Genomic DNA, 446,369 nt, shown 5'->3' with positions numbered 1-446,369 from the left:
TCTGCATGTGTAACTTTGTTAAAGGAGGCACTCTTCAGAAAAATCAAGCTTTTCCCAATGTTGATTTTAAAAATGCTATCAAATATTTAATATTGAACAATGTGTGTGAAATAATCACATATATACAAACACACATACAGGTTTGTGTGTGTATATATACATCTATATATATCTATATATATATATAGATATATATCTTGAATGTTTAAGGATTTGCTAGTGTATCCTCAAGTAACTGTGCCCTCATCCCTTCTTTTAGACCAACACAGGTATCTTTGATTGCTTTTGAGGAGATTCAGGCAGTATTTGTGGGAATGGGATATGTACAAGTCAGAACACACCATTTAAAATGTCCTGTTTAACAACATTGAACACGTGTGCTAGTGCAACACTCACTTTGATGTTCTTGGTAAAATATACATCCCTTAAATGTAATTTTGCATATATTAAATAATTCAGTCTGGTTAGAAATAAAAATTTCATGACAGAGAAGAGCCTCAAAACTGATAAATCATAAATGTCTTTGTAAAGACAGAAATAATTTTTCTGTTTGAAATAAGATTAATTCTGTTCTAGGCAAACTGATAATTTCCAGTCCTCCACATGAAGCCTCAGTACCTGGGTACAATTTTCTGCCTCCCAGGGTTAACCCAACCCTCCTGTGTTGGGTTATGTCTGTTTTGTGTTCCAGGGGATCCCTGATGTGCCCAAGGTGTCACTTGGGCAGTGCCAGCAAAGGGAAGGGTGAGTTTCTCAACAGGTCTTGAGCATGAGGGTTTTATTTACTTTGCTCTCAGCTTTTTGGAGTAAGCATTTCAAGGGCTGTTCTACACAGGTTCCTAGAGTTTACTGCTTGAGCTGAGTTGCTAAATCTGAGGAGTGCAAATGTTCTTATCTCCACTTTTCAGCTGCCCAGAACTCAGGAGTTTGGCTTGTTCAGTGAGCCAGTGAACAGGATGTCACTGCAGCTCTGCTTTCCAGGAATGAGAAAGCCTGTCTTGGCTGCACATGGCAGAATCAGAAAATTTAATTCCTGTCCTTGCAGTCCTGGACTCCTTTCAGCTCAGAGCTGGCTCTGAACTGTGTGGCAGCCTCCCCGTGGCTGTGGATTGCTGGAAGCTCTTTTGTTTCCAGGAGGTTTCAGCCTGTCTCTTCATGTCATCCCTTCTCAAACTGTGCCTGGGCACAGCACTCACAGTAATGCTGTGACCAAGGGAAGTTGCACTCTGTGGTGCTGCCACCCCTGCATTTATTATAAAAAACAAAGAAAAGATAAAAAAGCTGTTTGTATTGCTTACTGTCAATTTACTGTCATTGGCCACTGGCAAGGGAGGGCATAAGTAGAATTACCCAGAGGTAAGGACAGTGCACATGGAATGTGCACAAGGATTATGGTCTGATACTTGACAGGGACAGTGGCATAGAACCACTAGAAAACCAATTCGGTTTTTAGTTCAAAATAAAGGTAACAGATCTATCCAGATCTTATTGCAGTAATGGAAGTTATCCTGTCCAACTGCTGAAGAGGACATAAAACAGCAGCTGCTCATTATAAACCCAGTTCCTTGTGCAGAAGTGAGAAATGAGCATGCAGAAGCCATGGAGGGTCTGGCTCCATTGCTCTGGGAGGTGTTAATGGTGATTTTAACATCTTGGATCACTGCAGAGTTCCCAGCTGCACAGATAAAATCCATAGGTGACAGTGGGGATCTGATAGGCCATCCAAGCTGGAATGGCCAGTGAGGGAAGGAACCAGTGCTTCTGGAACCAGAACACTTTTATAGAAGGAAGGTAATTCCTAAGAGGCTGTAGAAGCTGGTCAGGGAGTCATTATCAGCCAGTCCTGTGAAAGTACTTGGACATTTGTTTTGGATCTTCTATGACTTGCTGATTTAAAAGAAAATCTGTGTAGTCTACATCAAATACTCTTAAAATTGGTTAGGAAAAAAAATCAAAGAGTTGCAAGTGGGAAAAGAAACACCCAATGATGCATTTCTGGGGTCCTTCAAAGGTGTGGTGATCAATGTTTGTGACTTGGGGAACTTGTAAAGTGATGGTTGGGATAAACCAGTCTGGCAGTTCAGTGAAGAGGGTTGACTGCCACAGCTATGTTTAATGTATTCAGGAACAAAATAATATTTACAAACTGCATCCCTGCTCCTTAAAAGTATTTTGATTTCCAGCTTTCATTGATTTCAGTGGGAGAGAGTAATTTGGATGGCTTTGAGGATCTGGGCCAAAGAGTGAGGCAACCTCTGCTTCACAAACAACAAACACAGCAAACACAGCAAACACTGCCCTGGAAAGGAGCAGCACGGAGCACATGCAGCAGAGCATGGCAGGCAGCTGATTATGACTTGCTCCTCTAGTTCAAAAACCATTCCACAGCATAAAACTTCATGGAATATCACTAGGAGTGGGAAAATACCACCTCTTGTACAGGGCAAATGTGAGGCCCTTACATGAATAGTATTCCGTTCCTAGTGTCAGCATTTTTTTAAAAGCTCTGGTAAACATCATGTAGGCAGGTGGCATTTCTAAATCTATCATCTATGCAGCATGTTTTGATGAGACTCCTAATTTTCTCATCTCCCACTTTTGTTTTTCCTCTTGACTTGGCTAGTCAGTGTATGTGTTCCTTAAAATCATTTCATGTTACTGTGTGGTAAATTACTCCAGCTTTTTCTGTAACTTCCTGGGAAAAATTACTTTTCTTTTTTTTTTTTTTTATTTTTCCCCAGAGGATTCCCATTGTGTTTGGAGCAGCTCTCACTCTGCTCTGTATTTCTCAGCTGCCTGGCTGAGCCAGCCCATGAACCAGCCTGCCTTCCTGGCTGGGGTAAGAGTGGAGGGCAGCTCAGCTGCTGGTGCTGCTGCCAGTGCTGGATTGTCAATGCTAAGATGCTCACAGATTTTGAGGCTGGCACTGGAGGGGCTGGTGCCAGTTCTGCTCCTTCTTTCCTGCTGTCTTGTTACACCAAGGAGATGTAAAGCACCTCTCGTGCTGCTGCTGCCAGGGAGGGCAGGGTGAGCACTGCTGGGTGTCAGTGAGGTGGGAATGCTTTTGGAGTGGGAATCCTGGAATAAAACCTGCATGACACAAGCAGTCCCTGCACAGAGGGGCCTGGCCTGCTGTCACTGAGGTGGATCAGTCTGTCACAGGCTGGGACCTGGTGGGAAGTGTGGAGTCAGCTGGTGGGTTTTCCTGTTGGCAATGTCCACCCACTAGGAACACGTAGATTACTTACTTGCTAAGAGGTAAAGTTGAAAAATAGAACTTTAAAAACTTAGAAGATACCCACAAAGACCAGTGGGATCAGATTCTTGAGAGGTTCTCCCCCTGTTTCAAAATTGCTGCGAGATGAGTCATGGCTGTCCCCAGTCCTTCGGAGGAGCTGGCTGGGGACAGGCACGGCCCCAGGGGCACCGCTGGCAGGAAATGTGGAGTGTGCTGGGGGATCCACAGCCCGCTGGGAACGTGAAACTGCTGTCAAAGAGTCAGTATCTCTGCAGAGAACTCCTAAACACTCCAGAGTGGTAATGCACTGGGCTCCTTTCCGTGGGTAGTAGTGGCAGCTGGGCAGAGAGGAGAGTGAAGCTGCTCTGTGTGTGCAGCCTGGCCCGGTGTCCCCCTCAGCACTGCACGGGGCCACCCAGCCCCCTGTGCTACAGCTGCAGCTTCCACTCGCTGGGTGGGTTTTCCAGCCTGGAAAGAAGTAGATGCTTAAAATAATGTAGTGAGAAAGCCCTCCTCTCCCCCCTCCCCTCTGCCCTCTCCTCTTCCCTTCCCTTTTCCCTCTCCTTTCCTTTCTTTCCTCCTTTCATTGTATGCAGATCGAGACCAGTCAGAGCGCGCTGCTGTCACTCGCAGGTCCCTCACGACAAGCCAGGACTCCCAAGTAAGTTCCCTCTCTCCCGCAGCCCGGCTCCGGGGATGCTCTCCGGGCTCTCCGTCCGGGTGCCGGGTCGCCGCCGGCCGCCAGGTAAAGCTGCGGGGCTGCTGGGCGCCCATCCCGCGGCTCCCGGTGCCGCTGCCGGTGCCGCTCCCGCCCCGCGCCGCCCTGCAGGGGGAGCCGCGGCGGCCGCGTCCTGCGCGGAGGCGGGAGCGGAGCGGGGCAGCGCCGGCACCGCCGCACGGCTCCGGGCGCGGCCGGAGCGGAGTCCCCGAGGCCAGGTGGGTGAGGCCGGCGGGGCCGCGGGGAGGGGCGGCGGGGCCCGGGGTGCAGCTCCCGGGGCGGAGCGGGACCTCCCGGCCGGGGCGGGCTGCGGGGCTCGTCCCGCCGGAGTATCCCGAGCGCGGCTCGGTCCCGGTGCCGGCAGCCGCCGTGCGCGGCTCGGTTTCCCTCACGCGTCTGCGGCGGCCGCGGTCCCTCTCCTGCTTGTCCCGCGAATTTGCAAAGTGGCCGCTCGCTGCCCTCTCGGTGCGGCCGAGCCCCCAGCCCCGGGACGGGGCGATTTTGCCCTGCTACCGCTTTCTCCTGCCCCGGCTCGGATGGTGTTTCCCCGTGGAGCGGGTGCGTTTCACTCCGTGCTGGTTCCCGACTGTCAGTCCCTCGACACACCCCCGCGTTCCAAGATGTTTGCTCCGCGGATCTTCCCTCAAACATCAGGTGCTGGACTTTGCCTCCCTGCACCCACCCCTCCTCGGCCTTCCAGCAGATATTTGTGCTTAATCATAAAATAGCGATTCTAGAGGAGCACCCTTCATCCTGCAAACTTCTCTGTAGTGCTTTCAAAGGAGATTTTTATCCGCTTCACAGTCGTGTTAAAGGGAAAAGGGCAGGGACTGAACAGATGGCTCCAAACCTGTGCGGTCTTGTCCCATTGCTTGCCCCCAAAGCCCCAGCTCTGCCTTATCTCTGCCGAGCAGCTGAAAGTTCCTCAGCAGAGCCCCTCTGCCTGTGCCCGGGAGCGCTCAGCCTCGGCACCCCGCGATGGAGCCGCCCGTCCCTGTGCCCTGTCCCTGTGTGGGGAGAGGGCGGCTGAAGGACGGGCAAACAGGCTGCGGGCTGTGGCTGCAGGCTTTGCCCTGCCCTGGGCTCACCTGCCCTCCCGCAGCGCCTGGGGCTGCAGGTGCGTTCCCATCCCGCTGGCTCGGTGCTGGTGCGCGGTGCCCTCGCCGGGGATGCTCCCGGGAGGAGATTTCTGCATGGTCGTTTGTGTGGTCTGAGTCACGGTTGCTTTATTGCTCTTTTATGCCCTGGACAGGGTGAGTTTGGGGGGTCTCGAGTGCAGGTTTTGCCATGGCCTGAAAGGAAGAAAGGTGGGTGAGCACCTTCTTCAAAACTGCCTGGGGCACTGAGCCCACAGGGAGACGGGAAGGGTTAACTTAAAGAGAGCAACATGACTCACTTGGTAAATAGTTAATAGAATTGCTGTAACTACTTTAAATGATTTTCCTAAGCAGATGGCCAACTATTAGATAACTCTGTCTTTGGATGTATTTGTTTTCAGGTTTCTTATCAGGCTTGTAAGTCTCAGGCACATGTAACTCAAGAACTGGAGTAATTGATAAATTCATTCTTCTGCATGAGGGGAACTAGCAGAGAGAGAGACAGCATGGTCAGCCCCTGCAGTTAGAGACACCCCTGGAGCATATTGCCCAAGTGAGGTAGAAAAACATTAGATAAAGTGACCAGCAATATTTCAATTGGATTAGGTCTGTTGAGGAAATGCCTTATTTTGAATCTCAATAAAAAAGTCGATATAAACGTAATCATGTACCACAAAAACCTATGGAAATGAAATCCTCTCTAATGTGGCAAATGGATTAAATTCTGAATTAACCAGGAAAGCTGTGAACCTCTGAATTTGTAGAGAAAACAAGTGGGTACAAACTGCAAACATGTATGTGTGTACATAAAATAAAAATGACCTATTGCAGGGTGTGAAAAAAAAAAAGGCAGGCAGGACTCCTTTTTAATGGAGGCCACATGGTACATTTGTAATTTTCATGTGTATATAATCTGTCTTTTTCCATATGTGTTTTTATACATAAAAAATAGAATCAGCATCACCCTGCACCAGGTCAGGGGATATTGGCCCAATAATGATGTTTTTATCCTCTATCCTTCTATCAGTGGGTAAAAAGGCACCAAAGCTGAGCTGGAAAGCCTCTGCCAGGTCTCCCATGTTTGCATTTCTGTTTTTGCTGGTATTTTAATAGGGTGTTTCCATAAGGGCTGCTGCTGCTATTGCATTTGACTGTAATCAACTTCTGAAAGCGCTTCATCTTTTTTGTTTATAATCTTCAATGATGGATTTCATGTAGAGCTGGGTGGTTAAGTTCTCCTGAGAACCACTGGGAAAAGCTCAGCCCTGCAGAAGGTTTGGGGTGAATCTTTGCTCTTCCTTTCAGTCCTGTCTCTCAGAAGGGGCTGGTCCCCCCCTTGTTTTTAAACCTGGCTGCTTTTCCATCTGGTGTTGAGGGAAAGCCTTTCCCTTTACCACTTCCTTTCTGCCTGGCTGACTGATGGCTGTGTGATTTCTTGTCTATACAGGATGTTTTAGGTTTCACAGATTTCTCACCGTTTTCACTGTGCTTCAGCTCTTCACTGGGGTTTGACATTTCTGCCCACACGAGGTGGGTCAAGGCACAGTGTGGGGAAAGTCTCTGAGCTCTGCACAGCTGGGAGTGAGGTGATCTCCATCCAAAGGCTGGTGCCAACATCTCTTGGTGTCCTGCAAAGTTTGTCCTTGTCTTCAGCTCAAGCAGATTCTGGCTCTGCTTGTTCATTTTCTCATTTGATCTGGACTGTGATTAAATCCCAAGGTTGTTCTTTCTTGTGTGATTTTCATCTGAAAATGGAGATGGGCTATTGAACATTTTTTTGGTTGGCCCCGAAAGTAAAAACCAGGAACGAGATCTTGAGCTGTGTGTCAGGGAATCAGAGAAGAACCTCACAAGTCAATGGAGGGTTGTTCCCTTTAATCAGGATATCTGGTGTTGAGGACCACAAGGTTTGGTTGCTTCACTGACCATCTCCAGGTTCTGCACAGTGCCCCTGAACAGCCTTGGTAAAGCTACTTGAACAAAACAGCACCAGTTCCTGGTCTCTCTGCTCATTTCAAAAATGCTGAGGAAGCTGCCCCTTAATGAGATGCTTTGTGGTTGAATACTGAGGGCTGGACTGTTAGGGGTGAAGAACTGGCAGCATTCTGTCTTGGGAGGGCAGGAGGGTCTGGCAGATGCACAGAATGTGATTTCACCTCTGGAGGCTTCAGTTCCTTCTGTAGGCAGAAGATGCCTCTCCCTTCACAAAGGTTGCATCTGTACCAGGGATAATTATTGGTTGTATTGCACTTTTTCTTTTTCCCCTGCAGTAGATCTCTGTAGGTCAGAATGGACAGATGGCACATACAGTTCTCAATTATGGAAAATATCCTTAGGAGGCACTTGGAGGTCATCTACTCCAGACCTCTGCCCAAAGGCAGGATCAGCTATGGATTTGCCATTCCTGACATCTTTCTCCATCCTGCTCCTAAAGACCAGCAGTGGAGACTCCTCTTTCCTGCTGTGCAGGAAACACCCTGATGTCCAGCTTAAGCCTCCTCTGCTCTAACTCATTCTTCATCCTGATCACAGTGGGCATCCCACAGGCAATCAGCAAAGAGTATTTCAAAGCTCTTCACCAAATGCAGGTATCTGGTGAATGTGAGTGGGTAAAGGTGTGATCTCTTTCATAGCTCAGCCAGGGTCCTGGGGCTCTTGCTGGTTGGGGATTTTTACATTTTTATTTCTTTAAAAGTTACACATTTCAAGCCCAAATAAAGTAATTTTATTACCACTTCAAAGGCAGCTGTGGAAGACAGGGTTTGAAGAGAAATGACAGCTACAAGACAAATTGTATTTATCTTAGATGGAAAGTCAGGGGTTGCATGCAGTAGGTTTATCACTATCTGACAGGTAACAAGATAAAGTCCAGGTGTTACACCGGGATGTGGAAAGACTTGAAACAGGAATAAAGAATACTTTACAAAGCATTTTTAGGGAACATTTGCAAACAATGCATCTGAGACAATGGAGAAGTTAGCAGGGAGGGAAACTTCTTGCAGGGATGATTTGAGCCAGGGCCAGGGGGAGGGAAAGGCAGGCCGGGCTGAGGGAATCTTTCTGTGCCTCTGTGATACGAGAGAGGAAAGGGGGGTTTTCCTGGAGCTTTGGAGACGTGACGGGTGACATGCTGGGCTCCTGTCTGTGTGTCGATTAGCATTTGTGATTGCTCCCAGTTCCAGGGGGAAGGCAGCGGCATGCTAGTCCTTGCAGCCTGGGGCTGTTCCATCTGCGGCAGGCTGCGATACGGCATTCCCTGCGTCCCTGTGCCCGCTGGTCGTGCTCCCAGCTCCTGCCGTGGCCCTCGTCCCGCTGCCCCCGGGGGCTTTGGCTGGTGGAACCTCTGGAAACCATCCCGAGCCGCGGGTCCCGTCCGAGCATCCCCCGGGCAGGGCAGCCCCCACCCGGCCGGGGCAGGAGCGCTGCTGAGCGGAGCCAAGTGCAGGCTTTTAATGCATCCCTTCGGGAATGGTGAGCTTTGCAGTTTTCCCTGTTAGAAGTTTCCTCATTTAGTATTCAGACCTCAGAGTCTCCTCTGTTTTTCTCCTGGCTTTGCTTTGTTGGAGATGTTTTGGTTTGGGTTTGCACTGTTGTGTTCTCCTCTTGTTTCTTGTCTCCCCTTCCCCCCCCCTTATTTTTTCTAACTAGGGCAGCATAAATGTTTCTGCTCTCTCTGCCTGTTCTCTAATATTGGCCTCATATGCAAATTCCCCTTCTTGTGCTGGGAAAGTCCTCCACGAGCAGCCCTATCATTTTGGTTATTGAGTTTTCCCCAATAGAACAGGATTCCCAGATCCTGGTATGAATCAGCTGTTGAGCTGAAGGACTTCAGGGAAGTAGGTGGTTAAATGTCATATTCTCTGGTAGTAACAACTTTGGTTTCAGTATAAGATCCATTGGGCACAGACTGGGATTTTCCAGAGGAAACATTCCCCTGGATAAAAGATAGCTAAGAGGTATGCAGTTTTTTACTAAAATCTTCAGAAGAGAGGCACGTGATTGAAATGGATTTGAATAATTGCAGTTTCCACATACGTCCAATCCACAGATCAGTGCCCAGGTTCAATGGGACGGTGGAAAATCACATCAGACTGACCTGGGCTGGCACCAGCACCATTACAGCTCCTGCAGCATGTGTGGGGAGACACACTGACATTTAAATGTTTGTAGAATGCTCTGCAGCCCGAATTTTGGCAAAAAATAACCCTTGCTGATGGCTGCCTAGTCAGGGATAATCTGGGACTGTTCCTGATAATCCCAAAATGCAGGAATCTTTAGCAGACCTTTTAAAACTGAGGCACCTAACCTTGTCAAACACCTGAAAAACATTAATACTTTCTTTTATGTCATCCTGTGTCTTATGAAATGTAGATGCAAACTTTGCTTGGCCATTATGATTCATTTAGGGTTCTTGTTAACTGTCCTACCCCGTTCCTAAAGGGAAACCTTCCTTTTCCTCCATGTAGCCACCCTACAGCCCAGCAGGCTGATTACAGCAGGCAAGAGATGGACACAGTCCACCTGGGAGAAACCATCCTCAGGGCTTGGGGAATCTGTTCTGAGAGCTCCCCGGGATCCGTCTCTGCCTGACATCTTTTGTGTTGGAGTCAAGTGTCACAGTCCCCAAGGAATTTGCCTTGGGGGTCTTTTTTGGTTTATCCTTGTTTGACAAGGTGTGAGCATTATGGTTGTCATGCATTTGAGAAACGATCACAGGTTTCTTTGCAGATGGGCCTCTTCTATGATGTCTTGTTGTGCAGAGACTGTAAAGTTTTCCCGGGACAGAAGGGCCACTTGCCAGTGCTGGTGGAGGGATCTCTGCTGTGGTGGGGTCCTGAGAGCTGCTCTCCCCTCTCCTTTCTGCTCCCTCTGGACAAGAACAGCAGCTCATGAACAACCAGCAAATACAGGAAAATGTTTTCTGAAGTGATTTATGAGCGGCTGCTGGTTCTCCAGCGTGATGGTGTGATGCAGAAGGACAGAGCTGACTGGTGAGCAGTGTCACTTCCCCAGCAGCCCTGCGCTCCGCGCCCCAGCCCAGCGGCGGCGCCGGCCGGGGCAGGAAGCGGGAGCGGTGCGGGGCTGCGCTGGGGCGGATGTGCCCTGACCGCAGCGCAGGGGCTGGGAAATGACAGAAGGACTGAGCAGGGCTCTCAGCACCACACTGACACTGCATCGGTAACAGCGGCGCTGGAAAGTTCTCCATTAATCGGATTATAATCGAGGACTTGGGGAAAAACCCAGTCCCTTTGAGTACGTGCAGTGTGGAAATGCAAGTCACCTCCCAGGGGTGCCAGCAGCGTGGTGCAAGTCACAGCAAAGGAGAGGGAATGACAAAGTGAGGCCATGCGGCCTCGGGGCACCATCAGAGCATCGACTCCTTATCCACAGAGGGTGGCAGAGTCCTGAAAATGTCTTAAATAGCTCCGAGGCTGCGACAGAAGCCCTGACAGGATGGTGAGGCTGACCCTGAGCAAATAAGCGTTAGCAGTCAGAGTACCTTACACAATGGGTGAGGGAAAGTTGCTGGAAACAAGCTCAGGGGACAGAAAATTTGTAATTGTGGCTTTTGCCTGCTCTTGGGATGAGCAGTGTCCTGCAATGCTTTCATCAGGACAGGGCTGGACAGCTGGGAAACCATTTTAAGTTACAAAGAGAGGGACAGTAAGATTGACATTCTTTCTGCCGTGGAAAGATGTTGCTTGACCTGCTACAACAGCTCTCCCTGCACCGGGGTGAGTTTTTGTTTCACCACCAGAGTTTATGCAAACACTCCTGGCAGCCTGCAGTGCTGGAGGGAGCAGGAGCAGGGATCACCACAGGGCATGGTGCAGAGATAACCTGCACTTGGAGAGGGCAAATAGGGTTTGGGAATAACTGCACAGAAATGCAAGAAAACGAACAGATGTACCCAATTCTCAGCTGCCTCTCTGGAAACTTCTTACAGAAATGGGAGGCAAAGTCACATCTGGAGAGAAGCCTGCTCCGTTATTTTAAAATAGACCAGAATGGATGCATTAGCAATATGATAAATATCTTAAGAGTAAATTCTCCCCTTGCCTGTATTCCTCAGTGGGTCACCCCTTCTTTATATTCTCTTATTTTGTCCTTGAAGGAAATGCTCCTCATGTGTGAACACAGCTGGCTTTAGTAGGGCTGTGAGGAGGCAGAGTTTGCCTCTGAGTTCTTCCCTCACACAGGAAAGGAAAACTGGCTCCTCAGAGACATTGTGGATGATATTGGCAGTAGTAACTTGTTTCTGGCCATGGTACATGGTTTTAATTATGCTTTTTTACTTCTCTGCCTTATGAAAGCCTATCCAAATGCTCTATTTTTTTTTTTTTTAGAAACACCACATAGATAAATGAACATCAGCTGTCCTGAGTACAAAAAATTTGCTAAAAAATCCAGTGTTTTGGTGTCTTTTGTCAGTACATCATGATGCCTACTGCCCAGCGAGAATTTGGTGAGCACAGGGGAGCTGTTTTCCCTTCTCTTTTTTTGGTCTGGCTTATTTAACTGCTGGTCATTCATCCTTACTTAGTTTTGCCCTCCTTGGCTTTTTGTGACCATTAGAATTGGAATAATTACTGTGAGGTTTTTTCCTTGCTTTTTAAACATTTATAACATCCACTTAGGAAAAAAATATGGTCAAATGTGTTCTAATCTTCCGCTACCACAATAAAAATTAATCCACTTCTAGCACTTGGAGGGCAGGAGGCAAAGCTGCAATATTGGTTTGGGATTTGCCATTCCTGTCAGCCAGTCCATCTTGCTTGCTGTCCACTGGGATTTCACTTTTGGGGCAGTTTTGTTGTTTAGTTTTTTTCTTAATGGGCATAAACAGGAGGAGAAGAGAGGCACAGGGCAGGCTGGCAGGGTGTGGTTTTGTCAGGTTTCAGCTGCTGTCCCTGGTGCAGCAGTCTGGGTATCTCTGGTAAATCAGTCAGGACTTTACACCTGGTTCACCATGGCACAGCCTCCTTTCTTGGCCTGGCCTGGACTGCAGCAGGGATGGAAATGTAAAACAGAATTGTTGCCCCTCCTTCCCATTTTTAAACTGACAGACAAAGTTCAGGCACAGTACAGGTCTCTGAAGAGCCATTTCTTCTGCCTTTCACAAGTATGTGAAGGGAAGGTTTTAAGTCTTGGAGGGCTGTTGCTTTCCTGTAAGAGAGGATTACACCAAAATTAGCAAAGCTGAATTCTCATTTTACTTATTATTTGAGGAGAACTTGCAAAGCCTCTCCAGAAAGCTCGTTACCCCACTGTAGGTTTATGTTACAGCAGACTTCACTTCCCAAGAGGAGACACAGTCTGTGTTTCCAAAACTCCTTGGCCTTGCATTTTTGCAGTCAGAGCATCAGTGGCTCAGATGATATTTTGGATAAAGTCTGAAACGGTGCCTGGGAGGGTCAGACTGGCACGTGGAGCCCCTTGATAGAGCAAAACTTTCCACACCTGCCCATGTTCTGCCCTTGCAATGGTGTCCATGCAGGCAGGCATGCAAGGGCCTCCAGGGAGGGCTGAGGGAAAGTGCAAGTGCTCCAGGTACCTGAAAACCAAGGCCATGGTGTGCTGATAATTTTGCCTGCTTTGTTTCACTTGTATCCTTTGTTAACAAAGAGCAGTCTAGAGGGAAATAGTCTATTATTAATATTTAATTTCCTCCTATTACTGTAAGCAGATGACCTAAAAGATCATTTAGGCAGCAGCCAATAATAAAGCAAAGAGAGGAATCAGAAAATGTATGCCTTGGTTAGGTGGGTGATGCCTCCTTCCTCCTCTTTCCTGCCCCACCCAGCCCCAGCTCTTCATCCTTCCATGGGAGGCAGGGCTGGGGATGCTCCCCACAGCTGTGTGTGAGCACTCAGGGGCCTGGGAAGCTGCTCTACATGAAGTATTCATAAAATTCTGAACTGCAGAAAGGAAACCCTTGAGCAGCACAGAGAAGTGCTCCTGCCCCCTCCCTACCACGCTCCCCAAAGGACACCTGTTTTCATCATGTTTTACAGCCCCGGTTGTTTTGCAAATTTGTGTTCTGCCTGGGAGCACATTGGCTCGTTTATTGTGACTTGATGCTCTGAAGTGGTGGGGAGAGACAAGATTTCTTGGAGTCTTTGATTTAAAAGATAGGGAGATTCTCTTTGAGCTGAAGGGATTTCAAAGAGAGGCAAGCATCTCCCCCTCCAGGCTTTGGAAAGTAGGAAACAAATGATTTAGCAGCACCAATTTTTCTGCTTAGGGCCATGTGTGAATTCAAGGATTTTCCCTAAGGGAATTAGGTGATCTGCATGTGGCTGGTACCTGGGAAGGGTCATGTCAGAAGGAGATGCAAGATTGTGATCAGTGGAATGATGAACACCCCCTGGCCCCCTGCTGCCTCTCCTGCCCCATCCTAGAGCAGGCACAGAAACCAGGGGCAGCTGCAGTCTGTCACCTACTACGTGCCCACAGAGTGTCCTGGGTGCCCTGAGGGCTGCTGATGGTCTGGAGTTGTTGCTAATAGGTGAGAGGAGCTGTCAAGCTGAAGTGTCACAGGCACTGTGAGCCTGGCAGGCACGGGGTGCATCTGCTCTGTACCAGCTGACAGAGCCTGGGCAGCCCAAACCTCCCTGAGCAGGGGCCAGGAGCAGCAGATGAGCTGGGCTGAGCTGGGTGATTTGAGCCAAGCAGTGGCCAAGGGCTCAGCTCAGTGTTTTGGCACTCAGGTGAGAGAAGGGGCAGCACCTTGGTCCAAAGTCAACTGGAGATGCCAAACTAAAGCTCGCTTGGGCTCTGCTGGTGAATTGCTTCATGGGAACGTGCTGTGCAGATGCTTTATTGAATTTTCAAGGAGGAGTTTCTCATTGGGACTGAAATATGAGAGAGAACAGAGTGTTCCAAGTCACTACAAACGAACAGAGCAGCAGGTTTACAGGTTTGTGAATGACAAAAAAAGGTTTATTTAATAATGGGGGGAAGGCCGGAACATAGCCCGGGGTATCAAGAAGGAATTAACAAAATAAAACAAGGGCTTATGAAGAAATACTAATTGTAGCTGTCCAGCCCGTTGGGTAATCCAGGTTATTTTTCTTAAGTTTCAAGAAGCTTGCCATGCTGATCCCTCAAGGGCTTGAGATGTTAAATATACACTTCCCCAGTGAGTAAAGCAGATTGTTAATTATTTTTTTCTTATTAGACCTGATTGTTGAGCCTTTGGGTCTTGCATGAAGTAGACAATTCTACAATAAATTTAATTTTGCTTCTGGATCTACGTCATCTTCTCTGGGTGGTCTCTATTTCATTTTGTCCCTGTGCAGTGAATTTCTAGCTGTATAAGCAGAAAGACTGAGCCTGTTCTTGTTTTAAAGCAAGTTGCACATACTCCTGCAATGGAGATTTGTTGTGTCAGGTGAGCAGTGCAGCAGCTGACACTGTGAGAGAGGAATGAGGAGAGGTGGGTCAGCTCAGGTTGAACATGAACCCTCCCAGGTGGGGCTGGGCTTGTGTGGCCAGTAATTGGTTTTTCTAATGTCAGTGGCTACTCAGTGGCACTGAAGCAGAGACAAAATGTTGTTTTGTCATGGCTGGGACACCTGCTCAGCTCCAGCCATTTCTCCCCTGAGATGTGCTGGCTCTGCAGAACTCCGAGTGTTTTCCGGCCCATCTGGGAGCACAGGGTGGAAGGACATGCTGTCCTTTTCTGGACATAACATTCCAATTGCTTCAGAATAAATGACTGGGGCTTGGGATGAAGAATCAGGCCACTCACTGTTTGTGTAGAGAGATGGGAGCAAGAGACAAACAAATTCAGAGATAAAAAATTCCAATTCAACATGAGGCCATGAAAGAGCCAAGGTAGAAGTTAAAAGCTCTTTTGTGTCAGAGAACAGTGTGTGATGCAGCCATTAAACTGCAGGTTCCAGCACTGTTCTTTTCAGGTTCAGGCAGAGGTGTAGGAAATTTCAGCTTTATGCTGAGCCATGGGTATGTGCAGAAGTTCCACAGTGAAGTTTGTACCTTTCCTCCATGTCCTGCTGGAGTTTGAGAAGAGCCAGAGTCAGGTTAAACAAAATGCATCCAGGATTAGTATGGATTGTGATTCTGCTGAAGCGAGCTCTCAAATGAGGAAGAATATGCAGTAATTTTGCTTTGATCCTCTTCACTGAGGTGTATGAGCTGTGAACACGATGGGCAAGAGCAACACAGCAGGACTGCAGGTAAATCCTCTGAGCTTCAGGACTGAGGTGCCCAGCTCTCAGGCTGGCTCCTCTCCAGCAGGGCTTCCCTCAGTTCTTCTGACTCCATCTCCGAGGAGCTTGTGGGGCAATGACAGTGGCTTTAGCAGTACTTTGGGCCCAAGTAGGTCAGAGTAATTTGTTAAATTTTTCTACACTTGGCACTGGAGTTTGAATGTGCTCTTGTCCTGCATGGTGAGGTGTGAGGCTGTGGGAGGTGTGTGCTCCCACTCTGTCCTGCTGAGGCATTCAGAGGCTCACACCCACCTCAGTCTCAGCCATGTCCTGCACCCCCCTTCCTCTTAGGAGCCTGTTTTGCCCACTGCTTCCTTTGTTAGGTTGTTTTTTTCCTCCTACCAGCTTTTTCCTGACTTTTTTTTCCTCCCTTCTTGCTCACACACATGCACATAGCATTGTTTATTTCTCATCCTGCCCCTTCTGTTCTCTCTGCCTCCAGATCTTCTTTATTTCTGTCTTATACTCATTCCAATCCTCTTCCCTAGAAGCTGGGCTGGAGGGTGAGGTTTCAGTATTGCTGCTTTGAAACAAACCTGTTGGGATTTGTAATGGACAAGCAGATCCTTGCAGGGGCATATCAGTGACATCCCTGAAATCCAAGGAAGTAAAAGCCGTCTTTAGGAAGCCACTGAAAAACCGAAGGTTTTGCTGTAGGAGCACAGACAATATAGAGACTTCTTGGGGTTTTTCTTCTTGAAAAAAGATTAAATGGATGATCTTTATCTTCCTCTTAATAGCTAGATCACACACTGGTCTCTTCTGTTGATTTATTCTGCTAAAACCAAACAAAACACAGAAACAAGATAGCTGAAGGTAGAGAAAAGCAAGGGGTTTGAAGCATGTCCAAACCACCAAGAATCATTCACTTTCCTTTCAAATGCAGCATTAGCAATAGAGCTCTAAATCAATGAAAGGCCTAAAATTAGATTATATTCCTGAGATCAGATGTGAATCACAAGTTAATCATATTTTCTTTTATTATCACTGTCTTTACCCTTTTATTTTATCCTGAGAAATTAGGTTTCTGACTTGAAATCGGAGTGAACTGTGAAGGCATCAAACCCTGATGGGTGAGACCATGCCAGATCACCTGTGGAGGGATGGGGCTCAAAAATCTTGTGCTTTGGAGCTTCATGTTGTATCCAAAACTGAGCTCAGTGATTTATCAGTTAGAGCTGTGTTTCTCTCTCTCCTAACCCTCTGATGTATCAAACTGTTTCTTAAATTAATGAGAAAATATTATTGCTAAAGCTTGCTAAATAAGGTTTGCAACCCACTCTGGAAGTGACAGGCGAGGACAGCAAGCAATTATCTCTTGACTGTGGCACAAAGCTCAGGGAACTGTGTTCTCCCTTCTGTATTTTTAGCTGAAACTGTGGTGAAATGCACCCATATCACCAGCAGAGGTACGAGGTGACCTGCAAGGCCGTGCAGGTGGTACGTGTCTGCTCGTATGAAATGCAGCTGCAGGGTTGTTTCCTCACAAGCAGCACCAGCTTTAGCCCCAGAGCTGTGTGCAGGACCCTGCAGGAGCTGGAATTTAGCCCTGAGCCATGGCACTGTGCCTGTGCCTGTGTGTAATTCTGGCAGAGATGTGTTTTGGTGGGCCTGGTTCTGGCTGGTTGTAGGTGAAGGATGCTGCTGTCCTGGATGCAGCAAACACGATGGACACTGCAGGTGTAATGGGCCAGTGGTTTGCTCCTGGGATACAGACTGACATGAACAAAAGTAACGGAGCTGCAGGAGGGAAGCCTGCAGAGACCCTTGCAAAGAGTGTGCAGGGTCAGCCCGAGTGTCCTCAAAGATGTCCCTGTCTGAACACCTTGAACACTTCTCCCTGCCCTGGATCTTGTTCCATGGATACATGGAGGCCAGACAGGCGTGGCCACAGAGGGGTGACCATGCCAGCAGTGTGACTGAGGGCTCCTGTCCTTGCAGAGCAGGGCACTGGTGCAGCAGTTTTGGGGCAAAGCACGTGAGGGTGGGCAGCACGTGATGGCTCAAACCCAGTGTTTGCCATCAGAGGGAGACAGGTGCGTGTGAAAGGCTCCTCCACCTTTCCTCTGTGCAGCCTCAGCATTTGCCAGGACATAATTAGTGGGGCTCTCGTGTTTCAGGGCGGGCTGTGGAGCAGCTGCTGAAGTGCCAGCTCAGTTGGTAGCCTCAAAAACAAAACGTCTCTTGTTTCTCATCACCACTGTGAAACGCTGCCTTCCTGAACTTGGGTTTGGCCCTGCAGCTTTCAGCACAGACAAAATGTGAGAATTTTGCCAATAATGTATTCTTCTAGGTCTGTGTAATATCCGTTATCAATTTAATGTGCCACTTTAATGAGATTTTGCTTTCTCCATCTCCTCCAAAGAGCTGATTACTTAGTGTATGTGGTTGGTGTTTTCTTTTCTTTTTAGAGGAAACTGCAAGTGAAGAAGTTTGCTTCAGCTGAAGAGAATATTTCCCAAGTCCTGGTGGGAAAAGGTGAAAAAGAGGACCAGAGGATGTTGCTATGGTGTGGAGATGACAGGAAGCCATGACTGGAAGGGGGACTGTCAACAGGAAACAAAGCACCGCAGCCAATGTGGCACTGCTGTACAGTACAGCTGCTGTGCTGTGCTGCCTGCTGGACTCTGAGGCCTGGGGAGCACTGTCTGTCCCCAAGAGAGATTCTCCTGTCCGTTTGTCTGCTGGAGTCTGAATTATTCTGCACCTGGTTAATCCACTTTGCTGGAGCTGGCAGACCCTGGGCTTTATTCCTTGACACCATCTACTGTAAAGTCCTTGAACAGCCATGGGGAGGAAAGTGTGTGTGTGAGCAGCCTTCCTGGGCTGGCAGCCGAGCCCTCCACGGAGCCCAGGCAGCTTTGAGGGCTCCTGGCTGTTCAGTGCTCTGCAGATATGAACGCTGAGCTTTGGGGCTGGTTGTTCTCACCATGCTAGTACATGGGAAGGACGACTTCCTCTCAGACATAGCCTACATCATCCTGGAACTGATCATCGCCGTGCTGGCCATCCTGGGCAACATCCTGGTCTGCTGGGCCGTCTACCTGAACAGCAACTTGCAGAACGTCACCAACTATTTTGTGGTGTCCCTGGCCGCTGCTGACATCGCTGTGGGGGTGCTGGCAATCCCCTTTGCCATCACCATCAGCACTGGCTTCTGTGCCTTCTTCTATGGCTGCCTTTTCATTGCCTGCTTTGTCCTGGTCTTGACTCAGAGCTCCATCTTCAGCCTCCTTGCTATCGCCATCGACAGAATCATTGCCATCCGAATTCCCCTCAGGTAAGCACGGGCTGGGCTGGGGTGGTGAGGGCTCATTATCCCCAAAAACTGGTCTGGAGATGAACCAAGGAAGGAAAGCTAAATGAGGATCAGTGCTTTTTCTCTTGTATTTTGAAAGCAACTATTCTAGGTCCTAAAGTCTGCCTTGGCTGGTGGATTTTCTGTTTGCTTCCTTTTCCTGTTCTTCTATGGTGGGTGTCCATGGCATCACAGAGGTGCTGCCTGGGAGCTGCCACTCCATACCTGGGAAAACTGTGCCCTGAGCTGCAGCCAGTGCCACCAGAAGGATGGTGGAGGGCAGAAAGGGGGCGAGGTCAGCTTGTTCCCCTCCCCGGGGGCAGGAAGGGGGGTTCTGCCTGAAGCTGTAGCAGCAGGGCTGGGGGGAGGGAGGTGGAGTTTTCTCTCAGGGGTCTGTTAAATGTGACGGGAGAGGAAGCAGCAGGCTACCAAGAAATGGGCCTTAGGAAGATTTGGACTGGCTCAGGCACTGCCTCTGGAAGCACAGCACGGGCTGGGTCAAGGTGCAGGCTTGTTCCAAGCCACGCCTGCAGGTGGGGATTTTGTGGTCTCTGCAGCTGAAAGAAAGAAAAAGGACTTTTCAATGAGTAAGACTGGCTGCTACTTGGTGTGTGCCCAGGGAGGCTGGCATGGGACAAGGGGAGGTTTTGTCACACACACAGGGGCTGCTGCTCAGCTCAGTCTGGCAGGAGCACGTTGCTGTGAAGGGCTCCGTGGGCGCGAGGCAGCGCCACGCTGCTGCGACTGTGCCGAGGCACTCGCTGAGCTCCAGAGATGGAGAGGAAGCCCCTGGAGAGGCTGCTGCAGGAGAGCTGTAGGAGTCTCCTTCCTTCCTGTCTGGTCCTTAGGAGAATGCAGCATGCTCTCAGGAAAGGAGAGACCGCCTTCGTCTCCTGAACAACCAACGGGGCTGCAAAAATGGAACCAATTTCTGATTTATATACTCTTGAGTTTGAGATTTTGGACATCCTCATTCTTCTTGAGCTTAAATCACTTTTGCTGATCTGTACAATTTAGTTCTGTCTCTTCTGAATACTTTGGCCATGAAGCACTTACGTCAATTAACACAAACCTCCTGTTCAAAACCAGAATGGGAGCCCTGGAGAGTGGAAATTGCCTTTCCATGTGGATGGACCAGTGCAGCCAAGTCTTTCCTGCAGCCTGACCTCAGCAAGTTTGTGCTGCTCTAACATTGCCTTTAATGGGCAGTTTCCAAACCCTATTGGTCATACCTCTGGTTACAGCCTCTAGTTTTGATGTAGATGTAAGGAATAACTGTTCCATTCCATTGCAGAGAAAGCTCTGTTGATAATGGTTACCTATAAACTGGACTGTCTCCACAGTTCTGCTATAGATGATTTCAGTTCATAAACCAAAATAATGATAAATGGGACAAGGAAATATGTTGAGTAGCCCCTGGGAGCTGCCTCTGAAATGGTTTTGAGAAGGGCTGATGTCTTGATTTCATCTCTCACAAGGTAACTCTGAGGATGCCTGCTGACAGTTTAAGCACTCTTATTGCTAGAGGATGACTTGCCAGGAAAGGGATTTTTTAAATCTGGATTTCTGCCCACGTTTTGGGCTATCACTGTAACTATATTGTCTTGAAATGTAATTTCCTGGAACAGCCAAGGTAAAGAGTCTTTTCAAAAAACCAGACTGCATCAGGGCTGGGCAAGACACTGGTTTCACTATCTTGTTTTGGAAAAAACAGAGCACACCCTCTTCCTCCCCAGGAACAGAGGGACTGATTGGATGCAGAAACCACAGGTAAATCCATGGGTTCCTCCTCCTCTCTGTCCACTGCTGGTTTGTCCTTTCACAGCAGGAGTGATGTACTTGTCAATTGTGTTTTGCCTTTAGAATTTATGGATGAATAAGCATTTATAGCCTCAGACAGGCTGAGAAAGTGAAAGCTGATTATCTGAAGAGGGAAATGTGGTATAATTTAGATTGCCCACATCCTCACATTTTTTCTTTTTTCTAATAGCTGTTTGTCTCAAAAAGGGGTCAAACACTTTGATGGAAAGTTCTGCCACTAACAGTGTGTTGTTTTCACCTCATCCTTTAATACCTGGGAAGGGCCCTACTCCTCCTCACGGGACATGAAAGGTACCAGCAGGCATTCCTAATATTCATTAGCTGAATAATTAATAAACCAGACTTCCTTCACTCTAGGGAAACCAAAAAAGGCCAAACCTGTGCTTTATTCTTCTGTTTCTCTTTAAATATTTCATGTCTGATCTGTCCTAATGAAATAATTCCATGTGTGGGTGTGTATTGCCACAGAAAAAAACTGTCAGTATTAAGAAGGCAGAAGAGTGGGTTTTCTGATACTGCTTGGTTTTGGACCCCTCAGTACATTATTAGTTACCTTTGAAATTATTTTTCTGTGGAGGAAAGACCCTCCTCCAAAAAACTGCAATGAAAAAAAATATTTATAGGTGAAATTTTGAAATAGATAAAAAGTAATTTGTGAATATCTTATGTGTTCTGCCTTTCAAACAATTGAAATGTTCTGAAGAATTTGGTCAATTTTCCACAAGTTCTCAAGCACTTTGCTGAATTCTGCCAGGTTTTATACAAATGTAACACTCTGCAAGTGGCAGTAAGGCACTCCCAAGGAAGGGAGCCCGAGCCATTGTTCACTCTGGGACAAAATGAGGTCTCTCACAGGACAGGTACCTGAAAACCTGCACTGGCTAATATCAAACCCCCAGGTGCTCTGAACAAAACTGGCTGTGAGTCTGGGCCCCAGGATGAAGCCCTGGGCCAAGAACAATTGCTGCTTTCCAGGCTCCGTGGTGCCAGCAAGGGCTCCGCGGGCAGCGTGCCCAGCCACGTGCTCCTCTGCAGGCATTTGGGGAAAGATATTCCCAGGGAAGGACAGGTAGCTCCAACACACTGGAAAGAGAGGGGAAATTTTCCTTCCTGCCGCCAAACAGAAAAGTTTGCTGAGGTTAGTGAGGTTGCTGCTTGCTCTCTGTGCTGGGCTCAGGCAGGGAACACGTAGGTCTCACAGTGCCAGCTGCAGGCCTTTTCCTCCAGTGAAAGCTGCTTCTGCTGCTGCAAGGCTGCTCTGGGGAAACACTATTAAGGTGCAGCTCCCTGACGTTTGGAGCTTTGGGACTGATTTATCCCATGTGGGAGTGATTTAAACTGCAGTTCTGAGGTGGCATTGGGATGTTTTTCTGCCAGAGGACATGAAGAACTGGCTTCTCAAAGTCTAGGAAGAATAGGAGAGATGAACACCAACCCTGAATAAAGTATAGGATGTGCAAGGGACCTTTGTGCTGAGAGCAGCCTGTTTCAGTAGTTGCTTTAGTTCCCTAGGGTTCCTTTCTGAAATGCTCATATGTGAGCATCTCAACCAGTGAATCAGGGGTTTAAATGTTTTATTGCCACTTTGAGCCATACGTGGACTTATTTCTTTCCCTGCTCACCATAAACCTTTTGACTATGTGGCAGGCATTTCCTACACATGCCTGCCACATAGTAAAAAGGTTTATGGTGAATAGATTTAGGCAGGTTCAGCCTAATGTGAGAACAGAGTCATCCCCCTTTCTTTTAAATGGGCACAGCTTTGAAAGCAGTGCCTTCATGGCCTGCACAGAACTTGCAGTTACCAAGGTTTTGTTCAGGAAGCTGATCAGAATGTGTCTGCCCATCATTCCTGCTCCTGCTGTTTGAAGAGATAATGCTGGGCACCTGTGCCCACCTGTGGGACCCCACCTCCCCCCTCTCCATAGCATGGATAAACACCAGGATTTGTTGGCACCTGGCAATAGAGGAGGAAGGTTCCAGACTGAGGGGTTTGGTAGAGTTTGTTTAGTTGGTACATGTGAAGGTCTCAGTTTGATTTATGGCCTTGTCACAGATTTCCTGGATGATCTGGGATTGCCAGGGCCTCTCATTTCCACATCCATGTAATAGGGATTGAATATCCTGCTTGGTCCTGCCCCTGATGGCTGCAGCTGCCTGAGGTGTGGGCTCTTGGGTGCTTGGTGAGCAGTGTTTTGTAGAGATTTGTTAAACACCTTTGAGCACTGCTGGAATTCAGACCAAAGCCCTCAGCTGAGCATTCTGGGTGATGCAGTGTCTGAAAAATGCTCCACACCTGACAGAGGATGTGCAGTGCTGTCCACCAAAGGAGGGTTTGGAAGATAAGCAGTAGGATGTCTGGACACGGTGACTTTGAGTTAGGCCAGCTATAAATCACTCAGTGTATTGAAAGATTTTAATTTCTCCCTGAAGACACTCTGGACAGACTGCCAGCTCTGTCTTCCACCCAGTCTCAGAGACTCTTAGCAGGAATCTCTGTCATCATGGCACAGAACTTAGTCCAAGGAAACAGAAGTAGCACATCCACAGCCAAGTTAATCTAGGCAGCCCAGAGGAGTTGTACATTCACCAAGGGCAACTCGTCTTCTCCTCCATTTTTCCAGCTGGGTGGTTGGGAGAGCAGCAGGGCAGGTTGAAACTATTTTGGGGAAAACTTTCACACTTTCATGTGTTTGCAAAAGTTGGGTTTTCCTTTTTAGAGGAAACATGTGACTGTGTCCCCACCATGAGCATCCCTGGGCTCTGCACTCACGTCCTTTGTGTCTGGAATTTCAGCAGCAGAAGTGGTTGGTTGTGTAGCAAGTGTGTGATTTGCAGGAAGCAGAACTGCTGCTGCACAGACAATCCAGGGCTGTCTGGACACACCAGACATGCTGCAAAGTCACCTGCCAGCTATGCAGACCATGGGCTGCAGGTGTGGCCAGCTCTTTTCAGCAGGTTGTGTCTCCTGCATGGTGCCAGCAACCCCCAGGGTAGGGGCTGTGTCTGGGAAGCCCTGAAGTTACCCTGTAGAGCTCTGCAGCACTGAGGATATGGAATGGCTTTGCTGTGAGCCTGGAAAGGTACTGAGACCAAGTACACAAAGTCTTCAATGACATCTCCAAGTGGATAAGAGGAAAGAGTCCAGGAAAGCCCATCTGGACTATAATGCTACTTCAGCCAAGTCAGCCAGAGGTGCCTCATGTGGATCCTAAAAATTAAGCTCACCTAAACAAATTAACACTTCTCAGTGGGTACCTGGCCAGCACAAGGCCACTGGCTTTGTCACCAGATGCTGTGAGCTTTCTGTCCTGACCCTGGGAGATATTGAGCAAGGTGTTATGGACACGCACTCCAGCACAATGCTCTGCAGCTGGGCAGCTGCTTGGGTTCAGTGCTGTTCTGAAGCCTTGTACAGCTTCTTGCATGGGAATCCCTAGAGGACAAGAGGGAGGGGGAAGTGTGGCGGGGTGTTTGTCTGGAGCAGTAGTGAATATATTTTTAGTGGAAGGGAAGGGACATCTCTAGTCGTGGGATAACAGCTGCACAATTTCAAAATTCCTCTGACAAGATGTAGTTAATTCCAGGGCTGCAGGGTTTTGATGGTTGTGGGATGTTTTTGGGATATTTTTTTTTTGGTTGTTGTTGGGCTGTTTTGACTTTTTTTGTTTGTTTTCTTTTGTTTGTTTTGTTTTGTTGTTTTTTCAAACTTCAAGGGCCTCCAGCCACTCTCTTGCTCCCCGAGTGTACATTTCAAAGCACAGATGCTGTTTTGATGTGTTGATGAGGTCTGAATGGAGCAGCTCTCTGCTACCATTCATGCTGCGCCCTTTGCATCCTTTAAGCACTGGGCAGGATCCGCTAATTGCTAGAAAAAACCTTTTTCTCCCTCAGAATCAGCTGAGTTCCTTCCTCATTTCTGGAAGGGTAATTTAGGTGTGTTTTGCCATGCTGGGAATTGTGAGCTTGGCTCCCTTATCCACTTACTCTTTTCTGGTTTTGAAATGCAACTGAGAAAGGGAAATTCAAGCCTGATGGATCTTGTTTTTTCCAAGGCCCATTATCAAGGACTTAAAACATGTGCAGGATCTCCATTCTTTCCTGTGCAAAACCAGTCACTCTTCTCCCCTGTCTTGAACTGGTGCTGGGATAGGAGCATGAACCTGTGGGAGTAATTATTTCACTGGGAGATGGAAAGATTTCTGTGGTTTGTTGTATTATTTCTTGTAGTGTTTGTTTTTGGAGAGAATTCTGGGGACAGAGGGAGAAGGAGCACTGGGTAAACACTGGGAGCCCAGCGCTACTGTCTGGTCAAATGCAGTGTGGGACCCACGCTGCAATGTGGGAATCCAGCCATCTACTTTCCATGCTGAGCATTACCCAGGGAAGGAAATTGCACTGAAATGTTAAACTGCTGCCCTAATTTACATTTTCAGAGGGGAGAACTGGTGGAGTCAGCTCAGGATTTGCAGTAACCTGTGAGGCCCTGGAAGCTGGCTGATATTTCAAACAAACCAAGGTCTCTACTGCACTGTCGGATTCTTACCATGTTGCTTATTGTTTCTTTCAACAGATCTGGGAAAGTTTACTGTTAAGAGCACTGGCTTCAGCCAGGCATCAATACCTCCACCACTGAGGTCCCTTAGGTGTGTGCAGGGCAGGCTATGGCACACCTGTAGTCAGAGAATTGTCCTCAGCTTAATTCCTCTCTTCTCTGAAAGACATGGGGTCGACTTAGCTGGGCTGGTGAGGAAAACTGCTGACTTGCCTCAGTTATTTCAAGAAGGTGGTGCTGGTCTTCCTGAAAGCGCCACTGAGGAGAAGAGTGAGGTGCCATGCAGGCAATGCCAACCTGGCTGCTGCAACTGAGCCAGCAGGATTTCCCTGGAGCACACCAGAATGTGGATGTAGGGCTGGTGTCACTGAGCCTCCAGGCTCTTTTGTGCTATTTGGTTTACAGATCTACTGTAAGACAAACCAAACAATTCCATGCTAAAAGGCTGCTCCTTTGCCAGGAAGGAGAAGCTGTCTTAGCCTTTGGCAAGAGCCCCACAGTGGTCTTCATCACAGTGGTCAGAGCAGTGCTCTTGGTTATCCAGGCTGCAAGATCTATGTGCACACCCAAGTGGACTGGTGCAGTGAAGGAGCACAGATGAAAACTGAATTAGTTTCCCTGCTTTTCTGTCAGCTATTCAATGCTTAAAGGAAAGGGGAGGGAAGTGGGTGGCAGATAGTATCACCATGTCCTTGGTGTGCTGCATGGGTTCTGTACATCAGTGCAAAGGCCCCTCTGATGAAGCACATGCCTTTCTCACTGTCTTCTGGACCGTGGGGCCATTGTGAGGTTGTGTGGGTGCCAGCAGCTTGTTGAACGACACTCATATAGCTCCCATCTTCTCTGCTTTACAGGTACAATGGCTTGGTGACTGGCTCTCGAGCCAAAGGCATCATTGCCATCTGCTGGGTGTTGTCCTTCATCATCGGCCTGACCCCAATGCTGGGGTGGCACAAGCGTGCCCAGATCGAAGAGCTGGGTTCCAACTGGTCCTCTCCCATCAACTGCAGCAACAGCATGGTGGCGTGTCTCTTCGAGGCTGTGGTCACCATGGAGTACATGGTCTACTACAACTTCTTTGCCTGTGTGCTCCTGCCCCTCCTTCTCATGTTTGGTATCTACTTGAAAATCTTCATGGCAGCCCGGCGCCAGCTCAAGCAGATGGAGAACAAGATGGTACACGGGGAACGTTCCCGCTCCACGCTGCAGAAGGAAGTCCATGCAGCCAAGTCTTTAGCCATCATTGTCGGGCTGTTTGCAGTCTGCTGGCTTCCACTACACATCATTAACTGCTTTACCCTTTTTTGCCCAAACTGTGCCCACGCTCCCCTGTGGCTGATGTACCTGGCCATTATCCTGTCTCACGCTAACTCGGTTGTAAACCCCCTAATTTATGCCTACCGCATCAGGGAGTTCCGCTACACCTTCCGGAAAATCATCAGCCAGCACATCCTGGGCCGGAAGGAGCCATTCAAGGCGGGAGCAGCCAGCTCCAGGACTTCCACCCACGGTGGGGACGCAGAGAATGCCAGCATACGGATCAGTGAGTATGCACTGGAGGTGTACACCAACGGAGAGATCCACAGGGATCCCGAAAAGCAGGACTTGAACAAATGCAAAGCTGCCTTGGAATGGCACCAGAATGGAAATGCTCTGGACTTGGAGACAAATGGACATCTCCCACATTCCTGCAAAAATGGGATTCTCTCAGACGCATGCCTGAACAGGGAGCTTCACAGTGAAGAGCTAATTGATGCCCAGGTGTCTTACTCAGATCTGGAAAGAGCAGCCTTTGCTGCAGCTGATGTTTCCTGATGAGACTTTCGAAGTTTTCCTGGTAGAATTATTTTTTTTTTCCCATTGGTGACCTCTGCCATGGCAGAAAGGGAGGTTGGGGGGCGGGGGGAGAGCAGTGTATTCAGATCGCTGTGGAGAAAGGGGTCCATATCCAGGACTATTGGATGATCCTAAATACCAGACTGGAGAAGAGCCAAGAGACCACTGAAGTGGACTGAGGAAGGAGGGACACGTTACCCATCAATGACCTGTCACCAAGAGCAGTGCCAAGGTCGAGGATGGCATTCCAAGTTCAGCACTGGGACGCTGCTGATGCAGGGATTTTGGGACACTTTGCTGTACTGTGCCTGTGGTTGAGAGTTGGTTTCGTTGTCTTTACCAATGGAAATAGAAGTGTGGCTGGAAGTATTCCCTGAATAACAAAGAGAAACTGGGAAGGGCCTCTGAGTACTGTGGCCCAGCAACAAGCAGAAGGGGGGATAGCAAAATCTGTTGTCAAGAAAGATGCCAGGAACTGCTTGGAGAGGGAAGGAATTTACCTGATGGGAACTCTGGATACTTTCAACCATGGCACTTTGTCTTTCAGTTTGTGCTCTTAAAGCTTATACTGCAACAGGTTGCTCAAATGTTTTTTTTTTCCACATGATGATAAGGTTACTTTGTGTTAACTTATAAAAGATGGGCAAGAGCTCATATCTGTTCCCTGAGTGCTCAGTGTTCCAGATGCACATGGCAAATATAACCTCTTAGCACTCCACTTTGTCCAGCAAATCACCAAAGCTGAGCCTTGCCAAGGATTCCCCTTGGCAAAAGGGCTGTTAGCAGGACATGGTGGTGTGGGCTGTGTCCTCAGGGCAGGGCTGTCAAGGGCTGTGGGTGGTGAGGTCTTTGTAGGCTGGTGGCACCTTCTGCTTTTCCCCTGCTTCTCCTCCTGAGCTCCTAGAATGCAAATTCTTTCCATGGCCCCAGATGTGTGTGAGGGAAGGTAATATTCCATATTTCTGTCATCTTCATCTTCACTCAACAGGCTGAGGGACTTTTTTTTACTTCTTTCTTGGGATAGAGAGCAACCCACACACATACCTTGACCTAATTTTGGAATTTCAATGAGCTCTATTTAAAAAACCTTTTCTCCTGTGATTTCAGTTTTTTTCCTGTGAAGCCTGATGTGTCCCTGTGGTGCAGAGGCCAACAGAGGCAGCTCTGGGCTCTGTCTGGTTAGAAGAGTCTCCTTCTCTGAGAAACTGAAAGGTGTCAGTGGTATTGGAACTCAGCTTAGAAACTGTAGTTTCTACTTTCTGTAGAAGAGAACAGGCAAATTTGTGCTGCAGCAAGTGTACACACCGCTCTGGTTTGTTGCAGAGGTGTTTCACTGCAGTTTGGTAATTTCTGGAAGGAAAATTAAGGAAGTCCAGCAGCTCAAGAACAGCAGAAAACCACATCAGCTTGAGTTGTACCTGAAGATTGTCTGGGTTGTGTTTTTCAGACAAATGATCCATGCCCAGTACTATCAGCCTTCTGGAGAGACAGGAAGTAGTGGTCCTACTGGGAAGTGAAAAGTCTGGTAATTCCAGGGATCTGAAGCTTATTCCCTAGCTGAAAACATCAGAAATATCCTCCCTCAATCTGGTTCCTCCCCGTGTCTGTCCACTAACATTTCAGAAGCCAAGGGGGATTTTCATACTTGAGGAGGAGCAGGTTAGGTCTGCGTGTTCTTATTCCATGTTTATTTTATATATTGTGAACTATTAAAATGAAAAATCAGTTTTATTTTGAGGAGAATTTTCTTTTTGCCAGTTTCCCTACATGCATGTGGGGAGAAGTTTGTGATGCTGAATATGTTGGAGGATGTAGCTGCTCTGGGCTAGCACAAAGCTTACGGTGAGATGGACAAAAAGATGTGGCTGCCATCACAGTCCTTAGCAGAAAGACAGGCCAGTTGTAAAACAACAGACTTGGTGGTTTAATTGAACTGCTGCTTTCTTGGCAGGGCTCTTCCCCGTGGTCTGACGTCAGAGGAGAGGATTATCACTGCAGCAGCATGAAGGAACTCTGAGCCATTCCCCTGTGACTGACGTCATAGGTGGCTCCACCGTAGGGTGACTCGGGATCTCATGACTCCTGATCCTTCTTGATGGAATATTTCTGTAGGTTATTTGTGTGATGGCTTCTCTGACCTCCTGTAACAGCAGCAGAGGAACTCAGAAAAATGGGGGGCTGTTCTCTTCAGGCCTCGGCCGGGAGCTGAAATGTTTCTAAGAATAACACAAGATTATATCCGGCACTCATGTCAATAACAATTAGGTCCACAAAGACCCAGAGCAGGGAAGGAAGTGTGGGAAAATACCAGCATTGCTCATGTGCTGGAACACACTCTAGTGCAGAAGTGCTGCCTGTTGAGCTTTAGCTGCCATTGGGAAAGGGATGGTTTGCACTGCATTGGATCAGACTTTCAACAGCTGGTGTGGATTGGTTGCTTTCCATATTTCCTGAGCATCTCTACACCTACTTGTGGCTGTTTCTTGCTTGGTTGCCCCAAGAATCAAGTTGATCTATGTTGATGGACAAGCTTAGGATTGGTTTGCTTTCCAGATTGCTCTGGAAAACTTTCCTGCCCAACTAGATCACCATGTGAGCTTAGTGACTTTCCAAATGTCTTGAATTTAACTTTTGTGTTGCTGCTTGAGCTGCCCCCAAGTGTATCCAGTCCCTTTCAATACTAGTGATCAAGACTTGAAGTGAAAAGGGTGTGTGAAGGGGGTGGGCTGTGTGCAGGGTATGGAGAGGGTGGTTTGTGGAGCTGTCTGCAATCACAGGAAGGAAGGGATGGCAGCTGCATCACAGGCTGGGCCTTCTGGCAAACACATGGCTGAGATAGACCCTCAGAGGATCCTTTCTGAGGCAGTTGTTGGGGACAGCAGAAGCCTTTTGAACAGAATTTTGGACTTCATATTTCTTGTTTCTTCAGGATCATAATTTCAGGGCTTCCTACTTTTTGGTTTGTTTTCCATTAAAAAAAAAAAGAATAGGACCCATCAATGAAGTGTCCTCTTTCCTTCTCCTGGCAGCTCTCCACTCTTGAGAAAAGTACCTGCTTTCCAAACTTGCTAGGACCATTCATATCCCCATTTTTCTTTCAGCTGGAGAATGTTTAGTTGATCCAGCTGTTCTGGATAAACAAAGATGGTGCCAAGACAAAGGGAAGAATGAGGTGACTATCAGGAGAGGCTGGAGAAGACCTTCCTGGGAATCCCAGGTGCAGTGGGTCCAGAGAGTAGGAGCTGGGGTCAGCAGAGACTAATTTAATTGAACAAGAACTTCTTGCTAAAAAAGTCTGAAGATACATGGAGAGATGTGGTGCTTCATTTGGTGTGAGGGCATTCCATGAATTTCACCATTCCCTGAAGACTCTTAGGCTCCAGAGTTTATTTGCTTTATAAGAGTTTTGGAGAAAGCAACATTTGATCAGTTGCCAGGAGTAATTTTACCAAGAGTTCTTGGGGCTCTCTCCTCAATAGGGCACTGCTTTGTGTGTGTGCAAATAAAGGCACTTACAGCTGTTTCCTGCAGAGTCCCTTTGGATCAGTGGTGTTTCAAAGCTCTGTGCAAGTTTGAACTGCAGCTCTTGAACGAAGAAGCAATGTGGCATGGTGGGACAGCTGGGGATACTGGAGACAGAAAGGGTTTCTCACTGGTCCCAGTTGGTGCTAGGGTGCAGGTAGACTTGGAGTGACATAGAATAGTCTGAGCCTTTGATAATTTTTTGAAGATGCCTCAGGGGATGCTGGTGGATATAGAGAGTCTCTAAGGTGTGGGAGACTGGAGGGTCAGGATGGACAGGAATTCTTGGTAGTGAAGGAGCATTTGTAGAGTAGGTGTTTGGGAGGATTTCAGGGGAGCAGGAATGTGCTGGGAGGTGCTGTGGGGTGTAGAGATGATGCTGTCTTGAGACCAAGGTGGGACTTGCTGAGGAAGGACTCTGGAAGGGATGTACAGCCTTACAGCTCTCCTGGGGTCACTGCAAGGATCAGCCTCTCCTGGGGTGTGCACAGGGTTGACGTTGTAGGCTCTGTATTGACTGAGGCAGGGATGATTCTTACTGATTATGTTCTTTCCAGATACACTGTCCCATTTCATGAGCACCTCCAGGTATAACAAATCCCCTTCTGCTTCATGAGCATGGGCCTTACCTAAACCAAATCCTTCCAGCCAAGTTCTGTGGAAGGATAAACAGGCTGCAGCGGTGCCACAATGCATTAAACCTGCATGCAATACTCTCTGGTGGTGTTTGCTAAGTTCAGCTGCCTAAAATTCAGTTTTCTCCCAAGTTGTTTTGGGCATCAAATTGCACTGAGTCATTTTTTCAGTGTTTTTTTTCTTTCCAGCCCTCAGCTTCTGGCTGTCTTTATGGCAAAACACATGAAGAGTAACAAAAATCATCAGTTCCTCATTTGCATGAGAGGTGACTAAACCTGATAGATGAGAATCCCCAGACTGGGGCAATGTTGTGTGTAACTCCCCACCTTACTTGCCTGCTGGGGCAGTTCACACAAGGATGTGTTAAAATCGAGACTGCAACCTGTTGATCTGACAACATCCATCCCTCCCCCCACTGTCCCAGGAGCTGCTGTTCCTGCCCTGTCCTGTGGAGAGGTTCTCTGTGGTCTGCAAACCAAGACACTAAGAACACCCTGCTGCACATGCTGTCAGTATGAAACAATTACTCTTTTAATTTAAATGTTTTATGATATAGGTGTTGTTTTCCCTTTGTCAGTTACCATTTCGGGAGGTGGGGGTGGGAAGGGGGTGGGAGAATCTGTGCATGCAAATGTATTTAAAGTGCATTGACCAAAGGTTTTTTTGAATCTGTGAAGTTTTCTTATCTGTGAAGTCATCAGACTGCTGGGCAGTGAGGAGCCGCTGGTGCTGCGGAGTCTGTCTTGGTTACATTTCTTAATAAGCATTAAAATAATAAAATATATTTGTAAAAGACAGTGTGAGTGCCTTTGTCCCAGGAAGATCCGGCTGGCTGGATCTTGTGTGCAAGTATTTTTTTATTATGTTGTTAGCTTTCTCCATTGATTGATCCTTCTGGAGAGCTCTCTCCCTGGTGCTGCCTGGGCTTTCACAGCAGAGATGAGCATGGACTAAAGTGAGAGACCCACAGGGACTGGAAGACTTCTCCCATCGTGGCACTAGAAATCCTTCACAGCTGTGTATGGAACACAAAGCAGAGCTGTTTTCACCCAAACCACTGCCCTGGCAGGAAGGGGGTGTTCCACAGCAGGACCTGAGGGTCCATAACTGCACCATGCAACAGCTTTGCCAGCTGTGACTGGGCCATCCCACCTTCCTGGCTCTCCTTCCATGTGGCCCTGCTGGGGGCACCTCAGACCATCACCCTTTCAGACTTCTGCCCAGTTCCTGCCAGCCAAATTAGTCTGGAAATGGAGGCAGGAAATCTAGATGCTGCTGTGGTGTTTCTCCTGTCAAATCTGAGCAATGCTGAAGCAGAAGTAATTTCCAGCTTTTTCCACCTGGCAGCTACTAAATGTGTGTCTAAGGAGGTTAATAGAAGTCTGTTCAGTCCAGAAGCACTCGAATTGGGAGATTCTGAAATGAAAGTTCACCAGATAGCCATCAACCACCAGTCATTCTCTCTTCTGGGTCACTTTGCAGCTGTGCTCCTCATGGGAGGCCCCAGTTTGTAGAGAGCTGCTGGCACCCTGGTGCTCTGCAGCCCTGGTGCTCTGCAGCCAACTGCCCGAGCTGTTCAACCAAGTGTGGAACTGAGCAGCTTTTTGATTTTCCCTCCTTTCACAAACACTGAGCGTTTTGTTCTGCAGCATCAAAGGCTGGGAGCTTCAGAACAATGGATGTCTGCAGGAGCCCAGCAGGAACAATGCTGTGCCTCAGAAAGAGAACTTGGAAGAACAGAGAGAGCTCCCAGCTTAACAGCACAATTGGCCTGATCAGAAATCTCTGCTCAGAGATCCACACCTTGGCTCAGTCCCCCCGAGCAATTAGACTCTGCAGGGCTTTTGCTGTAGACAAGAGCTGGCTGCAGCTCTGGGGAACTGCTGACATTTCTGAGTGATGAAGTAGGATGGGACTGTGGAGGATTAGCAGGTTTGCCCTACAAATGGGAAATAATGATTTTGGCTCTAAAGAGTTTTTCACAGTATTCAAAGCAGCACAATCTTCTTTGTCACTTTTGCCCCCAAACAGGAAGGCTTTGCTGCTAAGCATAATACACACAAGTGTCTGCATGTGTTTCAAGAAGTTTCAGGTAGTTAAAAAGCTCTGAGCACCTCCTCTGAGGCCCTGTGGACCTCACAATTTACTTTCACAGGAAAGATTCCTCCAGTCTTGCATTTGACTATGACCATATGTGAAAAGAGATTCTCTGTGTGTTCATTCATGGGAAGGAGACAGACTTCTGCCAGCTCCAAGTGACCCTGAGAGGAATCCACTTCTCTGATCCCACAAATGAGCACCTCAGGTTAGATGATGTGACTCACTGCAGGTTGGAGTCTTGCTGAATAGGAAGTGAACCTGGGATCCTCCATGAATTCCCAATCTCCTCTTCAGTGTTCAGACAACAGAGAGGGCCATCTCTGGATATTGGAGATGTTTCCTCAGAAATGATGCAGTGGGTGGAGTTGTTGGAGGAGTTTTGGCTGTAAGATGTAGTCATTTCCTTACTTTGGGACTGCAGCAGTCACTGCTAAGATCCTGCAGTGTCAGGAAAGTGCTGTCAGAAAATCAGATTTTCATTTTAACAATAAGAGTCCTTGCAACACATCAGAGAAAGTAATGTAAACCAAGTTTGGGTGTGAGAGCAGCGTGGTGATTTTTCAGCAGGTGAAAGGCAAGGAGTGGGAAAAGAACTTTCCATCTGCAAGTTCAGAGTAAGCTGTACAAAGATGAGGTTATGTGGAGTGCAGATCCATAATGTGTGGTCCAAGACTGTTACCCTGTTGAACTCCAAAGCAAAGACTGTGGTTTCTGGGAGTGTTCTGCAATCCAGAGAGGTGACTGCAACTTCTATAGATCCCAGGGAAGTCTTTAAAGCTGCTAGCTTGGACACTGACAGCAGTGGAGCTGCAATTGAACGGGTTTAGCCAAGGATTTACCCAGAATCTGAGGCAGCTCCCATCTTTTGTCTTTCCTAGGTAACAGCTCATGATGACAAAGAAGAAAGCTATGTGTGTGGTGTATCTTGCTGCCTCAGCTGTTGATGAGATCATGGGGATGCTTTTTGGGCTGGTATTGGTCCAGGATATTTCTTCTAACTGGGAGTTAAGCATATCTTGGGTACTTCATGTTGCTGGAGAACTTGCAGCTGCATCATTTAGGTATTTGGCATCATCTGGGCTGTGAAAGATTGTGCCTGTTCTTTGGGATTTCCATGGATACAAGGCTCTTGGGCAGTGTGATGACTGCATCCAGGAAAAAAACCACATCCTAATAAAGAGAGTTGAACAGCCTGGATCAGTTCTATGAAGAATGCAAAACAAGCCTGGGCCATCTCAGGGTAAGCTGCACTCATGGTGCCTCCTGAACCCATGTCCTGTTATTGTTGGTGTGGAACGTGAGGGTCTGGGCCAATGAAAATAAGGAAGGTGACTTGACAGACACAGATTTTATCTTTTGAGATTCGTCATGACCTTTCTTGTGTGTAATAAATAAAGTTGACTCAGGAATTGGCAAGTGCCCTATAACACGCAGTCCTGGTGTTGGGACTCGGCAGAACGTTCTGCTTAGCAATGCACTCTGTTGGCTCTGTTTGCCAAGTTCCTATTTTGGAGGTGGAAGGGCTGAGCAGTGGCAGATGCTGAAGCCTCCTGTGGACAGGTGTGCTGGGCCCAGCCAGGCTGGGTGAAGGCCATTTTCAGTCATGGCTCACACAAGCTTTTACCACTGAGCTGCAGGAAAAGAATCCTGCCAAGGAGAAATGCAGTTTGCAGGGCTGTGAGTCCTGGGCCCAGGCAGGCTCCCATCCTTCCACATCTCTGGATAACCTGCCAGGCAGTTAAGTCAACATTGAACAATATTGCTTCCTGTGTTAATGTCTTGAGCAGCCCTGCCACACACACTGGATCCTGTGATATTAAACCATTCCATCATCCAGAGGATTTGACTGGTTTCACAGGTGACAGGAATGGTAGCTCTGAGACTTGCCGAGTGACTCCCTGACATCCTGTCTTCTCTGTTAATGTGATTGTGAGCAATCACAGGTTTCCTGATCCAGCCCTGAGATACACAAGGCTCCTTGCTGGCAACTGAAGATTGTGCTGCTGACTTGAAGCTGTTCTGCACTGGTAACACATCCAATTGTGAAGTTATTCTGCAGATCCAAAAGACTTTGGGGAGAAGAGGGCTAATGTTTGCATTCCCAGTCCCAGAGAGGCTCCTGGGGGACAGCTGCAGTTAATTCACAAGGATTGTGACTGATTGAAAGGCAGAGCCTTGAGAGGAGAGCACTCAGCAGAAGTACAGGGGTGCTGGGCTACGTGGCACCCAGCACCTTAAAGGACAGCTGACTGCCTCGTTTCTGAGGTGCCTGCCATTTGGGAGCAGTCCAGTATTCCAAGTGTTTCCCGCCTTTCTTTATATCCATGCCAAAAGCACTAACAGAATAGGGTGGAGACAAAAAAAAATAAAAAATCTCAGACCCTCCTCAAGATCCTCCTCTAATTCCAGAAGGATCAAAATGCTAAAGGTTGCACTGGAAAAACAGAAATAGTCTTTTCTCCCACCATCGGTAACTCAATGCCACGAGTAAAGCTGAGACTCAGCTGCTTGTTCTACAGCTGTGTCCTTTCTGAAGTCATGAGAAACAGCATTTTGGTTTCCTTCCAGAGGAAATACACAATAATATCCCTAACTTGCACTGAGGCCTTCCAGTCTGCTGAACTAACCCAGCTAGTGTTCATCTACAACAAAATTAAATCCAAGATCCCCTATTCCTTATGGATTGAGCCAATGCATAGGAATCAAGTCTTTTGATCAGAATCACTTCTAGCTTGCTTTCTCTAAGCACTCTCTTCCCAAGCAGTTTCTCTCCCATCCTAAATTCTGTGTTTGCAGATGATCCTTCCTTTCCTGCCACACACAAGAAGTTTATCCAAGATGTAGGGGTCACCTGTTCCTTTCCATGGTTCAGAACTACCTGCACTTTCAGGGACTGCAGCACCTGTGTTGCTGTAGATTTTCCCTGTGTTGCTGGAGAAGACGTGCTCTCTATGCTAACAGAAGTCTCTGATTCCCTTGCAGGAGGATCTTTCCATCAGCATTTGATTTGGAAACACTGTGTAGGACATACAGTCCTCCCTGGGAGAGTTTAATGCAATCTTCCCCTCAAAAGCATGAGGCTGTGTCCTGGGCTCGGGATGTCAGTGACATGTGGCTGACACTGAACACTGAAGCCTGTGTGTCAGTCAGGTCTTGGAAGAGCTGTGCTCTGTCTGCTGCACAGACACGTTCACAGTCTCCAAAGGGAGCTCCTTGAGGACAGAACCATGAATTCAGTGTTTTCCAGGTGGCTGTGTTCTCTCCCTGCCAGATGAATCCCAGTGCTGTGAAATGTGTCACTGTTCTTCTTCCTACAGAAATGCATCTGCTGATGTCAACTTCCAGGTAAGGACACAGGAACCTGCTCCCCCTCAGCATCTGTGGCCTTTGGCCTCTGCTGGTAGTCAGGCATCCCAAGAAAACTAGAAGTGACCTAAAACCCTTTTTTTTTTGCTAACCCTTGGCCAGTGTTGCACATAGAGAAGTAATGGCAGTTTTCCAGCAGGTGAGAACCTCCAGGCCAGCTAAGTAGACAAGAAAAATAAACACAGGAAATATCATCCATGCAATAAGATAACAGAGAAAGGAGAGGCTGGGAGAGCTTTGTGATGCTTGTGTGTTGAGGGGAAACCCAGAGCTTGGACAACAGGAGCAAGCAGATGTTGAACCTCAGCACAAAGGAAGGGGTTACTGCCTAGACAGAGGGGAGAGGAGAGAAAAGGAGTTTTCTGCTTTGCCCAGACAGAGCAGGGGTTGCTTTCCAGGGTATGGGGTCTGTGGAATGAAGATCTTGGGTCTAGATATGGGGTGAATTAGGGCTTTGCTCCAAGGCAGAGACTGATCAGCTCTGCTCAGTTCTCAGTCTTGGTGTTGATGGAAATTCTGCTCATTCTCACCTGTGAAACCCATATCCTGAACTCTTCCCTTTGTGTCCCATCCCCCCAGATCCAATGGGCTTATCAGAGCCTTCACACTGCTCAGTTTACCCCTGGTGGAATGGCAGAGCAGTTCTGTGGTGAGGCATCTGCTGCCTCCACCCCTGTGCTCAGTGAGATGGAGAAACCACCTGTGGTGCCCAAAATAGCCCATGCCAGGGCAATCCAATCCAAATGGTGTTGATAGTGCTGGGGGATTCCCATGCCTCATAAAGAGGCTTTTGTTGGGAGGATCTAAACTGAGCTCCAGGCCTTGCCAGCTGTGGAGAGAAGCAGATGGATCTGCAGTATAAAAATAGATGGAAGCAGACTTGTTCTGCCTCTTTTCTTCACCAGCTCAAAGTACAGCCCCAGAGGTGCCTGGTCAGCAGAACCAGAGCAGGGAACTGGGTGCTTTGCAGCTGCCAGTCTGCCTGGAGCCCATTAGCTACTGTCAGAGACAGAAATTTATCTCTTCTCAGTCCCATTGCCTTACAGCTGCCATGTGGACAATCTTGTTTGCTCGCAGCTGTTGGCAGCATGTTACATCCCATTTCCCTGGGGCAACAAAAGCAGGAGAATGGGACATTTCTGTGAGACACCATGTCCCTGAAAGAGGCATTAGTCTGTGGCTATGTCCTCTGAGATCTCTGTTCAGCACTTTAGGAAATGTGCTGAAGACTTGCACCAGTGTATCAGGGGCTGTTTCAATAGATGACTGGTAGATTTTGCAGCATCTGAGACCTTTGTGCATTGCACATGGAAATCTCACTTTTGCCCAGCCCCAGCTACAGGGGGAACATTTTGGACTGGTATTGTCTTTGTTGTTGCTCCAAGTGACTTGGCTGCCTGTTTCAATGCCATAAGTTCATATCAAAACTCTGAGGTTAAAACACCTTCCAAAGGCATCTGATGCTCTTGGTCTCTTATGTAGATTAAAAGGGGATGTCCCCTGTGGACCTCCAGGCCCAGTTGTTCATCCCAGTACTTTCCATCTAAGATTAGAATTTTTTCAACTCTAAAATATGATGGTTCTTGTGCACAAAAGCAATTGAGAGGCTGCACCAGGGACAGTCAGGACATGTCCCTGTCAGTCCATCAGTCCCATGTTTGCATGAAATCCCCTTCTCAGCTGGGCATTCCTCCTCCATCCCTCCTGCTAACTGAATAAGGGGCATGTGGATGTTTCCTGAAGGGGCTTTCTAAAGGCACTAATTTGATACACTCAGGCCATCTTCCTGTAATGAATATTCCTGAGGTAAGGTAATTGAAGCTGACTCTGCATGGCTGGCATGCTGGCTGATGGGATGAATAGGAAAAAATTTATTTTTCCAATAAATTCAAATGTGTTGTCTCTCTATGCTCCTGAACTTCTACCTGTGTTGTTTGTTTTGAAGGTGGTTGCACTCTTCCTCTCCTCCTCTTTTTTTTCTTTTTCATTTAATCTTGTGAACCTTTTCTGCACTTTTTCCATTCTTAGCTTTTTGTTTCTTTGTTGGTTTCTTCTCCTCTGCCTCATGCTCTCCTGCTTCCTGAAAAGCTGCATGCTGTGGTGTGTCAGGCAGAGGCCCTGAGGTTGGCCATACCTCTCCACACTGGCATCCAAGGATATACTAGCTGATTCCCTGATATTTGTGTGTGCCAAATAGCAGCAAGAAGGCAAGAGGGAGAAAAGAATAGCATCATTGGGAGAAAGCAGGTCAGAGGCTGAGGTGGGTGTACAAATGGGGCCCTTTTGATAAGAAATTTCCAAAAGGCTGCAGAGAGTTTCTCATCAGGAATATTCTCCTTGATCACAGACCCTTGTGCTCTTATTTGGTGCTGGGAGTCAGGAAATAGTGGCAGCATTGAGCCTGTCCACTTATTTACAGCATTTCCTTTTGCTTGCTGGGGGGCAGGAAGGTTTGTCTACAGGTCTTGTCTTTTATCTGAATAACTCTCATTTGCCAAATAGAGGCAATTGCTGTTCCTACACCTTGGGAAGCACATGATGGGGGAAAAGGTGATTTCTGGACCCCAGAGATTGAGGTTTTTCCTCACACATCTAGAAAGCCTGGACTGGCAGAACTGCTGACAAGAACCCACCTGTAACGTGCCAGTAAACAGACCAGGAAGCATCTGCCCTGCATTTCAATGGTGTAAAGTTGACATTTAACCCCTGACTGTTTCTTTTTTTAGCTGCCTAATGTTTGGTACTTACAGGAATGTTTCAGCCGCTGCATTGATGGGATTCAGCTCACAAGATGTTTCATCTCTAGTGACTGCCATGAGAGGTCTCCACACCTAGTGGGGGAGCTCAGTGTTCCCTCCACTTTGGACAGTCAGAGGCTGGGATCTGGTGGGATGGAGCCTTCACAGCAAATTCCAGCAGCACGGCAGGAAAGGTGGGATTAAACCTGGGGGCTCCAGCAGTCCAGTCCAGACCACATTTCCATCTCCACATGTCAGTGAAACCCTAGATACAAACCAGAATCGGGACTAACCGTGTGCTGTGATCGCTGTGTGCTTGGTGCAGCGCAGCAGGGGAAACATCCTCCAAAACACAGCCCTTCTTAAGCACCTGATTTGGGCAAGAACTTCGTCTAATAATTCAGCAGCATTCGAACCGCAAGTGCAGCATGTGTATATTGGTAACTCCGTTTTTCCAGGTGGCCACCGGCGGTCATTTTTACTTTTGTTTTGCGTTGTTGAACTCGCACAGGATGCTCGAGCTGAGGACCGGAGCAGTGAGTGCTCCCTCTGCTGTCTGTGGTCTTTCAGGTTCCTGGCTAATCTGCTCCCTGCTCAGATTAAATGATTTGCCGGGCTGGAGATAACACTGGAAGCTGTTTGGTCTGCAGATGGCTCTGTAAAGGACCCATCAAATACATTTATTGCTGCTTATATGCAAGGCCCAGTGTGACTCACAGCCTGTGTGTGACTGTGAATTCAGGTTTGGACTGAGAGTAATATCCCAATGAGAAGGGATGGATGTGTCACTTTTGAGGATGGACTGGACTGGGGGACACTCATGCAAGTGGTTTGTCCTGAGGAGGTGATACCTGTGATGTGTCATCCTGCGTGAGACAAGAGGAAATAAAAGCCTGTTCAAAATTGTAGGCACACAGTTTGTGGTGATGGGGTTGGGGTAGGTAATAGTAATAGGAACGGGGTTGTGGCTGAGCCTCATCTCTAATGGGCAGCAGCTGTGAAAAGCAGGTGACCAGCACTGACAGCAATGAGACACGGAGTGCCCAGTGCACTGACCAATCACCAAAGGGAACAGAGAGCACACAGGGGCAATGCATGAATAATGAGGGGCATAAAAGGATGAGCTAAAGAACTAGATGGGCAGATGCTTGCAGCCTTCTGAAGTGACGTGGTGTTATTCTGTACAGGTTGTAGCCTTCTGAAATTGTACAGTGATCCTCTGTGTATTGTGCCTGTCTCAATGGTGACAAAATTTGGGGTAGAAATCTCAGGTCTGTAAAGCAGCTTCTTCCATGGACTTCTCTAACGGTTCATTTCAAGCAGGTTTCTTTACTCCTAAAGGAGAGAACCATGGAGACTCAGACCAGGACACATGACTTGACTCAGCATCAAGACTAAGGCCCTTAGGGAGGTGCCAAGAAGCCAAGGGGGAATGGGGCAACCACAAAGGATTTTTAAAAGCAATTAAGCAATTTAAGAGCAAAAGGGCCTCTAAATTACTCTGAATGTTGTGATTATTAAGCTTATTAACCCTGGTCATTATTTGTTTGGGTGAAGATAGAAAACATTCTGGCTGTTTGAACTGGGTAGTGCCTTGCCAGACAACAGCAGCAAGTTGGGGGGCAGCCCTTCCCTTTGCCTTGGACTTGTGTGGCTTCTCACTTCATGTTTATGAGGCCTCTTTTTGCTTTTGGAGGGTCTTCTCCTTTGTTTGCTTGTTTTGTGGGGTTTTTTTGTCCCTTCAGGACTCTTTATTTGCAGACCACATTCAGGAATGGTGCTCAGGAAGACATTCCTGTGTTTCTTGATTGTAACATAATGGATTCTTTGGTATGGTATTTCACTTAGTTCAGGTGCCCCTGAAGGATGAGCAACTGTGGTCAGAAGCAACAAGGTTTTCTGGCTGTGATTGTTCACTGGCCTGGCAACTAATAAAAGTGCTATTTTTCTTCACCTAGGTTAAACTGCAAACATGTCCCTGCATGCACAAGATGTGGAGGTTCAATAAACCCAGAGGGCTCATTGTTGAGCAAAGTAAATCACCCTGAGAGGCTGGGCATTACGTGGTTTTCTACATTTAAAAAAGGAAATTACCTTAAGTATCTTTCTTGTTGTTGTTAAGTTTGGCCCTTGCTTTGTTAGCAGCTGTACACATTAAACAAGCTAAAATAAAATATAGCATTAAAAAATGAGATATAGAAATAAGACAAAGGAATAAGAGAATCAAGCAACAATCTGATCATAGATCTGGGTTCATCCAGACCATATTGAAGCTGTGAATTGTAAGCAGGCAGCTAAAAGACAAAATTGTAGTAATTTTTGAAGTTTTGTTTGAGTTTATGAATGAAGTGAGAACATACTTATAGGCCAAGTATGTGGATGAGAGAAGCTGAATCACTGGCAAATCAGAGGCAGGAAGAAAGAGGTGGATGCAGAGGTCAGGACTGGGAAGGGTTATTGCCTGGGATGTGAATATTTTGTCTAATGCATAAGGAAAGTTGAAGAAAGGCCGCAGGCCTATTAGTTATTTGTAAATTGCACTATGCCTTCCCTCCCTCTGCCCATTTGCAGCCATTGTGCGAAGCAGGCAGCAATATGTGTGCATGCTGCATCCATCCATCTTCATAATAGCTGGGTTAAATTGCACAATCTTTAGGAATATCATTTGCAGGCAGCTCTTATTGCTGCTCCCAGCCTCTGTCCAGTAATCTGTGGCTCCAGGGGCTGGGCACATTTTGAAACTGTGATGAGACAGAAAGTATTTGTATGCTGCTGCTCCTCTCACCTTTATATTCTATTATTCTGCTAAATCATTGCTTTGTAAGTAAGCATTCCTCTAGGACTGGTAATTCAAGATCTTGTGAGTCAACATGACTAGAGCATGTAGGAAGTGAGGAATCTTTCTACTCAGATGCTTATATCCTTGGGGAAGGCTTCCACTGAAAACTGCAGATTTGAATACACAGAGCTTCCCAGTGGTTTGGTTTCTGAAGAGATCTTGCTTGCAGTGGAAAATTACACAATGCTAGAAGGAAGCTTTGAAGCCCTGCAATGGTTACATGAAATTAGGCACGTGAGGTGACCAGAGAAGCACAGACTAGCAGATGTGATAGTGTATCTTTTTTTTTGCTGTACACTCAATGCAAGGTCCAAGTGAATCTCTGAAGTGTTGCAATTCCTCAGGATCACAGCCTAACTGGATGTTGTTTTGCAATGCTGAGCAGCCCTTCAGTGTAATTGCCTCTTCCCTCCCAAAGACTGAACATCTGGATTTATGGTGACAAAAGCAATCCAGCAAGAAAGGGCATGAGAAATGGTACCCCTGTGGATTAGAAGAGATATTAGACATGATCTGAGTTACAGCACATGTAAGACACTCTCTGGCATTCCCCAGTTGTCCCATCCCTCAGTAACAGTTCCACTGCTGCTCCCCTCTGTTGGGAACTGCTGCTCACAGGGACAGCTCCTCAGCCAAAACATCTCTCAGAGCTTCTCTGCCATCACCTAAATGGTGCCACATCAGCCCCTTTCCATAGGAACTACTGATAACAGCCTCTACCATTTTGCCCTAACATCAATTTATTAATTACCTTTCTGTGTTTTAGGTGCATGTTGGTTAATTTTCACTTGCCCACCTCTCTTGGGAGAAGATACAGCCTGTGTGTTACAAGATCATAAAAACTCTATAGCTGAAGGGGATGCAACAGTAATTGAGGTGGCCACTGTCTCCTCCTGGGACAAATATGAATTTTGGTGCTCTTGAAGGAGCTGTATGGACCCCACTCACACATCTTCACCTCTGCCTGAAGTGCCTGCTAATGCTCTGTGGAGTCAGGGTGAGGAGTGTGGATGTGTAGATAGGCAGATATGTGTTCTTCACTGCTCCTTCTGATTAGCAAGGAGGAGGCTGTGCTAGAGGGGCTTCCCAGAGCACAGCCTGGCTTGATGGAGGCTCTAAAAAAAAAAATCTAATTTTATTCAGTTCCTGGAACTGAGCTGATGCTGGTGACTGTCATTATGCCAGGCCCAGGAGGAACTGAACTGTGTCAACGTATTTGTGAGTGACATGCTTGTGACTGCTTCCCATTGTGGAACAAAGGATGTAAAGGGTGAGTGAACAGATTGCAAAAAATCTCCAGGCATGCAAATAAAGGGGGCATATGCATTTTTTCCAAAAACATTGATTTTTGGTACGTAAAATGAAGGGTCCTTTGTTCAGGGTATTTCTCACCCAGACTTGCATCTTGGAGAAAAGCAAGAGCTAGTGCTCATGTTGTTGTTAGTGATTAAGAATTCCCACAGGAGACCCAGTGTATCTTTGACGTAGGCTTATTCCTTTGTGTGCTGGCTGCCTCCATCCCATCAGTGAGGCTTTCTCTTCCTCTCTCTCTCTCTTCTCCCATTGCCTTCTGCCCCTACCAGCCTGAAACAGCATCTTTTGAATAATCTTTGTTGACAGAAGCTGTCTTGGTTGTAGATGCTGCAGGGGTTGGGAAGGCTCCTCAAGCAAAGTTCAGTCCTTGGGGTCATGGAAACCAGCCAGGAATTTCTGCTCTCCCATTCCCAGGGGCATGAGGAGCCCACAGAGGAAAACCAAAGGTGACCATTTCCTCAGTTGAAATGTCATTGACCTGAATTGCAGATGTTTTCCAAGACTTTTTAAGATCAAGAGAGTAGTTTTGGAAATATAACGGGTATCTTGATGGAGGATCATTTCAAATTATAGAGTCCTATAAAACAATATAGGAAATTTTTATTTGAAAAGAAGAAAGCATTATTACTGTCTTTTTCAAGTCTTCAGAGCTTTTTTTATCACACAGGATACATATGTGCAGCTTGTTTATTGAGGGAGCTGGATATTAAATGGCCAGATATTATTTCTTGAAAATCAAGATAGTCTAAAATGTTAGCTATGTGCTATAGGATCCTGAGGATAGTGTGTTACAAGGAGAAAGGAGGTGACAGTGGGACTAAAGCTGCCTCTTTTCTGTAAGGGTGATATCTTAACAGCTCTCATGGGAGGAAGGACATGTTCAACCTAATAGGATAATGGAATAATATGTTGAACATATCAGCTTTGACACAGACCATCTGGTGGCTGTAGACACAAATAACCTAAGGAAAACAAATTTGAAATGTTTCAGGAAATGGCTATATGCATGCAGCACAGTGGGGGGGGCAGGAGGGTGCCTGTGTGTAGAAGGAAAGAGATAAAAGCCCCTCTCTTTGGCTGTGGGAAGAGTGTCTCACTCGTTCCTGGAAAGGACTACATTCCATCCTTAATGATATTTGGGCTATAAATTTAGTACTGACATCTCCTCAGGACCCACAGAACTCTGCACTGTGAGGTTGGACCAAAGGTCTCACATGGACTCTAGCTGGTAAACAGAAAAATCCCCAAAGCCAAACAAAGAATCTTCCTACAGTTACTGTTAGAAATTTGCTCAGAAATTGTTGGTATGGTAACTATTGCTCAGCAGGGAAATTATCTCCACCAGTAGATCATCCACAATCTCTTCCCTTCCTTCTTTCTACTGCCTTTGTGTTTCTAGCACATCCTGTCTCCTTATCTCTGTCCAACCGGTTTAAGTTCCAGCTCTCAAACCAAGTGACGCGCTGTGTCTGGGGCAGACGTGGGTCTGTTCTGTGTGCACAGCCCGGCTGCCACACTGCAGCTGCTCTGCGACCCCCAGAGGCATCACTGCCATCACTCTGGCTTCCCTCTGCTGGGCCTGGGAACGTGGCTCCAATGGCAGCATCAGTGACATAAACTGCTTACAAGCCTTTAAAAGATGCTGAAAATACCCCAGAACTTGCAGAGGCAAATCAATCCTTGCAGGTCTCCTCTTCCCTTGGTGCACAGGTGCTGTCTCACTTGGAAGTTTTTGGTTTGTGCCATTACAAGACCACAGACATTTGTATGGGCTCAGGAAGGCGAGTAGAATGTCTTGCACTCTTCATAAATGCACCTTCCTCCTTCCTCATGTGCCAGCAGCATGTCAGCAGCAAGTATAACTTTCCTGTGCAGGAATGGCTTTGATAAAAGGTACGCTAATAAGATATACTCCATTGACGAGTTATTTCTGGCACAGACAGAACTGGAAGGAAGTCAGCATTACACACAGACACTCTCTGGCCTGGGAAGGTCTGAGAACCCTTTAAACACTTGGCTCAGAAACGGCTCTTTTCCTTTTATCTAGGAGATTTTTCCTTTCCTGTTAATTAAACTTCTGTTTTGTCTTCGTCATGCTCTTTTGCCAGCATCTAGGCTGTTCATGAAGACACCAGTTCAATAACCACCATTTGGAGTGTCAAGCTCATGTTCCTACTGTTTGTTTGTCAAGTGCAGCTGCAGCCATCTGCCCAATTTCACATGTTCCTGTGAGCCAGAGATATTGGCCATCACTACACAATTGTAGTGATGTCTCCTCCATTGAGGCCTCCCAGCATCCCTTCCATGAGCTGTCCTTAAAAGATGGCAAGTTTTGTTGTCTTCCCATTTGTCTGAAAAAAGGGCTTGTTTACACAGAAAAACTGATTTGGGTTGCAGTGAAATCTGCAGTCCAAGTGAGATACTACTTCTGGTTAGTGCCCTGTATTCTCAGTAATATCACAGATATTCTCACTGTGGAATAAAGTGTGTTACTGAGAAATAAATTCTACAGCAGATAAGGTTATTCTCAAGCAGAAGTTTTCAGGCTGGGTGTCAGTGTCAGTCCCTGTGTATAAAACCTCTGAAATCCTGAGACAATGTGTCTGGGTGTCAGGGGTATGGATCAACTCATTGGGTAAATTCAGTAAGGGTTGGAGCCCCTTTGCCACTTCTTAGCACAAAATTGTGCTCCCACATCAAGGTGCAGCAGATGGATCCCACAGATGCTCCCATTTTTCTTGCCTTTCCTGACACTGAAATCACTCTGTGGGTCTGGTTCCTTCTGGTCAGTGGGAGCTGTGAGTTGAATGGCTTTGGTGAGAGACTAATGAGGAAGTATTTAATATAGAGAATGTTCTGTCTTTGGGCCAACCTCTGCAACCTGCATTGGAGGTCCTTTTATAAAGTGCATAAAGATCTCTCTGTATGAGAGATCTAACATGTTTTCCCTAATAATTTAGTGGTGGGAAGGGTCTCATCCTCTATGAGGGAGAGCCTTACTGCAATTCCCTCAATCTCAGCATGAATGCCTTCCCAGAAAAGCAAGGTGTTGACTGGTAGTGGATGTTGCTGTTTGTTTGTGCTTGTCAGGTGTGAAACTAAAGATCAATGTAGCACTCTATTGACTGCTGTGTGCAGGTTTTGACCTGCCTGAAAAATATTCAGTGCCTATCCTAAAAGTTACCCATTCGGTGTCCAGTTCAATGGGCAAGTTCTGGAAACTCTTCAAGGTCCTTGTTGAGTTGCTTTGAATACCACCAAACCCCAAATCATACAACTGAGAGCCAGGGCAGTGTATTGAATCATTTAAAGCACTTTACCACTGGCCAAGCTATTAACCAGAGCTCTCACCTAGAAGATAATGGGTCTTGGGGCCATCTAATAGGCTCGCCTGGAACGGGTTTTTGCATGAAATAATTTTGCAGGTTTTTGCATGAAATAATTTTTGAATTACTTTTTTGCTCTTAAGAGCAATGTAAGGCTCCTTTATTCTGCATTTGGTTTTAACTTGGATGGCTCTGAGGTAGCTGTTTTGGATTACATTACAATCAGATCCTTTATGCAAGGTTAAATGACTGAAAATTGTCCTTTTCAGAATTTCAAACAAACTGCCGTTCCTTTCAATATGATCTCTCTATCAAAAGCTTTTCCAAAGTTCATACAATTCACACAGAGCTTTCACTCAGAGGGAAACTCCTTGAGGATTTTGAAGTTAGCCCTGTGATAAATTCAAGCCCATCTTTGTCAAAATCAGACCACTCAATTCCAAATTAGATGTTTTCTAATTCCATTATCTAACAATATTCTTGACAGGAATTGGGCAGTATAGAAATACCATGTTCCAGACTCTTCCTCATCTCTCCGGTTCTTACACTTGGAAATACTTAATTTCTGCAAGGATTGAAACAAAAGATCTTTCTCCTCCTGTGAGGGGAGGGACATCTTCCTCTTCCCAGATGATACCTAAAATTCATTCATTTTGGTATAGACTACTACTCACTTTGATGAAGGATTAAAACACTATTTATAGTAGCTGCTTAAAACCGGGCTTCCTGAACCCGTGGAAAACAAATGCGCCAGATTTTATTCTTTTGTTCTTTTAATAAACTGTCCGTGAGATTCTTCCCCTCCCCTCCTTTCCTGCTGGTTTACTTGCATTCTTATATGTTCAGTGTTTTGCTCTTCTGTCTTTGTTCCAGTTTATCAGCAATTTACACACAGTTGTTTCCCAGACTCCATGATTTCGACAGCAAAAATAACACTGACCTTTTGAGCCCATGAGCAATCGTGTTGGTGGTAATTTAGCAGAAAGTTACATTAATGAACAAGAACTCTGCTCTTAAATGTTAGATCACTAAATGTGTTTTATGAGTCTTTATTACTTCTTTAATGCACTTCCTGTGCACCAGGGAGGCAGCCATATTCCAGGGGAAGATGAAGTTTTTAATTGGCCAAGTAGCCAATTTGCAAATCTCTTCTGCTTTAAGGATACATTTTCAGGTGTGATTCAGTCAAAGCAATCAAGGAAAATGTTTCTAGCTAGAAAGACAACAGCACTAACAGAAGGGATCTTTCAAAGATATATTAACTCTGAAAACTGTGAGCTGGGCTTTTCCTGTGGGAGGGAGGGGAGAGTGCTAAAAACTTAGATTTCACTGCCTGGATTTGGGGCTGCCTGGGGACTGCTGTGGTCCCAAGCATGCCTGAGAGCAGACAAAATGTATTGTCAACAATAAACTTCCTCAGTTTTCAGCCACTTCCCCTCACCCAGCCTTCAGAACAGCAGGAAGCCAACAGCAGAGGACACAAAGCCAACCAGATGAGGTTTGTAATTTGGCTCTGCTGCTCTATAGGTGATTGTACCTATGGCTGTTGCAGAGTTCACAGTTAAGACAGGTAATCTAAATGCAGACTGGAATTTTCCATCCATATCAAAATCCTCAACTTCACTTTGGCTTAAGTTTACATACAGACCCATTTCTAAAACTGATTACAGTGCTTGTAAGGATTTAAGTAGAATTAGGAAGAGAACTTTGTCTGTAAAAAACCCAAACCCCAAAAGCCCCAAAAGAGTTAAGTGTTATTAGCAAGAGGTCATGGTACAAAGGAGTGACTTCAAAACAGAGAATTTTGGTTTTCCTGCACCACAGCACTCTTAAACCAAAGCAGAGAGACAAGAAGGTTACCAACTCCCTTCTTTTAGCAGTGTGTTAAGGAGCCTGAAGCTTGTGTTTTATCTTCCCTCTATATTTTAGAACTTCTCCTCTCCTACACTTCTATTATGCTAATTCCCCTTCACTGCCTGTCTCTTAAACTTGAAATGTTTTGAATCAGGTGTGTTTCAAGATAATTGTGTTATGTTTCCACATGAAGCAAGGGAATTGGTATTGGAGGTGAAGCAATGTAAAGACCTGATTGCAGTAGAATTCAGTAATTTATTTTGTGGCCACTGGAAGAGGGCATTGTAGAAGATAATTTTAAAGGGTATTGCAGCATTAAAAAAGCAAGTTTAGCCAGAGCACCAACATGATGTGCCCTTGCAGGACACATCTGCATCCACCCAAATCCCTTGATGGGTGTTAATGACCAGCAGCATGACACTGGGGGTATCTGAGGCAGGTACCGGATTAGAGACACAAGTTATTAATTTATTTAGCTGCTCTGGGGAACTCTGTGGGACCAATTTCAAGGACTGACATGCAAAGAAAGTGTCAGAAACATGATTCACATGATGCCAATAGCAAGGTTTGCAAGAAGCTGGGTGTTTCAGAGGGAGCACATATACTCCTACTGCCTCAGAAAGGACAGACAGAAATGCTGCCTCTAATCCTCCCTGTGAGCACTGGTTTGTGATGCTGTTCAGCCTTTCCTCCTATCTCAGGCTACAGCAGAAGGACTTTGTTTGTTTGTTTAAATCTTTTCTTGGGCCTTTCCCAATTTTAGCCTGAACTCCAGATATTTGGCTCTTCAATTAATTCTCCAGGGTGCTTCTGACTAATGCCAGGGTGCTATTGTGGGGTTTTACAGGAACTCTTGGGAACAGTTGCAGCCCAGAGTTGTGGACCAGCGCTACCCAAGCCCAGGTTTAGCTCTGTGATGATGCCTGTGCAGTGCAGGGTTTCAGCACAGAAACACACAAGAACTGTTTCTGTACAGACTGCACTGTGTGGTCTTGACTTCTCGACTTTATGGACCACCCTGACTGAGGGCAATGGAGATGAAAAGCATGTGCACTTCAGAACTGTTTTGCAGGAATTTTCCCTCGTTTTGAAGTGCTTTTGTTCCATAAAAATACTTATTTTCCTCTAAATCAGTCATTACAGTTTGGGTTCATACCAAAAGCTTCAGCTGTTTCCCAAAACAATTACTTGGTCCAGGTAAAGCAGAACTGAGAAGAAGTTTAAATACAGAGGTTTGAAGAAGTCAGAATCAGAACTGGGATCTGGATTCAAGCATCCTACTTAACAGATAATTGCAATGACTGAGGTAGAACATTCAGACTTAAATCCAAGCCCTCTAATATGCTTTGTCTGGGATATGGAAGGCATCTTCCTTTATTAGGTTACTTTCCTGCTCCACATTAACATTTCGTGCTTTGAAGGTTTATTGTGTTGGCTGGAGTTATACCTTTATATACACACAGTCCCTATGGAATAGCCTGGTCTCCTTTCATCATTATTAGTAATTCTAGGCTTGTCATTTCCTATCCTTGCAGTCTGGACCTCACTGCCTTGTTGCAGGATGGTTGATACGGTGCACAGGAAATGTTCTGTTTTTTCAGGTCTCCACTGTTCCTAAGTATTCTTTTCAGGGGCTTCAGTTTTATTGCCATGAAGTCCATTTCCTACATGTAGTACAATTTACTAAATTACAAATAAACAAGGCACCAATAGAGAAGTCAGTGAAAGTTCACACTAAGAATAGAACTTAAAGAGAAAAGTTCAGTTATGTGACCTTCTTCAGGAGCTGGAAACAAAATAGACCTGCTGTTTTTCCCTTTAATTTCCAGTCCAGGCAGAAAAGAACTTGAACAGTTCCCAGAGAAACCCAGGCCCTTCTGTTTGTTTCTATGAATCCTCCAGAAATGCTTTATCTGTTGACATCCTGGCTATGCTGATACGGAAATGAACTTACTTGGCCTCCTCATTTCCCCCTTATATTGTCAGCTGACTTTTTCATTGATCTCCCTCCCTGCAACGTTTAAAGATTTGCCAGCCATGGACAGAACAAAATGTTACAGATAGGTACCTTTAAAATTGTCAATTAAAGAAAATAAGGATCATCAGATGAAAAATCCAATGTATGTATCAGTCACTGCTTATTACTGCCCTTCAGAAACATGTTTGGGGAAGAAAAGTAATTTTACTGAAACTTTTTTGGTTAAAAAGGGTGAATTAGAGAGAAAGAATCACGTGTCTCCAAATGCCTTGATGAAACCAGACTACCCCTGGACACTTTCTGCCTAAAGTTAAATATTAGACACTCTCTCCCTGACATTCTTTTTTTAAATTTAGTCTAAAAGGCTTAATATTTAACTCAAAATACCTAACAACTGCAAATGCTAAGTGCTGAAAGTTGTTACATCCTCCAGCAGATACGTAAAGCAGTGCTTAGACTCAGTGGGATATATTTAGAGAAGTGTGGCCATCCCTGGACTTCGTGTTCCACTCCAACGAGAAACCCGGTTGCTATGTTGTGAATTTCTGTGTGTTTTGAAGCAGAAGGCATGGCCAGTGGTTCAGTGGGAAAAACTGCTTTAAACAGGGTGTCTGCCTTGGACCTGCAGAGGAAATGGCCTTTATTTGGTGCACTTTTATTTTGTCCCAGATCAAGGCTTAATTGGTTCAATCCTTTATCTGACATTAAGTCTGGTTTTGGGATGGATTTCCAATTATAATGGGCTTCAAAAATCCATGTTAGACTCAAAGTTAATTATTACTGGCTCCTGTTCAGAGTTTTACTGCAAATTCAGCGGACACACACATATCTCTGAGAACCACTGCCTTTTTATAACTTATTTCCAAGCCTCTTTGTTGGACAGGTATCACCAGAAAAAGCTCCTAAAGATGTTCTGCTTTTAGATGAGTTATGTCTGAAGCACAAAAGTTGGTCCAGAAGTGGCAAGCAGGCAGGAATGGCCCCATTCCCTCAACATCCCATCGGCTGGACCGATGGAAACAGGGCTGGTGATCTTTTTCCTTTCCCTACCTCCCCTTTCCTTCCTTCTTTTTCCTTCTTTCCTCTTCCCCCCCCCCCCCCCCTTTTTCTCTCTTTCTACACTGTGCTCATATAGTAGGTTAGGGACCAACATAACGTATTTCCACTCCAAGTGACTTTGTGGTTCTTTTCCACCACGAGCACTTACGAGTCCTGAGCTCTCCCTGCCCGTTTGTGGCCGCACTCGCCCCCGAGGCGGGCAGACTCCGGCAATGGCGGCCCCTCCCCTCCCCCCGTCCCTGAGGGCCCCGCGCGGCCCCGTCCCGCCAAAACCCGTGAGGGGAGCGGCGCGTGACCGACGGGGCCGCCCGGGGCAAAGTGCAGGGGCCAACGAACGCCTGAGGGGCTGCGCGCGCTCGGGCTCCGCCATGGCGACAGAGCTGGAGTCGCTGGACTTGTGCCTGGAGCGGCACATCCCGCCCGGGGAACTCGCCGAGGTGAAGCGGATCCTCTATGGGGGCGAGGCCAGGTGCGCCACCAGGACGGGCTCGCCCCCCGCTCTGCGGGTTTCCGTCCCTCGCCGGGCTCCGCGGGGATGCCCGGCCCGGGCGTGAGGGGAAGGAGGCCGTGTGAGGGCGGGTGTGCAAGACACGGGGCTGAGCTGAGGGGAGAAAGACAAAGTAGGGCTTGTGGTGCTGCAGTGAGGTGACTGGGGTTTTTTGGAGGTGATCCGGGTGTGGGGAGCAGGGCAGTGTGAGGAGATGACGGACAGGAATGGAAGACATGACGGGAATAGTGATATCGGGGCGATGGAGCCTGAAGAGTAGGGATTAAACTTGAGGTAAAGACATGGGAGGGAAAGTGTTTGTAATCCAGGTATGGCAGGTGGAAGTTTGTGTGTGTGCCCCTTGACTTCTGAGGCAAGGTGTTAATATCTGGGAATGACAGGAGGGCGGAGGGCGGTGATGGGTGACGTGAGGTGAACAAGAGGGAATCAGCACGGGAGCTGGGCTCTGCCTGTGCCCTGGCTGATGGGTGACATGGGGCATGGCAGCTTGGGTGTCTCTGCAGGGTAAGGCAGAATTTTTATCCTCTTGGTCCATTGCATTCAGAACAGAAGAGAGCATCTCATCTTGAAATGTCTTTATTTCCTGTTCAATCCAGAAAACTTGATTTGCCAACTGCTGCCCTGTCAGCAGCTCAGGAAAGAGATTTTGAACTACAGGGCTATGGATTTGAAGCTGCTTTGGAGCAATTGAGAAGGCCACGTATTGTTCGAGTGGGACTGATACAGAATAAAATTCCTCTTCCCACAGATACAGCAGTGGCAGTCCAGGTACACAAACTGGGACTGGGGCTGTTTCTACCTCCTCTTCTGCTGGATTGAGACATAACACAGTTCAGTTGTTGATTTTAGGAATTTACCATGAAATGTCTAATAAGTGTCTGGCAGTACAGGACCCATCACTACTGCAGTAGAGCATGCTGTAAGAAATTTGAGTGGCACATTTAGTTTCACTGTTTCTCAGAAACATCTCTTGTATTTACCTAGCACGTTCAACCTGCTTGCAGTTTTTCCAAAGGTAAATATTAGTAGCTCATTTTATACATGAAAATCCTCTGCCTCTAAAATGAAACACAAAATCATTTACACAAAATCAAAAGGGATGGCAACCAGAGGAAACCACAGGTGGAGTTCTTGTTTTAATTGAGAAATGTTCCATTACAGGAAAATCCATTAGAGGAAACAGATTAATAAAGCTGTGTTCATTATTCTTTGTTCAGCAGTGAGTGAAATCTTATTACAAGATAACATGGTTTAGTGGTGACTTGGCAGTGCTGGGTTAATGGCTGGACTTGGTTGATGATCTTAGAGGTCTATTCCAACATTAATTATTCTGAAACCATCATCTCTTAACATCTTGGACACAGCAGCACAGAAGTGACAAATCTGTATAGAAATAGTCTCCTGAGTGTAGCTTTAAAAAAGGAAAAGAAAGTACTGCATTTATAAACTCTCCTGGAGTAGTAGTTTTGTACAGTGACAGGACAGAACATTTCTGAAGTAGTTTTGGAAAGATTACGTATCACAGATGCAAGTCATTAATTCAGTGAACAGATCAAGTTTGGGGATTCTTCATAAGGGCTGCTGAATAAAGTACTATATATCAGCTGTATTAATGATTTTACTTTATGAATAACTAGTTAACTGTTTCTGTAAATCAATGTACAGTTTTTGATTTCATAGACATAGACAAAACTGCAGTCTTGTCTTAATTTTTTTTTGAAGCCTGAAAGTAGTAATGCAAAGTACTACACCTATGCTCATCTTTACATAGAATACTCTGGAAAACTAATTAATAAATACTTTGATCATCTTTCTTGGTAATAATTACCCAGCTGTTAGGACAGAGGGCTTAACATCCTGTAGGTTGTTTACAATGAGCAGCAAAATTACAGTTTTTGTTGGTTCTATTTAGAGTTTCAGCATTTTGCAAGTCAGGCAGCAGTGAGTTTCCAGCTATATAAATGTTGCAACCATGGAATTAGAATCCCATTGGAATAATTTCTCTATTTTCAGCATCCAAATACTTTTAAAAGTCTATATCTGACTCTATTACCAGTGTTCAGGAATGATCCCTCGAGTTACTCCCCCTGAAAGCAATGGCACTGAGTACAGAGCTGGATAAACTCAGTGTGAGCAAAGGGTGTAAAACCAGGCAGCTGACACACAGGTGAGTTAGAGCATGTGGCTTTTTTAACGGTGTGACATTTCTCACCATCAGGTGGCTGCTCTGCACAGACGCATCGAGGAGATGGTGGGAGTGGCTGCAATGTGTGGGGTCAACATTGTGTGTTTCCAGGAGGCTTGGAGTGAGTATTTGCCGTGGTTCCCTCTGGGCTCTCGGATGTCAAGTGCCCTCCATTTTAACAGCTGTCCTGTTAATGAACAGTAGAAATCTTTGACTGTAGTGGTTTGCTTCCTAAAGGAAAAACCAAAGAGTCTGAGGTAGCAGGACTGTATGGAAGAGATATGAGGGGTCTGTTGTATTGAAGATTGCCATTTGGAGCTCCTTCATGGCATCCTTTATGATCCTTTCCTCATTTTTATTTCTCCTAAAATTTTGGGGTTTTTTTTCTAGACAGGTATTAATATTTAAAAATCCGCTTTTAATTAACATGGGATGTTTGAGGCTTAATAGAAGCAAACCCCTTCACTTTCATGGGCAAGTGAAAACCCATGAAGTGTTTGTGGAAGCAGGTTGTTCACAGTTACACCAGTGACTGGGGTATATTGTCTTTTTACCCCGCTGAGACTTCACTAAATGCATCCATTCTCTTCTGGTTTGCCCTGTGTGAGCTCAAAACTCCTTGCCCTGGCTAAAAATATTTTTAAATAGCTTTTGCCTTTAACAGTTAAAGGAAAACAGTTGAATCATTAATTGTTTATTTTTTTTATCTGTAGTCATGCAAACATCATGTGTTTCTTGAGTGACATGAACAATTTTGTACATTTTACCTTGCTTTGGTGTTTTCCAGCCATGCCCTTTGCTTTTTGTACAAGAGAGAAACTTCCTTGGACTGAATTTGCTGAGTCAGCAGAGGATGGGCCAACAACAAAGTTCTGTCAAGAGGTAAAAAACCAAGCAAGCAAAAAAAAAGACCAACTGACATCATTTGAAGGAAAAGACAATATATCAGTCAACTGGCAGCAGAATTTGCTGCATTTCTGACTCGTACCTGTGTTATCTAACATTTCTAGTTAACATGTAATGCTGTTTTACCTTTTCTTTTAATTAACTGTTTCCTGGCTGTGGTGTCTGTCATTCTGGGGTGCTGCAGGCTGGTGTTTAACACAGGAACTGTGTTCATTTGTGCAGCTTGCAAAGAAGTACAATATGGTTGTGGTGTCTCCAATCCTGGAGCGAGATGAACTGCATGGTGGAATTCTGTGGAATACTGCAGTGGTCATTTCTAATTCTGGAACACTCCTTGGCAAAAGTAGGAAAAATCACATTCCAAGGGTTGGAGATTTCAATGAGGTAAGGTGCAGTGCTGTGACAATCAAGTTATATTGTCTTACCTTGGAGCTTTTTTTTGTGCCAGCATGTGTTGTGGCCGGAAATGCAATGTGTTTCTAGAAAATGGGGTTCACTTACTGTCAAATCAGTTTTTCTGAGATGAAGTGATAATTAATTTATCAAGAAGGACTAATTTTTGTGAGAATGATGAGTCTTAAAGGAAAAATAACATTGACTCTTGTTAAATACTCCTCCTTGACCCAGTGAAACTTCAAAAGTCTCAGGTACCCTTTAAAGGATTGTTTAAGTTACAGCTGTGTTATGTTTGTTGTGCATGATTGGCTTGGCTAGTTTTGTCATGTGCACATTGAACTTACTTTAATTTGCAGGGCAATTGTTTCATGGTTCAAGCATGAACATTACTTACAGCCTTTCTCTGTTTCTCTGTGAGGTTGTCTTGGAAATGACAGCTCTTTTGCTTGTGCTTATTCGAGCAGAATCCCTTAATTCATTGTGCCTCTGTCTGAATAGCTGGTTTATGGCATCTTCTGTTTACTAATGGCATTATTGCAGCTGAAGTCCCCAGCAGGTTTTGGGCCATCCTCCAGAATCAGAAACTGAACTGGCAGTAAAGGCAGTGACTGGTAGATCTGAAATGTGTTTATCCATCCAAACAATTATCACGAGCAGAAAGATCAGGATTAAAAATTAACTGAAGTCTAAAAATACATTGTCTTACCTAACTAAATCTCTCCTTGTCAGCTAAAGCGAGTAATTATCAGAGGCATTTCTGCTAAGCACTGGAGGCTGCTCTATACCTGCAGTAGCTTTTGTTCCCTGTATGACTGCTCCTGTCATCAAACTGAGGCTTCAGAACCTAAAGTGCTTTTTTTTATTAATGTAAAATGTTCTTTTGGGTCTCAAAACTTGGTGTTCAAATACCTCTGGAAGTTTTGACCTTGCTCCCAGTCCTGATCAGGCTGGTTTGAGTTTCTCCAGAGGAGGCTGTTAATAGAGTTCTACACAATGAATTTCTGGCACAGCCCGTCAGTCACCACTCTTACCTTGTATTTTTAACACTTATTCTGATATTTAATATTATTTTATCAGGTCTGTCCTTAAGCTAGCAAAAGTAGTAACTAACAAATCCATTGGTTACTTTCTACATTTTTTATTTGTTCTTTATGTAATCCAACAAAAAATCAATTCCTGTTGCTTGTGCTAAAATATTATGTCTTTCAGTTTTCCTGACAGTGTTTAGTGGAGAATCAACAAATTCCAAGAAACTCATTGTTTCCAGCTATGAAACTGTAATGAGAGACACCTAAAAAAAGAAAGTATTTTTACTTTCTCATGTGAAGTATAAATAGAGTTGCACGAAGCATTTTGCATAGTTGCTAAAAGAAGTTAGTTCTTAAAATCCTAAATGCCAGAATTACTACAAAACTATCTGTTTATAGCTTCCAGATATACTGGAATGATCTGGCATTTCTTCTTTGTATCTACTTGTTACAGAATCAAGTAGTGCTTACCCAAGACAGCACTGTCTTCAGCTGGCTTTGTTAGCGAAGCATTAAGTCCACTCTTCTGAGCTGAACAATTCTGATAAAGCAACTTCAGAAACCACCCAGGCTACAGGAAGGGATTCTATTAATCTCTGTTACTTTAATGTTGTTTTCTTTATCAACAAAGTTAAACCTCAAGGAAATATCGAATTTGAAATTATTTCTTGTGGATTGTCTCTGTAGGGCAGATGGGAAAGGAGCCTTGTTAAAATCGTGCCCATTGAATCAGTAAGAACTAAATAGAAAGGGCAGAGAGGTTGGTCTGTGGCCTATTCAGCCGTGTGTGGGAGGCCTTATAAACAAAAATCAATCCTTCTTGAGACATCACACTTTATTGCTGTGGAGAGGATTGTGACCTCTGGTGTGAATTAAAGAAATAGGAACTGATGAATTCCCTGAAGCAACAGCATTCTTGTTTTTCTTCTGCTGTTGTAAGAAAAGAAACTGAGAACAGGAGAAAAAATGGAAATATATTCATTCAGCTGGATTGTTTTGAAAAAGACTTGTGTGGGGACCCACCATGCAGTCTGCTGTCTACAGACATGAAAGGAGATCAAATCACTGCCCAAGGGACTGTGCAATTTCATGAGAACTGATAATAAACAAGAAACATGAGATGATTATTTTATTGGACATTCTGAACCTGTAGCCCTTGGTTTCAGAAGGTGACCCCCTGTATCTGCCATGCCACTGGCCCACACTTAAAGGAGGCTCAGGTTTGTTCCCCAGCTCTACCTGCTTGCTTTAGGCCTCAGGTGTTTCCACTTCCTTCAGGACCAATGGCAGTGGTGGTTACAAGGAGTAGATCATTTCAATAAAGAGGGGTCTGCTTTACAGCACACCTTCCTTCTGTGATGAGAGACATATCCTGTTGGGTCAGGATGGTGGATTGTGTCCCCAGCTCTTTTGTCTCAGATCAGCACCAAAGGATACTGTCAGGAGTCAGCCTGGCCACTGCAGCTTCTGTGCTCCCTTGGGATCCTCAGTATTGTATAAGGAATGTTGGGTGGCATGTCTTGTCTCCTTATCTGTGGGTCTTTATCCCTGTCTTTGTCCTTGTCTGAGCCTGGTCATGGTACTTTCAGAAAGCAGCACATTTTGGAAGTGCACTGCCTGCTCATAAAAGAAGTTCATTGCTTGAAAGCAGGTATAAGAATGTAATTTCAGTGAATACACACTCCTGCTGCTGCCTTGGCATTTCTGTATCCATCTTTTCTACTGCCTAAGTGATTTTGTAAATCTCATCATATTATCCTCAGCCTTCCATCTACAGATTAAAAAGCTTTTTTAGTTAGAGGTAATTCTTTGCACTTTTTTAAGATGTCTGCCTTTGTGGGTTTTGTTGGTTGATTGGACTTTTTCCTTTGTTTTTTCTTTTGTTTGTTTGTAGTCTACTTACTATATGGAAGGAAATACAGGACACCCAGTGTTTCAGACACAGTTTGGGACAATTGCTGTGAACATCTGCTATGGACGCCACCACCCTCTGAACTGGCTCATGTATAGCATGAATGGAGCAGAGATCATCTTTAACCCTTCAGCCACCATTGGGGCACTCAGGTAAAATACAAACTGATCTGTGCCATTGCTTCCTTTCTGGGTTAACTAAACCTTTGAGCCCCTCACTGGGGCCTAAAAGGCACCTTGCTGAGGTCTTGGAAGTGTGGTCTCCTTGTTTTGCCTTCAAAAAGGAGCCTACATTCTCCTCCACCAGGAATTTTGGGCTTCCAGTCTCGTCCCAGTAACTGATTCTCTTCGAGAACTTTATTGGGCATCAGCAGCTCTCCTGTCTTTGAGACAGCATTCACCACCATCCAGCTGCTGCTCTGAAAACTGAGTGTTTATTTAGATTTTTTTATTTAATATCTTTGCTATACCATAGGTAATGGTTGTGTTCAGGCTTATTTTACTAGCTTGCATTGTCCACCTAAGGAGAATGGTATGAAATTGCAGTTTTCAGAACCAAGCTGAGATATCCTTTTCTCGGAATTTTCTTTTAAACTGTTGGCAACTTTATGATTATCAGGCCTCTTGAAACAGACTGGACCAGTGCAAACTGTCCCTTGAGATTAATCTTGTGCAGATTAACAGTAATTGCAGCTGAGTGACTTGATTTCTTAAAAGCTAACTGTGGCTTCTTGGACAGAAAACATGCAGTGTGAGGCAGTGAGAGTGTAGATTTAGCACTGGAGTGCGCAGTGAGTGAGCGCCTCTGCTCTGTGTGTGCAGTGAGTGAGCGCCTCTGCTCTGTGTGCGTGCAGTGAGTGAGCGCCTCTGCTCTGTGTGCGTGCAGTGAGTGAGCGCCTCTGCTCTGTGTGCGTGCAGTGAGTGAGCGCCTCTGCTCTGTGTGCGTGCAGTGAGTGAGCGCCTCTGCTCTGTGGGCGTGCAGTGAGTGAGCGCCTCTGCTCTGTGGGCGTGCAGTGAGTGAGCGCCTCTGCTCTGTGGGCGTGCAGTGAGTGAGCGCCTCTGCTCTGTGTGCGTGCAGTGAGTGAGCGCCTCTGCTCTGTGTGCGTGCAGTGAGTGAGCGCCTCTGCTCTGTGTGCGTGCAGTGAGTGAGCGCCTCTGCTCTGTGTGTGCAGTGAGTGAGCGCCTCTGCTCTGTGTGCGTGCAGTGAGTGAGCGCCTCTGCTCTGTGTGCGTGCAGTGAGTGAGCGCCTCTGCTCTGTGTGCGTGCAGTGAGTGAGCGCCTCTGCTCTGTGTGCGTGCAGTGAGTGAGCGCCTCTGCTCTGTGTGCGTGCAGTGAGTGAGCGCCTCTGCTCTGTGTGTGTGCAGTGAGTGAGCGCCTCTGCTGTGTGTGTGCAGTGAGTGAGCGCCTCTGCTCTGTGTGTGTGCAGTGAGTGAGCGCCTCTGCCGTGTGCGTGCAGTGAGTGAGCGCCTCTGCTCTGTGTGCGTGCAGTGAGTGAGCGCCTCTGCTCTGTGTGTGTGCAGTGAGTGAGCGCCTCTGCCGTGTGTGTGCAGTGAGTGAGCGCCTCTGCCGTGTGTGTGCAGTGAGTGAGCGCCTCTGCCGTGTGTGTGCAGTGAGTGAGCGCCTCTGCCGTGTGTGTGCAGTGAGTGAGCGCCTCTGCTCTGTGTGTGTGCAGTGAGTGAGCGCCTCTGCTCTGTGTGTGTGCAGTGAGTGAGCGCCTCTGCTCTGTGTGTGTGCAGTGAGTGAGCGCCTCTGCTCTGTGTGTGCAGTGAGTGAGCGCCTCTGCTCTGTGTGCGTGCAGTGAGTGAGCGCCTCTGCTCTGTGTGTGTGCAGTGAGTGAGCGCCTCTGCTCCGTGTGTGTGCAGTGAGTGAGCGCCTCTGCTCCGTGTGTGTGCAGTGAGTGAGCGCCTCTGCTCCGTGTGTGTGCAGTGAGTGAGCGCCTCTGCTCCGTGTGTGTGCAGTGAGTGAGCGCCTCTGCTCTGTGTGTGCAGTGAGTGAGCGCCTCTGCTCTGTGTGTGTGCAGTGAGTGAGCGCCTCTGCTCTGTGTGTGTGCAGTGAGTGAGCGCCTCTGCTCTGTGTGCGTGCAGTGAGTGAGCGCCTCTGCTCTGTGTGCGTGCAGTGAGTGAGCGCCTCTGCTGTGTGTGTGCAGTGAGTGAGCGCCTCTGCTCTGTGTGTGCAGTGAGTGAGCGCCTCTGCTCCGTGTGTGTGCAGTGAGTGAGCGCCTCTGCTCCGTGTGTGTGCAGTGAGTGAGCGCCTCTGCTCCGTGTGTGTGCAGTGAGTGAGCGCCTCTGCTCTGTGTGTGCAGTGAGTGAGCACCTCTGCCGTGTGTGTGCAGAGAGTGAGCACCTCTGCCGTTTTGTGCAGTGAGTGAGCGCCTCTGCTGTGTGTGTGCAGTGAGTGAGCGCCTCTGCTCTGTGTGTGTGCAGTGAGTGAGCGCCTCTGCTCTGTGTGTGTGCAGTGAGTGAGCGCCTCTGCCGTGTGTGTGCAGTGAGTGAGCGCCTCTGCCGTGTGTGTGCAGTGAGTGAGCACCTCTGCTGTTTTTGTGCAGTAAGTGAACACCTCCCCTGTGTGTGCAGTTAATGATCACCCCTCCTGTGTGTGTTGCAGCGAGGCGCTGTGGCCGATTGAAGCCAGAAACGCTGCCATAGCCAATCACTGCTTCACGTGCCCCATCAACAGAGTTGGAACGGTTCGTATCTTCCTTGCCTCATTCATTCCATCGTTAAGGCCTTGAGCATGGGTTTGTTCAAGGCAGCATGGGCTCCCCTGCTGGGTAACCACTGTCCTAGGGTTTATGATGTGAGTTGAAGATGTACAGTGATGAAGAGATTGAGAGCTGCCTCTATTGCTGGCAGCCTATTTTTGGTTTCCTGTTCTTGAATTCAATCTTTGTAATAGGCACCCAGACTTTTGCTAACTCCCCCAGTTTCTCTGGTGAAATCACTATTCTTTTAGCCAAAATGAGTGAAAAATTCGTATATACTCAAGTCAGCGATACACAGCTTGTGGCTGTTGTAGAGCTACTATCTCTTTCTGGACTGTAAAATTGTACAATGAAATTGAATAATGCATGCAATAGGTCATTCTTACCTTCAGACTAGTCCAGTTACACTATGTGTATATTTTTAAAATTAGATTCCCTGCAAAAATCCAGAATTGTCTTTGCTGCTTTGTGAATATGTTTGCCTTTTTTTGTGATCCGAAAAGATCAGTTTGGTTAAACATCTCCTCTTTTGCCTCTTTAAACTTGTGAAACGGATACAAGGCATGTTCCCTGAAGTGTCTGAACAACAGGCAGTGATACAAAAAGACCTTGTGTTCTATGCTATCTATCACAGAAACTAGGCCCCTCTGATGACTCCCTTTAGACAGTGCTGATTGTGTGCCAGAAAAAAATACTTGTAGATTTATATAAACTCCCAAAATATGATAGACTAGCAAGAATTCCTTGAGTGAAATGGAATTGTACTGCCACCTATGGATTACTCTTATTTCACAGGAATACTACAAGAACGCCTTTACTTCTGGAGATGGTGGAAAAGGTATGTTCAGAAATCACATACAGTATCAGTTAAGGAAGTTAAAGAGAAGGATCAGTGAGGAGTATGAGATTTTCCTGTATGTGCTTATATGTTGAAACACAGTAATTTGTGCTGTGAAAACTGTGGCTGCTTGTGGCTCCATCCAGAGTGTGCCTGAGCCCTTTTTAGCCAGTTTTGGAGCTAAGCGCTTTTAGCAGCTGCATGAGAAAGGTCAGTGGAATCCATGGCTTAGTAGTACAACAAATGTGATTGATTTTTGGCACAACTCAAGAGTTGTGCAATATGAAATAACATCTTTTCTGTGCCTCAAATCCCAGTGTTTTCGCCTCTGACCTTTTATTGAAAATAGAATGGGTGTATCTCTGTCAGCTGTTTTGAAAATGTGTGATTTGATAATTAGAATTCATTTAAATGCAAAGTAAAAAGCAATGAAAGCAAAGCCTTTCGTCCAGAGACTTAAAAAAAATAATGGGAAAGCAATAATGGTACATTATTTGAAAGGCAATGCAGGAAGATTTTGCTGATTACTTCATGGTGTAGTGTGCATGAAAATTAGAACTGGCTAAAACTGCAGTTATTTTAGCATCATGCTGTGACTCTTCGAGATTATTATCTTACCTAAAGAACAGTGAGTCCCCAGGAAATGAAGTCAGGTTTAGTGGGACACTGCATGTTAAGTTATAAACCTATTTGCAGATAACAATACATGCTTTTTAAAAATCTCTCTAAGCACACCACGAGCTGGGCCATTTCTATGGCTCGAGTTACGTGGCTGCTCCAGATGGCAGCAGGACCCCGGGACTCTCCCGCACTCAGGATGGGCTGCTCGTGGTAGAGATGGACCTAAACCTCTGCAGGCAAGTCAGTGACAAATGGAATTTTAAGGTAAGCCTGACTATAAAGGAAATACAGTATTAGAACAAACAAGCTTTGATAATGATTCTTTGTGGTTGTCAGTTTCCCTGGGTCTGGATTGAAGGCACTTGAGATGGTAGTTCATGTTTGGATTCAGGTGTTTATTGTTTCTTATCAGTAACAGTCTCACTGCTGTGAGTTCAGCAGCTTTTCATTAGAAGGCACAAAATGGCCAACAATCTCTTGCTACAAGGTCTTTTAAGCCTAAACTGTCCAATTAAGAGCTGACACCTGGATTATTTTCCCTTTTAACCCAATAACTGATCCCAAAGAGCCCCCAATGCAGACTTTTCTGCCCAATTACAAAATGCCACCCAAACCCAAGAAGAAGAAGGAAGAAAAAGCGTGAAGAAGAAACCCAGGACAACACCCTGTGCCCTCCATCTTGCTTCCATCCACAACACACTAAAAATCCCAAAATCTCAATTTCTCACCAAGTGACACACCTACACTACTCTATAATCTATTTCACACTTTTGTGGATTCCAGTCTATCTTGAAGTCTGGGAAACTTTCTCCATGAATGAGGGTCAAAGTCAGTGCTGCCCTGGGGGTCAGGGCACCCCAGAGCAGACTGAGAAATATTCCCAGTGCCCTGGGTTTCCACAATTCTATGATGTTACAATAGTTAAAAGGCAGCCTTTTTTTTTTTTTTTTTAAGCAATTCAGAACTTAAATTGTTGAAGCAATTTAACAGGATGTTATGGAAGCCAAAAGCATAAATAGATTTGGAAAAGGAGTAGCTAAATTCAGGGGAACTAGTCCAGTAGCTTTCAGATGAAAACCGTAGCCTCAGGACCTTAATGTGGATTGCCAGCAGCTCTGAGGATTGCTGAGGAAGAGTTTTGCTTTCCTTATGCAGTGAATGCAGCCATTTGTTGCTGAGCTGAGCCCGGCTCATTGGATCTGTCCACCATGGTATATCTTCTTAAAGGCCTTAATTGTCAGTTTTGGTGAAATTTAGTGAAAACCCAAACCCACAAGCTTGAGAAATTTCTGAAGGCAAAATTCTTGCAACGTTAACTTCCTGAATTTGTGAATATGTTGAAACTACAGAGCAAGAACTGTGTACTGTATATATTCATCTCTGAAGCATCTTAACACACATTTGAATTTATCTAAATCAGATTAAGATAGCTGCAAGCCACTCCATATGGCTTTAACAAACCTTATTTATTACTATATTTTTTTTTGTATTCTGAGGTAAAGCTAATTTGGTTCGTCTTTCCAGAGGGCATAATTGGATTTAATTTGTCCAGCAGCAGTGCTGGTTGAAGAAATGGCTACTTCAGCACAGCAGCTTGCTGACCCTTCAGTTGTGCCAGTACAAGCTGTGTAGGGTGCTATGTTATATACTGATTTAGTGGAGTGAGCAGATTATTTTTTTTAAATAAACAACTCTCCTTTTTTATTCTGATAAAGTTTACAACAGGCCACACAAAGATCCTGTTGGAACAAAAAAAGAAAAAAAAAGTGGCAACTCTGGAAATAGGCTTTGTTGATGAAGAAAACATCTTGTTTGCTTCTGTGGAGACAGGTCTTTTGTTCCAGTTCTCAGTACTGCTAAAGACTAGAAGTTTTTCATAGTCACACTTAAGATCAGAATGATTTGAATCCTAACAAAACAGACCAGAACTCCTGGCTAGCAGCTGTACAATACATGTAGGTTCTTCAGTGATCACCTGGTATTTAAAATAATCACTTGCAAGGAGTTTTTGAACATCATGCTACTGCAAGCAGACATTTATTTTATAGAGCTGCTTTATTTGCCTGTTGTTCATTACAGTATGGTGCAATATTCAAGATGTTTTGATGTCAGCTTGACATAAAACTGAAAAGTCTCTGTGGATTTGAAATGCTAAATAAGCTTTCTAATTAAAAAATAGTAATTTCTTATCTATAGCTCAATTTCTTTGCTAATATTGCTCATCCATACATAGGGACTAAAACCAAGAAGTAATTTCAGGTCATCTTCTGGAACAGAATTGCATTTGTTATTTTACAGATGCCTGTGGTAGGCATGTGGTTGTTGCCATAATGGAATTAAGTTGTGCTGAAAGATTCTTAGCTTTTCAAGTCAGGCACGCATTTAGTTTTGCTTTGCCACGAGTCTGAGGCCCTTACTGCAGAGCAGAGGCTTGGTGTGTCAGGAGCATTGCTCCTACCAGCTTAGGAGGGCTATCTGGACAAAAGCAATTGTATTGATTAGGAAAAACAAACAGTAAAAGCAAAACACTGCCCTTTGGCTGATTGGTGTAGAATTGTGTATTTTTTGTTTTCAACTCCTGTGCTTTCAGCACCTTTATCTCATGTTGATGGTGTGGAGTGCTTTTGTTGAGTTTTGGCACTTAAGGCACAGCTGTGGTTTTGTTTATGTGACAGGGGAGAGCTGTTTCCTTTTCCTCTCAGCTGTGGCCAAGACAGAGGTGGTTCTTGCTGAGGGGAATGAGGAAGCGTGGTCACAGGTTTTCTTACCCCCTGCAGAAAACCTTTACAAAGCGAGTAGGAACCTCATTAACCTGCTCTGGTATCTGCAGTTTGCACCCAGTGATGTCTGAAAGGGACATTCTGTAGAATGTCTTTGCTAAACTTAGAGCAGCAAAGAAGTTAAATTAAATAAAGATGTAATTTTCCTCTCTCAAAACCAATGTTGTGGGTTGTGCACTCAGAAGAGGACAATGGCACTGCATCAGGTGCAGCAGCACTTCCAGCACTTGCTCTGTTGCCCAAACCACTGATATTTTGTATTATTAATGGGTGAAGTAAGAGTAACCCTGATGGTGTCAGTGGCATATATGCAAACTTACTGCTGGCAGCAGGGTTCTTTAATTGTCAAGGACATGACATGGAGCCCTAATTACAGAGACACTCCTCTGCCTTCATTGACATAACTTAAAAAATTGTTGATGCATAAGAAAGCAAGTCCACCTTTCAGATTCAGCTTTCAGCTATCCAGAATACCTATAATAAGTAGTAAGTTAGTGGAGATGACTGTCACTGAAGGAGAGCTGCAAAACAAGGTGTTCATTTATAAGTTGGACTTTTCAGGGTGGAATTACACTTCTTTTTTGGATAGAAATACGTCCTAGGCAACATCATATGAGTTCTTTCATTAAAAAAAAAAGTTTTTATAAAAAGAAGTTCTTTTATTAAAAAAAGTTTGTGCTAAGGCACTGGAGATCTTGATTTTGAGAGAATTAGGGTTTTGATGTTTGGGACAATTAAATTATATATTGTCATAGAAAGAACCAGCCAGTGGATATAAATATTTTCTACTGAAGTACTTTTGTAGCTTACTTGAAAGAACTGAAGCTGTGATTTTTCTTTTCCAGATGACTGGTAGATATGAAATGTATGCAGAAAAGCTCGCTGAAGCAATCCAGCCTTTCTTTATACCCAATATCATCAAAGAGTAAGAGAGAGCATCTCATTACACTCAAATGTTACCAGACAAATTCAAAGTTACTGTTGGATTATAGCTTTACTGTGAATCACAAGTTGCTGTTTTAATGTTGTCAGTTTATTTTCCTGTAACCACTTTTAAATAATAGGAGTTAGAACTGTGTTATGTAAAAGAATTTTAAATGGCTTCTTAAGTGTTTGTCATTTACTCTACTGAGTCTAAAGTTGTTCCTAGCTAGAAACACATCCAGTGTTTTTCTAGAGTAAATACACATAGAGTGTTACTGTGATATAGTTGATGGGATGAATTCAGAGGACATGAAAATTTTTATGTAAGCTTTGCATTGTCCATCTGTTTCTGCTTTCTGGTTTTTACCCTCTGCCCAAATGCATAATTTAGGGAGAAATGAGGCAGAAATTGTTTTCATCTGGGTTGTTTGCCTTTTCTGCTTACAAACTACTTGATGCAGTTCAGTTATAGCTAAGTAATGTACCAGACATCCTAGTTGCTGTGGGTGCTGTAAAGCAGGACTGCTTTGGTTCTGTTGCCTTTTACACAAGCACGGCTGGAGCAGTGTCTTTGCTGGGCCCCTTCTAGGTGCAGAAGTCGTGCTCAAAGAGATGCTTTGGTATCTACTGAAGCTCAGTGCCCTGAAGGGAAGCAGAAATAGAGACCCTGGCCAGTGCACAGGCAAGGCTGGGCCAGTTGCATGCTTTTGACTGTGAACAGAAAGCTCAGGATGGTTAAGGAAAACTCCTTCCCTGGGGCTGCACTCCAGTAGGATATGTGGTGGCTGCAAAGTACACAAACCAGCTCTGGATTAAAGGTAGTTATGATACATTTGCTACTCTTAGGTAGTAATGAAATTTTAATAGAGTATTTAGTGTTCTTAGGTAGTATTCTGAAATTTTGCTTCATATGATTTGGGTGATGGCAACGAGTGTTCAGGCAATGCAGACTGAATACTATTTACAGCCCAGCAACTATGAATTTCTAGCTAGTAATAGTAATAAATATTTGAACTCTTGTTTTTGTTTTACTAACTTACAATTTCAGATTTTCAAAAATGTTATTTCTAATAAACTTGTTAATAAAGGCACTTGCTACGTTGTTACCAGGTTATTTGTGAGCTTAACCTTTATTGAGAATGGCTTAATTACAAATAAAAATATATTTATGTATAAAATCCCTGCATGTAAAATCCCCTTCCTTTGCTATTGACATCCTGACAGAAACAAAGCAACAGAACATTTTCAGAGTGTTCTGTAATAGGACAAATCTTGTAATAGGAAACAAAGTTTCAGGAAATGGAGGTGTTCTGGATGCTTGTGCAGTGAGCTGCTTTTTCAGTTGAATTTGAGTCACATACTCAGTCTTTTCACTTGGCTTTTGCTTCTTCCTTGTGTTTTCATGTCTCACAGCCATCTTCCATTTGGCAGCTGTATGAGATCCTGTTGTAGTGGACCTCTCCTCTTGTCTGCACTAGCTTAGCTTCGTTTATCTTTCAGTTCTGTTGAAGCATTTAAACCCTGGGTACCCAGCACTTACCTGTCAATATTGTTACACCTGTGTGTGCACTTCAGAACACTAAGCCTGCCACTGAGTTCATGTTTTCTATACACCCAGGATTCACTCTTGGTAATGGAAACAGTGAGATGCTGAATGCCAATTACAAGCCTTTGTAAGAATTGTTTTTATTCAACTAATCAAGCCTGCTCTAAGATAAATCCTGTGGCAGTTTAATGGTATTGAATGAACTACCTGAAAATGCATGGGTTAAGGAGGTACTCTAACAGCCTGTAGCTTCCATAGCTGTTAATTATTAACAGAGCTAATACACTCTCTCAATCAAACATCACGATTTTGACCCTGGACATAAAAATTCTCAGATCAGGAGTCTTCTGGTTATTTACTTTGGAGGAGTTGAAAGGCACTACCTACAACAGGTTTTGTACCTTTCTTCTGGAAGGATTCTGCTGGTGGTACTGATGGACCAGTTCTACACAAATCACATCCTACCTGTTGCTCATCACTGCCAGAATATATTTAAACTTCACCAATGATAAGCAAAATTTGACACACAAAACTTCCTGTCATGCACTTTTGTTTGGATTTTTTTAAGGGTTTACTGCATTTTAGATGTCTGTTACTATTTTTCTGCCTTTGTACAAAGGAGCACTCTTGATTCTACTAAGTACTTAATCAACACTGTATACTTTTCAGTTAGTCAACAACTGATAAAAAAAATGTTTATCTTGCTAAAAAAACTTTCTATGCTGAAAGTAGGTTCCTATTTATTATATCCACAGTTTCAGAACTTGAACAGTTCTTTTCCTAAAACCATGCCAGAGATGTGGCATCTCTGCCTTAAGTGCAAATTTTCCTAGTTTTATGTCAGTGCTGATTTTTCTACTCACTTTCATATAGGAAGGACTGAAGATTGAGATTTATAAGAAATTAGGATGGATGAAGCTGAAAAAAGTGGCTTTTTCTTACACTTCAGAGTGCTTCTCAGGTAACAGAGGAAAGGGCTATGAATAGGCTGCTACCAATTTGACTTCATGTCTCAATATAGCAACAACTTAATCAACATACAGCTGCAGTATAAGAGCCAGAACAATCTAAGTTCCTGCCTTCTTACGTGTAGAAGGTGTGTGTCTATCTCCTCTTTCCTCAATTGATTTCAGCTCTTCTGAGAATGTCACTGAACTAATACTAACAGCAAAATTTGGCTCAAATTATGATTTAGCATTTTAGATACAATGCAGTAGATGCTGTCAGATATTTACACTTTACACATAAAATATATACCATTAGTGTGGATGATAATTTTCTGCATTTGCTTAATAAGTTTAAATATTTAGAATGTTCATATTTAGAATGGATTCTGCAGAAACTGGCACATGTGGGTGGCATAACATTCAGAGCTTTTTGCAAAAAGCACTACAGACCTCCAAGTGCAAATAAGATCTTTCCACTTAAAGTTTTGGAGCAATATGGAGCTCTGAGCAGTCATCCAAGAGGATTTAGCCAAAAGAGATTGAGTTTGTAGTGCAAGGGAGTAATTCCAGTATTGCAGTTGCATAAATGCTAAATCTCTGTGAATCTGGTAGTTGGGAAGTTTCCTACATTGCAGACAATACTGATGAACCAGCAAGGCATTTTTTTGTTATTTAAAAATGGTTTAAGTTAATATTTTTTTCCTTTACAATATTCTGCTGAACTTCAAGTCCATAGGTTTTGTATGAAGACCAGCCCTTCATGCTTTTACAGAGAGAGAAACAGGTATTTTCTGATTTTTCCTTTGTTTACCTAAACCTATGCAAACAGTACCACGTGCTGAAATTCATAAGTTTGGTGCTTTTTTTCTTATGTAATTAATTTGAAAATAAGCTGAAAGTGAACAGGCTCTGGGCCTGTATTTTAGAACTGGTGTCAAATGTGCAGTTTTGAAAATTCGGGGAAGAAAAAAGCAAAGATAGATATTGCAAAATCAAAAAAAAAAAAAAAGAAAAAAAAGGTAAAGACAGCATTGCAATATAGTCCTGTCAATGTCTGTAAAGCCTCCCTTGTTGAAGGTCCCACTGCAGTCCAGGAGTGAGGTGTGTGCAGGGGAGTCCTGAGACGAGCAGCCAGCTGCCCTGCAGGCAGTGCAGGAAGGAGCAGGAGTGGGTGGGTGGGTGTCAGCTGTCTGTGTAGATGAACAGAATATCTTCATCTGTGCCATAACTTGTCCTGGCTTCCTCAAAGTTACTGATGCTGGTGCAGCATGTTCCTGGAAGGAGGAACGAAATGTTAGAAAAGACTGAGAAGGATTTGCCAGTGAAAGGTTCTTACATGGGATGCAACAGAATCTACAAACCAAACTAGTAGAGAGACTACACCCAGCAGCTTAGGTTACAGCTTTACTCAGGTAGATTTTTCACCTTAGAGAGCTCTGAAGTAGTGCTGCAGATAGGTACCAAACTGGCCCTTCTGCTATATTCTACACATTGACATTTCAGCATCTCTCACCAACCCATCTGAAAGCCAGACAAGCCAATTGCTAGAATGCCTATCTGAATTCTTCAACTAAAATCACACCAAGAAATGCAGCATGGATCTAATACATGGCAAAACCCCTTCTGACAAATTGGGCAGTGATGCTTAAAATGCCTGTGCACTGTGAGGGGAGGTGCAGCTGTGGCTGTGTCAGACTTGTTAGTAACGCACTGGCTGAGAATCCATCCAAAAGGAACAGGCTACTCACGGTCAGCATAGGCAGGGTTGTTGTAGTAAATGCTCCCTGAGGCTTTGTTGTAGCCACATAACACAATGAAATGGCCCTGGTAGTCAGGGCTCCTGCAGAAGCACTTCTGTCCAATGGGAAGGAAGCAGCAGTATTTGACAGGACTCGAGCAAAGATCACACAGCAGCAGGACTGCGTTCACAAGGACAATGGCTACGTGACCCTGGGACAGGTGGTTTTGAATGTCTTGAATGGTAACTGTGCTGCAAAGAAAAAACAGACACACTTACTGAAAGAGGCTGATGTAAAGAAAGTGCCTGATTGTGAACAGTGCAGCTGGCACTTAATAGATACACTATAGATATACTTCTTTATCACAGGTACACCTCGTTGCTGTTAAACCCTGCTGGCTTTGCTATGGACAAAGCCTGACAGAACCTGTAGCATTTACGGCCTTTTCACTTCATTGTTGCTGCTGAAGTGCAGAGCAACAGCTCTGGATTCTGCAGTAACACAATATGAGATGACACATCAGGTGCCCCAGAAAAGAGAATTAAAGGAGCTGGCAACTCACTAAGTAACTTGAGGGACTTCTGTTGTAGGAAAATTTTAAGTGAAGTGTTCTCTCTTGCTGTTAGAAAAGCTTATCTCTGAAACACCAAATCTTTATCAACTAAGTGGTTAAATGTTGTGTAACCACTAACCAATTTAAGATGTACCCAGATTTGCCTGTCACACTTGACTGTGATTCTCCTAGCTGAAGTTTTGAATTGCCTCATATTTTGGGTTTTATTTCTACAGAGAGTAAGTGTTCACCAAACATCACCTATAACCTCATCTGTTAAAAGCTGTCCCTCTCTGAGGCAGATGGTGTGTTCCATATGCATGAGAAACTCATCTCTTGGATCTGTTCCAGACGTCTGTGCTGTGTGCACCACCTGACTGAACTCACGTGCTTTTTATTTAATCCTTCCCAGTGTCACTTCCCCACTCTGATCGCCCAGCCTCAGTACTGCACAGGTAGCCATGCCCTCTGTCCCTGCCTTGATCAAGGCCACAGTCTTAAGACTGCAAAAGGAAGAGGGACTGTGTGTCCCTTCTCTCCTGTCACAGCTCATTAATTAAAGTGAAGGTGACTCCATGCATGTTAGAAAGGACACTTGATTCTGCTAAATATAAGTTACACTCCAGCACTCAAATGTTATTGTGGCTGCCACATATCCTCTCTTCTTTCCTTACCCCTAATCATTGGGGTGGGTCCCCACTTTGACAGCAGGGATCCAAATCCAGCTTCCCTATAAAAAGGGATGTGGCTCAAGTTGGATGCTTAGTCATTCCCCAATAGAATTTCACTGCTGATTATGAAAATTCTGCAGTTTTTCCATTTCTTCTGGGTTTGTAGTTGTTTCATGGAGTTCCTTATTTCATGGTCTCCTTGGCAAAAGCTCCTGTGCTAACTTGTAATTTGCATGTTTGTCTGGGAACAGAGATCCATAATGATTGCATAGCTCTGGGAACAATGAGTCCTGTACCCACACAGCATTCTCCTTAATTCCAACAATGGCCAATTAAGAGTGTTGTAGGCACTCCCTACTGCCTAAGTGTAATGGATAACCAAATTCAAAACATAGCCAGCTCCTATCAGCATTTTCTTATCACTTACTTTGCATCATGACTAATTTTTTTCAGACTTCATTATTAGTTCTTGATGTGCATGTGGTTTTTTTGAGACAGATACAGGAGAAAGACACTAATTGATTAAAAAAGGCTTAGGGCCTGATTTCAGTCTCTTTCAGTGATTTAGCCTGGTGCCTCCAAGAAAAGCAGGGGCCCACAGAATCTCCAAAGAGAAAGAAAACAGCTTACCATTTCTCCACCAGCACCTTGCAGTCTTTGGCTTGTGCAAAGAGCTGATTCACTCGATTCTCTTCTGTGTCAAAGTGCTTCCTGTAAAATGACTGTGGAAATAACAGAAGTTCTGAACTGGAATGGTGTTTACCTTGGGTAATCCACCACTTAAGAGTCTGCTAGCAAGAGCCTGCATAAGTTGGAGCTCTGGCTATAGGATCAAAGATCTCTTCCTTAGTTCGCTGGAAACAAGACAAGGATTTCTGCTCTGAATTACAAATTAAATTTGCTCCTGGTCAGCTACTATTGCAGTTTCTATTCAGTGGCTGTTCAGCTGCCTACATAAGAGAAGCCTGTCTGGTTTCCCAGGGGAAACTGGGCAGGAGCTTGCAATAAAGTCACCACTGCTACAGGCCCTCCTTGGCCCCTTGTTGGCAGTCCTGGAGAGGCCAAGCTCTCAGTGGATGGGAGGCTGAATTCCCCTCTCACCTCTAGAGGTGGATCTTCCAGGTCAAGGCTGAGGCACGGTGGTGGGGAAAGTGTGGAAGCTAAACACTGCTGCTGCCCAGGCTGTACCTGTTCTGTAGATAAATACAGGGCTTCAGTCTCCAAGGCTGTCAAAGGTACATGTAGTACCTGTCAAAGGTACATGTAGTACTCATGAAAGGTTGGAACCTTTCATGAGTACTACATGCAAACTTTTTAAAAATTCAAAAGATGGAATCAACATGGGATCATATTGCCTTTGGAACAGATCTGTGCCAGTTTTGGCAGTAGGTCAAATTAACCGTGGTTGGCTGTCAGTAACACACCAGAGCTTTTACAGCATGACACTCAAGGCTTTTATAGCTGCCTGCTCACCCCCTGCAGATGAGAATACTGACCTGATTTTTGTAGCCCTTGTCCACTCCGAGTGTCTGGGTGCAAAATTTATGCTTAACTCCGAAGTGCCTCATTAGGTAGGCCAGGTCAATAGTCCAGATACTCTTTGTTAACTGGAGTTCCTGGATGGCTTTCTGAAACTCATCATTGTCCAAATGATTCAGGTACCTAGAGTATCAAGAAAGGCAGGGGAAGGGAAGCACAGATCTTAGGAGAAGCAAAATGTGTGCTGTAGTCCAAGCCTCTACATCGCAGCACATAAAAACTGAAACAGGCTTGGCTAACAACCAGAAAAAAAAAAAACAAAAAAACCCAAACCAACCCACAAAGGAGACAGAAATTTAAGGAAGGGAATAGGGAATATTTAACTGGATTTATTGCTGACTTTTTAAAATTGGAAATGTGTGGTGCCTTGACTGTTTTAGAGTGCTAGAAGTGTACAGGTGCTGTACCAGAGTCAAGCTGGTATAGAACTCTGTCCTGAAGGGTTTACAGTGTAATGTACAAGTGTATTAGAGCCAACACAGAAAGAAGAGTTAAAGACTAAAACTTCCTTCACACAATAGATGGATTGTAAAAGGAGGAGCCATAAAGGAATTCAGTAAATATTCAAAGGAAGCTTGTCTTAGGCACTGAAGACACAAAAGGAAGAAAGTGGGAGATGGAAGTCAGGAGGAGGCTTGGGACAGGTTGCAAAAGGGGCAGGGCAAGGTAGCTACAGGGAGTTCTGAAAGTAAGAAAACAAATGGAAGTAAATGATAAAAAATAAAAAGCAACTGGAATTGAGGATGCAAGGCAAACAAGGTCAGATCAGCAGGGTAAGAAGATTAATCTTGGAAGCTGAGTTTTGGGCAGACTGGAGTGGCAAAGAGGTAAAGGGAATAGAGGTTACAGTAGTCAAGATGGGAAATTACCAGCACACGGACTAACGTCTTGGCAGAAGGGATGGAGAGAAATGAAAATCTTCTGCTTCATATCTACTAAGTGGACATCTAAATAGGTATTTCTCCTGCACCTAAGCTCATGTTCCTCTGTGGAAGGAAAGAGGAGTTCAGCAGGACAGCTACTAGTTCAAAAAACGGTAAAACCAAAAATAAACAAAAAACCCCCAGAGGGCAACACAATTTTGAAGCTGAAACTACTCCTGGAACACAAACACTCATCCCACAGGTTGGGGCTCAGCAGGACAGAGGTAGTACAGGTACAGCACACACTCATAAACTGGGATACACCTACCCATCACTTGAAAACACAGAAAGGAATAAGATGAGTCACAGCTAACTATCATTTCTTAATTGTAACAACAGGAAAGAGGCAACACTTTCTATGAGCTTCTGCATGCCAGCCAGCAAAGTTCATAGAGCTGCTTAGGTATTCTGCATCTGTGTAATTAGTCAATTATTCAAAAGGGTCCGAAGTTCACTTCAGTTTATGTTTTCCCTTGCTCCTGCTGGAGAGCTGGGCCAGGCCCAAGCAGCAGTCACTGTCCAAGGGTACCTCAAAACCTGCTGCTCTCCTAAGAATGAATTCATGGCTGCTCCAACACATCTCTTCTCCCTGGGATTTGCTTCCTGCTACCCCTCCCCATGGAATGGGATTTCCCACTCTAAGAGAGCCACTTACTGCAGCACCATCCTGGAGCAGGCCAGCCCGCAGTCCCAGTGGTACAGCTGCTGAATCACTGGCACTTTCAGCTGGATGCAGTCAACTGTGTGAGCAGGACACAAACAATGTCAATCCATACAGGAATGTTTTTCCATGCCACTAAAAGTCAGCCTGTTCTCAGCACTACAGCCATAGAAATTTAGGAATGTGGTTTTGTCTGACTGGCAGGTATATTTTTTTCTTAGGGGAACATACATTTAGTATTTCTGTACAGGTAAGCATTGGGTTTAATCTCATACTCCTTTATTGTTCCATACCTAGATCACTGGCTTTCCACCCCTTTTCCCTTGGAACCTTCTTTGGTTTTTTTTTGGTTTTTTTTTTTTTTGGTGGGGTGATGTACCCACCACGCCTCAGTTGAAGCTGTGTCTCTTCCTGGATAACAGCAGGTAAGATACAGGTATTCATCTTTTCTCCTGTGTCTGATTGTACTTCTGTGCCACAAGAGGAGTTCAACCAAACTGGGAGAAAACATAACCAAGATCTCTGGGCAGGAATCTCTTAGAAGCCCCACAGATTTAAACCTTTTCTATAGGTGTCTTTTTTCTCAGGGATGGTATTTTACAGAATTTAAACAAAACAAGTTAAAACTCGCAAGTGGCACCAGTTGTTCTTTTGTATTAATTCTGTCAAAACCTCAGAGAGGGAAAATTAATAAAATACAAACTCCATCCTCTGCCTCAGTTTTATATTTTTAGAGTTGGCAATGTGGTGGTTTCAGTTTCACCACTAGCAGGACTTGAAGAGTTGTGCCTGTCACTGCTACTTCAGCATTAACCAAAATCAGTTAAAAGAGTTTTTCTCAATAACCTTTAATCTAGAAAAGGCCTTTGAGAAGTCTTGTTAACAAGGTCCTCTACATTTTATGATGGGCATAAAAATGCATTTGACATCACGTGGACTTGTTTAGTTTTGGGGTAATACTATTTATAGAACTTTTTAGATAATGTTGTTATATTTTTCCTAGTTGTGCCCCTGTTTAATATGACTTTAAAGAATGGCATACCAGTTGCTATATTCAGTCTTTTAAAATCATCTACCAAGTCCCACATTAACCAAGGGGTTGGTGAAAGCTTGAGAGAGCAGTAACAAGTTTTCTTGGCCGTCCAGCTTCCAGTCACCTGTTTCCCAACACACCGAGAGCTCTTCAGCGATGGCTTGTGGCTGTCCCGAGACGAGAGACCAGCCCGTCTATGCCGTGCCTGTAACTCACCCTGCGAACCCCTCTGCGCTTCGCCAGCTCCCCGCCGCCCCGACCTTACCGACGGAGCCGGTAATTCCACATCGCTGCTGTGGGCCAAACCCGCAGCACCGCGGCTCGGCAGGACCGGGAGGCCGCCGGGAGCTCCGGCGGGGCCCGCGCTCCCCGCCCGCTCCCCGCCGCCCGCCGGGCGCTATCCCCGGCCCGTTCCGCGGGGCGGATTCCGCCTCCCCGCCGTCCCCTGCCCGCAGAGGCCCCGCCGGCCCGAGCCGGGCTGGGCGGGCCGCACTGACCTGGCGGCGGCTCGCAGGCCTCCCGGGGGTTCTTCATGGCGGTGGCGGCACCCGCCGCCCGTTCACTGCCGGCCCCGCCGAGCCGGCGGCGCGGCCCCGGGGCCCGGCGCTGGCTCCTCCCGGAGGCGGGGGCTGAGGGGGGCCGGGCCCCGGGGCGCTTGCCCCGCGCCGTGGCGGCGAGGAGAGCGGCGGGGCGTGCGGGCGGGCAGGGGCATGACACGGCGGGCGAGGGACGCGCAGCCCCGCCCCGGAGCCGGGGCACCGCGGGGTGCCGGGCTGGCCCCAGGCGGGAGCGGACGGGACGAGGCCGCGCCGCCCCCAGCGCTCGTTCCGGTTCCGGCGCGCGGAGCAGGGCGGGAGGCGGCGGAGGCCATTAACGGAGAGCAGCGCGGGCGGTGAGTGCGGCTCGGGGCTCTCGGCTCCCTGCGGGCCTCCATCGCTCCATGGGCACTCTGGAGAGGTGCCCGGGCGGCGCCGCATCCCCTGAGGGGCCGGAGGGGGCCGGGCCGGAGCGGCGAGGTGAGGGAGGGCTGGGGTGGCCCCGGCTCCCTCACGAAAGGGCCGGGGCTTGACGCTGCGCCCCCGAGCGCGGCCCGCGGGGCTCGCAGGGGCCGTACCGCTATGGGATCCACCTCGGGCTCTTCCCATGTTGGTACGAGTGGGTTTGTGGTCCTTAAAAGTGAATTTCCTGGAAAAGACAGGCTGTTGATGTTTAAAGTTTACATGGGCACGTCTCTAGAGAAGTGTTATTGATGCATAGTCAAAACACAGGTTGTGTTAAAAATGTGAGAAAAATGGTCCTTTACGCTAATGGAAGAAATTATGGATTGTGTAATTGAAACTTATTCTACATCTTCCTTTGTAATAAAAACGTTTGTTTATCTTGTGCCTCTGGTGTAGAGCCACAGCACTGCAGCCATGTCGATTGGAGTGCCGATCAAGGTCCTGCACGAGGCCGAGGGCCACATCGTGACCTGTGAGACCAACACAGGAGAAGTTTATCGAGGCAAACTTATCGAAGCTGAAGACAACATGAATTGTCAGGTATCTTTTGTTTCGCAAGGATGGAGGGAAGGTTGGCTGATCTGGGCCTTGGAAGGCTGAAAACTTGATTACAAGACTGTTGCTTTTAGTTCTGGGATATAAAAAAATCTGTACTGTTGCTGTTTTTTACCGTGGTAAAGTGGATTCAGCATTACAGAATGCTCCAAAGAGGCCAGAGCTTATTTCCAGTTTCAGAGTAGGATTGGGCAACCCTGTAAATAGGATCAGAGATTTTAAGAGTCTGTCCTTTGAACAGTGTTTCTCCAGAGTTCATTGTTTAAAGCCACTGAGTGTAAGAATAGAAAACCTTTGATTTAAGAAACGGAAGCTTATTTAATGCACATTACTGTAGTCATTCCAAGAGGGCCTAACTTTGACTTCAGACAAGTGCCCATTGAAAGCTCAGAATGCTTTCCTAATAGTTAGTACTAAAATACCTTTATTAAAGTTATTTTCATGTAAGAAAACAATGATGCTGATAAAGCTGATTTGTAAACTGGTGAGAAAGCAAAAGTCTTGGTTATGTTTGAGTGGTCACGATGCCTTGTGTCACAGCTGAGGCCTCTCTGAGCACTGACTGATTTTTCCCTTCCAGATGTCCAACATAACAGTGACCTACAGAGATGGACGGGTGGCACAGCTCGAGCAGGTATACATCAGGGGTAGCAAGATACGGTTCCTTATCTTACCAGATATGTTGAAGAATGCTCCTATGCTAAAGAGCATGAAGAATAAAAACCAGGGTTCTGGAGCTGGGCGAGGGAAAGCAGCTATTCTCAAAGCTCAAGGTATGTACACTTTGTTCATGGTCCCTCCCCCTATTTTTCTGTAGATCTGGAAAACTCATCTCTGTCACTAAGGAGATTAAGCAGTAAGAAGTGAAAAGATTACTAGTTCACACAGTGTTTTTCTCTATGTTTTATCTTACAGTGAGAGTCAAGACTCAAATTGTCCCAATTACCTGAATGTGTAGTATTGATGCTACTGTAATTTAGAGGTAGTGAGTAGTGTTGTTAAACAAAGCTTTTCTGTTAAACTAAAGAGTTCTGTTTTCCTGCATTTGTGGCCACCAGCTGTTTGAAATGCTTAGGGAAGGATTCATGTGTTCTTGTTGAGCTGTTGTAGGAAAACAGCTTCAGTTACAAAGATGGTGGTACTTAAGCTACTGGGAAGCTGTAATGATTACCTTTGCTGTAGTTCACTCTCATTTGTGCCTTCCTCAGGGGATCAGTCTAGTTATTAGGTAGTTGAGTAACAGTCATGTGCCACAAAGTCCCTGGTTAACTTCAGTGTGCAGTAACGTTTGTGTGGGGGAGTAACTTACTGAGTAGTGTTACAAAACCTTGCAAGAGCGGGGGGTTCCAAATCTCTGGGGTGACACAGATTTGTGTGCCAGAAGGAGCATGAGATGTATGAATATCTACTGCAGTTGTTCTGAGGAGCCAGACTGTGGGACCATTAGGTTCTGGTTCTTCTCACAGAACGCTTCCTGCTCTCACATCACTTTCTGAGCATTTCTTGACTTTTTCTGAGCAAGAGACCTTGAGTTTTTTTGATGATTTGCTTGTCAGTTGTTGAGATAAATATGCAGGTACGTCAAATTCATGTCATCCCTGATGTTTTCTTTCTTCAGTGGCTGCAAGAGGAAGAGGCCGTGGTATGGGCCGTGGCAACATCTTCCAGAAGAGAAGATAATTTTGGTCTTGGCCGAATTGCTTTTTTTATTAGGGGCTTTAACTTGACTCTGTGTGCATTGGTATCAGTTTTGTTTAATAAATGTTTCTGACAAAAACTCGTCTGCTCTTACCTGACAGGACAATTCTTGGGCAAATACACTGTAGGTTGATTTCAGACTCAAGGCACCTTTGGAAAATAGTGGACTTTATTATATCTAGTTTTGACCACTTTGTGTGACGCATTGGTTTTTCAAGATCATTATGTTTCCTTTTTCTAGTTTAGTCCTGCTGTCATTTATTCTCTAAAAAATTAGAAGGCATTCTTAATGAAGAATTTTAAGTCATACATGATAAAGTCTTATTAGGAGCTGCATTTTTGGAAAAAACAGCAAAACAGAGGCAGCTTCCTGAGAAGCAGAGCACTGTGTTCTTTAGCTTTATATGGACAACAATAGATAGAGGGCTATCTTCAGATCTCTATATTGAACTTGTATTCTTGCATTTCTTATCTTTCTCTTTGGATATGGGGAGAATTTTTCATTAGGAACACACAACTTTGATAGCCTGAATCTATATTTGCAGTGAAAAAACTTATTCTGACTTTCTTAGCAGTTTTTCCCTGTGTCTGGGAAAAGATGACAGAACATAAAATAGGTGTTTTCCAGGATAAGTGTGAAATGCTTTGTAGATTTGAAAGGCAGTGCAGGTGTATGAGGAAAGTTTTATAATAGTAATCCATTAAACACAGCTCAATCCAAATGCTGATGTTTTGAACAAAATTCACTATCAACTTCAGCTTTTGATCTTATTATCTACACACAGTTGTGTATAGATCAGCTGATCTGCAGGAAGCAAAATGCAGTTGTAACTTCATTAAAGTGTAGTGTGGGTGTTTTTACTGACTTAAATGGTTGAAATGTTTCAATGTAACCCTTGTGTACCTAATCACGTCCTTACCTACGGTCAATTACCAGTCTGTACACACACAAAAGAGCTGCTCTTGCTTCTCTGCCTGGATGCTGTGAAGACTCTCCCTTGTGTGCAGACAGGAAAGTTGAACTAATGTATTGACTTGTTGAATTGTGTGTAAATAAAGCTGTATTTGGTCTCTAGGGAAAGCCCTGCTGCATGTTCTTCTGGGTGGTAGTGATCCAAAATATTTACAATGGAAACCTCCTTAGAATGTGTGTAAGGGATACTTGAGCTTAATTCTAAAAGCCATTGTAGTGTCATCTTATGCCTCTCATGAGGAATGTGTCCAAAAGATGGCAGTCCTCACAAACAGGGACCATTTCCACTGGTGGGGACTGGCTCACCTCTTTTAAAGTTCCTGTTCTCCTTGAGCAATGCCAAGCTGCTGTTCTCTCAGGAGCAGTGGATGTGGCATTCAGCAGCACTGAGGGTAGGGGACAACCACGAAGTTTGGAGAGAAACAGTAACCCTCCTCAGGAGGTTTGATGGAACCAACTGTATCTGCTTTAAGAAGTTTGGAGTAACTTCTATAATGCATATCAGCTTTGAAGAAGATACTGGATTTTGCATAAACAAAGAACTTTTCACTGTTGCTTCAGGTTGAGGCTGAGTCTAGGATGAACTCTTCAGAAAGATACTGTGAGTTTAGTGTTAAAAAGGTTGAAGTTTCACAGCCTTCCTGTGCTGTGTGTATTATTACAGTGTGATAAATGAGAATTTCCTTCTCACAGATGAGGTCTCACCCACTAGATGGCTCTGTTGGGAAGAGAATGAAGCTCAAGAAACTAGAACCCTCTGGAAAAGAAAAATGCAAGAAATGTGACTTCTGCTATAAAGTCCATAAACTCAAGGGCTGTTATAAACTAGCATGAAAATGCTCACCTTATTTTCTTTTTTTTTCAGTGTTCCCTGAGTGCTGGCTTCCTACATGGCTGGGTTATTCCAGCTGCTGATTGATGCTGTGCTTTCCTGGTACTTGGCTAATTGGGCAAATGCATTTAGATAATGCAGATTCCTCAGTTCAGTAATTTAAGCTATTTATTTCCCTGGGATGGCAGATACTAAGGAGAGATGCAGCTGTTTTTAACATCTGCACTTATTTGTCCCCCTTTTTTTTTTTAAATCACAGATTGCAGCATTTTCATTCACTGCCATCACACTGTGTGTGGGCATATAAATCTCCTGCTCTTCAGTGGGTTCAGGGCTCTCCATGATTTCCTGCTTTTGACAGAGAGAGACAAGCACTGGCCCAAAGCCTTGTTCCAAACTTGCCCCTTTGATAACACCAGTGCAGCTGCCTTTGAAGTATTGGTGGGACGGGGAATTTGTACTGTAGGTGTCCAAAACGGTGTGTGGAGAGTGCAGGTGGAAATTCACCTAATCTCCAGGGTCAAAACCACACTTGTGCTCTTGTATGAAAAGAAGGCATAACATCAGAGAAAAGTTCAAGAAAGTATCACTTGAAAAAAATTGCTTTGCATAGAGGATCTTTCCTTACTGAGCAGGTGCTTCCATCCCATACATGTGCAGCTCTTCTCTCCAGGTGTGCCTAACTTATATTTGATCCTAAAGCTGTACTTTCCTTTAGTTCATTTTTCAATGCTCTTCAGAAAACCTCTTCTAGAGGGGCAAAATGGAGTGGGAAATGTGAATTTCTGCTGCTGGTAGTCAGGATAACTGTCCAGTCTGTATCTCTTTGCTACTTGAGCTTTATAGTGAGCTTTCCTGTAAAATAGATGTGTCCTATTTCTTCTGCCAGTAAAATGTGAGCAAGAGTGGAAGACTGATGTCCCAGTGGACCAATGGTTTGGTAAGGTAGCAATGGATGGAATTCTGGAATTCATATTCTACAAGAATATGTCAGTGCTTCAGTTGTTTATTTCTCAGGCAAGGGTCAAAAGGGGGGAAAGAGTTCTCCCAGGCATCTTTGTTGTTTCCATCCTGACAGAAGCAAAAATTTACATCTGGACTTGCACCAATCTGATTTCAGCCAGACCTGGTCTTCCTCCTCCAACATTAGATAAAACTTTGTGGGACCCTCCTGCCTTCAGAGATTCTCTGGAAGGCAATACAGATATACCACTTTAAAAGCATGCTCATGGAACAGCCTTGAAGAGGTGCTGATGGGTGAGTGTGTGCAGATCACTTTGCAAGTGAGAGGAGGCTTCACCTGCTCACACCTGCAGACAGGAGAGCTGCCAGATGCCTGCAGTGTGCTGGGGCCTGAAGTAGCCAAAGCACTGCCTGTCTGCAAGGATTTTCCAGGTCAAGCTGTGTTTTGACTGCTCCAGGTGTCCTGTTGTTGCCTAGACCTGTAATGAGAGCTCTTGATAGAGTCAAGAGTATTTTGGAGGTGGTGAATAAGAACGTGCCAGCCATCCCTGCTCATGGTAACTGTTCCTCACAGACCAGGGTGTGGGGTTATTTCACTCCTTCTGGAGGCTGACATTAGTGTGCAGTATGAGTAGTACGTTTGGGGTGGGTTTATGCCACTTAATTCAGACGCTTAATGAGAAAAGTATTTGGGCTTTGTGTGTGAGTTGCTTGTTCCTAGTAGACAGGCTATTATTCCTGGCACAGGAGCAGTCATTGCATAAGCAAGTATTGTGCAGCCTTCTGCTGCTCAGCAGAGACTATCAGAGTCTATGAAAAGTGGAGATTTTCCAGCATCGTTAATTCAAGGGAGAATGCTGAAGGCCTGGCAAAGAAACAGATTGTATCCAGAAGATATGTAGTTATGCTGAGAGAAATTAAAAGAATTGCAGAAAAACACTATCATTGTTCTTTTGTTTGGTGAACTGCTTGCAGTGAGCATTTAATTTGTTCTTCATTTTCCCTTGCCTGGGCACTTAAAATCTGTTGTGTGCTTGGGGTTTTGCCCTAATTCCAGCTCACTGGAGAGATGCTGGTACATCTAATCCAGAGCAAGCTACTGCTTGTGAGACAAAACTTCTTACATTTTGTCCCTTGGTGCCTAAAATGTTAATAGGGAGTGGAGCCCACAGCCCCAGGGAGGTTTTGGAGCATTGCAGCTGATGGCCCTTAGCAGACATGCAGTGAAGCTGATATGTGACAATGCACAGACCCACGTGGTGGCATTTAGAATGTTTGTTGATATCTTTACACTCCCCTAAAATCTCAAGTAAACTGTAGGGTGAATTGGGTTTTTTTCCCTGACACCATACCCAGCTGAGACCCAGAACTGGCATGTGGAGATTTTCACTTTTCTCTAACAAAGAGGTGTTGCTGTTTGTTGCTTCATGATCAAATGAGCTCCTTTCTGTCTCATGTCTCAAACAGCTCCACAACAAGCCTGTTTTTGCAAAGCTCAGCCAAAAGTCAGTGTTGTTCCCCTTGAAGGACACTGTATCAAAGGGCACATCAGATGCATCCTCAGAGCCAGACAAGAGTGTGTCATTTGCCTGCAGTCTTGTTCACCTCATGCTTTTGAGGGCAGCTTGGATGTAGCAGCAGAAGTGCTGGGGTCTGGGGAAAGGAGTGGCTGCACTTAAAGGAAATGTTTCTTCCTTTTCTCTTGGTACCTGTTAGCATTGGCTTTGTTTTGTCTTTTCACTGCAACCTTTCTTTTTTTTGTTTTCCAGTTAATGATCCAAATTTGACATGGAGAAACTGGATGAAGCTCTAGGGAACTCATTAGAGGCTTTGCATGTCAGAATTGGACTCCAAATACATGAAGTCTAATCCTAAACCTAGGCAGAGATTTATACCATGGGATGTGCTGAAGCTTCTGTGAGAGGGTCCATGTAGGAGATCTCACTTTATCTCCATGGCCTCATTTGAGCCTGGCTTTTACTGGCCCTGCAGCCCCTGGCTGAGCTGCATACCTTGGGAAGGAGCTCTGGGGGTGCATCCTGCTGTCCTGCTTGTGAGAGCCAAGTGTTCACCCAGCCCCAGAGCACCTGGCCTGGTGCTAGCAGGAGCTTTGGGGCTGCCAGTGACACTGTAAAACACTGGGATTCACACTGGAGCTGAGGGATGGGTCAGTCCAGGGCTGGGGCCCAGGCAAGGGGACCTGGAGACACTCTGGGCTGTTGTCTCTGAGTATATGGTTACCCATCAGATCTGGTCCTTTGGCCTCCACTTGGCTCCCTTTCCATTGCAGTTTCTGAAAAACTGAAACCCTAAAGAGCTGTTGGTTAAATGAGTGGATGGGCTGTGACTTGCTCAGTTTTTCAGTTGCAGCAGAGTTCAGACAAAGGTGCACACATCAAACTGTTGGCTCTGCAAACCAAAAGATTTCGGGGGATCAAGAACAAAGCTCTGCTCAGAAGTCTGACATTGAAACTCAAAGGCAGCTGCCACTGCTAGTCTGGAAAGGGCCTTTTTCCCACAGTCTGTGCCATGTTTCTGTTGTTGAGACACCATGGATTTCAGGGGAACTACTCAGGTTGAATAAGGTCCACATGGTTTTTGATAGCTTTTCAAATGCTTCCCATCATTGTGCCCAGTGTGGAGCAGATTGACACAAAAATGGACTGGGAGGAATAACCCTCCCAGAAGCTGAGAAACTGGCTGATCAGAAAGCAGCAAAGTGCCTCTCTTCCACCTTTGTGACACACCCTGCATGCAAGCAGAATGAACCTGCTGCTCCTGTGGAAGGAAATGTCAGTGCCATTGTGGCTCACTTTTGGGGCCTGTTTGGATGCAGCAGGGGGAGTGCTGGCCTTTGGGGAAAGGAGCTAATGGAATAAAAGCTGACTTTCCTCTGATCTCCTCCACTGAAGAAGAGTTCCTGTGTGGTTGTTGTGTTTAGTGGCTGTTCTGGTTTTGAATCAGCATCCCTGAACTGGGATCCTGTCAGACCTGAGAGGAGCAGCAGAGGGTCACAGTCAGGTACTTGGTGTCTCAGAGTGGATCAAGAGGCAGTCGTGGCCTTCTGGAGCACTGGCCTCAGCCAGCAGTGTTCCTGTTTTGTTTTGTGAAGTGTCCCTTGGCAGCCTTAAACCAGCTACTGCATCTATCCTGAGAGCACCTGCTTAAGGCCAGTCAACTGTAAAACAGGTTCTCTTAACTGTGGATAATGTCCCCAGCTGGGGTGGCTGGGCTTCCTGCCAGCTGCCCTTGGAGGCTGTTTCATGCAGGGACTGCACATGAGTTTGTATTGGGGCACTTTGCCTCTTCCAAGCTTTGAGTTACGTCCTCTGATAGGGAGCAGAGCAATCTCTAAAGACAATGTTTAATCTTCTCTTGTTTATATTCTTAAGATGAAACAATTTCTATTTTTGACATCTTTGTCAGCAGCTGTCCACTAAGGAGCTTGTCAGCCTGCCCCAAACAGTGCAAACTCCTTTATCTTCCTGATGCTTGTGATGAGAAATGAATTATAAGTTGAGAAAAGAGCCTTGGCAGTGCAAAAGAAAAGGGCCTTGACAGGTTTTGAAGTGTGTGAAATAAAAAATAGATTAGACAAGCCTGTGCTTCCAGCTGCTTTTTGCATCCTTACCTCAACAAAATAATTACCACTTATTTAGGCAGAGTTAGTGAAGTGAGGGAGGCTTTTGCTGAGCTCAGTGCTCAGCACATTGCTGCCTGGAGCATGCCAAGATGCTTACCTGAGTTTTGTGGTCAGAAGCTGAGGTAAAATACAGGATGGAGTTGCAAGGAAGGTGTTGTCCTCCTAGGCAGGGAGAGAACAAGTGTTTTTCTGTTGGAGTAACTGTTCTTTCTTCCCTCCCAGGCTCCAATGGCCTCATTAGCTGTGGTGTTGCTCGTTATCTCCACATGTGGCTGGGCTTTGCAGGCTGGTGCTGCTGGAGCTCTCTGCTGCTGCCTGAGCCCCGTGGAGCCCCAGCTGACAGTGCTCACCAGCATCTGCCAGGGGATGCTTTACAGCTGGTGACCTCTCCTTCCAGCAGACTGCTGCTGAACAGTGTGCTTAAATGTCTCCCAGAGCTGTGGTGAGACTGATCACCTGCTGGGGGTGGGGAAGGGGCTGTGGTACCCTCTGTGCAGCTGCAGGTCCAGCTTCTTTCCTGCTATGTGACACAGGTCCCATCCCAGGCTGACCACCTGCAGCCTGCACGGAGAGCAGGGAGGCTGGCAAACTCAAAATGGTGGAGACAGAGGCTGGTGCTGAGTCTTGATGCTGAGGGCTGCTCTAAATAGCTGAGATGGCAGCAAGTACCTCCTGAGGAGAGTATTCAGTCTGCTGTGTTACCTGGCAGGAGACAGGCTCACTGCAGGGCAGGTGTCCCCTGATTTAGCATCTTAACTAAGCTGGTCCCTCTGGCTATCTGTGAGGAGACCTGAATTAGCAGCTCATCCCTTTAATACCCTTTGAGAGTCCTGAGCCTTCTCATTCTGTGCTAGGAAAGGCTCATTTCAGTTGTGTTATCCTCTCCAGCTGGTGAACTCAGCTTTTATGAAAATTGCAGATTTGGGGCCTCTAGGTCTGCTCCTTGAGCATGCACCTCATCTGTAGGGGGCCCAGGAGCACTTCCCAGCTCTGGGATGAGCTGGATGCACTGTGCTGCCCAGAGCCCCTCTCCTGTCCATGGGATCAGGAGCTGGCAGGGAGTAGCTGGGTGTGCTGGGATTGTTTCTGCTGAGTTACAGCCCATTAAAGTTCATCCAAATAGCAGTGGCAGGATTTTGTAATTTGCATTTTCACATATTTATTCACAACCAGTTCTCCATGGGGAGCTTTCTGTGGCAAAGCAACCAAGTGCATATAGTGGAATAAACATGCATGCCACAGCTGCTCAGCTGAACCAGTGTGTTTTCTGCTTTATCTCCAGATCCTGGAGCTGCCAACTGGCAGGTGGCATGGCCAGAGATTGGCACAGAAGTCCCCTGCAAGGGGCTGAATGTCTCATCTCTGTCCTGCTGGGTAGCCGAGCTCAGACTGAAAGCAGAGCTTTGAGCAGGGCTGGAAACAGGCTGGGGCAGAGCCAGGGGCTCTGCAGGGAAGAGCTGTGTCAGGGGTGCACTACACACTGAGGGTCTCACCTCATTTTAGGGGGGTACTGCTGTTTGGAAAAGCTGTGGGGATGCCTTTATGCAGAGCCCTAGGGGGACAGTGCTCAGAGACCAAAGGTTCAGCAGCACTGCTCCCTCTTTGGAGATATGCACTGGCTCACCAAGCCTTCATTTAAATGTTTTGTGCCCGAGTTTTCTTCTTGGCACACAGCAGAGTGCTGCTCTCCTTAGACTGTAAGAGTTTAAGCAGATCTTGCTGACGTTTGAAATACTTTTCATTTTTGCTGAAAGGTATTTTGGAAGGAAAAGAAAAAATAATACCATCTCTTACATAGCAGGGAAGGAGAGGAAGGGCTGAGCCTGGAAAGTGGTGGTGAATGGAGCTGCAGCCAGCTGGGGCTGTCCCTGGTGGGCTTCCCCAAGGCTCAGTAGTGGGGCCAGTTCTGTTTAATGTCTATTGATTATCTGGATGAGGGGACTGAGGGCTTCCCCAGATTACTCACAGATGACACCAAGTTGGGTGGGAATGTTGATCTGCTGGAGGGTAGGAAGGCTCTGCAGAAGGGTTTGGACAGGCTGGATTTGATGGTCCATGGACAACTGTTTGAGGTCCAACAAGTGCCAAGTTCTGCACCTGGGTCACAACAACAACCCCAAACATGACCCCAGGCTTGGGGAAGAGCAGCTGGAAAGCTGCTGAGTGGAAAAGGCCAGTGGCATCCTGGCTAGTATATGCCACAGTGTGGCCAGCAGGAGTGGGTTGTAAAGCATTGAACAGGACACCCAGGGCAGTGGTTGAGTCACCATCCCTGGAATTATGTAAAAGAGCTGCAGCTGTGGCACTCAGGGATGTGGTTTAGTGGTGGGCTTGGCAGTGCTGGGTTGTTTGGACTCAATGACCTCAAAGGTCTTTTCCAACTGAAACAGTTTTATGATTCTTAAAGATACTACACTGAGAAGGGGAAAATGAGTTCTGAGAAGAGAGGAGATGGTGACCTTTGTGCAGGTTAATGTGAAGGTGATGAGGTCCTGCACCTGTGACTGGAATGCAGAAAGGACTGGGTTCAGCATTTGCAGTGTCAGACTGTAATGCTCAGCACAGTGTCTAATCCCACCTTTCTTCCTCAGGGAACTGGTTTTATCTTTGGGGGCTTTTGGTGGTTGATCAGAGACACCAATGCCTTCCAGTGTCCTCACACTTGATCACTTGAAAAATATCACCAATTTACTTCTTCCAATGTCTTATATGTGTTGCTCTGAGACTCACAGAGACAATCAGCAGAGGAAGGCAAAGTTACCATTGTTAATTTAGAAGGGTGAGGATTTTTAAGGTGTTTTTTTTAATATGTTTCATTTTTAAAACTTTTAACTCTTTCAAAAACTCATCCAAGTCTGAATTCCTGTGGGGAGACAGATAATTGAGAGGACTTGACTTATCAGCTGAATCTCATCAGTTTACTTCTACCAGCCCCTTGCAACACAAAGGATGGCAGCCTACCTCAAATGAACACCCCTGTTTCTCTTTCCTTGAAGGAATGAACCACACTGCCCAGTGTGAATGGCACCTGATCCTGTCCCTCAGGCACTGCAAGAGGGCTCTGGGCCATTTTCCAACACCTCTGAACCCAGATACTCAAACTCTGAAGTGCTTCACGCTCGTGTCCAAGAGAACTCTTTATTATGTTTACATAGAGCATGAGCAATGTGGAAAACACTGGAAATTCTGCCTCAGTGGCTTGGTTCCTGGACAGCATTGGAAATGGTGATGCAGCTGCTCACGTCGTGGCTGTATCAGGAGGTGTGCAGTGTGCCACGAGGAGCCAAAGCTCTGCGCTTCCGACTGGGGAGCGCCTGCCTCTGGCACATTCACTGCTCGCTCCTCTAGTGCCACAGCTAGGTGCTCAGCTGTCAGCTGTTCCTCAATTTCACTTGGAACTTGCAATTGTAGTACCTTGGAACTTGTAATTTTAGTACAAAAGCACAGTTTTTGAAACCAATCCTACTAATCCACAAGACCGTTCCCATTCCCTCTCCTCCCCCCTCCTCCCAATCCCATCCCAACTCATCCCATCCCCCATGCTCCCACCAACACATGCCTCCTTCCCCTCCCTCTCACCCCGGTCACACAGCAAATATCCTGATGCTGCAGTTCCAAGCCATGTGTCCGCCCCAGCCTATGTGATCCAATGGTCTCTGACCAGGTCCCTTTGTTCAGACGTTCATACAAAACACACAATAGGAAAAAAACAAAACAAAAGGAGCCAGACACAAGAGGGAGACACACTGCCGGGCTCCAGCTCTGGCCTCTGAGCCCTTCCACTAAGCTCCACAGCACTAGGCTCTTGGGGTACCTCCTTTCACACTCGAGGCTGCAGGTCCCAAGGTTTCCAAGGTGCATAGGAAAAGGAAGAAAGGAAGTAAACTGCAAGCCTGTTTCTGTTTTAGGTTCCCCCCAACCCCTTTCCCTCAACCCAATGGCTGCTGGAGGATATTCTTGACTCCGACAGGTCTTTTCCCGTCTTCCAGTGAGACCCTGCCTGGGGACCAGGTTCACTGTAAGTCACCGGTTCCTCTCTGGAATGTGGGCAATGGGTTTGGCAGCGAGGGGAGGGAGCGGAACACGTCGTGGGGGGACGACAGGCTTTTGTCAAACAGCAGGTGGGGGGGAAGATGTCAGGGAAGGCAAGAGAAAAGAGCCAAGGGAAGCCGGTCAAGCTGGCCCTCTGCTTGATGTTTGTACTCAAAATTCTCCTTGGGGTTGCTTCAGCGTGCCAGCGCCGGCCCGTTGTTCAGTCACCTCTCGCAGCCCTGCTGAGAAAGAGCACGTGGCGGGGCGCTTCCGGCTGCTTCATCCCCTGGCTGGCTGCCCTCGTGCCCGCCGGCGATCTCAGAGTCGCAGTCAAGCGCCTCATAGATGGTCGGCAGCGTGGTCTGCTGGCTGAGGCGCTTGCGCAGGCCCACCAGCAGCGGCTGTGGCATGGAGGAGACGTCCACGTTGTTGCCGAGGTCAACCCAGGCCAGGCAAGGGAACTTGTTCATGTCCTTCATGGTGTCAGTCAGCTCCTTCATGGTGGCCCGCGTCAGCCGGTTGCCGTTGAGGGACAGGTGGGTGAGTTTGGGGAGCGCCCAGAGGAAGGGCAGCAGCAGGCGCACCATGTCGTCGTTGAGCTCCGTGAAGCTCAGGTCCACCGAGGTCAGGCGGTCGCCGTTGTTCTGCAGGTAGTAGGCCATGCGGTGGACATCCCGCATGGTCAGGGGGATGCCTGACAAATCCATGGAGTCCTGGCTCACCTTCTTCTGCAGGCTGGTCTTCAGGCTGGTGGTGGAGAAGGGGAGACATGGAGAGAGATCAGTGAGGTTTGAGCGTCATTAAGGGGAGCACTGCCATCCATCTCAGCCGAGTGAGAGAGCATTTGGGACAGGGAGAACTCATTAACAACATGGGCTAGAACGTTAAGGAAAGGGTTAATAGAGCTCACTGGGGAAACAAGCATTTGCACCATACCTCAGGGCAGACTGTTCTGGGGCTTTGCTGTGTATTTTCAGCACTTACACATAAACTTTGCCAGAACTGGCTCAACACAGGTTGCTAAAGCGTCTCCCACTAGCAGATGTGTCTGTATGTGCCCATACAGGCGCTCGTGCATAGAAAGCAAAAATAACCAAGGCAAGCAAACTTTCCAAAAGCGCTGGTTTGCTCCGTGTGGGGGCTGTTTGTGAGCCGCCTCTCCAGGTGAATGCCAAGGTCTGTGCTGCAGAGGAGAGCCGTGTTAAATGCCTGAGAAACAGATGTTTCATCAGGAAAACAATAGATGGGCAAAATGCACTCCAGGAATGGATTTACTGCGTGTCCCTTTAAAAGCCTTCACAAGCAGCACTTAGTCAGTAAGCAGCACCAGTGGCTGCCTATTTGGGTCTCTGTGGTCAGCAGATCATCTGGGATCTGCTGCAGCCGTGAGGAGGCGGGGAGGGCACAAGGGTGCTAAGAGATGGCTTCAGCCATTTCTTTAATTGTCTGCCTGGCCAAGGGAGTGAGGAGGAAGGAAAGTTGTGTCGTGGGGCTGCTGGGTATGCAAAGGGAATGGGCTGTGGAGCTCAATGATGGACTGTGGGTTTGTAAGAGTGCTGTGAGACGTGGGAACTGTGGGGCTACAGGAGCTGCTGGGGATGCGTTGCAAAACTGAGTAGAAATGTGTGTTGGTATAACATAGGAGAACCTAATCCCTTACTGTAAACTGAGTTAATCTTGCTGCTCTTTCAGACACATCTTGCCTTAAGGACACAGTAGGAACCCCTCTAGTCATGTGCTCAGGGGGTCTTGTAAGTGCCTTATTGAGTTTGGGAGGATCAGGGTGGGTTAAGCAATAACCACCACTTCCAAGGTCCCCACTCTTCCTATCTGGCTCTCTGTAGTGTCCTGCACACCTGTGGCACAGCCAGTCCCTGAAAGCAATGGGGACATGGGGACATGCAATTTCCTCGGAGGAGGCTACAGCACCGCAGGAGCTCCCGTGGCAGGTGAGAATGTCCCTCCAAGCCTCAGTATTGCCAGGCTCTGCTGGAGCTGTGCAGAGGATGTGGCACTGCCTCTGCAGCTTTGCTTAACATATGCAGTTCATGGCATCCTAGAAATTTCAGCCTTTAATAATCCCCTATAAGCATGTGTTGGGGTAAGTCAGTTAATGTGCAGCAGTGCAGGCCACAGCCCTTTGCAGACACATTCAGCACTGGCACAAACCTGCAGATGCACTTCTTGTAGGAGCATGAGCCAGAAAGATCTCATGGCCTGCCCTGTCAATTCTTAAGCCCACAAATTCCTGCCCTGGGTTTACCAGTACTTTCCTCAGGCTACTTCTATGTGTCCTTGCATTTCCCATGGGAATTCACTGTGCAAGGCTGAAACCACATCTGCAAGCATGCATTGGGATGAATTAACTTCCATTCAGACCTGAAGTACTGTAAGTAAAATGTATTACTTACTAAATATTTACACATCAGATGACCCACACTACACCTCAGTGTAGAGGGGAAGGGGAGCAGTGCTTGTCTGTCCTGTCAAATGACAAGGACTGATGTGCTGGGGAATTATAATCGGTCTGAGCACACAAGGGAGGTCTCCAAAGGGCCCTGAAGATGGCACTTGACATCCCTCCACTATCTGGGCCCAGAGGTGGGACTGTGAAGAATTAATTAATCCACCACATTGCTTGTAGTAGCAGTGCAGTTCTTCTACCTGCTGCAGCAGCAGCTGTGAACTGTGCATGCTGTGGTCTGGGTGGCACTAAGCAAGTCTCCCTTTTCCTGCTAATCCAAGACATGCTTGAGATCAGCCCAGGCTTCTGGGAGCTGTATTTCTTCAACTCTCTTGAAAAACAACGTGTGTGTTTTGGTATAGTTTGTCACCAGTCACTGGCAGTGGTGTAGCACAGTCTACCACAAGAGGGTTCATCTTGTATGAAATTTATCAGGGACCAGCCTCGAAGCTGGAAACATCTCAGGTTTCCCCTAGCACAGTAAGAGTTATCCTTTTAATCATGGCTAGGTTTGTGTTTGATCTGGAGTACTTGTTCTAGCAGAACAGAGCATCCAATGCACAGTGCTGGTGTGCATTCATGGATCAGTGGATCAAGTGAAACAGAGAGAAATGAAATGGAGTGTGAACCTGAGTGCACAGGTAACTGTCCCCTGTATCCACAAGGGGCTGGTACAAGACATCCAGCAGCCTTCTCTGGCCTGTAGGGGTTTAGAATAAGGCTTTCTTGGGAGTGTGGGGAATAGAGGATAAACAAGCAGAGAAACAAGCCTGTAACTGCTTCAGTGCCTGTTTTGTACAAACACAGCCTGTGCCTCCTGGAAATTCTCCTCCCCAGTGCTGTCAAAACACGGCAGATCCTGGCTGGGTGGGGGACCCAGAAAGGAGACACGAGCACGGGGGCACATTCCCCAGCCCTAAGCCTTGTGTCTGTCTGTGCAAAGCCTCCTCAGACCTCCCTTTTTGTGAAGCTCTGGGGCACGAGCCTGGTTTGGAGTGGGGATGGGAACCAGGCTGGAGTGGGGACCACTGGAGGGCACGTCTGAGCCGGCACCGCTCCGCTGCCGGCCCTCGGCATCCAGGTGCCGATTTTCCTGTCGTGTCTGCAGCAGCAGCTTTCTTAAAAGGGGACAACTTTGAAAGGCTCTTGGGGTCCCCTCTGGAGCGACTTGGCTCTGAGCGCAGACAGTGATGACTGAAGGGAAATGTCTGAGAGACAAAAGCAATGTGCTCGTCTGTCTCTGCTCGCTGAGCCTCCCCTGCCCTGCCCTCCTGTGACTGCCGTGTGGAGACTGCAGTCGTAAGTCACAGACCGTGCTCTCACCACAACAGGTACCTTCTGCTGCTCTCCCAGCACCGAGCCAATACCCCAAGGAGGCTTTAATCAAGCAGACAAATTATCTTCCCATAATTGATTCTCCAGACTGGACTGCTCCCGGCTGAATGTACTTAAACCCTCCTGTCCTGTGCCAGAGCCCGCCCTCCCTTCTTTGCTGGCTTGTTTTTCTTTCCTTTCCTGTGTTTTTTGCTGCTTCCTTTTGCCCTCATTGCTGTACCTGCCAGGGTGACTCTGGGCCTCCTGTCTCAGGACTGGGGGCTCCCTCCTGTGTTTAAGCTGTTCTCTTGCCTATAAAAATGCCTCTTGTAGGGATGTGTTTGTAGGAGCCTCATCCTGGTGGACACAGCCCTATGCTGCAGCCAGGCCCTCAGCTCTCTGGTAAGTGCTGAAGCATGAGATGCAACACCCCAGCATGCTGTGAACCCTGGCAGCCTCCTCCTCACCTCCCTGGTGTTTCTGGGCTGCTCCAAGAAGCACAACTAAACCCCATCTCCAGGGCAAGGCATAGAATAGCTACCCACCCTCTCTACTGCTTTAGAGGAAAATGGGTCTGCAGTCAGAAATGGGTCAAGGAGATGTGGGTAGATGCTTGACTCTGAATTATCTGACACTTGGTATTTTTTTGGAGGTCTGTTAAGCTCCATTTCTTGGGGGGAGAGGGGCATGATACACAGGGCACCAAGCTCTCAGTCACTTGTGCAGCAGCTGAGAAAATACTAGGTTTATTTCCAGGGAAATGGGTCATGTATTATCCCCTAATCTCTGCACTTGAAACAGGCTTTAAGATTGCTTCAGCTGCAGAAGGCTTTTTTGCTTTTGTGTGAGATACAACAGCTACTGAGCAACGTGGCTCTTGCTGCCCGTGGGACTCTGGACAGAGGCTGCAGAGGGCTGGATGAACCCACTGCTTCTGCAACTGGGGCTCAGGGCACATCTGTAATTGTGAGGAGTTGCATCTAACAAGGATCTGGACCCTGGATGAAGGGCAGCAGACTGTTTGTATTATCTGCAGCAAGCCTGGAGAGGAAACAACCCCTCACTCCCTCAAATGCTGGAGAAATGGCTTGCAAGTGAGAAATTCTTGGAAACTTTGAGCAAGAAACAAGGGCAATCAGCATCCCAGCCCCTCGTGCCTGCCTGGGGATGCAGCATCCAGTGAGGAAGGGTGCTGGCCCAGAGTCCTGTTTATAAAGGATCAGCACCCTGTTTGCAACCCTTGTTCACCCCTGCTGAGGGATGGGAGCTCTTTGAGGTACATCTCCTTGCTTCTCATGTGAAAGGTTTTACTTTGTATTGTTCCCAACTCCCTTCCTGGGGTCTGGCCTTTCTCCCATGGACAAGGAGGCAGTCTTCCTCCCAGCCTCACTGCCCCCTATCCCTTCCCTGGGTGCCAACTCTACTCTTGAGCAGGCGTTACCAGCAGTCCCTAGGCTGCACTTTGAGCCTGGCTATGGGAGATCTACCCTGGATCAGTCCAGACAGAGCAGGGGCCTGAGAGACCTGTGGGTGTCTGGAAAAAAATATCCTCTCAGTGAGAAATGTGGGCTGGGAAAGAGGTGAAACCATCTTGTGCCTCCCCAGGCTTTATTTTGGGATAAAAATCTTCCTCTTTCCACCAACACCCAGCCAGTGTTCCAGCCTCCTGGGAACTCAGCTATTATAAGCAAATAGAGCTTATAATAGCTGAGTCTTGAAATGGGACCATTGGGAGATCTGAAATTAATTACTGGTTGTTTGTCTCCAGGACCTGTCCCAAGAGAATTAACCCTCAGGACATCTTCCAGGTCCTTCTTTGAGTCCATGAAGCTGCAGGCTCAGCATGTTTGCTTTTTTTATTAGCACTGAATCCCATCCATTTCTTGCTCATCAGCTAAATTCTTTGGTAGCAGCACCAAAGGGCTGTAATGGCTCCTGTTGGGACTTGTAGCAGTCACAGTGGTCTCTGGCCTCTTGTTAGCTTTGTGGGGTTTGAGGGAGCTTGTTCAGCCCAAGAATGTTGAAGTTCCTGGAGTCTCAGCTCATTTCCTTGTCTCCATGCTATGGAGAAAGGCTGGGAAGAGACAGTAAGAGATAGAATTTTGCTAATGAGGGGTGCTCACCACTTCATGCCTATTTCTCTGGAGAACTACCAGCTTTCTACTCCTCTGTCTTTTATTTTTACATTAAATTTGTCTCCAAATATAAAACTTTGCTGATGCCAGAAATTCCCATTAGTGGATATCCCCTCTGTCATTAACAGGCACTGCCAGCAGTGGCTAATTAGCCATGAGTCAGGTATCTCTCAGCTGCTCTTTCTTGCACAGAACCTCAGGCATGTCTGGATGCCATCCCTGCTTTGAGCAGTGATTTAGGGGATGGATTCTGAGCTTTTTAATTGCCTGCTTAGCATAATCTGCTTGCTTTGCTTCCCCAGTGGCACAGGGGGCTGCTGTGCAGGGTTGGCTTTAGCTGCCTCTAATGCAACATGGAAAAGGAAAGAGAAGCCTCAAAAGTACTGACCTAGACCAACCCAGCCCCAGCTGATCCAAGGCTGGGCCTGGCCCTGCTGGGAGGATGGAGGCAATGCACAAACAGGTCACTTCCTTGAGAAGTCCCTTAGTCACATCTCCATCCTTGTGCCCAAGCTCTTTTGACCAGCTGTGGAGAGGAGACAGAGGCAGCCTTTCTGCTGTCTCCCTCCCTCTGCAGCTGGGGTGGGACATGGAAAGCTGTAGTTGTTGATGCAGCTGAGTGCCTCTCTTTCCCTGCCTCTGCTGTCACTTTGTCCTTGAAGGTGTGTTCAAGGAACCTGTGAACCCTTGGCCCTCCTCCTGCTGCCACTTGATCTGTCCAAGGCCTCAGGTTGTTTCCTTTCATTATTTAGGCCTCTCCTAGCAAAGCAGGGAATGCCTCCTTGCTGTAAATATCATGTAGTGACCCATGTCCTTGCCAGACCTTCAGCTGGGTCAGAGTCACAAAGGTCTCACAAGGTCTCTGCTGATTGCTTTAACTCCCCCTTCCACCCAGCCTCTGTCATTTCACTCACTGTCTCTCCACAGAAGTGTCCTGCTTCTCTTTGCCTTTTTACTCCTGACTCTGGCAGGGCAGTGTCAAGCTGCTGGGTGACCCTTTCTGCCACCTCCAACAGCCTTTCCAAATGCATGGGCTCTGATGCTGCTGGGAACCCTCCTCAGGGCTAGTGTTTGGGATGCTCTGCACTGTAAGATGAGGGCACAATTCCTGCCTCCATCCACAGCTCACGTCTGTCCATCTGACATCTCTGTGAGCAGCAGCTCCTTGGACACAGCGTGTGGGGCAGCTCCTGCACTCCCAGATGATGCTCACCATGTGGCTTTAGTTAACTGACTTGGCTTCCTCTCACTAGAGCAGGAATGATGGGGCCTGTTTACCCTGTTGCATAAGGGTGACACAAAGCTGTAGTTAATATTCTCCTCATGCCATGTGAAGGCTGGGATCTCATCTGCCAGAACTGTCAGCCTCAGTGCTGAATGATGTTTTCAAGGAAAAAAAAAAGATGTGAAGCCCTTTAGAGCTGTTTACTTGAAGTCCTCTAGACACAAGTGCTTTCACTGCATTTTAAAAATGCATCTAATGCTGCAATGTCTGGCCAATGCACATCAATAACAGAAAGGGAGCAATAAACCCAGAAGGGATCTGGATTAGCCATGATGAAATTCACTCAGATGAGCAAAGTAAAGCTGTGGTGAGATCTGTGAAAAGGAAAGGCCATATACTGTGGTGTGGGGGTTAACTGCATACTCAACAACTGCCCTTGCTCTTCCAGAACCACTGTGTGAAAAATCTGGAGGGTTTTTGTCACAATTATAAAGCTGTGTCTGCTTTATAAACCTGCTTTGTGGAGTCAGGTTTGATCCTTTGCACTCAGGAAAGGAAGGAGTTACACTGAAGGAGCCAGCTCTGGGGATGATGCAAGTGGAAGATACATTAAGATTCCCTGATGCTGCCTTGCCAAGACAGTTCAGTGGTAATCCAGAGCTTCCTAATCACAGTACCAGACTGTGATCCAGCTCTCCAGACAAAGGCAGTCTTCACCTGATACCCTTCTCCCTCTCTGCTCTTAACTGCAGCCCAGTGTGTCTGGCCCTCAAAAAATAATACACCCTCTGGGTCCCACCCTGTTCTGGCAGCAGATGGTGTCAGTTTTCTTGAATTAATCATGGCAAGAGGCCCCAGGAATTCTGAAAACAAGAATTAATAACATCTAAAAGTTTTGCATCTGTCAAAATGCCACAGAAGTGGCACTGATAGCCTAAAAGGTCTGTGTCTGTATAAGGGAGCATTTCTTAATCCATTACTCTTTACACACTAAACATCAATTTAATGAGAAGTGAAGCTGGAGTTATACAACACTCCAGGATGTATTCTGCTCGTTAAGTGGGAGTGATCTATACAACTGTAAAATGGTGCTAAAACTAAATTCCCTCTAGGATATAAAGGACTGAAAATTGTGTAGTAGTTATGCTAGTCCCTGCTGCAAAAAAAAAAAAAAAAAAAAAAAAAAAAGCTGCAGAAATCTTATCCTCCAGCTTTTGAGCCTTCAATTTCAAAACTCCCAGAGTAAATCTGCAAGAGCTTATCTTCCTAGTTTGGTTAGGGCAGAGCCAGTGGGGTGCAGGCTGTTGGCTGCACACCTGAGACAGGATTTTGCAGGAAAGGAGCCCCCATTTTTCAGTGTGGCAAACCAGCCTGAGTATCACCAGGGCAGCTGAAATAGTCCCTCTGGGTGACTGCACAGCTGGGGACTGCAACCCTTCTTGTACAAGGCATACAGCCACTCCAGGGAGCCCACAGGCATGGATGCAGAGGGCAAGTTGCCTCCCAGCTTCACCTTCAGCAGTTTAGTCAAGCACAGAAACCAGACAGAGCCTGGGCTGGATGTCTCCTGCTCCCTCCAGCTGCTGCTGCATTGACTCCATGGACCCACAAGGAGCTTTCTGTATGGGCTGAAACAGCAGTGCTTGAAGAAATGTCTCTTATCCCTTTTGCTTTAGCAGCCCAAGGGTGGCTCAGGTGTGTACCTGCTGGATGTGGGTCCCACTGAGAGTAGCTGGGGATGGAACTGCTGTTAGTTTGTTTGTGACCCACTGCTTTGGCAGTGGGGACACACACCTGGTTCGTGATCTGACTCCGGTGCTGCAGCACCACATCTCCATAACAGCCCAAATGTAATTAAAACCTGGCAGATGCTCCAAGCTCTCTGTATGGCTGGGCTTGCTAATTATCTCCTGGACCCATCTAACGTGCTGCAGAAAGTAGAAATTGCATTTCAGAGAAATGCTCCTCAGGCTCTGTGAAAGCCAGATGCCAAAGCCCAGGAGGCTGCAAAAGCAAGAGGAGAATTTGGTTTCTGAATGTGGTCTCCATGCACAGATTCCTCCCTGCTGTCCTTAACCCCCCCTAGATTTTAGAAATTCCTTCAAAATATTGCTGCTACAGCCATGCTCTTTGCAGGACCTAAGGAGCAAGAAGGGTGCAAGCCAAGGGCACAGGGTTTGAGACAGACACTGTAGTAAAATACTCCCACTAGCAGACAGAGGGAAGTGCAGAATTTGGATCATGTAAAAACAGCCTGCCTAAACAAACTCATGCCTTGGTATCTCCAAATGAAGCAGCTATTTCTTGCCTTCCTGCTACTGGCAACACCCATTTTCTTGCAGCGGCCTCAGATGCCAACTCTGCAGGCGTCTTTTGCTGCAAACTGCAAATCATTTCATCTCCACACTTGAAAGAAAAAGCTCTGCTGTTAAATATTTCATCAAAATTAATTTGTGCCTTATGTAACACGTTGTAACTGGGTGTGGTAGCCAGGCAGGGCAGCCCATTTAGACCTATTGCACATTGCCTTGCTGCCCTCTCCCTGCTCATGCTCTGTACCTGGCCAATACCTGGGGCCTGACCCCTCTGTGTGGGGTGCTCACTGGACTCAGAGCTCTTCCTCTGGCCACAAACCTCCTCTCTGTTGCTACTAAGTGATGGGTTTGCAGCACTTTGCAGTCCTCTGCTGTCCCCAGGCTGTGCAGTCACAGGGCACACTTCCAGTTTGACCCTTCATCCTCAAGTCCAGCTGGAGAAGAATTCAGGAGTTTGGAGTCCTGAACTTCTTCTCATTAAAATTGGGAGGGGACAGGGATGAGGTCAGAACTGCCATCTATATCCTGCATCTCCAGTATTTTGCAGGATCCTACAGGGAAAATGTCATTGAGTGAGTTTGGAAAAGGACTCGCTCAGCTCTGAAAGCTCAGTCTTGTTCTGAGCTGTGGCTGCACCTGCAAAGCAGCACAAACAGTCCTGCCCTGTGGGCTGCTGGGGTGCTCAGCTTCTGGCAAAGTGGGGCTACAGGTGCAAGAGGCAGATGGCCTGGAAATCATGGCATTAGGGATTTTATTCCTTAAGATGCACTGGGAATCTGCCTCTGAGTCAGAATGGAAGGTATGATGGAAATGTCAATTCTCATGGGGGGTTTTAAGTTGCTGGCACACACATCAAAGACCAAAAGCATCATAAAAGCCCAAGGCCATTCTCAGAGTGCTGCTGATTTTGCACTTCTTTTTATTCTATCCTGCATTTATTCCAGTGAATCTAATGGGGCAGACATGAGCTCTTTTCTTAGTCACTTCTCTGTCTTTTCTTCAGCAGTGGTGATCTGTGTCACAGGAACAGGGTTTGCTCCAAGAAAATGACAAGAGGAGGAGTGGATTTAAAAGACATGGGGACTGCTCTTTATCTGGGCAGAAAAACCAGCAAGTATCAAGGAGGGAACAAGTGTGGGTGTCCAAGTACACTTCTAGTAGTGAAAAGCAGCTGCCATCCAGCAGCTGTCAGTGACCAACGTGCTCTGAGCTGGGTTCTCTGTGCATCTGCACCATCCCAGGGCCCTCTCCAGGTGCTGGCAGAGAAGTGGGAGGTAAGAGGGATGGTCACCTCTCTGCCAGCCTCCCCAGAGTGGTTCCTGCTGAAGGGGGTGATCAGCTGGTGGCAGTGCCCTGTAATGGGACTTTTCCCACTGTCAGGGAAGCTTTAAACTAGGACAAGGTGTGATGCAGAGCTGGGAACAGCCCCCTTTGGCACATGGGAGTTTTGAAGGCTGGCAGCCCTGGCCATGCTCCTGGGGCCAAACACCCTGCAGGAGGGGGTGTCTGTGCTGTGCACTCAGGGGGGATTGATTCCAGTGCACTTCAGAGAGGGTGAGGAACTTCACACCACACTGGAAGGAGCAAATGGCAAAACAAAGAGAGGCCTGCTGGGGCTGGGTTTTGGAAGCTGCTGTGCACTGTTTTCAGTCCTGCCTCTCTCTGAGGAGGGCAGTGGTGGCAGGCTGGGATGGGTTGCCCAGGCAGATCCCCCTCTGTGCCCATGCCCACAATCCCTGCTGGGCTCTTACCACACTTGGGACTTCCTGCGGGGCATGCCGTGCCGGTGCCATTTCGAGTGCGGGGTGAGGTGGTAAATCAGCTGCCTGCAGATCCTGTCTGAGGATTTCCAGGGGTCATACTCCTGAAAGCAAAGGGACAACTCAGACTGCCTGCACCACAGCAGAACATGAGAAAAGGAGGAGGGCAGGGAAGATGGGAAAGGAATAAAGATGGCAGTGGAGCAGGGTCATGTATGTAAGGGAGCAGATGAAGAGAAGAGAGAATGAAAGAGGAATGGTGAGAAGGCCTGAGATGGCTCTGCCACATGCCAGCTTCTCCTGGGGTGGAGGAGGAGCAGGAGGAGTTCTGCACTGCCAGGAAGAGCCCCAGCCCAGCCAGCATGTTCCTGCCCAGAGCAGGGCTACAATTTCCCAGCCTACCCAGGAAGAAATGAAACTCAGAAGAGGGGATCATTTTCTAGGGCTGAGGCAGGGGTGACTGACAATGCTCTGTACAGGGACCCCTGCACTGCCAACTCCCTGTGTTACAGGACAGTGCTAAATTTCTACTAATTACTTTGCTGCTGTGCTTCCCCAAACTCTGTCTCTGCACTATCTGATGTGGAAAGGTCAGTAACTGGCACCCTTGTCCATCCCCAAGGTGCTTCTTGCTCCTCCTGCAGTAACACACTGACTCCACAACCTCCTGTGCTCTAGCTGGGAAATGTCAGGACAGGGAACTTTGGCTACTTCCCCACAGTCCATCTTACTTCCTTGCAGTCCACTCTGCTGCAGGAGGTTGGAGTTTGGGAGCTTGCAATGCCAGCAGTTCCCTCCCACCCCTGCACTAACTCCTCAGGAAAAGAAGGCACCCACATGGTTGCTGCCTTCCTGGGTTATTTTTGCACATGTTCTTTAGTGCCATGACTTGGAACAGAACCTCTTCCTCTGCTGAAGCAGAATGGCAAATGGCAGCTGCTGAAGGCTGGGACTTCTGCCTTCTCTATTGTATTTCCCAATTGCTGACAGACACCTGCATTCCCACCCCTCAGCCCTCCAGCCACGGTGCCACATGTGCATTTAGGGATTTGATAGGTGAACACCCAGTAAAGCTGTCAGGGAATGCACTGATTTATTCCTTACTGTGAGCAGGTAAAGTGCTGCACTGGGGGCCAACAGCTGCTCTGTGACTTTGCTCAGCAGTCCCTGAACCAGCTGAACTCCCCAGGGATGCACTGCCAGCATGTGGCAGCTCTCCTGTGCCAAGGGGAGAGGGATCCCAGCCTTCTGTTCAGCTGGGCATCCCCTGATCCCCATCCCAGCTTCCCTAGGAACCCCGTAGGGACTGGCCCATGCCTTTGGCTTAGGTGCCATGCTCTGGACTCCTGCAGGGATGCAGCTGGCACTCTGCTGTCACCTCCAACAGCAAACCTCTCCAAGTGGCTGCACGTGCACTGCAGGCTCCAGTACAGCAGCTGGCACAAAGCCCTGCCAGCCATCGTTGGCTGCCAGCTGAGAGTTACCCTCCTGCTCTTTCCTGTGTCCTCTCTGATTTGATTTCCACTGACAGACTGGGAATTGCACTCAGCCTGCCTGCCTGTAATGCAGTTACACCCACCAGATGTTCAGCTAGGGCTGGAGAGGGCACGTGGTCTGGCATTGTTCTGGGAAGGGTACTTGTCCTCTAGGTACTGAATTTCTACAAGAATTTAATTAAATAATTAATCCTCTGCTGGCTTTGAAGGGCAACTCAGGTGCCCAACATCTTCCTTAGGAATGGGGAAAACAATTTCTGATGTAATGGTACGTGTGTCAGTGCATTCATAAGGCATGAAACTAGAGTGGAGGATAAGCAGGTGAATAAAAATGGTAATGTGTTATCTGCCAAACACATGGATTAGAGCAAGATCCCCTCCTGCTGCCTGCCCTGAGGGGCACAGCACAGCAGGGGCTTGCAGAAGGTCTGGCAGAACAGCTGGAGATGAGGTCAGGTGAAGTGTGGTTCAAGAGATACCACTGCTACAACCCAGCCCTTCCTTCAAGTGCTTACATGAATTGTGTAATACATTACTCTTGGAAAGGGATTTTTTTTTCCAGGCCGTGCTGCAGCCTAATAATGATGATTAAACTTTGGCTAAATGTGGTTTGTCTATTGAGACATGACTGGTTAATTGTTATCAGTGAGCCTCAGGAGATGGCAGAACAAGGTTAGAAATGCCACTAATCTACACCAGGCATTTGGTGTATTCCCTGGGGCACTGCTGCTTGCTCTGAGCTGTGTGTACTTAATAGCTCTCTTTGAATAAAGAAATTCACTCTATTCCTCTCCTTATAAAGCAAACATGACACTTGCCAAGCCTAATGAGCAAATGGGTACACTGCAAATCCAAGTGTCTGTGGTGGCAAAGGGTAACAGAAATACCTGCTGGTTGTTGCAGTGGGACTGGGACATCTGTGATGTTTGTCTGTTCTCAGCCCTGCCTTTGTGTCTCTGCTCTCCTCATCCTCTGAAGGAAAGTGCTGGAGCATGCAGGGATACTGTGCACACAACACATTTACTTCCTGAACCCCCAGTGGCAATATATTCCTGCAGCACCATTCTCTCTGGGGAACTCTGAGAGTTTATGGGGAGAAATAATGCTGGGTTGAGGTAGTGACATATGGCAGAGGGCCCAGGAAGAGAGAGGTGGTTTTCCTGCAGAGATCTCAGCTCACCTCTGCAGCTCCACGAGCCTCCCATGAGCTCTGATTGCTTTGCTCTAATCTAAATTGCTTTGAATCCCAGTGACACCAGTGATTAAGGTTCTCTGCCCTGTCACTAAGTTCACTATGAGCACAAAAAGTTATTTCCTAATATCTGTGCACATAGCCATCCCCTCCTTCAGCTGCATTCATGTTCTGAGGTAGTTTTAACTGAATCCTACAGAAACATGCCCCACAATCCAGATGCTGCCACTGCCTGGCTCTGGAGGATTGACTGCAGCACCAGCTGCCCCAGGAGGGCTCTGTGCATCAGTGCTGTGCCACAAAGCACTCACTGAGCTGAGGGAGAATTCACCTTTTTGGGACACTGCAGATCTCTGGCAAGGCTCATCAGCAGGTCATGGGAGATGGGATCCACCAAGTTGAGGAAAGTTGCATTTTTGTAGAGCACTTCATTGAGAAATGTTCCTTCCAGTCCTAGGTCCTAAAACAAAAACAGACAGTCAGGCACACAGGCTTCCTCAGAGCTATATCCATGGGAAATTCTGAAAGCAGAAAGCAAATCTGCTGTGGTGCCAGCTGGATGCCCAGCCCAGGAAATGATCCAGCAGAGGTGAAGCAGCTTTAGGGTCAGTGTCTGACCCAGCATTACTGTGCTGGGGGGTGCAGGCAGCCAGAGAGCTGAATGAGATGCAGTGTTAATTTGAGCTAGTCCACCTTATTTCCACCTACCACAGGAAGGTGAGAATTCTATCATTTCCAGGCTGGCTGGAGCCTGGAGAGAATTAACTTCAGAGAAGCACAGTTTTGTCAGCTCTATGTGTGAATCTGCAGAAGGAGCCAAGCAGGAAGGCTGCCTCTAAAGCTGCTTCCCCAATCTCAGCTTTTCTGGAAGAATCAGACCTTTCTCAGGTATTCAGATGCTGCCATATGCCCTGGTGGTGGTGGCTGAGCAGAAGTCCTGCCCACCTGTGTGAGCTTAGCTGTGCTGAGAATTTCTCAGGATGGGGTGCAATGGTAAATTTAGAGGTGGTTTTACACCACAGTCAGAGGAGCTCCTCTTCCATCTTCCACAGTGTGAGGTAGGGGAACATCTGTGGTCCATGCAACTGATCTGTGTGGACCAAGGGATGGGGCACCTTTGGAGGAAACCTCAGCATCTTTGGGAACAAAAACCTTCCTGGAGCCAGATGGATAAAACTGCAAAGAACTAAGCTGTTTTTTGCTAAGATGAAAGCAAAGAGCTAATATACTGACACAGTTGTTGTAATAAGAAGGTACCACAGAGCTGTGAAAAACAAACAAAATGTTTCTAAAATGTGGGAAAGAGAGATCACATATTCACATATGAAAAAAATACCCCAGGAGTAGAGATGTAGAAGAGGAAAAACTCTCTAGTAGGGGTAGTGCTGGGTTTGAATCAGTTGATAAGGAGGGCTCAGCTAAGGGAGGAAAGAAGCCTTTCCCCATTCTGTATGCAGCTGACAGGAGAAATGAATAAGCAAATGGGTGCCCCATATGTTCACACTGCTCTACTGAGTGTGTGCTTCAGGCACCACCCAGTGACTGGGAGCTAAAAAAAAAAAAGGAGTGAAAGGGGGGGAAAAGCTGGATGTATGCACATACATCACCAACAGGGACAGAGCCATAGCTGGCAGAGGTTTGGGATCTGAACTCCAAGCACCAATCAAAGCCAGTGCTGCATCCTGCTCTGGATAGGCTGGACTGAGCAGAAAACACAATCCCAAAGAGACCCTGGCTAGAGACACAGGAAGGGAGAATAAATTAAATATTTTACAGCCCCATCACTCTGTACACAAATGACAACCATAAGCAGGCAAGGAACCCAAGCAGTGGATCAGTCCTGAAGGACAGACAGCCACAGCTGGATATGGGCCAGGAGCCTACCAAGGCATCATGCCAGTGTCTCCCTTACCAAAAGGCTTCAGGGAAATGGAGCCTCCCACACCAAGTGTAATGTGCACAGATGAAGAAAGCTGCTGTGAGGATGGCATGGCTGGGCATGCAGCAGTGGATGTCAGAGCAGTAATTAAACTCCCCCAGTTGGAACTATACCATTAAGATGAATCTGCATTCCCCTTATAAATCCTGCCTGCAAGGGTTTTGTAAGTAATGTAGCTGTAAATGTTCACTTCACATTGATATTCCATAAATTCTTAGCCCAGAGGCATTTTTCAGCTCATCTTATTTATTTCCCTCTCTCCCTCCCTCTCTCTCTCATTTCTTGGAAAATTTTGTGCCACCTAAAAGGTGGCTGCAGACAGCAGAATATTATAACTCTTGCCAGTTCAGTTAGCTTAGTGCTGTTGCCTTAAAAATGACACTTTGCCATCATCTCAGCACAGGGAAAACAGATTACAGCAGACTTTTTGCTGGTCTAAGTCTAATGTCTCCCTGGGCTTCAGCTGAGTGATGCCCACCTAGATCAGCAGGAAAGCTGATCTGGCTTCTGCTGGTGGCATTTCTGGGGTAGATGATGTGCAGTGGAGCTGCCCAAGTGTTCATGTACAAAGCACACGTGCACCTATGGTTTGCAGCTGCTCTCCATGCAGTCCTCTGAAATGCTGGGATCTCACATCTCTGTTAGTGGATCTGCTTCTGCCTGCCTTGCTTGCTTTCCATTATCACACTCTGAACATCCTAGGGACAGTCTGCAGCCCAGAGGTGAAAAAGCACTGTCAGATCCATCAGCAGGGTACACCTGCAGGGCTGGGCAAGGCGGGGTGTGCTGGGGGCAGCAGGAGGCACACAGGGGATCCCATGTCCTCTGCTCACCTGAGCCGGCTGCAATTCCAGTCCCACCATTTCTCTGCCTTCCCAGGCACCCTGGCCCAAGGCACAGTGATGAGCTGTGGTGTTAATATCCTCCCTCTCCACTGGAGTGAACAAGGTCTCTCTCTTTTCCAGGTAACAAACAGACCCTCACCTGGGACACACTAAGCCGTGACTCCCGAGTGCGCGACACTGCCGAGGTAAGGAGACCAAGCTGAGGGGTGAACGCAGATCTGGAGTGAGGAAAATCTCCAAGTTAGAAAGAAAGGCTGATCTGAAGCTGGCATTGGACATGTCAGGAGGACTGGTGGTGATTACACGACCCCAGCCTGGGTGACAGCTGGAGTGTGGTACATGTTGGTGGTGTAAACTCTCAGTTTCTGAAACCTCTGAGTGCTCAATGAACCAGAGGCTTTGGGGTGTTGCTGCATGGGTTCCCATCTTGCTTGGCTGAAGATGTTGTGATTACAGGATGCATGTCCCACTGTTCTGTTGTGAGCAGATGGGCAGACAGTCACTGTTTCAACATGGCCAGGCAGAACTGGTGACCAGGAATAACATGGGGAACTGGCAAGGCAGCAGGCAAAACATGAACGTCCATGACATGGTAATTCTCAAGTGCAGATGTGGGGAAGCTAAGTGTTTAACTGATCCTGAAAGGAGCTTAGAAATGACCCTCCATCCCATATGGCCCTGTGCCTTAGCACTCAAACCCTGCCTGTTCACAAATGGACCTTCTGGAGACCTCCAGGGTCTGTGGAAGGTTTCAGTGCTTCAGTCTCCAGGAGAGGTGCTGAGCACTACAGAAAATGACATTCTGTAGTCCTGGCCTCTGGCATACCCTAGTAAAGTCTGTTCATGTTACATTGCCACATCTATGAAGTGAGTTGTTGCCTCTCTTTCTTCACAAGCTTCTTGCAATAATGCCTTCCCAAAACTGCCTTAGAAATCTTATTCAACCTTTGCCATAGTGGTGCACACACAGAGGTTCTCTGCTGTGAGTTTATCTGTCTACACATGTGGCAAAAAGAGTGTGGTGCTGGTAACAATCTTAAAGTGAATGGTAAAGTAGTGGACAGGAGAATCAGAGAGGTAATTTTTGGTCCTGTGCATTCTCACCTGTGGGTGTGTAACTTCCTGGTAGCCCAGGGCAGTGAGCACCACTGTCAGGTGTGTTGTAAAACCCTGGGCATGCAGAGCAGACAGAGCTGTCCATGCAGCTCCCTGCAGCTGGTGGTGTGGGTGAGCAAGCATCCAGTGAGCCAGTCCCTGCTCCACTGCACTCACACCCAAAGGCCACTTGCTACCAAGGCAAGAGATAATGTACATTCCCAAGATGAAGTTAGATGATCATTATCTAATGAAGCAACATGACAAGCTACAAACTGATGGTGTTTGATGTCCCCATCAGAGGTGGGCTTTGTCCCCCGTGCTATCAGTCAGAGTTGCCTGTGGTTTGGGGAGCTGAGTTTGGCTGCAAAGGGATGGTAGCAGTGAGTGATGGAGGAGATGGCTCTGTTCCAGCAGCAGGGCTCTGTCCTCAGCATCAGTTTGGCACCACACTGTCTGCCTTTTCTGTTCCTGAATGGCAGCAGACTGAAACATGCTCCCACTGATACACTGACCCCTTTACCTCTCCTCTCAGCCTCGACTGTCCCAGAGGTGCCCTCCAAAGCCATTTTGGGATTTCCCAGACATATCTCAGCCAGGCTGGCTGAGTGGCCATAATGGGATGTGGTGGCAGTGGGGGGGCAGTGGCTTTTTTCTGGAGGGGCATCAATGCTGATCAAACCCGCGGGCTGCCATGGAGGGGTGTGGGTGAGCACAGCCCAAGCCCGGACCCCCTTCTCCTGCGTGCAGCACAGTCCCCCTCGCAGCTCCCTCCCAGCCCCTCTCTCTGCCCCCGGCAGTCGGGCCAGGCGCCCCTCGCCCAGCCTGGGGGTCGGGAGGTGGCTGGCGTCGCCTGGCACGGAGGGCACCGAGCGGGGGAAGGCAGCACAAAGAGCCCCCCGAGGAGGAGGAGGGCTGCGCAGCCGGGGAGGGGGCTCCGCACCGCGGCTCCTGCGCCAGAGCTCCGGGCGGGGGCTGCAGCCCCCGGCCCCGCACGGCCCTTTGTCCCTGCCCTGCCCTGCCCTGCCCCGCCCGGCCCGCATCCCGCCGCAGGTACCTTCCTGAGCAGCCGGAGGATGTGCACGGCGTGCTCCCGCTTGTGCTCCCGGATGGTGGCCTGGATCTCCCGCAGCCACCCCACCCGCCGCACGTAGGGCGCGGGCGAGGCTTTCCGCAGCACCCCGGGCAGCTTCTGCGGGTGCAGGAGCAGCGAGGAGAAGTGGAAGTCGCCCCGGCCGCTCTCCAGCCTGCCGGAGCAGGGCTCCTCGCCGCTCTCCTCCTCCAGGCTGCTCTGCCGGCTCAGCCGGGAGCCCATGGCCGCGCTCCGGCCGCGCCGCCGCCGCGCTCCGGACCCGGCGGGCTCCGGGCTGCGGGCCGGGGGAGGTGCCGGGGAAGGCGGGGGGTCCCGGCTGCCCCGCCCGGCCGGCCCCGCCCCGGCTCCCGGAGCTCCCGACGCTCCCGCAGGAGCGACGCCCCGGGGCAGCGGCGCTGCGCGGCTCCGTGCTCTGCACCCGCCTCCCCGGCGGCCGGGCAGCCCCGCTGCCCCTGCGCCCCAGGCGCCTCCTCCTCCCGGGCTTGTTGTGCCGGGAGATGCTCGGTGGGGAGGACAAAGAGAGACGCGGATGCTGCCGAGGCTGCTCCTTCCATCCAGGCGTTTTGGGGAGCTATTTTATTCCTGGACAAACTCTTTGAACATCGCAAAAGGTTGTCTAGATTAATAGTAGTTCAAAACACACCATCTGCAGGGACTGCTTCTGTGGGCTGTGTTTTCTATCAGTCTGCTGTTGGACCCAGAGGAGGTGTTTTACTAATCTAGAAAGTGGCAGGAATTTTGCCCACCACCCGTCATCTGCAACTGATAGTACGATGCTGGCACCGTTCCTCACCTGCTGTGGGTAGAACTGTTTTCCTTGTATGCATTCTTCCCTCCTCCAGCAGTGCACAGCAAGTTTAGCACATGCTTTTCCTCAGACAAAATTACTGCCATCCAACAGGATGGGAAAAAACAAAGCCTGGATCCCATCTCTAGCCACTGAGATCTTGAAGGCAGCTCAGTCATACTCCCAGCATAGCCAGTGGCTCAGCCTGCCCTGCTTTTTGGGATTGGAGCCATAAACTGACTTCTATCAGGATTGTCAGCACAGTGAGCCCAGGTGCCCATGGCAGACTGTGAGTTCTGCATGCAGAGCAGGGGTAGCTGTAATGTGAGGACACACAGCTACAGGAACAACCTGGGGTTCCCACTGCCTTGTGCGTCGTGGACAAACATCATCCAGTGCATCTGTGGAGGAATGTTGTAGCTGTTGGGCTCTCACTTCAGGGGAATGGGGATGGCTGTGGCTTTTTGTGGTACAGAGCCTGCAAGGATCATTTTACTTCTCAGCCTTCCTCTGAGCCATGAATGGGGATGGAGATGTGGATGCTTTGCATCATGACGGCCTCTTTCAGATACTCTGCTGGTGATCCCTGTCTGGCTTGAAGAGACAGACAAAAAGGGGCTGGACTCTAAAGCAGCCTGGCTAATACATTAATTCTGTCAGTGTCTGTGCAACCCTCTAACCATGGCAGGTGAGATTCTGAAGGCCCTTCTCAGAATTTTCCTCATCTTGAGCAGACAGAAGCCCTGACTGTCCATCTGCCCATTTGTCCGCGCCCTGCTCTGAGCACCTGCATGAGGGAAATTAGCATCAACAGATCCTGAGATATGGCTGAGACTGACTCAAGCTAATCTCATTTGGAGGGAGTAGATGCTGAGTAAGGACTTCTGGATCTGGTCAGAGAGCTTTGAGAGAGGCTGGGTCGAGAGAAAATCACTCCTATGGGGTGCAGCGTTACAGCTGCAGGGTTGTCACTGGGAGCAAAGGGAAGGACAAAAAGTGCTGGAGCAATGGGTAGAGGTGTCACAGGAGGGGTGCACGGTGGCCTTTCCCTGCTGCCTGGCAGCTGGACAGACTGCCACAGATCCGTGCTGCCACAGATCCGTGCTCCTGCCTGCCCTACTCTGGGTGACACTGAAAGGAGCAGCAGCGATAGAGGATGTGGAACCAGAGGCTCAGCTCATCAGCAGAATGGCTTTGTATGGCTCAGCTGTCTCACCTTATCTCTGAGAGGCAGGAGGAAACACAATCTGCAGTTCACTCCTAGTGGGGTGAAACCAGGTGGATTGTTCTGAGGCAGTGGGAGAAGCAGGGCACACAAGTGGCTCAGGGGATGGCACTGTTACCAGGATACCCCTCCTCTGCATGAGGCTTGGAAATATCCTGCCACAGAGCAAATCCTCTTAACAAACAAACAATTGCAGGGCAGTCCAGCTGTCTCCTGGCTGTGCTTTAGCTCTGGGAGCACTACAATAGAATGGATAATGGGAGCTAATGAGAAACACACCAGTGCTCCACTTGGCTTCCCAGAAGGAGAATGCCTGGCCAGCAGCTCTCTGTAGACTGAGATAATCCTGCCCTGTCTGTGTGTGCCTCCAAAGGGCACATGACAGGGAGTGGATGTAGTTCTGTAGCTGAGATGGTCAGCAAGGGGAGGGGGCAGGAGTTTGCCTGGAAAGAGTGGACTCTTCTGTCAGAGTCTGCATCCTCTGGTCCTAATCCTCTGCAACCCTAGGAGAGAGTGAGCCAGCATGCAAGATTGGGAGATACCAATCTACAGGAGTGTCCCCACCTTTCTTTCATCCATGCTGCAGCATCAAGGGCACCCATAAACTTTACACAGAGATAGATCAGCTCAAGAGCTTGTTTGGCACAACAGAGTGGGAGCTGGGGTTTCTCACAAGGACCACATGCTGTGGGTTTGAGACTTGGAAATCCCATCCCCGTGGGTATTTTAGCACCTCTCAGAGGGATGTGATCTTGTTTCTAAACTGAATGCGGGGTTCATGGTGCTGCCAACTGCATCTAGCTGGGTGCAGCATGACTGAGTTAATTTTACCAAAAATTGCTCCTAACATGAGAAATGGGAAAAAAGGAAAGCAGAGATCTTTCCTCTATTCACTCAAATTCTGTGCTATAAGCACACCTCCTCGTCACCCCAGTGCCCAGGAATGGGAATGTTCCCAGTTCCTTGTCTTTCAGGGAACTGGGGAGAGCTCAGATCAGAGCCAGGAAAGAAGAACAACTGGACAGGGTCAGACCACAAGTCCCCTGGGATCCTCAAGTGGTTAATAGAGGATGTCCAGCAAGGAGAAAAAACCAGGGGGATGTAGGTCAGTGTGTTGCTGGGTACTCTCCTTACCATCAGCCATTTGTAGTTCAGGAATTCCCTGAGATGTGGATCTCTGCATTTAACAGTCTTTTCAAATTTTTCCTAAACCCTTTTTTGAGCCTGAGAAAATTTTAGGTATCCACAGCAACTTATGGCACTGTTCAGCTGTGTGAAGAAATATTTACTTTGTTCTGAATCTGTCACTCACTGTTTTCGTTTGATGCTTTTGTAGCTTAAATATTGAAAGAGGCAGCAGGCAGTCATTCCTCTTTCATTTTCTCTAAGTCACTCTCAGATAAACCCCTGCTGTGCCCCCTCTCATGTTTCTGCTTCCCAAAATGAAGAGTGTTGGACTTGAACAGAACCCATTTCATCCTTAACTAAGTCCATGCTGTAGCCTCTGTAGCTTCTGCTGCAGTGGGACAGCCATGGGGCTGCAGCTGCACCCTGGAGCTACCTGGGAGCACGCTGGGTTTGTCATTTTGCTCTGGCTGCCAGCCCTCACTTGGATTTTTGTGATTGTGCTCAAGCCTTGAGCCAATGGTTTCACTGAACACTCCTGCCTTGCTCTTGCTGTCACTTGGCCCCCGTGACTCAGTTTCCCATTAGTGGGCTGGGGAGGGGATACCCATTGCTCACCTGTTTATGAATCCACCCTGGCAGTCATGGCCAGGGATTTCCATGTTGTCCATCCCTGCAGGGTCTGCAGCCTGTGCAGCAGGGCTGGGAGTTTGGGCTCCCATCTGTGCCTGGGGAAGGCTGTGGCTTCCTCACTGGCACGGCAGAGGGGCTGCCTGGAGTGGGCACTGCCTGATGTGCCCTGGCCCCTCTGTGCAGTGCCAGTGCCAGTGCAGTCCCTGCTGCCCTTTCCCCATGCCCCTCTGTGCAGTGCCAGTGCAGTCCCTGCTGGAGCTGCTGCCCTTCCCTGGCACAGCTGGGCTGTGACCGCAATCCCAACCTCCCTGCCCGTCACGGGGCTGCTCTCATTTGTATGCTGGTCAAGCTGCCTTCCAATGACAATCCTAATTATGTTTGCCTTGTGTATGATGAAGGTTACATTTCTGACTGATTTTGCCAGGCTGGAAGTGTAATTGATTAATTTAGAGTTTAAGAAGGGAAAGAGGATTAAGGCGGAGGTGAGGCTGTGCTGCCAGACCCTGCATTGACTGCTTCACACTTTCACAGCTTCAGCTTTTGTTTGCCTGCAAACCAGCTTGTCTGAGCTCCCAAGTTGTTATTTCTCGTGGCCCTGAGCTTGTTGGCAGATCCCTCAAAGCCAAGCCTCCTGCTGGGAAGGGAGCTGTAGCTCTGGAGACATACATGCAAAGAACTGGTGCAGGCTCCAGATTTAATTCCACTGTGTCTAGGGGCAAATGCACTTGGTTTGGCCATGAGCTGTTCATGTGGGAGCTCCATATCCCAAATACCTGCAAGCTCTTGACTGAAAGAAGCAGCAAACCTGCAGAAGGACCATCTGTCCATGACAGTGCAGTTTTAGGGAAGAATTCCTCTTAATGACAACCAGTAGGGGGATTTCTTCCCTGAAACTGCAGAGCACACGGAGATGGGGAGATACAAGATGAACACAGCACCAGCTGGGCTCTGGTCTTAGGGACTTCCTGCAGCATCAGTGCTGGTGGAAGCAGCTGCATGCAGGCAGTCACTGCTGGGGCTCTGCATTTGATGGAGAAATGGTAGCAACAGCCCATGTAACATTCATTAGGTTTAAACTTCTTGCTTCTTGCAGCTGAGGCTCTCTTTGCAGCCCACGAGGCCCTTGGAAGTGTTCTGGGTCTCAGGCAGTGATGGGTTTTCAAAAGGACAGAGTTCTGCTATGTCATTATGGACACTGCTCTGCTCATCATTGCACAAATTAATCAAGTTCTTGCAGTGCCCATGAAAGCAGATTTGCTGGGCTGTATATTGCCTGCATAGAGAATATTAACAACCTGTTACAGTGAAATTGGCCATCACTGCTGTGAGCACAGGGAAGGTCACCAGGCCTCTCCAGTGACACATGGCATTTCCTTGACTTCTTAGCACAGGGGAATTCTGGGCTTCTGCTGCTTTCACACTCAGTCAGTTTGGAAACTGAGATGCCTGGAGGATTTCTGTTACCTCCATTCTGGGAGCACGCTGCACCCATTTCATTTAGATTCATTTTCTCTTGATTGAATTAAGGTGGGCTGTGAAGACACTGGGAGGTTTGGATTCACAGCCCTGCTCTGAGCTGCTGCATGGCTGTGGTGCCTGGCAGAAAGGCAGGGCAGGCAGCTCTGAAAGCACCACCAGAGATGTTCCTCACTGCTCTGGGAGCAGTGGGGCTGGCCAGACCCTCCTGTCCCAGTCAGGAAGGGAATCCCACACCTGCATTTTGGGGTGTATCTTCCAGCCCTGTGGGGCTTGCAGAGGGAGGTGGTGGCAAGCTCTGGCTCTTCTCACATTCTGCCCCAGGCTCACACTTCCCCTCTCTTTCCTTCCACCTTTTGCACCTCATCTGCCACCTGGACCCATGTGTGCTTTCCAGACACCTTTTGTGTCCTTGCCAGCCCTCTACTTTCCCCTGGCAGACACACAAGACCCTCGGGAAGCCCTCCAGAGGAAGGAGGGGACAGTCACTGGGAGCAGCAGGAGGCCTCTCAAGGAGCAGCACAAGGTCCCCTTTGTGACACCTTGTGCTTTTGATCAGCCTGGAAAGGGGAGCAGCAGAGTTAAACCAGCAGCAGAGCAATGCAGTGAATGGAGCAAATGCTGGCAAGTGTCACTTGCAGGGGCAGCCTGGTGGTCCAAGGGGACCAAGCTTTTCTGCTCAGCCACCTGCCTTTTTTTGGGGCACAGAGGTGGCCCTTGCCTGCAGATGCTTTCACAAGGCTGTTGGGTCACGTAGGGGAAGGCTCTGGGACCTCTCCAGGCATTGCCATACCTTAGACCACTTAAGAAGCTGATCTAAGACAGGAGAAACATTGGAGGAAAGCCTTGCAAGGTCTTAAATGTACCTTGCCATGGGGCTCTGGCACTTTCAGCTTTCAGGAGGCAGAAATGTCTGATCTTATAACACATCCCTCTGGAATCCCCTTTATTTGTGTGTGTGTGTGTGTGTGTGTGTGTGTATGTGTGTGTGTGTCTCATGAAAATATTTCTGAAGAGCTTTTAGAAAACCTGGCTTAGAAGCTCCCCAGTTGAAAGCTATGGGCTGGAGTTCTGGTTTCATAAAAGAATTTTACCCTCTGAAGCCCCTGCAGGAGAGGCTGAAGGCAGCACCTGGTGCTGCTAAGCTTCTTTTGGAGTTTGAAACCACTAAGTGCACAGATTATACTGGCTCTGAACATCTTAGCAAGCAGCTCTAAACCACTGAGAGCAACCACAGGCCCTTGGGGGAGTGTTTGGAGCAGGCACTGGAGGCCAGGCAGTGCAGTCTGAGCTGAGCAGGCACAGAGCATGGAAGTGCTGCTGGCTGGTTCGAGGGGTGCTGCAGGGGGAGCTCAGGGCTCCCCATCACTGGCTCTGGCAGAGGGCAGCAGGTCCAGCCAGCACATGACACATTAGGTGGCTGGACCTGCTGAGCAGGGTGGCCTCCCTGACAAAGACTTTCATGTTCTCCAAAGATCTCAGCACTCCTTAAAATGTGTTTACAGTTCATAGAAAGCCTGGAAAAGCAACCAGCTGTTTTTATTTCTTTTCAGTTTGACTATTTTTTCTCCATTTATATCCAAAGATAAAAAGACATCTCTTGTCTAAAAAAAACTGAAATGTTTTAAGAAGCAGAACTTGGATGAGAATTGAGGCATAAAAGCTTTTTTTGAGCATTTCCTTCTCTGCCCAGCAACCTTTCAGAGGCAGGTTGTCACACACCAGTGACCCAGCATTTAGATTTAGATGCTGATCAGGAGAGGTCTCCAGGCCTGTCAGTGAGAGCCTGGTGAGGAAGGAGCTTCTCTGGCTGTTCTGTGCTTCTCAGCCCTGGACACTGGACTGGAGCTGTCCCCAGGACCTAGCATGAGTCTCTCTCCAGGTTTTGCCCAGGTCACCAGGGCCACCCACTCCAGCCTTTAGAAGGTAAGAGCCACTGAGCCAAACTGACCTGCTGCCCTGTTTGACCATGGATGAATTTGGATTTTACACTGCAGGCATCTGAATTACATTTTGTCTCTCACCTACAACACCCTGAGGGATTCCCCCTGTGGGTTTGACCCAGGTGTTCCCCAGCCCCACTGCATCTGCAGGGCAGTTCCAGGAGCAGACAGACAGGAAAGGGTAGTGCTGCTGGAAAAGAAACAGGCTTTTCCTTGGAGACTTGTCTGTGTCATTAATACCTGGCATCTCTGAGCTGCTCAGCACAAAGGCTCTTTTGGGCTTTGCCAGGCTCAGGTTTGGTTTGGATAACACCCCTGTGTGCCACTTGTGCCCTGTGCACAGAGCTTGCTGCTCAGTGCCACCCTGCACATGCTGTCCCTCGTGCCCTGCCATGGATGGAGCCGTTCCAGGCAGGCTGTCAGAGCCTGTGCTCTTCAGCAGAGCCATTAACTGGGTTAACCTTTGAAGTAAAGTGAATTTCTAATGTCAGAACAGCCGAGGCCAACATACAAACTTCCACCTTCCCATAGTTGTTTTCTGTCACCACAGAAAGCACTCTGGCTTTTCCTTGCTGACCACGGCAGTTCTGTGTGGCTTAGCCCTTGTTTGCCTCAGCGCGTCAGTCCACACGGTTCATTGGGAAGGAATTTCATCCACACCTTAAAGAAATTGAGGAAGATGAAGTTGGGAAGGCTCTGGGGTGCAGGTCCTGCCTCAGCGATTGCAGGCAGCAGTGCTGAAAAGGAAGAAAACCAGGAGGAAGAGTGAGCTGCTTTAGAGGAGCTACCTTGTGACAAATGCCTTAAGAGCAGTGACTAAGTGCTTCCCTCCTTTGCCCATCATCCCACGGGACAATGGAAAGGTGCTGGGTGCCGCTCCTCAGAACTGGCCTGAGCCCAGAGGGACCCCATCAGGGGTCCCTGCCCTGGCTGGCTCTCCCCACACTCCGGGGATCAGGTGCTGTTTGTTTTATTGTCCTGGAGGCCGATGGCCAAGGTGCAGCTTCACAGTGACACAGGACAGGCCTTCCCAGAGAGGATTTCTACCCTCTTTTTAAGGCAGTTTGAGGCAAATACAGGGATGCTCTGAGAACCAGGTATATTCAGGGAGCCTGAGCTTGGTGAGGAGCAGCAGATCCAGGAGGCAGGGGCATGGATGCCACAGCCCTGCCGGGCTATCCAGCTTCCCCCCAGCCCGGGCGGCACTTTGGCCGGACAGGACGGGCTGTGAGGGGGGACAGCAGGGCAGTGGCAGCAGCGACACCCCGAGGGGGGACACTTCGAGGAGGGGACACCCCGTGGAGGGGACACCCCGTGGAAGGGGACACCCCGTGGAGGGGGACACCCCGTGGAGAGGACACCCCGTGGAAGGGGACACCCCGAGGAGGAGACACCCCGTGGAGGGGACACCCCGTGGAAGGGGACACCCCGTGGAGAGGACACCCCGTGGAAGGGGACACCCCGTGGAAGGGGACACCCCGTGGGACGGCGCTGCTGGCAGCGCATTCCCCGTGGCAGAGCCCCCTCGGGCAGCGGCAGCCCCGGCCCGGCTCCCCGGCAGCGCCTCCCGTCTGTGCCATCTAGTGCCCAGCGCCAGAACTGGGACTGACCCAGCCTCTCACCCACAGGGGACCGGCCCGGCCGCTCTGGAGAACAGGCTCTCCTGTCCCTGGGCCAGGGCTGTGCCGGCAGGAGCCCGGAGATGCCGCAGAGCCCGCCCGGAAAGCCGCCCTTAGCTGCAGGTAGGAGCGGGCGCGCAGCGGGGCCGGGGCGGACGGAGGGAGCGGCTCTGCTGGGGCTGCAGGTGAGCTGAGCTGGGCGAGACCTCCCGCTCCTCCTGAGCTCCAGCTGGGCACAGCAAGGCTTGGAACTCCTGGGAATCCTCCCTCTGCTTTTCAGGCTTTGTGTTCCTGTGGCGTGCTCCAAGGCTGCGCACGTGTTTTAAGGGATGAAAATAATGACCTCTGGCTGGAATCCTCCTGTTTGCATAGATTTCAATGCTATTCCAAGGGAACTGCAGTTAGCTGTGCTTGAGTGAACACCCTAGACTGAAAACACTTTCTTTTTTAGTGTGTTGGGCATAATCTTTGTTATGTCATTTCTTAGGTAAGTTCCTTTTACTAAGTTATTATTTTTTTCAAAAGTTTCCATGGCTGTAGCTTGATTTGCCAGCTTTGATTCTTAGCTCTGCCTCTGTCCTCTTTATCCTTTCAAAGGAATACTTTTCCTCTTTACAGACCCAGTTTCATTTATAAGCTTTAAGTAAGAGCCAATTATTCAGGAACTAAATTCTTGCTTCCTTCCTTCCCTTCTTGCTGCATTTTTTCCCCCAAATCTTTGTAAGAGATTTAATGGTGTTGTAAGGAGCTTCTAACTCAAACCCATCAATATATATCTATCCTTCATACTGGTTTATCACAGCCTGGCACTACATATTTCTCTATATTGAATTTCATCAGCTGTTATTTGCCCTGTTTCACAAATGTTTTCAAGTTTTGAAGTTTTCCATAACTTTTGCTAGCTCCATATGTTATCTTTACTATTTCATTACTGGGTCACAAGTAAATATATTGAACATGCTGCCTCTGGCATCCATAGGACACCCCAGTCAGCTTTTCCAACTTGAAGTTTTGATCATTCCTTCTTCTTTTGAAACTTGTATTGGATTAAAAATGATCACCTGACAGCTGCTTCCCAGGATATCCTGTTAGTGACTTTAGGGAGTTAGTAGTTAAACTGCTCAAGGAGCAGATGAACATATCCTTGTTCTTGGGATCACATCCAGTATCTGTGAGCTCTGCTCCTCTTCCCTTGTGAACCTGTCTGTGGGTTTGCCTCTCCAGGATAAATTGCACAGGCACATCCTGCTGCTTCTGAAATATAACATTTCCTACTGATTTTATTTTCCCTTGGTACCTAAGTAAGGCTGATTGCTTAGGAAGCCTTGGGAGCCTTTTCAGAAATGAAAAGGTAGCAGTGGCCTTAGCACCTGGTAGGTGACTGGCTGTAGTGAAAGCCTGGTGGTTTTGGAGCTGGCATGCTTAGAGCTCTCCTGGGTCTGCTATTGATCTTGGCATGTTCCTGCTTTTGAAGGGACTGATCTTTGAAACCAGGCTCCAGGGAATCATTTAAGGATGTGTTTGCATCCTGTTAAGCATTGGAACTGTGAAGATTTCTGTGGGAAGGAAACTCATCTTGAAAGAGACACAGTCTTTATCAGCCTTCCCTAATTAGCACTCTGTCTTCCTGGAGGTGATACTCTCCACAGCATCCCCTGGGCAGCAGGGAGCCTGTGCTGGGGTTAAGTCCCCACTTGCCCCAGGCTTGTCTGGTCCTGTGCCCTGAGAGCTCTGTTTCTGAGCTGCCTGAGCTGGGGGCAGGTGCTTGCTGTGCTGTTTGCACACCTCTGGTGCCCTTCTGCCAAGGCACAGCTGGTTCTCCAGTGGGCTCCCAGCTCCTCACGGGTCTGTCAGCTCTTTTGTTGCTGTCTCTCAGTTCTTTGGCACTCAGTTTCTAGGGCTTTACACCTTCCCCTGTGTAATCCACTCCCAGGTCTCTTGTGTGCCACAGCCAGGCTTTAAAGTGTTTGGGAGCCAGCAAGAGTCCATTCTGGGGTTTGTTCCCAGAGCTGCTTAATTAACAGGGAAGCCCAAAATCTCTGTTTTGCATGAAAGTAAGTGGAGGATTGGACAGGCAGTGTCCAGATTTATTGCATTCATTTAGCACCAGAAATAGGAGAAAATCCCCTTTCACTCCCCACACCTCAGTGCTGTAACCCCAAGGCCACATGTATCCCTTCCCCCAGCCCCTGCAGCAGAGTCAGGGTGGGTGCCCAGCTGGAACTGGGGAGGTTTGGTGGAGGGGGATCCCCTCCCCTGTGCTGAGGAGGTGTTTGGCCTCACCTGCATCATCTTCTCTCATCTTTGGCCTCCCCTGGCATGGCAGGGCTGTGCCTGGGCAGGGCTGAGCTGAGCCCAGCCCAGGAAGGGGCTGTGTGACAGCTGTATCCCCAAACGTCCATCCCAGCTTTAATTACTCTGACACTGTTTCCTGGGTGTAATTAGCAGCTGAGAAAATCTGAGTGTGATTTTAATAAGCTGAGAGTAAGGCAATTTGTCTTTTCTGTATGAGATGCTTTGCAAATAAAAGCTGTAATTAAAAAGCACATGCACAGGGCAAACAGCAACTGTGCTGTGGGTGTGTGGCTGCTCTGTGTGCAGCGAGCCTGGCACATGGCCTGCCCTGGCACAGGGGTCCCCCTTTGGGACAGTCTTCATCAGGGGGTTCCTGAGATAGTGTAAAAGCTGCAGCCTGTAAAAACTGCAGGATTTGGCTCAGTTGTGGCTTTTACAAAAGGCTCTTCCCTGTTTTCACAGATGCCCTTTGATATACTGTTGGTTTTTGATAAGAATAAGTCCCCTGGGTGTCATCCTCCCCGTTGCTTTTCATTCCTGTCACTATTGTGTTTCTGTGTTCTCACCCAGGGGCCCAAATTAGCTCGAGGCTGGTGGGATCTCTGTGGCAGAGGCCAGCAAGGCAGCCAGGGTGCCATGGGGGGAGTCAGGAAGCCTTGTCAAGAGCAGCCAGCTTTTCTGGTGGCCTCAGATCTGAACAGTCAGGCCAGGCCCTGGACAGTGCCTCTTTCCTGTTCCTTCCTGCTCCTTCCTGCTCTCTTTTAAAAAGTCCATATTTATAAAAGGATAATCTTTTTTATCTAGTCTTCTGTCTGTGGACAATTCTGTCCTGCCCTGCTGGAGTTCAAGGTTCATTTCTGTGGGAGCTCTCACAACGAAGCAACCCTGTTAAACCCCAGGGTTTGGTTCCCACAAACTCCTGTGACACATCAGGCTGACCTCACTGCAAAGTGTTCCACTTTCTCAGTGCTATGGGGCATCTGAGGGGACAGGGTGGAGACAGAGGCACAGCAGCTGGCAGAAAATGGTTATACCCACAGCATCAGAGGGCAGGGGAGAGTGGGAACATTGCTCCAGCCTGTGGGACGCCCTTTTGCCTCTATCTGCAGGGGAAGGTGAGAGCCTTTCCCATGGAAGGCCACTCTACCCCCAGCAAAAGTCCATTTGTGCCTGGTGGCACTGATTGCTGTGGCTCTGAAAGTTTAGGAGGTGTCTGTGTTTGTAGTACCCGTGCTCTCAACCTGTGGGAGACACCCTGGTCTTTGGGAGTGCGCTGCCTGTGGCATCCCATGCATTGCCATTTCTGCCTGGGAAGGGCCGGGGGTCAAGGGGCTCAGGTGCATAGAGGGGGGTTGAAGCAGCTTTGTGCTGTGCCATGCAGGTGGGACTGGCCCACTCTGCCAGCTGATTGCAGCCCTGGCACGTTGGGCAAACAAACCAAGCCCTCCCCAGAGATCAGGGGGAATCCTGGCAAAGCATCTGTGGGTCCCACTGGCAGTGGAAGTGGGAGCAGCTGTGGTAAAGTACCAGCCCCATGGCAGCCTAGAGGGGCTGAGCAGCCCCTGTGTGTGGGAGAGGGGGAGAGCTGCTGGGGCTGAGCCCCTGTGCAGGGCTGTGTGTCCAGCCCCTGTGCCTGGCTGTGTGTCCAGCCCCTGTGCAGGGCTGTGTGTCCAGCCCCTGTGCCTGGCTGTGTGTCCAGCCCCTGTACAGGGCTGTGTGTCCAGCCCCTGTGCAGGGCTGTGTGTCCAGCCCCTGCAGCCCATGTTCTCCTCCCAAAGCCAAGTGTGTGTTCCCAGAGCTGTGCAGGTATAGGCTCTGCCTCCAGCCCAGCTGGCCCCCTCACACTTTCCAGCCTGGGTTCCAAGTGCTTGGAGGCAGAGGTTTGTATTCTGGTCTCTCATAAGCAAATGGCCATTTCTGGTGCCCTTGCAGCACTTAAACAAACAAGCTCTGAAAGAGGCTGGGACAGGCAGGAGATGAAGCAGGCAGGGACTCTTTTCTCTGATCTGTACTTGAGGGGTGAGTCCTGTTCTCCTGGCAGCACGAGGCATCTCTCAGGACAGGAGACTGGTTGGTGTTTGAGCACCTGTCCTTTCCTCTGTCCTATGTTATGCTCTGCCCAGGGAAGGAGGTGCTGCAAGCACCAAGCCTGCCAGATTTCTTCTTTCAGGTGCAGAGGGCAGTCAAGACAGGCTCCTGTCTCTGGAGTCTCCTTCTGTAGAAACTTTGTGATGCCCTTCTGGACAGCACAGAGTCTCCCAGTGGTTTCAGCATACAGCCTTGGGCTGGTGGAAGCTGAACATGCTCAGTGCTTTGCTGTGGTGGCTGTGAGAGGAGCCTGTCCCACAGGTGGGCTGTGGCTCGTGGTCTGCACCAAGACTGACCTGTGCATTTCTGTCCTAAGGTCTGATGGGTTGCAATTGGCCACACAGACGTGAACTGTATTGCCCAAGCCTTAGCTGGGCTAAATGTGAGCCTGAAGCACTAGGGCAGTATTGGCTCTGCAGTGACTTCTTTAGAAAGAAAAATTCATTTATTTCCTGTTGGTCTGAGGAGCAAACCCAGAGAGAATGAAGTGCTGACAACCACTGGAATAAAATAGTTGTATGTCCAGATTTTTATGTAGGGCATGAGCTGTCTTGCTTGGTGTACACCTTTCCTGTCTAGGGCTATATGAGCTATTTGTATGTCTGCTGAGCACCCTCCTCACCTGCCCACAGCAGGGAAAGGGGTCCCAGTGTAAAGGTCCATGGAACTCTTGTTTCTGGGTGATCATCCCCAAGGTAGGTTTGCCCTCTGAAGCCTGGCACTAGTGTAGCCAGAATGTGCATAGTCCCTGTCCACTCAGTGCAAATCAGAGCTCTATCCACAGCCTTCCCAGGGACTCAGTGGGGTTTCTTCCTTCACAGCACCTAACAGCCATCAGTGGCTCTTGGCTGGGTTGATTCCCACCCCTCTGTGAGCCCAGTGGCCCAGAAGGCACCCCCAGGGCTGGGGAAGCAGGGTGACAAGTGGGGAGGACAGATTTGGGGGTGGCTGCACTGCTGCTGTGCCTGTCCCTCTCTGAGAGGCTCCACCCTGACCCTGCCAGGGGTCCCATTGAAATCCTGCCACACTGAGGTAACCCAGCATCAAATTCTGCCTTACCAGACGTGCTGAATTTGATGCTGGGAGGTTTCATTTGTTGCTCCAAGAGCAGTAGAGCTGATCCTTCAGCAGAAACTGCTGAGAAAGGAACAGGAAGTTGTGGGGCTTCCTGAGAAGCACAGATCTCACAAGGCAAAGTTTGGGTGGACTGTACACTCAGATCTCTGTGGGTCATTGTTCATTCATGTCCAGGAATAACTTCTGAGCCTCACATCTCCAAGTCCTATTAATTCTTAAGCAGAATGGAAAGTGGACCTTGGCTCTTGCTGGGAAAGTCTGTGTTCTTCTGCTTTTAGAGCCCTCTTGCTTAGGTTAGACTTTAACAGTGATTAGTTACCCAACAACTTTCTGTAATAATCTGCACATTTTCCATTAAGTGGCAAACACTTTGTACTTCCCCCCAGTACCACTGTGGCAATCTAATCTGCTGTCATTTTTCCTAAGGAGATGGAGGGTGCTACCTTCACATTTTATTAATTTCCTGTTTCCAGTGGAGGAGAGACCAAAGCCATGAGGAACACTGAGCACAACATCCCATGGAGCTCTGGGCACAGTGCAGTAGATCAGTGTCAGCTCTGCTGTCACTTCCAGCTGCCTCTGGATTTACTGTGTATATCAGGCATGAGACAGGGAAGAAAGGAAATGTCTAGGAACATGGTTAAGGAATGTGGGGAGAGATTCCTTATTCCAGCCCAGGCACTGACCTGCTCTGAAGCCCTGGGCAGGATTGTTGTCCTGTCTCTGAGGTGGGGATATGAATGCTTTTATCATGTGGGCCTGTAAGGCTCCCTGGCCCTGGTAGTAGCTTTAAAATGTTGTTAAGTAGTGATTTTTTTTTGTGGTGATGGTGATAAGAATTCAGCAGTCTGGACAGGTTATGGAGTTTGAAGATCTTCTTATAGGTGCAGCAAGTACTGGAGGTTCATATTTGGTAGGCAGCTTTGCACAGTCTCCCCTGTGTGTCTGTGTCTCACCATGAGTATCAGTGGAAAATTAGGGGAAGGCACCTAATATGACTCTGCTCTTCCTCTTTGTGTTTACAGTTTGGGTAGAGTTTTACTTTGTCACCCACCCAGCGTGTTTAGGTTGTCTCCAAACAATGCTGTAAAAAATGTGCTGCTCCTTGAGCAAGTGGTGAGCTTTCCTTGGGAGGCATGGGGTCTGCTGCAGTTGGGGTTGTACTGAAAAGTACCTGTTGGGTCAGGTTCTTGTTTGGATAATGATACTAGAACACCTCAATGTTGATTGTTTCTGTTCATTCCCAAGAGCTCCAAAGCCAGGCCCTCCCCAAAACAACAGAACAAGAAGGAGTAGTTTATTGAGATTATGTAATTTGCAGGAGAGTGCAAATATAGTAAAGCAAATCTTACATCTGTAAGAGAGAGCTAGTTTGTCCTGGATCTGAAAAAATCTCTTTGGCAGCATCCCTGGCAGTTCTCAGTTGTGTATCTGCTTTCAAGTCCTTTGACACTATCAAAGCAGAGCCATTCCTCAGGGTAAGAGAGACCCAGACTGTGATGTGCACAGAAATGCTCCTTGCAGGGCTGAAAATAGCTCCTTTGCTTGAGATGGCACAGTGTTGTGTGGACAGGGGACATCTCTGGCTAGAAGAGTAACCTGTGAACAGGTAAAGGCACTGTTCTTCTCCAGTTCAGTTCACAATGCATTGCACAAGCAGCCCTTCTTGCAAGGGTCATTCCCAGATCTCCATTCCCCACCCAAATCTTAGAATTACTCACAGAGGCTCCTGTCAGTACAAGGTTTTGGTTCTCGGAGCTGGTGGCATTTGTTTGGCTGCTGTTGCATGATCCTGTGGCTCTTGGTGCAGTTCCTGGTGGAGGACAGCAACTCTGTGAATTCCACTTTGTGAAAGCCTGGACTGGCTCCTGCCTTTTCCAATTGCATCATCTGAGAGCACACAGAAACTTCTTGTTAGCCCTGGACTCTCCCTTTACACAGCAATCACAGACCTACCCAACTGATTGTTGATTGATTATTGGGCAATCACAGACCTGCCCAACCTTTGAATTAGACAGACTTGGTCCTAACGCCTGATGTGGCTCTTCATGGTCAAACAAGCCTTCAGTGAGTGGCCATGGAGAGAGATGGGAAGACTGACTCAGTGATCAGAATCCAATTTTATTGTGGGATACAAACACTTCTATACTATTGCAGGGAGACCGGCAATGTGTACTGCAATGATTAGGTTAAAATCACATACACAAAGTTATGCATATAACAACATCCCTTGCTTGCAGAGTTTAATGGGATTTTCTTTTTCTGGTAAACCTGTCTGATGTAATCTTGCAATCCAGGTCTAATTTTCAAAGTTCCATTTGCTTTTGCCAAGGCATCCTGTTATCAAATCTCTTACGTTAAGCAGGTCCAAAGTCCATCACCTGTCTTGTGTCCCCCAACATTCCAACAGTGAGTGATCAACAAAACTGAAATGAAGGAAGTAAAAAATGACTATTTTCCCTTTGGACAGAAGTGGTACATCCTTGAGAGATTTCCTCTCCATTCACAGGGTTCAAGATTTCCTCTGATGGAGAAGGGGAGGATGTGCCTCTCAAGTCAGTGTCCAAGACTGATGTGCCTCTTCCCAGGTCAGTGTCCAAGACACCACCATTTATGGGATGCACATTTCTTCTCCTCTACAGAGCTCTCAGCCCCTATGGCCATGGAGCTGGGCAGTGCTCTAGCATCAGCCAACTTGGAAGAGTGTAGGAATGGGATTTTCTCTGTCAGGATGGGTATGGGGTCACCAGTGCTCTAATGCAGACAATGTCCTCCCTGTCAGGACTTGTGCCAGGAAAACCAGCAGCTTGGCAGAGAATTGTTTGATGCATGAAGAAAAGAAACAACTCTGCCAATACAGATTCACTCCTGGGACTACCTAACATCAAAGTATTGTCTCCATACAACTCTGATCCTTGCTCCCCACCCTCAGCACTGTTCCCTTTACCATGAGAAAGTACAGCACGGAAAGTGCTGGGCAACTCTGTTCTCATCTTGCCCTGTGAGCCAGCAATTCTTCAGGGACAGGGAGGGGGAAGGGTGGCATGTCTTTACTGCTCAAAGATAGGGCTTCATTACATCAGCCTCCCCTCCTGACCACTCCCATATATGAAGCCTTGCTGCCTCTCAGCTCTGTGCGACCGATCTTGTTTTTGGAGTCCCTGCTCCTGGGAACTCTTGAGGAATAAGGGGAGGCAGAAGTGCCTTCTTTTGGTGCCACTGGCTGAAGGTGAACTGCATCCAGGGAGAACAGAGCTTTGAAACTAGTGAGTAAACAGCTGATTTTATCTTGGCATCTCCACATTGGTTGGATTGGGGTGGGAAGTAGAGGAGTTGTTTCTTCCCCTTTATTGCGTACCTTTCCAGCTCGTTAATCCTATTTCATTAAGGGGTGCCTTTGTTTCACAAGCCTGCAGGCTCAGGTTTGAAGAGCAAGTGTTTCTCTGTGACAAGGATGGTCAGGACCTGATCTACTGTGCTGCTTTTGGCTTGGCTCAGTTAGCAAAGGCAGCAGGGTCTCTGTCCAAGCACCCTGAGCAGCTGCTGAGCCACCCTGTAGGGGAGCTGCTGTGGCTTGGCAGGGTCAGCAGCACGTGGACTGCTGGCTTCAAGAAGGATTGGAGCTTCTGACAGGCTGAGATAAGAGCAAGACCTGGAAGTCTGGTGTGCTGGGGTCTCAATCCCATCACTGGGGAAGACATTTCACCTCTGCATGACCCGTCCAGCCCTTGGAAGTTATTATCTACCACCCAAGCTGAATTTGGTCTCTGCTCCTTTTTGGGTTATAGAGGTGTCTGGAAAGGTTGGTGCAGGGTCATTGACCTGAGTGTCAGGTTTTGCAGATGGCAAAAGTGACAAGGGTTGCTGATAAGAGAAGTGCTGTTTTGTCAAGCTGATACAGGAAAGGCTCCCAAAATAACCAGAGAGGTCAGAGCCACACAAACATGGAAAGGCAGATTTCATGGGGTCCTAAAGGTGAGAAATTCTTACTTCAGTCGATGTCCCCCTGGGAGGTGGTGCTCATCAGAGGAATCAAAGTCTAAGAAGTGGCTGAAATCCATAGATCTTGGATCCCTCTTCCTTCCATAGCATTCTGTGCTTCCTGACAAATGCAAGCCCTGTTGGTGTGGGAGGTAAAGCACTTTCTTACCTGGTGCCTGGGGGAAAGGCCAGGAGGCAGGTGCAGAACCAGAAAAGCTGCAGGGGCAATGGGATGATGCTGAGGGTGTGATCCAGAAGCAGGGTGGAAGGGCAATGCTGTGGGAGAGAACAGAGATCCTGGAGCAGAGCAAGCAGAGCACTCAGTAGAGCACAGGTCAGGGGTCATTTGTGTACGTGGATAGTGGCCTGTGAGGGAGGAAGAAATACTCTGAAATAAATCAAGCAGTTCACATTTAATTCTTTGTAAGGAAAAAAAAATCTGTTGCAAAGAACTATCAAGGGTAACTGTATTTGTATGAAAATGAGCAAATTCTGCCCAGGCAAATGAATATTTAGACACATGAAGGACCAGAACAGCACCTGGGACACTCTCTGCTCATTACCAGACCAAAAGAACGGCCCTCTCTTATGTGTGTTTGGAAAACAAAGACCTGCTCCTGTTCTGGGCTGGATCCCCTCTAACATGTCAGAGGTGGGCTTTCCAGGACCAGGGCTTTTTCTCTCAAGGTCCCAGTCCTGAGCTGCAGTTCCTGATCCAGGTGTCCACAGCAAACAGGAGTGAGATCAGGAGAGGCAAAGCCGTTCAGACCAGCTCTGTGGTTATTAAGGGATTCACTTACCTGTAGAGTCTTGGTTTAGCAAACACAGGTGAATTTAAGCAGGTAGCTACAGACTTTTTTTTAGTTGGAAACAGCTCTTTTCCAACTTCAGCTGAAGTCTCTGAAACCTCTTCAGTGAATTCAGTCATTCATTTGAGTTCATTTATTGTAACTGGAATCCAGGGTTTCCAGTGGCCTCACCCACCCATCCAGATGCTCTACAGTCTATAAAATACACAGTTATCTGCTATAGCAGGTATAACATTGCACAAACCTTACAGAAAAATTACACAAACCCTTCTGCAGAGCACCAAGAAAGTCAAAACTTCGTCTGTAATCTGAGAGTTTCAATGGCATGTGCAGGACTGGTCCAAGTGCAGCAGTCAGGTGAGACTGGGGGAAACCTCTAGCCTAGAGAGAAGGGGCATAGCTCATTTTTTGCCCTTCAGTTTCCCCCTTTCCCGTTCTTTCACCTTTTTTGTCCTCCTTCATTCCCACTTTCTCTGTTTTTCCCTTCACCAGTTTAGGTTTTCTTGTTTCCCTGTCTCTATCAGCCCTGTCCCTTTTTATCTGGGGATAGTGAGGTTGAGGGGAAGCTGTGTGGGACTGTGCTGCTGAGCTCAGTACTGCCTGCTGGGGGAAAGGCAGTTCTGTCAGCTGCAAGAACACAGTCCCTTTGGTGGCCTGGCAGGAAGGCTTTGCAAAGGTTAAAGGGCTTTATAAAGCTGCTAAATAAATGGCACAGATTGATGTAGGTTTTGGAAATTGCAGAGCTTGACATAAAATTAATGAGTAAGATTGAGTTGAGACAGCAGAAAGATAAGATTGAGGAAAAATGAGGAAAGAAGGCAGAACTCTGGAGAGAGGACAGCCACCCTTTTCTGGAAGGGAGAAGCAGAAGGGCTTCTTCTGCAACAGCAGCCAGAGACCTCCAAGAACCAAGGAGCCCCAGTGGTTCACGCAGCACTGTCCCAGCAATGCTGCTGCTGCTGCAGCTGCCTCTGGGCTTAGAAGGATATCACCATAACTGGTTAACCAGTGTGGCTGGCAAGAAAAGGTCAATAAACCTCCCTGTTTCCCAGTTATCTTCCACTTGCTTACCTCTGTCCCAGAGAAAAGTGTGCACCTGTGGATGATTATGGGAAAACAGGTCACTAGAATGAAAGCACGTGGGTTTGGTGGGTGGCTCCATTTCACCAGGTGAGTTCCAGTGAAAGCAACTCTCACTGGAGGGGAAGGAGGTGCTTGGGCTGTGGATAAACATCTGCTTGTTTATTTTCAGCTCTGTAAGGCAACTTTTGTGTCCCTGCTCAACCTTTTGCACACTAGGCGTGTTTTCCATTCTTAAAGTACCTTTTCTCTAAGTCTCCCCTAGTGACTTTTCCAAGGCTTTTTCAGCTAGGATCTCTTTTTTTAAATCAGTGTTTCTTGGGTCATATTTAGACTAAATTAGAGTTGTCTGCTAGTCATACAGCTGGCAGTTAGCTTCCACATGGAAGAGTAGAGTAAGAGGTCAAAAAGGGAACTGTTCTTTAGTAGGAAGAAGCCTCATGTGCTTATTAACAGCTCTGTGTTAGTGGGCACTCAAGGTGCTTTTTGATGCTCATTTTCAGGTAGTGTTGGGTTGCAACACTTCTCTGTCAGAGGGGAAAGACTTCCTCATGGGAAAAATAGCTAACCTGCAACAAGAGGTAAACCTAAGGGACAAACTCTTGTAACAGCATCTATTCCAGTAGTGTTGGGATGTTAAAACATGGGGAAATGGTGGCTTTGGATTGATTGTTCTGCCATAAAAAGTAGGTGTCTAAACTGTTGACCTGGTCTGTGCTTTGTGAGTCATTGCTGAGGTTGCTTAATGAAATTCCTACAGAAAAAATCAGCAAGGGTGGGGGGAAAGAAACAAAAAGAAAAATTCCCCAGCAGTGCCTCGGGTTGCCTGATGCTTTTCAGTGTCTGCAAGTTCTGTGACAAGAGCTATGAAGGCATTGCTTCATGTGCTGAAAGATGAATTTGTTGCTCAAGTTTCAATGTAACAGCACATGCTAATTTTTGGGAAATTAAAGGTGACCATGCCATGAACATCACAGCTGGAAGGAGGTGGCAAGTTCTTCAGGAGATTTTTTTTTTCTTTATTTGTAATGGGTTAAGAAGAGCAAGTCAGCAATGCACCTGCATTAAACGTGGCATTATTGCTTGAGGTGTGGCCTTGCAGCTTGAAACACGTAAGGCTGAGTTATAACAGGGCTCTCTATTATATTAATGCCTAGACAGAGATGCTTGATAGCTGCCAAATGTTATGTACAGCTGAAACAAGGTGGCTGTGCACAGCACACCCTGTATACAGCAGAGTGCTCTCACCCTTTGGAACTGCAGGCACTGACTTCAGGTTTTACAACGTTCTCTGACCCCATCTTCAACTCCACTTGGGCATAAGTGAAAGAGTAACTTGCTGAGGAGCATCCAACTTGTTCCAGCTCTGTGCTGGTAAGAACATGGCACTGCAATGTCCTTGAGGAAGGACAAGATTTGCTTCATTTGGTTGGGTCACTGATAGAAACCCTGCCTTTCAGCTGTGGGGTGAAATATTACAGTAGGATAAATATGATTTAGAACTGGGCTTTCTTACAGCCTTTCCATGTCACCTTGCACCTTCTGAGACAAATGTGACAGGGAGACTCTTGTCTGACCTAGACCAACTTCAGGGATGTAGCAACTTTAGAATGATGAAAATATTAAGAATAAAACCTAGTACAAGTAAATTAAAAAAGAGGTTCTGCTCAGTAGACTGCATCCTAAATTCCCCTGTTAATATTAAAGGTGTGCCAGACTAAAAGTGCAGGTGATTTGTTTGGGGCAGAGACCAGACACCTTTCCACACTGTCTGCTTTTTCAGAGGATCGTTGTGTGCTCCTGTCACAACCTTTTGTGTGGAGCATCATGAGTCTCACAGCAATAAATCAGACACAGTGAGAGGGGTGTGTGTTAACAGCTGAATGTGGCCTGGACTCTGGAAGTGTAGCTCAGACTGGTGGTAGGAACAGCAGATTTTGTATCTCAAATCCTTCTGAGTACTTTCTGGGCCAGTATCTACTTTCCAGAAAGCTTCCATTTTTTCTCAAGACCTCTTGGATAGTAGCAATATAACTGAAGGGGCCTGTTCTCTTCATACAGTGTCTTGAAAGGAGTATTTGAAAGTCACCTTTGGAAAATGGGCACAGGCTATATTCCTTCCAAATATCTCAGGGCTGAAATGCTCGTGGTTTTTAGTACTGATTTTTCAACATGTAAATGTCAAACAGAACTCCATTTTGTGGCTATTATAGAAAAAATGATGTATTTTTAGGCAGGGAAAATATCACCCTAAAGCTTTTAATCTTGGAACTTGGCCAGACTTTGTTAATGAGTCAGTGTAGCACAGCTACTATCCTGCAGCAGCAAGTGGAGATGTGGTGTGTCAAAGGTTGGAGTGGGGCAGGGGGACTGGGCTGCTTTACAGTTGAAGCATTAACCTCTTGCCTGAGCCCTGTGAGTCCAGAGACAGCATCTCTGTGCTGAATGCCATCCAGGCAGACTTTGCTTCATCCTGGGTTTGCAGGGAACCTTCTGGCTAGAAGTCAGGCTTAAGACATGTGGACTTGGATCCTCACTGTGCCCAGGTTTCAGGCAAGCTGTGATTTGCTTGTGTTGCATTCTAGTTGGGCATTCAGCATTTCTGGGTGCTGAGCTTATGCTAAAGGAGGGTCTGGGGTTTCTGGCAAGCCATGGACAGACTCAGTGACCTGAGTTTTAGTAGCTGAGTCCATAAAGGACAGTTTGTACAGCTCCTTACCTCAGACTGGGTTCTGCTGAGTTTTGTGCTACACTTCAGCAACCTGGGAGCTGCAGCTGTGCTTCCAGACTTGGCACAAGCAGATGTGGAGGATTGTTGCTTAAAACCCTCAGTGAGATTTAGTGATGGAGGGCAGGTTTCTTCATCCCTGCCTGCCAGAGGGTGCTGCTGTGGCAGCAGGCCAAGCAGAACAGGCATTGCATCTTCTCATTGCAGCTGGAGCATTCATCTGATGGCAGTTGAAGGTGGTGTGGCTGTGGTTGCTGAGGGGCAGCTGTGGGAGCTGAGCAGGTGCCCTGGCACTGCCAGCACTGCCCACCCTTGGCAGACGGGTTATTCCCACCAAGTGTAGTCACAGCTCCATCTGGCAGTGTCTGGGTTGGAGCTGAAGGGACAAACACCAAATCCAGTCTGTCTATGAGCACAAGGGTGTAGGCAGGAGTGGTGTGAGGGTACCTGGCCATGGGGAGACACCATGGGTTTAGAATCACAGAACCATTTAGGTTGGAAAAGGCCTTTAAGATCATTGAGTCCCACCATTAACCCAGCACTACCAAATCACCACTGAACCATGTTCCCAAGTGCCATATTGACATGTTTTTTAAATCCCTCCAGAGGTGGTCACTCCACAACTTTCTGGGGCAGCCAGACCACCATTTCAGTGAAGAATTTTTTCCTAACATCCAATCTAAAACTTCCCTGGTGCAACTTGAGTCCATTGTACTTGCTCAGTTGCTTAATCAGAACTTCAGAGATAGCAACGAGGTGAGGAAAAATATTTGTACCACACAGTCACCAAATCCAGGAACACAGAATGTTTATCAACAGCAGAATCAATCTTCGTGGATCCTAAAATATGCATTTTGAGAGGTGTGGGTTCTTGACTCTTCACCTAGTCAATGATTACTTCTGCATTCCTCTGGTACTGTGAATTCAAACATAATGAGTTTCAATGGGTTCATCTCTGTGAGCAGGGCAGTACAAATACCAAATACAAGTTTTGGAGAGCTTTAAAGGGAAGATAAGTGGTTATTGCTACTCCCGCAAGGATGTTTTGCCCCAGTGAAAGGGTTCACTTCCTGAGAAGGGACACTCAGAGGAGGCCAGTACCCACAGGTCTGTGCAAAAGACAGGATCAACTTGCAAATACTCTTGAGAGGTAAGGGGGAAACAGGAATTACCTTCATTGAGCCATTCCCCTCAACCTGAAAGTGCTGGGTGGGATTTCTTTTTCAACAGAATGTGTAAAAATTGAACTTTTTTAGTAAGCAGATGAAAGCTTGCCGAAGGAGAATGATGGGACCAGACTAACCAGTCTGAATGAGTTCAGATCTAATAAACAACTTCCAGTTAAATGGCAAAAGAGCACCTGAAAACATCTTTTGCAACAGTTGGTTTCATGTTTTAATGAAGCGTTTTGACTTCAAATTGGGAGTGAGCATAACGATAATGTTTTTAATGGGTTTATAAAAACTCATTCTCTACTACTTTAATAACTTGTGGGTTTGAGATTGAGTTTGCTAGTTGTGGATTTCTGCACGTCCTCAACTAGGAAGCACTGTGAAAACCATGGGAAATGGGGAATTCTGTGTTTATTCCACCTTTCTGTCTTTTTTTTTTTTTCCACTTCATAGTTTATGCTGAAGTGTCTTAAAATAAATAATGTTGGATTTGATGCTAAAATTTCTGCAGGGAGACATGAGGGATTTTTGAGGAAAAAGTTGCTTCAAGAGGAAATTATTGTCTCTCAGTGAACTCAGAGTTTGATCTACTTTGGGCAGAATAATACATGCCATGGGGCTTCAGAAAAGCCTGTGCCTGTGGAGGAGTCACAGCCTGTGATCACAAGAGCTCTCCTGAGCAGCACCTGGGGCCCAGCTGAGCAGCCCCTTCACACACAGACTCAGTGCTCAGTTCTTTTCAATGTTGATTCTCTCAGCAACAAGCAGGGAGCACTGATCCCCACTGAGGCCTTTGTCCTGCAAGCTGATGTGTGTCCAAGAGTCTGCAATGCTGGGATTAACCAAGAGGGGAGTGCTGGCCCCTGCACAGGAACCAGCACGGAGGCACCGTCAGTGAGGAAGGCTTTTAACTGAGTAGGATGGAGGTGCTGTGTTTCTCCAGGGACTGCTTTGTCCTCCTGCTTCAGGTGGAAGCAGTGCCTAGGTCTGAATTTGGAAGCCTCTTTGGGCCTCCTCATGGCTTGGCTGAACCTCTGTCTTAGTTTCCTTCTCACTGGTGGAGCTGCAGACTGTGTAAGACCTCAATTAGAATATCTCACGATGGAACTTCAGCGTCTGTGATGTGTCACAAGGGCATGGCCTGTGTCCTGTGACAAGAGTTCAGGTATCCAAACTGTCCTTGCATTTCCTGTGCTGCCTGGGGAAAGTAGGGCAGCCTATCTCAGAGCTAATGGCCCAGTGGTGGCTGCTGGGCTGCGAGAGGGAGCACAGGGAGCTCTCAGGAGTGGGTGCTGGCGTATGAAGCTCTTGCAAGATGGGTTTAAAGCAGAAAACTGTTGGGTTTGAGTTTGTGGTTAAAGTTTTCAGTGTTGTCAGTGGATGCTTCATTTACTACTTCATTTGGGAAAAAAGCAGTGCCTGATCAGGCCTGGGGTCCTTTGTCATCCCCTGGTATCCCACTGTTCTCTCCCCACTGATCTCTCCCCACATCTCCTTCTCCTCTTCCAATTCTCCTGGCACTTTCCCTGACCATGGCAGATTCCTCATCCCTACAGAACACCCCAGCCCTCTTGGAGGAGATGTCAGACCCTGCATCTCCTGCCTGACACTAACTAGCAACCCCTGTTGCACTGGGGTACTTTTAGTTCAAGCCCAGTGTCAGTTTAAATAAGGTTGTGCATGTTGTGACCCACCTGAGCACAGCCCACTGGGGCTGCTTGTACAAGCATGGCCCTGCTGCTTGCTGGTCCTCCCCCTCTCCTAAAGTAAGTAAGGCAAGCAGGCTACTTTTTAAATTCCATGACTAACACTGGCTGGTGGACCTTTATAACAGTGAGAGATAATTGTATTGCTTTTAATTGCTCTATAGCCCCTGTCTCCTGGAGAACTTTTGCTGCTGCCAAAACACTCTGTGACTGAAGCCAGGCTTCCAAACAGCTGGATTTGGCAGAGATGGGGAAGTTAAAGCCAGCCTCAGCAGACAGCATCTGGGGAGCCTGCTCAGGTGGTAGCCTGCAGCTGCTGTTCCACTCCCATTAATAAATGATAATGGGGACTCAACTCAGAGCCAAGGTTCAAACAGACCATTGCTCCAAAAACTCAGCTGTTCCTGCAGTGTGCCTGCCCAGGACACAAGGGGTGTGGAGAGGTGGGTTAGCAGTGGGTGTCTGCAGGCTCCTGATCCTTCTCTGATTTTTGTACATCAAAGCAAACACACATTTGGCTCTGCTGTGCCATTGTTTGGGAAGGCAGTGAGGGCTGTGCTTCCCTCTGGGATCAGGCCTGGGATGGGCTAAGGAGCTTCTGGGAGCTGAGCTGGCAGCAAAGGTGGAGAGGATTATCCTCAGCTGGGTTTGCTCTCTGCTCATTGCTGGAGAAGAGAAATCTGCAGGTCTGGAGCTCATACATCTGCTGTTTCCTGGGCAGGATCAGTGTGACAGATTGCACAGCTACACCTTCCTTAAGAGCATTCCCTGGAGTTACAGAGGCACAGGGTGGTGCAGCACAGGGTCAGTATCTCTGCAGGGCAGCCTCTGTGTGCTGCTGCCCAGTGGTGCATGTCTCATCCTCATGCCTGGCAGGCCAGGAGCTGTGCCTGGGTCACATGAAGTTTCTTGTAGGGCCCTTTCCAAGGTCTGTGCACTCAGCAGGACACAGCATGGAGCTCTCCTGGGTCTGTGGGGTGCTCACAGGTCTGATCCCATTCCAGAGAGGAGGTGAGAGCAGAGGCAGTACCTGGAATTTCCCCTTCTCTCCTGCTGTCAGAGTAACTTCCCTGATGAGGCAGTGAAGCTCTGCAGGGACCCAGCAGTGGGACAAGCAGCTGTGGAGAAGAGCTGCAGAGCCCCAGCCAGGAGCCCAGGGGTTAACTCTGCACTAGGGGGCTCGAGTCAGCCCAGGCTTGAAGGACAGCCCAGCACAGAGCAGCCTTCAGACCAAACAAAGTACCTTCTGCTGAGCTGGGGCACAGATAAAAGATCCCATGGCATCTCTTGTGTAGCTTGGAGGAGACTGCCAGTGCTGAAGCTGAAATATCTCTGCCAACAAACAAAACTGTCTTTAAACTCTGAGGCTGTGTGTGAGCTATTGTTGGGGACATAATGGCTTCTCTGTTTCCCTGCACAGTCATTGCTCTGCAAACACACCACTGCTCTCTTTTAAAAGTGGTTGAGTGTAAATTAAGTTCTAGAACCTGGAAAGAGGTTTCATCCATTTACTTTTACTACCCTCAGTTGACACTTGTTTACAGAGCAGCACCTACAGTAGATTTACAGCTGCTTTACCTGGATGGAGATGGGAATCTTTAGTGCCCAGGCTGAGACTCACAGATACAGGGCTTGGACAGCAAATGTGTCCAAATCTCCTGGTTTAAGGCAGGGGGTGAGGCTGGGGGGGGGCAGCTTGCTAATCATCCCCCTCTAAGAAAAGTTTTGGTTTGGCTGGCCTGGCCTGTTTCCTTTAGTTAGCTCAGTGCTGGCATACTCACTGCTGCCTAATCCTGAGTGTGTGTGGCTGCTGCAGGGCACTGAGTGCTGCTCTGGCTGCTGGAGTTCACTCTGCCTTGGGCTGCTGGGCATCCACAGTGGGGTTGGTGCATCTGTTCTTCACCACAATTCCATGGACTGGCTTTTCTCTGAGGATGGCAGATGCTCTGGTAAGGTAAAGGACATCTTGGCTATTGTGCTGAAGTTGTGGTAAAACCCAGAGCTGCAGTACAAAGGGGGGAGGTGGTATCTGAAGGCAATATGGTTAATTTAGGTCTATTTTGCTGGAATGGTCTTGTAATGGAAAAGAAAATGGGTCAAAGAGTAGCTGTTCAAGCTGTACTTGCTGAAGTGCCTGTCCCAGCAAGGTGGCAGTGACTGTCCATCCCTTCAATAGCTCTCTGCTCATCCCTGTGTGCACCCAGAGAGCTCCTTGGTGTTCTGTGCTCACTCTCAGGTGAGCTGCAGCCCGGGAGCAGCTGAGTGCAGGACTGGCACACATGGGGACCTGAGCACTGGCCATGGCCCTCTGGAAGTGCTGGGCTCATTGGGAAGGTGCTCTGGCCAAGGGCCCCAGGCAGGAATGGGTGCTGTGCTCACACTGTAGCTTTGTCCAAGGTTGATTCCTAATGACCTACATGTGTTTTGCACTAGTCCTTAGCAACCTTACAGACAGACTCTTCCACAGACATGGCATTTAAAAGGAGATTATGTGAAGTGAAATTTTTTAATTTTTTAGGTTTTTTTTTGTCCTGAATATGATGTCAGCCATGATTAACAGCAGTTGTGTTCTGCTCCTTGGATTTCCCTTCTCCCCTGTGCCTCTGGAGGTTTCTGTGCTGTTCCCTGCCTGCTTTAAGGCAGGCTCTCACCCAGGTGACAGCTGCTGGTTTGAGGATACAAAAGGAGGTGGCAGCAGGGCTGACAATCCTGTCTCTCTCCACAGGAAGATGAAGACACGCTGTGTGCTGGTGGCAGTGGTGGCTGTAGCCCTGCTGGGGCTGGTGCTGTTCCTGGGGCTGTTCTTTGGGCTGCGCTCAGGGGACACACACACCTACAGCAGGGCGGCCGTGGCCACCGACGCAGGGCCCTGCTCCATCATTGGAAGGTACCCACTGGGGTGGTGGTCCCAGGGCTCCCAGCACCAGGGGAGAGATGAGAATCTTGACTCCATGTTTCAGAAGGCTGATTTATTATTTTATGATATATATTATATTAAAAGAAAATCATATATTAAAACTGTACTAAAGAATAGAAGAAAGGATTTCATCAGAAGGCTAGAAAGGAAAAATGAAATGATAATAAAATCCTGTGACTGACCAGAGTCCCCCACATGTGATTGGTCACCAAGTGGAAACAACTCACATGGACCAATCAAAGATGCACCTGTTGCATTCCACAGCAGCAGATAATTGTTGTTTTTCTTTTCCTCTGAGGCTTCTCAGCTTCTCAGGAGAAAAAATCCTAATGAAAGGATTTTTCATAAAATATGTCTGTGACAACCCACTCACTGTGCCCTGCCTCTCATTAGCTCTGACAGCTCTGGCATGAGACACAACTGCTGCTTCCCTGATGTTCAGGTGCAATCCTTGCAGTTGCTCAGCATGGATAATCAATCCCTAGTCTCCCTGTAGAAAGAGAAGATCCTCATAAACCCCAGGCTTTTACCATGCCTGACCAGCTTTACTGCAGTTGCTCACAGACAACATATTAAGCAAAGATTCCTTGGATCCATTAACAATGAGAACGAGAGTTTTCTTTCTAGCTCCTTTAAAAAACCCCATTTTTTGAGATATCCTTCAGTTCTAGTCTGAAGGGCTACAGATTTAAGGCTTCTCAGAAAACTGTAATTTCTGATGACAGCGTAATGAATGTGTGTGGAATGTCTGTCCCCACGTGTACCCTGTCACATCTCACTGTTTTCAGGCTGGTTTGGATGTGTCTCTAACGAGGGCTGACCTGGTCTGCACGCTGACCACTCAGGGTCTGTTCTCTCTGGTGACAGAAGCTCAGAGCTTCCTGAGGAACATAGGTTGGGTGTGAACAAATGTGCCTGAGAGAATCTGTCTTAGCTGCTCTGACGTGGTGCGTGCAGTGCTGACAGGGAGCTGAGACACTCTCACATGTCACCTTCCCTTCTGCTGCACAGGGACATCCTCAAGCAAGGAGGATCAGCAGTGGATGCCGCGATTGCAGCCCTTCTGTGCGTGGGACTCATGAATGCTCACAGCATGGGCATTGGAGGGGGCTTCTTCTTCACCATCTACAGCAGCACAGGTAAGGGACAGGGCCACACACAGCTGGAACAGTTGGAGAACTTTATCTAAGCCAGGTGGTTTATCCTGCCTGAGAGGAGGTGAATGACTGATGCTCACAGCCTCTGCGGGAATGGCAAAAATAATTGCCAAGGAACTGGCTCACGTTGGTCAGAGTCCTCCAGCAGAGACCATGCTGTGTGCAGAGTCCAGAGCTAAACATCATCTCCCTTGCTCTGTCATTAAAGGAAAAGTGGAAATCATTAATGCGAGAGAAGTGGCTCCAAAAAACGCATCGGCAGACATGTTTGGGAACAACACACAGCTCTCTCTGAAAGGTATGGCAAAGGCTGCTTGGGGGGGACCACAGGGCTCCAGCACTGCCTGCTACCAGCACATCTACATTGAGAACATTTCTTATGGTTGGCTCTTGCCTACCTACAGGATTTCCCACCTAGAAGTAGTCTGGAAATATCCTCTCACATAATTTGCAAACTCTGGCCTGACAAGGAAGCTAAAAACAATGCCCTTGAAACTAACCCCATCACTTTCTGCTTTTCACTTCATGAAAAAGCAAGTGAATGCAAAGCACTGAGTAGACCTGTTCCACATGTGCCATCTTTCCTTTCCACCTCCTTGACTAAATCTTTGTGTGGATCATCTTGGGTTTTGTCAGTTCAGGTGTCCTCCCTAAATTACTTATTGTGGTGGCTTCAAGTAATGGCTTGGGGCCTCCAGAGAACTTTCTTATCAGGAAAGTATTTTCTAATAAGAAATTGAGAGAAATACTAACTAGTTCTCTTCATGGTCACTCTTTTGAGCAAGAAGGAACAGCACCTTGGAAGGGGTTTGAGCAGTGTGTTGAACTTCCAGGAGATGCAAGTGAAAAGAGGATTGAAGCAAAGTGTAACATCACTGTGGGATGTGGAATCAATCTGTTCCAGTTGTAGTTAAAATGCTGCAACAAAGTTTTTGGTTCAAGTGCATCGCAGTCTGTGTCCTCTCCCATGACAGCTCTGTGTTCTGAGCAGCTTTGCTCTAGCACAGAGCCCACAGCAGGAAATGACCCTAAAACTGGAGTTACCAGGCAAGAGGACAGAGGGGTATCAGCAGCTCAGAATACGTAGGCACAAATGTCAGACCAAATTAATCTGTTAATTCTGCTAATTCTCCCAGTAGGTCACAGTACACACAAGCCCTGCCTAAAAGCAGGGCTGGCAGAGATGCCTGCCCAACCTCCTGCTCCATCAGCCACTTTCTTTTCTTGCTGTGGGAGACTTAACACATTCCTTTTCTGCTCCAGGAGGACTGTCAATTGCTGTTCCAGGAGAAATCCGTGGCTATGAGCTGGCTCACAAACGGCATGGCAAACTGGCATGGAAAGATCTGTTTCTGCCCAGTATCAAGCTGGCAAGAGAAGGATTCCCTGTTGGGAAAGGCCTTGCTGCAGCCATGAAATCAAAACAGGAGGCAATTGAAAGGAATCCCTTGCTGTGGTAGGTAGAGCAGTTGCTGTCCTATGCAGAGAAATTTGGGGTGGCTGCATCCAATCTGCAAAGTCCCTGTGTTTGTGCAATGCAGGGTCCATGAGGAGTGTGCATGCCCTGCAGTAACCACACTCACTGTGCCTGCTGGTGACTCTGCAGATACCTAAAGGTGCTCAGTCATGGGGAATGTTCAGTTCTGACCTTTAAAAGGGGAAAAAATTCTACTCCTGAAGCCCATTTGTCTGAGCAAGGTGGAATTAGAGTACGTGCTGGGATCAGCCTGCCCAATGGCAGTGTATTTTCTGAATCCCTGCTTTTCCTCATGCTGTAAGTGCACCAAGCTGATCCTGCCTGCATTTGGAGCAACTGCAGAGTCTCCTTGAACATCTCATCTGCTGTCAGGCAGTGAGAATTTGGATCATCTCTTACTCTACAATCAGCCTTCCTCAAGCAGTGCTTCTGACCATCCACTTCTGGCAAAGACTTTGAGCATGAAGGGTTTTAAATACTCCTCACTTACAATCAAACCCTTAGTGTTTATGTCCAGCCCTGATGGGAATCATGCTTAATTCTCTCTTTTCCTTAAAATCTCTGCCAGCTGCAGGATTGTTTGCTATTCAATTGGTAATGTACACCCTGGCCTGTCTCCTGTCCTTCCATCAGACAGGTCCACAGCAACACAATCATGATCCATCATGAGGGAGCTAGAGAGGAATCAATCTACCTTAAAGTGATCTATCAAGCAGGGACTGAAACACTTCTGGATTTACTGGAAGCTTTGAACCTCATAGCTTAATAGGCTGTGCTCTGAACTGCACTGCTGGGTTCAAGGACTGTGGCCCCTCATGAGCATCCTGAGGCACTTGTTGGCCCCTGGGGTGGGCAGGGAGGGTGGTGCTGAGGTGAAAATCCCTGCTGCAGACTCCATTAAGCACACTGAGCATGTAGAATTTCAGGTCAGAAAACACTGCTCAATTTTATGTCCTGGTGCCAAGATCTGAGGACCCCTGGGCCATGGCTCAGGCAGTTTCCTTCTCTCCAAGAAGCACCTAGCATGAACACTCATGCTGGTTCAGCTGCCACAGACACACATAGTTTTGAATTTATCTCTCATATCTGATCTTCTCCATCTCCTTTCTCTGCTAGTGAAGTGTTCTGCAAAGGAGGGAAAATCCTGCAAGAGGGTGAAACCATCAAGATGCCCAAACTAGCCAACACCTACGCCACCATAGCCAATGAGGGAGCAGATGCCTTTTACACAGGAAGCCTGGCAAAGCAGATCATTGCTGACATCCACAATGCAGGTGAGAACCAGGACACCTGTCCCAAGCAGCAGGAGTGACCACACTGCTCAGAGCCCCAGGAGGAGCCAGTGACCTGCAGAAACCTTGGGAGAGATCTGTGGCAACAGGACACCCAAAAGCAGCACTTTAACAGAAGTGTTTGAAACTCAGAAATGGAGAGTGTTTGCTGTGCATTTCTGTACCACAGAGCCTCCCAAGTCTGTGCAGTTCAGGCTGTTCACAGAGCCTGAATCCCATGAGTTTGTGCCTTAAACGTTACATACATGGTGGTCCTGTGAACTCTGAGCTGTTTGATCTCTCGGAACCACTAGATGGTGGCAGTATCCTATCCTCACCAGCCAGCACGGGCTAGCTCGGTGAACTTCCTGTGAGTAATTTACTGGCTTTATTTGTGGTGGATAATTACTTGCTCTCTTCCCCCTTCAGATAAGAAAGGTGACGGAACACTCAAATTATTCTACCTGTGGGGTGCCACAAAGCATCTGCACCCAAAACTGCATCTTCCTCCTGTAAACAGAATTCCTAAGGACATTTTGTAGCCTGACACCGCTGGTGTCCTTTGTAAAAAAAGATGGATCATCAGAGTTGTGGCTGCTGTAAATCAGCCCAACCTCATGCTTAGGCTATCTGAGCCTGAGATGGATCTATCAAGGAGTAAATCTCCTGGCACACATTTTTGCTTTCTCCACCTTGTTAGTTTTTGGATTTGTCTGTGTTCCCTCCAATCCTTGCTGTGATTCATGGTGATGGAGTATGACCTCCTCTTCCCACCAGAGATCACATAAACCCACACCTCTAGTTTCCTTCTCTTTCCAGGGGGAATTGTCACATTGGAAGACCTGCGGGACTACAATGCCACGGTGATCGAGGACCCCATACAGATCAAACTCGGGGAGTTCACCCTCTACACACCCAGTGCCCCCCTAAGTGGCCCAGTTCTGGCCCTCATTTTCAACATATTGAAAGGTGAGAGTGCCACAGAGCAGTGCCCCACAGGCAGCAGGAGCTGGGAGAGCTCTAAAGACATCACCTTTTTTGGGGGAATAAGGCCTCCCTGATAGGCCTCCAGCAGCTGAGAGGTCTGAGAGCCCTGGAGAGATCAGAGGTGCAGAAACATTCCTCTTCTGCTGTAAACTCAGGGATGTTGCCTTCCTACCTGAAATACAGGTGCAAGAGGAAAAATATTTTCCTGATGGGGAGCTTCTCTGATATTTGTATGGGTGGAACCTAACATGTACTTGAGGCTTCTTTGGAAAACACCTCTGCAAGTACAAATTCTGCTGGTGACTCCAACAGTGCTCAAAACTACCAGAGCTCCTGAGTTCTCCATGTGGAGATTACTACAGTCCAGTGACTGCATCTCTGTGGAAACTGGGCTTACAGGTTATACATTTGACCCAGGGGCATTAGCAATCCATGGACCCTGTGCTTTGTGCTCACAGTTGTTTGTCCTGTGTTGCCAGGATATAATTTCTCTGCTGCCAGCATCAAAACCGTGGAGGAGAAAGGTCTGACCTACCACCGCATCGTGGAGGCCTTTCGCTTCGCCTACGCCAAGAGGACTTTGCTGGGAGACCCAAAATTTGTTGACATTACAGAGGTACCTGGCAAAAGTCTTTTCTTTCTGCAACACCAGAGTTGACTGGAATGTAGCTTAAAGTTTTTGGGTGACTCCACTTTGTCAGGCATGCTCTGTGCCACTTGGTGAGACAGGCACTGAAACAGCTCTGAGTCACAAAGTGATGTCCTGTGTGGCTCATGGCTGAGCTGTGGGGACTATAAATGGAGGCAACCTTCCTCCTCAATTCACCAGGGGGCTGAAGTGCATTTAGGTCTAACCCTACCTGTTTTTATAGTGTTTGAAGCCTTATTCACTGTATTCCCAGCATCCTTGTGGCTCTCTAGCCAGAGTCTTGCGTGTAGTAAAATGGAGCAGTAGATGGGAAGGGATGAGACTGCTTGTCCCAACTTTGCACTTTGTGCTTTACTTCTGTGCCTGCAAAAGCAGCAGATGCTGAGCCAGCCCAACTTGATGAACAGAAATGTTCAGCTTACAGAGCTCTGGTCATACCTTGCCTTGTCCCTATCCAATCCCATTCCTCTTGTCCCTGAAGCAAGTGTAGCCCTGCTTGCCTCACAGCAGTGTGAGAGCAGCTTTCCAGAGCACTGCAATAATGGATGCTGGTCAACTTCTACACAAAGGGATGACTTTGACAGCTGCTCCTGTGACAGCTTAAAATGATCTTTTGCAAAGTGTCCATCTTCCAAGAAGGAAGACTCTGGGGGGAAACCGCAGCCTCGCTGCTGGGATTTGCCACTGCTGTGTGGTCTGAATTCCTGGATATCAGCCTCATGACTACATGTCTCAATGTGCTGAGTAACTGCCCTGGGTTTCTCTGACAGGCTATCAGGAACATGACATCCGAGTTGTTTGCAGATAATCTCCGGAGGAAAATCACAGACAGCACCTCCCACCCCATTGGGTACTATGACCCCGTGTGCTACACTGGAGACAATGCCGGTACTTCCCACGTCTCCGTTGTGGCTGATGATGGCAGTGCTGTGTCCGCCACCAGCACCATCAACCAATAGTAGGAGCTCAGACATTCCTTCCCTGTAGGCCTTTGCCATCTTCCTAGTGCTGGTTCTGGGTATCAAACACCACCAGCTGTCACCTCTGGGGTGGGACAGGGGTCAGTAGTGCTGGGGATGGGCACTTCTGCTGAGCCTGCAGGTCAGTGCTCAACGTGGAGGCCTCGTGCTTGTGTCCCAGGACAAGAAGTGTCCTCTCTCTTGTTGAATTCCACCACAACATTGGCTGCATCTGGATCTTCTCATAAGCAGAGCTGTTGCTGCTGGTTCTGATTCCCCAGGCTTTTGGAAGGAATTTGAGCTAATACAGCTGGCCTGGAATTGCAGTGTTTGGCTGTGAGTGCTGTCAGAAAGAGCTGTGTTCACACAGATGGCCTGGAGCCAGGGTGTGAAGCTTATTTTTTATCCATAGAAAATGTCTTCGGCTTGACCCATCTAAGCGAACCCCCAGTCATTCCCAAAGGTGCCAGCTTTGGAGCTGTGCTGCCTCTGAATGGAGTGCAGTACTGCCCACCTGGAAGGGGCAGTAGTTGTACTGAAGTGCTGTGCTGGTTTTCCCCATGGGGTCTCTCAGGGGAGCTGTAGAGGGGCTCTGGGCTGCCTTTTCTCTGTGTGTAGCTGTGTACTCATGGTATTAACTGCTTCCTTCCCCCTAGGGGTGACAGAAAGTCCTTTACAATGGGAGGGAATGGAGCGTTACTACAATCAAACCCCAGGTTTCACATTGCAGTAAATTCAGCTGAAGCTCTGCCTAGATTTGCTATGGGTTTGACCTGACTCTGACAATTTGTTTTCTCCAGCTTTGGCTCCGATGTACGATCCAACATCAGTGGAATCATATTTAATGATGAAATGGATGACTTCAGCTCACCTTACATAATCAATGGATTTGGGATCCCTCCTTCTCCAGCAAATTTCATAGCTCCAGGTAGCTGTAAACTACCTTCCTGCCTCAGTCTTTTGGCTGCATTGCGCATGCTCACACTGTAGCATCTGTGCCATGGGACACAGGCCTGGGACCTGCAGGGGACAGGGGTGGGAGAGAGTCAAGAAGGAGGTGAGTGCAGGGGATGTGGGATCCCCAAGGACTGAGCAGGGCACAAGCTGAGTCAGGAAGGTGGATACTGAGGCTCTGGGCTTAGATGTGGAGTAAGAGCTGGAAGTTTGTCAGCTGCAGGTAGAAAGCTGAGCCTCTGTGTTGCCTCTGTGTCCCCAACAGGTAAACAGCCAATGTCCTCCATGTGCCCCTCCATTTTGGTGGATAAAATGAAACAGGTGAAGATGGTGGTCGGTGCTTCTGGAGGAACAAAAATAACTACAGCAACAGCACTGGTACGTGAGGGTGTGGGCACATGGGGCAAAATGGGAGAGGCAGCATTTGGGGGGAATCCCATCTTCACCTGTGACAGGATCATGGCTGTGGCTCCCTGCTGGGGGCCAGGGGCTTGAAAAGGAGGTTCCTGCCTGGCATTCTGAGGGCCAGACCAACACCAACTCCTGCCAGGGCTTCAGAAGGTCTGCTGTTAAATTGCCCCCTTTAGTGACTCCAGTGCCTCCTTTAGTGACATTTTCTCTGGCAAATTGTTCTTACCACTTGCACAAGATTTGCATTGAGTTCTGTTCTCTGCATCTCCATGACCCTATTTACCTAGTTCAGAGTTGTTCCCATCCAACATCCCAAACTTTGGATCAAAGGCACACAGAGAAGCTAAATAAGAACTCAGCTCAGGCACAGTGTCAGGCAGGGCCTCTGTGAGCTGCTGTGGCAGCCACTCAAACCCCCCAAAAGTGACTGCAGCAGTGACTGTCCCCTGTGCCAGCAGCACCAGGCTGGATCTGGCTTTTTGGCTGAGGTAGTGGAGAAGTCTGTAAAAAACACTGCAAACAATTTCCTAAGCCCTGGACTCTGAGAGTGTTCTCACCTCCCAGCAGCTCCAGCCTGCAGTTCAATGCTGCAGAGATGAGCCAGGCCCACAGGAACTGGCTGTACAATGGCAGGAAGCTGTAGGTGTGTTTGCTGAGGTGACTGTTGTGTGCTTGGTTACAGCAACATAAATCCAGCCACCACAGCTTAGGGATCTGATCCTTTTGCTGTGATAATTTTAGTCACTCGTGGTTTCTTTGTGTGGGAATCCTCCTGAGCATATACAATCTGCAATGTACCTGTGTTTTGCTTAGCCAAGAGAAGAATCACTGAAAGCCACGTAGACCAGAATGGTGCCTTTTGTGAGTCCTGTGAGCATCCTTGAGGCACCTCTGCCTGTGTGCCTCAAAGGGTCAGACTTCTCTGAACACAGTAATTAACATTAAGGCTTTTTGCTTCTCACAGACAATCATGAATTCCATCTGGTTTGGTTATGATGTGAAGAAAGCAGTGGAGGAGCCCAGAATTCACGATCAGCTGTTTCCCAACATCACGGAGCTTGAGCAGCAAATAGAGGAGGTTGGTCTCACTAGAGCCATACATGAACTTGTATGAGCTGGGCCCCTCGTGCTGGGAGGGCAAGCACTGTGGAAAATCATGAAGTTTGGCCTGATTGTTCCTGGGTGAGCAGTAGTAAAGCTGGTACAGGTCTAGGGCTGGGTCACAATAAGCTGTTCAAAGTGCACCTTTAGTCTGTCACACAGGTGTTGAAGCCAGTGCATTGAAGAGTGACTTGTGTCTGAAACTGAGTATCTGCTTGCAGTGATGTTTGGCACAAAGGACTTGCAAACAGCAAGCCACATCAGGGCCCAGACCATCCAGAAGTCTCAATCCAGTCAGTCTCAGGGAACTCTTGTCCTATTGTGTGACCTCATGTTGAATCTGGAAGGCCTGGCCCAGAGCTAGCAAGGGGGCATGCCCAGAGGGACCTGGGAACAGGCTTGAAAATATATTCACAGTAGAGATGTCAGCACAGTACTGTCAGTTGGAGAGCTGATGGCAAGGTCTGCCTTGCTCTCCAGACCACTCACCTGAGCTGGCAGCTTCATTCATCCCCAGAGGCCTGAGGCAGGCATAGGCTTTGTTCATCTCTCATGCCTCTGTATCTGCCTCTTTGTACCTATTTCATATCTCTGTGCCTCTGTATTTGGGAAAACAGTCCTACATAATGCAGTTTTCTTATCAAACTCTGCAGAAGTTCCTCTGTTAATAAGCTTCTTATGAAGGTAACAGCTGAGGTATCTGCCAGCACTGGGGAGGATGCCCTGCTCTCTCCAAGTCCTGTGTTTTCCACCACTGCCAACAGGATCCATCCATCCTGGCTGTTAGTGTGTGAATATCTGTGACCAAGAATAGTATTGGTAACCCACACTGAGCACCACACATATCAAATTCTGAATTCTTCAAAAGTAGGGCACCCCAGAAAGCAAAGGGAAGAGGAGGAACAACACGTAGCCCTATGCAACACAGGCCCTGAATGCCTGGCTGGCTGTGGGGTATGCAGGTTGCAGGGCTGCAGCAGGTGCAGTGTGCTCACCTAGCTGTGCATTGCAGGCTGCAGCAGGTGCAGTGTGCTCACCCAGCTGTGCGTTGCAGGCTGCAGCAGCTGCAGTTTGCTCACCCAGCTGTGCATTGCAGGCTGCAGCAGGTGCAGTTTGCTCACCCAGCTGTGCATTGCAGGGCATCGAGCAGCAGCTGAGGAAGAGGAGGCATGACACGACGCGGGTGAGCAGCGGCGCGGTGGTGCAGGCCATCCTCAGGACGGAGCGCGGCTGGGCCGCCGCCTCCGACTCGCGCAAAGGGGGCTTCCCTGCGGGCTACTGACCTGGCTCAGCTCCTTCTTCCAGCGCTCTAGTGACACCAAGGTGTGTTTGGGGGGAAGATCCTTTAGATCTGCAACTCAGGGACTTCTCAGAGGAAAGAGAACGCATTTACCTGTGATTCTGTTGATGGAACTGGGACAGTTCTCTACAGCCATGACCGAAGTGCCTCATGCCACAGCCGTCTGCTAAGACAGGCGCGTCCACCAGGACGTGCAGTACTTACTTGAAGAGTCTGTTCTGCCTTGAAGAGTTTGTTCCCTGCCTCCTCTCCATCCCACAAAGACAGATTGGGTGCCCAGTTTCTGCAGAAGGTCCGGCTCACTCAAGCTGCAGGAAGCGTTTCCCCTGCATGGTGTCCCTGTCACTGCTAGAGAAGATATTTGTTTCCTGTTGAGTAGGTGGGAGTTACAGGACTCTGGGGCTGGGTTTTCTAAGTTACAAACTAATAGGTCCGTGCCATAGCAGGAAGCCCAGCTCTAGACTGGGATAAGCCGAACTCACCACTCTGTTAACAAAAAATGTTTCTGCATTTCACCCAGTTGATTTTTGGAGATGAGGGGGGAAATGGGAAAATGGTTTCAAACTTTTTTATATTTCTGTTGAGAAGGTCTAAAGGGAAGATGCTACCTGTAAAACTCTGAGCACAACTAAAATAAATAAATACGGAGTCACACATTTTCCTTGCCTGCACAGTTGCTGCAAAAAGGGATGGTGAGAGTCTGTGTGAAAGAAGCTCTTTTGAGGCTTTTGTTTTTCTTCACTGCTTTGATGAAGTCATGAGTAAGCAAAAATAGTTACATATCTAAAACAAGCTTGTTTTTCTCCACTTTGCTTTTTATGATATCATACTGCAGTGAAATATCAGAGTTTGGGGAAATGAAATTTCTAAAAAAGGGCATGCTGCAGCTACTCTTGTTTAAATGTAAGTTACTGTTAACCAGACTTTTAAGGACCTCTCAGGAATCCCTGATATGTCTGATATGGAGCAGCTGAGAGTGTTTGTACCTGCATGAGGGGGTTTGGTGCAGGACCAATGCATCACATCATATAAACTTGGCCCAAGATCAAAACCAAATGATCCAGGGGGTTGTCATGCTCTAGTGGTGTTCTTGAAATCCTTGATACACAAGTAGCAGTAAGTTAGCTCATCTATTTGGCTCATGGAAACTTCCTGTCAATTTGTAAGAACCTTAAAATACAGAAAAGAAAATGAAAGTCTGAAGTTTTAGGCATCATGCAACCTCTTTCCTAGAAGTGTCTGGAGTTGAGGAGAGCCCAGTTTCACAGAATAAAGTGAGAGCTAGATGATGCTTAAATCAGAGTCATGACTTTGATATACATGTTTGCTTACATCATTTGACCCAAATGAGTGGCTTTTACCAAACGTGCCCTGGGTTTGCTCTGGCTCCTTTTCCTGAGCTCTTACTGGTGGTGCTGCTTTAGGTGCAGCAAAGGCAGTGACGGTAAATGACCTCTAGTCACTGTGTTCCCTCTTGTTCCCTCAAGAGGCCAGTTTGGAGCCAAGCCTGTGTCCTCTTATTGCCAAACTAAGACTTTCACTTTTCTACTTTTTGTAATTCCACTTCTGGTGTTCCTCAGAGTCAGGCTGCCTTTGGGACTGGCTGAGTTCTTTCTTGGCTAGGTGTGACCTGGGAAATAAAGAAAATTGCTGCACAGCAAAGTAAGCTTATTGGAATCTTACATCACTAGAGTTAGTCCAAAATTGGAAGGAAATGGATTTCTGGGAAGTGCCTGATGACAATCCTGATTTCTGATACAGCTCTGAGTGGCTGCTGCTGGGCTGCATCTAATGGTTTGTGGTGCAGCAGTTGTTCTTATGTTCCTGAATTTCCTCTTGCTAGTCAGAAAATTCCCCTATTATTTATAACCTGTGTTAGAAAGTTTCCCCTAGGACCTTAAAACACTCCTAGTTACAACTGTTATAAATACATTTGAATTCTTGACTCTGCAGAAGTTGCTTTGTTTGGTTGTTTTTTAGCAGTAGAAAAAACAAAGGAAGGAAGAGAAGGATTTGTTAAACTGGGCCACAGCTTGCACTTACTCCCTGTGTTTTTAAAAAGCTGTGGATGCTTGTGCAAGCTGTAGTTATCTGCATCTCATTTGGACATATCTGTACATGGAGCAGGCACTTCTGCCACCTGCTTGCACACCACATCCCACTACTCACCCTATGCTGGGACTGTCTGTGCATCAGCAGCCAGATGTCAGGCAGTGGTTCCTGCTGTAAAACCTCCAACTGCACCCTCCAGGCTGCTCAGTTTATGGGATGTTTCAGCTGCAGGGAAAAATCTTCTGGATAGGATGAGAAGGAATGCCTTTAAACTGAAAGAGGGTACATTTAGGTTACATATTAAGATGATATTCTTGACTGACAGCAGTGAGGCCCTGGCAGAGTCTCTCCAGAGAAACCCTGGCTGTGCCATGCCTGGAAATGTTCAAGAACAGGTTGGATGGCAAACAGGTTGGATGGCAAACCCACTTGGATCAACTGGGTTTAGTGACTGACATCCCTGCCTATGACAGGAGGGTCAGAACAAGATGGTCCTGAGGTCCCTCATCATTCCATGTCCCACCTTTTGAATGCAACCTCCTGGGTGCACACAGTGTGTCAGTGTGGGCTGCCTGTCCTGGTGCAGGGCAGGGAGAACAGGACACATTCCATGACTGATTCCAGCTGATGTGAAAGGAAGCTGTACCATTAAAAGGCAATTCAGATCAGGAGCTGGAGGATTCACCTCTTGCCCCTATTCTTCAGTCTGACATTAGTACAAGTTTCTTTTGGCAACCATCCAGCCTCTTCAAGGGAACAAAACTCAGCTGTGAGACACTAGTGGCACGAGCTGCACTGTTCCTCAGCTTCTCCAGCAGCATATGAGGCTCCAGAATGAACAACTGTTACTGCTGGAAACACCTGCATGGAGTCCTCTGTGCTTGTGTGATGGGGTAGGCAACAGGTTTGGAGGAGAAAATCCCAGACAGGTTTAAAAACACTTTATTAAAAGTATAACTTAAAGACTTCATTAGAAAATAGAGCAGCCTCTGTACAATGATGCTTTTAAAGTCCATGTATGTTGATTTCAGTACAAAAATAATGCTCTCTTGTTGGGAGGAGCAGGAATGTGGAGAGACCAAACTGAGAGGCTCTTGACCCAAACAGATTTCAGCAGCAGTGAGGAAGTGGCAGGGCAAGAGCAGAGGTGCCAAAGCAGGTACAATCTCAGCTTCACCAGGTACTCTGCTAGGAAGGACTGCAGGACTGGAAGTCTCTGCTGTGCTGAGAGATCTGCACTCCCATTCCCTTCTGTCTGGCAAATTAAATCTGTGATGGGTTTTTAAACTGCTTCACTGGCTCACTTGCAAAGTTAATAGCAAAGCTAAAGATAATATTCCCATGTCTTTGTGGTGGGAAGTAGCTGTGATACTGCTGCACTGGAAAGGTGATAAGCTGGAGTGCTGCAGGGTGCTTCACCCTAAGCTGTGTCAGAAGAAAAGGTAATGGAAGACTTTGTTACTTGGTGACTCAGGATTTCTGCAGTGAAACATGATGGAGAGGGACCAGAACACTGCTGAAGGTGGCCCTAATAGGGAAGCTGGGAGTGCTCTCCCTGTCTCCAGCCAGTGCCACTCTCAGTTGCTGCTTGTAAACTCCGAGCTCAGTGGGTTTAGCTGGAAATAACCCCGGATCTTGCCAGAGACAGCATCGGGTCTGGGCTGTGTCTGGTGCTGCAGACGGTGTCTGGCACCTGTCAGTGCTTTCCCTTCTGTCAGCTGCTATTCCTGACGCCACCACCGATGCACCCGGGAGCTGCTAGGTGGGACAAGGGAGTTAATCAAGGCAGAAAACTTCAGCAAATTAGGTGGATTTGGTTTCTTTGGTGGTCATAGTCAATGTAAGCCCATGCAAGTGAACATAAAAACTGCCCCTGACAGCTTTAGGGGCTGTTTCCTTTCCCACTCACCAGCACTGTGACGCTGCCTCTCAGGGTGCCAGGCCACTTCCACAGTGTGAGTGAGGAGCTCTGATGGAGAAACCAGCAGCTCTTGCTGAACTGGGGGATATAAGATGAATTCCACTTGGACAAGGAGGGAGCAGGCAGTGCATGGAGCTGGCTCCATCCATGAGTAACTTGATTTCCAGCTGGAGTGCTGCAGCTCCAGCTCCAGCTCCAGCTGGTGATTGAGTGCTTGTGCTTAGGATCTGGTAACTCATCAATCATCAGCTGCTCCAGCAGGGTCGTGCTGCAGTCCTTGGGGTACAACGTCTGAAGGAAAACACATTCTGGCCTGGGCAGCTTCACTCCCACCATCACTAAAATGCAAGTGAAGGCTGAGATTTCAGGAAATGGATGGCTTTATTGGACAGGCTTTGTGGGTAAAAACATCGGCGTAAAATCTAGCTGGCCTTGTTTTAATTTGTGTTTTTTTAATAGTGTGTGCTTATTTTGATGTTTACAGAGGGATTCTAATTGTTGGAAAACTAGGAGTCTCATGGGCTCCGTGTGTGAGGGGGAGGGCTCTGCTAGTGCCTGGCTCTGGTTTCTTTCTCTTTCAGACACACACACACAACACTGTGCCCATAGGGCAATCAGGCTCAGAAGCTTTCAGAAAATGGAATTTTGGAGGATTCTGGGAATTTGACCCTTCACATTTGAAGAACTTTGGGGATTTTCTGTGTTTAAGGTTTTATTTTCATAAATGTTTGATTCTTTTGGCCATTTTGAGCAGGGCAAGGCTATGGAATAACTGCAAAAGACCTTTTGCATCCAGGTGCAAAATCCAGGACCTTTTGCGTTCAGGTCTCTTCTCCAGAGTTTTCTCTTTCTGTGATAGTTCTTAGAGTCCTACAATGCCCTCCATGTGGTCTGAAGGGAACACTAGAGACAACAGGCTGTGGTAAACAGGGATTTGGAGCATGTGGGATATGGGAGAATTCTGCTAACTCCTGATAATGCTGCATCACTTCTCAGCAGTCCTGGTGATTGCCTGGCCAGGCTGAGCTCAGGGCTACAAATGACATCTCCTGATCATGTATACTTTGCAGTTTGAAGGAAGTTGTAAAGTTTCTAAAAGCAGCATTTCCACTGCCTCCCTGACCTGCCTTCCCAAAGACTGATGTGCCAGTGTTGAGGAGGGAGAACTGGCACAGACTGGGACCCATCTCACCACAGCGAGAGGCACCTCCAGGGAGCTCAGCTGAAGCCTGTTGGTCCCAGGAGCAGGGAAATCACATGCCCCCACGGGAGGCTATTCTCAGAGTCACTGTGTGCAGGGCTGGAGGGAGTGTTGGTGCAGTTACCCTGAGCTTGTGGTTGGGTGAGCTTTGCACCCCCAAGGCAGAGAGCAGCAGGCAGGGCAGCACTTGTGCCATGGTGTGATTTCATCTGCCACCTTGGGGAAAAGCTGGGCTTCTTTGGATGGGAAAAACAGAGGGAGAGTGTGGAATTTTGATCTCTTCCCTTTCCAAATCCATACTCTAAGCCTGAATGCTTCAGATTTTAAAATCCTGACCCTACAGATGCTCCTTATTAGTGGCTAAAATAGTTATGTATTTCACATTGCTGAGCCCCAGCAATAAGCTTATTGTGGAACAGCCTGAAAGAAACTGAGATTCGATCAGGAATGGAAGATGCAGCTGGGCCATTTCACAGTGATCTCAGTGGGGCTTGGACCAAGTTTCCTTTCCCACTTTGTATTCTCTCATTCTGAGTATCTGATGTGCTCAAGAAATATGTTCTCTGTGTATCACATAAGTAATGAAAGGTGTAGCTCTAAACAAGGTTGGCTGACCTCTCCTTGAGGGTGACCTGCAGTCTGCTGGAATGAGATGTAATCACAGGCTGTGCCCATGCTCCAGGAGACATCCTGATGGGAACAGGAAATTATGGGCATATCCAAGCAAAGCACGTTCTGAATCTCCTGTGGCTTTGTGGATGGTGATGGCATTTCACACTAATATCCAGCCGACTTCCCCAGCTTCCTTTTATCAGAGTAAGCAGAGATGCACTTTCCTTCCTTGAAAATTCCCTGTACAACATTCAATGCAAATTTATCTTTCTTCTCTTTATGTCCTCTTCCCAGCAGGCCAGCCCTAACCTCCTGTGGGGGGAGAGAAGAGGAAATGGAGTGAATTGGGCCGGGGCCTGAGATCTTAACATTGCCAGGTGTGAAACTGTAGGATGTGTGTGGAGCCTGGTTGAGGAATGAAGGTTTAAACAAGGAGGTGAGCCAGAGGTAAAATAAAAATTACCCAGGAGAGTTACAGAAGCAATCTGCTTCCCACCAAGGCCACTCACCTTGCTGAAAGACTCCTCAAATAGGACACTGTCACCCTGGGTGTGCATGACAGGAGCTGAAATGGCGTGTTCCAAGTCATAACCAAACCAGAGCTTGTTTATAATTGCCTGCAATAAAACAAATCCCACACTGCCCAGCTGGACATGAAACCTGGGCTGTCCAACCCAGGCTGCACTGAGCCAGACCCACAGTCCTACAAGCCTGGTGTCCTGCTTTTGTGGTGACCAATACTAGATGCTTGGGGCAAGTAAAAGAATAGGATGAGCATGTAATACTTTCCAGAATGCTTTCCATGGCCTAAAGTCTCAGCCTTCAGTGACTTCTAAATTGCAAATTAACAAAAGCACCGAGGAGTCAAGATCCAAGGAGAGGTGAGTAGGGACTGACCATGGTTAGAAATCTTGGAGGGCTAAAAAAACTGGCAACTTGCTGTGGGTTTCACTTACCATGGTGGTAGCACTGATAATCCAGCTCCCCCCAGCTCCTCCAATCACCAGCATGTCTCCTGACTTGGAGATGAGGATGGAAGGTACCATTGCTGAGGGAGGCTTCTCTCCTAGAGCAGAAGCAGAGATATTATTCTTTCCATGTGGCTCCAAACAGGGTAGGAGGAACACAGGTCCATCTACTTTGCCTTTCTTTTGTCTCCCGTAGAAAAAAGCTGCTCCTTCCTCAAGATGCTCAAGATTTCCAGAAAATTTTCCTTGTACTGAAAGCCCATCTCCCAAGAAACTGGGACCTCTCTGGCACAAGCTAAACAAGCTTCTCTTGATGCAGGACAGGGCATCCTACAAGTATTCAGGACTTGCTGCAGCTCATCCAACCAGATGAGGAAGCCTTAGCAGAAATCCTGCCACAGCAGCACTGGTGTCCTCTCCCAGCAGGGAGCAGGGACAGTTTATGGCACAGAGCCATGTCTGCACCAACTCTGCTGTGTCACAGAGCTTGGGGCAAGCCTGTAGCAGCTCTATACTCAGAATTAGAGATGAGCTTAAAATATCAGCAGGCTTTTCTTAGCAGTAGTTTCTCCACTTCTTCCCTCCCCTTCCCATCAGCCAGTGATCAACTTCAGCATTTTTTTTTAACCTCTGATTTCTCTGGTTAGAAACCAAAACTCCTGTATTTCCATACAAGGACATATGTGAGTAGACACAGACACACTATACGGCTTTATCCTCCTTGAAATAAACTGAAATAAACTTGCTCTCATCCAGGTCTAGGAAAGGAAAGAGTACCTGTAAGTTGACAGGTTGTCCCTGTCCACTTGCACACAGCCTGTGTATTCATCCCCTGGCCCTGTGCTTTATTCTGAGGATGAGGATGCTCACCTGGCTTAATGCTTCTGTTTGCTATGCAGAAGTCAGCAAGTTCATTATTTAAAATTATCCCAGTTTGGTTAGAATACACAAAGGAGCCAAACCTGCAGGGAGGAAAGATGAAGCCTTTTAGTGCCCAAGGTTCTCCTGTTGTGGATGACATTTACTGCACATGGCACCCTGTGCAGTAACTTCTCTCTCCTCCCAGCCTGCAAGTGTCCCACTGAAGGTGTCCAAAAGGAATTTGTGCTGCTGCTGGTGACAGAGATAAGTTCCCTGTTACTGGTGCCACAGAAATTCAGCAAGAGTCTCAGCAAGTTCTTGCATCCTCCTGAATTATGACAGCCCTTGGAGCTGATGCTCACAGATCTTGGCTGTCACATGAAAAAGGCACTCCCAGCTCAGAAGCTGCCTAAACCAGTGAAACCCACGGGTTTTGCTTTGCTGGTAGCCAGCCCTCACAGCTCCCCTGTGAAGCTGGCACGTGGCCTGTGTGACTGTCCCCACCCTGGGCTACTCACGGGAAGTTGATGGTGCTGGTGGCTGACACGGCGCTGCCGTCTGCAGCGAGCACAGAGATGTGGCTCGTGCCCAGGCTCCTGTGCTGGTCCCTGTGGAGGGACTCCAGCAGGCTGTAGTGGCTCACTGGGTGGTCACCACGAGCATCTATCCTCTGCCTGGCAGACTCAGCAAACTGGTCAGACAACAGGGTCCCCACAGGCACCTGCCAGCACAGCAAGGACACAGAGCTGGTCACCAAAGCACAGGCCTGTCTTTGGGCTCAGCAACTGAGCCCCAATAGTCAGAGCTTGGGGTGGCAGCATTCAGCCCCAGGCCACTCTCATCCCAGAAAATGGACCAAGCTCAGCACTGAGACACCTCAACATGGGCAGCAGCATGTGCACACCCTTTGTCAGGCAAGTGAGTACCAGCCTACAGCTGAAGCTGCAGAGTAAACAGCATGATCCTGCCCCTGCCTTGGCCAACTCAGCTCTTCAGTAGCAGCTTAAAGTATTTTCTTTCCTTCCAGGCTGCAAAGAAGGAGCATGTCAGAGCATTGCTCAGTGCTGTAGCACTGTACCCACACACCATGGAGCTCACCTGAGCTTCAGAGAAGGCTGGGTCACTCATGTGGGGTCTTAGCATGTTGCCAAATTTCAGGGCCTCTGCAATGTGGTGATAGGTTTCTACCTTCTCCTCAGGCGTTGCCAGTGATGCTTTATGGAATTTATACTCTATGGAGCAGGATGAAATAATGTTGTAAATAGACCAGAGGCATTGTTTTTTCAAGAAGTGTTAAAAAAAAAAAGGCTGAAAGAAGCCTCCTCTTCCCACCCCACTTCTATCAGGTTTCCCCTCTGCTTTAGCAGGATGTGGATGCAGAAACAACCAAGCACTAATTTCCACTGTGACATCAATTTCTTTTGCAGCATTGGGAAAGCCTTGCATCCTTTGGCCTTTGCAGCAGATGTGGTGATGCTGACCCACTGTACAAGTGAACCAGTTCTTCCTCCTGCTGCATAGCATGGTCACACTGCTGCTTTGGGCTCCATTCTGGCTCCAAAACTCCATTTCTGCCCATTGCATTTTATCACTCTGGAGCAATGCTCTCTGAAAACCTCTTGCTGACCCCTTTCCATTAGGAATTTACCTTCCAATACCTTGAGGATGAACATGAGCACTGCACCTCCCATGGGTGGTCCTGGAGCAAATACTTTGGTGTGGTTGTTCAGGGTGATGTTCAGAGCTGAGGACACCTCTGCTTTGTATGCCTGAAGGTCCTCCAGTGAGAGACTGGACCCTTCAACAGAGACCCAGGAGCTGCCATTAGCACAGCAACTTAGATCTGCCTGCATCAGAGCCTTGGTAAAGCTTGTGAAGAGCCATCCCTGTACAGCCCAAATTCCTTGCACCCAGCACAGCACTGCCCTCACACATCCTCACGTGCTGCCAAACCCCAGGATGTCACAAAGCCTAAAGGAGTCAGAGGGATGAGTGCATGAGCACAGCAGGCAAAGGCCAGAGCAGTGGGTGGTCTCAGCCCTGCTTCTGGGCCTAAGTTACGGGAACTGGGGAAAGGTGCCCTCTTCCCATGCCAGGTACCACCCCAAGTGACAAGCAAATGGCATGGGTTGGCTTTCCCCTGGTACAGGCTCACTGTGAGCTGATGGCTGGGAGAAAGGCCAGTTTATATGTGCATCAGGACTCCCTGTAGCTGTTACTCACCAGCCTTCCTGATGTCCTCCACCAGGGCCCTTCCTATCTCTCCCTCATAAAACGCTGCAGCTCCATGTTCCGCCACAGCTCGCAGCGTTCGCTGCAGCGCTGGCCACCGGAATTTCTCGCCAAGCTTCAGGAATCTGTCACCAGCACACAGCAGTGGGCTGTTCAAGAAGAACATTCATCAGTTTTACAGCCTGAGCTTGTTCTTGCCCAAGGCCAATGGCCTCTTTTTTCTACCAAGAGCTGATCTGGATTATGGACGCTGTGTACTTTCCAGTGTCAGAGAAAGGGTCTGAAGCTGAGGGAACAGTGGCCCTCACGCTGCAGTTTCATTCATAGGTCTTACCACAGGCTTTTCCCTGGTTCAGAGAAGTTTGGGTGATGGAAAATTTTTGCCAGAACTGGAGAAATGACCAGTGGCTCTGAAAGAAGCTTGATGGTTGGTTCAAACAGGGCTTTCCATGGTAAGCGGCCATGGCGCTTATGGGCTTCCTCGTAGCCACGGAGCTCTCCAGGCACGCCAATCCAGCGGGGACCTGAGGAGCACAGCAGCACTGTCACACCAGACATCACTGGCCTGGGGCTTCCACCTCTCTAACAGCTCTCCAACCCAAGTCTGAGTTGGAAGAGGCAACCAAGGCTTCTAAAAGCAGGCTGGGTTTGTTTACTGCCTTTTCCTGTTCATGTATTTCCCTGTTACTGAACAGCAGGGGTATGGAGAGGCTGGAGCCAGGCCTGAGGTGTGCTGAAAGCGTAACAGGCAACAGGCACCTGCTGCAGCAAGGGAGGTGGCAGCTGGACACTAGAGAAATGGCACTCATGGAGCCTGGGCAAACACCAGAACAAGGGAAGCAGTGAAATTCTCCATCCCTGGAGAAGTTGAAAAACATGACAGGACAAGACCCTGGTCAGCCTGAGCAACACCTGACATCACTCTGCTTTGAGCAGAACTCCAGCTTCCCTTCCAACCAGAGTTGCTCCTGATTCCTCTTCAGGCTCTTCCAAGGATAAGAACATCTCCAGAATTTAGGGCACACCCCAAAAGGTAATGTTCTAGGGAAGGAGAATGAACACAGCAAGAAATGTAGAAAAATCCAAGATGTGCTGGTAAAGTAAGAGTGCCTGAGCCCAGCAACTCAACCCCTGATGTGCCAACGTGCTTCCCCAATCCATGGACATGGCAAGAACATGAGATTGATTTATTTTGCTTCCCAAAAGCTACTGATCTTATTTTTCTCTGTAAGAACTTCTGGGGAATGCGAGCTTTGGGAAATCCAGTCTTGAACTGCAGACTTCCTACAGAGAGAAGTTACATTGTGATTTCTCCTCATGCTGGCTCCCCATTGCCTCGCTGGTCAGGTTGCCAATGTTATTACCAAACAGGAATTTTTATGTTTATGGACCTAGTATTTTTAGTTATTTTTGCAAAAGGCAATCCAGGTAGAGGGTGTTAAACTAAACAGAACTCCAGATCAAGTCAGTGAGGTGCTCAGCTCCCCACCCTGAGCTCTATGCATACCAGGAGGGCACACAGCTGTGTCCTTACCAATGGGGAAACCAGCACCACAGCCAGACAGCAAGTCATGAGGAAACACTCGTGGGACTGTCTCACGGGCGTTGATCACCTCCACTGCTCCTGGAAAGAAGAGGAGGGAAATGCATCATGTTGTCTTCCTGAAGCAGGTGAACATCACCCTTCAGTCAGCTGTAGCACTGCACTTGCTGCTGGCCCAGAGCTGAGCTGCTCTGGAGCCTTTTGCCAGATGTGCCAAGGGCACCTGCAGGGTCTCGTGTCAGCACAACTTGTCCTTGACTCCTGAGCTTGTATTTAGAGCAAACCAAGCAGTGCCTACCTAAAGGTACTGAAAGTACAGGGAGAAGGCCAGGGCTTGTCTCCAGGCAGCTAAGGTTCCCCTCAGGGTTCATGGGCTGGGACATGGGCTGGGATATGCTGTCTCACACCTGCAGGTTCCTGCACTCCTTCTACAGATGGGACATGTCAGCGGCATAATGTGAGCCTCATGCTCCTGGAAGGGCCATTTACCAAATGATGATGAGGCAAGTCCACCATATTTGAAGCCCTCTATATACCAGGGAGCTTGAAAGGACAAAAACAAACCCAAACCCCCACATGCATCCACTCCTTTTTCAGATCTAGTCTATCACTTTACTCCTTCTCTGCCTTGTATCTATCTGTCCCTGTCACAGGGACAGAGCCTGCAGCTGTGCTGCAGGAGCCCACAGTGCTCCCAAGCTCCTGAGCTGTGCACAGCCAAGGGCAGCTCTGTGCAGCAGTATAACTCAGGTAGCAGAGGAGGATTGTTATCAGGAAACAAAGTTCCATGGCTCTGCCAAAAGGAAAAAAGAAGAAAAATATAGGTGGTCTGCCAAAAGGAAAAAAGAAGAAAAATATAGGTGGTCTGCCAAATTAAGCTCTTGCATAAGATACAGCCAAACAGTTCCAGATTTGTGACTCTGTGAAACTACTTGGCAGGGATTTTAAAACTATTATATTGTTACAGTGTTCATTGTTGATATTACTATTAGATATATAAGCTCTGGGGGTTTTTAGAAGCCAAGACTTAGAAACTCCCACATTGAAGGCATAAAAGCAAGAAAACAACAGTGAGTTTAAGCCAAACACAGAAAGGTTCCCCAGCAGACACTGAATATTGCTAGGTTTAGATTTCTGAAGTGGGACAGGAAGTGTCACCACTGCTTTGGGGAGTCACAGCAGCACTGGTGTCAGCAGTGAGACAGCCCCAGTGCCCAGCAGGCACTGCCAGCAGGCACTGGGGCAGCACAAATGCCATCCCAAGGGCTCAGCTGGCACTGCCAGCACACCCCTCCTGCCTGCTTCATTCAGCCACTCACACCTGGCTGTGTGACTTTGGAATGTACACTGGGATTGCTTTGGAGGGGGAAAGAGAGGCAAACTCATCTCATTTTCTATCAAAGCTCTTTCCTCCACACACACATTCTTGCTGTGAAACAACAATCACAGCTCCCTGGGCTGGATGCTTTGGATTAAGAGCACAAGTATGCTTTGTGATGTAGCTTTTATATTCAAAATATTGCTGTGAGAGAACAGGCAGGATTCTGATTTGTCCACAGCAGTTGTGTGTCTGCAGAGGGACAAGGCACCATGGAGAGGCCGTACCTGTGCTGGCATTATAGATGGTAAATATGACCCCACCACCCAGGCCTGAACTCTGAGGGCTCATCACTGAACTGCAGATCAAGCCAGCAATGGCAGCATCCACAGCTGTTCCTCCACTTTTCAGGATGTTCCTGTGGAGGGAAGGGAAGAAAAAAAGACACTGTTAAAATCCAGAAATGTCAGAATGGAGGAGCCACATGAAAATGCCTCCTTGGGACCCCTGCAATACAACACCCTGCAACCTGAGGAGAGCAGCTGGAGAAATGTAGTGGCAGCAGTGTGGGGTATGAGGGGCACCTTCCTCTGCTAGAGTGAGAAGGAACAGTTAGAGGGAAAGAAAGGAGAGTCCACAGGAGGAAAGAGCAACCAGGGCCAGACCTGTGGGAGGCTGGACTTGCTCTGGGCAAAGAGTTATGGGAGATGGAGAACTGCTGCTGCTCACAAATGCTGTGGACTGAAAGGGACAGCAAGGAGTCCCCAGACATGGAGAAGGATGCTCTGAGCACAGAAGAGGCTTTCTACCAACTAGGAACCAACCAACTGATCTCTAGCTTCCCAAATGCCATTCCTAGTAAAGGCATATGCTGGTCAACTGGACAGGAGCACTGAAGTGGGCAAACTCCAGAGAAAATATGTCAATTAGCTTCATTGTTCCTACAATGTGACTTCCTGGGCTTATTAGCACAAAAATGCCCCAGCCTGCTCCCTGCATTCCCAAAGATAAAAACAACAAAGAAACAAAATAAACCCAAACAGGAAACAAACCCTCAACTGCTTTTACCGAGGCACAGGCATTAAGGCAGCTTCTTGCTGCTGACAGCAATGAGGTTCTGTTAGAGAAGCGTGTCTCAAGAACATCTGAAAACCATCATTTCCTTGCAGTGGAAATGGGGTGGCATTTCCTGCACAGCCTGCCAGCAGCCAGCTCTGGTGTTTGCTAGGAAGGTTCCTAACTGCTTCATTGGGTTATTGCTCAGATAAGGCAAAGCCAGAGGGGAGACTGGAGTAGTTCAGTAGTTGCAGTGCAGCTGATCCCAGAGTTTGCACGGAGCACAGAGCACACACAGAGACTGGTGTTTATTTTCCATCCACAGGCATGGCTGGGACCTGCTGGGTCCAGGAACAGGATGCTGCCAGCAGGCAGGCTGATGTGGTTTTCCTTTGTTTCCCCAAGTGCCTCGGAACCACTGCCTGTAAGGAAATGACATGTGGACAAGTGGGAAGAAACAGTAGGGAATATCAGGCTTTCTGTTTGGGATCTGCATGGCTTTTTGCCTCCTGGGAGCTCCCTGGCTGTAAAAAAGCAAAGAGCAGATTTAATTGAAATTCAGTCAAGACGGTAGAAGTATAAAAGACATATTTACACCACTTGGAAAGAAAGATGTAGGTTAAAAGATTCTCAAAATGTCCAGGCTGTATACCCTCAGTTTGTGTAAAACTTGCCTCTGAAACATTTTGACTCCCATGTTATTATTTTACTGTCCTTTCAGTTATTAAATGCCTGTATCCATGAAAGCAGAAGGATGGAAGTTTACATGGCTGTAAAAAAAGCATCTGAACATGCAGACTGAGGCTCAGGCTCACCCACCCAGCTCCTTGCAGCAGGGGATGGACTCACCACAATGGCCCTGGGAGGTGTTTTTCTGAAACCGAAGCTGTTAATTGCTGACCACAGAAAGGACATGAGGGTTTCCTAAAAAACTTGGTCAGCTCTGCAGAAGATCCAGAAAGTGTTAGAAAGTTGGAAAAAGAGGGAAGAAGGACTGCTACACTGAGCCAGGACAGTGCTCCCCAGAGCCCCTGGAGTGTGGGCTGTGAGGGAACACAGGTACAAAGCCTGGTGGCAGGGAAAGGCATGGCTCTGGCAGGGAAAAACAGCTTTGAAAAGAAGCTTGGAGATGGTATAGTGCACATTTCAATGCAATGTATTAAGACCTTAACATGGAACATTAGGCACATTTCCCAAAGCCTGAAAAGCCATTCTCACCCAAACTCACAGCACATTCACACTGGCCTCCAGCCTTGAGCCTTTTCCCCCAGGCTCTCCAGAGGCTGAAACTCAACAGAAAATACACTGAGCTGGCTCTTGGAGTGTCACACATGACTCCCTGTGCATGGCTCACTCATTTCCAGTCACAGACCTGCCCCTTCCCTGGGAGTGATGCCTGGGGAATTTAGGGCCGTTACATATAGCAAAACCACATCTGGATTTATGTCCCATTACTTGGCTCCCTTTAGATGGATCTCTGCTGCAATGAGCTTAGTTATCATGCAAAGCCCTTGATCAAATTGTGGCACCTCACCAGGTCTCCCTAGAGATACCAGCGCTGCAGCTGACAAGATCTGATAAACAATGCTTTGTCCCATATCCTTCCTGCCAATTAGCACTGGGGTTTAGTCATTAATGGAGTTTCCTTGTGATAAGGAGCAGAAGAGGGTGTTAACAACCAAGTCCCATTCCAGCAGCAGCAAACAGGGATTCACCTTCCTTGGAAAGGGTGAATGATGGCACTTTGCTCACAGGAAAGATGGGCTGTGCTGGACTGCAGACCAAGACCTCTGCTCTGCCCTAGGCTAGAGGGAGCCCTGAAGCCCCTTTAAACACACTGGAAATGATAATGTATTAAATTGTATTGAGGTTTTTTTCTGCTAAAGGCTGGGGACTGGGAGACCACCCGTTACACAGCAGCTGCCTCCTTAGCATTTATGAAGACCAAAAGCAACAACTGCTTCCATAAAAAAGGGCCAGTTACCAAATTTAAAATGTACAAGAAGGGAAACCAAATCCTTTGGGATGTAAACATTCTTCAGAAATCTGCTGGTCCATCACTGAAAAGGATTTTTGCATCAGATTCTCTGGTTAGAGCTGAGATTCCCAGGGCTGCAGACGTTTTCTGACTGTTAAGGTCTCACCATTCTCACCCTCCCCACCACCCTGCTCCCCCGGGGGGCGTTGATTCTGAAGAAGGCTGGTTCCCAAGATTTATGCTAGGCTACACTGGAAAAGTGGGATCAGAGATGGCTGCAGGGCCAGGCCAGGCCAGCTCGCCTTGCTGCAGTGAATCCCACCACTGTGGGAATGAACATTTTTCCTAAATGTGTCCTTGTCCTTATGCTTGCTCTTGCTTCTGCCATTTGGGAAACAAAAGAATGCAGAGCAATGAATGACAGAGCTCAAACAGCACACTGGTAGGGAATATAGAGCTTTTTTGCATGCTTGATGAAAAGAGCCTCTTCCAGGAGGGAACAAGTAGCTCAGAGTTGGAAGTGAAGTTTGAGTACCTCTTACTGTCACAGGACAATCATGTCCTGTCTCCTCAAGGCTCTTGACATGAGGAGAAATTAGTGAGGTGAACTGTGGTACCAAATCCATATCCTTAGGTAAAAACTGCTCTGATTCTCTTTTTAGCCTCCCATCCCTCTTCATCAAAGCATTTCACTTCATTCAGGGACAAGTTTTCTCCCAGGGCAGGATCTTAGTCTGGGCCAGACAGCTGTACAAGGTTGTTGTCAGCTCCCAGTTTCCAGCAGAACAAACACAGCAAGAGACCCAACCTTGCTGAGCACTGGGAGCTGGGCACTGATGGCTAAGGGGAAGTTTAGCTCAGGACCTGCCAGCATGGATGGTGACAGGCTGAAGGCTCACTGAGATTGCTCACTTTCTGCAGGGACCCAAAGAGTTGCATAAAGATTTCAGAAATCCAGAGTACATGAACACAATCTCCAGTGCTGGAGAACACATGGGCCCCGAGGAGTTTTCCCCAACCCACCATCCCACTCATTGAAATACAAGACTCCTCCTTGAGCAAGAGGCTTAGTTCAGTTATTCTCAGTAAATTCAATTAACAATTCTATTAGGAACACACAAAGACTCCCAAATGGAAGAATCTTAAACCAACAGAGTAAAATGTAATTTCATTCCTGACAACTCACAGAGCATGTTGTTTGAGTTTATCTTTAAAATAAACAAGATTTTTAAATTAAAGAATAAAATCTGTGAGTAAGTCAGAGATTAGGGGCTGCTTTTAGATTCCAAGGCTTCAGGCACCAGAGCAGTTCTCTGAGCATCCCCCACATGGATTCCTGTGAGCCCAGGAGGGATTTGCAGGATGAAAGGGATGGCTGTGGGGTCACAGCAGGAGAGAGGGTCTGCAAGGTCAGTGAGGAAGGGCAGGGACAAACCAGCCCTGTAGTGTGTCTAGGGCTGCTTGGCTTTGCCCTGTTCTCACCTCGTTGCTGAAGTGAAGTGTCACATGAACTGCCAGTTCACAAGTGGGGACAGCAGGCCCTGATGGCCAAGACTGCTCTCAGATATTGGATTTTATTGCTATTGCTGTGACAGAGTTCCTATGGATGCTAAAATCTTATTCAGCAAAGATGAGGCAGGAAGCAGGTGTATGCTTATCATCTCATGGTGCCCCCATCAGGGACCCTGAGTCAGCCTTGAGGAAGCACTCACCCTGCAGAGTCACACAGGATGACACAGAGCAGAGCAGATGGCTCTGAAAGGCTGAGCCCCTGCCAGAGCCCCTCTGCTGTGGCATCCTCACAGTGTCACTGCCATGTGACACTTCCCCACCAGTGAAAGAATGCCATTTTCTCACCTGGCAGTTTGCTCTGAGAACTAATTTAGTTCTGAGAGCACTAAAGAGCATCATGTGCTAAGAGCTGAGGGCTTAAAAAGTGACATACAGGTATAACAGCACAGAAAGGTCTGGGAGAAAATTAACAGGATCACAGAGCATGCAATGAGCTTCCCAGAGAGAAAAATGTCCCACTGTGGGCTAGCGGGACAGAGAAAGAAATCTGACAACAAGGAAAAGGGCAAATATAATACAAAGCTCTCTTGCAGAGGAACATTTTTATAAACAACTTTACTTTTATTATGTCTCTACAAGGACATGCACAGAAGAAGCTGGGAGAACACAGGAGTTTGTCTCGTTCCAAGTCAAAGGACAGAGTGAAATGAGCACAAAGATTTCCAAGAATGGCTGGAGGCAAAGGATACCAGGAAAAGCAGCAGCAATCATGCAGCAGCAGGAGAGTTGGGCTGACCACCAGGCAGAGGATGAGCAGTGCAGAGCCCAGGCAAAGGAGGAGAGTAGCCACGGCTGGAAAGGTCCCAGAGGCTTGGCAGGGCTGGAGGAGAGAGCAGGACTTGATGTGCAGATGCCCCAGGATGGGCAAAAGGGGAAAAACTGAGATGGGAAGGTGGAGCAAGGGCAGGATTTTGTGGGGATCATTGGCAGACTATTTGTAGGAAATTTAAGTTGGTCCATCAGAGTGGAGGGACAGCACAGACCTGTCAGCAAGTGTGCTGGAGGCTGGGGAAGCCTGGGGAGCTTCTTGCTCAGAGAAGGGAAGGAAATAAGGGAGAGCCCAGCAGCAGGGTAGCCAACTAGACAAAGCTGCTCAATTGTCCACTGGCCACAGATTTCTGTGGTTCTCATTTCAATGTCTTCCAGCTGATTCTACACTACATCAAGTTAAAGTTTACAATAGCTGCAAAAACAAAAGCAATGGTTTTCCCCAGCAGATTCTTTGGGCAATCCACTTATGTATTTTCCTCTTTTCCATTAATAGTGATTTTAAAAATACTTCTGCTTTCTGAAGAACATGTGGCTTCACACAAAAACCCCATCTCACTGCTTGACATACGTGCAGCCACCGTATATTTTCTCCATCTACTCACAAATGCTGTGCCAGCATCATTTGTCATTGCCAGAATCAAAGATGAGACATGACAAAATGTGGTATTATGGCACCACATCTCATTTCACTCCTCCAGCCATGAGGCAGAGCACACAGCTCCAGCATCCAGCATCACATGTAAACTTCCATCCTTCTGCTTTCATGGATACAGGCATTTAATAACTGAATGAACAGTAAAATAATAACATGGGAGTCAAAATGTTTCAGAGGCAAGTTTTACACAAACTGAGGGTGTACAGCCTGGACATTTTGAGAACCTTTTTAACCTACATCTTTCTTTCCAAGTGGTGTAAATATGTCTTTTATACTTCTACAATCTTGACTGAATTTCAATTAAATCTGCTCTTTGCTTTTCTCTTCATAGCAGACACACTTGCTGCAGGCTTCAGTCCAGAAACAGACCCCCAAAAGGCAGGGATACCAGCCCCCCTTCCCCTGCCTTCCCTTCCTTGTCTCTGTTGAAGCCTGGCTGCAGCTCTCTGCAATCTCCTCGAACTTCTTAATTTATTCTAAGTCACTTATCCGACAGATCTACCACGCCATAATAAGTAAATTTCTTCCTTCCCCACTGAAAACCAGCATTACACTTGTATACTACAAATATTTATACCATCCAAAAAGACAAGGGTTTGCACAGTTGCAAACTTTTGGGACAATGCAATGAAAGTAAGCATCATCCGCAGAGGCGGAGGCTCCGTCCCGGCTGGAGCGAGCCCGGGAGCGGCAAGGGAGCGGGGCCGGGGCCGTGCTGGGCGCGGGTCCCGTCCGTGAGCCCGAGGCACGCCACGCCGGGGAGCCCAGCTCCTGCCGTGCACCTACCGGCCGATGAGGGAGCAGCTCTCGGTGTCGGCAGCCACGGCCCCGTGCAGGTGCTGCTGGGGAGAGCACCTGGGCTGGCTCAGGATGACCACGAGCGTCACGGCCACGGCCAGCACACCCAGGGTCAGCAGCACCAGGCAGCAGATCTTGCCCGTGGACATGGCTGCTCCTGTGCCCGAGCGGCCGCAGGGCTCTCGCTCCTGTCCAGGGGGAAGTGGATATATCCCGAGCTCGGGGGAAGTGGATGTATCCCGAGCTGCGAGGGAGGTCCCGCTGCAGTGGGCTCTGCCCCCAGCGATCACACTCTTTCTAGCATTAAAAGCTGCTAAAAAGAGAGCGATGTGCTCTCTTTCCTATTCTCTTTTATAAACTTTTCTTGTAGATCCACAATCCGCCTTTTTTGTGTGTGTCTCTCTGATGAAAACATTTAACTCATTCGATCCTGAATGTGTTCACACTACTCCTGCTTCTCACAGCCTCTCTGCCTTCCCATTCTTGACACACAGATTACCTAAAAAAGGTGGCCTGTGTGAATCACTGCGAAAATTCCCTCAGCCCTACACTGCAAACGGGGTGTTTTGTTCCTCTAAAACTACTCAAAGAAGTAAAGGCAGAACACACTTTTACTCCATACATACTATTAGTTTATCTTATAGGTTCTGATAATCTTAGTGACCTATTTTCATATGTACATCTTGCCAGTCCACAGCAAACATCTTCTGTAAATGAGCACAAGAGAACAACTGGAATAAAGCAGCATTTTGCAAATGTTGGTGCCAGAGCACCAAGAGCTCTGGGGTCCAGCCTGTGCACGGCTGCTTACTGGGACAGACCTGATCTCTCACAGAGCAGTGATGAGCAGCAGGAATTGCTGCCCAAACAGCCTCTTAATTACACAGTTCTCCTTGCACTCGAGAAGTTAAAGATAGGGCTCCACATCTGCCTGCTGTCTTTCTAAAAGGTGCTACCTGTGATCCTTTCCCTGATAGATTTGGGAGAAGGGGAATTCACCTGGGCAGATTTACACTTGTATTTCAGAGGAGATTTTAAACTTGTCCCACTAAACTTTATCTTATAACTAAGCAATTCTACTTCACAGGTCATATCTCAATAAATGAATTTGATAGGCTAAAATGTCTTTTTTGTGATTGTATCTTCTCATAAGGTTACCTTGAGGATCTGAAAATAGCTCAAGAAAAAGTTGGCATGTGTAAACAAGCCTCCTCAGCTCTAATGTGACTCTTCACTCCAATTTATGATTTTGTAGAGTTTCTCAATCCCTATGTGACTTTGATGTTTCATTTTTGACAAATTACAGCATCACACTTAAAGAATCATCATCCTGACATTTCTGGGAAAGCTCTTCCCTTTAAACTCATAGCAGGGCTGACCACTCAGTACCAGTAAGACAAGTGGATTTTGCCTATTCACTTTCAACAAATGCTGTGAAGAATTCAACTGTAGTCTCTCCAATTTCTCTCAGTTTCCAGATTTGGGTTTTAACTCAGCACATCAAACCTCTGCATCTGGAAAATTATCATTGTGCAATCAAGGAGGAGACCTGGAAGAGGCAAGAGTAAAGGAGTGTCATCTCCCAGACTAAGGGAGAGGCCAAGGATGGCCTGGGAAGGCCAAGACATAGTTATGACTATCCCAACCAACTGCTGCCTTTCACAGGAAACCCATTTTTCTTTTTGTATGGAAATGAAGACTGAGCCTCTTTGTCTCTTTCATCTTGTAACTTTTACAGTCTTGGTGCAACATTCAACTTTGATACCACAAGCTCTGCACTGACCCTCCCATGTCAGAAGATGCTTAGCAGTTCACATGCTGGAATTCAGGACTTTGTCCTCTATCTTTCTGTTTGTTTGTCAAAACTTTCACATTTGCCATCATTGTCCAGGAGCACAGTTTGTCTTGGCAGAAATCTCCATACATAGCCTGCACTCTCTGGTCTTCTGCTGCCAAGGTTAAGGGCTTTGTATGCTGCTTGAAAGGGGACTCAGGTATTTAAAGACCCTTACAGGCCAAGATACACTCAGGGAAATTTTAACTAGAATTCTAATTATTAACAGAATCATTTTTCATTAACTTATAGAAAGGCAGTGTATGTTTAAATTGTCCTTTACATTGTTGGGGTCCTGCTACATCTCTGTTCAAATCTGCAATCAAGAGATCAAATCTGAATACTATGTAATATTTGGAGTGCAGGCATTGCTAAGGTTGACATGAAGACCACAGCTGTCTTTTGGAGGGTAAGAAATTATCCAAGGGTGTAAATCCTCAGATTTCCTTCCCAATTTTCCTCTCAGGTTATTACAGAGCTGTTGAAGAGTCTCAGCCATTGGGCTGAGTTGGTGGGGAGAGTACAGGGAGTCATCTACTGACCAAAGGGACCAGGACAGGCTTTGGAGGCACCGGGATCTTCTCCTTCAGCCTTGCTGGGGATGTTGCGCACCTTGGTTAGTGTTTTGCACTAAGCCAACGTAATTCCACCTCAAGCTCCAACGTGTCTTGACACACAGAGCTGCCACCTGTAGTCACTGCTGCTCTGACTGTAAAAGTGGTTTGGGATGATCATCAGCCATGTTTGAGGAGAAGAAAGCTGATTGCTGGTTGAAAGACACCCCTCATAACCAGCCTTGGGAGCCTGGAGGTGAGGAGGCAATCCCAAAGAGCCCCAGCATCTACACAAGCTGTAAGCACGCTTTGCATTTGGCAAAAGAAGCCTGGAGATGCAAATCAAGGAGCCACCTTCAGGGAATAAGGAGACTTCTGTGTTGAAGCAGGATTCATGACAGTCCAGGACCAGACACAGAAAAAAGAGGTTGCAGCTTTGTGGGCAGCAAAAGAGTAGGTTTGTGGCAAGAATGACATTTCAAGCATTGCATTTTGCCTCCTTTTCTTTAGTGCTGCTTTCCATTGGTTGAGGGAAAGTAAAGAACAGACAGAAAGTCAGGTATTTGTACTCAACAAAGAAAAGCTAAGATATTGACACTCAGTTTATCACTCTTCATCTCATCTTTTAAAAATATAAATTTAAAGAACCCTAAATGCATACCAAGCTCATGAGCCATTCTCACAGTAATGTCCTCAATAACCTCGTTTGCCTTGGTCTCCACACTGTCCAAATTATTTTGCAATATACTCAGGGGGATGCCTCTTTCTGCTGGTGCTTGTTTGCAGAGCATTGTCTACAGTCATCAAGCTCTTACTGTAATAAATAAGAAGTGCATTTTGTATTTCCCAGCTCAAAATTAGGTTTTAACCATTGGACAAGAGTCTAGAAAATCTTCCAAGAACTTGCAACCAAAAGCCAAATTGGATGTATTTCATACATTTCTTGTCCCCTACTTAAGTCATGTTTATTTATAACCCAGGAATATCAACTATTTCTATATGATATTCAAATAACCCAATAATAGGCAATATTTAGGGAGTTTATGGTCCAGATTTTCTAAGGGACATGGCTGTGAGCTCCACAGTTGGTGCTCACGATCCATTTATCTCAGTACTCAGTCCATTTGTTGTCAGAAACTGCTACACACTAAACTTTGCACATTGTTTTCCTTTGCACACAAACAAGTTCACTTTCTAGAGGGTCATGGGTCTGCTCCCACAAAAATCAAGAGTTCACACATCTGGAAAAACAGATACTTGGAATCAGGAAATTCTGATACTCAAGAATTTCTCATTCATATTTCTCTTCCCTCTGTTAGTCCTCAGAATTCAGGATGATAGTTAAACCCATAAACGGCCCTGATTCAGGAAAGCCAAATGATCCTTCTTTTGTCACTGAAATCAGAAAAGGGAAATATGTTCCTAATTTACTCATAGGTTTATGCTTTGCTGAGATTAACATTTAAGTACCTTCTGAATCAAGTTGGGTTTTTTTTTTTTTTGTTTTTTTTTTTTTTTTTTTTTTTTTTCCTTTTAATTGGAAAACACGCTAGGGAATAACTCTCACACTTTAGGCTGAGAATCTTGGCACTATTTCACCTCAAGTCTTGAAAACACACTTCTGGCTCCAATGTAATGGCTAAACAGATTCATCCAACAAAGCCTTGAAGGGCTGGAGGGTGATCACAAGCATTCCATGTTTTAGAAGGAGAGCAGCAGGGCAGTAACAGATGACTGGAGAGGACAAACCTACATCTTGAGAACAGCAAGTATCAACAGTTCAATACTACTCTGGCACTATTTTCCTCAACCACACTGTCCTTCAGTTTCCCAGTTAAAGAATGTCTCTTTGTGGGCTGTAAGCATGAGCAAAGGGAAAGCACTTGAATGGGACATCACAGGACACACCATTTCTCACACCACTGAAAGCCTGAAGGGACCTGCAGAATGTCAGGGACTCCTCTGTCTTTGTTGAATTTTTCAAGGTTAAAGGCAGAGCTGCTGCCTCCTTCTTCCTTTCCTGCTGGTTACAAAGTAATGCCTGCTGGAAATGCTCTGTGGAACCCAAACCAGAACAATCTCTATTTTATAGTGACACTGGCCCAGTGAAAGTCAACTTTTGCACAGCTCAACTCAGTGGGACACATGGCACAAACCACTGCCCAAGGGAAACTCTTCTCCATTTACTTTATTCAGTGAGGATATCCAGACACAGTTTACTGCAAACATCAGCCCTTTATTCTTTCTGTAACACTGCAGCTATGCTCAATATTAGATTAACAGGGAAACCTTCAGTCCTTAACTCTTGAGTGCCCTTCTGGACCAAATCCAGCAGTTTTCTTAAAGACTAAACCTCATTAGTACAATTACTATTACAGCTGAAAATATTGGCAGGAGAAAACAAAAGGGAGCTTTGTGTGCATCCAAAGACACCAACAGCAAACTCTGCCTGAACCCTTTATTGTCTAAAATAGGCTGGAGTATTACATTAGTGACCCCAAAGAATATCTGTGGAGGGTTTTAACCCACATGGAAGTACTAAATAGAATATATTTATAGTATAGTGTGTGTGTATCTCTATGTAACTACCTACACAGCTGCCATCATATGCTTTGTATGACCTCAGGGAGCCCCAGACAGTGAGTACTGGTTCACTGCCATGCTCACTCAAGAGCTGCCTGGATCAGTTTGCTCTCTGAGTCCTGTGCAGGCTGGAGCTCCCTTGGTCTCCCCAGAGCCCAGCACAGGGCAACAAGAGCCACTCTGAACACACGGGGGAAGCACAACAGCTGAGGAAGCTGAGGAGGGATTTTTGCCAGGGATCTTCACAGAGAGAAGTAATACACTCAAATCCTGAATTCTTTAATACCAAAAGCCTTAGAAAGATGCTCAGAAAGAGGAGTGCTGTTGAAATTCAATTTGGAAGTCAAAAAGGGAATCAATGCGGATGAAAATGCAACACCAGAAAATCTCTGGCTTGGACTAAATTAAGGGGAATGGCTGAAAGGGAGCAGAGCATCAGCCACAGGGACCTTGTTGAGCTTGAACAGAAACCTCATGAAGTTTGGTACAGAGCAGGACAGAGGTTTGCATGCAGGCAGAGTAAGGTGCTCAGCACAGGCTCTCTCATGGGCTGCTCTCCATGTTGGAGAGGGATCCAGGTAAATGGCTATTTAAATGCTGGCAAAATCCATAAGCTTGACTGTGCTTCTCCAGCCTCTAACACTCTGGTTTCCAACTCTACAAAGCAGGGACTATCCCCCACCAAGCAATCCCTCTCCTCCCTCCCCTCCTATCCCCACACTCAGGGTGCCTGGTCCATGTTCTGGCCCCACACAGTCAGTCAAGGCAAGCTCACACCATGCAGGAGATGAGGGCAAATTCTCCATGGGCTGCACATACTGAGCCCCAGGCAGTGGGGATGTGATGTCTGCATTAGGCTCTCTGTGCAGCTGCTACAATATTTTTCTTTTCACTTTTTACTTTTGTTTTTAAGTTCCTGGTGTTAAGGGTATATAAAAACAATAGGGACTTTTATCTTAAGAGATCATCTGAAAGCAACTTCATCCTCCCTGAAAAAGGATCGAGGATGAGAAATATTTTCTAAAAATTCCCCTAAATGAGAACTGAGGCTTTTGTGGGATTCCCAGGTAAATGACAGAGCTGCACTGCTGTGCAGAGAGAGGCTTTCCAAAGTGCTTAATCACACTGCAATTTCTGAGTCAGGAATCAAGACCAGAATTAGCATCTGGATTTCATCTCCTCTCCAAAATGAGCAGGACTGCTGAAATGGAGCCAGATTGTACTTTCCTGTGAAGTCAACAGGCCCCACCTCTGCCTAAGCCTGCAGCCCTTCCTGAGAAATGAAGCATCCACAAAGCACCCCCACTGGAGTCCTGCACTTTCCCACCATTTCTCTGGAATCCAGTGACATCCATCAGCTTCAGAGTGCTGAAAGGGAGAGCAAGGGAGGACATGTGCAGCTTTTGCAGGAAGGATAGGAAGGGAGCAAGATGTGCCTCTGGGAAGCCACAAGCTGCTGAAGAGATTCCCTCACACCTGGCTCAGGCTCTGCCCTCATGAATCCCACCTTAAACACAGCCTAAGAACTCTGCACTGCTGCCCTCTCCCTGCTGCACCTCCAGCTCTTTGGGAAGGATAAGTTCCTGGGAACAGAAGCCAGATGTGTGAGTGCTGCAGGTCAAGAAGGGAGCCAGCACTCAGGGAAAACCAGAGCAAGCTCAGCTTCTTTGCAAGGGAATGGGGGATGAGCAGGTTCTTTACTGCCCTAATCAACCTCATGCACTTCCCAAGCAAAGCCTCAGAGACGCTGGCAGAAGCATAAACCCAGCTCCATAAACAGCCTTACCATGTCCTGGTACAAAAAAATGAAGGCCAATGGTACTGTGCAACTACAGATGTAGGCTCTAGCTCTGTCTTTGTTCCAGGGATAACAGCATTGCTTCACAATAACTTCCTTTCCTCCTGAATGGCCCTGGGAGCTCATGGGAGGTAACCCTTTCCTTGTGCAAGAGCACAAGAAACTGTTTGCTTTCTTCCCTAGAAAGTGGAAGAGCAGCATGCAGGAAAAGAGAAAATCAGTCTTGTAGAGTTTGTTTTCTGTACTTTTCTTTTCCCCTGCTTATCTTTCACTGCTGTTTTTCTTTGGAAATTCCCTGGTATTCAAATATGGTGTTTCCAGGCTGTTGCACAATTCCCTTTGGAGCTGTTGTCTCACTTCTCATTAGCCACTTTCCCACACTGTGATCATTGTAAATGTCTCCTTCCTCCCTTCAAAATTTTACACTCTTTCCTCTAGGGACACGCTGATATTATAGTCCCAAAATTTACTCAGCTGGAGCATGGGGTAGAAAATGCAAGAAGTCAAATTCTGATCATTCATGAGCATGAACAATGGGAATGGAAAAAAATCCCTGCTTTCCCACATTCAGAATTTGAATACTCATCTTCTTCAGTGTTAAATATATAGTGTAAGAACACCTGAGCTGAGATGCCTGAGTAGTACATATTTTTATTTCAACAGCAAATAAGCTATTTTCAGAATTTCATGCATATCCTCCCCTTCTTTTCTACCTTGAATATTTAATTTTAAGACCTTTCTTTGTCCAACAGCTGGTTAAGTTCCTTCTCATATTGAAGTAAGACATTTTCAGCTTATCAGATGGAAAATGCAAGGAAGTTATTGTTAGCAATGCATTCTAGTTCTCAGCCATAACGTGGTCCTTTCCAGATCATGTGGCAGTAGCTGTACCAGCACAGTACATCTCACAAACCTGCTCTGGATCCAAACCCTAAGCCAGTACAGTAATTTCCACAGAAACCATCAGAAGAGAGGCAGTTGCATGAGGAAAAAGGTTGACTTAAGAAAACCTTGAGGATTTGTGAGGGGTTGTCTGGGGTTGGGTTTGGTTTGGTTTTTTTACTGTTTGTATTTTTGGGGGTTGCTGGTTTTGATTTGGGGTTGTTTTGGTTTGGTTTGGGGTTTTTTTGGGTTTTGTGATTTTTCAAAAAAAGCAGAGCTGCTGGTCTCCATACCAAAGGGCAGATGGAAGGAGCAGCATTTAACCAAAAGAAACAGTTTCTACATGGTACACCAGGGTCAATGTAGAAAGGACAAAATAAATAATGAACACAGAAACATCTGGGGTTTGTCTGCAACAGATTAAAGGACTTCCAGCAGTGACTGGACAGAGTGTCCTAGTTTAATGAAATTTAAATTAACTTGAAAGCTTTTGGAACACAGAAACTGGATCACAATGTGCATCTCCAGAGCTCCATGCTAGCAGGGAGAATGGAAAAGGGTCCTTCAGCCACACACCATCTTCTCTGAAATTCAGGAAACCAAAACCTAGCTCCAGGTGCCACAGCCACGAGGCTGATGGCATCTTGGCTTCCCTTCTGGCCCTCTTCTCCTTTCTGTCTGCAACAGCAATTTTCACAGTGCTTCCACTTTCACTGCTAGTTCAGGCAGAGTCTTTTGGATGCTGCTCATAAGCAGGGACCAAACTTTCTGTCACTTCAGGCCCCTGGATGAGTTACAGAAATCCACAGCTCTGCTAGCAGGTGACTGCAGGTATTTCCATCACATTATCCCATCAGCATCTATCCTCCTGCCTGCTGCTTTCTTCTCTGAGATCTGCTTCCTGCCCACACAGCTTTCCCAGCTGGCAGTTCCTGGTGCAGCCTCTTGGGTGCTGAACAGCCATAAAGCATTCCACACCCAAGCCACGTGGAATTCATAATCAGGTACAGAAATCCTCTGGGCGCCCAAGAGCATGGACAGTGCCTTATTACTGAAACTTCACCCCTGTCCTTTCTGGGACAGTTGGTGCCTGGGGCTGCTCTCTCCCTGACAGTTCCCTCCTGACATGGCCATGCCTCCACCACAGGGACAATTCTTTTCTTGGGCAGCTCTGCTCAGCATCTATCACCTCCTGGAATGGGAAAACCTCATCCTTCCAATAAAGCAGCCATCACCAAGGCCTAAAAAAAAAATTTTTCCAGACTCAACCCTCAGTAGGCCCTTGGCTCCTGCCAAAAGGAACCAGCACTTCTTCCTTCCTTTACCTAGTCCCATTTCCCACTGCCTGGGACAAGTGAAAGCCAGCTCTTGAATGTCAGTCTCTGTTTCATGTCCAGTGCCAAAATGGTGCCACATCTCAGTCTTGGAGCCAACCTGGACTTCCCCTCTTCTCCCTCCTCCCCAAGGTCTGACACTTGCTGCAGAATCAAGGGCAGATCTGCGCTGGTTTCCAGAAAACTGCCAAGCCTGGACTCTTAGCAGACTGTACAGGTTTTATATTGCCTTGCCTGACATGAAATTCAGTCAGTCTGAACAGAGTTGGACACACACATAAACACACTCATCACACACAAGATTACCCAACACCATATTTTGGAGGCTTGTTTATTCAAGATTAACCAGATAGCCGTTTTGAAACATAAACACAATAAATACAAAAGTGTTTATATTGAGAAAATGTTCCTACTCTCCATCTATTGTTTAGAAAGCAAAAAAAATTCTAAAACCCCCTGAAACAGTTCAATGTTCAAATGTAATATGTCTGTATAATGTGTATGTGTGTATATATAATGACTATATATATTTAATATGTCTATATAATGTCTGTATATATATATATACAGACTTTATATACATTTATATATATATATATATTAGTCTGTATATATATGTCTATATAATGTCTGTATATATATAACATATATATGCCTGTATATATGTCTGTAATAATGCCTATGCAGCACAAATCTGTCCTGGTTTCAGGGTCACAGATATTGTTTCATCTAAAGAAAATTTGTCTCATTTGCTTACATTTTCATCCTTCCTAAACAATAGGCTTAGATGTTGACTATATTTATTTTAGAACAAAAAACCAGGCAGGTGGGTAAAACTGAGAGCTCCACAGCTCCTGTCTCTGACAGCAGCCAGCCTGGATGCCCAAGGAAGATTACAGCAGGAAGAGTACAACTATAAATGTGAAGTGATTCTTCCCTAAATGATCTCTCAGCCTCCAAATACTTGAAATTCAGAAACTTCCTGAGACACAAGTGCCTCTTTGTATCTGGTAGCCCTTGATAATTTAGTTTAATGGATTTTTCCAATGTCATCCAGCTTCTGATTTACAGGATAATAGAAGTTTTCAGAGGAAAACACATCTTCACTGTGCTGCTTCCCTTCAGGCTCATCACTCTTGATCCCCCAGACTGCTGTTCCTCCAGCTGTGCAGTAACAGTGGTGAGTCTCTGCTTTAGAAAAACAGGACTTGCCAGCTCTGTCTGACCCAAGGAAACACTGTCACTGCACCCCTGGAGAGGACTCAGTGCTGCCTGGCCTGTCACCTACTGCTGCCCCTCCAGTGAGCCCAGAGCACTGAGGTGACCTGGAAAGAGCCGCTCTCAAAGCAGCAGCTTCTGCAACCCACTGTGAATTGTGTCCCCTTTGCCACCCTCCTGACTGCAGCACCTGGAGCCATGGAGTTGCAGGAATACATGCAACAAGCCAGACTAAAGGCTTTGGGAACATTACCCTAAATGAGCAATCAGAGGGAAAGAAACCCACTAAGTCTGAGTGTGAGAGAGCTGCCTGTCCTCTGACCCTTTGGGCAACTGAGCCAACTTCTCAGGGCTTTTCTGAAAAAACAGGCTGAAGTGCAGTCACAGCACAGCAGGAGTCCTAGAATGTGAGCTATAAAGGGATTCATAACAAGAAAGAAAAAGGGAGATTTAAGTAACTTCTTACTCTTTAAAAAAGCCACAGGCTTTATCCATTTAGCCACAACCCTGCACCTACAGCCAATGTTTATCTCGTGCCTCATGGATGTGTTGGACAGTTAAACAGGATCTCGTGATAAATGCAAATACGTTGTGACAGAGGAGTTCAAGATAAACCCAAAACCACCTCGAATCATAGCTTACAAATTATAAACTTCATTTCCCACGACCCACTAGAAACCCAAAAGCAAGTTCCTATCCTGGCTGTATTTATGCTGACACATGAAGTCACCTGAGATTCAAGGTTTAACTGTCAAAGCAACAATCACAATACAGGCAGTAACAACTCTCTGAGAACATGTGGTTCAAATCATTTCCAACAGAGAACATGACAGAGTAATACTTACATCAGACTACAGTTAAGAGCTCTTCTCCATAATAGCCAGTTTCCACATGAAATTAAAGATAGAACTTGCTTTGGAGTCCAAGCAGTTCCATTAGAGACTCCCCAGTGACTCAGCAAAGTGAGTCACTTTGCTGAGGATTTATGGAGACTACTTGCTGCAGAGGACAGGTGTCTACATTTCTGAAACTAACAGTACCCCACTGTCACTGTCATTAACAAGGCTGGATGTTGGAAGTAGCCCTCAGGCACCTCCTTGCTCCAAGCTGATGCCTGCTCCTCTGTGACAGCACAGCAGGAATTCTCATCCGGCAAATATAGCTCATGTGAGAGAACCAAAGTTTTGTTCTTCTTGAGGTTGTGATTTGACATTTCTGATCAGCCATATAATGTTGGTAAAGTAAAATGATGTAAAAGTTGGTGTTTAGCCATTTCCTTTTACTAGAAGTAAGAGAAATGTCAAATCCAAACACTCAGAGAACAGCAAGAGAGCAGTATGAAATGGACAGCAATAGGCAGGTAATTGCACAGCTGCAGCTCAGTGATGGTAGGGAAGTAACGTGAACGCCTAGAGGTTAAACTATCATGGACAGGAAGTAAGGAAGTATGAAGCTGGAATCTCTCAGCATGCAAGAAATATGAGATATGAATTCTAAGGGTCGAAAAACTGAACACATTTCTGGGAAATAGAGAAGAGTTTTTTTAAAAAAGATACAGTCTTGGAAACAAAGTTCATTAGTGAAACCAGGAACTCTGCCCTCTCCCTGGACCTCTGCACAATTCTAAACACAATTTGATAGTAGGTCCTTTAGAAGGATGCAATGAACTTAATCTCTATTTACATAGGAGCGTAGCTCTGTCCCAAGAAAAATAAGTGTGTGCTGAGGGTGATTGTGTTAACCCTGGCTGTGCTAAGGAAAAGTTCATGGCATGGTTCTTTTCCTCTCTGGCAGTGACAGCCCCAGTGCTTTCAGCATGAGTGGATGCCCCGCTGAGGGCTGCTGTGCAGAACCTCTGCTTCTGTTCCCTCCTGGTGTGGAACAGAAGGAGTGCCTGGATGGGGCTGGTGTGGGCACCACCCCCACTGAGCCCAGCAAATACAGCTCAGACAGAGGCAGAGGGGAGCAAGGCTCAGGCTGAAAAGCAGTGCTGGGTTAATGGCTGGACCTGATGATTTTAAAACCTTTTCCATTTTCATGACTCTGTGACCTCAATGTGTCTGCCTAAGAGCCACTAGACCCCATCCCTCACCTACCCCTAAGATGTCCCTTATCCATGGGGCACTCCAGTCCCCAGTCAAAGGATCACCCAAGTAAAAGCCCTCATTTTATTGTGGTATCACCTCTGAACTCCCCTCCTGCCATATGCCTCGATTTCTCATTGCCACAGCCATAATCTTGACTCTGAACCCTGACTGGGCTCTAAGCCAGGACCACAGCCACACTCCCAGGGCACATGGTGAACCCTATCAACAGTCTTCCCACTGTTTTGACAACCCCTCTTGAGTGTCCCCATCTCACTCCACAAGTAGATTTCTCTTTCTTTGTTCCTAACTCTTAACTCCATGCCTGTACTGAGACTTACACAGTGGGATTCACTGCAAAACTTGGGAAGGTGGGAAGGTTTAGGTGGGAATAGACCCAACTGTGCCCAGTGGCAGAGCTACTGCTGTTGTCCGGTGATGCTTTGATGAGCACACTGTCCTATCAGGTGGGCTGAATTTTGAGAAACATCTGTGCAGGATCCATCAGTGCCTCAGGGCATTTGGAAACTAATACACAATTTAGTGAATAGATTGGGAGATGAGGACACCTACAGGAAAAAGGATCTTCCCCAGGCTGTTCCTGAAGCATTGCTTCAAAAACAGTCTTGACATGACATCATGTTTTGTGCTACACAAAACAGCTGATAGATCTGGAGATGACTGACAGGGCTCCAGGTTCAGCAATAGCTCTGCTGGCATTGATAGAGGTGATTTTTAAACCCCTGGAGCTGACAAACACTCAGAAATTTCTGGGTTTTTCTGCTTATGAGTTTCAATGACTTTCAGCTAACATCACTTTAGATACCATAAGGTTGCCAATGTCTTTTTCTCCTCTGTTGTGGCTTGTTCAGCAACTCCTAAACTTCTGAACGTGAAGGATATAGGAACAGGATATGGGGGCATAAGGTACCTGCCACACAATCTGAACTCTATCCTTGAATGACAGCCCAGTCCAGGCACAATTCCTACTCTCAGTCAGTCTCTGAGCTCTCTAGAACAGGAACTGTTGATAGTTAAGCCACATACTTATATAGCACAACAGAAATAACCCCACACATGGCACTTGTCTGAATCCCTTCCTCTTTGTGCAATAAACTGTATTTCATTTTACCCAACAGCAATCCTACAAATCACATTCATTTCCCACCATGGCAGCAATAAAAATTTATATTTCCCCTAAGGCAAATATTTTACTTACTCTCCAAACTTGCATGATTTACGGGCACCTATTGTGAAATTTGCTATTCAATATTTCATATTTAGAAGCAAGATTATAAAGTTTTATTATTTTGGAGAACACAACAATGTGGTGTTCTGTTTTTTATGGTATTCCTGTAAACCCTTATGTACTATCCAGCACTAGATAAGATCCCACTGTCCTCCCTACAGGTATTACAGGCTGACACACAATGAAGGACTGTAGGGTTGATTTTAAACCCAATCTCATGATACAAAATAAACTTCAACCCAGGAAATCTGGCAACTGAGAATTTCACATGCATAGGATGAATTGTAGGTTGGTAATCTATCTGCTGTGTGTCCTGCTGTCACACACAGCTGGCATGAGCCTGGAGCCCCTGCACACAGTTTGCTTTAGGTTGGCTCTAACATCCCAGGGAGAAGAGCAATAGGGCCTGTCCTACTGGGTCCCAAATTTTAATTCTGGGCCCATTCTCAGTTCTGTTCAGTACTGCTGGAAATACACCAAGAAATCTGCTTCAGGATGAGAACAGGCTGTTCAAGACAGTTTCTCTCATTTCAACATTTCAAATGCTTTTGAACACTTGGCTTGGCATCCAAAGCAGAAACTCTTAATTCCACCCCTAATTCCATCCCCTGTATCACTGGGAGATTTTATCATGACAAATTTGGTTACAGAATTAGGCACTTGGAATGAGAAATAAAATTAAAGAAGCAAATATTGGTTTGTGGTAAATCTGTTGCATTCAAAATGGTGTTACATTAGAAAAGCAATTTCAGCTCTTGTACTGCAAGGAAACAAATTCATTTTCCATCTTCAAGGAACAAGAAAGTGCCAGCTTCTGAGAAGTTAAAAATCATATCAATCCAAACTATATTAAAAAGTGTGTTTGACTAAATACAAATGTCAATACCATGTCTGTAAGCATCTTCATGAATACCTGTGGCTTCCCACATTGTTAAGCCAAATTAAAAAAAGAAGGTAGACAATAAATGCGAGTAAAAGATTTGAAAGGTGAATCTACACCAGAAGTTGTTCAGTATTCACAGAAGTATCTTACATGAGCCCCTACTTTCTGCCTCAGGAGATCTTATGTATTTGTTCTTTTTTATAGTCTTTTCTGAGGTCCTGTGACTGATCCTCCTTCATGGCTCCATGCAGTTCCCTATTCATGCACACTTCATTATGCTTGTCAGGCTGAAGCAGCCAATATTCAAGGCTTTCAAGTTTCACCTCCTGGTCACTCACCCCAGCAATCTACATTGATTTCTTGACTGCCAGGAACTAAAAACAACAAGCTCTGAGAGCAAATTATTCACATGGGTAGAAGGCTACAGAATCAGAAAGGATAAAGATGAAAGCCAGTTGGCAGACAGCCATTAGTGGGAGAGACATTCTGCTTCCAAAATATGGCATTCAAAAGGAAAGCAAAGATTATTAAAGGTATCATTAAACTGATTCCGTGCTCTTTAAGGGTGGCAGTATCTGGTTTTAACTGGAAGGATAAAAATAACATGAAATACTGTATCAGTTACAAAACCAACCAGCTACAGCTTATTCCATTCATATTATAGCTCTGAACTGCCTCCCTTCCTAAGGCTATTATTTCTTCTTTATTATATTTCATTTTATTAAGCACCTTAGAGCTGTATTTACTTGGGTTTTTTGAGTACTGAGGTTGTAAAAGGACCTGGATGCCTGGACAAACCAAGGACCTCTTGCCATGGTGACAGCTCAGCAGGTTCCTTGGGAATAGTCACCTACCACAAATCTTGTAGCTAGAGAAGCTGCCTTTCAGGGACTCAGAAAGGGTGACACACTCACAGGTACCCAGCACTGTGGAGCAAGGACTATCACTGTCCCTCTGCAGCAGGACAGATGCTTTTCCACCACACTGGTGGATATCCTGCAGCTGGGAAAACAATGGAAATGTGTAGGAACACAAAGAGGTCTGTGCTCTAAGTGAGAACAGGAATTACCTGCCGAATAAAGATTCTCTCTGGAAGGCCCAGATTGCACAGCTGGAAATGCATAGGATTTAGAGGCTGATTCAGGGCTCTGCAGCAAATTCCAGAGACAGAGGAACATTTAATCAGAGCCCACTCCTCCCCTCAGGCTGTGTGGAGCACTGTGCACACCCAGGGTAGGATGCAGGTGCAGCCAATGCAGCCCCCTCCTGCACAGTGCCCTTTTCTACAGCCCCAGGAGCTGAACTGCAGCTCATCAGGAGAAGGTGACTTTGCTGTCAGTGGCACTTTGCAGAAATCTGGTGAGCTGAGAAACAGGAACATCAATTTGGCAAAGTATAAATAGCAAGCAGAGCTCCTACTGCATGCTTCAAGTATTAGTTAAAGCTGAGCAATTCATCCTTATCTTGCTGCAACAAGATCTTGTTTAAGAAACAGGCAAATTTCTGGAAATGAAAGCAGTTATCAGCTTGAAGCACTATTTCCTTCAAAATCAACAGGAAAAGCTTCTCAGAAATGGCACAAAGCATTTTCTTGCCCAGGCTAATCTTACTTAAAAATAGATTATGGACCACCAGTAACTAGAATGGAAAATGGAACCTTAAGAGTGGTTTTACTTTTCAAAGCTCAATCCCAGACCTCAACCTCAATAATAAAAAAGCAAAACTCAGTGATGGTCACCATATGCAGCTTCCTCAGGCTCTCGATCCAAGAGTTGCTTTATCCCCCTGCATAATGCATTATGTTCACACACTCTGCCACCAGTACTCATATGTTATCCCAAGTGTTGAAATACTGAGATTACTTATGCCTCAAGCTCCTGGATTCATGTGATTATGCAAGAAATCCAATTTTAATTAAAACCAAATTTCTAGTGCTTCACATGGAGAAGAAAATCTTCCAAATGGGACTGCAAAAGTTTCAAAACTCCACGTACCCATAAACAGGCACAAAAGACACTACTTATTAAATCAGACTATTCTTAAGGTACTCACTCACTAGACTGTGGGAGGCAAGCAGGAGCTGGAACTCCTGATACCAGGCTGCCATGCAATATCTTAAGCAATTTCTGCCTGCAGAAACCAGGCAAAAATATAACAAATTTGTAGAAATCATTAGGAAAAATGACAATGGATGTCCAAGGAGCTGCACACCCTCAAACTGGGGGAGATGGGGATGCCTCATCCTGCAATGTTTCAATGCTGCTAACATTTCCTTCAGAGGAGAAGCCATCACAGGCACAGGGTGAGTTAATGTTTTCTCAGACTACACATGAATCTCATCTCCAGCCATGTGGAACTCTGACTGACAGTCTTAGCAGGCCTGTGCATGTCAGGAACAGTATAAAGTTGGTGTCTGCATGAACTGAACAGCTTTGGAGGCAGAAGTTACTTTAGTTGGGCTAGACATAATGACAGTTCTGAAAATTCCCCTTTTCTCCCCACCTATATGAATCCAGGTCCTGTTCCAGATGATTTCTCATTAACTGGTAGTCTGGTTTTGTTCCCATCACAGCTGAACACCCTGGATGTTTTCTAATCATTTTACCCATCCCTGACATATCAACACCCAAACAATTCTCCAGCCGAAAAACCACATTTGACAGATCTCCCCTGTTAGAACACTCTAACCTGTACTTACAGGAAGAGACTAAATTATTCCAGCAAAAGCAACAAGGTCTGACTATATTATCAGATGTCTATGCTATTTCTCTAAATTAGATTATTTCTAATTTGCCTTTTCCTTTCATTAATGAGCAAAACCAGGTTACAGTTACACTCACGTGTTCCCAGCTTGGACTTGTTTGCTGCATCTGAGTCAGACTTGAAGAGAAGCTGGAGAGCCCCAAAGCTCCTGTTTCTCCCTCTGATGTTCACCAGCTCTAGAAAAGATGGCATCTCTCACTACAAACACTTCATTTTGAAGGGGAAAAGTCACTTCCTAAAGCCTTGATATAACACTCCTGAACCCAAACTTCTCATCAATGTCTGTGGATGGTGCACTGGATGCCCCATATGGGTTAATTCAAAGGTTTTTAGTATTGCTTTCAGAAAAAAAGGCTGTGTGAGCTCCAGAGCCAGCACTGTGAGCACCAGAACCACACAGTCTGGTTCTTTACTTGTCCCAAATGTTTAACCTGAGCATCAGCAACAGTGCAAACTGGCATTGCAGGATTTAGAGACTCTTTTCTTCATGGATTTTTCTGGTAACTGAGTGTTGCATTAACTCAATATTCTATGCACAAATTTAGTTATTCATCTTTATGACAATTGCATTAACCTAATTACCTCTGTGCAGTTTGATTGATGCTCTAGTGATTACACCAAGGTGACAAAATGTGAGGCTACCCAGGAGAGCTCTTGGTATGGCTGGTTAGTCACTTCTTTGGCTGTCAGAAACCTCTAACACTGAATGATAAAAACATAAAACCCAAAAGCCCAAAACCACAGAATCCATACTTGCAGAAAACAGCTCACCCTCCAACTCCCTCAGGAATTATTCTCTCAGGAAAAACATACCAACAACAGAAAGAAGCCTTTCTTGTTGCTGTGGCTTCAAGGTAGCTAAAATTTGGGAGGAAGGGAAAAAGGGAACCTAGATAAGTGGCATATCAGAGGAAACTTGGGTAAAGTGACTTTTCTGGACTTTGGTCTTCACATCTGCAAAATGGGAAAAAAAATACATCTACAATCTTGATATAGACATGTGAAAATGCTCTGTGTAAGGGGGATAATGAACCTAGAGCATCGATTTCAGCAGGCTCCAGAGCACACCAAACTGTCCTTCCACAGTTCTCCTCAGCAGCCCCATTACAGTTCTCCCATGAAGCTCTGTTTGAGCAGGCATCACTCACCCTTCCCCACAGAGCACATCCAGTGTTGTGCTTCCACATTTTCACCCAATTCTTTATTTCCTCTTGCATTCTTTCTCCAGTCCTATCACCTGTGGCATTCACATTCTCTGAAATGAGAGAGACATAATTCTCTCTCTCAGGGTTTTTTTCCTGGAGAAGCACAGAGAGAAGAAGAGAAAAACAATTCTTATCTCTACCCGCTGCTCCTGTTGTTTTGCACATGTAGAATGTGTAAGGAAGATTGTTTACCTGAAGGAATTTGTCAATTGGATTCTGCTGAAGATTGTTTTGTTTCCTTGGCAATTACTGAAAGCTGTGTCCTGGCTAGAGACAGTCACGAGTTTTCTCTAATATATTTTAGTATTCTTTAGTATTCTTTGTAGTGTAGTATCTCTTTAATATAGTACAGTATAATGTAATATAGTATAGATTAATAAAGCAATTGTTCAGCCTTCTGAATCAATGGAGTCAGATACCAATCATTCCTCACGTCAGAGATTCCCTGTTCCACTATAATCACCCACTGAAAACACTCCAGCTCTATGTTTCCTTAATTCCTAACACTCACACGTAGAACTTTCACAGCCAAGTAAACACACCGTAGAATCCTTGCCATCAAGTCCCAGCAGTTTTTCTGGAGCTAAAACAGCTCGTTATCCCCACCTGGAGGATGGACACACCCCTGGAGGAGTGGCGAGCTTTCACTCACAGCCAGTCTGTGTCTACAAAGGGACATGTAGGACACGGCAGGAATCCCAAGAGGACACATCACACCCAGCACAGGACACGTCAAAAATGCGTATTTAATGACTGGCTTTTTGCAAATATTAAAATGAATATTATATGTGCTATGTTAGAAAGTTATGCTGTATTAATTTTCTTAAGTAGTGTGTTAAATATAGTTTTATTTTAACAAAATGTTAAAATAGAAAGTATGCTATGTAAGATGCTTTTTTAAAGAGAGGACTCACACTAAGGCAGCAGCCACAGGACACCTGAATCTTTCAGAGAAAGAGAATTTATTGCTCTCTTATCGAGTTCTTCCCACCTCACTCAGCCCTGAGGAGCCGTCAGGATTCAGAGGAAGAAGCTGACACTGCCCAGACAGAATCCTGGGTTTGAATGGAATTTCTGCATCATGGATGAGGTGTGTGAATATGCAACAGGCTGTTGCTTGTAAGGGTTAATCCTCTGTTAATGTGGGTCCTTTTTTGGGCTTATTTTACCCAGAAAGAGGTACCCGGACTGTCTGTAACTCTTTGCTTCTATTGTCTCATATTGTCCTAAATCCTAATTGTCCAAATTTTTATTACTCTAATTATATTACTATTTTTCTAACCATTTTATTACTATTAAACTTTTAAATTTTTAAAAACAAGTGACTGGCATTTTTCACAACACACACGCACACACACACACACACACACACACACACACACACACACACACACACACACATGAGCACTATAGTTTGGACAGAGCTGTCCTTTTGAGCAGTGAGTGCTGCTGTCAGTGAGGTGTGCCTTTGCCCTTGTTATGGTTTAACATTTAGGGAGGTGACAGAAAGTTTCTAACTCCTAGAAAGTTTGACACACAGCTTTTAAACCTACTTTACCTTTCTCCTAATCCTGTCTCACAGCAAAAAGTAAGCACACTAGTAACTAACCAACACCAAACCCACCACATTCGTTATTACATTAACCAAGAAATCTCAACATTAATAAAATCTCAAGTTAGTGAACCAAAACTGCTACACAAAATTAGTGTTGCTACCCAGTTTCAAAACCACCACAGCCCTCGTGGCTGTTAATTTTCTCACACGGTGCTGATTCCATGGCAGGATCAGCACTCGGGGGCCTTGCCTGCCCCACTGAGCCGGGAGAGGCTGCTCAGGACACCGGGAGTGTTTCACAGATCTCTGGGGATGGCTGTGAAAGAAAGCCCCAAACACTCCCCGAGGGCAGAGAGCCCTGCAGAGGGACCTCAGTAAAGCAAAGGGCTGGGCAATCACCCACCCTATGGAATTTAACAAGAGGGATGGATTCTGCACCTAGGACAGGGCAGTCCTGGCTGTGTGTATGGACTGGGGAATGATAAATGGATGAGATTTGTGCTAACTAAATGTTCCAGATGGCAAGGCAAGATGTACTTGTTACTGTCTGCATGGCAGTTATCTTCCTCAAGTGGGCAGTTTTCCTTATCACTTCCACAATCACTCCTCCCTCTGGAAGGAGACACCTGCTGATAACAGGCTATGGAATGTCCCTGCAGGGCTGATAAGAACTACAGCATCCCACTGGGAGATGTGAGCCCAGGGGGAGGAGCCAAGCATTCCTACCTGGATAGAATCTGGAGATTCTGGAACACCAGCACGGCTTCCCACTGGATTTCCCAGAGGAACAGCAGCTGCCTCTTCTTCCACTGGATCTTCAGAGGAAGACTTCACCCTTTTCTATAGGATCCCTGCTCTAACAGAACCACCCCTGGCACTGCAGGAGGGCTGAGCCACAATTCCAATGGGACTGCTGCCAGCACCCTGACCCACAGGGTGCCAGATTCTACTCTGACTCTGTCAGTGTTGTTCTAGTATACTGCATTGTTTATTTTATCCTTTTATTTTCTTCCCTATTAAAGAACTATTATTTCCTGCTCCCATATTTTTTGCCTGAGAGCCCCTTAATTTAAAATTTATATCAATTTGGAGGGGTGGGGAGGGTTTACACTTTTCATTTCAGGGGAGGCTCCTGCCTTCCTTAGCAGACACCTGTCTTTCCAAACCGAGACACTAAATTGTAGCTCTATCAATATTTCAGAAAATAATTGTTGTAAAATTGAAAAGTAAAAGTATGTGTGATTAGTGTTACAAAGCAGATGGGTTTCTTTGCAGATATCTCATGTGAAAAACAGGATACAGGATGTAGTATTGAGATAAGCAAGATCCCAAAACAGAATGGGCCTTGGGATGAGCTGAGTTGGGATGATTCCAGATTTAGAGTCTAAAGTAGTGGCCTTATCTATGAAATAATAAAGCTTCTTTGGAGCATAATTACACAAAGCTTAATGCACATGTGCAACCTGTAAGGTTATCCAGGGGACAGCGAGGAAGATGGTGAGCCTCCCTCTGAAAAGACCACCAAAAGGCAAAAGACCCCTTAGCAACAATTGGAGCATGCACTTTCCAGTATAGTGATGCACATTGCAAGAATCAAAAATAGGAGGAGATTTATAGGAAATATTGATGAATATGTATTAGCACACAGTATATAAGCTGTGTTTGGATTCCTTTGTTTTGTACATGAGGCAGGGTGAAAAGCCCTTCCCATACCCCAGCTAGTTTTGCTTATGCTTTATACAAACTTTAATCATACTTAATTAATTACTGCCAAATTTTTGTATTGTATTCATTTGAATAAAATTGCTGCTGAATTAAAATTGCTGCTAAATTAAATTTTACTGTTTACTAATTAGACATTTAGAACTTCACTCATAACAGAAGGGACCTGGGGGTCCTGGAAAGTTGGATATGAGTCACCATTGCCTTGGCAGCTGGGAGGGACAACATGTCCTGGGGACATCAGAATGGCCAGCAGGGTAAGGGAGGGGATTGTCCCACTCTGCTCTGCACTGGGGTGGCCTCACCTTGAATGCTGTGTGCTGCTTTGGGCACACAGTGTAAAGATGACATTAAGCTTTTAGAGAGCATCCAGATGAGGGATGGGGAAGGGTCTGGCGGGGAAGCTTCATGAGGAGCGGCTGAGGGCCCTGTGTTCACCTTGGAGAAGGCTGAGGGGAAACCTCATTGTGGTCTTCAAAATCCTCACAGGGGGCAGTGCAGGGGCAGGCACTGATCTCATCTCTGGTGACCAAGGACAGAACTGGAGGAAACGGCACAAAGCTGAGTGACGGGAGGTTTTGGCTGGATTTCGGGAAAAGGTTCTTACCCAGAGGGTGGCTGAGCACTGGAAGAGGCTCCCCAGGACAAACCTGACATAGTTCAAGGAATGTTTGGATAACGCTCTCAGGCAGGCAGGCAGGCAGGCACAGGGTGGGATTGCTGGGGTGGCCTGTGCCCTCGGTGATGCCTGAGGGTCGCTCCCAGCTCGGGACATCCCCCGGCCCGGCCCGCCCTCAGCGCGGGGCCGTCTCCATGGCAACGCCGCAGTGACGTCATCAGCGCGGGACGTGACGCGCAAGGGCCGCGCGGGCGCGGGGCGCGAGCGGCGGCCGCGCTGAGGGCGCTGAGGGCCGGGAGCGGAGCGGAGCAGAGACGGCGGCATGGCTGGGCCGCACCTGCAGCAGCCCAGCTTCTTGCTGGTGGGTGCGGGGACACGGCCTCCTCCTGCTGGGGGAATGCAGCGGGAATGGGGCGGGCCGGGCCGGGCGAGCTGCGGAACGGTGTCTCGGTACATGGTGCTCTCCCGGCTCCTGCAGCCTCGGGTGTGGCCGGAATGCTGAGGGGGGATTCGCGCGGTCATGGCCGCCGTAAGTGCTGTCCTGGCCGGCAGCCGTGATCGGATTTCCCTTGTGGTTTGTACCAGGCCACGCTGAAGGCGGATTGTGTCAACAAACCATTCGCGCAGAGGTGCCGCGATCTGGAGACGGTCATCGAGGAGCTGCCTGCCAAGGTGAGCAGCCCCTGCTTCTCCAGAACCTCGCTGCTCGGCAAGCTGCAGGGGAGTTGGTTTTTTATATTACTGCTTAGATTGTTCCTCTTTGTCTTATCAAGTCAATCTGTCTGGAACGGGCTGCCCGGGGAGGTGGTGGGGTCCCGTGGAGGTGTTCAGGGAAGTGGCACTCAGTGCCAGGGTCTGGTCACAGGATGGACTCAGCTCTTTTCCATCTAACCGATTCTGTGATTCTGAGTTTTGGGGGCCTCCAGTGAAACAGTGGGAATGCAGTGTTGCCAAGAATTAAGAACCTTTTCTAGTCATTAAGGGGTTGTTTCATTAATACCGTTCAGCCTCAGTTTACAAAGAAAACTTGTTTTTAAAAATGTGGCAAATAACTGCAAATGATGCTGATGAGCACTGTTGTAACTTCAGTAGGATCAGAAATCAGGATAGGTCTCCCATGATTGCTATGTTATAGTGCAATGTTTTGAATGGATGACATGCCCTGTGATAACCCAGAAACAGACATAAATCAATGGCTGACATATCTCTTTGTGTTCTAGTACATTCAGGAGAGATTATCCAAGTCAGGAACTGTGCACATTAATTCTTTGTGTCTGTTTTCCCTGCAGGAACTACATGGCATCTTCCCGTGGCTGGTGGAGAGCATTTTTGGCAGCCTGGATGGCATCATCGTGGGCTGGAACCTTCGCTGCCTGCAAGGCAGAACAAACCCTAATGAATATTCCGTGGCTTTGGATTTCCTGGATCCCAGGTAAACTCATTCATTTCAGCACAGATTAAGAAATGGATTGGTGAACAAATGACCAGTGTTTGGCCTTTTTCCTCTGTGCAAACCTGAGCTCACAGAAGTGAGGCAGCAGAGGGTGTTCACCATGGGATTCACTTTCTGGTGCTTGTTTGCAGTGGCCCGATGATGAAGCTGGTTTACAAACTCCAAGCAGAAGAGTACAGATATGATTTCCCAGTCTCATATCTTCCAGTGAGTAACTGAGTAGTTTGTTTAAGATATAAGAAGGGAATGTAGTTGTTGTGGCAGCTGTTGGAGCTTTGCATGCACTTTATACCTACATTTCAGTGTAGGCCAAAGTGTAGCCTCAGTGCTGCTGGTTTGGAGCAGACCCATTTCTTGAAATGGCTCTTGAATGGAGGAGGAGAGTTCCCAGCCGTAAAATCTCTAGGAGATTGTGGTTCTCAGCAGCTGGATGTGTATGTTCAGCCAAGAAAGGTGCACTGTGATTGTGCCTCTGTCCTCAGAGAGAGTTGTGTGGGTTTTGGTAGTTGCAGGATTGAAAGTAGTTTTCTAAGTTTATCACAGAGCAGTGCCTTCACTGCCTGTGCTGTGTGCCTGTGTGTTTGAAGTCTGACTGCTGTCCTGGATGTAAAGTGTCACATTTCCAACAAAAGTGTTCATCTGCAGAACTGCTGTGTTTCTTCTATTGCTACCACCTACTGTGGTTTGCTGCCTAGAAATTGGTTCAGATCATCCTACAGGCTTTGACAAAAGGAAACCTCATTTAAATATATGGTAATTGCTGGTCCACAGCTCAGTTACCTGGACAAAACCAGCAGCCAAACACAAATACTCTGCTGCTCCCACTCCAACTGGGAAAGTTACTGTAAAGGCTTTTTAAAAAAATACTGCATTTAAATTTAAAAAATACTGAATACTGATTTTCAGAGAGAAAGTTGAGAATTCTCTAAAGACCCTGCATTTGGACACAGAACTGCTGCAATGCAATAAAATCACTGAGCTGAATGTAGAGATCACCCCAGGGAGCTGGAATGCAGAATCTCACTATCTAAAACATGCTTTGCAAGATGCTGAGTACCAGATTAATATTTAATTCCTCTGTCTTTCAGGGCCCTGTGAAGGCTTCAATACAAGAGCAAGTTCTACCAGAGTGCTCTTTATACCACAACAAAGTCCAGTTTCCTTCATCTGGTGGTTTAGGTTTGAATTTGGCTCTTAGTATCCTTTTGATTGTTGAGTGTCTAATTTTTTTGTAATATCTAAAACTGAGAGATCATGAGTGTTTCTGTTAATCATTTCTTATCTATGTGGGGTAAATCATGGTCATGCTGAAGAGTTTGGGCTCATTAGAAATGTTTATATTACACTTTAAAATAAACATGTCCTCTTATGAACCCTTCTTGGAGGAATTTCTGGCCTTAATCAAGTCAACAACAAAATTCCCAGTGTTTCTCAGCAGAGCCTGTATTTCACAATTTTTGTTTCTGTAACTGCTTGTAGTTCATACAATACGGTAGGAAAAGGGCACGTTCACTGCAGCTAGAGTACTTTTGGAAGCAGTGTAGCTGTAGCTGAGATGGTTTCAGTTTGAAATAGTCAGATGTGCCAAGAGTAGCACAGAACACTTTGTCACACAGAGAACACCTCAATCACCAATGTTTCAGCCAGCTGGAGAGCAAGAAGCCAAGGCTGAATTTCCTCAAAAGCTCTAGCAAGGTACATTAGCATTGGCAAAGTGCAAATGTGGTGTCTGTTAACTTCCTCCAATAGCCAACAGCTGTACCTAGTTTTTATTATGTGATCCTTAACTTTGTCCTTCCAGATCCATTTGAATACTACATGTTTTACTTTGCAATTAGTTTGATTACACAGAAGGTAAGTACCTTTTACATTTTTTCCCTTAAAATAGTTCTGGCCTTTCTCCATAATACTCTAAGAGCCTGCTGGGGTGCTGTTCAGCTAAATTAACAGCAGTTTCCTCTGTTCTGTTGGAATTTGTTACTGCTTTGGTTCACTTGGTGATCCAAGACTGGATGATAAACAAAATACCCACCTTGGATTCACCAGTAAGCAGTCATGGCAGCAAGGAGCAGGCAGTGAATTCCAAATGGTTTCTCTCCCCCTGCACCCAGTGAGGGTTTCTCTACAGTCAGAACCACAGCTTGGTGCTGTGTGCTGGGGTTATTTGGTTCCTCTGCCTGTTGTTACCTCTCTTCTGCTTGGTTACAGTCTTGCTGCAGCAGCCCTTCTCTCACAGCTCATTTTCCTTTGCTCCCAGGGGTCTTTGCTGCCAGTTCACCCTTTCTAACCACTGAGCTTCTGCTTTTTTGTGCTGAGGGGGTCTGACATCCCCCACCAGCACTGGCTTAAAGCAGCAGTGTTTAACCCCAGGTACATCCTGTATGTCTCTTGCAGAACTCACCTGTCACCCATCATGTCAGCCCTTCCAACAGTGCTTATTTCATCCTGGTGGACACGTACCTCAAGTGTTTCCTGCCCACAGAAGGAAGTGTCCTTCCCCCACCTTCTTCAAATCCTGGGGGAGCCATCCCTTCCCCTACTCCCAGGTAATGGCTCCAGTGTCAGGGGCAAATTGTGGGAACAGTGCAGGCCAAATATGGCTTGTTGGAACAAAGCCAGACAAGTAGAAAACACCTCCACACTTGCTCTGTATGTACTTATTACATAGGAACAGTGCTGCAGTGTTGGTTAGAGTTGAAGTGAGCAGTAATTGCAGGAAGTTGCAGAAGTTTGAAATGTGTAATCAATTGTGCAGTTTGAAAGACTGTTTTAAAGTTTACAAAATACTGATTCAAACAGTGATGCATCCCTCCATCCCCTTGTGCTGCATCAAGCCCTCCTGACTTGTGTCATTCCATGCATTTGTCCTCCAGGTCCCCAGCAGTGCCTTTCTCCTCCTATGGCATGCACCACACCAGCCTGCTGAAGAGGCACATTGCCCACCAGCCCTCTGTGAACGCTGACCCAGCCTCCCAGGAGATCTGGAGATCAGAAACACTGCTTCAGGTACCTGGCAGTTAAGGAAGGAAATGCCCCCCTCACTGAGGGATTTCTTCTCTTTAAAGCAGAGGCAGATAGGCCAGTTTGCTTTAGCTTGGTTTTGGAATTGAGCTGTGCAGCTGTTGCTGCCTGTTAATACAACAAAGAACCACTGGGAGGCTGTTAGTTGTAGCTTGGAAAGGCATTTAATATCTTTTCTTAGAATAAGGATCTAACAACTGATCTCAGGTTTTGAGTATTTTTTTCTGGAAAACTTTCTGCATCTCATTTTCTTTCTTAAGTATTACATCAATTCTATGCTCTGTGCAAAGGCAAAGGTTAAACACAGCCAAGTTGGTTTGTTCATTATCAAGGGAAGGAAAAGAAAACGTGGATTTAGCAGTTGTTCTGAAACAAGTTCCTATCATGTTGCTGAGCTGACTAGTTGATGCCTGGCAGGTGCTGAGAGTTTGTCATCTCAGCCATTGGCATAACCTGGAACATCTTGAATAGGTGCTGCCTGTTTACCAGTAGAGCTTAGTTTTCAAGCTATATACTGTGTTCTTCCCTTTGTTATCTTCTGACTGGCATGTGTGGGATTACTTCTCTTTCCCTAGCTGAGAAAATACTTGTTTTGCAGATCTTTGTTGAAATGTGGCTTCATCATTACTCACTGGAAATGTATCAGAAAATGCAGTCCCCTCACGTCAAGGTAATAGTTTGTACTGCACTCCTGAACATCACCTGGTGGTTGAGCTCTTACCTTGGGGTAAATCTCCTGTTCTGTGCAGAATTTATCTTTGTGTATTGGTCCAAAGGAAAGAAATAACTTACCAGAGTATCTGCATAAGTGTGCCAGAGTTGATAATCCAGTTACAAAGAATGTTGTGAATAAGTGTGTCATCCAGATTTGCCTTCATTGCAGAAGCTGTGTTAGTTTTGTTCTGGTTTTTGTTTCTTTTTTTGTTCAAGATGAGTTTGTGGGATGGTCACAACAATCTGAGTATCAATATCAAAGTACTAATGATTGAGAAGATGCCACTATAAAACCATTGTGTTAAATCCCACTGGGGCAACATCACTGCTAAAAATAGCCCAAATTGAATACCAGCATAGATAGCAGCTGCTCCTGAAATAGCAATTAGCAATTTCTAACATCCATAACCATTTTTAGCCCAAATCCAAATTTTAAAAAATCTAAAGTGCTATTTTTATTGTTTCATGTTCCAAAATATGCTTTTCACCATAATGGTGTCAGAAGCAGTTCTGTAGCTGCAGAATTTGGATTATCTGACAAGCTCTTGCTCAGATAATACACTGTTGTAAGCAGTTTGTGGTGGCCTGTTCAGTAACAAACTACTGCATGTAAGAAGTAAGTAAGTGTTGGGGAGGCTAAGATTGAAGGCATTATAAATGTAAAGGGAATTTGAAGGAGAAAATATTGATCCTCTGAATTCCCTCTGGGTCACAGTGGGACTTTCATAGAAGGGGAGAGAAATAATAAAAGCTACTCAGGATTTATTCCTGTGTGGAAGTGCAATATGGGAGTTGACTGAAAAATTCTAATCCTTCACTCCACAGGATATGAAATAAAACACATTTATATTTTGCTAGGGAAAAACATTGGAGAGCTGAAATGTGATGGGTTTTGTCTTTTATTCTCAAAGTTGAGGTCAAAATGCAAACTCACTAATGTTGCAAAGTCTCCACTTGGGACTCCCAGCAGCATGGCTGTGCACCTGTGATGGAAAGGCTTTGCTTGAAGTACCTTTGGTCTGTCTGTCTGTCCAGTCTCTGTGCATCAAGCGCTGTGCTTAGGCCAGAAATGATGATTGCTTTAAACTTCTCTCCTCTGTTCACCCTCTGTATTTCAGATGCTTTCTTCTAGCACTAGGGAGCAGCAGTTGCAGACAATGACTCTCCACGTTATGGTGGAGTAGGGCCTAGGTAGAGCTTACAGTTCTCTGAAATCAGCACTTCAGGATCCTCCACAAGGTGTGTTGAGCCACAGCCTGAGGCCATAACTCTCTGATGGTATTTTAGTTTCATCTTTGATGGGAAGTAATCATGAATATGTAATATAGGAAGTCTTCCTCTTTGCGGGGGTGGAACAGTGGAATGAGGGACTGGAATTCCCCATAAGATACATAATGGATGAAGGATCTCTCCTGCAGGACTGAGGAAAGGTTCCAGATCAGCTGGGGGCAGGACTGTTCATTAGCCTGTGATGCTTAAACTGAACTGGGTGGGCTGAGGGAGAGCAGTCTGCCTCATTCCTCAGAGGAGGAAGTGGAACATCCAGAAGTGGAAGTTCTGTTTTAACACAAGCATTAAAGACCTTGACTGGAAACCCAAGATGGCCCTATACCTTATTCTTAAAATGATTGGTGATTATGCAGGTTCACTTGATTGCATTTAGCCTTCTGTGTGCTTGGGAGGAAGGGGAATTAGTGACCATTCAGTGCTGGATCTGGAGCTGTTTGACCTGACCATCAGTGATTTGAAATGGCTGCATGTCTGTTTTTGGAAGGTGGGATGAGGTTCTGCAGAACTTGCTCACTCTTTGTCCAGCAGCCAGATTTGTTTGCTTTCATGGGCCAAACAGATCTCAGATAAATAAGTTTCTTGAGGAGAGTCATGGATTTTTTTCTTAAGCCTTGATAATGTCACCACAGACTTCCCTTTATAAGTAGAAGGCAGTGGAATGGGAATGAATAGTAAACAATTTCTTTTGAGAAGATACACATTACAGCTTTGAATTCTTCTTGGGTCTGCTGTGAACCTGAGGTTGATACTATTTGCTATGCTGTCATTGTTTTCCCTTTTAATTCAACTATTTTCCAATTCTTTTGTCTGTTTGTTTTTTCTCTCTCTGATGATCTAGAGTCCAAGTGTGCAGCAGCTTTTTTCCTATTCCCTTCTGCTGTTACAAGAAACACTTATAAGAAGTAGTTCGATAAAACTTTGTCATGCTTCCTGACCTTCCAATGCCAGGTGTTCAGCCCCTAGCTCTGCATGTGGAACACCCATGAAAATCCAGGGGGCTGCAGGTTCCTGTGGCAGGGGAGTCAGTTTGGAAGCAGACAGTCTGCCCAAGCTCTTGGGGGGAGCCTGCAGTAACAATCCTGCCACTCCAAGGGTGTGGAACCAAAAGCTGCCAAACTGACAACAGAGGAGATGGGGTAGAGGCTGTTTAAAGACAGCAGAGGTGTGATCTGGAGAGTTAGTTTAGATGCCTGACAACAGTCATTGGGGTCTGTGTAGTGTACATTTCTTGTTTTATGTTTTTTCATTAATTTCATACATGTGTGTCACTGTTGCTACAGTATCCTCTTCACTGTCTAGTCAGAAAATACTGGTCAGGTTGTACCTTCAAGAAGGGATCTGGCTGAGGCTTGCAGTGTTATGGCAAGGTGCCTTTTGCATCAGCATATAGTACTGTGCTAGGAATGTCTTTGCCTTTTTGGATGTGTAATGTTTCCCTCATAGCAAAAGTAATTTCCTTGTTTGAGGAAATTCACAAGAACTGCAGCCTTCCCAAATGGCCTTTAAGTAGAGAGAAGACACAGGATTTCTCTGGACAGGAAAGTCCAATTTTAACTTCTTCCACATACAAACTGCTTCTCCAGCAGAACAGGAAGAAATGACAAAGTTTTCAAAATAGATGTAAAAAAAAGTTTGCAGAATATTGCTCTCCTACTCCATTTTTAATAAACAGTGTGTAAATCCTTGTTGCTGCAGTTCAATTCACTTCTGAAATGGGAAATGTATTTGGCAAAAGTTTCATATCCCCAGTCCTTGCTCTGAGCTCAGCAAAGAGAACAGCTAATTTTTTAATACTTGCTCATAGTTGTATTTCCAAGTGGATAAGAAATACTATGAATCAATCTACTGAACACCAGAAAAAAGAGGATACTGTGGCTGCAGTTGTTATTGTGATATGTTGTCCCTGACTGTATTTGTGATGTTCATTTTTCCCCCCACCCTTCTTCCTTGGGCTCATTCTCACTTTTTTTTTTTCTCTTGCTCTCTTCTCTCCTTTTTTCCCTCCCCCCTTCCTTTTTGTTTCTGTTGTCTCAGCTGGAGGTTCTCCACTACCGACTCAGTATCTCCAGTAAACACCACGGTAGTCCTGCCCAATCCAGCTACCAGGCCCTCCACGCATACCAAGTATTACCATCTTTTCATTTGGTTTCCTTTTTAAGAATCTTGTTCCATCATATAATCTGCTAAGTGTATTGGTGCTGGCTGTACAGCAGCTCCTTCTGCCAAGGTGTGGTTTTATAATTTGAGAACATTGCATTGAAATTCACCAAATTGTTCAGTGAAACAGATACTGAGAGATATTAGCAAAGGTCATGGAGAAAAGAGTTAAACTCTAGCATGTTGTGAGGACTGATTGGAAACTGTTTCTAGAAATGCATTCTTGCAATGTAAGACTTACCAGCTATGCTGTTTTTTGGCACCAAAGCTGTCTCCACCAATGGCAGATTTCTGCCTCTCACACAGTAGTCATTTAAGCAAACCTTGCGTGGAAGAAAAGATCAGAATTTGCATGGCTGTCACCCAGATTAAGGTAGGTAACATCTGGGGGTTTTTAGCCAAGGAAATGTCATTGGATAATAATTGGATAATAATTTGTGGTGGCAATGTCAATTTGGCTGTCCACTTTTGCAAAAGCACAAGTGGTACATTTGCAGATTGTTCAGGAAATGTGCATGCAGAAACATTCCTGTTGGAACAGATTGCTGATTCCTCTTTTCCTACTTCAGCCCTTTATTCATTGGGTCTTCATTTTGGGAATGGGGAGGGTTGAGCTTATGTACTGTAAAGCTCTTTAGCGCTACATGGCATTTCCCTGCTCTTTAATCCTTTTTTTTGTTTTGTTTTAATTAAGTGCTATGATATCTCAAGGTGCTATTTAGAAAGGAGCACAGAAAGTACTACTTTAAATCTTTTTTACTGTTATATTCATTTAATTACTGCATTAAGAATTAACAATGGCACGCATCCATTCTGTACAAAAAGGTTTGACAGCAAAAACACTTGTGGGGAAAAGTGGTTTTAAACCAGTGACATTCATAATGGTGGTGATCCAGGCTAAGAGGAAATTGTAAGAACTGCTATGTGGAGAAACTACTAACATCCCCCAAAATGATGTATTGAAATAGGGTGGTTTTGTAAATTCCAAAGGTACCTTCGGGAGGGCTTGGGGTTTTTAAAATTGCACCCTTTCAAGGTCTGTAGCAGAGTACTCAGCCTCTCTAATTGCTGTGGAGATCCTGGTCCAAACTCCAAGGACCACACAGCTTCTTAGAGTTCTACCTTCTTGCATAAACTCATCAGGAGTGTCGAAAATGTGCTGATCCAAGTTGGAGCTGTCAAAAACAAGCCCAGTCTTCATTAGAAATGGTAAAGGTTTAACCCTCTCTTGGGAAAGTCCCAGGCCTGGCTGCACTGCAGGACTGTGTCTGTCATGGAGCCTGGAGTGAATGTCACAATGTGTTCAGAATCTCAGAGAGTGTAAACAGGCATCTGCCTTGCCACAGGCATTGCTGAGAGAGGACATAAACACAGACACACACTCCCTCCCTGCCTCAAGCACTGGAAACTTCTTGCAGCAAATCCCATACACCTTTCCAGCACTTTCCATTATATTTGCAGCTGTAACTTATATTTCCTGTACATTATTCTTCTCAGCTTTTGTGAAGCAGAATACAAATCTCAAAATCTGCCTTCAGTGGTGGATTGGTATTACTTCACTACACTTGAAGCAGATGACAGTAGCAGCAAAGGAGTTTGTGTTTGAACCAGCACTTCTTTGCCTCGTTCACCTCCCTGCTGTGTCACGCACTCACTCCTCATGAGTAACATCACTGTGGCTCACCACCACTCCTTGTGCTGCTCCCTCCCAGGCTGTTCTTCCCCTGAGGTTGTTGGAACCAGCAGGATCTCACAGGACTCCAAACAGTTCCTGTTCTTACTGTAACTGTCTAGGATTATTCTCTCCTAAGGCCAATGAGTACCAGCCTAGGAAGGAGAACTCAGTACAGCCAGCCTTGAGTATAAGCAAAGGACCTGCTGTGCTTCTGCAGCAAGGAACTTATAGCCATAATGAAAGGCTGAATATTCTTTTTTCAGAAAAGGGTAAGTCAAAATCTTCAAGTTATTCTGTTCTTTAAAGCTAGCCCAAAATTCAGTGCATTAGAGTACTGTAGATAGCTTTTCTTACAGTCCAAATTTGCTGCTGTTTCTTAGTGAACTGATGGCAGAAGATTGATTCAGCATGTCCTGGGGAGCAAACCTGTCCAAAATCAGGTGGCACCAACCTATGGTGAAGAATCTAGAAGGAAAAGAGCATTTCCTGTATTTTGATCTGAGAATATAATTTTCCTGAATTCCCTGGACATTTAGCAAATGACACTCATTAGGTGCCTCTCTTTTGCTTTGGATCTAGGAGTCATTCAAGCCCACTGAAGAGCACGTGCTAGTGGTAAGACTGCTTGTGAAACATCTGCATGCTTTCAGCAACAGCCTGAAACCAGAGCCTCTCTCCCCTTCAGCCCACTCCCACACAGCCAGCCCACTGGAGGAGTTTAAAAGGTTGGTACATGAGCCTGTCTCTGAAATGTATAGAACTGAAAAGCTGAGCTTTCTCCATGAAAATATCAGCTTGCTTTGAGAGGATGAATTGGGCTGTTTTGATGCTAAATACAGAAGTACATTATTAAAAGTGTATGAGAACTAATTGATAGTGTTTCTCACATCCTCTGAGGGAGGGCAGCTTCAGCAGCAGCTATTGCACCAGTCTATAGAGGAGAGAAAATGCTTCCAGAGGATTCTGGCCAAAATTAGTTTGGTATTTGATATTAAATAATTTGAGTTGAAATTCAGTGGCTTGAAGTAGATTCAGGTAAAAACGAACAAGTTTTGCTCAATTCTTTCTCTGTTTGCATTTGTGGAAGTGTGTTGGGTTGTTGGTTGGTAGGGTTGCTTTGTTTTGTTTCTAAAACTTGCTGCCAGTTTATCCACGTGACTGTCTTTGAATCTCTTTGCAGGGTTGTGATTCCTCGGTTTGTCCAGGAGAAGCTTTATATCTTTTTGCAGCACTGTTTTGGCCACTGGCCTCTGGATGCCTCTTTCAGAGCAGTATGTACTTGCTTCTCCACTTAGTCTGTACTAAACAGAACTAGTTATTAGTTGCTAGAACTATTAACTAAGTTACTAGAACTATTAACTATTAACTAAGTTATTAGTTTATGCTCTTCAGCAGCTGTTTCTTGGTCTTTACCTCTCTCTTTTCTAGACCAGTAGAATTCTTTATATAACAAATAAAAAAATTAACAAAAAACCCTTCCTGCCTTCCTTTCCCATGAAGTACTGGCACTCATGTGGGTTTGTGTGTGACTTTGCCCAGGTTCTTGAGATGTGGTTGAGTTACCTGCAGCCCTGGAGGTACGCACCTGAGAAGCCCCCACAGAGCACAGAGCCTTTGCCTCGCAGTGTCTCAGAGAAGTGGTGAGGAGGGGAGCAGCTGGGACTGATCTGAGCCAAACCTCAAGGAGATCCTGAGTAAAACAGCAGGATTGGAGGGCCTATGCACCAACCTGAGTTAAATTCCTATAATAAGACTAGAGAAGGATTTCTTAGAACACTAGTTTTTGTTTTGAGAGTATTCTTTTGTCTCAGTGTAAATTGACCATCTTTCCAGAGATAGTATAAAACATTCCCTTAGTGGCTTTTTTTGGTGGAAGACAAAATAACACTTCTTTAAATAGCTGTACTCACAAATCCTGCACTCACTTTGACAGGGCTGCCTTCATTCAAGAGAACCTGCTCATGTACACCAAGCTGTTTGTGGGATTTCTGAACAGAGCTCTTCGGACAGACTTGGTCAGTCCAAAGAATGCCCTCATGGTGTTCCGAGTAGCTAAGGTCTTTGCTCAGCCCAATCTAGCTGAAATGATCCTGAAAGGTAAAAGGATATTGTGACATCTTGTGTTGTCCTCTCTCAATCTTTCTTCACAATAGTTACATCTCATCTCATTAGCACTGAGGTGCACTTCTCTCCCATTTTTCATGCTATTTCACCATTCAAAAGTCTGTCTTCCCTGATGTTTGTCAGTTGGTTTAGTAAGTCTGTAGTTCTCTTCTAATCACCACAGGTTTCATTTCACAATTTTTCTTTAAAGGATAAAGAACCCAAATCAAATAGTCAGTTTTTCTTATGCTTGTATTACTTCATTATGTACTTCAGGATTTAAACTTTATATATCTCTGAAAGTCTCTGTACTTAGTAAAAGTCATGCATGCATTTCAGGATAATTAGGATATAGTGAATTTGGGAGTGGTGAGATTTGACAAGTATCAATGTCTGAAGTATGTTTCTCCACTGCCTTTTGTTGAAAAATGTTACAAATTTAAAATGCTGCTTTGTATGGTCTGCATTAAATGCACGCTGACATTTCCTGCTCTGGGCAGAGAGAAGTAAATAATGAACACTAATTAAGGCCTCCTTCCCCTTAGAACTCTCGCTCTAAATAAAGCTGCCCAGCAGCCTTAAGGCAGCTGGACCTTCCCCATCAAGGCCAATATTATGCAACCATCTTGAGTGCTTTTTTCAAATTCTAGGAGAACAGTTATTCCTGGAGCCAGAACTTGTGATTCCCCACCGTCAACACCGACTTTTTATGAGCCCCACTCTTGGTGGGAGTTTTTTGTCATCACGGTCTCCAGCTGTTACAGATGCCTCATTTAAGGTGAAGAGTCATGTTTACAGCCTGGAAGGACAGGATTTCCAGTATAAACAGATGTTTGGCACAGAAGTCAGGAATTTGGTAAGCAACAAGCTCCTTTGCACCTGCCTTTCCACTGTGACAGATGTTCCTCAGTGCTGAGCATCCATACCAGAAGTTAAAAGTAGAAAACTTCACACCCTGCATTACTGAATAATTTAGTTTGCTAATTTTAGTTTTCTTCTGGACCCTGAGGGGTCTCAGTCCAGCACAGCTGTAAAAATCTGCTTCTCTTTGATAAATAATAAGGTAATGTAACAGCTTGCTGCCTTGGAGCAGGATATGGTATTTCCTCTCAAACATGCTTATTGTGATCTTCTGGTTCATCAGTACCTACCAGCAACTCAGACAAAAAAGCAGCAGGAAAAAATAAAGTAGCTGAAGAACCTAAGCAGCTCTGAGGTTTCTTAAATGCCCCAACAGAACTGCCTCTGCCCTATTGGAAATCCAGCTAACAGCACAAATCCATGTGCACTAAGGGAGTGAGTTTGCTGGGATTGCTCTCTCTTTCAGCTATCAAGGCACACTTTTATCCATGTATTGATGTTAGTAGTCCTTTCTCTTTGTCCCACACCATTTCTGATTTTTGTTTTAGGTGTTAAAACTGGCCCAGTTAATTTGTCAGGCACAGCAGACAGCAAAGTCCATATCAGACCATTCTGCAGAGACAATGGCCAGCCAGTCCTTCTTCTCATGGTTTAGATTCACACCATCGGATGTGAATGGTTCCTACACAGGCAATGACCTTGATGAAATTGGGCAGGACAGCATCAAAAAAACAGATGAATATTTAGAGAAGGCACTGGAATATTTGTGCCAGATCTTTAAGGTAAGTAACATCTTTCTAAGAACTTACGCAGCAAGTGCAATGGTCAGGATTTGTCAAATACACATCTGTGTCTCTTGTACTGTGGGGGCACAGAACTGTCCAGAGACCTTGCTAGTAAATTCTAACATCTTCTCAACTTTGCCTGCTTCAAAACCCATTTTCAGTGCAGATGGAATTAGGTGTTCTGAATTTTTAAGTATCAAACCTTTAAGTGATGACTCTTTTGGACTGTATAATTTATACCAAACCTGTTTATACCAAGCCTGTCCTCTTGTTTCCAAACAGGCAATTTTAAAAACTCTCCCGTATCTTCTAAATGTAGAGCTGTAAAAATACAACTGCAGCTATGGATGAAATGTTAAACTTAAAAAAACCATGTAATTTCTCTGCAGCCACACTACCTTGTACAGAATTGCCCTAGGAGACAGCTCTTTGATTCTCCTTGGGAGCTAAGGGAGATATAAGCCAGAGCACTAATCTAGAATTGGACAAGCACAAACAAGTCTGGAGAGGTTTATCTCATTTTAATGTCTAACTGAGGTGCTGTTAAGCATTTCTTGGTATCTGATCTGGCTGTCCAAGACTTCCAAGGCTAATGAGTTTGTGAAGTGAGAAATAAATTAAATAGGGAATGGATCAAAAACCTGCTTTAGAACTATGTTATTCTTGCGTAGCTGAGTGAAGCCCAGCTGACCCAGATGATGATGAAGTGTGGGACAGCTCAAGATGAGAATGGAAAAAAACAGCTTCCAGACTGCATTGCAAGTGAGAATGGCCTCATCCTCACACCCCTTGGCAGGTACCAGGTGAGAGAAAAACGATCCCATATCACTGCCTAGGCTCTTCTTGACAAAACAAGTTCTCCTTCTATGACAAAGAGAAATGCAACTTACCTGGGGCTAAGAGAGGTGCCAGTAAAAAGGTGTTTCAGGTGGGAGCTGCAAGATGAGGTGTTTCTTTTCCCACTTCTAGATCATAAATGGCTTACGAAGGTTTGAGCTGCAGTATCAGGGGGACACTGAGCTCCAGCCCATCCGCAGCTACGAGAACGCGGCTCTGGTGCGGCTCCTGTTCCGCTTGTCCTCAGCGCTCAACGAGAGGGTGAGCACAGCCCTGCCCCTGCTCCTCCTCCTCCTCCTCCTGGCCTTCCTGCACATCCTGCTCCACCCCACCTGTCACTGTGGGACTGCTCCTCCTCCTCACCTTCCCCCTGCACATCCTGCTCCACCCCACCTGTACCTGTGGGACACTTGGTTTTTTCTTACTCCATCTTCTTCACTGTGGTCTAGATGGGTATTTTCTAGTAGCATGAGCCTGCTTCTCTACCTGTCATTCTACTTTTCCTACACAAAGCATTGCATTGTGACTTATTAAGGGACTCATGGTTGATGAACAGGGGAGTAACATTCAGAGTGAATACTAAACAGGAAAAGCAAATTCTTTTCTTAGTGCAGACTTGCCTTGTGTTTTCATACCTAAGACATTTTTGCTGTTTAAAAGTGCAATTTGATCCTTATAATCTTCATTCTCTATATTAAGAAAATCATAAAATGAAGTTACTTTATGACAGCATTTGCAGGAGGACACTAACTTTTAAATGCCTCTTCCCTCAGTTTGCTGATCAGATGGAAGTGCTTTGCTCCAGGGATGATTTTGTTGGCAGACTCTGTCGCTATCACCTGACCAACCCCCAGCTCATACAGAAAATCAGGTACAGTCCCGTGGTGAGGGACAGAACGAGCCAGAACTGGGGACCCAGGATCAGCCTGAGGTTTCTGGCCAGCTACAGGACTCTGATCTCTTTGCTGATGATCTACTTCCTTGCATCCTGGTTTTATGTTGGGCCAGTTGGCTGCACATTCATTATCCTAATTGGATATTTTCTTTATGCTGTAATAATGACTTTTTTCTTCGAAGGATGGAAACCACATGAACACTAGTTTCCTCTTCCTGGCTTCTAGAAATAAATGTTTTAAGGATGAGCCTGAGATTCCATGACTAAAATGTTTTAATTATATCAGCTCTTCCTAAAATATTTTTTAATACTAAAGTTAATGGTGTTTTGTAAACATTGATGTGGCCTTGTAGAGATAATCAATGTAAATTTTATTTTTATAAAAGTCTTCCTGGAGACTCAAGTGAATATGTTGTTTGGGTTTGGTTTTGGTTTTTTTTTTTTTTGAGGGGGGAAGAATGAGCCATGAGTATTTATAAAGCTGCAGTCATGCCACAGGTGCATCCCATCACTGACCTCTTGACCAGTTCTTCCAGTTCACTGAGGACAGGAAGGATGTGGTGCATGAGACACAGAGCCATTTCTGATTTTGTCCCCTACCCTTCACAGCCTGTGAGTTTTCGCTTCCCACAGCACACAGAAACCTTCATCCCATGGTATCCTAACAGGGGAAGAGCAGCACAATGCTAGCATCCAACACAGGAATAATAATAAATTTATTACAGTAGAAACAAACAGGTAATGCATTAGCCCATGTACAAAATACTGACAGCATTCTGCTGCCTCAGTCAGTGCTTACTAAGTACCCACATTAAAAACATCCTAAAACTGATGACACCACATGGATTTACAGAGGTCACAGCACTTTCTTGACACTACTGTAAGAGAGCCCAGCTACTCTTTAAGGTTTGCTGCACAATACAGAGAGATGGGGCAGGATATAATTGGAACATCTCATATTTGAAATTCTCCTGCACCAGGAACTCAAGAAGGAGCAACTTAGACACATGGGGAAGTATTAAAAATGCATTAAATTAGAGTTACTGGTGGTAAATGTTTTCATTCCAAGTGCCAACACTAAGGCAGCTGCTGACTGATCTGAGTGCCCATCACTGCTGAAGGCACGATGGATGAGTTGTCAGTTCTACTCCTGAGATGTTGCTTTTTGCCTTTTTTGTTTAAACAAACTGATGTAGTATAGAAACATTTTCAGTGCACTGCAGTAACTCCCACTGGAAGCCAGGTGCCTCAGAAAGACTCTGAAAAGAAGAAATGTAGCTACAAACCTGCTGGACTGATCTGTGTCCCTTGGCCTTTATACTCTTGGTTCCCCCATCTTTATGTACACATTTACTGAATTTACAGAGGAAGTCAGTGTGCACATCAGTGTCTCTTATTTCTCACCAACCTTACTCAGGTGGAGTGAGAAACCTGGTCCATGCTAACCAAAAGCCATTTATACAAAGTTGCATTTAAAATAAGCTATAAAAGGTTTTACAAAATGAAACCTTTTTTGCTCTGTTTGGTTCCACATCTCCACCCCCAAGTAGAATTTTACAGATTTATCTCACATATTTGAAGGATGCCTTAAAAGGATGTAATTAATCCCATCTCTGGACAAAGCTAATAGTCAAAAAGATTTCCTGCACCCACTGGCAAGTTTGCAAGCACATTTGAGTTGCAGCTCATTTATTTCTGGGGCAGTGTCAGGTCACAAAACATACAGTGTGAAAGAAATACTGGCACTGAGCAAATTTTGAAGCAAATTAGGACATTTTTCCCTACCCCCTCTTATACCAGACTCCCTGATGGAAGTCCACAAATAATTTCTTCTCTAAGAAGACAATAAAAAACTCATCCTAAATACAGTCTTGAGAACCATATATACACATTTTGTATATCTGAAAATGCTGGCAAAAGTCCACAGAGGCAGAAGATAGAAAGCATGAGAGCTAAGTCTAACATCAGGTGCTCTACTGAACCTGCCAACCTAGAAACAAAGCAACATAAGGCTTCTTTCTTCTGAAGTAACCTCCCCAGGCTGTGGTTTTCCAGGGGCATGGGGAAGAGGCCAGCTGTTGAGGGTTCCTTCCTGGCTCCATGCTGCAGGTGAGCTGTTATGCAGCAGAGAGACAGGCCTGACGAATGCTTTGTGCCCAGGTGTTCAGCAGAGCTGTGACTGAATGCTTGTCTGGCAGCTGCAGTAGTTTGGAAGTCATGTATCTATACACTGACTGCAAAAAGGGATTGGCTGCTGGAGGAAAAAGAGGTTACAGATAAAGGAAGTTGTTTTAAAATATTATTAAAGCACTAAAATAAAAGAAGTGTTCACACTTTCTCTGCTGCCCCAGACACAAGCCCAACCAATGTCATACCATACTGCCTGGGGTTCTTGATCCACAGAGGGCTCTGATCTGGATAGTCTGCTGGGACACTGAGCTGGAGTGGTGGGACATTGGGAAGATTCTTGTCATCTGAAAGGCGAACACACTTCCATCAGAGCAGAGCAGTTCTTGCCAGACAGGAGGCTTTTAGTGCAGAACTGAGCTTGATTTCTAGCCTGTGAACCCCAAGGAGGAACCACACCTCCCCCTTCTTCTTACCTAGCTTGCATATGAGATGAACTGTGCCGTTATTACTGCAATGTGAAGGGTCCAGGTTCACCAGGAATTTAGGATTTAATCTTGCAACTTCTCCTTGTAGGACATTTGGGATGGTCTGTCGCTCATCCTCTTCATATTTCCGCTTCCGAGGGGAAGCAACGGGGGCCCTGCATACAGCACAGCCCACAAAGGGAGTCCTTAAATATTCACAGGGGAAAAAAGGTCCAGGTCCCCCCCAGCCCTAAAGCCATGTGTTGTTAGGATTGCTGCAGAGGGAGTCCCCTGCCAGGAGGAGCAGGCGGTACGTACGCGATGGGCTGCCCGTGGATGGCCGTCATGGCCGGCATGAAGGTGCGGTACAGGGAGTGGTTGAACACCGGGGAGCGGATGTTGGCCAGGACAGCATCCAGGAGGGGCTGGCACAGGTACTGCTGCTTGGTGGGGGGCACTGGGGGAGGGGGTGGGGTTGGCTGAAACACAACAGAAGCCCCTTTAATCAGCACCAAAACCAGAAATATCTGCTGTTGAGTCTGAAATCTTTTACAGCAGTAAACTTCCAAATGATTCTCAAAACTGTACATAGGAACATTAAGGGAGGAAGTAAAGGAAAAAAAAAAAAAACATATTCAGGTTTGGTTTAGGAAGGCTGTCCTGAAATTAGCCACAGTCCAAAGAATTATTCCAGTCTTTGCACAGAGCACAGAAAATTGAAAGTTCAGTTAAAAGATACACACAGGTAACTGTTGCCTTAGACAGCATGAGTTCTAATGTCCTTATAGTGCAAGGATTTCATATCCCCAGAGCTGCATACCCCCTCGATGGTTCTCACAGGCAGCTCCTCTAAGCACTGACTGTTCCTGGTCCTTGCAGCAGCCATCTGACTCCAGCTCCCACCAATCCACTCTTCTATACCACTTGTTCTTACTGGCTACAGTGTGGCCTGTTAAGATCAGGCCTGCTTCTAATCTTTAGAAATTGGGCCAGCTGCAACTCACTGGGGGATAAGATTGCCTTCTGTACCACCTTCATTCACCCACACTGTGTATCCCCCTACAGGTAACTTACATAACTTGCCCACTTTTCCTGTTTGCTTATTTTATCCAACCTGTACTTGAAGTTTTAACACCATGAGTAATAAAAACTGCAAAACTGATCCTGCCAAGTCTTAAGACCTTTTGGAATGAGTTGCTTATCTTTGCTGGCACAAAGCATTACATACCACAGCCATATCATTTTTCAGCTTCTCCAGAGCAATTTCACATTTCTGCAGCGTCTTCAGGGGGCACCTGTGGAAGAGGAGAAATTTCAGCCACATCACCCACCCAAATGACACCTCAGCTGGAATGTTTCTGCTGTCTGAGCCCCAGAGACAGCCTCAGTGGCAACAGGGCTGGGGGCCAAGCACAGATTTCTGGAACAGCTGGGAAAACTGACAGGAGAAGTTACCGTTTTGAAGGGTCAGTCAGGATATCCAAGAGACTCTTCATTTTACTCAGGTCCTTCTTCCTGTCTGAAACAGTGTGAGAAACAAACACTGACTACAAGAAAAGCTTCCATTCTTGCAGACAGAAACACAGCACACTGTCAAAAATGAAAACATGAGCCACTAATAAAGAAAGCAGTGAGGATTAAAGATCTTTTATCTGATCCTAAGTATATCCAAAGCATGAACTCTACATGTTTCAACTGATGAGAATTTAAGGATAAGGGTTTTCCCCATTCCTATCACTGAAATCTTTAGTCAGAATCAAGAAAGAACAGCTCTGACATTTTAAATCCCTGGAAAAGAAGTCACCACAAAAGGCAAAGTATTGCTTCTTCCAGCAGATAAGAGAGCTGACACAGATAACTGCAGGGCCAAAGACAGGAAACCTCACCTTCATTTTTATCTATTTTATTGATCATCCTCCGGAGTGGCTCAATGTATTTTGACAGTTGTTTGAGTTTTTCCAGATACTGTTGCTCCTCTGACTGACCAGAACTGGCTGGACTCATGACAGAATTTGGATTTCCTGGCAAAAAGGAAGACTGCATGTCACAGGGTGATGAAAGATACTGCAGAACATTACTCTTAATTAATCTTGATCTGAAATGTGGCACTCTCAAAGTGTCATGTCAAATATCCAAATCCACAACTGGATGCCCTCCATAGTTTAAGTGCTTGCCCAGTCTCTAGTTCTTGTATGGAAACAGCATATTCCATGGGCAGAACAGCAATTCCCACTGAATACATGTTTTTCTGCAAAGTTCCAAAGTTCCACATACCCATTTTCTAGGCCTTTATTTTGCCTTCACTCTGATGCTTTGAACACAAAATAAACAGAATAAAGTGGGTCCTTTCCTATCTGCAAAGCACACACACTGGTCTGAGAAGTGTGATATTGTGAATGGAGGTGACAAACTGCTTCTTCTGACTGGGAGGGAAGTGCAAAGTGCCACAGTACACCTGGGAAGGTGTTCTGGAGCAGAGCAGCTGCTGCCTGGGGTGAAGTGGTTGTGTCCTTCACAACTGCACAGTGTCACTAAGGGTTCTTCCTGTTGGAACTAAGGAATCATTATGCCTTGCTCCATTACATTATCATTCTTCTTTTCAAAGTCTGGGGAAGTTAGGAAAACCCATGAGATAGTTCAGGGATGAGGAAAGAGGTTTCAGTGGATTTGGGAATCCCAGCTGCTGTGTTATGTGGTGTCTGTGATGTGTTCACTACCTGCAATGCCAGCTGCTACCTAGAGCTCTAGGAAGTTCACACTGTGCCAAAAAGAACAGGTTTCCCAGGAATTATTAGAGTTCCCAAAACACAGCCCAAGCCCTGGGTGCAGTTCAGCTCTCAGATCATTTACCTGGAGTGTTGAGAGGACCTGGCGATGGCACACTGAAGTTCTGAGGTGTTCGTGCAGCTGCTGGGCTCTGTGATGGCTGTGGAGAGGGGCTGGGGAGAAAACTGCTGGGTGATGGAGCAGGGCCAGAGCTGGAAAACAAAATAAACCCACAATTAAAGCTGCCAGAACCTGACAGGGAAGGATCATCAGCCTGTAAGCAGATAGGATTTTAGTAAGCATCATTATGGCAGTTTGTAGTTCTGCCCTGGTGAGATTTCCTGAACAGATTTTTAATGTAAAATCTGAGTTTTCAGAGTGAATTCAGCACAGTCTCACCTGTGCTCCCAGTGGGGCTGGTTTTAACATTCATTGACTTCACTGGAAACAGAGAAAGGTTATGGAATGTTTCTGAAAACCTCCCACCTATGGCCTTACCAGAAGTGCTCAGAGGGTGCAGTGGGGCTCACCTGACATTTGAGTTTGGCTGAGAATTTGGCTGGCCTGGCTGAGGAGATGGCTGGGGCTGTGGTGGTGGAGGCATGGACTGGGGAGTCTGAGCCTGCTGGACAGGAGATGGGGATGACATCATGGTGATATTGTTCTGGCTGACCTGGAAGGTGGGAAAAGACACCATCACTAACAACAGAAGGGAGCAGAGCATGGGAACCTAACTAAAAGGCTTTACCTGTGGAGAGAAGTGTTCCTCAGGCCTACAAGAAATGAAAGCATTAGTTTCCTTTCTCCCCCACAAGGACACTCCCACCTGAACCACACTTGAAGCTCTCAGGGCAGTAAATCTTATCAACTTCAGCAGAAATGACCATTAAATCTGCACATAAATTGAATTAACTGCATAATAATTATTTTTCACTGCCCAAACCATCACGTTGCAATTAAAATGTTGAAGTGCCATGTGAGAAACCTGTACTTTATTAGAACTAAAGAAGGGCAGGAAGAAAAGACATTTTCCCCTTGATAATTAAGAGTCAAAAACCCCTCCTTATTTAGACATTTTAATTACAGTCTTCAAAGGTCTGTCAGACTCAGCTGCAGCTTCTCAACTGGTTTTCTTTAGGAAGAAGGAAGAAAAAAAATTAAGTAAGCCAAATCACCAACATCTTGTTTAAATACTGAGTTCTGAAAATCTGAGTGGAGATAGAAACTCCAAAGTGAACAGCTGGGTGGGAAAAAAAAAAATGAAGTAGCTTTCTGAGCTTTGGAGAATGATGAGGTGTGCCTAAAGGACAAAAAGGCAAGTAAGAGCATTCCAGAACAGCACCAACCAACAAGGTTTATTCTGTACACTCTACAGTGCCAGAGCCACGTGACACAAAAATTTGAGCAACTTCTCACATTTGTTCTAATTGACATTTTTCCCCTTAATCACTTAAAACCAAACAAGAAAACCTGTGCACTGGCAGAGGCATGGGACAGTAATGCAGGTACTGAGTGATGACATTTGTTTGAGGAACATGCAGAGAGCTCTTCTGACTTGAGGCTATAAATAAGGACATACAAAGATAAATGGAATTAGCCTGCAGAGGCCACAGATTGTGGCTCATTAGCCCAAGTGTCCATCCTGTAAGTCACTGATTGACATCTTTGAATCAACAACTGTTTCCCTCAGTCTAAACCATTCTTAAGGGAAGGTTCCAGTAAATCCACAAGTCCCAGGCACACCACAGGCACTGCAAATGGGTGTTGCCCTTCACTCTCTTGTCAAATAACCCAGCTGTATGCAGAGGAAATGATGTTTAGCACACTGAAAAGTATGGCATTGTCTGCTTCTGCATGGACACATTGACTACAGCAGGAGCTGCTCTGCTTGGTACATCACATTGCAGCCATGCAAAAGGTCACATTCCCCCCCAAAAAGCACAAACACCCCCCAGCCCAGTGCAAAACTACTCATCTTGAAGATACCAGTTTATCACCCATTACAGAACAGTTCAAAACCAAATGCAGCCTGACACACTATGATTTTTTTTCCATCTTCAATAACCCCAGCACCTTTGCAACCTTGGTGACCTCTCACACAAAGTTAATACATGGAACAAGTGAGGCTGAAATTAAATTATCTTCCTTTTCTCCATTATCAACAACTACAGAGCCTGGGCTTATGTTCTCCAAAGGTGGTGGGTTTTTTACCAGCATGTCTCTCCTCAACAGCTGGAAAAGCATTTCTGAGGTTGGAAAGCACAGTTTGCCTCCTGCAGACACCATGTGTGGAAGGAAGCAGGATGGACACTGCAAAGAGCATTCCCTGATCCTTCACAAGAGTATTTAATGTGCTATGAGACAGCAAGTGGTTTGGAACTTACCCATGTGGATACTGCACCCATTTTTCACCAAGTCAGACTAACACCACTTGGAGTGGTTCATCTCTTCCTGAAACTCAGGCCCCTGTTAAGGGTCTCAAGTTGGCTACAAAAAGGAATTCTGAACACTTAAATCCTTCTGTTTGGGGAAGGAAGGAGAAATATCTCATTAGGTTTTCTGCCAGATTGAAGTTGCTGTGTGTAATTCAGCACCAAGGATATTATTTACATGAATTTACAAATGCTGCAGAAAAGTGAAGAAAATGATATGCAGCATTTACTGTGCACACAAGCACTGGATGAACTGGATTTTTTTGCACTACCCCTGCTCATTCAAATACTTGAATGAGCAACACAGGCAAACAGATTTCCTCCTTTCCAGGTTTGCTCTCTGCCACCCTCATTTCAGAAGAGCCAAGGCCAGTGCCTAACAGCAAGCAAAACTGTGACAATTTCAAAACCATGCATTCAGAAGTGTGCAGTTCTGAACCTACTGCCTTGGTTTTCTTTGACAGCAGTTCATTTGCTACATCATTTCAGAACAGGTTTAAAGATTATTACAGATTTAGGTTTCTACATTGGTTGTAGGATAAAGATTAAGATTGTAACAATTTAATGAAGTTTCAACTCCTAGGGAATGCTCTTTGCAGCTGACTCTGAGTAAAAAGAAGGCTTAAAAAATAAATAAAAACAAACAAATACACGACAAAAATAGCTATGAACCCAAAAGACAAAATCCCCCTCCTCCAGAGTTCTAAGTGCCATGAATTAATTCAGCTCCAGAGTCGGGCCATGGTTGCTGATCATTGGTACACCCTGCATCTCCAGCAGACACAAGGAAACCCAAGTCCATCTTTTTTTCACTGAGGGATGTGAATTTCTGCACATAAAGCATGTCCATGGACAGCCACTACAGCCCAGTGAGCATGAATCTGCTCTGAGCCTTTGCAGTGACCTGATCATGACACCACACTCTCATTTTCTGAGATCTTGCCCATAAGGCACTTAGGCTTGCATGATAAAAGTTTTAATTTACATCCACTAACCCAAAACTTAGAGCTCAGAGCACTGTCCTGGAAGATAAACCCAGGGAGGAGTTCCAGCTCCAGTTTGCTGAGTCTCAGGCACAGAAGAGCTCTCAGGAGATAAGGCTGGTAAGGACTCTCAGTTCTGACTCTGTTACAAATCAAAACACCAGGTGATTGTGGACTAAAACCTCATATCAGTAATTTTTGGTATTGTTTGAAAAGACTGTAAGAAGCAAAAAAAAACCTGACCAAACAAATGAACTCCCTGGAGAATCCAGTGAGAACTGTGATAAAAAAGGCCAGACTGGTTTGTCTGATGGGGCAAAAACAAATAGCCACAAGGTATTGATATCATATCTGCTCCTTCTGTTGAAAAGCATTCTTCAATGCAACACCAAGATTCTTTTCTAAGGAGAAAATACACCCTGAACTACCTATCAGCACATCTAAATGGACTTAGGACATGCTCTTAAATGAGTGATTGATAACCACAGATCTGCTACAGCCCTTCACTCCTGCTGTCAACAGCTGCAAGGGCTCTGATGAGCAGGATTATACCCACCAGAGAGCAGCAGTTGAGCATTTTATAAGATTAAGAGGTGTAAAAGACAGCATTTCTTATTTCTAATCTACCTAGAACCTGAACAAAATGTTTTGGCAGACAATGCCAGAGATCCATGCTGGTCCAGAGCTGCCAATTATAGGGCAGGCCAGAACAAAACCTGTCTGCAGCCACCAGTAAACCATGTCTCACCCACTCACCCCAGCACCTGCCTCAGAGCCATTGTCACTACAATCATTGCTCATGAAAAATTCCTCCTCTTCTTCTGCTTTGGTCAGTTGTTCAGCTTCTACATCACCTTCCCACTGCCTGGCATGCTGAGGGCACTTCTGATGAGCAGCTCATGTCAGGAGTCAAAGCTCCCCAGTAGCAGTGGCAGTGCCCAGAGATCTCCCCATGGCACTGAATGCCTGAACTAGAAGCCTTTTGCAATCAGTCAAGTATAAACAGAAGCAAAACTAATACTTCAATATCCATGAGAAAGCCTCAAATATTGTGGATATTTCAAATGGCAGATGATTATCTCAGTCTGTATTAACTGCTACAGTGACCAAAGCACAAATTCCCCTCTGACTCCACAGCTATGGCTGGGGTTTGTGCCAGTTAACACATAAACACTGTCTTGGACTGAAATGACCACATAAACACTGTCCTGGATTGAAATGACCATCCATCTTCAACCAGAAATGACCACAGATGTGTTTGCCTAGGGCTGCAGAATCTCTCTGGTCACTGTCACTGCCTCTGCAAGCTCCTGAGAAGAGATGAAGAGCTGTGAACTGGTGCATTTTCCAGCACCAGCTGGACAGGGTTAGGGTCAGCCTGCCTGCACAGCATCTTCTCTGATGCAGGCACAGGTGGAATCCTGCTGGCAGTTTCTCCTACATAGCCATGAAAGAAAAGAACAGCTCCAATGTCTCTGGGTCCCTGATACCATGCCAAGCAGCTGCTCAAACTGCAACGAGCCAGGTTCACTCACAACACAAGAAGCACCTGTGCAGAGCAGGAACACAGGCCAAGCAAGGTGCTGGGCACAACTCAGCCAGCAACACTGCAGTGCTGACCTGCAACACTCAGAAATGCACACCCATGGAGTGTGGACCTTTCATTTGAGTCTTGAATCAATTCTGAACACAGCAAATCTCAGGTTTCTGTGCTTGAGATGACCTCCAAGGTATTAAAAAGTCTTTTTTTTCCAGCCCTGTGACCAAAGAAGTTGAGATTTGTGGGTTCTGCTTCTCAAGGTTATTTATTTTCTCTTTCATCCTTTCTCTGCCCTGCTGAGCTCTGTCCAGCAGGTCGGGTTGTGGCACAGTCCCTGCCCTTGGGGTGCTGTTGGCTTTTTATACTGAGAACTACCTGTGCTTTATTTACAATAATTTCCCAATCCCTATCACCTGTGTTAGACAGTCTGTCTCTGCTCTAAACCAATCCAGAAGTGTCACCATCCCAGCAGAAGATGAAGGACAAGGAGAGGAAGGACAGGACATGCCCAGATTCCTCCATCTTGCCTCCTGACCCCCCATTCTAAATCCCCAAAATTCTACTTTTTCACCCTGTGACAAATTCACCATCATTCCACTCAAACTCCTGTGGCTTGTAACTCCTCACACAAAGTTGGGGATTGTTTCCATGGGCTAAAATTGAAGGCCCAGGTGTTTCTGACTCCGTGCCAGGGTCTCAGATCACCCAGGGCAGCCAGAGGAATGTCCTGGGTTCCAACAGGGAAAGTTTTAAATGTTAAAATAAAGATTTACCCCACTTTAAAAACACTTTACTTGATATCCCAAGAAAACCTCATACTTAAAACCAAAAAGGATCCACAACCACCACACCAACACGCTGAGTTTCAGCAGCAAGTTCATTGTTTGATGCACAAGTGATCAGTCCCACTGCCTGAGAGGCAGCAGGCAGGCAGGGCAGGCAGGGCAGCTCTGCCCGAGGCTGACACAAAGGCTGTGACCCAGTAAATACCTGTGGCATTTGCTGTCCGCCCAAGGGCACGGAGCTTGCAGGTGCGGCCGGCACCGCGGGGGCAGGCGGGAACCGTGGTCTGATTTGCATCCCACCTCGGGCCATGGGTGCGCTGATCATCTTTGAGGACAGAGGGACAACAGACAAAAGTAATCGCAAAACAAGAAATGCAGTGCACTGGCAGGATGAGAAGCACATGCAGCCTCCAGGAACTGGGGAGGGGGAGCATGGAGGGAAGGTTAGTGAGCTTTTCTCTAAAGGTTCACCTGAGAAATCCAACTGCTTTTTGTACTCCTCCTCTCCATCTTCAGAGAGCACCTCAGGAACTCTGGGACCCTGGCAGAGCCCGTGGACAGCCTCAGACTGTGGGTCAAGGGTTGCCTATCTTGTCATTTCCATCAGGGGCCTTTCCTAAATTTTTCCTGACATCTTGAAGTTCTCCAATTCTTGGAAACAAGTTCTCCAGTTATTGGAAACAAGTTCTCCAGTTATTGGAAATGAGCTCTCTGCTGTCAGGAGAGCTCCATCTAAGAAGTTCTACAATGCCACAGGTTTCTGATGTGCTTTCCCCACTGTGGGCTCCAAGGGTTCAGCAGTGTTGGCCATGTCCCCTCTGTTAAAGGACATTTTGTCAGACAGTTCAACAGCACTGTCAGTGCACTGCCCCACAGGGAGCAAATTTCACACCAGCCCAACCTGGGCCAGTATAACAATGCCAAAGACAATTAAAAGGACTTCCAGCTTTGAAAAATCTATTTCCTTCCTTTTACAACCCACACAATAGGTCAAGTATACTTTTTAAATTACCATCATTTTGACAAATACCTATTCCTCTACCACTAAGGTGTGCTAAATTTTTCTGAGCCCATGATCATCCTCGAGCTTTTTGATTCTCCAGCTGTATAGAATCAGCACACCCTAAAGAACAGTCATTTAGGGTAAATGATAAAGGTGAGCATTAGAATCAACTTTTATTTTAAAATAGTATTGGGACTATGCTGCTCTGCAGTGTCTAAAAGTACCTTTCAGAACCATCAGCCTGCATGAGGCACAGAGATTTCATTTTTTATATCTGTATAGCCCTCTGCTACTTAAAATTTGATATTACTCCACATCCTGAGAATTCCCAACAAATACAGCATATTTGAGGTAACATTTTGGCAGATTCACTTATCAGTAAAAGAGCTTCTGTTTGGGACTTCAAAGATCTACAGTAAATTTCTCTGGGCTACTCTTTTTTTCCTGGCCTGCATGTTGCCAAGGGACCTGCACAATCCTGACTAACCTAAGAGGTAATGCTGTCTCCTTTCCTGTAACTGGTTTGGGGCACTCCTGCTGGGTGTGTATGTAAATGGACTGAAGCAGCCAGCAACACATCTCTAGAGAGTCAAAGAATGCATGTGCTTACAATTGTTAAAAATAAATAAAATTAAATACAACATAGCAAGACTGAAAAAAGAAAGCAATAACTGATAAAGAAAATAGTGTCAAATTCAGCACAGCTGTTAGTTCACAACATCAGAGCAATGCAGTCCCTTTCCATCCAGGCAAAGAGGGATGGTCAGAGACAGGATTTCAAAGGGGAACAAAGGGGGGTGCCTCAGACACACACACACATGCACACGTGCACACACAGCATGCAGCAGCTGCAGAGCAAACACAACAACCCAGCACTGCCACGGAGCACAGGGGGATGCCAGGGAGTGCAGTGAAGAGCTACAGTATCAACATGAGAGCTGGTGAAGCAACAAAACCCTAACAAAACCAAAAAAAAAAAAAGGGGGAAATTGCTGGGCTGGGAGGGGATATCCTTTCAGGCACAGTCACCCCATCTTAGACCCTGGGCAATGCACACAGATCTCTGGAGCTGTGCAATCCCAGGCTTGTTGTGGTGACCGTCAGGTCCCATCTTGGCCATGTTTCTGTAGCCACACCACCAAAAAGTGAAGATTCAGATTACTTCCACTGAGGTAAAGGAAATTAGAAGAATATTCACAGGTTAAGTGTCTGGCAAACCACTGAACACCAGCAGGACAAACTCCAATCCAAAGGCTTCCAGCTGTTTGTAGTACTGTGCTTGGTCAAATGAGTGCACAAGCTTACAATCTTGGCTTAGGATTTTTTGTATATTTTTAAATGTGTGCTTTGGAAAGGAAAAATATATATAAAATGACACCAATTCCACACTCTTAACAAAAGCAATCTGTTCTCCCCCATTCTCCAGCTCATTTATATTTACAAAACCCATGACCCTTTGATAGAGGAGTCAGGAAAGGGGGTTCCAAAGCAACATGTCCATAAAGGAGTTACTCTTCTCATTATAAGACCACAACCAGAAATGTTTAAGTACTTTTGAGAAAGATTTTCAGTTAAAATCTGAACACATATCTTCCTCCACAAGTGAAATTGAATTCTTACAAGGTAAAATTCCAGACCCTGTAAACTGAGATAAATCAGAGAGCAAGAAGAGAATCTCCCTCCAAAGTAAGCTACAAACCCCATTATTTGATAAAAATGAATTGGAATAGAACTAATAGAATCCAGAACCTGCAACTTTCTTTTATCTAACATCCAAAGACTCAGCAGCCCATAAAAACACAGCTTCTGGTGAGCACAGGTATTACAGAGCCACTGCACCTAAGGCAGCTCAGGTTTTCAGTCAGCATCAGCCACTCTGCCATCTGAGCACCTGCAGGAATTGCACCAGTGACTTAACTCTACTCATATTTAACTTGAACTCTACTCATACTTAACTGCAGTCCACTACAGATCTTTCTCCTTGGTGCTGCAAGTATTTTGTGTAGCTCTCATGTTGCTAGGACACTGCTGCTGTGAGCTCCCCTGGGAGTGACAGGCTCACAAGGACTGGAGCAGGGTAACACTGACCTGTGTGGTGTCTTCAGAATTTCAAAGAATTTCTCACTTGAATCCACATTTAAACCTGAGACTTAACTTTTATGTAAGAAGGATTTACAGAAACTTTATGGAAAAGGAGAAATGCAGCCATGGCAAGCAAAATTCCCAGTTTGAAAGCCCTTAAAGACTAAGTTTAAATGTAACAAGCAAAGATCAGGATAGGGTTTGTTTCTAAAAAAAGCTTCCCTGAACCAAATCAAGAAATCAAGGCAGATTTATTAAAAATGCTGATGCTACTGAAAAAATGTACTAAATAGAAAGCAAAAATCTAGCCTTAAAAGAAACTTCCTATAAAGAAAAGGAAATCCTTACACACTCTCAACACTGAAGCTGCATTGTAATATTATATACAGCCACAATCTTAAACCTATTATATACAGAAAATATTTAGACAAGTACAAGAAACCCATTTAGTTATTGGACTTCCTAGTGGTAGGTGAATTTTAGCAGACTCATCTTGCACTGGCATGAGCATCAGTGGAGCAAAGCCTGTGTGTGGAATGTTCCAAACTCCACGTGTGGTAGACAGAGCAATCCCCACCCAGGAGTGGATAAAGCTGCAATACAAAACTGGCTGTCAACCATGTCATCACCCAAAGCTTTTCAAATGCACTGTGCTGTTAAGCCACTGGCACATGAAGTCACTAAAGGGGCAAGGATTCAGTTGACTCTACATGAACACAATCCATCTGTTCAGAGTTGAAAAGAGCACCGCTAAAGTGAGTAACAAGAAAAAAAGTCAGTGTCTCCTCCCAATCAGCCTAAGACCCTGCAGCTCCCACCTGGAAATTATTTAAGAAATAAACAAGTTTTAATTCACATTTCAACTGTATGAAGAGAATTCTGCATTGCTGCCAGCACTGTACTTACCACTGCCCAGCTTTTACATCCTGTGTTACACTGACACAAGCCAAAGGAGCAATTCACAAACACAACTTGGCCACACCAGCAAGGATGTGGCCAGCTGAGAGTTACCATGGCACAAGACACTGTCCCTGATACAAGTCTGGGACATGTTCACTGGAGAATCACAGTCCACATAAAAAACTTCTTACTGAACCTGTAAAATTACTTGTGCACTGAATGGAAAATGGTGCTTGGAAAACATGGAATGGCTGGGAATACAAAGAGAATTCTGCCATTAGTCCTAGTCAGCCTCATTTCATCTGTCTGCCTCTCTCCTCATCTACAGAGTGGTGATATTTGTACTTACCCATGTCTGTAAAATGCCCCAATATGAAACACTACACAGGTAAGCCACAAAAGACTTCCATATTCTTGTGGAAAATGGGATAAGAGGGTCAGCTCAAGCCATTCCCCATTTTTTCCCCATGTCTCCTTCATACCAGACACACATCAAGAAACAACCACTGGGGCTGCAGGTGTATTGCAGGATAAAAAAAACATGTTAGACAACAAGCTTTCACCCAGCACTTTTCTTTTTTTAAATGTAACTCTGCACTTGTGACACACACCATTTGTTCTTCACAATTCACATCCAGAACAAGAGCATCTAGATCTACTGCCCATCTCACTCAGAAGAAGAATGAAAGATGAAAGGACTGAAAGGGGAGTGCAGAGAGATTTCATCATCTATACTATTTTTTTCTAGTCAATACATGAGGATGGAAGGTAAATCACATGTGATTAAAGATAGCAGGCAAAGAGTCACAGTACAGAAATCAGTTTACACAAGAAAGCAGTCACCTAGGAGAGTCTAATGAAAGAAGAGGTGATACACTCCAGGTACCAACAGTCAGACTCCTACTGTGCCCACAGGAGACCATCTTACTCATGTGCATTCCTGTGTCAGTACAGGCAACACTCGTACCTACTGGGGACAGAGAGCATGCACAGAGAGGTTGGCAATGAAATCCTGCCTCTGACTCCAGGCAAAGGAGAAACAGCAGAGAAGAGCACATCCCCTTCCTACAGGGGATGAGCAGTGTCAGCCCCTCACCAGGAACCACCAGGAACCCAACTCCATGCTCATCTCTAGCATGCACTTGCCCCAGTCTGTGAGCTGTGGCACTGGCCCCTGGGCCCTTACCTGCCCTGAGGCTCCCATCTGAGCAGCTTGGGCCTGAGCTGCCTGCACTGCTGCTGCTGCTGCCTGCTGCTGCTGCTGCTGCACCAGCTGAGCTCTTACCTGGGCAATGAGAACAAAACCCAAAGTAAAAACACACACCTGAGCAGGGTATGACACTTCTGTTTCAACTGCATTGACTGTGCTCATTAAAAGGGGTATGGAGACAAGACCAGCCTCACCAACTGAAGTTTTTTGGGGTTTTTTTCTGAAAACAAGTTCCCATGCTTAAAACATTTAGAATAATTTTATCACAGACTGCACACCCAGTTCAACAACTTCTTGCACATCTTACCTCTACTATCAGGTCTTATAAATAAAAATAATAGGCACTTAAATTTTTTGCAAGCCTACCAATGACCAGCATTTCAAATATTTATAAATACATCACATCTGTCACTGTGACAATGATGACATTTAACTACTACTAGCTCAGCTGGTAGGAGCACAAAGTGGAGATTCCAACTCACCCATTTCTGAAGTGAGGCTGACATCCATTCCTCCCCAATAAGGCCCAAAGAAAAACAGGTCTGAGCTTGGGCTCAGCAGTAACCTCTGCAGCCCAAATAAAAATTACTAACACTTCAAAAAGCTGCACCATTAAGAGGATGACCCAGCAAGAGATTCAACAGGGCAGAACTATTGTCTTGCCCACCTTCTCTTCAAGGCAGGAACAACCAGCACATTAAACTGTGACCAAAACCTCCCAACATGGCACCAGAAGCAAAGCCAGCATGGCAGAGAGCCAGCCCTGGCTGCAGTCTAGAACACTTCAGAGTACTTGCTCATGTTCTAGAACAGCAAATTGCATGGAGGTAATTTCTCTTTAACCAGAGAATGTTTCTTTTTCTTTTTCTCACTTGTGCATTCAAGAGTGAGGCAAGAAATTCTTTTTTAAATATCAGCTACATGAATGGTTTTCACAGATTTTCAGAACTCTTCCTCTTAGGTACAAAACTGTTCTCTACTGGTAGGCTCAGATATCAACCTTTAAACACCCTGTACTCATAACTTGCTAACTGCAGAGCTCTTAATAAGTTAGGGTTTTCCTGCTTCATTATTAGCAAGAGTCAGATATATGTTGTATTTCTCCAGATTGGTCCCTAGCCCTTACCTGCATAGCTTTTAACTGCTGTGGTGTGAGAGTGACAGGCATAACCTGGCTGGGGATTTGTCCTGAGATTGCCTGAGGCTGAGACACCATGGGCTGGGGCTGGGGCTGGGACTGTGGTGGAAGCTGAGACTGCTGTGCCTGAGCAACCTGCTGTTGCTGCTGTTGCTGCTGCTGCTGTTGCTGCTGCATCTGTTGCATCTGCTGTTGCATGACTTGCTGAGGTGGCTGCTGCTGTATCTGTTGTTGTGGTATCTGCTGCTGCTGTTGCTGCTGCTGCTGCTGTGCCTGCATGACCTGTGCTGCCTGCAGCTGCTGCATTTGAGCAATCCGCTGCAGCTGCTGCTGCTGCTGTTGCTGCTGCATCTGAAAAGCAGGAAAAGCCAGGAAATTGAAGCTTCCAGCAATGCAACAGGAGACTTTTATAGCATAAACCAAAAGTAAACAGAATTCTAATACATCAGATTGATGCTTTAAGCCCAAAGGGAAAGCCTAACCTTTTAATCCACTCATCCCCCGGATATCTCAACCCTCCATGGTTAAACAGCCTCTATTTCCATATTTCCACATGACAGGCTTGCATGTAACTTTTAAAAGCAAAGGTGAAGTCCATCAGCTTCTCCTGTACAAATGGGCTCAGATACCGTTTTTCAAATGTGATCACCCCCTAACAAAAACTGCACAAGAATATGACAGCTGAAGTTTTCTCATCTGCTTTTGTACCTAAGAATAATAAACATATATGTATATATACACATGTGTATACATACATGTATTTTTAAATTTACACAGTGACAAAACAACCACTATTGCTAGAGTAATTCAAGTGCTGTTCTTTCCCAGTTTCTGTCAGAATGAAAGACCATCCTGACAGTTATAAAAAGAAAGACAAAGGTTTTAATTTCCTATTGCTATGACAAAAGAAAGCAACAAAACATCTGTAAAGCCTTTCCTCTAGCATGTAACATACTGCTGTCAGTTAACTTGCCAATCTAACTTGAAGCCCTACCCTAAAGTGGAAATGTGTTAGAAACAGGCAGAGCTGACACTTCCACACAAGCCAAGCCTCACCTGACAAGTAACTGATTGTCTTAGGGTACAATGCAAGGTGTAACCAAATATTTGTATTCTATTACCATCTGTTAAAACCAGGTAAGGCAGTACTCTTTATGTCTTCCATAACCCACCCTCTTTCCAGATGGATATCTTCTGTTCATGGCCACTGAGTGTCCCTGCAGGGCTGATCCAATCCCATCATCCCATGGGGAGATGCTCTGCCCAGGGGAGGAGCCAAGCATTCCTCCCTGGATCCAATCTGACCTGGGAACAGCCCAGCAGCCTTTGCCCACTGCATTCCCAGAGGAGCAGCTTTCTGCTGCCCTGCATTCCCAGAGGGAGAGCAGGCCCATCTCCAGCAGCCCTGGAGCTGCAGAGGAAAACTCCCCCCTTGTGCAGGATCCCTGCTCCAGCAGAGCCACAGCTGGCACTGCAGGAGGGCTGAGCCCCCCTGGGATGGGACTGTGCCACCACCCTGAGCCCCCCTGGGATGGGACTGTGCCACCACCCTGAGCCCCCCTGGGATGGGACTGTGCCACCACCCTGAGCCCCCCTGGGATGGGACTGTGCCACCACCCTGAGCCCCCCTGGGATGGGACTGTGCCACCACCCTGAGCCCCCCTGGGATGGGACTGTGCCACCACCCTGAGCCTCCCTGGGATGGGACTGTGTCACCACCCTGAGCCCCCCTGGGATGGGACTGTGCCACCACCCTGAGCCCCCCTGGGATGGGACTGTGCCACCACCCTGAGCCCCCCTGGGATGGGACTGTGCCACCACCCTGAGCCCCCCTGGGATGGGACTGTGCCACCACCCTGAGCCTCCCTGGGATGGGACTGTGTCACCACCCTGAGCCCCCCTGGGATGGGACTGTGCCACCACCCTGAGCCCCCCTGGGATGGGACTGTGCCACCACCCTGGCACACAGGGTGCCAGGGCCTGCTCTGACTCTGGCAGTGGTTTTGTACTACTGCATTTTATTTTAACTTCCCCATTAGACTGTAGTTCTGACTTGGGATCTCCCACCAGTTTCCTCTCAAACCAGCACACCCATCACCACATTTGCCATGGGAGCTGTTTCTCATCACCTGCTGTTGGTTTTGCTGCTGCTGCATCTGCAGTTTCAGCATGTGCTGCTGCTGCTGCTGGACAGCCTGCAACTGCTGCTGCTGCTGCTGCTGCTGCGCCACGGCAGCCGCTGCCGCCTGCTGCTGCTGCACCTGGAACTGCTGCTGCATGGCTGACTGCTGGGCCTGGAACTGCTGCTGCTGCTGCTGCAGGGCCACCTGCTGCTGCTGGAACTGCTGCTGCTGCTGCTGCTGCTGCTGGGCTATCTGCTGAAGCTGAAGCTGGGCTGAAGAGACAATACACAGTAGTTAAAACACAATACCTAAATAATATGAGATTAATTAATGTCCTTCCTTAGCAGTATATACTTTTGCTTCCTCAAATGGATGGGGCACATTAAGAGCAGAATTAATTACACTTTGTACTACCAACTGGTAATTCACTCTCCCTCCACTAAGAGTAAGTAAAGAGTAAAAATGTGCAGGAAGAAATGTGCACCGAGGTCACAGCAGGAAGCACTATACCATGGAAAACCTGGGTGAGCTGTACAAAACCAATGCTCTCAAGCTGACATGATGAAAGAATTTGCTCATACAACAACTACACTTCCTATATGAAGAAAGACATTTATCCAATTAGGTAGCAGTACTTGAAATCAATTATTTCTGAGTTCACTTGGCTGATTTAGCCAGAAGTATGACATCTAGTATGACACCTAGTATGACATCTCTTTATTACTGAAAAGCTGATCCAACAACTTCAGTGGCTGAAGCAAACTGATCACTTACTCTGCTGAGTAGCTGTAGAAACACCAGGCATCCCATGAGGGGCCATTGCTGAGGTTCCAGGAGGCTGCTGCTGCCCTGGGAGACTCATCTGCTGTGCCATTGGACCAAGGCCTGTCATGCCACTCATTGGTGCCCCCTGAGCTCGGGTAGCCATGCCCATGCCAGGTGCCCCTGCTGCAGGACCCCCAGTTAGATTCTGCAGGGCATTCATTGGATCTGCAAAGGAAACAGACACTGTAATGCAGCCAGCCATGCAATTCTCCAGAATCCCCTGCTCTCATCATCCACTCTCTGATCTGGCAGAGATCAGAACTTCAGACCACAACTAGATCCAATGCCCTGACAAAGTCAGATGCACTGCCCTGCCTCTGAGGCTTCTGGCACATCTCTGCCTCTCTGCAAAGACAGAGAGATGATTTAAAGTGCCCCAGTGTCAGGAAGTTCCACACAGATTTTAAATACATCAGAGAAAAGAACTTATTGGCCATCTCCAACTTGATACACAAGTCAAAACAAGCTGCCAACAAAACTCCATGAGGATATAAAGCTTTTAACTTCAAAAAGCAAGAGAGTTCCACTGTGGATCTTCCTCCTCAAGTCAGAGAAGCAGTGCTCAGAGCAGAGGATGTGCTTTGCTACACAATTCTCCCTCTAACATCACTGTTATTATGCATTGAATAAATTCAGTGCCTTTCAAGACAGTTTTCATCATCTGAATCCTGGGCACACAGAAAAGTGAAATTAAAGAGAGAAAGACAATTCAAGAGGCCCAAACACAACAGAGGGTGCAGAAGCAATATGAACCAGGTATAGAACACACACCACCTCTTTCTTAAGAATACTTACAAAATCATTTCCAGCAGGCCAGACTGCATGTTAATTAACCACAGACTGCATATTTGCCCCGCAGAGAGATAAAAGCACAGCACCACTCTGTCCCTAACATCTCTAACAGTGAGAATGAGCACAGAGGCAGAAACCAGGATCAGATCTAAGCTCACCAAATGGCCCCACAAATATTTCTGCCTCTGGTGCAACATCTGGGGAGCCACAGCTGGCAACAGGCAGGAACCTGGGCTGCTCAGCAGGAGATTATTTTCAACCACTCTGGTGCTTTCATGAACCTGACTGCTGTGAGCTAACAGGGGCACAAACAAGCCTGCTGTGTGACATCCAAAGCACTGGCCAAGCCTCTCACCCTCATCACTGAACAACTCCAAGACTGTCATGCTCCCCTTCCTTTGCTCCAGCAGCATTTAATATCCCAGCTAGGGAATCCACAGATGCTTTATTCTTAGTAACCACAGCCCTGATGTCTAAGCTGCTCTATTTAGAAATTGAGAGTATGGGGGAAGGAAGAAACAACAACAAAAAAGGAACTCTTACCACTGACTGAGGCTTGAGATTTCTTATTGTCTGCAAAGAAAAAATGATGGATCATCTTTGTTAATACTGTCATATTGACCTTCTGGATATACTGTCTACATAATTTTCACAATACATTTTAAAAACCCACTATCTACTGTAGCTGTAATAAAATACATTAACCAAGGCAAATTTGGTAGTCAGAATGCTATATAAAAATATGAAAGAAGCAAAGACTCAGAAAAAATTAGGAAGTAGGAAAAGTAGCACATTTAAATAATTTCTCAAATACTTCTCAATTATAGATGATGTGTAAAAGAAACAGGACTTATAAATTAGGCATGCATACTACAGGAAGATTTTTAAAGCAATTTTTTAAGAATGACATGCAGAATCTCACACAGAAGCCCTAAAATTTACTTTTCTTTTATGACAATTCAATGAGAAACCACAATTGAGAAGAAAGTAAAACCAAAAGTAAAAAATTACTTACGAATATCTCGGAAATGGATAATGAGCCTGGCCACAAGAGAAAGATACTCCTCCTGGAGGTGAAAAATGAGTATTTTAGCATAGGAAATGAAACCAGAATAACCATTACTTTCTGGTTCTTCAGTATTCTTCCTCAACATACTGGATTTTACTCTACAATGTGTGTGGGCTTTTCAGAGCAGTTCACTTCCAGAAACAGCCTGTTTATGAATTGGAATGTTTTCACCAACACGTCATTGTGGTTGATGGTACAAGAACACCAAGAAACCACAAAATTCACAGGAAAGAACCTCCTTGACAGCCCCACTAACAGCACCACAGTATGCAAATATTATAAACCAACATACATTTTCCACTTCTTATCCACTGTAATTCCTTTTTTGTAAGGACAGAACCTGCTTACTTTGCACACTGAATTATTTAAGTCCTTGAATTATGTCACATTTGTACTACAGTAACTCTTTTTAAAGCTGAATTCATATTACAAATACAAGTAAATTAATAACTTGGACAACTAACATGACAGAAGTGTCAGAAGTGAAAAGACAAATATTCTTTGCAGTATTTCCTTAGTGTGCTTCATCATTTGTAGGAAGTCTTCCTGCCCATGAAAGAACTCATCAGGAGGATGGCAACAGTGGGTGCAGATTTGTGGCATCAGCATTGTGACATTTTCACCAAGACAAGCTCTATTTCAAACACAGAACTTGTTTGGAGACAGCATCACTATGCAATTTCTCCTAACACAGTTCCAGGGAAGAAGTTTATGATTTGGTAAGAGTGCAGAACTGTACACTACAGCCAGGCTTTCACAGAGACCATGGCTCTTCCCTTGGGGTCACTCTTGACAGAGCCTTTCCATTGATGTCCTGACCACCAAACTGGAATGGGGCTACACTGTAGACAAAGGAAATTCCAAACATTCAGGTAGGAAAAGTGTGGTTCTACATGTGCATGAAACACTGCAGCATCAGCAAAGCTGCCTTGCACTAAAGCCAGTCTGATGCATCTGTTGGATGCAGAACTCCTCCCTTCCCCTCTAGGTAAAAGAAGCAGCACATACAAATCAAAATTCCACATAACTCTGTATTCTGAAGTGCACTGGCTTTGCTATTTCTGCAATTCACTACAAACTTCTTTTGACACCCAATAACTTCTGGAAGCAAATAGATTTACCCTTGTTTTGGCCTTCATAAACACATGGCTCTCCATATCTTTGCTAGACTTGTTATGGGCAACACCAGCTTTCCTCATGGCTTCATCACTGAAAAATAAAAGAGGAAGAAAACAAGGCTGGATTTTAATTGAAGGCATTACAAATACTTCCTGTAGTTAGAAAGGTCTGTGCAACACCTTTTTACCCCTCTCTTATTTATAGTTTAAAAACAAACAATCCAAATATCCACCACAAAAAAACCCAAACCAAATCACCACCACATATTATTTAAAACTGCCACCCTATAAAGTTTCTTCAAATAAATAATGGAGAAAAAAGCCAACTAATTTCTAAAAGGCAACACAAATATTCTTTGCAGAAATTCAAGACCAACTGCTAAACAAGCCATTATTTTACTGCCTGATGCATTATTCTGACAAAATACCAGCACTTGTTTATTTGAGAAAAACTGAATGACAGGATTAATGTAATCCACATTTGGCAAGCAATGAGACTGAGCTTCCTAGCATCAGGATTTTCCAAAAAGAATTCTCTACACAAAAGGTGGAGGAATAAAGCAAAAAATGTTGTCTAAGGCACAGAGGCTTAACCAGTGAGTGAGGACAATGAGTGGGAGCCTGGGTTAGGGACACAGGAGGGCAGAGGTGTAGCATGGGCAGGGTGGGAGGGGACATGAGTGGAAAAGAAGGGACATTCTCAGCACATCAAAGAGCAGCAACCAGTCCAACTATGGAACATGCAGAGAAAGACATCCTAAAACAAGGAGTTCAGCCAGGTGAGGCCCTGTTGCAATCCTCTAGGCACTGTCATTCTCAGAAACTTCCCTGCAAAACCTGTTCTCTTCTGAAGCAGCCTGGCAGTTACAGTCTAAATTCCACACACCAGTGATCAGGAAACACTTTCACTTCATAATTAACATATCAGAAAGTTATTTCTTGGTGACTGCCTTGCACCAGCAGCTGCCCTGCATTAAATGCAGGTCAAGGCAGTGACCCCTGGAAGTTTCAGCCACTCTGAAGAGACACTACTGTTTTATTTCCCCTGAATTTCCATGACTTCCCATGCAGCAGGAATGGTGCTTGGACAAGAAACAAATGGGTTAGACTTTCTGAATTAACCCAATGACAGGCTCAGGGGAGAAAAGCAGATGCTACAGCCTTAAAATGCAGGAGCTTAGGCTGCCACAACTCCCAGCCTTACCTGCAAAGCAGCAGCAGAACACAGTGGAACACTGTACCTGCTGCAAGGGAACCTGTTTGTGGGGCCTGGCAGGCACCAAAACAATGCAGCTTATGTATGAACCTTCCTTAAACTGCAGCAGAATGTGAACACAATGCAGGGTAACAATTCCTCCATGGGCAAACAAGCCTTGAAGGGAACTGCTCATAAAGGAGCTCTGCTGTGGAGGAAGAAGCTGTAACAAATTCTCCTTTTTTACACATCTTCCTTTTTGGAAAGGCTGCCTCTAAATCCACATTACCCTGAATCCTCCTAAACTTTCCTGTGACAATGACAATGCCTTTCACATTGAGAGCACTGAAAAGAGAGCAGACAAAAAGAGAAGACAAAGATTGCACAGAGGCAAGTAAAGAAAGTAACCTATAAGTAGCACTGAGGGATGTGATAGAGACAGTGCTCAATATGGTATCAGGAACCTGAAAAAAATACATAGCAAAGAAATTATCTGCTTTTATATGAATCATTTCCTCTTGACATTCTAGAACATGGAAGATTATGTGATGATTATGATGTCAAGATTATATCTAGACATTACAGAACATGGAGTATTATTGTGACTACATCTGCATTACTGAAAATGCCACTCCAAGCTCTCCATGTCCTGTCTGTTAGAATTCCAATAAAGGTTTAGACTGGGAAGAAACAAAACCACACAACTTGTTCCTTGTTCACATATTTAACTGCAATCAACATAAAAATAGTTACATTCAAAGACCAGCTAAAAAAGAGTCATAGCTTTAGCACAGAGCACACTCCTTGCAGCACTCCCAACTCTACAAAACTTTGGGAATGAGATGGTACCAACCAATTCAACCTCCATCTGCTCAGTAAATGCAGCATTAGTAAATGTGTAGATGGGCACTAAAACTCTGATTTCATGCACAACACTCAGAGCTGTGGTTTCACAAGAGGCAGCACCAACACCAGCTTCAGGAATTCCCCCTCCACTCTCAAGAAGCTTCTTTCCAGCCCAAATATGTGCAACCTCTCACTCAGGCTAGCTGGTCTAACAGAAAAATCTTGCAGAACGTGTTCTCCTTCAACAGTGCCCCAGCTCCCTCCCCAGCCAGTGCACAGCAGGACTGGGTGAATCTGCTGCTACAGTGAACCACCAGGACAAGGAGATGCAGGGCCAGCACCTGCCAGACTCAGGGACCATCAGTTACATCAGAGCACAACTCCCTGCTCACACAGCCTCCAAGCAGCTCAGGGCAGGAACCAGGCACAGCCACAGAGTGAGTTTACAGCCCAGATCAGACCTGTCCTTCAGGCAATACCAACATCTAAACACATTTTAAGGAAAGGCCTTTAGAAAGGGAGAATGTACTGGAGCTATGAAAGGGCCAGAATAAAGTGGTGCCCTGCAAGCAGAAGTATTTATCCACACTCCTACATCACTGCTGACTCCTGGAACACCCTGGGAGAAGCCAAAGCTGCCCCTCAGCCTCAGCCACAGGAGCTCAGGCTTCCTCAGTCTTGCTCCAGTATGGAAGTTCTGCTCAGCCCTGCAGTCCCACAGCACCCAGCACTGGACTCAGGACATGAAAAGCACAATTGTCCCAAATGTCCACAACCAAATCATGCACCTGGAGCACTGAGACACTCCTCAGGATACCCACTGCCCACACTGAAATGGCCACTCACAACATCACTCCTGAAAGACAAAGACAAAGCCCAGAAAACTTCCAATCAGTGTTGGAATGAAAACCCAAGGGTGGAATTGTAACCAATGGAGACACCCACAGCCAGAAGCTCTAAAGGACCAAACTCAAAAACTATTCAGATAACTCAAATGGTTTCATGCCTTTAATGTTGAAGACCAAGGGTTAACATTTATCTTGACAAGTATCACCTCTTGCTTGCAGGATGAGCTGGAAGATGTACACACATTTCAGACTGTATTTCCCTAAGTGCTCAGAACAACCCTCCCACAGATTACAAAAACTTCCAGGTGATTCATCAGATATTTAATCACCTCCCTCTTCCACCTACCACATCAGCCTCTAATGACAAAGCTGGGAGCTGCTGGAAAGAAAAAGGAATTGCTGCATGGAGAGCTCCAGCTTTTAGCAAGTACATTGCTTTTATTTCTCATTCTGCTTATCCCAAGTGCCACAGGGAGCCAGGCCAGGCTGTTTGGGATTTCTAACACACAATAATTGCTTTAAAAAGTCTGCTGCAGTCACTGTCACAACTCATCCCAGCCATCCCAGTAACAGTTTTGCTTGCTTTTCAAACAGGGCCATGAATGCAAATATCTGATCCATCCTGTAAAACTGGAAGTGACCAAAAAAGGCTGTCACTACATCTAATAAAAAGCACATGAATCATGCAGAGACATCTGTGCGCTTGTGTAAAAGAAAATAAACAGAGAGCATGTACTAAAAGTTTAGGATTAGTGTCATCTCTTCATTTGGCATTAAAGATTTTTTGGTCAGTAGCAGTAATTCTTTAATCCCTTGCTGTGCATTTCCACTGAAAGATTTTAGAGCATTGTCTGCTGCTCAGAGAAACCCCATTACAGTGTGCAGGGCAAATACAAACTCCAAGTTTGATTGGGTTGGGTTTGCAAGTGCTTACTCACGTTTATGCCTCAAAGCAGAGCATTCAGGGCACTTCTGTTTGCTTGTTTTGACAGAGCAGCAGAACAGGAGAGGAAGTCAGGGATTAATCTAACAAGATTAATGACTTGACAGAAAGTTTAGAAAGTGAAACATCCCTTGTGAGCAGCAAGGTGTTTGTCTGGCTCTGACAGACAAACACCATCCTACTCCTTCAATGAATACTGCAACAGTTTAATTCTGGAACAGCACCATAACTGTAGGAGACCCACAAACACTCACACTACTCAGATACCATAGAAAACCAGACCAGGGTTAGGTAGTGATTGTTAAAATCAACAAGGGAATATCAAGCTTTCCAAAATACACGAATTAGCACTGCAGCATTGCTTTAGAAAGAATGAACAGTGCTTGCACTTCTGTGCTCACCACCCTGCTCAGGGTAGGAGAGCCTTCTAAAACCAGAAAATGCCAGCAAAGCAGCAAAATAACTCAAGGAAAGCAATGATTTCAGAAAGGAACACTAAAAAGGCAACAAGCTGAACTTCACATTGAACCACCAGCATTTTTATTTCATATCTGTCCCCAAAAGTCAGACACAAACCCATAACAGTGACTTCCATAGGGCTGAATATGCCAAATTTCACAACATCGTGGACACTGGCAAAGTCACAGCCCCAAACCAGACGGTGTCGAGCAGGGCAGGAAATCGGTATTGCTGGAGAAGGGGAAAGGGGAGGAGAAGGAGGATCGGGAAAATCAAATCAAAGACCAGTCCCGGTTACCCCGCACAGGGTCTGGGCAAATCCTGGCAAGGAGGCCCCTCAGGAGAGGGCCCCCTTTAGGAGAGATAACAGCGGGGAGAGGGCACAAACCCAGGCGGCCAGGCAGGCCCGGAAAGCCCTGCAGAGGAGCGGGCACGGGCGGGACACGGCCCCGCCGGGGGCGGCAGCAGCCGAGGCCCGAGCGCGGCCTACCCAGCACCGAGCCCGCGGCTCTCACTCACATCTGGCTGACGAGCTTCTGGCGGAAGTTGGTGCTGCGCCAGTCGGTCTCGGGCCCGGTCACGTCCATGGCGGCCACCGGGAGCGCGCCCCGCCGCCTCCCGCCGCTGCCCTGGGCCTCCGCCGCGGAACCGCCGCGCCGCCGCTTCCGGCGCGCGAGGGATCCCGGGAAATGGAGTCCCGGAGCGAGACCCACCAACTCTCGCGGGATCTGCCTGCTCGGTGTGAGGCTCGCTGGGAAATGTAGTCCGGCCCAGAAGAGCTACTCGTCGGTGACGGCCCGGGCGCGCCCCGCACTGGCCCCGAGAGTCGCCGCCACGGCAGCCCCGGGTTCCCCGCGGCCGTGACCGGCCCGGCGCTCACCGGGCACAGCCGCGGCACCCGCCCGGGCGGTGCTGGGGCCGCCCACGCCGCCCGCCCCGGTTCCGGCCGCCGCCGCCCCTCCCTCGCCCGGTGGGTTCCGGGTCGCACATGAAGGCGGAGGCGCCGCCGCCGCTCTCGGTAGGTGCTGCGGCGGGGGCGAGGGAGCGCGGGCCCCGGCCGGCCCGCCCGGCGCTCCCCTGCCGGCACCGGCGCTGCCGTTCCGGGGGGCCGCGCGTGGGAGCGTGTCCCGGGCCGACCCCGGGCGAGGCCGCGTCCCCCGCCCAGGGCTGCCCGCGGGCACCGCGGCTCGGGAGGGAGCTCCGCGGCCGGGGCCGCTGCCGGGGCGGTGGCTGCGACCGGGGAGCGTCTGCCGGCGGTGCGACCCGCCCGGGCCGGGCAGCCCCAGCCCCGGTCCCGGTAACCGAGCAGCGCTGCCCGCACCGAGGGGCGGCCCCGGCGGGTGGCAGCGCCTGCAAGGGTAATGTCAGCCCGGCGGGAGAAAGTAAAACCGTGACTGTGCTGGACCCGGCTTTGACCTCCTCCTCAGGGCGGGTCTGGAGCCAGGCTGCCTCAGGGAGGGGTGTGCAGCTCCAGGTCACCTTCCCCCGCAGAGAAAACTGCTCGTTCTCTGTCACTACTGGGAAATGGCCAAGCCATGGGTCAGAACCCCCAGACCCCTACCAGGACAAAATTAATGTGGTAAATAATATGAAAAAAATCATGTTCATGAGAAACTGGAGCTGGAAAGTGCTGGAAGAGGCCCTTGCTCTCTTCCAGGTCATTTCCGTGTTGTGCTTGGCTCAGAAATAATTACTTAATAACTTTTTTCCTCCTTGTTTTTAGAATACTTAGAAAGTCATGATGTGATTTAAGTAATTCAGTAAATCAGGTTCACGTCTTGGCAGCTACCTGAGTTTCTCAAAATTCTTTGAGCAGATTGCCTAATATATAAATTACACAACAGGAAACATTACAGATCTATGAATGTGGGTAAGTTGCAACACTGAAGATACAGGCAGGATAAAATGCTCAAATTAGAAAGCTCATGTTCTTTAGGTTGTTAGTACAACCTAAATAACATGGATTTTCTAATTTGAGTGTTTTACCTTGTCTGTATCTTGAGGTAAGAAAAAATATTTAAATTTAAAAAATTATTCACAGGAGGAAAAATATTTTTTAAATATCCATTTATTTAAATATAGATATACTCCATGGTGGTGTTGTCATATACATTTTAAATGAGGTGCTTTATTCTGGATATGTCTTGGAAATAACTTGTAAAGGGTTTGGGGGGGAAAAAAAAGCAAAACCCCTCAGGTGTTTGCTGAAAGGAATGAATGCCAGCATTTGTGAGACAGCAACATTTGCAAAAGCTGTTTCCCAAGCCACACCTTTTGGTTTCCTCCCACTCTCCAAGTATACTACTAATGCTAGAAAATGAAAATGGCTCAGAAAGTCAATTCAGAGTGTGTTTTCTGCCTATTTCCATTAGTGATGTAAGGGAGGACTGTGTGTACAGACCAGGCAAAAGCAGGTCATCATTTGAGTGCTCAAAAATAATGCTGAGATATAATACAGTACCAAATATCCTCCTTTCTTTCTTTTTTCTTTTCTTTTCTCAGTCAAAAGGAGTTGTTTGGGTTGTTCCTTGTATTTGTAGGAGGTTCCTGAAATTAAGGATTTTAGAATATTTATTTTTGCACAGCTGTGAATGCATAAAGGGATTCTGAAAGAAGAATTACTGATAAAAGCTTCTGCCTTCCCTTTTCCTTGAAAAACCCTGACACTGGCTTAAATTTTATCTACACATAACATGAACTCAGTTGGCTTCTATGTAGCAAGTGCCACTTACACATTATCACACAGTTGGTGAATTATTCTGCTATTTGCACTCCAGTCAGAATGAACAATAGTTTTGCTTTTCATTTTACATTGTTTGTGGCATCACATTTGTTTTCCCAACTATTTTGGCAGGCACCCAGCTGCCTCCCTTCCTGCACACTCCCCGAGTTAGCTGATGTGTGTTTGGGTGTTCTCTGCCCTGTTAGAGCTCTGCTCCACTGCCAGCTCCTGCCTGCAGATCTGCAGCCCCCAGGGCTCAGCACTTTGCCTGTCTTGTCAGGCTTGCAGATGAAGGCTGCTTTAAATCCTAATCCTTGTTACTCCCTTGGGAGAGATGAAGGTGTGGACAGCCTTAGGGCACAGATTTTCAAATTCCTCCAATGCATTAAGACTTTTAAGTGCCTAATGTGTTTGGATCTCAAGCAGCACACCACACTGGCTGTTGTCAGGGAAAAGCTCTGATGAATATGGCCTGCAAGAGGGGACCAAGAGGAGCTACATCACTTTTAACAGCAAAAGCAATGTCATGCTGGGTGGGAGTAACTCCAGATATCCCAGCAGGCAGGAGACAAGCCTGGCTGCAAGGCAGCTTTGGAAGGAGAGACCCTGGGGGGGTCACCCCTGATGAGCAGCTAGGTGAATGTGAATTCTCCAGTGGGGCCCAGCTTCATACTGGGCTGGGTTAGCAAGAGTACAGCTAGTAGGTCATGTGAATTATTATTTCCCACTCTGTTAAGCACTCATAATCCCCCCAAAATTGGAATACTGTGCCCAGTTTTGAGCTCTCTACTGAAAGAAAAAGCTGAGAATTCAGTGGAGGAGCTATACAGGGCAGGAGCACTTCCAAGATACAACACCTGCAAGGCAAGAACACTGAATTTTGTTCAGTACAGGGCAAAAAGAAAAAGGGAAGAGCCAGCTGACATATTTTAAGCGACCTAATGGGCACAGGACAACGTAGAGCCAAACTCTCCTTTGTGGTACAGCATGCCAGGGATGAGAGGCACATGTCACAAATTGCAGGGAAAAAATTCACACAGCTAAAGAAGAAAATAAATCTGCTGGTTAAACAATCAGTTCTCTGACTACTGACAAGGATGGAGATTTTGCACTTGACTAGACAAGGCTCTGCACATCCTGACCCAGTTTTGAAGGTTTCCCTGCTTTGAGCAGATTGGACTAGAGACCTCCCAAGTTTCTTTGCAGTCTAGATGATTCCACATTTCTAAGAAAGCAAGGGACCCCCACCAAGCTGGAGCCACCTGTCCATATGGCAGTGAGCTAAACAGATTTGGATACCTGACACCAGCAAGCCTGAGTTTATTTTGGGCACAGCTGATGCACAAGAAAATATCACAGTCTGCGTAAAACACCTCTTTGTAGTGATGTAACTGACAGCCACGAGCTCTTGAATACAAAAATGTCTGAGTTTCCATAGAAACTAACTTGGTTAATCCTTCCTGCATCCAGCCATTTCTCCACAGTAGAGAATCAAGGCTGTCAGCAGAACTTTACAAAAAGACACCCCCAAACCCACACATGCACCTGGCATTGGGGCATCTCTGTGAGCTGGATGCTGTTCATCCAAGGGGTGAATACTTGGCTAGGTGTGTATCATACCACTCACTACCAACAACAGGCTTCAGCACTGTAATTGATCTATGCCATGTTAAAGCACAGCATCCCTCCCCAGAAAAAGAGAGGCTGAGTTAGTTCCTGTAATGGCAGCATAGGAACACCACGTGTGACAGTGGATCTGTGGTGAAAAATATCATTAGGACAGACATTGCATTCTTCTCTACCTTATCTATCTTGCCATGCCTTTAACTTTTCCCTTCCTCTCTGCTTGTAGTTGAGTTACTCCATTCCTAGACCTGGTGTTCTTGAAAGGATAAGGATTTTCAGTGAGCACAAGAGCAATCAGCATACCAGTTTGTCACCATTTTGCCATTGATCAAACTACAGTGCATTCCCTAAATTCCTCCTGTCCCTGTGCCAGCTTCCTCAGTCATAACCCACATACCTGTATTATGAGAGCAAGTGTTCTGTTGGTGATCAGAGAGGAGATTTTGTTTTAAAAAATTACCATGACTCTTTTCATGGGTAGTTAATGAGTTAGTTCAGTTCAATAATCAGAAGCCTAAGACCTCTACTTTTCTTTGTGCCAGTAATCTGCAGAAGCATGTTGTAGAATTTGAATACAAGACAAGCACAGAGTTATCTCCAGGGCACTGAGACATTTAGCTTTCACTGTGTCCATAGCTTTTTCCCAGGGACCACTGGTGATCCAGTGAACTTTTTGTATAATACAGGAAAGAGAAGGGACTACTCCAGTTCTTTCATGCTCCCTCCATTGCAAGGCATGGCTGCCTTCTCTTGGTTCCCAGATGGAACCCAGACACAGAATGTAGAAGATTTCAGTCTAGTGAAAAAGAGCAGTCTTGTGCTTCTAGGTATCCCTGAGGGTTTTTCTATTTATGGGGGCTTTTTCTGTCTGTTGTAATTTTTTTTAACTCCTTAATTCAAAGTGACCAAACAGCCAACATCTTTCTACACTTGCCTGCAGCCATGCACATGCATTTACTGATCCCATATGCTTTCTTCTTTATGTACTGGAAACTCAGTTGTAATACCATAAAATTAATCCCCACATCAACCTACATCCTCTAAAATCCAAATACAAACTAACATAACTGCAGGCTCAAATACATTGTGCAGCCAGCAAAGAAAATGCCTAGCCTGATTTTCTCTGTAATTTCAAAGTGGTCAGAACAAGGACTCCCCTGTTTCTGCAGACAACACCCCACAGCACATGAGACAATACTTACTATCTTTGCTACTGTTAAAGAAGCCAGTGAACTCAAAGAATTCCTCATATTCAAAGAATTCCTCCTCTTTCCCACCTGCAGGGTTAGTTCTGCAGTACTCAGCCACTGAAGCCCACTGCTAACAGCTGACCACTGAGAAACTTTCTCAAGAAGAGAAGGGAAAGAAAACATATTAGTCAAATTTCTAAGAGCTTGTCTCAGTCACAGAGCTGTTTTCACAATAACAGAAATAAGAGCAGAGAAACCTTAGGTACATCCTCTGAGCAAGAAGCTGAGAGTAGAGAAGCTCAGGATGGAGGAACAAACCTGTTCTGTCTCTCTATCCAGAACTGTCCTGCTTACATTACATTTAGGCAGCTTTGGGTTGGTTTTGGGCTTTTTTAAATAAAGATTAGGCAAAATAGGTTTTTAGACAGCAACAGAGGCACAGAGCACGCTGGTCAGACCACACAGGTTGAGAAGCAGGGTGCTGTGCTTATAGCAACATCCCTCCTCAGCAATTTTGTAATCAGCATTTAGAACAATACCCAAAGAAATGCACAAATGATCAATCAACTCAGCAAACACACTGCATCTAATCCAGAAAACCCAAATGCCAGACCCATCCCACTTCTCCTTCAAAGAAGCCCGCAACAAAACCACACTAACCCTGCCTCAGCAGCTGCTCTTGTACCTTCCTGCCCACCCCAGCTGCTCCTGGTGCAGCTGTGGCAGAGCTGAGCACACTCAGCTGAGGGAATCCTGCTGGCCACATCCCCACAGCCAGCCCGTGGTCCTCTGCCCTCCTTGGGCTTACACCTCTTTTCTAACAGCTCCTGAAACTACCCAGGCAGGAGTTGAGAGGCTTTTGGCTCAAGGAAGACTTAACCACATCTGTCAGTCAGACTTTATAGATTAATACTACAAACATTCACCTTTAATTTTTTAGGCTGGGAGCAGTTCCTTAGGATGATGTACAAGCATGAGTGGTCACCCTGAGGGACATTCCAGCTCACCAGTGACAGCTGAGGTACAGCCCAGGGGCAGGAGTTGGAAACAGGAGGTCAGGACTGCCAGAATTCAGGAAGCAAAGCGTAGCAAAAAATCTGTAGGTTCAGCTGTTAACCAGCCAAAAATCAGCTGTGGAGGATGGTTCAGCTGCACTCCCAGCATCTCTTCTTGGCCACACTGGGTGGTCACAGCAGAGCTGGTTTGTTCAGCTCTTGATAATGGTTGTGGCATAATTGAAGTCTCTATCTATTCAAACTAAGTGTGAGATAAACTCCCTGCAGATCTCCAAGACAGCCCCCACTTGTCACTGAGAGCTATTCAGATACTAATGCTCATGCTGGCTACAGAATCATTAAATAATTTATCCTTTTAATGTATTTCTATTTTCTCTCTCTCATAATACCATTTAATCTTCCTGGTTCCAGTTACTACATTTGTAACATCAGATCTCTTCTGGGGCTTTACTTGCTGAAAGCCTCATCCCCTTTCTGTTACTTTTTCAGATTATTCAGATAGAGAATACATTCTGAACAGTAACTATCTCTAGTCATATTAAATAAAATTAAATAAATAAAGGCTTGCATTATTATATGGGTTTCCCACTCTACCCTGCATGTATCTCTGTAACCTGCTTCTCCAATACATTTATTTGCTAACACTTACTACAGGGTTTCAGTGGCCCCTGTGGTTTTATCTCTCACTTACCTTGCCTTGGCCTCTCTCCCACCAGTGACTGCAGTATATGATACACTATAAGATTGTATCAAAGGTCATGGTGCTTCCCCTAATCCTGAAATGTCCTTGGATTCAGAAAATAGTTCATTTGTTGCTTTTACATCTGCTTCTTGATATAGTGATTTCACTTCCATAGGGACTTCTTTTGATACAGCTCTCTAAGAAGACGAGAAGATAGAACCCGTTTTGGAGCCTTAACCACATTAAATCACATTAACAGAGTTAATCAGTTCCTCATTTGGACCATATGTCACCCTACTTTGGTTTTGCTGCATTTATTTACTTTTAGTGAAATGGGAAATTTCTGATCAACATCACGTAACACTCACTATTTCACTTGCCTTTCTTACTACATTATTTCCCTTGCCTCAATCCATCACTCTCAGTATTCCCCAGGAGCAAATGTAATGATACACTAATGTTTTGTCTGCTTTCATTTGATTTCTAGGAAAAGCATCAACCTGTCATGAAAAATAAGCCATTATTAATCTCTTCAGCTGCTGATGGATAGTTTTCCCTCTCTAATCGACCTGAGTGCTCCCCAGAAGGCTGTTTTGTCAGAGCTCCTCTTCTGAGCTGCTGTCTTGGCTTTGCTGGCAAAGAGCAGATGAACATTAAAACACTTTCTCAGGGTATTTTCCATCCCATTCACCATGCAGCACCACCTTCCTTTTGTTTTGGGCAGTGGAGGGTAACTTCCTCAGGCAGAACAATAAACATTCTCATATTTCTTGGTGTCATCTGGGCAGCTCCTTCCTCGCTGCCACACCCAGAATACCTGCAGTGTTTTGAGATCTCCAGGGCTGCCCTCACTGTCCGTGGCTGGCACAGTGAAACAATGGTTCCATTTCTTCACTCTTTGTTTGGATTTGCTGGGTTTGTTCTCTTCTGCTTCCCTGACTGCTGCTAACCCCTTGTGACTGTCCCTTGTGGCACTAAGCTATTTCCCAGGCTGCTGAAGAGAGGATCTTCTGAATGTGTTAGCAGCCATATCAGCTCACTTACTTCCTTTTGCTAATGGGGGGTGTTTTTTTAATGTGTGCTGACAACTGGATAGAGTCTATAAGCTCTGACTGCCACAACTTCTGACATTCTTCAAAGACAATGGGCAGGGTAAATTACAGGATGGTAGAAGAGGACTCATGAGACTTTAATTGCTTAACCATCGACATGAAACACAATCACTTGCAGATAGCTTTTTACAGGTGTTTCCCAATGTGCCATAGGGGACCTTCCCAGTGTGTCAGTGGCAGCCCTAGAAAAAGGTACAGGATAGCCTTGGACAGTGCCCATTCTAGGGGAAATACCTGCTCTCTGCAGGGAGTCACAGGGAAGTGGAGAGTAGCTGTGCATGCTAGCTTGAAATTGCCAAAATAAAGAAGCTCACTTTGAAGCCTGCAGTTTTGTACAGTATTTTGCACAATTAAGGTTGGAAATGTGCTTAGCTACAGAAAATGCAAAAAACAAACACAGGAAGAGAGAAGAGAGGAGATGCTGTGGTAAAATATTAAGAGAAAGATGAAAGGTGCAGTTTATACTGCTGAAAAGTTACCTGAGAATATTAGGCAGTTTGGAATTTGGCAAAATTTTGGCCCATTTTTCGTTGCAGATGATGCAGAAATACCAAAGAAAGAAGGGGTTTGGTAATGGATTGGGAAGTGAAAGTCTTGCTGAGAAAAACAAATACCCATGTGCCACATACTCTGATATTGGGGTGAAAACCCAGGAGTCAGAATACCTGTTTTTGGAAAACCTTATTCTACCACTTTGGTGTGCTGATGTTCATCTGTGTTTTTTCAGTATAATTTGGGATCATTTGTCCAGGACAGAAGTGTCTCTCCATTGCCTGAAGAGTGGCTTTATTTTCTGTGACGGGCAAGGGTCAGAGCACCGTTTGTAAAACAAAAAGCACAAACCTCTGCCGATTCTGTTGTCTCACAGATTTAATTCTGCTGCAGCTGGTGGCTGAGCATTTCTGCCTGGGATGGCGGAGGAGCAGGAGCTGACTCAGGCCCACAGAGCTGCCCTGGAGCCGCCGGCGCAGCAGCGCAGCAGCAGCACTTACCGCAGCGCGGAGCACTCGCAGGCGCTGCTCAGCGGGCTGCTGTCGCTCAGGGACAGCAGCATCCTCTTCGATGTGGTGCTGGTGGTGGAGGACAAACCCATCGAGGCCCATCGCATCCTCCTGGCTGCCTCCTGTGACTACTTCAGGTACGCTGCTGTCGCCCTGCTTTTTGAAGTTTTTCTTATGTTTGCATTCTTTCTCACGCACTTTGTGTAAAGAACTTCTTGGTTTGCATTCTTTTATGGAAAAAGTGAAATTTGATAGACTGTTGGTTTGTCCAGTGTCATTGGAGGGGCGGCACTGTCATTCTCCAATCCACTGTCACTTTTGGAAATCTATAAATGTTTTATAAATCTACCCTCTTATACCTTAGAAAGTCCTCTGTGATGGTGTTTGCAGGGGTCTTAGGACAAGGGAAGAGATGAGAATCTTGACTCTGTGTTTCAGAAGGTTGATTTATTATTTGATGATATATATTATTTTAAAAGAAAATGATATATTAAAACTTATTAAAAGAGTAGAAGAAAGGATTTAATCAGAAGGTTAGCAAGGAATAGAAAGGAATGATAACAAAAGCTCATGACTCTCAGAGAGTCTGAGCCAGCTGACTGTGACTGGCCATCAATTAGAAACAACCACATGAGACCAATCAAAGATGCACTTGCTGCATTCCTCAGCAGCAGATAATTATTGTTTACATTTTGTTTCTGAGGCCTCTCAGCTTCTCAGGAGAAAAATCATAGCAAAAAGATTTTTCATAAAATATTTCTGTGACAGTCTGCATCATTTTATTTAATGTCTTAGAGTGACACGTGGCAGCAACAGGCATGTGTTGTGGTGTTGTTGTGGGTCTTAGGACCAGGTGAGAGAAAAGAATTGACTCCCAGTTCTCAGAAGGCTGATTTATTCTTCTATGATATTATATTAAAAGAAAATTATATATTAAAACTATACTAAAGAAAGAGAAAGGAGACATCAGAAGGCTTGAAAAGAATGAATAAAAAAACTCGTTACTGACTCAGAGAGTCTGACACAACTGGACTGGGATTGGTTATTAAGTAAAAACAATTCACATGCTGGGTAAACAATTCTCCAAATCATATTCCAAAGTTGTAAAACATGGAAAAGTTGAAGCTTCTCAGGAGAAAAAACAGGCACGTGTCTGGCTGTTAGTCACAGCTGTGACATCCAAAGCTTCTGGCTGGGCAGACTCCTTCTGAATGGAAAATCAGACCTGTAAGATGGAGCTGAGGCTCTTGTAGCCACATTTCTTCTCACAGAGAAAAGCAAGGCAATCTTCCCAAGAATATTTCTGGGATTCACATTCTCTGAACCTCAGAGAATGATCAAAACATTTCTTATCTCATTTGCTGTGCCTGTATGTGCAAAAGTAGAATGCAATATGGAGATTGTTTACCCAAAGTGAGGATGTTTTGTTTCCTTGGCCTATCAGGACCAGGTGTGTGTGTCAGGATGGAGTGCAGTTGAGTGCTTGGCAGGTTCAGTTTAGATGCAATGTAATAAAGTATAATAAAGTAATTAATTAGCTTTCTTTTGCTCTTTCTGCAATACTGCCTCCTGCCTGTTCCTGTGTCATTCTCAGTGCAAGAGTGACAGGCTGTTTCAAAATACTAACTATGGCTTTATTCATCTCTCTGTTATTTCTCTGCAGAAATAAAGCTCTTGTTCCTGCACACTGAGCTTACCTCCACTAAATTCACTGTGGTACTTGGAGGTTTATAAAGAGGAGAGACTATCTGAACTGGTGTCTTCTGCTTAAGTGCACTCTAAGTGGCTTTTAACATATCCTTAGCATTGTAAGACCTTGCCTGTGGTGATGATCATTTCATAATACACAAAAACTCACTGGAGCTGGGTCACTGTTGTGTGCCTATAGGGTGACTCACTGGCCATTAAACCAGGCAGTCCCCAGGCAGTTCCCAGGCAGTTTGGTGAGCAGTTTCTTTGTTTTCATAAAGCAAACACCAAAGTCAATCCGGACAAACTTCTAATTGAAAGAGGAACTGCTATACCTTGGAAAAAAATTTCCACTGTCCTGAGTTCCTCTGTGTTTCCTCTTCCCCCACACTCAGAGTATCTGCCTTTGACCATTGACTGTCCAGATACTGGGTGTGTATTGAAGTCCTTCACCTGTGAACTGTACTTTCTAGGTTGCCCCTGCTGTTTCCCTGCACAATGAAGTGTTAGTTTCTTAGGACCTAAAGGCCTGTACTCTTAACTTAGAGGAGAGGTAATCACATTAAAGTGTCCAGCTAGGTTTTTGTATTTCCGAATATTTTTTATGTTCCCAGGACAACATAAGATGAGCAAACTGGAAATAGCTTCAATGCAAATCTGCCATAGCATGTGCCATTGTCTGTTTTGCAGAGGAATGTTTGCAGGAGGATTAAGAGAGATGGAACAAGAAGAAGTTCATATTCATGGCATCTCCTACAATGCAATGTGTAAAATCTTGAACTTCATTTACACTTCTGAGCTGGAACTCAGTGTGAACAGTGTACAGGAAACCTTAGCTGCAGCCTGTCAGCTTCAGGTGAGGTACTGGGAGATGCGACAAAAAAGAAACAAGAAACAAAAGTAATGATGAAAGAAACAGAAAACATGGATATCTGGTTAGAGGGAATGTTAAGAGGGGAGCATGGATGGGCATGGTAAGAAGGATTTCTGGGATGCTGTAGCCACTGGAACTAACTGTGGAAGGGTAGGAACAATGAATGGGTACTTGCACATCTCATTTGTGCCAATGGTTTCATCAGTTAAAACATTACCCATTTCATCTAGAGGAGTATTTTATGTAGCATTGACTTTCACTGATCTGTTTATGAAAGCTTCCCTGAAACAGAATATCCCTGGCCTATGGTAAGGAACAGGGTGTGCTGCTCAGAAATTGTGCTGCTCAAGGTGAGTCCACAGGCACATGACCTCTCCTGACCTCATCACTACAGGAAATCCTGCCACTATGGTTTGCACTAAGTGCAGGGGTCATGTGCTTTTAAGACAAGTTTTTTTTTCTCTAATTTCCCCTGCAGCTAATTGCTGCACAAGGCTTTGGTACTAAATCTTTGTGAGTGCTTGCTTTGGTTGGTTTTTACACACTTTGTTAGCAGAGGGGCTCCTGGACAGCAGTTAGTTCTTTGTTTCTCCTGCCAGATATACAACTTCAAATTGTGTTCAGAAGACAACACTAAATACTCATTTTCCTTTCCAATGGTTTCCTATGTTCTTGAGTGAATCATTTGTTACAGATACAATCTTTGATATAGTATATCTCTAGTGCTCTGGAAAAACAAGCACAGGGTGACTAATCACCATGCCCTGTGTCTGTTTTCCTGGCTGCTCCAAGGCAGGCTGCAGAGCAGGCAGTGCCCCGTGTCCCACATGTCCCACAAGGCACATTGCTGCTGCACCTGAAGCCAAACTTAAGTCTTGCAGTAGAGCATGGCTAGAAGAGCTGTGTTATATTCATCCACATACCCATGCTGAGTTCTCTTTCTCTGGGGAAAGGTGAATAGGGCACAAGTGACCATGGTGGTCAGACTGTGAGGAGAGAAGGGATTTCATGGACAATTTCCTTGCAGTCATCCCAGGCTTCAGTCCTGTCTCTCAAGTGTGGGGCAGGTGGTGTTTGAAATGAAAAACCTCTCTCTCTTGCAGATTCCAGAAGTCATTAAGTTCTGTTGTGATTTCCTCATGTCCTGGGTGGATGAAGAGAACATCCTTGATGTCTACAGACTAGCTGACCACTATGACTTAAAGCATTTGAGTGAGCAGCTGGACTCCTACATTCTGAAGAACTTCACAGCTTTCTCAAGGACACAAGTGTACCGACAGCTGCCCCTGCAGAAGGTCTACTCCCTTCTCAGCAGCAACCGTTTGGAGGTTAACTATGAGTTTGAAGTTTATGATGGAGCACTTTTTTATCATTATTCTCCAGAGGAACTGGAGACGGATCAGGTCTCCCTGATGGAGCCCCTTAAGCTACTTGAGACAGTTCGTTTTCCTCTGATGGAACCCCAGATCCTGCAAAGACTTCATGACAAATTAAGTCCATGTCCTTTAAAAGATACAGTTGCAGATGCATTAATGTACCACAAGAATGAATGTCTTCAGCCAATGCTTCAGAGCTCCCAGACACAGCTGAGATCAGAGTTCCAGTGTGTAGTGGGATTTGGAGGGATGCATTCTATTCCATCCATTGTCCTCAGCGATCAAGCCAAGTATCTGAACCCCTTGTTGGGGGAGTGGAGGCACTTTACAGCTGCACTAGCCCCCAGAATGTCCAACCAAGGGATTGCTGTTCTCAATAACTTTGTATATTTGATTGGTGGAGACAACAATGTAAGTGGTTTTCGAGCAGAGTCGAGGTGTTGGAGGTAAGATAAGGATAATCTTGCTATTCATTTTACTGCCACCCTGTTGCCCATTTCTGAGTCAGTAAGCCAACAGACAGTCAGCACACTTGCCAGCCAAAGATCAGGAACTAAGCAGGAGCCTCACTGAAAGAAAACACAAGAAATGAGCTTCATAGTAACAGGAAGCTCCCAGCAGTGCTTATGAGACAAAGCTGAGCCTGACAGTGTAGAAACAGCTACTCATTCAAGAGTATTACTTGTGCTTCTTTCTGACGTGTTGGAGGAGGGAAGTATTAAAGGTGTGGGAAGCAGTAATAAGCCTGAACTCTAGGCTGTCTAGATATTCTCTTACTAGCATTTTCTGGAAGTCTTCTATGTGTAGTTTTTGTCCCAATACAAAAGGATTTTAAATAAAATGCTATTACTAACAGATTTTCAAAAATCTGTGTGCACAATAGCAGCATTCCAGAGTGCTTTTATATTACTATGTAGGGAAGAGCAGGAGGAACAGGTTTAGACCTTCATGCCCATTATGTTGCAAAAACAGATATAAACCCTTCTGTCTTTATATTATGCTCAGTTTTACAAGTCTTAGCTGAGTTGCTCTTATTTTATGGCATGCATAGTTTCAATTCTCAGCCAGTTTTCTCTGTAACTAAAATTTCCAGATAAGAGAGATAGTTTGACATGAAAGTGAATCATGAGATTCACTTTGAGCAGCAGATATTTGGGGAAAAGTATCAAAGAAACTACCATGTATTTATGCCCTTCTTGTATTCTTGAAGATTCAGATTTAGTCTTTGTGCTATTTTTAGACTGTGTTACTTTGTAGAATGGCTTTGTGCAAACAGAGATTGTGATATGTAACCTGACAGCAGTGTACAAGATAATGGAAAACCTAGGCTTTGATAACATGATTATGTCAGCCAAAGTACATCTTCTATAAATAGAATAAAACAACTTTGCTAATAATAAAATGCTGACAAGGCCAAATTTCACCTCACTTAGAGATGAGCTCAATTTCAGCTGAAGCCAGTGCAGTAACCCACATCCACGGAGCTATCTGGTATTCCTGCAGTGATTCTGCAGCTGCAGGAATAACTTTCTTTGATCCCATTCTTTTCCAAGGTATGACCCACGACACAACAGATGGTTCCAGATCCAGTCCCTGCAGCAAGAGCACGCTGACCTCAGTGTTTGTGTCGTGGACAACTATATTTATGCCGTCGCAGGCCGAGATTACCATGAAGACCTGAGGGAAGTGGAGAGGTATGACCCTAAAACCAACACTTGGGAATATGTGACACCTCTGAAGAAGGAGGTAAGGAGTGCATTAGCCACACACACTACTACAGTCCCCCAATTCCTGATTTAAGCTTGCTAGATGTTTTTCTCAGGTGTAACTTTTAATTTGCTGATATTCAGATGGAAAGCAGTAAACTCTGTATATGGAGTAAATGGATTACAAGAAAATTAAATAATAGCATATGTAAATTTCATTTTCCAGTTTAATGCTTATTTTTCCTGTCTCTTGTTGATTTTGCCTGCACCTTTATTGTGTTAATTATTAAAACTGTTAATAAAACAAATAATAAATGTGTGTCACTGCTGAAAATATAAAAAGCCTGAATTGAGTGCTACTAAGTAGAATAACTTGCATTCCTGATAACACTGCTTCTATAAGAAAAATCACCAATAAAAAGGCTTCCAAGTAGATTAGGGAGTAAAGTTATAGTATGAAGGAGCAATAAAGACAGAGAATGCTGCTGTTCTGGAACTTTTAGAAATTCTAGTGTGTTTCATTCAGAAATTCACAATTATCTTAGAAAGAACTGTCCATAAGCAAATCCTTTCTGCTTTTTGATCTCTGCATAACTCATGACCAATGTCACTCCCTTCATGTCTATTTCCTGCTTCAAAACCGGGAGAAATACACAAATGCAGAGCTGAAGCTCTTGCTTTGCCGGTGTGCTGTGCAGGTGTACGCCCACGCGGGAGCGGCGCTGGATGGGAAGATGTACATCACGTGTGGCAGGAGAGGAGAGGATTACCTGAAGGAGCTGCAGTGCTATGACCCCAGGACGGACCGCTGGGACGTGCTGGCAGACGGCCCCGTGCGGCGCGCCTGGCACGGCATGGCCGCGCTGCTGGGCAAGCTCTACGTCATCGGGGGCAGCAACAACGACTCCGGCTACAGGAGGGACGTTCACCAGGTGAGACCAGGTCACGCCCGCGCCTTTTCTTGCTTCTTGTGGATGCTGGCACTTAGCTGTAACGTCTGTCTCCTACTAAGTATGCAAATAAAATTGTCTGCTCAGCTAGAGGAGCTCCCCCCACTCACCTGCAGAGCTGGCAATGATTTATTTACTGTTGTCTGTCTTGAACACTTTGTCTCACCCACAAAGCATTAAAGCTCTAGCACTTGGAATTCTTACCAACTTTAAAACATCTCTGATGGATATCTTCATTGGCATGCATATGCCCAGTAAGCAGCACATCAGTTAAATTTGCTTTAAGCTGTCTTTACAGTCATTTTTTCTAAGTGGAGAATTTTTGAATTACCAATGTGTAATTGCAGGGCAGAGCTGTTGAGGATATGTTGGATGGCAGTTGTATAACGCAATTAAAATGTACAGTTTGGTAAGGGACATATGGAGAGAATTCTCTTCAACCTTATTCCAGCTTCTAGAACTGCTAGACACTTGAAAAGAAGAAGAAATGCAGTAAGCTCCTGCATATTACCCCTACTTGGGGTATGTTGGATGGCAGTTGTATAATGCAATTAAAATGTACAGTATGGTAAGAGACATCTCGAGAGAACCTTATTCCAGCTTCTAGAACTGCCAAAGACTTGAAAAGAAGAAGAAATGCAGAGAAATGCAGTAAGTTCCTGCATATTTACCCTACCTGGGGGTATGCTGGATAGCAGTTGTATAATGCAATTAAAATGTACGTATCTGATGGTAAGGGACATCTGGAGAGAATTCTCTTCACACTTATTCCAGCTTCTAGAATGCTAGGGACTTGAAAAGAAGACACAAAAAGTAACTGGTTTTATAGAGCCAGTGGAGATGGCAGAATTAAATCTAGCTGAAGAGTGTGTCTGAATGATAAGAAGGTGCCTACAAATGAAAGCAGTTAGCCAAGTAGGTACCAAATGAAATCTGAAGCTCTCCAACATATGGCACAGAGGCAGCTTAGCAGATTTGTCATGTTTGTATGTTCCAGCATTTCTTCTCTAATGCAAACAGGTGAATTACTTAGCTCATATTAGCACGTGTCTCCATCTCTTTCAGTTTTGTAGACATTTTTGGAATGACATAAAGCTGTTACTCCAGCAGCAGGGCCAGAACTTATGATTTCAAAGCTATGTGGCAACTGTGCACAATTTTCTGCTGAGCACTGTATTGTATTAGATAGTCACATGCTGTCTCCATTATCAACACACTGTCAAAGGACTGATGATATTCCTTCCTAAATAGTTTACTTCATGGCCAGGGTACAAGTTTGTGGCCAAGGATAAACTGGCCAAGCATAAAAATATGGCCAAGGATACAAGTCCAGTTTTGCCTTCTCTCTTTTCTTTTTTGTTTTCCAGGTTGCCTGCTATAAGCCAAGCACTGATCAGTGGACAAATGTATGCCCACTTCCTGCAGGACATGGAGAGCCAGGCATTGCAGTCTTAGACAACAGGATTTATGTCTTGGGAGGCAGATCCCACAACAGGGGAATCCGCATGGACTATGTGCACATTTATGATGCAGAGAGAGACTGTTGGGAGGAAGGACCCCAACTGGAGGATGACATTTCTGGCATGGCTGCCTGTGTCCTCACATTGCCCAGGGCTGTTTTAATGGAAACAGAGAAGTGGCTCTCAGAATGGCAGGCAGACCGAATGAAGCATCATCTTGACTTTCCACCAGAAGTTATGAGTGTATCAGACTGGGAGGAATTTGACAACTCAAGTGAAGATTAGAAAACTTTTTTTCTTTTTTCTTTTTTTTTTGCCAGTGGATGAAGAAATGTAGGCTTGGGGAAAGTACTTGAGAGATTTTATATGTCTTTCTTATATCATAAAAGTATTGAAAGGTTTTAAAAATAAGTGTTCCGCACAAAATGCTATTCACAGTCAATACCTTCCCATCTGCAAGTGTCCTGCACAAAATGCACTTACAGTCATACTGCCCACCTGCCCGAAAGCAGCATTTTTACAGTAACCACACAACTGCCATTTCCCCCCGTTGTATAGAGGTTCTTGTACTTTGAAGGAGGCTTTTCTCAGCCTTCAGCATGGACAGAAAAAAAGCACAGAAGGCTCAGCTTGACTAGCTTCTTTCCTTCCAGCTTTTAGCTCAAAATAGCTTATTGAGATTTTTTTCCCCTTTTCTTTTGGGTAATAAAACTTCCTAGCTAGCTTAATACAAGAAGGTAACACCTAGTGCTGCCCTCCTGTGCCAGGTGTCAGACAGCTTGATTAGTTTTTCAGCAAGAGTGAACATACAGAAACAGGAAGAGTAGCAAGTCTGAACCTTCATCTCATCTGGGCATGCAGCCATCCTTTTAACTGGCTGAGAGTCTGTGAACTGACACCCACTCCTGAACTTCTATACTGCAAGTTCTGTCAACACAGTGGAAAGAAGATTTCTAGAAAAATCTCTCTGTACAAAATATGGCAATCTCATCATTTCAGTGTCAGACACATTTCGTTGTTCTCAACCATAAATTAATAAATTCTTGTCAGAACTTTTTTTTAACTGCTGTCTCCGTTTTATTAACAGTGATGTGGTGGCTGAAAGTTTCATTATATCCTACAGCAGGATTGGCAGAGTTACAGCAGCCAGGGAGATGGGCAATTTTTTCATTCTTTTATTATATGCCTTACAAGAGAATAAAGAGAGCAGACATTGGTTTGCCACAGCAAAAGAAAAAAATAATGAGCTAACAAGAAGTATGGAAGATTACACTGGTCCAAGACCCTGCAGTAGCTGAACTGATGCCAGGAACTACAGCTGAGAAAGATAAGGCACAGTAAATCCTTCCTTCATGAGGCCTTAAAATAATTGGTTCCTGACTCACTCCCATCTTGCTTAACATTAGGTTAGAAGCTGATTTAAAGTCTGAACCAGTGTGATACTGAACACTATGAGATCCTTCCTCTTGGAGGGGTGGAGTAATCAGTGCACCAGAAAATCCTGAAAAACTCCCCAAAGCTCTTAAATCTTACAGCAATAATGGGCTTGCAGAAAGGCAAATCCAGTGACAATCAGAATGGCATGGGACTAGGCAAGTGTCATCACCCCGTGACAAACACTGCACGTGGATCTGCTACTTCAGAGAAATGCAGGAAGCTCCTGCATATTCCCCCTGCTTGGGGGTATTGGTTATGGAAGCAAAGATGATTTCAAAACAGACCTCAATTACTCTGCTTTAATAGACTAGGCTGCTGGAAAAAGATTCAAGAGTATTTGCACATTTGTTTAAATAAGTTCAATAGCTTTTTCTTGGTGAGAGTGGCATTTGTTGGACTTCAACACTGTCAGTTTTCTCCAGCACTTCTTTCACTGTCATTTCTTCAGCACTGTCAATTTTCAGCTCCATCTGTGAACCTTTGCCAATTGGCAAATAAAAGTCCAGCAGAAAACCCTGATAATAAGTTTTTTCAGAAAATACCTTTTAGATAGTGAGCTCTGGACTGCACACAGGGTCTGGAAATACAGACATTATTACACTGCAATATTAGAGACTGATAAATATTCCTTTTTTGCCTACAGAGTTACTTGTAACATGTAGGAATTAAATGTAGCCTGCAGATTGTAAGGACATACCTGTCTGACCTGGGTATCACTAGAACCACTCCTTCCAGACTGCAGGTGGCAATTTGTTTCCTCTGCAAACAGTGATTAAAGTGTTGCTTCTGACTGGCATCTAACTCAATGCAGTGCATTTTCCACTTTAACCAGCACCTCTAGAAAGACCAGTGATGCCCTGTGTAGGGTTATTTTTGTTATTTAGATGAAACCTTACTTAGCCTCTTTAATAATGAAAAAATAATTAATCATTCTGTGTCGAGCTCCTTTTCCTATGTGTACCACTAGAGGGTATTGCTCACTGTTACAAACAACCAACCTGAGAGGCTAATTCTTAGATTACACAGAATAGAAGACATTCATGAGTAATTAATGAGCCAAAGAAACATCCTGAGAAAAGTTTGGGGGGGAGAGGGTTTCCACCTTCTACCCTGTCACTCCTTCTGTGTGTGAATACTGATTTCTAAAGAGCCCATCCATTATTCCATTTATCAGCATATGCTATTTTGTGATTGCATTAGTCACTAAATGTTGCAGTTGGATGCTCTGCAAAGCTAATGAATATAAGGCTCAGAATGCAGTTGCAAGGAAAATACTTAAAGCAGATGCTCACCTACCTTAGCACTGCATTATTTTTCTCTTATTTTTACTTACTGGTATAATAACCCTAAGTTACAGGAACTAACCCTAAGGGCAAGTAATATTTGATAAAAATATAACTTTTTGCTTTCAGGCCCAAAGTTTCTTTACATCTGAGCAAAATGTGACTGTTGAAAGTTAAGTATGCACTATCTTACTTGCTTGTATTTCATTTAGGTAAAAAACCACAGAGTTTAGCTCAAACCAGCCTAATCATTTTTTTAGCAGTAGCTCATTTTAGGCCAGCAAGTCTTTTTTTCAGACTTGCACACAGGCTAAATAATAATAAAATTGCTTTGCTTTAAAAATGTCAATTTTCTCTTACTCAGCCAACATAAAGCACTTCTTGTTTATTACCATTACCTATGTAAACAAAATAGGAAAGGTTTCAAGTTTGATAGCAGTATTTTTCATGTTTCTGCAGGAAAAATTACAGGTTGGTACAAGAGCTGTAATTATTATTGATTGGTTTTCCTTTCAGGAATTGAACTTTGATGAGCCCACTTAAGCTTTCTGTTACTTCAAGAAATACATGTACTCATAGGGATTTCCAGCTGATTCTGTATTTTTTTTAATTTATAAATTCTCTGGTGCCCTAAATATGTCAATCTTGTATCTGACAGTAAAAGACTTTTTATTTTTTTTTATAGTAAGCTCTCTGAGCCAGTATAAAACAAGACATTGTGGACAGATGGACAATGAGCTAAGAAAGCTTTAAGTTATTTCTGGTCTGTGAGAGAACAATCAAACAGCTCTTCCAGAACTGAGTGATCAAAATACCAACACTTAAACTGCTGATACATTAGGAAGTCCAGAAGAATAGTAATTAGCTTCCTTGATGATCTATTTTCCTATTTCCTGCCAGCACAGAGGTAAAGCTGTACAGGCATATTTGCCAGATTTGTAATTAGTGGACTTGTATCCTGAAGTATTTCAGGCTTCCACATTTGCAGAAGTGATTGTGATTGCTTCAGTTTTGTTTCACAACTGCTTTCACTACTGTATTTCTTCTCCAGCTGTCTACTTCCAAATCCAACACATCCTTTCCCATTTTCCTCCTAGTTTAAATTAGGGTCGTTAATTTTGCATTGGAAGCATACCCAGTACTTGATTTGAAACAAAATAAAGATTCTTACTCTGTACCCTTGACAGAAATTTACTCTCCTTACTTAGGGATGAGCCACATGCACAATTTATTTGGCACTCAGCCCAAGTGATGGGATCAAAAGCTTCTGGTGAAAGGAAGAAGGAACAGCTGGGCACAGGGAAAGAGGTACAGGGCCTTCTCAAGGGAATATTCTGCCAACTGAGCTTTATTTCATGGGCAGCTGATGCACTTTTGAGCTCCCCATCTCCCCCACTGCATTAAAACTGGCCCTGCTCAGCTGCCAACAGGTGAAGTCAAAGAGCATAAAGGTATTTGTATGTACTAAAAAGGTAAAGTGGTACCAGACATGCATCTATTCTTCCTAAACCAAATGCATTTGTAGGGATGTAATACACCTGAGATGACTGGCTGTAGTCTAGGGAGTTGAAGCCCAGTCTTATCAGAAAACATTAATTATGAACAAGTCACCTTTTTCTCATGTGGAAGTAGAATGTGGGATCTCTTACCTAGACTATCTGGTTTAGTTTAACCACAGTTGCTAGAACTGAGGAGGGAATTACTTGAAGGATGCACACAACCTGCATACATACAAGTTCAGAAAATCTAATTTGAAAGTTCCTTCCAACACCTCTCCATGCCTTAGAATCCTCTCTGGATGGGAAGGTGGAAGTGTTGGTTCTCCAGCAGCAGTCCAGCCCCATGCAGTACTGCACAAAAACTGGTTCATAATTAATACTACTTATTTCTGACATGTCCCAACTATTCTGAGATTCTAGTATTATCTCTACAAAATGGAGGCAAAATCAGTATGTATTTTTTGGTTTTGTTTTAACAAAAATTGTAATTCAATCAAATGAAGCAGGAATTTTTCTTTCCTTTTTATATATAATGAGTAAATCTGCTGCTAACTTACAGCTCTTGTAATTATTTTTAAACATTATTTAGCATATTATTGCAAGTCCAATTGCTATCTTTGAATCTGTATTTTGGCCATGGTCAAACAGAAAGCAAGCCAGATCTGTTCAAATGACACAAGAAAACATCATAACTTTCATATTCTATTGTAGCCTGTCTACAGGTGTTTAAAACTGACTCTTACTGGCAGATACAAGCACTTAAACCACGAGGAATGGATCAGATGTATAGCTAGTAAGTAGTATTTCCTAGTAATGGATGAAATTTTTTGCATAGATGTGACTTTTCAGATGCAATTATTCATCTCTAGGTCACTGTTTTGCTGTACATGACTAACAGCTGTTGTTTTCCACCCAGGAGATGGCTGTATGTCAGCGCCTGGTAAAATGATACCTGCACATGGATTCAGGGGCTACTTTAAGATCCTTTCATCTTAATGATGAGACTTTTCCTGGATGGTTTTGTCTAAAACATGACACTGGAGAAGTCTTCCATTTTAGATGATTTGAACTCTGCTAAATGTCTGCAGAGACAGAGCCCATATGTTCTAATCCAGACACCTCAGCTGGCACTGCTTGCCAGTGATGAGGAACAAAGAGGAAAAAAATGACTGTGTAATGACTGAACTTTTGGAAAAGGCAGAGCATGAAAAATAACACTGCACAACAGTCCAGTTAAGAGCTTCAAGACAGACATCTTAAATCTATTCCTCATTTTAACCGGCTTTTTTTTTTTTTTCCTTTCAAGTGCTGCTTCATTTCACGTTGCCAGCCCTGAAGCAAAACGAATACCAAAAGCACAAATTAAACGAAGTCACAAGACTGAGCTAAAATCACACCATTCGCAGAGGTTTCCACACCTCCGGGGAGCAGTGCCGTTGTTCCGTGGCGCCCTTGCCCACTGCGGCTGGACAGGCCGAGCGGCGCTGCCGGCCCCGGGGCTGAGTCAGAGCTCGGTGCCTGTCCGGGCTCACGGCGCCAACCTCCCTCTCAAATTCAAACAGCTCATCCGCACCATGTGCCAAGCGCTGCCCCCGAGCCCTGCTGAGTCCTTTCCGGGGCTTCCTTCCTCTTCAGCGGCTGCGACACCATCTTCCCTCCCGCCTGGGCCACGCCGGGCTCTGACCCCGTTATCTGGGAACAAGGCTATGAAGAAGCAGGAAACGGCCCCTTAGAGCACGTAGGAAATTATCTCCAGATCAGAGATGATTATCACAGCGGGCCGTTTTGTTCCTTAAAAGAAAATTAATTAACTAGTAAAAACCAGCAAAACCTCAGTGGAGGCGGTGTCTGTGTGCACACCGCCTGGGGTCAGGGTGCTGGCACCCCTCAGATCCAGGAGCAGGGAGAGCGGCCCGAGGCAGCCCCGGGGCACCGGGGAGCCACACCCGGGGCTGGGCGGCACCGAGCAGGGAGAACGTGCCGACAGGGATGGGGAGAAGATGGGGAGAAGATGGAGGGTCCCCCTCAGATACCTTAAGGCCAAGGGATTTTCTGGGGGTGACCCGTGTCAAAGCGCGCCTGCTACATCCCCTCACAGGGCAGGGCTCCCTCAATGCTGCAGGCGCTCAATGCTGCAGGCGCGCAGCCACCCCCGCTTCACTCACCGCACCGACCGGGGGTGCGCCGGTGACGGCCTGGGTGACTCGCGCGGAGAAATGGGGAAGGGGCGGCTCTCCCGCTCCCCTGGACTCCAAGGAGGGGCACCGGGGCACGAACCCTCCGCCCAGCCCCGGCGCCTGCCTCCGCCCGGCCCCTGAGGCGGGCGCGGCCCCGCGCTGCCGCCGCCGCCATGGCGCGTGCGCGGGGCGGTGTCTGGGAGCGTTCGCGCGGCCCGGCGCAGCCGCCATTTTGGAGCTCGGCTCGCGAGGGGAGGAACCCGCGGGAGGACGCGGCGCCCGGCGCTTCTGCCTCCCCGTCCCGCCCCGAGCCGAGCCGGCTCCGCTCGCCGCCTTCTCGGGCCGCCTGGCCGTGTCAGCCGCCGCTGCTCTTCGTCACCCGCCTGGCCGGGCCCGCCGCAGGCCTGAGAGAGGCGGGAAGGATGCCCTGCACACCCCGCCGCTGAGGGAGACTCGGGGGCCCTGCGCGCCGCGTCTGGCCAGCCCCACCCCAGCCGCTCCTCGGCCCTTCGCCTCCGGCGCCGCGGAGCTTCCTTCTCCCTGATCCCCCTTTCCCTGGGTTTCCTTTCTCTTGGACTAGGCACCAGCCGCTTCCCCCTTGCCCCCAGCCCGCCAGGCCTCTCTGCCCAGGCCTCCTCCGGGTCTCTTCCTCTGCCTGGGCCTTCGGGCTCCTCACCTTCCTTCCTCCCTTTCCTTCCCCTTCCCCGCCCGGAGCCATGTCCTCCGCCGCTCGTTTCGATTCGTCGGACCGCTCCAGCTGGTACGTGGGCCCGGTGTCCCGGGCGGAGGCGCAGACGCGGCTGCAAGGGCAGCGGCACGGCATGTTCCTGGTGCGGGACTCGTCCACCTGCCCGGGGGACTACGTCCTCTCGGTGTCCGAGAACTCCCGCGTTTCCCACTACATCATCAACTCCCTGCCTAACCGCCGCTTTAAGATCGGCGACCAGGAGTTCGAGCACCTGCCCGCCCTGCTGGAGTTCTATAAGATCCACTACCTGGACACCACCACCCTCATCGAGCCCGCGCCCAGGTGAGTGTCCCCCGCCCCCGCCACACCCACCGCCACCTTTGCCCCGAGTGGCGCCCGGAGGTGCGACCTGGAAAGGTGTCACGGTCCAGCTCAGTAGCTCCGGGAGCCTGGCACTGGATGTCGATGCTATGAATAAATACTAATAAATTCGTTTCTAACACCGGGTCTTCTTAACTCTCTGGACCTCGCCGACAATTAAAAGTGTTGCTCTTTCAGTCAGATCATCCACGGTCCCTGTGCTGACCTTGTGTGTGAAGGTACCATGTACCTCTGCCACGGGCTGTAATTGCCTTGAAAGAGGGTGTGGTCGCACGTCACCCTTTTTGTGTTACCCTTTTCTTCTAGCATTGTCTCCGTTCCAAGGATGGTTGAGAAGCTGGTTCGCCAGTCCTCTCCCTGATGGAAGTACAGCCTCTGAGCTTAGTTTTCTGTCTACCCCTGCACCCCCAGTGATTACAATAGAGCTGGCTTTTATGTGATTAGACTGCTTCGCCCTGTTAAGTCAGCATTAATACATTCTAGGGCAGCATTTCCCAAACTTCTAGAGTGGCATTTCTGCACCAAAAAAATAGTGAAACACTTATTTCTCACAGTTTGCACTGTTCATCTATATCTGCATATACCATACACTTCACTGAGAAATGCTGTTCTAGGAGGATGGGAAAATGTGACTTGGCCATGAGCTCCTTCTTTGTCCTGGTCCCAGCATGGGACATACCTGCAACATGCATCAGTAAACTGCATATGAGGAACCCTAGAACATATTCCTTACTTTTAATTAATAAAACCTTTCTCAGTATCTTTTGTCAAAACTCTTGGGCTTCCTGGGTAGAATGAAATTAAATTAAATAAGAGAAAAGTAGTGACATATTAAAAAACTAAATCCAAATTGGTTCACTTCCAAATTCTGCATTTTAATATCTTACTATGTTTTGCAGATTAGCAAGTTCTTAGGAGGGAAGAATAACTTTGAGGTTTATAATCACAATTGAACCTTGGCATGGACCAGTCCTTAATGACAGTCACTTGTCAAAGATTGACAATAGCTTGTCAAGTTGAAAAACTCAAGTGTTCAAAAGTCATACTGAAAGCTGTCAAGTGATGGGCAGGATGTGACAGAAAGCACAACCTTCAGGAACCCTTCGAGCTGCTGGCAGCCTTTTGGTAGTGATTGTGACTAGAGAGATGGATAGATGAAAAAAAATCATTTCCACCATTGCAGGAATGGAGCTGCCCAGTGTTACATGCATGCTTAAACTTGTGGAGAGTTGGGAAGGAAAAAAGTCTTAGGCTGAAGCAATCTTCGTGCCTATAACTGTTCTTCAGCCTGGATATTCTTGAACCTTTCTGGATGCAAAAATTTGTTCTTAATCATTTATGGCCATGGCTGGCTTGGCTTTCTCAAAACACTTGAGAACTTGAGAGCTGATTGCACTTGCACACTTGGTATTTGTGAGGAGTCCTGTGTGAAATGCTCTGTGAACAGTTTAGTACCACCTTATTTTCAAGGTTTTGGTTGCATATTGTTCTTTCAGCACAGAGACAAATGGGACCTAACCTGCAGTGAATTGGCTTTTTTATAGAGCTACAAATGGGATCAGCTAGGTGTTTTTACTTAGCATGACTTTGAAAAATCAGAGATCTTAAAAAAAACAGGTATGTAGTTGATGGTTTTAAATGCTGTGCAAAGGAGACTTCCTGCTGCAAGAGGGAGGATGAAAGGTAGCATTTGCAGATTTTTGGGTTTTTTATTTTTAATAGACTAGATTTAGAACAGGGGTGTGTCCTTCAGAACTGTTATGCTAATTCTTATTTCTCTGGCATTTTCCTGGGCACAGATGCTTGTGATTTTGAAAGCTGTTCATTCTTTTGATTTCATGAAGTACAGTCTGAAAGGTGGTTTCTATATAGAGCTCTTCAGTACTTCTAGATCTTGGAGATGACATCTCAAACTTTTATAACAGTTCTAAATGGACCATTTTAAACTTTCTGTTTGTTTTGCATCTCTAGTAGTAAGCTCTGACCATCCTTGCTGATGTTCCTGAGCTCTTCCTTATGCAGAGCAATGCTCCTGAAGGGTTCCCCCTGTCCCCCTGCTTTGGCTGCAGCAGGGTGTCTGAAAGATGGAATGTCTTTATCTTCAGGGCTTCTGGCATATCTTGCAAAAATCACAGGGATTTGACTTCCATCGTATTTTGCAAGTAGAAGAAGAGAATTGAAGTAGGCTAATGACATGCATTCCTGCTCTCATAGCTTAGATAATAAGTATCTGCTGTGGCCTATATCCACTGAGGTTTTTTGACAGCTGCTCTGAATAAAAAGTATAACATTTGTGATGAAAATAGTGAAAGCATTCTCGTTTGATGGACAATCTTTTATATTAACACAGACAACAAAGTGACTGTATTTGACAAATGATGGACATAGTAATAAACAATTATGTAAATAAATGATAGATAATATGGTTAACAGGCAAAGGAATATTTATAGAAGGCTTGCTTTCTTTTTCCCTTAGTTCCTTCTTATCAGTGGATGCAAGTATTTCATACAGTCTTTATGAAGATGTCATACCATCTACTTTTGTTCCCTTTCTCCTCTGTGGTGCTTCAAGTCTAGCATTTGCTTACTGAATTCTTTAGAAGTGGGTGCTGAAGTTAAAAACCAAATAAAATTATTTTGGATGACTTTGGAGGTGGCAGGGGACTCTAGGAGAGATTCACAGCTGCATTTTTATGAATTGCCCTTCCACCTCAATCACCCAAACAGTCTTAATTTGATTTTCTTTATCATTATTCTCATAGCTTAAGCTATAGAATTAATTGGACTCTAAGATCTTCACAACAAAACAGGACAGGTGGATAAAGATTTTGCATTATTTCTCTCAGTTTTCTGCATCCCATGATAGATTATATTGGGCTTCTGGGGAAGCTACTTTGGGTATTTAAGTAATTACTTGAGAGGTGTGAGTTACTCATGAAACACCTCACAGTGCTACCCAGCCAATGATTTTGTTACAAATCCAAGTAAGTAACTCTTCTCTAATTGATTATCCTTCTGCGGACCTGGTACTTAGCTTTGTTTCTGGAAATGCAAACCAATAGCTGTTCCTTTTACCAAACCTTCAGGTATCCAAGCCCACCAATGGGATCTGGACCTGCCCCTGCCATGTCCACGGCGGAAGAAAACATGGAGTACGTTCGGACTCTCTATGACTTCCATGGCAACGACGCCGAGGATCTTCCGTTTAAAAAGGGCGAGTTACTGGCAATTGTAGAGAAGCCAGAAGAACAGTGGTGGAGTGCCAGAAACAAGGAGGGTCGGATTGGGATGATTCCTGTTCCTTATGTAGAAAAGCTAGGCAGACCTGCTGTTGGGAAGCATGGAAACAGGAATTCCAACAGTTATGGTATTCCAGAACCTGCCCACGCTTACGCTCAGCCTCAGACGGCCACTCCCCTCCCCTCAGTATCCAGCACACCTGGAGCAGTGATCAATCCTCTGCCATCCACACAGAACGGACCAGTCTATGCCAAAGCTGTCCAAAAGAGAGTTCCCTGTGCTTATGACAAGACTGCACTGGCATTAGAGGTAAGTTTTTCCTCCAGTCTCAGAGTTTTCAATTGCCTTGTGAAAGAAGAAACTAAAAATTGTTATGGTGAAGTTGGTGTGGATGACTTCATGTGGAGTCTGCTTATTTATGTTGAGGGACTGAGAAGTTAGGTTATGTTCTGAAGAAACATCCACAAGAATTGCTTCATCTATACCACTTCCTTTGAGAAAAGTGACCTAGTAGATAACTTTAGGAGCTGTATTTTGCCTCCCTGCCTGCTTGTTCAGCTGTGCAGATGTTACAAGGGTAACATGCTGAAGAGTGTACCCCTGCTGAAGAAGTGCTAGTAAGAGAATGGCTTTGCTTCTCCACCTAAGCTTGGAGAAGGAAAGAGATATTTCCTTAATCATTGTAGAGTTCCAGGCTAAGAACTGACAGTGGCATCCTCCAGAGAAAGGTAAAGGTTGCTGGCTGATACACTTGGTGTTTCTGAGCCTCAGCTGCGAGATGCAATTGAAGATCTTGTGCTGAGAGCTGAAATCTGGGCAGAATATATCAGACATATTCTAGTCCCTTTTGCTTTGGTTTTCAAAAGTGGAATTTAAAAAACTTTAACACCTAAACAGGGGGTGAGAAGTGTAGTGTAACCTCTAAAGTGCTGCAAGGATTTGTGCTTGCTATTGCATTTTAAATTTTCTTTTTATTAGAGATATCTTGTAAAACTTTAGAGTGCTATTCTGTAAATAGTAAAGAATTCATATCATACTTCTAGTTTAACTGGAATAAATGATTTTTTGGAAGTGGTTTTTCAAAGCTATATCCAGAATACTGATACTTTTACATTTAGATGGTACTGAAGGCTAATTAACTTGTAATTCAAAAATGTCTCACCTGGAAAAAGTGAAATTTGAGCATGCTGCAATACTTCCAGGCACAAATGGGAGCAAGCAAGCATAGAAAGCAGCAACATTTTAGCAAGTAAAATAATAATGGTTTTTAAAATACTTTTGAACTTTTCCTGTTGTTTTTGCTCAGTTACTTTGCAAGTTAAAGCTGTTATCTATGGCTGCTACTTTTAACTGAAATTTGGAAGGTTATATTTGTGACTTCCCATTATTCAGAGTGCTCACCCCAATGGCTTTACTCCTGTATTTGTAAGACTACTAAGGTTACTTGTGTGGGGTTAAAAGCTAAATATGAATCACTGGAATTTCTTTGTCTTGTGAAATCTAGCAGCTTGTTATTTGTGAACAGTGTGTGAAAATTATCATAGAACAAAGTGTAAATTCACTGCCAACTGCACTGTACAGAAAATTCCTGCCAAAACTACTCATGCTTCTGAAAGCAAAGCAAGGCAAGAGCTTGATTTTGTTATGCTATCAATGTGTCATGGAATTACTTCAGGGAACTTGCACTGCTGCAGGGAGCAGAACCACTTGGAAGGCTGGTCCTTACATACAGACTTTTCTGACTTGCCCTTTAAGTGACCTAGTTAGCCCCATCAGTTTGGCTCCTCTAGGACACCAGTAGGATTCATTCTCTGGTCAACAAATAGGTTTGACTTGGTTTGAACCTTCAAATTACTGAAGTTTTGTTTGAGAGATTCTTCTCGTCCTCTGATCACTTACTGCCTCATGTTTTTGTGTCTCAACACTGGCATGTTTTGTCTTCCCATGCAGTCTGTTTTCTTTGCAAGTGTACCTCATCTCACTGTGCCTTCTCAAGAGGCTCCAGAAGCAGAATTCTGGGAACTGCTCTACATTTTCAGTGAAATCAGTGATTGCAGCTTCTCCATATCTATCCATGCACAGGGAACTTCAGCAGCTTCATTATAGCAGTATTTTTTTGTCACATGGGCTATTCTTAAAGAAAGAAAATATTAGCTTCTTTTCATTATTTTCCTTTAGTTTGCCAAACCCTTGCAGGACCCTGATAAAATATTTAATCCCAGCCTTGTGAGGGCTCTACACCTTACTAAATAAACTGAACCATTTGAAACTTCTGTTTTGTAAGACCACTGAAAGTACTGTTAGAGAAAAAACAGGTAATGGGACTGTTTTGGGGAAGAAAGTTAATGGTGTTCTTTCATAAAAATATTGTTTGACAGTTCTCCCCCTCAGAATAGGTGTCCCCTAAGTGGCTGTTCAGGTAGAACACCTTGTGAGTGCAATTACATGGTTACTGATTGTGCAACCTCATTTCAACTGATAAAGCAATGTGAAAGCACAATATCTGTTTGCTGGCTGTAGCCTTGTGTGGTCAGCACACAGACAGTACTTAAAAGGAAGAGAATAGCATCTGGAGTAAATAAAGCCATGGCTCAGTAATCTGCTCAGCTTCCTTTTAAGTGGAGCAGTGTCATTCTTCTTGGTTCAGCTTGAAAATGGGACAAGCTCCCTGCCTGCAAATCCAGTGTTTCCATTGTACACTATTGTTTACAGAAGCTGACAGAATTTTTCTTTAAGAAAAGGTAAGAATTTATAGCCTGTTACAGAGAAGTTTGTTTCGTAAGCAAGTGGTTTTTTGGGTTTTTTTTTAATTTCTTACATGAAAAATGTAAGTGACCAAGTGACTGTTCTACAGAAAATCTGAAATGAGATCCGATAGATTGGATAAAGATGAATTCAACTGGTGAATTTAAAAGTGTGGCTATTTAAGAGCAACTACAATTTTATTTCTGTAGGATAATCGATAGGGCGTTTATTTTTGCTGGGCTAAATTTATTTAACAGTGTATAGAATCAAAGAGTGGTTTGGGTTGGATGGGACCTTAGAGTTCATTTCATCCACCCCCTGCCATGGGCAGGGACACCTTCCACTATCCCAGGTGGATCCAAGCCCCATCCAACATGGCCTTGGACACTTCCAGGAATGTTTTTGTCACAGCCTCTCTGGGTAACAATATTGGTGTTGTTGGAGTTACTATTGCATAAGTGTTGACTCGATCCTATTGTGTTACATCCTCCACTGTTATTCTCCAAAATGAAAATTAAATTATAATCTGTTTATAGGCTAAAATGGTAGTTGTAAGTATAGACATTATCTCAAAGCTTACAGCTGGTGGTACATGGAATTTTGTGCATCTCCCTGCACCAGGGAGCAGTTAGTAAAGCCTACAATAAATTACATGTATTTCTAAGATTTACATATGCTCTTGTCTGTTAAGTTACTTTGGCAGTTCAGATTTAATGCTTTTAATGAACATTAAATTCTACAGATTGACGTTTGTAGCTTGTCACTACAACTAACTTTATTACTAATATGTGTAGAATTTGATGGATACTGCATTAAAAACACCCAAACCACTAAACAAGCAAGCTACAAAATAAAAATAGAAACCACCAAACCCAGCCCCTAACCGAAAAGCTCAACAGCCAGGAGCCAGGTCTGTTTCTTTACTTGTGTATTTCTGGCCAAGAAGCTATTTCCTTCCTTTCTGGTGCTCTGGAGGAAGGGGTATGAAGGACAGGGTTACAGTGTCCTGTGCTTTTTGGAACCAAAACTCTGCACCATGGGGTTATGCATTGCTGTTCTTCCATCCTGCTGATTACTGTGGGAAAACCAAGAGGGCAATCCCATGTTCAAAGGACAAAGTTTGTCCAAAACCAAGCTTGTTACACTTTAGGAAGGTGATGGATTTGACTCTTTGGCACTGTTACTGTGATACAGAACAGCAAAGTCTGCCTGAAAGTTTCCCAGCCTTTAAAAACTTGTAGTAATTCCATAGCCAGCCTATTAGAAATAGTGTGCTAATGAACCCTTGTTTCAAACTAACAAGCTCTAAGCAGGACATGAACAACACATTCTATATTCACTTATAAAATGTAATTAAATAGGGTAAGGAGCCAGACAGTGGGAGACCACCAGCAGCCACCAGATTTATACCTGTTTTGTTTAGAAAATGATTCTTAAATGCTCTATTCAGTGTCATAGTTAATTTTGAAGGCAGCAGTGGTTCTAGAGTTCATTTCCAGACTTAACAGTGTTACTGAATCAAAGATTTATTCTTTTTTTTTTTAAACAAGAGTTGCACTATATTTTTAAAAGTTTTTATACTAGTGTTGGCACTTTATAGACTTGTGCCAGCATTATAGTATTAAGTAGTTTGCCTTTTTGTGATGCAGCAATCATACATGTGTATGTTTGCTTGTACAGAGTTAACTTGCCACTGAAATGTTTTGGTGAAATAAATATCCATCCACCATAATTATATAACTGACTTACAGTATTTCTCTTGAGCTTGTTACAATTAGGTTACAGTTAACTTTTTCCCTTTTCAAAGGAAAGTTGAGACAAGTAGGCCAAAATGTGCTAGCAGTAGAACTTTCTTAATTAGGAAATTAGGCTACTTCTTTCAGTAGACAACAAGCATTGTGTTTTTCTTAAGCCAAGGAAACTTAGCCTTGCTGTGTTACACGTTAAAATGCAGCTAACCCACAAAGTCTGGATCTTAAGCAAAGTATTGATCCTTTATTTGGGTAGTGTGAATTGTTGATCAGGGAGCTTCAGTTGCAATAACTGTTGAACTGAAGGTGAGCTCTCCAAATTCTGTACAGTCACCACAGTGGCTTCACCTGAAGGAGACAGGCTACTACCACCTGTAATGAACAGCAGCACTTTTTTGATGCTGCAGCCCCTACTCTGACAATTTTCCTGGCTCTTGGTGAAATGGAAAATTCCTTTGTTTAACCTGTTCCTAGGTGAGGCCAGATTAATTGCATCCAGCACTTGCACATGTCTCTGTTGCCCTTGAAGCTCCTTTCATGCCTCAAGAATGGATGAAGCTTTTCCTCTGAACTGGTTGATTCTCCAGTTTGGGCATCAGCTGTGTTCTGGCCCAGAACATCAGAAGTGAAGGATAATTAAGTCATTAAGCTGTGCTTTTAGCCTGGTGCTTTCTTGGATCTTCCAATACAGCAGCAGCTCCTTTGCCTGCTTGCAGTGGCTGAACTCTGCCTCTGTTGTGTAGCTCCTCCCTTTGGGGACAATGGGGTGTCAGGTATTTTCTGTGTTGGACCATGTCTGTTCTTCTCCAGACAGGCAGCTGGCCTGAGGAACAGTTTTGGTTTTGGTATTAATGTTAGTGTCACCAGAGAAGGTGACACTAATTAGGATAATGACTGAGATTTAACACCCTGTAGATCCCAGAGAGCAGTGTTTTCTATAGCACTGACCCAGTAGGCTAAAATGATGATTTAGAATTTTAATGCATTTTTATCACCTTAAACTTACATTATAGAACTTTATCAGCCATAGAACTATTAACATAGCATTGTTGGAATATCTGTAAAACTCATTGAATTGCTTGACTAAAATGGCTTGCAGGAAACCTTGTGCAGAGTATGAATCAGCTTCAAATGGAAGGCAGGTATGGAAGAGTCTGGAGTGAGTGAAGTAACCTTTCTGACTGGCATGTTCCACAGCTTGTGTTTCCCCAGGGCTTTGAATTCATGCTCTAACAGGGACATAATGAAAGATGCTATCTAAAACACATTTTGATTTTTATCACTTGGGTGTAACTAAATGGCTGCATTTCAGAAGTATTACTCATTGAGCAGTGGTGCTTCATTCCAGTGATGCTGGTGTGCTTCACAACTGAATTAACTGACCTGGGAGATGCTGAGTCTAAGGAAGTGTTCTCCTCATCTGTAGATAAGGGCTATTAGCTGTCCAGAGTCATACAGGAAGTTTGTGGCAGAGATGAGAATAGAACCAGGTCTCCTGACTCTGTCCTGTGCCTAATCATAAGACAATTCTTCTGACTGGCTTAAAACATTCTCTGAAAAAAAAAAAAAGTGTGTTAAATAATTTAGTGGGAGATTGCACCTCAGCTGACCATGTTAAAGGCATTAACATGCTTTAAAAGGCATTTACAAAATAATGCTTTTACTTGGGGGAAAAACACATAGAGGGATTAGTGGACCAGATTTTTCTAGACATTTTTGAAATTAAGGTCTTTAAGGTAAGATCCATGAGTAAGTCTAGCATGAAATCAAGGTTCCTGCACCAAAATTCTTATTTCAACATGCTGTTTAATTTAGTCTTCTCAGGGAAACTACATTTAAAAAATAATATAGCCCAAGAGGATATTCAGCAGCTGTCATTAAAAAAAAAGCCCTCTCAAAAATAGTAGAAAGTAATTGCAAAATAATTTACTATTCCAGTGGCTCTCAGCATATGGGAACTTGTTTTGAGTAGCTCTTATCAGCCAGCTCTCTTTAGTGGCAGATTCTGGTGTGCAGCAGCTTTGCCCACCCAGCAGCATGAAGGACATTTTACATCATTAATCTACAGGGCAGTTTGTACCATGCAATAGGAGACATGTTTTAAATAACTCTTTTCACTCAGCTGAAGCAAAGATTTCCAAACCTATTCACACTGTGAAGTCCTTCAGAACCAAGCTGAAGAATATCTGTTCTAGAGCTTCAGAAAGAATAATGGATTGATCTGTACAGCACATGAACAGAATTACATTGTCAGACTCTCAGAAAATGCAGCTCCACATTTCTGTTTCAAAAGATTATTTTTAAGATTAAAGGGTTTGAGGTTGGGTTTGGTTTATGGTGCAGTGAAAACATAACTCCTTAGTTTAAAACTGTTGTGATATTGGCTGTATCTTCCTCAGATTGGGTCTAGAATTTGGAACTTAGATCTGTCTGCAAGGGTTATTTAAATGTAGCAAATGTAACACTGAGTATTTATAGATCTTATCAGCATTTTCCTAAAGAAACATTTGCTAGGTTCCTGTTTAGGTCATCTTGTTACTATTTAAAGCTTTCTTGAGTGAGGAGTCTGACAAATTGTGCTTTTTAGCAAATGTACAATCAGAGCATGCTGCAGCAGGCCCTGGAGAGAGGAAAGGCAGCTGGGTGAATTCTGTGTGCACATGTAGTGTTTAACTGCTCAGTTCTGTGTGCTGGCTTCATGTTTGAGTTTAGGAGCAGCATATGTAAAAATGTACATTTAAGAAAGTAAAATGGCCTCAGTTACATCCTAAGAACTTAAGGGAGTTCAAAGGGTTTTCTCCTCTCTCAAAAGCACAATATTACAATTGTTCCAGATGAGATGGTCTCAGGTATGGGGGCAGACAGGACACAGACAACCAAAGAGTGGAGAAGAAGTAGGGAAGGCAGAGCAACACACAAGGCTTAAATCTCTGAGAATAGTTTCAAAGTTCAGTGAATTTTATTTTAAGAGACATAACAGTGAGTGACTGCCAACGAGTTTATTATAGTATCTTAAATTTCACTTAAGGGTTCTTGCTTCTGTGTGATCTTCAAAAATACCAGTTAAGGTAATGGTAACTGGATTGAATGGGTTTCAGATCATCTAGTGACATGCACAATGTTTTGTAAACTCAGGGCTTTTTCATTGACATAAAATATACAGGTCTCACCTGAAAAGTTGAAGGATGTTGGCAAGGGCCTGTCTACATCTGGTCTGAACTCCAATACTATTTAGAAAATGTAGACCCATTGCTTTACATACTGTATCAATGTCTATATTTTCCTTTAATAAGATTAAAGTTTGTTTCCTTTGAATTTCACAACAGTAGTTTGATAACTGAGACTCAATTACAAAGAGTTTGGACCTAGTTTGGGAAAGAAAGTTAGCAACTGTTGGGCCTTGGTCATAGGCTGGTTCTACTTTTTGTGAAATTACTTTCTAGCTGCTAATGTCACTTTTCTAATATTTACTGTAGTTACCACATAGAGTCAAATAAGTAAACAGGAAGGGAGGGGGAGAGTCAGAGAGCTGCTGTAACAGACCACGTGTTCAGGTCTCCAGAAGCATCTCTGAAGAGTGAGGATTTAGCTTGTCTTAAATGCTTCTTGTCAGTTTGGATATTTCACCTTGTAAATTGTCCTGATCCAGATTAAATACAGCTGTTGAACAGTAAGAGTATAATTTATCATCATTTGGGCTGTTGTTTCTTGCTTGATCATAGCTTAGACTTCTCTCATTTTCCACTGCCAGATAGGAAGAAAATAGTTATGGTAGGAAAGGCCTGACATGTCATCATTCCTGCTTCAAATGCTTTGACAGGAGTAGATGTGAAAACCACAAATAAAGTTATAATCTACACCTGCTGCTTAAAAAAAAAAAAAAAAAAGTTTGAGATTGCTTTTCCCCACCTTGGAAGTGTACCATTATTTCAGAAATTACAGAAGGTTCTTAAGACTGTGATCATCAGAATTAGAGCTTCAAGTAATGGTTTCTTTGCCTTAGGAACCTTTCTTTGAAAAACTACATTTCTTTTAAGTCAGCTGCTGCTAAAACCAGTCCCAGTGCTGTGCTCTTTTGAAAGGATGTTGTGACTCATCCCTGATGGTAGCTTTACTGATGTGAATTTATATCTAACGTAAAGATACTGTTGCATGAAGCTGTAAGCTCTCCTATAAAAAGAGGTGTAGTTCAGTAATCTTTATAAATACACATGTAATTAAGAGTCTCAGAAAGAGCACAGACAACATTATTATGTGTAGCAACAAAGTGTTGGTATTGTAATTCAGTAAAAGCAACTTTTCAGTTGATCCTGCTGCCAAGAAGAGGGCAAGATTTCTTTCCCTGTAGTGGGCTGGTTGTGTTGTTCTTCATTTGATTGGTATCAGAGGTGAGAAGCCATGAATGATAAGAGTGTTTTTGTTTCTGATTCTGCAGGTTGGAGACATTGTGAAGGTGACGAGGATGAACATCAACGGGCAGTGGGAAGGAGAAGTCAACGGGCGGAAAGGGCTCTTCCCCTTCACGCATGTGCAGCTGTTCGACCCCCAGAACCCCGAGGAGAACGAGTGACTCCTCTGCCCCACTTACTGCTGCTTCATTCTCCTGGCTACCATGAGCATTGTTTGAGGTGGGATGATGACTTCATGGCACATTGCTAGCATTGCCCATTTTCCAGCTTGCTGCAGTTTGACAGTTCTTTTAATATACATTTGGAATACATACAGCTGAAGGCACTGCCTGACCTTCAGATCATAGTTACATCATCCTGAATTTAGTTTCACTTTTAAAACTTTTTTGGGCCTTAAGCTGTACAAGACTGAACCGGAATATAGCAGAGAGCTATGGGAAAAAAACCTTTCCTGTTGAGACTTCCATGGACTTTTTCTGGTTTGCTCAGTAGGAAGAGCCCTAATCTTAGATCAAACATGCAACTTCGTGCATTACTGTCCAACAAAAAGCAACAACAAAAATGCAATTTTAGAACTGAAGAAGATTTAGTTTTGAAACGACCTGTCCTAAGGTAGTACATATAAAATGATGGTTTCTTTAAAGGACAATAATTGGAGCTTATGTGTTCTAAGCAGTTGTATTAGACACTGCTCTTTTCTGTTAACTCTTAAGCTTGTTGTTGACCTTCCTGAAACAGTGTGTGTTAAATGCAAATAACCATTGATTGAGCTGCATTGAAGCGGAGGCATTTATTTATAAGGAAACCTAGGAGGGGTTGATACTTGGTTTTGGCATATTTAATGCATTTCTGTTGATTTTTGCAAGCACTAACTGTAGAAAGTGAGCTTTAAAGGGAAACACGTTGGCCTGGTCTACATACAGCTCTCCTGCAGTGTTGAAAGTGTAGTTTTACTAGTACAGAAGTGCTTGTCATCAAGCTGTTACTTGGTAGACAGATCAGATTGCCATGAGGAGGGGTAGGAGTGGGACAGAAGAACTTGGTAAATACCGATAAAATCCTCCTATTTAAACATTTAAAAACGTTTTATATCCATTTCTCTGCAGGCTCCCTGCTCTCTCCAAAGTTTCCTAGCTATACCAGCCCCAGCTCATCAAAAGCTCCTTTTCCAACACAGTACATTTTTTACCAGGGTGTCTGTGTTGCTGTGCTTCTCTTCCAGAGCTGCTTTCATCTTCTTTTTCCCCTTCCTTCTTTTTCCTTGCTTGTATCCCAGGTCCTCTGCATGCTGACATCATTCTTTTACCCTCCCTAAAGCATTGGCTCTGTTTTATCTATGACCCAGGTCCCTCTCCCTCCCAGCATCCCCTAGAAAATGGTCAATTGGAGCCAGCTGCCTGGCTTCTCCATGTGATAACGCTCGGAATGGAGGAGGCCACAGAGGTGTCTGTTACTAGTGTAGCTCCTTCCCTCTTTGGGTAGCTTTTCCCCTCCTGAGCTCTCCTGCTGTGATGGTTCTGCAGCTGGGTGCTCAGCCTGAGCCTGGGTGCAGGGTATGAAAGCGTAGGCACAGGGGAATCCTGTGCCACCTTCCTCAAATGTGTGTTGGAGGTGAACTGGAATGCTCTTTTCAAAATGATGGAACACTGAATTAACAGAATACATGTCTGCAAAGATACAGCTACAAAAGCTCCCTTTTCAGACAGCCTGGTTAAGGCAGATGTCCAGTGTGGAAGCTGGCAGGAAAACAGCAGCTCCCATTTTTCAGCTTTGGTAGGCTGTTGTTTGTAGCAAAATGAGAAACTTCAAACACCTGCAGAATGTCATCAGATCTTACAAATGTCTAATGATATAAACATTGTCTTAAGTTCCAGCATGTTTTCTTGTTGATTTGTGTTGCTTGATCCTAATAAAAGCACGTTGTTGGTAGTTCATGTGGGAGTGCCATGAGATCCTCCGTTGGAAGGCACTGAAGAACTGCAGAAATGGCATTCACAAGCAGACATTCAAAATGCCAGGTTTTAAAGAAGCCTCTCCATTCATCTATTAACTGTTTTCTGTAGTATTGATCAAGTGGCTGACAGTCTGGAAGTTCTTGTAGAGCATTTTACTACCAAATTAACTGTGAAGTAGAGTAGCATTGACTGAAGCGTTTGGTGCTGTAATTCTTGACAATAGGCATTGACATCTTGTCTTGCAAAGAAAAGCTATGCAGTTCTCTTAACTAAAGAAGGTCACGTTTTTCCTGTGCCCCAACAATACCTGCACATTTACTACACAGATTGTACTACTGAAAGTCATCTTCTGAATACAAACTGCACTAAACTCAGTCTGCTGCAGAGAAATCTTATTTCAGGCCTGACCTAGTTACAGGCAGCTCTTCAGAAGACTGATTGTAGAATTCTTCCTTTGCGTGGTAAATAAATACTGTGAGATTTGAGATCTTGAACATAACTTTTAACCTGATTTTTTTTCACTGAAATAAACATCTTGATTCATCCCCTCACTGAATAAGGTGTAAGTTTTGAACACAAACATTGTTTTAGGTTTAATTATGTTCCAATACTGCAAAAAAGCAAAGTACTTTACCTTCAAAACTATGCAAAATTTGTGTGTAGTGGTATCTGAGGCAAAGACAAGAATTCTTGAATTTCTGTGAACCTGGTTTTAGGCCGTGAATGAAGAGTGTTTCTCCAAGTAGCAGCGGTGTGGTTCAGGTATGTAAAATGTGGTTTCAATGTAGCATACTGACCAGCCTAAGCTGATTGTAACCTCGCTTCAAAATATGTCTTGGCTATTTTACTATGAGACAAGTATTTTCATATAAAGACTGCATTGGATCAGTGTGTGTTTCTCTTTGAAGGACTCTGGAATCTCAATGGCTTGTCGCTTGCTTACACATGTGCTGTCGTTTTATGAAACCTCTTAAATCTGAGTGATAATCTTATCAGTGTAAATGTTCTTGGGCGTGTAAGGTAACCTTGATATGAAGCATGAGAGCCTACAAGTGATGGCTTCAATCTATGCACCATTAAAGTTGTCCTTGCTTTGGAACTAGGAGCTGGTGTTATGACCTGTTGCCACAGTAGCCAACTATCACAAAAGGCTTGGCTTCCTCCTGCTGTGTACATGTGTATATAGACATTGAAGCCTCTGACCAGTCTGAAAGTTTAAATGAAAACTGTTTTAATCAGTGTCCATCACTGGATAAGCGCTTATTTAATTCATGATTGTTTACAAATTGGGAAAGAATAAACAAAAGGGAATATCCTGTTTGGGTTGAGGCTCTGAAGAGCCCAAGCATTATTTTTGTAAAGGGAAAAACAGCATTCTTTGTGCCATTTCATGTGCCTGTAAAGTAATTTTTTATATTGTATTAACATCCTGGGAATGAGTGGGCTGCCTTTGTTTTCTAGTCCAGTTTTCAAGCATTTTCCTCAATACCTGCAATTGAAAGTGAGACCTGCCTAAAAGACTGCCTTTTGGGACCAGTGAAAGCGTTCCTGTATAGTTGTCATTTTCTGTTTATTTGTGTTAAAGTGTATTTTGGGACAAGGATACAATTATTGCAGTGGGAAAGGTGGCCTTGTATTTGAGACAGTCTTCACTGTGTAAACTTTTAAACACAATATGTAATTTAAAGACCATGATCTTCAGGCAATAATATTAAGTGTAAGCTTTTAAATTTTATTTTGGGGATCATAGCTTATTTTATTTTTTGTGCTATAAGATTAACAGTATTAAATGAATTATATTCTTAGAATATACGGAGTGTCTTTTCTTAAGATTAGTGCCTTTTTAATTTCTTACTCCACTTAATTCATAGAACTGGTCCCAACATCAAGCCACTGTGTTTTTTCCCCAAGGCCCTGTTTGTACAGTCTAAATAAAACTTGCCTCGACTTACAGTATTATTTGTTGTCTTTAGTCTGAAACCCTCGGCAGTAACAGCAGAGTGTTGAAGCCCTTACTGTGTCCTTACTGCCCTGTTCTGTGGGTGAACAGAGCGTGCCAACTGAAGTTTTCCAGAATCAAGAAGAATTAAGCAGGAGAAAATGCTGTTGCCAGGCTGAATGATACTCTCCTGTTCCATCCTCATGCCTCTTCTCAGACAATACTGCTGGGCTCTGGAGGTTCAGATGAAAAAGCTGCATCTCTGGTGACACAGATTCCCACTGCCTCCTCTACCCCGGCGCCCGACCCGACCGGTCCGTGCTCCTCCTGCTCCACCACCACTGTATTCATTGTGCTCCTTGGCCCAGGCCTTCCAGGGTCTCTGGAAACCTTAACCTTTGTTTACTGTGATGCCTTGACTGTGCTTGTAAGAATGACTGGTTTATGCAATGGTTTGAATTTCACTTATTATTGGTTGAGTAACTAAGGTGTAACCTGTGCAGGCACTGGAGAGCAGGGACTGCAGCTCTGGCCCCTGCCATGAGGTGCTGGTGCAGAACATCAGAACCGTGTTTGGAAGTCAGAACCCACATCCTGGTCATCGACTGCCTTTTCAGTGAATCCAGATCAATAGTAACTAAACTTAAAGGGGTTTTTCAGTTAAACCATTAACAAAGTGTTGATACTTGAGCAGATCCTGTATAGGAGAAAAACTTAAGAAGAACATCAACCATGCAGCTGCTGCGAAGGAGAAGCCTACAAAGCTTGTATTGGTTCCCTGGACTCTGTAGGTATGGTGACAGCCTCATGTTTGTCTTCTCTGGAGTACAGATGTGATGTTAATAAACATTCATAGCCAACTCTGCAGTGTCTTATCATCAAATAGTCACATTTAGCAAGTTATGTTTTAGAGAAAATCAGTTGTGTTTTAAAAATAAGGTCAGATACATTCAGTGGGCTTGGTAATCCTGTTTCAGGCTAAAAGGCAAAAAGTAAAAGGTAACAGGAAGCAAGCAGGAACTCAGGGTGGGTTTATTTGTCTTACCTGCATTCAGGCTTCCACAAGTGCAAATCTGAAGTAGTTCAGTTACTTCAACAACAGGCAGCACAAGCCTCCATTTTTTAGTGCAAGCTGGCATCAGCTGGGTTCATCAGTTTGTCACTGATTTATTTAAAAGGTTTTATTTCTAAACTTGTGTGTTGTCAAACACCCTTTTAGACATACCCAGAGGTATCTGTTGGAGCTTACACCAGTAGTAAATAGACCAAATAAACTGCAGCCACAGCAGAACACAGTTCCATTTCTACATGATTCTCCAACGTGGAATGTGCACAGATGAAAAGCTCCTGAGGTCCACACTCACCTTCGAGCAGCCGTTCTGATTTTTGCCCCCCCATATCATTCCCTCTGTCTTGGTTTCTAGAGGACAGGTCAGCTGCTCCTGTAGCAGCTGTTGAACCACAGCAGGGAACGGTAAAGCAGTTCTGATTTCAGGAACCCTCCATCCCCCCGAGCTGCCAACCGGCGGTCGCTGTGCGAACAGCTGAGCCCCGCTGCAGCAGGGCCGCGTGTCCGGGGGGGACAGGCCGGCAGCAGGGCTAGAAACCATCACAGCTGTCCCAGGGTGAGCCTCCTGCTCTGAAATGCAAGCCCTGAGAGCTTGCCGGGAGCCACAGCAGCACCGACACCGACTCACCGACACCGAGTGCTGTGTGCCTAGCCTGAGTCAGGCTATCCACGCACTGCTCCAGCTGCCCGCCCTCCCCGGGAGCAGCCTGGGAACCCAGCGCCCAGCACCGTGACTCAGCCCATCTGCTTCACGGGGGCTCCTGCTCCAGACTGCCCCAACCTTGGGAGCCACAAGCTGAGCTACCCCTGCCCTGCGGTGTGACGGTGCTCACCGGGGATGGCAGCCCCTCGGTGCAGCCTCACCTGCGGGAGATCCGTCCCGCTGCTCTCGGGGCGGGCGGGGCAGCCAGAGGCGATGGGGAATTAACGCAGCGCTCCCCTCAGTTAACCTTCCCAGCACCTGCTTGCTTCATTCCAGGCATTTTGTAACCAGAACCCTCCCTGCACGCGTTACTAGTCTAACCCGCCGCTGGCACACCAGACAATTGGGATCAGAGCTAAATCTGGGCTATCCACAGGGAACTGGCTCCTGCTTTGTACGTCCTGGCTGGTCCAAGGGCGGCTGAAAGTCAGCGCTGAGAAATCCATTACCGGCATTTGGTCTAGAAATGAATCCCTAAAGCTGCAGTGAAAGTGTGGATCCAAGGGACTGTTAATCCCCTTCCACTGCACTGATTCCCAGTCTGTGCTATCCAGTGAATCCTCTCCAGACCCTCAGGCAGGAGCAGCTCTTGCTGGGCTGTCAGAGGGCAGCAGGGGTAGAAGGGCAGTGCTGGACATGCTGCTTTGCCTTCCCCCAGCCGCCCCTGCGCCCAAAATCCAACTGATTTGGGGGGAGTGGCAAGTCCAAGGAGAGGATGCTGTTTTGAGCAGACAGAAGGGACTGACATAAGTGAACAACAGGAGCTGGTTTGAAACTCTTGGCACTCGACTCCTGTTCAGCCCACCACCAGTCAGCAGCCAAGCTGGAGACCCCCAGGGATGCTCCTGACAGAAATGACAAACACAGCCAGGCCTTAGAGTGCCCTGTTGCTATCCTTGTCATAAAAAATATAAAAATCAAACTTGCCCATTTTTCATTACTGGGAAGTGGTGACCCCCTGTATTTCTAGACTCGATTTCCACATATTTTAATGTATTCTGTTACTTTACTACTTTGATCTGGATTATGTGGTTCAGGGGCTCTCATGGGGACTTCTAGCTGCTGAATCCATTTCTGTTACCTTAGACCATCTCTTCTTTCCCCCTCTTCTTGTGACCAGTGATACAATTAATCCACGGACCTTGAAGAGAAAGAGCTTTTCTCTTTCCAGGTATCGCAGCTGGTGCTCTGGCTCCGAGTCTGCAGTGAGGATGGATACACAGCTCAGGGCTGGATTCCTGCTGAGCACCAGCCTCATGCTCTGCAGGGCACAAAGGAAATGTAATTCATCAGGCTTGGCCTCCGTTGTGTGAGGAAGAACCATATCCCACAAAGATCGAACACCCCCCGCTGTGCCCGACTACCTGGAATAGCTGTGCCTACTCGGCACTTTGGAGAACTAGATCTAAAATTAACAAAGATCATTTCCCTACAAGAAATAGCACCTTGGCCTGGACATGAGACACATCAGCAGGAGTCTGAAACAGAAAGGCTAAAATTAACTTAGGTCTGGGATTCTGCTGAATGCGCTAACACAGGTCTGACCACCACATGCAGGATAAGCAGCACCACTGGAAATCTGGCCAAAATCATCCCTAACTGCAGGATGTACCCAGCTGTGACAAAAAGGTTACTGAAAGTACTCAGGAGCAGCTCCTGCCTGTATGAGGCTCAGTGACCCACCCTCACCATCACTAGTGACCATCTGATTGAGGCAGAGGGGGGTGATGGCATGGGAATGGCTCTCTCATGGCGCTGGATTTCTAGCAAGGCTTTGTGCTGTACAGCAGTGGAAGCCCACAGACCTCCACAGGGCGTTTGTGAGATCAACACCAGCGAATTTAAACAGACAAAAATAAAGACACATCGGAGAGCAGCCTAGAGAAAGTGTGCACTGTCCCTAACAGGGCAGGAAAGATGTGGGACTTGCATCCATCAGCCGTGCAGGCTCACTCCTGCCTCACTCCAGTGCCCTGATTTCAGCCCACGCTGCAGCCCTGCAGCCCCAAGGCAGCACTGCATTGGAACAGCTGTGGAACATGGAGCAGGGTGGAGATGATGTACCTGGAGAAGGACAGGCTGATTTAACACCCCTCCCTGCTACCAAATGCTCTGTGGGCTCTGCAGTCATCACCCAAAATAGAGGCACAGTCTGTGCCTCCTCCAAGAGACAGTCCCTGCTGAAAATACATCAGGGCACTGCTTGGGGCAGTGATTTCCTGCAGAAGCCACCTCGGGAGATGCCAGCACCATGTCCCACTGTACCTGGCTCCTTTCCCTCTCCCCCACCACTCAAGCTGCCTGCTGATGCTTGTTACAGCCTGGAAGCACGAAACACAGGGCTTGACCTAGCAAGGAATGTAGACAGAAGGAAAGAAAGGTCCTGCATTAACCTCAAAAATCCACCACATGTGGCTGTCACCTACTGTTCAAGATACAAGGGTCCCTTCCTGGCAGAGGAGAGGGGCTCCAAGGCAGCCCCTGTGACAGCCTTGTCTCTCTGGGAGCAGACACACTGCCCTGGAGCCACCTGCACTTCTCAAGCAGAGACACATCTTCCCCATGGAGAGCAGCTCACCCCAGGTAACCACCTTCTCCTCCCCTGGTTTTGCTGCCAGCTCCCTCCTAAAACGTGAGCTGCTTCAGCCCCAACTTGCCCAACACAGGCTCCTGTCAGCACCTGAGCAAATCGTGCAAAGCCCTGGCTCCAGACACAGCACAACAGCCCCAGAGCTTTACCCTTTGTGCACTGTAACCACAAAGCAACAGCACAAACGGCTGTTTCTTGGCTTTCTGTTCTCCACACTGCTCTGGGATACCGTTGCTGCAGCTTCCAAGCTTCAGCACCTCTGCAGCAACTGCCCTGCAGGCTGCCCCAGCTGTCCCTTCGCAGGTCACACGCAGTCACTGGGTGGCACTGTGCCCCTGCCTGTGCATGCCCGGCTCCAGCCTCCTGCGCTCGGGGGTGCCCGGAGGAGCCCCCCGGCTGAGCCAAGGGGCAAAGGTTCTCCTTGCCGAAGTGCACCCACGGTGGCACGGAGAGAAACCCGGGGGCCCCAGGAGCCCACAGGGTTGTGACCCCAACTCCCAGGCTTCCCGCTGCCTCCCTGCCAGGGTCTCTCTCTCCCCACCGTGGTTATATTTTCATTACTGTGGCAAAAGGAGACCAACTGCACCCTTACAATAGGCCCCTCCATAAAACTAATAGGCCAGGCAATTGGGACAGCCCTGTGAAGTACTTTATAGTCTGGATGGAGGAGTTCGTGCCACAGCTCACATGCTGTCCCCAGCCCAGGAATGCCAGCGTTATTTCTCCCTATCACCCCCACTTTCAGCCTGGGAGCAGCATGAGGATGAGCATGGTGCCCCCACACCTGCTTGTCACCTGCCACCCAGAGCCTCACCTGATTCCAGCAGTGCAAGGCTCTTAGGAGCATCCATAAGAACCTTTTTCCAGGGTACCATGACACAGTTCTGCCCTGATTCCAGGAGATTTGACACCATCAGCACGTGTCCAGGGTCAGGAGGCTGGACCCAGCACTGGGCCAGGGCAGAGGCCAGGGAGGTCCTTTGTCAATGCTTTGCCATTTGCTTCATTTGCAGTTGAAAGCCAGAGGAGCAGAGAGCCCTTCTAACACTGTGATGGCAAAACCAGCTCAGCTCTGCAGAAGATCCTTCCCTCTACACTGACTGACAGCCCATGTTTGTTTGGGAAGCTGGGGTGACACATTTGATGGGACCCAGAGCCCCATTTCAGAGGGTACCTGAGGAGGTTTGAGGGACTGCTTTGCCTTGCTGGGACCTGGCCAGTCTCATTCCCAGAGCAGGGAGCTGGGCTCTGGCTCCAGCAGGGGCTGGCTGGATGACCCTGGGGACAGCAATAACCAAACAGAGCAGCCACTGCCACCTTCCCTCTTCCTGCTGTGTAAAAACTGCCCAAGAAAAGCCTCCCTTAATCGCTCTCCCTACATTAGACCTTCCAGGGGAAATTAGCACAAATGCAACACCAGTGGCACCAAGGGAACAGACCCTGAATGACTTGGAGGGAGGTTAATTAGTTTGTTAAAATTCTTCTCCCTTTAGTTGCTACCTAAAGCTTCAAGCCTTGACAAACTGTTGGGAAAAAGGGTCTCTGCAGAAAATCAATGCTCTTTAGAGGGAAGTTAAAGATCCTCCAAGGAGCATACAGCTGGGAAATAAAGTGGAGAAGAACGTTTCTCTACCATTAGGGTAGAAGACGAATGTTAAATGGGAAAGCGAAATGTTTCCAGGTCTCCATAAAAGTCAAAAGGAAGACAAAGAGCCTGTTTCTCCCCCTGTGGTTTACTGTCTTTACTTTGCCTTAGTGTCCCCACCTACCCTGCAGCAGAGATGCTGAAAAGCTTTAACTGGCTTTTGCAGAACTGATTCAGGATCCCAGGTCCTGAGTGCCAGAGATATGCCAGGTGTTACTGCCTGTCCCTTCAGAGGACAATTCCCTCAGCACCAGAGCTGCTGGCACATGAGTGTGCTGGGGTCAGGAAGAAAGCCCCACAGCCCCTTGCAGACAGTTGCCCCCTTAGATTAATTTAATAGATGACTGCATTGACCCCAAAGAATTTTGTACAGCTCCCAGCCCACCATAGCTGCCCCGAGCATGGTGGCACCAGGAACCTGTCACAGAGCTGGTGTGTGCCCATGGCAAGATGTGGCCCTGCCAGTGCTTCTGCTACTTCGACTGCCACTGTGGGCTGTGGTGGGATGGCTATAGCACAATGCTGCAGCTCAGTGACTGCCACAGGCAGCACTTTGGGACTAAAATTTCCTTGAATATCTGGTTTAAAGACTAACTTCATTCAGTCTCCATACTAGAGCTCTGTGCTGCCCTGTGGAGGATAGAAGGGCAGACAGTTCCAGCTCCAGAACCAAGTCTTCTTTAATCTAAGGACATGATTTCTTTGCTAGACATGATGAGCTGTGTGCCCTGCCTTCTATGCTGTCCACTGATGTTTGTGTTTCAAAAGTCAATACATCATCTGATTCTGCCCAGCTGTCTAAAAAAACCCCAAAACAGACAACATCCTGTATGCCGCTGGGACCTCTTTGTCAGAGGCTGTGAACTCATCTGCATCCAGCATAGGATGGATTGAACAAACTGAAGCAGTATTTTATTGCTGAAGCATAAAACACAGGAATAAACAAGCACCAAAGTGCTACTGATCATTAAAACCAGATGGGAGCCCATTTACTGCCTCCAGCAGCGAGGTGCCACGGCTGCTCCACTGGGGCCCCCTTGAAATAGGAAACCCAGAGCACCATCTGGGAGGTGCTGGATGGCAGCGGCTACAGCAGCCCCTGCAATTCCAGCCTGGAGTTATCTGCTCTGTGCCCCCACCACCACCTCAGGGATGACCAAGGAGTGTCAGAGCTCTGCGTCTTAGCTCCAGGAATGCAATCACCCCTGTAAGGTTGTGCCAACAGGAAAATGCCCTGGGAGGGACAAGCAGTCCATCCAGGGCCAGTCCCATTGTCCAGGGGGGTGGGGTGGGGACAATCACAGGCTGAATTCCCACACACAGACCAGGGACTGGTAACATTTCAGTAGCATTTGTTCAGATGCACATCCGAGAACCATCAAGGGTTCTGGTCATTCCTGTGCAACTCAGCTCCCACATGGTGGATTATCCAAGGCAGTCCAGATCTGACCCTCTTCCTTACCAACCAGTGCTGGTAAGTCTGGCTTGGGAAGTGAAGTGCTAAGGTTGGGAGAAGCCAGAGGCTATTTCCTCTCCTTCCTGATTAACACACCCACCACAGATAAGTACCCAACAAGAACCCTCCCAGTCTGTCTACTAGAAACTAACTTCCAGGAACAGCTCCAGCCTGAGTACCCCCAGCTGCAAGCTGAGCTCAATCCCCTCCCCAGACTGAAGCTTTGCACCTTTGTCTCCAAGTCCCATCTTCCCGTGGCAGGGAGCCCTCCCAGCAGCCAAAACCGGAGCACGGCATGGGGCCAGGGAAGGATTCCTGGGCAGCCCGAGAGGAGATGCAAATGGAGCGGGAGACTGCTCGAGAAGCAGAGACAGACAGATGCTTTTACACTTCAAAGGGAACAGGGCCCTGCGAGGCTTTCAGGAATACGCACAAATCGATAGACTCCTTTCAAACACCGAGCACATTTGCTCAAGTGTGAGGCAATTATTCCCTGAGGATGGAGGCAGGACAAGGCCATTAACAGCCATACGGGCAGGACGGGGAACATGCGGCGGCTCCGGGAGCGCCAGCCCAGCCTGGGGGGCAGAACACCGCTCTCCTGGCCGAGCTTTCTCATCCAGGATTTACAAAATGCCCTCGTGTCCCCAGGGGCTCTATACGGAGCACATTAGTGTCATTCAGTCCATGTCAGTGCAATGCTCAGCACATCCTTCTGGTGAACAGCGGGTTTGATCACATCCCCTCCACTGCTCGAGTTCACTGCCTTTATCCCTGGAGGGCTGACTTTAGCTTACTGAAGCAATTCCCATTTCCCCCTCACCGTATGCTGCTGGGCAGAGCCTGAGTTGCTCTGTCTCCACTAAGCTCCTTCTAGATGGCAAAGCAGAGCCCAAACCAGACTGTGGGGGAGCAGAGGGCTGGCTGCTCAGCATGGGGACAGACCTCGTGGAGTGACAGGAACCACGCCTGACTCATCCCTGCCTGCTCCACACCAGCACTTCCACGCAGATCACCCTTAATGCACCATCTCCCGGCAAGGACCTACAGTTACAGAGACCACAGGTGCCCCTGCTTTGCGACCCCACAGATGGGAGCTGGAGTGACAGTGCCAGCACACAGGAAGTCTCTCCTGTGAACAGCTGCTGTTTTACATGTACAGTCATACTTGTACATCGAGAGGCAGCGATACTGAAAGTGAGCAGTGCTTTATGCCTGGTGCATGACTGATGGGAGTGCCCATCCTGTATCACTGGCTGCCCACTCTGCTTTATAGAGGCACATAATTTACCCTCTTCAGTAAAAATAGAGGAGGAGGAAATAAAAATCTCAGCATGTCCCCAAAGAAATGTAGGAGATTAAAATTAAATCTATCCATTACACTCACCAAGCAGGGCGCTGTCTGGGCAGGAACACTGTAGCTGTACACCTGCATGTTCAAAGAAAAGAAATTGAGTATTAGAGAAGTGTCAGAGGCAATCCAGCGCCCCACAGCAAAGTGCTTCAGGTCATAAAACAAACTCACACGACTTGGAAAAACAAAAAAGAAATAACACTAAACTAAGTTGAACAGCAACACTGCTGAGCACAGCTGCAGCACCTCTTCTCAACCCTGCATCAAAGGTTTGCTTCACCCTCCGTTAAAATTTTGTCTGACACTTCTGCTCAGGCCCAGGTTTCAAGAACGCTTCTGGGTTTGTTCTGGGACATGCATGTTGTGTGCCATGGGGGAGAAACACCTTTCCTACTCCCTTCACTGTGTCCTGTAAGCCTCTTCCTGTGTTCCTCCTGTTGTAATGTCCAGAAAGCACATTTAGCTCTTACTCACTACAGCTTTGCAAGGCAGGACAGTAAAAAGCAGTTTACCTGGAGGAGCAGGAGGGCAGGCCAGCAGCAGAGGGCTGGGAGCAGAGCCCCAGAGGCAGGACAGGCCTCCCTCTCAGCCGCTGACACTGCAGCAAGGCCATGGCTCTGAGAGCGGCTGTGCCCAGAGCAGCTGAGGGACACAGAGCAGCCCACCCCCACCAGCATCCACACAAGTGCCTCCATTCCCCAGCCGGCCCTGCACAGTTTTATCCCTCTCTCTTTGCTCTTGGCACTCAGAGAGTACCTGGAGGCCAAGGGTGGGCAGGGACATGAAGCTGCATGGTGGGCAGCTCTGGCAGGCAGCAGGGATGAGGCCTGGAGCCGCTCCAGCTGCCCACAGCAGGTGACCAGCACCGCCTGTTACTCCAGCCAAATGCTGCCTCCCCCCTGCATGGATCCCACCCTAGGGCTTGGGAATTAATTGAGTTTTAAGCTTTGCAATAAAAACCCATTTGACTTGAAAGAATGTTGTTATTCCTGGGAGGGGGGGTCTGCACTGCTTTGCCTTAAAGTGAGCCTAAAGTGAGCCGGTACTTGGGCTGCCCAAGGAAATGTGCATGGCAGTCTCCTGGGAGGCTCAAGGAGCACCAGGACAGACAGCCCATCCCGGCATTGGGGTCAGCCCAAAGCAAGCCAGGAGTCCTGCCCAGTCTGGCTGCCCAGCACCAGGTGTTCCAAGAGCCCCAGCCCAGCATGGAAATGCTGCTCCCCTATCTCCTCAGGCCCCTCTGCAGACCGGGAGCCTTCTCGGCCCGCTCGGAGCCCCGCGGGCCGGGCAGGCCCTGCCCTGCCCTGCCCTGCCCCACACGCGTGAGGGCTCGCCCCGCTCCGGGCGCCGGCCCCGGGGCGGAGCTCGGCCAGCGGCGCCGTCCCAGAGCTTGGCTCGCACCAAGCACATCCTTCTCCCTGCAGCACCTGGAAATTAGAAAAGTTCTTAGCGAAACCAGCTGGAAGTTGTTTCTGCAGAGCCAGCGCAGGTCCAAGTTCAGAGGCCACCGCCTGCGGGCCGGGCGGGCTCGCCGTGTCCCCACAGGGCTGTGGGCAGAGCTGGGAGCTCGCTGTGCCAGGGAAACTGCGGAGCCTGCAGCTGCCTGGGCAAGAACCGCAGCATCGGCAAGAAAGCGTTTCTCTGCCATTCCCATCTGCATTGAAGCAGTGTCCAACAAGGCTTAAGGCTGCAAAAACCAGTAGGAGAAACCAAAATAAATCAAGATCTTTATTTTCCCATAGGACATTTACCTAGATCCCATTTATAGTCCATTTGCCCTCCTCCTTATGTAACTTCTCTGCAGGAGAGGAGCAGAAAACACAGAGAAAATAAACAATTTGCTGCAAAGAATTGGTGCAAGAGCCTGACTCACATCTAGCAGGGTGAGCAGATAACCTGAGGCTCGCTGAACACACTGTGGAGAACAATGAATGCTGAAATCAACAGCGTGTCACGCATGTACAAACTGGCCCCAGGTAACATGAAGCACAGCACGTTGTGCTTGAGAAAGATTCACAAAACCTACACTTTTGAGTTTATTTTATTAGTCTTAATGGCCTGACTTCCACATGTCTCATTTCCTTTTATTGAAGCTGTCAGAGGCATTACATTATCTCACATGCGTGCAAAACCAGCATTTCAGTCGAGCTCGTACAGGCTTGAAATGCCACAGCTGAAGAAAACAAGCCAGTGGGAGCTGCACAGGGAGGGGGCGGGAGCAGAGTCCAGAGCACACCTACAGGCAAAATCTCCCAAGGCTTCCCGAACAAGCCGAGCTAGTCTCTAATCAGAGAGAAAGGATAGGTACTTCTGCAAGCCGGATGATTCACTGGAGAAGGGCGAGCAGTCCTGTCGCAACAGAAGGCTGATGAGTAATTGATGGCTCGTCCTAGGCACAAAGCCGAGTCTTTTACCCCAGCACAGAGCCGTCTGCCAAACCAGCTCTACCGACAGGCCCAGGGGGCAGCAGCACCTGCACTGCTACTGCAAAGGTTTGAAAGAAACGGCATTGCACTCCTATTTTCACAGGGATTCCCCAGTGCTGCCCAACTGTCCTCAGTTACTCATGCTCACTGCAGCTTTTCATCCTCATTAGCGCTCTGTGACAGGGAAACACATCCCAGCTACCAAGATAAAGAAACAGATCCAACCAGGTAGCCTGTGGGAGGATTCATTCTCTCTTTGTCTCTTGTGTGCATGCTGCTGGCAGCGATCCCATGCACAAAGTACCCCCTCGGGGTCCCTGCACATGGTGCTCAAGGCACTCACTCACCTCCCCCGCCATTCTGCTCCTCTCATTTCCAAGATGGGAAGGACAGTAGCAAAATTAACTACTAATGGCCAGAGACAGCCTTTTACAGCTGACCAGCCTTCACACAGCTGGCATTTGGACAGCAGGAAATCATGATATTTTGATATTAACAAAGGCCTGCTCCACATTTTGTTTCACCAGCCAGATTTCTTTTTAAGAGAGTTGTTCACATCTACATGTGTGTCACACACAGCAGGTACAAATCACTAATGGCCAGGGTGCCATCAAAAAGGAGGCTCACAGGGCATTATGTACATGTACTGTGGCAAAGTCTGACCTTTATTTCAATGCTGTACCTCCTCAAATCCTGGGAAGACCAGGAGAAGTACTCAGCTGCTCTGTACATATCATAATTGCGGTACAAAAGCAGTTTGCAATATACAATTTAAATAAGAAAACAGTCATTGTAGCTGAGCCCACAAATTTACAGGGCTGCTTTTCACAGTCATTTTAACAATAACAACATGGCTCAACATCCCTACGCTATGCAAATGCACAGTGAGGAGCTGGTGCCCCAAAAACCTGGCGCACAGCCTTTCCTAGTGTCCCTGCACAGGGGTCCTGAGGCACAAACTGCACAGGCCTGCTCAGAGATAACATCTTGCTACACACACACTCTCACACGTGTGTGCACACAGAAAACCACCTGGCACACAGGCTAAATGACACACCTCAGTGCCTACTGAGGGCTGCAGGTCACACAGCAGCTATTAGTGTGACAGGAAAACATTCCCTAAATAACACCTAGCAGCATGTCTATCCTCCCTGAGAAGCAATGAGTCTGTGTCACCACGTCCCCAGTGCCAGGGCCATCTGCACTTGGGCAAACAGGGAGGGCCTTCCCCTTCTAAGAGGAAGATGAAAAGAATCCCTGATTGCATGGCCGTGCACAGGCTGCTCCTGCCCGGGATGGGACCACAGGGGAGGGAGGTGGAACCACTCTGATAACTAAACATGGACAGATCCCTGCAGACTCCCAAACAGGTGAGATAACTTCACACACTCACAGAGCAGTGCAGGAACCACAGCTATAAATGATAATCTCCAGGGGTGGCAGAGAGCAGGAGGAGTAAGTTCGCAGTGGAAAATTTCCTTTCCCTCTAAAGGAAGAGGCTGGAGTGACACAGAGCACTGCTGTTCATGGCCCTGCTTCTGACAACCTTGGAAAGCCCCAGAGGAGCCCCCCACATTCCATGAACCACATCCCTCCACCTCCACAGAATGAAGAGTGTTTCACTGACCTCAAATCTAGGGCTGGCAGAGGAGGGATGGACACGGGGACAGGAAGGCACCACACACAGCCTTGCTGCTACTTCTCCTGCATGGAACACTCTCCCCTGCCTGCAGACTCTGCAAACTCTCCCCCTGCTGTGCTCCAGACACACCTCGTTGTGCATTTTACTCTCATCTGCTGCTGGAAGAAAGGCAAGACTCTAGCTTTACTTTGACTACACTGACTGAGGAAGCTGCTCAGAGTTCACCAGGATTGCTTGCTTTGCTTGCCTTTGCAATGTTTTCTACAGCTTTTTGGCCACGTGGATGGCTTACTGGAAGTCCTCAGCCCCTATCTCCTTGTACAAGTCCCAAGAGGAAGGGTTGTTGGAAACCGCCAACACTGACTGCAAGTTCAGCAGCTCTTTAAATTCTGTTCTTGAAGACCTGTGGTTTCCTGCTCCTGCTGGGAAAAAAACCCACTGCACAACACATTGAACTTGATCCACAATGACATGGCTCTGGCAGCCACCAGTTCAACCACTGCTTGTGAAATATGGTGAGGGTTGTTGTGCAAGGACACAAGGAAGTGAAGGTGTCCCATGCTACTGCTTGCAGCAATACCTCTGCCTAGTGTAGGCAAAACTTCACAAGTCCAACAGTAAATTCAATCTCATTTACAATTTTCTTTCAGTTTTTTCACTGGGAAGGGTCCTCTCCATTCACCAGCAAGCGTAGGGGAACAGAGGGTACTGGCTCCACTCTGCCATGGTGCCATGGGCATGTCCTGGAGTTCCTTGTGTGTTGTACTCCGTGGAGAAGGCCGAGTAGCTCATTGCCCTGTACTGGCTGTGGGAAGGTACCACCCACTGCCCCAGGCCCTGCTCGGTGCCATAGGGACTGTACATGGGCGCCCGGGCCCCAGCTTTCCCCACAGAGTCCAGAGCCATGTTCACCACTCCTGTGTAGTCCTGGGGAGGAGGCAGAGGTGGGGGCAGTGGGGGCAGGTTGGTGAAGCCCTCTGGGAGCTGTTTGGAGTCATGCTCGGGCACCATGGCGAGATCCAAGGCGTGGCACCTTGCCCGGAAATCGTTCAAGGTCGCGGTGTCACGGCTGGGAAGCTGCTGGCTGTCCCCAGCTTCATGGAACCTGGGCCCAAGGGCAGAGAGAAGAGCAAGTCAGACCTACCAGAGTGGAAAACCATGGAAAACCCACAAATATTCTCTGGGGAAAAGCAGGGCAAGCTCTTCCCCTTGCCTATTGCTTCATCTTACTGTTACTGTGGATTTTAGCCCAGGCCTCACTGTCACACAGAAAAATGAAATGCCAGAGAAGGTGAGTCCAGACTACCTTAGTTCAGGCTAAGTTCTAGTCTGGACTCACACCCAGTTTTGCAATGAGGAAGGAAAAAGGACTGGAGTCCTCCAACACTTCCTCCAAAGGACAGGCAAGCTCTCTAGTACTCAGAGATGGCTGGGAGAGCATTTTGGGACAGAGATGAGCATGCCCAGAACCACTGGGTTTGAACTAGAAGAGAAAGGCTACCTTTGGACCTATGTCCATGCTAATCTCCCATCTCTCAACCACATGTGCTCTCCAACAGAAAGGGATCCTCCCCCTATTCCCAGCTGGCTGTTTTTCTTAGGGAATGCCCAGCAGAAGAAGAGGAATCCCATCAGCTGAAGTGTGGCTTTGGAGCAGAAGGCAGCACTCACCGATATGTGTGGTAGGATGGTGTTGGCACCTGCTGCTCTCTGGCCAGAGCCTCCCTCTGGTCAGCAGGCACTGGTGAGGCTGCAGGGAAGGCCTGGCTGCTGTTCTGCTCCGAGCCCCAGAAGGGATATCCACTGCTCACCACCACAGGGTTACTCTCTTCCTTCACGTCTGCATTCTCATCTTTCTCAAAATCTGACTCAAAGCAGGGAAAAGAAAGAATGGGAAAGAATGAGAAAGGGGAAGAGGGAGGCAAAGCTCACAATGGTCTGTTGGCAGTTGCAGTAATCACTGCATCAGGATGGTGGAAGGAAACACACAACCACCTGCTGCAGTCCTTCTGCCTTAAGGGAATAGCCCCTGCACTGGAGCAAGGAATGATTTAGCTTGAAAAATTTCCTGAATATCTTTCTCTGGGTTTGCTGTGATCAATATTACCACGTTCCTCAGCAGCAGGTTCCTTTTCCTCAGGCAGCTTCCTCTTCTGGCTCTTGGCTGGACTGGGCTTCTGGCATTTGGCTCGTCCTTCCCTGGAAAGAAACAAGATGTGGGGGTAGCTTGGATGTAAGCTTTTTGCCTAGATATATAGGCAGGGATGCTATTAGGAGGGGAAAGAAAATCCATAGCATTTTTAGAGTTTAAGTAAAAAAGAGTCAGTTTTGGCCTTTTTTCATCAGGAAATTTTTTTTTGAGGAGATTTTTTTTCAGGCATAAAATAACACAAAACAAAATCTCAGATATTTTTGTAACATTTTCTGCTTGGAAAAAAACTCCATTTTTTTCCTTCTCTGTTGCCAGTCTGGGGCTGCAATTTAATCTGGTTTTTTCAACTCATCCACTGGCTGCCCTCAGACCAAGCATAAGATCTCACTGGTATTGGATCCATCTTCCCTCTTGCAGACAAAATCTCCCCCTGGAAGAGACACTTTTCCACCCACAGGGAAAGGAGTCAAGGGAGCCTCCAAATGTCACAATCAAGCTGATCTCCAAGAGACCAAATGGTCTGCTGTGGACTCCTGTTATCACTGCTATTCACATGTCAGACTCCAGTCTAGCTCCAATGTGCAAGAGAGTGCAGGTCTCAAATTTGTCACACCTCCCACATTTCTGTAGGAATTGTCACCTCCCACTCCCCAAGTCTCTTGAGAAGAGGCTGCACAGAGGGACATCACTCCCAGATACAGGGAAATGCAGTGTGCACAATGCAGCAGGCTCAGCAGAGCTGGCTGGTAGAGTTTTGTTCAAAGACCTTGGGTAAAATTCACAAGTGAACTCCAGCTAGAAACAAACTGAAATGAAAAGAGAGTTTACCTTCGAGTGTTCTTCCCATGTTCACGGAAACCTTTAGCAAATGGATTATTGTCAATCTTGAGCTTTGTAATCTTTAAATGAAAAGAACAAGACTCAACATCACAGTGAATGTTCCAAGACCTTCACCTTTATCACAAGATATTCATCACAAGAGATAAACTGTATTTATCACAAGAGATAAACTGTGTGAGGGTTTTGGACATGGCCTTGCCACAGTATCTCAGCTCTCCCAGCAACTCCCATCATGGATCAGGAACTGACCCACAGAGAGAAGTGACCCTGCCAGGGTCAGCTGGAATTTGGGTGGGATTCATCTGACTAGAGACATATACAGGGTGAGGATCTGTATCTGGACCTGCAGTCATACTTTTTATTGCATTTGGAGTTCTGTGTCACTGACAGTGCAGTCAGTACCATCAAAGTGCATGACTCATCACGGAGGAGATGTTTTCCACAGGAACCACAATGTTCCTATTTCTTCCCACTGTTCACCACAGGTGCCCAGGATGAGCAGACAGGAAGGAGCCACCTTCCTCTACAGGAATTTTACAGCCAGCATTTCACAGCGTGCCCAGAAGCAGAGCCTGCACACCATACCTGCTCATTCTGGTAGGCAGTGACAGAGGTGAAGACAGTCTCAGGGAAGCTGAACACCTGGAAGATGCTCCAGCGGACACTGAAGAGGTCATCGGCCTGCACGATGTGGAAGCGCGGCTTGTAACGGTGCATGGAGTGCAGGATGATCTGGGACACACAAGGGACAAGGTTTCCATGTGCCACCACTGCAGATCCCCTGTGCAGACTCCCAGGACACCCATTTCCAAGCAGGGACTCCTGCTGGGATTGGTGTCTCCAGCAAGCCCCTGCAGTGACAGAACAGATCCATGCCTTCCCTGGCAGGGAGCTAAGAGGGCACAAGGGCTGAGCTGAGGGAGGAAGAGAGGACACTTGGATGTGTTTTAACTTCTACATCATCTAATTTCTCAAAAATCCTACTTATTTCCCACAAAGTTCATCTGCAATAAATTCCAAGAGAGTACAGCACAACCTACATGCCCATGTTGATCCAGAGTGTTGTTAGTGAGCTTCAGTTTTTGGAAGGAGACAGGTTCTTTCATCCAGTGGCTGCCAGGAGCTGGGGAATCTGGATGGACATAGGTGCGACAAGGGAGCTGGGGCTCTGCTTTTCCAGCAACTTCCCACTGATCTTTATTCCACTGTGAAGGGAAAGACAGAAATCTGGAGCTTAAAAAAAATGCTTTCGATACAGAAAAGGCCCAGCAAGTTTGCTTCACTGTCAATTCAGTGCACTCCTCTGAAGCACAAGTAGCAGACTCTCTTATGAGCCATGATCATGTTACCAAATCAGCTCCAAGTTTAGGCCTCATTTTTCCTCCCTTTCTCCCTATGGCTGCCAGAAAAGTCCGACATTAATCATGATTAAAACTGTACTGCTTACAATGAAAATTAGGTACCTTTCCAGCTGCTCCCCAAGCAAAACTGACAAATAACTCCAGAGAGACATAAAATCCATCAATTACTTCTGAACTTTGTCCAAAGAGAATTTATTTATCAGTGTGACAAGTGAAGCATAAAGATTAATCTATTTCAAACAAAGATGAAAGGACAGCATAAATTCAGTTATTTAAGGTACTTACCTTGTACCTGAAGTTATCCATTGGCACAAAATCTACCAGCATGAGGTACTTGGCATACGGGATTAAGCCAGAGACTTTGATTTTGCATTGAGGAAACATTCGTCTGAGGGAGAAATGAAAAATAGAGTATAATGGTTTCTCTGAACAGTGGCTGTTAATGATCAAGCAGCATGTCACATTTACTCACTACTGTGCAAAGCCCTGTGAGCAGTATTCCTCCAGCCAGCCACTGACCATTTGTCCATCTCATTGATGGACTGTTTAGTCCTCTGGGTTTAGATGGGATAGACACTAAAAGGGCAGCAGTCACTGAGGGCCTGACACTATTTCAGCTTTTGTTCTTCCAATTCCTCTAGCACACCAGTGGGAAACTTGAAAGGAACTATTTGGAGGCTGTATGTAGTTCCTGGCCTGCTGCAGCCCTCACAGCCCTGGAGGATGGATTAAACCTGAGCGTGGGCAGAAGACGTGCTCTCATCTAAGAGCACACCCAGCTTTCTATTCCCATACTCCCTGCCACTACTTTTAACTTCTGACTCTGCAAAAAGGCTTTGACAGCTACCTCCCTACCCAAAGGGATTATTCCAGCTCACAGCAGCTTTGACACAATACTTTACAGCTTCACAATTCCATCTTCTTTCACTGCAAGCTCCACAATACATGACTCATTTATACTTCAGTGGAGTCTGCACACACAGATCTTTAAGAGTCTGGGCCATATTCTTGTCTGCAAACACAGACTCAAACCCAAACATTTACTGCTCAACTGCTGCTGCCTGTGACCCAGGCAAAGGGAGCCCAGGGCACTTCCAGAGCAACCTCAAAGTGACAGGAAGAACACCAGTGTTAAGTGGTGAGATAAGGCTACAGGAGTTTTCTCAGCACATCAGCCCCACAAGTGACCTTTTGCACTTCACAGTTTGGACTTCTATGACACCCTGAAAGTGCAGTTCTTCTGCCAGGATCAGGAACATCTGCATAACTGGCTACAAAAGAGTTTAAGGGTCATCATTCAAAAAATGATCACCCGGAGACTTTGCCAGCAGCTTGGAGGGGTGTGGTTTGTGTGGTCAGTTGTCCTGTGCCCCTTACCTGCCAGATTTGGTGATGATCATCTCAGTTCCTATCTGGTGAAACTTCATCCAGAGCCCCATGTCCTCGAGGGTGACCACGATGGAGCTCTGTGGGAAGGGCTCCAGGCTGGGGGAAGGAAGGGCCTCACATGGCACTTTCACGTCTGGAGGGAGAAAAGAGACAGTGACTGCAGGCAGACAGGAGGGGAACTGACCCTGCTCTGGGCAGTCTGTGCCACTACAAACCTCCTAAAAACTGCTCCTCTCCTTCAAAGGATTTCTGTTCCTTCGCAGGCTCAGAGGCAGGGAGCCTTTCCCAACAGGTTTGGTTTTAGCTCGTAGGTTCTTTTGTAAGATCTGTGTGTTGTACCAACTCAGCCTAAATTCCAGTGTTACAAAACCCATGCTGGCAGGGAGCCACAATCCCCTGTGCTGGTGTGATCAGGGTTACACAAAACACTTCATCAAGAGAATACAGTGAAAGCTGAAAGGACTGGAAAGATTTTAAGTCCACCAGTGGCTAATAGGGCAAAATGACAAGGAGGTGGTAGCAGAGGTGAAAAATGCCCCCAGAAGACAAAGATGAGACAGACAGGAGCCCTAAATGTAAGTGAAGGCAAGAAAAGGAGGTGACAGAGATAGACTGTGGACAGAATATATTCTGAGAAGAGAATGGCTGCTCTGAACTGGAAGTGGAACTGGGCACCACTGAGGAGCCTGTGAGAGGGGTGGAAGGTTCTCTTCAGTAACACACCATGGCAGGGCTGCAATCTGCCTGCTCTTCCTCTTGGAGGCACAGGGCCAACTGTGGGCCTGGGGAAGAGGAAAGGGAAACCATTCTGGAGGAACTGCCTCTGGTGTCAATGGCACCAATCACCTCTGCACAGCTATTGGGATTAAAAACCTCCTTAAAACCCCCCGCAGGAGCTCTCAGCAATATTGTAAGGCAGGCAAGATTGCTGCTGCCCTGCTGAAAAGTCCAGTTCCATTTTAGGTCAGAATGAGACCCAGTACAGCTCTGGTGGGCTGAGCTCAGACCCAGCAGGGTTTAAGAACACTGTCCTGAGGAGGGGTGAGGAGCCTGCTCAGCAGGGCAGCACAGGAGCTGGGCTGTTCCCCTCTGGGTGGTGCATTAGCAGCCAGGCACAGCTATTTGTTTAAAGAGCAGATTTTTCTGCCTCTCAGCCTGAAAAGATCTTATTTTGAGCATAGCAGAAAAAAAAAGTAATTTTTACCTTGTTACAGCTTTCCTGAGTAATGCATTCAAAAGAGTATTCACAAAAAGTAGACAACTATTTTCAGAGAAATTAGCTTTTTTCACAAAGGGACATCTTTCCACCAAAACAACCCAATACAACTCTAAGTGGTTCTTACCTCAGGATTAAGAAGTAGAAAACATTAAAATGTAATTTTGTCTGTTTGTAGAGGTCTTTAGGCATTTAAAAAAAATCCTCTGCCCTTTTTTCTGCTTTGATCCAACATTAATGAACTGGCCAAGAAGTGACACCTAGTTTGCTCACCAAGATTAGCCTGTTAACATCTTCTTACGAAAGCTTCCCCCATATCCTCTTGCAAAGACATGAAAGCTGCCATGAGACGATGCATTTGGTAGCTCAGTGCAGCACATGTATCAAAAGGAGTTACAATAAAATTGGGCTGATTTCCCACAGGAGCCATCCAGTCACAAATAAATGCAAACAGGTTTTGATTAGCTAGACAGATGCTCACTCCTTCCCCAAATGAATTTTCGAATTAACATTTCTTTAAGCAAATTCCAATGCCATTAAAAGAGACTACAAGAAGGCAGATCTCAGGAGTCTTTAGTGAGGGGAGATTTCCAATGAAGTGGAGAGGAGTTGAAGTGAAAGGAGTTCAACACTGAATTAAAAATCAAAGGCAGATGTTTTAATCTGGTTTTTACCATGAGTCCACAATGCACCTGTAGGAGCACAATGCTGCAGGAGACAGGGACTATAAATGCTGCAGCTGAGGTTTGAAAATGCAGTTGATGCCTTTCACTGTGCAGGTTTGTGTGCACAGGCTGAGGCTGAAAAGCAGGACATGATCAGTCTGCATGAGAACTGGAGCCCAGCAATGGTGTGAGCTGGGGAGTGGATCCACTGAGCTGCTGTCAGCTTTGGCAGGACCCTGCAGTGATGGGTCTGTTTGTAGGATTCTGTTTGGATTGTTGTTCCCCTCCTAGTTTGTGCCCGTGTAACTGATGGCAGGGCTCATGCACTCACCCTCCCACAAAGATGCCTGAGTGTTGGAACTACGGCACAGAGAGGTTTGGGCAGAGTGTCCAAGCACTGAGTGGAACTTGTGAGAGCTGGACTTCTATGGTTTCCTCTTCTGTGCAACTTGGTTTTCAAACCATTATTATCTGAAAGAGATTTAAACCTTTTCCAGCAGTTCTAGTTTTACTTTTTTAAAAATATTCCCATTATCTTTGTGTTGCTAACACCATATGTTGCCTGTTCAAAAACTTGTTCTTTATGTCCAGATGTGGTTGAAAGGGAGGAAGCTGCTATGGTGAAGGCACTGAAAATTAAGAGATCTTCAATCTATTCTGTGTTTGATTTCAAGGTCCTTATACCAATAGGAGTAGCTTGTGCTACAGTTTCTGTATCTAGAATGAGCAGTACGTATCTTTTTTGTCATCTTGGGGACAGAAAGGAAAGAAGGAGAAATGTGAGACAATTGAGTAGTTTTAGGAGGAGGATCTCTGGATAGAAGATGCTGTCTCACCTAAAGCAGTTTCTCAATCAACTTTCCCTTTCTGAGACAATGTTAAAATGTCAGAAAATTTGTTGCAGCCTTCCCAAAAAACGTGTAGGATAGGATTTGCAATACTGGGAAAACTCCAATAAGGGAAAAAGCTACACTAAAATCAGTTATTATTACATTTGTTGCTGTTATCTTCCAAGTGAAGCCCAACACTCTCAGCTATCCAGCCTCCACCAGGGAGGAATACACATCAATATACAAAGCTTTCTAATAAATTCATCTTGCAAACAAGCAAAAAAACCCTCCCATGTTCTCTGATCTTCTCAATGTCAGCAGAAACACCCCAACCCTCTGGAGGGAGCCTCATTTCTCAGACCCTGAGAGTTTTTTAGCAATAACAAAAGTATGATGTTTTACAAATGCAACAGCTTCATCTCTCAGATGCATCCAGTCCTCACCTGGAACATTTCTGCTGTAGGGGGTCATACACAGAACCACCCAGTAAGAAAATGAGCTGAATACTGCAATATTTGGGATCTTTAACATGAAAAATCCATAATTCAGTCTGCTTTTCTTTTCATTGCTGCTCTTTTGTTTTTCAGCTTAAAATTCCAGTGGCAGAAATCAGGATGAATCAGATCAACACAGCAGGGACTGAAAAAACCCAAAACAGCAGCAAAGGTGGAAATCATCTAAATCACTGCACATGTATTTTGCTCATGAATGAGACAACATCTTGCAGGGGAAGAACAAGGAAGCTGAGACTGCACAGTAACTTCTGATGGGCCTCTGATAAACTGGGCCTGGTTTTCTTTCTGATGTAGAGAAAAACCCCAGAGTAAATGTAGAGTTCAGCTGTACTGAAAAATACAGCACCTCTTGGCTGGCCCTTAGTGTCCCAAGGCATCTCTGTCCTTGTGCCCAATCCAATCATGCTCCACAGAGGAGAGATTAACAGCGTGCTAAGAGATGGGCTGAAGGAAAACATAATGAAACCCCAAGGAAATCACAAAAATCCTGTGCTGGGCATGAACCTGGAAGGAGTCAGCTATGACTGCTTGGGGTTCATGCTTTCAAAGGACACAGGAAATTGGAAAAAAACCCCAAAACCAGAGAGTTTGTATCAGAACTGTTATTAAAAATATTACAAGTATTTCCAAACTTTCTGAGGCCTTCAACCTGAAGAACCCAGTGCTTTGCAGACAATACACAAACACCTCCAGCCTTCAGCTGAAGGGTCACACTGCACAAAGTGATGTGGGTAAAGGAATTTTGGGACAATTGTGAGCAAACCCTTAAGAAAGATCTTCTAAGGCTCTCAAAAAAAATACTCAAATGCACAATTTTTCATCTACTCACATGAAAAAACCGAGGTTTTAAATCCTCTCCAGCCCCATGCACTCTTCTAAGATGCTGGTAATGCCCTTCAGGAGCACTTGCTCCCTTTCTGGCATGAGTCTAGGATCTTTCCGTGCAGTAGAAAGGAAAGGAGTCCTGCACTTACCTGGTAAAGCTTGCATTTTTCCATGTACTGTGACGTCGAGGGGCTTGCAGGGCCAAGAGAGCCACCAGAGTTCTTACAAGGGGAGCCAAAATAGTCCAGTTCCAAAGCAGGTCTGATTTCCTGAAGCAAGCACAAGCCCTTCCTTCCGAGATCCAGTGTCAAGAGTGAGCGGGCTGAGGATGGGACTCCAAGCACAGCTAGCCAAGGTGAGTTCCTGTTTTATGGAGGCTAATGAGCAGGGAGGAGCTTCCCGCCAGGGTTGTCCCCTTGCGAGCCTTTGATGTCCAAAGGGACAAAGAGAGGAAGGATCTGCAGCAATGGCTGGGGCTAGGGGAAGAAAATCAAAGAGAATTAACATGGCTTTGACATACAGGAAACCCTACAGGGGAAATGCACCTTGATTTACTGCTAACGCACTTTTAAACAAATAGAGACAAGACTGAAAACATCAGTTCAGGACTCCGCTACAAAATATAATAACAAATCCCTTAAACAGCATGCAGGGATAATTTCTCTTTGGCCATTCCATGGGCTTGTGATGATTCTCATCTTCAGCACACAGAATCATTCTACTCCTGATTTCTGGTATCAGAATCAGGATGGCATCCAGCTCCTTCCTTCCCAAGGGGGTGATTACCAGTCTGTGGAACGTTTCCTTTCCCCACTGGAATGCTGCAGCAACACATCCCTTCAGCCACTGATGCCTTCTCCAACAACGTGAATGTGAACAGCAATGAACACATTTGATGGTATAACCTCACTCATCTGCCCAGCTTCTGCATTCCCAGCCTTGAGCTGCACTTCCTTTCCGGGAGGATCAGGCACTGCTCTTACCCAGGGAAGGCTGAGCAGAAATCGAAGGGCTTGAGCATTTTCCCTTAATTAGTTTATTCTGCAAGTGTGACCATTAGCTTTTGTGCTTATAAGTGCTTACAAGTGCTAAGAGACAGCAATCAAGGCTCAAGCTCCAGGGCCCAAGACAGGCACTGCACCTCCTGAGGAAGGGGGTTCTGTGCACTCACACATACAAATGGCTGTACTAGCATTTTCAGGACCAACACGGTCAAAAAGTGGAGGTCAAAAGCAGGATATCACTCTGAGCAGGCCAGGGCTGGGTCCTGCACAGCAAATTTAGGAGCTCTGTTCATTACAAAGAACTTGCTATAAGGCTGCATCTCTTTCACTGCCTAGACTTATTCCAAATAAAACAAATGTTTTTTTGTATTTTGTCAGTGATGTTACTGGGACATTTGATCTTCAGTCTGACATACAAAAAACAAATTTTGAATTTATCTAGTGAGTTTCTACACCCAAACAACAAGCCTTCAGTTCTGTTTTTACTGCCTTTTGGAGCAGGCAATGCAAGGCCATGCAGAGAGGACAAAGGAGCTTAATCAAAGCAGGGACTGACTCTCTTCCAGGGGTATAATGAATTTTAGGCATCCCAGTGCTAGCCAGGGAAAAAAAAGCCATTGCTTAGTGTGGCAAGGAAGAATGTTTTAAAGAAAAGAGTTGGAGAATTTGGGAAGTCCTGAGGAGGATTTTATAGCAGGAGATGGTGGCTCCTGGCACCTCTGCAGAACCACATCCAGCCTTGCTGGCATCCCTTTTAGACCACTGGCTAACACAGAAGACTACAGGCCTTTCTCCCTCAGGTGACCTGGAGACATCCAGAGCTGTGGAGTCTCAGCATACTGAGGAGAGGAATACCATGTGGTGGAGAAATGTCAACTTGTGGCTCAAATGGAAATTATTTATTAAATATGGGGAGAAATAAATCAGAAGGGAAAAGGTCAGCTGAAATGGTATCAAGATAAGATCTCTGCTTGGGCTTGCACAGCCACTACCAGACACAAACAAAATAGGATGCAGAAATGCTTTTTTTGCTCTGCTACAGAAGGAAAGCCAGCATTGCATCTGCTCCCCCCTCCATGTCCTGTTTTCCTAATGCTAGTATTTTAATTGTAGAAAGCGGAAAAAGACAACCATAATCAGAATCTGAAAAGGAAAAATAGAACAAAAATTGGGTCAGATTCAAGCTAGCAGCGAGATGAATCAACATCCCACACAGTCAGAAACTGCACAACAGCAGCAGCAGCTCTGGGAATTTCAGACTTCACCTGACAGGAGCGTGGGATGTGTATCATGACTTACTGCTGCTTCCACAAAGGCTAGGAGCTGGTCTCCTGCTGCCACTTCATTTGCACACTGTGTATCAGCATGTCTGGGGAACGGCACATTTGCTGCAAGCACTCAAATCCTTTTGGCTTCTCCCAGCTGATTGATGGGGAAGGTGGAGCCATTAATTACCCATGACTAGTTAACAATCAGCTTTCTCCCAGCCATTCTGGTTGCACTGGAAATATTTTAAAAGTGAAAAAAAAAGTGAGTTTGTTACTATTGCTGGAAATTGTGGCTAATAGGAGCAATCCCCAGGAAATTCATCCCTAGCAAAGAGGGAATTTAGCACATTACCCTCCTCTGTCCATCCATGGAGAGCCCTCAGGCACTTTGATGGGAAGTCGGAGGTGACTGTGCTGGTGTCTAACAATTCATCGGCAAATTGGAGGCTGAGGGTATGGAAAGGGATGGGAGAGAGTGGATGTGACACGTGTAAGTCAGTGACATACAGGGCTCTGCTCTGAGCCCATCTCAGCAGCTGGGCCCAGCTCTAACAGCAGGCTCTGCCCAGTGCTGAAGGGACGAGCTAGGGCAGAGGGAGGGCATGTGTGATGACAAAAGCACAGGCCAGGAGCTTTTGCTTTGCATCTCTTTGAGAAGCTGATTAGAAAGAAACATTCCCCTCTGGCTTTTGTAGTAAGGCAAATGTTTTCTGGCATTTCTCCCACCTTCAGTGAAGGTTTAACCCTTCGTGCTCAGCAGGACCCTGCAGGGAGCTGCTTTGTACACAAGCTCTCCAGCACAGTGATATCCTGCCACTGCTGGCTGCTGCCTGGGACTCCCAGGCTGCTGGAGAACAGAAAAGGGGTGAGGCTTTGGCTAAGGGGGCTGTTGTGGCACTGCCACCTGTGCCCAGGCAGAGTTCCCAGGGGAGCATTCTGCCCTGAGAGCAAGCTCCAGGTTACTGCCTGGGAGCCAGCTGAAATGTAAAAGCCATCTTCCAAAAGAGCCTGCCTTGGATTATTGCTCGTGGCTGCAGTAGGCAGTAGCCAGCCCCCAGGTTTCCCTCTGTGAGGAAGTGCTACCATGTCAGCTTTAACAAACTGGGCTAGAGCAAGGCTGCCTTGTCTGTCTGGACCTGCACAAGCAGGGAAGGACAACATGCAGCAGTACAAGCTGCATCTAAGAGATCCTCCCCTCTGAAGGGTGAGGAAAGCCTTCCTGCCATTTAAATGGGACTCACTCAGCCCATTCCCACCTGGCACACAGAGGCCACAGCCCCAGAGCATCTTGGCAACTCTTTGTGAAGGATCCTGTGCCATCTGCATGGAATGAGTACTGGAAAGTGAAAAGACAGCATGTCATCAACAGGGCCCAAAATAAAACAGATAGCTCTGCACTGATACCTACTTACTTTCATGCTTCATTAAAAACATGAAGTGGTCTCTGATTCTCCAGAATCCACAAACTCCCTCCTTAAATCCAGGCTCAGCTTAATATGAAGCAAATGCAGCCTGATTTATGCACATGGAGCCACGGGGAAAAGCTGAGTTTTTCCAGAGAAAAAGCCTGATGAAACTCTTGCTCCTACAGCTGTGCCAGCATGTGACTCCTTGTCCCTGTTAGTGCCTGACACCTCACCCAGAAAATAGGAAATACAAGTGCAGAGCTGGCCAGGACAGAGCTGCTGAGCTCTGGCAGCACAAGCACAGCCTGAACTTGGGCAGCTTTCTGAGCAAGTCTCTGTGGGTGGCTACAGGAATGGTAAAAGCCTGCAGAGTGTTTTGAGAGCCTCTGAAGAAGTGGTACATATCTCCTACCATGCTGCAGCACAAGAAACAGTTCCTACCCAGTCCTTACAGCAGCTGACATAACACAGCATTTTCTTCTGACGCGGGGAAATGGCACCTTTTCCCCTTCTTTTTATGGTTTTGATTATTTTTTTCCTGACAAAAGCCTTCTGGTGTCCTCAGGTACATGACAAGTGTCATGCAGACCTTTCTACCCTGGGACAATGCAAGGGACCCCACAGAAGGCAGATCTCCGTAGGGCTGCACACCCCATACTGAGCCCCAAACTGCACCACCCCCAGATTCTCTCCGTGCTCTCAAGAGTGCAAAAATGACATTTGGCAAAACAAAGCAGATGGGTTTGGAGAGGGCCTGTTGGTAACATCTCCACGCTAATTCACCACAGGCTCCCAGGACAGGGGCTCAGAGAGCTGTGGGGACGGGTCACAGGCCACAGGGCAGCTGTGACACGATCTGCTCTGGAGGGGAACCTGGGAAAGCAGCTCACGTAGACTTTTAAAAAGTCGTACATTACAAGCTTGAGAGAAGACTTTTCCTTTTGCAGTTTGTGGATTGAGGTTCTCGGGCCGCAGAGCTGAAGCGGCTCCCTCCCTGCCCCGCCGGGCCCGCTCCCAGCGCCCCCTCAGAAACACTTAGCGGCCACTTAACACTGCGGCCCGGGGCTGGCCTCAAAGGCCGCAGTCCAGAGTCAAATGCAAAATATGTCTGTCTAGAGCCCTTTCAAGTTCTCACAGAGCCCTGATGTCGGGTGCACTGTTTTCCTGTCAGCCTATTGTGTGTCCCAGACAGAGCTCAGCGCTCTGTCCCGCTCAAATCCACAAAAAGAACCCGCCGAAAGGAGCCGCAGCCGCCGGAGAGCTCTGCGGGCAGCTCGGCCAAGGGAGCGAGCACAGGGGCAAGCACTGCCCTCACAGCCAGCCCTGCACCCTTCACCCCACACCTGCCCTCAGCCAGCCCTGCACCCTTCACCCCACACCTGCCCTCACAGCCAGCCCTGCACCCTTCACCGAACCCCTGCCCTCACAGCCAGCCCTGCACCCTTCACCCCACACCTGCCCTCAGCCAGCCCTGCATCCTTCACCGAACCCCTGCCCTCACAGCCAGCCCTGCACCCTTCACCGAACCCCTGCCCTCACAGCCAGCCCTGCACCCTTCACCCCACACCTGCCCTCACAGCCAGCCCTGCACCCTTCACCCACACCGGCCTCACAGCCAGCCCTGCACCCTTCACCGAACCCCTGCCCTCACAGCCAGCCCTGCATCCTTCACCCCAAACCTGTCTTCACAGCACTGCCCCCCCAGCCCTGCATCCTTTTAAACAAGTAGAGACAAGACTGAAAACATCAGTTCAGGACTCGGCTACAAAATATAATAACAAATCCCTTAAACAGCATGCAGGGATAATTTCTCTTTGGCCATTCCATGGGCTTGTGATGAGTCTCATCTTCAGCACACAGAATCATTCTACTCCTGATTTCTGGTATCAGAATCAGGATGGCATCCAGCTCCTTCCTTCCCAAGGGGGTGATTACCAGTCTGTGGAACGTTTCCTTTCCCCACTGGAATGCTGCAGCAACACATCCCTTCAGCCACTGATGCCTTCTCCAACAACGTGAATGTGAACACAGCAATGAACACATTTGATGGTATAACCTCACTCATCTGCCCAGCTTCTGCATTCCCAGCCTTGAGCTGCACTTCCTTTCCGGGAGGATCAGGCACTGCTCTTACCCAGGGAAGGCTGAGCAGAAATCGAAGGGCTTGAGCATTTTCCCTTAATTAGTTCATTCTAAGAATGCACTGCATGCACTGCCCTCCCAGCCCTGCATCCTTCCCCCCACACCTGCCCTCCCAGCCCTGCTCTCAGCCACAAGGAGCAGCCTGACTAAAGAGGCAGCAAGTAACTCCAGCTTACCACCCATCCAGAAATACCTCTATATTTGTACACATGTGCACACACTCATATGCAAAGAGAAGCATCATGCAGACCTTAAAAACTGCTGGCAGTTTACTTAACCATGAATTGAGTCCAGACAAAAGCCCTGTGCAGAATGCACTCTGCTGAGCAGAAGCCCAGCAGGCAACTCTGCAGCAATCTGTTAAAAAGCTGATGTTTCCAGAAAAAAACCCAGCAGCTCAAACTCAGAAGGTTTTATCTAAACTTCATGGATTTTCAAGACTGTCATGGTACCTTGGTTTCCACAAAAGATTATTTTGTTGGTGATCAGGCATTTGTAAAGCCATGAAATCAACAGGCAAAAAAACCAGACTTCAGTCATGCAAGTTAATTTGTTTGGCAAAGACAGATCCCTTCTGTCATGTGGAAGTTTCCACAAACTGTTCATCACAGTAAGGTTCTAATCAAACCAGGAATCAATAAACATGTATAATTCCTTATCAGAGGATCTATCTTAAGAGCAAATTAGTATTGTTAAGATTTAAAGTTTGGAATTTAAAAAGAAAAACTGCAGTGAGCTCTACAGAGCTGTGTAAAGCTCAGTTCCTCCAACATCACTACTGACTCTAAAGAACTTTCTTTAGAGGAAACTTTAGGGGAAGTTAATTATCATTACCAGAAATCATAACAAGGGACCAATTAAACCATACACAGCAGATTTTGATTCAGAGCACTTACAATAAATCACATTTCATTTTACTCAGATTTTATTACTGCGTATTTATTTTCCTTTTATAGTATTAGTTATAATTTCTTCAAAAAAGAACTATAAACATTTATACAGCCATAGGATACACCTAACTGCACATCCATCTCCCAGCAGCAAGGGAACTAACACACAGGATGTCTAACTGACCTGTAGAGTCTGAGCTGAGCTTTACAGGACCTCCCAAAAATGAAATGAACAGACAGACTCATGCAGCACATGCTACAAGATGCTTCTGAAAACTGATATAGAGCATTATGGTGGGACATACATCATCTGCAGCCGGGTCTGATGTCAGTAACAAAGAGCTGAAAATACACATGGATTTTAAGCAGAAAGCCCTTGGATAAACTCTGAGCTGTACTTTTCCTCACCCAACTTGTTCATCACCTCACAGAAAAATGACATTTGGGTCCATAATAACAATACTCAGGTAAGAATCCTTCAGCACCACTGATAATAGAAAAAAGCACCTGTCAGATTTCATGGATTCCTCAAATCAGCACTGGGTTGAGGCTGCCCTGAGTGGACATGAACTGACACAATCCAACACAGCTGCCACCTCTCCTTGCACTCCCTCATCTCGCCAGATTTTTTTCCTTCATTCTTCCCATGGTGAAATTCCTCATGCTCACTCTTTGTGGCAGGCAGGGGCTGGGTACAGACTGCGGGCAGATCACAGCCCAGCTCCCTCCCCCTCCCCAGCAGATTGTGAAGTGTTTATGGCCTGGCTCTTATGGCTCTAGAGGTGCTGAATGGCCTTTTCCCCCCTCGAGTCTCAGCTCCTGATGGGCAGCTACAGACCAACTTTTAGCGGGTTTGGTCCGTAGTTGTGGATTTTATTGCCCAGTTTGTCTCTTCAGCTCACATTTGTAAGCTCCAGAGTAGATTTTTCCCTGGGTAACACTCTGCAGCTCAAAGAACTCCTCTTGTTTTTATTACATCCTTAGTGATTAAAGGGATATTTAAACCTCACAATGTTCCCTGCTGTGAATATAAAAGCCTAGCATCATTTCAGATAGATGTGCTTAGAAAAATAAATTAAAAATTAGCCCTACTATACGGAACAAATGCTTCTAAGTGGTTAAGAACATCAGACACCTGAATGATTTAAATATATGGGATGCAATTCCTTAAGAATCCAAGGGATGACACATGGCTTTGTCCTGTCAGAACAGTTACACAGAGAAGCTTTCCTTGGAAGGAGGATAGCAGAGGTGTGCAATGAGTGTGAGTGAGGTGTGCAATGAGTGCATTAGGCTGAAAACACTGGATTTTATCTACTGAGGCATAAATTACTTAGATTTCTTCTCCTCTCTAACCCTGCAAACATCAATACATTTAATAGGTGCCACTCTTAAAAACACAAACTTTGCATTCTGAGGCAAAACTGTTTTTAAATGGCTGCTACTTCACAGCCTGACTTGTGCCTGCCAAGATACAAACAATGCAATGTAAATTCAACAGAAATATTTATAAATTCTGCTCAGAAAAGTGCTGGGGAGCATGCAGGAGGAAATCAAAGTCAGGTTTGGCAGCAAGCATTCCTGTGAGCACAGATCAGATGGTTATCAATAATGAGGTCACTGCTTCTGCCACCCTCCAATACTGCAGTTACTGCTTTAAGTTTTAAGCTACTGCTGGGCTCAGGCTTGATGGGTTGAGCCTGCCTGAGATGGAGATTTGGATTCACCACCAAAGGCCTTCATTTCCAAATAACTGCTGACAGTGCAGAGAGAACCTACCAGACTTGGAGGGTTTGTGCTCTGCAGGACAGGAGTTACAAGTTACAGCAGCAGCCAGGGAGGCCTGGCTTAGATTATCAGAAACCTGAAGCAAAAATTTGAAATCTAAATCCATACATGGTCCCCCAGTATGTCTTTCTGACTTTTTTGCCTTGTATTTCCTCTCCAAGATGGAACTACTCCTTCTCTTCCTTTTGCTGTCCAAAGGAGGAATTGCTGCATTCTGGAATTCCTCACCCAAGTTCCAGATTTTCCCTTAAGAGAAGATCACTTAACCTCCTGTTTTGAACAGTCATGTTCAGCCATACCCACCAATAAAAATATGGTAATACTAAGGAGGTTCCATTACAGAGGTAATTTCTGGGGTTTTCTGCACTAGGTGTGATTTCATTTCCTTGCTGAAAATGAAACCACAAATATAACCAGAGGATACAAACGTGAAAATAGCATATAGCTGAGCAGGAAAGTGGCAAGGCCTCTTTCTGTGAGCCTGCTGTCAAACAAACTGGCAAAACCACATGTAACTCTTATCACCTCATTATCAAAGCTACTGGGAACTGGAGGGAGACTGGATGAGGTGAACACCAGAAAAGATTGGAAGAGTTGAAGGAAAGCTTTCATGATTGATGGCCCTGTTCACAAGGAAGAAATGAACATGTCTGCAGGGTGTAAACATACAGATGACAGAGGAATTAATATTCTACAAAGGGATATAATTATCTTCATTAGTTGGGATGAAAATGAGAGAGAAGCAATTTGACTATCCAAGGAAAAGCAGTGTGGCTGTGCAAGGGCAGCCTGTTTGCAGAGGAACAGACAAAGTCCTTCCTGTGTCAGGCTTTTAAAGGCTTTTTGCACACACCAGTGGCATTGCAGAGAGCAATCCTGCCTTCATGTGAGCAGCAAAGCAGGCTCTGGTGGATCTGCTCCTCTCTTATTCCTGTGATTCCTCAAATGAATCCAGGGGCCACATGGAAGAGTGGATGTTCTGCTGGCACATGACCAGGCTGCTTCCCACTGGGATGGGACCTGGCTCACTGCCACACTGTGGTCACAAGCACTGCACATGTCCTGTGGTTCTGCACACCATAATTCACAACAGGCCAGCCATGGAGTCCCAAGGGAGGTGAGACTGCAACAAACACCACTGCCCTGGGAGAGCACTCCTCTTTGCACTCCAGGGCTTAGGGCAGAGTGAGGGGACAGTGACAGCTTACTGAGCCACTGGTTACATCTCCCACAAAGTGCCTTTGGGTGACAGGGGAGATACACTAAAGCCACCAGCCATTGTGTTAGAGCTGACAAAAGATTGATCCACTGATGAGAGAAGCATTTTCTCTGCAATTCTGAAGCACAAAGTTTATGAGCTGTTCTCTGGGCTTTCAGAGGGCCCTCAGGGGAGAGACAGGAACTTCAGGTTACACAACCATGCCCACTCTGTGCATTGAACTCCTGCACAATGGTCATGGTTCACCAGGTCATTTTTGTGTGCTAACAAACTCCTGCCACAGGCAGCACCTCCCCTTTTCCATCACAACTTTCTTTGCCATCCCTTGATAACCAAGAGCAGGCCAGAAACAGAACATTCCCTGTGCTGAGAAGTCCTTTCCTTTGGGGAATCCAACCTAGGGCTGTTCTTGGAACAGACTGGCATGGACAAGGCCTCCCTCTCCTCTGTCTCAGCCCTAATGCTCAGAGTTCCAGATGCAGCTCTGCACACTGAAGTCCTTTTTACCAGAATTGAAACAGCTCTGGTTGAGGCAGTGGGTATTTCTCATGGATTCTGGAGAGGAATATGCCCATCTTTGTCCAGTAAGGTCAGCCTTGAGACTGACTCCCCACCCTTCAATACCTGGGTTATGGTCTCTGATGAGTAGAAATACAGCAAACCCAACTCATTGTTTAAGGATGGCTTTAACCTTGCAGAGAACTAAAACTCACATGACAACAGTTATTTAGGAACAGAACTTGTCAGGTTCTGGTTTAGCACTTAATGCCTGAATTTTTTCTTGCCTGAAGACAAATGAAAACCTTCCTGCAGAAACACAGGTCTTGTTCATTTTGCACCAGGATCAGAATAAAGGAAATCATCACTGTTTCCTGCATGACCAGCTCTGCCTTCTGCAGTGCCGCCATCTTCACTGACTCTGTGACCCAGGGAGGCCCAAACTGCCTCTGTGCCACATCCCCATTAGTCAGCCCTGTCTTGCAGTAGGTGAGACAGTGCCAACAAATCTGCAGTGGGATTAGCACCACGAAAAGGTTTTCTAACAAGCCTGGCCTTACAACTTGTTTGCCATCCCCAAAGTTAAAACTGAAGCCTGCATCTTATTCAGCAACACACCAAGGACATTCAAGACTCAGTCTGCTCCTGTTTGCAGAGACAAAAATAATGTCAATGAATGGAGATAGTGTGGGAGACAGCTATTCTTTAGCAAACTCTGCCCAAGCTGAAGGATCCTGGGTTTCCTGACAGCATTCTGCCCCAGCTATTCCAGAAGGTTTCCTTCACAAGTGGAATTAGGCCCTTAAGAGAGCCTAAATGCTCTTTTAATTTAAATGAATTTACCAATCAGAGTTCATCTTAAATAAACCTCAATGTACTTATGCCAAACACTGTAAGATATTTTCTTCAGCAAACAAACCAGAATTCAGCAAAAATAAAAGCAGCAGAATCACTCCTCCCCACTCCAACATCATTCTCATCATAGCAGGCAAAATGCTAAATCTACATCAGCGTTTTGGCAGTGAGGAAATATTCTCAAAACAACAGTATCACAGCAGTAATGTCTTCTGCTTTGGAAATGTGTTACCTTGATGTTTATACAGCCACAGGAGCCCATTCAACAATGGCAATGTGTTAATTCCATTGACATTATCGCTCAAATGCAGTCACAGGGGCTGGAGAATTCTTTTTTTTACATGGCTCTTTCATCTAAAAGAGAATAAAGCAGGACATAATGGATGGTTAGTAACATATTGTTAAATGGTTACAAGACACAGGAAGTTTCAGCCAGGGAATGGGAAAAACTGAAAAAATCCAAGTAAGTCCTAATTAGAGCAGAGCCTTGGTTTTGCTACACTGCCCTATGCCAATTTCTCATCATTCAGAGCTAAGGACTCTCCAAAAACCTGAGCATGTTCTGCTCTTACATGAGCAGACACTTTTGAGTCCTCTCCAGAACTCTGCTCATGGGAAGCTCTGAGGTATTTGGAGTTATTCACCATCACAAAAAACTCAGTAACTTTGTGTTGCTCTCATTTAACTTAATTATGGGAGTGGTTCCTAGTGGATACTCACATTCAATCACTCAAGATTAAAACCCCAGGGTTTTACCCTAAACTGGCTAGAAGATAGAATTATAAACAATCTATGACATATAAAAATGACCTAGCTGCCAATTCATTTAGGGGAAGGGGGACAGTTTTGGACAAGTATTTGATGGAGACGGAAAATGAAAGATAAACTGAAAATCTCACCAGCCAGTGGGAAAGTTTTGAGGAAAAAAACTGACTTCTTTTGACTCATGATTTAACCAATAAATCAATGGTGTTACCATAAATAGATGCAGAAAGTGAATATTGACAAAACTCAGATACAGAACCCAGGAAGGATGAACCAGCTTCGAGTCCATCTTATTCCAAACCTGTCTCCAGTTTTGCTGCTGCTGGTCTGAAAGCCACCAGGATCTCCTTGCTGGAGCAGTATCAGCCACTGGGGGATGATGGGAGAGAAAAGCTGTTAAAGAACATTATATTCTAATAAATTAAAGAACATTATATTCTAATAAACACTGCCTCAGGGATCTGTCACTGAACAGAACTTCCACTAGTTGTTCTGCAGAGCTCCTCTATATGCCATAGCCACCCTAATTTCAGGGAGAAGTAATTAGGGCTGAATTTTTTACCAGCAGAGATATTTCCACCTTTCCTCAGCCTTTTGCATTTTTCATTGGTTAACTGTGAGCTTTTGAGTTTGCATGAATTAAGGAAGTTGAGTCTGTTTATTTTAAAGCAGCTATTTTCCATGGAAAATTTAGTTGCAGAAATACTTTATAACACTGAAGAAACTGTACACATCACAGGCCTGGGGTGACACAACCTGAGGCTGCTCTTTGCTGTCTCCACTGAAGTCAAGAGGAGCTGTTTGTTTTGGTACCTTGTTGAATCAGGCACATCTTTAAGAGGAAACATTGTCCTCCTCCTCTCTCTCTTCCCAGGGGACACTCTGCACTTGGAAATAATATTTCTGTATTTTCATATTCTTTCCTGATACTTTTCCACATGTGTTGCTAGTACTGTTGTGTCTGTGCCTGAGCTGTAAGTGGAACATGACCACACACCCAGCCTGGCCATTACCACTCTGGGTATTTCTGAGTTTCACTGACCTTGCACCAAGCTCACCTTATTCCAAAGTAAAATGCAGCAGGAGTGCATTTAAGCACAGACTATTTACTCTCACACTTTGATGGGATTCTCAGTTACCTGAAGGTGAGCTCCCCAGTTTGAGGGTGACATCTGCAGACAGCAGCTGAGTTTTACCCAGGGGTTGAGGCCCTGGTGTCTGGCTCTCAGCAGCTGCCCATGCACATCCAGGGGCCTGGCCAGGCCAGGCAGCTGCACAGGGACACCTCTGTGCCAAAGGGGGGGCAGTGCAGCACATCCAGCATTCAAACAACTCCCACCAGGGCTTTCCAGCAATCCTGCACTGCTTTCTCATCTTCCTTGCACTGAGAAAACCAGCTCTATTAACAACTCCCAAGGGAAAGTACAGGCCTGGCAAAATGTGCCATTGTGGGAGGCTCCTTGTGCAGTTCACTGGAATGTCCATTTCGAGGCAGGGCAAAGCCTCCTGTGCAGGCAGGCATGCAGCAGGAAATGCACCTGGCTTGTCTGGCTCCTGCAGATCCCCACTGTCTGCCCAGCACACTGAAACAGGAGCTGACAGCTCTGCCTGGCCACCAGCAGCTGCTTCTGGCTGCATCCAAAGGCTTCCTCAGCTTGCAGAGCAATGGGATCACAGACCAGGAATCCTCCCAGTTCTCTTTGCAGAAATACTTCACAATGTGCAGTCCCAAGCTGTTATTATATTCCAAGCAAGCCAAACTGAAAAATCACCTTGTGCCACTGCTGCTTGCTGGGAGGGAACACTCAGCTCTTTGTTGTGCTCCCAGGAAAGCCCATTTACTTATTAAGTGTAGGAAGCACTTCCAGCAGGGTGTCTATTGGGAGAGCCATGGCAGGAGTTATTTGTTGGGACTTGTGCTGCTGACTTGAGGGTACAGCATAGCAAATTGATGTTGTAAGCTCAGAACTTCCACTAGGGATTTCTAAAGTTTAATTTTTTTTCCCCCTAACCCACTCAAACCTAATGGAGATCGAAATTACAGCCAGCACATTCCTGAGTGACAAGTTTCTATATTCAAACTGCTTCCTGACATCCACACAGCATGGTGAGTTCCTTGGTGAGTGCATGTTGGCTCAATTAACAAGTTAAGCAATTCTTTGAGCATCTAGTGCCATCTCTTAAAGGGAAAATTATCACTGCAATCTTACTGAAAGAGTTGCATTTTATATATATCCATGCATTTAGAAGAGAAAATGTGACTGTTCATACACATTAGGGTGTAATTTAAGGAAATGAAATCTCTGGTGTGACTTAAATTACAAGGAATCAAAGAACACTTCTGAGTATGAAGCTTTTCAGCTCATACAACATCCTTTACTAATTATTACTGAACAGTATGTGTTCAGTGCTATATTAGATCATAGTTCATGCAATGCATATTGCAGATAAAACTCAGTTGCATATTATTCCTTGTGAACAACCCTCTGTATCTGTCAGACACCTCAGAGGAGCAAAATGAGAGGAATGTGACTATAGAGGCTAACTGTGGATCTCTCTAATAAATGTAATAACTCAGCATTCTCACAGGAAGCACTGCTTCTGAAATACCTTTGCCCTGCTCCATGGCCTTTCACTTGGAGTTATTATATCACTCAACTAAAATTAAATTAATACCATTCCAGTGTGGTTCTCATATGCTTATACCATATATGAACTTTGTTTATATTCCATTTATGCTGGAATTCACTCTTGTTTGCAAGGTCTCTGAAAGAGATGGGAAAGAAAAAAAAAATAGGCTGAGAAATAAAACTCAAGAGGGGGATATCTGTGTCTAATCTGAGAGCAAAAACCACTTTTTACCATATATGTTGACTTGGCTTTAGATAGGCAGTTTCCCTCAGTAAGACAATGCACTCAGAGAGACATTGCAGAGTTCCTCCCACTGGGATTATATAATGGCATGTTTTTCTACCAGCTACAGACACAACCATTTAATTGTGCAGATAAATCTTACACGCAGGCAGAAGTGTGATTTCACTCTTCCCCTTGGTAGAAGTGATTTGGTTTTTGATTCTGCAGTCAGTGGCCTCAGCTCCACATCCCTGCTCCCCCCTTCCTGAGCTGCCAGATGGCTGCAGGACCTGATCTCACCTCGGGGCTGCTCCACATAACACAGACTGCCTGACAAGATTTTATCCAGGCTTGAACACCACATCTTTCTTCCATCCTTCTCAAACACATTTTCCTCCCTGATTAGAATCTGACTTGAACAGAACTACCTCAAAGCACTGCTCAGATCCACGAGTTGCAGGTTTGTCACTGACTCCTGGGCTCAGTTGTGCTGGCACAAGCCCCACACCACTGCCATGAACCAGGGCTGAACTAGTCAGGATTCCCCCTGATGAGGCTGAACACATTATTTGAGCCATTTCACACAAGACTGACTGGCAGGAGATTCCCAAGACACCCCAGTGTAACACACTGCACATGATGAAAATGGAAACAGCCAGGGGGCTTCTTATGGGGGCACTGAGGGGGAAAAAGGGGAAAACCAGTCATGGGGCAGATTTTGTATGAAAAGCAAGTATATGGTGGGTCTGTTTTCCTGCCAGTGTCAATATTAATGGTGACAAAGCAAGCTCTTGGTTTTTGTTGCCATGGCCAGGGACACAATCCTGTGAGCAGCCTGGGAGGATTCTCATCCCCTCTGCCTTCACCCAGAGCATACATTATGCAGAGGACATGTGGCACAGCAGCACAAAGCCCTCAGAACTCAACGGGGGCAAACCCAGCAATGCACTGCAGTCTCAGTAGTTTCAAGATAGGTCTTGGACATCCATTTGGGGTGGGGGTTGGTCCCCCTCCCCTTTTTCCCCTCCCTCCCCTGCTCTGTCCTAGGGCCCCCTCTAGTGCTCCCGGAGCAGGCAGTGACACTCCAGGTGACACGGGGAGCCCTGGGCAGGCTGGAGCTGCAGCCACAGCCTGCAGCCACCTGCACAAGGCTGCTCCAGAGGCCAGGGAGCTCAAAGGCAGCTTTGAGGGCTGCACCAGAGCCTCTAGAGTTGGCTAAACAAGCACTTGCTGATGGGTGTCATCATTACAGATGCAGGAAACAGCAGCAGGAACAGAAATGTCAGTGCAGGGAGATGCACCTTTTGATCTCTGCTGAGATTTGCCTGGGGCTCTGTGGGTATCAAAGTGAAAGAGCCATTTCAGTGAAGGCAAGTCCTCCTCCAGAAGCCAACAAACCCAGATGCTGGTGCTGTCCTCTGCAATCCTACCTGTGCCACCATGCCCTGCAAGGACACCTGACAGTCCCACAAAGGCACGACTTGGGCTAGCACAGCCTGTGACACAGCAGCCAAAATCCATAAATAACATCACAGCTTAGAACTACTGAATCCCTGGTCAATAACTGGAAGGGAAAGATGGTAATTACACTCAGCCTACAGTGAACCTCCTACCATCATCTTCAAAAGCAAGCACAAAGCCTCTTCATCCCAGCTTTTCATGACTAAGAGGCCCCAAAAGTGCTGTCTGCTGTGCCTTTTTGTTATCTCATTCACCTGCCACCCAGTCCCCTAAAATATGCAAGCACCTGCAGGAGCAGAAATGAGCTGTGCTCAGTGTGTAGCTGTACACACAGGCTACTCCAGGTTTCAGCCTCACTGGAATTTCCAGTTCAACACTGTGCTTTTCACAGTGGTGTTAACAGTGCTGTGATCCCACCCTCAATGGCAGGACTTGGTCTGTTCTCACCTGGCCCCTCTGCTTCCTTCTGCCCATTTTGTCTCCTATCAGCTTCAGCTGCTGCTGTGCCTTCCTCATCTTTTCCTGGTCCCTTTCTCCCTGACCATATGCTGTTTATTTTGGCTGCAAAAGACACTAATTTCATTATTCATGAGAAATCTCACTCCAATTAAGGAAAAAAAAAGAAAAAAAACCAAACCAAGAGACAACAACTGACAAACCCTAGCACATAATAAAATTTAGGAGGTACTTGGTATCTTCCTTGATCTGCTATTTTGGTTGTGGAAGGGAACATTATTAGCTTTTGAAAAAAATGCTACAGCATTTGTCAGACAGTGGGCAGAAGCCACTAATGACAGCTGTGCTCAACAAAATTAATTCTTAGTAAAACACTAGTCCTTGCCTAGAGAGAGAAATTCTTAATGGTTTTAACTACACATGGATTATATAATCCCTGTGCCAGGAAGTGAAACTCCAAATAGCCAAACCCCAATAATAAATATCCTGACAATACTTTCACCTTAACAGTGAAAGATACCTGTGTGCAAGGGCCCAGCAGCAGCACAGCAAGGATATCAACTCTCCACAAATTACTCTCCACAGCCAATCCAAAATAATTCCTTTTTCCATCTGCTTTGGAACAAAAATGGTTTTGCTATTTGCCTGAAAGTCTTAAGAGTTTGGCTTTTCAGTAGCCAAAAAGGATTTGGATTTTAATCAATTACTGTCAAGGAAAAAATAAATTAAAGAGAGAGAAAGCCTCACCCCACTTGGTCACAGACCTGACCCTAAAGTTTGCTTTAGGCACCAGACATTCCTGTCCCTGTGGCTTCCCAGGGAAAACCCACACGAGAACCAAACCAGCAGCACACCTCAGCAGCTGCCATTTCTTTGTCTGGCACATCAGAAAGGCACCTGGGAACAGAGATTTCAGAAGCAATGGGTACCCAGTAAATCCTGCAGGCAGATGCAGTGTTCACATCTGATCTGGGACTTGCTAAGCTGGATCTTGCCTAGGCTTGAATCTCAAGCTCTTACCACCAGGACTGGACCAAAATAAAGGAATCTGCTCCAAGCCATGGCTAACTGCAGCTTGACTGCAATACTTTTTCTTGCTAATTGCACAAGATGGCCAAGCTTCACAAGGTGCATTCACTACTCAGTGAGTACCTCTGTCTGTGAGGATTTGAAGTTGTTGCTCTGAGCACCTTTAGGGATGGTTCTTCAGACAAACATCCTCATCTCAGTGCATCCAGGGACCTTGGCTCCTTCCTTGACCTGAAGAACTCCATCAGCTGTACTTACAGAGAGGAGGTTTCACACATGGAGAAGAAGAAAGGCTCCTTCAGTGCAGTAGGAACACCCTTGTGGGAGAAGGGCCACAGCTGAGAAACATTTAGTCAAGAGCAGAAGGGCAGGATTGGAGGGAGGTGGCCTGTAAAGTTCAGTCTCAGTGATTTCTTGAGCTTGAGAAAAAGTCCTTGAGCTACTCAAGAGCATAATGGGAATAAAAAAATAAATTTATTTAAAAAAAAGGAAAACCAGGTAAGAGAATTCAGTATAGGATAAAACAAGTTGCCCAGCTGAGAAGTTTGAAGGTTAAAATGAGCTTAGAGCAGTCCAGCAAATGCAGCTCTTGTTGCTGGCAGGAACAGTTACACTTACTGTTCTAGCTTTCCCAAACCAGGAAAATTTTAAATCCTTCTCAAAAAGCAGGACTAGAATTCAAAAGAAAGCTCAAGACCAGCATTTTAGGATGTCTGGAGGAAAAAACCCAGAAAGCCTAATGCCAAGGAATCCTTAAGAATAATAAAGGAAAACCAACAATTTTCAGTGGTCACATGCAATTAGAAAATCAAATGCTTTATACATCAAACCCAAGCTGAAGTGTGGACCTAAAAATTAAAATGTGATCTTTAAGTTAGCAATACATTTAAGAATACACATTAGCCACACAGTCTGTGCAGCCCATTCCATCTGGGAGAAAAAGCCCTACTGAGAACTCCACCCTCCCCTTCCAATTTCTCACAGGCAGCTGATTTATTTCATTCTGTGCTTTCTTCTAAAAAACCTAAACATCATTCTTATCTGAAACTTTCTCAGCCTTTTACCTGGCAGTGACAACACAGCATGCCATGCACTGCATTTATAATAACCTACAACAAATCAGAGTGAACACTGACAACATTTGACTGAAAACACTTGTTTGATTTACCATCATTTCCCTCATCTTTTCTGTATCAATTGCACTCACTTCACCTATCACTTGCAGAAAGTGAACAAGTTACTCCAACAGCTGCTAACACATCCAAAATGGACATGCTCACTGCCTTGTAAACCACATTTTCTCCAAAACAAAACCCCCAGAATTTGAGAACCTTGCAATACAAAGTTTACTGCAGATTCTTTTTATCCACAGTCCATTTATCATTCCTATCAGCGAGATCAATCACTGTAATATTGGATCAAGTGCAAATTTATGCAGCCAAATATTCTGTGTGACCCTGTTCCCATGTGGTGTCCTCCCCCTTATGTTGCTCAGCAGCTTTCAAAGACACCAAGATGGGTGAAAAAGAATTCACATTTCAGTGGGGAACTGAACCCACTGCAGCAGCCTTGGCAACACTGGGTTCAGGGTCACACACACCACACCCACCCCAAGAGCTCTGGCAGTCCTCTGAAAATAAAGGGGCTCCCATCAAGTCCCCCCAACCCCTTTTTTGTGACCCAAAAACCAAAAGGAAAGAGGAACAGTGCTCTTCCAGAACCACAGCACCTTGTGCCCTCTCAAACAAACAGAGACAACAGTGCATTTCAACTTTATTAGAAAAGAAACCCAAAAGTTTATACAAAGCTCTGCATTTTACAGAAAACCAACCCCCCAAACACAAAGAAACCCGACATTGCAAGCTGTATGCAGTTGCTGTTTTCATGTACAGACATATATATATGTACATACACATATATATATGTGTGTGGGAGCACGCAGTGTATATATAGTGTGTGACGTCTTTTTTTTGCATGGTTTGCATTCATTATTTTACAAAGTTAACATTCAGTAGAAAAAAAAAAAAAGGATTTTTGTTACCATTATTTTCTCATATAAATAACTGTGAGCAGTCCCTCTGCAGATAGATAAAAAACACCTTTTCGTGTCATTCTGTAAAAAACAGACATTACTGAAATGGTACTGAAATCTTTCAAGTTTTTTTTTTTTTGTCAATACCACCATAAAAATATCATCTAGCCCCCAATTCAAAATGCTTGTCCAAGGCATTAGAAGAGAAAGGACTGTAAGACAATTCTGGAAAGATCAGTTCTTTAAGCCAACATTCAGGTAGATAAATTTTGCTGGACCTCATACATTGGTGTGAAATGAGCACAAACAGGAGACCACCCTCTCTGTCTGCCTGGAAAAGCTGGTTCTTTTGTCTATTTGAAAGAGTCCAGTTCCAACCAAGCCCCCAGCAGTGTGAAGGAGCTGACAGACCCTCAGCTCACCCTCCTTGCCCTATGACAAAGCCACAGATTTTCTTGATGCAAATAAAATCTCTCCCAGCTCAGCAAATTTTTCCTACTCCATTCACCTTAGAAGGAGCTGTTGGATTAATCATGGCATGGTTAGACAGACATCAGGTTGCTGAATTACTGGGAGAAAAACTTAGCTAGAGGGGGAAAATACAAGACAACCAAAAGGAGAAAAACACTAAGGGAAAGAGCTACTGGAGCAACTCCCAAGGCTCTGGTTTGGAGAAGCAGGAACAGTAGAGAGAGAAGAACTGCAGCTCAGAACATCCTAGTGTTTACTGAAGTTCCTGGTGAGAGTGTGATCCAGATTTACCAACTGCCTGGTGAACAACCAATCATTCTTTCTGTCAAGCACCATGATGGGGAGAATGGCCAAGAGTCTGAAGGCAATACAAGTGGCTGTGGTGATAACAAAGGGAATGAAAGTGAAGAACACAATGATGCCAATTAAATGGAGAGTAATGCCAATGAAGATGTTTCAACTTCCAGAGATGCTGGCAACAAGAAGAATGGTTATGTGGTTGGTGTTGATGATGGCCAGAATTCATTCATATGTCCATGTAGTCATCATCTTCATCAGTATCACTTTCCAGTGAGGACTCCTGGCTTGAGGTCTCTAAGATTTCCAAAGCTGGCTGACAAAGGCTCTCCTTCTTTACATTCGCTGCAGACTGAGCAGACAAAATAGCAGACTGATCCCAAAAAGAGAGAGAGAGAATATATTGCTGAATAGTCAGGATAAACCCATGATCACAGGGACAAATGCCCACTGGTTGCTACTCCTTCACATTCAATAACTGCCTTGTGTTGATAAAAGATGTCAAACCACATAACATTTACCAGTAGGCTTCCCCACAGTTAAAGTTCTGGCAGCTTCCACTCATCTAAGAACTGCAATGGCTGCTCTAGGTCACTCAGCCATTCCTGTAATTTTTTCCCAAATCCCTCAGAAAAGGGATAGGGACTAGAATAGCTCTCATTTCACCCACAGCCAGTACTTCAGCAGTCCTTTAAGAACTGGCTCCTGCTGGTAAGAGCTAGCACCTCCTTCCACTACTTAACTACCTCTGGTTATGAACTGGGGACATGAACTGTTGCCTCTTTCATACTAGTAATTTATTGAGGGGAGAATTAAGATAAAAACAATAATCTAAAAAAATTACTGTTTCCCTTTTATTACCTTTAATTTTTGCTTGGTCTCTTCTGAAATGCTGCCCTTTGGAGAAAGGAGGGTGGGAGTGGGTGGAGTGACAGTGATCTCAGGTGGAAATTTGGTGACAGATGAAGGTATGAAAAGCTTTGGCATGTTGGGCAGAATGCGAGTTTTTACTCGGGTGCCATCTGTCTTGTTCTGCTGACTTCCCAAAGTCTGTGAACTGGAGCTGAGTTCAGGCTTGGAACTGGAGGCTAAACAGAAAACAGCAAGGAAAAAATATGTTAGGAAGTTATCTAGGATTTCAGATGTCAAAGAAGAGGGAAGAGTTCATTGTTAGATGTAAGGCTGGCTCAAAAGGCCTTTCTTCAAGCTTTGCAATAACCAAAGCTTAGAACCAGAAAAAAGATTGTACAATGACAAGTGGAAAGCAACAGCAATTAAGAAATATCTTCCTGGATGTCAGAAACTCCACCTGCCCGAGCACAAGAAATGGTAGTGCAGCACTGGCCATCTACATCCACTGCAAACACCATCTTCCCACTGGGTCAGATGCAATCAGCTCCTGTCTCTCCATCCTGCAATGCAACAAACAAAGCTCTCCAGCTCTACTCAGGAGCCCTCATTTCCTCCACCACAGCACTGTCTCTTCAGTTACTGAGGGAGCAACTCTTCAACAATTAGAGAAAAATCTATGGAAACACTTGTCAATTTTCCCCATTACAACTCCTGCCATCATCCTGCCTCCTTGGTGTGCTCGTGCACTGGCTCCCACACTGGGGAGCATCATTCCCACATCCCTCCCCAGTGCCTCAGCCTGGGGCCTCCACAGTGCAAGCTTTCTCAGAGTTTATTGAGTACATCTCACCAGAAGGATCCAGCCCTTCCCCAGGAACTATCACATTACAAAATGATCTGTACACAACAATAACCAGTAGATGACAATGCTGCAATGTTATAAACTGAGTATTTGTTCAAAGAGATTTCTTACTAATAATGCTGCTTCACATGGAGTCCAAATTATTTTTTAGAAACGATATAAATGGAAAGACCAGAGCCTTTCTCAGTCTGGTAATAATGACAGATGCTCATATACATTTTTTCAGATCCAGTATTGTCAAATCCATCTCTGGCAGATACTGGGAATGGATGTGGCCACTTACAGCAAAATAAAATGCCAATTTCCTAATGCTAGCCTAGAAACAGGCAGCAGCAGAGCAAACTACTAAGGGATGTAAAATTGAATTGCATGTTCTCAACAGCACACAGGAATGTAAGAGCTGCCACAACAGATGAGGCATGGCTTTCCATCAAGGTCAGTGACCCATCTCCATGGGCAGCCAATCTTTGCAGACAGTAATCAGACACAGGATAATCTGCTCTCACAAATAAGGAAAAACAAGATACCCCAAACATGAAAATCTAGATTATGCTTGCCTGAAATACCAGGTTTTACATTTTTTTCAATTAAAACACCAACTTCTTCTCTTGGGAAGAGGGCAGAGGAGGGATAGAACACACTAACTGCTGTAATGCTGGTTTTTATGTTTACTTAGACTGAGTCAGTTTTGTGAAAAACCATTTCCTGCTGCTAAATATCCCAATAGTGCAATCCAAGCTGTTATGATACTGCCCCATATAAGACTGCAATTAAAAGAAAAATTCTGCTTTAAAGGATGCACAAACTATTTTGCATGAAAGCTGGTACTGGAGGTTTTGTATTTGGCTTTGCTGCCATGGTATTTAGCATGCCAGACATGCAGCAAGCAGAATCCCCACCAAGGGATGAGAGAGCTCCTGCCCAGGAGGCTCAGGCACTGCCAGGAATGCAGCATCCAAACCCTGCAGTACTTGACTGCAAGGCAGGCAGGGAAACTGAGGCATGCCAATCCCAGCTGTCCAACCAATCAGTGCCTACACAGCTCACCACCCATTTCAGAATTGCCTGAGGCACAGGAAGCTCCTACCTGGGGTACAAACATGTCCTGAATTAGTGCTGGGCACGGGCTCCACGTGCCAGCACACAGGCTCTGGCGGTGGCGCGACCGTTGCCATTTTCATCTGCTGACAAAGCCGGGACTCCTGCTGCTGAAATCCAAGCCCCTCCAAAGGCACTTCAAGCTCTTCTTCCTCTTTAGTAATGAAATATAATTCACAGATTAAGAGACATCCTGATCTCTCTCCTAAGCCTCAATCCTTTTACTGTCTAAGCAACAGGTAGAAAAATCCTTTTAACCCTTGCTCTGTTTCTAAACCATAACATGACTGAGTGAAATTAAATATTGGCAAGTTAAGATGGCAAAGGCAACTTTTCCATATTAGTGCCATCAATTCAAACTCTTAAAAAAAAGGTAAATGTAATTTAAAAAGCAAAGGAAAAAAAATTTGAGGTTGACATTTTGTCATCTCTGCACATCTGCAGAAACACAGAGAGCTGAGCAGGAGCTGAGCTGAGCTTCCTTTGGAGCTGGGAGGGCTGGGAGGAAGAGCTGCCACGTGCAGAGCAAAATCCATCAGCCTTAATGAAGGAGCAGCTGTGATCAATGGGGCCCTCTCTGATCTCCAGCCACAGGTACCTGCTACACTGAGCACAGCCCAGTGCTAAGGAAGGCTCCTTACTGTGAGCATCCACTGCCAGGGCCAAATCCATTCCTCATGAAACAAATATCCAGGGATCCTGAGTGCCCACTCTTCACTGATCCATCCACTGTACCTCTAGAAATACATCAGCCCAAAATTCCCACCTTCTGCTGTTCTAGAACCTGGGATGTTTGCAGCTCAGAACCCATGTGTGTGTACAGCCCTGTTGTTATGTACCAGCTGTAGCTGCTTTTAAATGAGTGCAGTGTCAAACCAGCCTGCTGACCCACTGGGCTGCACCTTGCACACAGCAGGGCTCATTTTCACTGAACTGCTGAGACCTGCCAGTGCCCTGGTGGGGCAGGGCAGTGCCCACTTCAAGGCCATGGACACAAAACAAGCTCTTATTCTCTCTTGAAAATGAAGACATTCCTCAAAAACAAAGGGCTGCCTAGTCTAATTTGAGTCACCTCCTGCTTCCACAGGCAGCTTTCATGGACCAGCACATGCAGTGGAGAGTCACAGTCTCACTTGCTCTAAAATTCTTTGTATGGCAATGCTCTAAATTAATTTGGGATTTTGACCATGCAACGTCTTAAAAAGGAACACATATTTTAACTTTTCTTCATTGGAAAACTGCTCCCACCCCCTCAAGTGTTGAAAACACTTCTCCATCTCTACCAATATAGAGAAGATCTCGGAATTTACCATGGTAATATTCTCCTGTACAAGAGTTCCCCTTGCAGAAACTGCTTCAGAAAACATCACAGCTTAACAGTCTGATCTATGCAGTTTGAAAGATGCAACTTTTTAAAAGAGTTATCATTTCTATGGTTCTTGAAAAACCTGTATGAAAAAAAGCCCAGGAAAGCAGGCTGTTCTTTCACCCACTGATTTTCATAGGTAAAGAAAAAGCCCCACCATCTAGACTTGTAGCTGAAAGCTCACATAACCCTTAAGATAAATGAGATTGCTTGTAGAGAAGTGTCCAATAGCTCCCAAAAAGGAAAGGTCACCCAGAACAGCACAGTTCACAGGCAGCACCTGCTCTGAGATGTTCCACTCACTATCCAGCACAAAATGGAACAGCCTAATGCAGATGAATGTGCTTCTCATTCTCAGCACTCTCCTGCACATTCCTCTCTGGATACTTCAAAATACAGCACTGGAAGTAGGGAAATAATCCTTGCATCTGTACATGTATTAATAGACCAAATCAGCTGAGAACAAGGCAGAAGGAAGTGCTTAACTGTAGGAAGCTCGAGTAGGAAAATCCCAAAGCATTGTTTCCCTTCTGAAGAAGCAGAGGCCAGCTGAAGGATCCCTGGGTCTTGCCTGCCCTTTCCAGCAGCACACAGGGATTTAATCCCATGCTGCCAAAGGAGCAGCCCCAGGCCAGCACATACACATCCCATCCCATGGATCCCATCCCACCCCATGGATCCCATCCCTGGTGCTGACCACAGGCTGCAGTCTGAACCCAGAGCACTCCCACACTGACATGGCTACAACAACATCTGAAGAAAAGCAGGATGAAAATGATGATGATTTCAGATTACTCCACAACACAGAGGAGAAGTCAACTCATTCTTAACTTACTGCAGCCCTCCAGAACCACCATCTTAAGTAGGGTAAGTACTAACAGAATCTTTCTTATCCACTAATTAACCCAGAATACAAACCAGTAATTAACTTAGCAGGTACAGAGATACACAAACAAACTGCAAATCCTACAGCCTCAACTCTACTGCTAACTGAAAGCAGTTTTCTATCTACTCTACTACTTAACTACATTAGGGACTTATTAGTTCACAATACAGAGTAAGAACTCTGATTTGCATTATTATTTAATGACAAAACTCCACTTCTTCTGCTAATTACAATATTTGTTTGATTATAAGATATATCATTGCTTAAACTGATTTGCTGTGCTTTATTTTAACTAAATTATGGCCCACTGACAAAAGCTCTTTTGAGCAGTCTAATTCTAGGAAGATGCTACTAGACTGGTATCAGTCTGGGCTCTCTCAAGAGCTATCAGCATCATCATACACATCTCCATCTTCCAGAATATATTTTTCAAGTTTTGAAGATGCAGTTCTACAGTGCAGTAAAATTAGAGTTATATTTGAATACAATATCTGGCAGCGATTTTTAATGTAGAAGTGAATGGAAATGAAAGGGCAGGAGTCCAGCACACTGTGCATTTCTATCACTGCACTTCTGGAAACAATATTTGTTAATATTCTATTAGAATGTGCCTCTCAGTACAATAGAAATCAAGAAGCACTGTTAATCAATCCCTTGCTGTCAGAGATGTTCCATACAGTCACAGAATTCTATTCCCTGGCTGGGTCATACACTTTATTCTTTCAGGACTGTGAAATTTTAGGGTTTTTTTTTTTGTTGTTTAAACAGAAACAATGCCATTCAAGTGACCAAGTTAAAAATAAAGTTAATAAACAAAATATTTCTCAGACTTCTTGAAAACAGCAAGAATTGGTTGTTTTGGTGTACATATTATAATTTATAATATATTTTATATACTTTAATATATTGTATAAATATTTGTTCTTTTTTCATTATAGACAGGAAGGACAATCAAGAACATACAGCTGGATCTCCTCATTGTTTGTCTAAAACAGGTTTCTGAAGAGAATATTTTAATATTTGTTTTGAGGAAGATGCTGTTAAAGCCCTGAACATAATGTCCTAGTTCTTCTAATAAAAACTTTCCCCAGGGAGGTAAAGACTCCACTAACTCGTGAGCCACAATATTCCTCACAAGTGTGAGAACGCCAGAATACAAGTGCAGCACATTCTGAGGGTGTTCAGAAGCTCAGATTTAATATCAGTTAATAAATCTTTTGGTATTACCCTGTACTTGCACTGTCTTGGCAGGTTTTCAAACATTAGCTCTACAAACCCAGTTTAAAATCAAACCAGTTTCTGAAGATACAATATGCAAGAGACACTCGTGCCCAGGCTGAGGATGGGGCAGGTGCTGTACTCTGGAGACCCATTTAGCACTCTCACAACACAAGACACAGAAATTAAGCACACAGAGAAAAGCACAGATTTGCAATGCACGTCACTATTGATACTGAAAAGTTCCTCTCCAATCGAGCTGCATTACAAGATTTTTTTTTTTAGCCTTCCCTTTCCCAACAACTGCCTAAATCCATATAAAATAGTACACGACATAGAAAGAGGGACATCATACCTTTCAACATCTCCCTGCTTTAGTGAGGAAGAAACAATTCAATGCAACAACCTACTCCAGCTTTCCTCTCCAACCTCTTCCCACTTGTTGCCAGGGTAACCAGTGTTTGCAGATGCCTATAGCGGGCGCCTGGGTTCATGACTTCATCACAGTTAATATCCTCTCCCAGCTCCTCACCACAGAATGCACACATGCATTCATCCACACACCATCAACACACTGATTACACAACCCTGCCACTGCTCCTGTACCCACACCGCTCACTCTGCTATTCTGCTGCACAGAGAAATCAAAAATAACGCCGGCAAAAATAATCCCTTGGCAATTTGGAGATGTGGAGAAAGTTGAAAAGCAGCACCAGTGTAAGCAGTAAGCAGCTGCTCTGGTCCCTCTGCACTGAGCACTTACTGATCCCATGGCATCGTGCTGTCAGGTATGAGGCATGAACAGCAGTGTTATAAAACATTTTATAGGGAGTTTGAAAGAATTCTTTAGTCATGCACTAAACCTCTAACATTACAACTGGAAGACGAGCCCAGAAATGTGACTAGCACCTGGAAAAAACATTTTCCAGTTTCTAACAGCAGCAGTTTGAAGTATTACAGCACAGATATGTTAAAGAATACAGGCAACACAGAGTCCATGCACAAAGCACCATTTCATTATAGGAAAGAAGAAGCTGAGCTTTGAGCTCCAGGACAAAATATTAACATCATTTCAAAAGAAAATACAGGAGAAGTGAACAGAAAACGACCTCAAGTGCTTAAATAAGGCACTTACACCACTTGACTTCATCCCTCTGCAAAACCCCTTCCCCAGCAGCTCCCTGTGTCAAGACAAAAACCTGGAAAAATGTCAGTAGGGCTGAGCTGGTTTGTACTACCTTGCCTTCCAACTGCTTCAAGAGTAAGGACTGAATTCTGGGTGCCTCCAGACTCCAGGAAACACTTTCCTTCCTAGTCCCAGTAACAACTGGCTTACTCTGCACTGGGGGCCACCCACAGCACACACATTCCCTGCTGCACAAGGCAGGGAATATTTTATTTTTTTTTCCATCTGATGGAAACATGTCTGATCCTTTGCTCCCTGACATAGTGGAGGAAGTATCTTACCACATTTCCAAGGAATAATACTAATGTGAAAACAATTCACTTTCTTTATTCCATCTGCCTTGCTCTCCAGTGTGCTGGGAATTAATACAGCTTTTTTCCCCACACAGCAGTTGCAAAGGCCATGGAAAGCCTGAATTTGAAGGAGCTCAGAGTTTCCTTATGAGCTGTGCTACTAAGTCAGCAGAAAGACTGCACTGGAGCAGGGGTTGGCTCAGCTGAACAGAGTTAAGATGCAGAAACACAGGAACAACAGAGCCTTTTGCCATGAGGTACCAGAGCACAGCAGACAGCCAGGCTACCTAGCTCAGCACAGCATGTGGCAGGTCACTTGGTAGCCTTGCTTTCTCTAAATTCATTCCAAATATCCTGCTATTAAATTTATTTCTAAGAAAGCCCTGCCAAGTGCCTTTAGTGCATGTAGCTGTAGAAAGAAGTATTTGACTTGAAATGCCAAATGCAGGAAATTACATTCAAAGCTGACACACAAAGTCGTATGTTAAAAATTAAGCATTGGAGTAATTTTGGAGGCAAAAAGCTGCAGAACACAAGTTCTATTGGCCCTAAAAGAAAAGAAATTCAAGCAGTCTGCTGCACAGAAGTTTGCAGTGCAATAGCACAGCACAGGGCTATATTTATCACTAGGTCCTGAGCAGGGAGAGGGCACTGCACAATCAAATGAGACATACCCCAAAACTCTTCCTAATGCTGAGGTCAGCTGTCACAGACCATTAACAGACTAAAGTTTAAAATGGGTGGCTGCTTTGAAAGTGCTTCCTGGAAATAGTCCCTGGCCCATGCTAATTCCCAGATCCCTCTGACAGCCATGCAGGGCCAGTGTGACAGCAGAGACAGCAGAATTCCTGTGTCCAAAACCATTTCCTGCCCCCACCAGCTCTCCTAGAGCTGCAAAAACCTGGCATGCATGTAGGTAAAGAAAAACCCTGAAGTTCAAGCCTTTCTCTTTTTTTCTTTTTAAACAAAACTTCAATTTAAAAGAGCAAACAATAGGCCTAGATCAAAAAGACAACAATTTGATATTCAACTACATGAGCGTTCAAATGGCTTTATCAAAACACAGCTAATTGATATTTGTTTAATATCTGGCTCAGCAAGGGCACATCATCTGGAGAGCATCACTGCAGCACCTGTGGACAGGAAGGGTCATTTGCAGTCTCCTGCTTCTGGAATTTCTCTGAGTTGCCCAACAAAAGCTGTAAGAGCTTCCCCTTACCACCAGGATTTCACCCTCCTCTGCCCTGACAGCCAGCTAAGCACAAGGAAATTAGCAAAAGCAGCTGCAGAAAAATCTCTGAAGTGAAAGTAATGACACCCCACAATTTTCTAAGTACTTTGTAAGCAACACAATACCTGTGCAGAGGACTTGTAACTACATCTCTCTTCAGTCTGCCTTTGTGCAGGAATAGATGTAAATTTTATGCTGCTGACAGCAATCTAAAACTAGTGAAACTGAACCATATTGCAACCATAAAGCATTGCTACCAGGCTCCTTCAGAAAAATCTCCCAAAAATGTGTTCCAGTAGTGCAAGACATCCACAGGGCAGTGGCTCTCCAGGATTTTCAGGGAGATTTAAGAGTGCACAGGGCTAGAGAGGCTCCTGGAGCACAGACCTGCCCTGAGTGCTAAACTCTGCCTTCCAACCATCACCTCACCTGCCTCTGCTGGCCCCTGCCCTATTTGTTCTTTCTGATCCAACATAGGCACAGAAAAATTATGGCAGTTTTAATGTCAAAAGATTTTCTGCACTACACTGGATTGAGTAAATAAAACTTCAGGAATCTAAAGTGTAGATATCAGAAACAGACATTAAGTGTACAGAAAAATTCCTGTGGAATGAGTTTGTTTCGACAGGAGGTAAATCAGCACACTTTTCCAAAGGGAAGAGGAAGAGCCCTGACTGACTGGTACTGTCTGAGCACTGCAAAAAGGAATTAAGAAGTCATTCACAAACAGGAAACTCCTGCTGACATTCAGCAGTCAAGTTGTTTTCAGAGTGCACCCATTGTGAAAAATAAAAAGCTTCACAAAAAGCATGGATGAGACAAGGGGAAGTGAGAACACCAGAGCCAAGGAGGCTGAAGCAGCAAGAGATCAGAGAGTGATGCAGAGCTCACTGGGGGAAGCCTGGCTGGCTCCCACTGCTGACTCCTCAGCCACTCACAGGTGGGCAGGAGCTTCTAGCCCAGCATTTAAAGAAGAGGTTTTAAAGCCTAGGAGAAATCCAGCCTTGGGAACTGAGGAAGAGAGCTGTCAAAAACCAGAACGAGTCAACAAGTCAACACTCTCCTCAAGAAATTGAGGAGAAAGTAGTGAAAGTAAGATGCACACAAGTGCCACAAGAGAACAGAGTAGGAGAACACATGCATTCAAGAGAGAAGCTCCATGGCAGGTAATGCAATCTGAAGGTAGCTCACATGAGGCCACAGGTCCTTGGCCTGCCAAACTTTTTTCTGTTTCATCTTTTTTTGAGTCATTTGTTGAGAAAACTCTGTGCTCTACAGCACAATTTTGAATTCAACAGAAAAAACAAGGTAAGACACTGACTGCAATTAATTAATTGTTACTACTTCCAGTCATTTAAAAAGTACTTGAAAATTTGAATTGAAATGCATAGTTAAAATAAGGTATGGACAAATACTTTTATGTAAGAGGAAAAGATGTCAAAACACTGAACTACAGGCTCCTAAAATCTGTTTGTCTTTGGAAATCCATGACAAGCAAACTCAGGAGCCACGGAGACCAGCATGAGGTTCAGCTCAGCTTCTGATGGCAAAGTGATGAAATGATGGCTCCATCATTTCACCCAGGAACAGGAATTCTTCCACCATCATTTCACCCAGGAACAGCAATTCTTCCACCATCATTTCACCCAGGAACAGCAATTCTTCCACCATCATTTCACCCAGGAACAGGAATTCTTCCACCATCATTTCACCCAGGAACAGCAATTCTTCCACCATTATTTCACCCAGGAACAGCAATTCTTTCACCATTATTTCACCCAGGAACAGGAATCGTGGATGTCCACTGATGTCTGGTATCCAGAAACTGCAAGGAATTGAGGTGTTCCCTTGTGCCATGCACTGTTTTAATACAAGAGATGCTGCCAGGGCAGAATGATGGCTTACATTCTCTGTAGTGATGCCTTAGGAAAACATTCAGTTTCCTCAGTCTTCTGAGAACCAAAAGTCATGCCTCAGTTGCTAAAATAAACTAAGTTGCAGACTTCAGGGAAAAGATGCTCCTTACACCTCAAAGCTCTCCTGTGACTCCAGCACCCAGTTATCCTACAGGGTGAAATGTCACATCCCAACACTACTGAGTGTTATTGAATTCTTAGGATTTCCCACTTCAAATCCCTCTTTACTTGGAACATTTCAAGGATTCTGCAGCTGCCAGCACACACTAAAACAATTTAACTTCATTGCTCTCTGTGCAAGAGTCTGCTCATCTTTCCATGCAACTGTCCTCACCTGTATTTATTTCTTGTGCTTCTGAAACTCTCAAAGTTCTACAGGCTGAACTATTTTTACACCTCTACTTCCCCTGTCGTGCCCATTTCACAAACAACTGAAATTACAGCAGGATATTCCCATGGCTTCTGGAGTGCCACCTCCCTGCACAACACAAAGAATTGTCTTCCCCAGCTCTGAGTTTCTACCTTTGCACAGCTTTATCATGACCTTGCTTTCATATTTAACTGCTTAGGCCTTAAATGGACCAAAAATTAATACTGGGGAGTTTTCTACTTGGATTTTATATTCCAACTTGGCAAATAGTGGGCTTTAAGCAAAACAGAGAACTTTAAATAATTCCAGGTATAAAAACCTTCTCTTGGTATTCAGAACTCAAATGTGAATGTCTTCCTGCTCATTCCTCATAAAAATCATTATTGCAATAAGGACAGCCAAGAAGAAAATGTCAAGATTTTTCAGCAATTTAGAACCATGTAATACTGGAACAGTGTGACAGGCTGGAGTGAGTTTACCTTAATTGTCCTATTTTAGCTTCCCCAGAGAAATGTTAGGCTGAGCTAGGAAGGCTCAGAGTCCCAAGCACATTTTTACCCAAATGCAGGAAGGTGTTTTGCTGAAGCTGCCACCATCAGCCCTCTGCTGCTGGACTCCATCATCTGTGCTCTGCACCATTAGTCATGCACCAGACAGAGTCTCAGGAAAACATTTACATCAGAAATGAGTGGCACAGCATCAACAATGCTTGGAAAAACAAATCTTTTTCCTGGGTGAAATCAGGGAAAATGAGAGCAGCTAATACCCTCTGATGTGTGGTACTTCCACATGAATAAGTAGGTACAGGTAGAGGTTATGAGACAAAAAAGTTGAAACAGTTTACTCTAAAAATGGGAGGAGTTTTTACCCAAACAGAACTAGAGGAAGGCAGATGAAAAAGGGTTGTAACAGAATTATAACTAGTTCTTTTTAGAGCAGGCGGATGCAAAGGTAGGAGAATTAAAAAGAAAAGAGGAAGAAAGTAATTGGTGTCTCTCTCAGCTAGAGAAATGACCTGTCAGGTAGGGCTGAGAGCCAGATACAACTCATGCATTCAGCACTGAGCTTTGGAGACAGAGCCTCTTGATGTTCAGTTTCAGGGGTATAATTCTGGCAGCCAACCCTTCCATCTCCCTCCACCAAAATGATGGATAGAAAACATCAAAGAAGAATGAACAATACCTAACTCTGCAACCTTAACAAAGCCCAGAAAGGCAAAAGATTACAATAAATGTTCCAATCACTGCAAGGTGGCCTGGGGAGTTGCAGAGAGGAAAGCACATCAGAAATACTCCTGAGTTCTGTTTGAAAACCAGAAGAAAGCAAGAGTTCTCAGCAGCATTGTCATTCCTACACCAAGCTCCTTAGCAAGTCCATAACAGCCTCACAGAGGATTCAGGTTTTCCTCCCCTGTTGTCTAGGCACAAACCCAAATTACTCCCTGCTGAGCAAGCCAGACAAGACATGGACACCAGGCAACTCCATTCCTTTGCTTCCCAAAGACAGTAACAGATGTAATTTACACACAGACTAAGCCATTCCTTCCTCATCACTCTCCTTTTCTCTTTTCCTTCCCTAAGACAATCTCTCCCTGGAACTGTGAAGAAGGAAAATTAGACAATACAATTGCTGATACTAGATATTAAATTTCAGTTTTGTTCTGTACTCAGATATTAGCAAGTTGGGAAAACCTATTTCTCCCTAACTTGCTCTTTATGCTGATGAATTCAGACTATGTGCATTCAAGTAACAAGGCTGCTTACATAAGGAAAGAAATGACATCCCAGGAGTATAAAGACAAAAACTTGACAAAGTCACAATTCCAAACTAAGAAAGCAGCCTGTCTCACAAATCTGGACACTAGCTCCACTGGCTCTTCATGCATCATTTTCCACAATACCTGTTCTATATGTGGCTCATTCATAACTTTATCTGGGCTCCCTGACTTGTCTAAGGCATTTTGTGAGTAGTGCTGGGCCCAGGTTTGTAAACAGATGGAGTGAGCACAGGCAGCAGCAGATGCTTTTTCAGACAGTGCTTCTGCTAGAGCTGCAATAAAGTACAGCCCATGGCAGGTGCTGGGCCACCTTACCATGCAAAGTGCCCCACAGATACTGCCAACCACCTCTCTGGGCACCCAAGGAAGTCTGAAATTGGGTCTGATCTTACTTCACTCCCCACAGTGGATCAGTATTGCCCAGCACAGAGATTCTTTTGTCTGCTAACGAGCCAGCCTGCCATGACAGCACTAAAGCAAGTGACAGCATTCTCATTTATTCTTTCCTCATCTAGAAAACTGTATAGGACCAATTACATAATACAGTCAGCAACAAATCACACAATCATGCTATAGAATAAATAACATTTGTTTGGCTTCTTCGATCCTTTCCTGTGCTCTAACCTGGCACATAACCACACCAGGGCTATAAATAACATATTCCAGCATTCTGGTCCTGTCAGATGCTTCTTTTCTGCAATGTGAAACATAATAGTGATGATAAACTAACTTCCTAGACCATGCAGAATCTTTTCATCAGTGTTATGCATCTCCACACTCACATATGCTGGGCAGTGAGAGCTGCACAGCTAATTATGTTAATCAAGCACTTTTAAGACAGATTTAGGCTGCTCACCAGTTTATTTTAATTGTAGTCACTTTACCTTAAATAATTTTAAACGTTAAAAGAAATGGATCCTCAACTCATTGAAGAAAGGAAAATAATTTTCATTTTAATGCTGCTAGAGGCTTCAATTCTCGAAAAGAGATGACAATTTTCAGGCTGCTATTTCATGATTTCCCACACAAGTTACATGGAGTGGTCACTCTTTTAATCTACCCCATAAATTCAAGTGTGTATTGATTACACAGATCCACTTCAGACCGTGACAAAAACCTGTGTAGCCTTGTGTAGTGATGGGAAAAGGGGACAGAATCACAAGTCAGGCACTACCTCAGCACGTGGCATCTGATCAGAGGGGGCCAGAAGGAGCTCCCTGGCTGAGACTTACCAGGAGCAGCATCCCCCATGCTGGGGGCAGCCTCTGTGCCCTGGCCCCGGGGCTGCTCCGGCTCCCGCTGCGGCTCCGGCGCGGGCGGCACCGAGCTCGCCGAGGACGAGGAGGATGAAGAGGAAGAGGCTGGCTTGGATTTGGAATGCAGGTCGTTCAGTCTCAGGAGGTTTTCAGGAGTCACAGTGTCTGGATTCACTGGGGTGGGATGCAGTGTGGCTGGGGCTACTGAGAAGAAGCTCTCTCGGGTGTCCTTGGGGTGCTTTGGGGTTGTGGGTGCTTCTCCTGTGGCCTGCACAGAAAAGGGGCAGCAGTGAGAAAGAGCCTGCAGGCAGCACATTTTATGGACAGAAAACATTCTCTTTAAAGTGAATATAACAGAACAATGACTCAATCACTATTCTAAAGAAATCTTTTCTCCTTTATGGATTATTTTTCTGTTCTTTATGGTCTGTTTATCAAACTAGCACTTGAACACTTATTCACATTTACAAAGTTTAATTTAACACATCCCTCACAACATAACATACTTCCCTGAACTCTGTAATTAGGTATGAGTTACAATCTCCTGTAAACAGAAACATATTTCTTTCATTTAAAAATACATTGACAAGTGCTTGACCTGAAAAAACAGATCTGCACTGCTTTAAGAGACTTTGCAAATTATCACAAGAAATAATTCTTAGTGAATGATGTGAGAAGAAATGGAGAAAATAGAAAAACGCATTCACTGGTGAAATAGGAGATGAGCATAACTCCAAATCATGAATTCCTGACAAGTGCAGAGCTGCTAACACTGAGGTCCAGCTGAAGCAGGCTCAGGAAGCTCTGCTGCCTGTGCACAGTAAGAGAGGCACCAAGAGCAGTGCTCTGCTCCAAAGCCAGTGCTAAAAATTGAATGCAGTGTCATTTATTATACAGACAGAAGGTAGAAGTGGGACATAAATTCACCAAAGAAGGGAATAGAAGTACCCATAAAATGAATATCTTCTCTGTAACTTTTATCAGTAATCAAATAAAGTATTCTTGCTTGTGAGGCCACAGAAAGCATTTATTTTATACTCTCTACAGCCTTCATTTAATGGGGATTTATTGGACCATAAAGTATGCAGTCAGATAGAATTCTCAAATGTTTAATTGTTTGCCTCATACCTCTACCAAGAAAAACCCCCTCATTTTAACCATGGTGATAAAAGTAAGAATGTCTGAAACAGAAACAGGATTCAGCTGTCAAATGTAAAATCAAACTGGACCCTAATGTCCTAGATGACCAAAGATTTATTAAACAGCCAGAAAAGTCAGTAGAATTCCACTGAGAGAACAGAGGAGCTTTCAGGTGGAGAAAATGCATACTTAAAATTCAAAGGTAGAGAGCACACAAGTACATTTAAAAAAAAATAATTGGCAGAATGTATTTTTGAAGTTCCTGAACTTGATTAATCAATCTCTAAAAAGCATACAATTAAAACCTGCCAGATTCTATGTGTACACAAAAAAAAAACCACCAAAAACAAACCCACAAAAAAACCCAGCAGCTATATTCACAATTACCACACCGGATCAAAAAAAGGTCTGTTCTGCCTCTGAAAGCAGCAAGTTTCTGATGCTTAAAGCATCAGTTCCAAAACTAAAGGTCTCAAGCCACAAATGGGATCACACAAACCAGAGGGAAATGAAAGTGCAGAAGCAAGCCTTAAGCTGGAAGTGAGATCACTGGAGGAAATGTTTTCAGCTGTGATTTAAAGGGAAAGCCCCTCACACCCATGCACTTCATTAACTTGCACAATGGGTGATGGAGAACCTGACATTTCTGAGCTTGTATTGTATCCAGATTATTTTCTGGAGAAGCACAGGCAGGTACCACACTTAGGTACAGAGATGTTAAAAATGGATCTGCACCTCAGATTTCTACAGAAACGCAGAGCTATTTGCAGAGCCAGAAAAAGGACATTTGGAAAGTAACTCAGCACTACTGGATGGTATTCAGATGAAAAATCATTAGAGAGAGAGCAGCCCCTGCAGTAACTGCTGCTGGAAGGGACCCTGGAGGTCTCCAGTCCAACTTGCCAGTTCCACCAGCTTAGGGGCCAGCCCAGCCCAGCCCCTGCCAAGGAAGGAGACTGCAGAGCCTCTCCAGGCCCCTTGCTAGTGTTTTACCACCTTCCCAGTGAACATTTGTTTCCAATTATTTCATCCAAATTTCTCTTGCTGCAACTTTAAATGGTGCCTCTTGTCTGGTTCCTTCCTTTCTGCTAAAGGCCACAATTCCATAACCTTATCCTCCAATATTCTTCTCCTCACCACGATGAAGCATCCCAGCTCTTTTTCCAGAGAATTGAAACATTTTATTTAAAAAAAAAAAAAAAAAAAAAAAAAAGCTGAAACAAATGTGATGTTTCTGATTCAGGAAAACCATGACCAAAAATTCTAAAGTGTAGTCAAAAAGTGCAGCCTTATACAAAAGACAGCAACACCAAAATTATTGAGTTTATACTTTAAAGGGAATTTTCCAGATGTGACCTGGTGAAGAGTAGGGTCAGGCTGCTGTAAACAGACAGGTTCTTTTCAGCCCAATGAAACAATGACTTTGGGAGGAAAAACAAAAAAAATAATCTCACACTGATTTTTTTTTCTCCAAAAAGGGGGTGGGAGTGGAAGAAAAAGGAGAAACCTCTCTTTAAAATCAGAGCAAAGCACTAAAAACCCCATTGTTGGTTACTGTGCACTCTGCAACTCACAGAGCCTTAAGAAAAGGGATTTAAACCTGCTTTGTGTGTTTTTACTGCACTCAGGAACTGAAGACCATCCAAAAGCTGGAAGCACAAAGCCCAGATGAGCACCACAGTGAGGCACATGTTCTTTAAAAGATTTTGGGTTTAGTGTAGGGGCAAGAATCCCAGCAGCTCTGATAGCAGGTGATGCTACTGACAACAGGCAGCTCAGGGAATGTCACCAACTACACTGCTCAGGACTTAAGGGGCCACATTTCATCATCCTGCAGAGCTCCAGCAAAACAGGACCTCCTAACACCCAGCTGAGAAATAAACCCAGAAAAACTCCCCACAGCAGCCCTGGATTTACCAGAAGCCTTTTGTTCATCTGTCTCTACTGCTAACCCCCAGTAAGGCACAATAAAGATTATTTTCCACAGACAGACAGAAGGAAATGGAGAGGCAGTGACAAACCTTACCAGTGTTTTATGTGGTTTCTCATCAGAAGATTATTGTTTAGTTCTTACTTTGCTGTGGTACTAAGCCAAATCTCAGTCAGTTGTGACTCAGAACTTCTCCTTTTCCCCTCTCCAATCCATCTCACCACACTCAGTGCCTCTGCTACCACCACTAGTACAGAGTCACCAAAAAGAAATGAATATTTTCTAATTTCAGTGCTACTTACAGAACAAATGAATATAACTGAATTAAGCTAAAAACTCTGATCTGATTTCTTCCTGTCTTTCATTGGAACTACAGGTTCCTCTAGTCAAGACTGGACTTCCTTCTGGATTTTTTAAAAAACATGAGGTGCTGAAGGGTGTGCAGCACTACTTGTGTATTGACTACTATCTCAAAGTGGACAGAAGAAATATTTAAGGCTTATTATGAATATCCAAACGAGGTGTCATGGATGATCCACTGCTGCCATAAAGAGCCCAATATCTTCATTCTCTTTAAAAAACCCAGCAAAAACTGTTTTCATTCTAAAGAATGAATAAAGCTGAAATGTAAATGAGTGACTAGGATGGATGCTTGTGTGAATATTGTGACTATTTGTGACTTGGGTTACAAAATCAGTCTCTTTATTTGTTAGAGCCTTGACTATTTCAGCACACTCCTCAAAGAGTTCATTCAGTTTCACAGAGGTGGTGGACAAACCCTTCCCATGGTGAAAGCTGATGTAAAAACAAGTAAGGAAAATGCTGGAAATCCAGCACTAGGACAGCCTTGCACCAATAAAATTATCAGCAAAAGTGCAGAATTTTTTCACAGATGTTACTGGAAAAAATAGCTCCCTACATTTTCCCAGAGAGGCACTTCAGCAGCAGCTAAAAGAAATCCAGCATTAAGATAAAACATGAGAAAAAAATTTACTTTGTAGCCTGTGAAGTCATAAACCAGAGAACCTGACCAAGGGTCTGTTTTTACCACACTTGCTGTCTTTAAAAAACACATTTTGAAAAACAAAGAAATCCTCCAGCAACCTTCCCACTCTGCTTTTGGGAGAGCTCACTGCTCTGTGGCTGTGGGAAAAATTAACAAGCAAATGTTCCAGAAAGGGAAAGTGACAGCTTTCCCAACAAAAGTTTCCTAATGAAAGATGCTGGAACTGCAACTGTTACATAACATTTTCTTGTGATTTCTTTTTTTTTCCAATTACTCTCAAACCTGAGTTTAGCACTCTAGTGGGACTGGAGTCAGAACCCACCTCACACAAAGGTGTTCTTTTTAAAAGGACACCAGAACATCCCCTGCACACAAACTGCCTGAACAATATGCTGGCCACATTCCACAGTATTACCACTCCAACTCCTGCTCAATATTGCATTTTAATTAAATTATGCCTGTCCATTCTTTTTTTTTTTCCTCCCCTCAATCTCTCTCCAGCAGCATTTGAAAGAAATAACATTTGGAAGTTTTCTTTTAGCTGCATCACAACTACCAGCACTATCCATGATCAGGATTCTGAAGAACCTTGTGTTTCCCAAGACCACTTTATAGACAGAGAATAACAAAGGTTTACACACCTGAGATTGAACTCTAGCCTAATTAAACCCTCCATTAACACAAATGCAAGCAGGGGCTCAATGTCCTGCTCTGCCATATTACAGCAACACTTCCACACACAAAACCATCATGATTGGACCAAGAGAGACCAGGTAGCAGAATGAAAAACATTAATATACAAGGTAAAAGATAAAAAGTGTCTTTTCTTTCCTTCATGTTCACTTAATGATTGCTTTCTGCAGGAGACAGAAGGAGGAGAGCTGTTAATTATATCAAGAATACACCTCCAGGATAGAGTGAGAGGGGGATGCCATGGCAACTGGCAAATGCAACAGTGAGCAAAATGGTCACCCTTTGGTAGGAGACCATGAAAGAGCTCGTCCTTTTGTCCCCCCCATCCCCACCTCCTCCTTCCCCCTCCTTTCTTGTCATCTTTGCTGCATTAATAAAGCATACAGACAACTCAGGAAAAACAACTTTTTCTGTAAGCAGTCTCTGACGTCTTGATGTGCAGGAAGAAAAGATGAAAATTAGCAGCATGTGGGTGGAACAAAAAGGAGGAGAAAACACAAGAGGTAGAAGATGATTATTTTCTAATTATTTAATATTCTCCTAATCTCCTCCCATTCCCAGCAAAGTGCCTTTACAGAAGGCTTTTAGCTGTTTCCTGAAGAGAGCAGCTTGGTGGTTTGTTGCTTTGTGGGGTTTTTTTTAACGTGAGAATTTGAGAAGAAAACGCTCTAGACACCCAAGGCAGTTCAAAGAAGTCACTCTCAAGTTTTCTCCTTGAAGAAAAATGCCTGAGAGCCCATGTCACTGCAGTGCTGACTGCATTCCACAGCAGAAGGGGAAAAATCCATGGGAGTGCCCTCTAGCTTCACTCACAGCAGAAAATGCTTTCCTGTTCCAAGTGAAATATCACATTCCCTGTAAGGTCCCATCACCAGACCCATGCTCCAGAGTCCATCTGAGCTTCTTGGGTGTGGGTTCAGCACAGCCCTCACAGATCAAACCCACCAATGAGGCCAGAAAATTCTTCAGGATGAGGCTGTGGATTCAGACTACTGAATACCAGCCCTGGGAAGGGGCAAACAGGGGTGGAAGGAGAAAACAAGAGCCCAGTTACCTGTTCTGGATCTAGAGAAGGGCAGGAAGAGCACTCAACCAGCATCTCTCTATTACAACACTTTATATAAAACAACACTTTGCTATTACAGCAGCAGCAAAACTTGCTAAAATCAGGGATCACCCTGGCAGCCTGCCAGGAGCCTGAAAGGCTCATTTGCATAACCTGATTGTGTTTGTAATAAAAGTCATTGTTTTGATTCTGCTGGTAGCTTCATGAAGCATCACTTTTAATTAGAGCTGACACTGAAATCTGCTGCTGTGTTTTGACTGCAGGATGAGAGGGGGAAATGGGGAAAGCACCTGGAGTTTGGCAGCAGCCAGGGGGAGAAGGTGGCCCTGGTTGTGCTCCTGAGGAGCAGGTGAGCGAAGCAAAAGGTGAAAGGCAGGATTTGGGCAGCCAGAAGCAAGCAGGGAGTGCTCAAGGCCTGGCAGATGGAGCAGGAAAGAGCAGTTGAAAATTTCCTTTCTCCCCCTGACGCTTCAGGGATGGAGTTGGTCCCAGAGCAAGGATTTTTTGGCTAAGGCAGCAGTGAGTCTTAAATAACTCAGCAATGTCGAAATAGCCCCTTCTCATGACATTTGGATGATGTACTATACCTTGAAGAGCCAATAGAAATTTCAGCTCCTACAACACTACCCGTTACCAGGGCTTTCTACACTGAGTCCCAAATTCTCAGGGGTCACAAGCCAGGGCCAGAGACTCAGTGGCATTTTGGAACTTTGCCTCTGAACACTCTCGTATTTTTAGAGATGTTAAATCCAGCCCTGTGTGCAATGTTGATTTTTACAATGTTTTAAAGTATTTGTTTTATCTAAATTCAGTTCTCAGGATTAGTGATACATTAGATCCCAACACACAACCACAGGGTTTTAACTGCCTTGACTTTCAGCACTGGTGAAAGGTGCACTTTTAGCATTAGTGAATTTAATATCAAGTCCACAGTAATAAAAATACCTTTTCAGATTGCAGGAAAAGAGAAGACAGATCGGTTCTTAAACTAAAGTATCTCCACATGCATTAGAGAATATTCTGGGCAATACAAAGCTTCATCCTTAGCTGGTACTGCACTAACTTTCCCATGCCAATATGTCCTTAACAGCATAAAATGAAGAATTTCCCAAGAGCAATTCCAGGCAGTCAATGGAAAGGCTAATTAGGAATTCTCTAATTATCCAGAATCCTCAGCACTGCTTTCTGCCAGCATGTCCCCTCCTTGGTCCTCAGGAGCAGATATTAAGTACAATGCTACTTCAAAATCAAACCTGTCTGCCTCAATCTTTCCTCCTCCCTCAACAAGGACTCCATTTCCAGGGACCATTAATTTCATAGGAAAATCACAGTTGGCAAGACTAAAAATATAACTCAGAGCAACTGAGATGACTGCATTCAGGATCTTTGCAAATCTTTTAGATAACATTCTCAGACAGAAAAATCAAAGAAAAGAACAAGAAACCTTCAAAATGCTGCTTGCTCAGAAGGTCAGTTAATCTCCAGGGTAACTTTAGTTACTTGATTGCTAAAGATCCAGCCACCACCACTGGATTTCAGCCCATTTGAGAGGTGTATATCAGAAGTTTTACTCACACTTAAGAATTTAAAGGGAAAAGGACAAAACCTGGAGGAATTCCTTTTGGCCACACCTTTCTCCACAACAGCATTAATATCAGCACTTAAAAATTTTGCATCACCACTCTGTAAACTGTGAAGCAAAATGTGCTAGGGTTGATTAATATATCACTAAAAAAAATATTAATATGGAATACTGAAAGAAATGTCCCAGCAACAGAGAACACAATTTTATATCAATTTCTGGAATCTCCCAATGGAAAACACTCTAATTTCTCCAGTCCTCCAGGAGCACTGGAACTTATCATGGCAAGGTTTTGTACCACTGACTTCTTCTGCCTTCTTTAAAGGTTCTTTCTCAGCCACTTGCCATGTTTTCAGCTGACTCTGCAGGTGATGTGACTCTCACAGGCTCAAAACACTCCTAAGAACTAGAGAGGATTTCTGAAAGCAAGTCCAAGGGTCACAGCCTTGCCAAGCCATTAAAAAGATTAGATCTGCTCACAGAAGTAGAAGGACCCACTTTGTCCAGCTCCTCTCATGGCTGCTCTGTTGTTTCCTGCTTGTGCCTGGAGTGGCAGAGAAGGAGCTTTGAACACAGTTGTTCAATACTTAGGTTAGAAACTCTGACTGGTCTGGAAGAAAGTTGAAAAGCCAGAATTTAAGTAATGCCTAATTTTAGTAGCAAGTGAAAACTTCCATAAAGAAACCATATTACCCCTGCACCTTTAAAATACAACAGCCAGCTGAGAAAGACATATATCAAGGTGGATTTTGTGCCTTTTTTTTTTAATTTTTATTTTAACTGTCAATTTCTTGGGCTAAGTGACTGAAGAACCACAGGCCCTGCAAACCCACTCAAACCATCCAGGAACAAAGCATTTCCCCTGCTGCAGCAGCTCTGTACATGACATCATTTGCTTACAGAAGGCAAATACTTGCCAATTTTAAATAAAACAGGATTCAGTCTGCTGAAAACAGACAGATGTCTACAAGAGTGGCTATTCCTGTGTCTCCACACTAATTCACAGTGCTGTAGGAGCAGCTTCACACAGCTTGCAGGATCCTGCTAGAAGCAGAGCAAAATGAGAGTGCAGGATGTAATAACCTCGTTAGCTGGGACTGCTTCCTAAAAGGGAAAGCTTCCAAGTGCAGCATGTGAAGGGGCATGTTTTATTTCAAGGGATTTAACAGGAAATCTTATTGCTTCCAGTGCTGTTAAATACTAGCTCACCTATCCTGTCTACTCTCAGGATGAGTTTGTGTGCAGGTTTTTCACCATTCTCATGTTTTGCACATGGCTGAGTACCTGGTGACTCTGCTGGAAGAACTGGAATGGCAGTGACATTCCCAGAACCTTCAAGAAAGCCCAGCAAGGAATTGGGTTGATAAAGGGAAATCTGGTGAGTGTTTTTTAAAAAGGTGAACACATCCAAAAGAGCAACAGTGACATTACTTTTTAAAGAAGATTTCTAGCAAATTCTTTTTATTTTGAAGTCATAAATCACAGTATGATGATGTCTATTTTTTCCCCAAAATAAACTGAAAAAGGCTTACCGTGCTGAGCTAACATTTATTTATTTAAAAAAATTTAAACCTGAAATACCAGACTACAAGCAAGCCAACACTTCTACTAAATACCTCTCTTGACATTGCTGTTCATTTCTACAGTTCAATGGAACAATGTTACTGACTTCCTGAGGGGCACAAATTGGAGAAAGTTACTTCCATGAAAACCTAATAAAGAAAAAAACCTGCCTTTCCTCTTACATCCTCTCCTATTCCTCTGCTACGAGATGCACTATACAAAATCACATTTTAACTGAACAAAAATTAAGGAAAATACAAATCTAGTAAATACTTTGGGGCTGCAAGATGAACAACAATAAATATATCCATTCATCCAGTTTTCTTCATGGCTTTGATTTCACACCAAGAACAGAGAAATAATGATCCATTTAAAGCTCTTTAATTGTTTGCTGGGTAAACCCAGAAACTACAAGCTAAAAACAAACTGAGTAACAATTTGTTTTTAACAGAGCTAAAGAAAATCTTTTATCTCTGGAGCAGAGTGCAGTGCCAGCAAGGCAAGAGCTGATGAGGCTGGAGCCCTTAGGGAGCAGAGAGAAGTAATTACCATCCATGAAATGCTGGGCTATGATGTGGACATTAGGGAAATTGTAGTATGCCATAAATATTTCAATTTGAAGATTGTTTGGGGTTTCCCCAAAAGCTTTTGGGCAAGCCTGCCATAAACAGCAGCACTGACACCAATACAGGGGCTGATCTTTCTACTAATGTGGCACCAACACAAGGCAAGGAGGCATTTCTAGGTGCTGCAGACATTCTGCAACAGATTTGCCTGTACAGACTCATAAAAGCAGCACTCAAAGGCTTCAGAGCTTACCTGTTTCTGTGCTGATGCTCCCATATGCACCTGGCAAAACTTGACTGCCTGTTCAAGTGCTGCTTCTTCATCCACCTGAACACAGAACCACAACTAATGAAGTCATAATTACTTAGCTCATCTATAAATCTAATTAAATTGAGATGAAATGGGGATGTAGAGCATGGAAGCAGCAGTTCTACAGCAAAATGCTGACCTTAAATTATTCAGGAGCACATCCCCAAAGATAAATACTCAGCTCTCTCAATTCAAACTAACATTTAGCTGAACAAACACCATGTAAGTGGTACTACAGCTCTTAACTCATTTCAGAAATTTAGTTTCAAAACATAGAGAATCCCCAGCAATGGCCTTGTCAGGAGAATGGTTCTTTGGGAGGTGTTTATCTGCCCAGGTTTTAAACAGATATAGGGCTAGTTTAGCAATTCCTGTTAGATCCTAAAACCACGTCTGAGGCCACATGGAGAAATGCCAATTAATCACACAATACCTGTTTAATCAGCATGTATGTTTCAGACATGATCTTCTCAATTTTGCCCAGGTCATAGGCCATCACCTTCTGGCCTTGCTGCCACACTCGATAAGCATCGAGCAGAAGTGTTTTTCCAGACTCCACATCCTCAAGTAATTTCCTCTTCCTGCTTGACCTCTGGACAGGTTCTTCTGTAGGTGCTGCTTGAACTGTTCCTTTAGCTGCCTGCTGCTGGTGTTTTGAGCTGATGCTGAGCTCCTCCAAGGAAAGTTCTGGAGTCCTGCTCTCGGGAGCCCTGTCCTTGGAGCTCCTGCCGGGCTGCAGCCGCTCCGGCTCGCCGCGCTTACAGGAAGAATCAATTTTTTCAGGGTCATTGGAAAAGCCATCAAGATCCATAGGCTCAGCTGAACCAGGGCCAGGAAGCTCTTTAATCTCTTTGTCACTCCTGTCCTCTTGTTCCAAAATGTCCATGGCATTGGGGATTTGTCCCTGGGTCGCTTCCTTCACTCCATTCTCAGTACCATGCCCTGCTCCATCTGACAGAACTGCCTTCTTGGGAAGCACATCCTTCCCCTCTTCTGCACTACTTTTATTGGACACGTCTGTTGTCATCCTTCCTGAAGCAAGGCTAGAAGACTTGGAACCCTGATCTTCTGAAACCTTAATAAAAGAAATCATTCTTCTCTGTTATCATTGAAATCAAGAAGCATTTCAGCACAGCTGTGACTATCATGAATATTGACCAGTACCTTTCATTTCTGCTTCTGCTGAAGAAAATGCATTTATTCTACGTTGATTCTTTTTTGTTCCTCAATATTAATTAATCCAGGCCACAAATCTTACAATTAGAAGTACTTTAATAAGTGAAAACACCACAGAGAAGTGTCAACAGCTCAGGCTGAACTAAAGCCACAACGTTTATTTTCCCTCACTACTTCAGTCCATGCTAAGGGATCCAACTAAATGAAAATCCAAGATATTAACTGCACAAATTTTTCTTCTAACATACTGAAATCAAAACCAAATCTGTTTCTTTTGGCAGCTGCAGATCAAGCTCAAGTTTAAGACTCTTTCCTTTTGTTGTTCTTACACAACCTTCTTGTTAATAGATCAAGAAGCAGGCAAAACCCTGCTGTAGTATTTTACTTTTTGTACCTTTATTTTGGAGGTGTTCCAAAGGTAGAAAACCTCAGTCCATCATCATTTCTTTCAAAAATTCATAATGATACAACTCTTACATCCAGATTTATGAACAAACTATTTAATATACAGAGTTCCAGTGTTCTTGACAATGTTTTCATTTAGTTGGTTAAACCTATAGTCTGTTAACTCAGAAAACCCCAAGGAACAAGTTCTTCCTTGAATGTATTTACCAGGTAAAGTTCCAATATCCAGAACCCTTAACCTGGGAATTGATTGGCTTCCGTATCACTTTTAAAAACTAAATCTACATTACAATTATATGTAATAATAAGTGTGGTGCTGTCAAGGACTAGCAGTGAAAAGTGTCTAGGCATGTAGACTGTCCAAGCTGTCTGGGTTTGTTTTGCAAGAGGAATCTTAGTTCATTTTCTTACAGACCCCACCTGAAAATGGAGAGCTTGAACACTACATGTATCTACCATTATTTGATGTTTAAGGGATAGTCAGACCAAACTTACTGCAATCTTGCAATCCTTACTGCAAACTGTATTTGTTACTGAAATTCAAAAGCAAAAAACTCAACAATGCTGGAAGAAAATTTTCTGTGTAGTGGCATATAAACAAAAGGTATTGGGAGTAAATGCTTATAAATGCAGCCCTTTAATCTCAGGAGATCTAGGGAATGACTGAACACTGCAAGAGCTAATTACTAAATGGGAGCCATGGAGTGCCCTGCTGCCTCACCTGTGTGAGATCGTTGAGAGTGTCCTCCAGCACCTTCACTGTGAGCACAAAGGCTTGCTGGGCCAGCACCTGGCGATCGGCATCACGCAGGTACTTCCTGTCCCCAGCAAGAGAGAGAAGTGAGGTTAGCTGCCAAAAGCTCACAGCTCTCAAAGGCAAGAACCAGGAATGGCTTAGGTTGCAAGATTTAGCTGGGGTGTGTGGTCTATTGCCAGCTGTTATGGTGGGGCAGTTCTCTGCTGTCCATGGGGCAGTTTTTTCTTTATCTCTCCCACAGCCAACCCTCCCTCCAGGAGATCTCTGCTGTCCACGGCCACTGAGTGTCCTTGCAGGGCTGATCAAATTCCACCATCCCATGGGGAGATGTGAGCCCAGGGCAGGAGCCAAGCATTCCTACCTGGATCCAATCTGACCTGGGAACAGCCCAGCAGCCTTTGCCCACTGCATTCCCAGAGGAGCAGCTTTCTGCTGCCCTGCATTCCCAGAGGGAGAGCAGGCCCATCTCCAGCAGCCCTGGAGCTGCAGAGGAAAACTCCCTCCTTGTGCAGGATCCCTGCTCCAGCAGAGCCACAGCTGGCACTGCAGGAGGGCTGAGCCCCCCTGGGAAGGGACTGTGCCACCACCCTGAGCCCCCCTGGGATGGGACTGTGCCACCACCCTGAGCCCCCCTGGGATGGGACTGTGCCACCACCCTGAGCCCCCCTGGGATGGGACTGTGCCACCACCCTGAGCCCCCCTGGGATGGGACTGTGCCACCACCCTGAGCCCCCCTGGGATGGGACTGTGCCACCACCCTGAGCCCCCCTGGGATGGGACTGTGCCCCCACCCTGAGCCCCCCTGGGATGGGACTGTGCCCCCACCCTGAGCCCCCCTGGGATGGGACTGTGCCACCACCCTGACACACAGGGGGTCAGGGCCTGTTCTCACTGTCAATGGTTTTTTTTTTTGTACTATTGCATTTGTATTTTTAATTTTCCTAGTAAAGAACCTACTCTCATATCTTTGCCTGAGATCCCCTTAATTTCAAAATTCTAATAACTCAGAGGGAGGGGGTTTGTATTTTCCATTTCAGGGGAGGCTCCTGCCTTCCTTAACAGACACCTGGCTTTTAAACCAAGACACAGGGCATTGAAAGAAAAACAAGAAAAAGCCAACACAACTTTAAAAGATAGGAAACAAACAAAAATCTACAGGTGCATACTGAAATAAAACAGTACTGGGATTTCACCCTTTAGCTCTGTTTCCCTCCACTGCTCCCCTCCCCACAAGATCAGAGATGACACAAATGCAGCAGAAGACAGCTCTGCCTGCAGTCAGAGGGAAGGGGAGAAATGGGAAAACACCAAGCAACTAAACCCAGAGCAAACCAGACAACCAGATTTACAGTTTTCTTGTATCAAGCCTTCTGTGCCCCTCAAATATCAGCTTTTTATTCAATCCTTTTTTTGAAAAAGAGTCTTATAGTTACACAAAGCTATGTTGAACTCTCAGGTGATTTTCATGCTCTGGATAAAGCGTGCATGTGAGATTAAGGACATCAGCAAATCCTCTCTCTTTGATCATATCAGTTACCTTTGAACCCAGGATTTTTAGCTCTAAAAATCCTGGGTTCATGGGTGTGCTACTACCTTCTTTCTTGTTAGTATTACCAAAAAATAATACTGTATGTGTAAAACATTCACTCTACAGCTTCATTTAATTTACTAGAGCACTGTAATTTCAGTGTATTTGGACACAATGTTTTAGTCTGCTTTCAAGCAGAAACACTTCCAGCTGTCAATCCCACCTAATCACATTTAATGGAAAACTTAATTTCTATCTCAGAATTAGCTGGTTTGAATGAGAGGCCTAGAAATCAAGTAAATAACTCTGAAGGGTACTATTTCAGTCAAAAGGCCAACATTTTAAATACACATATTTCCTCTCTCTGATTTTAGGTTAAATTGGCAATTCTGCTCTCTTTTCTCTGAAAAGCAAACCATAAACATCTGACTCCTCATTAGCTCAGTACTAACTACAACCACCCTATTTTTAAAAATAGGGTTGTTCCAGGCATATACCAGACACACCCAGAATTATCTGTATTTCTAAGTTCCTCTAACAACTGCACCTCACCATGGCTGGCACTGGCTGATCTAACATGTCAAATTATTTGTTTTTTGAATTCAGTCTAGACTTACAAATAACATTATATTTTTAGTACAGCTATGGGTTTGCTTAGGACAGAAATTGAAACCTTCTATGGTTCAGTCCTTCTGATATGTATTTTTGGCTTCAAGTTTGCTGAGCAAGTGGTGACACAGTCCCAGACACACTACAATGCACTGACACTCAAAAACACATGAAGAAACCTTCAATGCCTCCAACTTATTGCCATCAATCATTCATGTTTCATTTCTTAAACATTTGCCAGAGCCCAATTTCACCATTTCCCACAGGACAACCTACTAGAATTTTACCTCAGTGTTTTCCTTGGATGTTCATTTTGGTCTTCCCATTGATACTAGTCCATATATAGCTCACACTAAGAGCTTCTTTTTTCTTAAATAAGTTTAATGCAATTAAAATTAGATCACCCCTGAACAGGATAAGCTTTTTAAATAGCATCAGCTGCCAAGAGGCACAGAGGCATTGTTCAGGCCATCAAGGATTACAGGAAGGCAGGATGCTGGGCCCTGACCTTACGCAAGGGCCAGCACAGGGTGCCCCAGTCACGCTCTGCTCCTCCAGAGAATCCCTCCACGTGACACAGCACCTCTGTAAGGCTGCCAGGCACCCCCAGGGCTGCTCTGAGTCTCAGCAGAAATGCAGAGAAACTCCAGGCTACTTTACAGAATCCTGACCTTGAGAAAAATTACCCATCGTTCCATGTGGGAAATGGATTTGTTGATAGAAAGCTCACACAGTCTTACACATCTGCATGTAAACACTGAGATAAAGTGTGCTGACCTATTATGGCAAGAGATGACATTGTTAACAGAGAGAGACTGAACTAAAACCACATTTTAATTCGTTTTAAAGTATGATTTTGACTAGATATTTTAGGGAATTAGAACTGTGAAAGATCCATTGTAGTAGAACTACGTAGGGAAAAAATAAAGGTAATTAGGATTAGAAGTAATAATAGTAATAGAAGTAATAATAGTATTGTGTAGTAGAAGTTAATAAGGTGAAAAACATTTATAAGGTATTGTAACTAAGAAATAAGTTAATTTTTGATAAAATAGCGTTGAGTTTTATATCTTTTGTGTCTCACTATTCATTGAGACAGATAATGGAATAAAATCTTTTAAAATGCCTCTCAGTTACCCCATCTCTGTAAAACCCAAGAAAACCAACAATCCCACACTATTCCCAAGGGAACCTGTCTAAAGACTTTTTTTTCCCTAAACAAAGAACAGCTTTAAATAAAACAGTCCTACAGCGAACAAAACACACCGGAAAGCTTTACAAAAAAAATGGCTTGAAATGAAATAAATGTCTCGTACTTTCCCTGGTCAGGGGTCCGCTGCAGCATGGATGAGACCTTGAGCAGGGTGCTGTAATCCCTCAGCTGCGAGAGCACGTTGAGCAGCAGCACGATGGAGCGGTTCATATGAGAGGCGAAACTGCCCGGCCGGTCGATCTCATCCACGGGGATGCGCCAGATGCCCTGCAGGGGGAAAGGGAAACTTCAAATGGGGATCCAGCTGGAGAAAACACAGCCAGAGGGGAAAGGAAACCTTCAGAGGGGGATCCTGCTGGAGAAAACACAGCCAGATTCCCTGCAGGGGGCAAGGGAAACTTCAAATGGGGATCCAGCTGGAGAAAACACAGCCAGAGGGGAAAGGAAACCTTCAAATGGGGATCCAGCTGGAGAAAACACAGCCAGATTCCCTGCAGGGGGCAAGGGAAACTTCAAATGGGGATCCAGCTGGAGAAAACAGAGCCAGAGGGGAAAGGAAACCTTCAGAGGGGGATCCTGCTGGAGAAAACACAGCCAGATTCCCTGCAGGGGGCAAGGGAAACTTCAAATGGGGATCCAGCTGGAGAAAACACAGCCAGAGGGGAAAGGAAACTTTCAGAGGGGGATCCAGCTGAAAAAAAACACAGCCAGATTCCCTGCAGGTGGGAAAGGAAACCTTCAAATGGGGATCCAGCTGGAGAAAACACAGCCAGAGGGGAAAGGAAACCTTCAAAGGGGGATCCAGCTGGAGAAAACACAGCCAGAGGGGGAAAGGAAACCTTCAGAGGGGGATCCAGCTGAAAAAAACACAGCCAGATTCCCTGAAGAGGGGGGAAAGAGGGAAACCTTCAAATGGGGATCCAGCTGGAAAAAATCCACAACCACAGGGAGAAACAAACCTTCAAAGGCGGATCCAGCTGAAAAAAAAAACACAGCCAGAGGGGGAAAGGGAAACTTCAAATGGGGATCCAACTGAAAGGACACAACAGGAAACCTTCACACAGGGATCCAGCTGAAAAAAAGACAGCCAGATTCCCTGCAGAGGGGAAAGCAACCTTCAAATGGGGATCTAGCTGAAAACACAGCCAGAGGGGGAAAGGAAACCTTCAAATGGGGATCCAGCTGAAAACACAGCCAGAGGGGGAAAGGATACCCTCAAATGGGAATCCAGCTGGAAAAAACACAGCCAGAGGGGAAAGGATACCCTCAAATGGGGACCCAGCTGAAAAAAAAATAGCCAGATTCCCAGCAGGGGGAAAGAAACCTTCAGAGGGGGATCCAGCTGAAAAGGACACAGCCAGATTCCCTGCAGAGGGGAAAGAGGGAATCCTTCAAATCGGGATCCAACTGAAAAAACCACAACCAGATTCCCTGCAGAGGAGAAAGAAACCTTCAAATGGGGATCTAGCTGAAAAAAAACACAGCCAGAGGGGGAAAGGAAATCTTTAAACAGGGATCCAGCTGAAAAAAACACTGCCAGATTCCCTGCAGAGGGGAAAAAGGGAAACCTTCACACAGGGATCCAACTGAAAAAACCACAACTAGATTCCCTGCAGAGGGGGAAAAGGAAACCTTCAAATGGGGATCCAGCCGAAAAGAACACAGCTGGGAAAGTAAGGGGCAGATTTTGCAGCCTATGGAATTTCACAGAGGAACAGATAAAAGTTGAGCTCTCCCAGACAGTGAGATATGGATTTGAAGTCAATTGATTCCTGCCAGTAGCAAGGCTCACAGAGGCCACAGCACACCTTCTACATGTGCTTCTGAACTGTTCCGAGAAAAAGCAGGCAAAGCCCAAATTATACTGTGCATTCTTCTTCAATGTCAATGAACACACCTTACTAGGTCAAAGCTCAACTAACCATAAAAAATAAGGAGTAACTTGAAGTAAATTTTCCTGACCTGAAAGTTGTTAATATGCAGTCACAGCAAGTTTTCATCTTCAAACAATCTGTTATTAAATGTCTTAGGACCTTGGTTAGAGCCTTGATATCATCAGTGCTCACTGTGGACTAACCAGGCCAATAGGAAGAATTAGATTCCTCAGCAGAATCCATTTTCTAGTGGCAGATTCAAATACTTGGCCATACATCCTGATCCTTCTAATTAAATTTCTGGGACAAGGGAATCTTTGGGGAGCAAGGCTGGAGGCTGATAGCAAATCTAATTTAATTAGGGTTAGTTAGCTCAGATTTTGCCAAGTCTAATACATCTAATGAGATTGTTTTCAGGTGTTTATTGTGGATGCTGTCAGCACCCTGGTCGACCACGCCTGACAAAATGAACTGCACATAATAGGATGTTTGCATGTTAGGATGGGACTTTGTAATTCACATTCACAAAAACTGCTGCTGCATCACTGCAAACCCTTCCCTCATGCTTTGTTTGGTTCTGAAGCTTTTCCTGTAGCAGCTTTCTAAAATCCTCTAATCATGTAAACAAGTCTGTGACAAGGCAGGAAAGAATAGTCTCATTGATAGGAGCACCTGACTGAAAGAGTTTGGCTTTCCAAACCTGTTCAGAGAGCAGGATATACAAATATTTACTCCTTTATCTTTGTTTAAAGGTCTTGCTTCGATTCGTTTAGCTTTACTTTCAGTGTGATCAAAACTCTTCAGAACTTAATACAAAGTGGCAGCAAGGAAAATGATTACTGCAATCAGAAATGACATTTGACCAGGAAGGCAAATCCATAACCCCCTGTGTAAAATGGACATTCCCCTTGCATATCTGCAGAAAATCTCCAGTTCCACTCCATAAGATGTATAGGAACTTAGGAAAAACCAACACAGAAATAGCAGAGGTTTAATATCAGTGTTTTTTCATGGAGAGCAGTGACTTCAGCTGGATATAATGCACAGACTAATCTGCCAAATTTTCTTGCTCTTGCTTTTCCTCATGCTCTTGCTCCCTAGTGATCACAATAAAGCTGTTCTTCCTCTTTGCTCCCTGAAATTTTCTTTCAAGCTCTTTTTTGTAGCTTCCCTTTTCCAGACTGTACCTAAAACAGCACCATGCCCAAGCCCCAGGCACAGCCACTGCCTCCTCCCCTTCCCAGCAATGCCCACAAACACCTCCCATGGCCTGGTGGCCAAGAGCTCAGCAGCCCACAGGCACACACAGATCCTGCAGGTGACAGCTCTGTAAACCAGCACATACTTCTATTTCAACAGAGATGCTTTTTCTTCCTCCAAACCATACAATGGCTCTCCTTTCAGCCCACAGATGAAACACACATTCTGGAGCTATTTTTTGCTTCTCTGCACGTATGTAAACTGGGTTCCTGCCAAATCCCAAAACAAGTGAATGTCTCATAATGGCACCACATTGCAACAACCTACTTAGCCAATTTAACTACACAAAACAATTTATGGTCAACTCCAGCACACTGTAGGAGTGGAACCCTGCCAATGTGTAGGTAGGTTCCTGGTCTTTTTCAGCATTATCTCATCCTTCATTTGAATCAGGAGGATCACTTGGAGCAGATACCTTATCTGGAATTAGCTGGAAATAATTTTGCAGCTCCTTCTCATATATCCCATGTATCCATTTTAATGCTAGCCTGGAAATTACAACAATTCAGTATTAGAGCCATTTTTAACGACAGAATATACAAACTGCATCCAGAAACCAAGGGGAAAGCCCCTCAGATAGAAACAAAGTTGTATATTTTGGAGAATGCTGCTGTCTTCCAGGGCACATTAGAAGAGGTTGAATTAAAACTCACATTAGGGGTGTCAGGTTTCCCACTGCAATTACAAAAGTAGGGCTGATTTTAAAAGGAAACTTTTCATGTGTTGACTTGCAGCTTCATAAATGCAAAAGAGCAATAGATAGAGGTCCAATGTTCCAGAGCTGCCTGTTCCACAGGCAGCCTGGAGGCAAAAGCAGAAAGAAACCTGCCACCAGAGCAATCTTCATTCCATCACTGAGATTGTGTTAAGCAATATGCAAAACACTGAGGGTAAAGTGAGTTTATCAGAGTTCATTTCATGAGTCATATGGAACTTTTAAGATTGTGATTTCAGTCAGAAGCTACAGAATGTTTTGTTTAAATCTCTTCCAAAGAGAAGTTTAATAAAGCCCATCAGGTATTAACTTTTCCTTCCTAAATATCAATAAACTTCAGGAAGAATACTTCCAAATTCAGATCACACACTGCAACTTCTTTTAAGAAGCTCAATGTTAGGCTATTATTACTTTTAACAAAGCTTAAGAAATGTACAAATGCAAAGTCTGTAAAGGGGGAGAAGACTAGTTAAACTGAATAACAGTTCCCGAAGTTTTCATATCATCACTTGAAAATTGAGATTTGTTGGCAAAGTACCTCTCTTGAAAGAACACTCACAGAGGAGTGCAGATCCTTGTGCCAACAATTCCCAGTTCTTTGAAAGGTTTTGTAGCTGGTTATGGCCACTCAGGGTACCTGACAAAATGTCTCCAGCTCTGGCCACAGAAAGGATTTTTCATCCAACGCCCGCTCGTGTTTGCTGGCCACCATTGCCACTGCTGAAAGGTTCTCCTCCCTGCTGCCACAGCCAGCAGAGCTGTTTACACCAAACCAGAGGAAGGAGTGAGACACTTCCAACAAGTCCAAAATGCCTCTCAGGATCCAAAACATCAGGCTGCTCTCCATGCCTTCCTGGCAAAACAAACACGCTGCAAGAGTGGGGGCGGGGGAAGCCTGACACACACTGCTAGGAAAAAATAAATCTGGGAGTAGTGAAAACCCTGCAGAGAACTTAATACTGAACATGACATTAAATATAAAACTGAGTAATGAAGCCAGGCTGCCATAATCCTGGTGACACTTCCACAATTCTTTTGCAGCTTGGGATTGGGGCTGTGCCTCCCCCTGCAGAGCTGCAGGCTCGGGAGGAGGGCGAGCTGAGAGCAGAGCTGCAGCACTCTGGGACTTTCTAGTTCAGGCACTGAAAATAGCAAGGAAGGAAGTGCTTATTATTCCTCCATGCTGCTTACTCCAGAGCTTTAGGGGAGGGGATTCCCTGGGGTTTAGGAATGCCTCTCTGAGGAGGAGAGGCTGACAGATCCCAGCAAAGCCCCAAGTTCCCTGGGGATGGCTGCTGCTGCCACGGCACAGCTCCAGGGTGAGCCATTTTCTAAGCACTGATCAAACTTTACTCTCTCCTTGCTCCATGGAAATGGAGAAATGCAAGTCATGCTTCACATGATCCAATTCACATACAACAAGCAAACACATAAACCCCACACTAACACAAATAAAGACTTCCCATTACTTAATCCCTCTTTTTCATCCTTTTTTTTTTTTTTTTCCAAGGGGTCCTGGAAGTTCAAGTTGCACTACATGCAACAAACTGGATCTGCAAGTGCCCAAACCAAAACCAAACATTTCCTCATTTGTCAGTCTCAGTAATGTCCTGCTGAGAGTCTTTAGTAAAAATACTTTAAATATTATTTTAAGATTGCTAGAAAGTATCTCAAAACTAGCAAAACAACTAACTAAGTGGTTCAGGGAAGGCAACAATTAATAATGTAACAATCTACATGGTAATTCAAAATCATGAAGTTGAACTAAGCACAGCTGTAAAATCCCTGGAAAGCTCCCACTTTCCTAAAGCCCCTGCTTTTACACAAGGTTAAGCACAACATACTGAAATACCACCAGTTTTACTCATGTCCTGTCTTCTTGGTCACTTATTTAATTTTATTGTCTCGCTATGGGTGCCTGCAGAGGAAAGGAATATGCTTCAAGCTGAACAGATTCAACACACAAGGTTTGAGACCTCTCTGTCTGAAGTCAGGAAGGTCCAGCACAAACCACTGAATATCCCCACCCTCCTCTGCCAGCATGGCTTTATTTAGTGCTCCCCTCAACTTCCTGCTGCCTCTGAGCACAACCATTAAAACCACTGCCCCCTCCCCCCACACAGCAAATTTCTAAACCACCTTTCCTCATCCAACCTTAACATGCTCCCATATCTCTTATTATTTTACTCTGTCACCTGATTTTGACTTTTTCTTCCTTTCTGCAGATAATTCTATTCTTTTTCTTCCTCAATTCCTCACTGCATCCCCACTGCTATTCAGCCAGTAATGAAACAATTCTGCCTCTGTGAACAGGAATGCAAGTGGGCACAGAAGTATTAAGAAAGGAAAGCAGAATATTCAGAGTATTAAAACTGTTATCTGCAGGGCCTGTGTCATCAGGCAACTCACTGTAACTGAGCTGATTTCAGGAAAATCCTACCAACTCTTCCAGACTATAGTTATTACATAGAACAGTAACAGAATGTATTAAAAAAATATGATAATATATAAATTACATTTTATCAGCCTGGAAAAGGAAACAGAAATAAATGCAAAACTGCAGCAACCTCCTTTCAGTAAGTCAAGAACAAGAAGGATTACAATTCCTAGTCTATAAGGCAAATATTGTCATTTTCTTATCTTTTAAATACACACACACTTGGAAATGAATAAACAGTATGTATGCATTTTGCAAGAACTGTGGAATTCTGTATTTTAGCAAGACAGCAGCATGAGAAAATATTGACAAATGGAAGTGCTCCACATGTTGCAATCTTCATATGCTGATAAAGAAACATAATGGACAATTTTTACCGCTTATTTCTCTCTTCAATATACAATGTATTTGTAGGGTATTAAATTTTAGACTTCTCAATTTCCAGAAAAATCATTTTACAGTTGATTTGACTTTAAATTGGTTTTAACCCTATGAAAAGAGCACCCAAGCCATAGCCACTTTGGGAGATGTGAGCACGAGGCAGGGACATCCCCACAGGAGGCAGGGAAAGGGAATTATTTCCTTGCTGCAAAAGCAATTAAATAAAACCAGAAATGCCTTGTTAAATGAGTTACAAGTTCAGGTGGAATTAATGAAACAGAAACTGAGGCCTAGAGATGGCCTTTGCAGAGCTCTGGGTTTGGCCACTTGCCAGGCAGAATCTGGAGGTTTATGTTCACCCAGTCAGGAGGCTTGAGGAGCTTTTACTCTGATGGTTCCCATGTACCATGTGATTTCACAACCATGTCAACAGAAAGTCACATCACTTTTTTTTTTAAAGGGAAATAGCTAACTAGACTGTAAGAAAAGGAAATAAAACTATTCCACTGCATGACTGTGACAGAAAGAAAGACAAAGGAAGCAAGGAAAAGCAACAGAGCCATCTCCTGCAACCTGGTTTGAAGGTGCAATTGTGCTCTAACAATACCACAGCTGCATTCCCTCTGGAGCTCTGCAGCAGGCAGCACCCACAGGAAAATGCAGCAAACACAGGAGGTGTGTGCACAATGCACCATGCTCTGGGTGAAGGGAGCTGCTCCCTGCATTGCTTCTCCAGCTTAACACCAACAGGGTGCTGGACCTTTCAGCATCTTTCTCCAGGGCACTCCAAGAATTTCCTCTTCTTCAGTCCCTCACTCCTCTAACCTGCAAATCTGGGGTGCTAAAGCAAAAGTGGATTTGAAGATAAAGCTGTGGAACACTGACTTTTTTTCCCCTCTTTTCTGTTGCCAACATTAACAAAGGCTCCCTTCTGGACAGCTGGACAACCTCTCAAGCTGGAAGGTCAGTTACTGATAAAAGACTTTGGAACAAATTACTCAAGTACATTTATCATCTTTCCTCTATAAGTTGCTCCCTTTTACCAACTGTATTATAGGAGAGAGGAAAAAAAGGGACTGGTTAGGAATTAAATTACCAACAGTTAAGTTTCATTCACTGTGTCCTGCAGACAATCCAAGGTTGCCAAAGAGATGCAGAAGAGCAGAAATCATCCAGAGACTTAGTCAGGCTCTTCCATCTACTCAAGAGAAAGCACTGAGGAATTTCTCCTCACCCACGCTGGAATTTCAGATTCTGCCTTTGTTATTTCAGTACCTTTTTTGAGGTACATTTTGGTTTCATGTCATGTCCCTGTCTGAAAGAGCTTAGAATTTTTTCTTTGGGAGGATATAAAGCACAGAAATCCAGACAACACAGAAAGCTTCTAGATCTTCTAACACACAAATAACTTGATGCAGAAATCTAATGAAAGAATATGAAAACTTCGATGGGAAAAATCCTTTACCAGAATTTTGAATTTCTTTATTCATTTTCTGGAGTCAGATGTGAGAAGACTTCTATACCACCAAAATAAATGAAGAGCAGGGCACACCTAGACAGTGACAGGGTTCTGGTTTCACTTAACAGCCAGCCTTTCCTTGAATTAGGAGGATTTTCCTGCTAAAAACTTTTCTGTGTATCTGCTACAAGCAGATAGCCTGGCTTCAGATGCAAATGGCACTAAAAGGCAATGAAAGAAGCTTGGTACATCCAAGGGCAGGCTTCTGCATCAGCCCCTGAAGACATTAGCAAACTTTTTTTTTGACAACACGTGGCATTAATTTATAATCTAACTCCACACATCTCTGATACAGACACACACATTTAATGGTACCACCAGAAACATTTTCCAGAGGGGAAAAAAGGCATTTAGGGGATGTGGCTCACCTGAGCTATTACAGGCTCCAGGTCAGGATGAGAGGAATTAGAAGCTAGAAATTACTATTGCCTTTCAACATAAAGGATGATGGCTAAGTCATAAAAGATGGCAAATGTTAGGGGACATAAATGACAACCAGAAACTTTGCAAGGTGGTTCTGGTCTCTGTTAGTGGCAAACCAAGGCTGAGCCCCAGCACTGAGTTTTACCCCCAAAGGAGGTGCTGCAGAACCAGAGAACTGGGGTAAACCCAGAGCTGGGAATGGCTGTTGGCTCCCAGAGAAGGGCAAGTTTTAGGATTATGAGATATTTTTAGTTTTCACCCAGACCCCACCACCTCTGTCTGCACAGTGACTGTCCCAGCATCCCCAGGGGTGACAAAGCAGACAGCCAGCAGTGTCCAGGCACTGAAACTGCTGTTCTTTGGGGGAAGGAAGGGTACCTGGAGATCCCAGCTGAACTCATGTGGGATGGACTCATGTGTCCAGCCTTGAGGTCCTCAGCACAGGAAAGACCTGGACCCACTGCAGGTGGGCAGAGGAGGCCACAGAGGTGATCAGAGGGCTGCAGCAGCTCTGCTGGGAGCAAAGGCTGAGAGAGCTGGGGCTGTTCAGACTCTGGAAAGGCCTCAGAGTGGCCTTTCAATACTTAAAGCAGACCTAAGAAAAATGGGGACACAATTTTAGCAGGGCCTGTCATGATAGGAGAAGGAATAATGGTTTTGAATTAAAGAAGGGTTGATCTAGACAGGATATAATGAAAAACTCATTTCACAATGAGGGCGGCACAACACTGGCACAGACTGCCCAGAGCAGTGGTGGGTGCCCCACCTCTGGAAACATTCATGATCAAATTGTACCTGGCTTGGAACATCCTCATCTGGTTGAAGATGTCCCTGTTCCTTGCAGGAGATTTGGACTAGGTGACCTTTAAAGGTCTCTCACAACCCAAACTATTCTGTGATTCTACAATTCTATGATTGTACCTCAGCCAAATTGTAAGAAAATTGAAAATTGCTTCAGAACACAGAACTATCAGCTAACATTTCTGAGTACTATTTGTAGCACCCAAAAATAGAGAGCCTGGCACAGAGCTTTGCTGAGGTTATTCTGGCAACACTCCTGCCTTACAAAACTGCTTGGGCACTACAGCATAACAAAGCCTCCACCATCCAGTGCAGCATATACAGTTCCAGAAGGGAAAGGAGGACAAGAACTTTGTAACATTAAGTGCTGTGCTAATTGCTGAGCTTCAGCACACTGTTAAGGTAGAATTAACATTCTGAATTAACATGAAGAGCTGTTCAGACATTCCTCATGCTGTAACACTGCAGTAAGGGTCTCCTGCTTTTACAGGATGTCACTTCTACTGTTTCAGCCTGAAACTCTTCAGGCTTGAAGGATTTGAAGGAATGCATTTTCACCTACTTAAATACCAAGTTTTAGATGCAAATTACTGATTATCCAATACATAAAGACTCATTGGTTTTGAATATTTTAAACTAGGCTGTCAGAGTGCTAAAAAGTTATTTTACCAAAATACTCCAGTTTTTATGCCAACACAAACTGGTCTTCCATCCTACATCCCTTGCTTTTCAACAAACAAAATGCTTAACTGCCCACTCCCACCCAACAGCTGACATCCAGCATCCCTGCACTGACAGCACAGACTTTCAGCTTTTACTCTCCTCTACATAATGAAACACAGAGTAAAATATCAAGATGAGAGTCCATAAAATCCCAGTGTTTGCAAAATATTTCGGCATGTTCATAAAATGCTTAGGAAAAGTGACATATGCACCTTTCCATTTTACATCTCTATCACCGTGTTAGACTCCAAGTCTCAGAAAATATCAAAAGCTACAGGGTTAGATCAGCAGCACAGGGGAAAATGCTATCATTTCAGAAAACAATACTGATCAAACAGGCAGTGTTCTTTCTTGTCAGTACCAAATCACTAGAATACATGGCATTAGGAGATCCTGCTGAGATCTTTGAGCCTGAAGAAATATAAATCAAAAGGTCCAGAAAATGCTTGCTACTAATTTCCATCACCATTTTTGAAAACAGAAAACCCTCTACAGCAGCATCAGATGACAGCTCATAAAATACAATCAAGTGATGATCCTGGTAGAGAAAAGACTTTACTTTAATTTTATCTTGATAAAAAATTACATCTTCATAAAAATTACCCAGAAACATCCTCCTTCAAATGCCTGCTGGCTAAAATGCATCTTTCAGACAACACTTTCACCTCAGAGTACTGTGAGTGACCACCCAGCCACATCACCTGACTTTGGGGGTCACTTAGGGACTCCTCAAAAGAGAACATTTTTCCTCAGTGACCTGTTGGGTAGCTTTTCTCAACTGACCCTGGTAAGTAAGAAAAAGTAAAGCAGGTTCAAGGTGACACAAGAGAAAATCAGGTTTGTGCAGAGCAGATACTGAAACCTGGTCAGGAAAGGGCCACGTCATTGCTCAGAAGTGACAAACCCATATGTGACAACTGCTCTGGCTGGGGACTGGCAATTTTCCTTAAAGCTACTATGACCTAACACTCATAGTTTAAAAGTTTAGTTTTTTGTTTTTTAAGCCACAGACTTCAAAACACACATAGGTAGGGGGTTTTGCAGCTTATTTAACAACAAAACAAGATTATGAAAGAAGCTAGTAAACCTCAATGAACAGATTGTGAAGTTATTTATAAAAATTAAGAGAGGTCCATACTGGAACTTAATGAAGAACTGTCAGTACTTTGAGCAGCACTAACATAAACAAACACTACCAACCAAGGTGAAATATAAAATGCAACACACAGCAGGAATAGTACTTAAAAAATATACTCAACTGTTCACTATTGGAAAACACTTTTGGAAAGTGACAAGAATGGCATGTTCTATGACAGGCTGGTATTTTGGTATGTGCACACAATCTGGAAGCACGCAGAAATACACAAATCTTTTGTCAATGTTGAGAAGAAAAATAGCAATGGAAAGCAGAAGGGAACAAACATTTAAACTCCTCTAGTGTTCTGACAGAGGTAAAGTGACAGCAGGAGATAGCAGAAAAGCCTTTCAAACCAGAATTCTGTAAGATCTGACTTGGGTTCCCTGCTCTGTTTTCCAAGGGCAGTTCTAGAAAGACTTGTGTTTGTAAACACATGACTTAATTCATATTTGAAGGTCCCAGCTCTGCCTGAGGTTTCCTACTGGCTTAGGAATGACAGAAATACACATCCTGGATTTCAAGTAGTTTGTCAGCTGAAGCTGAGGGCAGGAAGCAGCTTATTTGAAACAGGTAGTGAGAAATAAATAGCCCATAATAGAGGTTATGAACCAGAAGAAGTGGGTAAAGCCTTGGGGAAGACATACTCCTCTCCAAAAACTACAGCTCTACATGAGTTTGCACATTTCATCCTCAACAATTAAGAGCCTCCAATTAAGCCATTAGGAGCTGACAAGTAATTAATTTCATTATCTCATTTCCCCCACTACAGCAGCATCCACGGAACACTTCCCTTCTCTGTCCAGCAAGTGGAAGCCCTGAAGGAATCCTGACGGCTATAAAAGGTAAAAAAATCTCTTTCTGTTATGCACCCCACAGCTAATCTCAAGTTATCTTTTCTCCTCTGATACAGGAATTCACGTAACAAAAAAGAATTTCAGTAACTCTGTTTCTCATGTATTTTACCTTTTTTTGTGGGGGAGGACACATATATGTGCTAACAGCCTATGCTGTCTTGCTTTCAGACACTGCCAGGACTTCCTCAGAAAAACAAAAGCAGCTCTTTTTCCAGTTGTAAGAGTTAGTGGAAATGCCCAATTCAAGTAAACAGCAGCATGCCTAGCACCCCAACTAAAGCTGACTGATCTTTGGTAACACCAGAGGAACAAGACATTGCAGGGAAGCAATAATTTAATTACCCTATTTACAGTAACATAAATCACAGTATACACAGGGGGGCTTCACTGCTCAGCCAGCAGCAATACTACAAGAGCTCAGTCTGACACAAGGCACGGCAGTATCAGCTCAGAAGACAGGATACAGTGTTTGATTTCAGTGATACTGTGAGACAGAAATTATTTGAGAACAACCAGAGTAATTATTGAGGGGGAGGAGGAGTTAGGAAGGCCTCAACATTTAGAGTATTTCAGACTCCAGTAGAGATGCTAAAAACACACAACAGTGCTATTACTGAAAACAGTATCTGGGTATTCAAGATGTCAACCTGAATATGCTCCAATAGAAGGGACACAACTTGCAGCTCCCTGAGTAATAAAAACCTCTACAGCATATGCTTTAATTCTTAGATCTGCTTCGTGCAAAATGCCCCCTGCACACACAAAAATCTGCCATTGCACAATAAACAGAGGCTGCAGTAAATTAAAAAACCAGAATCGTGGAGCTGCCACAGCCAATGCCGCAAACAGCATGTGGCACTTGCTTTATGCACAACACCAGAATTTACTGCAATTAAGACATACGTTCTAAAATTATAAACATGTGACCAGACAAAGCTGACTGGTTTTAACAAACTGCTAATTAAATTGGAATCCTCTTATCCTCTCTCTCTTTAGCTGAATGAAGCAGCAACTGTTACAGCATCGTGGCTCATGCAAAACAGACACTGAACAACAGGCTTTCCTGTTAGGTCACCGCTAAGCAGGGGAATCTCCCGTGTGCGCCCGGCTCTGGCAGCAGCGCAGGGAGCGCACGGCAGAGAGCACGGCCGGGCTGCGCTGTGCTCTGTGCCACTCCGGGCTCCTGCACACCGACCGAAAAGCCCCTCGCAAGATTTAGGGCTGGATTGAGGGTGCTAAGTAATTCATCCCACCCAGGGAGCGGAGGAAGGAGAAATCCCAAACAATACAGACCGAATCAAAGAAAAATCCCTCACCCTTTCGTCCCCCCTTCCAAACTTCTCTCGACTCCTCCGTTTCCCATCGCCCTCAGGATTTTCCCGTGCAGCAAAGCAGCTCTGTTCAGCCTCTAACCGCAGGCGAACCGAACTAATGAAATAAGTATTTCCCAACCACGACGGCAAATGTCATCAGACCTCATCTCCCTCCCTCCAGCTCGGATGAGCCCAGCGGCGCCCGCAGCCAGCCCAGCACCGGAGAAGGGATTCCCCGCAGGTCACGGCCAGCTGCCCGGGAGGCTCTGAGAGCCCGCGGGCAAGCGGAACGGGAAAGGGCAAAGGCACGGCCCGCCGAGGAACGCCCTGCAGCACGGGGAGCCGGCAGCTGTTCGTGCCGCTGCGGGCGCAGAGACCGAACTTCCTCCAGCACCGCATCTGTCCCCGCCGGAGCCCCCGGCCTCCCCGCGGGGCACGGCCCGCCCGCCCCGGGCTCCCCGCGTGTGCGCGGGGGAAGTTCCCCGAGCCGCCCCCCGCACTCACCATCACCGAGGCGCGGGCTGGCTCCGCCGGAGTTCCCCGGCGGCCGCGGAGCCGGAGCGCGCCCGCCCCCGCCCGGGCCCCGCGCCGCCCCCGCGCCCCCACCTGACCGCCCCCGCCCGGCTCACACTTCCTCTCGCACCGGAGTTGCCCGAGCCCTGGAAGCCGCATACCTCGGATTTCCTGCCGCCGCGGACAGTTATTTATTTTATTCCTGCCTTTGCCTTCGCCGCCGGGAGGCTGCGGGCCGGGGCCGGCCGTGCCTGACAAGAGGATGTCGGTGCCGGTTACCGCCGAGCCCGGCTCGCAGCCATCCCGCTGAGGGCAAACGGAGCCAACAGCTGCCGCTGTCGGTTCGCGAGCATTAATAAAAACCAGTTATCTGCTCCCACCTGTCCGCCAAACCTTCCCGAAATATTCCCTGACCCAGTTTAACCCCGAGGGTGCCGCTTCACCGCCCTTCACCTCGCCGCCACCGAAGGCCCGTCTGTGACCTATTTTTCCCCGGCGCGGCCGGCTCGCTGCTGCGCCCGCAGCGCCGAGGCGGCGGGGCCCGCCGGGATGCTCGGAGCGGAGCCGAGCCCGCCACCGGCCGCCTCCCCGCCGCAGCTGCCGCCATGGCCGGGCGCGGGGCCGCCCCCGCAGCGGCACAGCCCGCACCGCTGGGCGCTCGCCCCCGCGGGGCCACCCCGCGGCTCCCCCGCACGGCACCGACACGCGGCGCCGCGGCCCCGGACACCATCCCCGGACCGGCGCTGTCACATCGTCCCCTCCCCGGCTCCTGCGGTACCGGGGGTGCTGCTGGCAGCGCTCTCGCTCCAGCCCTTTGGCACTTCTTTCCTTACATCCTTCTGCCTTCCTCAAACTATTAGAGGGGAAAAACGAAAGATCTCCCCTTGTCTTTTCCCCTGGACTTCTCTCTACTTGTGATGATTTCGGTCAATCCCCCATTAAGAGACCCCAAATGTGTGCCAGCCCGCTGCCAACCTGAGTCCATGTAATCCTGCCTCACAAACTCACTGACACATCTTTCTCCATCTCAGCTCAGCACAGCTGAACTCATCTTCTTTTCCCAGCCACTGATCCAGGCTCTGCTCCAGATTACCTTCATCTCAGAGGTTTAAACATTTTATCTTTACTTGCTCCTTTCTCTCACTTCTGCAGGCAGGGCAATTGCTTTGACCTCTTCCTTGCCTTTCCAAGCATTGCAAGTATTAGTTTGGTTTTCTCCCTCTCCCACTTACCAGGATTATTCTGAGGTGCTCAAAATCCATCCTGTTTACTAACACCTCAGGTTTAATACCTTGCTTCTCAACCACGACAGTCCCCACTGCAGGTAAAAATCAGGTACTAACAGCATCTTCCTTTCCCATCATTTTAGCCACTTTCTACCCATCTTTTCCTCATGTTCCTATTTTCTTAGCAGAGCAATTCAAGGGCTCTCACACTGAAAGCCCTATACACCTTGCCACTTCCTACTTATTTGCATAAATCATACACATACTTCAATGCTTAACAGCATCTTGAAAAAATAGCTAAAGAATAATTCAGCTACCCTATTTACCTTCTATAAAATTATATTACTCTACAATACCCTGTGTCTCCACTTACACTGTAAGAGGGTTAAAGTCTTTTGTTTTAAAGATCTCACTATGGGCATTGCCACTCTCTAAAATAACCCATGTCTTCACTGCCTCTCACATTTTTCCAAAGGCAATAACAAATTCTATATTGATTAACAACACAGTTTTGACACTACCACTTCAAAAATCCATTAACCTTTACTCTTTTGACTGCATAGCACAGATTTACATTTTAAATACAGAACTGAAATGAATACTTACTTTCTATGTATTCATGCAAATAAGCTTCTTTCTGACCTGCCCTTTTTCATCTGCTCCTTTAGTCACAGTAGAGCTCCTATCTCCTCTATTACACTGGGGCTTTTGCCTATGTATTGCCATTTTTTATGCAAATTAAGTAGTTGCTGTACCTGGAATTAAATACACTGTTGGTGTTCACTCATTTGAAATTGTCTCTTTATCTTTAAAGTTTAAAAGGATATGTTTTTCACCATGTATTATCTGTGATTCTGTCCAATTCCAAAGGTTTCTTATCAACTTTTTGTCTCTCTGACTGGCATTTTCATTAATCACCATGGTATTTCCCATGTTTGCACTTCAGACTCCTACAGCATACATTAGTCAGTAGTCTGAACCCTCACAAGCAGAAGGAATTTTGCAATATTTGCATGTGCAGGTGTACATAACTTACAATGCTACTGAGCAGAATAATTCCAAATTAGTTACCTAAGGTAAAAAATACATCTGCTAGGTGAAGGGTAGGTGGCATCCCCTGCACTTGTGGGAACAACCCCACACCACAGGATCTGCACATCCTGCATATGAGACATGGCACAGAGATGCTCCAAATTGAGGAGGGTTGTGAAGAACAAGTGGATAAAACCACCTGGTGCTCCTAGAAAGGGACTAAAGCTTTGGTGCTCGTGGCAGAAATGTCCCTGAGTTATTCTCAGGCACCCACCCACAGCCCTGGGAGCTGCAGCCCTGTGCAGGCACTGCTGCTCCAGGCTCCTGCAGAGGCTGGCACCATCCTGCTGGTGCTCTTGGGTCAGACCCAACACCACATAAAATCAAAGGCCTTTTCACTCATCACTTTTATACACAGCAGGACTTGGGAAACAATATTTAAGTTTTCCGGTTAAGGGTAAAAGAGGATACACTGTTTTCTTGCTTTATTAGTTGGAGACACTGTGCAAATGAGGGCAGAAGAAACAGCTAACATCTACTGCTTTTTAAGCTTAATTTAGGTGATATAGGAACAAAACAATGTGGCTTTATACACTTTGGCAAGAAAGGATGGATGGGAAAGGACTGACAGAGCAATTACAGGGAACTTGAAACATGCCCAGAGTCAACAAGATGACCTAACATTTGTCCTTTTAAAAATAAATACTCAGAATGAATAGTTTCAGCTCAGCAAACTATCTCTGAGAAAGGAAAACAATCATCCTAGGTGCAACTGGTAATCCTCAAAGACGATGTCCTACACTTGTCCTTCAATTAGGGGAAAGACCATTAAAACCATTAAAGACCATAAAACCTGACAAGTTTGTACTGCACTTTGTGTTTCCTACTTTGAGCCTCATCTAAATTTTTTCTGTTTAAAAATTTCTGGTTCTTCAAATCAGTAACAATCAGGAAAAGTCTGATGAACACCTCAGCCACAATCAGCTATGGAACATGAGCTCCAGTGTGTGCTCTCCAGTGCCACAGGACTAGGAGCCAGATGGAAATGATTTTACACTTCTGCACTCTGGGATTTCTCCATGAAATGTTCCAGGGTGAATAATGAATGCTCACAAGGATTGCAGGCCTCTCTGCACTGCTGAGATAAGGGTGCCAGCTTTCCTTGCAAACACAGCACATGAGTTTGTTAAGGTCATTTGAAATTCTGTTCCATTTTCAAATGTTTTTTTTTTCAGTTTGAAGGATATGCACTGTAAATCCTAGCATGAACTCTATTTCCACTTAGCAGAGGTAGATTTCACCTCTTGTTTTTAAGGAAGTAGGACATTGTTTTCACTTATAGATGACTTCATTTTCCTTGTAGAGATAAGAGTAATCTGAAGTTTCCAGTTCAGTGCAAATCCTACAGGAACTAGAAAGTATCATTCCTCCAGCAGCAGTATTGCCTCCTTTAACTCAAGTACTTTCTTGAGTTATTTCTTGTTTCTTTCTTGCAAACAGTAAGATAACAATAGGTACCAAATTGAAATATTTGCCTAGAAACCCCTGTCTAATCCAGACTGGCAAATTTTGTGGTCTTATAAGTATTTTCCAGGAAAATTTCTCTTTTCCATCAGTGCTAGAACTGAATTTGATGTAATTTTATACCTCAAAAACTTACTCAAGAATAGCAATTTCTACAGATAAAGCTATTATTTTAGAAATTTCAGATGGACCATATGCTGTCTGTCTAGAGACAAACAAGTATAAAATCATATCAAATGATCTACCTGCACATGACATCTGAACTGCTGCTCTCAAAAGGGCAAATGGAAGAAGAAAGAACAAGTGCAAATGGAAAAATGGGAGAGGAGGATGTCAAAAGGCAGCAATAGGAAGAAATGAAGCTGAAAGGAGACTTGGAAGAGAAATCTGCAGTTCATTGTCTTGCTGTCTTCACCTTGCTGCCCACATACTTAAAGGACTTCAGCTTCAGATTCATCTCCTGGTGGGCCTTTCATTTTGTCAGCCCCAGTCTGCTGCTGGAGACAGCTCTCAGACAGAAGTTTGCAGGAAGAAAGACACTTTGCTTTGTCTTATTGATTTGAGAACATACTGAGGCAGGAAATCTTACTCTGGCTCAATTATTCACAAAGAGCATGCAGAGACTTGTCAGATTCTGAAGAGAGGGAAGTGACATATTGAGAAGACAGTGACAAAATAACCCAGAAAATGGACCTACATGGGAATGGTTTACCTGCCTAGCCTGTCACCCTGATGCTCAGCCCAAAACCAGTGGCTGTGACTTCCAGCAGTGATTTCAGAGAGAGAGCAATACTCACTGACTGCTAATTCACAAAGTGGGGACCCAACCTTCTGCTTAAAATGATTTCTGCCCCACTTTGTCAGCAGGGTCACACTGACTGATTGTCTCAGTGCTGGGCAGGAAATGTGTAAGGCTGTTAAATCCTGTCTGTGTCTCCTCTTTTCTTCCCTAATTCCAATCCTTTTGCTTTCTACGTGCCTGGGTGACCAGGGGCACAACTTGGAATAATAACTTGTGGCACAGCAGTGGATATTTCTGCATGTCAGCAAGGGCAACTGACTGTTCTGGAATGTCACATCAAGCACTGATGATCTCCAAAGCCATCAACACTGGGATTTTTGGTAAGATCCTACACTTGAAATTCTGTAACACAACCTAGCAATGCTGAGAGCCCAAGTCTGTTTCCTGACCAAAACTCCCTCCAGCTGGAACACACTCACTGCTGTTAATTTAAATTTCAGTCAGTTGCTAATACTTTTATAGCTTAGTGTTCTGTTTACAAACTATATAGAGTATTGCTTATTTGCTCGTGCAATTTAAATATTGAAAAGAAGGTTTTAAAAAAAAATTAGTAAAAGCCTAAGCTTCCAAAAACTCTTTGTTTGAAATAAGCTTAACTTTCAGAAAATGTCTGTGTACATAGTTGCATGTTTTATTTGAAACACTAGAAAATGTGAAGTATTATTTTTGTTGGTCCTAAAAGTAATGTTCTCTTTAGTATAAATAATTCAGAAAAATACTTTTGCTTTCTTATTAATTGGAAAAAAAATTACAATAAAAATACCCTGACTTGAAACCTGCTGGGAAGTAAGTAATTTTCAGTGAGACCTTTAGTACAGAGCTGTCAGTCTAAGGGCAAACAAAGCCATATGTTTTTCTTTCAAGCCTGTTGAAAAAACTACTGTGCTACAGGCATGAAAACAGCACCTTTATGTGTCACTAAATGCAATTTTTAAGGATTAAGTTTATCCCATTGTCAGTATTTCAGCTTACAAAGTATTTGGAATGTGCATTTCGTTTCAACACTTCCACTCTCTTCACCAGGATTTTCTCTTATGCTACCAAGAAAATACCTTGGAAATCATTGCACTGCATTCACCTCAGAAATCCCCTCTTCATTATACAACAACACAGGCCTGCAAGCCCTCCTTCTCTTTAAAATCTGATTTATGATTCTATTTCAGCTTTTTTCAACACTGAATCTGCCATGAGCTGTGACACACATGGGTTACAAACATAAAATATGTACTCCACACCAAGCAGATCAGCCATGACAGAAGGCAGTGCTGAGGTGTCACTGAGTTTGGGATGGCTGCACACAAAGTTCTCCATGGATGAGCTACATGGACATAAAAGCCTGGCCTATCTTCAGGTTTGTCCAAATTTTTGGAAATATTTTAGTCACTTCAGTATCACTGGAATAACTGGAGCCTTGATTCTGAAATGCTGCAGTTGGTAGCTGTACTATTAATTAAGAAAAAAATGAGCAACAAACCCCAACACATACTTTTAAACCTATAGTGTAGTCTGTCAGGAGGAATAAACCAGAATATGGGAACAGAAATAATTTTAGCTGTTACACCAAGCTCATTAAATGATCTCCAACATCTGAATACTTAAGAAAATGCCACTGCATTAATGACTCCCACTAGTTTCAGTCTGCTAAACAGGAGATCATAGTCTAAGTGCTAATTCACTTTGAATATACACACAGGGAGCAGCTGAAGAGATAAAGATTTAAATAGAAAATGACCTGCTAGGAGTTTCCAGTTCTGATTTTTACTGTGTCAGCAAATCAAATAGCCAGCAAAATTCATAATTCATTCTGAGTAACTGTTAGAAGTGCTTCAAATGAAAAGCTTGTGGTGGCTTTTTTTCTGATTTTCCTTCCTCTAAACTATAGAAAAATTAAACAACTTCAAAAAAGCCAAATTTGTGAAACTTTATTGACAGGAGGTGAGTAAGCAAACTGGAGGAGATGGAGTGGAGGCAACAGAAATGAACAAAGGCCATAAAGCTCCTGGAAAAAAGCCATTTGTCACTCCTGCTCTTACAGAAATTCCCTTGTTGGATCAGACTAATACATCTGAGCGTTCAGAGGAGCATGCTGAAATACTGACCACTATGGGCTTCATTACTTTCACTCACCCACTCAATCCTATTTTGCTTTAATTCCTTTCAGGAGGCTGAGAAAGTCACCTTGTCTAAGTGGTCACCCCTGCTGTTTCCACAGCAGCCACCACGCAAACTCCAGCAGTGTTCACATTGTGCCAGGAAATCCTACCTCCTCCACAGGAGCCACAGAGTCTGCAACAATCACACACTATACAATATTCAACATTTTTACTCCTCTAACTTCAGGAATTTTGCCAAAAGATGGAGTGCTATTAGTCAGAGAACTCCCACTTCAATGTCCACATTTCAGCTTCACACAGTGACATTGCAAACTGGTCAGCCTACACAGCAGCAAAGATGCTCTTACCTACCATCATCTGCCATCTTATCTTCTCCATCCTGACCTTTTTAACTTGGCCAATTATCTCTTGCTGTAGCCATTAAGTTAAAAATATTTATCTACAAATGCTGCTTGCTTGCACAGGTACACACAGGCTTGCATCATGCTGCTCTCATCCCACATTCTTCTGTTTTCATTTTTGCACTAAGGCAGTGTTTATCCATGACAAATACTTACATCCTTTTCCAGAGAACTGAAATTCCTGGAATATTTCTCATTAAATATACTTCTTTAATAAAATACAGCTAATTTCACTATTAATGCTCTTCTTTCTACAAGGATGGAAGTTATTATAAATTACCATAATTCCAGGTAAATTAAAACCATCACTGGTGCAGAAGGAAATTCTCACAGGGTTCCAGGAAGGCAGGATGAGCAGTTTGATGGAAGTGGTTTTGTGTTCCCTTACTGCCATTTGGGGTCTTTCAGAGTGAGACTGGTATTTTTACCAAGACAAGATACAGGAATGAAAAAAATCTGCCATACCTGGAATATGGAACAGACAAGAGCTGAGCAAGATATCTGATATCTCCCCAAAAGCAGTCGTGGAAATATCTACAAAATTCAATGTCAGAAGAAGAAACTGCCTTGGTTAAAATCACAGAGATCTCTGAATGTACAGCTGGAGGAAACAGCTCATCAAAAAGCACTGTTCACCCTGGCTTCAGCACCCCCAGCTTCACCTAAGGAGGAAACATTGAAGAAAACTCCTGAGTGTGGCTTGATTCTGGCTCCACATTCATTACACAAATGCTCCTCAGAGTAATGCCACCAGTCGGGGAAATATCTACAAAATTCAATGTACAGAAGAGGAAATTGCCTTGGTTAACATCAGAGAATCCTCTGAACATACAACTGGAAGAAACAGCTCATCAAAAAGCACTGTTCACCCTGGCTTCAGCACCCCCAGCTTCACCTAAGGAAGAAGCATTGAAGAAAACTCCTGAGTGTGGCTTGATTCTGGCTCCACATTCATTACACAAATGCTCCTCAGAGTGATGCCACCAGTTTTAGAACAAAAGAAGGGGGTATTTAAAGACAAAAGGTACAACTTCACTACTTCAGACACGTGGACATTACAGGCCTGCTCAACACTCCTGTGTGAACTCCACACATGGATATTGATAGGAATTCTGTGTCAAAGCTTTCAGAGAGAGACTGCAGGAATTTGTAGGAGACAGGAAAGTAATGGCAGCTAATAAAGATTCAATTTTATGTCTTAGATTTTCTTCAATGATTCCAGTTTTAGTCTTTTCTGGGTTTGTTTGCTTTGTTTTGTTTATGCAGCAGTCTACATTGATCTAACTGTTCTTGCCATTTATTTCCATGATAAAACTGGGAGAAATAGCTCATAGTAACAACCTGCAAAAACCAGTCTGATAAATAGACATATAATACACATAGAATATAAAAACAAGTATTTTAAAGACCTTTCATGGATCACCACCTTTAAAACTCTGTTCTCCTACTATATTTAAAAATATTAAGTTAGTTTAAAAATCTAATTTATTTTTTTTAAGAGGAAAGAAGCCAATCCAAGTGTAAAAGTAATCCCATTAAGTGCCTGAAGGTAGCTCTCCCACCCGTACCTGATACACAGCTAGCAGATGGAAAAATCAAATAATGGATTTACTCATTACACATCTGTAAAAGGACACTGATCACACAGTATTCCAGCAAGGCTCCACCTTTCAAACACTGTTTAGAATGGGTGGAATGGTTGCTGTTAGACTTTTAAGATCCAGGTTTAAAACAAAGTGCTTTATGTCCTCTAACACTACAATCTCCATGACAATCTCTCTTCCCCAAAGCAATAGCTTCATTTATTTCAGGGTCATTTGCTCCCTTGCTTACCTTGCCTAGAAATTCATCTACTCAACAAAAGAAGAAACTTTTCCTAGGGAAACAGAATGGAAAATAAAAAATAGCTGCTTAATATCCACTGGCACAAATGACAGTTCCAAAGCCCATGCTGTATCTCCAGGGATTTAGATTTATTGGCATCTTTACTAGCTGGGCCTTGGAAGGCTGCAGAGTTGGCCAGGAAGAACAGTGTGTATACACTGAGACAGAAAACTCTGTGAACCACGGACATTTTTCACTGATGAGTTCTGTTTTTCCAAGAGGATGGAGTGAAGAACTGTAAATAACATGTTGGGCAGAGGTTGAAAAAGTTATCTAGCTTTTTATAGGCAACTTTAAGACTTCATTGCTTGCTGGGTTTCTGGGCCCAAGCCAATCACTATGAAAGTTTCACTTGCACAGTTAACTCCTTGCTTCCCTTTGGTCCCAGAGCTGCACTGAGGTTGCACAAGAGAGTGAGCACACAAGTGACAGAGAATCCTCTGTACCTGCTAAAGCATTCTTTTAACTAAAATGTTGGAAAATCAGTGGGCAGGGAATGGATGAATTGAATGAAATTAATTTTACAGATGGAATAACAAGGGACAAAGATGGAAAATGGCGTTTTACTGACAAAAGAACAACTATCAAGGGTAAAGTCAGAAAATAAATTATTTAATTTTAATTCTGACTGTAGGACAACTTGTATCATACTTTCCTGCCTCCCCTTTCCCCAGTGGAGGCCATTTACCATGCTAGATGAGAAAAACAATGGACATATAACATATTACAATCACATTAATGATTACTTGAATAAAATATGTGGATTTTTGAAAAGCTACTTTTTTCCACAAAGAAACAGTTGTCCTCAGTAAATTCAACAGAGTCACAGCCACCAATCTTTCATACATTCAGTTTCATAAAATTAACTTTCAGTCATGAGAAAAGGGCTGGGCTATCCCCTTGTTATGCATTTTAATGAATCAGCTGGTCCAAAATTTAAGTACTCATTAAAAACAAAACAAAAAAAAAACATTCCAGTTTCCACATTCAATGTCAAAAAAATCCTGTAAATAAGAATTATATGTAACCAATGCAAATATGCTTTCCTGAGTCTGCAGGCAGGCATGACAATGATTTTTTTCAGTAGGAGTTTCTTTATCCTGTGGTTCAAGGAACATTCAAGGATGAGTGCCAGAAGCATCACACCTGTAACATTATTTTGCTCTGCAGAAGAGACAGTGAAGGGTAATGGAGAAAATTAGCAAAGACCAAAAAGGAAGAAAACCAAGGAAAAGAGAATGGGAAAACACTGATTTGTTTGCATTTTTCAGTCTTCCAAACTTTAGCTTGTTCTGTAACTAGAAAATATCTGCCATTTATACAGCTGACTGTATTTACAAGTTAAGGCATATGATCATAGAATCATTTGGCTCAGGAGGGACTCCTGGAGGGTTTTTCATTTCTTCCCAGCAGTTTTCCACACAAATATCTCTTCACCACACAAGAAATGGTTTCCTCACCCAGATGAGGAACAATAGGTCTATAATGTCATTATTGGGGAACGTGGGGAAAGCTGTGAAATCCTTGTTAAAATTCCTGGGGCAGCAGGCCAGGCAGGCAGTGTGGCAGCTCCAGCCCACGTGGGGCAGAGCACAAGGTCTGTGCTGTCTGTGCCCCAGGAGAGGCTCAGCTCCCCCAGGCCCTGTGCAGCACAGGCAGCACTGCAGGAGCCTCCGAGCACAGCCCAGCCCTGCTGCCAGCAGCAGCAGCTCCCAAAGTGCCACATCTCTGCACGGAGCAGCCTCCTCCTCCTAGCACAAGGAGAAAATCTGCAGCACAGAGATGTCTCCTGCTGAACAGCTGAACACTTCCCAGGTGGTGGGAGCTGCCAGGAGGAGCTGCATTACTTGCACAAAGCAGAGCACTGGGCCTGCTCCTGCCCAGGGAAAACCCTGACATTTCATGGCTACAACATGGCCATGTCCTGGAGAGATTAAAGACAATTTTATCTTCTAAAGTAGGTAGGAATTTAACCATCTCCTAACCAGAGGTCCCTATCCCTAGGGACCCTACCCAGCCTAAGCACAAAAAAGAAAAATAAGTAGTAGAAAAAAAAATAGACTTTTATTATATGTTGTCATTGTGGTATTGTTACTGTTTTGTTTAGTGCAACTACACAGTGTCAGTGGTGGAGGTCACCTTTTCTAGACACTTGTTTTTGCATATTAAATGGTACAAAGTCTAATAACTTGCTTCAAGCATTATCTAGCTGCTGGAATCAAAGTGGTTTTGGGTTTTTTTTGGTAATAATTCCTTTAAGGTTTCTGTTCCCTTGTGGCTGCATAAAATTGGCATCCAAAACCCTCAGAAGTAAGAACAGCAAAATGGAATAACTAAACCCTTGTGATTTCTGGGATGTCCCTTGGGATTTCTTTCCTCTTTTTTTTTTTTTGAGTTGGCAACCCCTTGTACTCATTTTCAAATAAAGCATTAGAAGCACTAAAAAGGCCAACATTTTTTCAGAACCAATCATGATCAAACTAAAACATAATCATTAATTTTCTCAGAGCCTCCATACACGATTAAACTGCACCTCTCACCATGCTAAGGGCACAATCTCAACCCAGTGGATGCACAGCAAGTTTCTTCCAGTTCTTTCCACTTCCCTCCAGTCTGATTTAAATGGCAGGAGTTTGGTGGGAAGGCTCATGTTCCCATAGCAGATGTCTAGGTGCTGGAAGCACATTTGCCAACCAAAAAGAGACACATCAACTATGAGCAGGAGGAGAGTAACTCAGATCTCTCACCAGCCAAGGACAGGAAGGAAAGCAGAGTGGTGAGATTGCTACAAAAGTGGTTTTAGTCTGCTGTTCCTCCAGTTTGAAGTTTTTGAGTACATGGCAGGAAATACTGAACCTTTCAGTGAGGTTGTCTCAAGCAGCCTTGAAGAGCTGCCCCTTGGCACTGTGTGCTGCTTGGGGGTTCTTCGAGCCAACTCAGACTGGCAGCAAACTCAGACTGGGCAGAACACACCTAAAATAGGTTCAGAACACTGCTAATGGATTTCCTTCTTCCCTTGGATGATAGATAGCCAGCTGTCTCTAGCAGAGACATTAAATTCTGTAACAAATCTTTCATTTTCATCAAAGGCATGAGAATCATTAATGCTGAGGTTACACTTCAGGAAATGGGAGAGAACCAAACAAACAGCTGGACTGGATCAAAAGAAAATCCCATAAATTCACTCAATGCCATATTTTTGACAGCGGCCATTAATGCATTTCTATGGGAATGTAAAAAACAATTGAGGCATAAAATGAAATCTCCTTGACAGAACTGCCCAACTTCCAAGAGAGCTGAGGCACACTGCCTGTTTGTCCCCTATACTGGGGACTTCATAAGAGCCTTCTTTTCTGCATCTCAAATTCACCTGTATGGCTCTGGTCACACAGAGCCCCAAACCAGCACCCTGCTCTCCTTTTCAGAACCAGCTTTGCTCTTAAGACAGGCAGCTGTAACTCTCAGCCTGGAACACAACTAAGGGAAGAAGCTGCTACACAGAGAAAGCTCCCACTGGTAATACCATGCTGTGTAACAAGAACTACCTTTAGAAACACCAGCTTCAGACTTCAACTGCTCGTGTCCAGAGCTTGCCCTCCTGCTCAGCAGAGTCTCCTGCCAGTGCCCAGTCACACTTGGCATGAACAAAGAGAAAATAAAGGGAACTTGCTGCTGTCTGCAGCTTCAGGCACTCAGTGGATGCCCCCACCTTGCTTTGACCCTGAATAAAGGGCTTTACACACACACAGCAGAGAATAAACCCACTGCATTGCTTTTGGAATTCAAACCAGAACAATTATCCATAACAGTTTGCACACCAGTGTCAACACTGTAGAATATGGTGTGCATGCACAGCTTTTGTCTGTGGGGAACAGTTACCAAAGATGGACATGAAGATCTTTATTACAACAGATTATTATTACCACAGAAGATGTGCCAGAAAAATACAAACAGTGTATATTAAACCATATGGAGAACTTGCTGGTACATGGAGCTCAACCACCAGAGTGCTTCTTCCACAATCCCCACCTACCCACAGCCTGATCAATGCCCATCATCTGTGCACAAAGTTTAACTTTGTTTTATTAATAGTACCACAAAATCTGGATACATAAGAAAGTGCCCTACTATATAAAGCAATATATTGGGATTTTTTTTCTCCTGCTGAAATAATTTCTAATTTAGTTACTATAGAAACCATCCTGCAGCCATCCTAAAAAAAAAATCTCTGTACATATTTACACTCACACTGAGAAGAAGAGGATAAAAGCTGGAATGTACCTGTACATGGAAAAGACAAATGGCCAAAACCACCAGATTTGACAGTAATTGATAGGAACACAGCTGAAACTCCTTAAAATCTAAGAGCAATATTCATTCACATGATTGCCATCACTAACAAAGCCATGAACATGCAAAAACCTCTTCTCACAGAAAAGCAGGGCCTTTGCTGCTCGGGAAACAAACAGGGACAATAATGCAGTAACACCATTTCTTGTTAGAACTGAAAAAGTGAAGTTCTGAGCATCCTGACATTATTCTAATATGTCAGGTGAGAAGAAGTCAGGGCTAACTGAACATGCCTTTTTTTCTCATTTAAGTTGCAGATGAGTGACAGCTAACAAATTATACAACAGCCCCTGACACACAGATCCAGACCAGCAGTTCTGCAGTAAAATTTAACACGAGACAGCTTTACCAAGGTTTACTTCTTTTCATACAGTGCTGTCATAAACATTTCATAAATAATTCTACTAGGAGTATGCATGATTTATAAAATGTCTGGGAGGAGCTGCTAGCTTTCTCTCTTGCACTCTGTTGTTTGTACTTGTAAAATTGAGTCAGCTGTAATTTCAACAACCCTAAATCTTCTCTACAAGAGATTAAAAACACCAATGCTACTTGCTGCAGAAGAAAAAGGTATTCCAGTAGTAAAGTATCTACAGAAAGCCACTGAGACATTAATTTAACTATTTTGTATCATGAAGGCTGAAGAGTTCTCAGGAGAGAAAACCAAAGGCATTTAATGGAAGCAAATAAACACTTTGGGTAAAGGGTTTCTATTGGAAATAACCCTAGGGGACATTAATAGGCTTAGAAAATTTTAAGGTTGGCCATTTAATTTCTAAGATTAGATGAGATCAGTTTTGTAGAGTGCTAGAATTTGTGTTTTATCACCCAAGTCTGGATGTGAAGACAGGAGCTGGGACAGTGGGCTGCAGCACCATCTGCACAGGGGATGACACACCAGAGCTCTGACCCAGATGGTGCAGCTCAGCCTCTTCCCCACTGCCTGCCTGGGAGCCCTGCATGGGAACAGAATAGCTGTGCCTTAACCCAGGCAAGGTCAGTGCAGAGCTGAGAGGTTTCTTTCCAAGTTGTTCACAGATTTAGGTTTGTCCAATTCTGGAATGTCAGCTGACACCACCAGCTTTTTGTCATGGGCACTTGTGGCCCTTTCCCTCTCAGATCTGGATTTTCTCACTGTGCTATGTCTGTGTCATCTGTTCTGGATTAATGCCACATGCTTCACACAATGTTACTTGAAGAGGATTTTGAAAATATTGCTGGGTAGAAAATGAGACCACCAAAATATTTCATCAGGCTGAACTCTTGCCTGTTCCCAGGAAGACAAACCTACATGCACACAGAGTAAGTCAAGATGTCCCCACAGCTGAGACACTGGAGCTCATCCCCAAACCAAAACTCTGGGAGCCTGCAGACAGGGATCTACATGGAGGACTCCAGACTAACACTACCTTTGTATGTTGGCAGACACAAGTTCAAACTGAGAATATCATTTACAAATACCTTCTATCTTTTCTACCACTACTCCAATATATTACACTGGGCCAGCATATACCTTTTGTTGAAGGCTGTCTATTTTCTCATAGTGTATCTAATTTCTGATTAAAGAAATCAACAATGGGAATTAAGTTTTTGTTGATTTACAACGTAACATTATTATACTGCTGTCAAGTATCTATTCTAGTACTTTTCATCCTTCAGAGTATAAAAATATCAGTATGCAGAGTAAGAAATAATTACCTCCTGAAATAATGCTAGAAAATTCCACCTAGGAATATAGTGGAATCTCTTTAAATTAAATTAGCTGGCATTAGCATTCAAAAACTAGACATGATTTAGGTCAACCACTGATCTCTCTTAATGTGGTAATTCACATTTTCAAGTAGAAGCACTCCCTTATACATACCTCTCAGTCCCCTACTGCTCATCTTCCTCATACATTAAAACAGAATACTTCTGGCACTTAACCCTGCAGTGATGAACTAGTCAGCCTTGATCATGCAAAGTTCATACTTGGCTTGAAGCATGTTGAATAATTCCATGAATTTCCACAAGAAGACTTTGCACTATGTGACTCTGAGTCTGAGCATTCAGCAGTGTCAGGGGCTAATCACAGCAGGATTTTTGTAGGGAAAACTGGCAGCCAGTGCAGGGAAACCAGCACAAAGCTGTGCAGCCATCAGTGAGGTGCCACTGTTTAGTCTGCCCCATCTGCTGTGCCCTGGCTCCAGATGGGATAGGGTTAATGCTATTCCTGGTGGCTGGTACAGCCCTGATTTGGATTCAGTGTGAGAATCATGTTGATAACACAGTGATGTTGTAGTTGTTGCTAAGCAGTGCTTACTCTAAAGCAGTTTCCCAGGCTCTGCCAGTGAGGAAGTGCACAAGGAGCTGGGAGGGAGCATGGCCAGGAAAGCTGACTGGAACTGGCCAGAGGGTGGAAGAGAGGTATGTACATAAACCAGTCCAGAAACTGGGGGGCTGATGGCTGCTGGGGAGCTGCTACATCAGTCAGCAGGTACTGAGCATCACTTGCTTTTCTTGGGTTTTATTCCTCTCTATTTCTTATCTCCCTTTCATTACTATTATTATAATATTTTTTATTTCAGTTTTTCAACTGATCTTCATCCATGGGCTTTACCTTTTCTGTGATTCTCCTCCCCATGCCATGGAGGATATGGGAGGGGAGTGAGCAGATGGGTGCATGGTATTTAGTGCTGGCTGAGAGCACTTGTTAATCAAAACTTCTCTCCAGAAAGATGCAATGATATAGAAACCCTTCTTGCAGACTGATCCATGAATCAATGTTGAACCATTAGCTGTTTAACCCATCTGAGGGACTATAATCAGAGATGAGCACTTACCTTGTACTTAAAAGAGGTTTGCAGAGAGGTGCTAATTAACACAACATCCAGCAAAAATGAAGATAGGTGTTAACAGACATAAAGCTGAAATAAATGTCACAATTCCAATATTAAAACAGAAGCACTGGATGGGAAAGCAGAGACACCAAATTTTGTCACTGCCATCACAAGCACCACATAATAGATTTGGACTGCACTCAGCTCAGAATGACAGAGCATCTCCAGGCTCCCACCATACACTGCAAACCAGAACTGCTAAAGAACTCTAGCACAAAAGAAAGAAAGACAAAAACCCTGGGACATGGCACAGAAAAGCCAAAGACACCAGAGACAGCAGCAGGGTGTGAGTGGCAATCCCAGAGGGAACTGAGGGATAAATACCCATTGATCTCAGGAGCATTCTGTGTCCGTGTCAGTGAGAGGCACAGGCACCCTGTGCAGGTGATCACAGGCACAGGGACAGTCCTGTGCAGGTGATCACAGGCACAGGGACAGCCCTGTGCAGGTGTGATCACAGACACAGGGACAGCCCTGTGCAGGTGTGATCACAGACACAGGGACAGCCCTGTGCAGGTGATCACAGACACAGGGACAGCCCTGTGCAGCTGATCACAGACACAGGGACAGCCCTGTGCAGGTGATCACAGACACAGGGACAGCCCTGTGCAGGTGATCACAGACACAGGGACAGTCCTGTGCAGGTGATCACAGGCACAGGGACAGCCCTGTGCAGGTGATCACAGGCACAGGGACAGTCCTGTGCAGCTGATCACAGACACAGGGACAGCCCTGTGCAGGTGTGATCACAGACACAGGGACAGTCCTGTGCAGGTGTGATCACAGACACAGGGACAGCCCTGTGCAGGTGATCACAGGCACAGGGACAGTCCTGTGCAGGTGATCACAGGCACAGGGACAGTCCTGTGCAGGTGTGATCACAGACACAGGGACAGTCCTGTGCAGGTGATCACAGGCACAGGGACAGCCCTGTGCAGGTGATCACAGGCACAGGGACAGTCCCTGTGCAGGTGATCACAGACACAGGGACAGTCCTGTGCAGGTGATCACAGGCACAGGGACAGTCCCTGTGACAATGCTGCTGTCTCACTCTGGGGCTGGGAGGCTCCTTCTGCTGAGCCATGCTACAGAGAGCAGAGCACAAGAAAGCTCCTTCCAACTCAGCAGAGCTCTTAAAACAAATAGCAAAATTTTCATCATGAGAACTGCAGGTTGAGTTGAGAAACAATAAACAAGAGGATAATTAATACGAACAAAATTAGAATTTTTAAAGAGGGCTCAGCCATCAAGTTTATGATAAATGATGCATAACTGAAAAAATGTTGGTGCTTCTCTCCCCATGTTTTGAAGCTCACCAGAAATAACCCTCCAAGAGAGATATTCACCCAGTAAATATCTCTGTAATTCTCCTTTCCTTTACTTGCTCATGCCTTGTTTAACGTGCCTGTGTGGAATTTCACATCCCATCCCTTTGCAGACCTTTCCAATGAGAAACAGGTGTCTCAGGGCTGGCTGAGAACACAAGTGCACTGTGTTTATCAGCTGTGTAAACTTACATTGAAGAAGTTGGTCTTGTTCCTCTCACAGAAGAGGCCCTGTGCAGGCATGTGCTTCAGCTGCTGCCAGGGCACCCCGCTGCCCAGCAGCACATCCCGGGCCCACTGCAGGTTCTGTGGACAACAACAGCCAGGTCAGATGGAGGCAGGGGTGTCACTGTCACATTCTCTGAAAAATCCACTTTGCCCAGGATTTTCTCCTGGGAAGCCTCAGAAAAATGAAAACAATATTATCTGCTTGCTGCTCCTGTATTTGGTTGCTTTGGAATGTGGCTTGGACATTCTTTATCCAACTGGTCATTGTTTGATTGTTTCATGTGAATTGTTTTTAATTAATGACCAATCACAGCCAGGCTGTGTCAGGGCTCTGGAAGGAGTCACGAGTTTTCATTATCATCCTTGTAGCCTTCTGTCTGTATCCCTTCTCTATTCTTGAGTATAGTTTTAGTATAGCATTATTTAATATAATATAATGTCATAAAATAATAAATTAGCCTTCTAAGAACATGGAGTCAGATTCATCATTCCTCCTTTGTGCTGGGGACCCAGCAAATACCATAGAGGGGATGCAAAAGCCACCGCAGGTAAAAGTACAAACCAAAGTACATTTTTATTTATTAACCTGCAGTGTCTGTCTTTTCTCCTTTTTGTCATACTTGCTGTTCCCTTCTCCCCACACACTCTCTGGAAGCACCCCCAGCTCTTCCCTTGGGCCAACTACCTGCAGGGAATACCTGCCAGAGCTGAGGCCTCGACCCTCAGGCTCCAACTGCAGCCTTGTTTTAGTGGGGAGGGGAATTCAGAGCTTTTGGGCCCACCCAGCCACTGCCCCCATGTAAGTTCACTTCACCTCCCTGGAAATCCTACAACTGTCATCAAACGGGGTTAATAGTGCTCAGTGAATTAACAAGAAATTATCTGTAGGGAACCAAATGATAGATGACAACCAAAGATTGATAAAAGCACTATCCCTCTAAAATCTCAATGCATGAAGCTCTCTTTTGTAGCTGAGAACTAGGGACAGCTGTTGGCTCCAGGCAGAATGTTACCAACAGATGGGACAATTATTAATTGTGAGATTTCACTGATGGAAGCTTTGCTTTACTTCATTTTTTATTTCAGGCTTCAAAAGTGGCATTTGAGTTGCATTTGACCAGCTTTTCTACAGAAAACTTCACAAGAGAGGACATGAAAGAAAGAGGAAGATGTTTGGTTCATAGAGACAAGTAAGAATGTTGCACTCTGGCTTGTGTTCTGTGCTCTGGAAATACAATTCTGTGAGTCACAAATGTGATTAAATCATGTCCATTCCAGCTGTAATATTCTTTCTTTTGTGTACAGGTTTCTGTGTTGGGGTGGGGGGGGCTATTAGAAAAGTTCTTCTCCTGTGTTCCAGAGTATTTTTATTTCTAAGACTGGTGAAACAGTAAAAGCTCTGCTCAATCACCAGTGCCTTTGTGCTAATGACAGTAATCATGCAGAAATCTCCAATGTCTCCCCAGAACTGCAGCATCCCCTCTAGCAAAATGCTGATTATGGATTCATGTGCAGGAGAGCTGAACACTGGCAATAATAACCAGATATTTATGGGTGTCAAAAATCCCTCATTCCAAGAGCTCACAGAGGTACTTACACAGGGCATTCATGATTATAGTGCAGCACAATCAATGGGATTTGGACAGCTTTGTTTTGCTGTGGAACAAAGACATTCACTCACAAACATCACAAGGTACTTTCCGGGTGGCCATGGATATCAGTAAATTTAATTATTATCACTGAGTGTCAAATTTAATTAAGACTGAAGAAAGCAGAAGGTGTAAACTCAGCTGCATACTAACTTTCTTCTACATAACTTCTTTTGTAATATGTATTTCTGTAATCCTGTTAACCTAATCCTGAAAAATGCTTGGAAATACATACAGAAGAAAATACAACACAAGAGAAGCTACAAAAATCTGGTCTGCCATGAAAGCCATCTTGTTTTGAATAGAATCAGAATCCAACAAAAATAAGCCTATTGGATCATCCAAGATCCAGGCAGAGAAAATGCTGTATTTTGTGCTAATCGTAGTCATCAGAAGTGTAAGTTAATTCCAAGTGTGAAAATGAAGTAAGACTTGTTTAATGTGTGGTAATCTGAATCTTAGAGTTAAAACTATCACATAAAAATTCAAGGAAAACAAAATACTTAAGAAAGTTACCATCCCACCACAAAGCTCAAATCTAAAATCCCATCTCAAGAAATGTCAGCTATGGATGTATTCTGAACTGGAAAGTGTACAAGGAAAAGGTTAAGAGATCATGAATTGTATCATGAATTGTACACCATGCTCTGGTGCTGGGATGTGCTGTGCACATTACACTGACCATCCACAGGCATGTGTTTGGTACACATAATTCACAGGCTTTTATTGAACAAGATGATGGCAGCAACCCAGCCAGGAGGAGAAAAGATCATTCAGACAAATGGGGCAATTACACGGTAACTTCACACAATCAAAGCTAATAGGAATAAAAGACATAGTTACAGATTTTCCACTCCCCTTCTCCTTAAATCAGCATGATCACTTATTCCCAGTAAATATGCCTGAGCAGGTCTCAACTCATTAGATTTCACAGAGTCTGCTCTGCTTGGTTTTCAGCTGATGAAGTTATTAGGAGTGGGTGAAGGGATCCAGGACACAGCAAAAAGGATTTATTCTTCCTGGCACACTGCTTGCCAGCCTCAAATGCTGGATTTGGCTGTCTGACTCAGGGCAATTATGAAATACTCTTTCCAGTTCAGCTGTTGCCTCCCACATCTTTATCACCCCAAGATTCAAAGACAAGATGACTGACAGGGTACAGTAACTTGCAAAAAAGCTGAAGTAGAAAAGGAAAATCTCTTAGGGTCAAACCAAGTGGAACTGAGTCATCTGGGATGGACACCCCTTAACTCAATGGTGTCAGAAACACCTTCACCTAAACTGGAAACTCCACCAAGTGTTTCTGGGAGGTGAACAGAACACTCCACTGTACTTTAATCCTTCCCTCTGATTTCATTTACAGTCCTTTAGAAGGCTTTGTCTCAGAAGCCTCCTCCTTCTCCTCCATCAAACAAAAGCAAAATAAAAAGATTTGAAGGGTGGCCTTTTAAATGAACTGTTTTTATCAAACTGTTTCTATTGAAGTGGTTGCATCTATTATGCTTCCAGATCATGTCTGTTCTCCAAGTGCACATTAAGCCTACAAACATATAATCTTGTAATTTTTACATGCATGCATGATGCCTGGTTTGACCAACCTGTCACATCACTGACTTCATGTCTCACCCAACATTTATCTCCCCATTAAGGGCTCAGCTAATAACAGACATTACAGAACATTTAAACTTAAAAACTCACACAGTCTTTGTGAGCAGATTCTTCCAGGATTTACAGAGCACCTTTTATTTTGAGATTTAAAAAAAAGCATGTAAGTAAATATTTTTCTTTCCTGACAACCTGCTGGTTACAGATTATCAGACCAGTTCCAAATCCTGATCCACAAGGACCATAAGGTGAATACTTTTCACAAAGTTACACTGACAAACAGTGTCTTGCCAAGCCTGAACTTTTCCTTCCAAACTGTGCCAACATTCATTTTTGGAAGCAAAAGTTACAAAGGATGAAGACTTTACTTCAAGACAATATTAATAGGAAATTGAAACTACTGCCCAAACTGGCAATGAAGCAACTTCTGAAAATTCATCCCTATTTCCCTGCACATTTAGTCCAACTAAAGACAGCTATGTATAAATTTATTCTGATAATAGACTAAAACAAAGAAAAATAGACTCCAAATATTAAGCTGGATTTTGCAGGGGAAAAAAAAAAACCAACAGAACATGTAGCCAAACAAAATGTTCATAGAGTTTGAAAAGATGTTTAAAAAAGCACTCAGCTATCTTCACTAATCTCACAACAGCAAAACCAGGAAAGCTGTGAAATGGGAGAAAACAGATTGCATATGGAAAACTTGTTTTTCTGAGCACTATGGAGACCTGCCAATCCTCTCCTCTTCCCAGCCAACCATGAATTTTGGCCATCAGTCTAAATTCTTCATGCAAATTCCTGGCGCTGGAACGTAAATGCTGAATTTTCCAAGATGGCTATACACACTTAAAAATTAATCTCAGTTTTCTAAAATTTACCACTCTGCCCCACAACAACACAAACTGATGTAATTTATCTCATTTTTTAAATCAGGCTTATCATGAGTAAATGTAAGCATAATTCTTACTGCAGTTCTGCTGACAAGGATCCATTTTGTGTTTTAATTTTCTGCAGGAGTGTAACTTCTACTAAAGACACAGTCATGTGCCATTAAAGCACAGACATTGGACACTGCTCTACAAAAGAACCTGGATGAGTCACTGAAGAAAGAACAAGCAAAACCCATGTGAAAATATGCAGTGCACATATAGCAAGAAGAAGATTTTTTTGGGTTTTGCCATGTCAAGTGTTCATTATGCATTCTGCAGAAGTAACAGAAGGGACAGTAACACCCAAAAATGCTCAGTGAAGCCAGCCTGGAAACCACTAGGCTCAAACAGGCAGGATTCAGTTTTTCTGAGTTCCAAGAGGAAACAGATTTAGACAACAATGTGTATTTCACATGGAAATCCATCACTGAGTTGATATTTGTATAAATAGGGAGATATAAAGAGCAAAAGAGAAAGCTTCATCAGGGAAAAATAATGGAAGAAAATATTTTGCAAGTAGTTCCTCAGGCAAGGCCATGAGATTTGAACCAATAAATTGAAAACAGGCAGCTTTTTTTGTTGAATGTTGATACAAAATCATGTCAGCAACAGTAATGACAGATTGCAGGAATCTATGGCTCCTATTCATGATTAGCTCCATGGAAAAATTAACAACTGTTACATACAAACAGCGTAAGAATGTTTTCAAAACAAGCTCTCTATAAAAAAGGGTGATATTTTTCTGGATAATCACTCTACAGACACATGGAATATTCATCACCTTCCAGCAGGTTGGCAGGACTTGCCTGTGCTCCCTCTGCAGTGACCCTGGTGATGTTTGCTGCTCCAGGCCAGGGGGACAATTCATTTCCCTCCCGGCTGCTCACATAAGCTTCAGTACTGGTGGGGAAGGAAACTCAGGAAGCCTTGCAAAGCAGTATATGATCTAATTCAAGACTTCCAAGTTTAAAATCTATTAATTCAGACCTTGATTATGACAAACAGTAAAATACCTCTGATCATTTCAATGTACTGTTCCTACACACTTTACCAACAAAGATCCAGGGTACCCAGAAAGTTTATCTGTGTCACATGATGTGTTTACACAATATTGATTCATTTCTGCTTCCAAGGCACTTTTCAGTCCACTTATTCAGTAAAATAAATAATTGCTGTCATTTTCATGAGAACATCATAATTTATGTGACATATCTAAAATGTAATTCTCTGCTGAATGACAGAAAATTACTTAGTTCAGTAATAAAAAAAGAAATTTTCTCCTTAACTGACCTCACACACGAGTCAGACAATCTAGGAGCTGAAGACTTCCCCAAGTGCAGCTTCATTCCAAACTGCACTGAACAAGCTGTGTTTTAGCACTGAGACTTCTGCACCAGTGCCAGTGGCAGCACAGTTGGTTTGCTGGGGTGTTGGACAATACTCTTTTCCTGACCCAGAGATGGGGCAACCGAGAGGTGTTTTAAAAACTTCTATTCCATTTTCAGTCTCATGAGGAGGGTGAGACAATACAGCTGTTATAATTCACACCACCACAATCAGAAGCTGTTTTCTAATGATGATACACTGTGTTTCTTGGCCTGTCAGCTTTAGCTGCACCACGCTGTAAATGCCCTAAAGCCAATCATCTAAAATTACCCCTCGTGGGTCCTCCTACAATGATCTTTCATAGTTCTACTTCTCCAAAGTATCCAGTCTTATTTGTGAGGCCATCCTTTGAAACCTTTTTCTAGTTCAATATCTCTCTCAACAAGAGCTGAGCCAGAAAGCTGATAGAGCTGATAGAGTCTGTCCTATTCCACAGCATTCCCAACTCAGCATTTCTTATCTCCAGGTTTGCACACAGATGCACCCTGAGAATCCCTCCAGATGCAATCCCCCCTGGGGCTCAGAGCTCACCTTGTGTGTTTTGCTGTAGGTGTAGAGGTAGGCCAGCCTGTAGAGGCTCTTGTAGTGCTGGGGGAAGCGGCTGAGGCACAGGCAGAAGGAGGAGATGCACTGCTCCGTCAGGAACTTGCGCTGCTCCTCCAGGTCTGCAGGGAGGCCCTGGGGAAACTCACTGGCATCCTCTCCACCAGGCTCAGCCTTCTTCTTGCAGTCCCACTGTGAGCCTGGGGCCATGGCAACTCTGAGGGCATTGCCAGAAGCACTCTGAGGATCCACCAGCAGTTTCTGGGCAGTAGGCTCAGTAGGATCGTAAGATACTGAGATCTCCAGCAGCTCCTCTGACTTTCCTGCAGCTGGAACAGCAAGAGGAAAGTGACAGTGAAATTGCCATTTCAAAATGGCAAATGACATCTAGAAAATGACAAAAATTCAGTGTGACAAAAGCTAATCCTTTTCTTCATTAAAGCATAGACAGAAATATTGAAAAAAATTTTTGACTATTTGTGATGCTCATTGAACAAGTGATCTGCAACTCATTGACAGAGCCACACAGTGGTGTCTCCATTGTCTTCATCTGGGTTCTATCCTGGTGTCTTCACTGTCTTCATTTGGGTTTTATCCTGGCATCTCCACTGTCTTCATCTGGGTTTTATCCTGGCATCTCCATTGTCTTCATCTGGGTTCTATCCTGGTGTCTCCATTGCCTTCATCTGGGTTCTATCCTGGTGTCTCCTTTGTCTTCATCTGGGTTCTATCCTGGTGTCTCCTTTGTCTTATTCTGGGTTTTATCCTGGTATCTCCACTGTCTTCATTTGGGTTTTACCCTGAACAATAGTATGAATTCAGCACACCTTACACAATGCAGGGTTTTACATACTCTTGGAAAATTGAGGGGGGGGGGGGGGAAAGCCAAAATAAAATTTTATTGCAAAGAAAAGAAGAAAGAAAATAAAATTATGCCACCCTCCCAGGTGAAATGTATTATTTCTAATAGTCTGCCTAGAACACAATCCCAGAACACAAAATGGACTCAGACAGAAGGATCAGCAGCAGCTCACCTGGTCTTCTGCATAATGTAGGACCCACAGTTCCATGTAAATATTTTTGTAATTAACTTGGCAACTTATAATTCAATTGACCCATCTTTTGTTGAAGGATACCAAATCTTACTTCAGAAATCATCTTGTTACAGTGGCAGCTTCCACATTTCCTGTTAGCTAACCACAGCTTCTGCAAACACACATGCTACATGCAGATTAATTTCTTTAACTTTGATCTTTAGTCATGGCAGTTTATCATGTCTTTGTCTTTGCTAGGATAAAGAGCCTCTTACATTAGATCTTATCTCCCAGCAGAGAGTGTAGATATACACTAAAATGTACTTCATCCTCAAATATAAAGCTGCTCCATAACTTCTTCTCTCATAAGGCTGAATTTTTGAGTCAAACATGTTTTATAGAACTCACATTTTTCAAAATGTGCTTGCCTGATGTCTATATCCAAAATAATTTTACTGTACAGGTAGCTTTATGGGAAACAACATCTGTTCTAATAAGCACCAATAATTTAAGGATGCATTTGATGGTTTTTCTGACAGATAAATGATGACAATAACACAGCTCACTGCAAGCCTGAAAAAGAGCCATGATTTTAGTCTAGTAGCCAAAAGACTACTGGATTTAGTGATTATGGAGTAGTATTTCACAAAATTGGAACTGAAATCTATTTCAGCATGTTAATGCAAGCATCACCACAGCCTTCCCTAGCTTAGGCACAACTGCAGTTAAATATTTTTAAAAACAAGAAACCAAGGTAATCCAGGTCTGCAAACAGAGATAACTGCTTGGCACTTGTTCCTAGTGAGATCAGGGAAGTGATTCAGAACTCTCCTCATAGCATGATCTCTGGATCTCTGGATCTCTAGAACTGGGAAAGTGTGAGCTGGCAAAGAAGACTTAACATCCCACAAAAAGCCACAGCCTGGAAAGGTGGACAAAAATTTACACATTGGCTTTGTTTGTCTTTCCCTGTTGAAGTCCAGCCTCTTTATCTACTGCCACATGCAACTGTACAAACATCAGACAAAGGGAAATTCCAGTTAATGGATTTTGAAACCATTTTTCCAGTGGAATACAGAACACTTAGTACTATTATATATGGAAAAATCTGGTAGAGAGCAATTCTAGTTCTCCACTGGAATGAAGTATACAATGGAATAAAGCATCTAAATTCTACTATTTAAGCTCTTCTCTGTACTGAATATTATACTGGGACAGAACAAAAAGGGCATCTATTCCTGGGAAAAGTAAAAAACTCTTGTTTGAGACTATATTCAAATAACTACTCTTTAAATTATTTAAAAATATGAAACACTGAAGAAAAAGCAAACAATAACCTAAAAAAGGCAAGCCAATCAAAGGGCCAGCAGACAGCAGTTTAGTTTTTCTTTGTAAGATTTAACAGATAGAACAAATTGGGCTGGTGGCCACATAAGTGAGGCACAGCTCCAAATTTAGCTACACACATAGAGGCAGCAATGATACCTAGTTAAAATCCTTAGGCACAGGGCAGCATATTTTAGTGCATCTGCAAGCCAGGAGAAACATTTTAATGAGACTATTGCAGCTGCCATGATCTATTAAATCAGGCATACCCTTTTCCTCTGCAGCTCCCAGGGTGTCTTTGCTGAGCACCAGTGTATCAGCACAGGCAGCAGAAATCCTCTTCTCTGTGTAAGTCTTCTTCAGGCTGTCCTGAGAACTGGCAGGCTCATTGAACATATCCTGTGTGGAGCTGGAGTCAGAGAGCACTGCTCCAGTGCTATCCTGACTCCTCTCTGCAAAAGAGATAAAGAAGGAATGCACCACTTCATCCTCCTCAGGCTGTTACTGTCTCTTGGTGACAGCAACACAAAACTTTGCAAACTCTTACAACTGCCACAGGATCCCTAAGCACCACCAAGAAAAGGTATTTCTTCCTAGAATGTAATCCTGGAATTTGATTCAAAAGCAGTAAAGCTCAACTTTGAAGAGCAGTTAGATTGGAGACAATATTTCAGGCATTATGGCCCTGTAAAACCTCCCAGGTTTACTGGACCATTTGCCTTGAAAAGAACCCACTGTAATTTTGAACCTGACACAAGCAAAGTTCAATTGACAAGAGAAAACCATGAAGAACAATTCTGGTAAAAATTACTCATGAAGGAAAGAAAAATCAGTAAAATTAGAGGGCAAAGACTTACAGGAGTGATCTCTGATGCCAACTATCCTGCAGGTGTAAGATGCTATTCAACAAACACTCTGAAAGGGGATCTGATATGGCAAATTAACAACACATCAAAGAACTAGGGCTAACACAGACAGGGAAACTGGACTTCAAGGCAGCCACAGAAGCAAAGGAGAAGTGACTTTACCTTGACAGAGTGGAGCAGTGGCTGCTGGCTACAGTACAGTCACAACTAAGCTGTTCATCTGCAAAGGAACAGGCATTGTGACTTTATCAGGGGGGATAAAACACACCTCAGAACAGGCAAGTGAAAACCTCCCACTCAGGTCTGAAACCTGCCAGATATAACCCAAGTTCTTTACATCAAGGGTTATCAGAGGTAACCCTGCATGACTAAAGAACCCAGCTGAGTGTCTCTGACAGAAAGAGGCCTGCACATTCCCACTGAGATGGGAAACTGGCATTTTTCCATATTGTGCCAACACAATTCAGTGTTCAACATAAAATTCCAATACAGGCAATTCCCTTTAAATCTGGAGTCCACAAGAATTATTTCCAATTTCTTCTGAAGATACTGACACTTGATTCTGTGATCTAGTAAAAGGTGTCCCTGCTCACTGCATTCCAACCCAAACCATTTTATTATGATTCTATACAGAAATGGCATAACTAGAAGGGGGCTATATCCATTGTCTAGGCAGTTCCACTGCATTCTGATTCATTAATTTTATTGATAGGATCAAGAAAGAAAATTAACAAAGCAAAAGCCCTTGCTTTGAGATGAGCAGATAATTTAATTCAATTTCTTCTGTTCCATCTGAACTGCACTTGTTCAGGAGAAAGCTAAGGGCCTCCTATGAATTTATTTTATCAAGATAAATCCCTCTGCAAACCTTCAGCTTGCAGATCAGGTTCTGCTTATTAGGATTCCAATGAATTTAAACCAAATTTGATGCACTCTGTAGGTTTTTCACTACCACACAAAGAAAACTTTCCCTTGCAGCGAGCAGATCTTAATAAAACTCTGTCTTGGAAAAGAATGGGGGAACAGTATTTGCTTCCTAATTGGAAGCTATATAAGCTGGTTAATGATGACAAGTTTTATACAGAAAGAATATAATTACAAAGAATGGGAAGAGAAGGATTTTGAAGAGAGGTCAGTCAAGCTTTAAATGACTCATTTATAAAGCTTTAATAAGTTTCTGTGGTACAAATCAATACTATTGAACTCCCAGTTGACATCAGGAAAATCATTTACAGTAGCTCCCTTGGTATTTTTTTTAAAGAAGTTTCTGTATCTGTGACAAAGAGGTTGAATTACTCATCTAGGAAAAAAAAAATTGCAAATTTCCAGATGTTGCCACAAGCCTGCAGGTCAGTTCTGATGTGTGGTTTTGACAGATGAAGCATTAGAATGTAAATCAAGAAATGCCAGAGCAACATGCCTGGGTGAGACCAGATCACTGGGAAATTACAACAGTTTTTCATCATGCAAAGACAGACAATGATCCAACATATTAAATTTCAAATGTATGCATGAGCTTTCCTTATGGGAACAAATGTAAACACCTCCTCACGATTAGCTAGCTAATTTAATTTGAAATTTCTGCTTAAATGAGTGTGGGTCTAGGTAGGGATGTTTATTCTTCTTTTCTTTCAAGACATTAACCCCGTTTAAAAAATGATATTAACATTAATCACTGGAAACCAGAGGAAGGTGACTATTGAGACAATTTTCTATTATATTAGATATTCCTTGAATGCAGCAGATACTTTCAAACTAAGTGAGCCAGATGGAAAACCCTAGAGCATTCCAGAAATTAGCAGCAGCCACCAATTATTAGTATTAATTTCTCAGAAATCACAGAGGATGGGTAAAGTCCCAGGGAATGTAACACAAAGTGTAGCACTTATCTTTACAAAGGATGAAAGGTCAAAGCTGAGAGCCAGCCTCCTTCATCTTCCACAGAATTATTTGAGCATAAATAAATAAATACATCTTTCTCTAAGCACATCAAAGATAACAGGACCAGGAGTAGAAAATGTGTGAGTGGATCCCAGCACACACATTCACCTGTGAATTTGTGATGAATTTGGGATTCTCAAACCAGAACTGGCCAAAATGTCAGGCTACTCCAAACACACCTCAGCAAAGCAGCACTCTTGAATGTGTAATCAGCAACTTCACAGAAAAAATATGTAAGAGTCTTCCTGTTCTACTGAGCACTAATGAAAATTAAACTTAATTAGGGTGTCTGTATTTGGGACCCACATTTTAAAAAAGACACCGAAATAGGGAAAATTAATTCAGAGGAGAGGATAAAAATGAGAGATTAATGAGATGACATATGAAAATTACCAGGAGAATTGGACTTATCTTAAAAAAGATGTGGGAGAATTTCCAAATACATATGATTAACCAAAATAAAAATACAATAATTGCTGTTCATATTCATTAGGTACAGTGCAAAAAGCAATAGGTTTAAATTGCAGCAAGAAAATTGACTTTTTTTTGCCCTCATCTCTATCTTAACTGCTACATACAGTTAGAAAATAGCACAGTGAACCATCCTACAGAGTCACTGTGGGCTTTCAAAGACAGGCAGACAAATAGCCATCATTTGTTAGGTTACCCAAGATATTCCTTAATATAATAAAAAGCTCTGACAATATCTAAACACTGCAGCATGCAGTGCAGAACTTCTGGCAACTGCACCAATTCACATCCTAACTGGGGTTTTCTAAAAGGAAAAAAAAAGGCATATTTTGTATAGATGGAAGTACTATTCTTTTCTAGCCTAGCTGCCAAATAAAGCTATAAATAATATAAATATAAATAATATAAATATAGATATAGATATAAATATAGATATAAATATAAATATAAATAAATATGCTGATGGACACATAGCAGATATTTTACATTTCTTGTGCTATGAAGCTGCTCCTTTCTCTGGTAAGAGCTGAGTGCAGTTGAGACAGTCATTAGTGCTGCTTAACCTGTGTGCCAAGGACTGTAGTGTGTGAGGCAGAGAATGAATTCCAAATTCCCAACTGCCCTCAACACCTGCCCTTCTGAATGACACAAACCCATGGAGAACATCAGTGCTTTTCAATAATTCCTGCCATAATTAGAAACAATTTAATACAACCAAGTGTGATTTAAGAGTTAAAAATGTATTTTTATCTATATTTTTAGACTTCAATTTAAAAAATTTGTATTTTTATATTTTGTTTACCTATTTTCTTAGCTTCCCCACCTAGCAATAGCAATAAGGCAAGCTTTTCCAAAAAGCTGGGGTGGTCCCTTGTTGTAAGAGATTGGTAAATGAAGGACTAAATATTCTTTTGAGATCCCTCCCTGTAAAGTTTCCTATTACTTCAAAAGCTAAGATAAAAATACAGCTGGGTATTAATGTCCCAAAATGATTATCTGCAGCAGAAATGAAGAGCCTAGGGAGAAAGTTCTACTAAATGTGCATAGGTAACTGCAACTATATTCCTAGGAAAAATCTGATCTGATAATAGATGTTTCTCCTTGGTATTATTATATTTTGTTTCATTACTTCATTTGCATAATTTCTAAGTTTTAGGAAGATTTCAAACAACCTGATGAGCTGAGATCTCAATTTGATGTAAAGTTAAATATTTCATGTTTATCTCTAAAAAATTCAGAAAATGGCACTTGAAAGCAAGTCTTTTTACCTCATTTCTCATAATGTCCTCAACTTGTGACATTTCATTTCAGATCTAAGTCAGATTACATCCCCTACTCTGTCAAAAGACGAAAAAGAGCAGCTTTGGACAGGAGGTTTAAAAAGGTCAAAAGGAGAATCTTGTTAACTTTCAAAGACATTAGTAAAGAAACACTAATTATTATCAGAAAGATGTCCTTGGGAAGAAAGAATTTGTATATTCCTCTGTACTGCCAAGACCTTGATTGTATCACACTGAGGTCCTGTCAGTCACATGGATGATTAAATCACTGCCATTACTGAACCACATCTGTCACAGATGTTAGAAAAATATCTGAAGTCTGTTTGCCTTAATTCCACGCTTAAGAGCATTTTAACATTAATCTTATCCTAAATGAAAAAGGTTTACTGGCTTGACTTCAAAAATCCCTGTTCCCACTACTGCTCCACAAGCAGACACAGCCAGCAGCATGTCACTGTCACTGTCAGTGTGACTGAGCCTTTGGGCACAGCCCCTGCAGGCCAGCCACCACCAGGACAGAGCTGTGGCAAACTCTGGAGAGCATAAATGGCCTTAAAATGGTTTCATTTTAAAATGCAGCAGGAAACAGGGCTCAGAACAGCAGCAGGGTGCCAGCTGTGCCGGCACCCTCCCACAGGAGCCCTGTGCACCCTCCAAGAGCCTTGGTACCCAAACTGAGCCCCCTCAGCACTGGGACAGGGACCAGGAGTGTGATGGGCCACAGTGTGAGTGACCCAGCACTGGGACAGGGACAGGGAGAGATGTGTCACAGTGTGAGTGATCCAACTGAGTCCCCTCAGCACTGGGACAGGGACAAGGAGGGTGATGTGTCACAGTGGGAGTGACCTGGAGCAGCTCAGCCAATGCCAATGGCAGAGCTCCCACTGCCAAGCAGGATGAGCAGGTACAGAACTGATGCTCAAGGAAGCTGAAGCACAGCTCCATGGTGCCAATGGCAATGAGGTGTGCTGCCTTGGACAATTATTTACCATGCAGCTCAGTAATTCTCTTTTGAAACTTTCTGGAAGCTAAAAGGAAGATGGGGAAGACCTCTGAAAGATCTGCATACAGGACTAAGTAAAAGGCTCAGAAAGCCAAGAGGGTACAACTCACTTCTGAATGACATCTTTGTCTGTCTTAAACATCTGAAGGAAAATGTGCATCCAGTTCCTGTGAGAAGGTGTCTGAATCATGATAAGCAATCAGTTACAAGTCAAAAAGTCAGAAATGAGTGGCCCAGAAAGCTTTTCTACACATATGCTAACTCAATTTGCAGAAAAGAAACATCCTGCTCACAGTTCAGAGCTTATGAGTAAGCAACTAAATATAACTGAAAAAAAAATCTTGTCTCATGCAATAAAGGTGGGCTGTTCACAGGCTGTGAAGGTACAAACCCTCTTTGTCCTGCCTGGCACCATCTCTCCTCTCTCCACTTGAACCTATGAGCATTTTTCTTCACTGGTCTGCAGTCAGAAACATGATGTATCACAGAATTCTCATTCTGCAAACAGACTCCACCCATAACAGAAGACAACATTTAGCTCTGCATCAAAAGGCACTTACACATCATTAAAAAACAAAAGAATTGCAAAGATTTGCATGGGAGTAGGTTAATTTGAGGACAGCAATTTAAAGGGAGTTCTCTTTAACATGAGTCAAAGATGAGAGTCTATGTTTTGTCTGGCTGTACCGAACACAGAATGTGTTTCCATAACTTACAGTCCTATATTGCTGTTCTGTCTTCAAGAGCAGAGCACCAGAGAATCTCACCCACAATCCCATCTCTTTGGACAAATGGTTTTTACATCAGCTCACACCACATCTCAGCGTGACACTTGTACTAATCAGAGAGAGGTTAAATTGGGGAAAGGCAAAAATGGAGCACACTGCAATAAACTGGGTGTGATTTATTATTGATGGAGTTCAGTGTGCAGTCCCCTGGACACCCAGCACCACGTGCCACAACAGCACATGCACTGCAGACCCAAGGATTGCATCTCTAACTGCTGAAGAGAGAGAATTTTCAGGGCAAGATGTTAATGTTCCAAAATGCAAAGTGGATGTTCTTTTTTTGCACAGAAACATCCACTCCATCCCAGCAGCTGATTTAGCTTAGCATGAGTGACAACCTGGTGCCAGACGTTGCTCAGAGATCACCTTTGTCTCATCAGGATGTTGAGAACCCCCATGTACAAAAAGTGTGCATCTTCATCCCCTTTGCAGAATTACAGACCAACAAACTATGGGTGAGACTTCTCCCACAGCACGAAGCAAGGAGCCTTTCCTGGGAGTTTATCATGCAGGTTCTGCCAATTATTAAAAGCAAGCCAGGACAGGTAAAAGCAGGAAGAGAATGCCTGGGGAACAGAGATTTGTGTAAAGGTTAGAGGCAGCACGGGCAATATTGGTTGCAAAAGCAATCAGGCAAAGACAAACACAAAAAAGGACAATTAAGTCTAACTACACACGACACACTACATGACATGGATGAAGACTTAAACAACACAACATTGTCACACTGCAATAGCCATGGATACATCATCTGCATACCACCACAGGAACATGGAACTGAGTATCAACACAACAAAGGCATATTACAGTAAAAAACACCACCTTAACAATCTCCCAGTCTACTTTTTGGGGAACAAATACCTTATTCACATTTTTAAAATTTTATTTTACTACTTTTCCTGCTTTCTGAACTAACTCTATTGCTTATACTGCAATTGGCTTTTACTGACTACATACATCCAGCCTGTATAGGAGGACACAGAGCTTATCTGTTTTGCTATGTAACCTTTTTAGCTGTGTTTAGCACAGGTAATGAAAGTCTGAGTGGCTGGCAAGTTCCTGGGTTTTCCTGTTTCCTACTTTGCTCTTAGAAAATAAGAGTCTGAACCTATGCTTCAGATTTCAAATGCAAGTGTTCACTTTGGAGGGTTACAAAATAGCAATAGGAAGGGGTGATGACAGGAAAGACAGGATTAACAGAAGGAAAGAAAAGATGTTGCCAAATGGAAGGACAAGAAAAGAGAAAGGAAGCTGCCCATTTTACACACATGACAGCAGCAAGTCAGCCAGCAAGTAACAGCTGCCACTCAGCAATACTTTTGTCTCCTTGAAGGAGAAATGTGCTAGCAGCTGCCACGAGGAAAAGGAAGTTTAGTTACTTTACTAGCTGTATTTACTGGTTCCTTTCTCCTGTTTTCATTAAATACGTGACTTGAAACTAGGATCACCAGCACTCACTGGATCTGGAGCCTCTCAATGCTCTCAACTTTAACACTGATTTCTGCATATCCCACTCATCATCTTCCACCAGCAAAACACCCTAGAGAGCTACAGAACTACAGTGACATTTAAACAGAATGTATTCAAAGTGAGTCTGCCCTCACAGCTACACCTGTTTACAGATAAATGTTTGAAGATCAGAACCCCAGGATTTTCAAGAAAAGATTTTGGCTGTACAGCAGTTCTCCCCAGCTTGTAATGAGATAATTCACTGCTCTACAAGGCACCAAACTAACAACCCCACCAAAACCCAAACCCACAAAACCCATCAAATTAATAGAATAAATGGAGTTCAGAAGGAACTGCAAGTGTTCATCCAGTCCATTCCTTTTTCATCAGGATAAATTATATCTCCATCATGCCTGGCAGACAGCTGCATTGCCACTTTTTAAAGACTTCCAGGGCTAAAATACTGCAGCGTTATACAAAACCAGAATTTCCTAAGACTACTCTACCAGAGTTTTCTAATGTTCAGAATGAAAATGCAATTTAAGTGCAGTATCATCTGTTCTGTCTTCCACGAACACAGCTATCCTGGGGTTTTGCCTCTAACTCTTTGTACAGCTTCCAACACTATCTAGGTTACTCTGCTGTCATGTCTCCCCTGAGTCCTCTCCTCTGCAGACAAACCCTCCCAATTCCTTCTCTCTTTCCTCACAGGTCATGTTTTCTCAAAGCACAGAACACAGAAATGTCAAAAAAGGTCTCTGAGGTCAGTAATGATCTCAAATAGCATCTTGCTTGTGGTACTGTATGAAAAGTGTGTCAAACTGTACAATACCCTTACTTTACTTATGCCATCTGATCAACAATATCAGTGCAAGAGTAAATAAGAGTATTGTCAAGCCTCAGAAAGAATAAATTCCTAGGCTGAATTTTGGTCAATTTATTTGTTCCTGAACAACAGTATAGACTGCTTCATTTCTGTCAGAATGGTTAAAAAATAATCTAAAGAGTAGTCAAATGATGAGTATTTTCTTGCTATTTTTAGGAATGGTACAATGGAAATGCTGGCGCCAGCTTTCTTCAGTGATGTGATTATGTGTAAGATGTCAAGAGCATTTTACTTCAAAAGTCTGTATTTTAATACAAGCAAAATGCAAATGCATGCAGAAGAGCACAGTATATGTAATAATATAAAAGTGGAAGACTTCTGAGCCTGTTAGCTCAGCCTGTTAGCTCTTCCATCTGTAACAGCCCCAAGGCAAATATTTCAGTTTCCTGGGGTTCTTCAATATGCTGTATCCAGGGTTTAGTTGTGCCAGCAACTCACCAAACATTATGAATGATGCAGAACTCTGCAATTCTCCTTGTCACGGTTACACACAGCCTTCCTGAAGATCACCCAAACTCTGACTCTTCCAGCAGCTGACATTTGGAATTGCTTTGACAGCACAAAGCTCAGTCCCAGCTAGGCTCAGCTTGCAGATCCAGGCACTGCTCCCCCAGCCCTGGCAGAGGCAGATGTTGCTGCACTGGCACCTTCAGGCTTGGCTCAGCAGCCGCCCGCGCTCCCACTGGGCCCAGGCTGCCACAGCCAGAATGTCTCACTGCAGAGGAGGCACCAAGCACACACACTGGGTATTTATCTGGCTTATGGCTCTCCTGGGAGCCTGAGACACTCCTCAGGACCAAACAGATGTAGTCCTAGGCAGAAAGGCTCCCCACAGGGAATATTACTTAAGAAATATTTAAATATTTGCTCCCTTCTATGCTGTTCTGTCAAAAGACATCAAAAAGCCAATAAAAGAGCCTGATCACTGCATAACCCATTGACACCTCCACACTACAAATGATCTCAAAACAGTCTAATGAATTACTCCCAAGTGAAATGCAAGCAGTAACAAAACAAACATTTCTCTGTTCAATATAATGAGAGAAATAAAAGAGCTTCTGTTGGTTGCACCAAGAATTGTTGAGCAAAAGAAATAAATGCACCCTGAAAAAATTTCAGGCATACAAACATTTGTTCCAAAACTGTGTCAACAAAGTGATTTACAATTTCCACTCTTCAGAAAATGACAATAGGAAGCAGCCCACCCTCCAGAAATAAATTCATATCAAACAGAGCATTTCTGTGGGGCCTGGCACGTTCTACCAACACCAAGCTCAACACTGTAGGTATTTTACTCCTTGAGTGCTGATACTCATAGATCCAGATGGATAAACAAATGGCTGGAAGAGTAGAATCAGAATCAAATTCCTAGCCAAATAACAAACTCAGGTTACTTAAATTGTAACTTAATTTCTATTATGTATGCAATTGCAAAATCTTCATTAATGCTATGACACCACCCCCCTTCTTACATTTATAAGCCAATTCTTTATTCTACCACTTTATATTCTACAAAGATGAGCTGCTAACCAGTCATTGCAAATGATAAAGAAAAATTAAAAGATGAAATCTACTGGACTGTCATGCAAATCACTTCGTGCTGAATCACAATATATTCAAAATAGTTGCCACCTGCCTCCTTCAAGAAATTGTAATACAGTAAGAAATTTTAACACAACAAGCAAGAAATTGTAACACAACAGGCTTGTGTTGCTTTTTTACCAATTTGTCTTGTTTGAACCGGTCTGAATTTTCACCATTCATTTCACACAGGCCAAAACAGTGTCCAGTCTTCTAAAGACTGAACCCACATCTTTCCTAAAGAGCTCTGAAGAAGAAAAATCACTGAACATTCAGGGAGCTCATATTCCTCCTACCAACACTACTGTTGTGACTAAGCGACAGGTACCAGCGGTGGCAGGTGACAACTTTGAGTTTGGTATTTAAAGCTCTGACTGTACATTGATTCTATTAAAGGCACTGAATATATAGAAAAATAATGAGCTTCAATATTGCCCGTGATACCCCAGACCCCTCACCCTCCTTGAGCAGCTGGCTGGAGCTGCTCAAGCCCCCCATGCAGAGCTCAGAGCACCTCCCTGCTGCAGAAGTGAGAACAGGACTGTACCGTCCGGCGTTGCCTGCTGACGGGGTTTTTTACATTTGACGTAATCGTGGTCAACTGGAGTGGCTGTGTAAGGTGGGGATGTCAGACCTGGACCCGAGGAGGAGGGGAGGGAAGTCCCAGGGCCTGGCACTGTTCCAGCTGAGGAGTGAGAGTCTTCATCTATCAAGCAAGGCTTTTCTCTGGGAGGGCGACAAGAAGGGGCAAGGGTTACTGGGATATTTTATGAAAAATCCCTTCACCAGGAATTTTTCTCCTGGGAAGCTCCAGCTTCTCCCTGGTTTGCTGCTTTGGAATGTGACTGAGAGAATTGTTTCTTCTAGTATGTGAATTGTTTTTACATAATGACTAATCCTAGTCTAGCTGTGTTGGACTTTCTGGGCAGTCATGGGTTTTTATTATTTATTCTTTTCTAGCTTTCTATAGCCTTTTTCTATAGTTTAGTATGGTTTTAGTATAGCATTTCTATAATGTAATATAATATAATATAATATAATATAATATAATACAATACTATACTATAATATACTATACTATAATAAACTATAATATAATAAAATATACTATAATATAGTATACTATAATATATAATATATAACATATAATATATAATATATAATTAAGATGACATAATATAATTAATATAATATCATATAACATAACATACTATACCATAATAGAATATACTATACTATACTATACCATAATAGAATATACAATACAATACAATACAATACTATACTATACTATAATATAAATCAGCCTTCTGAGAACTTTAGAGTCAATTCTCATCTCTCACTTCATCCTGGGGACCACAACACCATGTTTATATACATGATCTTATAGCATTTCCAGTACAGCAATCAAATCTCACTGACAAATTCTAAATAAAGGATTTTTAGTCCAAGTTATTTTCCTCCCTGTAGTGGTTTTGGTTTGTTAATTTAAGATTTTTTAACTAATGCATTGATGAGTGTGGTGGGTTTTAGTGTTGGTGAATCACTTATGTATTTATTTCTTGTTCTGAGGTAGGAAGATAGGATTAGAAGAAAGGGAAAGTAGGTTTAAAACTTTAAAAGGGTATAAATAAAATTTTATTAACAGTAATTAAAAGAAAAAAGCAGTAAAAATTAGAATAAAATTTTTAGAACACATTTCTTAATAACTTCTTTTTCTTATTGACAATGTAAAGAAATAAAATTGAAAATTTTTAGCTAGTTTATTACTTTTGAAATAGTTTTTTTTTTAGTTAATTTAGGGAGAGAAGTTCTTTTGTTAATGTTATGGAGATTTTGTTTATAAGAGGAAAAAATATTTTTTGTGGTTCTCAATTTTTCTGACTAACAGCTGCATGGGGAAATTTGTAATTAGGAAGTTTCGCCACCATGACACTCCCTCATCACTGGTCAATAGCAAACTCCTTTTTATTTTGTAGTTTTTAATGAGAAAAATTGTAAGGACTAAAATCTCTCATCCTATAAGTGACCATCATTTGAATTTGCATTTTTTAACTGCTGATTTTAAAAATCAAATTTATGAATAAATAAAAACAGTGGTTTCAAAATGGATCACATGATCAGAATTGTTTTGTTTTCTTCACTTCCCACGTCCTCTGTGCCACTTATTGAGATCTCAGGGTAGCATGTAATCTTATTCATGGTACCTGAATACTGCAAACATAAATGCAAATTTCATGCACTTTGTTTATATTTTATTTAGCTCCATTTTAGTAGTTTATTGTACAGTAGTTTATCAGCATTCATTCAGAGGATACTGCTGGGAACTAGCACTCACTTTTCTGCAACTTTTGGGGTGTTCTTCTCCTCACCCCTGGCAAAGGGTCCCTCAGAAGCTTCTTTCATGAAACTAACAAGTACCTCTGCATCTACTCCAGAGTCTGGTTTCCCCACAAGTTTCAAAATAGAAGCATGAAGTCGAAAATATACCTAAAAAACACCAAAGCCCACTTGGTCAGTAAAGAATCTGTAGCTCTGTAATCTATCACAAACATTCTTTTCTCTAAAGAATCTGCAGGAGTTAGTTAAGAAGCTGTCACCTAAACTTACCTGAATTGAACTTTCCTTGCCTTTGAAAGTTACTCTTAAAGTACAAAATCTGAACACTGCAAATTTTATAACCAAAATCTGTGGATCACAACAAAGAAAGGAGAACTGGCCTTGTTGAGAGCAAGTGACCCCTGGGTATGTTCTAGAGTTTTACCAGACAATACAGTGAAAGCAAAGGTCCCAGCTCAGGCATGAACCTGTGCTTCCAGAGCTAGGAGTTGCCTGTGAACCCTATCAATGCTTAATTTTTATAAAAACCAATGAACTCTGTGCAGCAAATTCAGAAGTGGAATTGCTAGCCACCTGCCCAAACTGCCTTTGAAATGAAACCAGCCTGAATAACAGGCTCCATTTCACTCTCCAAGTGTGTCCTGCAAACCCTCCACAACCCAGAGGCACCATCTCCATGTGCCTAACAACCTGTAGAGAACATGATATAGGATCTCCTTGAGCCAGGTCTAATGAGCTCTTGGAGATCTACACCACACCCAAGATAGCTCAGCTACCTCAGATGGCATAAAATCAGCAGTGTGGCTTCTGTGGTAGTGTTGGAAACAGAAAAGTTTTATTAAAAGGCAAAATAACAAAGCTCTTTACAGAGAAAAACCCAAGCCAGGGACAAGAAGCTCTTGCTCCTGGTAAAGCACCTCACAAAAGTGATTATTTCCTTTGTTCTTTTTCTAGAGAATTGCTTAGGCTGGACTTTCTGGCTCCTGTCCAATGGGCTATCCTTAAGTTTGAGGTGAAGTCCCCAAGGTCCTATGAGGTGTCTTTTTACCTAATTGAGGAGAGAAACTTCTGGGCTTTTTTTCCTCTTTAAGAAGACAAAGGATAATTTTGTCACTCCATCAACAGGGGGCACATTCCTACAAGAACAAAGCTTCCAGCTACACATTCAACATTCCTTTACCTCCAAGGCTTCCAGCTACACATTCAACATTCCTTTACCTCCAAAGCTTTCTAGCTACACATTCAACATTCCTTTACCTCCAAGGCTTCCAGCTACACATTCAACATTTCTTTACCTCCAAGGTTTCCAGCTACACATTCAACATTCCTTTACCTCCAAGGCTTCCAGCTACCCATTCAACATCCTTGCCTCCAAGGTTTCCAGCTACACATTCAACATTCCTTTACCTCCAGGGCTCCAGCTACATTCACATCCTTCCCAGTTTCGCCACATTCACATCCTTACCTCCAGGGCTTCCAGCTACACATTCAACATTTCTTTACCTCCAAGGTTTCCAGCTACACATTCAACATTCCTTTACCTCCAAGGCTTCCATGGCCAGTTCTGGTGGGTTGTGGTAGTGAATCTTCTTTGGGTATCGAGCAGCCTCCTCGTGCAGGTAGTGCCCTGCCTGTTTGTAGTGCAGCAGGTACACCACAGGAGGCTGCTTCTGCTTCTCAGCTATCTTGCCCAGCATGTAGTGGATGAGCCACTCCTCCTCGTCGCCGTCGCCCTCGCAGCGCGCCGCGGAGGTGAAGCACAGCTTGGCTGTCTCCAGCATGCTGTCCCTGCGCTCCTCCATCTGCACAGGGCACAACACAGCACACAGCTCACTGCAGCTCCCCTGGCAAAGCCCAAAACCACCCTGCTGCCCCCTGGAAAAGCACAGGACAGCTTGTAAACGCTTCCAATAGAAATGATGGAGAAGGGATCAAATCCATCCCAAGAGGTGAAACGCAGCCCAACAAAATGGGTTTGTGGATAGGTTTTTGTTCACTCCAGTGACTGCTGGCACAAACAACAGTAAGACAGAAAAAATATTTATATTGATATAAATATAAATCTGAAAAATAATAACCCAGTATTCATGTCTACAGAAATTCTACCATTTTTTCACAGTGGTAGAATTTTTTTTGGTAATTTTTTAGTGTTATATATTTTTTTAGTTATCTTAACTCTTCAAAGGAAAAAATTATTTGCTTTGTTCTGCAACTGAAGTCTGTTAAGCCACTATGGACCACCCTCATTTGTGAAGAAAAGTATTTCATCTTGCTTGCAATGTATCTGATTTTGAGATGAATATTCTCCCCACCCCACCCCGTCAAAAAAAAAAAAATTAAAACCAGCAGCATAAATTAAAGCTAAATGCCAATAAATTCATGTAAAAAAAAACTAGGTCAAAAGATGCATTAATGTAATTTTCTGTCTTTGAAAATGAAGTTTATAAATTTAAGCTGTGTGCCTATAACAAGAATAAAACATAACCTTTCCTTTCCTAAACATTCTGTAAGAAGAAGAGAATAATAAGGTTTTTATGTATGAAAAACACATTCTTGAAGAGATATATCTGTGGAAGTGAGATGAAATTGTTTCAATTTATCTTTTATTATAATAGATATTTTCTTACTAAATTATGCATTTTTAATATATTCACTTGAAAAAAATGAAGACTTAAACAGCACTAAATAAACATTCTCACTTAATCCTCAACTTCAGATGGCTGCGCTGTATTGCTCCTTTTATCTGATACCATGAAGTCACTCCAGCACTATCCCTGGAATTCTTCAACAATTCCCTCATTGCCAAGGGGCTGCAAGACCATAAGACCAAACTTCTGATAGGGCAAAGCCATAAAATGGAGTAACTTCATCTTCTGAGGAGTTCATTTCGGCGCTGTTGGATGCAATAACCCTCCAGAAGAAAATAGTTGACTGTCACTTCAAACATCCTCTTTAATAAACTATTTGTTCCCTTTTAATACAGGCTGAGATCAGCTTTGTTCTCAGGCAAGAAAGTGCCTGTGGGAAGTGCAGTGTTAATGCAGTGCTGAGGCAGCTCTGAGTGACACTCACCACCTCCTGCAAATACTTCTCCCAGAAGCCAAGGGTGCTCCCAGCACTGACCTCTGCAGCTCAAACACTCAAAGTTTTACAAATTACAGCACAGGAGCAGCACTTCCTTTTTTTCACTGCGCTTCCAGCTGCAGACTAGGGAACATTTGGAAGTCAGAATAGCTAAATCAGAAATGGAGTTCACTGGTCCAAAAAGACAAAACATTTTCCCAAGCAAGTCTTATCACTGTCAGAGTATATTTAGAATTGTTCATTTTGGTTTAGCAATAAACTTCTTAATAATGTCTTTCACCTCCCCTATGCAGAAAGACATAATGAATTCATAACAATGTTTTCAGTGGAAATTCTACCAATCTTTTCACTCTGATCTTTTGTTTAGGTAAATGGCCCAAAACCACAGAAAAGGGGGAGGATTCTTTAGATATAGGAGATGACATGTGGACACAGACACCAGAATAATTTCTGATCTCTTCACTATTTCAATATGTATGCATTTCACCTTTTCCTGGAAATATTGCATGACATTTACAGAAAGAAAAGGTAAATATAATTCCCCTGTCCAGAAGGTTACAATAATTTTGTGTCACCTTCAAAAGATAATTCAAAGATTAGGCTCAAACTGATTTTACACAGGAAAAAGAAAGGAAAAAACCCACTTTCAAATGCTGATTGACACTACCAGATTTGGAATGAATACTGGAATTTCCAACATTACTAAATAACCATACAGTCTCATATATAGAATATAGCATATAAATACTTAATTTTAAAATTTACTATGTTAGAAAACTGTCCCAAATTACAAGGCAAGATGGATTCTATTTGCCATCTGGTAGAGGTGTGGCACTTATCTTCTGTTAATTGGGCAGTTTTCTTATCTCTTCCACACCCAGTCCTCCCTCAGGGGAGACACCTGCTGATAACAGGCTATGGAATGTCCCTGCAGGGCTGATAAGAACTGCAGCATCCCACTGGGAGATGGGAGCCCAGGGGGAGGAGCCAAGCATTCCTACCTGGATAGAATCTGAGACCTTGGGACACCAGAACAGCATCTCCACTGGATTCCCAGAGGAACAGCAGCTGCCTCTTCCACTGGACCTTCAGAGGCAGAGTGCACCCTTCTCCAGGATCCCTGCCCAGCAGAACCACCCCTGGCACTGCAGGAGGGCTGAGCCACAATTCCAATGGGACTGCTGCCAGCACCCTGACCCACAGGGTGTCAGGCTGTGTTCTGACTCTGTCAGTGTTTTAGTTCATTGCATTGTTTATTTTATATTTTTTTTTCCCCTAATAAAGAACTGTTGTTCGTGCTCCCATATTTTTTGTCTGAGAGCCCCTTAATTTCAAATTTATAACAATTCAGAAGGAGGGGGTTTACATTTTTCCATCTCAGGGGAGGCTCCTGCCTCCCTTAGTAGACACCTATCTTTCCAAACCAAGACAAAAACCTAATTTTAAATATTTAAAATTGTACACTGTTAGATCCCACCTGCTTCACCACTTCAGGGGGAAGTTCTGTTTTCCACTGCTTGAGCTGCCGGGATGCAAAGGAATGCAGGGCATAGGAAATGGTGCCATACTCGATCCACAGGGAGAGGTTGGAGCTGTCGATCTCCAGGGCCCGTTTGAAGCAGTTCAGGACAGGGGTGGAGTGCTTCCAGATGGGGCCATCACTCTTCAGCTCGTTGGAGTTCAGCTTGTCCTGAATGCGGCTCGCTCGAGCCAGAGCCATTCCAGCCCAGGAGTCAAACCTGTGCAGGCAGGAAGAGAACCCAGTGTTGGAAAAGAAGAAAGTTTGACAAGAAAGTTTCACAGATACGTATGCTCGGCAAAAAGCTCTCTGAATGTAGAACCTGAGAATGGAATAGAGATGGAAGCAAGTTTTGATTCAGAAGAACAATAGATGTCTACATTGAGAATTGCTGAGCCAGTCATTGGTGGACAGCTAAGAAAGCAAAGGTTAAGTCAAGTTGGAAGGAGGGTTTATGACTTGAGCAAAGGATATGTTGACCACAAACAAAAAGATGCTTTTACCAAACAGAAATAGGTCTTAGGAAAAGCAGAAGATACCACAGGCAAACAAACATGCAAGTGGCATTTGGCAAGTAGAGAAAAGGTCTAAGAATTTTCCACTGCAAGAAAACTGAAAAACTAAGCTTAAACTGTAGCACACTAACTCAGGTGATTGGAGAGTAATGACCATAATATGGCAATGATAGTAGTTATGACAGGCTGTAGGTCATAGTAAAGGTATTGTATATGATGCTGATGTGTTGTTATGCATTAAGATGCTCAGCAAAGAAAAAGATATAATGCATTGTAACCAGAACTAAAGGGGCTTCAGGCTTGCTGAAGCAGGGGGCAGCTGTAGGTGTGGCTCTGTTATCCACAACTGCTGTAAAACAGCTTCTTTACAATGAACAGCATTTTGAAGAGCTGCCTGGAGTCCCACATCTCTCATCTCAGGCTCTTAAACCCATGAATAAACTCCCCCCTGAATATTACACTACACACAGACAAGATTTGTCTTCTTGTATCTACAACTTTTTCCTCTTTCCATCACACAAAACACATTTCTGCACTTCCTCCTCTCCTCAGAGTGGAACACAAGCTGTACAGCCTAAATCACACTGATTTTCTTAAAGTGGTTTCCTAACAAAGCACTGCCCCCAGTAACTGTCACACATGGAACACAGATGAAAAACCCAGGTTTATTTGCCATGCAAAGCCAGTATATCTATATTGCTAATGGCAGCACTCCCACTGCTTTTTTCTCAGTAACCACACAGCCCTGTCAAAATGTTGTCACCCTGCAGGCCAGCAGACATTGTGACACCTTGTGCTGTTGGACTCAACTGTGAATAATCATCATCGTTTCCCAGCATAAAAATCATAAAGCCAAAATTGCATTCGAGTAGGAAAATCCTGATGAACTAAAACTGTAATTTCTGCCTGAAGGACTGTTGAGGGTCCAGCCCTGGGTTTGTTGACAACACAGTCTGAAGGGTGGTTTCCATAGGCCACAACCTCACTTTAACACCAGGCTTCCTCTGCTCTGGGCTTTTTCAATTTTACCATGATTTTAACACCAAGGCAACCATAACATTCTCATATTTTTGCCTGCAATTTCTTCTGATTCCAACTGAAAATCCATTTCTAGGCCAAGTGACCTCAATAATCAGATTCCTGAGGGGAATGGAACAGGAACTGTAGTGCAGACAAGTACCAACTATTTTGACTGGGGCAAAAATACTATGGTACCACATAAGGCATCTTCTGGGAAAAAAAATGCCACACAATAGAGTAAAAATGCATTCCATTCATTTATTTTTGATTTTAAGTTCTAGAATATCAAAACTGCAGAAAAATGGGTAGGGGATTGATAATGGTAATTTCTTTATCTGCCTTTAAAACAAAAGTTTTAGCCATTTGCTAGTCACAAGTCCCAAACTAGAAGATGCAATAACATTAAACTACAGCTATTTCCTCTGAAGATTTCACATCTAAAATTGCTCTGTGCCTTCCCTTTTGTCTCTGTTACGTGACTGGATTTAGAAACAATTTTCTTGTCTCCAATCTATCAAATTGGGGTTTTTGTCACTGACCCTGGTCTATCAACTTCAAGGAGAATTAAAATGATAACACCTAATATGCAAACTCTATATTTAATCAGTAAATGTAAAGGTTATTCAGTTTAATTTAGAAGACTGATATTCAGAACATGCTTTGCTTTTAAGATGAGAGAGCTTAATCTTGATGGTATTTCAGTGAGTTGCAAATTATCAAGAAACAAGGTGGTTTTGTTTAAATATCACTTAAACACTTTACTTGTATTCTCTGTGCAGTTCTCTAGCAGCAAAATCAACACTTTTAGGAAGAGGTCAGCCTAAGCAATTAATGCACTAAAGGATGCCATTTGTGCTATAGCTACCTAACAAATGAGGATATTTTTCACTGCTTATCATGCATGAACATGCCAATGCAAAGAACAAAAGGTACAAACAGTTCATTCTTCACAGTTATTCTTCATTTCAATTTAGCTTTCCCCCCCTTTCATTTTTTGGTTTTGATTTCAAAGCAATCAAATATTTAACCCTACGATTTGGGTTTTGTTTTCTCTCTTGGGTTGTTTTAGAGATGCCCTTAATTATACAATAGACATGTGATAATGGATCGCAGGTGGGAGTTTTGGCTGTTTGGGATTTTTTTTTTTCATTCCTGAAACCAGTTGTCTGCTTTTTAGTGCTGAAAGAAGTGAGAAGAATGAAGAACATGCAGCAGGATTCCAAAATACTGACCTGTTTGGACAAATACAAATGTCGTGCATGTAAAATTTAATGGCCTTGGACTGCTCTTTGTTCTTGAAATGATAATCTGCCAGGAGATAATACAGCTCAGTCACCACTGGTGGAGAGTAGTCTGCACCCTCGGGGAGAGATGGTGCCTGAAAATCAAAAAGGCAAAGGTTCATATTAAATGTGCATTTGCTTCTTCCTTGTAGAGGAAGCAGCCTTTTCATCACACAATATGAAGGTTTTGAATGTGAAGACATTGCAAGCATTTCAGAGATAGAGCACTTACAAACACTAATGAACATCTCATCCTGACTATATTTTACCATTCAAAGACTAAAAGCTTTGGTGGGATCACTCTTATTTAAATGCAATTACCCAAGAAAACCCAAACTTATGGAATAAATCATCCCACTAATAATCTCAAAGTCAACATAAAAACTGCAACACCATTTTTTACTCCCTTCAATTTAATTTTTTTTAAAAAACAATTAATGATACCTTGCTGCATGTTCCTTCAATATAGGCAGATACAGCCTCCAGGCTCAGCATAGGCTTGTCAGTTCGAGGAACAATTGTGGCAGTTTTCTTCAGAAGGTTGGCCAAATCAGCAGACACTGTACTGGTTTTGTAACTATCAAATTCTGGAAGAGTTTTAGGCTTAAAATACTCAAACATGAACAAAGCATCTTCCCATGTCAGATCAACCTGAAGAGGGAGGTAGATATGAGGAGAAAAAAATACTTCAAATTCTAAAATTCAAGTCTACTAATGATGGTTTTCTACAGCCTTTCTAGTTCAGAGGAGTGTACACATTACTCTAGCAGGAACCAAACTAAACCTCCCAAGAACAGAGCTAAAGATGCTGTTAATTTATGCTGCTCACAAATACAACACACTGCTCACTGATTTAACACAAAATGATAGTGTTGTAACTTAGTGTGGGTCACTAAGGTCAAAATAAAGTAAAAATCATTCTATTGGCTTGGAAGACTTGCTCAAAAAATTGTTTCTAAGCAAGGATCGATTGTAAACATTCTGAGTGACACTGAGATCATGGGTAAGATATGGAGCAGAACTCTGCCCCTTCCATTTCACAGCCAAGTAAGAAGAGTTTATGAAATGGGAACCAGACAAAATTCTGAGCCTCAAAAATCTTTGAATTCTCTACAGAAAGTTACATCAGAATTTTCTCTTCACTTTTCTTTCTTGAAAGCAGTAAAAATACCCAAAATCATCAACAGCTCTCTTCTGCAAGACTAAGTTTTTTCTCCTTTTATTGCTGACTTTACCCTTATAGTAAATTTTGCTCTGCCTTGAAATGCAAGGAAGTTGCAGAGGGTAATCTCCTTATCCTTTCTCTCATTATCTTCACTCTCTAAGATGTACATCTTACATATAAAATTTCCAAATATTCAATGAACAGTAATGTAAGAATATTTGTGTATTTTTAAAAGGTTTGTTCAACAGAGCCAGACAATCGCCTTGCTTGTAAGAAATTGGTTTTGATTGATAATTCTATGATCACTTGCATTTGGTAAGTGCAAAACAGTCTGGGTTTCTTGAACAAAACCAGTGATGTTTCTCAAGGCAGGACATTGTACTGCTGCCCTGTATTTTTCCCTTCTTCTCTTAATATTACAACCCCCTTCCAGAGGCACTCTGTAATTGCCCTTCTCCCAAATTCAGCTGAATTTCACATTTCTCATAAACAGCTACCAGGTATTTACCATTAGAGATGTCAAAATAAGTGGTAACATAATGTACTTGCAAACTTTTAACTGTGACATTTTTCACTTTCATAAACTGCAAGGCTGGCCGCTAAAACTTTCTTCTCTCAAGCTGACTTTTCCTCTCTAAATTTTCCTCAACCTTGAACTTCTTCTCAGCTGAAAATAGGAAAGTGATAGCTTAATAAAATCAATTTATCAATACTTTCAGGATGGCAGACTACTATGGATAAGACTAACATTTAAAAGAATTTACTTCTTATATTTATAATTTTTTAAAATATTAAGATTTTTATTTTATTCTCTATAATGTGTAAAATACATAAAATTTACAAGGAAATAAAAGTAGTCTTTCTCCAAAATATCAAAGTGCATTAGAACAAAACAAGAATGCATCTTTCATCAGTTCAGGATATTCCACTGACATTGGATAAGACATAACTTACCTGCTGTACTGAATGTTCTTCTAGGTACCTTGCTTTGCTTTTTTTGCTAGGGAAACCATATAAACAATAAAAACATTGTTCCAAGGCTGTTTCCAGCTCTTCTTTGTAAGGATGAGTATCTTCAGAAGTGGAAGCTGCAAGTTCTTTCTGTAGTACCTGAACCTACAAGCCAAGCACCGAGGACAAGGTCACCTGCAGATCAGTGAGCTGCCCAGCTGGTTGTGATGAAAACAACTTTAAGAGATTTTAAGGGATTTTTACATGGATTTTTCCCCAATAACAACCCAATATTACTCATGTACTTCTGTAAACTGGTCTCACACATGTCATTCCAATGGCACTGCAGCAGCATTGAAATGCTTTTATTTTTCTTCCTGTGTTAATTCACAAACACTTATCTTTAATCAGTGAGGTTAAATATCAGCTTCATGTTTCAGACTTAAAATCATTCAAAGATCTCCCCTACACATCAAGGTGCTTCTGTGAATAGAACTGTCAACTACAGTTCATCAATGCTGTGAATAAGGAAAAGGTACAGAAGAATTTCTGCCCTAACTCACAACCAGCAATTTCCTCTGCATGAAAAAAGCAGGATGGAGAGGACTTGGCAGCAAATGAAGAGAGAGAGTTAATGAAAATCTGGCTGAAAGGACTATAGAATTGAACAGTATGAACAGTATTACACAGATGGCTACACACCAAGGAAAGTGGCTGGACTGATCCCAAATTACTAAACACAGTAGCAAGTTGCTATCTTTACCTACAACACTACAAGAGAAAGCACCCATCAGTAGAGTATTTTGGAAGATGCTGATAGTTTAAGACATTCATTATAAAAACTGCAGCTGAATGCCAAAAGAAGAAAGGTAACTCTTTGAAAATTGTCACTAAGCTTCCATAAAAAACAAACCAAAAAGGAACACATTCCAAGAAGACACTTCAAGGTCAATAAAAATATGCTCACCAAGAATAACCTGTGAAGGGGTATTCTAGATATTTATTTCGTAACCAAAACAAGACCCACACAACCACTGAGGTTTAAGATTCAATTTCAGTGTGTTCCACTCTAGAATTTCAATTTAAAAAAGAAATGTTTATTTGTGGATACTTCTCATTTTTCAACATCTAGGATTGCAAACTGAATTACTTATGCATGATCCTACAAGAAGCTTCTCATCATGATGGGCTTTCCTGTCAATACAAACATGCATGACAAGGCAGAAGTCTGACTTTCTACATGTAAGAAGCTCATTTATAAGAGCTGGAATTAAACAGAAGATGCTGATTCTCTTCTGATTAAAATATCTGTGCTAAGGTCAAGGTACTGTTTATTAAGAGCCAAACCCCTGAAAAAGAAGAGCAGACAATTCTTAGAAAGCATTTCAATGACATCTGTAGTCACAGCAGACTCATTCACACTAAGCCCCTGCAGACACCTTATTGCCAGCACTCTCCCTGTATGAATTTGTGAACAACACTTGAAATTTACAGAAAGGGTAGTTAAATAAGCTGAAGAAAAACACTGAGCATCAGAGGATACTGTAACAAAAGCCTTATATTCTTACTGCTACAAACAAAAGCACATCCAACAGCAGTAACAGAATTCTCACTTGAACAGCATTCAAAACAATCTCCCTTGTTATTATTCAACTTTCAAGTTCTTGGCAGAAATCCAGAATTATTCTTATAATTCAGACTATTGCTAAAGGCCTTAATTAATATTAACACCTTCTCTTGCACAAGCAATGTAAAGTTCTCGAGCAGAGAGTTCACCTACAGAAGGTGATCATTTGACACTAATATATGAAACACACTGTTCACATGCTTGAAGCTTCCTTCCTCTTCAAATACCTCATCCCATTTTACCTTTGTCTTTCCCTATCCTTCCAACACCCTCTTGTCTCTGAAAACTCTGAAAACTAAATTCTTGTTTTTAATAAGATATTTTAGTTTTAGGAGCTGGCAATGCTGTCTATGACAATGGAACATTTTGTTTAAAGTAGCTGGTGACATTTGCAAAGATCTCACTGCAAATACACTGCCAGCTCTCAGACATCTGTACTTTGCCCAGGTTCCCAGCCCCTCCTCTGTCACTCCCCAGGCTGTGGGTACAGCACATTTTTCAGGCACAAGTCAGACTCATCACTTCAGGGCACATCTGTGGGCAGGCTCGAGCCTGGGAACAGCCCATCTATCTCCATGGAGCACAGGGCCTGAGCTAATAAACCCTCTGGAGTCCCTGCAGGGCCAGCTCAGGTGCATCAGCATTATCCTCCTAACACCAGGGAGGCTGAGGAGAGCAGGACACAGAGATAATCTGATAGTTCAAGCCTGAATCAGCCTCAGTTCAAACACTGCTCATTCACTGCAGCCCTGTCAGGGTGAGCTGACTCCTGCAGAACCCCTCAGGCTCTCTGTGCCATCCTTCCCAGCTGTCTAAATTACTGTCCTGGACATGCCACTGCTCAAATGCAGAGGTAGATGGGGTCTGGCACTGAGCTGTGGCTAATAAGCTCCAGGGAGTGCTGAGAAGGGAAATTAGGAGATTCCTGAGTAGCTCTATGCAGAACTAATCATGATTTTCTCTTGGCTGAAGGTAATAAACCTCAGTGAAGTCAAGCTGAATCTGCAAAGTGCCACTGAAATGTCCCTGTAGAGCAGAGCCCAGTGGATGCCATGGCATCACATTATCTGGGATCTGCCAGCAGCCAGGCTGTCCCAGGCTGTCAGTGCTCTGCTCAGGGAAACACTGGATTTCTGAGCTAAGAGAAAATGAGCAAATAAATAGAAATACTCTACTTAGTAACCAAGGGAAATTTATTTTCTGCTGTAACAATGAGACCTCAAGGAATAATCTTAAAAAGGTCAAGTCCTTTCATCTAATAATGCTACAGTATTAGTGCCCAGACACCCATTCCTGGAGCACAGGAGACGAGATGTAACACACCCAACAGAGCACAGAGAACAACAGAGCAAAGAACAGCCTTAAGACACAGGGAAATGGAGGGCTAAAGTAATTCTTCATTCTCATCATTGTTCAACAGATTAACTGTGTATGTGTATTTTAAATAATATTTAGTTACTAACATGAAAACATGAGAATTGCTACTTTTTTCAGACTGTGGTATAAAATCAAGGTAGGTACAATCAAAAAAGGCAAATTTATCAATTGCAGAACAATTAAATGCATCACAGCTTCAGAGCAAACCCAGGTAACACCACAGGATGTGGGAGCAATGAGGAGCATTCCAGTTGTGTAACTGTGGATAGATGATGGCTGCAAATCTTTAATCTTTACTCTTATGATTTGGAAGAAACAAACAACCAAGCTGTTCCAAACTGAATTTTCTTGGCTGAAAGTTTAAATATGTTCTTTTTACGTGATAACAGTATTTATGTACACTGAAATGTGCAAATCCTACCTAACACTTGACAAATTCAGTTCTGTGAAGTGAGCAACTTATTTAGAACCACTGAGACAAGATGAATATGGAATCCCACTGTGTTATTTTAGCAGCAATTTTAAAGATTAACACAACAGGTTTTTTTTTAGCTCCTGAATGATGTACAGTACTTTTCAACTGCTTGGTTATTCCTACTTCCCTTTCAAATCCCATGAACAAAATAAAATACAAGTGCAAGAAGCAAAACAAAGGAAAAAAGAGAATAAAACAATTTTTCTTCTCAGTGAGGCAAGTCCAGAGAACAATGGGGAGTATTACAGAAGCAGACCAATAGAAAAGGATCTGGAATAACAAGCCTTTGCTACTCAGATTAAACTGACTGAAACTTTCATATGTTTGTCTGGGAGAAGCTGGAAAGTGGATTTAAAAGTGTATATTTAATATGAAGATAAGGGAATAAACAATCTAACTTTGAACTTCGTTTCCTGCTTTGGGATGTGGCTTGGCCAGATGATTTGCAGAGATCAATCAGAATCAATCTCAGTTATCCCACGATGCCAATACTTACATAGAACTTGAGCAGAGCACCATCTGAATTGCAACACCAGGATCTTCTTCCCAAATACTCATGAGCTGTGTTCAACAGCATAAGTGAAGAAGGCAACATAGGGGTATCAGGACTCACTGGAAGAAAGAAATTGGTAAATATTAAAGTAGCACAGAACTGAGTTAAATCAGAGTCAATGCTTCAACTGGCAAACAGCTTCCTCTCTGGTGGAAAGCGGTGCTTGCATAGCCCTCTACTCCCTTCAGCCAGCAAGGTAAGACAACAAGCAAGTATTTTATTACTTATATTCCTGAGCTAGATGGTAAAGAGCTCAGATCCAAAGTGTAAAAGTGAAGAAATAATCCACCTTCTTCTCCCTGGTTCTGCTGCTGCTGGCAGCAAAGGGATCGAAAAGCATCTTCCTCATGCTGGATGATCCTGTGCAGGATAATCCATGGAAGCACTGAGGACACATAGGGCTCTTTTGGTTCTTCCTGGACAGCCATGCTGCAGTCTATGATCTAATAGAGAAACAGACATTATACAGACAAAGTCATGTAAACACAGGCCGGGTGTGAATCCTTCCCAAACAACCCAAAGTTGGCAACACTTTTTACCCCAAGGAAATAATCTAAAGTTGAGCCTCAGCTTCTCACAAGTGGCTGTAAAAATGCTAGAGGTAAATCAATCAGTAGGGGAAGAGTAGTAGATTATTTGTCCTGCTCTGACATTCCTCTTGCATCCCCATTTTCCACCTAGATGTGTCTCTGTTAATAAGCTATATGAGCAATTCATAGTAAGCAAATACACAGCATCAATTCTTAGCATCACTAGGCCTCATTATTGCACAAGAAATTTCCCTACAACCCAGATCAAGAGGAACTTTCGAAAATTCCTGACTTCTAGAACAGGCCTTACAACAACTGTTAAAGACCAACTAGAATCATTAAAGATGCTACATAAATGATGTGCCTGAACACTCTGTTCTCCAGAATTCCATTACATGCCGTAAAACATACAACTCTACACAATAAGAGCATGATTTTGTAAGCAGTGAAAGGTCCTTAGCTTTTACAGAAGTAAATAGAGATTTGAGAACTACAAGCACATTGAATTTTGACATTAACTAGACCTGCTTCTTAACAGAACTGCCATTTGTAAGCTTGCCATTTGTTACCTGGACTGAAAATGCCTGTTCAATTTTGAGGTTTGAAAGCACCTTCTGTAAAAGGCTAAAATTAGCTGCATTCATAATTCTAGAAGCAGTTCACATTTCACTTTTCCCCTGCCCTGTTCAGATCACCCTCTCTGTTTTTACTAGAAGAACCCTTTGGCCAGCACTTGCAAGCAATGCTACCATGCCTGTAAGGCTTATGGCACCTGGCCCTCCAGCCTGAAGCACATTCAGGCAAGATCAGAGCCAGAACTCACAAGCTACACCCAGGCAGCTCAATCAATCTTCACATTATCACCATTTCAAACAGCCTAAAACCTCAGTGTTGGTTATTTTACCACCATATTTTGATTGTTTAGGCAGCTTGGTAGTGGATCTAGCTGCTGGTAGTGGATCTAGCACAGGGGTGTGCTCAGTGCAGCTCTATCACACTGCAGACTATGACAATGCTCACACAATATGGTAATACCCAGCTTCCCAAAACTGTAACCAAAGCCATCACTAGAGTGGGTGGGCATTCACCCAGCAGCTGCAGCATGCCCTGAGTCCTGCAGCACTCAGCACATCTCCCTGGTGCCAGGCCATGGCTTACCTGGATCAGGTTGTTTGTTAAGCGAACCAGGCTTGGTGTGACAGAGGAGTCTTTCAGGATGCTGTTAACTGAGGATAATGAAGTATCTATTCCTGTGAGCAGCTGTGTTACCGTAGCAACCCACTCCTCTTTAGCAGAGGCTGCTGTCATATTAATCATCTGCTGAATTGCTTCATTCAAGGCAACATCTGAGCATTCAAAGCATTGCTTGTAGTCTTTCAGTTTGAGCAGGGAGTCCTAGGGAATGTAAATATGAAAAAGAACTATTATAACAAAGAGGAGTTTATTTTAAACATGAATGCACAGCAGGCCAAAGCAAAACACTATACTCAGTTAATGTGATTACTTCAATGAAATGAAGCAACAACTTTAAATGCAACATTAAAAGGACAATAGGAGGTGCATGGATCCTGGATGACAAATACACAAGTGGATCTAAATACAAAAAAATCATCACATCTTTCTGCTTTAATAAAAGATGCAAGGAAAGAAAAAAGGAAAGGGATGGCTGTAGGTCTGTTTCTAAGGATCTACAGCTGAATGAAGCCCTTACAAGAAACAGGGCTTGGATCTTTATGATCTTATGCTACCATTTTATTACTTCATAAATAACAATGTAGCAACTCTAAGGCCAGTGCAATAGCAACTTCTGCTTCTTTCTACTCTGAAGAGGTCGGGTCACCAGATAGCATGGAAAATGTAGGACTGGGTTCTGTGCAGTTAAAAACCCATCAGTCTTTTTTTGTGCAAACTTTTTTCCCCCAACTAACCTAATATACTCAGCTGAGCCGAGCTCATTAATACACTTATTTTTACAGTGTCAAATGGACTAACTCTACAGCAATTATACTGCATGCAGCAACAGTTTCTCATTCATGCAGGAGAGGGTCTTTACAGCATAAAAATCATTCATATGCTAGATAACCAAGTTTCAGAATGGTTCTAAGTCACCATATAGTCAACAGCAGCATGAATTCATCCATAAAATAACTAAGGAAACTCAAGTTTCTGCTCATTCCATGGAGGCCTCAACATGTTGCATCTTCAGCCACATTCTCCGTCAGCAAAAGCTGGCACATTGCTAATGATGTCGACAAAGCTGTGATCTTCAGAGCATTTACAGATTTGGTTCCATGGTTTGCTTTGTAAATAAGACTCATAACTGTTAACACCCACTCCAGAAATCCTTCCATCCTGCTTTCAGGAATACGTCCTAATTCCTTACTAGAAGAGATTTTGTAAGAAACAAAGCAAACCTGGAGGAGAAGCAGCTGAGCTGGTCTCTCAGGTATGGATGTGACAAACTCCAGGTGTTTGGCTCTGCCATAACCATTGAAGCACAAGGTTGGCCTGAGCAGATGCACCACTGCATTATAGTCCCCTGCCTCATACAGTCGCTGGATCTCTTCCAAAGACTGGCATCTCTCCAGAGATTTCAGGTTCTTTTCAATCTGCAAACATCACAGATGACATAACCTTAACTTTTGTTTTCACATATATTTGACTACTGACACTTCTCCCAGCTCTTAATGTTTAAGAAAAGAAAAGGAAAACACTGATTCAATAATCTACTGCTGATTTAATGCATGCAGCTGCTTTAATATTTTTATTTTTGCATAACAGCACTCTAAAGATGTACAAGACCAAGAGACACAAAAACTGTAGTTTTTGAAATAGACAGGTTAGTCTTGACATAATATTCAAACTACCAAACCCTCACTCTGACATACAGCAAGCTTCCATCACAAAAGAACTAATTCATAGGTGACATGTGAAACAGGGAGAGATGGAGTGTGAGGGATGGAAGAGGGAACACACACGTGGAAATGAGCTCTTACCTCTTCTAAAGAGACCACAGAATCCACGTGCAGGTTAGGCAAGCGTATCACAACATTACCCTCATTGCCAGCTTTAGCCTGTGTGCTGCTGGAGCTCTGCAGCATCTCAGTACAGATATCATAGTTTTCAAGGGCCTGTTCCATGTCTCCCTATAGAAACAGTACACAGGAAAACAATCAACCAAAAAATCCTGCAGAAAGGGTCTCCAAAACTTGTACAAAATGTTTAAATGTAATGCAGGCACTGCCAGAGTGATTATTGCATGTCCTCAAAAATTAAAAAACAAATTCAACTGAATAGCTCAAATTAAAGCAAAAATATTTTAAAATATCTCACCAGTTATTTCAATAATGGAAAAAACAAATCAGAAAAATGGAATTCAGCCTGCATAAATTTGTAAGATTGGTCTGGAGTCCAAAATCCCTTTCCTTTAAAAAGGCAGAAGAGTAAACCAGCAGAAATAACTTCCCCATTTGTGCAAATTAAAACACGAAGTAAAGAAACATTTGTATATTCTGCTAAGTGAACAAATTCTACTTGCTCTGTGCAAAGCAGTTACTGAAATTGAGATGTCAGGAAGGCATGCACAGGCAAAAAACAACTCTGCATATCACAAGGAAAAAAGTGCCAGTAGTTGTACAGGAACTCTCATTTTTCCTAAATAACTTTATTGGAAAGGAATCCTTAGATGCAGGAAAAAATAAAAGGGGAAGGAACAAGTTAGTTCACACTTATGAAACTGACTCACATAACTAGTTGACAACAGATTTAAACATAATTATTGCATTTTAAAACCCTCTTTGATGTCCTAGGGAAGCAACACTTAGAGGGGAAGAAAAAGACTGGGATCAAATAACATTTCTTTCAAATTATTCCCTTAGTGATAGGTTTAAAACCCTCTGCTTCAAAATTTGCATATTAAATTAAAAATCTTCAAAAGCAGAGCCATGCCACCTTGAAAAAGCAAAGGGAACAGTAATGAAAACAGAGTTCTGCTTCAGTTCAAATCTGAATTTTGGACTTCCTGAGACTTTGACAGGGTCCACAAATCCAGGCCCCCAAAAATCTTATGTTCTGCAGCTCCACAACACTATTCCAAGTAACTTTAGTACAAATATTTTTTTTAAGCTGAGTACAAGTTCATTTAAACAAAGACATCTATTAAACATATCTGAATATTTGCTGAGCATGTGAGACCTCCTACTTCATTTCCACCTCAATCCTCAGGGGAAGTGAATTATATTTAGAAGCAAAATGAAATCACTATGTGTTTTAAGCTGATTTTATCCACATGCTTAAAAGAGTTGAGATTCCCGAATCAGCTGCATCTGAACAATATTTGTGGGGGATAGAAAATAAAGATAGTGTAGAAAGTAATCTTACTCCTAAGGAGTTACAGCTGGGCCAGTTGTCAAAGATTAGGAACAGGCCTGACTTTACCAGGCCACAGCTGTAAGCAGTGAGAAGAAGAGTGCTAGAAAAGAGTGGGGTGGCTGGTTGAGAAGGGAACTGCAGTCAGTTGGCTGCTTTGTGAAGGAGAAAGAGTCAGTGCTCTGAGGAGCTGCCCACCAGAAACACCAGGAACGTGTGAAACTTTTGTGATAAGGAGACAACAGTATGGAACCCCTGCAATAAGATGAAAACATATTGACTTGAATTTGGGACAAGCTGTGTTGGCTAAACCAAAAGTGAAGCCCACCTGCAGCGCCAGGAACCGAGCCTTGAGCCAATAGACCCGAGTGACAAACTCCATCCAGCCCTCCTCAAACAAATCTCGCTGCGAGGACGCGAACGACAGCTGCAGCAGGTCTCCCAAAAAATGGGTTCCTGGGAAGTCAGGGCCAAACTTGCCATTCACAGAGGCAGCAGGACAATTTCGTGGAGAAACTGCAAGTCAATTAATTACATTTTATCATGAAGTTACTGGCATCCCATGGAAAGTGTCCCACAGAACAGAATTTCAAAGGTCTGATCTACCTGAAGGCAAACACTTGACAGAACAATAAAACACAGATCTGGAAGATATTAAGAAAAAAGAGCTCCAAAATCCAGTGAATTCTTGGAAACATTTCTTCATACACCCCCAGTGTTTTCAGAGTCTGAAGAAAATGACATCAAGTTCTCACCTGCAGAACTCTTCCCTTTTGTCAGTAGCCACTGATCTAACTGCAGCTCCATGCAAGAAAGGCTCATTAACATCATATCCTTCAGAAAAAGTAAGGAGATATCAAAAGAGTATTCACAGAAAGAAATACATTAAAAGAAGCATAATTAAAAAAAAAAAAAATCACTAAATTTGCAATTTACTTCAAAGAAAGCCTTCATCTTGTCCTCTTGGGATTTCTATTCCCAAGCTGTAACTATTTCTTCTGCCTGAGGTGTACACTAACTGACAAATCAACAGGTACAAAGCCAAACAATACTCAGAACCATTAAAAAAGAAAAATCTCAGTTCATGGAAGAAGGTCGGAACAGCACTGTCTGATGTTAGAAAAAACTGTCATCCTTACTTTTTAATTTGGCTGAAATAAAACTAATTAAATTGCCAAATCACACCAAAAGCACGATTCCAGAACAGAGCAGTAGCACTGACATTTGAAAAATAAGACAAAATTTAAGAAAAGTAAGCAGTTATGCAGTAATAATGAGAACCAAGGGAATACATTTATAAATATATTTACATTTGTTTTAAAAAGTGCACATATATGTGAAATATATACATAAATAAGTCACAGGATGTATAAAAATTTAACATCTACATAGAGGCATTTTTGTTTGTTTTGCAAATGACATCAGTGGAACACAGCAATTTTCATAATTAATATTTCATTTGCAAAGAAGTAAAAACACTTGATCTGAAAAATATTTCCAACTGAAGTCATACCAAAGGCAAATAACTTTCCAAATGAATACAGACTTCTAACATTAAAAAGATAACATAGGCTGGCTCAGTGGCCAAGAAGTATCAGAATTGGTTCTATAATTCAAGAAATATCATCTTCAATCATTAAAGTGGTTTAACAAAAATGTAAAAAACTTATTATATTTTCTATCTGCTTTCAGGTAATTACAGATTTATAAAGGTAATAAAATGGTGATGCTGAGGAGGTGGTATTGGTTTGGTTTTGTTGTTGTTTGGTTTTTTTTGTTGTAAATTTCAGGTTATTTTAAAACTAGAGAGTATTTATTTAAAGCAGCAATGCTGACCCTCAATCAGCCAGTGACAAGAGAGAGCAGCCTCTGTACTGACCTGATGACAAAACAAAACTCTGTCATATCAGAAGGGAGGGGGGGAGGAAAAAAGAGCAACAACAGAATAAAGGGGTAAAATATATCTGTGTCCATTCCATCTCTCTGGGTGTATGTGTGCATTACATACAGGTCAGAGTTGCATGTAGCATCAGCCAGGTCTGCTCAGCTCAGGAAAAGCTCCAGGAGCTGCAGAGCACCCAAGCTTAGGACAGTTACCACAGCTGGGACAAGCAGAGCTGAGCCAAACCTGTGTGTGCTGGATTTCTGCTGGGTACTTTGGGCACACTGACACCAGGACAACAGCAAATATGGAATATGGAAAGGGGTGGCATTACCTTGATGTGTTGATTACTTGAGTCCCTCAGGAGTGGGTTGGGAAGGCTACTGCTGTGCTTCCTCCAGCTGTTATAGATACTGAGGACCACCTCACACAAGCCAGGAGGCCACTTCACCAGGAACTTTTGGCTGATGACTTTCAGATATCTCATCATCAGCTCCAAGATCCCTCCATTGTTCAGGTTATCCAGCAGGAATTCATGAACATCCTGTTTTTCTACACAACAGATAAACACAGAGGCCTACATGTGTAAGGTTGAGGCAAATCATAACTTGGAACAATTAAGTTTCAGCAGTGTTTTGTGCACTTCTATCACAGCAGTTCTCCTGCACTGCACATGTGCAGAATTCAGTCACTGTATTTCAATCTGTTTAAATGGAAATTCCACACAACAGGGCTCCTGCACACAGTGACTGAGCAGTTCCCCAAGACTTAAAACATTAGTACCAACTGAGACACTTCTATACGATAAAATTATACTTTCTAAAATAGCATAACTTCTGTATCTTCTAGGTATGACAGGAAAATAGAGAAAATAAAGCACACAATATGGCAAAACCAACAAAGAATGAACAGGGGTTCATAAGGCAATCCCTACCAGACTCCATAAATGTTGTAGAATCAAATGACATTCTGTGTGGTCCAACATGCTGAAAATTCTCCTCTTTGATCTCCGATTGCACCTCATAGTTATTGAAAGGGTCCTCCTCCTCCTCAGGGTCTAATTTCCTTAATCTGTGTGAAAGGGGGGCAAGAACCACAATATCAACAAAGTCCTCATTCTTTCTTTCATTACCAGATGACATCTAAATAGGAAACACTGTGCAGATTTTAACAGTGAGAATATATTACTGAAACAAATTCAGAGATTTGCATCCACTTCCTTTCACCCATATCAAGATTATTTTATCTTACCTATTCTAATATGTGCATTGTCCACTAATGCACTTTAACAGTAGCAAAAGCTGTTTAATTTTTTAATATTTATTCAGCAATTTTTACCAAAAGCAATATATTATTACATTTATCAGAAGATAATGCACTACATCTGTTTCAAAACAAAAAAACAAACCACGAGACTGGTAGTTTTAAGGCTGGGGGAATATCAATCAAACAAAATCCCAAACAGCTTCCTCTCAGTGATCATCTCATAACAAAAGTTGTCACTGTACAGTACCTGGAAGGAAGGAACTTTACCAACAGCTCTTGAAAGTCAACCTTCTCCTCTTTCTTACACTTGGTGTTCCGAACTCTAGCAGATCTCCTTTTGGCTGTTTCTCCACTATCTTCTGTAATTCTTCTTCGCTTCACTCCTTTCTTAGATTTATCACCTGCAGATATGTCACCTAAAACACAATGAAAAAATCCCCAAAACCTGACAGGTTTAATTGACAAATAAAAAGTGACTAATCTTTTTTATTTTTAAAAACATAATTACACAGCAACACTTGAGATTAATTGGTTGCCTTCTGAAGACAGTGCCAAAAAAATCTTGTACAGATTTCAAATAAATATAACTGGCAGCTTGGTCTTCTCAGCATCTTAAAGTGACACATGAGCTGAAAAAAAACCAGTAATCTTTTTGTAAAACAGCTCATTCATTCTAAGGAGCTCAAGGCCCTTCCCAGCATTAAAAGTTTGATATGCATCACTGCTGGAATGGAGTCACAACTTTTCTCATCCTAAAAAACTGAAGTGTGGGGTAACAGCACAAAACCAGAAAAAGTCAGATACTCCTTCACTTTCTCTATCAGATGTTACACATTTGCTGAAAAGGTTCTGACTTCACCAACATGCAGGTGAAAGACAGCATGTCCCAAAGAATTCTGAAGTGGTTTTTATACCCAGGTAGGTAGGAAAGGTATCTTGAATCTTAGATTGAAGTACCTTGCTCACCTACAGTAGCTCCTGGTTCCAGTGAACTCTGACTGTGACTTGGGAAGTTGGGTGTGGTTGGAGTGTAAGGTAACACAGGATCTGGCATTGTCACCACTGGATTAGTGCTGACAGGAGTTGGCTGAATAACACTGACAGGAGTAGAGGTGGGAGAAAGCATCAAATGTTGAACTGGGTCTCTGTACTCTGAGAGATCAATTCTCTTTCCCAGACTGGGTCGAGGAGGATCACATGTTGTGAGGTGCTGATACATGGCAAGCAAGGCTTCTCCTAAACACTTCCACCTGCAAGGGAAACACAACAGCATCACAATGTCTTCAGTTCTTGTCACACTATTTTCCATATTATATTTACAAACCTAACAGCACTCAACATTGTTTTTCTCTAAGAGCTTAGAGATAGCAAGAGCAGCTTCTCAGTGGGACACCTATACACACCTGAGTGTCAAAAACCCGTCCCATCACTCAAAAAATGTCTCTAAAAACACAAGGTCCATGCAGTAGTTGCTGAGGAAATTAACCCATACCAAAAGCTAAAAAAAGTAGTGTCAAAGAAAATTTTCAGGTTCTGCATTCAATCAGCAACACTAAAAGAACTCACCCTTATTCACAAGTAGAAACAACTTCTCAGCAATATGAACTACATGCAGACTCCATTAATAAATGGAAAAATGTGTAATAAAAAAACCAAACCCCAATCCTTTATGCCTTAATAAAGACACACATAACAACTTACTAGTATCCTTATGTCTTCATACAAAGAACTTTGTCTGCAAACAAAGAACTGCAATTTTTTTTTCTGAGTTTTCATTATTCCAATAGGAAAAACAATTTTTAAAAGCTAATCTTGCTTTGAAATTCACATACAGATTAGTCATATATGAAAAATCTAGTAATATGTTGGAATAGCTGCCAAATCATTCTCAGATACCAGATTTGTTTTTTACATCACTGATTTAAAATCAAAAGTTGAAAACTAATAGCTGTGGGGTTTATGCTAAAACCATAAGCACACCAAACCAACCTATAATCTAGCAAGAAAACACTGGGGGAGTTGGTTTGTTTTTACAAGGAAAAAAAGGTGTTTCAAAGAAGTCTGAAGCACAATTGTCAGAATATGTGCTTCAGAGGATCTTTTTGAACAGAGAAAACACAAAGACATACGTGAGAAAGGGAATTGGCTGCACCAGTCTGAGGTCTGGCTCTCTGTCACGCACCAGCAGCGCTTGTCTCTTCTTACGGAGCTCCAGGGCTTCATTTATGATTCTTCCTGTCTCAGCTGCACTCACATTCACATTATGGATAGACATGTCACTAAGAAATAATAAAAAATGGAGATAAGTGAAAGCTTTTATTTGCTGGGTTGTTTTTTTTTATTAAAGCCTAGAGGAGATTCATTTAATACCATCATATAATGTAACAAAACAGCGTTAAAAGAATCATTCACATAACATCATGTTACCAACTTTGTGGCACACATATAGATGTGTCAACCATCAGAAATCTTTGTTCTGAATGATCAGTTCACTTAGAACCTGTAAATTTTATGGGTCTCTATTTTCCCACTTTCCTTCTACCCACTCCTACTATAAAATCCATACAGAAAGAAAAGCAGAGTTTTTGGTCAGGTTTTGTTGGGGGGTGAGAGTTGTTTTGGTTGTTATTGGTTTGTCTTAATTAGGAAAACTGAAGTGAATGCTGCAGGGATCAGGAACTAATTAGTAAAACAAAGGCAGATGATTACAAAAGATCTAGCTATGAAAATAAATGAGCAGCAACAAATGGATTCTTTTCCTCTTTCTACCTCCCTCCAAAAGGAATTCCTGAAGAACATTCTGTCAGCAGCATCAACAAGTAATATTAACATTCAGAAGAAAGGTCAGCAAGGTATTCCTACCACTTAAAGCACAAGATCTCAGCAGGTTTTTTGAGCAACCCCAAACACAAAATTTACACTCCAAAGGCAGTATATACTCTAAGACAACATTCACCATTTGAGGAACATCCGTAAGGAATCTTTCCGGAGGCAAGGCTGCTCCTCAAAGATCTTCTCCTTCAGAACCAATCCTTTGCTATACAGACAATCTTTTTCCAGAGCTTTGCAGATGAAGTACAAACATGCTGACACAGAAATAAAAATTGAATGGTCAATGGCTGCTTTGATTCATTCAAAGCTCCCATTTCTGAGCCTCACATACACCACTGAATTCCACCCAAATGTGACATTTACATAAATCAGTCCAATTGCTTTGTAAGGTGTCAAATAACTACATGCACAGAGTTAAAATAGCCTATTGTGTCTTCCTAGGTACTGTATCCAGAAAAAGACTGCAATGAATTTTGTTTAAACAATGATTGCAGTACATCTTTCACTTACTTTCAAGCCTGTTCTGGCATAGAAATTAGAACCATAAAACAGAAACACAATTATTCACCATTTTTATGTTATCAAGTGTCTTAACTGCAGATTCCATTAGTGAAGCAAGGAGTGTATCCACAACTGTAACTACAATTAATCCTTCCAGGCTATGAATGAGACTGTAGATTTATACCCAAATCCTAGAGCTGTGCAGCAGGAAATTACTAGAAAGCCAAAACCAACATACATGGAAAGGCAGAGGAACAGTGTACAGGGAAAATTCCTGCAGAGGTTCTGATCTATGTGACCACGGACATTTATTTTTAGGGCAACCAAAACTTATCTAAACCATCATGCTTTATAATTCAGTAAAATCTCTATCATGAAGCAGCAGCCTCTATCAAACCCTGCTGCATTGCTTAAGCAAGATACACTTCAACCGATATGATTTCATTGTTACAATTTTTCTTGGAATGTAAAATCACACACATACTGAGATGCTTTCCATGCATTGTACTCACTCGTGTAGTCACTGAGTGTATACAAAATTGTGATAAGGTTATCCAAACAAGGCCAGTGATCAGGATTGCACCTGAGCCCTTCTTCAAAAGCATGACGAGCCAAGGGCAGGCGGATCAGCTTTATTGCCACACGACCAATTTTATACCAGAGGTTGACATCAGTGGAGTCCAGCATTACAGCCTGGAAAGCACAACAAACAATATCATCCACATGTCAGACATGCATACCCACCCTGCTGCAGGGACTGGCACTGCTTTGGTTTTCAGCAGGACCACAACTGCTTTGGCGGACCAATCTTATCCCATATAGCATCAGAAACAATATAGTATTCAACTATACTGACATGATGTATGCTGGATGTGTCTGCCTCTATTTTAGGAAGTTTTTACAAACATTAAGGCTCCAGTGTCTAATTTCAGCTGCACTGTACCTCCAGATAGAACTCCATGGCTGTCTCTAAGTCATCCCGCTGTGCTGCCAGTTGTGCTAGGTTTTTGTAGGTGGAATATTTTAACATCAAACCCGGGTGTTTCAGCCCTTCTTTCTCATCACCAGAAAGAACTGCCTAGAAATTATAAAATGAATGCAATGTGGGCATTAGGAATCAGACAAGTAACAAGCACTGACATTTCTACTTAGCCAGTTAGAACTGAAGTAAGACAAAATACAGCAAACATTTTCCAGAGTGTCACTCTCCCAAGGTCACTGACCTCCCGCAGAAGACGAATCTCAAGTAGCTCATGATAAGCTTTAGCAGACTCCTCAAATCTGTCATGTTTCTGAAGGTCCAGAGCTTTGTGGTACAAAGCAAAAGCTTCTGCTTCCTGTGATTGAAATAATTAGAATGTATTTATTAAGACAACTTTATTAAATACACTTACATTTATTATGTATTTCAGTGGTTTCACACTTTTAATACTTTCTGCTACACTCAGAACATTTGTGCTACTGTCCTAAAATAACTCATCTGAGCGAGGTTTAAGTTTGCTAAAGGAGGGCTCAAGAGAAAGAACAGCTAAACTTTTATTAGAACAAAATATCATGGTTGAACAAATCCCTACAACTAGAGAACAAAACTCCCATCAAGACAAAACTTCATTAAGACAACTGTGGGATGACTTACCTGAGCTTCCTTTGTCTGTGTCTTATGGCTTTTGAAGGTCCCTTCATAGTCATCCTCAACCGTGGAGCTCGCGTTCAGCGCTGCAATGCGAATCTGGAATGACAATTGCGACATCACAAGAAATGTGACACCTACAGATGTCCCAGTGTACTTAGAAAACTGGATTTTTCTCTTTTTTTTAATTAACTGGTACATGAACAATACTGAGAGATCTCTACATAAAGTTCCAAGAGCTGTCATTAATTTAATAATCCCTGATTGCAAATAAACAAATATCAAAACCATTTCCCATCCAAAATCAGCTGAAAAAAACAAACTTCAAGTGTCTTGCAAGCAACAGCTTTCCTAAAATAAACATGTACACTACAGTGATTTGTTATTTTTTTCCAAATTCTTAAATTTACCAATAATACAATCACTCCAAAAACAACGTTCTCATTATGGCAACTTATTCTTAGTCCCAGGGAAGGAGAAAATTCTCAATTTTATTGCTACCAAAACACCTCAAAAGCCATCTCAAAAAATGCTTACCATGTTCACAACTATTCGCAATGTCTGTCTCCAGGAATAGGAGGGTCTATCACAAAGAGACCTGAAAGCAAACAGGATTAGAATATTTATTCTGTTCACAAAGGAAACATTCAGAAGTAAGACAAGCTCTGAATACTTTACAAGCATACTTTAATAACCAATTAACCACCATCCCATGCCAAGAGATAGACAGCCCAACAACTGAGGAACAATAATTCCACTGAGGAATAATTTTCATTACTGCCACCTCTGCTAGAACAGAGCCAGTGTTTGTCCCATGGCTGCTCTGAGTACACTGACCAACCTCTACAGACCAGCCCCAATGCAAAAACAAGTTATAGCTACTGCAGACACACTTAGATTGACTAGATGGTGTAAACAAAAGAAATGGAACTTTTACTAACTAGCATTTCTTCATTCTGAAAAAGGATGCTCATATTTCCAATCCTTTTTGCCACTGATAAAAAGTTTGAAGGGGTAAATACACCTTTATAACCTGTAAGTAATTTTTCCTCATAAGTAAGCCCATAATTTATATTCAACTAACTGCTTGAAACATCATGTTAGTAAAGGCAAAGATACATGAAAGAGCTCTGTGCTTCTTTTATAGAAAACCTTCACTGCTATATGATAAAACCTTCCCATCAACTCAAACAAGAAGGTGACATATGCAAGACAGGCTAAAAACAGTCTTTAATATGGGAGACTGCATTAATAGAAGAGTAAGGCCAGAATTAACCACAGCAGGAAGCAGTGGGAGTTTTGAACTATAAGCTGAATTAACTCATACAGCCTCATGATGAGTTCTGCATGTAGAGAAAACAACGCCTTGACAGGAATCCGTCACTCAGCAGTGAGCACTGGCTGGCCCGTGCACCACTGGCTCTCCCTTGTACTTCAATCAGACTGACAACTGCACAGCCAGGAAGCATTCTTCCCTTTAAAGTCACCAGATAAACATTTGAGAAAACCTCAAATCTGCTTCAAGACAGACTCCCTGTCTACTTTTCACATGCACAGGTATTAAAGGTTACCTCTTTCAGACAGACTGAATGCTATACATTTGGACAGGGGGTAGATGCTTATGACATTTAAGTAAGTCAGTCTGTATGATCCCAAATCAATTCTACATTTAAGTTGGCAGGGTTTAAATCCACTTACAAAAATGCCTGTATTCAGTAATATGCCCAAGTCTTCTGCTGAATCCAAATAATCTTGCTCAAGGTGGCAGAGGAAGTCAACAGCAGAGACAGTTGCTACAGTCAAGACTTTACATCCGAGGCTGGACTCTTGGGGAAACTGCAACTGCAGAAAAGGTGGGAAAACTATTTCAGTTCCACATATTTTTTATACTGGAAGCTTGTAACAGGCAGGAACATAGTAACAACCACTTAGCATCTCTCAGCCTGGTGTTCACAGGCTGAAAGCACAGAACCAAACAGGACTGAGGTGCTGCTGGAAAACAGGGGCAGGGTGTTGCTCCACACAGCATTGCCAGGGTGTTACTTCATTCTGGTTAAAACCAGGCACTGCACCAGGCTGCAAAACCACCCTGACTCTGGAGGGAGCTACAGCAGTGCCACAGCACTTCTGAACTGAGTGTGTCACTACAAGCACTTCCAGAGGAACACAGCTACATTAGACAAGCAGGCAAAAAATAATTCCTCTTTCATATTAAGTACTACAAACCAGTTTGAATTTTTTCAGATACAGGAGTGTCTCAGCTATAAATCTGTGGCTACAACAGGTGTGCACATCCTGAAAGGCAGCAAGTCTTTTGCCTTCAAAGCCTTCTCTCCTTTAGCCTTAGTCGCTTAAAATTTAAGTAAATATTTCCAATGTCAGCTCTTGCTCCCAGAACTTGTGCTCTCAACTTCTAAGTAAGAAACAAAGGGAGTGACTTGGGCTTTCCCAGCTTTTGTTGCTCCTGCTACACTTGGGATCCATACATTTCAGATAGACGTTTAAATAACACTTGATTCTTGTTCTGGATTTCTTTTTTTAATGTTGCAGAGATCTGCCTCGCTTCAGCACAAGCCGTTCTGACGGAAACACGATCACTTTCTGCACGGAGGCCAGGGACGCTGCTCACGCCGCTGGCCCGCAGAACGGCACACAGGGCGGGGAGGAGGCGGGAGCCCACGTTCGCCTCCGACCGCGGCTCCGCGGAGGGAGGGGCGCGGGCGAGGCCGCCCAGGCCGGGCTCTCGTCACCCTCACGGGGCAGGGCCCGAACGCCGGCTGCCCCTCCGCGGGGCCGGGCGGACGGGACACTCACCTCGCGGGGCCGCCCCTGGCATGCCGGCGCTGCTCCCGGGGGGTTCCCGAGGGTTCCCGGGGCGCTCCCGCGGTTTCCCGGCGCGGGTCCCTCAGGCTCCCGCCGCTCCCCCGGGAGCCGCGCACGGCCGGTTTCCACCGCAACCGCCTCCCGAGCCGCGCGCCAACAACACAGCGCCTCATTGGCCGAGCCGCCCTGCCGCAGCCAGCCAATGGGAGAGCCGCACACTGGGGGGCGGGAAGGCGGGAGCGGCGGCTGAGGACGCCCGGCGGTGCCTGAGGGAGCCCCGGGCTCGGCTCGGCTCGGCTCGGCTCGGCTCGGCTCGGCTCGGCTCGGCTCGGCTGGGCTGGGAAAGCTCCGGGCTCGGAGTCCCGGCTGGGAACCGACACCCCCGTGCCGGCCAGACCGTGTCCAGTCCTTCTTTAAACACTTCCAGGGACGGTGACTCCACCACCTCCCTGGGCACTGTTAAAAATAGGTTAGAAACTGTTGTAGAATAGTTGATAATTGTTAAGCATGTACAAGGGGTTAAAAGGTAGTTATAGGAAATGCGGTACCTACCGTACCGTATTACACCTAAGTGAAGTGCACCACCCCCAAGCGAAACGAGCCGGCCGGGACAGAACTGTAATGGGCTGATCGAGCGCCTTAAACCTTCATGTAAATGAAGGATCCAGAAAAGAAACCAAAACAAAGGGACAAAGAACAGATAAAGAGGGACTTGTGACCGGTGAATCCGTGCCGCTCTCCTGGGACGTCGGGGCCATCGCTGCTGAGCAGCCCCAGCGCCGGCGTGCAGCATCCTCGAGGGAGCGCTCCTGCTCAGCCCGGGCACCCTGCTTTAGGCCTTTCTTTTTCTTATAACAAATGCTGAAACCACTTTTAGTACTGGGAGTCTGGTCCCGTTTTAAACAGGCAGCACGGTCTAATGTCTGACTCAGTTTTTCTGTGGAGAAATTCCTCCCAATATCCAATCTAAACCTCCCCTGGCACAGCTTAAGACTCATTTCATCAGCACCAAAAGTACCGGGACAGCAAAGTGCTCCTGGCCTTCACCTCCCCTGGGCAGCCTGCTATCTGCCCCTGAAACACTGGGGCCAGCTGTTTTCTTTCCTATGGAAAAGCATCACCATTCCCTTTAAGGATCCACCACTGAAATTTGGATACCACCTCCAAGAATTAATACGTCCAAAGATTGATCCCACTCAAAAGCTGTCAGGACAGAAAGGTGCTTCCTGTGCCCCTGGACAGTCTTGTCTGACCCATCAGCACGGGGAACATTAGCATTCCTTGCCAAGGAAAGGTCCTGTCACTGTCTTTCAGCAGCCCAACTCCAAAATGTGGAGCTGATCTTCCAAACTGAATATGGTCTGGGGATTTCTCACAGAAAAATGGTGCAAGGACAGAAAGGATTGCATTTTCAACCCTCCAACACCCTAACACCTGCACAAACAATGCTGGGCAGAGCTGCTTTCCTTCACAAAGTAAAGCCCTGTCACCCTCTTTTTGCAGCCCATCTGCAAAATTCGGATTCCAGCTTCAGAAATTAAGAGGTCTAAAGACTGCTCCTACTCAGCAGGTGACAGATGTTATTCTGCCTCAGGAGCTTCAGATGCAGTGTGGGGTGTGTGGGCAAAACCCTGAATGTGTGTGGATCCCCTGCCCAGCAGGCTGGAAATCAGCCCAAGGCCACTGAGTTTCCCTAAAGCTTGCCATGGAGCCAGCTGGAGATGGGAACACACTTTGTGCCCCTGGGATCTGGGGGAAGTGAAGCTCAGCAGCACTGAGACAGCTCTGTGTGGAAATGGCTTTATCTCTAAGGTGTAAGATGGTCAGACTGCAGTGCCAAAGAGCAGATGTGGCATCCTCAGCCCCACTGAGACCTCAGCACAGCCCAGACAGGCTGGCAAGGCCCCAGCTGTGGGACAGAACCTCATCTTTAAATTCTCCTGTTGCTACAACACATCACACACACTGATGAAGGTAAGCTGGTGCTCAAGCACTGCACTGAATCAGCACTTAGCACTATGAGGAACAGCCCTCTTCTCCTCAAATGTAGCAGTTGTGTAATGTCCTTTCTTTCCACCATGACACACCAAGCACAGGGCTGCTGTGAGCAGCAGCATCCCACTGCTGTTTTTGCAGAGTAACTTACAAAGCTCTCACAACCCTGCAGGACTTTCCTGTCCGTGGTGCCCTGCATCATCCTCAGGGCCTCACTGCTCCTCTCTAGTGTAAACACACAGAAAGATTATCCAAAGTCCAAAGGTTTGGGGCTAGGAAATGGTTACTCAGTGTTCAAAACCAGGGCATTGCCTTTCAGTTTGAACATATGCCTATACAGCATTGTCAAACAACAGAGGCCACTTTGGGGAGCAGAAATATTTGTTATTAACCTTAGGAGGTTGAGCCTGGGAAGTTACAACAGTAAAAGATCAACCATAGCTGGGAGCTACCAACTCCAGGTGTCAGGCAGGCTCCAGCCCATGGGACAGGGACCTGCATGCAAGGGAAAGGGATTTTATGATGTCATTGCTGAGCCATAGATAAGGGTGGTGGATCTGATTTTCTAAACCTGAGGAGTGAAAAATGTTTCCTGCTTTTCTGGTTGATGTGTTCATCCCTGGGGCAGTTCCAGGGGCCTGCATAACCCCTTTGCAGGGGGGTTATCCTTCTCAAGTCCCAAAATACTGTCAAACCTACTCCCTATTGTCAAACATAAGCTCAGTGAAGTAAAAAATAGGCCATTTCTTCAGAGCAACATGAACTTTCTTACATCATCTTGCTCAACTCTGCAATCCTGGGGAAATTGCTCCCAGGCAGAAGCCCACACTAGGAGCAGCCAAGGGTGAGGAAAGCACAAAGCCTGCAGAAGTCCCCGGGTGGCCAACATGGCCCAAAACCAAGAGAGCTGGGGCCCAGGGCTGAGCAAGGTTTCTCTGAAGGAAACAGAGGCTTTGGCAAGGGTCTGTGGTTGTTACTTCAGGAGGCAGAAGGACCTCCAGGAAATGAACCGTCTGCAGATCAGAATTAAAGTGAGAATATTTTCTGCATTTTGGAATATTCACCTCAAGGTGGTGCAAAGCCAGGGCTGTGCACCCTCTGCTCTGCAACACAGTACTGCTGAGTCAGTGTTCTCAGACTCAGGTCACCTACCTGGCTGCTGCCTGAGTTTCAACAGCTTTAGACTGAAAGACCTCCTGGGAAAATGGAGAGACCTGGGCAGCCACAATGTCAGTCTCCAAGCACTAAGACCTACAAACCCCCAGGGCTGTGAGCCAGCAAACTGACACTTATCAAAAGAAGCTTTGTGAGAGTTTATTAACCAGATAAGGTGTAGCCCCCAGCTTGATACACAAATTGGTGTTTGGTATTGCATTCCTGTCAGATTTGTCAAACATAGAAGTTATTTATGGTGTATAGGGAACAAACAACTTTTAAATGGTAATGATACCTCAAGCCATAAACAAATAAAACCCCATTTAGAATGGTGAAGGAGCACAGAAGCCCCTTCAGCTTCCTATTCTCTTGCACCCCCATGTCCAAGGGATGTGCCCTGAGCTCCCTGACCTCCCCCTGACCAAGTCACAAAGTGAAAGGGAACTGATAAATTATTTTATTAGCAGCAGAAGGCAGAGGCAACATTGTACACAAAAAGTACCCTGCTTTTGTTATAATGAAATGCCCTGGGTATTCTACTTATAAAGTGGGGGAGTATATGGGTCCTAAAAACCCAAAACACTTCTCTACAGGGACAGTGAGCCAGAAATATCAGCCACAGATCACAGTGAGATGCTTTATCATCCCAAAACTCCCCATAACAGCAAGAGAAAGGACTCTGGACAAACAGTGAATAACAGGAATTAAAGCTGACAGTAGCAGAAACATCCAAACATTTTCTGGTGGCACAGTGCAGGTCTTCAGAAGAGACTCTCTCCTCCAGCCACTGCCATCAGCAGACAGACATTGAGCCCTGGAAACCTTGTGAACAAATAACACTTTGTAGGAGCAGTCACAGGAGGTGGCAAGGGCAGAGCACAAGATCTGACATGAGCCCTCAATGCCTAAACTTCTCTCCCGATAATCCCCTCTCTTTCCAGAAAGGGCTTTCAGGGGAGCCTGAAAAAGAAAAGAATTTGACTTCCAGGTCATCTTCACTGGCCTGAGACCCTTCTGCTGCCACAGAGAAACAGAAAAAAGGATTTTTTTCTGCCTTGCAAATTATGAGAAAAACTAGATAAACCTCAGAACCTTTCTGGTCCTCAGTAAAGCCATGTGTTCTAGAATTAAACTTTTTACTGCTACAAGCAGCTTTGTCTAGGCCTGAGCTTGAGACAAAGATTTTGAACTATTTCAGTAAAATCAGTGGATTGCCTCACTCTTGAGCTTTGTGTGCACAGGATGCAAAGACAAAAGTGAATCGAGCTACACAGATTGGATCACAGGAGGAAACAAGCAGACAGACAGAGCTGATGATCTCTGGGTTGCCTTCATCATGGCCTTGTTCCAGCAGCTGCTCCAAGGATCACAGGAATGTCATGACTGTCCTGTTCTTGCCAATCTGCCAGGGCTCCAGAGGGTAAAAGCGGATGACAATCCTTTTGGGTAAAAGAGCAAAAATGTGGACAGGAAACATTATTTTACAATTAAACATTATTGCTGCCCAGTTTGCAACATAGTAGAAAATCTACACTAGGGTCTCACTGTCTTACACTTCAGGGTGTTCATTCAACAGAAGGAAACATAAGCTGGGTATGGGTCAGGGTACAGACTTCACCTCCACAAACAAAAGCAGTCTGTATTTCAGCACTTTAAATGTGATACTTGTCTGTTTTAGAAGGAGTCACACAGTGCATAATCTTGCCAGGGATTTATCCTGACAGCACCCAAGAGGCAGGGAAGTACTATTATCACTCTCCTTTGGGGAGATGGCTAAGACAAGCAGAGATGGACACGGCTGACCTTCAGGAACAGCCTTGTTCCAGCATTTGGCAGGTGACACCCTGGCAGGGTGAAGCTCTACCAGTCCCGGTGGGTTTTGCACCAGTTTCACCAACTGTGACTACTGATCTTCAGAGAACAGTAGTGCCCAGACTGTTCAACAAGTGCATACCAGTCTATGGTTTTATCTGGCTCCAAACCACGCCTGGGATTCAGCATCCACGAACACTTCGTGTTAGCAATCTTGTCTCGGATCTGTATCACAACTTAGTCTCCTGAAGGACACGGGAACTGCCACTATCTCCACTGCTCTGAACATCCCCTCGGCACTTGTTTGTCGTGTTCCATGTCCGTGGACCACACAGACCTGCAGGCCCGACGGGAGGACGCTTCGCTGCCCTTGGGCTGAGCACGGTGTCCCGGGCCGAGCCCCCGCCGGGCCGCACTCACCGATCGGGGCCGAGGCCCAGCTGCGCCGTCAGCACGTCGAAGAAGCGGGCGCTGTGCGCCTTGCTCTGCTCCGCCGTGCCCACCACGCCGATGGACGAGACCGCCAGCTGCGCGCAGGGCTCGGCCGAGCCCGACAGCACCATGGCCAGCCCGCTCCGCACCGTCACGTTCACGCGCTGCCGGGACAGCCATGGTTAGTTAGCCACGGTTAGTTAGCCAGGGTCAGCGCCGCCGCCCCCGGTCCCTGCCCCGCCGGCCCGGCCCCGCTCACCTCCGCCGGTTTGCCCAGGATGTCGGCGGTGGCGGCGCACAGGGTTTGCGCCAGCCCCGGCGGCAGCCGCTCGGCCGGCAGGCTGGTGTCCAGCTCCACGAACGGCATGGCGCTGCCGCTGCTGCCCGCGGCCTTCACCGCCTCTGCCCCCGGCCCGGCCCGGCCCCCGGCCCTCGGCCCTGCCCCTCCCCGGAGCCGCGGCGGGGGCGGGCTCAGCCCCGGCACCGCCCGCAGCAGCGGAGCGCTTCCGTCCCTGCCGCTGCCCCTCGCTCCGTGCCAGCCCCGGGCGGGTCGCTCCGCTTCAGCCCAGCTGCACCAGCTGGCTGCCGAGCCTTTGGGACACACCGTGGGCATTGCCGGGGTGTACCTTGAGGCTGTGAGACCAAATGTAGCCACATTTCACAGAGAAAAGCAAGGCACAACTTCCCGACAATATTTCTGGGATTCGCATTCTCTGAGCCTCAGAGAAAGGAGAAACAATTCTTATCTCATTTACTGCGCCCGTGTTTGTGCAGAAGTAGAATGCAATATGGAGATTGTTTACCCAAAGTGATGGTGGTTTGTTTCCTTGGCCTATCAAGGCCAGGTGTGTGTGTGTCAGGACTGATTCTGTGCAGTAGAGTGCTTGGCAAATTCAGTTTAGATGTAATATAATATACTGTAATATAGAATAGAATAATATAGTATAATAAATTAGACTTCTGATAAGATGGAGTCAGACGCCTCCTTTCTCCCTGAGCATCGGGGTTGCCTCACTTTACTATAACCAAAACCATCACATCTCACAGATGGGTAGAATGAGTTTTGTGATGGCCCTTACTGAGAGTGGAAGAACATTTCAGGTCACTCCAACAGACACCTCTGTGCAGGGAGGACTGAGAATGGGAGTGCAGTAATTTCTCTTAACAACCAACACAAGAAATTAAAAAGCAAGCAGAGAGGTTTCCTGCTTTATCTAATGTGTATTAATTACAAGGACTTTGAGCAATCAGGACTTTGAACTCTCAAGCTGGTAAGTGACCTCAGCACACTGGCTCACAGGGACAGTCTAACCTACAGACCACAGGTGTCTAAACTAGAGATCAGAGGTTTTTCAGAGGCTGAGCTACTGTCCAGTGAGGTTCCATGAGCTCGTTATGAACCAGCTATACTAAAAGTTCATCATTTAAGGCACAAAACTGCTGGGAAAATTTGCCTTGTGTAATGTGCCATCTTGGTTTTCTACAATTCTACACAAAGCTAATGAAAACTGATGAAATTGCTAATTTTTTTTTTTTTTTGCTTAGGAAATTGCTTGGCCTTCACTGCTGCTAGTGAAGACAATACTGGAACAAAGAGATATGTGCAAAAAAACAGCCAGGAAGAAGGTTGGGCAAAGATTTCTAGGACAGAGTAGTATCTAGAACTGAAACCTTGGTGAAAATCACCATGAAAAAACAACAGGTATTTTAGAACTTGCCAACAAAAAATATCACTAGCCAAGACATAGTAGCACTAGAGGGAAAAAAAATCCAGTTATTTGATTAGTGAAAGAAGCAATTCCTGAATTCCATTACTCATTTTGTTTTAGTCTTTACAGGAAGAATTTTTTGGCAAGGATTTTAGGGTAAAGGCAACAACTGCTTATGAATAGAAGTATAGAGATATACATTCCACCAATTTCTGCATCCTTTACAATTTGTTATTTTCAACTGAAGAAACTGGAAATTATTGGATTTGCTCAGTTTTATCTCATAAATTGTGCTGCAATACAAAAGGATTTTCTATTTGAGCAGAACCAAACAGCCAAGAAAAAGAGCCCAAAAGCTCCAAAACAACTCTTTGCCCTTTTATTGTGAAGAATGTGTTGCTCAATGCCACAAAATCTCTGTTATTACTTCAGCTGCACTGGGTGACTTACTTGGTAAACTTCCATCCAAAACAGTCTCAGAAGAGCCTGTCTGCATTTATTCCCTCTCTGCATTTCCTAGGAGAAATGTGCTATTACAGTATTACCACAGAAAAAACCCCAATTTGTGTACTGTCATTTTCTCTTTCATGGAAACACTGTGAATGGATTCTTTCAGGGTATTCCCTATATCATATCAACATGGGGTTTAGGCAGGCAGTTATTCTAAGGCTGTGGCCACCAGCAGCAGGAATCTCCACGAACAGCTGCTGCCACACCTGTACTGGTAGACAGAGCACCAACAGAAGCCTGGCTTTCAGAAACCCAAAGCAGCAGTTGAACTGAAGAATTATAAAGATTCACCATTGTAGAAATACAAAGAAACTTCTCAAAGGAACTTCAAGGGAAAAAGTATGGAATGTACATGGACAGCCAAGCAAGATGCCTCAACAATAAGAAATCTTTACATTTTATTTTTTTTTTCCTTTTTGTGAAGTAGCTTTGTGCTCTACTGTGCAGACACATGCTGGGAAGATGAAGATCAGGCATACTTTGCAGTACAAATGTTAAAATTGGAAACAATGATCCTCATCCTATTCACTTCTTTAACATTCCCAGTTTGTAGGCAGGCTTGAATTCTGTCAGGAAATACCATTCTTGTCTCTACCATCTCTGAGAAGACTGACACTGAAATAAAATCCAGAGGCACTTTAAGTGACCTGTAGGGCCTCAGCCTTCTGTATAAATTTAATGTTTTAGGTCTTAAACATTCCCCACCTTCTACCCCCATAGATACAGGAAAGACCTGTCCATTCTGCAATTTCTGTGTTAGAATTACAGTGCTCTTTCCAGCTACATGGAGAACTGGATGTCAGAGAAAAGTTAAAAAGGAAAAAAAAAAAAAGGCAGGAAAAATGCTAAGATAGGTTCATTCATTTCAACATCTTCATCAACACAGGTGCCAGTTGCTCTTTCAGCTGTGGATCAATTTGAATATTGCTCAGTTCTTTGATATTGAGGATCATCTCATGGGCTTGGAAAAAAAGCTCTTTCCCCACAGCATCCTCCACCCGCCTGCGCCACTCCCTCAGCCTGGGTCTGTCTTCAAAGACGTCACAACCAACTCCAACAGGCTGCAGAAAGGGGAGAGAGCAACAGTGAGGCTTGGGGCAGTCACTTCTGAACTGAGACAACAGGCACTAAAAGGATACTTGCAGGTAAAGGGGGAAAAAAGGAAGAGCTCATGGAGGAGCAGGAGGAAGGAGGAAAATCTCTGGTCAGTGTACCTATCTGGGGGACACAAAAGCTGAGCTGTATTTTAAAGGGCATTTACAACTCAGTTCCTGGGTGCTGGAATAGCTGCTTAGGGCAGCATAGATGAGCACATTCTGTGGGTGATTTTCAGCCATAACACTGAAGATGTTGGCTGGCAGTTCCAGGGACCACTGCCCAGTTTGCAGTACAGAGTGCTGGATTATACAGCAGCACCCAGCACAAAACGTGTTTAACTGAACCAATGTCCTAAGCAACATAATCTACCCCCTTTCTGCTTTCTGCCTGTGCCACTCTCTGGAAAACATTAGAGAGAAGCAGAACTGCTGTTTTTCAGTCCCTTGGACACTGAGCTGGGAGAAAGAAATCACTGCTGGGCTGCAGGATCCAGGCCCTGGTGGCCTGGTAGGGAAAAATCAGTTTGTAACAAACTTAATTTGATTGCCTCTGAGATTAATTATTTCATCTTCCAGACTGGGCAAGTGTTATGTTCTTGAACGATAGAAATATTCTTATATGGTTGTCTCATTTCATCAGATCTGTCTGCTATTGCTTCTCATTTATATATATTACCTCCTTCTCTGGATGTTAAAAATAAAGTCATGATAAAAAATGAAGAAAAGGTCATTGCTACAGATGAGAAACAAAAGAGATCTGTTGCAAGAGATCTGAACCAGCTTTTTTTTTGATTTTCATTGCTGTTTTGAACCCACTCCCACATTCTCCCCATTGTCTTAGGCCAGTTCTGCCAAAATATGGCCTCACTTCTCCTGCTAGTGAAGAGTTCCCACATGCTGCCCCTTCCCTGCTCAGCAGCATCTGTTTTCCTTGTACTGAGCTTCCTCACCATGCTCCAGGCACTCACTTGCATCAGTTCCACAATGGCCACAAGATCTGCCAGGGAAATCTCACTCCCAATGATAAAAGCCTTGTCCTGGAGAAACCTCTCCTCAAATTGCTTCAGGGACGTGGACAGCCCCTCCATAACCTCCTGGAGCTTCTCCGAGGGCAGAGGCTGCCCTGTGAAGAGGGGAATCAACACCTGAGGAGAGAAGGGACATAACAGCACACATGACCATCTTCTCTGGTAGTAGCAATTGAAGTTACACCCCATGATCATCAGTGCCCTGCAATAAAGCCACAGAAGGAGATGGCAGAGCTTCATGGGTTGTGGCAGCTCCACAGAGCTCCTGGACAGGGAGCACACCAGCAGCCCTAAGTGTGACCTGCCACAGCAGTGACCTCAGCTAACCAGCAGCAATATGAGGAGCAAAATCAAGGGTCCTCACCTCATTTTGTGCCTGGCAGCTGTGCCCTTCCACTCCACCCTGCTGGGCTACAGAAGAAAAATAAGCAACAGCTCCTGGGAAGACAAATCTCTAGCACAGTCAGCTCTGCTACATGGTCTGTGTCACCAGCAGCCACCCCTGCCACCCACCCTGCTGTGCTGCCTGTTTTGCAGGGTGATGGAGAGGAGGGAATGGTGGTGCCTGTGCCAGGAGCATTGGAAGGACTAGAATTCAACACTGGCTGGAGAGACAGAAATGGCTTCCTCTGTGTGACAGCAGCCAGCAAGGCTGGAAGTGGTCAACACCACTTTTACACAAACCTTTCAGTGGATTAAAGCATCTCTCTTTAAACCACTAGAAATTTTGCTGGAGCAGTCACAGAAGTGCAGTCCTTGTGTCTGCACACACCTGCTGGCACAGGGAGTAGTTGCCTTTCCACAATATTTGTCATCAGTCACAGAGGTGTATGTACCACTGGAGCCCCCAGTGTTTCACAGCTGGGCTGCCTTCACCTTCCACAGCTAAAGAAGTTTGTTTAGAGAATCAAAATTATAGACACAAATTTCAATCAGTGCAAGAGAACTGAATTTTTACTTACTGCTAGTATATTCAACAATTCAAGTTGGGATTGCTTAATCCAAGCCAGGATTTTGGCCAAATACATGTGGAATCCATTTCATCAGAAAATTCGAGGCCAGTTCTCTTCCTAAGTGATTCCAATAATGAATGTTGGAATTTTTGGGTAAAATCACTTGAAACAGCACCTTCTTCCTTTTCCTTATCTCAGGTCTATCTTCTCCCATTTCTAGCTTCTCTTACAAGGTGGCTTTATATGTTCCCATATTTACAGTCATTCTGAAGACCTTTTATTCATCTGGGCTATCTAATCACCATCAGCAGCAATTAGTTGGATTTCTTTCCCTTGGAGCACTGCAGTGACAGCTGCAGAGGCTGGAAGAAACTGCTTCTTGTATGAATCTGCCTCATATTTGAATTGCTTCTCTGTACTCTATAGCCAAAAAATCAAATAGCAATAAATTCAAGAAGATAAATGAGTCCTGATATGCTTTGTTAGGCACAAACAAGGGCAAATTTACAAGGGAGTAGTGAAGTTCCGTTTACTAGCAATCCTGATTTCATCTGAAATTCCACACCAGCTGTCCTTGCAGAACTATACTTGCACCTAGGTCTCTCTAGGGATAGTTGCATTAACTGCCTGGTGAGTTCATGGAAATAGGTGTCCAGCAAAATCATCTGGACGTGATTTTGCTGGACATGCTAAATGATTGTCTGGCTCAGGATGAATCAGGTAATTTTGCCTAAATGTAAAGTGGCCTGACTACACTGAGTAAAGAAAATGTGCCTCTCAGTGTCTCTCTGCTCTCTGTCCCTGACCTTATTTCAGAGAAGCACATAAGTGTGCTGGAAGCAGAAGACTCCTTCTGGATTTCCACCCTCAGGAGGCTGCAGGAACTTGTATGAAGAATGCAACTCTTTCTGCTTCCAGCAACAAAACACATGTTCACCAAAGCCAAACTCTGCCTATGTGCACACACAGCTGTGCAGGGAGGGGGAGGCCCTTGGAAGCAACACTAACTCTGTTACATATTCACTCACAAATCCAGGCAGTGAAAGTCCGTTTGGTTTGAGACCTTCTGTACCAGACCTTCTTTCAGAGAAAAACAAAAATGGCCAAATCTGCTTTTGCCAGATCCTGGTAATGATCAGTTTGGAACAGCTCCTTTCTGTTGTATTGCACTAAATTTAGTTATTTGCTATTTGCACTGGGTGTTTGGTAATTTGCACTGTTCACATCATTTGTATCCTATCACCACATGGTGTTCCCCTTTCCCTCTCTGTCAGTGTTGGTGCTCTCTTCCTGGTGTACCCCCCCTCACCCCTCCTGGAGGATCTGGTGTCTCTTATCAAGGAAATAAATTTACAGAATCACAGAATAATGAGGTTGGAAGAGACCTCTAAGATCATTGAGTCCAACCTATGCCCTAACACCTCAGCTAGACTATAGCACCAAGTGCCTTGTCCAGTCTTTTTTTAAACACATCCAGAGATGGTGATTCTACTGCCTCCCTGGGAAGGGCATTCCAGTACTTTATTATTCTTTCAGTGAAAAATTTCTTCTTCCTAATATCCAATCTGTACCTTCCCTGATGTAGCTTGAGGCAGTGTCCTCTGGTTCTGTCAGTGCTGCCTGGTGGGAGAGACTGACCCCACCTGTCTACGACCTCTCTTCAGGAAGGTGTAGAGAGCAATAAGGTCACCTCTGAGCCTCCTCTTCTCCAGGCTAAACAGCCCCAGCTCCTTCAAACGTTCCTCACAGGGCTTGTGTTCCCCACGTGGAGAAGAATGCTTCTTGTCTTTTGCCTTTGTCCTGTGTAAGATCATGTGGCTTGGGGTCCATAGCTGGCTGGATTGGACCTGAGCAGCCCAGGCACAGATTCTTACACCTTCCAGCTAGGAATGGCCCAGGTTTGTTGTTTCATCACAACAGTCTCTGAACTGGGGCTGTTAAGTTGCTCAGTTCTCCCACAGACCAACCTCACTTCACTCATGTTTTTGCATTCAGTCTCCTCACCTTGATCCACATGGTTTTAGGAGCACTGGCCCGGATGTTGGCGTGGTGCCAGGACAGGTACTCATCCACACGGGCCCTCTGCTGGATGTCTGAGGGGTACCAGTGGTCAGGAGTGTTGTACTTGCGGCTCAGGTACAGCAGGATGGCAGTGCTGCTCATGCCATCAGGAGACAAGAGAAGGTCAGGCAGTTACCATGCACAATGCTCTTGCCTAAGCTCCCTCTCAACTTGTTGCTGCCACTAAGAAACATTCAGATCAGGATTTCCAGCGGAGTCTAGGGACCATATAAAAGCATCTAATTCATGTTGACATCAGTGGTCCTTCATCACCTCAGCTTCCATGAAAACTTTACCCTGCTGGAAAATCACAGCACTGTTTTTATAGTGCTGCTGGACACTACTGGGGGTAAACAAACAATAAACCTCCATGATCATCTCTCAGTGATGGTAACTCCACTTGCTCCTTGCCTGTTCTGACCCATCTCTCTGAGACCTGTGCTCTAAATGAAACTCTCTGATGGGTTATTTCTGCCTTTCCATCAGGTCAGTCTCCAGCACACAGCTTCCACTGAAGTCAGTGGAAGTCTCAGCAAGGAAACCCTACAGAATCGTTTTGTGTTTGTCCAGATGTTTATACTTTCACTAACTGGCAGAAGTCAGATGGAAAAATATCTTAGTCATCTGCAACAATACTTAGGCTATTACTGCAAAGAAAAAAAAAAAAGCCACAGAAAATGTGCTGACAAAGAATGGAAGAAAATGCAGACACCCCTGCCATGCTGATACTGCTATAGTTCAATTGTTTCAGTATTATGACATCATTACCAGTCTCCATATTAATCTTTTAATGTAAAGCCTAAATTTTATATGTGTAGATATTCTCTCAGCCTTTATGATGAATTCAGATAAACAGAATTCTTTCCTAGAATAAAAGGGATTTCTTTTCCCAGGGTGAAAGGGATTTTTATAAGCTTTAAACATCTACCAGAAATGTTTATAATCCCATTTTGAGGTAAGTGCATTTAGGGTGAGATGAAGAAGCTAAGTCAGCTGAGTTGTTTACATTCTGAAAGATAATTCAAACAGAAAATGGAAAGAGATCAAATGAGGTTATACTATTAAAAATAACCAGCATGTTCATATATTCTGTGATCCTTAATTATTCCATGGGAATGACATCTTCTGAATGCAGCACAGATTGCTGGTACCCAAGGAAGTCTAAGGACTGAGCTCTTACCATTCTGCAAGGGTGAAGTCTCCATCCTTCAGTGCTGGTACTTTCTTCAAGAGGCTGACTTTGCCTGCACCTTCACTGTTTGATGGCCCTAAGAACATGAACAGACAAACCTGAGGTTAGCAGTGTATCTGCCAGTGCATGATAAATGAAATACCTGCAGCCAGCTGGATGGTCAGTGAACTGTGTGAGGTTTTCCCAATAGGGTCATAGCTCACAAGTGAAAGGTAATGAACTGGCAGAGTCAGTGTAGGAGCTGTCTGCAGAGGCAGCAGGCTCAGGCTGGCCACGTGGCATGGAGCAGCTGATATTTTTATATTTCGAACAGCAGTTCTCTCTCTCAGGTACCAGGTTACTTGCAGAGCTTACTGACAGAGTGGACATTGGCTGGGGCAGGGAAGATCAAACACTCAACCCTGCACTACTCCTAACTCTGTGTTACCCCTGGCTCTGCACATCAAACTACTTCTAACAGGAAAACACAGGAGGAAGACACCATTCCATAAGAATTTAAACTCCACAGTCGCTTGGAGGAATTAACAGCTGACTATCTAATCAGGCTTTCAGTTTCCCACTGCTGGCACCAGACTTGCCAGTCTGCAGTTAAATGCCAGGCAATTGCACAACAGCCCAGGAACACCTGAGTAAGAAAAGCTGTGAGGAATTTGTTTGCTTTGCTTGTTTGGAGTTCTCCTGAGGAGACATGACAATTAAAGTGCAAATCCTGATCAAATCAGCATGACCAGCAGGAGGTCTTGTACAAAACTCCCTTTGTTCAAAAAAACACAAGAAAAAAGGATCATTAACTTATAGTGACCTCCATCTCTAAGAACTATTTGTATCCATTGAGGAAGCAGTGGCAGTGTCTACATTACTGAACAAATGTGCAGCAGGAAATAAAACCAGCCTCTGGACAAACAAGTTTATTTGCAGCTGGTTTGGGAAGGGCTGGGAGAAGGCAGGTTGCTGCATTACTGCTTTCCCTTCTATTGATTTCACATAATGACTTAAATCAAGCAGAGCACACATTACCACTTGTTCTCCTTTCCAGCTAACTAGCCTCTACCTTGTTTCTTCTTTGAGACGTGGGGTTTTTTTTAAATTCCAGGGTAAGTAGCTTCATCAGAGACTGAGGTTTACACTCATCTGCTATTTGAAGGGATTCAAACCCATGTTTTCCCTTTCATTAGGAAAAGTCTCTGTCTGCCTGCTGTGAATATGGCTTCCAGCTTAGCTGGGTAAGAGGGTCCATCTGTACAGCAGAGCCAGGCAACACTCTCAAGAGAGGTAGGAAACCCTAGGTTTCCTACCTCTTAAAAATAATAGCCTGACAGAAACCTCAAGTTAAGCCTAATAACTGAGAAAATTTGGTATAAAAATAAAAAATATCCAAAAGTGGGCAAAGTACAGGATGTCATACCCCCATGATTTGTATCACAGAAACAGCAAGGCAAATGTTTGTAAACCTACTGTCATGCAAGGAGTTGCTCAGGGAAGGTGCTTTGTTTTGTGCTTTTAGAATGGCCCCAAAGGCCAGTGGTCACCACAGACCCAGCTCTGGTGAGATCTCTAGTGTTCACCTGGTCTTTGGAAAAACACAGTAGAAAGTTGCAGTCAGTAATGCTTGCAGCTAACAAGCAGTCCCTGTCAGACCCAGCTGTTTGGTTGTCCTCCTGTCTGTGTTTATTATCCAGGACAGCAGGGAACTAAGAAACAAGGACATGAGAAGTAAGCAGTGGGTGAGGGCAGCCTGAATCAGATTTCAGAGAGCTTTCATCATACAGCAGTTCTAGCAGGAATACTGAGCATTTTTGTTCCCTGACGGGGCTACCACGTCATGACAGCAGGTTGGACAGTAGGTCAGTGTCTGTGACACAGCCTGCACCACAGCCTGGGGAGGGAATCAGCTGCTTTGCTTTGTAGATAGACATAAAAGACCTGTGCTGAGACTGACTGAGCTGTGAACTGGTAAGTGCATTGGTGTGAACACTAACTCCAGGCTGCTTCATTGGGACCCACTGTTTATTGTATGAAAATAGAGACCAATATTTGTATTTGCAGTTTAGCAGAATTTAAGCTTGTGCCTCTCTTCCAGCCAGCAGAGCCAGCCTTTTTGTTAAGTAGTGGTGGTCCATCTTTATCATTCCTGTGATGTTGGCTTGACTTACAGTTCTGTTTAAAATCAGTTGTTTCTGGAGTGATCAGTTCTTGATGACTCCCAAGGATGGATGGAGGTACAGGTATATAGATATAGACAGATATGGATACACACACAGTGTGTATTGCTGGGCTTTGAGGTGTAACTTTAACAAGCAGAGCATCCACAGTCAAAAGCAGGGCAGGGTGCCCACACGAGGAAATCTTAAGCCTAAGACACAGTCAGGAGGTTTATTGGTGGGTGAAAAGAGCAGTGGAGAAGATTTTATGGAAATAGAAGGGGGAAATCCCACTCTATTTGCCAATCACATACCTGCCTAATCATCTAATCCTCAACCAAGGATTTCAAAGTAACATGATCTGCCTTAGGCACAAAAGTAACAATTTACAGGAAAACTCAACACTTAACTGGCCAACAGTCATACAGCTGGAGGAGCCTGAACAGTGTTGCCGCAAACTACAGCCCTCGCAGAGCACTCCTCGGCTGCCAGTGTGACTAATTTGCTAGAAATGGCTAGAGGAACATTCCTTGGAGTGCCACAAAAATAGATGCAGCAGAGCTACGAGTCTGCTCTGGGAACTGGAGCCGCACGGTCAAACCACGGCGTCCAACGCCCCTGGGCAGCGCAGGGATTCAGCATCCCCCGGGTGACCCGGGGAGCTCGTCCTTCCCTCGCACCGGGTGAGGGACGCGCTGCAGCTCCTGTGCCGAAAGACCAAGGGGTTCCGGCGGGGTCCGTGAGAGCAAAGCCCCGCCAGGCCCGGGGCCGCAGCGGCGGCGGGCTCAGCACGGCCACCGCCCGGGATCGCCTTACAGCGCCGGGCCCCGCCGGCGGGGCCCGTCCGCTCCCTCCCCGGCCTGTGGGGACCCTCCCGTCCCTGCCCCGGCCTCACCTGCTCGGGGCTGCTCCGCGCCGCTCCCCGCCGCCGGCTTCTTCCCCAGCACCGAGTCTGCCAAGAGCCAAGAGAGGGGCTGAGCCCGCGCCCCGCCGGGCCGCGCCCGCCCCGGCCCCGCGCCTCGGGACCGCGCCCGTCCCACCTTTGAACAGCTCCACGTGCTTGAACTCGAAGGGGATGTTGTTGCTCCGGGCGAAGATGTAGATGGAGCGGCAGGGCTGCGAGAGCAGGTCCAGGTACAGCTCCAGCCCCATCCCGACCCGGCCCGCCCTGCGGGGAGCTGCCGCGGCTCTGCCGCCGACCGCCCGGAGCCGCCCCGCAGGGGCCGGCGGGGGCCGAGCCGCGCCGGGCGGGAGGTGCCCTCCGTCCCTCCCTCCTTCCCTCCCCCGGGCCGCGCCGCCGGCCCTGAGGGGCGGGGGCTCAGGGAGCGGGGTCTGTGCCGTGGGGGGATCGCGGAGCGCCGCTTTCCTCCGGGGCGAGCACTGGAGAGTGCCGGAGGACCCCGAGAGAGCCCGCCTCAGCCGGGGCAGGGAGCACAGCCCGAGTTAGGACAGGGTTACTGAGTTCCCCTTCCCACAGCGTCAGGCGGCTCTGGCCCGCTGTGGCTGGCATCG

The 446,369-nt window shown here is 45.1% G+C and overlaps 15 protein-coding genes across 30 annotated transcripts; 7 read left to right on the top strand and 8 right to left on the bottom strand.

Moving 5' to 3' along the window:
- The first annotated feature begins 4,103 nt into the window (after positions 1-4,103).
- On the top strand, positions 4,104-31,749 carry ADORA2A (adenosine A2a receptor). Its single transcript, XM_009092545.4, has 3 exons — positions 4,104-4,174; positions 17,700-18,568; positions 25,817-31,749. Exons 2-3 carry the CDS (start codon positions 18,219-18,221, stop codon positions 26,775-26,777), a joined length of 1,311 nt encoding a protein of 436 aa, XP_009090793.1. The 5' UTR covers positions 4,104-4,174; positions 17,700-18,218; the 3' UTR covers positions 26,778-31,749.
- A 20,076-nt stretch (positions 31,750-51,825) lies between these two features.
- On the top strand, positions 51,826-67,442 carry UPB1 (beta-ureidopropionase 1). Its single transcript, XM_009092251.4, has 10 exons — positions 51,826-51,999; positions 52,635-52,806; positions 54,257-54,344; positions 55,011-55,105; positions 55,352-55,513; positions 58,448-58,617; positions 61,069-61,150; positions 61,961-62,003; positions 62,734-62,888; positions 66,250-67,442. Exons 1-10 carry the CDS (start codon positions 51,899-51,901, stop codon positions 66,331-66,333), a joined length of 1,152 nt encoding a protein of 383 aa, XP_009090499.1. The 5' UTR covers positions 51,826-51,898; the 3' UTR covers positions 66,334-67,442.
- Positions 67,443-68,418: 976 nt separating this feature from the next.
- On the bottom strand, positions 68,419-76,610 carry GUCD1 (guanylyl cyclase domain containing 1). Of its 2 annotated transcripts, XM_030231785.2 has the most exons (7): positions 76,438-76,610; positions 74,902-74,986; positions 73,281-73,446; positions 72,886-72,972; positions 72,415-72,506; positions 70,570-70,811; positions 68,419-70,095 (listed from the first exon to the last, which is right to left on the bottom strand). In XM_030231785.2, the coding sequence occupies exons 1-7, from the start codon at positions 76,472-76,474 to the stop codon at positions 70,004-70,006; spliced, it is 801 nt and encodes a 266-aa protein (XP_030087645.2). In that variant the 5' UTR covers positions 76,475-76,610; the 3' UTR covers positions 68,419-70,003. The 2 variants fall into 2 exon arrangements, with proteins under 2 accessions (XP_030087645.2, XP_030087646.2); XM_030231786.2 differs by lacking the exon at positions 72,886-72,972.
- Positions 76,611-76,679: 69 nt separating this feature from the next.
- Positions 76,680-80,269, top strand: SNRPD3 (small nuclear ribonucleoprotein D3 polypeptide). 2 transcript variants are annotated; one of them, XM_018916432.3, is made up of 4 exons: positions 76,680-76,832; positions 77,338-77,481; positions 78,077-78,269; positions 79,115-80,269. In XM_018916432.3, exons 2-4 carry the CDS (start codon positions 77,356-77,358, stop codon positions 79,174-79,176), a joined length of 381 nt encoding a protein of 126 aa, XP_018771977.1. In that variant the 5' UTR covers positions 76,680-76,832; positions 77,338-77,355; the 3' UTR covers positions 79,177-80,269. The 2 variants fall into 2 exon arrangements, with proteins under 2 accessions (XP_018771977.1, XP_018771979.1); XM_018916434.3 differs by having other exon boundaries at positions 76,809-76,956.
- Positions 80,270-88,724: 8,455 nt separating this feature from the next.
- Positions 88,725-108,752, bottom strand: LRRC75B (leucine rich repeat containing 75B). The gene is made up of 4 exons (XM_018916307.3): positions 108,475-108,752; positions 103,870-103,998; positions 100,842-100,954; positions 88,725-90,384 (listed from the first exon to the last, which is right to left on the bottom strand). The coding sequence occupies exons 1-4, from the start codon at positions 108,730-108,732 to the stop codon at positions 89,862-89,864; spliced, it is 1,023 nt and encodes a 340-aa protein (XP_018771852.3). The 5' UTR covers positions 108,733-108,752; the 3' UTR covers positions 88,725-89,861.
- Positions 108,753-117,287: 8,535 nt separating this feature from the next.
- GGT1 (gamma-glutamyltransferase 1) lies at positions 117,288-148,093 on the top strand. 5 transcript variants are annotated; one of them, XM_030233379.2, is made up of 14 exons: positions 117,319-117,441; positions 117,599-117,805; positions 136,980-137,141; positions 138,183-138,310; positions 138,537-138,626; positions 139,592-139,784; positions 140,922-141,079; positions 141,896-142,045; positions 142,543-142,679; positions 143,483-143,670; positions 144,472-144,599; positions 144,891-145,003; positions 146,001-146,114; positions 147,276-148,093. In XM_030233379.2, the coding sequence occupies exons 2-14, from the start codon at positions 117,792-117,794 to the stop codon at positions 147,417-147,419; spliced, it is 1,719 nt and encodes a 572-aa protein (XP_030089239.2). In that variant the 5' UTR covers positions 117,319-117,441; positions 117,599-117,791; the 3' UTR covers positions 147,420-148,093. The 5 variants fall into 5 exon arrangements, with proteins under 5 accessions (XP_018771975.2, XP_030089239.2, XP_018771976.2 ...); XM_018916430.3 differs by lacking the exon at positions 117,599-117,805 and having other exon boundaries at positions 117,288-117,441; XM_018916431.3 differs by lacking the exon at positions 117,599-117,805 and having other exon boundaries at positions 117,328-117,503.
- A 2,322-nt stretch (positions 148,094-150,415) lies between these two features.
- GGT5 (gamma-glutamyltransferase 5) lies at positions 150,416-184,333 on the bottom strand. Of its 3 annotated transcripts, XR_003945264.2 has the most exons (13): positions 166,964-167,296; positions 160,433-160,563; positions 158,819-158,908; positions 157,619-157,808; positions 157,276-157,433; positions 156,701-156,850; positions 156,151-156,284; positions 155,571-155,773; positions 155,062-155,153; positions 154,180-154,289; positions 153,733-153,840; positions 151,399-153,535; positions 150,416-151,244 (listed from the first exon to the last, which is right to left on the bottom strand). XR_003945264.2 is itself a non-coding variant. In XM_050980543.1 (12 exons), exons 2-12 carry the CDS (start codon positions 160,494-160,496, stop codon positions 153,389-153,391), a joined length of 1,446 nt encoding a protein of 481 aa, XP_050836500.1. In that variant the 5' UTR covers positions 160,497-160,563; positions 184,235-184,333; the 3' UTR covers positions 150,416-153,388. The 3 variants fall into 3 exon arrangements, 2 of the variants coding, with proteins under 2 accessions (XP_050836500.1, XP_009090496.2); XM_050980543.1 differs by lacking the exon at positions 166,964-167,296 and adding an exon at positions 184,235-184,333 and having other exon boundaries at positions 150,416-153,535; XM_009092248.4 differs by having other exon boundaries at positions 150,416-153,535.
- A 5,137-nt stretch (positions 184,334-189,470) lies between these two features.
- Positions 189,471-205,457, top strand: SMPD4 (sphingomyelin phosphodiesterase 4). 3 transcript variants are annotated; one of them, XM_018916425.3, is made up of 19 exons: positions 189,471-189,619; positions 189,844-189,930; positions 190,548-190,690; positions 190,843-190,918; positions 191,800-191,908; positions 192,513-192,565; positions 193,106-193,257; positions 193,585-193,717; positions 194,331-194,402; positions 197,771-197,860; positions 200,148-200,293; positions 200,749-200,839; positions 201,108-201,145; positions 201,502-201,665; positions 202,322-202,527; positions 203,081-203,314; positions 203,989-204,120; positions 204,287-204,415; positions 204,928-205,457. In XM_018916425.3, the coding sequence occupies exons 1-19, from the start codon at positions 189,581-189,583 to the stop codon at positions 205,252-205,254; spliced, it is 2,421 nt and encodes an 806-aa protein (XP_018771970.1). In that variant the 5' UTR covers positions 189,471-189,580; the 3' UTR covers positions 205,255-205,457. The 3 variants fall into 3 exon arrangements, with proteins under 3 accessions (XP_018771970.1, XP_009090494.1, XP_009090495.1); XM_009092246.4 differs by having other exon boundaries at positions 201,108-201,208; XM_009092247.4 differs by lacking the exon at positions 197,771-197,860 and having other exon boundaries at positions 201,108-201,208.
- A 286-nt stretch (positions 205,458-205,743) lies between these two features.
- MED15 (mediator complex subunit 15) lies at positions 205,744-233,405 on the bottom strand. 3 transcript variants are annotated; one of them, XM_050980647.1, is made up of 18 exons: positions 233,220-233,405; positions 228,413-228,500; positions 227,238-227,289; positions 226,766-226,795; positions 225,380-225,595; positions 224,612-224,877; positions 222,471-222,833; positions 221,321-221,419; positions 216,355-216,474; positions 210,940-211,082; positions 210,494-210,621; positions 209,530-209,664; positions 209,099-209,162; positions 208,872-208,938; positions 207,962-208,122; positions 207,653-207,819; positions 207,425-207,523; positions 205,744-207,303 (listed from the first exon to the last, which is right to left on the bottom strand). In XM_050980647.1, exons 1-18 carry the CDS (start codon positions 233,285-233,287, stop codon positions 207,167-207,169), a joined length of 2,403 nt encoding a protein of 800 aa, XP_050836604.1. In that variant the 5' UTR covers positions 233,288-233,405; the 3' UTR covers positions 205,744-207,166. The 3 variants fall into 3 exon arrangements, with proteins under 3 accessions (XP_050836604.1, XP_050836605.1, XP_050836606.1); XM_050980648.1 differs by having other exon boundaries at positions 205,744-207,300; XM_050980649.1 differs by lacking the exon at positions 216,355-216,474.
- A 100-nt stretch (positions 233,406-233,505) lies between these two features.
- Positions 233,506-251,167, top strand: KLHL22 (kelch like family member 22). 2 transcript variants are annotated; one of them, XM_050980651.1, is made up of 7 exons: positions 233,506-233,718; positions 241,934-242,186; positions 244,429-244,594; positions 245,716-246,434; positions 247,542-247,734; positions 248,393-248,626; positions 250,012-251,167. In XM_050980651.1, exons 2-7 carry the CDS (start codon positions 241,960-241,962, stop codon positions 250,387-250,389), a joined length of 1,917 nt encoding a protein of 638 aa, XP_050836608.1. In that variant the 5' UTR covers positions 233,506-233,718; positions 241,934-241,959; the 3' UTR covers positions 250,390-251,167. The 2 variants fall into 2 exon arrangements, with proteins under 2 accessions (XP_050836608.1, XP_050836607.1); XM_050980650.1 differs by having other exon boundaries at positions 241,917-242,186.
- Positions 251,168-256,764: 5,597 nt separating this feature from the next.
- On the top strand, positions 256,765-274,471 carry CRKL (CRK like proto-oncogene, adaptor protein). The gene is made up of 3 exons (XM_009092239.4): positions 256,765-257,530; positions 260,656-261,118; positions 269,741-274,471. The coding sequence occupies exons 1-3, from the start codon at positions 257,217-257,219 to the stop codon at positions 269,873-269,875; spliced, it is 912 nt and encodes a 303-aa protein (XP_009090487.1). The 5' UTR covers positions 256,765-257,216; the 3' UTR covers positions 269,876-274,471.
- Positions 274,472-284,192: 9,721 nt separating this feature from the next.
- LOC103818003 (T-box-containing protein TBX6L) lies at positions 284,193-294,865 on the bottom strand. The gene is made up of 9 exons (XM_050980731.1): positions 294,850-294,865; positions 292,224-292,368; positions 291,132-291,234; positions 290,526-290,690; positions 290,071-290,217; positions 289,474-289,544; positions 288,601-288,692; positions 288,165-288,357; positions 284,193-287,598 (listed from the first exon to the last, which is right to left on the bottom strand). Exons 1-9 carry the CDS (start codon positions 294,863-294,865, stop codon positions 287,172-287,174), a joined length of 1,359 nt encoding a protein of 452 aa, XP_050836688.1. The 3' UTR covers positions 284,193-287,171.
- A 20,815-nt stretch (positions 294,866-315,680) lies between these two features.
- CABIN1 (calcineurin binding protein 1) lies at positions 315,681-428,913 on the bottom strand. 3 transcript variants are annotated; one of them, XM_009092237.4, is made up of 38 exons: positions 428,764-428,913; positions 427,648-427,791; positions 426,487-426,547; positions 425,956-426,048; positions 425,543-425,656; positions 425,263-425,397; positions 424,832-425,012; positions 423,943-424,072; positions 423,116-423,265; positions 421,944-422,236; positions 421,234-421,402; positions 420,655-420,791; positions 420,055-420,272; positions 418,594-418,672; positions 418,167-418,354; positions 416,467-416,616; positions 415,885-416,079; positions 414,629-414,865; positions 413,230-413,383; positions 412,884-412,999; positions 408,912-409,073; positions 407,237-407,443; positions 406,742-406,887; positions 403,933-404,194; positions 400,913-401,173; positions 399,370-399,521; positions 397,579-397,757; positions 387,036-387,218; positions 384,395-384,735; positions 378,256-378,369; positions 346,679-346,842; positions 343,190-343,286; positions 341,321-341,962; positions 340,831-340,905; positions 331,008-331,299; positions 319,522-319,686; positions 317,582-317,808; positions 315,681-317,093 (listed from the first exon to the last, which is right to left on the bottom strand). In XM_009092237.4, the coding sequence occupies exons 3-38, from the start codon at positions 426,487-426,489 to the stop codon at positions 316,950-316,952; spliced, it is 6,555 nt and encodes a 2,184-aa protein (XP_009090485.1). In that variant the 5' UTR covers positions 426,490-426,547; positions 427,648-427,791; positions 428,764-428,913; the 3' UTR covers positions 315,681-316,949. The 3 variants fall into 3 exon arrangements, with proteins under 3 accessions (XP_009090485.1, XP_018771968.1, XP_018771969.1); XM_018916423.3 differs by having other exon boundaries at positions 421,953-422,236; XM_018916424.3 differs by lacking the exon at positions 319,522-319,686.
- A 3,152-nt stretch (positions 428,914-432,065) lies between these two features.
- On the bottom strand, positions 432,066-434,588 carry DDT (D-dopachrome tautomerase). The gene is made up of 3 exons (XM_030233148.2): positions 434,426-434,588; positions 434,155-434,330; positions 432,066-433,361 (listed from the first exon to the last, which is right to left on the bottom strand). The coding sequence occupies exons 1-3, from the start codon at positions 434,531-434,533 to the stop codon at positions 433,289-433,291; spliced, it is 357 nt and encodes a 118-aa protein (XP_030089008.2). The 5' UTR covers positions 434,534-434,588; the 3' UTR covers positions 432,066-433,288.
- Positions 434,589-436,770: 2,182 nt separating this feature from the next.
- Positions 436,771-446,073, bottom strand: LOC103818000 (glutathione S-transferase theta-1). The gene is made up of 6 exons (XM_009092234.4): positions 445,898-446,073; positions 445,753-445,809; positions 442,705-442,792; positions 441,468-441,618; positions 438,451-438,627; positions 436,771-437,446 (listed from the first exon to the last, which is right to left on the bottom strand). The coding sequence occupies exons 1-6, from the start codon at positions 446,007-446,009 to the stop codon at positions 437,246-437,248; spliced, it is 786 nt and encodes a 261-aa protein (XP_009090482.1). The 5' UTR covers positions 446,010-446,073; the 3' UTR covers positions 436,771-437,245.
- Positions 446,074-446,369: the final 296 nt, after the last annotated feature.

Source organism: Serinus canaria, chromosome 15 (assembly GCF_022539315.1).
Source record: "Serinus canaria isolate serCan28SL12 chromosome 15, serCan2020, whole genome shotgun sequence".
In the NCBI taxonomy this organism is placed as follows: Eukaryota; Metazoa; Chordata; class Aves; order Passeriformes; family Fringillidae; genus Serinus; species Serinus canaria.
This window is presented reverse-complemented; position numbering and strand designations above follow the sequence as displayed.

Bases quoted from the DNA above. Each gene is read 5' to 3' on its own strand.
- ADORA2A (XM_009092545.4), top strand. From the start codon at position 18,219: ATGCTAGTACATGGGAAGGACGACTTCCTCTCAGACATAGCCTACATC. The intron at 18,569-25,816 runs GTAAGCACGGGC...TCTGCTTTACAG, and splicing joins GCCATCCGAATTCCCCTCAG to GTACAATGGCTTGGTGACTG.
- LOC103818000 (XM_009092234.4), bottom strand. From the start codon at position 446,009: ATGGGGCTGGAGCTGTACCTGGACCTGCTCTCGCAGCCCTGCCGCTCC. The intron at 442,793-445,752 runs GTGAGGCCGGGG...TCATGTTCTTAG, and splicing joins CGCGGAGCAGCCCCGAGCAG to GGCCATCAAACAGTGAAGGT. The intron at 437,447-438,450 runs GTGAGTGCCTGG...CCCTTTCTGCAG, and splicing joins CCATTGTGGAACTGATGCAA to CCTGTTGGAGTTGGTTGTGA.
- UPB1 (XM_009092251.4), top strand. From the start codon at position 51,899: ATGGCGACAGAGCTGGAGTCGCTGGACTTGTGCCTGGAGCGGCACATC. The intron at 58,618-61,068 runs GTAAAATACAAA...TGTGTGTTGCAG, and splicing joins GCCACCATTGGGGCACTCAG to CGAGGCGCTGTGGCCGATTG. The intron at 61,151-61,960 runs GTTCGTATCTTC...CTTATTTCACAG, and splicing joins CCATCAACAGAGTTGGAACG to GAATACTACAAGAACGCCTT.
- GGT1 (XM_030233379.2), top strand. The intron at 142,680-143,482 runs GTACCTGGCAAA...TTTCTCTGACAG, and splicing joins AATTTGTTGACATTACAGAG to GCTATCAGGAACATGACATC. The intron at 143,671-144,471 runs GTAGGAGCTCAG...TGTTTTCTCCAG, and splicing joins ACCAGCACCATCAACCAATA to CTTTGGCTCCGATGTACGAT.
- SMPD4 (XM_009092246.4), top strand. From the start codon at position 189,581: ATGGCTGGGCCGCACCTGCAGCAGCCCAGCTTCTTGCTG. The intron at 189,931-190,547 runs GTGAGCAGCCCC...TTTTCCCTGCAG, and splicing joins TCGAGGAGCTGCCTGCCAAG to GAACTACATGGCATCTTCCC. The intron at 190,691-190,842 runs GTAAACTCATTC...GCTTGTTTGCAG, and splicing joins TTGGATTTCCTGGATCCCAG to TGGCCCGATGATGAAGCTGG.
- GGT5 (XM_009092248.4), bottom strand. From the start codon at position 167,124: ATGTCCACGGGCAAGATCTGCTGCCTGGTGCTGCTGACCCTGGGTGTG. The intron at 160,564-166,963 runs GTAGGTGCACGG...TTCCCTCCACAG, and splicing joins AGCTGCTCCCTCATCGGCCG to GAACATCCTGAAAAGTGGAG. The intron at 153,536-153,732 runs GTGAGTGGCCTT...CTCCCCCCACAG, and splicing joins TTGAGGAGTCTTTCAGCAAG to GAGGTTAGGGCTGGCCTGCT.
- MED15 (XM_050980647.1), bottom strand. From the start codon at position 233,287: ATGGACGTGACCGGGCCCGAGACCGACTGGCGCAGCACCAACTTCCGC. The intron at 225,596-226,765 runs GTAAGAGTTCCT...TTTCCTTTGCAG, and splicing joins ATCTCAAGCCTCAGTCAGTG to ATCCAATGAATGCCCTGCAG. The intron at 207,304-207,424 runs GTATGACATTGG...TTTTTCCTCCAG, and splicing joins CAAGAACCCCAGGCAGTATG to CAGCCAATCCCTTTTTGCAG.
- DDT (XM_030233148.2), bottom strand. From the start codon at position 434,533: ATGCCGTTCGTGGAGCTGGACACCAGCCTGCCGGCCGAGCGGCTGCCG. The intron at 434,331-434,425 runs GTGAGCGGGGCC...CTGTCCCGGCAG, and splicing joins TCCTGGGCAAACCGGCGGAG to CGCGTGAACGTGACGGTGCG. The intron at 433,362-434,154 runs GTGAGTGCGGCC...TTTACCCAAAAG, and splicing joins CTGGGCCTCGGCCCCGATCG to GATTGTCATCCGCTTTTACC.
- LOC103818003 (XM_050980731.1), bottom strand. The intron at 291,235-292,223 runs GTAAGGGGCACA...TTTCTCCCTCAG, and splicing joins ATCATCACCAAATCTGGCAG to ACGAATGTTTCCTCAATGCA. The intron at 289,545-290,070 runs GTATGGTGTGCA...TTTCATTTAAAG, and splicing joins CTGCCTACCAGAATGAGCAG to ATTACAAAGCTCAAGATTGA.
- GUCD1 (XM_030231785.2), bottom strand. From the start codon at position 76,474: ATGAAGAACCCCCGGGAGGCCTGCGAGCCGCCGCCAG. The intron at 73,447-74,901 runs GTAAGTGGCTCT...TTGATACTCTAG, and splicing joins TGCTCCAGGATGGTGCTGCA to GTACCTGAATCATTTGGACA. The intron at 72,507-72,885 runs GTGAGAGGGGAA...TTATTTCCACAG, and splicing joins TGGAAGATCCACCTCTAGAG to TCATTTTACAGGAAGCACTT.
- LRRC75B (XM_018916307.3), bottom strand. From the start codon at position 108,732: ATGGGCTCCCGGCTGAGCCGGCAGAGCAGCCTGGAGGAGGAGAGCGGC. The intron at 103,999-108,474 runs GTACCTGCGGCG...TTTTTGTTTTAG, and splicing joins TCCTCCGGCTGCTCAGGAAG to GACCTAGGACTGGAAGGAAC. The intron at 90,385-100,841 runs GTAAGAGCCCAG...CTCCACCACCAG, and splicing joins CGCAGGAAGTCCCAAGTGTG to CCTGAAGACCAGCCTGCAGA.
- CRKL (XM_009092239.4), top strand. From the start codon at position 257,217: ATGTCCTCCGCCGCTCGTTTCGATTCGTCGGACCGCTCCAGCTGGTAC. The intron at 257,531-260,655 runs GTGAGTGTCCCC...CCAAACCTTCAG, and splicing joins CTCATCGAGCCCGCGCCCAG to GTATCCAAGCCCACCAATGG. The intron at 261,119-269,740 runs GTAAGTTTTTCC...CTGATTCTGCAG, and splicing joins AGACTGCACTGGCATTAGAG to GTTGGAGACATTGTGAAGGT.
- SNRPD3 (XM_018916432.3), top strand. From the start codon at position 77,356: ATGTCGATTGGAGTGCCGATCAAGGTCCTGCACGAGGCCGAGGGCCAC. The intron at 77,482-78,076 runs GTATCTTTTGTT...TTTCCCTTCCAG, and splicing joins AAGACAACATGAATTGTCAG to ATGTCCAACATAACAGTGAC. The intron at 78,270-79,114 runs GTATGTACACTT...TTCTTTCTTCAG, and splicing joins AGCTATTCTCAAAGCTCAAG to TGGCTGCAAGAGGAAGAGGC.
- CABIN1 (XM_009092237.4), bottom strand. The intron at 413,384-414,628 runs GTAAGCCATGGC...TTTCTCTATTAG, and splicing joins TAACAAACAACCTGATCCAG to ATCATAGACTGCAGCATGGC. The intron at 387,219-397,578 runs GTACAGTCCTGT...TCTCTTTTGCAG, and splicing joins TCAGCAGGCAACGCCGGACG to AGAGGAGTCAGGATAGCACT.
- KLHL22 (XM_050980651.1), top strand. From the start codon at position 241,960: ATGGCGGAGGAGCAGGAGCTGACTCAGGCCCACAGAGCTGCCCTGGAG. The intron at 242,187-244,428 runs GTACGCTGCTGT...TCTGTTTTGCAG, and splicing joins GCCTCCTGTGACTACTTCAG to AGGAATGTTTGCAGGAGGAT. The intron at 244,595-245,715 runs GTGAGGTACTGG...TCTCTCTTGCAG, and splicing joins CTGCAGCCTGTCAGCTTCAG to ATTCCAGAAGTCATTAAGTT.